Source organism: Mustela erminea, chromosome 5 (assembly GCF_009829155.1).
Source record: "Mustela erminea isolate mMusErm1 chromosome 5, mMusErm1.Pri, whole genome shotgun sequence".
In the NCBI taxonomy this organism is placed as follows: domain Eukaryota; kingdom Metazoa; phylum Chordata; class Mammalia; order Carnivora; family Mustelidae; genus Mustela; species Mustela erminea.
The window spans coordinates 44,735,325-45,155,673 of record NC_045618.1 but is presented as its reverse complement, the minus strand read 5'-3'; the positions used below and the strand labels follow the sequence as shown (position 1 = coordinate 45,155,673).

Below are 420,349 nucleotides of genomic sequence, written 5' to 3'. Positions count from 1 at the left end.
TGGAGCATGGCAGAGGTGGCTATCTCCAGTGGTTATTTCCTCTTCTTGCTTTTAGTAATAGATCCCACAGAGCCTATGACAACCCCGCCTCCCTTACAGCTAGGTGTGGGTATATGAATATGTTTTGGCCAAGATGAGATGCATGGAAGGGAAGTCTGCAAACACCAACTGTGGAACAATCAGATTTGTTCACCTGGAAACTTCGGCCTCTGAGAGATACCAGTGAATACCTTCTGGTCTCTTGAACTGAGAAGAAAGAGAATTGGGACCTCTAGGATAGCTGCTTTCTGCTGCAAGAAGAACAGAGAAACAAGGAGAGATGGTTTGCAAAGAAAGGCAATGCAAACCAAGAGGCAGGATGGGGATACTGTGAAGTCTGAGGGGATTCAGAGCCCCTGTGCCAGTCCTGGTTCTCATTCTTCATGAATGAAGTCACACTGCTCCTGTGCTTGGGTCCTTTAATAGAGTCCCCATTTTCCTTCAGCTAATTTGAACAATTTTTCTGTCATTTGCAAAAAGGGGGGACTTTATAAAGATAGAGCCTTCCAGAATAACCCTTTCTTTGGCATAGGCTAGCCAATAAGGTGTGCCGGGAAAATTTACTGAGATGATGTATTTTGCTTTTGCAGTTGTGTAAGAATTAGAATAACAGCCATTTGTTTATTTATTCTTGGGATTTTCCCTCTCTCTTCTGAAAAGATAGACAGGCTTCGGGGTTTCCTGCCTCAGAGGAACTTTGAGCTACAGGGGTGTGAGAAGTTACTTAAGGCAGTCTGCTGCCCTAGGTTCGATTTCCAAAAGTTTGAGTTCCTGGGACGATTATTCAGAAGGAAGGGAGAGAGGTTCTAGGAAGGGTGGGTAGAAGCTGAGACAGTGTAGAGAGAGTCCTTGAGATAGGAGAGGGATACAAGTCTGTAGGTTCTGTGACCTTTGAGAACTTATAACCTAACTTGGCTTATCTCAAGAAGATTTCAGAGCTCCAGAGGGGACCAGAAGCCCCGTGCATCCAGAAAGTTTGGATCCTGGTTTTCTGTGCCTTTATGTCATTTCCTGACCATAAAACTTTATTTATAAAAACAGGAGAAGTCTATACAAATTCAGCCCACATAACAAGGGTTTGCTAACTCTTAAATCAAAATATCTTCACTTACCAGCCCTCAGTGCATTAATAGATGTGGGCCTTACACATCACTGGATTTAAAAAAAAATTTTTTTTTTTAAGAGAGAGAACAAGTGGGGAGGAGGATCAGAGAGAGAGGGAGAAGCAGGGACCCTGACGTGGGGCTCGATCCCATGATACTGAGATCATCACCCAAGCTGAAGGCAGAAGCCTAACCCACTAAGCCACCCAGTTGCTCCATCAGTGGATTTTAACATCATAAAAAGTGAGACAACCAGGCATTGTGTGCCTCCTGTGGTCTTGCTAAAGACTCCTTATAGTCTTGCCAAAAGACCCAACCTGAGTCTAATTCAGTCTATGGAAGCAGCTACATATTTGCAGGAAATATAGGGCACAGAGAAACATGTTGAAAATCAGCAAAATCTGGACTGTGGGAAGCTGTATGAGTCAAAAAGATTCTTCAACAGATTGGGTAAAGTGACAGGATAGAGGGAGGAGATTCAAGTTGAAAGAGATTTAGGGTTGTATTGTTTTGGAGAAGAGTGGGCAGCACTAAACTCCAGTTTGGGGATGTATGTATTATTGGGTGAGTATTATAAAAATCAAGGTCTGGACAGGGTTGCATTTTTTTTTCAAGATTTTATTGATTTATTTGACAGAAAGATCACAAGTAGGTAGAGTGGCAGGCAGAGGGAGAGAGAAAAGCAGGCTCCCCACTAAGCAGGAAGTCCCTGAAGTGAGTGTCAGTCCCAGGACCCTGAGATCTGACCTGAGCGGAAGGCAGATGCTTAACCAACTGAGCCACCCAGGCGCTCCAGCAGGGTTTTTTTGCTTTTGTTTTGTTTTGTTTTTATCATGCAGGTCACCTTACCAGTGCTGATCTGGAAATTTCAGACTGATCTTTAAAAGGTCACATTCCTAAGGACTGTAATTAAATCTTGGTTTGCTGTCATGGTGGGGGCAAATGACTCCACTTGGGACTTTTTTTTTTTTTTTTTTGAAGATTTTATTTATTTATTTGTCAGAGAGAGAGCGAGCGAGAGCGAGCACAGGCAGACAGAGTGGAAGGCAGAGTCAGAGGGAGAAGCAGGCTCCCTGCGGAGCAAGGAGCCCGATGTGGGACTCTATCCCAGGACGCTGGGATCATGACCTGAGCCGAAGGCAGCTGCTTAACCAACTGAGCCACCCAGGCGTCCCAACTTGGGACTTTTTTAACAAAGACCATGATAACCTTGCTTGATTACCAGCATCCAGGCATTTCCGAAGCTTGATACAGCCATGGAATGTTCATTTGTATGAACCAAGAAATCCCTTTTTATTTACACTGCTTTGGTTTGTAACCAAGAGTTCATCCCTGTATCTGTAGATCTTTGAAAAGCTGGTATATATTTCTCAAGATATCACTGGTTTTATTGGAATTTTGGTGATTGCTTCAACTATCTGTGGTAACTCGCATTCATTGCCACAGGCAAACCTGTTCTTCATTCTCCAGATGGTCTTGAAAGCTTTATTCCATATTTCATAATGGTGGAGTCCATTATCATTCACTAAGGTATGGTTCATTCTGACCTTGTTTGAAAATTGGCAGAGCTCACTGAAGGAGGGAATGGGAAGGAATGTTCTATCAAAAGGGAATAAAAATCCCACCACTGGGAATAGTTGGTGCATTTGTTGGGGTAAATCAGGACTAAAAGAAGTAGTGGGCAGTCCTGTGTTTCAAAGATCATTCATTCACCCATTCACCCTATATTTATTGATTTTCAGGCTCTGAACGTGATAGCCCCAGTCCCCGAGCTCAGGAAACTCATAGCTGGTTGGTGGGGTGGGGTGAAGAGCTAAGTGGTACAACCTGAAGAGCTCCTGGGGGCTTATTTGTCTTTGGTTTGATTCATTCCCCATTCTAGCTTCTGAAATTTCCATCATATGAGTTATTCTTTTTTTTTTTTTTTTTAAGATTTTTATTTATTTATTTGACAGACAGAGATCACAAGTAGGCAGAGAGGCAGGCAGAGAGAGAGAGGAAGGGAAGCAGGCTCCCTGGTAAGCAGAGAGCCCGATGTGGGACTCGATCCCAGGACCCTGGGATCATGACCTGAGCTGAAGGCAGAAGCTTTAACCCACTGAGCCACCCAGGCGCCCCCATATGAGTTATCCTTAATATATTGCAATACTCCCAGGAGGTCCCATTTAGAATGAAAAATGTATTTAAAATGTGTTAACTAGGGGCGCCTGGGTAGTTAAGTTGGTTAAGTGTCTACCTTTGGTCATGATCCCCGGGTCCTGCTCAGTGAGGAGCCTGCGTCTTCCTCTATCCTCCTATCTGCCCTCCCCTATGCCCCGCTCCTGTGTTCTCTCTCTCTGTCAAATAAATAAATAACATCTTTAAAAATAATAATAAAATTAGTTAACTAGAGGGACTTTAGGACACACTATCACTATGCTGAAGAGTAGGAGAGGATTTTTTTTTTTTGTTTTTTGGAAATAAGCTCTATACCCCCAGCGTGTGGCTTGAACTCACCATCCTAAGACAAGAGTCAGATGTTCTCTGGCCTGAGCCAGCCAGGCACCCCAGGACAGATGGATTTTGATAAGAAGACAGTCTTTGGAAAGAATCTGCAGCCCTGGCCAGCCAGGAGGTATTGTCTAAGGTAAGGGAAGGAGATGACAGTGGGAGAAAAGGTAGGTTAAAAAGGAGTTGAGAAATTCCTACTATTTCACCAGTTTTCTCAGGTTCTGGTGGTACCCATGCCTTGAATATCTTTCCCTGGTAAGAAAGTGGGACTTATTTTGTATTCTAGTCTTTGAAGTCAGATGTATCTGTGTTTGAACCCCAGTCTTCCTACTTACTAGAAAGTACCAAATTACTTCTAAACTCAGCCTCAGTTTCCGTATCTGTATAAGACACTATTCACAGATGGTGGCTGGGGGGTGGGGGAGGGTGGGGAGTAAAAGATACTTATGTATATAAAGTGCTCAGCCCAGAGCCCAAGCACATTGGTTTTTCTCAGTGAATGTTAGTTCCTGTACTTGGTTGAAAAATCCCAGTCATCTGACAGCATTTAGGTCAAAAAGACAAGAAATTTCAAATGATTCTTTACATTAGCTTTATAGATGACTTTTTGGAGAGGTGGGGAGAAAGAGAGAAAGAAAGACTGACCTAGCCCAATCTCCTTCAGTTGACATTTTCACAATCACATTTGTTAATATCCTACTTTCTATTTATTTTGTAGTATTTCTCTTCCTGGCCTATTTTAGCCCCTAAGTCAGACCCCAACTAACCCCCTCTATATCAGAGACAAGGGGTCATAGAATTCTTCCCTTCCATTATCTATTTTTTTCAAAGTAACAGCTTTGGGTACCTAAGACAATCAGGAAATAAGAGGAATATCCTTTTCTGGACAACAAATAATTAAAAATAATGATATATTGAGTCCTGGCTATGCACCAGGCAAATGAGCTCTGCATCTTACATGGTTTCTTTAATGTTTCTTTAATGTTTACAACCACCAGGTGAGTGGGGATTATTATCTCAGATCTATAGGGCCCTATAGGGTTGTTCTGAAGTTTAAATGAAATAATGTTTGAAAAGTGCTTATAACATCTAGATTCAACAGAGGTTAGCTGTCACGATTACTGTTACTTTTCAGTGAGGAAACTGAGGCTCCCACTAGTTAAGATACCCACCTAAAGTCAACCAGCTACAAGGCCAAAGAAGGATCCCATGTCTCACTGTCATTAGAGTGGATGTGAGAGAGCCATCATGATTCACAACATCTTGACTGAAATGACAAAACATTAATCAATTTGAACAACAACAAAATTTTCAACGCCATTTTAACCTCATAGTCCAGTGAACGTTCATCCTAATTTTGAGCCAACACATCCCCACCACTGCCCCAGAGCCCCCCCATTAAAAAGTCCCTTTTACAGATGCTAAATTCGCTTCTTACCATCTCCCAGAGCACAGTCTTACAATTCTGGCTTCCCAGATCCATACCCCACTTTTTCTCAGATGTGAGTACTATGGTGTACATTTATCACGTGCCCGGCCCTTTCTCTTGGCTCCTTGGATTGTTGTAGGGATGAGTATTGATCTAAGCCTGGCCAATCAGTACTTTCTCCCCGCCCAGGATTTCTCTTAATTTACCTAAAAATGGTTATTGCATTGTAAGCCTAAGGGAGGGAATTTGTTAGTGCCGCTTAGATGGGCTTTGTCCTGGTATATGTGATATTTAGAATGTGGACTTCAAGTGGAAGCCCTGGGAACCCTGGAGGGCTTGCATTAGGAGTGTTAGTACCTTCCTAGTGGTAGAAATAGTCAGATGCAAAACTTAGGAGTGCCGTATTTCCAGATATATGAAGAAAGCCAGTCTTGGGGCACATGGCTGGCTTAGTTGGAAGAGCATGCAACTCTTGACCTCAGGGTTGTGAGATCGAGTCCTACACTGGGTGTAGAGGTTATTAAAATAAGTAAATAAACTAAAAAAACCCTAGAAAACCCTAGTCTTGTTAGAAACTGAAGCCAGTGCAGTAAGGGAAGCAAGGAAAGAGCAAGGGGATTCTAGTGAGGCTGAATGAAGTTCCTGGTTCCAAAATTCCTGAAGCCACATTTCATCTGTCTCCCCACCTCCTACCTTTTAGTTTCACTCTTCAACCCTTTCTTAGATTCCTACAGCTAATTCTTCTCCTGCCCTTCCGCCCAAGCAAGTTCAGGTTGGGTTTCTGACCCTTGCAACCAACAAATCTGGATAACCTATGTATCACATAGCCACAATGAGACTGGACTCCCTGCTAATCCTGATCACATTTCTGCTTGTGCTGTTCTTTGTGCCTAGAATGTTCCTTGTTCCCACATGTCCAAAACCCAACCACTTCAAGGCCTCATTTCTCATGCACTCTCTCTGATCCAACCTGCAGGAACTAACCTATCCCTTCTCTAAGCTACCAGATCCTTTAAAGGAGAAGTTACCTTACCGTGCTCAGAACTTTCTAACTTCTATTATAAATATACACCCTATCTACTATTTTCTTTCCAGAACAAAGAGGTGTCTTGTTCATCTTGTTCCCACTGTGCTACCACAATGTCTGGCATGGGTAGATGTTAGTTCCCTTCTCTTTCTCCTTCTCATTGTAGGCACACTTTCTTCCTGTAGCTTCATTTGCTTTCCCCAGCACCAACATTCTATTTCCTGCTGCTGAGTGAGAAAATGTTCATCTGTATCTGCCCCAGGCAATTGTGTTTTGATGAAAGAACACCAACAAACTGTTGTAAAAAGAGTTTAATTTAACTAAAAATGGATATTGCATTGTAAGCCTAAGGAACCAGGGAGGGAAGTTGTTAGTGCCGCTTAGATGGGCTTTGTCCTGGTATATGTGATATTTCATTTAGAATGTGGACTTCAACTGGGAGCCCTGGGAACCCTGGAAGGCTTGCTTTCAGCAAGAAGGGACTCCATTTCCAAAAGAACCACCTGCCAATCTTGTGGTTCTAGTTTCCCAGCTTCCTTTCGAACCTCTTTGGCAGATCCATTATTTGTTAACATTAGGGAGAAAAGAGGTAATGAGTGTGTTCTCATATGTAGATATATTTAAAAAATTCTAAGCAACGTTTGTGGCTTGGAGGCTGGTGTTTTGAGAATACATTATTAGCAGAATATGTAAATTTTTATATTAGCTGTCAGCTTCCCTCTCAAATTCTACCACCTGGATGAAGTTCCCTCTGACCCGAAATCTACATTCCCTTTTCTGAGTTCTGAGGATATCTTTTTGCACTTTCTTTTAGTTTGCGTCATATGCTTTTTACTGACTGCTGTTTTGTGTGTGTGTGTGTGGGTGGGTGTGTGGGTGTGTGTGTGGTTTTTTTTTTTTTTTTTTTTTTGCAGGTCTTTGTCTTCCAGAATAAATTTAATTGGTTTTGGGTTTGGCCAATTTTAAATCTTAGCTGTACCCAGAGAAAATTACAATGGTTACACTTTGTTTAAAGGATGAGGTATTCCAGAGGACCTATTAAAATACCTATCATGCATCTATAAATATCCAGTTACAATAAACATCTTGCCCTTCCTTTATATCCTGCTGCTTTGGGGGAACAATAGGGTAAACAAGTTTCAGAAGCTGGGCACCCAACTTTACAATTTTGCTCATTCAACCGATGAAAAATATACAGGAATAGAATCCACGTTGTTTGTTATTTAGTTAACTTTTTATGGTGTTTGTCACGTCTTTCATTTTTAGAACCCTAGAGTGCATGGACCTACTTTGTACAGCCTATTGTTCTGGCATGGTGTCTTATACACAGTAGGCTCTGAGAAATGATTGAATGATGTGTACATTCTTTTAGAGTTTCTTTGCAGGGTAACATGATAGAGAATAAAGTACTAATAGTCATCTCAGTCTTTTTGTAAAGAAATGGATAATAATAAAGATATTATTACCACAGTTTGGAAAAGTCTCTTGGCCTCCGATCTGCAGTATTACCCAGATCAGAAAGACTGGCTGAAAGGGACAACTGGGGACCAACTATGTGAGGGAGAATGCATTCTCTTTTCTCTGGTATTTAAACACAATCTGTAAGAACAAAATGTTTCCAGTTAAGATACCACTGATTTTTCCTTCCATTAATTCCATTTTTCTTCCAAGCAAATGGGTGTATATAATGACTCCACATCAAAGAGTCTTTTCTAATAGTTAAAGAGATGTGAGTTTTATTGGAACAAAGCAGAATTCACAAGCCACGACAGAGCAACTTGTCAAAGTTATTTTATACTTGATTTACACATCATTCTTCATGAACTGGGCTGGTTCCTCATTGTATGTGCTGTCTTTCCAAAACTCCTTCCCCAAGAATGTTTCAGCTCTTTCTCTTTCCTCTTGCTCAATCCTTTCCCCCATGCTCTTGTCACTTACATTCTCCTCACATGGTATTCTAATGATCTATTTTCTCCCTTTCACCTCCTGTTAGACCAGAAGCTCCTTGAGGGCAGGTTATTAAAGCTCCTTCAACTGAGTATATTTGGCGCCTTGCAAAAGGGCCTGATCTGTTAGAAGAATGAATGATAACAATGCCTCACATTTATATGGCACTTTAGACTTATAAAGCACTTTCCTATGTTACTCGACTTCCATGACAGTCTGAGGCAGGCAGGAAACCCATTATCATCCCTATTTACAGATCTGAGAAGAGGTTCAGAAAGGCTGTGTAACCTACGGGCAAATATACTGTAATTTCAGGAGACACAGGACTCATCACTATGGATTCCTGCTCTAGAGTCCTTTTTTTTTTTTTTTTTAGATTTTATTTATTTATTTGACAGAGAGAAATCACAAGTAGATGGAGAGGCAGGCAGAGAGAGAGAGAGAGAGGGAAGCCCTGCTGAGCAGAGAGCCCGATGCGGGACTCGATCCCAGGACCCTGAGATCATGACCTGAGCCGAAGGCAGTGGCTTAACCCACTGAGCCACCCAGGCGCCCCGTAGAGTCCTTTTTTTTTTTTTTTTAACATTGAAGCTGTTTGTTTTCTGAACTATGTGGCAAAGGCAAAACAAACTTATTCCTTGGATTCTTTTCGCTTTCTGCCTCCACACTTTACTTCTCTCTGGGGTCTTTTCACTTCCGACTTAGCCCTACTGAGATACCGAAACTGAAAGACACCATAATAAAAATCTTTTTGCTCCTTTTCCTGCTTCTACTCATATGTATGTATGTGTATACATAGATATATGTGTGTATATATATATATATATATATATAGTACATGGTGTATATGTATATATATATGGTATATGGTGTAAATATGTATATGTGTGTGTGTATGTGTATGTGTGTATATATATATATATATATATATATATATATGACTACATGAATGTGTCTATATATATAATTTAAAAATTTTTTTCATTTTTAAGTTGGCTCCACACCTGACTGACCTGTTGCTTGAACTCACATTCTCAAGATCAAGAGTCACTTTCTCCACTGACTGAGCCAGCTGGGTGCCCCTCCTGCTTCTATTCTTGCTAGGACCTGCACCACCACTTTACAAACACCTCATAACGCAAATAGTCTATGTCTTCCTTGTAAGGGACAAGGGGTTAATGATTTCTTTAGAATAGATTACATCTAAGGAAGGGCCAGGTGAGAATGACCACAGGAAGCTATCATCTGCTTATTCCAGACCACTGGTGCTTAGACATCTCAACCCCAAGACCCCCTGGCTCCAAGGAATAACACCTGGGCCCTTGCCTTTGTTCTAATGGGTTCTTCAATGCCTGAGACGGCATGTACAGGAGACTACCATCCTTTATAAAAACCATGGATCCTGAACAGATGTCTGGAGAGACTCTCCTTTCCTCTCTGAGTCTCTCAGATACTCTTTCTGTGCCTGCCCTCTATACCTTCAATAAACTTTACTTTTACCTTCTGCTGATTCACATTTGACTTCTATCTTGCACACGGGCAGGGACTCTCTTAGCTAGTCCTGTGGGATGTCCTGTGGGTCCTTGGGCCATCACTACTTTTAATTTAGGAGCCACATATTTCTTATATGCAGTTGAAAGATGAAAACTATATACTCTTCTGTTGATTCTCCAGTGCCCCTCTGCCAGGGACCTCCTGGCTGAGATGTGGGATTGTAGCATATGTGGCAAGAGATGGGGATGATGTGTATGTGTGGGAAAAGATGTAACTGATTGCCATGGCCACAGTGTGCTGCTCAGAGGACTTTCAGGGCAAGGGCCAGCAATGCTGAGCCTTGGGTTCCCTCTATCACCCCCTCCCAACTCCAACATTTTTCTCTAGGGAAAATCTGGATAAAATGAACTGGTAGAGTGGGGGAGAATGATACAGTAAGACTCCAGCAGATGTTGATTTAAATATTAAATAGTGTTGGGGCGTATGGGTGTCTCAGTTCATTAAGCCTCTCCCTCTAGGTTTTGGCTCAGGTCTTGATCTCTAGTCATAATCACAGGGTTTTGAGATTGAACTCCTTGTCCAGCTCCACACTCAGCATGGAGTCTGGCTGACATTCCCTACCTCTCTCTCTGTCCCTCTGTGGGTCCCTCCCTAGGCTCATACACATGTGCTCTTTCTCCCTCTCTCTCAAATAAGTAAATAAATAAAATCTTAAAAATATATTAAAGAGTGTGTTAGAAAACGGGTGGAATGGTCAAGGTGAGGGTGAAAAGTCAATTCTTTTTTTTTTTTTTTTTTAAAGATTTTATTTATTTATTTGACAGAGAGAAATCACAAGTAGATGGAGAGGCAGGCAGAGAGAGAGAGAAGGAAGCAGGCTCCCTGCTGAGCAGAGAGCCCGATGCGGGACTCGATCCCAGGACCCTGAGATCATGACCTGAGCCGAAGGCAGCGGCTTAACCCACTGAGCCACCCAGGCGCCCTGAAAAGTCAATTCTTATTTGCTGACATTAACTGCATTTGATAATTGTGTGCAGTTGAACTCAATCATCCAATTGTTCAGTTCTCCTTTGCACACGGCTCTGAGGGTGGAAGCTAAAGAAAGGAGGAACTCTCTCTGATGGCTTTTAAAATAAGCAGTCTTTTTCTTTCTTCTTCTTCTTCTTTTTTTTAAAGATTTATTTGTTTGACAGAGATCACAAGTAGGTAGAGAGGCAGGCAGAGAGAGAGAGGAGAGAGGAGCAGAGAGCCTGATGTGGGGTGCGATTCCAGGACCCTGAGAAAATGACCTGAGCCGAAGAGAGAGGCTTTAACCCTCTGAGCCACCCAGGCGCCCTGCAGAGTCCTTTTTCTTGAAAAAGAATGGGCAAAAACTGTAGTTTTATAAATCCAAGATATGTAGAATGTCATGGGATGCGAGTGGCAGTGGCACAGATGCCTACCTCATCAGCAAGTTAAAATGAGAATAACAAGGGAACTTATTGGCCTTGTCTTAGCTTCACATGCAATACCCAGATCATAAAGCACTAGCATCAATGACATAACTCCACATATACCCGCTCCCTCACATCTAGTTACCAGAAATAGGTAACACATTTCATATGCAGAAACTTAAAAGACATATAATGAGGCCTACCACTTAATGAGTAATTAGTATGTGCCAGGAACTTTATATATATTTTACAGGAACCCTGTGATAATAAGAACTAACATTATAAGTTAACAGATAAGGACAGAGGTTTAGGGAGATCAAGCAACGTGCCCAAGGTCATGTACCACTTAAGTGGAACTCCAGAATTCTCACCTCTGTCTGATACTGGGCTTGGGCTAAACTGCATCATCTATGTCTAATTTAACCACTGGCAAGCACTCCCTCTTCTGCCTGTATCATAATTTTTACATGGACTCCTCCTATGCCCCCAATTAGATTGTGAGCTTATGGAGGGCAGAGACCGGCTCTAGATCCTCACTCAGTTACACAGTAACTCAGTACAATATATTTAACGATGGACATCAGGAAGATGGCTAGAAATGTGGGAGTCCAGAACTAAGAAAAGATACAGAAGGGAGAAGACAGGAATATTCTTTCAATCATTTAACGAGCACCTAGACCAGTGTTAGGAGCTGCGCGTACAGCGATGACCAAGCCAGTTAGCGTTCCCACCCTTCATAGGACTTCTTTGGGAAGGTCCAGGTCATGATCATGGATTAGGTCACCTAAACGGCAATTTACCTTGGTGTTCCTCAGAGGGGTGGCAGGCCCCAGCATCTGCAGGGTTCTAGCAGTCCTGCAGAGCAAAGAGACGAGTAAGATAGAAGTGTGTCAAGTGAAACGCTTTTATATGATTGTACTTGACAGACCAGAAGTCTAGGGCCGGGTGTGAAGGGAGATAAACAGGCGCACAGCACCCGGCTTGCGTCCGAGATAAAGGGGTGTGGCCGCCCCGCCTCTGCTGCCAGCTTTTCCACGCGTCGCTTCGTTTCGCAGCATCAGGACTGCGGGAGGCGGGGGTCTTCTTCGCCCACAATGGGGAAAACCGGGAGCCCTGGATGGCCCCTAACTCCTCACCGGCCTTTGTGAAACGTCTCCAATTGTGCCTCATAAGCGGAGTCCGGCCCCCGCGGACGGACGGGTCTGTCTGGACGCCGCAAGGGCTGAAAGGTGAGGACCGCGCGGTGGTGGGGCGTCCCTAGAATCTAAGTCAACAACACCCCCCTCCCAACCCCCGCCATTAATTCTCCTTTCCTTTTCCCCTCCTCCCGCAACCCAGCTCTGGCGCTCCTCCCCCAGCCCTTCTAGCCTCCCGCGCGGGGCCTGGGGGGGGGGCGGGGCGAGCGATCAAGACTGCGCGAGAGTTTCGCCTAAATCCCGCGAGACTTTCCTGCTGCCGCTGCCGCTGCCGCCGCCTCTTACGTCTTTCCCTTTGACAAGTCGCCGCTGCTGCAGCAAAAATAAAGGACGCGGCCGCCGCAGCCGCTGCCGAGCCGGGCTCGGGTCGCCGGAGCCGCGCCCCACCCCCGCCAGCTCCGGAGTCGCGAATGGTAACGCCTCTTCTGCCCTCCTGGTCTCCCGTGCGTGCGACCCACGGGCCAGGCAAGGCCGGCCAGGGCTGTTCCCGGGCCGCGGCCGAGCAGGGGGCCGCCGGGGTCCTTGGTGGGCGGCAGGCAGAGGCCTGAGAGAACCCTCCCGGCGCGGTGCGGGGCCTCGGGCCTCAAAGGCCTCCCGCAGCCTGAGCGCCTACAGAGCCGCCTTAGAAGCCGAGCCGCTCGCCTGGAGGGGTAGAGGGACCCGCCCCTCCGCCGGCTTGCTGTACTTGCCCCTCGGGGGTCGGGTCTCTGACCTTCTCCCCCATCCCTTTATCCGCTAACGAGGGTCCCTCCCTGGCCGGGGCTAGGGTCGGGGAGCAGCGGCCCGACTCTTGCGGGAGAGCCGCGACCCCGGTGCCCTCCCGTCGCCCACCACCTTTTGAGGGGTGGAGATTGGGACGACGTGTCTTTATCCTTTCCTCTGCTTTTGGGTGGGGGCAACTCATCATCAGGTAAACCTTTCTCCAAATTACCTTACCTGCCTCGGTAAAATAACAATTTATAAAACCTGTGCTACCAGGAAGGGGAGACGAGATGCATTGTTTAGTCTCTGGGTAAGATGAGGATGATGATGACAAGAGCTGTCCCAGACAACATGGTGAAACCTTTTCTGTGATGAGTGGTAGATTCTTGGGAGACACGAGGACCGGAGCTGGTACCACCTTTCCCAGGAGGTTATGTAAAAGAAACGCTGTCCAACCCAGCGAGCTGTGAGCAGGGACAGATTTGCCTTACTTTTAAAATAATGTCTGTAGTTAGTAGAAAATATGGATAATCAGAATTAAAGAAATACCAAATCTGAGCTCATTCTTGTAATTCCATTTCCAGAGATAGCTTTTCATGGTTACCATTTTGGTGTGTTTCTTAACAGACACTTCATTTTTTCAGATAGTCCTTGGCTCATTGTTGATTGGGACTTCCCCCGTTCTATGTATGTTTCAAAATGATTTGTTTTATTTGAGTTACTTTGGCCCTGTCTGCTTGTATGTAGTACATAAGTGTTTTTTAGTTTTTCCTGTGGTGGGCGCTGAAAGGGAGAAGTGTTTGTTGAAGGCAAACTATGATTATTCACAGTGGGAAGAAACCTGTTTACCTTAAGGTTTTATAACATTGATTTCCATTGGTTATTTTTAGATCAGCGTGGTTATGTGACACTTTGTTATAGTGCCTTTGTGATTGGGATGGGATGGATACCTGCCTTTGATTATGTAGGTTTCTGTGGTGTGAGTTTTTACAAGCAAAATTGAGTGTCCTAGGTGTCTGTTTCTATGTATGCAAACATATGCACCTATACATGGGTTTATCTTGCAAGTGAGTTAAAATGTATTATTTTAGAAAAGAAAGCATTAGGTAGGGCAAAGAATAGTTTTGTAATATTTCTCCCAAATTATATGACGGGATTATATTGCAGAATGAAACATCTAGAGAGGTTAGAAATCTGGCAGCTTTAAAAAATAGGATAGTGTCATTTTTCTTGGGTTGTCATTGTAATGGATTAGATGGCCTATTAAGGCCTTTTGTAATTCTAAACTTTTATGAATTTTGCCTTTCCTAAGTTTCTCTTATCACTTTGCTTCTTAAATTTCTAGTCATGCTGTTTATACGTGACACTTTCCCATTCATTTGCTGGTCATGTATTCCACTCCCAATGCAGACATCCTGGTGGTGCATGAGGAGAAAGCAAATGTAAATGGGTCACTTTGTTTAGTAATATAAACATTTTCTGCAAATCCTATTTGTTGAAAGGAATTTCAGAGACTATGTTCTTGATTGGGCTGGATTGGTTAGTAGAAGAGATAAATAATAAATAGCAAATTCTAATGTCTCAAGCATTTTTTCCCAAAAGACAAAATTACTCCCTTCTGGTATTAAAAAAGAAAAAGGAGAGACTCAATATATTAAACAGTTGATCTTTTAAAATTCAGATTTTTAGTAAAATAACGATAATGAAGACTTTGTGGTTTGGTGTGCGGCAAGAAGTTTGTGTTAGGATAAAAGCAAATTGACTTGTGAAACAAATTTTGAATTTCATAGTTGAACAACTATGTAATAATAACTAAAAAACTTACTATAACCTGTTAAAGAGAATTTTTTAAATTGTAAATAAGACTTTGGCTTAATAGACAAATGAAATGTGTTATAGGCACATACTGCAGATTATCATGATGTTGAAAAAAATTAAATTGGTCACATCACTTAAAAAGAAGCTTGCAAAGTAAAGTCAACAATAGCTAGCAAATTTTTTTGACCAAAAGAAACTGTAAGGGAATGTAAAGTAGCTAATTTACTTTTTAGATGCCAGATACGATTTTTATGATTTTAGTTTTTTCTGCTGTTACTGGGCCCTCTAAATTAATAGAATATTAAATTACAGATGAGATCCCTGAGCAAGGAAATATGACAGTTGGGTAAGATGATCAAGTGATGGATTTTATTATTTATTTTCAACTGTTTATTTTGAAATAATGTTAGACTTACAGAACTGTTGCAAAGATAGTGCAGAAATTTCCTATATAATATTCTTCTACATCATCTCCTGATGTTGATACCATAACATAGTACAATGATCAAAACCAGGATGTTACCTAAACTACAGACTATATTGCAGTTTCACAAGTTTTACCCCTTATGTCTTTTTTCTGTTCCACAACCTACTTCAGTGCATTTAGTGTGGTATTCTCATTTCCTCCAATCTGTGATATCCCTCAGTTTGTCCTTGCTTTCATGATCTTGACATTTTTGATGAGTACTGTCAATTAATTTGTAGAATTTTTCTCATTTTGGGTTTGTCTGATGTTTTCCCCATGACTTGGTTGAAGTTATATATGTTTGCAAGAAAACCACACCTGATGTGTCCTCAGTGCATCATTTTAGAGCGTACGTGGTGTTGGTATGTCTTACTGCTAGTGATGTTTTAACCTTGATTACTTTGTTCAGGTGACCTTTACCTTGTTTTCCACTGTAAAGTTTCTGTTCTTCCTTTTGATACATATTATAGGGAAGATACTTTGAGACTATGCAGATATACTGTTTCTCCTCAAACTTTCTCCTGCTGATTTTAGCATGCCTTGATAGATCTTGTCTGGAGCAGTTATTGTGGTGTTTACCTAATGGTGATTTATATTTTCCTCTATTTTTAAAAACACATTATTGGAATTTTTCTGTTAGGAAGAGATACCTCTTCCTCATTTGTTTATTCAGTTACTTATTTATGTAATTATAATCTCATGGGTATTTGTTTTATTCTACATGTTGTAACCCAATAGTACTTTTTTATTCTCAACTTATTCCAGCTTTAGCCATTAAGAGCCTTTTCAAGTTGGCCTTCACTCTCTTTTGGACACTTCCTTATATTCTGGTATCATAGGCTATTTCTTGCTCATCTTGTATCTTTCCTTGTACCAGTCCTAGAATCAACAGCTTGTCTAAGGAACTCTATTGGAAAATAGAATTTAAATCAAGATCTGGCTGCTAGGTGTACTCACTGGGGGTGTCATTGCACGTAGGCCCTCAGAGGATAGTGCTAGGAAATATAGGTATAAATACCAACCCTCCCACACATACAAGTGAGCACACACATGTTTATTTATATATTTATCTTTCTATATATATTAAATATATAGAGTTCATATTGATAGCTTCTAGTCTAATATGACACCACAAGGTTCATTCTAACCTTTACTGACTTCTTATTTGTATCACTTTTTCTAATAGTGAAAACCTGGATCTCGTTGTCTGTAGACACTAGATCATATAGATAATAGATTATATCCCATTTGCTTACTTTTATAGTGCACATCAAGTAGTTACTGATTGCTAACCCATTACCCTTATGAGAAACATATTTTTCTAATTAGAGTATAGGTTTTTTTTTGTTTTTGTTTTTGTTTTTTTTTTTGGTCTTTAACCTCATGGTATCTAGTCAAAATATTATTTTCCTAAGATATTAGGTTAGTTCATTTTTCCAAAACTTTCCCTTTAGAGTTATGTTATTCATCTGTAATGCAGTTTGGTTCTTTTCCTTTCTTTCTTTTTTTTTTTTTTTTCCAGTTTGGTTCTTTTCTTACTCTTTGTATTCCATTCCATTCCAATCCTGGTTGATTTGATTATTTATTTATTTAGGTATATGAAACATTACCATGACTAAATACTACTACGTAAAATGATATAGTTAGAGAAATGTCACTTCTTATTCCTACTACTTGATTCCCACCTTCATCCCCCTTTCCTCATCTGTTTTTCTTACCCTTTAGGTAACTAGTCTCTTCGGTTTTTTTTTTTCTTCATTTTAAAGATTTTATCTATTTATTTGCCAGAGATCACAGGTAGGCAGAGAGGCAAGCAGAGAGAGAGAGGAGGAAGCAGGCTCCCCGCTGAGCAGAGAGCCTGATGCAGGCCTCCATCCCAGGACCCTGGGATCATGACCTGAGCCAAAGGCAGAGGCTCCAACCCACTGAGCCACCCAGGTGCCCCGCGTCTTTGGTTTTTTGGTTAATCCTTCTATTATTTCTTTTGCACAAATGAACAGATTGTGTGTGTTTTGTTATATTCCTTCTTTTTTTTATCATACAATTTTATTTCATTTATTTATTTATTTATTTAATTTATCTGACAGACAGAGATCACAAGTAGGCAGAGAGGCAGGTGGAGAGAGAGGAGGAAGCAGGCTCCCTGCTGAGCAGAGAGCCTGATTCGGGGCACGATCCCAGGACCCCGGGATCATGACCTGAGCCGAAGGCAGAGGCTTCAACTCACTGAGCCACCCAGGCGCCCCTCTCATACAATTTTAATTGAGATACAGTTCACATACCACAAAACTTTCCCTTCTAAAGTGTACCAATTCGTTGATTTTTTTTGTGTATTCACATGATTGTGCAGCCATTACCACTAATTCAAGAATTATTTTTACCACTCCAGAAAGAAACCCTGTATGCATTAGCAGTCATTTCCCCTTCCACCTTCCTTAGCCCAGGTTAACCACTAATCTGCTTTATGTTTGTATGAATTTGTCTATTCTGAACATTTCATGTGAATGGAATCATATAATATGTTGACTTTTATGCCTGACTTCTTTCACTTAGCATAATTTTTCAGTGTTCATCCATGGAGCATATATCTGTAACCCATTTCTTTTTTTGGCTGAGTGATACTCCAGTACATGCATATATCACATTTTATTCATGCATTCATCATTTGATGGACATTTGGTTTTCCATTTTTTGGCTACAGTGAATAATATTGCTATGAACATTCATATACAAGTTTTTGTGTGGATGTATATTTTCAGTTCCTTGGGTATATACCTAGGCATGGAATTGCTGGGTTGTATGGTAACTCTCTGTTTAACTTTCTGAGGAACTGCACAACTGTTTGCTTTTTCCTTTATTTCTTATGTGAGAAGTAGCATCTTATAGATACTCTTTTGCACTTTAATTTTTTTACTTATTGGAAATCACTGGATGTCCTGGAAATCACTCCAAATTAGTTTATTCTTCTTGTTAGATAGATAGTCTAACTTCTTTTTTACAGCTGTACACTTCACTCTGTGGATCTATCCTAATTTATTCAACCATTCTTCTATGTATGTACATTTAGGTAATTTCCTGTATTTTGCAGTTATAAACAGTATTGCAGTAACTGGCCTGTCCATATGTATTGTTAGAGGTGTATCTTCAAGGTAGATTTCTCTAAGTGGGATTGCTGGGTCAAAAGTTGAGCATGCAGGAGTCCCTCTATGTCTATAGTTTCTCTTTCTATAGTTTCACTTACTGGTGGTCAACAGTGGTCAGAGCAGATGATCCTCCTCCTAAGGTATAGTCAGAAAGAAGGTCACTGGTAGCCTAATGCTACATCTCAGTGCCTAAGTCATTCATCTCATTGATCTCATTATGTAGGCATTTTATCCTCTCACATCATCATAAGATTGAGTATAATAAAATATTTTGAGAGACCACATTCACATAACTTTTTTTTTTTTTTTTTTTTTTAGTAGGCTCCACATCCAAAGTGGGGCTTGAACTCACGACCTTGAGATGAAGAGTTTCATGCCTGAGCCAGCCAGGCATGGGTAACTTTTATTACAGTATATAGTTGACCTTTGAACAACATGAGTTTGAACTGCCTAGGTCCACACAATACTGTAAATGTATTTTCTCTTCCTTATGATTTTCTCGTAACATTTTCTTTTCTCTAGCTTACTTTATCATAAGAATATAATATATAATACATACCATGTCCAAAATATGTGTTAATTGACTGTTTATGTTATCAGTAAGGCTTCTGGTTAACAGTAGGCTTTTAGTAGTTAAGTTTTTGGATAGTTAAAAGTTACATGCAAATTTTCAACTGCATGGGATATTGGTGCCCCCACCTCCTGCATTGTTCAAGGGTCAGTTATATTGTTATAATTGTCCAATTTTATTATTGTTCTTGTTAATCTGTTACTCTGCTTAATTTATAAATTAAACCTTATAATGAGTGGGTATCTGTAGGAAAAAACATACTATAAATAGGGTTTGGTATTACCAGGCATCCACTGGGGATCTTGGAACATATCCCCTTTGGATAAGGGGGAACTACTGTATATAGTTGGGTTAGATATTACAGAAGTGTACTCATTTGCATTCCCACTGGTAATGTATGAGAATATCTGTTTTCCCCATAACCTCACCAACAGAAAATGTGTTGTGTTATTTATATTTATTTATTTATTTGTGGGAGGTGACTGATTTTTAAAAAATGCTCTGTAGTCATTTCAGTGATCTGAACCTATTGTGTAGGGGCTCTTAATGCCTGTGGTTGGTACGTTCTTATAGCTTGGAAATTAAATAAATTGTCCATTAATATTACACTGATATTTGTAGGTTGTTATGTGCAGGTGAAATCAATGGAATGCATTTCTGATCTAGCCAGGATTGCCCATTGAAACTTTTTGCATTCAATAGGAGTTGCTACATTGATACATAATACCCATGCACTGAAATACTTCCGGAGTTTAACAAAGGACAACTGAAATTATAAGGAGAATATTCTTTTCTCCAGAGTACGTGTGATACAATAGTTTTGGTTCATATTATGTGCTAGTTACTTTCAATAGTACACATAGTACATATTAAAATCGTGGTATAGTAGTTATTTAACCAGAAATGGCTATGTCTGGAGCCTTTTATATTTCCATAAGAAAGAAGGTTAATCTTAAGGATGAAATGAAAGTTTACAGTTCTGGACTGGGGATAGATAATCTTACCAGATTTTAGTGGGACCAAGATACTAAGGCAACATGAAAAACATCCCCATCTTAAAAGGTAGCAAGTTCTGCCCAGCTGGAAATTTAGGTTCTTTCCCAGAAAGAATACTCTTCCAAGTCTGGGGACACATTAATGAAAAAAACAAAGATTTCTTAAAGAATTTCATTAAGTATAGTTGGTACACGATATTATATTAGTTTCAGGTGTAGAATGTAGTGATTTGGTAGGTCTATATGAAAACAAAAAAATCTTGCACCAGAGGAGCTTACATTCTCGTAGTTTTCTGATGAACTGCTGTTTTTAAGAAAAGATGCTGAGTACTGATTGTGAATCGAACCAGCAGAGGTCATGTAGAGTTGTTTTTTTTTTTTTAATTTTTAATTTTTTATAAACATATATTTTTATCCCCAGGGGTACAGGTCTGTGAATCGCCAGGTTTACACACTTCACAGCACTCACCAAAGCACATACCCTCCCCAATGTCCATAATCCCACCCCCTTCTCCCAACCCTCCTCCCTCCAGCAACCCTCAGTTTGTTTTGTGAGATTAAGAGTCACTTATGGTTTGTGTCCCTCCCAATCCCATCTTGTTTCATTTGAGGTCATGTAGTTTTAAAATAAAATTGCTTTTGTTGCTATTCAAACCCCAAATGACACTAGATTTTACTGGTTACAAAAGAGAAGGCCATGAAAAGTCAGAGGGTGGTAATTTACATTGTTCACTAATCTCTCTCATTTTAAAGGATTCCTAGTAGTAGTAGTAGTAGTAGTAGAATAGAGTAATAGTAAAGTCTTTTTTTCTCAGCTGGGGTTCCATGAAAGAACTAAATGCCCTTAGGACATTTGGACAATCACTGTATGTAAAGAATTAAGTTCTCTCCAGTGCACCTAGAATGGCACTAGGTATGTACCATCCTTAGGAGAATTGAGAAGATACTCCAGTATTCAAGTTCTCTGGTCTAGATGATGAACTTCAGTGGAGAAAGTCATTGTAGTCAGATCCATTTGTTTTTTTTCCTAACTCTCCCACTTGCTAGCAGAGGGATATTGGACAAGTCTTAGTCTCTTAGCTTCTTGACCTGTAAAAATGAGAATAATAATAGTTGCTACATGATAGGCCTGATATGAGAATTAAACAAATCTTTCCAATCTACCTTTATCCATTTCTTTGGCTTTAAAAACTCTCTTTGCTGGTTGACTTCCACATATATGTCTTCAGCCCAGACCCCTTCCCTGAGGTCCAGTGTTATAGTTCATCTGCTTATTTCATATTTCATTGACTAATAGGCATCTCAAACTAAATTTGTACAATAAAGAAGGTGTGATTTCTGCCCTCTTTATTTCCCTGAGTCAGCTGTTAGTAATGGCTGGACCATTCCAGTAGTCACTCAGGTCAAAAGCCTAGGTGTCAGTTGTGATTTTTCTCATTTCTTTATACCCTATAACAAGCCCATCAGCAAAACCTCTTGACTTTACCTTTTGACTATCTTTCTAATCTGATCATATATTGTGGTTGTCTTTACCTTATAACTTTGGTCTAAACCACCATTATCTCCTACTTAGGTAATTCCAATGGTGTCTTTGTAAAAATTTTATTTATTTTTATTTTTTTAAAAGATTTTATTTATTTATTTGACAGACAGAGATCACAAGTAGGCAGAGAAGCAGGCAGAGAGAGGAGGAAGCAGGCTCTCCGCCGAGCAGAGAGCCTGATGTGGGGCTCGATCCCAGAACCCCGGGACCATGACCTGAGCCGAAGGCAGAGGCTTTAACCCGCTGAGCCACCCAGGCGCCCCCTCCAATGGTGTCTTTCACTGGTTTTCCTCCTTTCTTATTTGGTCTCTGACAGTCTATTCTCCACTGGTAGCTGGAATGATCTTTTTAATTGTCAATCAGATAGACCACTCCTCTGTTTAGTACTTTACAATGATTTCCTTCTGCAGTTAAAGTAACAACCAAATTTCTGGTGTTGGCTAACAAGGTACTACATGTTGTATTTAATCCCTGCCTATCTCTCTGTTCATTCCTTTCCTGCTACACTGAACTCCTTATGATTCTTTGTTCACAACAGAACATTTCCAGGGCTTGGTATTCTTGCTTGGCGTATAGTGCTCTTCCTTCAGGTCTTTGCACTGTTTCCTCCCTCACATCATTCAAGTGTTTGCTTAAAGAAGAGTTCTCAGAGTTTACCTCTTCAGAGAAATCGTCAGTCATCACACTATAAAAATAAGTGATCATCTTCCCTCCACCCTCCTTGTCTCTTTTGCTTTATTTTTTTTGCATTTGTGCTTCCTAAAACTTAATGACTTGTCTACTTGTGTATTATTTGTCTTCCTCACTAGAATGTAAACTCCATGAGAGCTTGAACCTATATGTTTTATTCATTCCAGTGCTTCTAAAATTCCCTGGTACATAGTAAGCCAGGAATACAGCTCTAGGAACTTGACCATGGAGTAAAATGGTCTCTATATTAGATTAAATAATTCTACCTTTGTAATGTTTTGTGCCAAATGGAGAACCATGTTTCTTTTTAAAGATTTATTTATTTTAGAGAGAGAGAATGAACACAAACCGGGGGAGGAGGGCTGGGGGAGTAAGTAGGAAGAGAGGGAGAGAGAGCATCCCAAGCAGGTTCCAAGTCCCTCACAGAGGGACTTGTTCTCACGATCCTGAGATCATGACCTGAGACAAAATCAGAGTCTGATGCTGGATTGACTGAACCACCCAGATGTCCCTGAAGGAGAACTATTAATCAGTTAAACAGCATGAAATTTTTTGCATTGGTTTCTCACATATGAAATGTTAAGATTTAGAATTTATAACATTGTCAAGAGCATGTAATTGTGCATAGGCTGTGCTAAGTAATATATAAAAAATTAACTTGGAGTTCAGCTCTTGTGGTTCTTGCAGGGTTTGCTTGTTCTCTAAATATAATGGTAGTGATGTTAATAGAATAGTAATATTTCCTCTTACTCTGGCAAGCTATTTGTTCTCACTTTAAGCTCTTGATTTAAAGTCTATGGATTTTGATTTTGGGGTTATACATTGTTGTTGTCCAAGTGTTTTGTTTTGTTTTGTTTTTTCCTTAAACAGACTATAGCAGCATTTTTAGAAGCTCTTTTAAGTTTTGCCATGTTTTAAGACCTTTTGTAGTGTTAGTTACTATACTGTAAAATTGTTGGGTCATAGGCAATGGGCAGTTTTATGTGATACAATTCAAGTAAGCAAGCTTTGCTGATAGTATTAGTAATACAGGATAACCTAATCTAGAACTAGAAAGATTATATTGTCTATGTGTTAATATAATTGAAAAGCAGAAGTGTCTTACAGAAGTTATCGTTGAATTTTCTTATACAATCAAGTATCCAATCATATGTAATGAAATATGGTCATAGTTTCTCAACATTGTCTCAACATAGTTTCTCAACATTTTCTCAACATTGTTCATTCTTTTAAAAAGAAGAAATGATGGAGAATGATAGATTTATGTAATTTAGTAAAGGTGGTGTGGTGGAGTAGGCAGATGTGCATATAAAGGAATAATACTGGATAACATTTATTAAACGTTTACTGTGCACCAGGTATTATTCTAAGTACTTTTTTCTGTTATTTATTTGTTTATTGAATTAATTAACATGTAATGTATTATTGATTCATCAGTCTTTTTCTTTTTTCTTTTTTTTTTTGATTCATCAGTCTTATGTAACAGTCAGTTCTCATTACATCATGTGCCCTCCATAATGTCCATTACCCGATTACCCCATACCCCCACTCCCTTTCCTCCAGCAACCCTCCGTTTGTTTCCTATGATTAAGAGTTTCTTATGGTTTGTATTCCTCTCTGATTTTGTTGTTTTATTTTTTCCTCTCTTCCCCTATGATCCTCTGTTTTGTTCCTTAAATTCCACATAAGAGTGAGATCATATGATAATTATCTTTCTCTGAAAGTACTTGTATCTATTATTAAACCACAGTTAAATATGGTCGAATTGTTAATTATTTAAACCACATTTTGGGGCACCTGGGTGGCTCAGTGGGTTAAGCCACTGCCTTCAGGTCAGGTCATGATCTCGGGGTCCTGGGGTGGAGCCCTACATAGCGCTTTCTGCTCAGCAGGGAGCCTGCTTTCTCTCTGCCTGCCTCTCTGCCTACTTGTGATTTCTCTCTCTGTCAAATAAATAAATAAAATCTTAAACAAACAAACAAGCAAACAAACCCTATAGTCTTAGAGCTAAACAGAACTTAAAAAAAAAAAAAAAAAGCCACATTTAACCTGTTTATTTTGCAGAGAAGGAAATTGAAGTACAGAGAGGTTAAGTAGCCCAAGATGGCACAGCTAGTAGGTGATGGGAACATGAATTAGAATTCTGTAACAAAGGGAGGTGTTGGCAGAACTGTTGGGGGCAGAGTCTGGAAATGGCAAACCTCAATGTGATGGTTTTGGCTGATCTAAAATTCTGTCCCCCTGAGGTACCTGGGTGGCTCAGTCCATTGAGCATCAGACTCTTTGATTTCATCTCAGGTCATGATTTCAGGGTCACGAGATGGAACCCTGTTGGGGCTCTGCATTCAGCAGGGAATCTGCTTAAGATTTTCTCTCTCTCTCTTTCCCCCCTCTCCCTGCCCTCCCTTCTTCCCTCTGCCTGTCCCCCTGCTCATGTGTGTGCACATGCTCTCTCTCTCATAAATAAATAAATCTTTAAGAAAAATAAAATCCTATTCAACTAATATTTGGTCAAGACCATTCTACATAGGTGTTGAGGAACTCATTGTGACAGACTGAGTTTAGGTGCCACATGTTGCTTTGAATTCTAAAGAATGTTTCTAGGTCAAGGGGCGCCTGGGTGGCTCAGTAGGTTAACCCTCTGCCTTCGGCTCAGGTCATGATCCCAGGGTCTTGGGATCCAGCCCCAAATTGGGCTCTCTGCTTGGTGGGGAGCCTGCTTCCCCCTGTCTCTGCCTGCCTCTCTGCATACTTGTGATCTCTGTCAAATAAATTTAAAAAAAAAATCTTAAAAAAAAAAAAAAGAATGTTTCTAGTTCTGTTCTGCCAAAGAGGGGAAATAGATTTTAGAAGAGAACAATAATTGTTATAAGGATTGGATATTGTCATAGGAAGGTAAATATTAGTTGATCTTTATGCCCTGGAATATGAAATTTTTCTTGGTAGACCTTGAAACTTAATCATATTAAGGAACAGGTTTACTCTGTAAACTGTCTAGAGTACAATCAGGTAGGGAAATAGTAATGACTTACATTTGTGTGTGTGTGTACATATGTCTACACATATATATATTTGTGTAGTGTATATGGCTTCTAGTTTGCAAAGTATTTTGGTAACCATTTTCTCAGTTGATCTTCATAATACCTCTGTGAGAAAGACAGGGTAGATAATTCTGATATATGACAAGCTTCCACAGAGAAGAGGTAGCTTTGAGGAATGAGCCTTTGAATAACCTCTACTTGCTAGACCTTCTTTTATTAGGTTCTCTAGTCATAAAGGAAGTTGCTATTTCTTTGCAAAACTGCCAGTGTATGTGTGAGTGGTGGACTTCCGCATTTTTTTTTTTTTTAAGGTTTTATTTATTTGAGAGAGAACACAAGTGAACGGGATGGGGTGGGGAGAGGGAGAAGCAGACTCTCCGCTGAGCAGGGAGCCCTATGTAGAGCTCAACCTCAGGATCCTGGGATTGTGACCAGAATTGAAGGCAGCTGCTAACTGACTCGGCCATCCAGGTGCCCCTGGACTTTTGCATTGTATGGTGTTATTGGGCTTGATCTCTTAAATAGGTGATTAGAAATTGCTTAATCTGGAAGCAGAAGATAACTTGGCATGATGAATGGGCAAAGGTGGCCTGTTGTAATTGGCATGTTCTTAATGTTATACTGAAAGCCTAGCTGTTTTTAAGAAATGTAATTTAGATTAAAGTTATAATGCTAATTGCAACCCTCTTGTAATGTTTTTTAAACTAATGTTTTAATGAAAACCTTCTACCACTTAGACTGCAGTAATGTTGATGTTTTTTTGATTGTATTGTAGATTAGGATAGAGGTGGAGTGCTTTACTTTTTAGAGGTAAAAAAAAAGTTTGGTAGCTTCTGAAAAGGCTGATGTGAATGTATAGCAGTAGTGAAATGCTGATAAAAGTTCAGTAGGTCTCCTGATCCCCTTGTTTATTTTGGAAATAGTTTGAATTGTTTTGGTTAACTTAAATTGGTCTGAGATATTAAGAGGGACTTTTCAGAACTCTTAAAGGTACACTGTAAAAGGGAATAAAGTGAGATGCAAATTCACAGAATCAGTTTACTTTAAAGTAGTTGAGTGATAGAATGTGACTCTGATCTACAAAAATCTAAGGAATTGCTGAATATTTTATATTCTTAAATTCTTTTATCTTTCAGTTCTCTGTTATTTTCTTTTTCCCTGGTGCTCTCTTATAACTGCCTCCTTATCACCACCCCTTCCCTCTTGGTGTGCCATCTGTTGGTTTGGCTCTTTATTTCAGAGTAGGAAGGCAGGAAAGGGTTTTCATACACAAGATAAAACTAGTTCTTTTGGAGCTCAGTGAACTGGTGCACTTATGCAATAAGTCTGCTAATGATAAATTCCAGAAGTACCATAGGCCACTAGGACTAGAAAGATAGTGATGACTCTGCAATATTGTCTGCAGATTTTTTGTGACTGTTGCTTTATTTAATAAATAAAAACTAAAGTATACTGAAACACTATATTTTTTTCATAGCCATAAATTGGTTAGCTAGAAACAGGCTTGCAAAGAACGGTCATTATTGAAGAGTTAGTGTTCGTGAAATTCATGTCAAATGACTTCTTCTAGCACTTAACAAATATAATTTGATCATGGAAAATTTATATTCACTTATGCCTGACTGTGCATTAGTCTGTTGTGGGAATATGTAGACACTATTTGCAGTCCTAGGCAGGTAATTCAATTCTCAGACAGCATTAAAAAAAAACAACAACACCTTTTTGTTACAAAGTATTTTAAACATGTTATTATAAAACAGAAAGAATAGTATAAAGAGCTTCCATGTCCTCATAACTGAGCTTCAGGAATTATAGGCAGTCTTGTTTCCTCTCTATTTCTATTCACTACCACTCCACCCCTAATCCTTGGATTCTCTTGAACCAATTCCTAAGCATAGACATATTTTTAATTTGTAAATTTTAGGTATTTCTTTTCATAAAAAGCCTGCTTCCCCTCTCTCTGCCTGCCTCTCTGCCTACTAGGTGATCTCTGTCTGTCAATTAAATAAATAAAATCTTAAAAAAAAAGGAGACACTTTTCAGTAAGAAAAAAGCAAGAGACATATGTTGGTTGCTTGTTTTATCTTAGCCTGTAAGCATTATACTTTTAGAGAAGCAGTATTAGAAAAGGATTTAAGTCATAATTAATATTTACTATATGTCAGGCACTGTTTTTTTACCACTGTTTAACATCTTTATGCACTGATGTACTGTTGTTACCTCAGTTTTACAGATGAGCAAATTGAGGCTCACAAATTCAAGGTTACATTGCAGAGTTGGTGACACAGCAGAACCTGGTTCTGAACCTAGGTAGTCTGGCTTCAGAGTCCATGTGCCTTCCCACTACTCTATATTGCAACATATGGCAGATCATAAAATAGAAATCAGATTAAAAGAAGATTTTAACATCTGTTTGGAGGGAACAGACATATTTTCTTTCACTTTCAGGCAGTCAGAGCCATAAGAGAAGAATTGGAGAGCTGGCTCTGTCCTAGTGAAGATAGAAAACGTGGAAACCCGGAAACGATTATCCATAAAAAAGGTATACTTGCCAAAGACATAGATTAGATGTAAGTAGAAGGCTGAGCTAAGAGGACACTGTTAATACCAGAAGGGAATTGGAACTCCAGTAAGACTCCTTTACTTTAGATACGAAATAGGAGTTTAGTTTTTCATGTGCTTATAGTTATAATAATAGTGCACATTAGTGTATTGCATTAAAGTACTTTCACATGGATCCTTTTTTGATCTCTAAACAACTCTGAAAGGGAGGTAGGTACTATATTTTCCACAGTAAGATGGGTTCTTGAATTTGGATTTTCTGCATTTTTTTTAGTAACAAATATATTATTTGTTTTATTATTATTTAGTAACAAATATATTATTTGTTTCAGGGGTACAGGTCTGTGAATCATTAGTCTTACACAATTCACAGTGCTCACCGTAGCACATACCCTCCCCAGTGTCCATCACCCAGCCGCCCCACCCCTCCCCCTACTCCCTAGCACCCTCAGTTTGTTTCTTGAGATGAAGAGTCTCTTAAGGTTTGTCTCCCTGCCTGGTCCCATCTTGTTTCATTTTTTACTTCCCTGCCTCCAGGAACCCCCCATCCCGCCTCTCAAATTCCTCATGAGATATTCTGCATCTTAAAAGCTAAAGTGTCCTAGAGTATATTTGGGTGTGTGCACGCGTGTATGCATATCTATCTATCTATTTATATATACATATATGTATATACACATATATATCACATTGCCTCAGTTTTTGATGAATAAAATATATTAATTAATAGAGTATGCTTTTGAAATGAGGATTTGGATCAGAAAGAAAGCTGCATTTTAATGAGTAGAAATAATTCTCTCCTAAGTATAAAAGGTAGTATATTCAATTGTAAAAAATTTTTTTTTTAGACAGCATAGGGAAATACAGAGCAAAAGGTAAAAACCATTCAATTCTGCAGATTAACCACTGTTAAATTCTAATGTGTAGTTCTCCAGATTTTTTTCTACATCTTTTATACATATAGGGAGGTTTTTTTTTTTTTTTCAAAATTCTATACATATTGTTTTATAATTTGAAATACTGTATTCTTAAAGAGACTATAGAAGCTTGGTCTTTTGCCTCTACCATGGTAAAAGGGTGCATACAAGACGACTGGCATAAAATGGTAATATCCTAGGCAGACTGGGCTGTATAGCTATAGCACACACATACTTTCATGGCTGACCTGTTAGTAAAGGCTGGGCGAATCCTGATTGGGATTAGGTTAACTGAAGGTGGCAATGAGTAGTATAAAGCTTCATTTTATTGTAGAATTTTGGCGGGGGGGGGCACTTATTTTCACATTATAGTGGATGAAAAGATAAGTAACTCAGACCTTAATGTTCAGGTAAGCATTAAGAAGAATAAAGTGTGGCTCTTTTGGAGCATTGTATTATATGGGCTCTTTTAGTGTGTATGAGTGGGTGTGTATAAAACCATCTGATTATCTGCGCTTTTGGAGTAGTAGGGAGAGGAAAGGAGTCTGTTGTGTTGTGGAATTTTTTTAAAAAAATATTTTATTTATTTATTTGACAGAGATCACAAGTAGGCAGAGAGAGAGGCAGGAAGCAGGCTCCCCACTGAGCAGAGAGCCTGATAAGGGTCTCCATCCGAGGACCCTGAGATTATGACCTGAGCCGAAAGCAGAGGCTTTAACCCACTGAGCCACCCAGATGCCCCTGTGGAATGGTTTTTGTACTTGAAGTCAGTTCTCCAGCAGATCTTGCTTTCTGTATTATTGATGGCATCTAGTAATCTGCTTTGTTAATCACTCTCTTTGCCCAAGCAGATTTTGGGGGTGGTCTTATTTTAAAAATAGTTTTCTTTTTGAGGATTGGGTTATATTTTATTTACATCTCTCAGTATTTTCTTGTTGGTTCTAAGTTGATGGTAATACTTAAATTTTTAGCTATGCTAGGATCTTTTCCTTTCTATATGGTTTTAAAATATGCTTGTGTAGGGGTGGCTGGCTGGGTCAGTCAGTAGAGCATGGAACTCTTTTTTTTTTTTTTTTTTTTTTTTTTTTATTAAATTTTTTTTTTTTTTTTAAAGATTTTTTATTTATTTTTCAGAGACAGAGGGAGAGAGCGCGAGCGAGCACAGGCAGACAGAGAGGCAGGCAGAGGCAGAGGGAGAAGCAGGCTCCCTGCCGAGCAAGGAGCCCGATGTGGGACTCGATCCCAGGACCCTGGGATCATGACCTGAGCCGAAGGCAGCTGCTTAACCAACTGAGCCACCCAGGCGTCCCGAGCATGGAACTCTTGATATCGGGTTGTGCTTTTGAGCCCCATGTTGGGGATAGAGATTACATTAAAAAAATAAAATCTTAAAAAAATAAGCTTATCTATAGTATTGCATTAAATCTGTTGATCAATTTGGAGGAGAACTGATATTTGCATATGTAGTCTTCCAATCTAGGAACATAGTATATTTCTCCATTTATTTAGATCTCCTTTGATTTCTTTCATCTGTGTGTCTTGTAATTTTTAGCATTTAGGTCCTTTACATGTTTGTTAGACTTGAGCTTAGGTATTTCATTAAAATTTAAAAGAAAAATTTTCTAACAATATTTTATTTATTAGAGAATGTGTGAGCAAACATGAGTCGGGGGAAGGGCAGAGACACGGAGAAGTAGATTCCCCACTGAGCAGGGAACCTGATGTGAGGCTTGATCCCAGGACCCTGGGATTATGACCTGAGCCGAAGGCAGATGCTTAACCAACTGAGGTACCCAGGCGTTCCTCATTAAAGTTTTTTTTCCATTAAAAAATGTTTTAAAAACTTCATATCAAAATATAGATATACATATACAGAAGTGTATGTATAATAAACTTACAGCTGGGTTAGTTTCACAGGGATGGATTTATTTTCAGATTCTTGTATTTTCTGTCAGTCTGGGAGATATTTAGAAGGGAAGAAGGATTGAAGATGAGGAATAAGACAAGCTTTCTTTTCGTTTCTTTCTGAGTTAGGTCTTCATAGTGTGACTTCATTGTTTTGTTTATAAGTGAATTCTTAAGACATAACACATATTCAGATAGCTAAACTCACTTCTAAATCAATTTTGTTATGTGGATTTTCCCTGCTGTAATTTACACCCAGTCATGTTGTAATAGAGTTTTTCCTAGATATGGGAATTCATACTGTTTTAAAACAATGAATATGTGGGTTGAAGATTTAAGAGATGGAAAGTTATGCCTTCTCTTTTCTTTTTTTTTTTTTTTTTTTTGAGCCCAAGCTATTCCCTACCTTTTAGCTTCCTTTGTGCAGTTTGTATAAAGCACATACTTAAGTAAACTTGTCATCTTGCTGTCTCACTTTTATTTTCCTTCTAGGAAAAATAGGCAACTTAGTGTTATTATTTATGGGAGTTTTTTTTTCTGCTTTTTGAGTAAGACTTCAAATCCAACTCTTGAATTTATAGAGATATCACTGTAATTGCTTAAAGAAAAATGATTTATGTAGCAAGGAAATTAAACATGAGATTTGCTTGCTATGGATACTCCTGGGAAAAAATGAATTTATTACATATGCTCCATCAGGAGGGACATGGTTAATTATGGAAAAATAATACTCATTATTTAACTCTATTGTATACTTTTTTGGTAAAAGATAATCTTTTTTCTTTCTTCTTTATGTCACTGGGGTTCAGTTGTTCCTGATCAGTTCCTCCCCAGACTTTTATTTTGAAAATTTCTTAAATCTGTGGAAAAGTTGAAGAATAGTACAGTAAACACCCATGTACTTTTCACCTTGTTTCAAAAATTGTAACATTTTGCTGCACTTGCTTTTTTCTTTTCTCTTAACACACACAGGCACACACACACACTTTGTTTTAAGTGAGAGGAGGTTATAGTCACCAAGATACTTGTTCTGCATACTTCGAGTATATGTCTCTTAAAAATAAGGATATATATATTTTTAAAGATTTTATTTATTTATTTGACAGAGAGAGATCACAAGTAGGCAGAGAGGCAGGCAGAGAGAGAGAGAGGGAAGCAGGCTCCCTGCTGAGCAGAGAGCCCGATGCGGGACTCGATCCCAGGACCCCTTGATCATGACCTGAGTCGAAGGCAGCGGCTTAACCCACTGAGCCACCCAGGCGCCCCCAAAATAAGGATATTCTTCAACACAGCTCATACCTTTGTCACACCTAAGGAAAATAACCTGAATTCATTATCATCTGATATGAAGTATTTTTTGTAACTTTTTTTTTTCTGATCAGATGCAGTCACATTGGTAAATTGCTTTTAGGTTTTATTTCTCTTTAGTCTCTTTTAATCTAGAACCATCCTCTGCCTTTTTTTTTAAGTGACATTAACTCTAGTGAAGAATCTAAGCCATTTGTCTTATATAATGCCCTGCAATCTGAATTAACTGATTGTTTCTTTAAGATTGTATATTCAGGTTAAACATTAATTGCTGAGCACTGTATAGATGCTGTGTACTTCTATCACCTCAGGAGGCACTTAATGCCATTTTTTCCCCCATTTTAGGTGATGCTAATTTTTAAAAATTAACATATAATGTATTATTAGCCCCAGGGGTATAGGTCTGTAAATCGCCAGGTTTACACTTCACAGCACTCACCATAGCACATACCTTCCCCAATGTCCATAACACAACTACCCTCTCCCTAACCCCCTCCCAGCCCCCCACCGGCAACCCTCAGTTTGTTTTGTGAGATTAAGAGTCTCTTATGGTTTGTCTCCCTCCCGATCCCATCTTGTTTTATTTATTCCTTTCCTACCCTCAAAACCCCCACGTTGCCTCTCAGCTTCCTCATATCAGCGAGATCATATGATAATTGTCTTTCTCTGATTAACTTATTTCACTTAGCATAATACCCTCTAGTTCATCCATGTCATTGCAAATGGCAAGCTTTCATTTCTTTTGATGGTTGCATAGTATTCCATTGTATATATATACACCACATCTTCTTTATCCATTCAGGTGATGCTAAATTTGATCACTTGTTTAATGTGGTAACTACTGCTAGATCACCTCATTGTAAATGCACATTTTTTCCCCCTTTGTAACTAGTAAGTAATCTAGGGGTGGTATTTGAGATTGTTTGAAAATCATTTCTCCCACAACCTTTTCCAGTGGCATGTATGGGACGAGTATCCTTACATGGATAATTCTTCTCTTTTTTTAATAAAAAAATTCTTAATATATGTACATAGTAAGAAACTCACATGATAACAAAGGAGGTCACAGCAAAATGCGTGTGTCCCATTCATGTTCTATTTCCACTTTCCAATTTTTTCTAGAATTAACTGTTACTAGTTTCTTTGTTTCAGAAGTTCTAAACCCCTCCAGTCATGCATTCATATATATTATCTCATTTTTATCTTTTTACACAAATGGAGATACTACAGAGTGTTCTAAATCTTTTTTTTTTATTATAGTAAAATAACATCATTTGAGCCATTTGTGAAGTATACAATGCACTGGCATTAAATGTGTTTATAATCTTGTTTAACCATCACTGCTGTCTATATCCAAAACTTTTTCATCATCCCCAGCAAAAACTCTATCCATTAAAAAATAATTCCCTCTACCTCTCCCCCACAGCCTCTTTTGTACTTTATCTGTGAATTTCCCTATCTTTGGTACCTCATAAAGGGGGAATCATAGATTTGTTCTTGTGTCTGGCTTGTTTCACTAAATACAATGCTTTCAAGGTCCATCTATGTAACATATATCAAAATTCCATTTCTTTTCATCACTGGGTAATATTCCATTGTATGTAAATCTGTATATTCCTCTGTATATCTATATATAACATGTTTTGTTTATCCATTCATCTGTTGATGGACATCTGGGTTGTTTCTGCCTTTGGGCTATTGTGAATAATGCTGCTGTGGACATGGGAATATGAATATCTGTTTGAGTCCCTCCTTTTAGTTTCTTTGGATACATACTTAGGAGTGGAATTTCTTGGTCTGCATCTTAATGTATTTTTAACATAATATATCATGATTATCATTCCAATTTAATACGTTCCTGATAATTATAGGTCTTTCTCATTCATTTTGTTGATTACCTTGATTCCCAGTGTATGTGTATAATTCATTTAACCCGTTTCTTATTTGTCATCTTTAGGTTGTTTCCCCTTTTTGTTTTTTACCTTTTTTCTCTTTCTGCTATTCTTTTTTTTTTTAAAGATTTTATTTATTTATTTGACAGAGAGAGATCACAAGTAGGCAGAGACGCAGGCAGAGAGAGAGAGAGGAGGAAGCAGGCTCCCTGCTGAGCAGAGAGCCCGATGCGGGACTCGATCCCAGGACCCTGAGATCATGACCCGAGCCGAAGGCAGCGGCTTAACCCACTGAGCCACCCAGGCGCCCTCTTTCTGCTATTCTGAACAAGGCTGCAGTGAAGGGGATATTCTTACTTTAAGCAATGTCTTATTTTTTAATTAAAACTGCAGTGTGAAAATACTGATTGAGCCTAGTCTTAGTAAGTATACCTGTTCAGTATCCTTAAAATTTATCTTCTCACAAACCAGATACTTATTGCTCTTCTGTTTTAGGCCCTCATGTTTTAACTCAGCTTTTAGGGTGTCGGTTGTGTCTTGTCTACTTTGTCCTTCTCCTCATTTCCTTAGTATTATCCCTAGTTCCTGCTGGATAACTTTGTTATGCAACGTTGTCATGTTGCATTGTAATTCTTCACATATCCTTGTCCTCTTCTGGGTTCTGAGTCCTCTAGGAGGCTGTGCTTTATATGTAGCTGACCTTCCTACTATGGAGAAATGTGCACATTCTTGTCAAGTTCCTACTACTAATAAACTGAAATGCCTTTGGTAAAAATTAACATACAGTTATAGAGGTTTTTTTTTTTTTTTAATATGCATATAGGACTGACCTTAGTTCATTAGTGAAGGTGGTAGGAGTACATCCCTTTCTTTGTTTTCTTTTTGGATGAAGAGAGAAAAAAGTTACTTTGAAACTTGTTCACATTTGGTACTATTAAGCCCTCCCCTATATATCTTTTGATACCATTAGAGCTTTCATATAGTCTTTTTTTTTTCATATAGTCTTTTAAAGTTTTTTTTTTCTCCTCAAGATCATATTCATGTATTCTGAGATTGTGCGAGGAGCTAGCCATACTACCCTTTTCTTGCATTTTAGCTATGTCTCCATTTTTTATTTTAGGAGCCTCATAAGAATGAGTTCTTTTTTTTTTTTTAAGGATTTTTAAATTTATTTGACAGAGAGAGTGTACAAGCAGGGAGAGCAGGCAGAGGGAGAGGGAGAAGCAGACTCCTGGCTGAGCAGAAAGCTTGACGCAGGAATTGATCCCAGGACGCTGGGATCATGACCTGAGCCAAAGGCAGACGCTTAACGACTGAGCCACACAGGCACCCCAAGAATGAGTTCTTGAAGTATAAATTGGATATGTCATTGGGAATTCAGTGAGGACAAATATAGCAGAAGATGTTACGATTGACATGACTTAGTCTTTAGATGCCAGCACATTGATGGTTCTAAGGAAGGGGGAGATTTTTTTCTACAATTTATGATGAAGACCACTGGCCTTTTTATGCCTCTCAAAAATCTATTGTTGTTGAAGTGTGTTGTCTGGTTCATAGCCTCTAGTCAGCTGCAACTTAAAGGCATCCTGCATGTGCTGATTTCTCTTTGTATTTCTGGACTAATTTTATCTATTTGCATAACAGCTTATTGAACTTGGCAAGTAGTATAACTTGTTTTACTCTTTTGTTCCTGAAGATTCTTTCATTTAAAAGTGCATTGATCCTAAAAACTGCCCAAGGTTGCTAGCAGACATAGTTTGAAATCATTACATTGAAAGCAGAATCATTAAATACATAGTTAATTTGCTTATAGCTAGTTACTACAAACTTTTGGTAGTAGAACATTGTAGTGATGTATTTTTGTTTATTGCATTCTGCCAATGAGAGTTACTGTATTTCTAATATTATACTAACTTATATGATGGAATATAGAAAGAAGGAACTTTAAATAGTTCAAATTATTTCCCTTTGGGGGATTTGTGGTGAACAGTTGGAGTGTATACAATGTAATACCAGCATTTATTTTTACAGTTTTCAAAGTATTTCATGTAAGAGACATGGAAATTCCAACATGGAAAAGATAATTTGGATTAAGGTTATTAGAACAGGCTTAATTGTGTGTGTGTGTGTTGGGTGGGGGTGGTGGTGGTAGGAACTGAATTAATACCTGAAGGAAGTATAGGATTTGTTAGGTAGAGAGGAAGGGTGAGCATTTATGGGAGCAGCAGCATGACTAAGGGTGCAGAGGTAGGGATGAATACATTCCAACTTATTGATGGTAAGGATTGGGAGGGATGCCTGCCTGAAAAGAGCAGAGGACTACTGAGGAGATTTGATAGGTTGTAGGGAATAGTGGATTGTAAGCCTTGGAAGCAGAGTGGAGAATTTTAAGCCCAGGGAGCTATATATCACTCAGGGCCCTGGCAGGAAATAAATAGAGTAGTTATTGAGGTTTGGGTAGAGTTAAAGAAAGCAACAAAAGATAGTGAAGTTCCCAAGGTCCAGCATTATCTGGAAGCCACTGATACTTTTAAGCCAATGGGGCCAAGAAGAGGAAAACTGAAGCCTGATGAGAGCGGAAACAGTGAATGCCAAGCCAGTGGATAGCACCTCTGGCTGTAGAGGAAAGGGTTCTGAGGTGGGGAGGGAGCCAGGGAAATAAGGACCACTTTCTTTTTCTTCTCATTCTCTGATTTCTTTCTAATGCCTCTCATTGGCCTGACCCACCTGGAAACCAGGGGAGTTTGGACAGTGTAATCCCAGAGGTCAGCCTCAAAAGGTATAAAGCAGAGGGAAGATAGAAGGAAGGATAGAGATTAAGTTTGTGTGGGGAGATTGGGGTCAAACAGAGAATGCCTAGCTCAGAACCCATTTTATTTATTTATTTTTTTAAGAGTTTATTTATTTATTTGGCAGTGATCACAAGTAGTCAGAGAGACAGACAGAGAGAGAGAGGAGAGAGATGCGGGAAAGCACCCTCCCTGCTGAGCAGAGAGCCTGATGTGGAACTCCATCCCAGGACCCTGAGATCATGACCTGAGCTAAAGGCAGAGGCTTAACCCTGAGCCACCCAGGTGCCCCTGGAACCCATATTAAATTACTATACATGTGCAAGCAGATTAGTGTTATATTGAAAATGCTCTTGTAGGAAGATTTGGTTTAGTGGATTTTGAGGGTCTTCTTAAAAAAAATCTCTTTCCAGGCAAAGTTTCAGCTTATAACAAAAACGTCAGAAAGCAATCTCTTATTCGATTTATCCTTCTAGCCCCCCCTATGGGCTATGTACTTAAAAAAAATTTTTTTTGTAGCCTCATTAGATCAGAATTCATCTATTACAGAGGGTTCCTGAGTCTCTGCAACAAGAGAGGTAGGATGACAGGAGCTTAAAGGAACAAAAGAGGGACAATACAGAGTACCAGTTTTGAAAAGCTTAAGTCTGGTGAATGGGTTAGTGTTAATGAAGACAAGTGCATAAAGAATGAATCAGGCAGAGGGTACAAATGTTATAATATGTGTAAACAAAGTGTTAATGAGAATTGAGTGTTCCAAGGAGGAAGTGATGAATTCTGTATTGGTGAATAAAGTGATTAAAACAGGAAAGACTTTATGGAGGAACTATTTTGAGATAGGCCTTTGAAGGAGAAATAAGGGTTGTGACAGGTAAAGATTAGATAAATGAGAGTAGTCCGTTACAAGGTATATAGCATGCACAAAAGCACAGAGGTGGGAAGTGTTTGGCTTTTTCAAGAGAGGGATTTATTTAGGGGAGTTGTGGAAGATGAAATTGTAAGGCAAACTTGGCTCCCTCTGGATGGACTTAAGCCCCCAGCAATGGCTTGTATTCAATTTCAAAGGAAATGGTAGAGCCATTGACTTCTTTATGGGCAATGATGAACTGGTTAGACCTGAGCTTTAAGGTTAATCTAGTAGAAGGAGGTGGCAGATACAGTGGAATGGGGAGACTTCTTGGGAGCCCATTGCAGTTTCCCAGGACAGGTTATAAAGGCAGGGTGGGACCAGTGGGAGTTTTTTAAAAGAGTCTGAAGAGTGAAGGAAAGGCCTTAGTCAAAGATTATAGGACCATTTTGACTCTGGGTACTTGGGTGATGTATCAGTAGGAGCTGGTTTTATAAGGTATTGTAGGGGAGAGGGAAGGGAGCATGAGGAGTTAGGGAAGCTGGAAGAGATGGTGAAGTTAATTTTGGATATGGTGAATTGAGGGTGGGAAGCGATGACATTGTATTGAGCATCAGGCATTTGAAAACAGATTGCAGAGGTGCTGGCCAGAGGCATGTATTTGGGAGTATATGTGTAGTGATAATGAGTTAAGCTTTAGCACTGAATAGAAATGGTTGATACTTAAATAAAGAAAGAAAGAAAGAAAAAAGAAAAAAGAAAAATGAACAAATATTATAAAGAAAAAGAGGTTTCTGAACTTTAGGGCATTAAGTGGACAAGAGAAGGCCAGAGTATGTAAGTTACTATTATTTGTCTGTTTATTCATCTGTTGATGGACATTTGTATTTCTAATTTTTGACTATTATGAATAATGCTGCTTTGGACTTGGAGGTATATAAGTTTTTATGTGGTCATGTGTTTTCATTTTTCTGGGCAAATTTCTAAGGAGTGATATTGCTGCATATATAGTAAGTACGGTATGTTTAGTTTTTTATAATTAACTGCCAAACAGTTTTCAATTTTACATACCACCAGCAGTTTATGGGAGTTCTAGTTGCTTCACATCCTCAGCCATACTTGGTATTGTCTGTTTCTTTAAATTTAGCTACTTTAGTGCGTTTGTAAATAGTATCACTATAGTTTTAATTTGCATTTCTCTAATGATGAATATTGAGCATCCTATTTATGTTTATTTAGCCACTTATATAACTTTGGTGAAATGTCCAAATTTTTTGTCTATTTAAAAAAATTAAGTTTTGTTGAGTTGTAAGGGTCCTTTTTCTGTATTCACAAGTCCTTTGTTAGATACATGTTTTGCAAATAGCTTCTTTCAGTTTGGTGTTTGCCTTTCATTTTCCTAACAGTGCTTTTTGAAGAGCAAAACTTTAATTTTGATAGAGTCTAGTGTATTGATTTTTTGAGTCCTATTTAAGAAGTATTTGTCTAATCCAGGGCTACTAAGATTTCTTTCCTGAATTTTCTTCTGAAGATTCTCCCCCACCTTCTACCCTCCACCCAGAGAGAGACTGCACATTTGTGCTTGGGGGGGGTTGCGGTGCAGAGGGGGAGGGAGAGAGAATCTTAAGCAGGCTCCACGCCCAGCATGGAGCCCGATGCAGGCAGGGCTCAGTCTCAGGACCCTGGGATCATGACCCGAGCCGAAATGAAGAGTTGGTCACTTAACCCTTTGAGCCACCTAGGCTTCCCTCTTCTAGAGAGTTTTATGGTTTCAGCTCTTACATTTAGGTCTGTGAACCATTCTGAGTTGATTTTTGTATATGGTGTGAAATTAGGGTTGAGGTTTTTCCTATATGTATTTCCACTTGTTTTGGCACCCTTTGTGAGAGGTTATCCTTTCCCCATTAAACTGCCTTGGCACTTTAGTTAAAAATTAATGGGGCCATATATGTGTGGGTCTGTTTCTGGACTTTCAGTTCTGGTCTGTTGATCTGTCTTGATACCAATACAGATGTCTTGATTACTGTAGCTTTATAATAAGCCTTAAGGTCACACAATGGAAATTCCTCAGTTTTGTTCTCTATCAAAATGGTTTTGCTCTTCTCAGTCCTTTGCATTTCTATCATGCAGATATCTGATAAGGACTGTGAAAATTATTTTGTTGTTTTACCCAGTTGAAATTTAATGACTTAGTGATCTTGAAAGAGTGGCTGGGAGGAATGAATTTTATCATAGCAGCAGGACTGAGAATGAACTGAGTTGGCAATTGATTGATTCAAACCTTCTGAGGTTTTTAATTTTCTAAAATTGAGAGTGATCTAGCACTTGTGAAACCACCGTGTCAGTGGAAAGAGGCAGCATGATTTGGTAGTGGTTATGTGATTGGGTATCAGACTGCTCTGGTTTGAATCTTTACTCTATCAATTGCTGGCAAGATGACCTTGGGCAAACTATATTTGGCCTCCCTGTACCTCCATTTCCTTTCCTTGCAAATCAGAATAATAAGAATACTTATTTTGGAGTTGTTCTGAGATTAAATAAGGTAATACATGTAAAGGGTTTAGCACAGTGTTCAATGTGCTCATGAATGTTAGTTACTATATTGCTCTATTCAACTAGAGAGTGTTAGAAAGCTTCATAATTTGATAAATTCACTTGAAGGTACTATTTAGTCTACCCCCGTGCTCAAATCCTTCACTGTGCTTCATTTATTTCAGTTTTAGAAAGGTAGTGGTAGTGCTGTTTGGTTTCTTTTCCAGTCCTTTCGTCTTTTTTTCCAACCCTACTTTTCATTGGTGAATTTGGTAATTTATGTATGTAATTAAATCTGGATTTGTGCATTGGACCATGAATGGAAAAAAGAACAATTGGCTTTTAGTGGTATAAATCATTGCTGTAAATTAAACAAAACAAAACAAGACAACAGCAGTTTTTTTTTTTTCTTTGCCAGCGTTTAGCTGGTTCATCAGGATTGTGAATTGGTGGTTCTTGAATACAAGCGAAAATCCATTAGTTTGATTTGATTTTGTCTGTAGTTCTTTCCTTGCTGAATAAGCAGGTCTGCTTTCTGGTTTATTTAACTAGTTCTCATTATTGATGTAGCAAAACAATTTGCCAGCAAACTCAGCAGGTCTCTTCTTTTTCTAAGTATGCTCACTTTGTAAATAGGGATAATAACCAAAAAAAAAAAAAAAAAAAAAAAAAAAGCTTTTCCTTCTTATCAGCTGTTTAATTTTATGCGGCTAAACACTGAAAATTTCTTTGATTTAATGAGAGCCAAAATCAGTCAGCCTAATGAAGCCCTCTAGAAAGGAAGCACTTGGGGCTTGGGTGGGGAAGGCTGGATCACCCAAGCCCCAAGTGCACTTAATTTTCAGTTGCAGAACTTTCCAGATGGGCTGTGTTCCTCCTGCACTTCTTTGATTAATGCTTTTGATAAATATCCTTACTGGTGTCTTTCTTTTATGAATCTTTAAATTCACTAATTTAGAACTTCATAAATTTATTTAGGTACGGATGTGGCAGAGGAGCGAATGACAAGTTCAGATTTCAGCATGTTGAATTTAAGATTCCTTTGGAACATCTTAGTGGGTATATCATGTTAGCAGTGGATATTCAGGTCTGGAGCTGAGGAGAGAGTGTTTGGACTATACTCATTAGCATATGAGAGGTAGATGAAAGCCTTGGGAGTAGCTAGAATCACTCCAAAAATTATATACAGTGAGAAGAAGAGACAGAAATGGACTGAAGATGGAATTCACATGGTCTGTCTGTGGCACCTGCACACCAGGAATTTGTTCTTTTGAAGTTCTTCCATTATATATCAGCTTAGAATAAGATAGTATCTGGGTTTAATTTGGATTCTGTGTAAATAATGAACTACATAGATGCAGATTGCTCAGCACAATTCAGCAAATATTTATTGAGGTCCCTCTATGTGCTTTACCTTTGCTAAGCACTGAGGATATAAGCATCTATGCCCTCGTGACATTATAGACAAATATGAGAGAACACGAACACGTAAGCACACAAATAGTATATAATCACAAACTGAAAAATACTGAGAAGCTAAATATTGGGTACTCTGTGAGCATTTTAAAAGAAGGACGTGATTCTCATATGTGTGTATTTGGGTAGCTTCCCTGAGGAAGAGGCATTTTATTCAACTAGGTACCCAGTATATATCCCTGTACTGCTATTTAAACTGAGATCTCATGATTCGGTATTAACTGGGTGAAAGAGGGTGGGATGGAGAAGGCAGGCTCTAAGTAGAGGGAACTTTGTGTGGGAAGGTCCTGCAATAGAAAACAAGGAGCCTGATTCCTTCCAGAAATTAAACATCTCAGTTATAACTTATAGAAGGAGAGCAGGGGAGAGAGGTCAGTTCTTGGCCTTTTCAACTGTGGAGAGATTTTGTTCTTTATTGTAAAACTATTGAAAAGCAAACTGACTTTTTAAACTTTTTCTTAAAAAAAATTAAACATACACGTTAGTGGAAAGAATATTTCCTAACATCCATTTCTTTCAGCAGTGTTTTGTAGTTTTCATTATACAAGTTTCTCACCTCCTTGGTTAAGTTAATGCCTCAGTATTTTACTCTTTTTGATGCTGTTATGATTGGAATTGTTTACATAATTTTGTTTTCAGATTGTTCATTATTAGTTATAGAAATGCAACTGATTTGTGTGTGTGTTTGACTTTGTGTCCTGCTACTTTGCTGTATTCATTTATGAGTTCTAACTTTTGTATGTGTGTTTGTGTGTGTGTGTGTGTGTATACTTATTGGAGTTTTTCACAAGTAAGCCCTCTGTAAACAGAGACAACTTTATTTCTTTTCTTCTACTTTGGATGCCCTTTGTTTATTTTTCGTGCCTAACTAGTCTGATTAGAGCTAGTACTGTGTTGAATGGAAGTGGCAAAAGTAGACATTCTTGCTTTTGTTCTCAATCTAGAGTAAAAGCTTTTGCCATTGAGTATGATGTTTGCTGTGGGTTTTCATATATGGCTTTTATTATGTTGAGGTAGTTTCCTTCTGTTCCTAGTTTGTTGTTTCTCCCATGAAAAGGTGTTGAATTTCATCAAATGCTTTTTCTGAATCAACTGAGGTGAACTTGTGGTTTGTTTTTCCTGCATTTGGTTTCACAGAATCTTGAGCCACACTTACGAATAGCTACTGAAACTTGCACTCAGAAATTCTTGGACCTCTTGCTTCTCCGCATTTTTAGTCTTGCTTGTGGCTATCCTTGTGAATGTAAGTACTTGCTATCACTTTCTGCTATTTTATTGTTTCATTACCTTCCATCTCCTGTCATCTCTCAAATTCTAAATTCTTTGCTTTCAAAGTCCCTAGTTTCTCATTAATGTGACCTCTGTTGCTACCCGTGGAGATTGTATTAACTTTCAAGGGCTTTCTGTATCATTGCCTTGTTTGGATACTTGCAGCAAGGAACAATATTATAATTTAGACACACTTAAGTTCTACATTTTTTGGTTCTTCCATACTTTTAGACTTTAGTTCTCTACTTTTACACTTGAGATTAGGGGCTAGGTATAGATATTATATGAATAGTAATTATATCTGTGATTGGAGATAATAATGGTAATGATAATAGCCACCATTTCCCAAAGATTAATATATCAGAACTGAACTTTAGAGAAAGGTATGTAGAAGTTTGTTTCTGTTGAATTACAGTTTATAATTTAGTTGTACAACTCCTAAATTGAGTTTTAGTCCATCATCGACTGACTTGAAGTTAACTTGTATGAAAGTTACTCTTTTTTTTTTTTTTTTAAAGATTTTATTTATTGGGACGCCTGGGTGGCTCAGTTGGTTGAGCAGCTGCCTTCGGCTCAGGTCATGATCCCAGCGTCCTGGGATCGAGTCCCACGTCGGGCTCCTTGCTCAGCAGGGAGCCTGCTTCTCCCTCTGCCTCTGCCTGCCACTCCGTCTGCCTGTGCTTACTCTCTCCCCACCTCTCTCTCTGATAAATAAATAAAATCTTAAAAAAAAAAAAAAAAAAAAAAAAAAGTTTTTATTTATTTATTCGACAGACAAAGATCACAAGTAGGCAGAGAGGCAGGCAGAGAGAGGAAGAAGCAGGCTCCCTGTGAAGCAGAGAGCCCGATGCGGGGCTCGATCCCAGGGTGCTGGGATCATGACCTGAGCCGAAAGCAGAGGCTTAACCCACTGAGCCACCCAGGTGCCCTGAAAGTTACTCTTTTATTAGTTAATATTATTTAAATGTAGGCATTAGTTGTAATTAGTTAATTTAACAAACAGTGTAATATATTAGGCTGCATGGTAGGGAATTAAAATTGAATAAGATGGTGTCCCCATCTTGGGAAATGCATTATCTATTAGGGTTAGAGTAAAAAATAACTCTGATTAATTATAGGTTAGAGTGAAAGTTATCCTATTAGAGACTTAGAATTAGTCTAATTTTCAAGTTCCTTGCATGGAAGAGGGTGGAAGAAGAACAACAGGAAAGTACCTGAATTCCTGAGTATAAGGAGGTGGTTGCTGGTATAAAGCAGTTGGCCTTTACATGTAAGCCAATAGCATTTTGAGGTTTCAGACATGTGAGCAGATTTGTAGAAAGATGAAGGATGAACAGGAGTTGGGGAGAACCTGGTATCAGGGAGTTGGATAAGGAAGCTACTATAATGGGTCAGCATAGAGAGAATTTTCAATTAGATGTGCAGTTCTAACTCTAATTCCACTTTTGATGTGTGTGTTTTATACAAAACCAGGCAGTTCTTGAACACCATACTATTGGACCTGCAGTTTAACTCAATATGATGCTCTCTACTTGGAGATAGGGCCAGGTCCCACAGGTTAAGGATTCAGTCCTCAAAGACTACTGCAGCCTATGTCGTGAGTGTTAGATTGTTACCTGTACTTCTGACCAACTGGCTGTAGAGTGAGGGTTCCAGTGACCCCTCTTTGGGTTTGGTTAATTTGCTAGAAGGGCTCACAGAACTCAGAGAAACATTTTACTTCCTAGATTACCAGTTTATTATGAAAGGATATAACTCAGGAATAGCTAGATGGAAGAAATGTGTGGGGCTAGGTATGGGGGAAGAGAGAGAGTATAGAGCTTCCATGCCCTTTTGGAGCACGACACTCTCGAGTCTCTATGTGTTCACCAATCTGGGAGTTCTCCATACCGTGTTTTTTAAAGATTTTTCTTTTTATATAATTTCTGCATGCAACATGGGGTTTAAACTGACAACCGGGAGATCAAGAGTGGCACACTCCATTGACTGAGCCAGCCAGGGCCCCCACCACTTTTTTTGTGTGTGGAGATTGCATTACAAAGCATAATTGATTAAATCATTGGCCATTGGTGGTTGAAGTCAGTCAGTCTTCAGTTCCTCTCCCCTCCCCAGAGGCCAGAGGGTGGGACTGAAAGTTCCTACCTTCTAGCCACAATGATTGGCTCCACTGGACACTAGCCCCATCCTCAGATGTTTTCCAAAAGTCACTTAATTAATGTAGCAAAAGACACCTTTATTACTCTCATCACAGAAAATTCCAAGGGTTTTAGGAGCTTTCTGCTAGGAATGGGGACAACAACCAAGTAAATAAATATTTCTTAGTATAAATCACAATGTCACAGCTTTCATCCTTAGGCACTGAATACAAAGGTGAAGATGGGGCTGGCAATATCACATTTCTCCAAAAGAAATTCTTTGGTGGGGTAGGTTGGGGTTGCGGAGCTAGGGGTGTATATTTTGACAAGTTCTCTCCCTTGATTCTTACTCACATCTACCCTGCATGTAGAATTAATTTTTCAGGGGAGTGATACTATGGGGCCATGGAAATAGTGCTGGACTTCAGACTCTGGAGACTTGTGCTTAATCCTGATTCTTACGTTCACCTTTTGTATGATCTTGTCAAATGATGTAAATACCCCACCCCAGTTTTTCAAGATCTAATTGTGGATCTGATATGCGGATAAGAGCACTGAAATAGGACTAAATTCAGTAGTTTCTAATGTAAATTTTTTTCATTTTAAAAATTAGATTAGAATTTAAAATTCACAAGCCTTTACTGCACACCTGTTAAATTTGAGATACTTTGTCATAAAAAACCATAAGAGAGTAACAACATGAAACAAATATTTAATTTTTAAAAAATTAAATAATTTGGGGGCACCTGGCTGGCTTAGTCCTAAGAGCATGTGTCTCTTGACCTCAGGGTTATGAGTTGGAACCCCACATGGGGTGTAGAGATTATTTAAAGAAGTAAAAAACTTTAAAAAAATGAAATAATTTTGATGATACTGTAACCTAGTATAGAGTTTGTATTCTTTCCAGAAGTGGGTAGACTGTAGTATGATCCAAATTTGTATGTTATTAAACATTTGGGTTTTGTTTTATTTTGGGGGAAGGTTATTTTAAATATAAAGGTCCATAGTATTTTAAACTTTTTTTTTTTAAGATTTTATTTATTTATTTAACAGAGAGAGAGAGATCACAAGTAGGCCGAGAGGCAGGCAAAGGTGGAGGGGGAAGCAGGCTCCCTGCTGAGCAGAGAACCCGATGTGGGGCTCGATTCCAGGACCCTGAGATCATGACCTGAGCTGAAGGCAGAGGCTTTAACCCACTGAGCCATCCTGGTGCCCCTATTCTAGCACTGTAATTTTTTTTTTTTTTTTTAAAGATTTTATTCATCCACCTGACAGACAGGGATCACAAGTAGGCAGAAACACAGGCAGAGAGGAGGAGGCAGAGACACAGGCAGAGAGGAGGAAGCAGGCCCCCTGCCGAGCAGAGAGCCTGATGTGGGGCTCGATCCCAGGACCCTGAGATCATGACCTGAGCCGAAGGCAGAGGATTAACCCACTGAGCCACCCAGGCGCCCCTGTAATTTTTAATATATGGTAAGCCAGAACCTTTCTCAGTTTCCAGTTTTTTTTCCAGAGATCTATCTTTCTCTCCCCCTTTCTTTTACTTCCTTTTTTTTTTAAATTCCTATGTATTTATTTTTACAGATAATTTTAAACACTTTATCAAGTATTAGAAAAGTCCAGGGTGATTTTTGTTGATATTGAATTAATTTTATATGTTAATTGACCACCTAAAATATGGATTCTTCCAAATAACATTGCATAAGCTTTCCATTTATTAAAAGAATCTCTTTTGTTCTGCAGTAGAATTTTATGTATTTATTAATAAAATTTTTGCAGTTTTCTTGTTCAGTTTATTACTAGATATTTTATATTTGTTACAACTCTATAATTATTTTCTTGTTATATATTATATAATTCCTGGTTATCGTAGTTATTTAAAGATACTTTTGACTTTTTTGTTCTTATAACTGTTTTTAATAGAATTTAGTCACATTTATAGTGGTGTATACTTATAAAGAATATTTAAGACTGGTTAGTAGTTTAGGCTTCTCTTGGGTTTTCCTTTAAAATTGAGAATAGGGAACTAATCCTGAGTTAACAAAGAATATTTTCTGGATGGGGGTGCCTAGGTGGCTTAGTTTGTTAAGTGTCTGACTCTTGATTTTTGGCTCAGGTCATGACCTGATCTTGGGATTGTTGGATTGAGCCCCACCTCAGGCTCTGTGCTGAGCAGGGAGCCTGCTTAAGATTTTCTCTTTCCTTTTGCCTTTCTCACTCCCCCTCTCATGTGCTGTCTCACTCTCTCTTTAAAAAAAAAAAATAATAAGTTAAAAAAATATATATATATTTATTTCTGGGTATGCTGATTGTAAAATCAGAAGGTACACTGACATCAATTCCATAAATAGCAAATATGAATGCAACTTACTTAAGCCTATTGGTTTATATTTTTATTTTTTTTTTAAAGATTTTATTTATTTATTTGAGAGTGGAGAGAGCGCAAGCAGGGAGGAGATTGAGAGGGAGAAGTAGAGTCCCCACTGAGCAGGGAGCCCTATATGGGGCTCAATCCCAGGACCCTGGGATCATGACCTGAGGCAAAGGCAGATGCTTAACTGACTGAGCCACCCTGGAGCTCTGGTTTATATTATTAAAGAATACTCTTGTTTCTTTAAAGTTAAGTACTGTAAATGATTCTTTAAAGCCTGTTGTGGAAATAATATACCTAGTCCAACTTATTGGGGGCTCAGGGATGAGTTAATGTAACCATCCAATGTAGAGTCTGATTTAGAGTTAAAATCAAATTGAATTGCAAAAAAGTTATAGTCACAGGTAGCATGATCAATTCCTTAGGTAATACAACTTCCAAACCTCTCATTATCCAGGTTACCCTCATTTTTGCTTTCACTTACATATACCTTTCTTTTAAGGAAGAACAAAATTTGAAATTTTGCCCAAATTCTGAGTCATAGTTTGTATAGCACTGAATGATAATAGCTTTGGCATTTGATATTATAAAGTCACTTTAATTGCAAATATGTTCTTTATTCTGGGTCAGGATGAGGTAAAAGGGCAAGAATAAGATTCTCATTTAGAGTCTTGAGTTTTGAAGTGTCCAGATGAATGTGTACGTGCTTGCTGCAATGTGCTGGTGCTTAGCACGCTCCCCGAAGTCCTTAATGAGGGTCTCTGAGAGTGCAGTGCTAGCACCAGGATGATTTGTTGAGGATTGGCTTCGCTTTAGTAACTTTCTTCCCTTTGTCTAGTTCTGCCAAGATTGCAACTTCTATTTCTGTTTTGAAAACTTTGTCCTGAAGAGTTTGCAGCCATCTTCCCATTTTCTGTTTCAGCTGTGTTCAGGGCAGTTGGTGAGCGTGATCATGAGAGAGTGGGACCACCCCACAGTTGGATCATGTGACTACTTAGAGCTAGATACTTTTGAATTTTGATATTTATTTATTCTGTAATCAACTACCTCACTGTGATAACAATTTGTAGAATACTATATAATACTTATTTTTTTGTTCAATTGCATTATTGATAAAAGCGGTAAAAGTGTGCATTTGTATTTGACTCTAGGAACCAGTGCTGCCAGTGTTTTTCTTCTGTTTTGTGATATAAAATTTTTAATAATTTAAAAAGGAAACCTTTATTCTTGCCTTATTATTAGATTTTTATTAGGAATGGATGCTGTATTTTATCAGCTGTTTTTTTAACATCTCACAGTATAACATGGATTTTGTTAATGATAATAGATTTGCTCTGTTGCTCCATCATTATATTCCTCAAATAAACCCATTCATCATGTCACATGTTAACCTTTTAATATACAGTTCCACTTTGCTTGCTAATGTTTTAGTTGTGGACTTTTATAACTACCTTTAGAGGGCAGCATTGCAATTGTATTTTTTGTGCTTTGTTGAGTTTTGATATTACTTTATTGGCTACTTAAGAAGAGCAAAGACTCTTTCTTCAATGCCCTGAAACATTTACAGTAGTTTTAAAAATTGTCTGTTTCCTGAAGGCATAAAAAGATTTCTTTCTTCAGACATCCACAGCTTGATTTTTGTTGTTAGTTTGTTTAAATTTCATTACTGATATATTTCACTAGTATCCTAACCATGTTATTCTGACTCTCTAATTCACTAAATTACTAGCCAGTTGGTTTTCTTCAAATGCAGCCTTCATTATGGACTTTGAAATACCAGACACTGTGCTAGGTGCATTGTGGAATTTTCATCTTCCATATTATCAGTTTTGTCTCATTGTAGATTATAGAACCAAAAGGGAAGTCATTGGCTCATTAAATTTTTTTCTCACATTCTAAACTCATGTTCTTTTTCTTACGATTTCATATGAACATTTTTATGTTTTCTAGTTGTTCTGATTCATTTCTGTTTAAATACTCTTTTTTTTTTAAAATATTTTTATTTATTTATTTGACAGACAGAGATCACAAGTAGGCAGAGAGGCAGGCAAAGAAAGGAAGGGAAGCAGGCTCCTCGCTGAGCAGAGAGCCCCATATGGGGCTCGATCCCAGGACCCTGAGATCATGACCTGAGCCGAAGGCAGAGGCTCAACCCCCTGAGCCACCCAGGTGCCCCTCTGTTTAAATACTCTTGACTTTCTTTCCTGAATTTCCCTGAATTCACAATTTGATGAATCTGGGATGGCATCTTATAATTTTTTTTGATCCCTCAAAGTCATTCTTGATGTATATTTGTTTGTGTATTTCTTGTATATTTGTGCACTGTTGATTCTATCTTCTTTTGGCAACATATCCAAGTTCATTTTGGTGAAGTACTTCCTGCCATGTCGTTTTCTTTTTAAAAATAATTTATTGAGTCAGAATTCACATAACACATAATTAACCATTTTAAAGTGAATCATTATTTGTACTTAGTGCATTCACAGTATTTGCAACCACCATCTCTGTCCAGTTCCAAAACATTTTCAATTGCTCTAAAGTAAAACCCCTCCTACATTAAGCATTAAGCAGTTTCTCCCTATTTTCCCACTAGCTCCTGACCTACAACAACTAACTTTTTCTTTTTCTATTCATTTGTCAGTTCTGAACATTTCATATAAATAAAATCATACAGTGTGTGTGACCTGGCTTCTTTTGGCTTCTTCACTTAGCGTGTTTACAAGGTTCAGTCATGTTATAGCATATATTAGTACTTCATTCTTTTTTATGGCTGAATAGTATTCTATTATATAAATAACAGAACATTTTGTTTATTCATCTATTGATTAATTCAATGATGGTGACATTTGGGTTGGTTTTTACTTTTCCATTATTATAAGTAATACTGTTATCGAATGTTCCTGTACACGTTTTCCTGTGTACATATATTTTCAGTTTTCTTGAGTTTAGATAAGGGACTGGAATTGATGGGTCACATGGTAACTTTTATGTTTAACTTTTTGAGGAACAGGTAAACTTCCATTTCTTCTTTCCATTCATAATTATAATATTGAGTATCTTATGTTTTATCTTTTTCTTTCCTTGATTCGGTTAGCTGATCACCACCCCCCGTCAAGAATCACCTCTGAAATTTAGATATGAATCCTATTATTTTTTTGTCTGTCTTATTCATCAGTTACTGCTATATTTATTACTCAATTTTTAAGCTTATTTTTTTCTAATACTGAATTGAATTATTAATTGAAGTCTTACTTAGAAATGAAGTATTTTGGGGTGCCTGGGTGGCTCAGTGGGTTAAGCCGCTGCCTTCTGCTCAGGTCATGGTCTCAGGGTCCTGGGATCGAGTTCCGCATCGGGCTCTCTGCTCAGCAGGGAGCCTGCTTCCCTTCCTCTCTCTCTGTCTGCCTCTCTGCCTACTTGTGATCTCTGTCTGTCAAATAAATAAATAAAATCTTAAAAAAAAAAAGAAATGAAGTATTTTGAGTCTTTGTAGATTGCTTTTGGTCAACTTTGGCTACATTTTGTTGATAAATAATGTTTTTTATATACTTTTCTAGAAATTGTGAAATCCTTTTTCTTCTTCCCCTTTTTGTTTAAAAAATTGTAGAAGAGCATTTCTAAAAATTTGACTTTTTCTTTGTTTTGGTTTCCGTTATTCAAAAATGGAGTTTTAAGATTTGGTTTGGTAACAAATGCACATATATGAAATTCAGAAGGTCATGCAGTGTAAAGTAAGTATCTTTCCTATTGGATATCCAGAAGATATCCAAATGATCAATAAATATAAAATGTTCAAATTTATTAGTAATTGGGAAAATTGAAATTAGTGCAACATCGTATGCCTTTATAGCTATCAAACTTGCAAAATTAAAAAGAACAAAAATTACATATGGGTTGCAGGAAGGGAGGTAAGGTACTCTAATATCCTCTGCACAATGTGGTGTTTTTGTTTTTGTCTTTTTTAAACAATGTGGGGCTTGAACTCACAGTCCTGAGATAAGAGTTGAGCTGATATCAAGAGTTGGATGCTTAACTAACTGAGCCATTCAGGTTCTCCTCCCCTGCACAATGTTGAATAATTACTAAATGAAGTGGGAGGAAGCTTAGGTTTTGTTTTCCCCTTCCCAAGTACATACGTTCTGAGTAATGAACATAATTAAGCATAGTAATGATAATCTTGAGAAGGGAAGTGTCATCAGATTTTATATTTAGAATTTAATAAGGCATATTGACAAATAGGAAACTCCTTTTTTTTTTTTAAAGATTTTATTTATTTATTTGACAGAGAGAGAGGTCACAAGTAGGCAGAGAGGCAGATAGAGAGAGAGGGGAAAGCAGGCTCTCCACCGAGCAGAGAGCTGGATGCGGGGCTCAATCCCAGGACCCTGGGACCATGACCTGGGCCGAAGGCAGAGCCCTAACCCACAGAGCCACCCAGGCGCTCGGAAACTCCTTTTAATTAGTCTAGGATCACTATCACTTGAGCTCTTTCTTGAAGATTACCTATATCATGACAATAAAATGCCCTTAAGTATTTGAGGATTTTTTTTAGTACGAACTGTTATGACTTCCATTTTGCAGACTTAGTCCCCACCTCCCTTGCAATAATTTATGATGAAAATCTCAAATATGGGGCACCTGAGTGGATCAGTGGGTTAAAGCCTCTGCCTTCGGCTCAGGTCATGATCCCAGGGTCCTGGGATTGGCCCCCCATAGGGCTCTGCTCAGCAGGAGGCCTGCTCCCTGCCCCCCCACCCTCCCCCCCCACCTACTTGTGATCTCTGTCAAATAAATAAATAAAATCTTTAAAAAAGAAAAAAGATTATTCCCTGCCCTTAAAAAAAAAATCTCAAATATATAGCCAAGTTGAAAGATTATTAAATGAATTGAGATTCTGCCATTAGTCTTTTAATATTTTTTTTAAAAGATTTTATTTATTTATTTGACAGAGAAATCACAAGTAGGCAGAGAGGCAGGCAGAGAGAGAGGAGGAAACAGGTTTCCTGTTGAGCAGAGAGCCCGATGCAGGGCTTGATCCCAGGACCCTGGGATCACGGCCTGAGCCGAAGGCAGAGGCTTTAACCCACTGAGCTATTCAGGCGCCCCTTTTAATATTTTTGTTTTACCGCATACCTATTCATATATATGGATATGTATAAAGAAATATTACACATCAATGCATCTTATTTTTTGACTCATTACAAAATAAATTATAGTTATCAGTATACTTCTCCCCAAATATACTTCTGTTTGCATATCAAATAGAGTTCAGTATTTACTGAGGTAAAAGTCACATTCAGTGAAAAGTAAAAATCTTAAATGTGTGTTTATTGAGTTTTGATAAATGCATATGCCTGGGTAATTCAATATTATCATCACCCTAGGAAATTCCTTCCTGTTCCTTCCCAGTTTATTCATGCTCTCATCTTCTAGGGGAAACCATATTTTTATTTAAGTCTTTTTGTGGACCCGTGTTTTCTTCTCGGCAAACCCCTAGGAAAACAATGGTTAGGTCATTGAGTAGAGATTAGTTTTAGTTTTATAAGAAAACTATTAGTTTAGTTTTATAAGAAACTACCAGTGCTTTTTCCCATTCACAGTCCTGCAAATAATTTGTGAGAGTTTCGATTGCTCTACATTCTTGCTAACATTTGGTGTTGTCATTCTTTTTTTTTTTTTTTTTTAATTTATTTGACAGAGATCACAAGTAGGCAGAGAGGTCGGCAGAGAGAGTTGGGGGGAGCAGGCTCCCTCAAGCAGGGCTTGATTCAGGAACCTGAAATCATGACCTGAGCTGAAGGCAGAGGCTTTAACCCACTGAGCCACCCAGGCGCCCCTCTATTTGTTTTTTTAATGTGCATTTTCTGATGACTAATGATGTCGAGAACTTTTCTTGTACTTATTGGCCATTCATATATCTGCAGTGAAGTTTTGTTCAGTCTTTTGACCATTTTGAAAATTAAATTGTCTTTTTATTACTGAGTTATAGGAGTTCTTTATGTACCTTGGATGCCAGTCCTTTGTGACTATTTAATCCCATAGGACTTAATTTTTAAGTATTTTTTTTTAATATTCCATTAGCCACTTCATAGTACATCATTAGATTTTGATGTAGTGTTCAATGATTCATTAGAGTACTTTTTTTAAAAACAAATTCTTACATTGTATTTACTATGTGTTGGAATACAGCAGTAAACAAAATATACAAAAACATTTCTGCCCTTTTGGAGTCACTGTGGTTCCTCCATATAGCCATGGAGACTAGCAGGAAGGTTCCTTCAGTGATCCAAGAGATGATGGTTTGGGGTACGGTTTTAGCAATAAAGGAGGTGAGAACTGTTTGGATTCTGGATGTATTTGAAAGTAGCACTGACTAATTTGGAGTGTAAGAAGGAGGAATTAGTGGTGACTCTCAAGGTTTTTGGCCAAAGGAGCTAGAAGGATAGAGTTGCCATTTATTGACATGAGGAGGTCTACAGGAACAACAGATTTGTGTGGTCATTGGTGGATTAGGAATTCAGTTTTGAGTATGTTGAGATGCCTATTAGATATCTATACGGCAAAGTCAAGTGGGCAATTGTATATATGAGTATGGAATTCAGGGAGGAGGTCTGGGTTGAAGATAAGAATTTGGGGGTGATCAGCATGTAAAACCCACTGTTATACTGACAGTGGGACCAGAATCTGAAGGGAAAAGGTATGAAAATCACTAATTTTATAATAAACTTTATGTGGGGTTAATTTTAGGTTTACACAAAAGTTGCAAAAATTATACAGAGTTCCTATATGTGTCCTTCACCCATTTTTCCTTAATATTAGCATCTTATAACTAATAGTACATTTATGAAAGCTAAAATACTAACATTGGTACTTTCCTGTTAATTGAAGTTCAGACTTTGTTTCACCAGTTTGAAATCGCTAATTGTAGGTGTAAGGTGGAGGTTCAGAAACATTTTGTGAATCACCTATATAAATTTTTGACTGCTTTTTCATCTCCCTTTGTAGAACTAATGGCTGAAGAATAAACCAACATGGCAACTATGGTTCCACCAGTGAAACTGAAGTGGCTTGAACACCTCAACAGCTCCTGGATTACAGAGGATAGTGAATCTATTGCTACAAGAGAGGGAGTTGCTGTTCTGTATTCTAAACTGGTCAGCAATAAAGAAGTAGTACCTTTGCCCCAACAAGTTTTGTGCCTCAAAGGACCACAGTTGCCAGACTTTGAACGTGAGTCTCTTTCAAGTGATGAGCAGGACCACTATTTGGATGCCCTTCTTAGCAGCCAGCTAGCACTAGCGAAGATGGTATGTTCAGATTCCCCATTTGCTGGGGCACTTCGGAAACGACTCCTTGTACTCCAGCGTGTCTTTTATGCACTTTCTAATAAATACCATGACAAAGGCAAAGTGAAACAGCAGCAGCATTCCCCAGAGAGCAGCTCTGGTTCAGCAGATGTCCATTCTGTTAGTGAACGTCCCCGGTCAAGCACTGATGCACTTATAGAAATGGGTGTTCGAACTGGTCTAAGCTTATTATTTGCACTTCTGAGACAAAGCTGGATGATGCCTGTGTCAGGACCTGGTCTTAGTCTTTGCAACGACGTTATTCATACTGCAATTGAAGTTGTCAGCTCTTTGCCACCATTATCTTTAGCAAATGAAAGCAAGATTCCTCCGATGGGTTTGGACTGCTTATCACAAGTGACAACATTTCTTAAAGGAGTAACTATTCCCAATTCTGGTGCAGACACTTTAGGTCGCAGATTAGCTTCTGAGCTGCTACTTGGTTTAGCAGCTCAGCGAGGCTCTTTGCGGTATCTTCTTGAATGGATAGAAATGGCTTTGGGAGCTTCAGCGGTTGTAAATTCCATGGAGAAAAGCAAACTACTATCAAGCCAGGAAGGAATGATCAGCTTTGACTGCTTTATGACTATATTAATGCAGATGAGGCGTTCTTTGGTATGTACTATAAATTTATCCTTAACTTAATCTGTAATACACCATCTCATTCCTCTTTTGACTTCTTTTATTTACTGCTCCCCAGTACCAGGAGTTGGGAGGGAAGATAGGTAACTTTTGTTGTGTGCCTGCTACCAACCAGGTGCTTTATATGTACTGTCTGAGTCAATTATCATTTTAATATGTGAGGTTGACATTATTTATCCTTATCTTAAGGATAAAGAAACTGTGGTAGTTTTCCTAAATTTACACATCTATTTGGCAAAAAAACTGGAAGTAAAACATACACTAATTAAGCACTTATGGGGCAGATGGCTGTGTTAACTAAAACTAATTCTTACAACCTCAAGTCTGTATGCAGAGCCCATGTTTTTTCTGACTACTGTATATGGCTTTTACTGTGTTTGTGTTAAGTTGATTTTTCCCGTGAAGGCCTACCTTGAAGTTTATAAACTATAGTAAGGAAGTAGTAAAATATAAGTTTATATTGTTGGATTTCTACTTTTCTTTCCATTTACCTCTTTTATTCTGGGACAAACACACCTCGTGAGAAGGGGCCTCCCTCCATAGCCTCTGTGGTTATACCCTGTAATATAGTTCTTTATTGTGATGAGGGTACCCCAGAAAACTAGATTGCTTTCCACAGAATTCTGGATCTATTCTGGGGAAGAATCTTGGATATTTGATTTAGTTTAGCTCTCCTAAAGTCATCACAGGCCTATATTAGATTGAATTTAATTAAAACTCAGATTGGCTTTTGGAGAAAGGAATGGTTATTAATTGAAATTTACGTTTATGATTCCTTCTTACACAGTAAGCGATAGAGTCTAATACTCTTTCTCTCCATAACCCACTTTTTTTTTTTTTTAAGATTTTATTTATTTATCTGACAGACAGAGATCCCAAGCAGGCAGAGAAGTAGGCAGAGAGAGAGAAGGAAGCAGACTCCTTGCTGAGCAGAGAGCCCGATGCGGGGCTTGATCCCAAGACTCAGATCATGACCTGAGCCGAAGGCAGAGGCTTTAACCCACTGAGCCACCCAGGCGCCTGAACTCATGTTTTTTATACTTTACAGTGTTGTCTGAGAATTCAGAAAATAGGTATATCCTCTCCCAGTACTCTGGATTCCAACCCTGCCTTAAGTTTCTCTACCCTGAACAACTGGGACAAAGCTTACCCCAAGCTGAAAGTTAAAGGGAAAGACACATAACCATCAACTGAGTACCTGATGTAAGGCCTAACAAAAATGAGTTCAATCCTTTATTTTTATTTACTTGTGTGATTCTTAACCTTCACTAATGATACACTTGAAGTAATGGTGTTTGAATGGGAGTGCACAAAATACTCATTAACATATTTAAATAAAGAGAGGGAAATAATGTCAATGTATATCTCTGAATTCTGAAAGAATAAACAATAATAAAAACACTATTGGCCTTTGATGTCAGCAGGTGTTTATTTAACACTGTGTGCCAGATACTGTTTGGCACTGAGTTTAAAAGGTAAATGAGTGGTGCCTGGGTTGCTCAGTCAGTTTAGTGTCTGCTTTCAGCTCAGGTCATGATGCCAGGCTTCTGGGATTGAGCCCTGCATCACTTTGGGCTCTCTGCCTAGCGGGAAGCCTACTTCTCTCTCTCCCTCTGCTTGCCACTCCCCCTGGTTGTGCTCACTCTAAGAAATATATAAAATCTTAAAACAAAAACAAAAACAAAAAAGAAATGGTAAATGAGCTTTGTAGCATCCATGCCTTCAGCCAGCTCACAGTTTAAAGAAAGACAGATACACAGACATTTCAAATAAATGATAAAGGGCTGTAGTAGAGATCTGCAGTAGGAGGAGGTGGTGAGACCCAGGAAGAGAACTGGAGGGAAGGGGTAGAAAATGTCTTGTGGAGGAATGATCCCTGAGCTTAGTTGAAAAGTAGAAAGAATTTGCCTGCAAACATGCAAGTGTGTAAGTGTGGGGAGTTGGAGAAGTTTTTGGATGAGAGGACCAGAGTTCACAAGGTGACCAAGGTGTAGGAGAGCAATCCCCTGGATGGATGGATGGGGTAGAACGGGATGAGGTGAAGGCAGGGCCTTGTATCTCGTACTGTGGGGTGCTGAGACTCATTCCTGTAGGCAGCAGGGAGTCACTGCTACACAATTTTAAGTAGTGTAAAACCAGATAGCAAGAATATATGGAAATGTACTACATCTAGTCTCATGTCCTTCTCAGAATATCTTAAAAAGACAAATGTGAAAAAAAAATAAAAGGTTTACCATTATTTTTGATGGTAGGTGCTTAAGAGAGAGAGGTAATTAAGTGACAACCTATGAAACCATGAATTTATGTTATTTTAATTTCCATTTATTTTTAGACCATTGAAATTCCTATGTTAACAGTTTATAAAGTTATACATTTAATGTACTGTATTTTCCAAAATTTGGGGGGGTTTTTTTGTGCTTGCTTTGGTAGTACATATACAAAAAAAATTTTGTTTTTTAAAAATGCCTAGGTATAGTATTATTTTCTTTTTGACATTAAGAATTCTGTGTACAGATTGGGTTTTAGAGATGTCTTTAATCCTTACTGACTGTGGTGGCGTAGTCTTACTTTAACTACATTATCCTCTAACTTTATCCTTTTTTATTTTATTTTATTATTTTTTAAAAATTTCTTTTCAGGGGTGCCTGGGTGGCTCAGTGGGTTAAGCCGCTGCCTTCAGCTCAGGTCATGATCTCAGGGCCCTGGGATCGAGTCCCGCATCGGGCTCTCTGCTCAGCTGGGAGCCTGCTTCCCTCTCTCTCTTTCTGCCTGCCTCTCCATCTACTTGTGATCTCTCTCTGTCAAATAAATAAATAAAATCTTAAAAAAAAAATTAAAAAAAAATTTCTTTTCAGCATAACAGTATTCATTGTTTTTGCATCACATCCAGTGCTCCATGCAATCTGTGCCCTCTCTAATACCCACCACCTGGTTCCCCCAACTTCCCACCCCCCACCCCTTCAGAACCCTCAGATTGCTTTTCAGAGTCCATAGTCTCTCATGGTTCACCTCCCCTTCCAATTTCCCTCAACTCCCTTCTCCTCTCCATTTCCCCTTGTCCTCCATGCTATTTGTTATGCTTCACAAATAACTGAAACCATATGATAATTGTCTCTCTCTGCTTGTCTTAATTCACTCAGCATAATCTCTTCCAGTCTCATCCATGTTGCTTCAAAAGTTGGGTATTCATCCTTTTTGATGGAGGCATAATACTCCATAGTGTATATGGACCACATCTTCCTTATCCATTCGTCCATTGAAGGGCATCTTAGTTCTTTCCACAGTTTGGCGACCATGGCCATTGCTGCTATAAACATTGGGGTACAGATGGCCCTTCTTTTCACTACCTCTGTATCTTTGGGGTAAATACCCAGTAGTGCAATTGCAGGGTCATAGGGAAGCTCTGTTTTTAATTTCTTGAGGAATCTCCACACTGTTTTCCAAAGTGGCTGCACCAACTTGCATTTCCACCAACAGTGTAAGAGGGTTCCCCTTTCTCCACATCCTCTCCAACACATGTTGTTTCCTGTCTTGCAAATTTTGGCCATTCTAACTGGTGTAAGGTGGTATCTCAATGTGCTTTTAATTTGAATCTCCCTGATGGCTAGTGATGATGAACACTTTTTCATGTGTCTGATAGCCATTTGTATGTCTTCATTGGAGAAGTGTCTGTTCATATCTTCTGCCCATTTTTTAATATGATTTTCTGTTTTGTGTGTGTTGAGTTTGAGGAGTTCTTTATAGATCCTGGATATCAACCTTTTGTCTGTACTGTCATTTGCAAATATCTTCTCCCATTCTGCGGGTTGCCTCTTTGTTCTGTTGACTGTTTCCTTTGCTCTGCAGAAGCTTTATCCTTGAAGGCTATGTTCCAGGACCCCCAGTAGAAACCTGAAAGTGCAGATAGTACCAAACCTTATATGTACTATGGTTTTTCCCATACATATATACCTCTGATAAAGTTTAATTCATAAAGTAGGCACAGTAAGAGATTAACAGTGACAATAAAATAGAGCAATTATACCAATATACTGTAATAAAAGTTATGTAAATGTCGTTTCTCTTTCAAACTGCACTCACCCTTCTTGTGATGATGTGAAATGATAAAATGCCAATGAGATGAAGATTAAGTGGGGTGAATGAATTGGCATTATGACCTAGTGTTAAGCTATTACTGACCTTCTGATTATGTGTCAGAAAAAGGAGAACCTGCTTCTGGACTGCTATTGACCTTGGGTAGCTAAACCACACAAAGTGAAACTGGATTTGGGGGGTGGGGCGTACTATATTGACTGTATTGGGCAGAACAGAAGTGAGTGACGGTGTTTTAAGGTTGTTTTATTGGTTTGGTATTTTTAAATTTAGCAAGAATTTATTAAAGATTTCTTGTATTTTCTTTCTCTGTTCATGTGCTGCAAATTAATAATCACTGCTACCGGTTTTATTTTCTTACTGTATATTAGAAATTGTGCTAAGCATGTTTTGTACATAACTCTAGTCTTCCCAATAGCCCTAAGTAATATCAGCATTATTCCTGTCTAAGAATAAGGAGACTTATCCTTCATTCACATATCCAGTAAGTGATGTGGCCTGGATTTAAACCCATGTCTGTCTGTCACTCAAAACTTCATGCAGTTTTCAACATTTCCTTCCATACTGTAGAAAAGCATGAAAAAGGGGATTATGATGGCTCTGGTACCAGCTCCCAGGATGGCATAGCAGGCTATTGTTCCACATCTACTTTTGATTTGGTGATCACTAGAGATGGCCTTTTAGATAATGGAGCCACAGATTACAATTGTTTTTCTCAGAAGTATTACACAACTGGTTATGGAATTTGCAGAGTCTGTACTCCTGAGTGTTTGCTGGTATAGCAATACCTTGTATGTCCAGTACTAGTTAATTTTGAACACTTAGCTTAGGAACATTTAGGAGGTATGACTCCACACCTACACGTGGCTCTCTTTAGCCTTACTACTCAAAAAGTGAGCCTCAGATGGCAGCACTGGCATATCCTGGGAGCTTGTTGGAAATGCAGAACCTTAGGCCCCATCTATATTTACTGAATTGGAATTTGTATTTTAATAGTCTCTAGATAATTTATGTCCACATTAAAATTTGAGAAACACAACCTTAAACAGATAAAAAGAAAAATTGATTTGGCAGTAGCAGGTTAGTACCTGATAAACTAGCCATGAATTAAATAGCCAACATATACATTTGTTTCATTTCTTAAGAATCATGTTAATTAAAATAGTTTGAACTGATAAAATCATATAATCTTAGAGTTAGATGGGATCTTATAGGCATCTAGCCCAACCTCCTTTCCATAGTAGAAGATAAACTTTTTTATGGTATATCTGCCAGTTTATCATTTAGAATAAAAATATTTTTACAGTATAGTATCCATTGAAAAAAGCCACTGATGAAAATTTCATGATTACAGGATTGCTAAATCAGAGAAGGAACTTGACATTTGTGATCTAAAGATTTAAGGATTTGGGAATTTGAAGGAGGAGTGAGATCAAGTTCACTTTCTGCTTTGTCAATTGTCAATGACAGAATGATTTCTGGTCACAGCCGTTGACCCCTATTCTGGAGAGTCCCAGAACAGTGCTGTGATTCCTCATCTGTGATTGGAAAAAGATGCTTTGTTACTAAAGTAGTCAGGTAGCTACATGAATTGAATTGTGGGCCTTCAGTTTTACTGGAACTAAGAAGGGAGGAATGGACTTTCTGCTGCTCTGGTCAAGATCATCACTCAAGCTGGCTATGTTCTACTTGCCTGTATCCTCAGGGACAGATGGGCAAGGCAGCTCCAGGAGAGTAGAATATTTCCTGGGGGCTCCTTTATTGGATATTGGCCACCCAAAGAACATGTAATTGGCAAAATTCTGCCTCCTTGTCTATTTCTAGGCAAGCCCTATGTTGAATAAACAGTCATTGAGGGATTGACACATAATTTACTGTTTCACTCAATAGCTCCATCTTTTCTAACACTTCTCTGTAAAAGTTGGTTTCATGACCTAATGTTAGGATTTGAGATTAGCATGCATACTCACATATACAGTTCCTCAGATACTTCCGTGGAATATTTAAGTGATTTTAATATGTATGTTTCTCTCCTGAAACTGTAGGGTTCATCTGCTGATCGGAGTCAGTGGAGGGAACCAACCAGAACATCTGATGGCTTATGCTCACTCTATGAGGCAGCTTTATGTCTCTTTGAAGAGGTATGTAATAATCATGGCTTTTACATTTAAAATTACTTTGTATTAAAATGCTATAGCACGAAAATAATTATTCAGTGTTTGAAAAGGATGCAGAAGTAAGTAGCATCAGTGGTTTCCACTAAAAGTGGAGCTAGGGTATCTGGCATCAGGAATGGGAAGGAGACATACTTTTCAGTGTATACCCTTTTATTCATTTTGAGCTTTGTATCATGTGTAGGTAACTTTAAAAATTTTTTAAATAAAAACAGATACAGAAAAACACATAAATGTCAGGCTTAACAAATTGTTATAAAATAAATATCCTTCTAATCTGTACCCAGGTAAAGAAATAAAACTACCAACCACTCTGAGTGGCTCTTTCATGTCCTGGTCTTAACCCCTGTCCTCCTTCCCTAAGCAACCACTATCCTGACTTTTAGAGTAATCACTTCCTTGCGTTTCTTTTATCATTGTGTCACCCAGGTGTGTATATCTAGACACTATGGTGCAGTCTTGCCTATTAAAAAAAAAAAAAAAAAAGATGTCTTTTAACTCTCTTAATCTATAGGTTCCCCTCCATTTTTTTTCTTTCCATCAGTGTTTTTCTTTAGAACCTGGGCTTTTTGCTGATTGATTACGCATAATGCAGTTCACTATTTATTTTCTGCAAATTGGCAGGTGGATCTAGAGGCTTATTTGATCCCTTTGGCAAGACTATACATGGTGGTATGATTTTTCATCAGTTTCCTTCTAGTTATCTCTGTTATTGTGGTATTAGCAACTCTTGATGTTTAATGATTAATTCATAGGTGGTTGGTTGCAAAATGTTGATATTTTAATTGTATCACTCCTCTTTTGTTCATTGGAATGTTTTTATAAAGTTGATACCCTTATCAATTATTTGGTTACTCTGTTTCAGTTCATATAAGAAAGGCTGAATAAGTGCTTGATTATGTCTGTCCAATTTTTAAAAATTTGAACACTGATTTTATAAACTAGTGTTCAGTTTAATGAATTGGTCTGTCATCCTCCAAAGTGGACCAGTTGATTTCATTTGAAAAATGTCATTATGAACCCATAGACTTAAACCTGTTTGAGTTTTAACCCATTAAATTATTATCAGTAGTGGAGCTCATATTATTTCATCTTTGGCCAATAGTCTTTTAAGGTAGTAGTCTCTTCAGGGTGGTTCCTAAGTTCTTTTTTTTTTTTTTTTTTAAGAGATATTTATTTGAGAAAGAGAGAGTGTAAGCAGGGAGAAGTGCAGACAGAGAGGAGAGAAAACTCAAGCAGAATCCCTGCTGAGTACAGAGCCCCAGACGGGGCTCAATCTCACAACCCTGAGATGATGACTTGACCCGAAACCAGGAGTTGGATGCTCAACCAACTAAGCCACCCAGGCGTCCCCTAAGTTCTTTTGATACAGGCCTAATAATCTTTCATAGCTTTCTTGCTCTGTGACACATCAAATTATTCCAGACTCATCTGTCTGCGTCTGCTTATATTTTGGAGTTATTGGAGTTACCTTGTCACCTAGTTTTGTTGTGAATGTTAAGTGTGGAGTTGAAGTTTGGCCATGTAGTTGTTCCGTGTAGTGAATCAGTGTGTTTAGAAAATGGCATTGCTGCTGCTGTTATCTTCCTAGATTTCTGCCCTGCCCCCGTTCCAGTTTTTAAACACACGTTTCTAAGCCCTATAAGTAATTTTTTTTTTCTATCTTGCTCATTTTTGGCAGAATGTGGAGTGGAGGAGAGCTGGGATTTATCATAAAACTTATTACAGTAATAGATCTTCAGATTAAAAAATTCTAACACTCTTGGCCACTACCCTCTCTTGTCTCCAGCAAAATTTCAGATCTCTTATTAGGGACTAGCAGCCTTCACTTACATGTATTTTGTGTGTCCTCATAACCATCCTTATGTTCACTGGAGAATGTTGAACACACATGTCATTCTGTTGTTTTGGATGATTATGACTAAATGATTCTGACTAAAATTATTCTGTCCCCTTCCATTTAATGGGCTTTTGAAGGTTGACTTTTGAAGGTTTTCCTTCTCTTGTTTTGGTTGAGCAAAAAAGAAAACCCCACAAAACACTGTAAGACAGACAAAAAAATTGACAACAGCTGTAGTCAGAGTTATTATTTATTTAATTTATTTTTTAAGTACTCTATTCACCCAGCATGGGGCTCTGACTCACGACCCTACCAGAGTCATACGCTCTACTGACTGAGCCAGTCAGGTGCCCCAGAGTTAGTATTTTTATTACATTGAGTTCGTATAAGACAGTTAAAAATCCATTAAGCCTTACTAAGTAAATGGGCAAAAGTTAGTGGTAAACAAAGAAAGAAAAACTTTAGTTCTGTTATAATAACAAAATGTCAAGTTAAAATAATGCATCCTCTTTGATCTCACTTAAGCCTTTGCAAAAAATTAAAAGCATAATATGTGTTATTGGTATGGATGCGGTGAGACTGGTACTCTCGTATAGACGTATTCCTTGGTTAGGGCAATTGAAATGGCCACCCTGGGGCCTATCCTTTTGGCAGGGCTGTGGGGGGCTGCAGGTAGAGAAGTATGGTTTTTAAAAATGTATTATGAATAGCAACAGACTTTACCATTACATTCAACACAGGTGGTAAATAAGCAATGATTTTTATTTTATATGTACATAAAATGTACTGCTGGTGATACATAGTAGCACCGTTTTGGAAAGCAGTTTGCTAGAGTATGTTTCAAGAATCATAAGATGTTGTTGTTTTGGGATAGAGTAGCCTCATTTTTTAGCTTCTCTACTTAAGAAGTAATGAAAAGGTAGTAACAACTATGTTCTTAAAAATGGCTTGTGTAACAAAAAGACTCTAAATGTCTTGTTTAAAAGAAAAGGGTTAAATAAACTGGGGTTTTTACATAGATGGAAAATTATCAGTTCATTCATGAAGATAAGTTAGCTGTGGAAAATTTTGTCTGACTTTTGTTTCATCACTTTTATATATCCACTGTGTTAACTATGTTAAAGAATGTGTACATGCAAAGTTCTGGAAGAATGTAGGTAAAAAGATAACATTCACTGTATTAAGGTTATAGGATTATCAATTTTTTTTTTTTAAAGTAAGTTTTCAAAAGTTCAAGCCCCACAACCCTGAGATTAAGAGTTGCATGCTTTACTGACTGAGCCAACCAGGTGCCCCTTCTACTTTGTTTTTTAAGGTGTTTTTTCTTTTTCCTGTAATGCTGTGTGTGCCATAATTACTAGTCAAAAAAAGTCTTGATTATGTGTCTCCTCCTCATTTTTGCCACCTTTATTAGTATCTTTTACAGGAGTATGTAGTCTAGCCATCTGTATTTAAAATTAGATGTATTCTTAAGTTATTTGAGCCGTTGAGAGTTTTAGAAATAAGGAAAATAAACAGTAATTTCAGACAACATTTATGAAAATGTCTCCACTAAGAATGTCTTGCCTATTTATTGCATATTTTTAACTTTAATAGGTTTGCAGAATGGCATCTGATTACTCAAGAACATGTGCTAGCCCAGATAGCATTCAGACTGGTGATGCTCCCATTGTCTCAGAAACCTGTGAGGTTTACGTCTGGGGGAGCAACAGCAGCCATCAATTGGTGGAAGGCACACAGGAGAAAATACTACAGCCCAAACTGGCTCCCAGTTTCTCTGATGCTCAGACTGTGAGTCCTCTACATATCTTACAAATTGGTAGATGGTTTGCTCTAAGTAGTGTTAAGAGTTTTTTTTAAGTGAGTGAAGAGTCTCGCTTCTTCTTCTTTTTTTTTTTTTTTTAAAGATTTTATTTATTTATTTGACAGACAGAAATCACAGGGAGGCAGAAAGGCAGGCAGAGGGTTGGGGTGGGGGAAGCAGGCTCCCTGCTGAGCAGAGAGCCTGATGCAGGGCTCCATCCCAGGACTCTGGGATCATGACCTGAGCCAAAGGCAGAGGCTTTCACCCATTGAGCCACCCAGGCACCCCAAGAGTCTCGTTTCTTATCTGTACTGTTTCTGTATACCATGCTATACCACTTTTTTTCATTTTAATAGGAAAAAAACCATTTTTAGTTCATTTCCCTAGCATGGTTTCCAAGTTTCAAAAAAATCAAATTGGAGCTGGATTTTTGAAAAGAATTATGAATGACGACAGACTTACCATTATATTCAATGCAAATGGAAAATAGGACTAAGTAAAAACTGGAATTTTTCTTTTGCTAGATTGGCATTTTATTTTCTTATTGTGATCACTTATTTACATTTGTAGCTACCTTTTAGTCAAGCTAGAACTTTCTATTTTTTTATTAGTTTCACTAAAACTTAGGTTGTTTTTTTTTAAAATGAGTGTAAAATATATTTTATATGGCCCTTGCCATAATGGACTCAAAGGAATTTATAGGATAATTTTATTTCTTGCTCTTCATCCACCGATTATAAGATGAGGTAAAACATTTTACTTTGTTGTTTTATTGAATCATGACTGGGTAGATATCCTGAAGAGAGAAAATATGCAGTAATTTATGCCCAACAATAAAGTCAACATGAGGAAACCATTAATAGTTTTCATAATTTTCTTTTTAATTTCTCTGTAGAATAGTGCCATATTCTGGTTTTAAAGACTTTGAACCTCTTTGATAAAACTAGCGTTAAATATTATACTCTGAGTCTCACAGAAACGTTTTATTTTACTCTTCCCTTTGCTTATAGATTGAAGCTGGACAATACTGCACTTTTGTTATTTCTACGGATGGCTCTGTCAGAGCTTGTGGTAAAGGCAGCTATGGGAGACTGGGCCTTGGAGATTCTAATAATCAGTCCACTTTAAAAAAGTTAACATTTGAACCTCACAGGTCCATTAAAAAGGTTTCATCTTCTAAAGGATCTGATGGTCACACCTTAGCTTTTACAACAGAAGGAGAAGTCTTCAGTTGGGGAGATGGTGACTATGGGAAACTGGGACATGGAAATAGTTCAACACAGAAATATCCCAAGCTTATTCAGGGCCCTCTGCAGGGAAAGGTATGTGCTTTCTTATTGTATTTAAAAATAATTAGATGCGCTGCGTTGTAAGTGATGATATCTTTCAGATTTTGATATATTCTTTCTAAAGTTACCCTCACCCCCAAATCCTTTTTATCCTTTGGATATTTGCTTTTGTGGTTTACAAAACACTTTCACATACATTACTTAATTTTAATTCTTATAACAACTTTGCTAAGGTAGTTATTACTCTCATTTCACATGAGGAAACTGAGAATCATCCATTTCACAAATACTTACAGATACTCTATCTGGAATATCTATCTTGACAGTGTATCCAGATACACTATCCAGATACACAAGATATTTCAGTATCTTCCAAATGCCAGGCAGTGTTTTAGGCATTAGACACATAGTAGTGAACAAAACACAAGATCCTTAGTCTCATGGAACTTTTAATTTGTGGTTAGAGATGAGTAAGCACATAATTTCAAATAATAATAAAGAAAAAAATTGAGTAATGTATTAGATATTAACTTGGGTGGGGTGTGATATTAGATAATGGGGTCATAAAATTGGAGGAGGTGTCATTGTAATAGAAATAAGGCATTTAGAGTGGTTAACTCACTTACTGAAGGTCACACAAATAATTAGCACCATTAGAAACTGAACCTAGATCTCTTCTAATTTCTATTTGACCTTTCTTTAAAGAAGTGAAGGTATTTTCCTAAACTTAGAGTTATATGCAGTTATACAGGTTCCTCTATTTTAAGATGACTTTCTTGCCACAAAAGTTTTTTTATATAAGACCTTTTCAAAGTTTAAATTTTCATATTATACCATAATTGCAAGTGGGACATTTTTCCTTCATGGTAGGTTGTCTGACAAGATTGTCTATCAAACGAATTTTACTTTATTATAACTTGTAGTATTTTAACTTAGACATCAATCCCAAGCAGTGAGCTTTGGAATGTTTCACCTGACAACATTATGGGATACTTGATAAGATGCTGAATGTGGGGCTTTAAGGAAATTTTCAGGAAAATACTACTACTACTTTAAGCACCTTCTCTCTTCATTCCAATTCTTTAAACATCATATTCCTTTTAATGTCCTATTTTTTTTAAATGGGAACTTTGCTAATTAAATATAACTTAGTATGAATATCATAAAGGAAAAAGGTTCCAAAAAGTAAACTAATAACTTTTAGATAAAAATTTTAGTAGTTTTTAGCATATTATCTAGAATGTATTAGGTATACAGGGTTTTTTTTTTTTTTTTTTTAAAGATTTATTTGAGAGAGAGAGAGAGAGAGAGATGATCCATGAATGGGGGGAGAGGGGTAGGTAGAGAAGCAGACTCCTCTATCTGAGCAGGGAGCCTAATACGGGGCTTGATCCCAGGACCCTGAGATCATGACCTGAGCTGAAGGCAGACACTTAACTGACGGAGCCACCCAGGTGCCACATGGTGCTCAGTATTTTTTATTGAATCTAAATTTTGAATTTTCTCAAGTGAGTTCTAATTTTTGGAGATTGAAAAGAGGCAGAGTAATTAGTATAGTTTGTTTTTTTTTTCTGTTAAATCATTATTTTAATCAGTGGTAAAAGCTATGAGTCATCTCCCAGTTATGTTGCTGTATACTGTTAATCGCCTGATTGAACTCATCAACTGTATAGCTAATTGAGGGGTAAAGAGATATTGCTAAGAGTTTAATTAATGTAAGCTTATATACTGCTTAGATCTTCCTGCATTGGTTAATAGTAACTATGTTTTTGAGAGTCACCCCCTATTACATAATGAGTTTTTCTTGATTAGCCAGGATTATAGGTTTTATGTTAACATTATATTTAAAAATTTTTCGTTGTTCCATGAGTGTTTATTTAGCCCTGCCAACTCTTTGAGTAAAGCCTTGATTTGTGATATAGTATTCTTACAAGTGATTAGATTGATGCTTTCAGGGCTCCTGCTAACCTTCGGAGTGCCTTGCGTGAACTAGGAAAGTTATCTTCTCTGGGTGGAAGCTAGGTTTCATGGCTTGGCAAACAGAGCAGAGGCTGTATTTTCAGCATTTTCATGACCCCAGGCACCTATCCTGGGCACACCCTCTACAAGTGTATGTGGTAACTTCTGGATAAGTTGCGAATATCAGTGTCTCTGCAGTCTCTTTGTGTAAGATCAAATGTGAACTACATGTTTTAGCATATGCATGTTCTTCATCTTGGTGTGTTTTGTGTGCAATGCAGGTAGTTGTTTGTGTGTCTGCTGGGTACAGACATAGTGCTGCTGTCACAGAGGATGGTGAATTATACACATGGGGTGAAGGAGACTTTGGAAGATTAGGTAAGCTTTTTTAAAATTGAAGTTGCTTTCAGAGAAAAATAGAAATGATGGTTACTGAGAAGCAGTGAGGCTAGATTTAATAGGCAAAAACCCCTGTTATTTATTTTGTTAGTTTTAGCCCAGAGGAATACAGTTTTATACAGCGAATACCTGGATTGTAGTGCTGAAATTTAAGCTGTAATTAAATCTAGCACTACTGAGTACCTATTATGAGCAGACACTTAAGGATTTCAGGGACAAGAAAGATACCATCATGATCCTAAAATGTGTGTGAAAACAAGTTGACACGAGCATGATACTAGGTAGCATTAGACAAGTGCTGGGAGAAGAGCATGTATAGAATATGCTAATGATTCACTGAAGGGACTGGGGTCTTAGTTTGAGAGTAGTCTAGATTCTTTCAAATTGCACTTTAAAAATACCTCATTTCTGTCATTAACTTAAAATGATTATTCTGCCTGTGATATAGTGGCCTAAAGAAAAAGCATTAACAACATTTTTCCTTGTTGTGTGTGTTTTATCCAAGGTCATGGAGACAGTAACAGCCGTAACATTCCAACATTAGTAAAAGACATTAGCAATGTCGGAGAGGTTTCTTGTGGCAGTTCACATACTATTGCTTTGTCTAAAGATGGGAGAACTGTATGGTCTTTTGGAGGAGGAGACAATGGTATGTAAAAAATTATTTATTGATAGTGTTGGGCTTGTTTTCTTGAGATTTAAAAAGATGTACTTTTCTGTTAAATATCTTATTATAGGAAAACTAACAATGAGTAGAAATTTTAGAAATTTAAATGAACTGTTTCAACAAATGTTGCTATAGCCATTGTTAACTTACACAGATAGACCTCTAAATATATATATATTTATAAAACATGTACATATATTTCCACATAGATGCCTTTTTTGAAAACTAAAGCAGACATGTGTCTTAGATTTTTTATAATCTGGTGGTTTTTGTCTGACAGTTTTTTAAAAAAATATCTTCCTATGGCTCTAAATTTTTTAAAGTAGCTCAGTGTATCCCTTTATGTGATCGTAAAACAACTTAAAAAAAAATCAGTTTACTATTGAGTACCTAGATAGTTTCCAAATATTTTTCTGTATCAAAAATTACACAATGAATGACTAAATCTTTGTCCATTTATTCACAACTACCAGCATTGTGAGATTGCTTATTTTCCTGTGTCTTTCAATAACAAACACTTAGCATTAAATCTTAAAATTAAGAGTACTTAAAAATAATTTCAGTAGTGAAAATGGTATCATTTAATATTTCCTTGATTCTTAGTGAAGTTGAGTTTATATGTTGTTGGCCATTTGTTTTTTTTCTTTAGTGATTTGTTGAGTTTTCTATTTTAGTAACTATTGGCTCTGTTAAAAAATTAAAAAATAATTAGATACATATAAACTCCTTGTATTACAACCTATTTATTATATCAGCAAACTTGAAGTTGGAAATGTGACCGTTAAAAGTAGAGAAAGAAGAACAGTTTTCCATATTTCCCTTAAAGTGGTTTTAATTGCTTGAAATTAAGATTGAGTAGCCTGTGGGTTGTTTCTATTTCTTTTCTGTAACAAAAACATTCATTTGTTCACCTCCTTACTGTCAGAAACAGAGTTTTGCACATCAGTTTGGTGATGGAAAGATGAGTGATATTTATCAATGTGAATACTTAGGTAAAGCATAGAGGTTCTTTAAAACAAGTAAACTGTTTAACTTGAATGTGCTTTTTTTGGTAGGCAAACTTGGCCATGGAGATACTAACAGAGTGTATAAACCTAAAGTTGTTGAAGCTTTACAAGGAATGTTCATTCGCAAAGTTTGTGCTGGGAGCCAGTCTTCGCTTGCTTTAACATCAACAGGGCAGGTAGGAATAAGGGATGAGCATAAAAGGATTAAATTATTTCAGAGGAGTAGGTGACTAAAAAGTAATAATCATAATTAAACTTTAAAGTTAAAAATGCATTTTTCTTGTTAAGATTTATTTATTTGAGAGAGAGAGAGTTGGGGGCGAAATAAAGACAGAAAGACAGACAGTCTTAAGCAGACTCCATGCTGAATGTGGAGGCCCATGTGGTGCTCCATCTCAGGACCCTGAGGTGATGATCTGAGCTGAAACCAAGAGTCAGGTGCTTAACTGAATTCACTGCCCAGGCTTCCCTTAAAAAAGGTAACATTTTAAAGGCAATCTACTGAAATGAAATATTTTCTTCTGTTTGAAGAGGTAGAGTATTTGCAAAGGAACCAGATTTTCTCACCTGGCCTCTGACCCAGATAAATCTGTCCTCAGCCCCATTCTTTGTATTAAGAGGTTTTATAAAACCTTTTTAGCACTCAGCACCCCTTAAATTCTTTCCTAAAAATTATGGATAGTGGGAAAAAGTGTGAATAGATCTTGTTGAAACCAGTGATAGGAACTAAGAAGGCAAAAGGTGATCAAAAGAGAGGGTAAGGAGAAATTTCCATATGGAAAAATGATGTGAGAGGGATAGGTGTTTCTAAGAAAGGGTTAGTCAGGCATAGGATAGTCAGAACTTTAATCTCTTTATAAACTTCTGAACTTTGTTTGCATACTTTGATTTCTCTCTGTTTTTTTGTTGGTGATGGAGAGGATCTAGGTATGGTGATAGACTGATAATAATTTTCTTCTTAAATCCATCAGCATCCACAGTGAAAAAATGAGCTGACCACTCATTTTCTCACATATAGGAAACTATTTCATACCAGGTAGTGGTATAAAAATGTTTTTTGACTAATTCACAAGGCTGATGAACAGCAAAGCTGAAATTAGCATATAGTGTAATTATTTTGGAGAGACTAGAATGCCTTACGTCCTAAAATATCAAACTCAAACTATTCATTACCCTATATTTCATTACATTAGTCGTTTGTTACAGTGCTGGATACTGCCTTAAGACCTGGAACTTCTCTTTTACATCTTTTTCACTATGGGTTTTGTGGTAAGAATCTATGACAAAGCCAGAAGATGCTCACTTGTTTAATGTATAGCCAATAGGCAAATCGCAGACCTCCCTTGATCATCATGTGGTTCTTTTGTATGAGAGGGGTAATGATTTATGCTTTGCTTACAAATGATCATGCAAGGTAATTACATGAATTGAAAGTTTCTATAAATTACCAAATACTGTTGAACTGTTAGTTACTAATGATGGTAATACATTTATTATATTGAATTTCAAAGGAAATTGTGAGTTAATTGCTATGTAGAATAGTTGTATCATGACTATGCTAAGTTACATGAAATTAAATATACATACTTAGGAAAAAATAAAGTGAGGGGGAAATACGTTTAAATGACAAGGGTAGTTCTGTTTACCATTAAATTTGCTGAGCATGAGATGATCAACATCTGTTTTTCCCTCAGTCCTCTCAGGCCACTTCTCTGCTGACTTCCCATCATATTAAGTGTAATTCTTATGTTGAAAAATACAGTATTTGTATTTTATACAACAAGGTCCCTAAATACAAGCCAAGTATTTCTTCATCTGCTGTTCAACCAGAGGAACACTGGAAGAGCAAACTCTAGCAATAGGGGTCTTATTGAGTGACAGTACTGTATTGTACTTGATGAGTGATTTAGGAGATTTTGAATTACTTTATGTATTTTTTCACCTTACTTGTCTTTAGTTGTTAATCCCTCCTTACGTATACCTTTAGTGTACTGGAATTTTCTTTCTATTCTTAAGTAGTTCTCTAGCAACTGGTACAAGTATTTCCCTCCCTCCCTCCCTTCCTTCCTTCCTTCCTTCCTTCCTTTCTTTCTTTCTTTCTTTCTTTCTTGGCTTAATCTCTCAGTAGTCTTTAGTGAAAGAATTACAAGACAAAAAAATTCCTGAACCCAGTAGCATAAGGGTAAGAGTCTATATGATATTACCAGAACCCACCAACAGGGTAAAAAAAGTCACTCAGTTTGCTAATTGTTTTGATTTTGGGCTGCCCAACTGACAGTCATTCACCCTTTTATCTTCCTCTTCAACTCACCTTTCCCCTAAGCTTCTTAAATCAGTCGTTGGTTGTTGTAGTATTAATTAGCCAAAAATGAAGATGTTCAGAGAGCTATGTTGACTACCGCTTCACATGGCCCTCTTTGTAAGTGATCATTGAAATTATTATAACAATGAGGTGATGTGATTTTTAACTGAATCATAAACAGCAGTTTTGTGACTTACACAATTCATTTTATATGTACACACCTTGGTCTAATAAACCAAGAAATATTTGTTGAGACCCACAGAGTAGGAAACATATGAAGGAGAAGTTGTAAAATAGCAACAGTATTTCTAAGCTGCTAAAAGCTTTCTAAGATCCTTCTATTTTTTCTGTGATTGTTTTTCTTTGCAGCTCAGCTGCTTGTCTACCTGTATAGTAAACATTTAAAAACAGCAAAATAAATAACTCTAAAATCTTTAACAATCAAAACAGTAAATATTAATTTTAGCAACAGGAAGTTATTATTTAGTTTTTTCAAGATTTTATTTATTTGAGAGAAGCTGAGGGAGAGTACAAGCAGGGGGAGGGGAAGAGGGAGACGCAGATCACCTGCTGAGCAGGGAGCCCAGTGCGGGGTTTGATCCCAGGACCCTGGGATCATGACCTGAGCTGAAGGTGGACGCTTAATTGATGGAGCTACCCAGGCGCCCAGAACGTTATTTGGTATCAAGCCACACTCTTACTTATTTGTTTAATTTTTTTTAAAAAGATTTTTTAAATTAATTGATTGATTGATTGGCACAGAGGGAGAGGGGGAAGAGAGAACCCCAAGCAGGCTCCAGTCTCAGTGCGGCGCCTGGTGCAGGGCTCCATCTCATGATCCTCAGATCACGACCTAAGCCAAAACCAAGAGTTGGACACTTAACCATTTATGCTACCCAGGCACCCCTAGATGATGTTTATTTTTAAACAACATAAGTCTTCAACTTAGTACCTCAGGATATTTTGTGCATTTCTGTTTGTTTCAGGTTTATGCTTGGGGCTGTGGAGCTTGTCTAGGTTGTGGTTCTTCAGAAGCTACTGCTTTGAGACCCAAGCTTATTGAAGAACTGGCTGCCACAAGAATAGTTGACATTTCTATTGGAGACAGTCATTGTTTGGCTCTTTCTCATGGTAATGTCATTTGTTTTTAAAAGAAATAATATTAACTTACCGTCTATAAATGTATTACATTTAAATTTGGCTTTTCTTTATTTTATTTTTAGATAATGAAGTTTATGCCTGGGGCAATAACTCAATGGGGCAGTGTGGCCAAGGAAATTCCACAGGTCCTATTACTAAACCAAAGAAAGTGAGTGGCTTAGATGGCATAGCTATTCAGCAGATCTCTGCTGGAACATCACATAGTCTAGCATGGACTGCTCTTCCTAGGGATAGGTAAGAATGCCATGTTTAAAAATTCTTATATTCTAATAACAGAAACAGTGAAAACAAAAGTAATAGTACTTTGTTCATAAAATGCCCTTCCGAACATTTATGCTGTTGATTTTTTTACTATCACAGGCATGACATCTAGAGTTCTTCTGACTTGAATGTTGAGGTTATATTATATAAGCAAGAAGTTATACCCTGTATTTAAGAAATTTTCTTGATTTAAGTGTCCTTTAAATATTTTGAATTCCTTCTCTGTCTCTAGGATTTGATTTTAAAAATTAAATGTCTCCTTATTAAGAGGAAGTTACATTGAAATGAACTCAGAACTAGGTTTTATTTTTTTTTAATATTTTATTTATTTGAGAGAGAAAGTGAGAGAGAGAGCATGAGTGGGGAGGGAGGGAGAGGGAGTTTACTCCCTTGCTGAGCCCTGACCCTGGAATCATGACTTGAACCAAAGGCTGATGCTTAACTGACTGAGCCACCTAGGCGCCCCAGAACTAAACAGTTGATTAGCCTCAGTGGCCTTTGTCTGGTTGGTTTTTTGAAAATAATTAGTGGCTATACTTTTTATTTTTATTTTTTTTTAAAGATTTTATTTATTTATTTGACAGATAGAGATCACAAGTAGGCAGAGAGGCAGCCAGAGAGAGAGAGAGAGGAGGAAGCAGGCTCCCTGCTGAGCAGAGAGCCCGATGCGGGACTTGATCCCAGGACCCTGAGATCATGACCTGAGCCGAAGGCAGCGGCTTAACCCACTGAGCCACCCAGGCGCCCATGGCTATACTTTTTAAATAAAGGAAGTTACTTTTGCAGAAATTTAGCTTTTTCCTAAAGAGATAACCATATGTTTTTAGAAAATCAGGTAGATGATTTTTATTAGGAGTGTGAATTTTAAGGAATTTTAAGGGTGTTTCAGATATTTTCAGATGCATGGGGGCTAATTTAAACTTGACATGTATTATATTTGCCTTCCAGACCTTTGATTCAGGTGGATTTTTTATGACATTTTAACCAATAAAAAACATTTATAATCACCTTCCAAAATAAAAGCTAAAAATATAATAAATTGATTATAAATAATTTGCTTTTCATATTAAATTTGCAACTTCCCACTTCATATATAGAGAGTTGGTTCCCGACATCTTGACAGTCTTTAGAAGAGTCTTTAGGAGTTGCTTTTTTTTTTTTTTTTTAAGATGTATTTATTTATTTGAGAGAGAGTGGGTGCACATGAGTGGCAGAGAAAGAGAATCCCAAGCAAACTTCCCACTGAGTGTGGAGCCTGATATGGGGCTCTATCTCGTGGCCCATGAGATCATGTCCTAGCCAACACCAAGAGTCATATGCTTAACTGACTGAGCCGCCAGGTGTCTCAGGAGTTTTTCTTTTAATAGCTTTCAGTTTTCTCTTCTACAGAGTCAGGCTGTTTTTCTTAATATGAAATATACATTTTACAGACCCTTAGAACCAGAAGACTGTAGTAGATCCTGTGGCTCGGCTCAGATCTTTGCCTTTAAGTGAGTGAATATCCAACCTTCCAAAGCAGGTTGTGTCTATATGTTTTCTTTTTGAAGAACTCCAGGGATGACAAATTCTTGGTTTTCCTTGGTTGATAAAATGAAGGGTTTTAACTTTTATAATCAAGAAGGCCTTCTGTATATTTTGTTGAAATCTTTCATCTTTATTAATGGTTTAAATTTTGTTTTTGATCATATGTGAAAATTCCTCTGTTAAAGCTATTACATGATTTTCTTATGTTTCCTTCTAGACAAGTTGTTGCATGGCACCGACCTTATTGTGTAGATCTTGAAGAGAGTACCTTCTCACACCTGCGTTCTTTTCTTGAGAGATACTGTGATAAAATAAACAGTGAGATTCCCCCACTCCCTTTCCCTTCATCAAGGTATGTTATATATATGTATATTGGTGTGTGTGTGTAATATCTATTAATTATTCATTTTGAGTTTGACTTACTTTTTTGTTCTGTTTTCCCCTCAATTATGTTAAACTTCTTTAAAGAGCTAAACTTAGGTACTTATTGATAATGACCTTTAGCAAAAGTTACCCATGATTTCATGAATTACATTTTAAAAATCACTATTAGTCATAATTTGACAAAATTTTTAAAGAGAAAAAAATGTTACCCAGACTGGATAGCACATGCTCTTTTATGTTCCAGAAGTTCACAGTACTTTGTTTGGTTTCAGGGAACACCACAATTTCCTCAAGCTGTGCCTGAAGCTGCTTTCAAATCACCTTGCTCTTGCACTTGCGGGAGGGGTCGCTACCAGCATTCTTGGGAGACAGGCAGGTCCACTTCGAAATTTGCTTTTCAGACTGATGGATTCAACTGTCCCAGATGAAATTCAAGAGGTAAGCATATAGGACTTGGAATCTGTATCTCAAGCCACATCTTTCCTTAAAGTTGTAGCTCATATATGCAACCATATATTGGAAGACTTCAATTAAATGTTTTTCCCTTATTCCTTTTCTTGGTGGGAGTAAATATTTTTGGTTAACTCATCCTTTAAGACAAAGGTCATCTTTGGGAAGCCTTTCATTCCCTGTTCCCCTGCCAGGTTAGGTTTCTCCTGTATGTATGCTTACTACATCACATTGTATTGTAGTTGTCTCTTCACAAACATGTCTGTCTTTTCCACCAGAGGATAAATTTCTGAGGACAGGGATCCAGTTTTATATTTTATTATGGTAAGACACATATAACATAAAATTTACTATCTTAACCTTTTCTTTTTTTGAGAGAGAGGGGGAGAGGGGATAGGAAAGGAAAGAGGGAGAGAGTCCCAGCTTGGAGCCTAGTGCAGAGTTCGATCTTACAACTGCAAGAGCATGACCTGAGCCAAAATTAAGAGCTGGATGCTTAACTGATTGAGCCACCCAGGCTCCCCTACCTTAACCACTTTTATTTATTTATTTATTTATTTATTTATTTATTTATTTATTTGACAGAGAGAGAGAGATCACAAGTAGATGGAGAGGCAGGCAGAGGGGGGGGGAGCAGGCTTCCCGCTGAGCAGAGAGCCCGATGTGGGACTCAATCCCAGGACCCTGAGATCATGACCTGCGCCGAAGGCAGCGGCTTAACCCACTGAGCCACCCAGGCGCCCCTACCTTAACCACTTTTAAATATAGTTTAGTGGTATTACATACATTCATAATGTTCAACCACTACCCATCATCGTAATTCTTTTCATCTTATAAAATTGAAGTTCTGTACCCATCAAACAATAACTCCTTATTCTCCCCTTTCTTTAGCTTCTGGTAGCCACCATTCTACTTTCTGTCTCTTTGATTTTCACATTCTGAATATGTCATATAAGTGGAATCCTGAAACTGTCTTTTTGTGACTGGCTTATTTCACTTAGCATAATGTCCTTAAGGTTCATCTATATTGTACTACGTGTCAGAATTTCCTTCCTTTCTAAGCCTTAATAATCTTCTGTTGTACGTATATATCACATCTTTATGACCCTGGATTAGGCAATAGTTTCTTAGATTTGACACTGACAGCATAGGCAACCAAAAAAGAGAGGAGATAAATTGGACTTCATCAAAATGGAAAACATTTATGCCTCAAGGGACTTTATCAAGAAAATGAACATAAAACTCATACATAGAATGGGAGGAATATTTGTAAATCGTATGTCTGATAATATTCTAGTTTCCGGGGACACTGGGTGGCTCAGTTGGCGTTAAGCATCTGTTTTCGGTTCAGTTATGATTCCGGGGTCCTGGAATCTAGGTTCCGTGTCTTCCCCCACCCCAGAGGGGAGTCTACTTCTTCGTCTGCCTCTGCCCCTTCCTCTGCTCATGCTCTCTTTCTGGCTCACTCTCTCTCAAATAAATAAAATCTTAAAAAAAAAATTCTAGTTTCCAGAATATATAAAGGATCTTACAACTCAACAATAAAAAGCTAAATAACCCAACTTTATTTATTTATTTTTAATAACTCACCTTCAAAAATGAGCAAAGAATTTTGAGTAGACATGTTTCCAGAGAAAATATGCATATAGCCAGTAAGCACATGAAAAAAATTCTCAACAGTCTTAGTCATTAGGGAAATGCAAATCAAAGTCTTAGTGAAACACTCTTCACACCCACTTAGAGGCTAAATCCAAAAGATAGGAATGTGTTACTGAGGATGTGGAGAAATTGGAACTCTTGTATATTTCTGGTGTTAATGTAAAATGGTACAGCTGCTTTCAAAAGCAGGTAGTTCCTTAAATAATTAAATGTTAAGTTACCATATAATGTAGCATTTCCACGCCTAGGTCTGTTCCTGAGAGAATTTTTCACTCAAAAACTTGTATAGGAATGTTCATAGCAATATTAATCATAACAACCAAAAGGTGGAATGTCAGGTGATGAATGAATGAACTAAATGTGGTATGTCTGTACCAGGATAATCTTATTCAGGAGTAAAAAGAAAGGAGATTCTGATAACATGCTGTACCATGACTGAACCTTGTAAGCATTGTGGTAAATGAAAGAAGCCAGTCACAAAAGGCCATATATTATATGACTGTATGTATATGAAATGTATAGAGTAGGCAGACCCATAGAGAAAGTAAATCAATTGGTTGTTAGGGGTTAGGGGAGGGTGAGAGGAGAGTGACTGCTTATAGACACAAAATTTCTTTTTGGGGTGACGAAAATGTCCTAAAATTAGAATGGGGTGATGGTTATACAACTCTGTGAATATACTAAACCAGTGAATTTTATACTTAGAAAAAAAAAGGTGAATTTTATGACATGTGAATTACATATCAATAAAAGATGACTGATTTCAGCTGGACAGACATATCCCTGGCATGTGGGTAGAAGAAATATTAACCTGGTGGTGAATGGGAACTTTGTTGTTTTGGTATTTTCAGGAATGATAGTGTAGTATTTTTAAAAGGCCAGAAAGTACTGGAATAAAATAAAGAAAGTAAACTTTAAAAATTATCTTTAGAAATTGTTTATTTATTCCTTGACTGTCCTTGGTAGTTACTCTTTTAGGGGAGTCCTTCAGAGATGAATCCTCAGGATATGTACAAAGCTAGTTCTGTTCCTTATCTCTGAAACTTCTAGGAACTTAATCTATTTGTACACTCACTGTTGCTTTTTTTTTGTTTGTTTCTTTTTAAATGCTTTATTTTGAATCATTTGTAGACTTAAGGAAAAGTTGCATAAAAAATAGTTTTCTCACTCAGCTTCCCCTAATGCTAATGTTGTACATAACTGCAATACAATTATCAAAACCAAGAAATTAACATTAACTTAATACTATTCATTACACTAAACAGCTTCTTAGAAATTTGATCAGTTTTCCAGTAATGTCTTTGTTCTTTTGAGGAATCCTATTCAGGATCCTGTATTACAGTTAATTGTTGTTTCTCCCCAGTCTCCTACACTGTGTCACAATTTCTCATTTTTTTCCTTGTCTTTGATGACCTAGACAATTTCTAAGTCATGGTCAGTTATTTTACTGAATATCTCTGTTGTTTTCTTATGATTGGATTGAGGTTATGCATTTTTGGCAAGAGTGCCACAGAGATGATGATGTGTCCTCCGTACACCACATCATGGGGTTCATGGTATTGGCGTGTCTTGTAACTGGAGGTTTTGACTGTGATCACTTGGTTAAGGTGGTGTCTGCTGGTTTGTTGGTTTTTTTTTTTTTTTTTTTTAACCTTTGTTAGTAGCTTCTGAGAGAGGGTAGATAGGAAAAATATTCTTTGAAAATATACTTACAATGAAGTAGTTTGTGAATTGAATAGCTCATGAATAGTTGAGGGGGTAAAATTCTAATCTAAATTCATTTTCCTGTTAAGAACTCATTTGCCCATAAAAGTCATTGTCTTTTAACTTTCAGTGTTATTACTCAGAAAAATCAGTGCTTTTCAAATTTTTATCCTTTGTATGGAAATCTGCTTTTCTCTCTGAGTTCTGTAGCAAGTTCTATTTGTCCTTTGTGTTCTCACATTTCAAAATAATAGGAACTGGTGTGGGTCTGTTGTTAACCATTGTGGCTTATGCTTGGGTGGACCCTTTTAATTTCCAAACTCAGTCTCTTCAGTTTTAAGAAGTTGCTTAGAGTATACTGTATATTGATTTCCTCTTCATTGTTTTCTCTTTCTGTAACTCCTTATTATTGGGATACTAGACCTCCTGGATGAGCCCTCATAATTTTTCTTGTGGTTTTTTTCCTGTTTTCCATTTTCCTCCAACTACCGTATGAGAGATTTAATTTTATATTCTAAACCTTCTGTTGAGGTTTTTAAAATTTCTTCCTTCTAAATTTACAAGAGCTCTTAATCATCAAGTGCTTCTTTTTTCTAGTCCAGCGCCCTCATTTTACTGATAAAGAAGCTATGACCCTGAGAAATTATGAGACCTAAGACAATGTAGCTGTTCCTAATAGCTACCTGGATGTTTTTTGGTCTAAGTCCTTCTTGTTTTAAAAATCTTAACCTTGGGTCACATGTGTGTCTCAGTCGATTAAGCATCTGCCTATAACTCGGGTCATGATCTTGGGGTCCTGGAATTGAACCCCACTTTGGGCTCCCTGCTCATTGGGAAGCCTGCTTCTCCCTCTCCCCCAACTCGTGCTCACTCTCTGTGATGCCCTCTGTCTCTCTTTCTCTCAAATAAATAAATAAAATCTTTTTTTTTTTTTTTTAGGATTTTATTTATTTGAGATAAAGAGAGAGACAGAGATAGGAACAGAGAGCATGAGTGAGCATGAGCTGGGAGATGAGGAAGAAGCAGACTCCCCACAGAGCAGGGAGCCCGATGTGGGTCTCCATCCCTGGACCCTGAGATCGTGACCTGAGCTGAAGGCAGGCGGCCAACTGACTGAGCCACCCAGGCACCCTAATAGATAAAATCTTTAAATAAAATAAAATAAAATTCTTAACCTAAATGCCCAATTCTCAGGAAGACCTTCTGTGAGCCTATAGGCCATGTTAGTGATCTTTGTGTGTATTGATCAAGTTTGTACATCCTTTTACTTTTCCCTATATGTGACTCCTTTCACACTTATAATTACTTGCCTCAGGGTCTCTTTCCCATTAGACTATAGGCTTACAGAAGCAGGACTTCTCTCTGGCTAGTTCATTTCTGCATCTGTAGCACATTGCAAAGAGTCTTACCAAGCCCAATGTTAATAGAGTCAACACTAAATATTTATTGGATGATGATTAGCTATTAGTGGCAAATTCAAAATATTTATTCTAGTCTACTTAAAGGATTGCATGCTTTCTTTTTTCATGTCACTTTCTTCAGACTTCTGTGATCTACCTTCTTCAGACTTCCAGGATCCTAATAGGTGCATTTATTTTTCTTTCCTTTTTTTTTTAAAGATTTTATTTATTGATTTGACAGAGATCACAAGTAGGAAGAGAGGCAGGTGGGGGCGGGGTTAGGGGAATGCAGTTGAGGGTGTGTGGAAGCAGGCTTATCGCTGAGCAGAGAACCCGGTGCAGGGCTTGATCCTAGGACCCTGAGATCATGACCTGAGCTGAAGAGAGAGGCCCAACCCACTGAGCCATCCAGGCACCCCAGTGCACTTATTTTTCATGTATTTCTGTTAAAAAGGTAAGAGTAGGCCAGTAAATACACTTTTCTTTCTTTTTTTTTTTAAATTAATTTTTTATTTTTTATAAACATATATTTTTATCCCCAGGGGTACAGGTCTGTGAATCACCAGGTTTACACACTTCACAGCACTCACCAAAGCACATACCCTCCCCAATGTCCATAATCCCACCATTTGCGACAACATGGATGGAACTAGAGCATATCATGCTTAGGGAAATAAGTCAAGCAGAGAAAGACAACTATCATATGATCTCCCTGATATGAGGAAGTGGTTGCAACATGGGGACTTAAGTGGGTAGGAGAAGAATAAATGAAACACTTTTCTTTTTTTGATACTAGGTGGTAATTGAAACTTTGTCAGTGGGAGCAACCATGCTATTACCTCCATTACGAGAACGTATGGAATTGCTTCATTCTCTTTTACCCCAAGGACCTGATAGATGGGAGAGCTTATCTAAAGGACAGGTAAGCCTTTGTATGGTATCTAAGTAAACCAGTAATATCACAGACACTGCAGTGGGGACTGTGACCCCCACTGAAGGGGAAATAAAGCTATTGATTACCATGTGTTCATGGAATAATACTTTATGGGTTTAGTAAATCCTAATTTAATATTTTCTGCTGGAAGAGTTCCCATATTTCTAATGAATGTGAAGCAAATGATAACGTATTAAATAATTTGGGGCTAATTATTAAAATTTAATAATTTGTTGCTTATACTATCAAACCAGAGACATTTTAGTTTATAGTGTGCTAAGTTAAAATCAAGGTCCTGTGCTACTGTTGGTTCCATGCCCAGAACGTTGTTTGAAATTGCTTCTATAATAAAAGTAAAAGAAGATGACTGTTATGGAAATGTAGGTGAGGACATAAGTGTTTATTCTTTCCATTTTTAAGATCTTACGTACATTAAAATAAATACATTTTGTTCGACCAAGTAGAACTATCAATTGTAGAGTTACAGGTTTCAGGGGAAAAGTGGTCCTCATTGGCAATGTAATATCCACAGTAGCTTCCAATGAGTAGTTTTCAGTCGTTTAGATTTCAGGTGATTTATTTTAAGTAGTAGAATAAATAGTTACATTGATGATTGTATAGAAGAATAATAGTATAATTTATCTGTTGACATTTCCTACTCTTGCAAGTCCTAAAATCATTATGCAAAGAATACCATTTTGTTGAGAGTTTTGGGTATTATAGTAAAAGAAGGAATAAAATGCTGTATGTTACATTTTTCCAAATGGTATCAGTGGAACAGCTTTTCTTTTAATTATATACTTCCTGAAATATCAGGATATAAAGTGGGATCATTTTTTTCTAAGTGCATTTTAAACTAATCATTTGTACCTATTTCATTGATGAAAATATTTTTCTTTAGCGAATGCAACTGGATATCATTCTGACAAGTTTGCAAGATCATACCCATGTAGCTTCCTTACTTGGCTATAGCTCACCCTCTGATGCTGCTGACCTCTCTTCTGTGTGTACTGGCTATGGAAACCTGTCAGATCAACCTTATGGCACTCCGAGCTGCCATCCAGACACCCATCTGGCTGAAATTTTGATGAAGACTCTCTTAAGAAATTTAGGATTTTATACAGTAAGTTGCTCATTTTCTTTGTAGTTAAAAAAAGAATAAAGCTTGGATTTTGTTTTTTGTGTTTCATTTTTGGAGGGGATAGGGATGGCTTCAGGTTAAGGTATTTTGACGTTTAAATACGTATAAAATAAACAAAACTCCAGACTGCACTCCCCTAGAGGCAGAACACACATGTCAGATCTTCTGAAATATTGTAGGAGCTAAATGACTTGTAATTGAGAATTCCAAAATGATTTTTTTTTTTTTTTTAGAATTTTACCAAGTGTTTCTTATGTTAATGTTCAAGAATAAACAAACAAACATAGTCGTCAACATTTTGCAAGAGAAGAGGAGTAAGAAAGGGAATAACCTTACCAGATAAAATCCTATAATTATAGTATGGTTGGTACTTACTAGGAATAGGCTGGTCAGTAGGAGAGAAGACAATGGACACTACAGCTTTCCCTGTGTTAAGATGCTCTTAATTCCTAAGTGTTTCTTAGATCCCCCATCCCCCAAACATTTCTGTGGGTTCTTAACCCACAACATTATAACCTAATGCTAATAGCAGTATTGTAGTTATTGTCACTTTTTTGCTGGTCTCTTCTCTGCATCTTACTGCTGGACTAACCTCACTGTAGTAAATTAAGACCTCTTCAGATTCTTCACCATTTGGCTTACACACCACTCATCTGAGCTCATGAGCATGGCATTATCTGTTTCCAGCTTGCTCTACTAATCTATGACTTCTTCAGGGAAGCCTTACCCAAATAACCCTATTTAACCATGTAATTTTAACTTAGTAAACTTCAGCAGTTTTTAGAGACAAGGTATACTGTGTGACTTAACTTTGAATGGTGTGTGTATCCTTTCATATTGTCTCCTAGGCCTCGTCACGGTCAGATCTGTATCTTCTTCTGTGCAAGTGTTAGTATTCTGTTCTGTCCACATTAAAAGGTGGCTAAATCCGAATGATAGTTGGGCCTATATAGTTACTTTCTTTCAGATTTAAGAATATAAATTTGATCTGATGTCTGGCTGCACATGGAATGGGAACAATTTCATAATGTCCTTTGTTATTGACAGAACATTTTTTTCCAAAGTTGTAAGGAGTATTGGTGCAGCATGAAGTGCCTTTCTCTTAAAGTAGATTGGCTGTCACTATCAAGTGTGAAGCCCATGGATGGGATTCTTAACACCACAAATATAGTTTGATGCACTTGTCCTTTGAAAGCAAATATCCTCCAGTTACTGTGATTCGATAGTTTTGCCTTCAGCTCTAGAAGCTGCTGCCAGGTAATTGTGGTACATCTTTATGGCACCTCCTTGCATAGCTGCTACATGTACTTTTGGCAAGAGTCTAGCCTCCTTGAGTCAGAGCTTTCTTAATGCTTTTATTTGTCATTCTTACAAAGGAAGATGAAATCTTGCATTTATATAATTAAAAGCACCATGTGCACAACGATTTGAACACATGAGATACTATTGAGCTGAATATTCAAAAAAGGTGATAAATTTGATATTGTATGTATTTTACTACAATTAAAGATAAAATTAACTAGTGAAAAATAAAGTAGTGCCTTCCTAATATCATTAGGGCTGGGGTAGATGTCTATGTTATATGGAAATGGAAATAAAATATTGATTGCTTTCAGGTGAAAATCATAAATTATTGTTTCTTTCTAAAGTGATTTAAACCAAATCTGTCATGCTCTTTTACTTTTTTTTTTTTTTTTTTTTTTTTAATGAGAGAGTGTGTGTGTGTGATGGGAGGGTTTAGGAGGCGGGGAAGAGGGAGGTGCAAGGGTGAGAATCTCCAGCAGGCTCCATGCCCAGTGTGGAAGCTGACATGGGGCTCTATCTCAAGACCCTGAAATCATGACTGGAGCCGAAATCAAGAGTAAGACACTTAACTGTGACTGAGCCACCCAGGTTCCCCTGTCATAGTCTAAGATTTTGAAATGATGGTGTTTGTCTTTGTCTCTCTGGGCTGCTATAAACAGAATACCATAGACTGGGTGGCTTTTAGACAATGCAGACTTATATCTCACTATTAAAGAGGTGGGAAATCCAAAATCAAAATGTTGGCAGATTTGTTGGTGCCAACTTCTTGGTTCATAAATAGCTGTCTTCTTGCTGTGTGTCCTCACACAGTGGGTCTCTCTCATAAGGGCACTAATCCCTTCCCAAAGGCCCCATCTCCAAATGCCATCACATTGGGGATTAGGTTTCGACATACGGATTTTGAAGTGACACAAACATTCAGTCTGTAGCAGTGCTTATTTGGCAGCTTACATCAGCAAGGGCCTTAAAATGTGCTGAGACTCTGTCTTGCATGTTGTAAACATAGACCATTACTTTATGCATAAAGATGTTCATCACATTTTTATAAGATAGAAAATTTTATTTTAAAGATTTTATTTATTTGACAGACAGCGATCACAAGTAGGCAGAAAGGCAGGCAGAGAGAGAGGGGGAAGCAGGCTTCCTGCTGAGCAGAGAGCCCCATGTGGGGCTCGATCACAAGACCCTGGGATCATGACCTGAGCTGAAGGCAGAGGCTTTAACCCACTGAGCCACCCAGGTACCCCAAGATACAAAATTTTAAACAGCTTAAATATCTAAAATGGCTAGGTAAATTATGGTACATATGCTCAAGGGAATATTACGACTCTTAAAATTTATATACCCATGGTTCGTGAGGACATAATGCTTACAAATCTGTTGGAAAAGAGAAGATTAAAAACAATATGCAGTATTATGAAAAATGCAAAAGTCACAAAAATAAGTAAAGAAATACATAAAAAATATTAATAGTGATTTTATTTGGGTGTTGGCTAAATGGTGATTTTAACTTGTTTTTAATAAGGTTTTGTTATTTTCTAAATTTTTTACAAGAACAGTTTTTTAAAAGAATATTTTTAACTTGAAATAATTTAAAACTTACACAAGAGTTTCAAGAATTAGAGAATTCCCTCTACTCTTCAGCCAAATTAGCTTTACCATCTCTGTCTATTTCTTATTCTAAATCATTTGAGAGTATAGATGTCATGCTGACTATTCCTAAATACTTAAGCGTGTATTTCTTTTAAGATTTTATTTATTTATTTGACAGACAGAGATCACAAGTAGGCAGAGAGGCAGGCAGAGAGAGAGGAAGGGAAGCAGGCTCCCTGTCGAGCAGAGAGCCCGATGCGGGGCTTGATCCCAGGACCCTGGGACCAGGACACTGGGACCATGACCTGAGCTGAAGGCAGAGCCACCTAGGCACCCCAAGCATGTATTTCTTAAGAAGGGCATTCTTTTATATAATAGTAGGACAATTATTCAGAAAATTTAACATTGATACAATTTAATATACAATCCATATTCACATTTTTATGACTGTCTTAATGTTATGCTTATAGTGGTGCCTGGTTATAGTCAGTTAAGCTCAGTCGGTTAAGCGTCTGCCTTTGGCTCAGGTCATGGGCCCAGGGCCATGGGATTGAGCTCTGCAGGGATCCTGCTTCTCCCTCTCTCTCTGTCAAAGAAATAAAATCTTTAAAAAAAAGTGCTTTGTAGCAACCCCTCCCTCAAATGCAGGATCACACACTGTATTTAGTTGTCATGTCTCTTTAGTCCATTTCTTTTTTTTCTATGTATTTTTAAATTTAAATATAGTTGATACCACTTCTTTTATAATCAGAAACTAATTTCTGAGAATTGGGTTCAAATGAACAGTTGTGTCCGTTCACAACCATGTGAAAACAAAACCTTTCACAAGAACTGTGGAAAGCAATTTTATTAAAATATGTAGTATGTCGTCTGTGGGTATTGTACTGTTTTCTCTATATTCAAAGTTTCTGTAATGAAACGTGTATTACTTTTTTTTGAGTGGAAAAACGTATTGAAATTAACAAGTTTTGCTAATAGCTAGTAACAACAGCACAAGGATTTAAAGATTAATAAGGGGAAAAAGGAGACAATGGCTTCTTAAATCAGAATCATTTATGGTAGGCCTTGACTTTTCATTTTCAAACACTTCAAATATAATCTTCATTTATATATCATCTTAGGATCAAGCCTTTGGAGAGCTAGAAAAGAATAGTGATAAATTTCTGCTTGGAACATCATCTTCAGAAAACAGTCAGCCTGCTCATCTTCATGAACTCCTGTGTTCACTGCAGAAACAGCTGCTGGCATTTTGCCATATCAATAGCATTAGTGAGGTATGTGATTCTTTGCCTTTTATGATGATCTCCCAGGGACCCTGAAACTCAGATATTTGGGTAAGCATGATATTTCTGGACCTTGACTCTTTCACAGTAGTAATTTAAGAACTTTTCCCCCCAGAACTCAAGCAGCGTGGCGCTGCTTCATAAACATCTTCAGCTCTTGTTGCCTCATGCCACAGATATTTATTCACGTTCTGCAAATTTGCTCAAAGAAAGTCCTTGGAATGGCAGCGTTGGAGAAAAATTAAGAGGTGTGTTTGGTACTGGATTTGACATTTAATCAGTGGTTATAAAGGAGAAATTCTTAGCCTTCCCAAAGCCTTAAGAGACCTGAAACTTCTGAGTGGAATAGGAATGGTCTTCAATCTCCTTCCTATTAAAGATCCCTTTGATTTGGGTTTGGGGTGATGGTAACAGTGATGGATAATGACTGATCTTGAAAGATGATAATTGACACGATGGAGCCCTAATTTAAAGACGTTTCAGTGATACTCAAAAAGATTAATTTGCTGGCTGACTGAACATAATTAAAAAAAGATTAATTTTAAATGGCATAAAGTGAATTTTTATCTGCTATTTCTTTACCTTTCTTCAGCATTTGCCAGTGTCCCACTTTCCTTCTTGAAATGTTTTCTTTTGGGTTTCTCTGTAGTCACAATCCTCATATCTCTCTGATCACTTTTTTTCAGTTGTTTCCTATAAGCTCTTTTTCCTTGGACATGCCCTTCAATGTTTAAGATCCTCTCAGTTTTGCCTTCAACCCTTTTTTCTCCGTGAATGATCTGATCTGGTCCCATTTCCTTTGACCACCCCGAGTGTGTTGATTTCCATATCTGCATCTGGCTGAGAACTCCTTTTTCACACCAAAGCCTTTTCCAGTTATTGTTGGGTATATTTTCTTGGTTGTCTCAAAGGCAACTAAAATTCCTTACGTTTCTCTGAAACCTCCTTATCTCTGAAGTTCCCCAACTCAATAAAGAAAGAAACTGAGAAACTAAAACCGTTGCTTACTAGACACCTTCATTTTGTCGTTCCACAGGTATTTAAAATTTAATCTCTTCAAATGGAACTCATCTCTGATGGTCCTTCCTGCCCCAAATACAATGAAATACAGAAATAAAGTTAATTTAAAATGAATATAGATAGAAAGACAGGTGCTTTGAAGTGACCTTAATTTTTTTTAAAGTAAATTTGGTTTAAAAAACACAATATGTAAAGATCATGAGGGTAGGAACTTTTAAAAGCTCTTTGTTCATGGCTGTCTGCCTTTCACCTAGGACAGTGCTTGGTATGTTGTACTCAATAAATATTTCTTGAGAAAATCTAAAATGAAGGTAAATTTGTGAACGAGAGATTCATAATGCATTTAAAGGGAAGCAGCTATAATCCTTTGAATTTGTTGGCACAGGGATCTATATGCTTTCCCACAAAGTGTCTATTGGTGGTACTTTCTGAAAGTGAGTAAATACTAGTGCAACATCACCTACCAGGTACATGTTCAACAAGGAGTTATCTAATTAGTATACTCTAGTTCTACACTAAAATAGTATTTTTTAGGTTTTTTCTTTTTTAAGTTTGAAACAATTGATCCATGTTGAATTTCTTACCCTTCATAGATGTGATATACGTCTCAGCTGCAGGCAGTATGCTTTGCCAGATTGTTAACTCTCTACTGTTACTCCCCGTGTCAGTGGCACGGCCTCTGTTGAGTTACCTCCTCGACTTGTTGCCACCTCTTGATTGCCTTAATAGACTCCTGCCAGCTGCTGCTCTTTTAGAAGACCAAGAGTTACAGTGGCCTCTTCATGGTAAGTAAACAGTAAAACAAGCAAGGCTTTTGGGAAAAATCATTCCTCTTGCATGCAATAGGTAGGTCATATCTGATATTCGGGTGTTTTACATAATCAAAAGGTAGGGTTGTTATGGTCTAAGAATTTGCAGCCTTAAGGGCGACTGAGATGAGAGAACTCAGAAAGTTGCTCATATGTAATAGTGTCATAAGTAGGGTCTTTATATGATCATTAGGTTTGAGTAGTGTATTTCATTGATGCTGAGACATGTTTTATTTCAAATTTTCACATCATTGAAATTAGCATATATCTTACCTTGGATAATAGGAAAGCATTTTTTCACAGTTCAGTCAGCAGCGTAGTGACACATTTTACAATCAGTGGATTGATTTGATTAAAAAGTTCTGTTTCTTAAATGAAAAGATCTTTAATTTTAAATCTCTGACAATAAAATATTTAGTATTTTGATTGGATTTATAGATAACTGAATGTAGAAGATGGAAATTGAGAATCTGTATGTGGATGGTTTTTTTTTTTTTAAACGGAACTTCATAGGAAATAGCATGCTGATTTTAGGTATGACACTTGAATTCAGTCTTAATTTATAAAATGATTTTGATACTTATTTGGATATAACTTAAAGTACTATGTCTAGAAAACATTAATGTATTTTACATTAAAATCTATCATAAGGCTATCAAAGGAGTTTAATTACTAAGTCTTAAAAACCTTTTGGGCGCCTGGGTGGCTCAGTGAGTTAAGCCGCTGCCTTCGGCTCAGGTCATGATCTCAGAGTCCTGGGATCGAGTCCCGCATCGGGCTCTCTGCTGAGCAGAGAGCCTGCTTCCCTCTCTCTCCCTCTCTGGCTGCCTCTCCGTCTACTTGTGATTTCTCTCTGTCAAATTAATAAATAAAATCTTTAAAAAACAAAAACAAAAACAAAAAAAACCTTTCAAGTGAGCCTACCACATGTTTCATTAGAAAGAATCCTGGAGAGCGCCTGGGTGGCTCAGTGGGTTAAGACCCTGCCTTTAGCTCAGATCATGATCTCAGGGTCCTGGGAGTCCCACATTGGGCTCTCTGCTAGGCAGGCAACCTGCTTCCTCCTCTCTCTCTACCTGTCCCTCTGACTACTTGTGATCTCTCTGTCAAATAAATAAATAAAATCTTAAAAAAGAAAGAAAGAAAGAAAGAATCCTGGACTAAGGCTTAAAGCTAGTGACTTGGCTGTATTATCTAGGGCAGGTTGCTTATAATTTCTTAAGCCTTCCTTTCTTCTAGAAGTATTGGAATTGGACAAGATGACAATGAGGACCTGTCTTACTTTAACATTATATGGTTCTATGACACTGAGTTTAGATAAATCAAGTGTCAAGGTTATAACTGTAGGAGGTTGTTAATCAGGTTTTATATGGAGCCTCTCCAGGTTTACTCTTGTTTTTTTTTTTTTTAATATTTTATTTATTTATTTGACAGACAGGGATCACAAGTAGGCAGAGATGCAGGCAGAGAGAGAAGAGAGAGAGAGAGAGAGAAGCAGGCTCCCTGCTGAGCACAGAGCCTGATGTGGGACTCGATCCCAGCACCCTGAGATCATGATCTGAGCTGAAGGCAGCGGCTTAACCCACTGAGCCACCCAGGCGCCCTACTCTTGTTTTTCTAAAGCATCTCAGAACTTTTTAAGATTCACTCTTTTTGTATTAGATAAGTTAGGTATCATCTTATTTTGGATTTTTGCATCTGTGTTCTCATAAGTGATATTTTTCTATAATTTCTCATTTTTGTGTTTTTTTTTTTTTTTTAAAGATTTTATTTATTTATTTGACAGAGAGAGATCACAAGTAGATGGAGAGGCAGGCAGAGAGAGAGAGAGAGAGAGAGGGAAGCAGGCTCCCTGCTGAGCAGAGAGCCCGATGTGGGACTCGATCCCAGGACCCTGAGACCATGACCTGAGCCGAAGGCAGAGGCTTTAACCCACTGAGCCACCCAGGTGCCCTTTTGTGTTATTTTTATGTCATTTTTACTGCCACAGTTATACTAACTTCATGGTATCATTTTAGAGTCTACCCTTCCTTTCCTTTGCTTATCTGAAATTATTTATGTAAGATAGAGGTTATCTTTTTTTGAAGGTTTAGAAGAGTTTATCTATAAAACCACCAGGCCCTGGCGTTTAGATAGACTTTATATTAGTTTTCTTTCCTTAGTTGTTACTGTTCTTCTCTAGTTTTTTTGTTTCTTCTCAAATCCATTTTGGGAGTTGATATCTTTTCAGAAAATGTTATTTTGTTATTTTCATTTTTTAAAGATTTTATTATTTATTTGAGGGAGAGAACGTGAGCTGGGGGAGAGGCTGGTGGAGAGGGAAAAGCAGAGTTCCCGCTAAGCGAGAAGTCTTGTGGGCTCAGTTCCAGGACCCTGGGATCATGACTTGAGCTGAAGGCAGATGGTTAACCGACTGAGCTACCCAGGTGCCCCTCAAATTTATTGGTATAAAATTAACGGTTTTTTAAAAATCCCTAGTGTAACTGTGGTTACATCCTCTTTTTTAGTCCTAATTTTTGAATTTATGCCATCTTTTATTAGAGGTTTGTCTTTTTTATCAGTCTTTTTAAATAACCAGTTTTTGGACGTGTTAATCTTGTTTGTTTTTCTTTAGCGATTTGATTGACATCTGTACCTATCTTTATGGCTAAGTATAGTTTTTCTTTTTTAAGTGAAGAACTTTTAAAAACAGGTGTATAATAAATCATGGGTCTTGATTTCAGTACAAGACAGTTCTGATTTGGGCCTTAAAAACATTAAACAATAATAAGTGTCATTTTACTAGATCAATTCTTATATTGATTTTGGAGGGATGAGCTGCCTCCAGTACTCACTGTTACGGTGAAATTTGATCTAGATAATGAAAAGTAGGAATAGAATCCCTTGGGATGTCTCTGTCATATACTGTTTTAATGCTTATCTTAAAATTAGTAACTCCAGGGGCTCCTGGGCGCCTGGGTGGCTCAGTGGGTTAAAGCCTCTGCCTTCAGCTCAGGTCATGATTCCAGGGTCCTGGGATCGAGCCCCACATGGGACTCTCTGCTCAGCAGACAACCTGTTTCCCCAGCTCTCTCTCTGCCTGCCTCTCTGCCTACTTGTGTTCTCTGGATTTCTGTCTGTCAAATAAATAAATAAAATCTTAAAAAAAATTAGTAACTCCAAAAGGGAAATTTTATTTGATGGCAAAGTCATTTGAATATATTTTAAGTTAGCCTAGTAAAGAGAATGTATACAGAAAATGTTATAATTTATGTTTTCAGTGTAGAATTAGTTTACTTCATGTCTTATTGCAGTGCAGTAGGAATGAGAATGATTGAGACTCTTGAATACCAGATAAAAAGTGATTACTAATGTTTTTGTTTTTAGGAGGGCCAGAACTGATTGATCCTGCTGGCATGCCGTTACCTCAGCCAGCCCAGTCCTGGGTGTGGCTTGTGGATCTGGAAAGAACAATTGCTCTCCTTATTGGGCGGTGTCTTGGTGGTATGCTTCTGGGCTCCCCTGTGTCTCCAGAGGAACAGGACACTGCATATTGGATGAAAACACCACTTTTTAGTGATGGTGTAGAAATGGACACCCCTCAGTTAGGTAATGGCTTCTCTACAGTGTTTAAAATACATGCTTGTGTTTGTATCTCCATTGGAGATACCTCTTTTTCTGGGTTTGCTGACTAGAGAACTGGTAGTAAACAAGTGAAATATTAGCTGGGTGGGGGATCTGAGACTGTGACTTGGAGCCCTTAGAAGAAGTTAAATCCTACAGCACTGTGTAGTGAAAAGAGCCTCCAAACTAGGGCAGTGTAGGTCTGGTCCCACCCTGTCATTTATTGCTCATTTGGGGCAAGTCATTTAACTTATAAAAACAGGAATATGTTTGATTCCTTGTTTTCTGGGGTTTGGAGGTTATGAAAGTGCTTTATAGAGTGTAAAGCTCTCTAATGTTATCATGACTTCCCAGTATTCAGTTTTCAGACACCTCCCAGATGTTAGTGGCAATCCCTTCTCCTCCTTGCGTATCCTACTTTCATGCTGATGTCACCTTGTATGTTTCCCTATTTTTTTCTCCCTGTTTTTTTTTCTCCCTATTTATGTTGCCTTTGGGTTTCTCTTTCCTGCCTCATCTCCCATTTGTCTTCTTTGCTGCTAGGCTAGCTCTCAGAATGTCTGAACATGAAGATTTCTCCAGTTCTTGAACAGATGATCTGGTTGTGTTATTTATGATTGGCCCTTTAATCTCCCTGGGTCTATAATGTTGGTCCATAAAATAAGGAGAAGCTTAGATAGCCCATGTGGTCTTATTGACTGAAAATTCATTGTTCCTCTGATGAGAGAAAGAGACTCAGAGAATGCCCAAAAAGGAAAGTCCAAGAGAAATCTTAATCTAAGAGAATCTCAATCGAGAGGGAAAACAAAAAATAGTAACTAAGACAAAAAGCACATATTCTGCTTTGGGTTTAGAGGGTTGGGGAGTGGGAGTGAGAAGAGCTGCTGAAGATTTTCCTCCTTTTCCAAATAGAGAGCATATATTCATCATTTCATTTATGAACCAGCGAGTGATTCTGGCCATGGTTTTTGAATGCTAGACTGGCACTTAAGATACAGTTATATTAAGAAAAGTAAAATGGTTTTTCAAGGAATGTTTAACATTGTGAACATGGTTCCAGTGCTGTCAGTTTTTAGTTCTGTGATATCACAAATGTCCTCTTGAGGATGAAAGTATCTTTATGTCTGCCTTCCTCATATTTCTGTGTACTTACTTCAGTCAATTAACTGGACTTTAGTATGAATAAAATAAATTTCAGTTTGAATGTTATCTTTCAGTTTTTAAAATTATAAAATCATGAAGCTATTAAAATGTTTCATTTTATGTTGAAATACTTGCATGTATTAGGAAAAGAGTATTGTCCTTTGTAAAATTGTACACATAGGATAATTCAGTTATATTAAAGGTTAAATTGACTTTTGGTATTAGCCCCCAATCCTATCATTGGCTATTTTTTTGTGATGGAACATGAATTCTAAATGCCAAAATGTCCCATTAAAAAGTTAGGACCTACTTGAACAAATGTAAATATCAGTAGAGAAACTGTTCATGAAATCTTCACTCTCTCTTGAGTCGTACTTAACTGATTATTTTCCCTTAAGTCTAGAAAAAGGAAAAAGTTCTTGTATGGTCTCTTTCCCAGTGGTGCTATGTTTCTCATTCCAGTTTGAACAGAAGAGTTCTCCAGACCTGTGCTTCAAACATAGGACATGTAGCTTCCCTGGTGCTTGCTTACCAGAATGCCAGAACTCCCAGGGGGTTACGTTTGGTCACACATCCTGGAGGGGATTGATGGGATGGTGATATTACCTCTCACTGAGAAATGTTAAAGGACTTTATCTTTGTACATCTTCTTAAAATGGTTTGAAATGTATTATTAAATATGGATTAAGTAAAAGTGATAAGATTTTATTTGTAGTACCAAAATTGTTCAGGCTTAAAATTGGTCACTTGAATAATTATTTTTAGATAAATGTATGAGTTGCCTGTTAGAAGTAGCTCTTTCAGGCAATGAAGAACAGAAGCCTTTTGATTACAAACTGCGGCCTGAAATTGCTGTGTATGTAGACTTGGCATTGGGTTGTTCAAAAGAGCCTGCGCGAAGCCTTTGGATCAGCATGCAGGATTATGCTGTTAGTAAAGGTAAGATGAAGAGGACGGAGTTGGTAAATACGGAGATAGCTTAGAATACTGACTAATAGATACGTAATATGTGTAAGCAGGAAACACAGGGATCACTCTATTACGTTTTTATAGGAAAAAGCATCTTACAAATAACATTAAATGTAAATTTCTTCTTCCTCTTTGTGGAAAACAGTCTAGGTATGTATCCCACTTTAAGCAAACCTACTGTGGGAAAACAGATTTATATAAAAGATAAATCCAGAGGCAAACATTTTACTGAAGTATTTCCTGCAGTATAAATGGGTCTAGTTTAAGAGTCTTGTTTAATCAGACATGTTTATATTGTCAGGATTTGTTTGTTGTTTGGTTTTTGGGGGGTTTTTATTTGCCTATAAAATAGGTAAGTCTGAGTTTAGTTTTTTCCCTAAGCATACAGAAATGACTGGAAAACCAAGATGTAAAATTTTATCTGAGATAGGAGATTTAAGAAGGATTAAGAACAAAACTTAACTTGGGGCTTGATATTTTCTATGAGTGTTTTCTGTTTGTTTGGCTTTATTTTTAAGTAGCATGGTAAATCTGTCAAATTAACAAGAGTTTAGCAGACAATAAACCACCTACACCCATTTGGAATCTACCGAATATACTACATTTTTAAAATACAGTACTAGTATGCTGACATGGAATTAAAGAAAACACCCACCTATTTCTTATTATCTAATGCTGTGATTTTGGTTTTCTATTGCAAGTATTCATCTGTGTCCAAATGTTTTGATTTCTTACCTAATTCATTTCATTATAATGTTCATAATATCTACTTCATGGCCTCAGATACCAGATATGTTCTCTCTTGACTAGTTTGCTCAGTATCTCCATAAGGATGCTATAATAGATAGTGCTCAAAACCATACTCCTCATTTCAGCTCCTTGTTTTCCTGAAGTGTTCTTCCTGTCTCAGTAAATGCCAGCAGCATTCTAAGTACGTTTCTAGTCAACTTTGGCTTTTCTCTTACTCGCCCATCTGATCAATCAACAAATCCTGTCGACTCTACCTTTAAAACACATTTGGAATCTGACCACTTCTCACCACTTCTGCTGCTATTGCTTTGGTCTGAGACGCCATTGTTTCTCACCTGAATCACTCCAGTACTGCTGTTGCTGTCCCTGTCCAGTTCACCACGCAGCAGTCAAAGTCTGCCTTTTAAAATATGAGTCAGATCATATTGTATCTTTGTTCAAAGCCTTCTGAGGTGCTTCCCAGTTCCCTCAAGAGTAAAATCTATAAAGGACCTGCAGTGGCCTGCAAGGCCTATATGATCTGGTCTCTAGCAAACTTTCTAATGTCTCCTACCACTTGTGAATGCACCCTTTGTTCCAGCCACAGTGACCTCCTTGAATCTACCTCAGGGCCTCTATACTAGTTTTTTCTGAGGGGACACTGTTTCCGTATGGCACCTTCCCTGACTTCATCTACATCTCTGCCCACCTGTATCTTATCCAAGATCTTTGCAAACCAGCCTATATAAAATAGTAATTCCACACTGCTTTATTTTTCTCTCTATTTTTTATATTTCTCTCTTTATTTGTCTTTATTTGTCTCTCTGTGACAGTACTTTGCTGTCACACTAATTTTTGTATTTATTGGCCCCAGCTAGAAAAGAAATTCTGTGAGATCAGAGACTTAGATTTGTTAGCTGCTAGGTCCCTAGCACAAGGAACATATAGTAGGTACATATGTTAAATAATGTTTAGGAAAATGATATCATTCGGATGTTGGATTACTAAAGTGATTAAAATTATTCTGAACTGTTTTCTGAGTCCTTTTAAATGTCAATGCATCATTTTTGTTTTCAGATTGGGACAGTGCAACTTTAAGTAATGAGTCACTCTTGGACACTGTGTCTAGATTTGTTCTTGCAGCGCTTCTGAAACACACAAATTTACTTAGCCAAGCATGTGGAGAAAGCCGGCAAGTAACTTAAAACTATCCTCAGACAAATATTTGCTCTCATGATGTTAGAAATTAGGTAACTTTTCTATTTTGGTTCTTTATTTAGATATCAACCTGGTAAAAGCTTATCAGAAGTGTACCGTTGTGTGTACAAAGTTCGAAGTCGTTTACTTGCTTGCAAGAACCTTGAACTTATTCAGACCAGGTCATCATCACGAGACAGATGGGTAAAGTTGGAAATCAGTTAATTTCTGTTTTTCTGCAGGCTGTGAGATATAGCTCCAAATTGGTTTATGTGACGGAAAAAACGTGCCTTGATTATTGCAGATGCTGGATAAAATATTGAGTACATACTTCTTTATATAGTGAAGAAATTAGATAAGCAAAAGATTTGGGGGTTATTTAACCCACATTTATCAAGTGACATGACTGCTAAGAAAGTTTGTATATTATAGGCTGTATAAGTAATAACAAGTAGAGTTGTGTAAGGCATATGAAATATTATTTCTTTATTTTATGTTGATTAGACTATATTTGAATTATCGTATTTAATTTGGGGTGCTGTAATTTATGAGGGACATTAACAAAAGCTACCTTGGATTGGTGAAAGGTCTGAAAGTCATCTTCTGTAAGAACTGGAAGTGTCAAAAATGTTTAGCCTAGGGAAATGAAAAAGGGAGTGAATTGACATTTGCCTTAAAAATAAAGCTTCCCTGTAGAAGAGGAAGTAAGTTTGTTTCTTGTACCAGAGGGTATAGGTAGTACCAAAGGGTCACAATTGAATGGGGTATCACTGATAGCTGAATATAAGGAAGAGAGCCTTCTCATAATTAGAGTTGTCCACCACTGATGGTTAAGATTGAGGGATGCCTGAGTGGCGCAGTTAGTTAAGCATCTGCCTTCAGCTCAAGTCATATGATTCCAGGGTCCTGGGATTGAGTCCCACATCGGACTCCCTCCTCGATGGGGAGCCTGCTTCTCCCTCTGCCCTGACCCTCCTTGTCAGCTTGTGCTCTCTCTCTCTCATTCTCTTAAATAAATAAATAAATAAATAAAATCTTTTTAAAAAGGATTGAAACCTTTTAAGACTGCTCCAGAAGTGGGGTGCCTGAGTGGTTCAGTGAGTTAAGTCTGATTCTTGTTATCAGCTCAGGTCTTGATCTTAAGGTTGTGAGATTGAGCCCAGTGTAGGGCTCCACACTGGATGTGGAGCCTGCTTAAGATTCTCTCTCTCCACACCCCCTCCCGCACTCTACCCCTCACCCTGCTTGCTCTCTCGTGCATGCTCTCTCTCTCTAGGAAAAAAAAAAAAAAGAGAGAAGAATGCTCCAGAAGTTATTCCTGCAACAAAAATAGGTGATTTTTAAAGTGCTTGGTAGTCCTGATAACATGATCCTGTAATTATAAGCCTGGATAATACATCACCTTCAGAAATGCTTACTTTAAAACTTCATACATTAGATGCTTTATACTGTTATTGAGATCTTAGATTTTAAAAAACAAACTCTTTCTCTGCATTTGTATTATAGTATTCTTTTGTCATGCACTGATTTAATGGATCTATTTGTTAGTGACCTTGAATGTCCATGAAATGTATTAATTTGCCATTTTGTTGAGGCCTGGATTTGAAACTTCATATTATAGGGATAAGTGACTTATACATTGTATGAGTATGAGTCTGATGGCTCTATGAAATTCTCAGGTTGTTTACTGGCTTTCAATCACAAAATATTTATTATGCATTGAATTTATTATTTATTTATGCATTTATTATGCATTAAATAAAAATTTTCACTTTTACTTTATACTAAAATTTATGGGGGAGGTGATTCTGAGGCTCCTCATATCTTTTTTTTTTTAAAATATTGTGTTTATTTATGACAGATAGAGAGGGAACATAAGCATGGTGGATCTAGAGAGGGAGAAGCAGACTCCCCGCTGAGGAAGGAGCCTGATATGATGCATGATCCCAGGATGCTGGGATCATGATCCCAGCCAAAGGCAGATACCCAATGACTGAGCTACCTAGGCGTCCCTGAGGCTCTTAATATCTTTTGTAAGGACTCTGTCCAGTAGCTGAACCACTGTGGGAAATAAAATTAACATTGTCCTTATCAGATTTCTTACTTTTGATTTCTTTAGGGTAAAACAAAGAAAAAAACCCTTAAAAACAGTACTGTTTGTATAACTGAAATTTGCTTACAGAGTAAAGTTAAATGTTCTCACCAAAAAAAAAAAAAGTTTAAAAAATACTGTTTTAAATTAGAATTGTTAAAACATTTATACAGAGTAATAAAATAACATACACAGCTTGAAGGAGATTGGATGGTATAAAAATTCATGTTTTTAAATTTCCTTTTAGCTTGGTTTTACACTGAACCCATTTTAATGCAGCTCTGTAGGATTTTATAGCTGAATAACTATAAATTTGAATCAACTTATAACATGACATTCTAATCAATATACTGGGGATAGGAGGGCATATAGGTGTCTCTGGTGTACATACATTCTTTCTAAACTTCCAGATTTATCCAGTGTATCTTTTGGGTTTTTGTAGTAAAATTCATGTGTTAGTGATATTAGTAGTATTATAAAAAAAGTCAAGTTTTAATAAAGTTCTCCAAGTTTTTGAAAAAAATATTCAATGTAGCTTTGATTATTTCTCTAAGATCTCAGAAAACCAAGACTCTGCAGATGTTGATCCTCAGGAGCATTCATTTACCCGGACCATTGATGAAGAAGCTGAAATGGAAGAACAGGCTGAGCGAGACCGGGAAGAGGGGCATCCCGAGCCAGAGGATGAAGAAGAAGAACGGGAACATGAAGTGATGACAGCTGGCAGTGAGTACACCCTTCTTACTTCACAGATACACTGTGGCATTCTTCATGTTAGGGCAACTAACTGGAAAAGAGAAAGGCAAAAATTTCTCTATGGTTTTTCTAAAAGGATCTGATATTCTACTGGTGATCTCAGTTTACATTAGTTAATGTTTCAGCTCTTAAAACTGTGCTAGTTACCTTTTGAAGCTATTATATTGCATGTTTTGGGCTGAAAAGCTCTGAAAGCAGGCTTTTAGAAATAATAACTGTTCTACTAAGTCTTATGCATGAAGTGATGCCCATGAGTGATTGGATAAGGTCATTTAGAGTTTGTTTTCAGGGTTAGCAGTTTGTCCATAGGCTTGGCCAACCTCTGTGTGGTGAGGAAGAGAGGCCCTTTCTGCATTTACTAGGCGAGCCTATTACTTTTTATATGTTATACTTCCTAAAATTATAAATTTCACCCTCTAACTACAGCCATTGTCAGTAGAGAGCAAGAACATACGTGAGACTATTAGCTCAGTGAATAATACTTTTCATACTTGTATATTCCAAGGTAACAGATAATTTTTAAACATAATCATTTAGATGTTTAAATAAAGATCTTATTTATTTATTTGACAGAGAGAGATCACAAGTAGACAGAGAGGCAGGCAGAGAGAGAGGAAGGGAAGCAGGCTCCCTGCTGAGCAGAGAGCCGGATGTGGGGCTCTATCCCAGGAGCCCGGGATCACGACCTGAGCTGAAGGCAGAGGCTTAACCCACTGAGCGACCCAGGCGCCTCTCATTTAGATGTTTAAAAGGAAATATCCATGTTTTTAAACACTTGTTAGTATCTTTTGAGTGATTTGGCTTTTTCAAATTAAAATGTGTACTTACTTTGTAAGTTAAAATATTATGGCTACATTTGGTATTAGGATTGTCTATATGTATCAATTTGACACTTATTTTATTATCAATTTGTTTGTGTTCTGCATACTTCTAAAAATGATTTGGAGGTGGCCCAAACCCAAAAACCACGGGAAACAAAAACAAAAACAAAAACAAAAGACAAGGAAAAAGGGGATTGGAGATGGGGAGGGAAAATAATTCTTTAAAACCTAGGCTGAAAGAACTTTTGCAGTTAAAACTTAGTTTAGAAATTCTGGAAAGTGGGGCGCCTGGGTGGCTCAGTGGGTTAAAGCCTCTGCCTTCAGCTCAGGTCATGATCCCAGGATCCTGGGATCGAGCCCCACATCGGGCTCTCTGCTCAGCGGGAAGTCTGCTTCCTCCTCTCTCTCTCTGCCTGCTCTCTGCCTACTTGTGATCTCCGTCTGTTAAATAAATAAATAAAATCTTAAAAAAAAAAAGAAATTCTGGAAAGTAAAGTCCAAAGGGTAAAACACAGTAGCAAAATATAACGCTTAATTATAGTAAAGAAAGTGTAGTAGTCATCCATGGAGTAGTAATTTTTAAACCAGCTATGGTTTTTGAGCACCTATGTTATCCACTGAACACTGGGTCAAATGCTTCTCGTAGATTAGCTGATAATCCTGACAACAGTCTAGTGAGATGCACTCTAACACTTAGCCTATTTTAAAGGTGGGCAGGCTGAGGTTAAATGAGACAAAATTATGTGTGTATGGCTACTATTATTAGCAGCTGGAACTAGATAGAGTGAGATCTGCCCCCAAATTCCAGTGACCATTCTCTTAATTACTTTAAATGATTTCCAGCTTTGTACTCTTGAGTTTGTTGCTGTGATTTTTGCAGAAATAAGAGACTCTAAAAACAGCGTATGAAAATAATGCTATAATAATTCTATAAAATACACATATAAAATCCATTTTTAAAGTTTGTACTTTGGTATGAACAGATGAATCTAGTATTTTACCAACTTTTCTCCTTGGGTTCCCAATAAGAATACTGTTTTCACTCCAAATTTGAGCAAAACATTCCTATTGTGGAGTATCTACTACTGCATCAGAACCTTAATAAAATCAGTGACTTTTTACACTTGTGAATTGGGAAGGGTTGATATCAGATAGACATTCTTGGTGATGCCACTTGGGTCTAGAGGCAATTTTGACTGTATATTATAACCATACACAGTTTCAGCAAAGAACTTTAGAGGTTGTACTTTTAAAAAATGTGTTGGAGATACAGCAAAATGTAGATGGTAGGAATTCTATAGACTTCAGAAGGGGAAAGGGGGCTTTTCATAACTATTGCAACTTAAATTTTATGTTTCTTTTGTAACCCGACATTTTTCATACCAAGGTCACAAACATTTCAGAAATATGTAGTTATTTTTATCTTACCCAGTAGTTTTGAAACTTTAGTGAACCTCAGAATTAGCTGGAAGATCTGTTAAAACACAGATTGCTGGCTCGGTGCCTACAGTTTCAGAAGGGTTGGGATACGCCTAGTAATTTGCATTTCTAACGAGTACCCAGATGATGTTGATGCTTCTGGTCTGGGGCCACGCTTTGGAAAGTACTGATCTGACTCATTAGTAAGAGTAGAAATAGAATAAATCAAATCTAAATTCTGTAAAGGCAGTTGTATTTCCTATTATAATTTTTGGTGAAAAGTTTAATATTTTACATGTATTTAAGATAATTTTAACTTGGTAACTATCTGTATTTAGTGTCTAAAAAATAATTTTTCCCTCTTTCAGTAAGTTTTGTTCCAAACTTTATGACTATTTTTATTGTTATTTTCTTTGCTCTTCTCTCCCCATGTGTTAAGACCTTGTTTTTGTGTTGCATGTTACAGAAATCTTTCAGTGTTTCCTCTCAGCCCGTGAAGTAGCTCGTAGCCGAGATCGAGATAGAATGAACAGTGGGGCAGGGTCTGGGGCTCGAGCTGATGATCCACCTCCTCAGTCTCAGCAAGAGCGAAGGGTCAGCACAGACCTTCCTGAGGGTCAGGATGTATACACTGCTGCCTGCAACTCTGTGATCCATCGGTGTGCCCTGTTAATATTAGGAGTAAGTCCTGTGATTGATGAGCTTCAGAAGCGAAAGGAGGAAGGACAGTTGCAGCAGCCTTCAACAAGTGCCTCTGAAGGGGGTGGACTTATGACCAGGTGGGACTGACTAGAAGCTTAAAATGTTATTCGACCCCCTTTGTTACATTATGCATTGAAATTCTTTATTCTCGAAGTCATAGTGGTCTCTGAAATTAATACAGACATGGAGGAGGAAATACAAATTGAGTATCGTGAAATAATGTGTTAATGTATTAAAGTAATTTAAAGAGTGATACTGATTCAACCTGGAACATACATTTCTGATTAAATGAGGCACAATTTTTCATACATACAAACAGCAGCAGTTGACAAACATGAATTTATTTTCATCTCTGCAATTCAGTGGCGTGCAAGTTATTTTGATGTAATTGTAAAAGGTTTTGTGCTTACACAAGAGTCACGATTTCCCATTGACAAATAGAATTACTCCTCACTGTTTGTGTATTATCTCTATGCTGCTAGTTCCATTGAATTTTATGTTAACTAACAGTCGCAAACTGAAAAACTTCTCTTTGTGCCTGTGAGACAGGAGTGAAAGTCTTACTGCAGAGAGCCGGCTAGTCCACGCAAGTCCAAATTATAGACTGATCAAATCGAGGAGTGAATCTGATTTGTCTCAGCCTGAATCAGATGAAGAGGGTTATGCACTGGTAGGTATACCTAGTTTTAGTAAAGAGGGATTTTTGTTTTCAGGGTATAGGTACATAAGACTTTGGTGACAGTAAGTAATATGTGTTTGTCTTGACATAAAAGAGCTTTTTAAAAAAGAACTTTTAAGAGAAATAAGGTAACTATATTGCATAGATATTTACCACCTATATGTTAATGACTCTCAGATTTCTACCTTTAGCTTTGACTTCTTCCTAAACTCCAGATTCATATATCTGATTCCTTGATGGACATTCCACCTGAGTGAGGTTACCCCAATCTTAACCTATCTAAAAATAAATTCATCTTTCTTTCAAATCTTCTTGTCTTATTATATTCCCTGTCTTAGTAGGTGGTATTATTAACTACCCAGGATTCATCCTTTTACTTATTTTCTCGTCTTTGCAAACTCCCACACTCCTACACTTCAGTTAGTCAAATCTTGAAAATGTTACCCTTAATATATTTCTCATATGCCCTTTCCATCTCTTTTGCCACTGTTCTGTTTCAAACTTACCTCTTCTTTTGCTTGGACAACTCCAGAAGCATCTCAGCCTCTTGTTTAGTGCCCATTTTCCACATTTCACATGTCTTTTTATATCTCCTCTACTTAAAATCTTTCAGTACCTCCCAGTTATCTACCCAAAAAGCTTCAGGACCTAGACTGCAGGCAAGATGGTAATTTACCTAAGAAGTAAGAAGTGAAGTATACTATAGTGTGATAGGTAAATTATAGTGTGAAAACTGTCTTTAAGAGATTGCTTCTATTTGAGTAGCTTTGGACTTGGAGTTCATAGCTGGATTTTTAGTTTGGCTGTTCCTCTGTCTTGTATGTGAATAATCCATATGTGTTACTTGACTTCTCTGGGCCTTGGTGTTCCAGAGAATTGTGTTAGATCATTAGTGTCTGTTGTATTTATGGCAATGTTTGAGACTTGGCTTCTGGCCTTGATTCTACTTCGGAGGAGCTGTGAGACTGTGGCCATGTCACACAGCAGTTCAAACAGAAACTGGTTTTTTGGATTCAGTGGTCTATAAGCTCCATTTTTAGCTCTGAAATTTCTCTGTTGTGTGAGTTGAGATGATGCATATGAAAATATTTTTGAAAGGTATAAAGGGCTACATGAACAGAAAGCTGTTGTTTAAAAGAAACTCCTAAGCATAAAAGATTCATCTTCTAAGGAAAGCCCAACAGTGTCTTTAAGGAGGTTTCATTGTATCATGATGTTTTTGTTTGTTTTCTTCCTTTTATTCTTTATTACCATTTGTAGCTCTGTGCTCACAGTTCATGTTCCCAGTCTTATAGCCTTTGAGATTTCTGTTTTTTTTTTTTTCCCAATCTGATCAGTCTCATTACATAGTCTCCCCCGCCATCATAATTTTACAACACAGATCATGTCCCTTCTCTTCTCAAACCTCCAATGACTTCACTTTTTCTCAGCTCAGAAGCCTTACAAGGGCCTATAAGACTGCATTTGCTGGCCCCACTGTCATTTTGTTCTCTTCTACTACTGTCCTCGGGTGAGGACTCTCCCTCTGCCACAGTGGCCTCTTGACCTTTTTGTGAACATACCACACAACTTCTCCTTAGGGCCTTTACCCAGCTCTTTCTTCCCACTAGAATACTTTTGTCTGCCTGGCTAATACCCTTACTTCAGCTTTTCATTCTGATGTTACTTTTTTAGTGAGGCCTACCTCTATAATTGCTGTTTGCCCTCCTTTCCACATATTCATTACCTGTCCACCTGACCTTCCTGGGTTTTTTTGTTGTTTTGTGTCCCCTTCCTCCTCCAGTACCTAACATAATTTACTTATTTATTATAGGTATTCATCAGTTTTTGTTATCCTACATAAGCATATAAGCTCTTTGAGGAGGAGTTTTGCTCTTTCATTTGCTGCTATTTAGAAACACCTTTAGTACCTGGTACATAGTAGGCAATCACTAAATTGTCTTGATTTGCTTTATTTTCTTGTTTTTGTTTGTTTGTTTTTAAATATTTATTTATTTATTTATCAGAGAGAGAGAGAGAGAGTATTCACAAGCAGGTAGAGGCGGAGAGAGAAGCAGGCTCCCTACTGAGCAAGGAACCTATTGCAGGACTCGATCCAAGGACTCTGGGATCATGACCTGAGCTGAAGGCAGCAGCTTAACGAACTGAGCCACCCTGGCGTTCCTGCTTTGTTTTTTTAATTACTGAATTGCCATCTAAACTATTTTGGTAAAATTTCAGCACCTGTTCTGTCTTTTCTGCTCTTTCATTCAGGTCTTTGTTACCTTTGCTTGGGACTGGTAGTCTTCAAACTGATCTCCCTACTTTTTTCAGTTCCTCTACTTAGGCACAGTTCCCAGAGTTAGAGCTCTTGAAAATGCACACAGGAACAACACCTGCTCTCATGCTACCCTCGTACTCAAAAAACTCAGTGACTCTCTACTGCCTACCCAGAAATCAGAGATTCTGGAAGATACTTCCTCCCTGCCTTTGGCTAGTTACCCCTGTGGTAATCTGCATTTTGGGTGTGGTAGTCCACCTGCCAGACCCCAAACATACCTCTTGAGCTTCTGTTCAAGCACTTTTTGTCTCAAGTGTTCTTCTCCTGGATTTTATTGGTGGGGGATCCTAGCTCTCTCTTAAGAACTGGCCAAAATGTCAACTCTTCCAGAAAGCTTTTCCAAAATTATGTTGTTCACAGTGAGTCTCCATGTTATTTCCATAGCAGTTTGTTAGTACCTCTAATGAACCACTAATGGGTTGTCTCATTTTAGACTTATTTCTGTATTATTAATATTTCTTTCCAGTAAACCTCTTAGAAGGTCTTGGTTTGTTGTATTGCCCCGATATCTTTTATAATATGCAAAGCATAGTAAAATATTGATAATTTATTCCCATTGAAATGAAAAGATGAAAGATGAGGATAGATGTAGTTAAAGCAACATACTTTTAGAAAACAAACAATGAAATCGGACATAGTCCAATAGGCTTATGATTTACTGTTGATTTTCACCTGGGGCAAGACACTTAACTTTTCTGAGCCCTTGCTTCTTTATCTTTGAAATAGAGAATAAAACTATAAAACTACCTGTTATGCTGACCTCAACTGGGTTGTTGTAAAGAACAAATTTGGTAATATAATTTAAAACATTTTGAAAATTATGTTTTCAAAACAATGGAAAGACAGATCAGTAGAGGTGGACTAGCCTCAGATTTAATTGCTAGGATTGTTCATTTAGTTTGCATACAGTTTTTAAAAGATTAATAAGCACATTTTTGAAAAGGTTTATTCATGATCATCTTTACTTATGGGATGTTTGAAAGATAGTATTATAAGAGGTGGGAGAGTCAGGAACCAGAGCAAATTCTTTTGCTGCTGAAAGGAAACCTGGGCTAAGCCTTCATTTTTAGAGAGCCTGGTATAGATGAAGAAGAGCAAGCAGTGTGGGCAGTTTGGGGTTTTTCCAGCTAAAATATATTATCCTTCTGTCTGAGGTTATTTAGGATTACCATTCATATCCTTGATATCTAGGAGTATTTCATTTATTCTGAATTATGAATTAGTGAAATGCTTTCTTATAAAGTTAGCTTAATGCTAAGTATCTTTCTTTTATTTATTTTTTTAAGATTTATTTATTTTAGAAAGTGAGCGAGCATGAGCAGGTGGGTCTGTGGGAGTGGGAGAAAGAATCTCAGGCAGACTCAGCACTCACTGTGGAGGCCAGTGCAAGGCTCAGTCTCATGATATGAGATCATGATCTGACCTGAAACCAAGAGTCAGATGCTTAACCGACCTGGTCACCCAGGTGCCTCATCTTTATCCTTCTTTTATAAAGAGTATTATATGATATATATCTTCTTCTCTGTCTTAGTAAACAGAAAAACCTCAGCAAACAGTTGATTTAACCTAAGTTTAACTATTTGATTGACAGTTGTCATACCAACATTTTGTACTACAGTCTCTTAATCTACCCCTTCTCCCCCTTATTTCACAAAGTATTTGATTTAGTGTATAAAAAGAAATAATTTATCAAGGTATAAATTAGATTAATGAAGTAGAGCTGAAAGAAGCTGAGAGGTAAATCCCTGTATAAGATTTGTATACCTCAGTACTCCTGTGATGTCCTGCTGAAGGTGAGCCACCAGACAGGAAAAGCATGACTCATATGATTCAATGTCTAAAAGATACAAACTAGTTGTTCAAAGAAACACAGATAATCCTGGTTCTGAGGCCTGAAATAAAATTGTTCCATGAGTCCTCATGACAGAGGTACTATGTGATAAAAATGTTTTATTGCATGACACAGTGATATTTTCAGGAGTTATTGTGACATTTGGTGTTTTGTCTGGCACTAGATAGCCTGACACTATACTTATTTTTGGTGTGTGTGTGTGTGTGTGTGTGTGTGTGTGTGTGTAAGACAGTATGTGTTTATCCACAATGTAGGTACATGTGTCTGTTTGTAACCAGGTAGCAATTTTCTACAGTGACATTTCCTAAATGAGTCTATTTTGTCATTTCTGCAACCTTTCTTCTTTGTCACCAGTTTTTTTTATTGTATGATAGAGTATGAATGGACTTCCTAAGACTATTATGTCAAGTCTGTGTGTAAATAAGCCACCTATGGTTTTTGGTTGGGCATATGAGCAAAGCGGATAGTTGTCTACACATGCTCCCCAACAGAAATATACTTGTGTTCTTCCTGAAAGCCTTCACTGTTTTTATTGAGCAGTCTGCAGTTTGACCAATTTGAGATGTTTATATTTAACAGGCTTTTTAAAACATTTTAAAATCTTTCAAAATACTTCTAGGAGATTTAAGATTAAGATTTAAGACCATGTTATTTTTCTGTTAGTATAGATTCATCAGATCCTCTTTCTCTAAACACCTAGCCAACACTAGTTGGGCTCTTGAAAGAATGTAAAGTGGGAATGGAGCAAGTAATAATTTTTGAAAACAGAACTTTACTACAGGGGGCTTTAGACATCTAGAAGGTATTAATAAGGTCATGGTATGTTCAGAAAATAAAAGACAAGGATTCCAAAGAAGAAAAGGTGACAACAAAGAAAAACTTGTGCTACTTTGCAGTGTTTGTTAGTGTATACCTTGACTTTGTGTTTTAGTATCTCAGAATTGTAGCTGGGCTTTCTTAGAACTGTTTTCTGTGGGATTTTAGAGACTTTATATTTTTAATCTTACTTGACTTGTGAATAAGTAGCACAATGCTATAATTATATATATATATTTTTGCTCTAATATTGTATTAAATCTTAATTTTAAAACACGTTACACAACTAAATTTTATCATTTATTTTTAACTTAATAGAGTGGAAGACGAAATGTTGATTTGGATTTGGCATCATCTCATAGAAAGAGAGGTAACTATTAAGATATTAAAAATCTGGTTAAATGAAGTAGCTGTTATTATATCTGATGTATTTAAATATGATTGTCATTGAAGTGTTATTGCAGAAACAAATATACAAACATCTTATTGGAAGACTTAAAAGGAAGATCATTTTCTTTAAAATCTAGAAATGTCTAGGAGTTAATAATCTGTTCTGTTTCTCATTTGTCATGTGTTTTGACTTTGTAAAAAGTTCCATGGAACTCCAGAAGCAGTGCTTTACATTTTGGAGGTTATGGACATGATTTGCCATGTTTTAGTTCACTGGTATAGTGGCCATAGTTTAAAAGGTGTTTCAGGGAGAGCTCTTCTCCATTAACCCTCCCACATACCCATGCACACTTTCAGAAAGTTTATATTTTTTTCCCCTCTTCTCTTTGCCTCTTAAGATGAAGCATGTAAGGCATGAACTTAGGATTTCTAGGCAGAAATTTTTCCATGAGGAACAGTTTTAGAATGTCATCAAGAGTTAAACTTGTTTGTTAGAAGCTCTACCTTAGTGAATAATGTAGTTTACTCTTGGTTATATATACAAATGTATGGAAAGGATAGCAGTTTCAGAGAATCTAAATTCAGGGATAACTAAAAACTCTCCAAGAATTATTCTATATTACCTGGCACTCTTATTAAACCCATTTTTACTGTGGTTGTGAAAATAGGAGATGTTCAGAGTTGGCACTAGTGGCAATTTTTTAAAAGCCTATGGGAAAAATTTTTTCTTAGGATTTTAAGTCTTCTGTACTTCAAAAGAAAGGTCTTCATAGCTTCCTTGGCAGGATGTTAGGTTTCCCCTCCACAGGAAAACATTTGAGAAATGAAGGGAAAACTGAGGAATGAGGAGAAACACACACAGTTTTTTCATTTTTGTGCTTATAACTTAGAATATGATAATATTTTGTCCTATAATTAGAATACAGAGAATGACTTTTCTGAAATACTAGGACTAATGACTAGAACTGGTGCTTTCTTTATTGGAAAGTCTTTGGAGACTGTAACATATCTGTTGGGTTATAACGTAGCTGCTGGGTTTCTAAAAAAATTATAAGGTGCTTATATATGAAAAAGATGTTTAATATAATGTACAGCATGTACTTTATTATTTTCTAATTCTTTGAAAATTGGCTGTTCATCTGCCATAGTTAGCCAGAGAATTCTTTTCCTTAACCACTTAGGAATTAAATTTTTGGTTAGCTCAGGTGAGCCCTGTTGCTAAAATTTCTGTAATGTTAATGAATGCATATCATTTGGTGCTAGAGAGATGTTTCCAAACTTAACCAAGTAGCGTAAGGGATCTAGTCTACAGTTTAAGAGCTTCCTACTATAGTATTTATATTCATTTGTGATAGTCCATTAGCTAAAATTTTCTTTTCTCTCAAAATCTTGTTTGTGGAAATAAAAATTTGTATGGAAATACAAATGTGAGACTTAGTCTGTATTATCCATGACAGCAAAGTAATGTTTAGAATAAAATAGAAAGTGGTATCTTTATCTTTGAATTAAGCATACCCTAGAATTCAGGTGTAAATTACTTAGGAGGAATTACTGTAACACTTCAGAATTACTGTCCTAGAGTTGCTACCTATTCAGGTTTTAAAACTTACCCTGTAAGCTGATCTGGAGTTTCTGTAGTTTTAGATCTAAATAGATACAAATGAACTAAGCCATTAATCCAAATTTTGTTTGTGGCTAAACTACCTTTTCCAAAAAGCTCAAGGTAGTACCAAAATCTATTAACCTGTTGGAATTTATTATTTTGTTGAAAACAGAAAAGCAAATATAGGATCTCTTGGGAAAAGTTTTTATTTTTAATTATCCACTTAGGAAATTATAATAGGGAGGCAAACTAGTTATATAAGTTTTCATGATATCACTTAATATGGTACCAATTTATCTTAGTAATCATTACATTTTAATGTTCTCAGAGGAAAAAGTCTGCTGCTAATGACTTTGTTCCTAGATATAGGTGACTAGAAAGTAGAAGTACTATTTTAGGAAGGGCAGCAAAAATAAGTAGGTTTCAATCTCATGAATCTTGGAGCTTGTGGATTAAACAATGAAAATGTACATTTAATAGTTTTATTATGGATTACCTTCTTTAAAAGAAACAAATATTGAAAATACGTTTAGGAGAATATAGGAATATAGGAATTTTTAAAGATCATGTATATTTAGTAACTACCTTCTGACAATGGTGGGTTTTTTTGTTTTGTTTTGCTCTTAAGTAATGGTAAAATAAGCTACCCTATTTTTTCCTTATTATTGCCAATATGGACCAGATGCCATAAGCCTTAGTATGCCTATCTTGAGTTGGGCAGGTGAACCAACCAAGTCTGAGAACTGTTTGGGGCCATTTAGGTGTTCTGATTCTAACTTGAGCAGTGAAGGACAAACAGCTGTCCAGCTAAGTGAGACTTCTACACACTTGTTTACCCCTTTCCAATATTTTGAAGTGGAAATGTAAACTTTTTCCTCACATAGCTTTTGTAATAAATAGTCTCAGTGGTCCTGAGTTATTAAAAATCTAATAAAAATTAGAGATAAGTGTCTAATTATGTCCCATTTACTGAAATTAAATGGATGTATCAATAACAGTTAATGGTTGTATACACATTTCACCTGCCCTTATGGTGCTTCCAAAGACTGCTCCTTGGGAGTTCCTAGTGCCTGTAATTTCAGTATTTGGTTGGAAATACTAGGATTCATGCTATTAAGCCATGATTGCTGCTTCTTCCTTCACTCCAGTGCGTGTTTCATAGTTGGTCCAAGTAAGTGCATATAGGAAGGAATAGAGCAAAATGAGCAAATAAATTTAGCTCCTTCAACTTGCTCATCTCTTTAGAGGCATGCAAGCTAAATTCTAAAACCAAAAAAAGTTACAAAATACTTTAAAAAGAGATAAGTGAAACATATTTCTGCTTAGCATTCAGAGATAATATGACATTTGCATTCTTTAAAACCTGTAAACTGCTTATGTATGCCAGTCATTGTTCTAATGACGTAAAACATATTAACACATTTAATTCTTACAGCAGCTTGTCAAAATTTTTGACAAAGCCTGTTACATGTGTTGGTATTTTGGAACTTTGATAAATACCGTAAAGACTTGCAGTAGTTGGGTGGAACTAAGCTCATCCTTCACTGAAAGATACTTTTCTGCAGATACTTAACTTTAGTTTTCATAGTTAAGCTGAAGCTGATGCACTGAAAAATGGTGGGAATACCAAAGCAACAATTTAAGAAGCAGAGATCTTCTTAATTAAAATATCATATTGGATTTTTTTTTTTTATTCCCTAGGTCTTTAAATAAAGTGTTAGGGTTTTACAGCTATAATAATACTGGAAACATTTATCAGCGTGTGTGTTTTGTGGTATAACATGTATGGGTGAAATGCTGTTGTAACTGTGCATTTCAAATTAGATTATATAAAGAAGAGCAAATGTAAATGTTGTCTCCTGTATCAAATTTCTCCTTTTGTCTTCTGATTCTTGTGTGGTAGTGTATTTACTCCTTTTTGGCCAGTTGAGCCCCAGAAAAAAGAAGAGCTTCAAGCAAGTACATGATGGCATGTTTAATTTTTTTCCCCTTTTGGCTTGCCTACATATTTTATGGTTTATAAAGTATGTATTGCAGCTCTGCCATGTTCATTTTGAAAATTCCATTTAAGAACCAAAGTTTTAAGGACAAGTAAACAATCTAAAAAATTTTCTTAGACTTTATATTTTCTTTTTATAGTAGATGACTCTGAATTAATACTAAGTAGGAACTGGACTTAGTCACATACTCTGTGGAAGCTTTTGTTGTACTTTTCAGACACAGTATTTCCTGTATTCAGATTAAACAATATCGAACAAACCAAAGTTATCAGGTTGTTAGAATATTTTTTAAAGATTAAGAGTTCTGTCATCTCATTTCCATAATGTAAGGTTTTGTTTTAAAATATTTTTTATGTCACCCTAAGTATTTGGGTTACAGTTATTTTATTTATGTATCCTAATGCTTTCATTCGTATTTTTCTTGTTCTTTCTTTTAGTCATACAAAGTTTTGTTTGGGTCTTACACCTAGTAAGTTGCGTCTTTTTCATTGGCGTCAGCAAACTATGCCTAGTAAGCCAAGTTTGGTCTGCTACCTTTTTTTGTGAATAAGGTTTTGCTGGAGCACAGCCACACAGTCATTTGTTTATATATTGTCTATGGCCACTTTCTTACGACAGCAGCAAAGTTGAGTGATTGTAGCACAGACCTTTATGACCCACAAAAACCTAAAATATTTACTGTCTGATTCTTTATACAAAAACTTCAGCTCCTGCTTTAATTTGCAGAGAGGGTTTGAATGGGTTGCCCACCCATTCCTAGAACATTTTGGGGTATATTAAAGAAATTCACTCTTTATATATTCTTCATAGTTGAACCTTTGTGTAGGCAGGCAGGTGACATTTCCATGGACTAGTGACTCGTGATGTTGACTAATAACAGGAATATGTAAGATCACATCCTTCCCATAAAATTAAGAAATTCATGTTATTAATTTAACAGATCAACTTTTTGTGTCTCTGTTTCCTCAGTTGGAAATTGAGGACTACATAATCTTCAAGGGCTCTTTTACTTCTGTGGTTCTAACACTAGCTCATGGCATATTTTATTTTCATTTTGAAAAGTAATTTGTAAGTATTGGAAAACAGAACTTTTTATTCTGAGATTTTATTATTGAACAAAGAAGTTCAATGCAGAGAGCCAGAAACTATCATTTGTAAGTTCATGCTATATCCAGATTCTGAATTTGAGGTGCTTAAGGACATGGAAAAGGATTCTTTCTTTCTTTCTTTTTTTATTAGGTTCTGCTTTATTCTTTAAATATCATTTTTAATTTAATACGTTATCCATCCTGGACATTATTCTTTAGATTTTTTTTACTCTTTTCTATTTTATGTGAAAAAATACTCAGCTATACAATTTAGGGAATTTTTCAGGTTGATTATTTTTCATGCTCAGTAAAACTGAAAATTCAGCATTTTTTTAATCTTAAGAATTCTTGCTGAAACATGGGAGGCAGATAAACCATGTATTTGTGGTCATTTTAAATTATTCTAGTAGAATGCTTATAAATTATTTCAGTTACTTTATAATATTGGCTGAATTTCTACATCTTATTTTGAAGTCCTAGGGTTTTACTGACATTGGTATAGTAATTCAGAAATAAGTTAGACAGTCAATATTTTATTTATTTGTTTCTCTGTGGGCATTAGTATTTAAGTAGTTCTCTTCCCAATTCTTTTTCATCTTGTTATGCAACAGATAGAATTTTTGGAGTGCATATTTTATTGGGTACTTAAGATGCATTCCTAAAAGAGAAATTTGGTATATTCACATAATAGGACATTATACAGCACTCAGACAAATGAACTATGGCTACGTGCAATAATGTGAATGAATATTGGCAGTATTATATTGATGGAAGAGAGTATGCCCAAAGAGAGTACATAAAATGCTATTTTTTGTAAAATCAAAACCCACTAAAACTGAACATTCTTTGTCTTGGGAATGAATACATATAAGATAAAACAGTATTTAGTATTAATAAAAGCAAAGGAATGATAAACCCAGCTTAGGGTTAATGACAGCCTTAGCTAGGAGGAAATAGGGAGAGATGGGTTGGAGGAGGAGCAGAGCAGCAGATAGGCAGTTAGAAGTTTTTATCAATTTTCTAGTTCTTGTGTTCATGTTTATTATAAATAAATACAGAAACAGGCCATTTTGGACCAATGATGAGAGTATATCATGAGCCAAGGATTATGATTAATCTAATTCATATACCTGAAGTCAATTAAATTAAAAAAGACAAGGCTTGTAGGAACGGGACATTTATATATTTATTTAAAGTTAATATTGCCATGTGACTTAGACAGCTGTTGAGTTAAAACATATTAACATATTCATTGTCTAATGTTTTCACCTATTATAAGTCTAGAAAATGCCCACTGGCAAAACTAATGGTATTATATCTAGCAACTATTGTGACATCACTTGGTAATTTTAAATAGATACCATTTTACAGTGAATCTCATATATTCTTGTCTGTGAAACTTTGCTTCCTCTATCTAGGAGTTTCACAGCCTGCAATAAATATGCATATGACACAGTGAAAGTGTTTCTTATATTAATGACACCCAAAGGGTGATGTTTGTGTCTCCTTTTTGTGTAAGTTTACTTGCCCTTCTATATTCATTTTTTTGGTAATGTTTCATTGTAGATATGTAGACTTTTTGCTCAGTCTTAACTTTTTGCAAAAATAATGTTAAATCAGATAACGTTGTATTACTGTTAGGTCTTACCAGCAGTGTCCCAAGTGTCTAGTTCTTTTTTGTTCATAAATGGTGGTCTGGTTTAATACTGCAGAGCATTTTAAGCTAAGCATTTTGAGAGCAGCTTCTGCCTTTCTTTTTCTTGTGGCAGCGTGTTGCTAAAGCGCTTAAAGAGACACTGAAACATCAAACAGGGCTTTCCCTTTATTTTCTTACATTGCTCTACTTTTTGTTTGTTTTTTGTTTTTTTACCAAAGCATTTTGCTCAAATTCACTTAATGCATGCATGTATTCAAACATGAGTGTCCATTTCTCACCAGTTGGTATGGTAGCAGCACTCAGCCCTCGTCTAGTTTCAGAATTTATTCTCTACTTGGTTGACATTGATACATGTTTGTTCTGTTTGTAGGTCCTTTGCACAGTCAGTTGGAATCCCTGAGTGACTCTTGGGCTCGCCTGAAACATAGCAGAGACTGGTTATGCAACTCCTCTTACTCCTTTGAGTCTGATTTTGATCTGACCAAGTCTTTGGGAGTTCACACTTTGATTGAAAATGTTGTAAGCTTTGTGAGTGGAGATGTGGGGAATGCCCCAGGTTTTAAGGAACCAGAGGAAAGTATGTCTACAAGTCCCCAAGCCTCCATCATTGCAATGGAACAGCAGCAGTTAAGGGCAGAAGTAAGTCTTTGATATTTCTTCCTCATAAGGCACTAGAGAAACTTAAATCATTGAAAGCACAATAGTAGGAAAATCTTTTCCTTCTCTTCTACTCCTTCCTTCTCCCTTTCCTCCACATGAACTTTTTGATGTCACTCTCATGACTGAAACAGCATAATGTTTTGTTTGAAGTGCACAAAGTTCATTTTTAATTGCCATCTCTTAGAACAAGGTACTTTAATCATAAGTCTTTCCTTGTCTCCTAGAAATCAGGGTGAGACTGGTTGGTGAGCATATAGATATGGTTCTTAGAGCCTCAGTTTTGACCCATTTGTCTCCATTTAAAAAATATTTATATTGCAGAAGACTTCATAGAAACATGCTAAAATCCATACTTTAAAATGACATTTCAAATAATGTCATTAACAAAGTTATGTGAAAAAAAGATCAAATAGTTGTATCAGAGTTACCTCTTGGGTTATTAAAATAGTGTATGAATATTGCTAATCATTGCTTGCTGCTTTTCTACTTGATATTAATGTTTGGGAGACACAAAGTTACTTTTGTAGTTTGTAAGAGCTTTTCTCTATTTTAGCAATGTTTGATAAATAATCTAAACATGTACTAGGAAATGAAACGTATCTCCAGTATATTAATATAAAGTTAAGCATCTTTTCTTTTACTATTTTACAGAAATAAATGGCATATTTGTTATTAAATTATTTTGAAAAATATAAATAAATAAAAAGGGCTAGGTTAGAACCCTTAAGTAATAATGATGAATGCTAAAATTAGTGAGCAAAACTTCAAGGAGACATAAGATGTCTTCATAACCTCAAAGTATCTCCCTCAAAATATTTATTAATTATTCTGGTTTTAACATATATACAAATTCCTTTTTTTTTTTTTTTTTAAGATTTTATTTATTTGAGAGTGGGCGGACATGAACATGGGGGAAGGGCAAAGGGAGAGGGAGAAGTAGACTTCCTGCTGAGCAGGGAGCCAGATACGGGGTTCCATCCCAGGACCCTGAGATCATGACCTGAGCCACCCAGAAACCCTTGTACACAAATTCTTTAATACCCTTCCTTCTAGGAGGTAAAGCTTAATTCCTCCTTTTTCTCTGGGTAAGCTGGACTTAGGAGCTCACGGTTTACAGAGTATAAAAAGGGGAAAAAAATGAATTAATTTTACATTGTGGAAACCTGGCAGACATAATGTTAGCCAAGTGATCAAGAGTAACATCATCGGTAATAGATTATGGTGCTACCATGCATCTCTGAAAATAGTGTGATGAGGACTTTTGGTATTTTCCCCCAAATCCATAACTCTAGTCCAGTCATGAGAAAACATTGGGCAAATCCAAACTGAGGGATATTCTATAAAATACATGAACAGCTCCTCCAAAAGAAAGATGAAAACTGTCACAGACTAAAGGAGACTAAGAAAACATGACAGTTAAATGCAACAAGTTTTCTGGCATTAGATCTTGGAACAGAAGAGGGACATTATGGGAAAACTGGTGAAATCCAAATAAAGTCCATGGCTTAATTATAGTGTTGTGCCAGTGTTCATTTCATAGTTTTAGTAAGTGTACCATAGTTACCTAAGATGATAACATTAGCAAAAGGTAGGGGATGGCATACAGGATACAGGCATACATATGTACCATCTTTCACCTCTTCTGTACATTATTAGGTGTACACTTATTTTAAAATAAAAATTTTATTATAAAAAAGGAGTAGGCTGATTGGCCAGAGTTGTGGGTATTGTCTTCCTAGGGAATATAGAGCCCAGTGTTCAAGAGAATCCCAGAGAAACCTTGCAGAAATACTTTTTTCTAATTCTCGAATTAAACAGTATTCATTCTGTACTACTTTATTATAAGTGAAAGGAGCAATAATCATAGCACCTTACGGTTTTGAAACCTTGACATATTTATTCTCATGAGCATCAAAATAGCTATGTGAGTAGATTAAAGTACTACAGTATTAATCTCTTTTTTTTTTAATAAAGATTTTATTTATATGACAGAGACAGTGAGAGAGGGAACACAAGCTGGGGGACTGGGAGAGGGAGAAGTAGGCTCCCCACTGATCAGGGAGCCTTCTCAATTTCAGGACTCAATTCCAGGACTCTGGGATCATGACCTGAACTGAAGGCAGATAGTTAACTACTGACACCCAGGTGCCCCAGTGTTAGCCTCTTTTGACACATGAAGAAACAGATTCAGGAAGTTAAGTGACTTTTCCAAAGTCAACAGAGTAAAGAGTCTGGCCTTGAAATTAGGTCTCTTATACCCAAATTTATTTTCCCCATTGTCCTGTGTAGCCTCTTATACTGAAGTATGCCTAGTAGAATTTTTAGAAATAGTTTTATTTTATTTTATTTTTATTTATTTTTATTTTTTTAAAGATTTTATTTATTTGACAGACAGAGATCACAAGTAGGCAGAGAGGCAGGCAGAGAGAGAGAGAGAGAGAGAGAGAGAGGGAAGCAGGCTTCCTGCGGAGCAGAGAGCCCGATGCGGGGCTCGATCCCAGGACCCTGAGATCATGACCATAGCCGAAGGCAGCAGCCCAAACCACTGAGCCACCCAGGCGCCCCAGAAATAGTTTGATTTTAAAAAGTCTTAATAATAAAATAAATGTTTAATAAATGGCTTTCTAAGAACTGTCAGAGCTTTCTGTGTGCTAAGTAATATATTATCTGTGTTGGAATTCCTTTATGTTTCAGTTCAGTGAAGGACTCTAAAATATATTTATTTTACTTTTCTCAAGCTTCGTTTAGAAGCACTTCACCAGATCCTCGTTCTGTTGTCTGGGATGGAGGAAAAAGGTAGCGTCTCTCTGGCAGGAAGCAGATCAAGCTCAGGCTTCCAGTCATCCACACTGCTCACGTCTGTGAGGCTACAGTTTTTAGCAGGGTGTTTTGGTTTAGGCACTGTGGGACATGCAGGAGCCAAAGGAGAGAGTGGCCGATTGCATCACTATCAGGTGGGTGATGGATCTGTTGTGTGAGGATGACACCTTGCAGACATTCAGATTACATATATATTTTTTTAACAAAATCAATTTAATAATGCTAAATGTTCTGGTGTTTAATACTGAGGTTTAAAAGTATAAAGATTTTTAAATGATTCTTAAAGATACCTAATTGTTTTAGTTTCCTGAGTAGTAATAGTTGTATATTTGGGATCAGGTGGACCATTTTTACTGTTGTTCTTGTAGATTCTTTGCTGGCTCAGTTTTCTTAACCCTTAGTCATATTGGGTAGAGATAGCTCTAATTTGGGATAGGAATTAATATTTGCGAGGATGGATTTCAAGAATTTACATTTACACTTGATCACTTTACCTGGTTTCTCTGATGGCTTCAAAAAATTTTCTTAAGTGTTGTCTCTATGTCTTCCATATTTGAGAAGAAAATTGCTTTGTGGGAAAGGAGAAAGATTATATAGAATCAAGAATTGTCAAGCATTTAAATATAAGCTTATTATAAAACTTTTATATACTGAAATATGTGGAATAATTAAAAATCACCATAGGGCTTTATCATAGAGTGGGATAAAATGCCATTATTTTTATTTGGGTAGGTGTTATTGTTACTAATAGAAAAAGTAAATTTTTATATATAATTCAGGATGGGATCAGAGCAGCTAAAAGAAATATTCAGATTGAAATCCAGGTGGCCGTGCATAAGATTTATCAACAATTGTCTGCTACCCTAGAGAGAGCTCTGCAAGCAAACAAGCATCACATTGGTGAGTAACTGGTCTGGCAAATGTAAGATGCAAGTTATGTTTGATGCTAGGTACTTTAGGTATTCTGTATCTTGTTTTAACATTAGTAGGTCAATTTACAGGGGGAGAATAAATATTTGAAAATGTAATAGTGTTCCACATTACTATTTATATTTTGGAATATGATTATTTTAGTAAATGCTTTGCTTACTTCAAAGAAAATTCTCTGTTGTCTTTCTTTCTTTTCTAGAAGCCCAGCAACGTCTCCTGTTGGTTACAGTTTTTGCCCTGAGTGTTCACTATCAACCAGTGGATGTTTCTTTGGCAATTTCCACCGGTCTGCTGAATGTATTGTCGCAGTTATGTGGCACAGACACCATGCTGGGACAGCCTCTGCAATTGTTGCCAAAGACGGGTGTTTCCCAGCTTAGCACAGCTTTAAAAGTGGCTAGTACAAGATTGCTCCAGATTCTGGCCATCACTACAGGGTGAGCATTATTAGATGTCTTGGTGGGAGCTATATAGGACTAGTCTTTTTACATTTTAGTAGTTTCCATTTCCCCCAATCTCCTTTATATGTTCGAGCACAAACAATTGCCCAGCTGTGTTATTACCACTGTTCTTTTCCTGTTACTTCATGTAGGACTTATGCTGATAAACTGAGCCCCAAAGTAGTTCAGTCCTTGTTGGACCTACTTTGTAGTCAGTTGAAGAATTTGTTATCCCAAGCTGGTGTACTACTTATGGCCTCTTTTGGAGAAGGGGAAGGAGAAGAGGGTGAAGAAGAAGGAAAAAAAGTTGAATCCAGTGGAGAAACTGAAAAGAAGGACTTCAGAGGTATCATAAACTCTTTTCTGTGTCATCATTCACAAGCATTTATTGAGTCCTTTTTGTGTAAATATCATTAGAATCTAGACTTCTTTCTGTTGTGAGATGTGAAGGAATTTTTTTGAAGGAATTTTTATTCATTCATTTATAAACCCCTTTTCTCTCCAAATATGTATGATTTAAATGAGCTTCTGACCAAACCTTTTCTCCTTAGAGTCTATTAACCTTGATGCAGTGACCATACTGCTTCCTCTTTAGATTCAACTTCTCTTTGGCTGTCCTGGATCTGGAGTGTAGAGGTTCCAGGTGACTGATTCTCCCAGGTTATGTTTTCTTAGCATTTGATCTTCATAGTGCATCTTTAATCATAGTCTTGGCTTAAGTGTTTCCCCAGGACCAAGGTTTTCATATATGGGAAGTCGGTTAGAATTAGAGTAGCTGAACTTCTGCTAGGCTGTTATATTTCCTGGTCACTTGTTATTTTTAAATGTTATATATTTCATCGCTATAATATGACTATCTGATCATAGCTTTAAAAAACTATAGTGAACATTGTAAAACAGCAGAAATGCTACCTTTGTCTGCTACATAATTAAGGAATAAAAGTTTAAAATTGGCCATTTATTTTAAATGTTTTTACAAAACTACCATGTCTTACTATCAAAATAAACTCTGGGAGCCCTTAAAATCCTCTCTGTTAAAATCTTTTAATAATAATAAAATTAGATGAATTAATATTAAAATAATATTGTGGATAGAGGAAATATCCTGTGGATACAAAAATGATTAAACATTGTCTCTGCTCTTGGGAATCTTCTAGGATAACGAGAGAGGCAGACATGCCAACAAATAGTAACAGTGTAATATAAGAGTCTCAGAAGAAAGAGCTAAATTTCTTAAGTCAGAGTCTAAGAGGATGTCCGAGTCTGATTAAGGACCAGTTTTTGGTTTCAGAGGCTACAACTGTGGCAGATTCCTTCTCCCTCTTCACAGAGAGAGGCTCACAAGGGGTAAAATAAACGTAAGCTTTTAATGCCACCTCCTGTTTTTCCTGAGATCCAGCGAGGAATACAAGGTGGTTAAGGTAATAGTTTCTCACCATTCTCTGCTGAATACCATACATATGGACAGCAAGGAGGACATAATAGTGTTACTTCTCAACCTTTAGGTCCCCAGGAAAACTGAGCCCTTCCATATCCAGTAAAGAAAGAGTTCAGAGCGCCTGGGTGGCTCAGTGGTTTGGGGCCTCTGCCTTCGGCTCGGGTCATGATCCCATCGGGCATCGGGCTCTTTGCTCAGCGGGCCGCTTCCTCCTCTCTCTCTGCCTGCCTCTCTGCCTACTTGTGATCTCTTTCTGTCAAATAAATAAATAAAATCTTTGAAAAAAAGAAAGAAAGAAAGAAAGAGTTCTTCTGTGAATGAATCTTGGCAGGTATAACAGCAGGCTAAACCCACACCCATTCCTCTCAGGTCATCCTGGAGAGAATGCTGCTGTCCTCTCTCTATTCGTGGGGATGGCTGGGAGGGAGACTGATTCTGGTCACACATAGTGGCCACCTTTTAATAACCCCACAAACCATCTAAAATACTTTACTAAAAATAAGGTGTACCTTTCATTTCAAACATGGTATTGATACTGAAACAAACTGAATCACCATGGTATATCACCCAGCTTTTTATTATATAATTATTATAATTAATATACAATTATATAATATATAATACAAACATCTGTATATATATAAATATATTAAATAAATATATAAATATACTTTATACTTTATATATACTATTTATACTTTATATATACTTTATATATACTTTAAATATATTTATATATTTAATATATTACAATATATTATAATCATATATAAGTATAATGTATTATAATATATTCATTTTATATAATATATAAATAGATTTTAATATATTTATATATTTAAAATAATAAATTTAAAACAACAAATATATAAATATATAAATATATTTTAAATATATAAAAATATATATTTAAATATTTGTATATAAATAGATTTTAAATAATAAATATACAAATAGATTTTAAATAAATATATTTAAATATATTATGAATACATATAATTATATATAAATAAATATATAATTATATATAATTATATAATTATAATTATATAATTGAAGGTCTCCAGACTTCAGTTAATTTAATTAATTTAGTGTCTTGTTACAGAGGTACTTGCTAGGAGTGAGGTTGGGGTGTAGAATGGAGGGCTCATTGAAGAGGTTTTCCCAAGGATCTCTACCCAGAGAGAAGTTCACATCGAAGAGGTAGCTGGGTAGAGAGAAGATCTCTACCCAGAGAGAAGTTCACATCGAAGAGGTAGCTTTTTAAACTGGATTTTGGAGGAATGTATACAAACAGGTTGGAGTGATATGTGGGTATGTAGGGAAGGCTAATAATTTTATATTCTTCAAATTGATATAAAAATATTTGCTTCTTAGCTTTTAAGCAAAGAAGAGTTAGAGTACAAGGTAGAGAAAGTGTAGCAAAGGAGTACAATGGTCTCCAATTGTTGCCAGCATTCTAGTTCTGTCAGAGACATCTACACCCATCTTCACAGAACAGAAGTCCTCCAGCAATGACGAGATGTCTGTGGAGATAGATTCTGGTCATCTAAGTGTAGCCCATGGTGCGAGGGTCTTTCTCTAAAGTGCTTTGTCTTGTGTGTTTCTTAATTTGACATGCCAGGTTCTCCCTGAAAGGAATGTATACCTTCCTCAGGTAGTTAGGATTTTTTATGTTTTTGTGCCCCTTAGAGATTGACATTCTGGGCAACTGACTCACTGGCATCTCTTCCCCTTGACTGCTGAGAGGGTATGAAAGGTGCTGGATGATGATAGAACATGGTGCATTACAGGAAGAGCAGATAGTTCCCTGGCCTCAAAATGCACAGGGTGGAGGGAAACTGTGAGGGGGTACGAGAGAGAATCTGGTACTAATGCTGCTGGAAAAACTGGGAAGATTGGTTAGGGCACGTTTGTATGAAAGCTGTTTATATATATGGAGTTAGTGCTCAGTCAGATCAGACTCAGGCCTAGAGATTTGTTTCTTTGTAGAATCTGAAAGCACAAAGTATTTTTTAGAGATGTGATTCTTAATTTGATTGGGCTGGGAGAGATCATGGACTTTTTGAAAATGTGATCCAAGTTGTGAACTTTTACTAATCAGGTACACAATTTTCATGCAACTTTAAGGCGGTTCACAGACCAGTTCCTTCAGATTCTAGTTGGTAAAACTCTAGACTTGCATAGAGAACTGTTGTTTTTCAGAATAACAGTTTTAAAAAATGTGCAAAACCAAATACACATACTTTGTTCTAGCAACCTCACTATTGTACACAAATGTAAGAAATGTTTTAAGCTTGGCATTATTTTCTGACCTTTCCTCATTCTGTCCTTTAAGTTTTAAAAATTCAACAGCAGGGCGCCTGAGTGTCTCAGTTGGTTTAGCGTCTGCCTTCAGCTGAGGTCGTCATCCCAGTGTCCTGGGATTAAGACCCCTGTCAGGGCTCCCTGCTCAATGGGGAGCCTGGTTCTCCCCCTCCCTCTGCTGCTCCCCCTGCTTGTGCTTTCTTTTACTCTCTCTCTCTCCTGCTCTCTGACAAATAGATAAATAAAATCTTAAAAAAATAAAATAAATAAAAATTCAGCAGCTAATTGACAACTTAAATTTTAAGTTAAGTTTGGGCTTCCTGCATTTAATGTAAGTTACTTGATATAAGACATTTTTCTGTTGATTTTTGGTTGTAATGTAATCTTGTCTCTTCCCTCTTCAGCTGCTCTTAGGAAACAACATGCAGCCGAACTGCACCTGGGGGATTTTTTAGTTTTTCTTCGCAGAGTTGTATCTTCAAAAGCAATTCAATCAAAAATGGCTTCCCCAAAATGGACAGAAGTGCTTCTAAATATAGCATCTCAGAAGTGTTCTTCAGGTATATGACCTTTACCTTGTAGTAGAGTATTTTTATACATTACTTGTGTTTTATTCAGAGAGTGCCGGGCTTGAGCAACATTGAATAATTAACCTTGATTTCACAACTTTTATTTTCTGAATACTTACTTGATCAAAAGAAAAATGTAATTTCAGAAGTAAAAATTGACAGGAATTTTTTAAAAATTAATTTAATTTTTTTTCAGTGTTCCAAAATTCATTGTGCACCACACCAGTGCTCCATGCAGTTCATGCCCTCCTTTATACCCACCACCAGGCTCAAAACCCTCGCCCCAAAACCCTTAGTTTGTTTCTCAGAGTCCACAGTCTCTCATGGTTTGTCTCCCCTTCCAATTTCCCCCAACTCCCTTCTCTCCATCTCCCAATGTCCTCCATGTTATTCTTTATGCTCCACAAGTAAGTGAAACCATATGATAATTGACTCTCTCTGCTTGACTTATTTCACTTACTTCACTCAGCATAATCTCCTCCAGTCCCATCCATGTTGATACAAAAATTGGGTATTCATCCTTTCTGATGGAGTCGTAATACTCCATTATATAAATGAATTATATCTTCTTTATCCATTCATCCATTTTAATAGAAAGTAGCAGCAGACTAGATTATGGATTTAACCTAAAGAACTTGATGCTATTTGCTTGGATTATCATAATAAAAATAAGCAGAGAATATCCTATTTAAAATGATAATTTGGCACAGGTTTTGACATCACTTCTTGATTATCAAAATGCAGATCTCATTTGTTCACTCATAATATGATTTCTGTTGTCTTGATTGTAACTTCTGATTGTGTGCTGTCTATGAAAGTTCTGTGTAATAAGCTTACTTCCCAGTTCTTAGCCTAAACATCTAGTCTGCTTGCATAGATTATTGTCCTTCCTTTCCTAGTCTTTTTTTTAATTATGGTAAAATACACATAAAATTTACAGTGATAAAATAAGATATAAAAATTTACAGTTTTAACTATTTAAGCATATAGTTAAATGATATTCAGTACATTCATAGTGTTACTCAACCATCCATATGTTCCATTTCCAGAATTTTTTCATCAAACCCTGGTCTTTCTTAAATGTGCTTAAACATCATTTAATCTTATGTGGTACATGTTATTTTATATGTATGCATTCTCAATATACTTTGCTAGTTTTTCTTAACTAGTATAATTTAGAACAGCCCCCCCCCCCATTTAATAAGGTGAGGCTTTTACTGATTAATGTCTTAGAGCATGAAGAAAAAAATGGAGATAGTCATTTATTTTTAAGGGTGGTTTTGTTGTGGTAGAAGGTATTTTTAAAAAACCGTCATTATTCTGCCTCTACCTTTACTTACTTTAGAAAAGTACAAACCGCCTACTTCCCATTAATCCTAACAATTTCTGGGAGGCAGTCAGGGCATGGATGGAGAAGAAGCCAAGAAAGGGTATGATAAGCCTGAGCTTTGGAGATTAACAGACCTCTTTTAAGTTCTACCTCTGCTGAGCTGTGGTCCCCTTATTTCACTTCTCTCAGCCTTGTTTACCTTATCAGTAAAACGGGGGTTTGTGAAGATCAACAGAGTTAATGTGTATGAAATGTATAACATAGTACCTGGCACAGTAGTTACTATAGTGCTACTCCCTTTATATATACACATAACTCCCCCACCCCCACCCACGGGTGCTCTGTCTCTCTTACTCTAAAAAAATAAATCTTAAAAAAAATAAAGGGGTGATTGGATGGCACAGTTGGTTAAGTGTCCCATTCTTGGTTTTGGCTCAGGACATGATCTCAGGGTTGTGAGGTTGAGCCCCCCTGTTGGGCTCCACACTTAGTCTGCTTAAGACTGTTCCTTTCCTTCTCTCTTTGCCCCTTGACGCACGTGCCACCTCTCTCTCTCTCTCCCTCTCTCTCTAATAAATAAATCTTATATATGCATAAAAACTTGAGATACATTGGGAATGGGATGAGTCCAGAATTCTTGTGATAATAGGTTGAAGTGTAGTCCATTCCAACCATAAATGCTTAGGAGCCTCAGATATTTTTATTCAAGAGGTTCATTTACATTTTGAATGTAAGTCACGCTGATAATAAGAATATGTTTTTTTTCCCCCTCCCAGGTATTCCTCTAGTTGGTAACCTAAGAACGAGGCTCCTTGCACTTCACGTCCTTGAGGCTGTTTTACCAGCTTGTGAATCTGGTGTAGAAGATGATCAAATGGCTCAGGTTCCTATTCTTTAAAGCTATTAGAAGATATTTTCACATCTGTAACATAATTCACCCAAAATCTGAATTACAGTCTCTCCAGTGGTAAATGTGTCATTTATTCAGTAGCAAAACTTCAGCTTCTGAGATTGCTTTATTATTTCATTTCCAAGCAAGAAGAAAGAAATTAAGCTTATGGGTGTGAGGAGTAGGGATATAGTGAATATTTGGAAGGTCAGAAGGAAAAGAAAATCTGTGGAATTTCTTAGTAGGTTTGGGCTTTAGAGAGAGAGAAGTGTGTGAGGTTGTGTGGCCTTACCAGAGGTCCATATAATGAGGAAACATGAGGGTGATGGAACCCACTAGGAAGGGGGTTAATGGTCTTCCTAAAAAAGGATGTTTAAGTTACAACCACCTAGAGTAGCTTGGACATTAGTATAATCAAATTTCATATTTGACTTAATATTACAGTTACATGACATTTTTTCTAAAATTACTTAAAATCACCTTTTACAAATTATATCATTCTTTTTCCTTCAATAAATAGGTTGTTGAACGCCTCTTTTCCCTTCTCTCAGACTGTATGTGGGAGACACCCATTGCTCAGGCCAAACATGCTATTCAGATAAAGGAAAAAGAACAAGAAATAAAGTCACAGGTAAGTGATTCTTCCAAAAAGGTATTTTTAGACAGCACAAGTGACTGTCTTGTCTCCTGTCTCTGGACTCCTTCTGCTCTGAGGGACTTCGTTCTATCAGTTATTCCATATTCTCTCTGCACCGTCTCCTTCTCCACTGGTTCCTTCTTCTGAACTTATAAACATTGATCTTTCCTGCCCTCCCCTAAGTCCTGTTTTTACCCATCTTCTCACTTGTCCTTCATTGCTAAGCTTCCCAGAAGAGTAATTATATACATATTTATAAACCACTCCTTAGTTCTCATTATTTCTTCAATTGGATTGTTGATCTTCCATCAGAGCACTGAAATTAAATGACAAAAGTAAGCGCTAATTGCTAAATGTAGGATGCAGTTTTTTGTCCATATCTTACTTGATCTCAGGAAACACTAGCCTTCTGTTGTTTTCAAAATACTGGCTTCTTCTACATCTCCATTCCTCTGCCAATCCTTGGTTTCCTCTAGAGGCATTTCTTCTTTGGTGCCACATTTTCCTTCCCTCCATCCCAAACTCTGTTGCTTTTAAGAGTTCTAGTCTTACATTTTCCAGTATTTTGGAATATACCTGGAACCATTTTACCTATATGCAGTGGCTTCTAAACTTAAATGCCAATCCAGGTGTCTCCCCATCAAACTTTTTTACTTTTCTCCCTGTCCCATTTTTTAATTGGTGGCACCACCATTCACATAGCATTCCAAACCTGTATTCTTGGGAATTCTGACTCTCCTAATGTCACCCCATCTATGTAGTCAGTAGGCCTCATTGATTTTAATTCCTAAATCATTCTTAAATTCATTTATGTAGCTACTTTAATCTTTCTCTTGGTTTTCATGAGTCCACACTTTGTGTGGTTTTTCTTCTATCTCAGTACAATGGTTTTTTCTCATTCTCTGTTACTGGTTCTTCCTCTTCTGTTTAAGTGTTGGAATATTGCAAGGCTTGGTTCCAAGACCCCTTCATTTTTCAACCATCATCCCCGTTCTCTTTCCTTTACCCAACAAAACCTTACCCAGACCCATATACTGTTGCTTCCCAAATTTTTAATTCCATTTCTAACATTTTCCTGGAATTCTAGACTTACATACTCGCCTTCTACTTGCCTTACCACATGTCTAGTAGGCATCTCCTATTTAATAGCATTTTTAGTTATCACATCCTGTTCCTTCCCCAGCTTTACTATCTTCCTCATTAGTGACTTGACTAAAAAGCCTAGGAGTCGTCATTGATTCTTCTCTATCACCACTTTCCATCCCCCATTTTCTACATTCATACAATCTCCAAGTCCTGTTGTTTCTTCTGTAAAATAGAACTTGAATTTGCCACCTTCTCAGTTCCTCTGCCATCAGCCCGTTCCAAGCCACTGTCATCTCTGGTGTGGACTTATGCAAAAGTCTCCTAAATGGACTTTCTTTTTTCAGTGTTAATTCCCTGTAGTCTTTTCTCTGAGTGGGATTCAGAGTGATCTTTTAAATTGTAAATCATATCATGTTGGTCTCATGCTTAAAACCCTCCAATGGTTTCTCATCATTTGGGGGATAAAGTCTAGAACTACTTGGTCTTCGCTTTGCTCACTATGCTTAGAACAATTTGCCTTCTTCCTGTTTCTTGAGCACACTGAGTTTCTTACTTCTTTCATGCCAGTTTCTACCCAGAAGACTTCCCTTCAGATAGGTTTTTCAGACATCAACTTCTTAGTATTCAGGTTTTAACTTAATTAATGACTTCTTCAGAGTGCCCTTTCCTGATCCTTAATCTAGAGTTAGTTGTCACATACTCTGTTACATCATTTGCTTTAATTTGGACATAGCACATACCTGATTTTTTTTTTTTGTTAATGTATCTTCTGTTTCTACCTTCTAAAATAAAATTTCTGGATAGTTCTATCTACATATATATGTTATTATTATTATTATATATTTTTTATAAATATATAATATATATACTTTATATATTTATATATAAATGTTTATATATACATATATAAAAGTTCTGGGGACACCTGGGTGGCCCAGTGGGTTAAGCCTCTGCCTTCAGCTCAGGTCATGATCTCAGGGTCCTGGGATTGATCCCCACATCGGGCTCTCTGCTTAGCAGGGAGCCTGCTTCCCCCCCCTCTCTGCCTACTTCTGATCTCTGTCTGTCAAATAAATAAATAAAATTCTTTAAAAAAAAAAAAAAAGTTCTGTGAGAGCAGAGACGTTATATATCTAATATACTGTTGAACATTTAGGACCTGGTAGAGTGTCTGGTACATAGTAGATGCTTAATAAATACTCATGAACGAATAATAAATTGAAGTCCTCACTGTTTTTTACCTGAACTCTTGCAGTAATCACCCAGTCGATCTCTCAGCCTTTATCCCGTATACCCCTGGTAAAACAATGTTTATAAAACACTGATCTGATTAGAGGTCCTCTATATAAATTTGTGTAAGCATTCCCTATTGTCTATGTTCAAACTTTAAATGGCATTCAGGGCCTTCCATGATTTTGTTCCTTTTTCTCTTTCTATCCTCCTTTTCTGCCAGTCTCATCCTCCATACATTCCCTCTGCTTGCAATTACTATAAATCACTGAACTCTGTTGTACCTCCATGCCTTGGCACAATGCTGTACATACTGCCCTAAATGCCTTTCTTTTCTTTGATCAGCTGCTGAATGCCGCCTTATTATTTACAACTCAGCTCAGAAGTCATCCTCTTCTGAATACTTTCCTTATCCTTCCTGTGCATGTTTAGACACTTACACCTTTATGTTTCTGCTATACTGGTCATGTAACTTCTGTTATTCTCTCACAAAAGTGGTATTATTTATTTCTCTGGCCCCTAATTGGACTGTAAGCTTTATGCAGAGACCATGCTGTATTTATCATTATGTTCCCATTGCCTGCACAGTACCTGGTACATTAATAAATATCTGTGGACTCAAACTAAGGAGTCTTTGAATGTGTATTAACTGAGATCTGGATTATTCCAAAGTACTGACCAAGGTTCCTTTTTGGTAGAAGCAGGGAGAGTTGGAGGAAGAAGATGAGAATCTTCCTATACAAGAAGTATCATTTGACCCAGAGAAAGCTCAGTGTTGCCTAGTGGAGAATGGACAGATTTTAACTCACGGCAGTGGAGGTAAAGGGTATGGATTGGCATCAACTGGAGTAACTTCTGGATGCTATCAGTGGAAGGTATGGAGAATTCTAAGTAGTTTTTAACATTTTGTCTTTTGGTCCTTTTTTCCCCAGGTTCTTATAAAATAATGTATCAAAAACTTTTAAAAAATCATATGTAGGGGCACTTGGTTGTCTCAGTCAGTAAAGCATTTGACTCTTGCTCTCAGGGTCATGAGTTCAAGCCCCCTGTTGGGCGTGGAGCCTACTTAAAAAAAAAAAAAATACACTGTAGTAAATGTTTTATCATTATGTAAGATGTTAACATAAATGGAACTGAATGAACGTATACAAGAACTCAATTATTTTTGTAACTCTCCTGTAAATTCTTCTCAAGTTATCTCAAAAATTTTCTAACTGAACAGAAGAAATTATGATAATCCCTTTTATGAGGAGGTCACAGAGATCATACTCAGCCATGAAAATATAGTAGTCTGTGTGATGTTTCTGCTTAGGAAAGCCCATGAGAGACTCAGTGCCCAAGATTTTTATATGGGTCCTGGTCACATACCCTCTGCCTGATACACACAAATTTTAGATTCCCAGAGGGAAAGGAGGTGTTTATACTAAAAGATATTGTTGTACAATTTTATTGTAAAGAGATTATGGCCAAGAGCCAAGGGGATGGACTGTGCCAAAAAGGAATTAATACAGCAGTTATAGCCAGTTAGCTCCAATTTCGATGGTTCCATCAAAGAACAAGCCCTTTCCTAGGGGCATCCACAAGTGACTCAGACAGTCCAGCCAGAATCTGTGATGTTTTCAGAGTTTGTGGTCCCACAGAGGAGTCCTAAATCTGCAACAGTCCCAGAATTTGAGTTTTGTTCTTTGGGCCAGTACCTTAGAAAGGCCTGCTTGCAATGTTGGTCTCTGGCTGAAATTTGGAACTAGACTGGTAAACAGTTTCCTTCACCAATAGAAAATTTCCCTAACTGATAAGGGTTGCTCATTGTGCGTAGACTGTTTTATACAACAATATCATTTAGCATAAACATCTCCTTTCCCTTTGAGAATCTAAAATTTTTCTAAAGGTTTAAAAACCTCAATTCTATCTTAATCATTTATCTAGTGAGGAGCCTAGAAAAGATCAGTCTCTTCCTGGAAGAACTTCTTTTAATAAAAGGCTTTACTAACATGTGTATATCAAAAGAAAGATGAGATGATAGAGTCAAACTATCAGTCTGTTACTGCAAACTGCAAGTAATCCAAAAAGCTGAACATAAGCCAACACCAGTGTGATGTCCCCAAGAAGAGGGCGAAGGTCCAGTCGATTAAGAGTGGATGGCAAAGTCGTACTCCCTGTGGTATGCCTTCCTCCAACTACAGCTTTCAGCAGGAATCACAAGTTAGAGTAGTGAAATCAGTTTCTGTGTCAGAAATACAGAGCTAGTCAGCTCAAATTTTGATGGTTCCATCAAAGAACAAGCCGTTTCCTAAAGGCATCTGCAAGTGACCCAGACAGTCCAGCCAGAATCTATGATGTTTTCAGAGTTTGTGGCCCCACAGAGGAGTCCTAAATCTGTGACAGTCCCAGAATTTGAGTTTTGTTCTTTGGGCCAGTTCCTGCTTTTGAATTGAGCACAGCTCATGTTGGGTTGAAATAGCCCATGGCAGACAGTATTGCATTTCAGCTTAGAGTCAGGTCCAGGCAATAAAAATCTGTAAATTTGGAATTCTAAAAAGCTAACAAGTTTTTTTTGGCAGCATTGAAGCCTAGAAATTGTCAGACCAAACTGCTGTGTTTCAAGTCCAGGTAACAACCAAGGCTTTTCTAAAAGGCTCTTCTTGGCCTAGTCAGTCTTCAAGTCCAAATTTAGCCAGTCAGAAATATGCACTTTAGGTTAGAAAAGCATTAGCCTCTGAGAGTCAGACATCATATTTTACTGATGAACTCAATGGCAATTGAAAACTACTTTTTAAAACTCTGAAAATATATCTGTGAATCTCTGGAGATTATCTAATCACTCTTCATATGTTGTCTCCCTTTTTTCTGAGGCTCCATTAAGCAAAAATCATATCAAAAAATCATCAGTTATGGAAACTTATTTTATTTCTGATACTCAAAAGAGTTTAAATTTACCAACTGGTGGCAAAAAACAAGGGAGTTGTGTCTCCCTAACAATTTTTCCTTTCTAGCTTTCACTGATCAGGATGGTCCCTTAGCATTTATGAAGTTATAAGCCTATAACATTTTACATCAAATTTTATCATACATCTAGTTGCAGAACCACAAAATAAAGTTGTTTTATTTTTAATTTAAAAATTTTAAATGTAAAACTTTTCCCTATCAGATGTCAAATTTTCTCAAAGTCTTAGCAGTAAATTTAGGGTAATTGGATGGGTCAAGGGCACTGCTACAGCAGTGGAAGTATCTAGTCTAAAGAAAATAACTGGAGAGGTGTTTTTGTTTTCTTTCTCTGTTTCCTTTCCTTTCCTTTCTCTTTCCTCTTTCCCCTTCCGTGTCCCTTCCCTTCCCTTTTTCGCTTTCCCTTCTCTTCCCTTTCCCTTCCCCTTCCTCCTCTCCTCTCCCCTCCTTCCCTCTCCCCTTCCTTCCATTCCTTTCCCCTTCCCCGTTCTTCTTCCTCCTCCCCTTCTTTTTCTTTTTCTTTTCTCTCTTCTCTTCTCTTCAGCTTCGTTCCAGCTCTGGGAACTGATTTAACTTTTTTCCTCTTGGAGGAAAGACCCAACACACTTCTAATATTTTTGGTCTACCCTCAATTCACCTTCAGGGAAATTTGAACTCTTTGCCCTCCCACTCAGAGGAGAAACAATTACAAATTAATTTTTTTTTTAATTTATTTTTATTTTTATTTTTTTATTTTTTATAAACATATATTTTTATCCCCAGGGGTACAGGTCTGTGAATCGCCAGGTTTACACACTTCACAGCACTCACCAAAGCACATACCCTCCCCAATGTCCATAATCCCACCCGCTTCTCCCAACCCCCCTCCCCCAGCAACCCTCAGTTTGTTTTGTGAGATTAAGAGTCACTTATGGTTTGTCTCCCTCCCAATTCCATCTTGTTTCATTGATTCTTCTTCTACCCACTTAAGCCCCCATGTTGCATCACCACTTCCTCATATCAGGGAGATCATATGATAGTTGTCTTTCTCTGCTTGACTTATTTCGCTAAGCATGATACGCTCTAGTTCCATCCATGTTGTCGCAAATGGCAAGATTTCATTTCTTTTGATGGCTGCATAGTATTCCATTGTGTATATATACCACATCTTCTTGATCCATTCATCTGTTGATGGACATCTAGGTTCTTTCCATAGTTTGGCTATTGTGGACATTGCTGCTATAAACATTCAGGTGCACGTGCCCCTTTGGATCACCACGTTTGTATCTTTAGGGTAAATACCCAGTAGTGCAATTGCTGGGTCATAGGGCAGTTCTATTTTCAACATTTTGAGGAACCTCCATGCTGTTTTCCAGAGTGGCTGCACCAGCTTGCATTCCCACCAACAGTGTAGGAGGGTTCCCCTTTCTCCGCATCCTCGCCAGCATTACAAATTAATTTTTATTCTTTGGCCTATCCAAAGCCCATTTACAGGGGCCCATTATTTTCCCTCCCATAAGAGAGAACATCACAAATTTTACCCTGACTGCCTTTTTTTTTTTTCCCCTCACTTTAACAAGGCCAAAAGCAGTCACGGGAGCCAGTGAGCTAACTCTTTTATAGTTGGATCTCTTAATAAGAGTTCCGTAGGTAATTTTATCTCTCCAAACAGACAGTAATTCACCTGCTGTTTCATAACACATGTAACTCCATAGCCACCAGACTCCCGAGTTTTGTTTTTTCCTACTTCTCTCCCTCTCTCTCTCTTTTCTCCAAATATTGCTGTAACTGTATTTCAATCAGTAAGTTCTAATGACTCTTCTTGTTGGCCACCACTGTGTCAAGAGTCCCCCAAATCACCCCTATATTCAAAGATTTGGTGGAAGAACTCCTAGGACTCAGCATATAGTTGTACTTATGACTAAGATTTACTGTAACCATCCACTAAGGACTCAAAGCTGGATAAAAGAGGAAAAGACAAAGGTGGAATCTGGAGGAATCCATGTGCATGCTTTTTATGTTCTCTCCGTCCCATGAGGGCTCACATGGAATATGCTCTTTCCTGGCAACAAAGAACAGCAGCATGTGTGCAGTGTGTTAGGGAAGCCCATTAGAGACTTCACACCTGACATTTTTACCGGGGGCTCATCATGAATGTGTGCTCTGCCTCGCATGTATCAAAATTCCAGACTGCCAGGAGGAAAGCAAGGATTCAGCATAAACCACATTGTTCAAACACTGTATGCCTGATGAGCTACCTTTATCACTTAGGGAAAGTTTTGTATCAGTGTAGGAAACTATTTACCAGTTGAATTCCCAGAGACTATCCAAGGGCCAGTGTTACAAGCAGGGCTTTTTAAAGGTAGGAGCCTCGGGGACCTGGGTAGCTCAGTTGGTTAAGCATCTGACTCTTGATTTTGGCTCAGGTCATGATCATAGGGTTGTGAGATCAAGCCCCATGTTGGGTTCCATACTGGGTGTGGAGCCTGCTTAAGATTCTTTCTCTAACTTTCTCTACCTTTCCCTCTGCCCCTCCCCACCCTACTCTCCCTGTCCAAAGAAAAAAAGGAGGGGGCACTTTCAGGCCTGCTATATTAACTCTTCTCTGCACGGAAATATGCATAAAAGAGTAGTTAGAAAATTTGAATGTAAAGAACTGAAGCTTTCCATTAATGATTTTCTGGACTGGACATACCTCTACAGCTTCATAATTGAAATATAAGCTAAAATTATTTAAATAAGTACTCAAAGGTTACTCTAAATGTTCTACAGGTAAAAATTTAATTTCTGCCTAAATTGTTATAAAATGATGAAACTTTGATTTGTATGTTATTTTCACTTAGGCTGGAAATAAATTTACCATATTCCCATAAATGCATCAGTGTTGTTTATGAGCATATTCCCTAGTATTGGTTTATGCAGTTAACAGTATATATACAGGTTTTTTTGATATTAGTGATCATTACCACTTTCATTTTATTTTAGTTTTACATTGTGAAGGAAAACAGAGGTAATGAAGGCACATGTGTTGGAGTTTCTCGCTGGCCAGTACATGACTTTAACCACCGTACTACCTCAGATATGTGGCTCTACCGGGCCTACAGTGGTAACCTTTATCACAATGGAGAACAGACTCTGACATTATCCAGCTTTACTCAAGGAGATTTCATTACTTGTGTGCTGGACATGGAAGCCAGGACCATTTCCTTTGGGAAAAATGGAGAGGTACTGAAACTCATTCACAAGCTATATATGTTTTCTTGTTTTTATTTATACTCAACTCAGTTATTTAAGTGCTGGTTACCCAGGTTATAAATTACCCACTCTTCTCTGCTTTTATTCTATTACCTTTTGGTTCTTTCACCAAACGACAGAAAGATGATAAAATTCTAGTTAAGATTTTTGAAGCAGATGAACAAATCAGGATCATTTTGTTACTTGTGGGATTTTCTTGGTTAGCAGTGTTATTTGAGATTTGTTCTTGTAAATTGTGTTGTGTCTCATAAAAGCTTTGAATCTTAATGTGATTGGATGTTGTACATTAAAAAAAAATTCTTATTTCTTTTTATCATTTCTGCTACTCTATAGGAACCCAAATTAGCTTTTGAAGATGTGGATGCAGCAGAGTTGTACCCATGTGTAATGTTCTATAGTAGCAACCCAGGGGAAAAGGTAATGAAATCTCATACCTTTATACTTAAGTGTAAATAATATTTGTTTTTTTTTTATTAGTAATTGTTAGGATCTGATAGAGTTTATAAATAGAATAAGCTGTTTCTGCTACCTGCTATTTCTACAAATTACCTGCTCAGGTAATTTGCTCTCCTGGAAAGATAGGTTACTTTTAGAAAGTACCTTTGTTTTTCATTAAGGCACTGTTGGATATCTGGCAGGAAACAGTTTAGGCATAATATGGTTCACTGGTAGTTGTGCATATAGGAGATCTAGAAATCATCTTGAATGTAATCAGATACCATTAGCTGAATAATAGGAGTTCTAGTTGTGATGGGGAACCTGAGGTTCATTCAGCTGAGGGGGTCCTTATACCTTATAGATGGTGTAAATTTGAACCCTAAACCTTCAGGAGGACAGTATTAAAGAGATACCCTCTCACTAAAAACTTTTTTGTTCTCCTCTTCTAACACCCAGGCAGAGACTGATTTCTCTGTGGTCTCCCACAGAGAAATGTGCTGATGGGTGGATTTGTTTTCTACTGTCCTTTCATTTGAGGATGTAGTATAGCCTAGCTCTCATCTCCAGAATTTCTAGTTATTTTGTAGTAGAAAGTTTTCACACTGTCATATTTCTATAATGAAAGTGCTGGACTTGATCAGTCCTAACCATGACCAAAGTCACCTTTTATTGTATGGTTTTAAATATGTTTTAAGAATTGCCAAGAAAGGGGACCTGAGTGGCTCAGTGGGTTAAAGCTCCTTCTGCTCAGGTCATGATCTCAGTGTCCTGGAATCGAGCCCTGCATCGGGCTCTCTGCTCAGCAGGGACCCTGTTTCCCCCTCCCTCTCTCTCCGCCTGCCTCTCTGCCTACTTGTGATCTCTGTCTGTCCAATAAATAGATAAAATCTTTAAAAAAAAATTGCCAAGAAAAAAAACAGTTGCCAAGATGGTATAATTTTAAGCTAGCCATTCGTGAGAAAGGGAAACTGCCTCTTGAGCAAGTAATAAACAAAACTGGAGATGAAATGAATAGACAACCCAGTACCTGCAGTCGTCCCTTTCCCCAGTGACATTCTCGCAGCCCAGACTAGGCTCTGCCATGTTCTACTCAAAGTGATGGCCTGTTGCTCCCCAACATCTCTGAACCTTAAAGGAGTTAATTCAGCCTTGGACTATATATCAGTCAATTTATTCTGCCCAGAAGCCTTTTCTGATAAGTTTCACAGTCTCTGGTAAAAACAGTATTAATGGTAATTAACATCTTTTTGAACACTTTACCTGTGTACCTGGCACTGTAGTAATAAGCACTTTATGTACATAGTCTCATTTAATCTTTAAAATAATCATAAAAGACAGATATTGCAATTTGTTTTTTCAGATGAAAGAGCTGAGGTTTAGTGAGATTAAATAATTTCCCAAGATTATGCAGAGTTAAGATTTGAACCAGAGTCTTGCTCTTTTTTCAACCACAGGGTCTTATTTGAAATGTGTAAATTGGAAATATCCCAATTATCTAGACTTATTCTTTTATCTTCATGCCCATTGAGCAGTATAAGATGGGCTCAGGACTTGCCTTAAGGCTGAGAGTGAATAGGCTTTTTTGGCAGGGGGCAGTAAATGGAATCAGTCTCATAGAGCTTGGTCTAAACCCATATTCTGGGTGGCCATGATAGCTCTGATATAGGCTGTAGGAGGAAGTTTAAATGACAGAGTATCTTGTTTGAGAGGACCATGCTAACTTAATAAATTTTTAATATTTGCTCACTTCGTATCAGCAGCCAGTGGTATAATAAACATGTGTTAGACCAAACGCGAGTTCAAATGGGATTACGTGTGCTAGAATTTATAGTGACTTATAGTTTAGGAGAACTATTAATATCAAACATTTGCTGGCATTTTTCCTTCTAGGTGAAAATTTGTGATATGCAAATGCGTGGCACACCACGAGACTTACTTCCAGGAGACCCTATTTGTAGTCCAGTAGCAGCAGTGCTGGCGGAGGCCACTATTCAGCTTATCCGTATCCTTCACCGAACAGACCGTTGGACTTACTGCATTAACAAAAAAATGATGGAAAGGCTGCATAAAATTAAGATATGTATTAAAGAGTCAGGTCAGAAGCTAAAGAAAAGCCGCTCGGTGCAAAGCCGAGAGGAAAATGAAATGAGAGAGGAGAAGGAGAGCAAAGAGGAAGAGAAAGGTAAACATAATAGACATGGCCTTGCTGACCTCTCAGAGCCGCAGCTGAGGACCCTTTGCATAGAGGTGTGGCCTGTGCTGGCAGTGATAGGAGGAGTTGATGCTGGTCTTAGAGTTGGAGGTCGGTGTGTTCACAAGCAAACTGGGCGCCATGCCACGCTGCTGGGAGTGGTCAAAGAGGGCAGCACGTCTGCCAAGGTCCAATGGGATGAAGCAGAAATTACCATCAGGTATGATCTGTTGAGTTACACTTTTAGCAAACAAGTATTTAATGGTGAAATGGGCCATTGCCTATGGACAGTGAGTAACTATGTATTTTAGGTGAGCTGCCAATTTTTCAAATATTTTTTTTCACAAAGCTGGGTATGAGTACTGTGATTTCATAATAGAATATATCTCAAACCCATGTTACCTGGAATATTAGTGGTTTATAAGATACATGGGTTTTGTTTTGTAAAGAAATGGTAAGCTCACTAATTTAGGTTTAACTGGGATCTGTCTTTCTATTTTTCATTTGGCTGCTTGCATTTTGATCATTTCCATTACATACTGGGATAGAAAAAAAGCCAGCCAGCAGATATGTCAATTATATTTTGTGTAGGTGGGCTTTGAATGTAGGCAGGAACATTTGAGTGACTAAAATTAAGTTTGGATTAGCTGTGATATTAAGTATGCTTGCTTTTTTTTTTTTTTTAAAGCACATATTCCTGTCCCCTCAGGGTACAATATTTTGGGTAGATAGGGAAATTACATTTATTTGACGCACTGTATACTTAAAAGCATTTAGATGTATTTGCAATCACATAGGATTTGTGTGAAGTAGAAACTTCATTTTTCAAAAGAAATATGTCAAGTTTCTTCATTAATAAGGGGACTCACTTATCTAATGAATTCTACATAATTGCATCATTTGAAAATAATGATTTATTAATAATAATATGTGACTATTCATTATACTACCTAAAGTGATTGTTCTATAGTTTTAATATGACATGGGACAATATCTAAAACAGTGGTTCTCAAGTATTAGTTGCAGGGAGTACTTTTTTAGAATCTAACAATAGCTGTAGATTCTCTCAGCTGAAAACTAACACATACATAAGGTTTATACACAGTTTCACCCTATACTTATATTCGCCTACTCTACCAAGGTAAGAAATCAGTGAAAACTTTACAATGTTACATGAGTATCTACCTTTTCTTTTATTCTTCACCTTGTTTCAGAAAGAATTTATTATGTCTTAAGAAAGTGCAAATACAGTAAAGCAAAATAAATAAAGCAAATAAGGAAATGAGGAAAAGGGAAAATAAGATTAAGATGGTTAAGCTAGAAGCAAGATTTAGGTTAATATGACAAATTTATGCCACCAGACGTTAGGTATTTGCCCGAGTTCTTACATTTTGTGTATTTGTACCGTTTTTTTAAACTTCAGTAAATTCTTGGCAAGTATCAGGAAATACGTGATCATATTTTTGCTTAAGCTACAAATTGGGAGCTTTAATTGAAGACTACAAGGTAATTTAAAAAATGAAAACAAAGTCTTAGAACCTCTTGAATAGACTATAGGCATTACATAATAAGCGAAATCTGTTATATAGACTTTTCAAATAGCTTGTATCAGGAATAGGCAAACTATATCTGGCCTACCTCTTGTTTTTGTAAATAATGTTACACAGCCACACCCATTCATTTAGGTATTCATTGGCTGCTTTCACACTCTGATGGCAGGGTTGAAAAGTTGCCTTGAAGACTGTGTGGCCTGCAAGGTCTAAAATATTTACTGTTTGACTCTTTTTAGAAATTCTGCTAATTTCTACATTATAGTATAGTGAATATTATGATTTGAAAATACATGCACATCTCATTGCTTTTGCATTTATCATCACATCTCCCTATTTTTCCATGAAAGACTCATTTTTTTTTCTCTGTAATGATTTTTCTAGTTTGTGTAAATTATTCTTTGTACTGTGTACATGATGCATCTTGTTTTGTTTACATTATTTTCTGTATCTTCCTCCTGTCTATCCCTCACTTGCTTCTTCCTGTGTCATTCTGATCTTTATTAAAGCTTCCCAACTTTTTGGTCGCCTAGTGATACTCCATTGTATAATCTGGAACCCTGTGAACCACTGCCTTTTGATGTGGCGCGATTCCGAGGCCTGACGGCTTCTGTGTTGCTGGACCTCACGTATCTGACTGGTATTCATGAAGACACAGGCAAACAGAGCACCAAGCGACATGAAAAGAAACACCGACATGAGTCTGAGGAGAAAGGGGATGTTGAGCAGAAAACCGAGAGTGAATCTGCTTTAGATATGCGAGCCGGCTTAACATCTGATGATGTCAAAAGTCAGGGTACCACAGCCTCCAAATCAGACAACGAAATAGCTTCATTTTCTTTAGATCCAACACTGCCAAATGTGGAGCCCCAACATCAGATAACAGAAGGAAAAAGGAAAAATCACGAACACATATCCAAAAACCATGACATAGCCCAGTCAGAAATCCGAGCAGTCCAGCTGTCCTATCTCTACCTCGGTGCTATGAAATCACTTAGTGCTCTTCTTGGCTGTAGTAAATATGCTGAGCTGTTGCTGATACCAAAAGTTCTGGCTGAAAATGGTCATAACTCAGACTGTGCAAGCTCTCCAGTTGTTCATGAAGATGTGGAGATGCGCGCAGCCTTGCAGTTCTTGATGCGACACATGGTGAAGCGAGCAGTCATGCGGTCGCCCATCAAGAGAGCGTTGGGATTAGCTGATCTGGAGCGAGCTCAAGCCATGATCTATAAATTAGTGGTCCATGGGCTCTTGGAAGACCAGTTTGGGGGCAAAATTAAACAAGGTATGTTGTCTGTTTTTTTTTTTTTTCCCTTTTGTGTTGTTGAAATTGTTTACAATGTCAGATATGATACATTCCATCAGTGATTTATAAAAAACTTTTTGGCCAAAGCAATTTTCACATTGTTTTTCTTTTGCAAGGTAAACAGTTCTTTTCTGTATCCTTTATATTAATGATTATCTGTCTACTTGTAATTTTCTATCTTAAACCTACACAATCACAGAATTTAATTATGATTATTACATTTTGTAAAACTTAAGCCACAAAAGGTACACGAATATTTATTGATCTGATTCGAAATATATACTATTCTGATAACTTTCCCAGAGACATTTTGAGGTACTACTTTTATAGATTCTGTATTGTAGGGAAAAAAATCCCTTATTTCATCTTTCATCTTCACCTTTGGGGAGAATATGAATTCTGAGATAAAAATTAGATATATTCAGTAAATGTTTATTGAGTGTCTGTCTATATGTGCCAGGTACTTTTCTTGGTTCTGGGGAGCCAGCACCAAAGTCCCTTGCCTTCATGAAACTTAAGTTCTTTTTTTCTTTCTTCCCTTCCTCTTCCTCCTTCCTTCCCTTTTCCCTTACTCCTTTTCTTCTTTTCATTGCTTAGACAGTAAATAGGCAGAGAAAAGCACATGTTGTATATGAATAGGCATATTAAGATCATGATTATGAAGGTATGTGGCCATTTGGCAACCCTAATAGAATTAGTTATCTTTGTGGCAACTGCTATCTTCTTTTCTTTTTTTTTTTTAAGACCTTATTTTAGAGAGAGAAAGAACAAGTGGAGGGGGAGCCAGAAGGCAGAAGGAGAGGGGAAGCAGACTCCCTGCTGAGCACAGAGCGAGTGGCAAGGCTTGATCTCATGACCCCAAGATCATAACCCTGAGCCTAAATCAAGAGTTGGGCACTTAAATGACTGAGCCACCCAGGTGCCCCACTGCTATCTTGATATTAGGTTTACTTGTAAGCTCCCTTTCAGATAAGAAAAAAAAAATTATACTTTGTAAGCTCTTAGATGTTTTAACTAATTTTTTAAGCTCCTGTTTAGAGCATGAGGTTTCTGTCTAGATTTGTATTATATTTACATGTATTATATGTATTTATATGTCTTCATCTTTGCATGTTTGAAGACTAAAGATAGGCATCGAAATCAGAGTGCTAAGGAAACACAGTTTTAGTGATTAGATATCATTAGAGAAGCTCTAGTCAAATCTTACAGCAAAAGTGAGACTGTTTTTTGTTTTTAAGAGAAACTTCTCTAAAAAGTGAGTAATTGCTTATTACCTTATTATTTGTAGAGTTCATAATGATGGGTACAGTAGTGTATACAAGGATGTATATATGCAAGAATATTAAAAACATATTTCATGGGGCGCCTGGATGGCTCAGTGGGTTAAGCCACTGCCTTCGGCTCAGGTCATGATCTCGGGGTCTTGGGATCGAGTCTCACATCGGGCTCTCTGCTCGGCAGAGGCCTGCTTTCTCCTCTCTCTCTCTCTCTGCCTGCCTCTCTGCCTACTTGTGATCTTTCTCTGTCAAATAAATAAATTCTTTAAAAAATATATATATTTCATAGAAAATGGTACTTACAAAATATATTTAGAAACTTATCAAATTAAATCTTAAAGTTTTCCATTCACATGTCACTTGTGAAGAAACAAATCCTTAATACTTTTTAAATATTTATGTTGGTTTGCAGAGATTGATCAACAAGCTGAAGAAAGTGACCAAGCCCAGCAGGCACAGACCCCAGTTACCACTAGCCCATCAGCCTCGAGCACAACTTCCTTTATGAGCAGCTCACTGGAGGACACCACGACTGCCACCACTCCAGTCACTGACACAGAGACAGTACCTGCATCTGAATCCCCTGGAGTGATGCCACTTAGTCTTCTCAGGTAGGGAAGCTGACTTTAACATCTGTCATATTGATGCCTGTGATTCTGATCACACAATCATTCTCTTATAAAGAACATGCCTAAATAAAAGCATTCTAGAGCTAGAAGGAACCTAAGAGTTCAAAGAGTCAAACCCATTTTGCTGAAGTTGGGAATGTCCCTCAGGGGTTTAATAACTTGTCCAAAGTCTCACAGCCAGTTTTGGGGTGGTCCCAGATCTATCACTTGTGCTGCTGATAATCAGATATTCTAGCAGTGTATCTCCTTATAATAATCTTTTTTTTTTCACCTAGGCTTTTGGATATTTTTTTCCTCTAAAAGTAAATGCTTGTATTGAATATTAGAGCCTCAAGATAGAGCTCACTTCCGTGGAAATAATTTTCTCAGGTTACTTCCCTTTTAAGAACTATTTATTAATTATACTTTTATTTTTAAGATCAAACAAATCTACTCAAATGAAAGAGCAGGTCTTAGAATACTACTTTAGCCAACCCTGTTTTAGTAGGTTTGTAAATTTCAAATAATGTTTAAATTTCTGTTTGCTTCAGTTTGCCAGGTATATACATGAAATGAAAAATTTTTAGGGAAAATCGTTAGGAAGGGCCTATTCTGTGAGTTCCCTTAACTAGGTCTTAAGTGAAATAAAGGGTAGTAGAATGGTTAGTCTATCTTTCTCTTCTTTTTTGACCCTCTTCCCTTAATTGACAGGTTATCATTATTCCTAGTGTGAGACTGACATCTTAGAGAGTAGAAGAGAGAAGGGCTGTTAATCATAATGCTTCTTCATTTTTGGTGTTTGCAAGAGCCACCTGGGAAGCTTTTTAAAGCTCTGGCTGTATCTCCCTGTAGTCTCTTTTGGTAGGTCTGGTGGGGTACACAGTTTGTATTTGAGTTAAGGGTCCCCAGTGATTCTGATGCAGTGATCTTCAGCTCCCACACAGAGTTACTGGTCTGCTGTTAGGCGTGCACACTCATCCTGGCAGTTACCATTGCCCAGTCCTCTCACATGTTAGCTCTCTCACTAGAGTAACAGTTCCAGGAGATACTTCTGTTCAAGAAAGAAGGAAGAGAGGAATAATAGGATATTTTAATATGGTTTTTAATCTTTGTTGTCTTCCAAGCTGTGCTGTGCAAGCGTGGGATTCACTGGTAAAATAACATTCCTTGGCTCTCACAGACATTGAAAGACCTTGTGACTCCTCCTTTGTTCTCAGTCTTTGTTTGCCTGCTGTTGGCTGGGACAGCATTGGAGCTGCAGTTGCGTTTGCTTGGCTAACCATCATTTAACACTAGAAAAATCCGGGAGCAACTGACCCATCTATGAATATCATTGTATCAGTTATTTGACTGACTAGACAATGCTTTTTTGATGCTTAAAACGTTGTTATTAGTTTTGTTGGACAAATCTTAAGAGTAGACAGCTGGTGAGGATCTTGCTGAAACTTATTCTTTAGCCAGTGTCTGCCTTCTCAGGCTGACAGGGACTGCCTCTCTTCTGCCTTTCCCCTCTAAACAGCTGGCATACCGTTCATATGCTGTTTTTCAGTTGTGCAAGGGGGCCTGGACAGTTACTTTTTCTTTCCATAACTTACTTTTGACTATTAACTTTATTCATGTCAATGATTTCATGGCTAGCTAGTTATTTATATTAAATTTATAATATGAAATTATATTTTATATAAATTTAAATTTGAATTTATATTTTATATTTATATAAATTTATATTTGATAGCTAACTGTAAGTTAGCTATTTTTAAAAGTCTTTATTCTCTGACTACTGTATGTCTACCAAAATACCGCTGTCATCTTGGTATTATAGTGGAAGGAAAGCATGAAGGCAGGGATTTTTTAAAATCTATTTTGCTAATTGCTCAATTTCCCCCACTTGCTTTGTTTTGCTGAACAAATAATACGGTATTATTACTTTTATAGTAAGAGGTGTCCTATTAGATAATGATAATTAAAATTGTTGGGAGTCTTTCTTCCCTCTCCATTAAACTGTAGCTAACTTATATAGTTTTCCAGGTTGAATATTCTTCTGTAAGAGGACTGTGATATATTAATTTCTAATTGGATTTTTATGCTAACCTTTGTTGTTTTCTTAAAGGCAAATGTTCTCTAGTTACCCAACTACCACTGTACTTCCCACACGTCGTGCACAGACTCCTCCAATATCATCGTTACCAACTTCTCCTTCTGACGAAGTAGGAAGGAGGCAAAGCTTAACTTCTCCTGATTCCCAGTCAGCAAGGCCAGCTAACCGCACAGGTGTGTGTGCTGTCATGCACTTTGATACTCAAACCTCTTGGCATTCCTGATATTGGGACTTAAAAACTTGGGCATTGTGTTTTTTTCTCATTGAAGGTAGAACAATGATTTTAATTAAGGGGGCAATCTGTCCTATCAAGCTGAACTGTCTTTTTTATTTTGAAGCTGTAGATTAAATTATGGCTACTTGGGAGAGAAATGGTATACTCTACATAAGTCATATCAGACCCTTCTTATTTTCTAACATAGGCATTTTTAGTGCTGTGAATTTCCCTTGAGCATTGCTTTTGCTTCAACTCACACACATTGAGATGCTGTGTTTTCATTTTCATTCAGTTAAAGTACTATCTATTTACCATGGATATCTTTTTTGAGAAATTGGATCATTTAGAAGTATGTTATTTTGTTTACAAATATTTAGGAATTTTCCAAATGTCTCTCTCTTACTGATTTCTAATTTAATGTCATTGTTATCAGAGAACATGTCTTATATAATTTGAATTCTTTTAAATTTGTTAAGACTTGCGTTGTGGCCCAGAATATGGTCTGTTTTGATAAATATTCAATGTGCTCTTGGAAAAAACGTGTATTATGCTATTGTTGAGTGGAGTGTTCTGTAAATTGTTGGTTACGTCAAGGTAGTTGATTGTTATGTTTAAGTCTACTTATTCTATCAGTTATTGATAGAGTAGAGTTGAAATCTCTGACTGTAATTGTGGATTTGTTTATTTCATCTTTCATTTATTATTTTTTTGTTTCATGTATTTTAAAATTCTCTTTAGGTCCATAAATATCTAGGATTCTTAGGTCTTCTTATTGAATTGACCTCTTTATCATTATGAAATGACTATCTTTACCCTGGTAATATCCTTTGCCCTTAAATCTACTTTTTCTAGTGTAAATATAGCCTCCTCCTCCTCCTTCTCCTTCTTTTTCTTTTTTTAAATTAGGATCGTATCTCTTCTCCTATATCTTATCTTTAACTTTTTTGTGTCTTTTTTTTAAAATGTTAAATGGTTTCTTAAAGGCAGTTATTGCTGGGCCTTGCTTTTTTGGGGTGGAAGGGTTCTTGCTTTTTTAATCCAACCTGATATTCTCTGCCTTTTAATTTATGTGTTTAGACCATTTACATTGAATGTGTTAATTGTATCGTTGTGTTTAAATTTATCATCTTTCTGTTCATGTCATCTTTTCTTTGTTCTTTTTTTCCTCTGTTTCTACCTTCTTTGGATTAAATCAGTATTTTTTAATATTTCATCTCCTTTGTTGGCTTATTAGCTATGCTTTGTATTTTTAGAGATTACCTTGAGGTATGTATTATATATCTTTAATTATCATAGGCTATCTTTAAGTAATGTTATACCACTTCATGTATATTAAAAAATGTAACAATGGTACATTTTATTTTATTTATTTTATTTTATCTTATTTATTTCCCCTTTCTCAGTCTTTGAACTTTTCTTATTCATTTAACTTATATATATGTTATAATGCCCCGTAATACATTGTTACTATTTTTTAAAGATCTATTTATTTATTTGGGTTAGTGGGAAGAGAAGGAGAGGGGGAGAGAGACTCTCAAGAAAGATTCCCCACTGAGCACAGTCTGATGTAGGGCTAGATCTCATGACCCTGAAATCATGACTTGAGCTGAAATCTAGAATTGGGCACTTAACCAGCTGAGCTATCCAGGCATCCCTACATTGTTATTATTTTTGCTGTAAACAAAAGAGATTTGAAAACTAAAGTGTGTATTTTATATTTACCCACATAGTTACCAGCTCTGAGATACTTTATTCCTTTATGTAGATCCAGATTTCCAGTGATATCATTTCCTTCTGCTTTCCCTTTAACATTTCTTGTAATGGTCTGCTAGTGATGAATTCTTTTGGCTCTTATGTATCTGAATATATCTGAAAGAGTTTATTTCAAAGTCATTTTTGAAAGATATTTTCATTGGATATAGAATTCTAGATTGGCAGGTTTTTTTCTTTCAGCACTTTAAGATCCTCTACCATCTTCTGGCTTGCATTATTTCTAACGATAAATTTTCTATTGTTCTGATCTTGTATAATATGCCTTTTTCTCTGCGTGCTGTTGAGATTTTTCTGTTTTATCACTAGGCTTAAGCAGTTTGATCATGACCTGCCCTGCTACAGCTTTCTTCAATTTTCTTATGCTCTGGGTTTGTTGAGCTTCTTGGATCTATAGATTTATAGTTGTCATAAAACTTGGAAATTTTTAATCCATTATTTTTTCAGATTTTTTCCTGTTGCATTCCTCCATTTCAGTATCTATGGTTATGTGTATACAACACCATTTGAAGTTGTCCCACAGATCACTAATGCTTTGGTTTTTTTTTTTAATGTCTTTTTTCTATATGTTTCCATTTTTTATAGTTTTTGTTGTTGTGTCTTCTGGTCATTAATCTTTTCTTTTGTAGTGTTTAGTTTGCTCATAATCCCATCCAGCGTATTTTTCCATTCAGACATTGTGATTTTCATAACTAGAAGTTGCTTAATCTTTTCTCTGCCTTATCAAGTACATGGAATAACAGTTTTCATTGTTAGAATAGTTATGTTTAAAAAGTTTGTGAACGCTGAACTATTATTGCTCCTAAGGGAAATACTGGGCTAGGTTTCTATGAACTTCTGGTCACATTTTGTTAGCTGATCAATATATAACTTTGTTTTATGTGTGTTTATATTTAAAGGCATTCTATTTAATGTATATTGTTGATTCATTAGCATTGAACTCATAACCCAAGAACACCATAGCTCGTGCCTGAATGAAATTTATCTGACACTTACATTTTCTCCATAAGACATATTACAGCCTTCTTGTGCTTAAAAACATTAGACAGCATTTCACCACTATGCCTGGGGGCCATTTTAAACAGTAAAATCACCAAGAAAAGGCACAAAAATGCAAAACATGTGACACTAAATAGACTGTGAAGATTAGACTTATTTATAGTCTCAGAACTAAAAGAAGAATGTAGAGCATCACCTGTTCTGTCTCAGCTGGCAACAAATGTGTCAGGAGCCTGAAAGGTTTTTTTGTCGCTGAGTGCATATAAATGATTGTAAAAAAGCACCATGAGTATTGATTTTAGAGTTATAAATTAACTTTAATGAGTAGATGAATTTTCAAATATGGAGTCCACAAATATGGAGCATCAATTTTATACCTGTTTTAATATCCTTGTCTACTTATCATTAATCTAATTTCTAGGTCTGTTTCTATTAACTAATTTTTAAACTTATTTTGAATTGTATTTTCTTGGTTTTTTTTTATGTTTGGTGATTTTTTTTTATTGATTATTAGACATTGTGAATTTTACCTTATTGGGTACTGGATAGTTTATATTTATTTAAAGATACTTTAGTTTTGTTATAAGATACGGTTAAATTACTTAGAAATATTTTGATCCTCTCAAGGCTTTCTTTTAATTTTTGTTAGGAGGTAGCTTGGCTGAATTTTTCCCCATTACTGAACCAGTGCCTTTCTTCGTATTCTATCCAGTGCATCATGTATCACAGAGGTTTTTTCTCTCTGGCTTATTATAACACAGATTCTTCCCAACCCTGTTTAACCAACCCCCAAGGATTGTTCTGCCTGCTGTTTCTTGGAGATTCTTCCCTCAGCTCTGGATAGCTGCTGCACTAGCATCAGCTGAAGACTTGAAGGAAAGAAAGACCCTTTGCACATTTTTGGAGTTCACTTTCAGTGCAGCTCTCTTCTTTCCATACAGTTCTCTCTATTCTGGTATTCTACCCTGTGAACACTAGCAACCTGAATCCTTTACTCTTGTCTCCTCAATTCAGAGAGACCGTTGACTTTAGATTGAATTTGCCCTCCCTGAACTGCAGCTTGTAAATTCTTTCCAGGAAATAGGCGAAGGCAAGTTGTACACCTTGCCTAATTTGATTTCCTTCTCTCAGGGATCACTGTCCTACACACCCTGATTGATACATTTCCATTTCTTCTTTTAGTTGTCATAGGTAAATCCAGTCTCTCTTACTCCATGATGGCTAGAAGTAGAAGTCTGTCAGATGCATCATGCTTGTTACCACTCTAGCAGTAGTGACATTTTTTAAGCAAAAATTAAAGTTGTCATTCTCCCTCCTTCCTTCTTCTTTCCTTCCTAATTTAATTCAAAAACATTAAGTGGGGCCAAGCTATGTAGGCTTTCATGCCAGCAGGATTGGGAGGTGGGTGGCATAGTGGCCCAGATTGGGAGTATCAGCCAGACTGGAGTGAGGGAAACTTCTTGCCTGTGGGAGTGGCCTGGTATGGGGTATTGGAGTCTGACTCATAGAGGAAATGTCCACATAGCTGAGCACTAGGGAACAGGGCCATGCAGGGTGCAGAGGGCTTCTATCAGCACTGTTCACTGAGAGGGCCTAGGAGCAGTGATGCTTTAGTAACAATAAACACATTCTAAATACCATTCTTTACTAAAAGGGAACTCTGATCTTCTTGCAGAAATGGCTGATTTCAGGGTTAAGTATGAGATGAGCCTGGAATAGCTTGTGCCAGAAAGTGGTAAAGTGCTCAGAGATTGATGGGTGTATGCCTCAAGGATGTAGAAACCAGATTGAAGGGGCTTCCATTAGCCAAATCTGGGACATTTGTCGCATCAAAATAAAAATCATAATTATAGTATCATATAATAACCCATGAATACAGTGAGAATCTGTAACCCTATAGTGATGGAGAAAGGAAACTGATAAATCTGAAAGCAGTGATAGAATTAGGAAATCCTCCTTCGTCAACCATCATAATAATAATAAATAATTCAGCCAATAAACAATAATGGGTGCTAGTGAATCTAACTTTGATAAGGAATGGGATCTTTACATTTTCTCATAGTTCTTCCCAATAAATATTTATTACAAAGGGGGAAAAAATAGGAGTACTTTTATGGTGGAGAAACCTGGCAGATACCAGCTTAACTCAAGCAATCAAAATCAGCATCTCCAGTAACGGAACAAATGGAAATCTTGTATCATTTGATAGAATGCAATGCGTAGAAGGCGACATCAGGTTTTTGGTACTTCTGCCAAAAAGCACAACCTGAATCTAAAGATTTTTATTTATTTATTTATTTATTTATTTATTTATTTGATAAACAGAGAGAGATCACAAGTAGGCAGAAGGCAGGCAGAGAGAGAGGGGGAAGCAGGCTCCCCGCTGAGCAGAGAGCCCTATGCGGGGCTCGATCCCAAGACCCTGAGATCATGACCTGAGCTGAAGGCAGAGGCTTAAGCCACTGATCCACCCAGGCACCCCCACAACCTGAATCTAATCGTGAGACATCAGTAAACCCAAATTGAGCGCCTTTCTGTAATCTTCAAAGTATCAAAGTAATTGAAAGAGATGGAAGAGATATGAAAACTAAATGGAAGGATTATCCTGGATTGGCTCCTTTGCTGTAGAGAACACTATCAGGACTTCTGGAGAAACTAGAGTGGGGTCTCGGTTAGATGTTAACATTGTTAATTTCCTTACTCTGATGGCGTGTTATGCAGAACAGTGGCCTTTTTTGTAGGAGTTGATATGTTAGAGTATTCAGGGGAGTTGGAGCATCATGTCTGCTACTTATTCTCCAGTGGGTCAGGGATAAGAGAATTCTTTTGTACTATGTTTGCAAATTTCTGTTAAGTTTAAAATTTTTGTAAGAAAGAAACTATTTCAAAATAAGAAAACATTTTAAAATTTTTAGCAGCTTTATTTTGTGCTAGCTTTATGAAAAACCTTAAAAAGCTGTAACTTAGTCATATTAACTATAACTTTATCACAGGTTAATCATGACCTGAACAGAAATCAAGAATTGAACGCTTAATGGGCTGAGCCACCCAGGTGCCCCATGAATTCTTAATAGAAAAAAAATTCATTAAATTTGTACAGTATTAAGAAATTGGGGACTTATTACTTTTTACTCATGGTATGTAGTGATACAGGCTTTTATTTCTCTTTCTTTTGTCTTAGCCTTGTCAGACCCCAGCAGTAGACTTTCAACTTCTCCTCCTCCTCCAGCAATTGCAGTACCCTTGCTGGAAATGGGGTTCTCTCTCCGGCAGATTGCCAAAGCCATGGAAGCCACAGGTAGGATATGTTATGTTTACATATCCATATATGTAGATATGAGAAGCCTGGTCTTATTGAGGGTGATATATTTTTTAAGAGACCATAAAGCTTTTTAACAGCTGATTTAGTTACAGTGACATCATAGAAGACACTGTTGAACTGATACCATGAATAACTAATTATGTTGCCCCAAATTAGTATTATTCTTTTCCTTTTTTTTTTTTTTCTTTTAAGGATTTTATTTATGTATTTGACAGAGAGACAGCAAGAGAGGAAACCCATGCCAGGGGAGAAGGAGAGGGAGAAACAGGCTTCCCACTGAGAAGAGAGCCTGCTGTGGGGCTCAATCCTAGGACCCTGGGATCATGACCTGAGCTGAAGGCAGATGCTTAATGACTGAGCCACCCAGGCGCCCCATTATCATACTTTTCTTTTTCACCTTTTCAGGTGCTCGAGGAGAGGCTGATGCCCAAAACATTACTGTCCTTGCCATGTGGATGATAGAGCACCCTGGACATGAGGATGAGGAGGAACCCCAGTCAGGCTGCACAGCAGACTCAAGGCACGGAGCAGCAGTCCTGGGCAGTGGTGGGAAGTCAAATGACCCCTGTTATTTGCAGTCACCAGGAGACATCCCATCAGCTGATGCTGCTGAAATGGAAGAAGGCTTTAGTGAAAGGTGAAATTCCAATTTCTTTATTTCTGTTTTATGAGGTTTAAGTGATACTTCCAAGTGCTCCATTTATTTCCCTTCATAGTTGCTTTTTTTTTTTTTTTAAGGTTTTATTTATTTATTTGACAGAGAGAGAGACCACAAGTCAGGCAGACAGGCAGAGAGTGGGGGAAGCAGGCTCCCCGCAGAGTGGAGAGCCCAACGTGAGGCTCAATCCCGGGACCCCGAGATCATGACCTGAGCTGAAGGCAGAGGCTTAACCCACTGAGCCACCCGGGTGCCCCTCGTAGGTGCTTCTAATGGTGTGTAAAGTTTCCAACTAGAGAAATAAGGTGGACATTTCAGTTACAAGTTTATGTTTCTGTGAAGGATAAAAATGACATCACAAGTTTTGACTTGAACAGATGTTTTCATGGAAAAGAGGAAATAATTTTTATATAGAATTAAGCTGAAAAGAGGAAACTGAAAATTAAAACAATTTTTTTCAGGAACAAAATAAGCATTCAGATAAAATAATTTTATCTCCTATAAGTGATGTAGAATATTCATATTTGAACTTAATGCATATAGAAGTGGACTTTTAAATTTTTTCTTAATATAGATTTTATCTTTATCTCTTCTTTAGTTTTTAATATCTAGTACAGTACACCAATTTTTTAATTATAAAAAGAATTCTGTGATAATGCATAGCCTGAGATGAGATGTAATAAAATACTCTGTAGTTTTTCCTAAAATCTGCCCACTTTAGTACTTCTTATGACTCTGTCTTCATTTTTCTTTGTAGCTCATGAAGTCATTTGGTTAACAAGGCTTGTATCTTTTTTAATATGCAGATTTTTTCTTACAAGCTCAGTGGATATTTTCGTAACTTATTTTGAAATATGTTTCTCATAGGCAAGGATTCTCAATCATTTCAGATTTTAACTATTTAATCATTTAGAATTTAGTTAAGACCATTGATCTCATTTGGATTTGAACATGCATTAAGCATCATTTCCTTGTTGGCATAATTCAAAATTAGATAGGGGTACTTGGCTGGCTCAATCAGTGGAGCATGATGTTGGGGTCATGAGTTCAAGTTTCATGTTGGGCATAAAGCCTACTTAAAAAATAAATAAATAAAAGTAAAAAAAAAATAGCTAAAATTACTGTTTACCTAGGGCAATATGACATATTTATAATTTAGGAGCTTTACCAAGGACAAGATATATTTCAGTTTAATTGTAAATACATTTTATTTTTGGTACTGTTTGGAAGGAAATGCAATACCACAAGAGAGCTTGTGCCTATGCCTTCCATTTATGGTGGTTCTGAAAAATTTATGCTGCTTTCTGATTTGCACTTGTAGCCCTGATAATCTGGACCATACAGAGAATGCAGCTTCTGGAAGTGGACCACCAGCTAGGGGTCGCTCAGCAGTAACAAGAAGGCACAAGTTTGATTTAGCAGCACGCACATTGCTGGCAAGAGCAGGTAATTAATATGTTTCACATCCTTCTGTTAGTAAAAGTCATACAGTTTATATTTTAAAGTCCCCGTGAAAGCAACATTAAAGAAGATGTAAACTACTGATACTAAGTACTCAGTTTCTCCACATTAAGAGAGTAGCTGTTTGCATTTTACTATCTACTTACATAATTTTGCATTGAAATCACAGCATACATTCATAGATTTATTTTTAAGCTTCCTCTGGATGCAAAAGTCTATACTGGTTACTTGTAGATCCTGAGATTTTTTTTTTTTATAAATGTGCTCTCTGCCATCAAGCTATTTATACTTTAAGAAGTAAAGATGCATGTTTAAAATTTAACATTAAATTAAGTGAGAAGGAACTGAAAAGAGCACTGTGCCAAAGTAGGTACTGGGTTTTCTTATGTGCTCTAGGCCTTAGGGCTAAACTACTAGGTAAGGAACTAGATAAGCAAAAATAAATTCCATTGTTACTTTAGTAAAATACTTCCAGGATTATGCTCTAGACATGTGAAGTGTAATTTATAAGGGAACATATTTTTCCAACTAAAAGCTAGGATATGTGATTTTTTAAAATAGCATCTTTGAGCTATTAAAACATAAATAGTTTTTCAATAATCTATGGTAAGAGAGAAGTTGAGGCTGAGCTAGAAAATATGGGATGTTTAGTTAATATATAGGAAAGGGACTGATTTTTTAAAAAATAACCCTAAAAGAATAACAACAGCCCATATTTATTGAGTGTTTTTCTTATTTACATTATATGAAATATTTTACATGGATTGTTTTGTTTAAACCTATTAACAGCCCTGTGAGTTAGGAGTGTTGTTACCCCATTTTACAGAGAAGAAACACATATGATAGGTGAAATTTTATGTTTATGGTCTGGAATCCAGTAAATTAACTGAGCTAGGCTCTTACCTGCATGTATGGCAGTTAAGAACTGGCGAAGTATTCAGAATTACTTTATACATGCAAATAAAATGCCTTTTTTGTTTCGTTCTGAGCGGGGTTATACCGCTCTGTGCAGGCCCACAGGAATCAAAGTCGGAGAGAAGGAATATCTTTGCAGCAAGACCCAGGGGCGCTGTATGACTTTAATTTAGATGAGGAATTGGAAATTGATCTTGATGATGAAGCGATGGAAGCTATGTTTGGACAAGACCTGACCAGTGACAATGATATTCTGGGAATGTGGATCCCAGAGGTACTGGATTGGCCTACCTGGGTGTGTGTGATTGCAGCGGGGGCTGCTCTGACTTATTTTCCTGCCCTCCTGTTCATGTAGCTTACTAACAATAGCCTTGCCTAAAGTTGTTACACTCTGAAAATTTCAGTCTTTCATCTCATCATAAAGTTTGGGGCTCTAATGCTTAATGTTACTTTGATACCTACAAACTAATAAGAAAAATTCTTTCTTGCTTTCTCTGTGCGATTTTATTGCTTCTCTCCCCAGACTAGATGAATAGAGTTATATAATGGTAATATTTGATTTATAATATCAAAGATAGATTACAAAATAGGCATCAGGTCCTAGTCAGCTCTGCTGGGTATAGAACATGGCTGCTATGCTCACCTTGCTATCTGAATGCATGCTCTTCTCCTTCATAGATTCCATTTAATCACTGTAATGCCTCATTCTAACAACCAGTGCCACCTAGGTCTTGTAACTACATCCAGGGCCAGGGTACATGCTGGGTTTGTATGTTTTCATTGTTTGTAGCAGGGAGACTGAAAACTTCACAGGTCTAAGTCCTACAGAAAAGAGCATCTACTATATTAATAAGATAAATGAATCCAAATGACTTCTTAGAAATTCAGATAAAAGATGTACGTGTTATGGCCAGATGAAAAGTAGCTTTATTAGGATTTTTTAAAAAATCACTTGAGATAGGGCTAATTATTTTTATTAACTTCTATCAATAGGATAGTGGGTTACCTTAGTTGTAACTTAACCAATTGAGAAAGGGCAAAGCACAGCTTCAGATCATGAGCTCTAAATCCTGATTTGAAAGAAATTTGTTATGTCACATTAATGAACATCCTGCAAATACTCTAGCATATGTAAAGAAAGTCATTAATATATAAATATCTATTTTTCTCTTCTTAACTTTATGTTAAATTGACTAATAATTTGATATGAAATTTTGTGCAGCATGTTTGTGAGTCTGAAGACAGGGAAGAAGTGGTCGTGTGTGAACTGTGTGAATGCAGTGTCGTCAGTTTCAACCAGCACATGAAGAGAAATCACCCTGGCTGTGGGCGCAGTGCAAACCGCCAGGGCTACCGCAGCAATGGCTCCTATGTGGATGGCTGGTTTGGTGGCGAATGTGGGAGTGGGAATCCATACTACCTGCTCTGCGGCAGCTGCAGGGAAAAGTACTTAGCCCTGAAGACCAAATCCAAGGCAACAAGTTCTGAAAGGTACCTTGAAATTGTATAGATATCCAGACCCCCTGAATAAAGAGTATAAAGTTTCTCTCTCATCAAGACATGGGAATTACAGCTTTTTTAATGGGAGGAGTTACACTTAACCTTTCCCTAAGTCCCATGATTGCTGAATTGGGGGCAGGAAGGGTGGAGGAGGTTGAGGGATTCATGTTTTGCCAGAGCTGGGAGCCTGTAGCCTGGTAACAGTGGCATGGCAGCAGCTTCTTTGCTGGAGTCGGAGTCTATTAACCTTGGACTTACTGGCAAGTTCTGGGCAGGGCCCTTGCCTTAACCTTTAGAACCTCATGGTCAGTTTTTCTCATTGGCGTTTTTTTACCCTGTTTTTGACCTCTTAATTAAGATCTTTTTATTGATAAAAAATAGAGTTTAGATTAAATGAGCTTCCATGACAACATTACTTCTTTTTATCCTTGAATAGCAATTCATCTGTAGTGAGTAGGCCTTTTGTCCTTATTGTCAATGATTAAAATCTTCACAGCATTCTGGAAGAGTTTTGACTAAGAGTTTTTGTAGTTGACCCAGAAACCTCCCCAGTAATTTGGTAAAATAGTCATTGATTTTTGTAAGACTATGTGTACATACATATTGTAGTTTTTATTAGCATATAACACAAAACACTTTTATTTTGTGTTGCTTTATTAATGACCTTTTAAAATGTTCTAATGCCTTAATTTGCATTTTGGGGTACTAATTGTTTTGTATAAAAATACAATGTTCTTCATGTTTGGTGCAGGTACAAGGGACAAGCTCCAGATCTAATTGGCAAACAGGACAGTGTGTATGAAGGTAGTTATTTTGAGAGCTTCTTTATTTTACATGTTCCTGTATTTTTATATATATACCTTCTGCTTAACATCTGTTACTAAAATTTACCTTTTTGTATATGTGTTTGTATTTAGGTACATGTTAACTCAAAACATTCTCTAGAAAGCTCAAGGTAGTTTCAACAGCCCTAGTTCTTAAAACCAAAGGAAAAGGACCTGGATTCAAATACTAGCTTGACCACAGAATGTTAGTCTTTGCATGACATGTTTTTTTCAGATTTTTTCTCTGAGAAAAGTAAAAAATAAAAAGTTGAAGACAGCATGAATTTATCTGGAGAATTCATTTCCTTAAAATAACTGATTCTGCAATGATTATGGATAGGGTTAAGAATTCTCTGTTGACCCCAGTACTTTTTATCAGTTGAAATCTCCATTACCAGCTGTAACATTTGCTTTTGCTTTAAGTGAGTTTGACTACTCTGACTCCTTTTCCTTAGACTCTGACTGTGCCTCAGGAGTGCAGTTTGGTTGGGTCATCAGGAGACGGCACCATAGTTCATTTTGTGGGTCCTGGGCTCTCAGTCCATCTGCATTTTAGACCTATCTCACAGTAACTCTTGCCAGTAGAGTTATGTCATGTTTATATTCACATACCATATGTTTATTTATTTAAATTCCAGAAGACTGGGACATGTTGGATGTTGATGAAGATGAAAAGCTAACGGGTGAAGAAGAATTTGAATTACTTGCTGGACCACTTGGTTTAAATGACCGACGCATTGTACCAGAACCAGTTCAGTTCCCTGACAGTGATCCCTTGGGAGCATCGGTAGCAATGGTAACTGCTACCAACAGTATGGAAGAGACTCTGATGCAAATAGGTAAACTGAAATGCTAATTGGCGTGGATTTTATAAAGTCTGTATTAATTTGTTTCTTAGGTTAGGTGGTAAATAATAACACAACATTGTTCTACCCCATCAAGTGTCTTTAGTTAATTGTTTTAACATTTTGAAGGTATCATGTAGTATTATTTATTTTTTGTTTTTATGAAATATTAAAGTGATTTAAAAAAAGTTAATAAAATGTGAGTATGATTTTTTTTTTTTTTGACATTGTGATAAGAGAATCCTGGAGTTGACTAAAAACAATTTGGCAGTCTTTTTTTTTTTTTTTTTTTTTTTTTTTGCATGAGAGGGTATGGGTGATTTTTCTATCAGGAATACAAAATAAAGAATTAATGTTGATGACTCAGTCCTTTCTCTTGTACTCAAAGCATATTTCTAAAACTATCTTTCCTTTGTTAGTATTAGTAGAAATGATATATAAGCAAAATAAATGACACCAAAACATTTTAAGAAACATATATAATAGATTATTGCTTTAGAAATGTTCATTTCTCCCAGGGAGTTTTCTGTGTAACTAAGTCCAGATGAACAAAACACACTGGTTTGCTGTGTTTCCTTGCAGCCCAGAACCTAGGTAGAATGGGAAAATTTTTCACTAGTCTGGGTATGTTTTTCAGGTTGCCATGGCTCTGTAGAAAAGAGTTCCTCTGGAAGAATAACACTAGGTGAGCAGGCAGCTGCTTTAGCAAACCCTCATGACCGGGTTGTGGCTTTAAGGAGAGTGACTGCTGCTGCCCAGGTTCTTCTGGCAAGAACCATGGTAATGAGAGCTCTGTCTCTTCTCTCAGTAAGGTGAGTACTTGTGTCAAATGATGCTGTTAGTATATAATTGACAGGAGTCTGATACTATTTGGGAGGATGAGATAGAATTTTTAGAACCTCAGATATCTACCATTGAATGAAAGAAGTTAGACATAGTTATCATTTTTATTCAGTCAGTAAATACATAGCTCTTATCTGAAATGGGAAACTAAGGCTATCAGTCCATTTGGCACAAGATAAAAATAAAAGGTTTAATGAATAAAAATAAAAGGTTGAATGAAACTAAGGCTATATCAGTCCATTTGGTGCAAGACAAAAACAAAAGTTTTGAATGAATGAAAATTGACCAGCTGTGTAGCTACTTCAACCTGCAGATTTCATCAAAGAGATTCCTGCCATGCTCATATTGTGGAATGTTATATTAGAAAAGGAAAAGAGCCAAGAATACATAAAAGACATCCATTTAAGAAATAGTTAATCAAAGGTATATAACTACAAATTGGTGAAGACAGAAGGACCTGAAATAAAAACTCAAAGTAAAATTTAGAGGAGACTCTGTTATTGGTTCAAGAATAGGTAGTTTGGAGAATGGAGGAGCAGAGTTTAGAAACTGACCCACAGGTTGTTCCATGGTGTAATGGTGAGCACTCTGGACTCTGAAACTGATCCACATATGTAGATAAACACCTGATTTATAATTTGATTTATGACTTTGTTTATACTGCAGAACAATGTGGAATTGATGTCTTTTTCAATAACTTGGCCTAGGTCAGATAGTTTATTCACATAGGAAAAAGTGAGTCTTGGCTCCAGCCTCACACGAATTAAAACAAATATTTCCAAGTGGCCCTTAGGCCTATATGTGAAAGATAAACCAATAATGTTTCTATAAGGTAGGAAGAATTGATTCTTTTTTTTTTTTTTAAAGATTTTATTTATTTGACAGACAGTAAGAGAGGAATACAAGGAAGGGGAGTGGGAGAGGGAGAAGCAGGCTTCTCACTGAGCAGGGATCCTGATGCGGGGCTCCATCCCAGGACCCTGGGATCATGACCTGAGCCTAAGGCAGACGCCTAATAACTGAGCCACTCAGGTGCCCCGGAAGAATTGATTGAGTCACAAAAAGCATTCATCATAAAGAAAAAGACTAATAAATTGGACTACATTTAAAAAGAACTTCTGTTTAGCAAAAGTCATTAAGGAAGTAAAAAGAAAGTTAAAAAAAAAAAAGTCACTGAATGGGAGAAGAATTATCATTGTATATTACCAATAGAATGTAAAGAACTCCTATAAATCCATAAGAAAAATAGACAACCCGAAAGAAGAATGGGGAAAATGCAAAAATAATATGAGAGGATCGCCAAATGGCCAGTGAACATGGAAAATGAGGTGTTCAACCTCAGTGGTCTTTCGAGAAATGAAAATGAAAGCCCAATGAGATACTGATACACACCCACCAGAATGGCTAAAATTTAAAAGACTGGGAGGGAAATGTGAGCAGTTTCTCACTGCCAGTGGGAAAGTAAATTGGTATAGTTACTTTGAAAAACTCTTCGATATTACCAAACAAAGGTATGTATTAACATACTCTATGACCTAGAAAACTACTTCTGGGTATGTATTCAACAGAAATGCTTATATATGTGCACCCAAAGATATAAGCAGGAACTTTCGTGGCAGTGCTGTTCGTAATAGCCCTGTGCTGGAAACCACCTAATTGTCATCAGTGTGGATAAATGAATTGTGGTAGATTTTATTAATATGGTGGTGAAGATGAGTATTTGCTGCTATAAAGCAACAACAAAGATGAGTCTTATAAGCATGATGTTGAACAAAGAAGCCGCAAAAGAATATAGACTTTTTTCTCTTATTTATATTAAGTTCAAAACAGGCCAAACTGATTTATGACTTTGAAAGTCCGTGATATTGTTTACTTTTGAGAGCCTAGTGACTGAGATAGGTCTAAGCAGGCTTCTGAGGTACTGGTAATGTTCTGTTTCTTGATCTGGGAAATCATTACATGGGATTGTCCAGTTTGTGAAAATTTATAATTTGAGAACGTTCCTGTAATTATCCTTTGGTAATTCAGTTATGCTTCAAGTATATTCAATTGAGACTGTGGACTCTGAGAAACAAACTGAGGGTTTTGGAGAGGAAGGAGGTGGGAGGTTAGGTGAGCCTGGTGGTGGGTATTTAAGGAAGGCACGTATTACATGGAGTACTGGGTGTGGTATATGAACAACAAATCTTGGAACACTGAAAAAATGAAATTAAATTAATCAAAAGAAGGGTGCCTGGGTGGCTCGGTGGGTTAAGCTGCTGCCTTTAGCTCAGGTCATGATCCCAGGGGTCCTGGGATGAAGTCCCGCATCGGGCTTTCTGCTCGGGGGGGAGCCTGCTTCTCTCTCTCTCTCTCTCTCTCTCTTGGCCTGCCTGTCTGCCTACTTGTGATCTCTGTCTGACTGTCAGATAAATAAAATCTTTTAAAAAAATCAAAAGAAAACATAAATAAAATATGAAGATGTTTAAAGTTTCTATAACAGCTTCAGCTTATATAATATATTTTTTTAAAGATTTTATTTATTTATTTGTCAGAGAGAGAGAGAGTGAGAGCGAGCACAGGCAGACAGAGTGGAAGGCAGAGGCAGAGGGAGAAGCAGGCTCCCTGCGGAGCAAGGAGCCTGATGTGGGACTCGATCCCAGGACGCTGGGATCATGACCTGAGCCGAAGGCAGCTGCTTAACCAACTGAGCCACCCAGGCGTCCCATATATAATATTTTTTGACTTCTCTTAGGATACATATGATTAGTGATATTGCAGCTTGCCTTTTATTTTGGTTGTTGGTATTTTGGTATGTTATGTGGGGCTCCAAATGGTCCCTTCAGAAATCTGTTTTCTTTATCCATCTGAAGTGTGTTTCTTTCTTGCCAGTGGTTCCAGTTGTAGCCTGGCTGCCGGTCTTGAATCTCTGGGGCTGACAGATATCCGAACCCTGGTTCGATTAATGTGCTTGGCTGCAGCAGGGAGAGCTGGCCTCTCCACCAGCCCTTCTGCCATGGCCAGCCCCTCGGAACGCCCACGAGGTGGGCACAGCAAGGCCAGCAAGCCCATCTCTTGCCTGGCTTACCTGAGCACAGCGGTGGGATGTCTGGCATCAAACACTCCGAGTGCTGCAAAACTTCTGGTGCAGTTGTGTACACAGGTGAGCTGGTTTTCATTGCTTTTCTTGTTGCGATGCTTACTTCTGACCAATTCTTATTAAAGAGCCTTTTGAGGCGAAATCTTTTAGTTCCAAAATTATATGTAAAAATTAAATCTGTTTGTTCCAATTGCCTCTTCAGAACTTGATTTCTGCTGCAACAGGTGTAAATCTAACCACAGTCGATGATCCAATTCAGCGAAAGTTTCTACCCAGCTTTCTCCGAGGAATTGCTGAAGAGAACAAGCTTGTTACCTCCCCAAATTTTGTTGTAACTCAGGCCCTTGTGGCGTTACTAGCAGACAAGGGGGCCAAACTGAGACCTAACTATGATAAGTCAGAAGTTGAAAAAAAAGGTACGTTTCATACCATTTACCATTTAAATATGTAGTCTTGTAACCAATTTGATTCATGCTTTTTAAAACATGTTTTAGAGTTGTTGTAAGTGATGAATTACATAGCATCATGTATACTTCTTAAGTTCAGATCATGCAAGAAGTGCATGGAAACAAATATTAGAAAAATGCACCAGATTTGTCTTGGTTTGATTAGACTGTTGTATTAGATTATGGTTTGAGTCACCAATAGATAATTCTGATTAGGTTTCCTTAATAAAACCTAGATAAAGATAGTGCTATTTTTATCTTTGTCATAAGATGATAACAGTTTGAAAGGTTTCTTTAATCACTATTATCTGTCAGTCTCTTCATCAGAACCATTTGGCCAAGATAAATGGGCCTTTGGATCTGTCAGCACAGCCCCTTGACTGGCTGTTATGATCACTTTTGAGCAGCAGAAACCAAACTTTTTAGGGCATGCTGCCTCTGTCTTGGCCTTAAAAATCATTTCTGCTGCGTTCTCGGTCAATGCGGCCTTAGAGCAAAGACTGTTGATAGATGTATATAAATGTATATTTGCAGTGAATCAGATTTATTACAGAATATGGTATGAGATAAATGCTTTATACCTTGTATGCATATCTTAGTGAAATGATTGCTTGCAAAAGTGCTAATTCTTTAAAGATATGGGTTAACCCATTTTTTTTGTTCACCACCACCAGCTCTTACCTGGGCATCATTTCATTGTTTTGTTTAAGCAGGTTTAACTGCCCAATTGTATGCCCATCCTTCCTATGATCCTTCTGCTGTAGGCCCTCTGGAGCTGGCTAATGCCCTGGCAGCCTGCTGCCTCTCCTCCAGGCTGTCCTCACAGCATAGGCAATGGGCTGCTCAGCAGCTTGTGCGCACTCTTGCTGCGCATGACCGCGACAACCAAACTACTCCCCAAACACTCGCCGATATGGGAGGAGATCTCAGAAAATGCTCCTTTATCAAGTTGGAGGCTCATCAGAACAGAGTATGTATTTTGAGCCTTATGTGTGTTAATCACCTATGTAGGATAAAAGTTTATTTCCTTCTCAAAGAGCTCAAAGTTCAGATCTTAGCCTCTTTCTCTCTCTCTTTCTTCTCTCTTTCTCTCTCACACACAAAATTACTTGGCTAGGAGTTACAAGCTCTCCTGTCTCTGTATGTTGGGTTGACATAATAGTATCAAAAAGAAAAATCAGTTGGGGGAGGAGAAGAAAACCAAGGGAATTGCCGCACAAAAGATGAGGGCTTGTCCATGCAAAAGGAAGAGAAGTTGTCCTCATTATTTTAATCCAACGCACTGAACTCCAGAGGATTGACAAGGGTGTTTTAGGAAATGAAGACTGATCTCCATGATTTACCAATTTAAAAATCACTTCTTAGTCTGCACTGTTTATTTCGTAGAACATATAAATATGTTGAAATATTTATACTTTATTGAATTAAATACACATTTTTAGTAAAGATTCTAGTACTATCTCCAATAACTCAAATGAGTTTGGGCAAAGTACTTTAAAACCATAAAAATAGATTATGTTTACAAGCCAGTTAGAATAGAGTGAGACCATGTATATTACATTAGATCATGAATGTTTTTCTTTTACAGTTTCCCTGTAGATTTTCTTAGGATTGTAGGACTTTTTCTGAGTGAAATCTTGCCATTTGCAACCATATGGATGGAGCTAGAGAGTATAAGGCTAAGCAAAATAAATTAGAGAAAGACAAATACCTTGATTTCTCTCCTATGTGGAATTTAAGAAACAAAACAAATGAATAAAGGAATAAAAAAGAGGCCAAAAACCAGACTCTTAACTACAGAGAACAGAGGTTTCTACAGGGGAGGTGGATAGGGTATGAGTGAAATAGGTGATGGGGATTAGTTAAGAGTACACTTCCCATACTGAGCACTGAGTAATTACAGAATTGTTGAATTGCTCCATTGTACATTGAAAACTAATGTAACACTTTATGTTAACTATACTGGAATTAAAATTTAAAACTTAATAAAAAAAACTGTTGGACTTTTTCAACTTTTCTAGGTAATGACTTGTGTTTGGTGTAATAAAAAAGGACTCTTAGCTACAAGTGGCAATGATGGTACTATCCGGGTGTGGAATGTTACCAAGAAGCAATATTCACTGCAACAAACTTGCGTGTTCAACAGATTGTGAGTGCCAACTTCAACTCTCATGTGTAACATTTAAGATAAGAGAATCCTGACATGCTTCATTTTGATTGTGTTAACATAATCAAATTGCCACTAAACTTTTTTACAATTTTTCTTATATAATGATCTTACTACATCTGCAGTATTTTTAAATTTCCAGGACAGTATTTAAGAAAATAAAAATTTTAACTATCAATATCTGGACTTACTCAGAATTAAATCGAGGTCTACTGTGCTAGCATAAATGCTAAATTCTATTAAACGGTGGCCTAATTTTCTATCATTCTTCAAGGATTATTTAGGAATTAAAGTAATGATATTTCTTCTGTAACAGAATGTACAGCTTTTATAGTTTTATAGCTAGCTATAGGTATTTCTTTTCTAGGAACATCCCTAGAGATTAGGCAAATGAGACAATGTGCTTTGAATTAATAACCAGGTATACAACCCATGTAGAATCAGAACATCTTTGTTGACAAAGTAGGCACTACATTAAATGAGTAGACTAAGCATCACTCTTTTATAATTCTACTTTCTTCACATCATGATAAACACTAGTGAATATGTGATTGTCAAATGCTGCTAGCCAGGCTTTTGAAATTAAGAATCTTCTAGTCCATATGGTATCTTTTTTTTTTAAGATTTGAGGTTTAGTATATTTTTGGATGATGAAGATTAGAATTCCATACATGTCTCTCATATTCTAGAGAAGGAGATGCTGAGGAAAGCCTGGGGTCACCCAGTGATCCAAGTTTCTCTCCTGTTTCCTGGAGTATCAGTGGCAAATACCTAGCTGGAGCCTTGGAAAAGATGGTGAATATTTGGCAAGTTAATGGTAAGAGTCACGCCAATGCTAGCAAAATACTGAAGATACTTTTTAAGCTGTTTTTTTTTTTTTTTTTTTTTAAGCTTTCTGAGTCCAAACAGTGGCTTCCTTTCACCTTAAAACTCACAGTGTAGGGACGCCTGGGTGGCTCAGTTGGTTAAGCAGCTGCCTTCCGCTCAGGTCATGATCCCAGCGTCCTGGGATCGAGTCCCACATGGGGCTCCTTGCTCAGCAGGGAGCCTGCTGCTCCCTCCGCTTCTGTCTGCCAGTGCTCGCTCTCTCTCTCTCTCTCTCTCTCTGACAAATAAATAAATAAAATATTAAAAAAAAAAACAAAACTCACAGTGTATTCATCAGCTGTGTAGATCTATGCATATTATGGTTTAAATTAAAGAGGATGATGGGGGCACCTGGATGGCTCAGTTAAGCATCTGCCTTTGGCTCATGTTATGATTCCAGGGTCCTGGGTGGAGCCTCACTGAGAGTTCACTGCCCAGCAGGGCATCTGCTTCTACTTCTCCCTCTCCTGACTCCCCTGGAATTATGCTCTCTCTCAAATAAATAAAGTCTTTTTAAACCTTAATTAAAGAGAATATGCTCATTTCCCGACTCTTTCTGAGAGTTTTGACTAATCTGGTAGCTATAAACTAAAAATTCTTTTCATGTACTACTACAAGTGTTCAGAATGGGATTTGAGCTGGAATTTTTAGTGATAGATTCTTTTGAATCACTTGAAATATTTATATTTAAATTGTCCATTTCACAAGTACAGACTTGTCAATGTCTTATACCATGTCTCTGAAAAGTAAAAATCCTTATTGTAATCTTGGGCTTATCCATATTTTTGTTTATTTTTGCATATTTAAAGAATCACTATTCTGTTTCACATATTTGAAGGAACAGCTAGCCTTAACTGTAGGGAAATTTCTTATGTTTGATTTTCAGTAATTACAGGAAAGAACTTAAGCTTTTGACATTTCTATACTGAATATTTTCCTTTACTTCCTCTTTAATAAAACTGTCATTTTTGTCCCATTAGTGGTTACAGAAAAGCCTATGAATTTGATAATCATGTGCAGTGTATAAATGAAGGGTCCTGCCTTGTAGTTGTATTCATTCTTAGACTATTAGGAAATTGGGGACTTCCTTGAGTGTACTATTAGAATTAAGTAATAGTTATTTTTGTATTATTGTTTTTGAGAAATAAGTAACAACTATTAACATTCTCTCCCTATTTAGGAGGAAAAGGATTGGTAGATATTCAGCCTCATTGGGTATCTGCCCTGGCTTGGCCAGAGGAGGGTCCAGCTACAACCTGGTCAGGAGAGTCTCCAGAATTATTGTTGGTGGGACGGATGGATGGATCTCTAGGACTGATTGAAGTTGTTGATGTATCCACCATGCACCGTCGAGAATTGGAGCATTGCTATCGAAAGGATGGTAATGACTGGACTTTTGTCTAACTGAGAATGTATTCCTCCAATCAAGAAAACTTAATTTTTTTGGCACTTGCTCTTAAAAATGCTGAGTGAATATTACTTTTGGCTATTTCTCTAAATTGTCTGGTTGGTATTTCTTTTTAATTAGTTACCAAGTTGAAAGAGATTTCTCTTCAAACACCTGTAATATATCTCTGCCAAAGTGAGATCAAATAGTATTACATTTATCACTCATCCTTTGTGTAAGTATCTGAACACTTAGAGTAGGGCTCCAAGTCTCCCTTGAAAGTTAGTAATGTCCAAGACAAAAAGTTATAATCATTGGTAGATGTGAAATTGAGGAAGTGGGAGGAGGAGGAGAGAAGTTCTTGTGTGACAAGAGATAGTAGAAAGTCTACTCTAATTTATTTTCTCCCAGTTCCCTTTACTACATAGTTGTTTCGGGGGAGTGTAGCATTTCACAGATAACAGTCCCAGGTTACATGGTATTCTATTAGCAGAATATAACAAGGTCTTTTTTGTTTTATTTTGTTTTAATTCAGTTTTTTTAAATTGATAATGCTTTCATGGGGTTGAAATATTTTGAAGTTTAAAATAATAAACAGTGGAAAGTCTTTTTCCCATCTACTCAGTTCCCATATTCCCACAGAGAAACATCGTTTCTTGGTTTTGTTTTGTTTTTTTTAACCTTATAGCCTTCCAGGGTTATATGTACTTAAAGAAGTAAATATGAATATAGATTGTTAGAAATGGGACATCTATGGTAGAATATGGAAACACACTGAGTAGAGAATATTAACCAAAAGAAGGGACAGGTAATTTTCTTTCTATGACTTGGGTTATTGCATTTCTCAGTTTCATGGTAAACTCTGGTCCAAAAGGAAAGAAGCCAGTACATTAACTTGGAATCAGCAAGGAAATTTAATTTTTCAATAATCACCTGAAAAAAAAAGAAAGATTAAAAATGAGGGTAGTCGGGGCGCCTGGGTGGCTCAGTGGGTTAAGCCTCTGCCTTTGGCTCAGGGTCTTGGGATCAAACCCTGCATCAGGCTCTCTGCTCAGCAGGGAGCCTGCTTCCCCCTCTCTCTCTCTGCCTGCTGCTCTCCCTACTTGTGATCTCTCTCCCTGTGTCAAATAAATAAAATCTTAAAAAAAAAAAATGAGGGTAGTCCTTATCACTTGCAAATAATACTTTTGGGGCACCTTGGTGGCTTAGTTGTTTAAGTGTCTGCCTTTGGCTCAGGTCATGATCTCCAGGGTCCTGGGATTGAGTCCCACATTCGGCTTCCTGCCCAGCGGGGAATCTGCTTCTCCCTCACCCTCTGCCTGCTGCTTCCCCTGATTGTGCATGTGCTCGTGCTCTCTGTCTAAATAAATAAAATCTTTAAAAATAAATAAGTAAATAAATAAGACTTTTAAAATAGGTTACACAGAATCCCTGCTCTTAGCCTAATAATAATGTCTGATACATTAAAGATTTGGAAACTTACTTGCGGTGATTGCAGTAGCATATATTTGTTGCAAAATCTGTCTTAAGTTAAACAATGACAAAGGAATCACTTATATTTTCTTTTTTAAATTTTTGTTTTTATCATGTTAGTGTCTGTAACTTGCATTGCTTGGTTCAGTGAAGATAGACCATTTGCAGTGGGATATTTTGATGGAAAGTTGTTACTGGGAACAAAGGAACCACTTGAGAAAGGAGGCATTGTTCTAATTGATGCACATAAGGTAAAGCATCTTTACCAGATGGTTACTTTTTCTTGTTTTTTATTATATAGTATTGCTTGATACTAGTTTTTAAAAATCGTTTACATTATTTGATACTCTATTGCTCACAAAGTCTTTGGACCATGTATATGCATGGAAGAGTCTGTGTAAGAAAGCCATCAAGCCAAGAAAGAAGTAAAACCAAAAGAGTGAAATAGGAACTCCCCCTCAAATGCTAGAAATTCCATCTATGAAGAACGATTCCTTTACCTTAAAAAGAGGCTGCTGATTCTAATGCTTCAGGGCTATCTAGGCAAGTAGCATTGTGGATGAAGCCATGAGTTGGAAGGTGTGAAGGGGGTAAAAATAAAAAAGTGTCAGAAGAACACAATGATGACAACCATATAAACACACAATATGTCTTAGATTCTTATAATATTCACTAAATTTTTATGAAGGGTGCCTCTTTTTAAAGTTTCTTTTATATTTTAATGAGTACAAGTCAATAAAAGTGCCTGTTAAAATGCTAATGAAAGATGAATATTCCTTCTGAATCAGAATTTCATAATTCATTTATTCAGCTAACATTTATTGAACTTTGGCTCTAGCAAATATATATAATGCAGACTATACTGCAGGGTGAGTTAGTCTAGTGATTGGGAATGACACGACAGTATCTTATTTGCATAAAATGTTGATTTCAAAATAATTGAGTAATGGAACTTTGGGTCATAAATTACTGAATTTAAAAGTATTTGTGAAGGAAGCATTACCATGAATTTTTTTTCTCTTCTTACCATTTTAAGGATACTCTTGTTAGTATGAAGTGGGACCCAACAGGTCATATTCTTATGACATGTGCCAAAGAAGAAAATGTGAAACTCTGGGGGCCTATTTCAGGATGCTGGCGTTGTCTACATTCACTCTGCCATCCATCTATTGTAAATGGCATTGCTTGGTGCAGCCTCCCAGGGAAAGGATCCAAATTGCATTTACTGATGGCTACGTATGTTGTAATTTGTGTGTGTGTGTGTTTATCTTAACTTAATAGTGTAGACTGTTCCTTGCATTAAATATGGCTTCTTGGTAGTCTTAAATGGCTTATTGCCTGTTACTACTCTTCTAATATGTAATACTGTAAGATCATCTTGGACAAATGAAGAACAGTTTTCCAGGGTGGACCTTGCTATGCTATCTCCTTAAGTGGGTGTGATGTTGCTAGAATATCGATTCTATTTGTATTTCTTGTAAAAGGATTAGAGCATACATATTATAAATAATTTAAAAAATAATATTGTAGTAGTTTTGTCAGGTCTTAATTAATTGCTATTTGAAAATATGTTTATGTTTATTTCTGCATATTGACATGGTTTTTTGTGATTTTTAAAATATTTTAATTTTTTAAATTTATTTTTGTGATTTTTTTTTTTTCTTTAAGTGGCTGTCAGAGTGGCTTAGTATGTGTTTGGCGTATTCCACAAGATATCACACAGACAAGTGTGACTAGTTCAGAAGGATGGTGGGACCAGGAATCCAGTTGCCAGGTAAATATTCTGGTGCATTTGAAACTCTCTTTTGAAAGCATAGATGCTGTATGTTATCAAAGTAATCCTCCGTTGATTACTGACATACTCAATATTTAGTATCCAAAAGGGCAAGATCCATAGGGAAACATGAACAATTGTCATACTTTGTGTGTTTTCTGAATTAGTTTTAATTTTTGAAGTCAGTGCAGCATGTTTGCTTGTTAAAATGAGATATTCAAGAAATATTGAGTGGCGATCACTTAATGGTACTGGATATACTGGACACTACAGATAGAGAAGTCCAATGTTTAGTCTTCAGTACAGTTAAATAGCACTGCAGGAGCACCCCTATCCAACCAGAGTACCTCGTGCTGATACCAGAATTCCACCTGTGAAGAATAATTCCTTTACCTTAAACAGAGGTTACACCTTCGGATAGATGCTTACAGAGCCATCTAGAAGCTGGGAGTTGGAGGTGTGGAGAAGCTTAAAACAAACAGAAAACCTAGAAGCATACATGCTTCCTATAAAGGACACAGCTGCCACAGACTTGATTGTCACCCTCTAGAAATGAGAATATTGTTAACGGACTGTCTTTTTTTTTTTTTTTTTTTCTGATAGAAGTAAAAAAATCCAGTGATTTAAGTAAAATCTCTCAATATTAAACCTTGGCACCTGATTTAAAATTCTTTAAAACACCAGTCAAATGGCCTCCCTGAGCTAACAGTTTGCACCCTCTATTACTTTGTCCTTTGCTCATGATGCAAATACCCCTGGAAGAAATATGCCTTATGTCATCTTTGGGTAAATAAGTACATCTGGTATCATACTGCATCATAACTAGAAGGAAAAAGGAGCATAAGTGAGGGCGAAAGTGGTTAAGAGGGAGAACTAAGTAGCTCACTAATGGAAGGAAAATATCATATAAGTGGAGGTGGAAGCACTAGAGATAAATCTGATTTGCTGTTTGTGCTAGAGAGTAGCCCTTTGCACAGGCCTTACCTATCTCACTTCCAAAACCTGCACAGCAAACATGAAAATAAATACCATGTAGCAGATAGCCGTAGGCCAACAAAAAGAAGTACCTGGTTAATAGAGAACCAACATGTGCAGTTCATGAATTTTAGGAGCTAAAAATGGAAATTACATAAAGCTAAATTTAAAAATTAAGACATTCATTAAAAAGCAGAAGTTAGGGGCACCTGTGTGGCTCAGTGGGTTAAAGCCTCTGCCTTCAGCTCAGGTCATGATGTTGGCGTCCTGGGATCGAGCTCCACATCAGGCTCTCTGCTCGGCGGGGAGCCTGCTTCTTCCCCTCTCTCTCTGCCTGCCTCTCTGCCTGCTTGTGATCTCTGTCTGTCAAATAAATAAATAAAATCTTAAAAAAAAAAAAAAAAGCAGAAGTTAGAATTTTTCTATCCCTGAGGAATAATTAAAACCTAGAAATGTAATTTTTGCCAGTTTGAAGAATAGGAAATTCACTTGAAAGTATTCAAAAAAAGATGAAACTCAGCTTCAAAGGAGCAAAGGCGAACCAGGTTGATATTATATTCTCAAGCTAAACCTTAGAAGAGAGTTATCATTTCCTCCTCCCCAATTTTATGCTAAATTAAAAAATATAAAATTTTTAAGAATGAATTCTAAATCTTGAATCTTTAAATTTGTTTTAATTTCAATATGTGTTAAAAATAAAAATGAATTGCAGGATGGATATAGGAAATCAACCGGAGCCAAGTGTGTTTATCAGCTGCGGGGACACATCACCCCTGTCCGGACTGTTGCCTTTAGTTCCGATGGCTTGGCGCTCGTGTCTGGTGGACTAGGTGGCCTCATGAATATTTGGTCTTTAAGGGTAAGAATATAGATGTTATTTTTTTCTTAAGAAATGTTTATACATTAACTTATATTTGATAAAATTTAACTCAACTAATCTTAGGAATATTTTGTGTACTAATATTTTCAATACTGAAGAAACTGTTTTCAAAATTCTCCATCCCTTAATCTTTCTTACTGATAGAGTTTCAAAGTCATCTAGAAAAGACCCGGGAAAATTGGATAGTAACTATGTAATTGGACATTGCCAAATTTAGCCGGTGTAGATTTTAGAATATGTTTTTGTGAATGTGAAGTATAAATTTAAAATGTAAATAAGAACTGGGGCGCCTGGGTGGCTCAGTGGGTTAAGCATCCGACTTTTGACTCAGGTCATGATCTTGGGGTTGAGATTGAGCCCTGAGCTGGGCTCTGTGCTCAGTGGAGAGTCTGACTGGGATTCTTTCCCTTTCCTTCCCCACCTGCTCATGCCTCTACCCACCACCCCAACTCGCTCTTGTGCACATGCTCTCTTGCTCTCAAAATAAATAAGTCTTTAAAAAATAAATAACTAAATAAAGACTAAGTTTAAGTGATATGTACTGATATAAATACATCTCATTTTAGGATGGCTCTGTCTTACAAACTGTTGTGATAGGCTCTGGAGCTATTCAGACCACAGTATGGATTCCAGATGTCGGGGTAGCTGCTTGCTCAAATAGATCAAAGGTAATTTTACAATTACACTAAATTCTAGGGTACCTCTATAAGGTACTCTGGAATTGTAGTCAAGCAGCCCACTTTATGTAGAAGAGGGGAAAATCGATATCCAGAAATATTATTACCTGCCCAGAATAATACAACTATTTAGTGACAGAAGGAAAACTAGAACCCAGGCCTCCTGATTATAATCTAGTACTCTTCCTTCTGTACCCTAGACTTTGGTGAAAATGTTTAATTATTGAACAACTTATTTTCCACTGGATGTTGTAAAGTGGATTTTTACTTCCTGCCATGATTCAAGATAGCACTAAACTGTCTCAAAAGAGTTTTTTCTAAAAAGGCGGACCAACGACATTTAACTCAAGTATACAAAATGTTTCTTGGCTTTGAAATGTAATATTCTAGTAAAACAAAACAAAACAAAAAAGAAAACAATAGTGGCCCCTACTGTGAAGTTAATTTTGGCATGACATTATTTCCTGCAGTCTTGTTCTTCATACCCTTAATGAAGTAGCCAGTGTACTACTTTAAGTTACATTTTATTAGTTAAAAGATCTTTAAATTGAGCAATAAACCTGCATGAACAGGCATCCTAGAAGTTGAATATAGAATAAGAGCCAGGGCAGTGGTAGGCTGCCAGTCAGAGAAGTGCTGCTTCTCTTGCAGATGTGTTCCTCTGCAGGCAGAGCACTCCTTCCTCTGCTGCCCTGTGTTTTGTCAGGCTTTTGAAATATCCTAAATACCCTGTCCTCCAAGTTCTGTGAAATAGTAATGAATTCACATGTCTCTTTAAGTAAGGAGAATCAGCAAAATGCAAGGTAGCTCACAAATTTTATGGTTACTTCTTACTCACTTGTTTTTACGTAGACAAAATTTAGGCTGTTTTGAAGGTAATAGGTATTAAAGGTACAGCGTAAAATGTCCAAAAAACAAAAATGTTCAGTGCAATAACAGAAGGACTTTCAGAAATGAATGGTAATAGAATTCTCTCTGTGTTATCTTTTACTTAAACAAATGTATCATGTGGCATGATTCATTTTCCATTAGGATGTTTTGGTCGTGAATTGTACATCAGAGTGGGCTGCTGCCAATCACGTTTTAGCAACCTGTAGGACAGCATTGAAACAGCAAGGTGTTTTGGGATTAAACATGGCTCCTTGCATGAGAGCGTTTCTGGAGCGGCTACCTGTGATGCTTCAGGAGCAGTATGCCTATGAAAAGGTAACTGAGGACATTCACTGCCACAGAGCTATAGGGGACTGCTGCACCGGAATTTGAACTGCAGCTTTGAATTTATTCCTCAAGAGCATAAAGTCTGAGAAAAATGAGTGGTGCTATTTGGCAGAATCAAATAAAGTTAAATCATGTCTAAAATGGTTGTTCAGAGGGTGCCTGGGCAGCTCAGTTGGTTAAGCCACTGCCTATGGCTCAGGTCATGATCCCAGAGTCCTAGAGATCGAGCCCCACGTCATGATCCCAGAGTCCTAGAGATCGAGCCCCACATTGGGCTCCCTGCTCAGCGGGGAGCCTGCTTCTCTTTTTGCCTCTGCCTGCCACTCTCCCTGCTTGTGCTATCTATCTTTCTCTCTCTCTGACAAATAAATAAATAAAATCTTTTTTAAATTAATTAATTAATTTAAAAATGGTTGTTCAGTAATCCTCAGCCTGCTTTTACTTTATTTTAGTAGAAGTAAAATTTTAAAATAATTCTCAAATTTGTATAGTGTTTGCGTAATTTTTTGCTCAGATTACTTATTCACTCCAGAACTTCTTACAGTACATGTGCTGTGGAGTATCATCTTCCCTTTTCTTACCCATGAATCTATTTTTGTGTGGTTTTGCCATCCTGAAGGTGGGAGGTGCAGGGGTGGATATGGGTGTCAGAGTGAACATTCCCTGTTTATCGGGTGAACATTCTCTGTTTATCAGGTGAATCCGTGTGGAAAGTCTAGTGGAAGAGCTAAGGTTGAACTGAGTAGAGTCCTTCCATACTAGAATGAGGAATAAGGGAATTTGGACCTGTACCCCAGGCTGTGATACTGTGTAGTCATTCTTCTAGTACTCACTAGTGCTGCCCCTAGGCAGAGCTCTTTGGGTTATTTTTCTTCCATTTTTGGCCAAGGTACATTAATACAATTAGCTGTTACTCCATCTGGTTAACTTTACTGATGTATTTGCCCAGGTTTTTTTTTTCTGAATCACTTAGCGTCTCGTGTAGTTGCTCTGCCACAGTTAGGTAGAGATTCTCTTGTAAAGGAGGAAATATGAGAAGGGAGTAGGTCATTGTGGTTTAGTTACTTTCTGCTGCTGCTGCTTCTTTTTCTTCTTCTTCTTCTTCTTATGCATGAAAAATTGTAGTGAAAATATACAGCTAAATGCATGTGATATCCTGGATTGGATCCTGGAGCAGAAAAGGGGCATTGGTGGGAAAACCAAGTATAGTTCTGTGGTTTAGTTGGTGTTATAGCCAATATTAATTTCTTGGTTATATAAGATGTTATGAAGGATTTACAAGAATTCTCTGTACTATCTGTGTAACTCTCTGTATATCTAAAATTATTTCAAAGTAAAAGTCATTTAAAAAATTTTTGGGGGGACACCTGGGTGGCTCAGTTGGTTAAGCGTCTGCCTTCAGCTCAGGTCATGATCCCAGCATCCTGGGATCGAGTCCCTCATCAGGCTCTTTGCTCAGCAGGGAGTCTGCTTCTCTCTCTGTCTCTTCCTGCCACTCTGTTCGCATGTGCTCGCGCTCTCTCTCTCTCTGACAAATAAATAAATAAAATCTTTTAAAAAAAAAATCTTTTTTTGTTTTTTTAAATTCCATTTAGTGAATATACAGAGTAATAATAGTTTCAGATATAAGAAAAGAGTAAAAAAAAAAATACAGTTATAGTATTTCAGAATACAGTAGGTTAATTTATAATATTTGGTACAGGCTCTTCAATTTGACCTTCTTGTATTTCCTCTTAGCCTCATGTGGTTTGTGGTGATCAGCTTGTTCATAGCCCCTACATGCAATGTCTGGCTTCCCTCGCTGTGGGACTGCATCTGGATCAGCTGTTATGTAACCCTCCAGTGCCACCGCACCACCAGAGCTGCCTCCCCGACCCAGCATCCTGGAATCCAAACGAGTGGGCCTGGTTAGAATGTTTCTCAACCACCATAAAGGCTGCTGAAGCCCTGACCAATGGAGCACAGTTTCCAGAATCTTTTACTGTTCCTGATCTAGAGCCTGTTCCAGAGGATGAACTTCTATTCCTAATGGTAAGCCATGATAGGAGTTGCTGCTGTCTGCAGCTGAGATTGTATCTTGGGTGTTTAGCAAGTAGCAGACCTTCAGTGAGTATTTCGAAGCTTGGATAGCTAGAAAAGCCTGCCCTTAGATAAACTTGATGTATTTTGCTTTCAGGTAGTCAGCCACTTTCAGTCTTATGGCAGCCCCCTGTGGTGACAAAGATTGTTTATACGAGAACTGTGGAGCTCCCATAAACTTGTTGGCTTTCCGTGACATAGTCCCATATTTTCTTCCCTTTTGTCGATAAGTTCCTTGTTTGGTACCTGACTTATACATATTTTGACATCTTTTCCTGGGTCATCTGGGGGGGTTTATTTCACATATAGATTCTAAATTATTTGACACTTTGATCATGTTTTAATCACCATAAAATGAGAATATAGAAGAGCATTCCAGTTGTCATTTCTTTGATTGTATTTGGGAATGTCCAGATGTAGAAAGTGTGATGTAGATGAGATGCCTGTGTGGACAGAGCAGGCCAGTGCTTGATCTAACAACCAATGTAGTTAAGATTTACATATACAAACATTTGAATACAAAGATACAGATACAAGACAAATATGAATGGAGGGAAATTAGTTATAAAATAAAATTTTACTTAAAAAAATTTTTTAGGTTTTATTTATTTTTTGAAGGTTTTATTTATCTGAGAGAGAGAGAAACAAAGATAGAAGGAGCACGAGCAGGGAGGAGAGGGAGAAGCAGCCTTCTTGCTGAGCAGGGAGCCCGACCCCGGCGGAATACAGTTTTAATTAAGAAGTGTCCTTCTGGAGCACCTTGGTGGCTTAGTCATTTAAGCGTCTACGTTTGACTCCGGGTCATGGGCTCAGGGTCCTGGAATCGAGGCCCGCATCGGGCTCCCTGCTCAATGAGGAGTCTGCTTCTCCCTCTCTCTCTACCCACCCCTGCCACTTGCACTCTCTCATGTACTCTCTCTCTTAAATAAATAAATAAAATCTTAAAAAATAAATAGCTTTGTCCTTCTGAGCCTATTTGCTCCAAATCTGTCATTTTCTAGATGAGGAAATTGAAGCCTAGAAAGATGAATTGACCTGCCTGTTGCTATATAGTGAGTTCACGGAGATGGTACCTCCTGCACATGACCTTGTACCTGTTGGTGCTCAGAAAACCTAAATGGTTAATTTTGAATCACCAGTGTGATAGTGATAGTTGATCATAAAGTGTTTATGATAAAGGGAAATATTAATAATACATAGTCGTTTGGCATGATTATAAAACTCTCTTAATTTTTTATAGTATTATAAAATTTTCTTATAGGATTTACTAGGTTCTTTTATGGAAAGAAGACTTAGTTGTTAATTAATAACATAAATCTTGGGGCACTTGGGTAACTTGGTCCATTAAATATCCAGCTTTTGATCTCAGCTCAGGTCTTAATCTCAGGGTCTTGAGTTCAGGCCCCATGTTGGAGGGGCTACTTTTTTTCCCCCTAAAAGAACAGATAAGTCTTGGGGCACCTGGGTGGCTCAGTGGGTTAAGCCTCTGCCTTTGGCTCAGGTCATGGTCTCAGGGTCCTGGGATCGACCCCTGCATCGGGCTCTCTGCTTGGCAGGGAGCCTGCTTCCCCCCCCCTCTCTGCTGCCTCTTTGCCTCCTTGTGATCTCTCTCTGTCAAATAAATAAATAAAATCTTTAAAAATTAAAAAAAAAATCTTGATAACCAAGATTCATCCTGGTGTTTGTTGTGTCTTGCAGGATAACAGTAAATGGATTAATGGCATGGATGAACAAATTATGTCTTGGGCAACTTCCAGACCTGAGGTCAGTGAAGATAACTACCTATAGTTCTCATTAAATCTTCTGATACTAAATGCTCATTTGTTTGTAACCTGGTGTCTCTTAGAGGCTAGTTCATGTTTGTTTGAATGAATGGTTGAATCTAATTTTGAGATGATTATGGTTTTTTAGGACTGGCATCTGGGAGGTAAATGTGATGTCTACCTGTGGGGTGCTGGCCGGCATGGACAGTTGGCAGAAGCGGGAAGAAATGTAATGGTCCCCGCAGCAGCTCCCTCATTCTCACAGGCCCAACAGGTAACTGACAGGGTAAAGAAGGGAGGAAGAAACTTGAGAACTCTAACAATTCTGATTTCCTTGTTGTCAGGTTATGTGTATCCATTGTGTAATCTGTTGTGGGGAATAACTAAACAAAGTCATGATGTATACCTTCTAAATGAAAGCTTCTAGGGTTTTTAATCAGCCTTAAATTTTGTTAATAAGTTTTTAAATTTTTTCTTGCTTCCAAGTGTAATGAATTAACATCATGATTAAGCTTGCCTGGTACATATTTATAGAAGTTAACACACTCCTAATTATTGATTCTGTTTTGTGGTTATTAACTTACAAGAATCTTTATCTAGATTTCATCAACTCCCCTCTCCTCTTCTAATAATCGTGGTAGCATATTTTCAAACCCTTTCTCAGGCCACTGCTTTCTCTTCCATTCTTCTCTGCCTTAGTAAGTTCCAGGATGCACTACTCTTTCTTGTGTATATCCCCTCAGCTTTCTGCCTCTTGATGGATTTCTAGCCAGTCTTAAATGTTTCTCCTCACCCTTTCCTCTTTTTTTGTTTTGTTGTTAATGTTATTATTTAAACTCTGAGGGACGCCTGGGTAGTTCAGTCAGTTAAGCGTCTGCCTTTGGCTCAGGCCATGATCACAGAGTCCTGGGTTTGAGTTCTGCATCGGGCTCCCTGCTTCTTCTTCTGTCTGCCACTCCCCCTGTTCTCTCTCTCTGACAAATAATCTTTTAAAAAAATAAATAAGTAAATAAACTCTACACAATTGCAGCATCTGGGTGGGGCACTTAAGTGTCCAGCTCTTGATTTCAGCTCTGGTCATGGTCTCAGGGTTGTGACATTGAGCCCTATGTTGGACTCCACACTCAGTGAAGAGTTTGCTCCATATTCTCTCCTCCTCTTTCTCTGAACATCTTCAAAATAAATAGATAAACTGCACAATAGGCTGAAATCCCTGAAGATAAGACAGTTCTAAATGATTTTAAATAGTTCAGTGCACCTCATACATCTTTGTTAAGTAGTTTTATAATAATCAAGAGCTTGTAGGAACCCCATACTTAATATCAACCCATCCTCTTTAGTGAGAGGATAGAAGAATTAAAGGTATCCTAGGTATGCATAGAATCATTTTAAGTGAGATTTTAAATTTTAAATCATTTAAGTAAAGCTATATGATAAAAGATAATTTGTTTGTGTGTTTTTATACTAGGTGATATGTGGTCAGAATTGTACCTTTGTCATCCAGGCCAATGGCACAGTGTTGGCTTGTGGGGAAGGAAGTTATGGCAGATTGGGACAAGGAAATTCAGATGACCTTCATGTGCTGACAGTTATTTCAGCCCTACAAGGTAAAATTATCCTCAGTTAAAAGCTGATCAGAAACTATGGCCTAACTATAGGAATGTTAACTTATGTTGGAACTCATCTCAAACCTTTGCTAGGTAAAGTCAGAGAGGGTTTTCACTTCTTTAGATTCTCATTTAGGATATACAGCCTGATTTCCACATTTTAAGCTGTGTTATTTTTGCAAGCTATTTATCATGGCAGTGCTAGAATTCAGTGTTATAAATAACTATTTTAAGACCTACTGAAAATTTTAAACAAATTCTTTAAAATTGTAGAACGGTAAATTAGGCAACCACTAATAGCAGTAATAATCATGCATGTGTTTCCTAAAAAGTAAAAACCAATTTACATGGAAATCTGCAGATGTACCAAAGACTTTACAGGGCATCTCAGCCAGCGTTCTCTGACTGGGAAGAAGACTACATCTGGAGAATCCACTGCAGGAGCTCCTGGCTTGTTTCTTAACGTCAACTTTAGTGACTCCAAAGCCCTCAAAGAGAGCAAAGAGGGGTTTTTAAGTAAAAACATACAAGTAATGATGTGTTTAGAACCAATTCTGAAACAGTTCTGAGTTCTCTTGAGATCTCTTCCTCCCAGAGCACAGCACTGGGGATGGGATTGCAGGGCTCCTATCTAGAACTACTGCATCCAGCCTCTAGGACCTTGCACAAGCCAGACTAAACTTCTTTGTGACTCAGTTAACCCATTTGTAAATTGGTGATGATAATATCTGCCTCATATGTTCTCTGTGAAAGTAAAAAAGAAGACATTCCAGGTAAAGCATTTCTAGGAGTGGCTAGAACATAGGCCTTGGTGACTAAAACTGTTCCGTCAACCCTCCTTTTCTTCCTCGTTATCATTTTATGTGACAGCTCCCAGTTTACTAGGTTATGGCTTCAAATTTGCTTTAAAATTAAAGACACTGTTTTTCTTTTTGTAGTAAAGAGTTTTTTCCATGTTAAGAGTATTCTGTAGCAGCTCCAAGTAAAGAGTTTTACCATCCAGTGACGCTTGTTGGTTTTCTGCTCTGTTCCAGGATTTGTGGTGACCCAGCTGGTGACTTCTTGTGGTTCTGATGGGCACTCAATGGCCCTGACTGAAAGTGGAGAGGTCTTTAGCTGGGGAGATGGTGATTATGGCAAACTCGGCCACGGGAACAGCGACAGACAGCGGCGCCCCAGGCAGATCGAGGCCTTACAAGGAGAAGAAGTGGTGCAGGTCAGACAGGATGTGGATCAGTTTGCCTTTGAAGATAAACATACTAGTTGTTGAATAGTATTCTCAAATTTAGTTAATGGGAAATAATAGTAAAAATGTATTTTGAGTTATTACAAGAGATCCACTGTTTTTGGCTGTTCATCCTTGAATTTATTAGAAGTTTGAATGGATTTTGGTAATAAGACAGACTCCCTTTTCCTGAGCTAACTGGTTGGCCCAAGCTGGGCCCAAGCATACTTCAGGTGCTTGGAAGAAACACAATAGGCTTTAGCTCCTGCTCTGTAGTCCTTGATACAGTGATAGGTTGAATGCAGAGCTTAACATTTATCATTATTGTTACAAGTGTTGAGTTCATGTCCATATTCTGGAAAATTGACTAGTGATCTCGGATGATAATTATAAAATTGCATAGCACCAGAGAGATCACAGAGGATTTCCCCATTTACTCTCGCATGTGGTTTAGGTCATCTGTACACAGCTAAAGCATAGCAGCAGTTCTTCTAAGGTAGGCTGGTTAGCTTGGTCTTCCTGAGGATGATGAGAACGTCAGGCTTAGGGAAGCAGGAAGCCCACTTGGGCAGGTAGAACATACTGGTCTTGAAGGTGTTGAGTTGTCAGTGAAGTTTATTACCATATTAATGACCAAAAATGACTGATTTTGTTCTTTCTTGGTGTACCCTCTTCTTAAATTTTTTTCTTCTCCTTGGTTCTGTCTGTAGATGTCTTGTGGCTTCAAGCACTCAGCAGTGGTAACTTCAGACGGCAAACTGTTCACTTTTGGCAATGGTGACTACGGTCGATTGGGTCTTGGAAACACCTCTAACAAAAAACTTCCAGAGAGAGTGACTGCACTGGAGGGATATCAGATTGGACAGGCATGGAATAAATCAATAATATATTTCATCTGCCCATAGTTTCTTTTTCCTCTATTATACTAAGACACTGTCCTTTAAATAAGACTAAAATCATCAGTTGTGCTTAAGCTCATGTACATTTTGTTTGGCCTACTTGATCATTTTTTGTGATTTTTTTTTTTCCAATATGAAAATTCCTATTTCAAGTTACATTTGACAAATGAAAGCATTAATTCAGGATGCAAATATTTTACAACCCCTTCCATAATACAACTTGATATAAAACCTTTGAACCATACAAATTTTTGTGACTGCTGTCTGGTAGTCTGGAAGTAGATGTCTGAATTGCGGCATCATTGGTACTGCTGCTCTCAAGTAGTACTTATCCTGTATACATTGAGATCACCTCTTAATAAGGAGATGTTTTTATCATATCCTGTATCACTCCTTAGGCTGTCTCTGATGTATTTTTTGACTCATTGCATACCTTTCCTTTTTCATGCCCTCCAATTCTAAGTTAGCCACAGATAGTTGAAGGATTTCACGTCAAAGAAAAAAGTTATTTTCTTGTTTGTGGACATTAGCAAATTTTTCTTATTGGCGCATTTTTTTAACATATGCAGAAGGCCCTTGAAATTAAAATGAAAATATATGTAGCCAAGTTTTTCACTGAAATGGGAAAAAAGAATCCCAGAAACAGGTATATGGTTTAGGTGCTCTGACTGAATACGCTGTTCTTTCTTTAGGTAGCATGTGGCTTAAACCACACTTTGGCAGTATCAGCGGATGGCTCCATGGTGTGGGCTTTTGGAGATGGGGACTATGGAAAACTCGGCTTAGGAAATTCCACTGCAAAATCTTCCCCTCAGGTCAGTATCATCTTTATTCTAGGGTTTTAGACAGTGTGGTATTCATCTATGTCATGCCTCTTTTTAGTTGGAAATAATTTATCTTTAACATTTTAGTAATTGATAATGAATTTCAGAAGCTTCTGTTGCTTACTTTTAAATGCCCAGCATTCTAGATCTTGATTTTAAATAAGCCATTAATTGCTAAACTGGATGTAAAAACTGTGCAAGGATAAGCCTTTGACCCCATATACAGACTGAACAGTGTAGGACTATCTGCTATGTAGAGAAGAAATAGTTATAGACATATCTCCAGGGTGCCTGAGGGAGGGAACCTTGAACAATCTTTTATATCCTTGTGCTTGCATCTGCCATTTTAGCTGATTATTACGCCTAATTTGTACAGATATGTGCCTCTGTTTAAAAAATAATAAAAAGGAAATATAGGAAATAATAAATAAGTTAGAAACTAATATTCACATTACAGAAGGTTTCTTGGCTCTGCAGAAGACTGTCTTTGCAGTTCTTTCCGTGTATTTTCCTAACACACTTAACAAGCAGCTTGATTTACAAATATTTAATGTATATTCAACTCCAGATACCCTATTATAAATAATCTGTACTATTTTGATAACTAGACTGGTGAATATTTAGCTATGGATGTGGAAAGCCAGGAAACCATCTCTGGGGCACATACAAAGCAGTTATTATCACCTCTGAAAGTAAAAAAGTCTAACTGGGAGCAGCCCATGGCTTTACATGGTCTCCTAGTATTGTTTAAAAGGCTCCAGGATTCTCTCTGGTCTCTGTTGCACAGAGCAGTGATTCCACTCACATGAGGTCCTGGGGGTTTTAGTCAAATGCCCCTCCCCAACACCCCCACCACCACAAATTCAGGTAATTTATAGAGCAATATGAGAAAATAACATTTAGGAGTGTGGATTTGAGTAGAAACACTTAGGTGACAAGTATTATTTGTATTAGAAGTTAGTCCTTGAGTTTATACATGCTAGTAGGCAATTTCAAAAGTGTTTTTATTTTCCTTTTTAAAGTATGTGCCTTACACTTTTATTTTGCAGAAAGTTGATGTCCTTTGTGGAATTGGAATAAAAAAGGTTGCTTGTGGAACTCAGTTTTCTGTTGCATTGACCAAAGATGGTCATGTGTATACCTTTGGTCAAGGTAAGGCATTTTCTAGGCATTACATTGTTTATTTTGTATATACATGTATTATATAAACATTTGCCTTCCAGTTTTAGAGAAAAGTGCTGTAGATAGTTTTTTGTTGTTGTTCTGGGTGATGAGTGGCCACTATGACCTTCATTCACTAGCTACTTTTCTCTTTTTTCATGAACTCTGTGATAAGGACAAACTCTCCTCCCCACTGATGGCCTTTCTTGCCCAAGCCCTTGTTCTTGCTAGAAGAGTCCCTGCCAAAGCCCTTCCCCTCCTCCTTTCTGCTGCCTACAACTGTGCTGCCATAAGTACTCCTCTGGACCCTATCTAATTCCCCAGCCCTTACAGGGAATGGAGGTTTGGATCTTGGGAATTCATAGGCATTCAGGTTCAGATCTTGAGTGCATTCCTAATCCAAGCATCCACAGTGTGATTCCCTGGTAACATATTCACCTTTTTAAGTAGAACTTCTTAGCAAGTTGTAGTGACTGAGAAGTGTGTAGGGCAGGTATGAGGAAGGGGAAGAAATAAGTCATGAGTAAAGTTTCTAGTCTTGGAAGAATAATGATGTCACTAACTGAGAACGGGGAGCTGGTTTTGGGGAACTAGTTAAGCTACTTCGTTTTGGTCCTATTGAATTGGAGCTATATACCCTAGATGTATGTGTGGAGATGTCTAGCAAGTTATTGGGGATTTGGATCTGGAATTCCAAAGAGATTGGTTATAGAGATTTAGATTTGCATAATGTTAGTATTTAAAACCATGTTAATAGGCCCTAAGAAGCTCAGGGAGAGAGTGTAGAATAAAAAAGAAGTGCATAGAACTCTGAGGGTGTGAGTAGAAGGCCGGTAAGCACAGAAAGAGGACTCAGGGGAATTGGCTTTGAAAGGAGTGGTGAGAGAGGTCACCAGTGAGCCAGGGTAGTACAGAGTCTCTGCAGGATAGGAGGCACTGAGGCCAGGTCAGTAAAAGGTTATGTGGGGTTCTCGGGGTCAGAGCCTTAGAAGAGGCTCCTGCCATAGGCAGTTAGGAGCTACTCATGGCTTTTGAGAATATAGCGTCAGTGCAGTAGTGAGAGTAGGTAGGAGAAGGTAGGTGAGAGAAGGTAGACTGCAGAAGGTGGCCATGCCAAACAGTTCTAGAGGCCATGGGGCAAGAGCCCCTGTGGGGCTGGCCTGTAATTTCTAGAAGTTTGGCAACAAAGGTAAAGGGAGAAGTTGGCTAGAAGTTTGAGGACAAGAGAAGTTGAGTGATGTCTTTTCTTAGAATGTAAGAACCATAGAGTCTTTCTTAACTATGTGCCATCCTCTCAAATAGGAGGATACTGGTTTGAAATAAGCTGTCTCAAGACACTCAAACCAAGTGTCTCTTGGTTTGAAATAAGCTGCTAATTTTAGATTTATTTATTTTATGAATAAGGAGCCCGTGACACTTTGCAAAGGTACTGTTTCAGATTTCATTCACTTAGGATCTAGTACACCTTACCAGAATGGCAGCTTTTACCATCATGAATTAAATGTGTCATTGCCATTCCACTAGAAGAGTTAAATGACTCATTAGAAAACAAAAGGACTGTTGTGTCCCATCCATAAGTTTCTTCTTACTGTTTTCTTAGATCGCTTGATAGGCTTGCCAGAGGGGCGTGCTCGCAATCACAATCGACCACAGCAGATCCCTGTCCTGGCTGGAGTGATTATCGAAGATGTGGCGGTTGGAGCTGAGCACACACTTGCTTTGGCATCAACTGGAGATGTATATGCCTGGGGGAGCAATTCAGAAGGGCAGGTAAATATTTATCTTGCTTGTCCTCTCATATTCTAGAATTCTGACAGCGTCCCTCATTTGTGGAAGGGATAAGCTAGAAAACCCTAGGATTTAACCACAATGCCTCATACACATCACTTTGCCATGGGACAGATTGATTTGTGAGCGCAGTTTTTCGTGTCTCTCTCAATTGTGGCAAAAGTAAGAATTATACCATGGTTTTTATTTTTTTTTAATTTATTTTATTTTATTTATTTTTTTTTTAAAGATTTTATTTATTTATCAGAGAGAGAGAGGGGGAGAGAGCGAGCACAGGCAGACAGAATGGCAGGCAGAGGCAGAGGGAGAAGCAGGCTCCCTGCTCAGCAAGGAGCCGGATGCGGGACTCGATCCCAGGACGCTGGGATCATGACCTGAGCCGAAGGCAGCTGCTTAACCAACTGAGCCACCCAGGCGTCCCTATACCATGGTTTTTAAAAAAATCTGATGGTATAGCAAAGTGATTAAGGGAATTAACTGAGTATATGTGTGTGTCTGCACTCATTAAAAACCGGCACATAGTAAGCAGCACTTTAGAGGTATTTGCTACTATCATCATCGTTTTTAATGTAATCTGTGAGATTAATTAACTGTAGTCTGTGAGATTAGGCCCTGGAGCATCAGTTGATCTGCAACATGGAAAGAATGAAACGACAATACTTTTATATTTAATAATAGAACATAGTACCGTACATAGTATGTTGTAGATAGGATATTTGTGTTTGTGCAGGAAATCTTTCTACAGAAGAATAAACTGAGCCTCTGAGAGGTTGAGAAAGATTTAAGAATTTGATGTGTTCAGCCTACCCTATATCTGAAGGAGGGAGGGATTTGGGTGGGAGATGTCTGGGATGCCTGTGGCTACAGTGGGTTTCAGCCCTCCAGATGCAGAGCCACATCCCCTTCCTCCATAAATCCTCTCTGGGTCTGTCTGCCCATTGAGCCAGGGACCCTCAAGTTCAAGGTCTCTATTGTTACTCCTGGTAGCCTCAGTTTGACTCTGTGGTCACCTCATCATTGTTTTAACAGATGGGGAAGCTGCTCATCCTTGTAGTTGCGCATGCTCTTGATGAGAAGATAGTAGCTGCTGAAGACGCCTTAGGGAGGTCATTGGCAGGAACTTGACATGATCCTCCCTAATGACGTTGAGGTGCTTAGCCGCTCAAACACTGGGTATTCCACTCGTACCCTAAGAACAGAGATCTGGAGATGAAAATCTCCTTCTCTGTATGCTTTTATAATTGCTTATTGTTACCCTGGCCGACCATGTTAGAAGAAAATCTGTGTTTTTTTTTTTTTTTTTTAAAGATTTTTATTTATTTATTTGACAGAGAGAGATGACAAGCAGGCAGAGGCAGGCAGAGAGGCAGGTAGAGAGAGAGGCAGGCAGAGGCAGGCAGAGAGAGGGAGAAGCAGACTCCCTGCTGAGCAGAGAGCCCGATGTGGGGCTCGATCCCAGGACCCTGAGATCATGACCTGAGCCACCCAGGCGCCCCAAAATCTGTGTTTTAAAATAAAAGTTCTATAGATGATTCTGTTACTTTTTTAACTTTCTAAGAATTATTTCCTCTCTAGAATTGGAAGCCAAGGATGTGTTCCATCATTAAGACTTAACTCTAGCTTTGGAATGGCCTTGTTGCAGCCAAGTTTTTAGGAGATAGTCTGAGCTATGAGGACTATTCTGATTGAGAAAATCAGAATTAATTTCATTTTGATGCTGTTGCTTGGTATAGATATTTATTTCTATCTGCCTACCACCTAAGGCAGATTGCATCATCTTGACTTCCTTGCTTCCTCTTTTTAATTGACTCTTTGTTTTTGTAATGTATTCCCAGCTTGGCTTAGGCCACACCAACCACGTTCGAGAACCAACCCTGGTAACAGTTTTGCAAGGGAAAAACGTTCGGCAGATCTCAGCTGGCCGCTGCCACAGTGCTGCCTGGACAGCGCCGCCTGTCCCTCCAAGAGCACCGGGTGAGAGATTCGATATTCATACTCCTGCAGCTTCTCTTTCAGAGCTTCTCTTTCAGTGGTCCCCAGCCGTGCTGTCTGCTTGCTGCTTTCCCACTGCATCCAGGCATCATGCTGAGACCACCAGGCCCCCCCACAACCAAGCCTTCTTGGTGCTCCGAGCACTGTAAATCCTTTCATAGCAGGTGATTCTCCTGCAGACTTCATCACAAAGCACTTCCTCTCTGCACCCCCAAAAGAAGAAAACATACCACTTTGGCAAGCAAAAATACATAATTTTAGAGCAACAACTAAGTATTTTTTCATGCACAGAAGAAGTGGTGAATCATAGTTTTCTAAGGCCTGGTATTAGGAGTAAAGATTCAAAGGTCTGAGACCAGTTGTCAGATTCTTCACTGCAATTAACCATTTGAAACATGATGTTGTCTGTGCGTTGGCACAGCAAAAAAAAAAAAAAAAGAAAAAGAAGAAGACGAAGAAAATGTTGCCATTTTACTCCAGCATGTAATAGGACTGATAGGCAGTTTCTACCTTTTTGTTCATTATGCAGTCCAGAACTACAAAAGATATAAAGGGGAGCCTGGGTGGCTCAGTCAGTTAAAGTGTCTGCCTTTGGGTCAGATAGTGATCCCAGGGTTCCTGAATTGAGCCCCACATCTGGCTTCCACTTCAGCAGGGAGTCTGCTTCTCCCTCTGCCTCTCTCCTTCGCTTGTGCTCTCTTCTCTCTCTCTCTCACTCTCTCTCTAAAATAAATAAAATCTCTTAAAAAAAAAAGGATATAAAGAAAATAAAATGTGTATTTATGTGTTTCACCTTCTGCTGAGTGCTCTCCAGATTGGATCCATCTTCCATTCCCCGCAAGTGTGGGGCATTATCATTCCTTATCTATCTCTCTTCATTTGGGCTGTTTCTCTGCCAGGCCCTTAAGCCTTTCTTTATACTACTCTCTGGTATGTCAGGAACTAGAGTTTCCTTGAAGTAACCTTGTGCCTAGGAATTCAGCATTCTCTTCCCTTTTTGCTGACCTCGGCTTTTAAGTCCTTGGAGAAGACTCACTGTAGAGATTTTTTTTTTCTTTTAAATACTCTTAGGGAGCAATGAGGACTACCAAGTAGATTCCAAACAAGCAAGAGATGTTTCTGATTAGTAGAGTCCAGAATGAGCAGTGCTGCTCACCCATGGTCAGTTTTGATACTCAGAGTCCTCTTCATCTCACAGAGATCTCACTCCCACTTCAGTCAGGAAGAGAGGCTCTGCAGTGTGGTGGTTAAAGGTCCAGACTCTGGAGCCAAGTTGCCTAGGTTGAATCCTCGCTGCTTTACTTAACAAGCTGTGTGATCTTAAGACTCCATTTCCTTATCTGTAAAATGGGGTGATAATAGCCCCTGTTGTAAAGAGCTATAGAAGTAAATGAAAAATTGGTGTGATGCACTTAAAATAGTGCTCAGCACATAGAAATACTTAATAAATGTTAGCTTTTGTTGACAGTATTAATGAAATCAATTGGAAGTAAAATAAATGGAATTGAGCTGTGCAAATCTTTATTTACATGAAACTCAAATAAGGCAAGTGTTGGTTTACTCTAGATGTTTTTAATAAGAGGGGAACAATGAATACAGTCTATGCTTCTACAGAGATCTTACTCTCACAGTACGAAGCTTTCATGAATCATGCACCCATAGCTTTCATTCCATCATGGTCACTTTCTGTCAGATCCCTAGGAAGTGTGGGAGGTGACTGCTGAGTTGCCCATTCCCATTTTCCAGAATTGCCTACCTGGTCCTGGCTCACATCTTACGTTTAGAAGATGGCAGCTATCAAATACAAAAGGAAGAATTTGGGTTTTTTGTTTTTGTTTTTTTAAGATTTTATTTATTCATTTGAAAAAGAGAACATGAGAGAGACAACATGAGTGGCGGGGAGGGACAGAGAGAGAAGCAGGCTTCCCACTGAGCAGGGAGCCTATTATGGGGGTTGATCCCAGAACCCTAGGATCATGACCTGAACTGAAGGCAGACGCTTAATGGGTTCAGCCATCTAGGTGCCCCTGTTTTTGTTCTTTTGTGAAGGAACTGTTTAAGTCCCATAGTTAAATGGGAAACTAAAGAGGAAAAAAAGTTTCCATAATGATAAATAAAACAAGATATCTTTAAAAATAACACATGTGCATTAAAGCATAAAGATGAGTTGATGGAGAGAGGAATTGATAAACACGTGATGAAGCAAATACAGGCAAATATTAATTCTAGAATTTAGGTAGTGGAATGAATGTTCATTGTATACTTATCTCAACCTCTCTGTTTGAAAATTTTCAAAATACTGAAAATGAAAGCAGTACATTCTCCTTTATAAGCATCTGCTTGCTTTCTGGGCAGGTGTGTCTGTACCTCTGCAGCTGGGCCTGCCCGACACAGTGCCCCCCCAGTATGGGGCGCTCCGGGAGGTGAGCATCCACACTGCGAGGGCCCGGCTCCGGCTGCTCTACCACTTCTCTGACCTCATGTACTCTTCTTGGAGGCTCCTGAACCTCAGCCCTAACAACCAGGTAACATGTTGGGTTGGGAGCACTACCCGTGCTTACCAGGTCCCTGGGGTATTCTCCCATGGCTAATGCTTTTTGCTCTCAGCTCCCAAGAGAGGTAGAAAAGGCACCAGTTCCGTTTCCATTTTACTGCTGGTTTAGGGATAGACCAGATACTGCTAATTGTGCTGCTGGACACAGAGGAGTCTTCCTTTTATGTATTGGTCTGTCTGGAGCTCAAGGAAATACGAATGGCAAAGCATGTATTTTCTGTAAAGTCCAATATGTGATTTCTATATCTAGGCAGACACAAGTGTGTCACCCCACTGTCACAGTGACTCTGTAAATGAGTCTGACACATTGCAGAGACTTCCTGATCGCCTCACAGATGAGCTTTCTGGGTCCCACTGGGGGAGAAAGTAAATGCAGCTGATTGACTGTCTTTATAGAACAGTCTAGTAATTTAGGAAGAAAGCAAGCTGGCTGTGTTTGCTTGTGTAATGTGTCAGCATGCCTGCCAAAATGTGTTTTGGTTGTAAAACTGTTAGAAATCCTTGGGTAATCCATCACAGGACATGTGAGAGATTTGACAGATCATTGTTAGAAACAGGTGATCAGCCAGGCAGCAGAATACTGTGCAGCACTGAACAGAAGGTTAAAAAAAACTGTTTGTAAATTAGCAGGAGAAATGTTGGTGATAAAGAGTTAAGTGAGAAAAGCAGCAGAGTATCACATAAACAGTGTGTTGTCAATAATGGGAGGAGTGTCTCTCCGCACACGTAGAAGAGAGCTGGAGGGAGACCGATGAGAGTGACTGTGGAGGTTGCGGGGATTCAGTGTGTACACGTGTGTGTGTCCTTTTCTGTATTTTCCAAGTTTTAGAAAATAATCATCGTATATTTTATCAGAAAAACATATTTTTTAAAAGCTATCAATAGTTACTGCTATCCAGGTTTATGCTTTTAAACCAAAAAATTATGTTCTGAAAGTGAAAAGTGTTCTTTCTAGGAAGCCTTGAATTGTACCATCTGTGATAAGCTCTCTCTCTCTGTTACAGAGCAGTACATCTCATTATAATGCTGGCACATGGGGCATCGTACAGGGACAGCTTCGGCCTCTGTTAGCCCCAAGAGTCTATACCCTCCCGATGGTGCGCTCCATAGGAAAAACCATGGTTCAAGGCAAAAACTATGGACCTCAAATTACTGTAAAGAGGATATCAACCAGGTTAGCATATGTGTGTATGTTTCACTAGCTAGCCAGCACTTTTTTAGATCAATGTGATTCCTGACTAATCTGTGAGCTCCCGCTTCCTGGGTTGTAAGCTAAGAGAGTAACGGTGCTTACCTAGTTCCCAGTGTGGCCACAGTGGGCCTAGCCCACTGCTCAGCTATTATTAAACTAGTGTGTTCATCCCTGATGGGAAGTTTGGGGGGAAGTGGTAGTTTGGGGGGAAGTTAGAGTTGTGTTTCATTCTGCTTTCCCTTTCTTTTTGAAGAGGGCGGAAGTGTAAGCCCATCTTTGTCCAAATAGCAAGACAAGTTGTTAAACTGAATGCATCAGATCTCCGTCTGCCCTCACGAGCGTGGAAGGTGAAGCTGGTTGGAGAAGGGGCTGATGACGCTGGGGGAGTGTTTGATGACACGATCACAGAGATGTGCCAGGTATATTCACGTGGTATCCCCTTGCTGAGTCATTTGTTCAGATGGTGGCTGTCCTACCATTTCCAGTGCCTACTGTCTGACACGTTCTTATGAATGTCGCAAGGGTGCATTTGTGAGCCTTACGTAAAAATCATGCTGTTAATGATAAATAAGTGAATTACAGCAAGGGTTTGTGGCATCTGTGTGAAGATACTTACTGAGTAAATGTCAGTGCCTGACTCTACTAGTGACTCACAGTCCTGCTCTAATGCAGCAGAAGAAACAGTAATGACACATATTTACATTTATGTAATGGACAAATCCAGGACCACCCATGTGCCCTGATTAATTCTGGTGCTTTTAGAATGAAGTAGAACTGTCAGGCTCTAGTGGAATTAGAAAAACAAATACTAAGAGTTTGGACGAGCTCTTATTTTGATATCTGAAGTGGCAAGTTTGCTTCCAGGTCAACTGTGACCCTTCCCTCTTGCCTAGTAGCAGAATTTTTCTGATAAATTCTGTGACTAAAACAACTTTTAGCTAATATTCGCTGGGTCTGTTTGCTATTGAATATCACTGTACCCTGCTCAGAGATACCCCAGCTCCTGCCCTGGATTGACTTTCTTATCTCAGTTCTGCAAACTACAGGATATTTTCTCCATGGGGGGAATGTTTGTAATTTCATTTTAAGTTAAAACCACAAAAATTATAGAGACAGCTGGTTGGCTGGTTGTCACATAACATTATAAATTCCTAAAAATAATCTCTTTTCAGTATGATCTTTAATGTAATTAGTTGTTCTCTTGATGCATTTGATTGTCATTTCTCAAAAAACTGTTCTTTCTTTTACAGGAACTTGAAACTGGTATTGTTGACCTTCTTATACCCTCTCCCAATGCCACTGCAGAAGTGGGCTACAATCGGGATAGGTGAGGCAGTCATCGAGTGACTTTTGACTATCTACAATAATAATGATAGCTCACTTACTGAGTGCTTACTGGGGGACAGGCCCTGCTCGAAGTGCTCTTACATATTATCCCATCGAATCCTCATTAGAACCCAAAGGAGTGGGAACTATAATTACTCCCTTTTCACAGATAAGGAAACTGAAGCGCTTCTATCATGACTCTATTATGGAACCAACTCAATGATAATATTGAGGGGTAGGGGAAATCCAGACTTGATAAGGAAAACTGACTTATTTTCTGTTTCTGAAGGCCCACGTGGCCTCCCCACAAAGAATTTTCTGTATCAGAACTTATCAGGAAGATTTGATATGCTGTCAAATCACAGCACTTAGTATTAGCAGTTCTGTGTTATGCCTAAATTTCCCAAGCCTTAAATTTTGGATCCTGCTTCATGGACTTGTAAATGATAAAATGAAATGATTTTAGGAGATAGGGCGTCCCGAAGCAGGTAACTCAGGGACAAAAGGACCATTCAGTTGCTCGTTCACAGCTCTTCTGAAAATAATTAAAAATATGGTTCCTGTGCTGTCCAAAAGAGTAGCTACCGTGTACATGTGGCTGTTGGGCACTCAGAATGTGGTTAGAGTTGCTGGAGAACTCCATTAAATTTTATTTAATTAATTTGAGTAGCCACATATGGCAAATGACTATCGCATTGAACAGCACATGTCTGGATTAATGCTGTAGCTGTCTGATAACTTATTTCCAATAGAAATGAGGTCAGTTTTATTTGAAGAATTTCCTTTAATTTTGCAGGTTTCTTTTTAACCCCTCCGCCTGCCTTGATGAACATTTAATGCAGTTTAAGTTCTTGGGCATTTTAATGGGGGTTGCCATTCGCACAAAGAAGCCTCTGGACCTCCACTTGGCCCCTCTGGTGTGGAAGCAGCTGTGCTGTGTCCCACTCACCCTGGAAGACCTGGAGGAGGTGGATCTGCTCTACGTGCAGACCCTCAACAGCATTCTTCACATTGAAGACAGTGGGATTACCGAGGACAGTTTCCATGAGGTGAATCTTGGCCAGTCCGTGTTCTGCTGGTATTGACCAGAATTTTACTGTGGGAAACTCAGATCTGGTCTTCCCCTTGCTGTTTGACTGACGGCATGAGCTGCCCTAGCAGCTCACCCACAAAGGTTCAAAAGCCGCTCATGGGCAGTGTTGGCACCAGCACCCAGCTTCCGCTCCTTCCTCTTTGGTCTACTCTCTGCCTGCTAGAATGGACAAGCAAGGGAACCCAGTTGGAGAGGGAGGCCTGAGGCGACCAGAGTTCATCGAACCTGGTTTGAGGACAAAGAAATGGTTAACTATAGCCAGATGGGTCAGCACATTCCCTTCTGATCAAGTGGCATGATCAGCTACCTCGATTCCTCATTTTTAATCCTTAAAATTCTTTTTTTTTTTTTTTAAGATTTATTTATTTATATGAGAGCTAGACGGGGAGATGGAGAGCAAACGCCAGCGGCAGGGCTAGGAGAGGGAGAGAGAGAATCCCATGCAGACTTGGCACTCAGCGTGGAGCCTGATGCTGGGCTTGATCCTGTGGCCCTGAGCTCAAGACCAGAGCTAAAACCAAGAGTCAGATGCTTAACCAGCTGCTCCATCCTATCCCTAGAAGTCTTAATGTTGTTACTGTTTTGCTATATTTGTGTGTAATGTACGGTATTTTTTTAGTAAAAATATTTTTTTTCCTCTTCTTAGATGATTCCTCTTGATTCTTTTGTTGGCCAGAGTGCTGATGGCAAGATGGTTCCCATAATTCCTGGTGGAAATAGTATCCCACTGACATTTTCCAACAGGAAGGAGTATGTGGAGAGGGCCATTGAATATCGACTTCATGAGATGGACCGACAGGTGGGCTGAAACGTTGGGACGTGCATATGAATGTTTACAGTTGTCTTCAAACAAGAGCTTACTGGTTACTGCTGAATTTGGGTATATGAACTACCATGTCAGTTAATTTGTATCTGCCTTTCAGCCCCTGTTCAGAGACTTTTCAGGCCTTACCTCCGGTCTTCCTGTCTCCTTACTCAAAGCCTTAGGACAGCTCTAAATTGGTCACTGGTTGGATTGAGGCCAGGCTGTCACCCAGGCCTTTACACCTGCCTTCTCACTCAGCCTTCATTTTGTTTGTTTTCATCTCTTATTGTCCCCAACCCAGGGTCTCCCACTCTACTTGGGTCAGTCAGGGCCCATGTGAGTAAACCCCTCACACTGGTCTTGCGATCCCATGTGAGTGCCTCTTTCCCAACTCCTGCTGCCGTCCCTTCAGGCCCCAGCTGAAAATGCCTCTCCTCCACAAACCAGCTTTCCTCCAGGTCCATAGCCGGTAGAAATCTTTTTTGTTACTTAGAAATTTCTCAAGATACCATAATACTTCTATGTTGTGGTCTAAGAACTAGGCCACAGAGTTTGGATCTTGTTTCTTCAATTAGCTTGTAAGACTTTGAGTGAAGAATGCATTCTATTATATATGTTACATACATGTGTGCTGCATATATTACATAAATATAGTGTGTGTGTGTGTGTGTGTATCTCCTAAATATTCTTGTTATGTGCTGACATTGTAGTAAGCATTTAATAATAAATGATGAGAATGTGGTGAGTGACCAAAGAAATGAACATTTTGTCCAAAAATGGGGTTTTGGTTATACAGTCCTTAAAAGCCACTTTATAGTACTTTATTTGCAGAATGTGCTAGGGTCTTCTTGAGAGCTAGACTGAGGCTCGAAGGCTGTTGAAGTGTGTATGTTCTGTGCCTTTCCCTTCTGGTTCCTTCTTTGACTCTGGCTTTGGACCAAGTCCAGTCAGAAAACTGTTATCCCTTAGTGAGGGCAGGTCTTTTGGGCATGCTGTTCACACAGCTGGGGCTTAGGTTTTGGCTCCAGTTCTTCAGAATTTTAATCCCCAGTGAGTAATTGGCTAAAAATACATTGAATACCTTCTGCATGCCAGGTGTGGGTCCAGGCTGCCTCGTGTGCAGTGTTTCCTGTAGTTACTCTGTGAGAGAAGGATTACTGTCACATTTCACAGATGAAAGTACTGAGGCAGAGAAGTGAAGTGATGTGCCCAAGGCGAAGCCAGGGTCCCAAACCAGGTTTAACTGTGGGGTCTAGGCTCTTCTGGGTCAGATTGCCCCTCCACTCTCTGCCAGTCATGCTCTGCTCAGCCCGTAGCTTTGTTCCTTTCTCAGCAAGGAGGCCTTTTTCCTCTTTCACGTCTTCCTCTTCTCTTAGAACCCAGTGTTCTTCCCATAGCTGTCCCCATTTGTTCCCCGCCAAGCAGCCAGCCCCAATACCTCAGCCTCATTTTTTTCTAGACAGCTTTTGGTTTGTATTCTACCAGGCATGACAGCTTGTGTTTGGGCAAACTTTGGCTGGGGTCTTCCTTTTAATACCCATACAGACGGTCCTCGCTGCCAGTCTTGTTCCCGTGCCCCGGGTGGGACGTCTTTGTACCAGTCCCAGCCCCAGGGCCTTCCCCAAGGTGTGGCTCCTTCTTGGGTCCTCCGGGTTTTTCCTTTTGCTAATTATCACTGGTGGTTCTGAGTTGGCCAAGAGTGAGGAAGTGTTTAAAAACAAATCTTGACAGCAGTGAATGAGTCTGTGTGTAGGGTGTGCGTTGCTGTGCGACCTTGGGGTGTTTTTGAAACAGACTGTTGTGGGTAGCCCCTCCAGCCCCCCTCAGCACTCTGCAGCTGACCTGCTCTCCGCACCGTGCTGGGAGAGAACAGCAGCAGTAGGGCACACAGACATGCATCGAGAATTCTCATCATAGTCGTGTGAGCAGCAGTTGTTTGCCTCATTTCTCAGATGAGAAAATTAAAGTAAAAGAGACGGAGCTGGGATTCAGACCCCGAAGTCTCCTGATGAAATATTCTGTCCTTCCTACTGCCTTCTTCCAGAAGGCCTTGCTAGTTTAATTTTCTTCTTTGTACTTTTCTAACTACTTCTTCTTTTTTTTTTTTTTTAACAATGAGCACAAATAAGTTTTACCAGAAGGATATAACTCTTCCAAAGAAAAATATGAGTGCAAGAAACAGTAGAAGGTAGACACATCCTCTAGGAGCGTCTTACCCTAACGAGAGACAGAGTAGCCCTCAGGGCCCAATGTAACTGCACAGCCATGCGTGCTGAGGGGTAGGAGTGAGTGCGGTTGGCACCGGGGTTGGGGGCGCTTAGGGCGGCGGGCTGAGTTTTGTGGGGGCAGAAGGCAAGCTCCTCAATTGACTTGACCTGGGACCGGAAGGAGTGTAGAAGTCCCACAGGCAGGGAGGAGCTTGGACAGAGGGTTGGTGGCCGGGGGAGTGGGCCATGTGCGCCTTGGGTCCGGGGGACAGGTCGAGGGTTTGGGGGGCAGAGGAGCAGGTGGGAGGTGCCCCGTCTGCAGACGCGTGTCTGATGCACAGCTCTCCTGGGAGCAGGTGGCGGCTGTCCGAGAAGGGATGTCCTGGATCGTTCCGGTGCCACTGCTGTCACTCCTCACGGCCAAGCAGCTGGAGCAGATGGTGTGTGGGATGCCCGAGATCTCCGTGGAGGTCCTGAAGAAGGTGGTGCGCTACCGGGAGGTGGACGAGCAGCATCAGCTGGTGCAGTGGTTCTGGCGCACACTGGAGGACTTCTCCAACGAGGAGCGCGTGCTCTTCATGAGATTCGTGTCTGGAAGGTCTCGCCTCCCGGCCAACACTGCGGACATCTCTCAGAGGTTTCAGATCATGAAGGTCGATCGGGTAAGTAAGCTGCGCTGCCATCCCTCCCCGTCCTGTCTCCCACTGCTTCCGCGCCGCTCGCCAGCTAGAAAAGCCGCACAGTGACCCTCGGGTAGGCCTGCCAGTTCAGGCTCAGTGTTTGAGGTTTCCTAATTGAAAGAAAATCAAGCAGAAAAACTTGTTCAGAAACATAATGTAACTTGAGTGAAAAAAAGCCCTACCACCAGCAACCTTTGAGGAAATCCTCCAGCAGCTTCCTGCGTGAAAGCTCAGCTTACCAGAGGGCTTGTCCTGCTGCCTCTGCCTCTGCCTCTTACTTCCTGTGCCTTTTCGTGTGACTTGTGCACTCAGATGTGGTCTGGTGTGCTTCCACGAAGACCCTAAGCTTGAACGTGGTGCGTGTGCCCGGTGGCTGCTTGTGCAGGCGGGGCGGCTTCTTTGCAGCCTGATGAAAAGCTCCAGCTGCAGAGCCCCAGCCCAGCTGCCATGTTGACAGATGGCTGAGGAATAAAAGAGCTTAGAACCTGAAATGCACACTGCTGCCAAAGTCCTCTTTCTCATGCACCCATCTGACCATGTCACTCTCCTTTCAGACCAGGAGGGGGCCCCCTGCACTGATTCCAGAATAAATGCCAACTGCTTCAGTGGCCTTAAATATCTCCATGGTCTGGCCTCTGCCGCAGCTTTGCTATAGCACCTCTTAACACATACCGTATCCTGGCCAGAACAGACTGCTTACCTTTTTTTCCCAACACACCACGCTGTTTCTAAACTTCTGTGCCTTTGTGTAGGCTCTTCCGTCTACTTTAGTAAGTTCTCCTTCACACTCCTTCCCATCTATGCCTGGCAAGTGCATACTCATCCTTGAGGCCCAACAGCAATGTCATCTCCTCCAGGAAGCCCTCATGGATGCTTTCCTGCTGCCCCTGACCATTTCAGAGGGCAGGCTTAGATCTCCTTCCGTCCACTTCCAGGACACGTGGTACATCCCTTGAACTCAGCATTAAGTTAGAAGTGTTTGTGTTCTATCTCTTTCCTTCCCCAACCACCCAAGAGCTGGACAGTCCTCTGAGCAGGGCCCATCGTGTTTATCCTGGAAACAGTAAGAAAAGTAGTGCCTCTTCACACAAGGACGCTTCCTGCCAGTTTCAGTGTCTGCCTTTCTGGTGTTTTTCCAGTAGCTATTCCTGGAGGTTGCTACAGCCAGAGCCATCCCTCCCCCGCTGCCTCCTGAAGCTGCCTGCCTGGGCTCCACTCCTGGGCTAGACTTGCTGGAGAGGCCACGCACAGGAAGGGCTATGAAAAGAGCCTTTCCATAAATTTTCTACATGACTTGCCAGAAACTATCAGTTGTAAATCTGTTTTGTTGCTTCAGAGAGAGGTGGGTGGAAGCAATGGTTTGCTTCTATTCAGCTCTGGAAAAAATCCTTGCCTTCTGTCTGTCCCAGGCTACCCCTGCCATCCCAGGAGTTAATCCACCACTAATCCCCTGCCTGAGGTTTTTCAGCCGCAGAAAACTGACCACAGTGGGTCTCTCCCTTGTGACTTTTAGACCGTTGCTCCTCCGTCCAAATCAGAGGCCCCTGTTCACATTGCCCTTCAGTGTCTTTGCTGGTTATGGTTTTCCTACATTTGAGCTTTTTGTGTCCTCACTGGCTCTGACCCAGAGAGGCTTCTAGGCCCTCCAGGCCCTCCATCTCCCACCTCTCTGGAATGCGCTAACCAGGTGTAGGGCTCCAAGGAGGAAGGGGAGGGCTGGTTCAAGGAGTTGAGAAGAAAAAAAAGGGCAAGTCCCTTTTTAACACCTATCTTCAGATATAAAAATGTACTATCCTTTCTGTCGCTACAGAGTGTGGGAGTTCGTGGAGTTTTCAGGGAAGACCAGGGAGCATATGCCCTCTGCTGCAGCAGCTGCCCTTCCACCTTCCACCTCTGTGGATACCTGAGTTTGTGTGCTGTGTTTAGCTCAGTCTGTCCCGAGCACTTTTCTGTTCCTTTCTTTTTTTTTTTAAGATTTAGTTTATTTATTTGACAGACAGAGGTCACAAGTAGGCAGAGAAGCAGGCAGGGGTGGGGAGGGAAGCAGGCTTCCTGCTGAGCAGAGAGCCCGATGCGGGGCTCGATCCCAGGACCCTGAGATCATGACCTGAGTCGAAGGCAGAAGCTTAATGCCCTGAGCCACCCAGGCACCCACGCTTTTCTGTTCTGCTGCGAGTCATCATGATTATCATTTTAAATGACTGCATGACTGTGCATTTAATGGACAGACTAGGATTGAATTCACTGCTCCTTCCTTGTGTGAGCTGTGTGTGGCAGCCAGGGTAGGCGAAGGATGCAGAAGGCCCGCTAGGAGGGACAGGGGAAGGGTGGAGGCATGCAGGGGTGCCCTTCCAGGTGTTCTTTCCGTTTTGCTGGCAGTTGGGGGCTCCATGCAGCACCTCCGGGTCCGCACCCTCCTGGTGAAAGGGAGTGAGCTCCATTGGTGGTCCCGTGGCAGGCCCTGTGCAAAGCCTGTTCTCCCACCAGAGCTTGCTCGCACTTTGCAGATGGGGCCATGGGGGTGGTGAGGAGAGGAAGGAAGCATGGTCACTGGGAGCCTCCATGGCTGGGGACACCAGAGCCCACGTTCCTTCCACCAGTGTCTCCTTCCCCTCAAGGCGGCCCTGCCCTCGGGTCCGTGGAGCCCATCTGGAAGGCTGGGAGAAGCGCTCCTCCTGATTTGGGGACAGTGGTAACTTACGGGTCCCCCCCAACCCTGGGACCCCCGATGCTGCTGTCACAGCTCTGGCTCTCTCTCCACAGCCTTACGACAGTCTGCCTACCTCACAGACCTGCTTCTTCCAGCTGCGGCTGCCCCCCTACTCGAGCCAGCTGGTCATGGCCGAGCGCCTGCGCTACGCCATCAACAACTGCCGCTCCATCGACATGGACAACTACATGCTCTCGCGGAACGTGGACAATGCCGAGGGCTCAGACACCGACTACTGACCGCGGGGGCCGCCGCCCCCGCACTGCTCAGCAATGCGCACTTCCAGTTTCATGTGGACACACTTTTATGGTAACTACATAGATGTTTAGGAACATAAACCGACATTATAAACAGTGGCCACATTTAGTTTCTCTAAATGTAACAAAGAAATTAGATGTTTTTATTTTTCTGTGATTGTACAAAAAAAAAAAGACGAAGTGCTCTCAGTCAGGTTTTTCCCTCCATATTTTTGGTCACTTTTGATAAGTTTGCATGGAACCATTTTGGTGCATTTTTAGTTGGGAATGGTACATTTTGTAAACCCACCCAGTGAACATGAAATTGTACATTGTGTATAATTGTTCATTAGAAAGGACAGTTTTACATGAATATTCATATATTTATTTTGTTTTAATTTGAATTGCCTGTGCAGGGTTCCTTATGCAGAGAAATAAAGCCAATTCAGGAACCAGAGCGTGGGCTGCTTTTCTTAACTCTAGTGGAGTTTCTGACTGAGAATGAATGAGCTTTCGAGCTAGTCTCACTGATGGCGTTTGGCCCATCAGAAGCACTCCTTCACACTGAGAGTGAGCTGTGCTTGTCTCGAGATGACAGAGCAGCTCGAGTGGGAGCTGGGAGCGGGAGGCCCCTCCTTTCGTTTATTCTGTCATCCTGGGTGTCCTACTTCGTTCCCTCACCCCAGGGCCCTTGCATCAGCCCCGTGCCCCACCCCTCAGTGACCCCTTCCTCCTCCTCTGCAGCTGGGTTTAGAGTGTAACCAGATAGAGAGCCTGTCCTGAGTGGCCCCAGGATACCTAGTATGGGGTGCAGTCCCACTGGGCCACGAGGAGGCTAACCAGAGGAGCGGGATTCCAGCGCTGCGCGTGACGAGCCAGTGGTGGGCTTCAGGAGGAGGGCGGTTGACAGTAGCATGTCTCTGCAGGAAGGCACGGGGTGCAGCAGGGACCACCGTTGCAGGTAGGCATTCAGCATGTACGAATGGGCAACCACGAGAACGAGTGAGTGAATGTGCGAATTAATAGAACCAGTGCGTGGCTTTCGTAGCCTTGAATGGTGGTTGGTGCAGAGTTGTTCGGGGGTTGGGGAGGGGTCACACTCTTGGTGCTTGAACCTGGGACTTGAGGGCCCTGGCCAGTGTGCCTGTTGTCAGGCGTGTCAGAGTGAGTGTGTGGTTCTGGAAGAAAGGGCCATCGTGAAAGTAGCTGTGAAGATGGTGGCTGCTGGGAGCGGGAACAGGAAGAGAGCAAGGTGTTTGAGCCATGCGTCTTGGTCTACAGCCAGTTCCCACCACAGGCTGCTGCTTCCCGTGTGCTTCAGGGCCGGGGTCAGCCTGGCAGCCCACTCAAACGACGGGCCTGGCACAGGTGTTTATTTTCCCTGGTTCATTTTCAGCCCCTCTGTGGAAGTTTGGGCAGTTTTTTTGTTTGCTGGATCATTCAGTTAAATACTTGCAATGTTTATGACCCTCAAAGAACTCCCAGAAAACTTGGACCCCCCCCCACCTTAAAAAAAAAGGGACAGCTTTGTTCTGGGCCTCCCTGTTTTGTGGCCTTTGCCCAGCACTGCCAGTCAGATGAAACGCGTATCTGGTGCATTTAGTTTTAGCAAAAAGCGAGTGTTAGGCATGGAATCCTAGAGCTAGAGGAACCCTAGAGTCAAGGTGTCAGGTGACCTCTCCTCTTTCAGACCATGAATCTGAGGTCAGGAGAGGGCAAGTGCTGGATCAGGGGTGTGTACAGGCTAGAGCTAGGAGCCCTGGCTTCCTGTCCGCCCGCCTGCTGACAACAGTAGTCCCAAGGGAACTTAGTGCCCCTCCAAATATTCAGCCTGAGCAGAAACGGGCCAGTGTGTCCCTGTAAGACAAGCCTTATGGCACCGTGTCGCCCCAGCAGGCTCTGCCTCCCAAGGAGTGAGCCAGAGCCCCTGACCTGGGAGCTTGTGGTACAGAGCTTCCTGCGCAGGCTCCCCAGCGCAGTGTGGTGCCTGCTGTCCGCCTTCCACCTGGGAGCACCGTCCCGCCCTGGTGCTGAGGTTCCGCACCTGCTCCCAGCCCTTCCTCTCTGTGGCCACTGGCTGCCTTGGCCAGACAGAGAGTGAAAGGAGCTTTCGGGAGCTGGGAAAGTTCATAGACTGAATAGAGGCTGCGAGGACAGAGTAACGTCCAAGCCATTCGCCAGTGGCTTTGGAACACAGACTCCCATCTGCCCTGGCTTCCCCAGGCCTCAGACTTTCTGACTCTGCCTTTGCTGCACTGTGCCTGCGGAAAGGAACACCCCACCCACAATTAGACCCTGTGGGAGCTGGGGTCAGTCCTCCATTGAGTGTACCTGGATCACCCCCATACGGACCCAGCTTGCTTCTTCCCAGTACTTAGGCCTTGTGGGTTCTGCCAGGCACTTGGCTTTTCTAGGCCCCCATGGATGTGTGGACCCCTTTTCCTTACCCCAGCCTTCCAGTCACTGCACATTTATACATCATCTTACCAGAGTGTTACAGAGAGGTCCTGTTTTAGTGATAAACTAAGGATGTGAGAGGTCATAACCCGTCAGAAGTGATGGATGGCAGAGCTGCAGAGCACTCAACACTCCCTTCAACCCCAGATGAATGAGTCAATGGATTCATGAAGCACGGGACACCCCTTGATCTCCTCGGATCCGAGAGAAGACTTCGAGCATGGTCTCTGATGAAGCCAGGCTCTGTGTTCTGTCCAGGGCTCTGCTCGGTGCCCAGTGATGTGAACAGCACCTGTCAGAAGGTGGAGTGGAGAGCCCTGGGTCTCATCAGGGCCCGCCTTCTGGGTGTACCTTGGATGGCCCTTGGCTCAGGGACCCAAAGCACCCCGGAGGGAGCGGGGCTGGATTCAAGCTCTAGAAACAGTGCTGGGTGGGCTATCAGCGCCGCTTTAGGTCTGTGATAGCTAGAGCCTCCGTATGTGGGGGGTTACTGGAAGCTAGAGGCTTCACCAGGGAAGTTAGCCCTCATTTGTAAAAAAGAGCTTCCATGGAGAAAGGGAAAGGGGTCTCAGGTTACCCTATTTGAGCAGAACTTGTAATGACTAAGGCTTTAGAAACATGACATTGTTAATCCTTAAAAGAACCCTGTAAGCAAGATTCTCCAGCAATCCCAATACACGGATTTAAAAGCTGAGGTTTGGAGAGGACTGACTGGCTCTCAGTCAGAGAGTCAGAAACTAGGGTTCTGTTGTCCCCCCAGACTGTACCATCAACTCAGGGCAAACAGGATCTGCTGGGAATTCAGACATCGGAAATAATGAAAGCAAAGCCCTGGGGTTTAAGTGATGCTGTTTTAAATAAATATTTATCCCCCTGGAAGCCTAAGCTTGCTTTCAACATTGTTTGCAGTACTAGTAGGGGCAAAAATAAAATTCCTGCAAGGCCTCTTTCCTGAGTCCAGAACTATGGTGGGTAAACTGGAAAATCACCCAGAGAAAGTGGGTATCCTCCCATTCCACTGCAGCTGGTGGCCTGAGGGGGCTGGCTCTCCCCACACAGGGATAAGAAGGGATTATGCCAGGCCAGGCCTCAGTGCCAACACCCACCTGCTTCTGGGCCGAGCACTGGCCCAACAAAAAGGTCCAGGGCCACAAGTGAAGCCTCCAACAGGCCCTGGAGGGGTTGGGGTGGGTTGGGCTGCTGCTTGCCCCCCCCCCCCGCCCCCACAGATTCTGCCTGGAGAAATTTCAGCTCCTCTGGCCTTCCCCTGGCAGCCACCCACATGCCTAGTTCTCTGATATTTCCTGCTCCCCTTTCCTCCTCACTAACCCTGCTCCAGCCATACTGATCTCCTGGCCTCCCCTAACTCACCATGCTCCTGCTTGGAGCCTTTGCATGAGCTATTATTCCCTGCACCTGGACTGTTTTCCTGCCAGATGCCGCTCTGCTCCCTCCCTCACTTCATGTGGTGAGGCACACTGATTAACCCCTTTTAGGTTCCTTTCCCCTCCCCAAAGCTTCACCGGCAATTGCCAGTTAGCCCCTTACCTGGTGCTCCCCGCACCAACCCCCAACCCCAACCCCCGCCATCCCCATATACCAATAATTTGCTGTCTCTTCTCCTACCACGAAATTGGAGAATTTTTTTTTTTTTTTCCTTGCTGGCTTCCCAGTATTGGGCAACCGGTGAGTAGGATCCAGATCCCTTTTCCCAGACAAGAAACACCTGTCTCAGGTGACTTAAGGGTCCCAGCTGGCGATGGGCGGAGCTGGGGCTGGAGCTGGAGCATGGCCCACCGCCCACCATCCCGCTGTGCTCCCTGCTTTCCCTTCTTAAGTTTTCACCGAGTACTTGGGACCGGAAGTTCTGCTGGGTGGCCGGGAGCCTATACTTTTGGTGACTATCGGTGGGACATCAGTGACTAAAGCTCCGAAATTGAAGTCCTGGAGTGTGCCCACGTTGAGCAAATCCAGCAGGTAAAAACCTAACTTTGCGCTTCTTGCGGTTTCATTATCAAAGGACTTAACCAGGCTGCTGCTTTTGTTTTCTAATCTTTACTTCGGGTTTTTCAATTGATTTCTTCTGCCTTTGTGATACGAGAACGGTAGAAAATTAGAACTATGTGGTTTATGTTAAGAATCACATCCAACATTGAATTTCCTAGAATCGTGTACGGGCTGGCTCGGGCGCCAAGCCAAGGCGCGGATGGCAAGGCTGCGGTGGCGGGCTCGGCGGCTCTCCGGCCGTGAACCCCGGCTTTCCCCCTCCTCCCGCCCACCGGTACAGCGGGGGAACACCGGCAGCCGCAGGCTGAGCGTGCGGCACGCGACCGGCAGCCGGAGTCGCCTCCTCCGCCCCCCTTCTGCCCCCACGGCGCCTGCGCCCGCGCCCTACCGGGTGGCCACGCCTACGCATGGCGGTTAGTTCGGCCACAGACAGCGGTCACAGTCGCGGGGGACGCTGTGAGCCCCTCGCCTGCTGTGGACTTCGAGTGGCGAGAGGCCCGGGGCGGAAGGGCGTCGGGACAGATGCTGGTGTTTAGTGAGGGCTACCCGAGTGTTTTCCCAGCATCCGGTTAATCTCGCACTCCTGTGCGTAAAACCGTAATGTGAGGTAGGCATCAACGTCCCCATTTTGCAGACAGGGAAACTGAGGTTCAGCGATGTGGCGACAGTCTGAGAAGTGCTGGGGCTAGGGGTTGGAAACCAGGTCGCTCTTTCTGCTCGGGGCCCTTGCCCAGGTGTCCTGTCCCGACATGGTCAGCCTAGCGCGGCAGCAGCTTGCGAAGAGCCATGCCCGACGCGCTGGGGCGCTGGTCGGGGATCATGGCTGCGCTGTGTTCGGCACGCAGCGCCAGGCGCGGGCACGCGGCGCGCAAGCGGTGCAGGCCGGCCGCGCTCACGTTGCGGCAGAAGTCCACGTGCAGCGTTTGCAGCGCGCGCCCGTGCGTCGCCACGGCCGCCAGCGTTAGGTTGGTGACGCGCGCGCAGTTCTCCAGGCGCAGCGCGCGCAGGCGCGGGCAGCAGCGCAGGAGGCGCGCCAGGCAGTCGTCGGTGACGTGGCCGCAGCCTGAAAGCGTGACGGACGCCAGGTTGGGGCACCTGCGGAGAGATCGCGGTGGCCCGCGGTGGGGGCCGATGGCGGGTACGGTTGGCATCCGCCCCGCCCTGGAGCTCCGGGGTCCAGGAGCTCCCTAACTGCCCTGGGACTCGTGGCACGACTCCGTATACAGTGGGCAAGGAAGTGAAACGGACTTAGCCCGCTGAAGAAACTTGCCTGCGATGACGCGGCCTGGATCTGAACCGGGTTTCTGTCCCCTTTCCCCTACTCTTTCTGCCTCTCCGCCAGACCTCAATCTGCGTGGGCTTTTAGCTTCCCGAGCCGCCACTGGTCCTGCTGTGGGCAGATGGGGTGCAGGGTCCGGGAGGACAACTCTAGGTGTTCTTGGTTCTCTCCGGGCCTGTTGCTTTGGGGGGTGGGGGTGCGGGAAAAGATGCGTGGTGACCACTCCAGGCTGGCTTCAAGCTGAGGCCCTGAAGCTCCTGGCAGGATGGTCAGTCATATGGGAGCAAGGGTTTCTTATGGGGTGGCTTAGGGACAGTCCCTCGAGGCTGGGGTCAGGGCACAGCTCTGAGTATGCCTGGCTCTGGGTTCTAGAGCTCTGTGTTTCTCTGCTCAGTTAACTGGGACAGTTCTTGCATGCCGTCTGGGATGCCAGCCTAGAAGAGGTCAAGTAGACAGTAGCTAGAACCGGGTCTGAGATGGGTACAGTCAGGCTACTTATAAAAAGATCTTGCGCAAAGTTGAATTTGGCTTATTTTGGTGTGACCTCAGCTAAGTCACTCACTGAGCTTTAGTTTCCTTATGTGTGTGTATGGGTGCACAGCAGGGAGGGAATGATGCCTACCAGTGGGGTTGTAGTGAAGGTCAAAATTTGGGGTGTAAAGAGCCTGGACAGGACCTTCTGTAGGCAACTGTAACTCACTTTTGCTGGGAGCACACCGGATCAGATTGCTTGCAGTCAAGAGGGGCCTGTCTTGTGGGCAGGGCCCTTGGTTCTCTGTAGCCAGAGGGAGCCGTCAGCTTTTCCCCGTCAGCTTCCTCCTTAACCCCTGACTGCACCTGCCTGGGCTAGCCCAGCTCGTGGCGGGGGGAAGGGGCACCTTTCACACAGCCCATCCCATCTTCCCAATTCTTAAGTTCATATGGTTTCTTCAGTCTTCATATCAAATCCTTTGCACTTTGTTTTATGAATGAAGAAACTGGCTCGGAGGACTCAGGTGACCGGCCTGTCCCTTATTTGCTCTCTGACCCAGGACAAATGTCTGGACTGTGCTAGTCCTCATTTATCAAGTGGGAGAAATTGTTAGCTCTAGGGTGGTTATGACGATTAGGCCTTTAATGTTGAGTGGTCCCTTTTTGTTCTAAGAACCTTTAGAATAATCCCTGATGTAGAACAAGCCAGAGAAAGAGCCGACGCCTTCCCTGCCATCCTTTGCTGTCTCCTGTCTCGCCGTCAAGAGCTGATGGCTAAAAGAACCAGATTTCATGGATGTTATCCGTACCTACTGTGGGCCAGTGCTACTGTGTCATTTAATCCTCTTAGTCTGTGAGATAGGTGATTCATCCTATTTTACAGATGAAGAAATTAGGTCAGATTTAAATATTTGGTCTGGGTCCCATGGTTGGACAGTAGTAGAACTGGGAGACTTGGCACAGAACACTTACCACCAAGCGCTTTGTTCTTTTTGTGACACTTGGGCCCTTGCTGCACCCAGATGGTGACATGAGAGAACCACTCCACACTTGCTGATGTGGGAAATTAAATTCTCTTGCAGCAAGAATAATAGAACAACTTCAGAGCAGGCTGCCCCTCCCACCTAGATCACTCCAGTCTGATTCAGGGGCCTTTTTAAACCCATCAGAATGGCCTCATCCAGGCAAGGCCCAACCAAGTCCATCTTGTTTTCTTCTGACTGCCTTTTAAAAAAAAAAAAAAAAAAAGGCAGGGCCACCACTCTGTTTTTCCTTCCATGCCTGTCTCACTGCCAGCAAACAGCTATTAAACCAAGGTGGCAGCAAGCTGACTGGACCTGGTTTGTTAGTAATCAAGAGGTGCTTTTCTTCAAAGGCAGGACAGGAGTGGTCAGTTGAGGCTCTGTGAGAGGCTGGCAGCAGAAGTCTGCCTTCACGGGCTGTCCTAGGCAGGAGGCCGGGACCATGGGGGTCCCTGTGGCTCAGCCTCGCTACCCGTGGTAGAGCTGACCGATCGAACACAGGATGTATTTGGGACACACTTAGGCCAAAAAATTGTCTGTTCAAAATTCCAATTTAACTGGATGTCTTGAGTTTCTATTTTCTAAAATCTGGCAGTCCTAGACTGGGTAAATCACATGACCTCTCAAAACTTTGATTTGCTCATTTGAAAAAAATAGGCTAAAACACCCTCCCTTATGGGTATGTTGAGATTAGTAATATTCTAATGACGAAACCATTCTTAAATATCACCACCACTTCTCCTGGAGTCTGGCTTGGTGCTGCTAACCCAGCGCACCCTAGTTGTCCTTCCTTAGCTGTGTTCCACAAGTCCTGGAGTTTGTTTGCTAGGGGAATAGAGGAGGGGTAAGCTGATTGCTGAATCTAGGAACCTTTCCCAGGGCTTGACCTTGAAAATCTATGCTCAGCTGGACCCTCTGAGCTCTTAATGGCTGCTAGGGAGGACAGCTGCCCGAAGGACAGTGACAGCTGAAGCCCAGTCTTCCATTGGCAGCAGAAGCAGCTCCAGGATCTGGGAGGCTAAGAGGAGAAAGACTCCCCGCCTGTGACTGTATGCCTTCTCTCGGGACTGTGCTGGGGACAGGCCGGGACGGTCTGCCTTGGGCCTAGTTTGAGGCTCCCCAGTATGGAGGGATCTTGGTCTTGTAATTTGCTTTCCCCCCCCGCGTCCTCCCCCACCACCACCACCCCGCCCCCGCCAAGCTTCCTAGAGCTGTAGGAGCCAGACTCTGCAAAGCCAGCGCTGCTCAGGAGGTGGCCTACCTGTCGCACACCTGGAAGAGGAAATCATTGACCAGGCTCTCGTGGCGGCTGCAGATGCTCCTCTGGAAGGCGCTCTTGAGCCAATCCTCAATGCTGCACACTTGCACGCGGCTCGAGTACCAGCAGATGGACAGGCTCCTGAGGGCTGGGCTCAGGAGGAAGTTGTCCTTCTTGAGTTCCATGAGGGAACGAAAGTGCAGCAGAGGCCAGAGTGCAGGGTCCTCAAACACGTCCTGGAGCTGGGGGCAGGTCCTGGCCAGGCTCTTCCTGCTGTCCTTGTCCAGGAAGGAGAAGAGGTGCAGCAGGCACTCCCGGTTGAGCTGGGTGATGTGCATGGTGGGCAGGGGACACGCTGAGTGTGGCGGGAGCCCGGGGACCTGACCTACCTACCTCCTCCTCCTCCCGGGCTCCGGGCTGGTGGACATATATGGTTGAGGAATGGTGTTTATTTTTGGCTAACAACTGGTGCTGAAGCTCTGAGAGTGGGGCGGGAGGTGGGGGCAGGATCCAGACATACGTGCAGCAGTCTGTGCTTCGGCTTACGTTCAGAGGAAGTGAAAATCCTGGCAGAAAAGCAGCCTCTTGAAGCTAAATAGCTTCCTTAAAAGGGAGTTCTTTTCTTTGAGTTGACAGTGGTGCTTAGCAGAGCACTCTTTTGGCTTTTCCCAAGGCATTTTCGTTGGAGGTGGCTGGCCCGACCACCTGTCTGGGCCTGCAGTCTGCTCACTGGGAGGGACCTTGGTTATAAATTGGACCTGTTCCCATTCTCTAGTGGATCGTGTGAGTCTTCTGCTCCACTCCTAGTCGGAGTTGTCTATAGGAGCGAAGAGTGCCAGTTTTGTTTTCGAAGCTGTAAGTTGAAGCCCTGGGTAAGCCCCATTCCCTGTGACTTTGCTCAGTGGTGATGGTTTGCAGGCTGGGCCCAACCACCTTCAGGCTCCGCCGCCCTCCACCAAGCACAGGGATTTCCTCGGCGTCCCAGCTGGCTCTGTTTTTACCCTGAGTGGTTGCACAAGGATTGATCTTAAGTAGCTTAGCTCTCCGAGGTTCTTCTGTGTGTATGTGCGTGACATTTTAAGCTTAAGTTTACTTGGCTTTACATCTTAACATTTTCCCAGTTACTTGCCCTGCTGTAGCTCGTTTATATTTCCAGAAATGTCAGCATGAATGAGAGCACTCTTAGTACAAAACTACTCGAAACAGTTTTAGGTTAAAGTGTTTTAGTCTCAGCTTTCCCTTAAGCCAGCCAGACACTGCCCTCTTGGTAGAAGCCTTTAGTCTGCTCACTGGGAGGGACCGTGGCCTGGGCAGGCCGGCTGGATGTCTTATCTCTGTTAAGTTCTCCTTTCCTGAAGAAACATTTCTCACTGCGTGGATGGTGGATCGGTTTTCTAATACTGCTTCCCTCCCAGTCCCACTATAGACCCTCCTATAATTGTGCTGCTGTGAACTACCAGCTGTGTGTGCTGGTTCATTGGTTCGTTCAGGGGATGCTGACCGGAAAGTCTGCGCTGTCTCTGCCGCAGTGAAGCAGGGAACACCACCTAAGTGGTGACCTTTGTTCATTCTCCTGTTTGGTTGGAATTGGAAGGGAATACTTTGTGTCCAGTTTTGTGGAGTAAGGCCTCAAAGCAGCTGTTTTGGACCCTCTTCTGGCACTAAGGCTTGGTCGTCCCAGTGCAGCTATGCCTTTCAAAGCACAAGGCAGCTAAGGCAAGAGCGGCCATTCTGGCCAACTCCCTCTGAGACACCAGACTTCGGGGTCCTGGGTGCTTGGTTACCCCAGCAATGCCAAGGGGAAGGAGTGACTTTTCTTAAAAACAACATATGCCAAGAAACAGCTAAAGGAAGCAGTTCTTAGGGAAGGGGTAACTAGCTATGCTCATACCGCAGATGACCATTTTAATGGCTCAAGAGACAACGGATGCTTCTCCCTGGCTTACTCAGTCAAAAGGGACACCGCAGCAGCTCAGATGGATTTTAATAGAAAGCCTTATTATCTCCACTTTTCCTCCCCAGTCCTGTCCAAACCAGTACTCTTCAGTGTGCTGACCTCTGGAAATGGACAGTTCTCTCAACCTCTTAAAATGCTGGCCACCGGGCCATCCCTGCGGCGTGGCAGCTTTTGCGAGAGTCGCACAGCGCGGCTGGACCAGCACCAGGGGGCAGGGCCTGAGTGCAGCTGCCCAGGGGGAGGGGAGCGCAGGGTTGGGTTGCCAGGGTGGCGCTGACAACACTTAGCCCTTTTGCCCCGAGCCACAGCAGCCCCAGGGCCTCTGACCGGCCTCAGCGAGGAGCCATGCTGTGTGGGACGTGGAGGCAAAACCGTCTGCCTGTTTGCAAAGACAGAGGAGCAGGCAAATACGTACCACAGGAAAATGACCGGTGTCGGCAGAGGTTCTTGTTTTTTCCTGTTTGTAGGGGACAATGGGGACAGGTCGTATATAGCAACTTACTGAAAAGCAGAATCTTTATTTTTTACCGGTGGCACTTACTGCATGTCTGATTTTAAAAGGTGACCAATAGGGGCACCTGGGTGGCTCAGGTGGCTCACCTCAGGGTTAAGCCTCTGCCTTCAGCTCAGGTCATGATCTCAGGGTCCTGGGATCGGGCCCCACATCAGGTTCTCTGCTCAGTGGGGGCCTGCTTCCCCCTCCATCTCTGCCTGCCTTTCTGCTTACTTGTGACCTCTGTCAAATAAAAAAGATCTTTAAAAAAAAAAAAAAGGTGACCGATAGATAGCCTTTGCACAGAGCCCCAAAGCTGATCCCTCAGGTGCAGTCTAGCTCTGCAGGAGTTAAGCCGGCCTCATGTCGGAGGAGAGTGACAGGATGATCTCCCTGGCCTCCGGAGGGCCCCAGTCGCCTGACCAGGACCTCGGTATAGGCGCTAGGGCACCCTTCTGGCCACCACCTGCCCCTCCAGGTCGCCTCATCCTGGCCTGTACACCCGAGGCCCTGGTGGAGGGAGGACTGAGTGCGGCTGACTGCCCAGGCTCGTCCCCTGAGCAAGGACCCCATCACTTACTTGGCTCCCCTGAAAGGAGTTGAGAAATAACAGTCAAGAGGAAAGAGACCAGAACTTTAATGATACTTTCATCCATAAAAGAGTTCAGGTTGGTGAAGCAGAAAAGGGCTGTGATTACAAGGTAAATGTGGTCAGTTACTTGCACCTATAATCCTCTCGCGTCGTACAAACTGGGCTTCCACGGCGGATGCTCACCGGAGACCCAGGCAGCACTGGCCAGGGAGGGTCCGGAGCCCGTCGCTGGGACCAAGGGCGGGGTTACCCCAGTGCACGAGGCTGGGACCTAGCACCACGGCACCCCCCCACCCGAGGGTGCCAGCCTCTTCCTGCACCGTGGGCACATTCCTGTGGCTGCGCCTGGGTCTCCCGGGACCCTTGCCCCAGATGCAGCACCACCGCTCCTGAGCCCTTCCAGGGCCCAAGTGGAGAGGCCACGGCAGCAACAGGGTGTGGGAGGGAACGGAGGGGATGCTGGGGGCTGCGGTGGGAGAAGTGTAGCTAAATAAAGTTATGTACACTCAACCAATGAAAGAGAGGTTTGGCTTTTAGAAACAAATCTGTCCCCAACCCCAGAAACCACGCCGCTGAGTAGGTTCCCCGGGTGAGATACACATTTAACACTTAACCAGGGCCTGTACACTTTACTGGTTTAATTCTATTACATATGTCATCACTAGACACTGAGTAGAATACAGTGGATAAGCAAAGGTTTCTCCACCATGGAGAGAGATTTGTGTTGCCACAGACTGTTTCCATCACCCACCTCTGTGGGAGGACTTCTGAGGAAGTTTTCTTGTTCCAGGGAGCCAGTTGCCAGAGCGAGGCACTGCCCTGGCTGCGGTCTCTGCGCGAGAAGCCCCCCAGCAGAGCCAGCATGGCCCCAGGGGAAAGCCCTGAAGAGCACACGAAGATCAGCTTTTTAAAGTAGGTGTGATAAGGCTACACAGTTGAATTTTTTAAATACAAATAGGCACATTTACATCGCTGGTGTTCAAATGCACAATTCCAATGGATCCAATCACTTTTCCAAAGGAGCCTTCATAATGTCATTCAAACATTTCTGCTTAAGTGAAATCAAGCAATAAAAACACTCCAGAAATTCAAAGAGGAGATGTGTCCAACTCTTAAGCCAGCAGTGCTGCCGGTCTGAGGACCACTTTCCCCATCAAAGTAGTCTGGCTGTCGGGAAGTTCCCTTTGGTATAAAAAGACCATTTTTCTCCACCAATATCAACACTGCCCAAGGCTACATTGCTGAAGTCCTCTGAGCTGCCCACTCAGAGAAACAAGGGAAGTACAAATGTTCGAAGTCACAGCTGTACGCCTTCTACACAAAAGAGGCTGTATTCACAGGAGATACTGAACAGATCAAGGAAGAGGCACATTCTAAGTTCAACAGTATGTGGTGTTAATGTGTTGCTATATTGGGTCAAATTATGTAGAACTTTCACTTTTAGATCAAAAGGTTAAATATCACAATCTCTAATGGTTCAACCTCATATAATTTAGCACTGTAAACTAATTTAAACACATGTTTCCCTCTTAATTATCTTCTGGACTTCATGTTTAAGTTGTAAGATCTAAACATGACAGCAAAGCTTGCTTCTCTGGAGTGGAAATGCAGACCAGCGCGGTCCAGGAGCCCTACATGCTGACGGGACCACCTGAGCCTAGGCATCCTCTGCCACATGTGGCTGCTGAGCCCTTGAAATGTAGCTAGTATGACTGAAGAACTGGGTTTTAAACTTCATTTTAATTAAAACTTAATCACAGGTGACTAGTGACCGCCGTACCAGATAGTACAAGTTGAGCCGTAACTGTGGTTAGTAAAGTGTTCGGCTGCTGATTTCTGCCCTGAGAAAAAGACAGGATTTATCTAGCAAATATTAAAATGGAAATGGAGCCGCACCTGCTCCTGCAACTTCAAGTATCTGACCCAGGAGGACAGCTATCAGATTATTTATGCACTTAAAAAAAAAAATAAAAAAAAAAAAAACCAAAAAACTTGGTTTTTTTTTTCTTTTAATAGAAGAAACAAGATTACCACAAATTTCAGCTGGCTGGCTTAATATGAAAGACATTCTGCCCCTCATAGCAACTTGGAGAGAACAGAGAAGAAACTAGTGACTGGAACAAGAGATGTGCTGACAGCAGTGCACGGTCCCATGCTAGAGCCCATCAGGGAGTGCGCACTTGCTCTCCACAAGCTGCCAAGTACTGCCCCCCACCCCTACCCCCCAAGAGATTGGCTTAGACCCCTTGCAGAATCAGTTATCTTCCTTGGATGTAATTCTGGTTCCAAATTTCAACTTGGGTTCAATCTTAATAGTGCTTGTACCTATTTTTCTCAAAAACAATTTTAAAACAAAGACTACTAAACTCAAGAATAGAAACTATTCAAAGTGAGAATATTTTCAGTTTGCTCTGCTATCAGGTTAGGCCAGCGAGGGTTGTTAAAGACCAAAGGAGCAAAGACTCAAATCTCCTTCTGTAGGAGCAGACCCCATAGTGGTACCTAAAATGTAGGTGAAGGTCAGAATCTACTCCGGAGTCCGATGGCCAAGCAAGAAATAAGACAAAAGTGGACAAGCAGTTATTCCCAGCATGATAGCCAGTGGGGGAACTAGATGCTGGTTCAAAAGGCAAACAGAAGCTATGGTTTCCTCTCACTGGATAATATCTACACTGTGTAGCGGAGTCTGAGATTTTTAAACACTGAATGTGTTTGGTCTTCTTTGGACTTTTCTGTACTCCTATATCCATGAACACAAATACACACGCAAAAGATATTCCAGAACAAAACAAACTCAAAAGGAGTAATTCTTGAATTTGCAGTACAGGTACAACTGAACCAACAAATTTATTTAGTTAGTGCTGATAAACAGCAACCTTGAGAGCTACCAAGAGCAGCAATTACCTGACCTGCTTAATGATGCCCTCCCAGTTCTCTTGTACAATCAAAAGGAACGATTACGGAGCAGTCACTGAAATCCCGTGGGCCACAAGTTCTGTGTACACATGATCCCGGCTCTCCCATCAACCTGATTTCCATCACAGCTGTGAAAGGCAGCAGGCGTTCTGTTGCTCTTCCCAATCAGGAACACATCTTGCTTTCAGCATGTGAATGTAACAAAGCATTGATGTAAATGTGCCTCAAAGTGAGAACCGAAAACATTAATATAAAAAAGTCAAATAGAACTAAGTTCTTGAAACTACATAAAAAACTGAATTATTACAACTAAAGCAGCAAATCAAAATATCTGCTGAGGTTTTCTGGTAGAACTAAAAAAACAAACAAAAAAAAAAAAACAAATTAGTTGGTGCCCATGTTCAATACGTCACTACCATTGACAAAATAAAACTAAACCCAAAATAGGAAATTGAAAAGTGCATAATGAAATCAAATCTTGGATCAAGTATTTATGGAAAATTGGAAATGTTTGTCCGGTACATTTGACAAAAACAATGATTTAAAGGAGGTATTAAAGTTTATCTGATCCAGCTTTGGCCTGGCGTTCCACATAGAAAAGGATGTAGGCCTTTGCTTTCACAACGGTGTCTTCATCAGTCAGTGTTACAGTACTGTCATTGAAATGGAACCAGCGACCTTCATGAGTTGCATAGGCTGTGTAATGTCCAGAACCGACCCTGGAAGGGAAAGTAAAAAAATGAAAGAAAAGGGCTACAGAAATAACAAAAGGATCTGAGCAATCCTATAATTTGTTAGATACATAATAAATGAGAAGTACTGTAATAGAGAATATACCCTAGAGACTGGTGGTTTAAGATGGCTGACTGAAATCAGCTCAGGTGTTTATGTTCCTCAAAATACACTGAAATGACCAGGAATATACCGACACTAGAAATTCAGGAAAGAGTACCATTGAATGACCAGAAGCTGAAGATTTTCTATAACACATAGAGCAGTGTTCCTCTGGCACTGGGTTAACAGAGGAACCAAAGAGCTAAGCACTCTTGCCCTAACAAGCATAGGTCAAGGCGCAGGGAAACGGGGACCAATGAAGAACAGATTTCCATCAGAGTCTTGGAAAAAACCTGAGTTTGAGAAAGTAATCTGCCTCCACGGAAGCGCCCTCCCTGTACTGTGGCCCACAAGCACTTTTCTTTCTTTCTTTCTTTTTCTTTTTTAATTATCTACTCAAGAGAAAGAGAGCATGAGAAGGGGGAGGGTCAGAGGGAGAAGCAGACTCCCCACTGAGCAGGGAGCCGATGTGGGACTTGATCCTGGGACTCCAGGATCATAACCTGATCTGAAGGCAGTCGCTCAACCAAGCCACCCAGTGCCCCTGCAAGTGCTTTTGCACTCACCCAGGGAGCCCTAGAGTCAGTCCTCCCAGCAGGAGAGGAGCCTTAGGTAAACAGACACCCCACAAGTGCTAAAAAAAAACCCTTACCATTTACCAATAATGATCACTCTCATCATTTATTATGACTCAATGAGCAGCCAAAAATCATCAAAAGCCTGGGGGAGGGGAATGTGGATAGTATGAAAGAGAAGCAATTAATGACTAAAAAATTTAATGTAGAAAACCAAAGAGCTTTAAAAATTCTAATTAATATCAATGGTTTCAAAAAGATACTGCAACCATAAAACAAGATTGTTCCTCTTATGAAAGGAAGTTATCAGAAAAATGGGATTGCCACACTATTAAACATTTCACAGAGGAGCTCATCTTCAATTTGGATATAGATTAAATCCAAATTGGTGATTTGGAAAAACAGCCACGGCAGTCTTCAGAAACACAGAGATGGAAATCATTAAACGGTGGTTAAAATGTGTGAAAGAACCAGAAAGTTTACTATATAGGAGGTCCCCCACATTCTTGGCTTTGCTTTCCAGTTTAGTTACCCACAGTCAGCCGTGGTCCGGAAGATGATCCTCCTTATAACATCTCATCAAAAGGTCAACAGAAGCTAACACTATCACAATTAAAATTAATATTAAATTATAATTTTTTATAAATTAAAGTATCACAGATACAGATGTATAAGAAAAAATAGACTCTCTGTACAGGGTTTGGTACTGTCTGCGGTTTCAGGCATCCACCGGGAGTCTTACAATGTTTTCGTACAGATGGGAGCTGCTGTACATGCTGTACTTTTTCTTCCAGAAGAAAAAGTAGAGAAGGGAGTAGGACAAATACTAATTCCATGAGCTGCAGACACTGATGAAGAGTATTCCTATCAACTACCATGCCAGGAATACATTTAGTTCAATTTCCTAAATCCAAAGACAGGAATCCTATAACCTTCCAATGAGGAAAAAATGCTACCTACAAAGGGATGAGAATTGACTGGTAACCATGAATGATGAAGTCAAGGGAGCAACATCTACAAAGTTCTGAGGGAAAACGGATTTCAACATGGATAGGGGTCTGTCCACATTTGAAGGTAAAATAGTGAATCTCAAGAAATCAGAAGGTATAAACTAATAAAATTTTTAGGGAAAATTTCAGTAAAATAAAAAATGAATCTTTAAAATAGATGACATGAAGTAAGTTCCAAATAATTTCCCATTTTTCCCCAATTTAAATGTCACCTGGCAAAGGAAATAAAAAACCCTGGAGTAAAGACTACTCAGGATTTTGTGGACAAATAGCTTGGGTTCTGCATGCAGAGATCAAATGAATCCTTCTCCATTTTGCTTTCATGTGCCTTCTTCCTTCACAACATCCTTTCAAGAATATTCTTTCACACCATAATTGAAAGAAAATTCAACTTCACCCACTTTAATGTATCTGAATTCATTTTTTAGGGAGTTGAGGGAGAATTATCAAGTGTGGTACAAGACTGCTGGTCTTCACCATGCTTTTTTCCAAGCATGAGAAGCCACTGACACACTTACCCGGAACCATGGTGAACCACCACAGCGGCAAGGTCGTACAGGCAGTGCTCTGGGCCACTGTTCTCAGGCTACAGAACAAGGGAGGAGACAACCCAGGACTAAGTTAGGAGCAGTGGTTAATGACATCCTATGTCCTACCTCAATGTGAAGACTTGATTTTCCTGAAAAGTCATCTTTTCACCATCTATCAAAGATAACTGATCTTACCTCTAGCAAGTAGCATTTCATGTCCAGGCCTCTCAGGGGAAATTCTACATAGGTATCAACTTTGTTTCTTAAATATGCAGTCCAATGAAATCGTTTCAAATGTAAGCATAGCACCTGGATGAGAGATATATCAGACAAAGATTATAAACAATTAACATTTCAATAAAATTAAATACTTGGTACTAATGTCTCTTGATGAAATTTTAGGTGGCCTATCGGTTTATCTTTTGAACCCTCATAGTATTTTCTTCTACATACCTTATTGTGATGTTGTGACTTATAATATAACACCTGATAACTAATATTACACTGCATATTAGTGAACTGAAATATATATAAAGTAAAAACTTTATATATATATATACATATAAAAATAGGTCCTGACCTCCCTTTCCTAACAGAGAGCTCGGAAACCCTTAGAATTTCCTAAGTGCTAGCCATAAAGGTGTCTTAGTTATGTTAATGAGATGACTTTTCTGACTGCACCTAAGGATGGGGGCTGGTTGCCAGGGGACCCAATGCTGTGATTACAGAGTTGGAACTTTCAGTCTCTCCCCCTACCCCCCAAACTCTAGAGAGGGGAGAGGCGCTGGAACTGCCAATAGCCAGTGAGTTAATCAGTCATGCCTGTGTAATAAAAACTGTCATAAAAATCCAAAAGGAGGATCTGGAGAGATTCCAGATGGGGAACCAGAACAGTTGGAGGCCGATGCCAGGCCTCAAACTCCACAAGGACGGAAGCTCCTCTGTTCAGGACTCCACCTGACACATCTCCTCATACATACCTGTAGCCTGTTGGTCAGAAGCATTAAGTAGTAAGCTGGGCTTGTGACTGGCTTCTGAAGCAGAGGCAGTCTTGGGGGACTGAGACCTGACCCTGTGGGATCTGATCGCTGTCTTCAGGTAGACAGTGTTAGAGTTGTGGGAAATTGTAGGACCCCCACTGTGGCACAGTCATGGTGTGGTGGGAAACCACCCCTCCACTCACTCGTTGGAAACTGTGATCAGGACACATTAATTATGCATTCTCAAAGGACTGACTTACTTTCACTAGTAACTCGAGAGACCAATAAGAACAGATGACATGGGCTAAAGTTATAAAAATGATTTATCTTCTCATCAATCATAAACATTTTCCCCTTCAAAACTGCCTTATAATTTGAAACTCAGTACTTACCTTGGGTAGTTTTTGAATCCAAAACTTTTTAGTGGATTTTTGTTTCTTTTTGCATTTGTGGCACATATATAACTCTGTCTCATCAAGTTCTTCTAAGTCAGTAAAACTGCGAAGACAATCTAAAACCAAATTGATTTGGGCAGCATTAAAACAGGATGCCTTCTACAGATGCAATACTATGCTGTAGAAAACAGACTGTGGACTTTGAAGCTGGACAACTCTGGCTTGAATCTCAGAGTTATTAACTCTGTGACCTAGGAAAAGTTAGCCTTTCTCAGTTGCAAAATGGAGACCAAAAAAACAAAACAAAAAAACCCCAAAAACCAAAAAGAACGTATTTTGAAGCACTGCTGTGAGGAAAACAGATGTGTGTCAAATGCCTGGCATCATGTCTGACATCTGGTAACGATCAGTTAATGACAGGTGGTATTGCTAGGTTTAGTGCTATTAATGAAGAAATAGTTTGGATACTTTTGTTGAAAATGGTTTCCTTAATAAAATCAACGTTTGAGCAGCAGTCTGCTCTCAATATCTTATAGAGGACAAAGCCCCCAAGTTCATAAAAAAGTCAGGCTTAGATCGAACATTTTCACAGTTATAACTTATTAAAAAAAATAAACACAGACTACAGGAGGCTCCATTACCAACCCCCCTATGATACCTTCAGTGAATCCTTTGTTCCAGGCTCCACCCTCAGTCCCCTGGACAAACCATAGATCACTTTTTTAATTAAACCTTTTTTAAAGGTTTAATTGTGTAATCTGGGGTTTGTTAAACTGTGGCCCCAAACCTAATCCAGCCACCTGGTTTTGTAAATAAAGTTTTCCTGGAACACAGACACACCCCACACCCACTGATTTATATATCATCTGTGGCTGCTTTTACACTACAACAGCAGAGCTCAATAGTTGGACCTTATGTGTAATAATGCCTCAAGTATTTACTACCTGGCCCTTTGTAGAAAAAAAGTTTGCCAACTCCTGTTGCAAGCAATAAGGTATGTATTGTTCTGTAGAGAAATAATATATAATTTTTAACAAATATGAATGCCTATGTACCCAGCACTCATGTAAAGAAATGGATTCTCACCAGTACTTGAGGAAATAGACTTTATGTGAATGGCATCTCCTAGAGTTGTGCAGTGAGCAACCTGAGCAGCCAGGTGTGGGAGCCCTGTTAGGAGTTTCCTGTATTTTCCCAGTAACAGACCCCATCTTTCCCTCTAGGAATAGACATTATCTTGAATTTCGTGGTAAGTGTCTTTTTGCATGCATGTATGCATATCTGAACAGTATGTTTAGTTTGATAAGTTGGGTAGCAAGCACTAAACCTAGCTCTACCAGGAAAAGCAACACTGTCTCTGTACTCAAGAATTTTCAGGTCATACTCTGCTCTGGCTTCCATGAGAGAGGATAAGGAAGAGACTGGTGGCACAGGCCAATGTGGGGCAAGGGGAACCATGCATTCTTTGTGGAGTTGGGTTTGTGTTTTGTTTTTTTGTTTTTTGTTTTTTTTTTGGTATAATTGGCACATATTAATTTCAGCTGTACAACATAATGATTCAGTATTTGTATCTGTTGTGATGTGATCACCACAGTAAGTCTAAACATCCATTAAACATTTTTCCCTGTGATGAGGACTTTTGATTTATTCTCTCAGCAACTTTTAAATATACAGTACAGTATTAACTACAGTCACCAACTATAGTCACATCCGTATGACTTGTTTATAACCTCAAGTTTCTACTTTTTAACCTCTTTCACATATTTCGCCCACTTGCGATCCCACACTTCTGGTAACTACCAATTTCTTTTCTGTATCTATGAACTTGGATTGGCTTGGGGTTTGTTTTTGTTTTTGTTTTTTTTTAGATTCCACATACAAATGAGATCATATGGTATTTGTCTTTCTCTGACTCAGCATAATGCCCTCAAATTCCATTTTGTTCTAAATGGCAAGATTTCATTCTTTATGGCTGAATAATATTCCATTATATAAACCTATTGTCTCTATCCATTGATCCATTATCTTGATTATTGTAAATAATGTTCCATGAACACAGGGATCATGTTTCTTTTCAAGTTAGTTATTTTCTTTTTCTTCAGAAAAATACCCAGAAGTGGAACAGTTGGATCATATGGTAGTTCTACTTTAATTTTTTAAATTTTAAACATTTTTTATTGAAATTCAATTAGTTATAACATGTATTACTGGTTTCATAGGTACAGGCCTGTGAGTCCTTAGTTTATCTAATATCCAGTGCTCATTACATCACTTAATGTCCATCACCCAGTTATTCCATCCCTCCACCCCCTTCCCTTCCAGCAACCCTCAGTTTGTTTCCTATGATTAAGAGTTTCTCATGGTTTGTCTCCCTCTTTGGTTTCATCTTATTTTTTCACCTCTCTTCCCCTGTGATCCTGTTTTCTTAAATTCCACATCAGTGAGATCATATGATAATGGTCTTTCTCTGATTGACTTATTTCACTTAGCATAATACCCTCCAGTTCCATCCCTGTCATTGCAAATGGCAAGATTTCATTTTTGATGGCTGCATAATATTCCATTGTATATATGTATCACATCTTCTTTATCCATTCATCTGTTGATGGACATCTGGGCTCTTTCCACAGTCTAGCTATTGTGGACATTGCTGCTATAAACATTGGGGGGCACCTGCATTGGATCACTACATTTGTATCTTTCATGTAAATACCCAGTAGTGCAATTGCTGGGTCATAGGGTAGCTCTGTTTTCCACAGTGGTTGCACCAATTTACATTCTAACCAACAGTGCACGAGGTTTCCATTTTCTCCACATCCTCCCTAACACTTATAATTTCTTATACTTTTGGTAACAGCCATTGTAACAGTTGTGAAGTGATAGCTCACTGTGGTTTGATTTGCATTTCCCTTATGAGTGATATAGAGCATCTTTTCATGTACCTGTCAGCTCTATCTCATCTTTGAAAAAAGGTTTATTAGGATCTTCTCCCTTTTTTTTTTTTTTTTAAATGGAACTGATTGTTGTTTTTTGTTTTTGCTATTGAGTTGTATGAGTTCTTTATGTATTCTGGACATTAAACCCTTAACAAGTATTATTTGCAAATATTTTTTCCCATTCAGTAGGTTGCCTTCTCATTGTATTCCTTCTGCTGTACAGTTTTTTGGTTAGAAGTAATCCCTTGTATTTAATTTTGCTTTTGTTGCCTTGGAGACAGAGTCAAAAAGCCACTGACAAGACCTAGGTCAAGGAGTTTACTACCTACGTTTTCTTCTAGGACCTTCATGGTTTCAGGCCCTAGGTTCCAGTCTTCAGTCCATTTTGAGTTAATTTTTGTGTATGGTTTAAGAAAGTAGTCCACTTTCATTCCATTGCATTTGCTGTCCAGTTTTCCCAGCATCATTTATTATCCTTTCCCCTTGTATATTCTTGGCTCCTTTGATGTAAACTGACCATATATTTCTGGGCTCTCTATTCTGTTCCAGTGATATTTGTTTCTACACCAAAACCATACTGTTGTGAATACTGTGGCTTTGTAATTTAGTTCCAAATCAAGGCATGTGAAGCCTCTGATTTTGTTCTTCTTTTCCAAGATTTCTTTGCCTATTCGGGGTCTTTTGTGATTCCATACAAATCTTAGGATTTTGAAAGGGATTTTTAATTTGACAGGAAATTTTGATAGGGACTGAACTGAATCTGTAGAATGCTCAGGGTAGTGTGAATAGCAACATTAATTTTTCCAATCTATGGGCATGGTATATATCTTTCCATTTATTTGTGTCATCTTTTTTTTTTTTAAAGATTTTATTTATTTACTTGAGAGAGAGACAGTGAGAGAGAGCATTAACGAGGAGAAGGTCAGAGAGAGAAGCAGACTCCCCATGGAGCTGGGAGCCTGATGCGGGACTCGATCCCAGGACTCCAGGATCATGACTTGAGCCAAAGGCAGTCGTCCAACCAACTGAGCCACCCAGGCGTCCCAATTTGTGTCATCTTTAATTTCTTTCTTCACTGTCTTACAGTTTTCAGTGTAAATTTATTCAGTTAAATTTATTCCGGGGTATTCTTTTGATGCAATTCTAAAAGGGATTACTTTAATTTCTCTGACAGTTCACTATTAGTGAATAAAAATGCAGTGGATTTTTGTATTTTGATTTTGATCCGGCAACTTTACTGAATACACTTTTTTTGGTGTACTCTTAAGGGTTTCTATATATAACATGTCATCTGTAAATAGTGAGTTTTATTTCTTCCTTTCCAATCTGGATGACTTTTTTTTTTTTTTTTAAATCTTGCCTAGTTGCTCTGGTGAGGAATTTCAATACCTTATAGAATAAAAGTAGTAACAAACAAAAAGTAGTAGCAAACAGGGTGGACAACCCTGTTTTATTCCTTATCTCTGAGGAAAAGCTTTCAGCTTTTCACCATTGAGTATGATGTTAACTACGGGCTTGTCATATATGGCCTTTGCTATGTTGAGGAACGTACCCTCTATACCCACTTTGAGTTTTTAACACAAATGGGTGTTGGGGCACCTGGATTGCTCAGTCAGTTAAGCACCCAACTCTTGATTTCAGCTCAGGTCATGATATCAGGGTCATGACTCTGGGCCTCATGCTCTGCTAGGTGTGGAACCTGCTTGAGATTCTCTCTCTCTCTCTCTCTTTGCCTCTCCCCCCACCCTTCCTCGTGCTCTCTGTAAAAATAATATTAAATGGGTGTTGAATTTTGTCAAATGTTTTTTATGCATCTACTGAGATAATTATGTAATTTTTATCCCTGATTTTGTTAATGTGGTGATTAACACTGATTTATAAATGCTGAACCATCCCTGCATCACTGGAATAAATCCTGCTTGAGTATGGTATATGATCCCTTAAGGTACAGTTGACCCTTGAATAACAGGGGGGGGGGGTGTCAGGGCACCAACCCCCTGTGCAGTTGAAAATTCATGTATATCTTTTGAATACCTCAAAATTTAACTAATGACAGCCTACTGTTGACCAGAATCCTACTGGTAAGTCAATTAACACACATTTTGTATTTTATACGTATTATATACTGTACTCCTGTATTAAAGTAAGATCGAGAAAAATGTTATTTTAAAAAGTCACAAGGAAGGGGTGCCTGGGTGGCTCACTCAGTTAAGTATCCAACTCTTGGTTTCAGCTCAGGTCATGATCTCAGTGTCATGGGTTCGAGCCCTACTCTGGGCTCTGTGCTCAGTGTGGAGTGTGCTTGAGATTCTCTCTCCCTCTCCTTCCCCTTACTTGCACACTTGTTCTCCCTAAAACAAATAAAATCTTGGGAAAAAAACGCAAGAGAAAATACACTTATAATACTGTACTGTATTAATCGAAACAATTCACATATAAGTGGTCATATATAGTTCAAACCCATGTTGTTGAAGGGTCAACAATACTGTTGAATTTGCTTTGCTAATATTTTATTGAGGATTTCTGCATCCATGTTAATCCAGAATATCAGCCTGTAATTTGCTTTTGTTATGGTCCCCTTGTCTAGTTTGGTATCAGGGCAACTGTAAAATGGCCTTGTAAAATGACTTTAAAAGTGGGGCTCTCTGCTCAGCAGGGAGCCTGCTTCCCTTCCTCTCTGCCTGCCTCTCTGCCTACTTGTGATCTCTGTCAAATAAATGAAATCTTAAAAAAAAAAAAAAAAAGTGGGGCACCTGGGTGGCTCAGTGGGTTAAAGCCTCTGCCTTCAGCTCAGGTCATGACCCCAGGGTCCTGGGATCGAGCCCCACATCAGGCTCTCTGCTCAGCGGGGAGCCTGCTTGCTCCTCTCTCTGCCCACTTCTCTGCCTACTTGTGATCTGTCAAATAAATAAATAAAATCTTTAAAAAATAAATAAATAAAACAAAAGTGTTCTTTCCTCCTCTTTTTTGGAAGAGTCTGAGAAGGACAGGTATGAATTCTTTGCATGTTTGATAGAATTCATCACTGAAGTCGTATAGTCCCAGACATCTGTTTGTTGGAAGATTCTCAATTACAGATTCAATCTCCTTACTAGTAATCCATCTGTTCATATTTTCTGTTTCTTCATAATTCAGTCTTGGTAGGTTGTATGTTTCTAGGAATTTATCCATTTCTGCTAGGTCCAGTTTCTTGGTGTGTAACTGTTCACAGCAATCTCTCAAGATCCTTTGTATTTCTATGGTTATCAGTTGTAATGTCTCCACTTTCCTTTCTGATTTTGAGTCCTGTCTTTGTTTCAATGAGAATGGTTCAAGGTTTATTGATTTTTATCTTTTAAAAGGACAAGCTATTTTGTTGATCTTTACTATCGTCTTTTTAGTCTCATTTATTTCCACTCCAATCTTTATTTTCTTCCTTCTCCTAACTTTTGGCTTTGTTCTTTTTCTCATTCTTAAAGTTGTAAAGTTAGGTTTATTCAAGATTTTCCTTGTTTCTCAAAACAGGTATTTATTGCTATGAACTTTCCTCCTAGAAGTGTTTTGCTGTATCCCTTAAGTTGTGGTACATTGTGTTTCCAGTTTCATTTTCACAAGGCATTTTTTAAAATCTCTTTTGATTTCTCCTTTACCCACTGGTTGTTCAGTAGCATGTCACTTAATCTCCACCTGTTTGTGGATTTTCCAGTTTTCTTCTCATAGTTGATGTCTAGTTTCATACCACTGTGGTCAGAAAAACTGCCTGATATATTTTCAGTCCTCTTAAAAGGACTAAGACGTCTTTTGTGGCCTAACAAATGATCTACCCTGAAGAATGATCCATGTGCACTTGAGAAGAATGTACATTCTTTCACTTTCAGATGAAATGTTCTGTACATATCTGTTAAGTCCATCTGATCTAATGTATCATTTAAGGCCACATTTCCTTATTGATTTTCTGCCTGGATGATCTAACCAGTGATGCAAGTGGGGCACTAAAATCCCCCTGTAACTGTAATACAATAGTATTACAATGTTACTGACTATATTCCCTATGCCATATTTTTCATCTCCATGACTTACCTTGTAACAGGAAATTTATGCCTCTTAATCCCTTTTATCTATTTCACCCATCTCCCTATGCACCTCCCCTAAGGTAACCACCAGTTTAATCAGAATCCTGTTTTGTTTGTTTGTTTTTTTAGATTCTACTTCTATGTAAAATTATATGGTATTTGTCTTTCTCTGACTTATTTCACTTAGTGTAACGCTAAATCCATCCATGCTTGCCCATCTCATAAGATCTCATACTTCTTTGTAACTAGGTAATACACATTGTATATATCTATCCCATCTTCTTAATTCTTTCTTATATCGACGGATACTTGGGTTGCTTCCGTATCTTGGCTATTATAAATAATGCTGCAATAAACACAGGGGTGCATATATCTTTCAAATCAATGTTTTCTTTTTTTTTGAGTAAATACCCAGTCAGGGAATTAGTGGATCATATGGTATTTCTACTTCTATTTGAGTCCTCTGACTATTTTTAAATCAGATTATTTGGTATCAAGTTCTATACATTTTTTATATAGTTTGGATATTAACCCCTTATGGGATATATCATTTGCAAATACCTCCTCTCGTTCAGTTAGTTGCCTTCTTGATGGTTTCCTTTGCTGTACAGCAGATTTTTTCTTATTGGTGTAGTCCTAATAGTGTATTTTTGCTTTTGCTTCCTGCTTGAGGAGACCTATTCATAAATATGTTGCAAAGGGTGATGTCCAAGAGATTATTGTCCGCATTTTCTTTCAGGAGTTTTATGGTTTCAGGTCTTACATTTTAGGTCTTTAATCCATTTTGAGTTTGTTTTTGTGTATAGTATAAGAAAGTGGTCCAGGGATGCCTGGGTGGCTCAGTCAGTTAAATGTCTGCATTCAAGGCTCAGGTCATGATCCCAGAGTCCTGGGATCGAGTCCCACATCAGGCTCCGTGCTCAGCAGGGAGCCTGCTTTTCCCTCTGCCTGCTTTGTCTGCTGCTCCCTTGCTTGTGCTCTCTGACAAATAAATAAATAGTATCTTTTTAAAAAAGTGGTCCAATTTCATTCTTTTGCAAGTAGATGTCCAATTTTTCCAATACTATTTACTGAAAAGACTGTCTTTTCTTCAGTGTATATTCTTGCCTCCTTTGTTGTTGATTAATTGACCAGATAGGGTGGATTTATTTCTGGGTTCTCTATCCTGTTCCACGACCTGTATGTCTGTTTTTGTTTTGATTAGTATAGCTTTGTACTGTATCTCAAAATCTGGGATTGTGATACCTCTGCTTTGTTCTTTTCTCATGATTGCTTTGGCAATCTTTTATGCTTTCATACAAATTTTAGGATTGTTCTACTTCTGTGAAAAACATCATTGGTATTCTGAGAGAGACTGAATCTGTAGAGTGCTTTGGCTAGTATGACATTTTAACAATTATCTTCCAACCCATCAGCACGCTGTATCTTTCTACTTCTTTGTGTCCTGTTCTACTTATTTTGAGAGTATCTTAAAATGTTCAGAGTACAGATCTTTCACCATCCTGGATTAAATTTATTCCTACCTATTTTATTCTTTTTGCTGCAACAGTAAATAGGATTGTTTTCTTTCTGCCACTTTGTTACTAGTTTTTTTGGTGGCATCTTTAGGGCATTCTATATATGCTATCATATCATCTACAAATAGTGACAATTTTACTTATTCCTTACCAATCTGGATGCCTTTTTTTTTTTGGTCTGATTGCTGCCGTTAGGACTTCCAGTACTATGTTGAATTAAAAGGGTGATCATCCTTGTCTTCTTCCGGATAGTAGAGGAAAGGTGCTCAATTTTTCACTATTACGTACGATGTTAGCTGTGGGTTTTTATCTTGAGTGGATGTTGTATTTTGTTAAAGCTTTTTCTGTACCTATTGAGATGATCATATGTTTTTTAATCCTTTCTCTTGTTAATGTGATATATCACATTGATTTTGTGAACAGCAAAACACTTGCATCCCTGGAATGAATCCCACTTAATTGTGGTGGTGGTGGTGGTGTGTGTGTGTGTGTGTGTGTGTGTGTGTGAACAACTTTTTTAAAATGAATTTTTTTATTTAAAGATTTTGTCAGCGAGCAAGCACAGGCAGGGGAAGCAGCAGGCTTCCCGCTAAGCAAGGGGCCTGATGCAGCACTCAATCTCAGTACCCTGGGATCATGATCTGAGCCAAAGGCAGACACTTAACTGACTGAGCTACCCAGGCGTGCTAAAATGTATTCTTGAATTCAGTTTGCTACTACTTCGTTGAATATTTTTGTAGATCTGTTCATCAGAGATACTGGCCTGTCATTTGGTTTTTGTTTTTTTGTTTTTTGTAGTGTCTTTGTCTGGTTTTGTTATCAGGGTAATGCTGGCCTTGTAGAATGAATTTCCTTCCTATTTTATTTTTTGGGATAGTTTGAGAAAAACAGGTATTAACTCTTCTTTAAATGTTTGATAGAATTCACCTGTGATGTCATCTGGTCATGGACCTTTGTTTTTTTTTTTTTTTTATTACTAATTCAATTTCATTACTAGTAATTGGTCTGTTCAAATCTTCTATTTCTTCCTGGTTCAGTTTTGGAAGATTATGTTTCCAGGAATTTACCCCCTTCTTCTACATTCTTCAATTTGTTACATATAATTTTTCACAGTATTTTCTTAAACTCCTTTGTATTTCTGTAGTATCAGTTGTTATTTTAGTCCTTCATTCCTGATTTTTACCCGAGTCCTTTCTTTTTCTTGATGAGTCTGGCTAAAGGTTTATCAATTTTATCTTTTCAAAGAACAAGCTCTTAGTTTCATTGATCTTTTACAATTTTAAAAATTTCCTTCCTTCCACGAGTTTTGGGCTTTATTTGTTCTTTTTCAAGTTCTTTTAGATTAAAAAGTTAGGTTGATACTTCTTGTTTCTTGGGGTATGCCTGTATCCCTCTTAACTTCCCTCTTAGAGCTGCTTTTGCTGAGTCCCAAAGATTTTGGCTTTGTGTTTTAATTTTCACATGGCTCCATGTTATTTTTTTATTTCTTCATTGATCAAAGCATTATTTAGTGGCATGTCATTTTGTCTTCATCTGTTTTCTCCAGAGTTTTTCTTGTAATGAATTTGTAGTTTCATATCATTGTGTGCAGAAAAGATACTAATTTTTTAAAATGGTTTTATTTATTTGAGACAGAGCACAAACAGGGGAGAGCAGTGGGAGAAGCAGGGACCCTGACCGGTGGGGGGGGGGGGAGGCTCGATCCCAGGACCCCAAATTGTGACCTGAGCTGAAGGCAGATGCTTAACCAACTGAGCCACCCAGGCACCCCACTTGATACAATTTTAATGGACTTGTTTTGTGGCCTTACCTGATCTATCCTGGAGAATGTTCTATGTGCACTTGAAAAGGATGAGCATTCTGCTGTTTTTTAGGGGGAGAGGTTCTGTAGGTATGTTAGGTCCGTCTGGTCCAATGTGTCATTTAAAGCCACTGTTTCTTTATTGATTTTCTGTCTGACTTAGCTATTTACGTAAGGTGGGGTGTCAAATCCCCACTATTACTGTGTTACTGTCAATTTCTCATTTTATGTCTTTTAATATTTGCTTTACGTATTTAGATGCTATTTGGGGCACACAAATATTTACAACTGTTTTATCCTCTTGTGGCACTGGTTCCCTTTATGTAGTGCCCTTCTTTGTCTCTTGCTACAGTCTGTCTTTAAAAGTCTATTTTGTCTGATAGAAGTACTGCTACCTCGGTTGTTTTTGTTCTTTGAGGGTTCTTTTGCTTCTGATTTTATGGTATATGTTTTTGCATCCCATCACTTTCAGTCTGTGTCTTTAAGTTAAAGTGACTCTCTTGCAGGTTGCACATAGTTGGATCTTTTTTTTTTCCTATCCATTCCATCACCTTATATTTTTTGATCAGAGCATTTAGTCCATTTACATTTAAAATAAGCATGTACTTACTGCCATTTTGTGAATGATTTTCTGGTTGTTTTTATAGTACTCTGTTCCTTTCTTGTTCTCTTACTCTTTTCCCTTGTAGCTTGGTGGCTTTCTTTAGTGTGAGGCTTGGATTCCTTCCTCTTTAGTTTCTAATTTGTGGCTACCATTGGACTCATGTACAACATCTTATGTGTTTAGCAGTATGTATTAAGTTGATGGTCCCTTAAATTCAAACAACATTCTAAAACTACATTTTTACCCCCCTCTATATTTTATGTATATATATTTTGCATCTTTTTTTATCCCTGGGGGGATAAAAAATTTTTTATTGATTTATTTTTTATATTATTTATTATTTTTAATAAAATTTTTATTTATTTACTTATATTATTATTTAAATATTATTTATATTATTTTTATATTATTTATTTTTTAAATTTTTGTGGATAAGAGCTATTTTGCTACTTTTGCATTTTAACCTCCATTAGTGATTAATCTACTACCTTTATTCTATATTTGTACTATAAAATTTTTTTCATTCATAATTTTCTTCTAGTTATGGCCTTCTCTTTCTACTTAATTCCCTTTAACATATCCTATAAGGCTGGTTTTATGGTGATGAACTCCTTTAACTTTGGTTTGGGAAACTTTCTATTCAGAATGATTACCTTGCTGGAGAGTATTCTTAGTTTGTAGGGGTTTTTTTTCCCCTTTGTTTTTTTTTGTTTTTTGGTTTTTTTTATTTATTTGACAGACAGAGTTCACAAGTAGGCAGAGAGGCAGGCAGAGAGAGAGAGAGAGAGGGAAGCAGGCTCCCTGCTGAGCAGAGAGCCTGATGCGGGACTCGATCCCAGGACTCTGAGATCATGACCTGAGCCGAAGGCAGCGGCTTAACCCACTGAGCCACCCAGGCGCCCCTGCCATTTCTACTTTTAAAATTCTCTATTGTTACGGCTTGCTATTTTAATTATTATGTGTCTTGGTGTGGACCAACTTGGGTTTATCTCGTCAGGAGCTTTCTACTTCCTGGACCTGGATATCTGTTTCTCTTCCCAGATCAGGAAGTTTTTAGCTATTTCTTCAAGTAAGTTTTCTGCTCATTCTCTATCTTCTCCCCCTGAGATCTCTATAATGTGATGTTAGTATGCTTGATGTCACTGAGGTCCCTTTTTCTTTCCTATTTAGACTGGTTGCTTTCCACTACCCTCTCTTCCAGATCACTGATCGGTTCTTCTGGCTCCTCTAATCTGCTGTTGATTCCCTCTAGTGCATTTATTTTTATTTTTATTTTTTATTTTTGAGAGAGAGAGAGGAGAGCAAGCATGGGGGTGGGGGAGAGGGTTAGAGGGGAGGGAGAAGCCGACTCCTTGCTGAGCAGGGAGCCCCATGCGGTCTCCATCCCAGGACCTTGCGATCATGATCTGAGCCAAAGGCAGCTAACTGTCTGAGCCACACAGGCGCCATCTAGTGTATTTTTATGTCAGTTATTGAATTCTTCAGCTCTCTCTGGTTTTTCTCTTTCTATCTTTAACCTGTCCCTGAGTCCATCCACTCTTTCCTTAAGTCCAGTGAGTATCTTTATGACCATTACTTTCCATTCATTATTAGGTATACTGCTTATTACCATTTTATTTAGCTCCTCTACCATAATTTTGTCTTGTTCATTCATTTAGGACATACCCCTCTCTATTTATGTTTTGTAACTCTTTCTATCTACTAGGTAGGTCAGCTACATCTCCTGGTCTTGAAATTGGTGGCCTTGGGTAGAAGAGGTCTGTGGTGCTCTGCAGCACAGCATCTCTCCCAGGTCACCAGAACCGGGCACTCCAGGGAAGCCCTCTATGTGGGCTACATGTGACCTACTATCGTGGGTAAGCTGCAACTATGTTCAGCCAACGTAGCTGCAATGACCCACTTTTGCTGACTCTTGATGCACTGCTCAGAGTTTGGTCTCCATACCATTGAGATGCTTGTCTTAGGCAACACTGGACTCACTGTAGAGCAGGACCCACATTCAGCCTAGCTGCTTGCAATCAGCCTCTTCCACAGCTTTGGGGGCACAGAACGGCAGCTTTTGCTCCATGATTCTTTGAGAGGCTTATAGGGTGACCACCAAGTGATCCCAAACTGATTTATGCATAAGATAATGCAATTCTCTCCTTTTCCTGTAAGGTCATGTGATAATCCAACATACAACAGAAGATATGAAAGGCTCATTAGACAATTCATAACCAAGCCATACAAGCTGAACCTAGTTTTTCAAACATTCAATTTTCAAAATGGTGGCCCCAACTGCCTCTAAGAGCAATCTTGTATTCTTCCATCTCTCTCTCTGTTGTTGCAATGGGCTCTCAGGGGCCCACATCTGCTGCTGCACCCTCAGTGAGGCAGCCTCATTGTCACAGCTGTATCAGAAGCTCAAAAGACTGTCCATGGGCAGCCCCTAAGAGTTTTAATAAAGAAGCAACATTATCAACCCTAGTTGGATTAGTAGAGAACTACCCACATAGTTAACTCCATATGGATTTTAAAAGCTGCTTTTTAGCTCTCCATAAAACTAATGCCTATTTGTAATGAAACTTCGATGGGTTAAAACAGTCCCACAACCCAGAATAATTCTAAATTTCCAACGGCTGCCTTTAAAAAAAAAAAAAAAGCTTTTAAATCGGTTTTCAAAGAAAAATATCCTTGGGACACCTGGATAGCTCAGTCAGTTAAGCAGCCGACTCTTGATCTCAGCTCAGGTCTTTATCTCAGGGTCCTGGTTCAAACCCTGAGTTGGGGCTCCATGCTGGGGGAGGAGCCTACTTAAAAAAAAAAAAAAAAAAAAGCCCTTAACTATGGTATTGCAGGATGGTAGACTTAGAAGGCATGTTTATTTTCCTCTTGGTACTATTTGAATTTTCCCTAAATGTTACAATGAATACACAGACTTTATGTCCTTCAGTTTTTATTATTGAAACATACATGTACACAGTTATTTCCTAAAGAGGAAGACTGCCTAGGTACAGCCTTTCCTTGACAGATTTGACTCTTGCCATGAATGACCCTGAAACGTATTACAGTTTAATCTTTTGCAGCAGCATTAAACAAACTGCGTTTCCAAAGCTCCTATGCGGAAGTGAATCACACAGCTAGTGAAACAGTCTACTAGCTACCCAGCATTCCCATCTCGCAAAGCTTTGTTGTTCTCCACTTACCTTTACACCTCCCATCTGAGGAAGCTGCTTAAACTTTTTCATTTGTAGTTTACTGCCTTTCATAAGGAAAAAAAAATTGCCATGATGGTTTTTGAAACTCCTAAGATTCTCAAGGGTTTCGGGGCATATATTTCACAAGTGTCAGTCTTCCACATTATATAAACTGTTAAATACATCCTTAAGGAGAGCAGGGAATAAAACTGGTTTGTTGATGTTATTAGATCCCTTTTATGCACTATATAAATTTAATTTGGCAAAGCAGTAATTGGGAAGTATATATAAGTTAACCCACATTTTGTTTTACTCCCCCAAAGCAAATATGTAATTATAAAGGTGACACAATAGGTTAAAAAATTCAAACAACATAAAAGAGCAGGAAAAAGGAAGTCACAGTTGACTTTCTTCTTGAATCCCTACCCCTAAGAAATCACTGAGAACAGAGAGAGTATGCTGCTCAAGGCTTTAATGCACATATGAATGTTTATTTTACACAGATGGAATCATTCTATAGACATAGTTCCATGGATAGTGTTTTGCTCCACAGTATTTTGTAAGCTATCTTTCTGTGGCCTGGCTATTGATCAACTTTATCTTTCTTAATTACTACACAGTATTATTTATTAAACCAGTGCCCTACTAGCAGGCATATAAATTATTTTTGATCTCTGCAATAACAAAGAATGCTTTAATGAACATCTTTTAAAGGTGTTATTGTCCACATTCACAAGTAAAATTACTATGTCTAAGGAAATGCTCATTAAAAGTGATCACTGTCCTCCCAAACTACCAATTTATACTAACACCAATATGTGAGAGTGCCCACTCTCAAAAACCTACACGAACCATGGATATTACCTATCTTTGTCATTTTGACCAATTCTGCTTTACCTATACTTTCCTGAATATAAGTGAGGTAATATTTTTTCAGATGTTTAATTGTTTCCATTTCTTCCTATTTATATACTTTACCAAGTATTCTTTTTCATATGTCCTCTCCTTACCTACCGTAACCTTAATTATGCAGTTAAATTTATGAATTTTTTCCTTTCCGAGTTCTGGTCTTGGTGAAAGATCGCCCATATAAGATCAAAAAAACGTTGGCCTATAGGGTCCTATGGTTTTATTTTTCATATTAAATCTTGAAACCAAATTTCAGAAAAGATGGGAGTTAGGGATGAAATTAATGTTTTCCCAAATTTTCATTTTCAGTATTAATTGACTAATAGTTTTATCCACTGATTTGAAATTTTTTCTTTGGAATGTAGTAAATTCCCATAGACACCTTTCTGCACCAGTACATGCTAGATTAGTACATATGGGACATTTCTTACCTTATCTCTATCCTGCTTCCTCATTTTTATTTAAAAAACTTTTTAAGCTTCTCTTAAGAATTTCTTTCTGCGGGGGCTCCTGGGTGGCTCAGTGGGTTCTGCCTTCAGCTCAGGTCATGATCCTAGAGTCTGGGATCAAGGCCCCCCAACCAATGGACACTCTGCTCTCAGTGGGAAGTCTGCTTCTCCCTCTCTATCCACCCATCTCCCATTCATATGCACATGCACGGGCACTCTCCCCACCCCCCTCAAATAATCTTTTATTTGATATTATTTAATTAATTCAATTATTTAATTTTAATTATTATTTATATTTAATTATAACAAATAATTTATAATTATAATTAATAAACATTTAATTTAATTTTAATAATTAATCTGATTGATTTAATAATCTCTGAAATAGTCTTTTAAAAATTCTTTTTTTAAATTTTTATTTATTTATTTATTTTTTTAAAAGATTTTATTTATTTATTTGAGAGAGAGAGACAGTGAGAGAGAGCATGAGCGAGGAGAAGGTCAGAGGGAGAAGCAGACTCCCCATGGAGCTGGGAGCCCGAAGCGGGACTCGATCCCGGGACTCCGCGATCATGACCTGAGCCGAAGGCAGTCGTCCAACCAACTGAGCCACCCAGGCGTCCCTTAAAAAAATTCTTACAGAGGAACTTTTGAACAAATTAGAATAAATTTAGGGGGTAATCTGGGGGAAAACTGACATCTCTACTGCATTGGTCTCCCTATCCAAATATATGACATGGCTCTATTCAAACTTTTATCTGTTCTAGCATAAAGTTTTATAATTTTCTTCATCTAGGTCTTATATATTTCTCAATTATTTTATTCGTAAGTATTTGTAAGATTTTACTGCTACTGTGAATAGGATCTTTTACTATGTGCAGCAAAGCTTTTTTTTTTTTTTTTGCCTATTTGGCTGCCTTACTAAACTTTTTAGCTCCAAGTTTAGAACTTATCAAAATAATACCTGTATTTGTTTTAAATCAAGAGCTTTTAGAAAAGCAGATCTCCTGCCCAGTGCTGCTCTCTTTGTCTAATGAATGCCTTGTATCTCAGCAACAGGACTCCTGACTGCTTCCACACTGTAATGGTCATTAGTGCTTCACCGTTAAATATGATGATCACTGATAGCTTCTGATAATCTTCATCAAGTTAACTTTCTATTCCTAGCTTAGTAAGTTAATAAAAGGGTTTCTTTCCTCCTCCTTTTAATCAGAAATGGATTTGAAATTTTATCAAAACGACTTTTATCTTCCTCCATTAAATTATATTTTCTAGTACTACATCTGCAGGGCCCCAAGATGGGCCACTTTGACATGAATATTATTTTGAGTTAAAGCAAACAAAACCCAGCAGGTTCAGAAGAAGCTCTTATGTCCTCCCCCTCCTCGACTGCCTGCTTATACCAGGAAAAGATTCCTCTTTACCTAAGAAACTTCTCTGCCTAAATAACAGGACAATGTTTGTTTTCCAAACACCTCCTCTCACCTTTCTGCTTTCTCCCCTTTGTGTCCTCAGACCCCTATTCCTCTCCTTGGCTCACAGAAGCCTCATGTTGCCTGTCTTTGGAATTTCATGTCCATGTGGAGTCCCTGTACATACAAAATTAAATCTGATTTTCTATCTTGAATCAATGTGGTTCTTTGTCCAGCAAGAAGGACCATGAAGGGCAGAGGAAATTCTTCCTCTTCAACAGTCGACATAGTCAGCAGGATACTTTAACATGCTAGACATAACTGCAACTGAGGTCCTTGGGACATCTGACATACAGCCAACAGAAGGTAAGATTTCTTACCCTGTCAATCTCCCAGAATCTCTATCTGTAGAGTCTGACAGAGTAGGAGTGGTGATAGTCCTTTTTCCTTCTTGCTACATTTAAAATTAGCAGGGCAAAATATTTGTGGAACCTAGTTCCTTGGGGTTAGTTATTAAATTATTTAAATTGTCTCTGGTTAAATTTGGTAGAGCACTCTTTTGGAAGATTCATTTCTTCCCAGAGATAGTTTTTGAGTTTGGTTGGTTTTTTTTAGCTTGTGTTTTAAGACTGTTGCTAAGGGACATCTTAGAAGCTAAAACCCATAACTTGGTAGAAAAGCTATTAGAATCCTCACCAGCCCAGGAAGACTCTCATGAAAGCTAAGTTGGTCACAGAACAGGTTAGATTGACACTAGTTCACCTACTAAACTCAAGCAAACTTCCTTGCAACAAGGTACACTGCTAAACAACACAGAGTCCCCAGTCCTGTAGCACATCCCTTGTGTTTTCAGGGGAGACTAGAGACCCCATTTTCACCATCCTTACTGCTTACACAATGAAGCCCTTTGCTTTCTGAAACTAACTTTTAGATCATGTGGGCCATCATCTACACCCTCTTTAGATGCCTTCTGCATCTTTGGTTTAGCCATTAAAAGGCTTATTGATTGGAGTTGTTATTAACAGATTATTCATCAATGGTCTTTAAATTGCTTATATTGAAAAGAAAAATATCCTGTATAGAGATCTCTCAACTGTCTTATTAGTATAACAGCATGCCTTAGGGACTCCGTTGACAAGATGGACAGAAGACTAAAACATAAATGTCCATCTCCAAAGTAAAATCCCCTTAAAATCTGGCCTCTCATCTGTTCTGCCTTCAGCTCAGGTCATGATCCCAGGGTCCAGGGATTGAGCCCCATGTCTGACTTCCTGCTTAGCAGAGAGTCTGCTTCTCCTTCTGCCCTTCCCCCAGGTCATGCATGCTCACACTTTCCCTCTTTCCCTTTTTTTTAAAAAAAGATTTTTACTTATTTATTTGAGAGAGATCACAAGTAGGCCGAGAGGGGGGAAGCAGGCTCCTTGCTGAGCGGAGAGGAGAGCCCGATGCACGGCTCAATCCCAGGACCCTGAGATCATGACCTGAGCCAAAGGCAGAGGCTTAACCCATTGAGCCACCCAGGTGCCCAAATAAGTAAAATCTTTAAAAAGAAAAAAAACTTAAAAAAGAAATCATCCATTTAACTCCCCCTTCCCTACGAGATTTATAGGGACTTTATGTTCAAAGTATATAGGTTGCTCACATAAAAGCTGAAAGCCAGGAAATGAATTTAACAAAAGCACCTGAGACTGGCAATAAGGCTCACTTTGCTCCTACCTTCTAGGGCTCTGTAAGCAGGCTCTGCCAGCTTCAGGCATTCCTATGCAATGTACATTGCAGACATACCTTAGCCACCCCCTTCTCCACTGAAAAAGAAGATCTTTTAAATTATAAAGCCCTTTTACCCCTATTTTGAAAAGATGGTACCAAAATTAGAGGGAAATGAGAAAGACTGATGATTATTCAACTACCTTCCCTTCATAGAGAAATTGGGACCAAAATGTCTCCTAGGCCCTCCCACAAATGATATGTGAAAGGTCAACCTGCAGGGGCTAACAGAAGCCAAGGCTGAATTCCGTATGCTACTAGAAGGCTTTGTTGGGGCACCTGGGTGGCTCAGTGGGTTAAGCCTCTGCCTTTGGCTCGGGTCATGATCTCAGGGTCCTGGAATCGAGCCCCTGCATCGGGCTCTCTGCCTGCCTCTCTGCCTCTCTCTCTGTCAAATAATTAAACAAACAAACAAACAAACAAACAAAAACTTAAAAAAAAAAAGGCGGCTTTGTTAAAATGCTTTATTTTGCTTACTATTTTAGTTAAAAAAAATCTCCCTAATACAAAAAAACAGAGTTTAGTTTTTATCCAGTTCTTGGGGAATTAGAAACAACTGCTTTACCAATCTGTACAAAACTAGAAATGCAACTCTAGAAACAAGCCCACCCCTCTTTACCAATCCCTAACTCTCGCCTATTCCCCTTAAAATGTTTGTAGCTATTATAAAAGATGAGGATATTAAGACAAAATTGTCCTGCACTCAAAAAAAAAAAAGAAAGAAACTTTAAAGAGCAGTTGCCCTGAAACTGAAAAAGAACTTTTTGGCATTCTTCCTCAGTTTCTTTAAAGATTTTATTTATTTATTTGACAGAGAGAAATTACAAGTACACTGAGAGGCAGGCAGAGAGAGAGAGAGAAGGAAGCAGGCTCCCCGCTGAGCAGAGAGCCCGATGTGGGACTCGATCCCAGGACCCTGAGATCATGACCTGAGCCGAAGGCAGCGGCTTAACCCACTGAGCCACCCAGGCGCCCCCTCTTCCTCAGTTTCTTGAAATGATAAATTTTACCATGTTTTTAAAATATAAACACAGGCCACAACTGCCTGAGATTGAAGAAAAAATGGGGGAAAGAGGCCTTTCTAAAATGCCTCTTGTGCCCAGACTCTACACCTCCGGTAACAGGCAAATTTGCTCCAGATTTCCACACTGGAGAAAACCGGGGGTTCTTTCTCTGTTCCTTTGTGATGTGAGTTTTCTATTTCCATCTCCCCAAGAGCCAGTATTTGAAATACAAACTTTAGAGAAGTTTTTCATCAAAAAATGAGGTATTTAGAAATTGAGCCTTTAATGTCCTCCCCAAAAAAGCTACAATATTTTGTTTGCATCTTGTCTGTGTATGCCCACATGTTATAAATGCGACATATTTTCTTTACCTCCAGATGGTATCACCAAAATTAATTTGTAAAAGAGTTCTTTTTAGTTGGTTTCAAGTCAAGCACTTGTAAGTAATGGGAATTCCAAAACTCAGAAAGATAGAAACTAACCCAAATGTTTTCCAAAATCATGTAATCTGGGAAAATATTCAGTATTAAAGCTAATTTTAGGTTGTTGGTTTAATTAGGAAAAAAATCTCTTGAGAGTTACCAGCATTAAATATATGACTGTCATTCTACCTGTGTTTATGGAAAGCCAAGTAAGTTCACCTCTGCAAATTTATCAGAAAAAAAAAACTTAATGATTGATTTTTGTCTAATGCTTAATGAAATTTCTGTGAGTAATCTAAACCTAAGAACAAGCTAATTAAATAGATGTAAATAAGACAAAGGGGTTTGTAGGCAGGGGTGCCTGGGGGCTCAGTTGGTTAGGCATCCAACTCTAGATTTCTACTCAGGTCATGATCTCAGGTTGCACTCCGTGCTGGGCTGTGTTACAGCCTGTTCAAGATTCTCCTCCCACCCCTGCAAAAAAGGTTTGTAGGTCAACTTTTAAATAGCTTCCAAAGTCCTTGGTAACCTGACAGTTTAAAATTTTTTACTAAGTTAAGTGAGTTAAATTTATTGAGATATCTAAGTCATTTCCAGATAAAGTAAAATAATAAGACATTAGGTACTGAATATAGGTTCAGAAAATAGATGTCAATAGGTTAATTTACTTGTGTCTTATTAAAGAGAAACTAAATAAATATAGACCTTTATAGTAAACCTGGTTTGTGCTTTATTGAAAAACTGTACTATGAAAAAGCACATTCTTAAAATTATGAAATGTTTTCACAAATTTGCTATTCTAAATACTGGTATAGCAGTTCAAAATTGCTTACTACTTAGAAACCTTAATTTCTAGTGAAAACTAAGAGTTAAGAATTCTAATAAATATAATTAAGAATACCAGAAATAATAAGGAAAACAATTCCATATGCAAGGAAATGTGTTTTTGGTAGAAAAAGATATGAGAAACAGAAATACACTTTTTGTTAAGGGAAAGACAGTAATTCTGTCCTAAAGTGAAACTTTTTAAAGAATGTAAAAAAGTTCGTTCCATAAAGTTTATGTAAAAGGAGTATTTGGGGGGCGCCTGGGTGGCTCAGTGGGTTAAGCCGCTGCCTTCGGCTCAGGTCATGATCTCAGGGTCCTGGGATCGAGCCCCGCATCGGGCTCTCTGCTCAGCAGGGAGCCTGCTTCCCTCTCTCTCTCTCTCTCTCTGCCTGCCTCTCCATCTACTTTTGATTTCTCTCTGTAAAATAAATAAATAAATAGAATCTTTAAAAAAAAAAAAAAAAAAAAGCACTAAAAATCAAAAAAAAAAAAAAAAAAGGAGTATTTGGAAAGGGATTTTATGTGTGATCAGTACTGGCTAAGATTAGGATAAATTTAGTAAGTTTTAATATCAAAAATATACTGCAAAGTTGAAATTTCTTTTGTTAAAAGGACAAGTTACAAATCTGCTTTTAATAAAAAACTGTAAACAAATATTTTTTTTTCCTTTAAAGTTATCTGCTTAGAAATCAAGGATTCTGTGTTTTGCCAAAATAATTTATCAAGTTTTGCTCACAACTATGTAAGGTTCTATATTTTTGCCTTTTATTCTTTTGAAATCTTTTATTATCCTTTCGGTTAGATAATTAAATATCATTTCATAGCACCCTATGATCCTATTAAGCAAATGTTCAAACTGACATACTTCCTAAAATCAAATCCTAAAATGAAGTCTTTTGACCACAGTCTGAGGTGTTCTAGATAGGCCTTAGAATATTTCATTGTCAAATAAGTGATACGAAACCCTCTTAGATTATATTTATGTAGATAGGGTAAGTGTTCTAAAATTGTATAAAACTCCTAGAAACCTGATGTCCTAGTATGTTGTTATGTGTCGAGAGTCACAGAAATAACCAAATTTCTTTGTTAACTGAATCACAGTGAACTCTAATACAGTTACTATTTTGCTCTGATGGTATTGCAAATGTGCCTTATCTTCAGTGAGACTCCTAAAAACAACTTTGAATACAGGTTTCTGGTAACCTGAATTCTTACCATAAAACTGGTAAGAATTTCTGAACTAGTGGAAGAACTGGATTCAAGCAAAACAATAATATGGAACTGAAAAATTTATCCTTTTTAGCTCTTTATGACAATTTAATAGAATATACCTTTGTGAACAAATTGAAACATTTATCTTTTTCCCTACCTGAACTCTCCAGAACTCAGAAACTCTAAGTATTCTTATATTTATTTGCATAAGTTCAATAGAATTCTGTTCTCCCTGTAACAGGACACAATTGGAAACATTTGTTATATAACCAAGGCTTTGACTGGAATGTCCTATTTGAGAGAGAGATGGATAAACTGAGATATGACCAGACAGCTTTAAGGAACTAGGTTGACTTTAAGAAGCCAGTAAAGCCCCCAGAAGTACCAGTCTGGTACCCTGCTTACAAAGTTCCCAGCAGCCTTACCAGGTAAGTAAAGGTTGGCACTCCCTGGCAAGTACAGGAACCCAGTGATAGTTTGAGAACCTCGAGCAGAGAGGAATTCACCCAAATCTGTGGGAATTGAAGACGTTCTGATGGCAAGTATCTGGCTTGGCTTCTGGCCTCAAGAGGATGTTAAAACTTCAATCTTTAAAACCTGCTGGAAACTTTTTCAAGAATCTACCTAATCAACTGCTATTCTTTGTCACATTCATATAAATGATCAGGCCAAGTTCTTTTGAAACTAGAATTATTTTGCAAACAAATTAGTATTAATTTGGCTATCTATAAAAGGGTGATTATAGAGAAAACAGGTTTCAATAACATATCTGAGTAAATATTAGATTGCAATACTGTTCATTAAAACCTGGACTAGATATTCATTTCTTCTCATTTCCTCCAGTGCTTGACTATAATTCTCCTAAGTAACATTTTTAATTTTTCTTCCAACCTTCTACATTGGATTCATCTGAGAACTAAAACTGCCCTTTTCCCTGAAGCCCTACAAACTAAATTTATATAAACTTCAGAGAGATCATCCCAACAGCTCACATATAGGCAATCTTCATGCCTGCTGCTGTGGGCCACTCAAAAAGATCATCAGACATTCAAACTACAAACCACTGCACTGAAGATGGTTCAAGCTTAACATCTAAAAATCTTCTTGACTGACTACCCTCAAAATTCAGAAACTGGTTTATAATTCGATCCAATCAGTTAACCACTGTTTTTGTTTCCACAGAAATGCCTCTTATTTAATACCTGACTGCTTGAACCTTAGGCCTAACCTGCATCACTGCCTCCCAAAACAAGTTTGAACTGACCTATTGACAGGACTGGTTCATTAAAACTGAACAATCAATCGACCAGCTCAATTTTAATGTGTGAAATTTTAGGGAAGTTTCAGAGGAGAAAACTGCAGGGGCCCATGGCAGGACACCCCAAGATGGGCCACTTTGGCATGAACATTATTTTGAGTTAAAAGCAAACAAACCCAGCAAATTCAGGAAAAGCTTTACCTTCCCCTCAACTGCCTAAATTAACATTGCAAGGGAGAGTCTGTACCAAGAAGTGACTATTAACAAAAGATTCTTCTTTACCAAAGAAACTTACCTAAGAGGAGAAACTTTATTCTCCAAACATTTCCTCTCACCTTCCTGCTAATGGTCTTTCTCCCCTTTGTGTCCCCAGACTCCTAATCTCTCAGCTCACAGAAGCCTCATGTTGTTGGTCTTCAAAATATTATGTCTGTGTGGATTCCCCATACATATAAAATTAAATCTGATACTCTCCTCCTCATCTGTCTCATGTCAACTTGGTTCTTAGTCCAGCTAGAAGAACTTTGTCAGCCAGAGAAAATTGTTCTTTCTGGATATAGCAGTCCTGCATGGCTGGAAGAAATCCTACTTGATCTCTGTATGTTATTTTATTACAGTATTAGATCCTATTAGTTAATATTTCATCTATAATAATCTTTCCTTTTTTGTCAGATTTTAGAACGGATTATTTTAGCCTCTCATAATTTGCACGTTTTTAGTTAAATAATTTCAAATTCCAAGTATCTTTCTCACCATCACCTTTCCTTTCTAAATGAAAACTAAGCCTGTCAATTAACATTCCAAAAAGGACACAAGTAATCCTCGCGTTAAAGCATATAAAAGCATGTAAAATGTAATCCTGACTCCAACTGTTTAGTAAAGAAATCCGTATCAACTGGACGCTCGATGTCCAAAAAAAAGTAGTACCCTTAATTGGTAACAGTGTTAAACAGAAAGAATGACTCTACCATCTAGTTCTTTAAGCCAACAGTCAGCTCTTTAACAAAATAAAAATCGAGTCTGAAAACTGAAAGGAAAACCAGCTGAGAATACAGGAAATCTGTTTTCAGCCAAACCCGAAACCCTTCAGGATGGTCTGGGCCCCCTGAAGCTAAATCCCAATCCCATCAAATTTCAGTGAGTCTATGCCAAGAAAAATACTACTTGGGAAGCAAGGCAAATGCCATTTGCCACTCGTTTGTAGTACTAATCAACCACTTAAGCTATGTCATACAATCTCCTCCTGGACAATCTCAAGAAAGTAAGGTCTCTCAGTATTAAAACACTCTGGCATAGGTAATAAGTAAAACACTACAGGGTACAATAAGAACCATACTACGTGACCAATGCAGGATGAAGGGGAACACAGTACAGAAGGAAGAAAGAACCCTGAAGCAACCAGTGTCTCTGGGTCTTCCAAAGATCATCTGGACTTAGTTTTATTTAGGAAATATTGTTCAAATACATATCCACATAGTTATGTTAAGCAATGTTTGAAGAAATTATAAAATGAAGCTCTATCTAGTTTAGATTATAGAGTTTGAGGCTAATTCCTTTCCTCACTGCTTTCCTCTCTAAATGATCAAATGTTTGCTTTATGATTAAGTTAGTTTGTAATCTCAAGCCATCAATATAAAGAGAAAATAATCTGAGATTTGATACCAAGTATATTGTGATATTTTCAAAACCTGTATTTCAAAACCATCTATTTTAGAGGGAAGATGAGTGGATGGAGCTTCCTTAAATTTCTTCTGTGCTCCTGTTCAAAAGAGACCATCAACACTGTTGCAAAGGTAGGGAACAACTGAAAGCATCTACAAAATGTTTCATATACGGAGTTACTCTCCTGTCTTATAGTAGTCCAGTGTATTTGACAGCTACCCCCTGAGGGAGTTCAAGAAACTACCTGAGCAACAAGGCTACAAGCAAGACCTCTGCTGCTCCTCTTGTAACAAGCCCAATGCTGCCAAATGCACCTGTGACACAGAATTCTGCCCGTCCCTCCCCCAACAGTTGTATTTTTACTAGCACATTTTTTGAGAATGAGCAATTGGCAGTAGAATAATTTGATTCTACAGCAGTACTGCCCAATAGAACTTTCTGCAATAATGGAAATGTTCTCCATCTGTGGTGTCCAATACAACCCCACTGGCCACACACAGTTACTGATCACCTAAAATATGGTTAGTGCAACTAAGTAACTGCATTTTTTTTTAAGATTTTTATTTATTTATTTGATAGACAGAGAGAGATCACAAGTAGGCAGAGAGAGGGGGAAGCAGGCTCCCCGCTGAGCAGAGAGCCCGATGTGGGGCTCAATCCCAGGACCCTGAGACCATGACCCGAGCTGAAGGCAGAGGCCTAAACCACTGAGCTACCCAGGTGCCCCAACTAACTGCATTTTTTATTTTAATTTACATTTTACCAACCATCTGTGACTTCACCATAATGGACAGTGCAGTTTTCAACCAATGAGAATCTTTTGTAGGAAAAGACTGGGGGTGTGTGTGTGTGTGTGTGTGTGTGTGTGTGTGTGTGTGTGTGTTCTCTCTCATATATATAGATTTTTTTTTAAATCCTTATGACAATATTCTCTAGAGCAGTTGAGGAAAAAATTACTTTTAGTCAACAGACAATTCAGCGTAGGGATTATGTTATTTGCCTTCAGTGTAGAGTTACTCAATGACAGAACACAGACTAGGCCCTCTTTCTTTATTCTATCCTAGTTTCTTTTTATGGCCAAGAACAGTAAGTCACTTTAAGGATTAGTCAAAGATCAATCTTTTGGCCTTGATGAAAATAGTTAACACTAATCAGAGAAAAAAATTGTTCCAAATCTCACAGTCTTCAATTAAAAGCAGAGCCTCAGGCTTATCAGCAGATTTCTAAAACTATTAATCATAGAAAAGAGTAACATTAGCTAAGTGTTCTTTCCTTCTATGGATACTAGTGGGACATCCACAGAATACATTCTATTTCATTAAGTCAGAAGCAGCTTGTTACAGACTCTCAATTTTAAAATCAGTATTAAAGAAAAAGGAGAGAAATATCTTATGCTTGCCTTAATATCTCTGGCACCCATTTTTTTTTTCTTTCTTTCTGATAGGAGGAGACATTCAGGTTTGACTTCTGTTAAATTATAACACAAACTCATTCAAGCAATTAATAACATAACACAGATGGATGGAGTTTGAGTCTATTCACAGCTATTTCAGAGGAAAAAAGAATTCTACAACATTAAAGTATCTTTACCTCGTAATGAACAAACTGGTCCATTTTCTTGATTCTTTGAGCGCTTATTTCTGAACTGACTTGGAATATCTAATGAAAGGTCTTAAAAAGAAATAGGAAAACAGCTGTTAAAGGGATATACCACACTTAGAAAAGAATTTCAAAAATTGATGTATTTTTACATTTATCTTGTACTGTCTTAAGTTTTCAAAGGAAACATTAAAATTTTAATACAATATGTCTTACCTAGGAATGGATCAAACTTTCTAGATTCTGTCCCACATATGAGGCAGTTAACCTCATTTTGGAGAATACCTCCGAATATAGCTGTGACAACTGTAGATGCTCCATTTCTAAAGAAAAACACCACACAGGAAAACATCTCAGTAAAACTAAAATATGTATAACAGCTGCTATACTTCTTTGGGGGGGGGATATGTATATCACTTATTTATTTAAATTATGAAATAATACAAAAACTTTAAAGCTATATAGAGGTATACCAAATAAAAGGTTTAAGCCACTTAGCCTCCCACAGCCCCACTTTCCATCCCACTAATTCAAACCCCTCAGAGGCCTGTGTGAAGATGAAATGGGGGATATATGTATAGTACTTTCAGACAGGTGTTTACCAAAAAGAAAGCCCTTAAATTATTTCAAGGCTTTTTTATTAGGATAATAATTAGAACCACACCTGCTTTTTTTTTTTTCCCGAAGTACATCTCTTGAACACATACCTCACCCTTTTTGACAGCAGATTGGTATGCCACAATACAAACACAGACCGGATGCAAGAACCACCAAGAAAGTGTACCATGAAAGCATGATTAGCAAATGCTTATTACAGCACTTACTCTATGCCGAACTCCATTCAAAGTACTTTCCATGTATTAAATCAGTTAATCCTCAAAACAAAGCTAAGAAGCAGATATCATTATCCCCATTTTACAGACCAGGAAGCTGAGGTCCAATTTGGGCGAGGGTCACTCAGCTCTTAACACTATGTTCCTTTTCTTAATTTAACCAATATAATATTAATGGTTCTCCAGGTTGTTTCAGTTGTTTGCTATCATTAATAGTCCTACAGCAAACATGTATTGACCTTTGTGCACTTATGCATGCAGTTACTTGTCAGAAAATGCTCTTCTTTGCAAATAGCAATCTGAGGTGGTTTCCCTCACTTGCAAACAATAACACTCCTAATACACTGAACTTTACTTTCTGAGGTGCTCCAAATTAAACCTACTGCCACAATGAGACAGACAAAAGCTACTCGAGCAATTATATTATTTTAAAAGTTTGCTTCCTTTTCCATGAAAGGTCTTCTACTCTTTACTGGCCAAAGAAATATACTGCAGCTTCATCTTTTTTTAAATCTGTTCATAAAATATACAGCTATAATAAATTAAAAAGGGAAGATACACTGGAACTATCTAATATAACAGCCATTTTATGTTTAAGATCTAGGTCATAAACAAACGGCACACCAAAAAAACTACTGGAATCAAGGGACCATGATCCTTTCATACTGATGTTCACTTATAATACCTTAATTACAATGGAAAAAGCAGTACATTTAGACTCAATGTAGTTATTCCTTTATAATTTCTTCCTCTGAGAAAAGGATACTCATCGAGTCTTGGCTATCTGATGTGTATGGCATTAAGTTAGGTATACAATGATTGAAAACAAAACTCATAATTGATTTCAAAACTGCTTTCTCATTATAACTGTATGCCGAGAATGTTTAAACATTAGTTACTCAGACAGATTTTTATGCTTGCTAGGGTCTTTTGTATTAACTGCAATGATTTTCTATGTATTATGAAGAACAGATCTGTCATTTATTACTACCATCCCCACCTTTGGGAGCATTGGCTGTGTTTACACAGGTAAACACGGGTATTGCATAGGAGACCTTTTTTGTAGTTTTAGCAAATATGATCCTTGGATCCTGTAGTGAAAATTGTTTTCTTTCTATTCCTATCTCATTAGTGGAACCTAAAATTACTACTCTTTAAAATATAACCAGACATGGGTTAATACTGAAAACTCATTAGCTACTAGAAGATCATCCTAGGACTATTACACAATGTGACTCCATGAGGGTGCCTTGGGCATCAAATAAAATAATACAGACATATACCCTCTTACCTGACACAGACTATCCCTGATAGAGCCCGGTTCAATATTCTCAGTATACAAAAGGTCATCATAAAGTACAAAGCAGAATTTTTCACTTAATACTACTTTTAACTTGGTGCTAGCAACAAGAACAATTCTACCAGGTCACAGATCCCTCCCCTTCTATACTGGATTCGGATTGGAACCATAGTTATCAGGACCTAGAAAGCCAAACATTTTGAAAGGCATAGCAATTCAAACAGTTGCCCTTCTCTGATACAACCAGATGAGCTATGAGGCTGCTCTGTCATTAAAAGGACCCTAACTGAACACTAAATCAGATTTATGAACTGCAAGGCAATACAATACGGTGATCCCTATATATTACTTACTCTTTTCTTTCTGTCTTTGGGGAGTTTGTCTTGTAAATCCCTTTCCTGCACAGGTCAAAACAAAGCTTTTCAAAAAATTTGAACAAAGGAGACTACAATTAAACAAAATTAGACTGAAATAACAGTAAATCATCCTAACCTCAAGCAAAATAAGCTTTCTCATCTCAATGTATATTTTGGGGGTATTAGTACCTAGGAAAGCAATCTAAAATGTTTGTTTTGGTGCTCGCTTCGGCAGCACATATACTAAAATGTTTGTTTTGTTTCCTAGTGAGAGGCAAGAAAAATTCTGAGAACTTACAAATGCCTCAATTTCATTAAAGTACAGATATATTTTAGGAAAATACACATTTAAAATATTTTTAAGCCTTTGTTTCTAGTGAAGAAATATAATTATTTTAGTACTGAAAATTAAGTCTTCCAAGTATCATTTGATATATTTGGCAGGGAATTTTCAAGTGCTAAACTGACAAAATGTTTTCTGTTGGCTTTTTTTTTTTTTCAACCTTTAAAAAGATCTGTACCAAAAACTATCAGGACTATACCAAGAGGCAAGTACAAGAGGTCTCTGGTTGGAAGCAGGAGTTATGTGCTAGTCCACTTGGTTATAAAATTCAAGGGCACAAAAGTTTCAGCCAAAGTCCAGGGAAACTCTCCACCTTCCATGATAAATCTAATAAACAATAACACAAACAGAAACGTCTGAGGTCCTCCTAAAAAAAAAAAAAAAAAAAAAAAAGGAAGGAAACTACATCTTACATGCAACATTTGTTACTTGCAGATAGAGCAGAATTCTCCTGTAGAATTGCTGAGCGGGAAACACCGTTGAAACCGCCCTGGAGTTCCAAGTGCAGGTGGTCCAAAAGGTAGCGCATGAATTCATGGGCATCCTGTTGCTGATAGCCCCTTAAAGCAAAAAGAAGCAGGCTGTCACTGGGGAAGCTCCACATGCCCAGCCAAACATGCAGAAAGGCAAAGTGCTACAAAGGGCTACAGCCCTACACTCAGAGCACAGTGGACTCCCTCGCCGTTCATCCCCACTTGTGTCAGGGTTTACTTCTCCTCAAGGAAAATTTCTCAAATTTCTCTACAAGGAAAAAGTCTACTAAAAGAAGTCTGAAAACACAGAATATGAGAGCTAATCTCAACTGAACTAACTTTACAGATGAAGAGAACTGAGGAGCAAGAGAAAGGGTGTGTGACGTGCCTAAGTCCTACAACAAGAGAGTAATAGAGATGGGATGGACTCTGGTTTTCCCGCTATCTCACATGGCCTCTCCAGAAGATGCTCAAATGTTAAAATGTCACATCTTTCCTTCACCAGAAACCTTGGTCTTATAAACCACCAATATAAGAGATAAGGAATTTAAAACTATTTTTTAGACTGAAAAATATTGATTTTTTAACACTGGCTGAAAGGAAGAAAAACTTTCTAAACAGTCTCTACTTGGATCCTTCTGATTTAAGACATTTTTCATATAAATACTTTAAAAAATGCATTGACTCATATACACTTCTGCTCTAGCCTAAAACTTGAATAAAGTAGCAATATATTCTTAGGTTATTTCTTATACTGAATTCAGAAAGGAAATGATACGGATTTTTTTTTTTTTTTTTTTTTTGAGAGAGAGCACCAAGGGAGGAGGGGAGAAGGAAAAGAGGGAGAGAGAGACTCTTAAGCGGGCTCCATGCCCAGTGCAGAGCCCAACTTGGGGCTCATTCTCAAGATTCTGAGACCATGACCTGAACTGCAATCAAGACACTTAACTGACTAAACCACCCAGGTGCCCCAAATATGGAATCCTTATACTAATATAGACCATGACAAGTGAACAGTAATGAAGGCTGACAGAAGATGAAGTTCGTACACTTAAAAGTTACAGAGGTTTATGTAGATAAAATAAATCAAGCAATGATATACATAAAGTACTTTATAAAACTACAAATAGAAAAGATTTCTGCCTATATTCTGCCAACATGTAAAGTTCCCTTTATCTCTCAAATCACAAGTTTTTCTGCCTTGGTCTTGAGTCAAAACTTCCACCACTCTTCCAGGCAATGGTTCCATAGGTGTCTTTCAACCAGAGTTCCCTCCATATACATTTCTCTCCTTTCCCTAAAATTTCTTGTGGAAATCATAAATTATGAAAAGCATCTACCTAACCAATGGAACTTAAGTCAGAAGTCACTTTAGCATTTCACTATAACTTTTTCTGAACTATTTAACAACTGAGTCTCAATATATGTTTAAGTAGTTCTTCTAAGACTCCTTTTTTAAAAAATGTTAAAATTCAGTCAAAAGTTTTCAAAGTTGTTAGCTCCTTTACATATCCACAAGAGGTACTTAAAAATAAAACAACTACAGAGGTGCTTTAAACTTTTTCCTTATAACATCCATTTTTTTATGACTCAAAGGTAAAAGGCATCTTAGGTATCTTAGGTCATATTTGAAATTCTATCACATATAAAAATGGTTTCATTCTCTCACCAAAATAAATTAGTATCTAATCATTTTTCTAAAATGGATCATGAAACCAGTACTTTGTAGTTATGCTGATTTGAACTTTCAGTAAACACATGACCATCCCTTTTTAAAAAACAATCTGCCTACAAATCAATTAAATAGAAACCAAAAGAACAGAAGAACAGATCAACAAAACTAGGAGCTGGTTCTTTGAAAGAATTAGTAAGACTGATAAACCCCTGGCCAGACTTATTAAAAAGAAAAGAGAAAGGACCCAACTAAATAAAATCATGAATGATAGAGGAAAGATCACAACTAACACCAAAGAAATATAAACAATTTTAAGAACATACTATGAACAACTCTATGTCAACAATCTAGACAATCTCGAAGAAATGGATGCATTCCTAGATACATATAAACTATCAAAACTGAAAAAGGAAGAAAAAGAAAACCTTAACAGACCCATGACCCGCAAGAGAATTAAAACAGTAATCGAAAATCTCCCAGCAAACTACAGCCCAGGGCCAGATGGCTTCCCAGGGGAATTCTACCAAACATTTAAAGAAGAATTAATACTAATTCTTCTGCAACTGTTCCAAAAAAGAGAAATGGAAGAAAAACTTCCAAACTCATTTTATAAGGCCAATATTATCTTGATCCCAAAACCAAAGACCCGATCAAAAAGGAGAATTACAGACCAATATCACTGATGAACATGGATGCAAAAATTCTCACCAAAATACTAGCTAATAGGATCCAACAGTACATTGAAAGGATTATTCACCATAACCAAGAGGGACTTATTCCTGGGCTGCAAGGCTGGTTCAACATCCGCAAAAAATCAAACTGCCTAATTACATTCATGAATGTTTCCAACCACACCATAATTCTTTTGATTCTCTTTTCTTGTATCAAAACACATTACTTTCTAATGTTTCCTTTACCATTAGAAATACGTATTTTTTTAACATACATGAAATCATGGAACACTCAGCTGTTTTATAAGGGTATAAGAAGTTTCTGTTTCAATTTGTGATCTTTACCAAAAAAAAACCCACACAAAGTCAGCTTCTTCTAAGACTATAAATTTTTCCAACTCTATCTAAACAGACATTTACATCTCTATTTTTAAACAAACAATAGCTTCACTGACTTCTCTGAAAATCTTTTAAAAAATACTATTAAGTAAGTTAAATTCAACAAGTTTCAATGATCTTTTCAATTACTTCCCAATTATACAATCCGGAGCTTCAAAATTTCGTTGGTAGTTAACTTAGGTCTCTCTTAGTAATCATATAGAAGGAAACACTCCTCATATTTAGGTTCCATGTTTATGTTTTATATACAAATTATCTCAGTGATATCACCCAAACAAGTGCTGGTGAAACAGTGAGGAAATGGATTTATAAAGAACCAACTGGTATTTCTGCAACAGACCGGAAATAAGATAGAAAAGAAGACAGAGAAATAACAGTGGCTCCAATGTTAATACTGTTCCTTATCTTAACTTGTTTACAACCTTAGGTAAAGATTACCTCCTTCTTAATGCTTAGAGAAACTCTGGGTCCTAAAGATGCTGTGATGAATAATGGTTGGAAAGCACAATGCAAATATAAAGGCCCAAAAGATCACGATGCACCCCTTCTGAATGAAGGGGCCAAGAAAGAGGGACACTGCTGAAACACAATGTGCAGAAGAAATACAGGGTGTTTATTCACAGTTTTTGGCATAAGGCAACAAGCTATATTTACCCAAATCTTATTAACAAAGAACTGCCCCAATGAAGAATGATGAAAGAAAACATTACTTCGTTCCTCTACTTAAGTGTGAAAAGCAGACATTCCAAATAATGAAACAGATACCACAGAATTCAGGCACACACAAGTACTTGTATGATGCCAACACACCTAACTGTGACATATACACCTGTGCATTACTGACTATTCTCTGCATTCTGGCAGTACCGGTACATAATGTGTAAGTTGGAAGGACCAATCAGAAACAGGATATGCCTATACAGAATAAAATTTTATCATTCTAGAATAAACTTCTAAAATACCTAGGGTACACTGTAATTTTAGGCTCTGTTCTTATTTTTAAATATCTTTAAGAAGAAAAAAAAATATGGGACTCCTGAGTGGCTCAGTCATTGGGCGCCTGCCTTCGGCTTGGGTCATGATCCCAGGGTCCTGGGATCGAGCCCCACATTGGGCTCCCTGCTTGGCAGGAAGCCTGCTTCTCCCCTTTACCACTCCCCCTGCATGTGTTCCCTCTCTCACTGTGTCTCTCTCTGTCAAATAAATAAAATCTTAAAAAAAAAAAAGAAAAATCTTTAATATTCATAGAAGAATTCTGAGTTGTTGTTTTGTCCAAATTGTATATAACCCAAATCAATCAAATTTAGTTGCTATTCTACATTTTGTGACATCAATCATGGCTGAGTTTCTCCAAGACAAGAATACCAGAAAATGAAAATGATTAAAATAGCTCTTTTTGCTTACAAACACACAAAAAATGTACAACAGCTAAATTCCTAGACAGAATACTGCTTAATTATAAAATATCAACAGTATACCTGGAAAGATTATTTTTAAGATCTCACATGCAGAGACCCATTTGTTGTCCACAAAGATCTACCAGAATAGCTAATAGAAAAAAGTTTTTAGTAATTTATTCATCCATTGTTTTTAAACATTAATTACAACAAGAACTGATAAGTACAAAACTAAAGAAAACTCCCTTGGAAGTTAAGGCAAATATATTAAAGCAAGTTTATGTGAAAGTAGAAATAGCATATAAATGATATGAGAAGTAAGGGAATAAATACCATGATGCAATTTGAATTATCAAGAGATTTTCCTAGACAGTTAGCATTAAGCTGGACCTTAAAAAAGGAGACAGAGGTCAGGGCAAATACCATAGGACAAACATGACAAAGATACAGAGATAAAAAGATAAAATCATGTTAAGGAAGGCACAGAATAAAAAAAGTCTAGCAGAAAAGACTATTAAAACTAAAAGCAAATTTTTTTTAAAAGTAATCTCTATGCCCACCATGGGGCTCAAACTCACTACCCTAAAATCAAGAGTCTCATGCTCTACCAATTGATCCAACCAGGCACCCCAAAGCAAGTATGTTTTGATCCAGCAACTGCTGAGACCCTTGCATCCACATGTATGATACTATCTACTGCAGCACTGTCTGGAACAGCAAAAGGTAAGAAACAACCTAGATAACCACTGATAGGGGACTATACATAAATTATGATACAACTATAAAGTATAACATTGTGCAGCCATAAAATGAAAGGAGAAGTTATTTAGATACCAGCATGAATTACCTCTAAGTAAGAAAAAAAGCATGAATATGTTACCATTTATGTTAAAGATTATACACACACACACAAACACACATAGAATATCAACAAAAGGATACACAAAAATCTAGTACATATAGCTGCTCCTAGAAAGCAAAATGAATGGCTGGGTGATAAAGTAAAAGAAAAAACTTTCATTATATATCCTTTCTTTACCTTTTGAAATTCTCAACCACCTGTATTTTACCTATTTAAAAAACATAAACTTAGTGGGATCTAGGTGGCTTGGTCAGTTAATGTCCAAGTGTTGGTTTCAGCTCAGGCCATGATCTCATGGTCCTGGTATCAGGCCCCACAAAGGGCTCCAAGTGAGTGTAGCATATAGTCTGCTTGAGATTCTCTCCCTCTCATTCTGCCCCTCCCCCTCTGCCCCTCTGCTTGCTAGTGCATGCTCTCTCTCTCAAATAAATAACATCTTTAAAAAAAAAAAAACCACCATAAACTTTAAGTTACTTTTCTGAAAAGGAAAGAGACAGAAAAAGCAGGGCATACTAGGATGCCATAAGAAGTGTGATAAGTAGATATGTATGTTGGAAAGGTCAAACTTTGGTAAAAGTTTACCACTGGGCAACTGGCTTTTGGTTTGAGTTGGAAGAAAGAAAAAATAGTTTTGGTTGTTTCTATATCCAAAGCTGTTGTTTACACTTACAGTATATATATATATTTTTTTTCATTATTTAATGGATAAAAGTTGTTCCTACTCTCACATGCATGTATGTATTTCAGAGTCCTCCTAGATCATTCCAAGGGATCAAACTCCCTAGAACTTATCATAGGTTAATCAAGGAAAATGAGCTTCCTAACCTCTCTTAAAATTTTATTTTGTGGTCATAAATATAACAGAAACGTAGTTCAAGATTCCTGGCACTTCCACACAGGCCATGTTACAGGAACTTTACCCTGCATACTTAATAAGAAAAACAGTTTTGGAAGAAAGCCCCACATCTCCCGGCCTTGCCCCTGGGGATTGTGCAGTGACCTTACACTTTAGATCTTGAAATTATATCAAGGATAAAGCCTGATCTAACCAAGAGCAAATTATTCATCAATTACAAGAAAATGGGGAATGACTTCAATTACTGTGAAACTGAAAAAGCCCTGCTAAGAATACATAGGCATTCTACTCCCATCAGTCACTAAGGAATCTAAAAGTTCATGTGAATTAGGAATCACTGCACAAACTCAACTTGGTCACCTTCTCCAAGAGTCTTTTCCTTTCATTGCTAAGGATACAGAATGTGCAAAATTAAGCAGTGAACAATTAAATCATGCTCACAGCTGGGCTATAGATACTTTATATAAAGGCAGAGATGTGGGCAGATTTTGAGGAAAAGCAGAATTTTACTGAATAAAAGTTTCATACAATTTCTAAACTCTCACTTAAGAATAAAGGACCTGAGTCACCATGGGAACCAAGCAGAACAGTGTGAAGTTAGTTGGTAGGCTTCACTCAGGCGTGTAGACAAATGACTGCTGACACATCTAACCTTTACCAATTCCACAAAGACTTGAGTTCTAACTCTAACCCTAACACCTACTAGATGTGTAAAATTGAACAAGTTCTTCCTCCTCTGTCTCAGTTTTGTCTTTTTTTTTTAATTTATTTATTTGACAGACATAGATCAGAGAGCAAGGAGGAAGCAGGCTCCCTGCTGAGCACAGAGCCTGATGCAGGACTCGATCCCAGGACCCTGGGATCATGACCTGAGCCGAAGGCAGAGGCTTAACCCACTGAGCCACCCAGGCGCCCCAGTTTTGTCTTTTTTAAAATGGAGCTAATACCTTACGACCCAGCAATTGCACTACTGGGTACTTACCCTAAAGATACAAATGTAGTGATCCGAAGGGGCACATGCACCTGAATGTTTATAGCAGCCATGTCCACAATAGCCAAATTATGGAAAGAACCTAGATGTCCATCAACAGATGAATGGATAAAGAAGATGTGGTATATATACAATGGAATACTATGCAGCCATCAAAAGAAATGAAATCTTGCCATTTGCAACAATGTGGATGGAACCAGAGGGTATTATTATGCTGAGTGAAATAAGTCAATCAGAGATAAAGACAACTATCATATGATCTCCCTGATACGAGGAAGTGGAGATGCAACGTCAGGGGTTTGGGGGGTAGGAAAAAAAATAAATAAAACAAGATGGGCTCGGGAGGGAGACCATCATAAGAGACTCTCAATGTCACAAAAAGTTTTAAACTGAGGGTGGCCGGGGGAGGGGGCTAGGGAGAGGGGGGTGGGTTATGGACATTGGGGAAGGCATGTGCTATGGTGAATGCTGTGAAGTATGTAAACCTGGCGATTCACAAACCTGTACCCCTGGGGCTAATAATACATTATATGTTTATAAAAAAATTAATTTTAAAAAATGGAGCTAAAACTTCCTTTCTTGACCGGAATTTTGTGGGGTTTTTTTTTTGTTTGTTTGTTTCTTTGTTTTTCCTGAAGATCAGATATAAAAGGCCTAAAGTGCTTAGGCATTCACTAAATAGAAACCAATTTTATATAATAACAAAACACAAAGACTATGTCCCTATCAAGAGTCTAACTGGGAGACTATATTAGAAATGTTATATTAAGTCCCAAACCTGGTTAGTGGTAACTTAGCAGTCATTTCCTCCTTTCCTATTTTAGAGTCGAGAAACTTCAAAATTCTTACAAAATTATTCTCTTCTGAGAGGAGATTTAAATGTCACAATATATGAAAGAAGTTTTCTTCAAAACAAAGACCAGGGGTAACAACAGGCAATCATATCAGATCCTCAAGGCTAGAATTCTGGAGTAAGGCAACAAATGCCAGCTCTTTGAGGTTATTATCTTTTAAACACTCTTCTATACTACTAATATATCTAAACCACTATTAGGCAATAGAGGAAGATAAACTACTAAGTCTTACTACATAACAGCATGCTGGGTGTTTTTATTTTTATTTTTTTCAGAAGGAAAGCGATGTACACTAGGTGCCAAACTCCTGACTAGCAAGAGCACAGACCTGCTTCAGAAGGACAAAATCAGCAGACGGTGGCAAAGGCTATTGTCAAACACCTGCAGTGCCTCAAATCTGCTGTTACCTGCATCCCTACCGAGAGGACTAACCTAGGAGAAGAGGCAGATTCCTCTGACAGCAAGGCTGTTTCCCTCCTCAAGTGATGCTAGAGAGAGACCAAGGAAACTACATGACTCTTACAGCCACATTGGGATGTGGCCCAGCTACCTTTTGCAAACTGAATCCCAATGGACTTGACTTCAAAACCCAACCCAGAACAGTGAATTTAAGACCACAGATCTCTGCAGATTACAAATGGATTTTTTTTTAGTTGAAATAAGATGGTGTATGATGGTAATGAATCTTCCTAAGATTTTGAAAGAGTTAATGGAATTTTATCCAGCATGTTTTCCTAAATTATTTACAAGGGCACATAAGTTATTTACAAAGTCTTCGTTTTTAGAACAAAATATCCCACCGTTTGTTAGACATTTTTAATGTCTATATATTATTTAAACACACACATTTGTCTAGTCAAATGATCCAACTGCTGTTATTCTTTTAAAAACAAAACAAAAGGGGCATCTGGGTGACTGAGTTGGTTAAGCGTCCGACTCTTGATTTCAGCTAAAGTCATGATCTTAGGGTCATGGGATCAGGCTCTGCGCTGGGGATGGAACCTGCTAAACATTCTCTCTCTGCCCCTCTCCCAAATCCTCCTCCCCTACCCCACCCAGGGCTCTAAAAATATAAAAATTAAAAAATAGAATAAAACCAGTCTTTATTAGTTAGAATACCACCAAATTCATAGGAAATTGTTCCAGGAACCAAGAAAAGACTAATATTAATGTTTTTTTTAAAAGATTTTATTTATTTATTCGACAGAGAGAGATCACAGGTAGACAGAGAGGCAGGCAGAGAGAGGGAAGCAGGCTCCCTGCTGAGCAGAGAGCCCGATGCGGGACTCGATCCCAGGACCCCGAGATCATGACCTGAGCCGAAGGCAGCGGCTTAACCCACTGAGCCACCCAGGCGCCCCTAATATTAATGTTTTAAGTATCTTTCATTAAGTAATACTTACCTAAAATTTGGCATAATCTTCCAAACAACATAAAATAAGGACTCTGGGCTAAATGCAGTCTGGCTACCTTGCCATAAAGCACAAAGTGTCTTTCTAAACTCTTCCACCAAAGACCTGGAAAAGAGGAAGGGATGAAACCCCTGGCATTAGTCAGAGGCTACTGTTTCAATGCATAATGTCAAATTGTCTACAATTCATAATAAAAAATGAAAACATAAATAGTTTGGTTTCTCCTAAACTAATTCTGACAGTTTAGTAAGAGCTTCTCAAAACCCCACATAAACTGCAGTAATTACAGACAAAACTAGTTTTTAACCATATGGTGAATTTTGTCCTAAAGTAATGCCATACTTAAACAATACAGCAATAGAGAAGTTACAAACCAAATTACTTTAAAACGTACATTTTTTAAAAAGTTAAAACAGAATCTCTTTCTCCTTTTCCTGCAGTTTTCCATCTTGCCCCTCATAAGGAACACTTCCCAGACCTCAGTGTGTGACCATCTGTTCATCTCTGCCTGAGACCGTTCATCTGGCCACAAAGCTTCAACACTCAACTCCACACCAGGACTCCAAATCCAAATCTGAAAGCTAGGTTTTCTCATGCCCACTTTTCATCAGGTTTCTCCAGTTTCCAAGAGGAATTTTCTCCTGGATGTCCTCTTGTCACTTCAAACTCAATGTGCACTGAAGTTGCTCTCTATACTCTTCTCTACTATCCTACAATACCCATTCTCTCCTCTTCTCTTATAGGAACAGAACTTCCAATTTTTGCTTGGCACAAGAACTCCTGGAATAAAAAACTCTGAGTGTGTTCAACTTCTGAGAAATTCCTTAAAGAGAAATAGTGGTCCTTCTAGCTCGAAGGACGAAATGGTGGTACTCCAGCACCACCCTGAACTATGTGCATAGGCGCCCTACATTAGGGTTGGTGGAATAGAAAGCTAGAAGGAGCCTGATGATTGTGGCAAACAGCCCTAGATAGATAATCTCTAGCTTTTACATGAGAAAATAAACAATGGATGTTTAAGTCACTATTAATTTTGTTTTTCTATGCATGTAGCTAGAATGAAACACTTCCAATAACTAGTTAAACTGAAACATGTCCAAACAACTTTAATATCTGTATCTGTCAATACAACTACCATACTCATGGAGATCTGATTGATATCTCAGAGAATCTCAGTAACTTCTTGCTCGACCTCTGTCACTCAATATGTCCCTGAGATACAAATTGTATTTTTTACTTCCGGGACGCTCTGTATTTGAGGAATTCCTCACCTTAAAAGTCTTGGTAAGAGACTGCCTCCCATTATAAAAGTTCACAACTCCCTTCAGCCAAGACTCAGATGTATAGCCTGAATTCTGCCTATTTGAAGCTGAAGTTAGTGATACAAAGCTGGGGTAGTGCAAAATCCTTACTGGTGACAAAGATCATATGGAATGCAGGGGCAGCAGTAACAGCAGCATTCACCCAGCACCCAACTCCAACAGTGCTGGTAATAGGAACTTTGGTGTCACACACTGGGCAGTGTGTTGTTATGGGACAATGATGTTACAGAAGCAGTGATATCCTTATGGGATAGAGTTCCACGGGATGATTGCGGTGATGGTCCTGGATGTCTGGATTCCAGACCTGATTTTCCACCCATCCAGTAATAGCTTACCAACAGACCTTCATAAAGCTCTTTTTCTGCCTACAATGGCCAGAGCCAATTTCTACAGTTTGTAACTAAACCCTAAATAACACTAATGCATCAAGTACTACTAATTCTCCTCTTAACTTTTGTGAAAATGCATTTTTTTCTTCCTTATTTCACTGCTATCTCCTCCAACCCAACTACTATGAAGTGTGAAGTCTTCTTGAAAGCAGGCATTTTCCAGTTCATCCTATATGCTGCTACTAAAGCAAGCTCTTAAGATATCAACTGTCGTGGTAGGATTCCATCCCGTGTCTGGCTTTAAAGTTCCCTGGTGCTTTGGCTCTATCCATAATGCACACTATTCTGACATGTTCTATCCTAATCTCCCTCAGTCATTTAGGCAGAACAATGTCAGATTGTAAAATGGCTTTTTAGAATGTGTGGGGATGGGATGAATGGGAGCAGGAATGGGCAGGCAGAAAGAACATTACATTAAAATATATACAAATTAGGGGCACTTGGGTGGCTCAGTCAGTTAAGCATCCGACTCTTGGTTTCAGCTCAGGTCATGATCTCAGGGTCATGAAATTGAGCCCCATGTTGGGCTCCGTGCTGGGCCTAAAGCCTACTTAGGATCCTCTCTTTCCCTCTGCCCCTCCCGTCTGCGTTGGTGGTATAGTGGTGAGCATAGCTGCCTTCCCTCTGCCCCTCCCCACCCCAGCATGTGTATATGTGTGCTCTCTCTCTCTTTTTTTAAAGATTTTATTTATTTATTTGACAGAGAGAAAGATCACATGTAGGCAGAGAGGCAGGCAGAGGGAGAGGGGGAAGCAGGCTCCCTGCTGAGCAGAAAGCCTGATGCAGGGCTTGATCCCAGGACACTGAGGCCATGCATGACCTGAGCCGAAGGCAGAGGCTTAACCCACTGAGCCACCCAGGTGCCCCATGTGTGCACTCTTTAAAAAAAAAAAAAAAAAAAAGACACACAAATTATAAATCAGAGCCTTACTTCAATAATGTTAAAATATGAAAAATATCTGCCCATTACAATCATAATATAGATCTTCTGAACATCAAATGGAGCACAGCTGCAATGAATTTGCATACATATTCGTTCTCAATAATCATCTGTCAATTTTTCCCTCTCCATATCAACTAAATTGGCTGCATTGCCCCACAATTTGATGACTACAAATTAATTTTATTATCCAAAACAGATTTATCTAACAGTATATAAGACAAGTGTCAATTCACAAAGACTAATGATATTCATGCTGATCTACATCTAAAACTGTGTTTCATATCCAGATGTCAATGTTAGAGCTCAAATCCACAAAGACTTAATATGTAGAGAGCTAAATTTATCCTCCTCTTAGGTAAATAGAAATAAAAGAACTGCAACAACTATTAAGATCGTCAGCTAGACAGTTAAACCCAGGTTTTAGAAGAAGAGTGTTTTAAAATGCTATGCCTATTAACTCACAGAATGCAATGGAAATCACCAGTAAGAGTCACTTGTTTTGTAGCTCAAAGCCAGAAAGGATATATTCTTAGAACTCACACATTGTTATCCCCTTGGCTCCTGGTGTGGTACGTTCGCCTTCCTGCTGTTTTCCCATTCCTTAACTCCACAGCGGGCAGTTCTTTGAAATAACAGCAAAACTGCTCAATGTTACTATTTTAAAAGAAAGGGAAGAAAATTATTAAGAAAAAAAAAAAAGAGAGAAGAAGAAGAAAAAAAAGACTTTACTAGGACTGTAAAGAAACTTCTATAAAACGGACATGTGAATTTTTTGAGATATTTCAATTTCTCAAGAAATTGCTTTGAGTTTCCTCATTTACTCTAAGAAAATAGTATTAACAGATGACTTTGTAGAAATGATCAAAGAGCTTAAAGCAAAATTTTTTCAAAAAATCCTGAATTCTTTGGACACCCAACTGGCTCCATTGGAAAAGCATATGACTCTTAATCTGAAGGTTGTGAGTTTAAGCCCCACGCTGGGTGTAGAGATAACTTAAATAAATAAATAATGCCTGTTTCCAGGTATTCAATAATTTCCTCAAATAAAAATAAACCATGAAACCAACCATATTGTTTAGATACAAAGTACAGAGTGATAAGGGAATTCAGTAGTGACTTGAATTTCTTATTTGAACAAGACTAGATAAATCAAGAGATAGTACCTTCAAGGAGGGATCAAGTATGACTTCTGCTCCTTATTTGCAAGGTGGCCTTGGGAAGAGAATTTATTCTGGCCTTTGATGCCACATTAAAATCTACAAGTACATGACTTTCAAAATAATTTCTTCTATATAACTGAGGTCAGCCTTGTTGGGGTATTTTAGTTTTACTACTTCTATTACATTTTAAAGATCTTCTAAACATCTGATCTTAACTAATGATCAGATTAAATTCTTTGAACCCCTGCAGTCCAGGGGTCTGTATACTATAGCCCACAGGCCATATCTGGTCCTGGGCCACTGAGCTCTTACATTTTTAGAGTTCTTTAAAAAGGTAGGGGAGGAGGAAAAGATAGGAGACAGACTGTGAGTGGCCAAATACCTACCTTTAGTGGTAAGTATTTAGCCACTCTTTAAGTCTCTTTAGTGGAGACTAAAATACTTACTGTCTTGGCCCTTTTAATGAAAAAGTTTGCTGATCTCTGCTCTTTTATTCAAGAAGCAACAGGAGATAAACAGTAACAACTAACAATTATTTACTGCTGGGCACAGTTCTAAACCCTTTATAAATTATTTAATCTTCCTGAGGCAGAATTACTATCCCCAATTTTACCAATAAGGAAACTAAGGCACAGGGAACTGACTGGAGTTAGTGGCAGAGACAGAATGTGAACCCAGAGCCTTTTCTCCTAACCATTTCACTAGAAGCTAACACCAGCATCTTAAGCTCTGGTGTTAACAGTACCTGAGTGACTGAAGGATGGCGTTCATGAAACATGTGTTCCCCAGATTCCGGAGTCCTGTGGCACAGATGGCAGCAGTGCTTCCCTGCAAAATGGGACAAGAAAAGGCCATCAGTAATACCAAGAGAAGGGTGTTTCAGACATCAAAGCTTAGACCTATATTTGAAACTCTAGCATCAAGCCAATTTGGAATTGGTCCTTTTTTGTCCAATTAATATTTCAAACCCTCATTCTACTTTCTATATAAGTGTCCAGATATTTTTAGAAGCCTGTTTCTGATCCTGGGATTGTCCTACATGGGAGTACCTCATGGAAGCTTATGAGGAAATCAGCATTAATGAAATCCTTGGAGTACACAATTCGAAAACCAGGAAGAGCCTTAAAAGAGATGAAGTTTAAGACAATGTTTTCATGAGATTTTATTAAAAATACTACAAATTAAAAAAAAATACTACAAATTGATTATGGACATTGGGGATGGTATGTGCTATGGTGAGTGCTGTCAAGTGTGTAAGCCTGATGATTCACAGGCCTATACCCCTGGGGCAAATAATACATTATATGTTAATTTTTTAAAAAGAGAGAGAAAAATACTACCAATTGAAAAAATATAAATATATATACCTGAAATATTCATCCCCAAACCTTTAACTCTATGCCATGCCTAGATGACCAATACATGCATTCTTAGCAATGGGATATCAACTTTTTAAAACTACCTGAATTTCCTTTAAAGACCAAGACTTGATTTTTTTAAATTAGCTCTACAAATGCACCTTAACATCTGAATACTACCCCTGTGAAGCAGATCTACCAATCTAACCTGAAGCATCTCTGCCCATAACTCAGATGGCCAGGGTACTTTAGTTCTTTCTTTCACAAAATCCTAACACTTTAATTAAGTGCATGTCTAAACCTAACTAGCATGACAGCAGAAAGGCAGATGCAGGGCAAAATTACTGATGTAGTTAAAAGTATTTAGTGATCTCTAAATTTTATTAATTTATTAACGGCTCATACATTGGTAACAGATAGTTATCCAAATGAGGAAGCATATTCTTCCATGGTGAAATTGTATTAATGAAGTCCTAAGAAATAAAATTTATAAAACCTCAGACCCATAGAATTTGCACTTAGAAGCTTTAACAGAAGAAAGCAAAGATCTTTGGGGTCCTTAGAAACAGAGTAATAAGATACATGACTAGGCTTTAAGAATGAACACTTGCTAAGGCTGAGGGGCACAGGAGTAATCCTAATGGAAGGAAGGCACTGACAGGTGGACTCACTGGGATATTCAATCACATCAAGAATCATTAGTACAAGTGGCAAACATTTTGTAAAATATCCCAAATCCAAGGCATACATTTATGAAAGTGTACAAGGAGCAACATTAATGTTAGAGTTGGATCGCAACCAATATTTACATTTGTATATATTTAATTACTTACATTTACTTTTAATAACTTGCTGTTTAGTGATGAGTTTTCCAAAAGTTTTCTTTTCCTATGCCTGTCAGCTGTAAAAGCTGAGCTATTAAAACACAAACAGATAGTCAAAAAGACATTAACACAAACATATTAGAAAGCAGGTTAAAAATTAAACATCACTGTTCTAAGTGTCTGAGGTATAGAGCCCTGCCTGGCGCCTAGGAAGGCCAGGAAGTGACCTGTTAGGCCCACTGTGGCCCACAAGTATTTGAAGTAAGAAGTTCTACTTTCCTTGGCAATCCCCACTACTCCTCTAGCAAGGTGGGCTGCAAGCATCTACCACTAGGCACTTCCCTAAAAGCTGGCCAGGTAGGTGTAGTCTGTGAGACAATCCCTCTCTACTAGCACTACCTGCCTAATCGACTGTGAAGCTCCAAAAATGAGAAGCCCCATTCCTCACATCAAAAGGAAAACCCTTGTCTGATACGTATTCTGAGATTTAACATTAAGTCTCAAGTACCAAGCTTTTTTCTTAATTTTGATACAGATATCCTGTTTTGCTCATTTGTCATAACAGATTATGATATAATCTGAATTTCTGGAAAATCATTATAGGCACACAGATACATATAAATTAATTTGATTCAGCTATGCTACAAGGGATATTCTGAAAAAATTCTGATTACATGGATATTCTGAATTAAAATTTTTCAAAATTTTTCTTGATGAAAGAGTTATATAGCTTAAATTTTATCAGAAAATAATTCTTTCAGAGGGTCATTTTAAAATAATTATGTCAGGAGACCTAATCTAAAAGAAGTAAAAATCATTTTTTACTGTTAATACTGTTAAAACTATAGTTTCCACTATAGACTAAAGCCCACACTTGAACAACACAGACTTTTAAAGTCTGCCTATTCTTTTCCATCTTCTAAAATGTATCAGGGTAATCCAAACTAAATGCAGGATTATTTAATTTCCACATGAACTCTAGTATCTTTGGAGCATCAGATCTAGTGACAGTTAGTTCAAAACTAAAAATCTTCTTAGGCGACACCTCCGAACTGTAGGTATATCCCTACAGTCTCAGAGTATCAGTGACTGTAAGGTAAGAAGATATCAATTCCATATATCACAGTGTCAAGTTACTCCTTCACAATTCTGTAAGTAAAGAGGTTCAATCACAAGCACTACACACACACACACACACACACACACACCCCAATTATTGCTAATTAGCAATAAGCCTAACAGTTAACTTTTAGTTTTAACCTACATAAACAAAGCATTCAGCTTTGTAAAATACAAGTTATTAAATTTTACCCTCAGCAATTCTCAAAATGGCAGAATTCACCAGATCCACAGTGTCTAATATGGTAGCTACTTACTTATATAAACTTAAATTACCTCAACTTACTTAAAATTAAAAATTCAGTTTCTCGGTTATGCTAGCCACTTTTCAAGTGCTCCGCATAAGACTAGGGGCTACCATATAGGACAGTGCAGAGTATACAACACTTTCTTCACTTCAAAAAGTTCTTTTGTACAGTGCACTTCTACAGGATATGCAGAATAGTCTAAAGATATATAAAACACAAACACATTCACAGTTTTGAAACTGTGGTTTCCACTACAGACTAAAGGCCACATGTAAAGAAAAATGAACCCAACAAATGCTTTTCAACCTAGGAGGACTGCAAGGAAGACTTTTCAGTGGGACCCAACAGAAGTGTAGACAAGGAACTCTGACATCTTTTACGTGATAAAGTGGTCAGTGGAAATAAAAGATTTGATAACTGCATAAATGCATGCTCATTCTTGAATGTCCTCTTTTCCCTTTGACTTAGTTCTGATACATTTATTTGGGACTGACACGGTAGTGTCTCTAATCCTAGGTAGGGCTTCTGCTGCTCTATTTCAGATTACAAGGAAAGAAGCACTTTGAAAAAGAGAGGAGCCAAAATATAACAAGCCAAAAAGTACTTTAATTCGAAGTGTTTTAACAAGTTTAGATTTTAAAGAAATCCATCCTTCTTTCCTTATCAGGTTTATAATCTATTTAGTCAACAAGACATGCATAAAGACTTTGGTTAATGAAAACGATATACTGTTTTATTCAAAGCACTTAGGCTGTTTCCTCTCAATATAGGATTTAAAAACATTCTGTTGCCTTAAAGTTTGCTAAGGGACTCCTACTTTTGGTATGTTCTCACAATAGTTTTTAACGTCAACTGTCAAAATAAATTAGATGGCACCTGACAATCAGGCATGATTTACACAAATTTCACTGGAGTCAGCAGTCATTCCAGGGTCATGCCTCTATCCACTGCAGCTTCAAAGGCATCACTATTTGGATTTCTGTTTTACTGCTTCAGCTCTGGGTTTAGTGAGTTTTATCTGAATAACCTATCTGGCTATAGCAAAAAAATTCTATTCATATAAGTACATTAATTTCTTCATGATACAAGGCATTTTACAATCTATTGTAATTTCAAGTCACACATACAACCCCTAACAAAAGAGGAAAAGAAGAAACTAGAATGCTGTGCTATTCTATAGATGCAAAGTGGACAACATAATAAAACCTAATTTCCCTTAAAAATAATGCATAAATTTTAGTGCTTCTGAGAAAATGTCATAAAACAGGCCTGAAGAGGATTTTTTAGTATCAGAAGTAATCCATTATAATTTTCTATCATTTCATTCCCTTTCCTTACACCTCCAAAATTTCCCTGGCAAATCAACTGACCAGAGCTTATAAACTGGTAGGCAGTAACAAAAAAAAAAAATTAAAAAAAAAAAAAAAGGCTCTTGGATTCTTGGCTATGATTTATGATAAATATTAAATGAAATAAATGCTAAGCTATGACCATTAACTATGGGCAAAGTTTCAGATATCCAAAGTTTACTTTATTAATATTTCAATCACACTAAAAACATGACGAAGTTATGGAACTCATTAACAAAACTCCCACCCAAGAATGTGCAAAGATCCCTCAACCCTATTCTATACCCTTCCTTTCCCAAGGCCTATTACTTACTTTTCCAAGTTCTGTAAGTGTTCTCTGACTTTCTGTACCAGTCCCAGCTTGGTGTCATTAACCACAAAATCATCACAGCGATAACTGCAAGAAAAATATTAATCAATGTGTGCAAAGAGCTTGAGGAAACCACAGTAATGAAATCACTAAAAGGCCAGGCTACTGCCAAGATGATCACATGGCTCTGCGGCAGTTACTGTCGGTGGTAAATTTAAAGAGGACTTGGAATCCACAATGGAATGTTTCTTAAGAGCCTTTTTAAAAAGCCACGTAGGCAATGAGCACTAGCTTCTTTTCACGTTTTTACTCAAAAGCTCTTCAATTCCTCCTTCAAAAACAAAATAAGCTGCTACATGTGTTACATTCTTTTTAGTGGTGCATAATACATGGAAAATAAAAAGCACAAAGTTGATTCACATAGCCTTAAGCCTAAAGCTTTCAGGTCATAGTCCCAGCTCAAAATAATAGGGAATTTGGGGGGAGAAGAGATTTAAATGAAGAGCAGGGAAAAGGTAATCAACCAATTGGGACAGTTAAATTTAAGGGGGAAAAAAACCTAAAAATAAAGCAATACATATAAAGCAATTTAATTAAAATAAATTGAATTCAGACAGTTGAGAATAATCTTCATTCTGAGGTGTTAGAAAATGAAAGTATAAAATAGTGGCTACATCTTTTAGGAATCTGATAACTGCTCTGAAGAAAGATATTTAAGGTGTTCTTTAAAACTGATATTGTGTGTGGTTTTTTTAGCAAGTCAATAAGCAAATATAGGGACTCACAGGTAATAAACTTCACCTTCTACATTAGCTTTCAATTTTTTTCCTGGAATGAGGCCAATTTTAACAAAAACAACTTACAAACTAGTACCAATATATTATTTTGAATAGCAGCTTTGTATAAAACTACTTATTATAACTACCTAAGAATAATGACAGTAATGCTGCCATTCTGAGTAAATAAAACTTTGAATGCATAGCAATTAGTAAAAATTAGGTCACCTCTAGCAGAATCCAAAAACATTTCTTACATATCTGAAATCAGTCTATTAAAACATGAGAAGAAAATGGAGGAAAGTAACAGGGAGGGAAAAAAGTTACATGGAAAAGCATGCCTCCTAAAGTCTTTTGTTTACAGAAGTTAAAATTTTGAGTGAATATTTTTGAAACTTTACCTAAAACAGTAATATATATGTAATTACTTAACACCCCTCGCCCATTAACTGAGTACCTACATTGTCAATCAAGTGTCTCTAAGGTATTCTCCAAGTTTCCTGACATTTTCACAAATAGTAGAAGCTATCTTTTACATCCTGGACTATTTCCCTATGATCAAAGTACCTGCAATGGCAGGAGAGTAATTATCAGTTTTATAAAATGTAAAATATTAAATTAGTGAAAAGATTTAATTCCTTGCTTCTTTTCAGCATAATGTTAAGAGAGTAAGGTCTACGCTGTAAATTTAAACTTAAGGCACAGGGTTCCTCCAAGAAGCTTAAAGCATTCACTGAGAGTAAAATTATGCTGCTATTCTTCCTCCTTTTCATTTTATGTTTGCATAAATTTATGCACGTATTACAGATAAAACAAGACTCAGTATTCAAAACAAGAACCAGGATAAATGCTACTGTTCATCTGGGAAATGAAGTCTAAGAGCAAATTTAGATAACCTTTCATATATTTACAATATGCCATGATCTCTAATTGAAAAGTGAACTCCTGAACCTCCACAAAAAAAGCTGTTACTTTGTTTAAACAAACTGTTTCCAGTTAAATTAAGTAACTTTTTTTTTCTTATTAAAGTAATTCTTTTTGGAGCACCTGGGTGGCTCAGTTGGTTAAGCGTCTCACTCCTGATTTTGGCTTAGGTCACAATCTGAGCGTTGTGGGAGTAAGCCCCTCCTCGGGCTACTCACTGGGTGTGGAGCCTGCTTGAGATTCTCTCCCTCTCCCTCTGCCCTGCCCTGTTGCTCTTTCTAAAAAAAAAAAAAAATTTAAAAATAAATAAGTAATTCTTTTTGGTGTGATATGGATTTAGACAAGGATATAAAACATTTGTTAAAGTAACATTTTTCATATATTGAATATAGATTTATTTATGGTTTTGCTCCATTCTAAACTAATCTGGATTAACTGGATCTAGCTGCTTCATCTCTCTGAACTTACATCATTAAAGTAAATAAGCTGCTCTAGACTCTAGAGCTGTGCTAATGTAGCTGATGCCACTTAAGAAAATTGAATTTTAACTTTAAAAAAAATTCTGATTGATACAAAATGTCACTTAACAACTAAAACAATAAAAAATATTTTTCCACTAAACACAATTTTATGGTTTTGACGAAGCTATATTTCGCTTTCATTATTATATCACCTAAGATGTACTGCGGTGTACATGATGGATCCATGTGTTACTTCTAGTATTACATAAGCATAAGCGTATCACCAATCTAGTTTGTGTCAACAGATGGTTATTTTCCTATGCAACAATGCAGCACTACAATGTGTTTACTTGAATATTTTTTTTTCAAAGATTTTATTTATTTGACAGACAGAGATCACAAGCAGGCGAGAGGCAGGCAGAGAGAGAAGAAGGGAAGCAAGCTCCCTGCTGAGCAGAGAGCCCAATGCGGGACTCAACCCCAGGACCCTAAGATCATGACCTGAGCCGAAGGCAGCGGCTTAACCTACTGAGCCACCCAGACACCCCTGTTTACTTGAATATTTTATGCAGACAGCAGAGTTACAGTGATAACTATGTAAATAGTAACTGGTAGTTAAGCTGAAATGCTTATTTTAATTGTAACACAAATTATTTTTCTAACTCAAAAATTATGAAAAAATTTTAACTTTTAAATGAAGGCACACTAATGAGGCAGTACCAAGTGGAGAAGGTTTATCACAAATTTTACAAAGGATGGCAATATGATTTTCTGTAGCAGAGAAAAATGAGTAAGTTGTATAAAAGAAGTTCTAAGATAATATTGAGTCATCTTCAGCAAATGCATATTCATTTAATAAGAAGTTGCTTTTCAAGAGTAAAAAAAATAAAGCAGCTAATGATATTAGAATAAACATTAAACAAAAAAAAATTGTTTCCATGATTATTAAAGGATCTGAGCTTATAATTCTGGCAAACTATAAAATGCCTGGGATTCTTGCTCAAGAAAAAGAACCATTTTTAGATGGAAAGATAAAAAATGTAATTATCATTTCAGTTAAGGGAATTAGGTTTTAAAATTTGAGGAAAAGATTAAAAAAGATATTTCACAAAACATGAAAGATCTTAAATTGACCCACCAAGTGAGTGTCAGTGAATAAAAGACTTTTCTAATAATATTAAAGATCAATTCAACATCTGAAAAATTGCAAGTACTTTTATTTTTAGCTATAAATGAGCTTCACAAGAGATACTGACCAATTAATATTCTAGATATGTTGTGTCTCAAATTCTAAATTTACAAAGAAATGTCTACATCTAATCAATCTCAAGTTGTAGATACTATAGGTTTTAATCTTTTACATGTCACTTTCAGCTAGATAGGAAAAAGTTTCTATCAAGACAGACAATGGGGGAGCCTGGGTGGATCAGTTGGTTGAGGATCTGTCCTCAGTTAAGCGTCTGCCTTTGGCTCAGGTCATGATCCCAGGGTCTTGGGATTGAGCCTCATATCAAGCTCCCTGCTCAGTGGGGAGCCTGCTTCTCCCTCTCCCCTGCTTGTGCAGGTACATGCACTCACTCTCTCCGTCTCTCTCTCTCTCTAAAATAAAGCTTAAAAAAAAAAAAAAAGACAATGGGCCAGCTATGTGAGATCTAAAATCCAGATTTACTAGGCTTCCCTTATTATTATATTTATTCACTGTGTGACACATATTGAAAATATTTGTGTTCTGAAATAGACTGTATCATGGATGCAGTTATTAAAATTGTTCAGTATATATGTGTATATATATATATACATATATATGTATAATTGCTATGAATCATTACCAGCTTATGAAACTTAAAAAATAGAAGATAAAAAAAATTTTTAAAGAAGATAATGAATTTGATGACCATAATAATTCATGATAATGAATTAAACCATCTTTAATATTGTTAGAAAAGTTCTTTGCCAACGTTCACTGCTTGAGTTTGAGTCATGAAAGAGTTTTACAAAGATTTACTGTACTATTAACTCTAATGCAAGATTTTTTTAAAAAGATTTATTTGAGAGAAAGAGAGAGAATGCACGTGCCAGAGTGCAGGAAGAGAGGAAGAAAGAAAATCCTTGAGCAGAATCCCCCGAGCGTTGAGCCTGACATGGGGCTGGATCCCAGGATCCTGAGATCATGACCTGAGCCAAAATCACGAGCCAAAATTAAGAGTCAGCTGCTCAACCAACTGAGCCACCAAGGCACCCCTCTTTTTTTCTTTCCTTTTTTTATTCCCAAGATTTTATTTTTAAGTAATCTCTACATCCAACGTGGGCCTCAAACTCACGACCCCAAGATCAAGAGTTGCACACTCCACCGAATGAGCCAGCTAGGCACCCCTGTCCCTCTAATTCAAGATTTTTTTTTTTTTAAGATTTTATTTATTTACTTGAGAGAGAGACAGTGAGAGAGAGCATTAACAAGGAGAAGGTCAGAGAGAGAAGCAGACTCCCCATGGAGCTGGGAGCCTGATGCGGGACTCGATCCCGGGACTCCAGGATCATGACCTGAGCCGAAAGCAGTCGTCCAACCAACTGAGCCACCCAGGCGTCCCTAATTCAAGATTTTCTTGAAATGAAAGAACACCTGCCAATATTCAACAAATAGAAAACATCCGAGTATGAATTACATTTTTTTCTCCTATATCACAAGGCACATGAATGAGCTCAATTTAAAGATCCAAGGAAAGGAAAAGTTTATTTGTAACCTGGCTAGACAGGTACAAGAACGTATGTTAAAATTAAAACTTTTAATAATATAAATCAATACTGATTTTACACATTTTTCAACATGAATAAATATGCAGACAATTTTAATTGTAATAGCATTATGTAAATAGCCTGTAAGGTCTGTGAGGAAACTGAAGACCATGTTGTTGATACAGATACAGAGTAGATTTTCAGTGTACATAGTGCCCCTCTGAATTCAATGTTAATAATACTGAGTTGTTACAAGAGTTAGTAGACTTACTTAAACGTAATTTTGAAACTGATAACGCTTTTGCTTCAGAGTCAAATCAGTTGTTCTAAAAAAGATTAGTCAGTTTTGTCAATACAGATGCAAATATTAAGGAAAAATGTATTTTTGGTACTTCATTCACTGGAAAACTTCTAATCGTTTTTAGAATCTACTTTTTTAACTATGTTTATGAATCTACACAGAAGTCAAGCGTTTCTAATAAAGTTTAGTATCTGAATGGAGATGTGCTATAAGTGTAATAATATACACTGGATATGGAAAGTTTTATGTAAAAAGAGAATACAAACAACCTCTAATAATTTTATATTGATTACATGTTGACATGATAGTATTTGCATAGATGGGTTAAAATATACAATTACCAGTTTCTTTTTGTTTTAATGTGACTATTAGAAAATTTAAAATTACTTAAACGATGTATTATTTTTGTTAGATAGCAGTGGCAATCTAAAGGGTATCTAGGTGGGGTGCCTGTGTGGCTCAGTGGGTTAAAGCCTCTGCCTTGGGCTCAGGCCATGATCTCAGGGTCCTGGGATCGAGCCCCACATCAGGCTCCCTGCTTGGCTGGGAGCCTGCTTCCCCCGCCCCACTGGCCTGCCTCTCTGCCTACTTGTGATCTCTGTCTGTAAAATAAATAAATAAAATCTTTAAAAAATAAAAATAAAAAAAAATAAAGGGACATTACCTGCTCTAATATTCTATAATATTACCCAATATCACAAAGGAATAACAAATTTAACTTTACCGAGCTGTAAGGAATCAATTTTGTTTTGCCTGGGTTATTTTTCACTGGTTTAAAAAAATTCATTAATGTTTTCACAACTGTCCCTATTTCTCAAGAGCCAATTTTAAGTTCTCTTACAGTCATTAAGAAGAACACCTATTTCTAAGACTTTAATTTCTATACTCTGAAATTACCATGCTATGCAAATATTATTTGATGATGATGATGATGACAATGATGTTAAAAGGAAAGCACCTACTTCTATGGGCCAAAACTTCTAAGACTGCCTGGCATGTGGTAGAGATCAATAAATCTTAGTTTCCTTCCTTTGTGTGACCAAGAGCTGCCTCACAGCATGGGCTTCTCTAGCTCTCTACAATCCCTTTTGATTTCTTCTTCCTCCCTGGCCAAGAGGTCAGAAGAAAATAAGTAGGAAAAGTCAAATATAAATGAGAGTTTAAATGTTGTCTGGTTGCCTTAGTCTTAGCTGAGACACTGTTTTCAAACTGGAAACTATCCCTCTAATACTGGTATTAAAAAGTCCCAAGGTAAACAGAAGGATTTAAAGTAAACAATTTCTAAAAATCTCTCTCTGGTTTACAACTGTGTTGAAGCCAATCAGTCAGAATTATACTTACCTCTAATACCTGGGGAAAAAAGTACAGTTATTCTTTCCCTTCAAGAAGATTATGTCAGAGTAAGATTAGTACAAAAAAGTATTTAACTTACAGGCTGGGTTTCAAAAGCTTATAGTATAGATTAGTCCTCTGAAACTGAGAATGGATTTCCCATTTTGAAATAAATGTTATTATAAAATATGGTTAAACATTGTAAGGTGAAAATACACCTGTTTCCCAAAATGTAGCTGAAATAATATTATAAAGAGTTGTACTCCTCTTTGACTTCTTTCTATACTGCTGTCACTGAGAAACTGTGATAGGAGGAAGCTGGTCAGAGTTCAGATAACCTGATTAGTACTTTGCTAGGAGAGGAGGTCCAGGGTTTAGCATCTCATTCACATAGGACTTCACGTGTCTAACAAACAAGTCAAGAACTACCTATATTATACAACAAAATTTTAGGTTGTTAAATTTATACTTAAAGTTTTTGTTTAGGGGCACTTCGGCAGCTCAGTAGGTTAAACATCTGCCTTTGGCTCAGGTCATGATCCTAGTCATGATCCTAGCATCCTGAATCAAGTCCCATGTCAGGCTCCTTGTTCTGTGGGGAGCCTGCTTCTCCCTTCTCCTTTGCCTGCCATTCCCCCTGCCTGTGCACACTCTCTGTCAAATAAATAAACAAAATCTTAAAAAAAAAAAAAAAGTTTTTGTTTAGTGATTTTAGATGATTCTTCAAGTAAAGATGACCTCTACTTCTACAGACTACTTATCGGATAAGGAAAAGGTTCACTTTTCTTTTGGGAAAGAAAACAAAGAACTGTTTAAGAAAAGGTAAGTAATTTGAACATTAAAGACAAAAGAAAACACTCAAAATCATATCAGACAACATATTAGTGATGTCAAAGAAATAGGATATAAAAAAAGCAAGGTGTAGGAGGAGTATTGGTATCTTTCTTTACTTGAAACAAACCACACTATCATCTTGGCTATATGAAGATTAGTCTTTTTTTTTTTTTTTTAAAGATTTTATTTATTTTTCAGAGACAGAGGGAGAGAGCGTGAGCGAGCACAGGCAGACAGAGAGGCAGGCAGAGGCAGAGGGAGAAGCAGGCTCCCTGCCGAGCAAGGAGCCCGATGTGGGACTCGATCCCAGGACCCTGGGATCATGACCTGAGCCGAAGGCAGCTGCTTAACCAACTGAGCCACCCAGGCGTCCCTGAAGATTAGTCTTAAATCCAAATTACTTGAGCCAAAACGATCTTAGCTTTAAATTAAGCTAATAGTTAATAAAGAAATTAAGCATACAGTATGGAATATACATGTACACTGGTGTTAAAAGAAAAATTAATTTTATCACCTTGTGCTGAAAGAACATACCTCAAGTAGCAGATAAATTTTCATAAGAAACACAAGTTACTTACACTGCTATATAATCAGGGAGGTAAAAAGTGGATAAAATCACAGCTTTATTTCACATTGCGCTTACTCAAAAAAAGAACAAAATAAAATTATCCAATTCCTTGATTACATTGATTCTTTATGTATATACTTTTAGATTTTCATTATTTCTAATTTCTAACATCTAATTATGTCTAATCCTTTCTATTTTTCTGTCTATAATTTCCCCCAAACCCATCTTTTTTCTTCTCCAATTCAACTAACATTCTATTCTACATATTTTTTTAAAAGATTTATTTATTTGACAGAGATCACAAGTAGGCGAGGGGCAGGTGGGACAGGGGGGTGGGGCGAAGCAGGCTCTCCGCTGAGCAAACAACCTGATGCGGGACTCAATCTCAGAACCCTGAGATCATTACCTGAGCTGAAGAAGAAGAGGCTTAACCCACTGAGCCACCCAGGTGCCCCTATTCTATATTTTAGTTATTTCCTTCAGTGTGTGATCTCCCTCACTCTACCCCCTTATATGGTGACATTCAGATCCACAGGTATCTATAGCTAAATTAAGGTATAGTATTTGATGGTTCCACAATATAGCTTTACTTATATTTTCTTCTCTGTCTTCTGTATTACCTGCTTTATATTCAGATTTAAGCTGTCATCCTATTTACACCAACTCCTTTATCCATCCTCAATATTTTCCATGTGGCACCATTCACCTGTTTAATGGCAAAAAAATTTCTCACTTGGATGCCTGGGTGGCTCAGTCAGTTAAGTGACCTACTCTTGGTTTCTGCTGGGGTGGTGATCCCAGGGTGGTGAGATCAAGCCTGACAGAGGGCTCCACCCTCTGGATGGAGTAGGCTTGGGATTTTCTCCCTTTCCCTCTGCTCTTTCCGCTGCTCAAGCTTGTGTGCCTGCGTTCATGCATGCTCTTTTTCTCAAATAAAATCGTTGAAAAATTCCTCACTTGGTCATCCCCATCTGTGCTTTCTTTCCCATTTTGCAAAAATGAAAACATACAGCATGACTTAATCATTCTCTTATCCTAAAATTTAATATGAGTTTACTCTTTTTAAATTCTAATTTTAGAAACACTTGTTTCCTACTTTTTCCCCTGCACTGCATGACCCTCCCAATTCTAAAATATAAAACACTACTCTATTAAGAAGAAATCTTCAAATTAGATTCATGAGGCACCTAATCAGATTAAAAAGCAAACCAAAGAACTGAGCATCCACTACCCCCAACATATTTATACATGCTTCTATATAAGATTTCATACATAAGTAAATCTAAATTAATGTGTACAATATTAAAAAAAAAGAAACATCTTAAAAGAATAAGCTAGAGATGACATAAACTATTTGAAAATGTCCTATTCAGGACATCTTCACAGTATGATTTAATAAATATCTCAAAGTATAATATACACATAGGGTGAGATACGACATTAATCACAATAGATATAAATTCATTTCTTATAGCTTCAGCTTTTTATCCAGGTTATCAAATCTGACTAGTCTGTGTTTTTTTTTTTTAAAGATTTTATTTATTTATTTGACAAAGAGAGCTCACAAGTAGGCAGAGAGGCAGGCAGAGAGAGAGAGGGAAGCAGGCTCCCTGCTGAGAAGAGCCCAATTTGGGGCTCAGTCCCAGGACCCTGATATCATGACCTGAGCTGAAGGCAGAGGCTTAACTCACTGAGCCACCCAGGTGCCCCTAGTCTGTGTTTTCATTAAATAGCCAATATTTTTATCTTGTCATGTGTTTAATGAGATCAGAGTAGGAAAGCCTGTCACCGGTATTTGTGTTCTTTTATTATCTTATAGGGCTTGTTTGTTTGGTAAAAATCTTTTGTATTAAAAAAAACAACATTTTTTTAAAGATTTTATTTATTTGACAGAGAGAGCAAACGAGAGGGAGAGTACGAGCAAGGGGAGGAGTAGAGGGAGAAGGAGAAGTAGGCACTTAACCAACTGAGCCACCCACGCACCTCCAAAAAACCTTTTTTTTTAAAGTAGGATCCATGCCTAGTGTGGAGTTCAAGCCCTCATGGTCAAGACCTCAGTTGAGATCGAGAGTCAGATGCTTAACCGACTGAGCCACCCAGGTATCCCTACAAAGTGATCTTTAAACAGTAAACTGTATATAACACTAATAAACAAAATCCTCTCAAAACAAAATGAAAACTTTTACACAAAAAGTACCCTTCAAGAAGGGCAATGGCAGAGCCATCATTACGTTTTAAATTCCTTTTCATTCCCCTGTAATACTGTGACATTCAGAGGCAAATTTGACCTCTAGTTTTATTACAAAACCTACGATCACAGGGGGAAAAAAAAAAAAGCTTGTATTCTAGTGACTTCATCTTTTCAAACCAAGGAAAGTTAAAACCCAAAAGAACTTACACAGCAAGCTTATTTTAAATTCTCTTTTATTAAATTCTGATGTATTGCCATCAAATAAGCCAATTTTGGGAAATTTGAAGAACACCTGCAGAGAAAACCTATATCCTTTGTTAAAAACAGACAAGTACCAGCTTATTAAGGAAGAGCCTTTCATGTTTTCAAACCACCTCTATTGAAAAAAGTTCTTTTTAAACTTCAAAAATACTGTATTTAAATAAACAAAACCCTTCCTGTTCTCTAATCTTTAAAACACTGAAAACTCATGCCAAATTGTTTATAAAGATAGTCTAAAGATTTTCCCCTTTTTACTTTATTTTTTCTTTTTTTGAGACAGTGGACAAGCGTGTGTGCACACATGTGAACAAGGGTGGGGGGGGGAGAGAAAGAACCCATTGCAGAGCCCAACATAGGCTCAAACTCACGACCCTAACCTGAGCTGAAATCAAAAGCTCCATGTTTAATCCAGTGAGCCACCCAAGCACGTCACTTGTTTTTTACCTTTTCCCCCTCCTTTTCAATATTTAATCATAATTTTCCCTTGAAAATGATTGGGAATCAATTTAAGTCCACAAATAAGAACTTTATTTTTATTAGTTTTAGTCAAAACTGGTTATTTGTTAGAGGTGTTTAAAATCTGAAATGCTGGGGCACCTTATGGCAGTCAGTTAAGCATGTGACTCTTGGTTTCAACTCAGGTTGTGATCTCAGGGTCTCAGGACTGAACACCATATGGGGCTCATCTACTTGAGCTTCTCCCTCTTCTTCTGCTCTTCCATCTCCCAAACCCCCAACCCACCACACTCTAAAATAAATAAGTATGTTTTTTAAAAATGTGAAATATAAGTCTTTTTTCTAAACAAATTGATCCACATCTCACGTTTCCTTGTTTGATTAAAACATTACCCTGCCTAGTAGTTTAGTTTTATATTTTTCATTTTAGCGGCACCTGGGTGGCTCAGTGGGTTGAGCCTCTGCCTTTGGCTCAGTTTATGATCTCAGGGTCCTCGGATCAAGCCCCACATTGAGTTCTTTGCTGGGCAGGGAGCCTGCATCCCCCTCTCTGCCTGCCTCTCTGCCTACCTGTGATCTCTCTCTGTGTGTCAAATAAATAAATATAATCTTTAAGAATATATAAAATTTTTTTTCATTTTGTTTTATTTTCTTTTAATATTCCTTTCATATTTTTGCATTATCAGAAATTCGGTTACTACTGATAAGGATCAGAGTTGACAAGACTATGTCAGATATCAAAAGTTATCTGTTCAGCATTTTAAAACTGTTAATTCCAAATGCCTATTTACATAAGAAATCAAATAAAAGTTCCTAAATTTAATCATAGTTTATTTTTGATACAGTAATGTATACCATATACAATTCCATTTTTACTGACTGGAGAGAGAAGCTGGGGTGGGAGGAAAGGAAATATCACTTAACACATAATAAAAGTGAACACTAGCCCTTGTGTGAACATCTTGGGGAGATTTTCATTTTTATAGAAATCTTCACTTACCTCTAAGCTCAAGCTGACTTAGCTCCTAAAGGAGTAGGTTTATGTCAAATCAGAATTACTCCTTTTGGTGTTGTTTTCCCTCTTTTTTTTTTTTTTTTAATTTTTTATTTTTTATTTTTTTAAAGATTTTATTTATTTATTTGACAGAGAGATCACAAGTAGGCAGAGAGGCAGGCAGAGAGAGAGGAAGGGAAGCAGGCTCCCTGCTGAGCAGAGAGCCCGATGCGGGACTCGATCCCAGGACCCTGAAATCATGACCTGAGCCGAAGGCAGCGGCTTAACACACTGAGCCACCCAGGCGCCCCGTTTTCCCTCTTTTGAAACAGTGACCTATTTTATGTTGTTCTGTTTGGTTAATATGTGCTTCTTCCAGATGTCCTGTTCATGTGAGAAGTGAAGGGAACTGCTTTACAGCAGAGTGTCCCTCTTGGGAGGTAAGTGAAATAGCTCACACAAGCTACAATTTACATCTTCTTCAAGAAAGATGGTCTGTGGTTCCTCAGTCCTCCAAGATGATCAGAGGAAAAGTATTATATATTTGGTGTAACCTTCCCCATTTTTGGAAGATACATAAAATACAATCTTTCCAACAATACAATATATTGCCTACTCTGCACCAGACATTGAGTACTATGGAAGATATCATCTGACATACGGTTCCTGCAGTCCACAAGGACATTTACGAATAACCTAATGTTCAGCAGGAAATTACAAGTATCCTAAGAACTATGAGTTTAGCAGAGATTACATCCAGCTACAAGTAAAGCTCGGAGTGGGGACAAGTTCAGTGGTAACTTCACAAAGGATATGCTAAGATAGGACAGGGCAGGGACTCTTGGAAAGGGGAAAAAAGGATAAACTACAAGCCTCAGAGCATGTTTCAACCTCTTTAGGGCAGAGAGCATGTGGAAAAGGAGCTTTAACAATACCTGAAGTCAAAAGATTTTGACTACAAGCATAACAATAATCAAATAGGTCAAAACTAATGCACCAATATTTTACCTCTGAAGCAATTCACTGAGTCTAACCATAAGAAACTTATGTGCAAGGAAACTTGATAAACTGAATTAAGTGAAATTACTGAAGCATACTAGAAAACAACACACACACATTCATACAGAAGAAGAAATCTTTTTTCATTTTGGTTTTTTTTTTAATCATGCTGAGGTGTGAGGAAAATGTTAATTTAGACTACACCTTTATTAATTTGTAATTATCATAGATTTCTTTTAAGGCATCAGTGTAATGCTACATGGTGATTCCCTGGGCATTTTGTTCTTAAACCTACATATGACACAGTAATGTGACCAGCTGCAGTTCCCTTCCTGCATTTCAGAAGCTCTGAGTGTCCAAACATTTGCCCCTCTATATAACTTCACACAAAAGATGCAGTTGCCCAAGAAGCCTCCACCATGGTATGTACTCCCCAAAGTCCAAGATCTGCCATTTAATTACAATTCAGCCATGAAACCTCAAGTACTTTAGCATATTATACCAACATAAAACAAATCAAATTCCAATCCTAGTTAATAAAGGTACTCCTACAAAATGCAAAAAGTATATTCTTATAAATGAAGAACTGAAGTATGTAACCTATAGTTTTAAAGAGACATATTCTACTCCGTTAAGATAAGTTTTAAAATTTCCTAAAAGAGTTACTATTTCCTCATAATCTTACCAATTGGAAGAAAACCCAAATGCAAACTTGTTATAGCACACAGAGATTTAACTGTATTTCCAAACTTACCCATTTAGCAATTGCTAACTGCTAATGCTAACTGCTAACTGCTAACTGCTAACTGCTAACTGAAAATCAAGAAGAATGAATGTTTTCAACGTCTGGTACATACAGGCTGACATGACTTACAACAATGATTGTGAATTATACCTAAAGAATGATCTTAAATTCTGATCTCTAAAAGTTAAGTCTTAAAGAAACATATGGTTCTGTCAGTTAGGTAGCTCTGTCATTCTAGTATGTAAGTTTCCTAAGGGAAAGAGGGAAAAACTAATGAGAACACTTTAACAGCCTGGTTAATGCTTACCTTTCATAGGAAGTAGCATTTTACAAGAGGAAATGACAGCAAACTGAGCACTAGCCTGTGTGTGAAAATCTTGGGAAGATTTTCATTTTTATTGAAAAAAAAAATCTACTTCTAGCTTCTATCTCTTCCAGGTCTGCACATCTCTCACTGAAAGAGTAGTGGTTTGAATGACTAAACCTTAAGGTATTTCATTCAAAAGCCATAAAGTAATAATGTTAAATTTGCAAAAATTTTAAAATAGGAAGGCACTCTTTCTTCCTTTTGATGGACATTTTTCTATAATACAACAATCAACTGAGAATGATATAGAAAAGATTAGCATAAAACTCCAGTAGAGTGTAAATCAAAAGTGATCTTTAGATTTTAAATCCCCATTCCTGTCCCGTACTGCTTTCATGTGACATTTAAGGGCTGGATGGTCAAAAAGGATCTCCAAAGGGATCTTTCAAATGACTTTTTTTCCCCTTCAATGCCAAAAACCTTTTTAATTGAGAGTAAACGCTTTAAAGCAAGTAAAGAATTATCTGTCACAATTTACTAGTCAAGGAAAAAAATTTGCTTCACACTGAAGTTAAAACTGCAAGAAACACTGACCATCTAAGCATAGCAAATGAATATGAATTATTTAACATTACTGTAACCTAAATAACCTAGTTCTAAGTAGTCACAAAAATCAATACTTATTTCATTGTCATTTATACAAAACAAACATATATATTATATTACAAAGAGAGAATAGGGCCTCCAATCTCCTTTTAAAGGATGTGATACTTTAAATTTTAAAAAAAAAAAAAGCCTGAAAAGCTACACATGAAATTCTTAATCTACAGAGGAGAACAGAGGATCTGTGCTGGGAGAAGGGAGATTGTCAAAACAGTTTTTTAAACCAAGAAGTTACATTTTCAAGATTATATAACAAATTGTTAACTGGACAGTAAAAACATGGCCTTAGGTTTTTGTTTTGTTTTGAACACAAGTGTTTATCTTATTATTCTTCAATTTAAAACAAAATAAGAAAAGAAAAATAATTATAAAGAACCACAAAGAAATACTTTTCATTGCCCTGAAGCTTATCAGGATGAACAGGGAACAGAGGGGTGGGAAAGAGGAGGCCCAGAAGTTGAAGGGAACAATGCCCAGTAAAATCTGAATGAATAAGGACAGGCTTTCCTGATGGCTCCAATGCCCTATGCATCCTAACAAAACTAAAAGGAGGTAATGGCAGTAGCAAAAGGTTTAGAGATTGATAGGGGAGGGGAAAGAGTGAGGAAAATGCAAAAACACTTGCACACACTGAGTAAGAAATATCATCTCCAGAAAATATTAATACTTACCAGTATGTACTGTAGCTACTGCAATCCATACATACTGTATGCTGAGGTTTATCTTGCTTTTCTGATTTCTTATGATTAGTTAAGGGTACTTGTGCATCTTCATAATGTTTTTTTGCATGGCCATTCACATACCTTACAAAAACCAAATAAAATTTTATTTTAATCTACATATTGCTTTGGAAGTTAACACATGATAATAAAATGAGAATGAGAAAGAATTCCTCCTTATAAGAGCATTCAGTCCTATAAAGAGCATTCAATTAGTTAGTGATTAAGTGGAGTGCTTAAAATATGCTTTTTTGCAATCAAACATGACAGTCGACTTTTAATTATACAGAAGATTAGGGCCAGGCAAGGAAAGGCTCATCTATGCAAATCAGTTTCAATATCACAGATATTATCACTTATCAATCCCTTTGCTGATAGCTTTTTTCCTTTTTTTAAGATTTTCTCAGACTGCTAACCAACTCAGGTTATTCTCAAAGGCAAGATTTGAAAACTAAATCACTCTTAGACTGCACTTGGGCTGCTGCTTAATATAAAAGGAGAAAGTCAGATAAGGAAACAGTCATAATCTTCTCTTTCTCATCAATATAGCTTTAGATATTTTATTCAACTGCCTAAATAATTATCTCCACTCATATGGAAACACATTTGTTTAGAAACATATAAAGTACAAATCATCTTAAGCTTATATAAACCATTTCTTTACATGGACAAAGATAATCAAATGTTGACTCTATTCATAACAATTTTCTAACACTTTCCAACTAGACTTAATAAATCAGTACATTACAGAAAGCAGAAGGAAACTGAAATAATGCACAGGGCATACACCCAAGTTCCTCTAAACCTCCACTTAATTACTGTATGATGTTGTAACTGGCCGGTACTGTGAAGACCCTTATAAAACAGAACTTCCCGGTTCCTAGAAAGTAGTAAATTTACAGATGGCAAAACCTTATTGAAAAGTCAGTCAAAACAAATGTTGGTCAAATGGTACCAAAATAAACATAGAGAGTTAAAGTTTTGTCATGAGGCACCTTCATTATTACCAGGAGCAACACTCACCTTGGGGAAAGCAGAACATCTGGGGTAAATAGGGAAGACAAACTTCAGGCTCAGCCTCTGCCCTAGGAAAGCTGGAAGCATCAGAGGCAATACTAACCTCAACTTAGATTTTGATCATATTTTTCCCCATTTTATTCACTATAGTAAACATAACGAAAAACCATGCGTATATGGATCCTCTGTCCACAAAAGTAAACTAAAATCAATTTTAAAATAAAATAATGGTTAAGAGTATAAGCCCAAAAATTACACTGCCTGGGTTCAAAAGTAGCTTTGCACTTACATTTTCTCATCTGTAAGATGGAGATAATAGTACTTAGACTTCATGAGTTCTTAGCTGATTAAATTAAGAAATTCATGGATCTGAATGCATAAATGAATGAATGGATGTTGGTAATTATTTTACTCATGTATTCCTTTATATGCTTAATTACTATTTATTCAGAATTTGTACAATATAATTGTTTAGGAAGTGGTCATATTAAGCACATGTAGGTCAAGAAACACCCAAAACATAATTTAAAAGGTAAACTCCAAGGCATTGTGTAGGTTCCATATCTAATCAGCTCAATTTACTATGCTTATATAATTTATACTGTGCCATGAGAAACAAAAGTAGTAATTATAATGAGCACCTTCAAAATCAAAGAAAAAGCAATACTAAACGATATAATCATAAGGTATCACTACTCTTAGGTCTTCAAAAACTGATCATCTGTACATAGTACATAGAGGTCATTTAATCACCACATTATAGTCTCAATGTACTAGATGTTTATTGTAAGCATTGTAAGCAAGAAGTATATTACTGTTGATATTAATATTATATTATTGCTGATAATTAATATTATATTACTGCAATGTTTTGGCCAATATTCAAATATACCACTCAGAAGTTACCAATTATGTATAAACTGGATAAATATTTCCCTCATCTAATTTTAGATTTTAACTGAACAATTTTGTCTAAAAAGGAAAACCATCAATATATATGCCACAGATTTCTAACCACAATCATAAGAATTTGAAAAATAAATGGGATGATGTTGTGAAGGCCGATGGAATATACAACCCAAATATGCTACTGATAAATTGAAGGAATATTCAGCTTAAGACTTTCTGCAGGAAACTGGTCTACAATTACTGAAAAATCAGAATCCCTGGCAATCAACATCCAGGATCACATGAAAAAAGAAAATTAATCAATCAGCTATGTAAAAAGAAGATCCAAATACGAGCTACTCTCACTGTTTAATCTACTTAATCATATTTCTCTGAAACTATGCTGAATTTCTAAACTTAAGACTGCTTACAATTGGTAACAGACTACCTGCAGAGTCTAGAAATTTTTCAATTTATTTTTCCAAAACCTACTTAGAGAACTATTTGCCCCTTGCTATTAAGAACATTAACCTCTCCAATTTTTGAGAGTCTGTAAGGTCTTTTTGTTAACATAGGACCTTCAAGATTTAGGTCGTAGAGCACTATGAGACAACTAGAGAACAGAACTATATAAATTTTATTGCATTATAATTCTCACCTCTCAAAATCTAGGAGAGGAATCTGTCTCTTCAAATGCAGAATTTAAGTGCTTCTACTTGTCTTCTTTTTTAAAAAAAAAAAATGTTATCTGTACAAAGTATTTTCAGGTTCCCCAAATCCTAGAGATTTCAAAGCCACAACAGCCACAATTAAGATATACAGTTAACATTTTACAAAGGTACTTTTAAGTGTACATGGAAAAAAAATACTCAATTCCATGACTCAAAATGTGAAAAATCAAAAGTTAACTGAACACAGATGCTTTATTCATGCAATGAGGGTTTAAAAATAATGGGGAAATAGTCCTAACAAATACAATGTAGATTTCAGCGTGTGTGACAGTTTGATTTCCTATTCTCTTGCTGCTAAGCTATTAACTTCTAAGTAAATTCGAAGTGGATTTTCTAAGTTAAAAGAGCAATAGAAATAAATGTGCTGTCAAGCTGAAAGAATGCAAAGGTTGAGGGGCTCCTGGGTGGCTCAGTCGTTAAGCGGCTGCCTTCAGCTCAGGTCAGGATCCCAGGGTCCTGGGATGGAGCCCTGCCTTGGGCTCCCTGCTCAGTGAGAAGCCTGCTTCTCCCTCTCCCACTCCCCCTCCCTTGTGTTCCCTCTCTCCCTGTCTCTCTCTGTCAAATAAACAAAATCTTTTAAAAAAGAAAAAAAGAATGCAAAGGTTGATTTTTGAGTTTGAGTTTGAAGGAAAAAGTTACTAAAGTATTTATGTAACATCATTTTGAAGCCAAGAAAGGGGAGGAAATGTTCAGGCTTGAACAAGATTTGGGGGGTAGGAGATGTTAAGGCCCTGAAAACAAAAATGTCTTAATGAACAATGAAACATTTGGTACATTTTAGACAGCAATAGATAATGAACTCTATTAACAAGATCATTTTCCAGGGAATTCCTGTATCTATAAACATTCTGTTGTTTTGTTTTAAGAATGATGTGATATCTGGAATTTGATTCAGAAATCAGTACAGTATAGGTAATAGGTGAAACAAGTTTGGCAAGGTATTAATCACTGTTGAAGCTGGGTGATGAAAATCATGGGGTTCAATTATATTATCTCTATAATTTTGTATATGCTTAAATTTACCCTATTAAAAAGTTTAACAAACAACCATAATGTAAACTTTTATTTAAATAATTCAAAGTTTCCTCATTTCATCTTTTCAATCAAATATTACTAGATTATCTGATCATCAAAATTAATTCTTCTGAGTACCAATATAAAGGTTTTTCCCCCTAGATTTTTCTCTGTTGTAACACTGAGCAAACAGACTATTGGGAAAGGGAAGACTTTCAGAGAATTACATACAATAATTAAGCAATGGTGCTAGTAAATCCAAGTCAATAAAACTTTGACATAAAGCTTAAAGGCATATTGAAAAAAGCAAGTAGGGTAGTGAAGTAATGTCACCTACCTTCCACAATGGACACTTGAACAAGTCAAACAGACCCAGGGGCTTTTGTTGGAGCGGCACACTAATAAAAAGAAAAATACACAATATACCAATTGTATCATGTTACTTCCCAGTTTCTCCCCTAATCTGTAATATCATATCCTGTGATTAAGTTATAAATTCCACGGCTGCTTAGGTGTACTGAAATCACAAATCTCTGCTTTGTGAGTGCATTTACACAGAAAGGCTGCCTAATTAAAGTTATATTAAAAGAACTGAAATGCATGTCCACAACGGCTGCTCATTTTAATTATTGGCTCAACACAAATACTTCAACCACAAGTTAAACACATACACACTTTTTTCTTTTATTACTTATTTCTTTTTGCCATGGTCTCCAACAAGCTAATGACAGTCTATTTTCTCTTAAAAACATTTTTTTTAAGTCTAATTTTTTAATCACACGTCTTTGCCAGGCAGATTATATACTACTATAAATGACAACTTTTTCAGTTTACTTAATGAGAGGCATAACCTAAAGATACAATTAGGAAAACTAAATCCAGTTCTTCCCAAATTTACGTCTTGCTTGCATGAAATACAATTCTAAATTTGACAACTGCATTTAATTCTTGCTGAGGATATAACCAAGACATTAATTATTTTAGTTTTAGTATTACAGGGATGAGGCAGATAAGAAAGGAATGAAAACTTAAAAAATACTGATTATAATTCTGCTTGCAGTTTACTCATTCAACCTGAAAAAAAAGCCCAATAAATATAGGAATGATTTTCAAAAGGGAAGGGACATAAAAATCACCTGAAAAGCTATTTCAAAACATGTATGTTCTACTCAGGCAAGATATCTACATTGGGATCGGGACAGAGGACAAAGAACATGTGTATTTTGGGAAAAGTAGCTTCCCCAGTGACTACCTAATACAACGCCCTAAGAACCACAAGTCCACATATGAGGGGTATGGGAGAGGCACCACAACACAACCATAAATTCAGGAATATAATAAATTCACTACCTGGCATGTAGTATGTGCTCAATAAACACTTGTTGAAATTTCAAATTTCCTAGTTTCCTAGTTTAAGACACCAAGCTCTTCCAAGTTCTGGTCCCTACTATACTGCTCTTGCCTTACAGGCCTTTCTCCCTGTAAGAAAAATTAACCAAAATTGGAAATAAGGTTCATCAAGAACTGTAAGCCCTTTTAATGTATAATGAAACATTGTTTAATAGGTCCTCCCAAATATATTTAATTATAGTTTGATCTGCTGTTTACTTTTGATTAGGACCCAAATTCTATGAAGTTAATAGGTTTTTGTTTTTTTTTACAGATTTTTATTTGGTAGAGATAATATCTCTCCAGCACCCTCCAAAGGTAATGGTTTTACCACCCAGTAGGACATTAACCAATTTTATATTGAGTTTATTCATTTCAATGTTCTTTCTTCAATACCTGCATTCACTCAATTCCTCAAATGCTTTTAGAATCAGCTTTAACATCCTGCTGGTTTCCTCATTAATGAGTTAAATAAATCTCTGACATACATTCATTCTGTATTTGTCTGGGAGGGAAGAGGTGGGCAAGGAAAACTAGGAAAGCACAATGATACACAGCCCAAGGGATGCTGCCTGTCTGGCCGGCGAAGGGCCCTTTTTTTTTTTTTTGACAGAGAGGTCACAAGTAGGCAGAGAGGCAGGCAGAGAGAGAGAGAGAGGGAAGCAGGCTCCCTGCCGAGCAGAGAGCCCAATGTGGGGCTCCATCCCAGAACCCTGGGATCATGACCTGAGCCGAAGGCAGAGGCTTTAACCCACTGAGCCACCCAGGCGCCCCTCTAACTATTTTTGAATATGAAAATTGCATGGTAAAATTCCCTTCTGGCAAGCAAGGGACCTACCTGTCCTTAGTATATTCACACATTTACATTAACTGCCAGAGTCATCCTGAAGGCATTTGAGTTTTTTACTCAATTGGGTCCAGTTTTATTATATTTGCATGTAAGCTACATGACTGAAAGGCTAAGAACACCTTCCAAACTGCTAACAACAATTATTATAAGCAGGTACAAGAAAAGACCATATGTGAGAGGAGACTGTTGGCTTTTTATTTGTACACCCCTGTGGTATTTGACTTATACTAACAAGAATGTGATTTTTTTTACAGAGGAGCACAGAGGAAGGGAGGGAAAAATAAAACAAGACAAAATCACAGAGGAAGACAAAACATAGGAGACTCTTAATCATAGGAAACAAACTAAAGGTTGCAGGTGGTGGACATTAAGGAGGGCATGTGATGTAATGAGAACTGGGTATTATAAAAGATTATGAATCACTGACCTCTACCTCTGAGACCAGTAATACATTAGATGTTAATTAACTAAATTAATGAATTGAATTAAAAGTTTTAAAGAAATATAATGTTTTATAGTTTAAAAAGAAAGTTCTATAAAGTATATTTAAAAAAATAAATTAGAGGGCGCCTGGGTGGCTCAGTGGGTTGGGCCACTGCCTTCGGCTCAGGTCATGATCTCCGGGTCCTGGGCTCAAGTCCTGCATTGGGCTCTCTGCTCAGCAGGGAGCCTGCTTCCTCCTCTCTCTCTCTCTTCCTGCCTCTCTGCCTACTTGTGATCTCTGTCAAATAAATAAATAAAATCTTTTTTAAAATAAATAAATAAATAAATAAGAACACAGTTTACTTGAAATAGGTATTCACAGTTTGAGATAATTTGGAGGACTGAAAAGAATATTATTGTTTTGTTTCTCCAAACAAATCTTTTTTTCTCTAAGGAACGCCATAATTCAATCTGGAAAAAAAAGCTGTTGAAGTTTAATATTAACCTGAAATAAAAAATTACGTTACAATAGTAAGTTTAGGTTCAAGTTTTTAACTATCTAGAGTTTGTTTTCATTTTAATTATGGAAGATTTTTTTCCTCCTTTAAATGAGAAAAAGAAAATCTAGAGCAAAATCACTACTACTTTGGTGTGTTTTCTACCAAGTGTTCTTTTGTTCCCCCTTATAGTTGGAAAAATACAACACATACCACATACAATTTCATGATCTAATTTCTCCACTACCAATATATTATTTTTTAAAAGATTTTATTTACTTATTTATTTGAAATAGAGGAAAAAGAGAGAGCAAACACTAGTGAGGGGCAGAGAAAGAGGGAAGAGAATCTCTACTGAGCAGAGAGCCCAATGCAGCTAGATGCTAAGCTCAGTCCCACGACCCCAAGATCATGACCTGAGCTGAAGGCAGATGTTTAATCAACTGAGCCACCTAGGAGTCCCTCCACTGTCAGTATATTAAATGCATTTCTGCATGTTATTGAATTTAGAACAGTGTACTCTATATTTAGTCTTATAATATCTCAGTTGCCTCAAAAAGTTTGATTAATTTTTAATTTCTCAATTTCAAATTTTAAAATGGCACCGTGAGGCTGAGGGGAGAAAAAATTGGGGAAAAATGGCTTGATAGGTATAGGGTTTATTTGGGGATGATGAAAGTGTCTTACAACTAGACAGAGGTGGTTGTAGATGTACTAAATGCCACTGAACTGTCCACTTGAAAATGGTTAATTTTATGTTTTATGAATTTTACTTCAATAAAATAAGTAGTTAAATGAACAGGTACTTTAGACAGGCATGAAGAAAGAGAGTAAAAGGGAAAAAGTACTGACTTTTAAAAACATGCAAACAAGTGACTGCGCCTTTTAGTAAATCTCAAAAGTTCCCTTTCTGAGTTAAGAAACCGGACTTCTTCTATCATGAATATTTATAATAAGAAAGTTAAAAATATGTGATAGGACAGTTGGTCTTGGCTATTTAAATGACAGTACTTTCTGAGAGCTTAATACTTTTAATACCAGAAAGACATGTGAAAGCTAAAAAGCTACATAGAATAGGGTATGATACATAGAATAGGGTATAATGAGGCATTCTGAAGCCACTTAATTGTACTGCATTGGGGAATATTCACCTTATTCAAATTAAGAACCTTTGATGTACTCAAAACAATATAAAATAGGATGAAAAATATTGGCTTTATTCAATTATTGTTAATATTCAATTATTGTTAAGAACAGAACAGGGCAGGGTGCCTGGGTGGCTCAGTGGGTTAAGCCTCTGCCTTTGGCTCAAGTCATGATCTCAGGGTCCTGGGATCGAGCCCCACATCGGCTCTCTGCTCAGTGGGGAGCCGATTTCCTTCTCTCTGCCTGCCTCTCTCCCTACTTGTGATCTCTCTCTGTCAAATAAATAAATAAAATCTTAAAGAAAAAAAAAAAGAACAGAACAGGACATAACATGAATAAAAGACTATCATAAATAATCTTAAAATTATTCATTTTATCACCTAAGGGGCACTCTCTTATAAAAGGTAGTCTCAATTTATAGGAAGATGAGTTTCAAAGGTTTATCTGTAGGATGAACATATTTCCCATGGAAACAGCATTAGAGGTTTCCAGGCTCTTCTATAAAACTCTATGTGAACTGTAACGTAACTAACTAAAATGTATAGCTGACCCTGGAACAATGGAGGGGTTAGTAGTCCCAACCCCCGCAGAGTTAAAAATCCACATATAACTTCTGACTCCCCCAAAACTCAACTACTAATAGCCTGTTGTTGACCAGAAGATTTACTGATAACATAAATAGTCCATTGATACATATTTTGTATGTTATATGTATTAGATATCATATTCTTAGAATATAGTAAGCTAGAGAAAAGAAGATATTAGGAAAATCCTAAGGAAAAGAAAATACATTTACAGTATTGCACTATATTAATTGAAAAAAATCACATATAAGTAGACCCATATAGTTCAAACCTGTATTGATTAAGGGTCAACTGTGTATATGTATTTTTTTTAAAACCACACATGGTCAATAAAAATGTTTTTAAGCTTTCCGGTAAAATATTAAAATATTAAGCTGAAGGTTTTTTTGTTTTTTTTTTTTTAATGTTAAATGTTAGAACTTGACAGAAAGAATTATAAGGATGGGAACTTAGAGAAGTTCAAAAAGATAAGTCTAGGGGCACCCGGGTGGCTCAGTCATTAACCGTCTGCCTTCAGCTCAGGTCATGATCCCAGGGTCCTAGATTGAGCCCTGCATTGGGCTTTCTGCTCAGTGGGAAGCCTGCTTCTCCTTCTCCCACTCCCCCTGGTTGTGTTCCTTCTCTCTCTCTCTCTCTCTGTCAAATAAATAAATAAAATCTTTAAAGAAAAAAAAGGTAAGTCTAAGAACTTATTAGGGCTCTTTTTATTAGACTTAATCACACTTCAAGGTTATGGTCACAGCAAGAAAGCTGGGCAGTGTATTTCTCATACTGTTACACTTGGCCACAACCGGATCACTGGATCTCATAAACAGAGTTTTGCCTTTTACTTAGAATATGTTGCCAAAGTTACTCTTTTTTCCAGCAATCTCTCCCATTTGCTTTGATTCTTCCAACCACAAACTCAGTGTCCCTTTTCTAAGCTCAGGCATCTCAGCCGAGAAGTTGGTACTAACTAGGCTCCTTCTACTCTCCTCCTTCTGCTATGGCCTTAGAACCATCCTCTCGCCCTGTTCTCACCTCAGCCACCAGGTCTGCAATTTGGCAACAGGGCCTTTTTGGAGGAAGAGGAGAGTCTTGATCCTCTCCTGAACTAGAGCCCACCTTTGAGAAGGTAGAGACTGTAACACATATGGTGGGCAGGGGAGAGAGATGGAAGAGCACCAGCCTCTAAATCATGCTAATGCCATGAATTCCTCCTAAAGTCCCCAAAGCTTTAACTCGCCTAGAAACCAGGAAGTGAGAATTGACAGGGCACAGAGGTAGAGGGAAGGTATCCAAATGATCTACAGACCAAAGTGGTTTTATTCCTTACTATTTTTCTAAAAGGAATGGCAGTATGCTCCTTTTATCAAGAGATAAGAAAGACTGCAAACTAGGGAATCTGTGTGTACCAGGGCCTATTTACACACAGATGTTTTCACGTTGCGTTCAAAAGACAAAGAGTTCATAGGAGAAAACAGCATCTACACTTTCCACCTAACCACTAGTCTTCAATCCCCTTATTATTCATTAAGAATCTAACAATATAGAGTACATTTGATATGTAAAGCCTATCAACATCTCTCCTGGAATTCTTTTTTTAATAAATTAATTTATTTTTGAGAGGAAGAGAGGGAGAAAACATGCACAAGCAGGAAGAGGAGCAGAGGGAGAGGGAGAGAGAGAATCTCAAGCAGACTCCAGAGTCCCATGAGAGGCTTGATCTCATGACCCTGAGATCATGATCTCAAAAACCAAGAGTTGGACTCTCAACTGACTGAGCCACCCAGGCGCCTCTCTCTTGAAATTATAAAGTTTTGTTTCTTACAAAACATCAAGCACCAATGCTTATGACACAACTTAGTCAGTGCCTCTACACACAAAATATTTCAAGCATACAGTACTGACACACAAGCCACTTACAGTGCATCCATTATTCAATTGTTGCTTCAACGGGTGGTGAGAGGCTCTTTATCTTCTTAAGAATTCAGAAAGGTGAGGATCTGATGACCAAGATTCTAGTCCTGGCTCTACCACTACTAGCTATAGAACTGAGAACATCACTTCTCTTCTGGGTCTATTTCTTCATTGTAATATGAAGACTAGGCAATAAGCATATCCCCTCTAATCATATAATTCGTCAAAGAACAAAAGGGATAAAATAAATGAAACAATAATGTCATCCTCCCCTACAGACAAACGTCTTCCAACTCCACTCTCCACTTAAGGGCTTAACAGAAGGATTAATTGCTAATGTAGTGTAATTTTCTAAACCAGTGATTTTCAGCTTTTTTTTTCCTGCCTTGGACCACTTGAGAGACAAACACATTCCCACCACATTGCCCATCAGTAGCAGCAACTCATCACAGCTGTGGGGATGGAAAGTGTGTGGAATCACTGAACAAACATGCTGCTATGACAGTAAAACTCAGAACACCACTCCCTCAACACATACAAATTTTTTAAAGCTCAACACTCTAAAACTATTACCAAGCCATAAGAAAACATCAATAATATAGTTTTGTTTTGTTTTTTTAAAGCAAGTTCATGGGGCATCTGGGTGGCTCAGTTGGTTAAGCATCTGCCTTCAGCTTAGGTAATGATCCAAGGGTCCTGTGATGGAGCCCCACATCGGGCTGCCTGCTCAGTGGGAAGCCTGCTTCTCCCTATCCCACTCCCTCTGCTTGTGCTCCCCATCTTGCTGTGTTCCTCTCTGTCAAATAAATAAGTAAAATCTTTAAAAAAAAAAAAAAGGCAAGTTCACTTTTATCTAGTTAATATTCATCCAAGACATATTATGGGCCAGGCACTATGGCAACCACTTCAAGAATATTACTTCATTTAATCCTCTAAAATCCAGTAAGGAATACACTATACTTTGGCCTGTTTTACAGATAAAGAAACTGAAGCAGAGACAAGTTATGTAACTTGCTAAGTTAGTAAGTGACAGAACTAGAAACCAAACTCTGTTTGAAGGCATGTACTGCTGTAAAGCAGTAAGTCCAGAAGGTTGTCATTGTTGTTTTAAAAAGATTTTATACTATGTGTTTCTGTGTTTATATTATATGCCTCTATATAAAATTTTTTAAAAGTCTGGAAGGATATATGGTAACTGTTAATGGTTATGTAAAAGGAATGGGTTGAGGGATTGGAGCCACATGGACCTACTTTCCACTACAGTGATTTTTTTCAGAAAACATTCCTTCTTTTATAATAAAAATTTAAATGGCTTATATTTAAAGATACTGGTATTATAAAGTTGTCTTAATGAAATAAACTTATTCTAAACTATTAACCACGAGTGGTAAGTTAAACCAAAATCCAAGATTTTTATAACTCTATGGGTTTGTAAAAATATAATCAGTGAAAAGAAAATTTTTGCAGCTCTTTTTCAAAACACACACACACACACACACACGTATACACACACTACACAAAAGCATCAATAGCAAAAGTGTTATTCCTCTTAAAACTAGAGAATAGGGCAGTATTATCATAAAAATTCTATGAATATTTCAGTAAACATAAGTAGAATTATATTCTAGAACTAACCCAACTAACCCTCCAACTGAGATATTTTTAGAAATTTAAGAGCAAGGCACATAATCTTCTTTATACCATAAATATTATTTGAACCATATGCTCACAAGCCTATTCCATGCTAAAAGTCCTGAAGTCTCTCCTATCTTCAACTTGAATCTTCTGAAATTACTGGGGAAAGAAGTAGGTAAAGTCAGATAAAGAGAGAGCAGGAACTGGGCCATAATATAGTCCAGAAAAGAAGAAATCCAGTTATCTTAAGCAACTGCCAAAGGTGCCAGAGCAGTCTGAATGGAACCAAACTCATTATCTGTCGCCCCGCCATCCTCCAGTGCTGATCATTCTGGGAATGGGCATTGGGTTCCCAAGGAACAGAGAAATAGGACAGTTTCTTAAAAAGCAACAGGAGGTGCTCAGGGCCAAAGGAGTGAGCCAATGCAGACTTTGGGAGACTAAGCAGAGGTCCAAATACTGGAGGAGGAGGAGACCAAGCATGAGCACCAAATGCAAAGAGGACAGAAACGGCAGGTTGGGACTCAAGGCCAGGATCACAGAACCAAGAGTTTAGGGACAAGGCAGGAAAGGCAATGATGAAGCAAAGCTTATCTTGGTCATCTTTCCACTTTGCCCATTAAAACCTTTTCCACCTTCTGGCAGCTCTTTCCTGCCTCACTTCCATTCTTACTCAAGATTTAGGGGCACCTGAGTTGCTCAGTGGGTTAAGCCTCTGCCTTCGGCTCAGGTCATGGTCTCAAGGTTCTGGGATTGAGCCCCCCCTCCACTGGGCTCTCTGCTCAGCAGGAAGCCTGCTTTCCCCTCTCCCTTTGCTTGCCTCTCTGCCTACTTGCGATCTCTTTCAAATAAATAAAATCTTAAAAAAAAAAAAAAGACTTAGCAATCCATAAATGTCTTTCTGAATCATTAAATAAGTAAATTGTTTTCTGGTAAAGTCGCAATTCAATATTTCTCAAATCATTCTCTCCTTTCTGTTTAGCAGCCCTGTAACAGATTAAAGATAGCCACAAAGTTTTTGACACTACTCCCATCAAGAAGTAGATCTGTGTCCTCATTCTTTGAATTTGGCAGGCTCTATAGTTGCCCTGACCAACTGAGTAAGACAGAAGTGACTCCGTATTCATTTGCAGGACTAGGCCTTAAGAATTTGGCAGCTTCCTTTCGCTATTACTTGGAATGCTTACTCTTGGAAAAGCTAGCCACCATCTAAGGAGTCTGATCACCCAACATACTGTGAGAAACCCAAACCACATGGGTAGACTTTGGAGAATATGACACCATGGCATGGGAGGACTGGGAACGGGAGAGCACAGAAGCAGCAGACATGCAGGTTACTAAGCCATCTTGGTAGAAGACGCTCCAGCCCCAGGTACTCCAGCAGATGCAACACCAGCCAAGTTCTTCCTGAGGTATGATCCACAAAATCAGAAGCAAAGTAAAATGGTTGTTATAAGCTACTAAGATGTGGGATAGTTTGTTATACAGCAGTAGATAATCAGAAGACCACTTATAGAAAGAAGGGTATCAATGATAGAGCATCCATCATTCACACCTGCCAAACTCACTGAAATGATTAACACTCTTGTTTAACAGAAGTGAGGATGGGAGCCTCCAAGAGGTTCCACCCATAAGAATCAAAACTATACAAGGGCTAGACTATCCCTCTGCAACAGAAGTAGTAAGAAAGTAAAAGAAAGTAAGAAAGTAAAAGTAAAAAGTGGCCTATCATAACTAAGCTGCCATCATCTTTGGGACTGGATCTTTCTGTATCCTTCCAATATTTTTTTTCCTTCTAATATTTTAATAACTCAAATCCAGATGTACTGTCACTACTATAAGGCAACCTAATTCTTTCTTTAGCACTCCTAATGTTGCCCTGTATTATAAAAACAACCTTCAAAATCTCAAAAAAACCACTATTTCCATAGCAACCCCAAATTCTGAATAAAGATCCTCAAGAAAGTGTCATTGGCACCCGCAAGAATTCCTTTTTTCTCCTTTAAAGCTACCAAGCCTAGCCTTCATACCTTTTCCCTCTCTGGATTATGTTCTCTAATAAGCATTCTGGGAAACCTCAGATTTTACTAAAGGTTCGATTCGAAAAACTGAACAGTTATGAATTGAGAACATCCTACTTCATTTCTGTTTCCAATTCTGTCTTTGCTCTGAGTTCTGACATATTCCTGAGCCAGCCTGACTTGATCCCTGTCTCACACAGCAATGTCTAATCCCAGGCCTCTGTAGTTGGAATCAAGAGCCCACATGCTAATAACCAGAATCCCAAGATTTCCAAGGAAGTGCTCACATTTTTCTCTTAAAGTTCTCATAAAACTGTTGCACAGCCAGCCCAGAAAGAGGAAGAGAGGGAAGGACACAATGACCAGAATTCTACTCCAGATCATCTGGGTTGAACTAGGCAGAGGCCTTAATCACCTGCCCTTGACTCTTGCCGAAAGAAATCTTCCTTCTCTCTCTCTCTTTTTTTTTTTTTTTTTAAGATTTTACTTACTTATTTGACAGACTGTGAGAAAGAGGGAACACAAGGAGGGAAGTGGGAGAAGGAAAACCAGACCTCCTGCTGAGCAGAGAGCCCAATGCAGGGCTCTATCATAGGACCCCAGGATCATGACCTGAGCCAAAGGCAGATGCTTAATGACTGAGTGACCCAGGCACCCCAAGAAATCTTCCTTCTTTAACATAAAAATGTACCAAATGACTAGGTTACCCTCATAAGAATGTAACTGTTACTATACAGACTCAAAATAAACATGTTAGAGGTCATGTGATATAATGAAGCAAGCATGGGCTTCAGGACCAGCGATTTTAAATTTACTTTCTTGCTCTACCAGTTTTATTCTATGACCTACAGGAGCTGGTTCCAGAGCCAGCTTCCTCATCTGTAATACAGGGCAAATACCACCTCTACCTCACATGGCTGTGTTAATGATTTCATGAGACAAAAGATATAAAGTGCACAGCAAAGGGCCTAACAAACAGAAAGCACCAGTGATGGTCAGTTCCTTTCCATTAAAAACACATTAGAAAGAATAAAATGGTTGGCAGGGGTCAATTCTGGTTGCTGCAATTATATCTAACAGTTAACGTATGGCCACATATACCATGACTACTAATTCTCAAAATTTTTTCTCTTAGTTTACACCCACTAAAAGGAACTTCAGCTAACAATTCCTTTGCCTAGAAGAATTTCATATACATAAGTCACATTAAAGTTAAAACTCTCTCAGAAACTCCTCCTATATCTGACCTAAAATTAAATTACATTCAAAACATCAAATGAATCAGATAAAATACTCAATCCTGATATGTTTATTTCAAAATTTGACTGAACTACTAAACCACCTTCATGTCAGAATCATTAAACTTTATACACCTAATGTAAAATAAATATATTTAGAAAGCAAATACAGTTCAGGTGTACATTCTGAGAGATGTGCAAAAAGGTTTAGACAACTTAGGAAGATGTTACTCAGATAAAATATTTAAGTACAGAGACAACTTAAGTATCAAAATCATACTGAAAAATACTGAACTCAAAGGTATTCAGAACAGAGATTAAATCCTGATTTACCGGGGCACTTGGGTGGCTCAGTGGGTTAAAGCCTCTGCCTTCGCTCGGGTCATGGTCCCAGGGTCCTGGGATCAAGCCCCACATCGGGCTCTCTGCTTGGCAGTGAACCTGCTTCTTCATCTCTCTCTGCCTGCTACTCTGCCTACTTGTGATCTCTGTCTGTCAAAGAAATAAATAAAATCTTTAAAAAAAATAAAAATAAAAAAAAAATCCTGATTTACCAATCTAACCAAGCAAAACATACCTTGAGTAAACCAACACCCAATACAATGTGCTAGACCAAAGTCATTTAAAAATATTTTTTAACTTTGAAGTACAGTTGACACACAATTAGTTTCGTGTCTTGTTACATTAGTTTTAAGGTATACAACAGTGATTGGACAACTCTATACCTTACGCTATGCTCACAAGTGTAGCTACCATCTGCCATCTTACAACACTGTTACAACACCACTGTGTATTCCCTATGCTGTACCTTTCACTCCCATGACTTAAACATTCCATAACTAGAACCTGTACCTCCCACTCCTGCTCACCCATTTTGCCAGTCTCTCCACCCCTCCCTTCTGGCAACCACCTGTCTGTTCTCTGTTTATAGGTCCGTTTCTGCTTTGTTTTTTAGATTCCATATGAGTGAAATCATATGGTATTTGTCTTTCTCTGATTTATTTCACTTAGCATTATACCCTCTAGGTCCATCATGTTGTTGCAAATGCTAAGATCTCATTCTTTTTTATGGTTGAGTGATATTCCAGTGTGTATGTATGTGTGTGTGTGTGTGTGTGTCTCCCAGTTTTTTTTTTTTTTTTTTTTTGAGAGAGAGAGAGAAGCAGACTCCCTGCTGAGCAGGAAGCCTGGTGTGGGGCTCGATCTCCGGACCCTGAGATTATGACCTGAGCCGAAGGCAGGTGCTTAACTGATTGCGCCAACCTGGCACCCCTCTCCCACATCTTCTTTATCCATTCATCTATCGATCAACACTTGAGTTCCTTCCTTATCTTGGCTATTATAAATAACACTACAATAAACATAAGGATGCATATATCTTTTCTGAATTGGAGTTTTCATTTTCTTTAGGTAAACAAAACATTTAAAAATTTCTAATTCTTGTTTTAGCAAAGAAGAAAAAAGGAATGATTACAACTCATATCAGATTAAATATAAGGTAATCAGCTTATTTTTATTAACCAGTAGCTCGAAATTCAATTCCTCTTTATCCACCTTACTACCAGATTCTCTTTAAGAAGCAATGTCCTTGGCTCTTAGCCTACTTTTCCAACCTTTTCCATGTCAAGACATGCACAGAAAACGATAACATCTGTATGGCACACGCACACAAATTCAAAAGGCTTCCCAGGACCATAAGTAGGATCCCCTTGGAGGCTACAGCCACCCTTGGGCTGAGGGAATCCTTATCTTAATACATGTATAATTCATTCCTGGTCCCTCTGACGAGAAGTTGTGCTAGCCGATCTTTTACATGGTTATCTACCAATGTAGGAGGAGGTCTCCCTTCTGCCGTGATGCCCACTTATTAGAACAAACTGGAAGTTCTCAACCACCTGAGAGAGCCAGCAGCATTTCCTGGGAATCCAATTTACCATTCCTCTGAAGATCTTAAGCTTATAATATTGACTAATGCTCTAAGATCTGTCAGAGAAAACAGATGGCCCATATCCCCATTGCTACCCTGTGTATAACTGTCTTGTCCTACTGCAGTTCTGTGACCGCAGGGAGCAGCCAGTCAGCAGCACAACATGAAGGAACCTAACATGAATTAAATTAAGAAAGATGTCCCCGAAAACAGTTCAGTCTGAGTACTCAGATGGTAAAACAGCACTGATTAGTATATATAAGGAGCAATCAGTTGTTAAAATGAAAATAGACCCAGAACATATCTTATTAGCTACTATGTACTGACTAAAAATGCTTTCAAGGCCACTTCTAGCTCTCTGATTTCAAGGTTTCCCAGACAGAAAAATAATTACATTAAAATATTTCCCTTCAACAGTCTTAAGTACATTTGTACGACCACAGCAGATGGGAAGACAGGAGCAGGCAGGCAAATAGGTTGAAGTATTATTATAAAAACACTTAAACATTATTGCTCATACAACTAAGAAGTTAAAACTTTCAATCTTCCCTGTAGATACTCCTAATACAAAAATACATTTGTACAAGGCTATTAGTTGCAGCATTATTTGTAAATGTAAAATACTGGAAACAACCTAAAATAAAGGATCCAAAACATAGGAGAATGGTTGAATTCACTGTGACACATTCACAAATGGAGTGCTATGAAGCTATTAAAAAATAAGGAAAATTTATACAAACATAGAGTGATATACAGGATACACTGATAAATGAAAGAGGCAAAGTCCAAAAATATATAATTAGTCTGCTACCTTTTTAGAGAGAAAGATAAGAACATAGGAAGAATAAATCAGAATAATTGTCTACAAGAGTGGGTGGCAGTGAGTGAAAGGAATGGGTAGTAAACTTCTCAGTATAGTTTTAGCTTCTGGAACTATGCTAATGTTTTAAGCACTCAAAAAGGAAAACAAGAATCATTAAGGAAGAGGTGGAAAAAAATCCAAAATGGAAATCAAACACAAATGAACCCAACTATATGCCAAATAAATAAGTGTATTAAAAGATGGAGGGAAAGTAATTCAAATGACTTTTGAACATAATACTTTACATATTGTCAGTACATAGACAAAAAGAACCCTAAACAAATACTGAACTCTAGTTCAAGGAGGTTTCCTTTACAATGGTATGGGTTAGCATTTCTGGAATTACTTCTCTGATTATGGCACAGAGCAAATGAGTACATATGCTGAGGATAATGGGACCCAGATTTTCAATGTTGGAGAAGAGCATTACAAATAATAAAAGGGGCAAGACCAGACCTGTGATGCTGAATTGGAATTATAAGTATTAATATAATCTCTCTCTATCTCTCTCTCTCTCACACACACACACACACACACAGAGACATGTGTATTTATTTATATTTCTTAGCTCTTATCTGCTAAGAGATCTTAATTTGCAAACATTATTCCCCACTAAACAGAATAAGGGATACTTGGAAAAATGGCTGATTCCAAGGCTGGGGTATGCTGAGTACAAGATGAGCCTGGAGTATCTTGTGTCCAAAAGAAAGAGCTCAAAGGACAATAGGGACATGTCCAAATTCCAGCTTAGGTCACTCCCACCAGCCAAAGCTATGATAATTCGGGCCTCAAAATAATAATGATATCAAAGAATAAAATAAATATCTGTGAGTCCATACTAATACCATAAATGAATAAACAAATAAGTGGGAGGGAAAGGAAAGCTCTTCTTTACAGAATACTAATATATTTAGAAAAAATGCAAGTTAAAAATTCAACATCTTAAAAAAAATTTCAACTTCTTGCAACTATCCTAGTAATAAGTGATTCAGTCAAGAATCATCAATGGTGGGCGCCTGGGTGGCTCAGTGGGTTAAAGCCTCTGCCTTCGGCTTGGGTCATGATCCCAGGGTTCTGGGATCGAGTCCCGCATCGGGCTCTCTGCTCCGCGGGGAGCCTGCTTCCTCCTCTCTCTGCCTGCCTCTCTGCTTACTTATTTCTCTCTGTCAAATTAAAAAAAAAAAAAAAAAAAAAAAGAATCATCAATGGTTGTTAAGTTATTGGGTGAAAGCCTGGTGAGGAACAGGATGTATACACAAAATCTCAAAGTACCTCTCACAAGATACTTACTAATAGCAAAGGGAAAAATAGTAACTTTACAGTGGAATAACCTTGCAAATATTACCTTAATATTTGAAGTTAACATCGCCAAAAACGAGACAAACCAACCTCATAAACCTCTTAATATGATGCCCTGAGAAGACACAACATTACTTTTGTAGTATTCCTACCAAAAAAAAAAAAAAAAATCATGACCTGAATCAAATCATGAGGAAACATCAGAAGAACTCAAAATGAAGTATGTTTTATAAAAATAACTGGCCTGTATTCTTTAAAAAATACCACAATCTCGGGGGCATCTGGGTGGCTCAGTTGGTTTAAAGTGGGACTCCTGATTTCAGCTGAGGTCACAATCTCAGGGTCCTAGGATGGAGCCCGAGGAAGGGCTCAGCAGGGAGTCTGCTTCCCTCCCCCTCCCTCTGCCCCTCCTCCAGTTCATGTGTGTGCCTGGTCTCTCTCTCAAATAAATTCTAAAAAAAATTTTAAAAATGAATTTAAGAATACCATGATGTGAAAGAGAAAAACCAAGGAACTCTTCCAGATTAAAGAAGTCTAAACCATTATGACAACAAAATGAAATGCATGATCCTGGATTAGATCTGGTGGAGGTAGGCAGCTGTAACACAAAGGGGAAACTGCTATAAAGGAAATATATAAAGGACACTATTGGGACAACTGGAAAAATCTGAATATGGAACATGCATTAACTAATACTACTCTATCAGTATTAAATGTCTGACTTTGATCAACATCCTATGTTTACTGAAAAGAAACCCCTTGTTCTTGGGGGAAAAAAACAAGTATTTATGGAAAAGGAGTACTTTACCTGCAAATTACTCAGGAAGAAAATACATAAAGTGAGGATGTGTACATAAATGATAACAAAAATGGGGCAAAATATTAACAAATGGTCAATCTAGGTAAAGACTCTTAACTATAAAGAATAAACTGATGGTGACAAGAGGGGAGGTTGGTGGGGGGATGGGTTAAATAAGTGATGGGGATTAAGGAATGCACTTGTGATGAACACCGGTTGTAGTACAAAAATGATGAATCACTAAATTCTACACCTGAAGCGAGTATTACACTGAATGTTAACTAACTGGGATTTAAATAAAAACTTGCGGAACTCGAGTCCCGCATCGGGCTCTCTGCTCAGCAGGAGGCCTGCTTCCCTCTCTCTCTCTCTCTGCCTGCCTCTCCATCTACTGTCAAATAAATAAATAAAATCTTTAAAAAAAAAAAAAACTTGCGGAAAAGAAGAGTAGATGGGAGTTCTTTGTACTGTTCTTAGCAATGGTTCTTTAAGTACGGAATTGTATCAAAATAAAAATTTGAGATTAAAAAAAGTTTTATTCTTTATTTCTAATTAAAAACTTTTTTAAAAAACCAAAACACAAAGGAAAAGTTTAAATTATCAATGTGTAGAGGCAAACAGTTTTATGAACCCAGCATTAACTCCACTAAATTGATGGATAATGAACTAATACAGTAAAAATATTATAACATATTAATTACAGTAGTCCAAATGGCCTTACGACTGCATTTCTTTTACATATCCAAAGTCTGGCGTGTGATTTGGCTTCCTAAACAGATTCAAACCCTCTGATTTACCTACTCTTTCTGCTGACTCTGATAAAAGCAACACTATTTTGCTCTGTCCATAAGAGAAGGTAAATCTGAGTTTGCTCTTTTACTCAAATAGAGTAATGCAAAATTTCAGTTTTAAGGATTTGACTATCTGAATGTAACTAATTAGAACCATTTTTTATAGGACAACACGTCTTGCCCTAAAACTGATTTAAAATATTTCATTTAAAAATAGACACTAAGGGGGTGCCTGGGTGGCTCAGTGGGTTAAAGCCTCTGCCTTCAGCTCAGGTCATAATCCCAGGGTCCTGGGATTGAGCCCCACATCAGGCTCTCTGCTCAGCAGGGAGCCTGCTTCCTCCTCTCTCTCTCTGCCTGCCTCTCTGTCTACTTGTAATCTCTGTCAAATAAATAAATAAATAAATAGATCTTAAAAAAAAAAAAAAAAAAAGACTAAGGGGTGCCTGGGTGGCTCAGTCAGTTCAGCACTGACTCTTGATTAATGGCTTAGGTAGTGATCTCAAAGCAGTGGGATCGAGCCCCAGGTCAGGCTTGGGGCTGGGTGTGGAGCCTGCTTGAGATTGATTCTGTCTCCCCGTTTCCTTCTGCCCCTCACCCGACTCAATCCCCCCCCCCATATTCTCTCTCTCTCAAAAACAAAAAGAGACATCAAATAAAACATGGCAAACCAACTTCTCTCTTATCTCCTCTCCTTTCTAACATCCATGAAAATGACAATAAAGGAATTAAACAGATACAAGGATAAAGAGAACATGTGAGGCAATCAAAGCACACGAGATTTCAACATGTTTTTGGAAGCCAGGAAGACGTTAAAGGAGCAGTAATAATCTTGGTAGTGCAAAGGAGGTTAAAACCTAACTGCCAGCAGAGAAGAATGCAGGTGGGAGGTGACTCTGGGCTTAGGGACACTGGACAGAGCAGACAGCAAGGGGAAGGACAGGACTGAAAACAATGGATTTAAGGGCTGTAAGGAACAACTGAATCATGGAACTTCCTATACCCTGATGTCAGAACATCAGTAGGCAGGAGTACAGCTCCTAGAGGGAAGACTGAATAACTCAACAGAGCTAAAGAAGTTCTCATACAGGGCGCCTGGGTGGCTCAGTTGGTTGGACAACTGCTTTCAGCTCAGGTCATGATCCTGGAGTCCCGGGATCGAGTCCCGCATCAGGCTCCCAGCTCCATGGGGAGTCTGCTTCTCCCTCTGACCTTCTCCTTGCTCATGCTCTCTCTCTCACTGTCTCTCTCTCTCAAATAAATAAATAAAATCTTAAAAAAAAAAAGGAAGAAGAAGTTCTCATACATCATACAGACATCTTCAGTGTTAACCTCCAGTGAAGAAGACAGCCTTTTCTCCCATCTCACAGTGAAGCCCATGGACAGAGCTTTTTGGTGCCTCACTCATATGAAGACAGAAAAAGATAAAACAAATCCTTGAAAAAAATCTCTAGTATGAGAGAATAATTTTATTTTAAGATTTCATTTATTTATATGAAAGAGAGAGAGAGAGTGAGCACAAGCAGGATGAGGGCAGAGGGAGAAGGCTGTTCCCCACTGAGCAGAGAATTGATGACACAGGACTACTCAATCCCAGAACTCCAGAATCATGACCTGAGCCAAAGGCAGACACTTAACCAAGTAAGCCACCCAGGAGCCTGGAGAGAATCATTTTAAAAAGAAGAGGAAGGGGCACCTGGCTGGCTCAGTTGGCAGAATATGGGACTCTTGATCTCGGGGTCATTGAGTTTGAGCCCCACATCGGGTGTAGACACTGAAAACAAAATGAAACAAAAGAAAAAGAGGAATCCAGAGGAAGTAGAAACAATGCAGGAAGCACAGAAAAACTTTCAAACAAACAAACTGTAAAACCCTGGAGTGATAGGAAAAAATACTACAAAAACAATAGCAATGGGATATAGGAAGAAGCAATGATCAGAAAAATAAGCAAAAGTTCTTGAAAATTAAAAATATGATTAAATATCCAAATTCAATGGAAGGCGTGAGGAGGAAAAAAAATCAAGGAAATATCTCAGAACTAGAACCAAAAGGCAAAGAAATAAAAAGATAAGAAAATTGCAAGTTCCATCTAGGACACCTAACATTCAATTAATAGGAGTTCCAAAAAGAAAAAAGAACAAATTAAGAGAGATAGTATGGAAAGATAAGTGTGGTATCAAACATAGAGACTGAAAGCCCCTTGAGTACCCATCACAATAGAAGAAAAACTACACATGCCAACACACATCACTTTGAGATTTCAGAAAACTAAGGATAAGAAGAATATCCTAAAAGCTTCCAAGAGAAAGAATAAAATGATATATATGAAGGCACAGTAATTAGAATGGCATCAGGTTTCTCAACAGCAATACTGGAAGCCTAAAAACAAAGGAACAACACTTTCATGTCTCTAAGAGAAAAATCTTGTCTAATATTCTATAGTTGTCAAGCAATCAAGTGCAAAATTAGAATAGAAGTGTCAGACTTGCATGGGGTCAAAAATGTGCCTCCTATTAGAAGGGAGTGGGATGATGTACTACAGCAAAACAGGCTAATAAATCAACAAAGAAAAAGGCATGAGATACAAGAAATGAGAGATCGAATACAAGAGAACAGCAAGGGAATCAGAGGATAAAAACTGTCCAATAGGCCTAGAGAACGATTAGTTCAAACTGGAGGAAGAGGAGCCTGCAAAGGAGGTGTTGGGGGGAAAACAGCACTAAGAGATTGTCTATACACTTAAGTGCTTGGAAAATAATATTCATAGACATACAACAGATTTATAAGTATATTTAGGAGCAAATATGTAGAAGGTAAACTTTTTTAAAAAGGCAATTATTGGGGCACCTGACTGGCTCAGTTAGTAAAGCATGCGATTCTGGATATCTAGGGTTGTAAGTTTGAGCTCCACACTGAATGCAGAGATTACTCAAAAATAAGATCTTAAAAAAAATTAAAAATAAAAAGGTAATTATTAACTCAAGAAAAAATAAAATTCAAGAAAACGTAATCTCTATGTTAACCAAAACCTGTATTAGAGTTATAGTAAGAAATGGAAAAGGGAGAAGGGAGGATGGTACAAACACATTAATGTCCTCATTTACCACAGCAAGATGTGAAGGGATAAAGCCTAAAAGTGATAAATTTTAAAGAAATAAGAGTGTATTACTTAGAATTTTACAGGTATTGAGGCACTTGGGTGGCTCAGTCAGTTAAGCATCTAACTTTGGCTCAGGTCATGATCTCAGGATCCTGGGAGGGAACCCTGAACTGGGCTCCCTGCTCTGCAGGCCATCTGCTTCTCCCTCTCCCTCTGCCCCTACCCTCCCACTAATGCTCTCTCTCGGGACGGCTGGGTGGCTCAGTTGGTTAAGCGGCTGCCTTCGGCTCAGGTCATGATCCCAGTCGCCTGGGATGGAGTCCCACATCGGGCTCCTTGCTGGGAAGGGAGCCTACTTCTCCCTCTGCCTCTGCCTGCCACTCTGTCTGCCTATGCTCGCTTGCTCTCTCTCTCCCTCTCTCTGTCTCTCTCTGACAAATAAATAAAATCTTTAAAAAAAAAATCCTCTCTCTCTTGCTTGCTCTCACTCACTCTCAAATAAATACATTAAATTAAGCCTTAAAAAAAATATATACAGGTATTTACCTGCATAAGAGAGAAAACTAAATAGACTTTAGCGTGGGTGGTTGTGGACAGTACGACTGAAGGTGAAGGGGTGGGAAATCGCTGCTGTGTTTTAAACGTTTTGATATTGGCGCACCAGGGTGGCTTAGTCAGTTAAGTATTTGCCTTCAGCTTAGGTCATGATCTTTAAAAAAAAGAAAATAAACCTTCTGATATGATCACTTAACTGTGTCTATGTATTACTTTTTGAAAACATCAATTAATCTTTTTTTTTTAAAGATTTTTATTTATTTGAGAGAGAGAGAGCGAGCACAAGCAGGGGTGAGGAGGTAGGAAGAGGGAGAAGAAGCAGGCTTCTGGCTGAGCAGGGAGCCTGATGCAGGGCTCACTCCCAGGATCTGGATTTTGACTTGAACTGAAGTCAGACACTTAACCCCACTGAGTCACCCAGGAACCCCATGAATTAATCTTTAAAATGATAAAATCCTATCAATTCATGCAATTGCTCACACCATTTTTTTCATCTTAAAAAAAATATATGCCTAAAATCTATTACATGGCACTGGGTGATATACGGAAGTGCTGAATCACTGTATTGTTTATCTGACGCTAGTATAAAACTGTATGTTAACCATACTGGAATTAAAATTTTTCAGGGACACCTGGGTGGCTCAGTAGATTAAGCATCCACCTTGGCTTAGGTCATGATTCCAGGGCCCTGAGACTGATTCCCGCATCAGGGTCCTCACTCAGCAGGGAGCTTCTCCCTCTGCCTGCCACCCCCAGCACCCCCCCACACTATCTTTCTCTCTGACAAATAAATAAAATCTTTAAAAAGGTGTTTTTTAAATCTCTCACTTGGCATAAAAATTACAATAGCACTTTATCATTTTGAGGTATGCTAGGCATCAACTGAATTCCCTGTGTACTACAAGCAGAATTCGCAGGGCTAATGGTATGTGTCCTTTACTACAGTAATTTCAAAACTGGCCAAAATGTGTCATCTATATATTAACAGATCCAGTTACCTACAGAGCTAGAAAAGAGAGAGCACCTGGTCCTGCTGACTTCCCACATAGAGGCAAATTCTGATCCATAAGGCTGGTCTCCTCATTGGCTCAAGCATTTTATTCTATTTTAAAATTTCTGAAATCACTTTTCAACATGAAATGAAAACAACATATGGAAGCAATGTATGTGAAACTACATAATCCCCAAAACAGTAATCACGAATCTGACTTCTTCAGACCTACTTTGGTGAAAAACCTAATGAAGTTACTATGCTATATCTACTCTACCAGCCTTCAACTAAATACTGGAACTGTGCCTCTAACTCTAAATGAGGGGAAAGGGTAGTGAGGAGGAGGCTTAAAACTACTAAAGCCAAGGCAGATTACCAAATCAGAGTCAAATGGGCCACTCTGCTTCTGGAAGACCAAACACAAATAACTAGAAAAATCACCAAGACTTTATATTGCTTTGAAAATAACTTCCCCTATAAAGCAGATTATGCAAAATGAAAACAAAAGCCATGGATCACTTAAGAATAATTCTAACATCCAGTATTTCCATTTATTTAATATAGCAAGATCTGACATTATTCTGTACTTTTGCCAACAGCCTGAATAAACAAATCCATGGTTAAACAGTAGCAGCACCTTCAAAAGAAATAATAGGTCATAAATGTAAATACCACACAACTATTATTGCAAAACAATAGTAAGTATATGCAATGTAAGATTCATATATATATACATATATATGTATATATATATGAATGAAGCATTCTCACCCATAAATAAATAAATAAAAGGTTTAGGAACATCTCATTATCGAAGACTTTACTCAGAGAACAATCGGTTTAATGTCTGCATTGTATGACTCTCCTCCCTTTTTTGTGTGATAATATAATAAAGGAAAGCACAAAGCCATGGGGGTGGAGAATACCACACTTGTATTTACTGGTGTGCTAGGAAACTCTTTATTGACCTGAAGTCAATGTGACTATTTATGAAGAAATGGAAAGAAAAAATATAAATTGGGCACATACTTATCTCTGCTTAACAGGCTAGATAACGAATATTACAGAAAAGAGGAACCTGAAAACTCTTATGGCTGTTGTGATTTTTTTTTTAAGATTTTCTTATTTATTTATTTGTCAGAGAGAGAGAGAGAGCACACACAAGCAGGCAGAGTGGCAGGCAGAGGCAGAGAGAGAAGCAGGCTCCCTGAGGGACTCAATCCCAGGACCCTGGGATCATGGCCCGAGCCAAAGACAGTGGCTTAACTGATTGAGCCACCCAGGCATCCAGGTTGTTGTAATTTTTAATTTTTTTTTACAATCAGTAGACACAAATTTAAAATCTGACCCACATTTCCCCCCAAATATCTATTAATTGTTCAAAGAAGAAAAAAACCACAAAAGCCTAAAAGTGTTTTTATTTTTTTTTCAAAGATTTTATTTATTTATTTGACAGAGATCACAAGTAGGCAGAGAGGCAGGCGGGGGCAGGGGGAGAAGCAGGCTCCCCTGTGAGCAGAGAGCTCCATTAGGGGCTGGATCCCAGGACCCTGGGATTATGACCTGAGCCCAAGGCAGAGGCTTTACCCCACTGAGCCTCCCAGACGCCCCCTAAAAATGTTTTTAAATGAGCTTAAGAAAAGACTACAAAGCATTTAAAATAACTGAAATGAAACTGATATAGTACATAAAGCTCTCAGAATTAAATTCTCATGTCATGAATGTTGAGATCTGGGAGCTACTGCACACATATAAGGTGAAGCTTGAGTCCTTAGCTGGTACAGAGCAATGTGGCCAATGTTAATGCATCTCACAATTAACATTCAAAATAATTCAGGTGTAATCTAAAGTTAATCTTGATTAAATCAAAGGACATTTTACTGTGTGGAACTAAAATTAAAAATCTTCAATCAATAACCTAAGTACTAGTGTCCCAAAGACTCTAAGTTTTAAATAGTTTTTTTCAAAAAAAAGTATTATATGAGAGCATTTCTCTAACATGTTATCTATCAATATTCCCAGGGAAACTTCTACGGCAAAAATTGCTTCCTTGAAATAGCAGTATGATCTTCAAAAACTTTGCTTAAAATATTACCATCTTAATATTGTGCAACAAATGTTCAAAACAAAGGAATGGATAATAATCTACTATTTAAAAATGGTCAGTAAGGACAAAAATTTAAAGAAGCTAAAACAATAAGTTCAGCATCTTACAGTCAGTTAAATTAAACCTGCAGGAATATGATAGTTAATCACCAGCCAGCTCTTCCTGGTGATGAGAGTATAAGAACAGTCTATTACAACATTAAGAGTCTTCAAGGTTGGTCAAGGATAAACAGGCAAGCAGATTTCTATAGAGCTACCTTAAAGTTAACTACAACAAAGAAAAAATATCAGCACTGAATGTCTACTCAAAACAGAAAACAGACTATAGAGCTATTTAATCCTAAAGCAGAATACAAAGTCTTCAGGTAAAATCCAGTAGATTATATTTTTTCAAACACATGAGCTATTCACCATAAAAATAAACTCTCAAGAGCACCTGGGTGGCTCAGTTGAGTGCCCACTCTTGGTTTCCACTCAGGTCCTGATCTCAGGGTCATATGATGGAGCCCTGAGTGGGGCTCCCCGCTCAGTGCAACACAAAGTCTGATTAAGACCCTCTTCCTCGGGGCGCCTGGGTGGCTCAGTGGATTAAGCCGCTGCCTTCGGCTCAGGTCATGATCTCAGTGTCCTGGGATCGAGCCCCGCATCGGGCTCTTTGCTCAGCGGGAGCCTGCTTCTCTCTCTCTCTCTCTGCCTGACTCTCCGCCTACTTGTGATTTCTCTCTCTGTCAAATAAATAAATAAAATCTTTAAAAAAAAAAAAAAGACCCTCTTCCTCTGTCCCTCCCCCTCCAAGCTTGATTGCTTGCACTCTTCCAAAATAAATAAATAAATCTTTAAAAATAACCTCTCAATTCTCACCTAGCATTTATTAATCATGAAGCACTCAGCTCACACAAACATTAGGATAACTACAAACTTCATTTTATAATGTCCAAGTTTAATTTCAAGAATAGTTTTCAAAATGTGAAATTGCCTCTCTAAGCTCATCTGCACACATACATACTTGTCAGTACTTAAGAGAGGGAAATCTGTTTTAAACTTTGTACTCTAAAGACTATAATTAACTTTTACAAGAAATACAACTGGAAAATCTTAGAATATAACTAAATGGAATCAGCAAAGTACATTGGCCTAAAAGGAAAGATTCAAATAACCTCTGAGCTACCAGAAGCAAAAGAAAAATTCCCTATCTCAAGAATTCCCTCCCTTCCCCATCCCACAAGAAAATACCTCCAAGAAGAATCTCCTCTCCTAGAAACAAAATAAAAAAATGAGAAGGGGCAACGTCAAGAACAGAAGCACATTTAAAAAATAACCAAAGCTAACCGCATTTTATCCACAGCTACATTGAGAAAGCTCGTTTATTGTATCTGAACTAAAGTAATATGAATTTCAGCCAACAAAAAAAATTAGATCTGTGAACTGTAATGAAGTTAAGAAATTCAAAAACAGCAGTTTTCTTCCAACCGTATTACCAATCTTGTTCCAACTTGCCTCTACTTTAATCAATAAACAGGGAGAGGAACAACTAATCAAATACAGAATTTTAAAATTATTTTCAAATTGTGGAATTTAAAACGTATTTCATGTCAAAATCTTCAAAGGAATTATTTTAAACATGTTTCCAAACACTTTAAATCCTTTATATTATTAAGCACTAAGTTACCGGATGACAAAATAAAGACCCTGCTTTTTAAAAGGCAGGCTAAAAGTATGGTTTGAATGGTATTTGAGTCTAAGCTTTGGGCTATCTCTAATACCCCCAAGCATCTTAAGCAACTCTCTTAATCTTTGTCTCAGTTTCACAATCCATAAAACAGGAAAAACTACAAGGATGGGCAGTTAATTAAATTAGTCAGGATTAAACGCTAGCAAACTTCTTTGAAGTTACTTTATGTTGTTCTCCATTCTCCTCCTACTCAGTAAAACTAATAGATGAGGAAACATCTGGAATTACTATAGATACTAAAATCTGCAGACTCACAGCAGTTAAAAGATGATCTCTACATACAAGTTTTCAAGCCAAAGATCATTCGAAACCCCAAAAGATTTCAGGATACAATGGCAATGAACAAGTTTTAGGTAAATTTCCTTTCAATCTAAAAGATATCTACCCTTATCTACATTCTCAAATCAGACTTATGAATCACAGAGCACCTTGAGAGGTCCTGGCACAAAAAAAATTCTAGGTAAGATGAAGAAGCTGTTACTGATATTAATGCTATTCTCACCATTCTAAACTGTCACTCAAGGTAAGCTTCATGACAAATATACCCTCCAAAAAGTACTAGCCCCTGCTGAGAATCTAAGTACAGCCTTCTAAGCCATCTGTCCAGGAAAGCTCTATTAAAACACCCAGAATGCAGTTGCTCTAATGTCTAAAGGAGCTATGAATAAACATGAAACACTAAAATATATTAAGCTGTATACATTTTCCACTTCAAGCACTGATAAACTACCTACCCAACTCTATTCCAAGGCCTAGGTTGAACACAAAATCCATCGGTAGGTTGGTGGGAAACTGTAGCCTAATCAAAGGGAAATAACACTTTTTTTCAAAGAAGGAAAAATATATAAAATAGCTCAAGAAACACAGAAAAGCTCCAAAAGAAAGAAAAAACAAAGTTAGGGGAAAATGTACATGTAAATTACTCCCTGATGGAAGAGGTACTCAATTAAATTTTAAAACAGGAATTTAAATTACTCACTGAGCTACAAGCTAAATTACTCACTATTCTGCTTACTGAGCTACAAATACTATAAAACATATTTCTAAATCTAGTTTCAACAATCCAAAAATGAATCTATTAAATTCCAGTAAAGAAGGAAACTGCATAAATTGGGGGAAAAGTAGGATGTTATAAAAGCCTAAGGCTAATCCTATAAAAGCAAATAATGATGAGAAGGAATTATTTTGAAAATAAATGAATAATGGGAAACTTAAACAAAGAGTTCACATACTCCCCTCAATTCCATCCTTACTTCTGCTTTGGACATGAAGGATATTCTTTGTATGCCATTTTTTAAGAATGCCATTTAGAAAATGACTTCTGATCAGTGTGTCAAAACTTCACAACAGCAAAATGTTAGACTCAATGCCTAGACTACAGCCTCTTCAAACAAACACATGGAGCACATTCTAGACTCTAGATCTTTCACATCTACCACCAATTATTTAGAGACTTTGCTGAGGCTGGTTTAAGGTTCTGGGGGGGAAGGGGCAGCACTGCCAGTAAAACTAGAAAAACAATTACATTTGACTTAAGCTTAAATTCTTACCAATGAAGTTTAAGTTCTTCAGAAAAGCATATATAAAATTCAAATGTTAACCTCCAGAATTAATATGATAAAGTATCACCTGTCCATTGATTTTTAACTGTCCCACCCACATGTACACTAAAATGTTCACCAGCCCATCTATAAACAAAGAATGTCAAAAGAATTCAATTTCATTGTGGTAACATTGCAGAAGGCCACTTGCTCATAATCCAGTCAAAGTTTATGTTACCGAGGAAAACACTGGGAGAAAGGACTGGTGAAAGCATTCTACGGGAAAGTTCACTTTGTGTTTATTTTCAGCATGGAAGTTTAAGGCCATTCCAGCCATGATCTAAATGGAAGAAAAGTTCCTTCATTCAGTAAGCAAATATTTACTGAGTGTCTTGTTACATGCTAAGCACCTAATAAATATCTCAAACAGTGCTACCAAAAAGCAGTAAATGCATGTGACCTAAGGATGAACAAATGAGTGATCCTATTTAGAAAATGTAATCTACTGGTCAAGAGTCTTTTTTAGATGGAGCGTTGTGAGAGAAGTATGATACAAAATAACCTACCACTGGATCAAGGTAATTTCTCACCTTTATCACAAGCTTTACTACAAATTACATATTTATTACCATTGGCAAGGATCAATAGCCCCTCAGCTTACCAAATGGAGCGTCCAAAATAAAAAAAAAAAGGCAGGATTATCTCTAATATCCACCCCAACTTACTTCTTTTATATTTACTTTTCCTGGGTAGAACAATGTGAGGGCAACTGTTTACTGGAAAATTAAAGAGGCATTCTCAGCTCTTTGAAGAATTAATCAGGGAAAATTCTCATGCCCATGCTATGAAAATATCTCCAATTTAATCGGCTATTTTATTTCACACAAACCCCCGAGGTCCAAATGCTTATTCTTTGGCTTTCTTTAGTTCTTAAAACAGTTGTGTTTAGGGCATCATTTTAAACAATTTGTGTTCTTTCCCCTGTATTTTACCACTGGTTCAGTCCTTCTACCCACAAAAATAAGAAATGCCCAAGTCTCCAGCTTCTGAAAATAACATCTGGTATGTGCACATAACAAAACTCTTGAAAGAATATCCCAGTTTTTAGTTAAAAATTTTCACTTAAAATGAGAATACCTTTAGCAAAGATTAGACATAAATCAGTTTTTACCTTATTAGGAAATTGCTATTTTCAACATTTACCTTAAACCACAACATGGATTTATCTACTAACCTGTTAGCTTCCTGTCTCTCACCAACGAGATTAGACTGTAACTTTTTTTTTAATCTTTTTTAAAGATTTTATTTATTTATTTGACAGACAGAGATCACAAGTAGGCAGAAAGGCAGGCAGAGAGAGAGGGAGGAAGCAGGCTCCCTGCTAAGCAGACAGCCCAGGACCCTAGGATCATGACCTGAGCCGAAGGCAGAGGCTTTAACCCACTGAGCCACCCAGGTGCCCCTAGACTGTAACTCTTTTGAGAGGATGGGATGATGACCCCAACAGAGCTAGATCTGTTCCCAGCTAATGTATTTTTAAAACTCTGTCTCTGCAAAGACATACATGTTGCTAGCCTTTAGGATTTCTCTAATTTTTTAAAGCTATTTTAATTACTGCAGTTATCCTTCACTGCTGCTACAGATGTATATTAGTAGATTCTCAAAGTGTGGGCCTGGACCCCTAAGAGTTTCCAAAACCCCGTGGGGGGGCGGTATGTGTAGTCAAACATTTTCATGAATAATATTAAGATGTTACTTATACTGTTTACCTTCATTCTCTCACAAGGGTGCAGTGGAGTTTTCCAGAGTATACATGATGTATGATACCTCAAGAGACTGAATGCAGAAGATATGAAAATGCAGCTGTTTCCTATAAAGCTAAACAACAGTTACAGAAATGTAAAATAATGCCACTCTCCTCATAAAATTTTTGTTTTGAAAAGTATAGTGATTTTCTATAAACCACTATCTCCATTAACAGGTAACAGATTAATTGCTGTTATTTGTAAATGATTTAATAAAATACATTTAAAAATTTTGTTTTAATTCTAGTACAGCAAATATCAGTAGATATAAGCCATACAAAGGTTGAGTTCTCAATAAGTTTTAGGTATAAAGGGGTCCTGAGAACAAAAATCTTGAGAAGCACTGCAATACACAATTACATAACCTAACACACAGTGCCTTCCATAGATAAGAAGCTCAAGTCAATCCTGAAGTATAATTACTTCTTACACCCCCTAATCTTGTTGAGTAATATATCTCCTTGCAAGCATAATTCGGCATAAAGCCAGTCTGTCCTAGGCCCTATTTAAGGGCTTTTAGATATTTAAGTATGAGGAGTCCTATTTATAAAAATGTTCTGGCCTGTAATGCCACCTATTACTTCCATAGTGTTACAAGAGTTTCCCAACATCTTCACAAAAAAATTACTTTGTTCATCCTAGCAGCAACCTGTGAAGTAAATGTGAAGTATTACTCTTTTTTTTACAGATGACATAAGAAACTGATGCCCAAAAGAAAAAGAACTACTTGTCCGAGGATGTATTGCTAGCTAGGAGAGCCCAGGATGTTGGCCTTTTGCAATTTGCTTGTTTGCCTTAAGGCTGTTTCACCTTGGTATAATTGCAGGCTCCCAAAGAAAACAAGGCAAGGGCATTACTTTTATTGTCCTATTGCCAAAACAGGGATTTTTTTTCTTCCCTCCTTAATAAGAACGTAATCAGACTCAATACCCGGTCACAGCATTATTCAACACACTGGCTACCCTTTTGGTCCACTACTCAAAAAAAAAAAAAAAAAAAAAAAGAAAGAAAAAGAAAGAAAGGAAAAAAAAGAAAGAAAGAAAGAAAGAAAAGAAAAGAAAGAAAAGGAAAGGAAAAAAGAAAAGAAATTCAAGAGTGTTAGGGAATAAATGCCAGAATACATATTACTCCAAGATGATGAATTAGTTAAGAGCTCACGAATTTACTAATCATTTAATCACTGAAACAGGCAGGCAAGAACAAGATCAAGCTCAATACAATACGAGATTATATCAAGAATGGATGCCAAGAGGTTAAAATGGGAGCCCACATGAAATGGTTTCAATTCACAAAATATGGACAGAAGAAAAAAAGCCACATAAAGTTGTTAAACGAGCTTTATTGGTTCTACAAATCCAACCACATGACTAACCCCCCTTGTATACCAATGTCAGAAAAAAACTTTGTTGTAAGATGCAAAGACGCCATCCTTCTCCTGGGAGAGAAACGACCCGATCTTTACCGCTAGAAATACTAGTTTGCTGTTGCTATCAGCAAAAGTCTCTTAGTTATGTTCCATTTTACTTTAAGTTCCTCAAGAGATACTCAGTTTTCTGCACTCTTTTCCACAAGTCAAGTGGACTCCCTGACAAAGGCAAGATTGACTCACAACAGGATATCTGCCACTTGCATAAACTCTCTTCCTTTTTTAGATGCTTGTGCCCAGTGAGGCCATCTTTAAATCTGATGTGAGTTTACCTAAAGCCAGTAGTGCGCTGTCCCCTTAGTATCCCTGAAGTATACAGATGAGCAAGAGCATCATTCTTCACAAGATATGCTCTTCCTAGTGTTTACTTCCGTCATTTGTTTTTTTAAATCTCTTGGGGCAAAAAAAAATTAAAAGTTACAGTTTTAGCACCATAGCGATAGCTACAATTATAGCTAAGACACCCCCAATCAACTTGAAAAGCAATTTGATACACCTTATTTGTTTTTCCATACTCAGCATTCACTGTGGAAGATAAATTCTTAGGTGAGAGCTAATTTATACTGGTTTCTGCACCCTCATAAAAAAAATTGCAATACTGCACTGTAAAACCAATTAACCAGTTAATCTTTAAAGGCTTCACGCAGAAAAAGATAATCTGACTTTACAAAGCCAAGCAAAGCATCAAACCTTTGAGAGCTCCAAAAAACTGCAGTTATTTCTATTCCTAACCGTAGAATACGAATACTTGTTTCTCTGTGGCGCTGCAGATGTTTCTCTCCAAGGACATAATCACCATTTAAGAAGTAACCTGTCAAAAGTGTTAAGGCATTCTCCAAAATACCTCCCCAGCTCCAAACCGCAACGAAAAATGTCACACACCTAAATCGTACCGTTGCTCTTTTCCTTTATTTCTTCAAATGAACTTAAGGTTTTTGAAATGCACAATTCAAATTTTACACTACACCTCAAGCTACCATTGATCATCTCAAAGCTAATAAACAAAGACTCCAGCGGCGGCACCAGGGCCCTACCAGGAAGTAATCAAAGCAGTGTGGCTGGTGCGATCCTAAGTCGCTAGAGCAGACAATAAGAGGGCACTGGGGCTTCCAAAGAGCCCAGCCAAAGGAGTTAAGATGCCGAAGTAATGCAAAAGCTTTACATAAACCTAAGAGCTGTTGTTCAGCACATGAACCTGGGAATCCTAACCCAATTTCAGACAACCCAAAACATCTGAACGGGAACTCGAGCCGTCCCTCCAAATCAGCTGCTGGCTCAGCCTCCAGAGCTTTTTAGCCTGCAGCCTGTTTTCAAACTTCACCCTCCCAGGCTGATGAAAGATTCCGACCTCCGCCGCCCGAGTTCCGAATTCCGAGCGCCTCTCGGGGCTGAGGGCTCCCACCTGGCGTGGATCGAGTTGCCCGAGCCTGCCGGGAAGCGAAGGGAAACGAAAGGAAGCGGGGCCGAGGAAGCGGCGAAGGGGCCCAGCGCGCCCCGCAGCCCAGACAAAGCTGCGCCGGGAGAGCGGCGCTTTTCTCCTCAGTCCGAGGAGGGACGCAAGCCGGGCCCCGCCACACGTGCGGCCGCACCGTGGGGGCCGGACACCCGCCCCCATAGCCCCGCACCCAGGCCGAGCACAGCCCCCCAGCAGGGCGGGGCGGGGGGGCCAGCTGCCTGCCAGGATCCCCGCCCGCCGCTGTCCCCACGCGCTCGTGGCCCCCGCTGGCTCCCGCCCCTCTCGGGCCTCTCCTCAGCCGGCCGGGCCGTCGGGCCGCGGGAAACAAAGGAGCCGCCGCCGCTCCACCCGCCGCGCCCGCCCGAGCCCTCCTCACCGCGTACCCCTCCCCAGCCTCCGGGCCCGGCTCGCCCTCACCCCTTCCCGGGTCCGCGCGCCACCCGCCCGCGGCCCCTAGACGGCAGGCCCGGCGAGGCCGGGGCCTCGGGTGCGCCGCAGGGCCGCCGCGGGGCCGCACTCACCGCTGCAACACCAGGACGACGGGGAGCCGTTGGGGAACTTGGCTGAGTCCGGAGCGATGCAGACGCTGGAGCTGAGGTGCGGACACTCCATGGCCACGAGTAGGGCGGCGAGGAAGACCGAGGCTCGGGGACCTGGAGACGTGTGGGCGGAGGGGCTCCGAAGGCTCCGTCTGGGGTCGCTCCTCGCCGGGCGCTCGGCCGACGGCGGCTGCGTCCCGAGCCCTTGCGTCAAAGAAAGCAAAGGTTTCCGGGCGCCGGGTTTTCCCACCCGCCGTCTCCAGAAGCCCCGCTCCGAAGAACGTGGAATTCTGGGATCCGGGTTCTACCGCCACCCCCAGGCCGAGGGCTTCCGTCTTCCCAGGCCGGCCCCGCCCCGCCCCCAGACAGGCCCCGCCCACAGACTGACCCCGCCCCTGCCCACTCCCGCCGGGTGGGGTCCCGGACCGTGCGGGCGGGTGGCCGGGAGATTCGGGCTGCTTTCCCGAATGACACCCCAACTCCGCCGCACGGGGCGACCGCGGCTTCTCCCTCCACCCCCCCCCACCCCACCGGTAAGGGTGGGGCGCCAAGCCCCGGCACGCGGGGCAGGTCCGCTGCATTTACCGTGGCGGAAGGAGTGCTCTCAGAGAAGACTGATCCTGCGTGTGTTGTGATGGTCTGACGACACTGTGGTAGAAAATCTAGCCACTCATGAAAGTGTGAAAAAGAAAATAAAATCACTCAGGCAAACAGGCACTAAAGGTCCCATTTTACACACGAAACATAAGCTCAGAGAGGTTAAGTTACCGACTGCCGGTGGCCCAGCGGGTTGCCTCGGTTCGAGAGCAGTCCCGATTTAGTGTTAGGCTCCCTGCGCCAGGTGCGATACTGACCCACTTACAGGTCCTAAACAGGTGGCCTTCAGCCAGCCACCTGGGTACTACGTGGGTGGGCCCTCGGGGGCGCCCACGAATCTGGGATCAAATCTTTTCACTGTGACTCACCATCTGCGTTACGTGGAGCACGTGGTTGGACTTTTCAGACCTCACTCACCAGTGGAGGTTCAACTGAGATATTTATGAGCCGAGGTTTGCTGAACGCGAAGTCCGAATTACCAGGTGATAAAAAGGGAAGGGATTCAACCTGTGTTAAACACCCACTATTATCTTCTAACCAAGCACTTTACACACAATATCTCATTTAAACCTTGCACCCCACTGCCAGCTGCTGTTGCCGTACTCTTTTTGGCCTGAGGGAAACTGAGTTTGTAATTGGTTAATCCGTGCGGGGACTGGATCCCCGGCTCTTTGGCCTCTTATGGAAAAGGGGACAGTGCAACCCTTAAGGGGCCGCTTGGGGAGGCATAACCGCCCCCCACCCCGCCCCAGCTAGCCTTGATCTCTCTGGGGAACCGCCTTGAGGACGTCAGGGGCTATTACCAATATTGCCTCGAAGTTGGGGCTTCTTGTAAAACCCGGCGAGGGAGCTGCAGGGCCAGGAGGCGAGCAGGGGGAAGGGGGAGGCTGATGTGGCAATCCTGCGGGCAGGGCGAAAGGGGGAAGGAAGGTCAGGAAATGATTAACCGGGCCGGGTAGTGGTTAGAGCAGGGCAACTCCCCGCAGCGCAGTCACGGAGGAGCCCAGGGACGCACTTCTCAAGCCTTCCGACTCCCCCTCTCCTCCCCACTCTCCCTCTGCCACCCCTCGCTTTCTTCCACACGCTCCCCTGCGGCTTGATGTTCAGTCACCGGAGGCATCTCTGCCCAGCCTTTCCCCCGGTAATATTTTGAAATTAAAGCTCTCTGTCGCTTTTATTTGATTGCTTTTAGAGCAACCCCCCGTCTGGAAATTTTAGGACAGTGAGGAGTTGTGGAAAGTGCAGCTGCTCAAATCTTAGCTCTGTTGCCTACTTGATGGCCAACTTCATCAAGTGTCTGTAGCCTTCCCAAGCTTTTTTATTATTATCTTTTTTAAATCTGTAAAACCGGAAAAATTATACTTAGCTTACAAGGAACATGGGAGAAGTCAGGAGAATTGCCACTTCTTAGTAGATAGCCAATAATTTATAAAGTCTTTTTTTTTTTTACTAGCCCCTGAGGGCATACTACACTAAGAAGGGAGTGGATAAACAATAAATCAGACCTTTGCTCAATCTGATCTTCCAGCCCTCTCCGGTTCTTCTTCCAAGGCCTGGCTAAACCAACCTCTGGTTCTCTCCAGACAACTATCCCCCCATTTAGTATCCATACCCTCTCATTTAGCCATGGAGCATGCGGTGACCCATGTTGCCTTCCATAAACAGCATGTAATGCTTCTTTTTCCACCCTTGGAGAGACTCAGTTTCCTTAACCTCTAGACCTCAGCTTATACATCACTTCCTCAGGGAGGCCTTTCCTGACCCCACTGCACCCCCAGGTTACCTCCAGATATGTGATGCCCTTGTCTGCCCTCACACTCTGCCTTTTTAAAACACTTTCCATGCATGTAATTATTTGTTTAATGTCTCTCCCCCCCTTGGAGGTCCATAAGGCTAGCAAGTCTGTATGGTTTCTTGCTGTATTCCTGACATAACGTGTGGAACTTGGAGGATGGCCAATAAATAAGTGATAATAATGAATGAGTGATCGATTACCAATGTCTACCATGGGCAGGAACATAGAAAGTGGCAGATATATGTCAGGTATTTGCCTCTCCCCTTCAACCCCTAGGTAACCTCTAAATTTCCTTTGGGCTTTGAGTTTATCATTTTAACAGCGTTAAGAATGTAAAAGCACCTGAGGTGTAAACTGCTAAAAGAAGAAGGAGGAGGAGGAGAAGGAGGAGGAGGAGGAGGATAAGAAGAAGAACAAGAAGGAGAAGATGATTTACCTTAGCGTCTTCTCCACCCAACGAGAATTTAAAACTCCTCAGAGCAGGGGCCCTAATTTAGTCATCACTGACTGCTAAAGTCCCCAGAGGGTGAACTATGACTATCAAACAGTCCAGAGAAGCTGGGCAAAAATCAGAAAGGCCCTCCTGGGGCTTTCTCTAGATTTCCCTAAAACTAGAGAGAGAACCTTCCTGTGTCTCTGAAACTCTTCGTAATTCAAACAAAACAAAACAAAAACAAAACAAAACAAACAAACAAAAAAAAAAACCTTTGGGGGGAAAAAAAAAACCTTCCTGGTGAGTAAATGTGTCAAACTTGGGAAAGACCATGGGGGCACACTGGGAAATCCTCTTTCTCTGTCCCTAATCTCTTCGCTACATATTACAACGTTTGGTTTTTCTCTTGGCTCGCATCCCTTTGGCGCTGAGGAGCTCTGATACGCTTAGAGCCCTAGTGGTCCAGCTCCCGCCCTAGGGACCTTGGCCCAGAGGATTCCCCACCAGCTCCCTCCCACCCCTGCCCCAAGGCTTGGGCGGGGAGTGGGGGCGCTCCTGGCAGAAGCGGCGGTTGTGTTTTCAAAGTTTGCACCTTTCAGAGGAGAGGAGTAGATGATTTCGACCACGCTATCAAATGTTTCCTTCTGAAAGATATATATATATATATATATATATATATATATATATATATGGGGGTGTTGCCGAGAGGGGACGTCATACGTTACCATGGGAACAAGGATCAGGAAAGGTCTCAAGGTTGGTGTGACCTTCCCCTAGCCTTGTACATGATACTTGTAGCAGAATTGGGGGTCCGGAAGCAAGGATTACAAACTGACCAGGCCCTGGAGAAGACTTAGGTCTGACTATCCCCACGCAGGCCAGGCTAACTGGAAGCACCCAGAGAGCTGAGTTAATTATTTACCCTAGAGATTCCCCCCACCCCCACCCCAGGAGCAAAGCCTCTTTGGGAAACCAAAGTTAGATCTAGAGAAGGCTCCGTGAATATTCCGGGCGGGAGGAGGAACAGTGCCTCAGGGACTCTTTTATCACCTGGTTTAATTTTCCAAGAAGCACTAATCTGATACTTCCTTGCTTGCTCACTTGTGTATCTACTATCAGTTTCTGCAGTTAGAACAGAGACCTTTCCAGTCCTGCTCACTGAGTGACTTCCAGTTCCTGGAATTCTGCCTGGCACCGTGCAGGACCTCAGTAACTATTTGAATGACTGAATGATGGGAGTGGGGTGGGGGGATCCCAGCAGCCTCATTCCCCCATTTCTTCCCATTTTACCCCTTTTGCTCTATTGTCCTGCCCAAAATTCTTCAGTGGCTCCCCATCTCTGGCAAGATAAATCAATCTCGAAAACCCACCTGCTGTCACAGTCACCTGTCCCTCCTCCTTTGCTAAAGCTTATTTATTTATACATACATACATACATACATACATACTTACTGTTCCAGCAGTACCGAAAATGGCTCCTTCATTATAGAAAACGTGCTTCCTTACATTTCTGTGTCCTTCCCTACCTGTTTGCCTTCTACCTGACCAACTCCTACTCCTTCCCCATGAAGCACATAACTTCAAGGAAGTCCTCCATCACTCACCTAAGCAGACTTTTAAGCCCCTGCCTCCAACTCCACCACCCATTCTGTCCCGTTAGCTTTATGCTTTCCACTCAGTCTCCCTTGGGAACAGATGCTTTTCTTTTTCTCTGTGGATACTAGGCACCTCGTTCAGCAATTGCAACTATTAAGAAAAGATTGTATTTGTTGATTAAATGTTGAAAATGCTCCTTTTGAGAGTGATTATATCATTACATGAAAGAATTGCAATTATGTGACAACAGAAACTTAACATCTATTGTGTCCCAACTAGGTGCCAAATACCATAGCAAGTGGTTTACATTTCTTCTTTAATCCCCATAACAAACCTGAGAGGTAGGTATTGTCATTTTCAGTTTGATGATGAAAGAACTAAAGTTCAAAGAAGGTGAATTAAGTGCACAATTTTATACAATTAGTACTCAGTCTTTTGTCAAAGGTGATAGAATTTCACCCCTCATACACTTGTTCTGTTAAAGGATTTTGCAGTATTATGTGGGGAGTAGCTGAAGTTCCTAATAAAGAAGTCTCTTAGGCACCACAGGACACAGAATAACCTTCTGAGTAACTGAAGAAAGAATCATTTTGCACCATTGTAATAATCATTACATCACCAACATCCTTATTTGTATTGCTTTTAATGCTTTCTTCTTTATCACGGAAATATGAACTTCATAGCACTTTCAGGAAGGTGATGAGAAGGTTCTCTTTAAACATTTAAAGACCCACTTCGTGGCTAAAGCACTGAACGATTAAGCAAAAACAGTGTGGTCCTAACACCAAACAACTGTGACAGTGAAGGGATTCCTTCTGTTTCTAGGCCTTAGTCTCCCATCTGTAAAATCAGGGAGCTGAATTAGATGCTCCCCAAGGGCCTTTCCCAAATGAGCCTCCAGTGATCCTGTGATAGCTCATGGCCACACAGGGACACTGGCAGAGGCAGGATGATCCTTGTATCTTGAGGCAGAGACTGCTGGCTGTTCACCCCAGACTTTTGTTTTGTTTTGTTTTGTTCCTCCTGGGTTCACAACTAGAAATTTCTCAGCTTCCCTTGTGACTAGGTGTAGCCATTTTTAGTTAATGGCTTCTGAGCAGAAATTGTGAGGATCAGTCTTGACCGGCAGTGTGGACAGCTGCCCAAGACAAAAATACTTCGGTGTCCAGTTTTGCTTATCAACACTGAAGGAAGTGGGGGAAATGTATTAGGTCAGATCGGGGAAAAAAATGTGGGTCTCTTCAGCTTCCAGTCCATTTCTTTCTATGTTCTCTCTTTAACTATTCATTCATTTGCTCAACAAATCTTGTCTGTTCCCCTGCTCCATGCCAGGCTCTGAGGATACAGGGACTCAGAGCCTGGTGCTACGTGGGGTGCTCCTCTACTAACATCTTCTTGCCACTATCAAGATGGAAAGAGTTGTGGTATCACTCCTTTCCTCTTGCTTGTTCACTGCCTGATTGGGCATCAGAGGCTTTGAGTTTCAAAGTGCTGTCTAGACAAGGAGCTTTAAGCCGTCTAATTGTGAAAATGGTTTTACATGTAAAGGGCCTGGTGCTTGGCATACAGTATATCTTCAATAAGTGTTCCTTTTCTTGATGGCTTGTTAAATAGGTGGAAGTGGAAGATGAAAGGTGATGGCTTGAAATCGTTGATTCTAGTATAGTTGGCACAGAAGGTTAGATTTTTGTTCTTTTAAAGGGATCCGTGCCAGGCCATTCAACAGATATCACTCTGTAAATACTGATGCTCAGGGCCCATGGGATACACAAAGTGTATGAGGAAGGGCAAGAGATGAGGCAGGGCAAGAGAAACAGACCAGCAAGTAGGCAATTGCAACACAATATGAAAAGCACTAGGAGGGGAAGTACAGGATGTTGCTTAGCCACAAAGAAGGGGCTAGAACCCAAACTTGTTGGTGGAGGGAGGGAGGAAGCATCATCAGGCAGGGCTTCCTGGAGGAAGGGACATATGACCTGAGCCTTGACTGATAGCAGGTAAAGTGTGGTGCGGGGAGCAAATGCTCAGATACTTGGAGAGGATCTGACCCTGCCAGTCTGTCTGGAGAGTCACGTGGAAGGAGATAGAAAGATGAAAGAAGAGGCTGGGAAGTAGGCAGAAGGCAGTGTAGGGCTGCTGACTCCCCCAAACAGAGAACTGCCAACAGAGAGATGTCTGGGACCCCAGGACTCTGGCAGCTTTCGGGATTGCACTTTGCTAGGTCCTAGGAAAGAGGATAAGAGTGCAAAGATGCAGAAAGATAAGAGAGTAAAGAAAGGCACTAACAGTTATTAAACACCCGTAAGATGTTCTGCATTAGTCACATGGAAAATGCAAACTTAAAACCACAGCACATACCTAGAAAAAAGAAGCAAGGATTAGAATGAACATGTGACTCCCCTTACCCTAGTCATGAAGGGAGACTGTGCCCAGGAGGAGCTTACAACCCACTGAAAAGGAGAGGCCCATGTACTTTAAGAAGTAGAACTTTGATGGGGAAAAGAATCCTAGGCTTGGAGAACCTCCCTCTCAGCTTTCCCCTTTTCTTTCCTAACCTTAACTGGACCTGACAATCCAGCTATCTAGAATATTCAGCTAACCAGAAAATGAGATTCTCGAAATCCAGAACATAGTCCCCAGCCTTTCTGTAGGGTACCTGACACACTGGAAAGAACCTGGCTTTGGGGCCAGACTGGGGTCCTACTTCTGCCACTGGCCTGCTGTGTCACTTTAGGCCAGTGGCTCAACCTCTCTGGATCCTCTATAAAATGGGAATAATAAGAGTTGCTTCAAAAATGGTGACTTCCCTATTTAATTCTCCATCTCCCTTGGCCAGATACTTCATGTTTGGAAAGAGAGAAAGGGTTTCATGTATTATGATCAGAACCATTTTTCTGAAGTTGCCAACACCCATAACTTCTGCATTTATGTAATTACACATCAAAGGTCATGAGCATATTTTATAATTACATTGTCTAGAAAGCTCTGCTGCGGCCGACCTGGTTATAAATTGGCAGAAGCAGGAGTTGGGGGGAAAGGCTATTTAAAATCATTATCTGAAGAACAATGATGGGAAAGTAGGGAAAAGGCCTTAGAGCCCTCTTGGCCATTCTTAGTCACCTGTGGAGTGGCTCCTACTTTGAGGCTGGAAACAGAGACCAGCAGCAGTGAGGCTTCACAGAAAATGACCCTTCTTAAGAGCCCTTTGGGGAAAAATGATTAGAGAGCTAGAAAGGTCAGTAGTTCCACAGAGGAGGAAACTGCTCCCAGAGAGGTGTCATGTTTGCCCAGCACCCTGGAGCGTCCTCTGGTTGGCTCCTAACACCGCAGGCCTCCTCGCTCGCTCGCTCGCTGAAATCTGTGTAAACCAAGTTGGAGAAAAGTGTTCCCTTCATGTGTCCTTTCCTGTGCTCAAGATGTTGGTTCTACTGGGAAAGGAGATGGGAAAAACGCTGGAGACAGCGGTCAGTAAGCAGTCAGTATAGCAGGCTCCTCCACAAATAACTTCTAGACTCAAGCCAGTGAGCCCTCTGAAGGCAGCAGTAGCCCAGCATCCAGTCCCTGGTGTCTGCGAGGCGCTCAGGGAATTAGGTGACTCTGGTAAATCAGTGTGTGTTAAGCAGTGAGCTCAGTCTAATGCTTACTCTGGGAGGACATAGAAGAAATTGGTAACAGCTGTTGGCTCTGGGGAGGGGAGCCGGGTGGGAGCAGTGGAGGGAAGGAGAGCGATTCATTTTTCACTGTACACCGTTTAATTTCTTTGGAGTTTTGTACTACTGGTTATCAAAAAGTTGTATTTATTCCTTTTGTATTTTATTTATTTATTTGACAGAGAGAGACACACACAGAGAGAGAGAGAGAGACAGCGCGCGCAAGCGTGAGAGCACAAGTAGAGGGAGTGGGGGAGGGAGAAGCAAGCTTCCCACTGAGCAGGGAGCCTGTTGTGGGGCTCAATCCCAGGACCCCGGGTCCACCAGACCGTTGTGAAGTTGAATGTGATAATATATCGACACTTTCAGAGCCTCACCAGTCCCCTTCTGAATGCTATCCGTCTGTGTATTGATTCATTTCACCCTCAAGGCAACCCTAAAGGGTACTAGTCTTCTCTTCCTCCCCATCTTACAGGTGAGGAAACAGGCCCAGAGAGACTTAAGAAAATTGCTCCGAGTCTCACAACCATGCAGGTGGCCTCCTCAGCCTGACTCTTCCCACTTTCACTCTGCTGCCTTCAAATGTTACATCCTCTCCATGTCAATAGGGAACTCTTCAAAATATAAACATTTTCAAGACCCCGGCGCCCCACCAAATGTCTTTACAATGGTAGGCTGCTGGATAAGGACTCCTTAAAGTAGGTAAAAAAAAAAAAAAAAAAAAAAAGGCACATGCATACACGCAATCAGTTCTAATGAAGTTAAGAATTTCGCAATCAGAGGATGTAGTTAAATTGTAACATATGTGTGATTTTCCCTTTTCTACTTTATGGAGGAGGACACCAGAAGTTCTTCAGAACTGAAGGCCTCTGAAAACATGAATAGGGTGGAGCAAACTTCTAGGTGGGGTTGCTTCCCCCACACCCTTCAAATGGGTCCCAGGCTGAGTCATCTGCTCGCATTGCTGATTCTGCTTGTGGTATCCATAGTAGGTGTTTTCGTGACTGACATCCTGATATTAACTTGTCTGTGGTCATTTACCTTGTTTTCTTATAATTCAATCAAAGAATCCAGTGGATTCAACACCCGGGCAATCGGGTTCTTAATTTCATGGAGTTTTTATTGCACTTAGGAGAAAAATTCATCTGCACTTCCTTAAAAAAAGATTTTTGAAGTCAGAAATGAGCTTGAATTTGTAAAGGATGTAGGCAGTTATTTTGCTTTGGCTGAGTTGAAAAGACTTCTTCACCATGTTCCAGAATGTGTTTCTTTTCCCATTCCCTCTGCCCATCCACCATCTCCTCCTACCTCAGAACTCTCTGAGTTTCCTGTGGTCACCCCCCAAACCCAAATCAGGCCACTCCCTCCTCTCAGTCTCTCCCATAGGACCGTAGGGTCTTATGCTCAGCTTCCGCTAAGATAGGGAACTCCCACTGCTGGAAGCAATTGACCCCTTTATGCCTCCCGCTGAGTACCCAGTCTAGCAGCAGGCGGTGGCCAAAGGGAGGAGCCACAAAGACCTCATCTCTGCCTCCCCACAACTAGTTCTCACTGCAAACTTCAGTCATCTCTTCTTGCCTATGCTCTATCAGAAGCTTTCAGCAGCTCCCCACTGCTCCCAGAAGCAAGCTAGACCCTTCCCTGGCATCAAGGCTCCCCTACGCTTGGTGCTGACCCACCTGTCAGCCTTGCTTCTCTCCACACTTCTGCATGGGTGGCCCTGATTGCCAATGCAATCCCGAGTGCAAGTGGAAAGTGCCCGTTTCTCCCCAGCCTGTGCAAGGTCCACTAGAGCACAGCAGAAGGCCTGTCTTCTAGAAACATTCTTCCCAGTACCCACCTTATATTTTTTTCTCTCTCTTTCCCTCTTTCCTTCCCTTTTCTTCTCCTTCCCTCTTCCCTTCCCCCCTCCCCTCTTCCCATTTCCCCTCTCCCATCCCCCCCTTCTCTCACATACACAGTGTGAATGGATCTCTCCGTTTCATCCAGTTCCCATGGACACTGCTTGTACCTTAGAGATAGCACTTATGTCAGTCTGCTTTGGAATAGAATTTTTCATGATCACACCACTTCACAGTTAGAAATTGCATCCCTAGGGGCTCCTGGGTGGCTCAGTGGGTCAAAGCCTCTGCCTTCAGCTCAGGTCATGATCCCAGGGTTCTGGGATCTAGCCCCGCATGGGCTCTCTGCTCAGTGGGGATCCTGCTTCCCACCACACCTGCCTGCTTCTCCCGCCTACTTGTGATCTCTGTCAAATAAATAAAGAAAACAAAAGAAAAGAAAAAGAAATTGCATCACTGGAAGGCAAGAGCTACCCCTTCCTCATTCATCTGCATATTCATCATGCCCCCAGAGTTTTGCATATAGTAGCATCTCAATAAACGTTTGACCCAAGAGTACAGCAACTTGACGATAGAGTTTTAGCTTTGGGAACAGACAGAACTGAGTTTGAATGTCCCTCTACCTCTTCACAACCATGTGACCTTGGACCTACTCTTTTTGCACCTTGTAGGACCAAAGTTATAAAACAGGGGTTATAATAGTGATGACCCCACCGGCGAGGAATGATTAATGTATGAGGAACATGTAATTCTTGCCATTTGTAAAGTAGGTTCCTCATAAACACAAATCACTAACTTCATCCTCTGCATACATCTGAAGCCCTACTTCTGCCATGGAGTGGATATCTGGAGAGAAGTCTACTAGCATATTTGCACTGGGAGACAAAGATCACTTCCTTGCAATGCAACCTGGGTTTTTACACAGGGGATGGCAAGGACTGAAGGATTCAGAGGAAAGGGGGGTGGCCCCAAACTGGGAGCCCAGACCCCATAGGAGATGGGCTACACCCTTGCTAACTAAAGAGGTCAGACAGTGCCCAGGAAGTCAGCCCCTCCAGTCTCATTTATGGTACATGAGCCCCTCTAAGAGACCCTTCCCAAAGCCATCTCCACACCCTCGTGTGAGCCTGGGTAACTGGAGAATAGGAGTGACAGCTTGGAGCCTGGAGAAAGAACATTTTCAAAGGAATTTGGCCAGTGTGTCTCTGGCACTGGGGTGTGAGGAACAGAGGCCCTGGAGGACAAGACTCTGAGGAACCAGGGAGACCCTCCTGTCATGGAGACACTCACACTTACCCAACAACCTTCCGATCTGACCTTGGTTTCCAGGAGAAGCACCCTGGAAGGGGTGATGGGGGGCAGGGTATAGTGTAGGCTGGAAAGGGTGGGGTGGGAAGAGAGCAGTAGCCTCTGTTTGGCAGCGTTCTCGGGACACATGAAGTGGGCGTTCGGAAGCATGTCAGTCTCCTGAGAATTTGGGCAGGGCCATCAGCTCTTCTCAGTGCCGAGCTCCCTCAAATAAGCTGATCTATTTCCTTCCGTGCACTATCTCTCCCAGCCTGTCTGAAATCTAGGTCCCTGTAATGGGGCAGTGTTGCAGGACCCGGCATGGTAGTGACACTAGTTTACAGAATACTCAGTGTAGGAGGGTTTGAATACCACGTGGTAGCCTTTCCTTTGGAGTTAGAATCTTGGACTGGGATTTTTGGCACTCTAATGACTTTTGGAGATCATCTATTCCAACCCACCCTTTTATAGATAAGAAACCGATACCTTCAGAGTCTAAGCTTGCTGACCATGTTGTGTACGATAGCAAAGCACCAGAGGGAGAACCCAGGTCTCCTCACCCCTAGTCCCGGGATCCTTATCCTGTTTCTCTATAATAGCCCCATAAAGGCTTTTTGGTGTGGTATGAAAATCTGGATTTGACTAGAAAGTGTGAATCTTGTTCTAATCTCAAATTGGAACCCTGATTTACTTCTTGCTTGACTTGTAGCTTCTCATTCCTATAGAGTGATGTGGTGATGGAATCTAGAGTCATACTCAGATGGAATCTTGGGGTGAAGTTGGAGAAGGTCCAAGGCATGAGAGTGTCAGTTTGCTCAGCCTGCTCTTTTGAGTGCTGGGTAGGCAGGCAGGCAAGCAGGCATTCTCTCCCTCCTTGCTTAAAAGATCTCCAGCCTATGGGTGGCTCAGTCATTAAGCATCTGCCTTTGGCTCAGGTCATGATCCCAGGGTCCTGGAATCAAGCCCCTGGTTCCCCGTTCGGCGGGAAATCTGCTTCTCCCTCTCCCACTCCCTCTGTATTCCCCCTCTTGGTGTGTCTCTCTCTGTCAAATAAATACATAACATCTTTAATAAAAAAAAAAATACAACTTCTGTTACAAAAAAAAAAAAAAAATCTCCAGCCTCTTAAAGTCCAAAGAAGGCTGGTGAGTAATGAGACACCCCTGGGAGGTAGTACCTGGCACTTCTCCCAGGGAAAGGAACAGAGTGAATGAAAAACTGACAGCAACTCATGTGGGTTCAGAAAAAAAAAACCACACCACAAATAAATGAAACTGGCATGGGTATGATGACAAGCAAAAATTCATTCACTCATTCAAGAGATTTATAACTGAACACTTAAGAAACCAGACTGGAGAAACCAGACTAAGAAGGGATCCATGTAAGTGGCCTACACTTACCTACACTTTTCCTTGGGAGGAAAACCCCCAAGTCATGGACAAGTTCTCAGTTAAGTGAAAGGTGAGGATAGAGGACAGTGGGAGGAAGGAGATCTTTAAAAACTGGTTTCGATTTGAAGAGGATAACATCTGCACAGATAACATGTTTTTTTTTCTTTTTTTTAACCTGGAATAAAGGAGCCAGAAGGAGATGCAATTTCAGAGCCCCTTTGAATGACAAGGACTAAAGTAAAGTGTGTGGACTGCATGCGGGGTGACATTCACTTACCAAGTACTGCCTGGAGCGCCTCTGTCTCTGGCCATACCAGGCTCTTTGCTGTACCTTGCTGTGACCACATACATTCTCCCACTCTGCCTTTAATCCATCACTGTCCTTCCCCCACCTGCCTGAATAGAACCTTTTAGAAGATACATAAACAAGCTGAAAATATTCGGACAGGAGAAGGAACAATATCTTAGCAAGGACCTTAATTCATTTTCTTTCTTTCTTTCTTTCTTTCTTTTTTTTAAGATTTATTTATTTATTTATTTGACAGATGGCGATCACAGAGAAGCAGGCAGAGAGAGAAGGAAGCAGGTTCCCTGCTGAGCAGAGCGCCCGATGCAGGGCTCTATCCCAGGACCCTGGGATCATGACCTCAGCCGAAGGCAGAGGCTTTAACCCACTGAGCCACCCAGGTGCCCCCTTAATTCATTTTCATACCCCAATAGGCATTTGGGGAATGCTTGATGAATGAATGAATGAATGAATGAATGTCATTGCTAAGCATGGAGGAGGCCAAGTTTTAAAATTCAGAAATGCTACAATGATTATAACTTTGTAAAAAGGACATTTTAAAATGTTTTAAAAACCCAATGAAAAGTATTAAGAGCAACGGAATATTATAAATATGGGAGATTTTCTTTCTTTCCTCTATTTTCTGTATTTTGTATACTGAAGGAATATTTTTAATGGGGAAAAAAGCATATTTTAATCCCTTCCCTGTCCTGCTTCCTCTCTCCTCCAAAAAACAATTGTGAGAATTATAACTTCCTACCTAACATGTAAAAAAATTCTGCTATAAAAATTATGGAGACTGAGAAAACATGACCTCAATTCCATAATGCAATCAAAATAAAATTTATCCTATTACTCTGGTGTGTTTGATGATCACTGGGTAGCCGGGCATAAACAGCACTTCTCATAAAATGCTTTGATTAGTAGTACTTGAAACAGCCAGACCAGTTCTTTTGTCAGAGTGCTGGGGGAAGGGAGGCAGGCACTGGGCCCAGAGGGATGTGACTCTGTCTGCCTCACTAGGGTCCCCACTTATCTGGCAGAGAATGTCAGGACCTGGGAGCTCTAAGGACCTCTGACTGACAGAAATGCAGGCCTCCGAGGTTTGGGCCTAACAGGCTCCATAAAGTAGCCTTTCCCCCAACTGGAGTAGTGTTACCCACCCAAACTCTCTTTTCATTCCCTGCCCAGGGTCTGCTTTCTATATATAAGAAACCCATCAGAGAGCACCTAGGTGGCTTAGTTGGTTGAGCCAACTAAGGATGGCTCACAGGATGAATCCCACATTGGGATCCCTGCTCAGCAGAGAGCCTGCCTCTTCCTTTGACCCTCCCCACCCCATGCTCGCTCTCTCTCTCTCTCTCTCTCTCTCTCAAATAAATGAATAAAATCTTAAAAGAAAAAAAAGGGGGGAGAGAAAGCCCATAAGATCCTGCCTAAAATATCAGCAGTAAAGATTTATTCCAGCAGTGCAACCATTGCTTTTTAGAAGGCTAGAGGAGGGACATACTCATTCACAGGACAGATAGTTACTGAGAACCGACAATGCACCAACATAAGGAAGATCCTAAAGGTACATGATACCATTTCTTCCTTTCATCATTACCTAAGTGTTATTATTCCCATTACACAGATAATGGGGAAAAAAAGTCTCAGAAAGGTTAAGTAACTGGCCACAACTGGGCAGAGGAGGACTACAGGGGGACTAAAGGGGTTTGGCAGGAGGGATCTGAACTCAGTTCTATGGGACCTGAAAAGCCACTCTCCCCACGCTTGACACTGAGCACAGCAGAGCTTTCCAGACTTGGTGTTTAAAGTCTCTGTGACCATCAGCAACCGCTCTGGGTCCCAGTCTCCCTGTTTATAAAGATACAAGGCTTGAGAATTATGTTTTCCGAGTGTCCTCCCCACACTGGATTCTTTGTTACAGTGTTACCTCTTTGTGCCTTCGTAGAAGCTCTGCCGGAGGAATTCTCGCTGAGCCTCGTTCCGAGCCACGCGGGGGACTCGGGCTTCTCCCATGATCGCCCCCTAGAGGACGTCGGTGTTGCGGAGAGAGCCAGGACTCCCGCGGAGAGGACACGCTGCTAACAGACCAACCAACGTAATCACACGGTCCGAGTCAAACTTAATTACCGCTTCAACCATTTTTTTAAAAATGGATTTAGAAAACATGCTCACATCCCTTCCCACGCTCACCAGGGCAGTGCTACTGGAATAGTTAATGATGGGGAGCATTTGTAGCCTGAAGATCTACTGGTTCTATGAGTCATGTTTTAAAATTGGATTCTATTTTACTTCCTTCCCTTCAGTTTCTTTCAGGCTATGTGAGGCCATTTATTGATCCAGTACTGATCTTGCAGGGTTGCTGAGCTCTGACTAGCAAACCAAATATTTGTCTCCATTTATTTTTATTACAATGGTCCGTATTTGTTTGGGTAATATATGCACATGGGAAACTTTTTGGAAAGTTACTATAGAGTTATCAGTGATTACCATATGACCCAGCAATTCCACTCCTCAGTATGTATTCCCCTAAAGTGAAAACAGGTGTTCAAACAAAAACTTTTATGCAAATGTTTAAAGCAGCACTATTTACAATAGCCAGGACCTATAAACAACCCAAATGTCATCAACTGATGAAAGATAAACAAAATGTGGTTTATCCATACAATGGAATATTACTCAGCCATAAAAGGAAATGAAGTACTGAATCATGCTACTACTTGGATGACCTTAAAAACATTATGGTAACTGAAAGAAGCCAGATACATGGGACACATATTATACCATTCCATTTATATGAACTATCCGGAATAGGCAAATCCATAGAGATTTCTTATCTGTAAGTTAGTGGTTGCCAGGGTCTGGGGAAGGTGGAATGCAAGTGACTGCTAATGAGTATGGGATCTCTTTTTGGGCAATGAAAATGTTCTGGAACTAGATAATTTTTTTAAAAATTTATTAATATATAATGTCTTATTAGCCCCAGGGGTACAGGTCTGTGAATCACCAGGTTTACACACTTCACGGAACTCAGCATAGCACATAACCTCCCCAATGTCCATAACCCAACCACCCTATCCTTACCCCTCCAATCCCCAGCAACCCTCAGTTTGTTTGTGAGATTAAGAGTTTCTAATGGTTTGTCTCCCTCCTGATCCCATCTTGTTTCATTTATTCCTTTCCTACCCCACAACCCTCCCCCCCATGTCGCCTCTCAACTTCCTCATATCAGGGAGATCATATGATAATTCTTTCTCTGATTGACTTGGAACTAGATAATGTTGATAGTTGCACAACACTGTGAATTTTTTTTTTTTTTAAAGATTTTATTTATTTATTTGACAGAGAGAAATCACAAGTAGTCGGAGAGGCAGGCAGAGAGAGAGAGAGAGGGAAGCAGGCTCCCTGCTGAGCAGAGAGCCCGATGCGGGACTCGATCCCAGGACCCTGAGATCATGACCTGAGCCGAAGGCAGCGGCCCAACCCACTGAGCCACCCAGGCGCCCAACACTGTGAATTTTTAAAATGAATACATTCACAGTGTTGTGCAACAGAATTGTGTGCCACAAAACTGTACTTTAAAGTAGGTAAAAACTAAGTTTTATGTGTATTTTGCCACAATACAAATACATATGGTTTATTTAGTTTCCCTTCCTGAAGACAAAAGCAACTATTAGCGCTCTTCTCTATCTTTCCAGAGATTATTATTGTACATATGTGTGTGTATTTAAATATTTATTTTTAGAGAGAGGGGGTGAGCAGGGGGAGGGACAGATGGAGAGGGAGAGAATCTCAAGCAGACTCGCATGGAGCCCAAGGTGGGGCTCCATCCCACAACCCTGAGATCATGACCTGAGGTAAAACCAAGAGACAGATACTTAACCGACTAAGCCACCCAGGCAGTTTTCTTTTCTTTTTTTAAGTGGGCTCCATACCCAGCATGGAGCACAGTGTGAGGCTTGAACTCACAACCCTTAAGATCAAGACTGGAGATCTTGGGACGCCTGGGTGGCTCAGCGGGTTAAGTGTCTGCTTTTGGCTCAGGTCATGATCCCAGGGTCCTGGGATCAAACTCCACATCCTGCTCCCTGCTCAGCAGGGAGCCTGCTTCTTCCTCTCCTTCTATCTCTCCCCCTACCTCCTGCATTCCCTTTCTTTCTCTCAAATATTAAAAAAAAAAAACAACCTGAGCTGAGATCAAGAGTCAGATACTTAACCTACTGAGCCACCCAAGCAATCCTATCTGCATAAATATTTATATAATGTTTAATTATATGTGCTTATATATATAGTATAAATATATATTCTTTTTCTCTTTTTTTAGACAGCAAATGGTCATACCATTCTGTAACATGTTTTCTGCTGAAATTATTTTGGATGGGTTTAAGTCAGGCCTTATTTTTTTTTTTTGATGGCTTTTGATCTTTCCAAAATGATAAATGAAATATATTATCTCATTTATAATTTTTATTTTTCTTTTGAATGCGATTGAGTGCCTTTTCAAGTATTTAAGACCCATTTGTATTTTCTTATCTGAGAGTTTTGTTTTCATATACTTTGCGTGATGTGGAGTGGTTGGTCTTTCTTTTTGGATTCAGGCACTCTTTAACACTATTAGCTCTCTGTGTATGACATGAATTCCAAGTGTCAATTGTCTTTTAACCCTCCAGTATCTGTGTAACCAGATGCATTAGTTTTCCCTGTTTGAATTACCTAGCATGGTTTCTGTTTTCCTGACTGGATCTTGACCGATACATTTTGGTGATTTTTTCCTTATTCATTTGTAAGAACTCTTCGGTATAAGGAAACTAGCCAATTACCTATCATATACATTGTAATGATTTTATTAGTTTGTTTTTGCCTTTGTTTACATGTTTATTCTTGTTCAGAAATTTAAAAATTTTATATACTCAAATTTCTCAATATTTGCCTTTACAGTTTCTGTATTTCGTGGCATGTTTTCTTAATTCCAAGATTACAAGCACATTCACTTATGTTTTCTTCTTATACTTTTATGGCTTCATGGTTTACAATGAGTTTTTTATTCATCTGGAATTTATTTTGGATTAAAGAGTAAAGTAGTAATATAATTTAAATAGTTTTCCCAAATGGAAAATGGAGTTTAATCGATTGTCTGAATACACACACACTTGAATAGCCCTTCCTTTCTCCTTTAAAATGCCAGTTTTATTAAGTGTTACATTCATATGTATACTTGGGTCTATTTCTGTTTTTTCTCCTGGCTTATTGGTCTATTTCTCAGTCAGTAACACTTTATTTGTTAACCAGAAATCAGCATTTGATTTTATGGAATCATCCATACAAATGTTCCTGCATTTGAAGTAATTCTTGGAAGTCTAAATATAAGATAAGGAGGGTGGGGTCCCTTCACGTCTAAGATGCTAGATGTGGATTCAACAGGAAATATTGAAAACTTGATTTCCTAAACCAAGGCTTCCTGAATAAATTTTTGGCTGATAAAGCAAATGCATCTTAAATGTCTGATTTCAACTAAGAGTTATAAGGCTTTTATTATTTGTTCACTTTCTGGGAGATTTTTAAAATTCTATCTTTCCACTCTTTTCCTGAGCTGTCATTTCTGCTATCATATATTTAAGTCCAAGGGCGCTTTATTGCTTTCCAAATGCTCTTTTTTGTTTCATGGATACATTATTTTCTCTTCTTTGAAGAGAAAATAGGAAGATTAACTATAGAATGAATATTTTTTTCCTCCTCTTTTCTGTCTCTATTTTTTCCCCTGAATTCATTGTTCTGTTTTAGCTGCTTTTAGAGACTTTTAATTATATGACTTTTGCTTATTTATATTTATTTAGGAGTGGCACGTCAAAAAGCTGATTGGAAAATGTGTGTGTTTGTGTGTGTGTGTGTGTGTGAGAGAGAGAGAGAGAGAGAGAGAGAATAGGGTTGTTGATGAAAAAGCTTCAGGCAGGATAACTAGGCAGAGATCCCACTGTTTATTTAGGTGACCTTCAACTGTCAATCTCTGAAGCCTTTTTTTCCCTTGGGGCCTCCAATCTCCTGCCTAGTGGGTACATATCTGGCTGCCTGCTCTTTGGAAGCAAAGCTAGGGAAGTATGTGTGGAGAGGCGGTGGCACTGGCAACAGAGGGACAATACAAAATGGAAAAATTTTTTGGGAAAAAATTGATATTTGAGATCTCCAAAAATATTAAAGTACTACGATGTGGAAGATCTATGTTGGAGACCAGTGAGTTTGCTGGTAAGAACCTTTGGACACATGAGGTATCACGGTCCCTTGTAACTATTAATATAAGTGTGTTTGAAGGAGATTTGATAAAACATGTATCCTTTACTCCTTCAGTCTCTGGCCACTGGTCTGCCCCTATAATCTGAAAGCGTACCTTGTACAGAACCCATGTGTGTGTGAGGGGTAGGGGTGCGATGTGGCTAGTGGTGCAGGGAGCCCTTTGGGAAACAATTCCATTCATAGGAATCGTGGGTCTACTTCCCTACAACCTTTAGGATTTTGTGCTGATGAGGATTATTTCAGTGGCCCTTTTGGCCTCTATAAAGCTCTCAATCATTCCTTCCCTTTTAACTGGGGATCAGCTGTGTGGGAAGATTTTGCTTTGAAATGTTCTTACTCGAGCAACAAGACTCAGTTTTAAGTACAAAATGTACTTGTTTTGGCTCTGGGCTCTCAAAACTTCCAGAGGCAAGATCTTTCATAAATGCGCTGAATTCTCTGTAAGCCTGTGTTTATTAAGTCCCGCTGTTGGCAGAGTATTTTGCAGTGACATAAATATCATTTTAAAACAGGAAGTTAGCTTTTAATCATCAGTCTGAAATCAAGTGCTTCAGAAACTGAAGAGGCTTCCGCCTGAGAATTTAACTTGAGAAAAGTCACAACAGGAAGTTAGGTGACTCCAGCTTTGCCTCTCCATTCACAGCCTTTGGTCTGTCATTCATTTGTCCTTCTCCTAAATACCTACTTTGTGCAAGGTCTCCTTTGACAATCTAGTCTGTGCCAATCAAATGAGCTACTCAGTCAAAATGCAAGAACTCTGTTAATACATAGACTTCCCACGTACAGAGATGGGGGAAAGAGGCTTTATTTTTACTCCTGGAAAATATTCTATTGTGTGAATGAACCACAATTCACTTATTCACTCTCCTGCTGATGGGTGATATTTGGGTTGTTTCCCGTTTTTTTTTTTCTATTACAAACAATACTGCAAGGAACAATCTGTCACATTCCTCCTGGTACATATGTTTAAGTTTCACTGAAACCACAGTTCTCAAAGTGTGATCCAAGGATCCATTGGGGTCCCTCTGCCCTTTGTGGGGTATCATGAAATCAACACTATTTTCATATAATTCTCCCTCTCATTCTGTCAGGCATATGCTGGGCAGGTTTCCGAAGGTTGCACGATATATCCACAATTTTCCGAAAAGGCTATTTAAAATACTCCTCCCTTTTTAAACTATGTATCTGTGTGAGGTTGTCTTTTATTAAGCAAGATAATTTAGAGATTTGCAAAACGTAAAACAATGCCACTCATCTCCCTAAATTTTGAAGTATATATAATTCTTTTTCAGAAAATATGTTAACATGTTATGAGTTTATTTTAAAATTAATAAGATTATGGGCCACCTGGGTGGCTCAGGTCATGATCCCAGGGTCCTGGGATCAAGCCCCACGTTGGGCTCCCTGCTCAGCAGGAAGCCTGCTTCTCTGTCACCCATTTCCCCTGCTTGTGTTCCCTCTCTCGCTGTCTCTCTATCAAATAAATAAATAAAATCTTATAAAAATTAATAAGATTAATTTTAAAAATTTGAGTTTTCATTTCTAATTAACAAATATCAATAGATACAACCCTTATCACATGTAAACAATGAATCACTAAATAAAACTTTTAAAAAAGGTATAACCCCACGTAAACAAAAGTTCTTTGGGATGAGATCTTTTAATCATTGTTTAAGAGCATAGAAAAGGCCTGAAACCAAGTTCGAGAAGTTCTGCCCTGGGATACATACGCAGGAGTGAAATCGCTGAGTTGTAGGGCACGTGGAGATCCATCCTTAAGGGTTAAATCTCATGACCGCTGGAGATTAAATTCAGTTTGATATTATTTATATAAAACTTCCCCCTCAAGTCCGGCACGGCTAAAATCTATATAGCTCAGAAATGCATACATATTTGCTAAAACTGATAATGAAAACCAGGGGGCAGTTTTAATCTCGAAATATAGGATCGTGGTTACCTTTAGAGAGGAGACAGAGAACAGATAGGAGAAGACAGTTTGGGCTAACTTTTTTTTTTTAAGATTTTATTTCATTATTTGACAGAGAGAGAGGGAACACAAGCAGGGGGAGTGGGAGAGGGAAAAAGCAGGCTTCCTGCCAAGCAGGGAGATTGATGCGGGTCTCTATCCCAGGACCCTGGGATCATGACCTGAGCTGAAGGCAGATGCTTAATGCCTGAGCCACCTAGTCACCCCTGGACTGACTTTTTAAGTAGTGCTTATTATTGTGCATTATAACTTACAGATATGCTGCATTTTTCTTTTCTCTGTATTATGTAAATTTTTAATTTACTGAAAATAAGAAAGTTTCTTATTCTTATTCTCAGGGCTCCCAGCCTGCTGCTGATGTCTGAGTAGAAATTCACTCCTCTTCCCTTTGGATTTCAACCAACTGAGAAACTGACCCAGGGCTAAATGTCTTAATTGTTGGCAAAGCTGGATTAGAGCAAGTGGATACCAAATGGTTTCCTCCTCCTTTCTCACCTCATCCAGCCGGTCAGATGCAAACTGGAAGGTCCCCTGCTGACCTCTCCCCAAGTGGCAGAGCCAACCTGGGGGAGAAGGCAGGACAGAAAGGGAGCCTGCCTTCCTGGGGAGTGGAGTTCAAGTCCTCCGGATGAATCTCAGGCTAACTCCTTGGTTGCAGAGCAGGAGGCAGCAAATGCTATAGGAGGGTCAAGAGTAAGTGAGCAGGGGGTGCCTGGGTGGCTCAGTAGGTTAAAGCCTCTGCCTTCAGCTCAGGTCATGATCTCAGGGTCCTGGGATGGAGCCCCGAGTTGGGCTCTTTGCTCAGCAGGGAGTCTGCTTCCCTCTCTTTCTCTGCCTGCCTCTCTGCCTACTTGTGATCTCTGTCAAATAAATAAATAAAATCTTTAAAAAAAAAAAAAAAGAGTAAGTGAACAGGACTAGGCAGAGTTATTTGCAGCTGACAGTTTGATGGAAGGATTCCCAGAGGAGACCACAAACATTGTGTCTCCTGGGAAAGATGGTGGGTTCTGAGGGGGGAAAAGTGGGGCTGAAGGGGAAAAAAACGGAATTAACACAGAGGTTGAAGCAGCCAGGCTGGTCAGGGGGTTGAGGTCTGAGTTGGGGCTACAGTGAGCTCATAGGATAGAACTGGTTCTTCTTCAGACACTAAGGGTATGTCGCCTGAAAGCAGTGAAGATGGGTGGGGGAGAGACATGCGTGGGTGGGCGGGGAGCTGCCTGGGAGCACGGAGAACCCCCTCCCTCTCTCCTCCATAGGTGTGGGGGCATCCTTCCCACTGCCGGTTCCTGGGTGTGCACAGGGAGACCCAAGGAGGCATGGGGATCCTCCCCAAAAGTGAGGCCCACACCATACCCCCACGGGGATGGGTGACCTGAATTTGTGACCCAGTGGCCTGCTTGACTTTGGGCAAAGAGCAAAAGAAGCCACATTCAGTGAAAACCTTCCTACGTGTCAGGGTTTGGTTTTCTGTATAACCTTGTCTGTATTTGGATTTAAGGTTCACGACAGCTGTGAGGTGGGCATGAATACCTCCCATTCACAGATGAGGAATTGGAGGGTCAGGGAGGGTAAGTAGTCACCCAAAGCCTGTGATATCAGAACCCAGACGCCCCCTCTAAAGGTGATATCCTGTCCATTACACCATTTAAAGCTTCTGGGCCAGATTCCCCTTCTGTAAAATGACAATAATGTCTACGTCCCAGATTTGTCACAGAAACTAATTGTATCACCCAGCACAGTGGTTGACTTTCATCCCTTCCAGCCCTGGCAGCTGGGTCAGGCTGTGCCCTGAAGTTGCCCAGATTAGACCTCTCTGGGCTTGGCTGTTCTTGGCCACCTTCGTGTTTGGGACTTATCCAGAGAGGGAGGGACCATTTCATATCACTAATCCTCTCCCCTTTGTTCACTCCCCGAGAGGGTAGGTGGAGCTTCCCTTCCTCCTCCCTCTCCCTCTCCTGTTTTCACTCTTTCACACCCTCGCTGAGCTCATACCCAGATTCTCTCCGAGGCTCACACTCTTGACTTGATTCAAAGCCCATCGTTGACCACAGGCAGGGACTGAGAAACCAGAGTGGAACCACAGAGCAATGACCTAAGTAAGAAGAGAAACTTCCCAAATTACCAGAATGGGCCCTCTCGCTGGGCCTGCAGCCTCTCAGACACTGTGGCTTCAGCCGGGCTGCATTTAAGGGGCCAGGGGCCCTTATTGGGAAGGCTGGGGTTTTTGTCTCCCTGTTCAATATGGCTTGATTTTATTTAATTAGGGTTGGTTTCTTTCAACAATTAAGTGTCAGGTGGCAGGCGAGGTTAGTGTGTTGAAGCTCAGCTCTCCAGAAAACAGCTTCGTTGGGGACATAATTCCAGAAATAGAGTCTACTGCACAGATATTTTAGCTGGACAAGAGATGGCATGAGAGGGAACTGCAGGCCACGTGAGTTTCATTATGACCGAGGAGTCTAGTTCTCTGCCCGTCATGCTGAGACCTCTGATGTTACCTGAGAGAGGGAGAATTCATGGTTCCCCTAAAATGGCCGTACCAGAGAGAACGCTCCTCCAGTGCAGGTTAGAAACTTGTGTGTTTGCACTACTGTGGAGCAGAGAAGGAGAACCAAGGGGATAAAATGCAAAATCAAACCATTAAAACTCTTCTCTCCAGCTTTCCCTCCACTGGAAATTTCCAAATTTCCCATTCTCACATTCTGGTTAGTTTTTAATATACTGAAAGTATTTTGAGTGAGCAATACTGATCCCAAGATGGTAGGGGAGGAGTGAAAGCATCCCGGTTAGCTGGTGAAAAGAAGTTAAGCTGGTTAGTTGCTGGAGAAACTCTACATGTCAGCCAGACCTTCTAAAGGGAGACAAAAAGAGAGGAAGAAAACCCCCCTGGCAGAACCAAGGAATGTTGACATTCTTCCAACCACAGATGAGAAGTGAGCTCCTCGGAACCCAGTGGGAGTTTAAGAAAATAGAATTCAGGTGGAGGTGGAGGCTGCTGTGTCCATCTTCCCCTGCTGGTCGCCCTGACAATGAGACCTCAGTCTTGCAGCACTGAAAGCACGCTGAGAAGAAACCTATAAGCACAAGAGAGCTGCTGGGTCTGCATGATGTGGACATGTGGGGGTTCAGTACCAATGGTCAAGAAAGAATTCTTGAGATGTCTTGGGTGCAAAAAGGCAGTTTAATTAAAGCACGGGACAGGACCCGTGGACAGAAAGATTTGTGCTGGGGCTGGGGCTGGGGCGGGTGACTGATTATACACTTTCAAGTTGCAGGGGGAGGTTTGGGACAGCACAAGCCTCCAAGGTTATTCTGGAAAGAAGGTTTCTAGGACCCTGAGGGGGCTAGCTATTATTAAGAAAAGGTCATTTATTACTGTCTCTAGTAAAATCTCAGTCATGAGACCATTCAGATGAGTATCAGTGGGCCATATACTTGGGGGACGAGTGCTAACATATATCTTGCGGGGGCAGGGGGTGGTAAACACAAAGGACATTTCCAAAGGAATTTCTATACGTTTAAAGTAGACTCGCAGTTTCCTGAGGGGTCAGGATAATGTTAAGCTAAGATTGCCTTTTGCTCTTAGCAAAGTGTCGACATCCAGGCAGCTGAGCTCCTGGAGGAAGATCATTCTGCCTGTTCCAAGGACTTGTCAATGGGTTGTAAGTAGAAAGGAAATTTATTATTTTTCTTCTGCCTTTGTTTCCCACATCATACAGACTTGCTGTTTCTCCCTCCGACGTTGGTCTGGTGAGCGCAGGACACAGATCAGGTGGTTGTGTATGTCTGTGATTGCCCCTCTCCCCCTTTTGCTCATTGGCACCACTGCCGGCAGGAAACTTCAGGTACCCAGGACTGGAAAGTGTCAGCAGCTTTACCTCCTGGAGGCCTGCCCCAGGGGCTTTGATCAGAGACTTAACACCAGCCCTGTCACTCAGGCGGGGTTAGAGAGAGGGGAGCCCCAGTCCAGTCGTTAGCTAGCTAATTAATTCTTGAGCATGTCATGGAGTTGTCATGGAGAAGACAAAATGAATGAGATGAGATCCATGTCCCCCAGGTGAGGGGAAAGCAGATGCATTTATGAATTAGTTGTGATATAAGCCCACATTGGGGTGGGTAGCCAGCGTATTACAGGACTGCTTTTCCCCTTCAGTAATCTTTTTCTTATGCAGGTCGTGTTTTTATACAAAAAAACCTAGTAAATTTGAAAATAAGCAAAAAGAAAAAATTAAAATCACTCCATATTACACCAGCCAGAGAGAAGCATTCATTAACATTTTGGAGTATATCTTTTCAGGCTTTTTTCTTATGCAAATATATGCATGAGTTTGAGACATATATGTGCTCTCTCTCTCTTTCCATAGATACATATTTTTGGAAACAATTATATTATATATAGGATTTTACATTTTGGCATCTCACCATACACCATGAACATCTTTTCAACTAACACATTGCCATCAACGTATGTGATGTCTACCTGGCATCTATTATTTGACTTAAAATAATGTAGCCAACCAAAGTGGAGAGATAGGAGGTTCCTGTTCTTCCTCTCGAGTCAAGGGAAGGGGTCTCTGATGGCAAAACTCAGAGAACTTGACGTGTGTTTCTTATTGTTTTCAGAGCCGGCACTGGTGTCCGAAACTAAGAAATCTAAATGGCAAATGCAGGCTGGCTGGCAGCTGATGGAGAGGATAAAGGAAGGGGCTGTGCTGGGACCAGCCTCCTGTCCCAGCGTTGCTGCCAAGAATGCGTGAGCATTTATGAGTTGCTGGGTGATTCCATCAACATAAATTTTAAAGTGGTAAAGGGGCTCAAACAGTGTTTTGATGCCAAGGGGACTCTTTGGGAGGCCAAGGAGGGGAAATATGTTGTCAGAACCTTGTTGTAAGGAATGAATCTACTAATTGTGTAAGACAACTGAAGGGAGGGGAGGCAAGAGGGTGGAAAGTTAGCTCAGAGGCTGTTTCCAAAGTCTGAAGATAAATGTCCCTTCCTTCCAAGGGAGCAAGAGGATCTGGGTGCAAGTGTGGCACTGATGAACTTCAATCAGTCACTTTTCTTTCCTGAGCCTTTATATCTCATCCATACAAAGGGCATAAAAACAACCCCAAGGGGTGATGAAAATGCTTAGGAAATTTCCTAAAGGTGGGGTTGCACAACTTTGCCACCATACTAATGCGGCAGAATCATACACATTATGGTAGTTAATTCTATGTTATGTGAATTTGACCTCAATTAAAACAAAACAAAACAAAATACCCCCCCAGTGTTGTGGGGGGGGCGGCGATTAAGGGAGTCTGGTGAATTTGTTTTTATAGCCACCCTTATGTGGGCAAATGTGAAACTAACTTTAGTGCCATCATTGCATTAACCTTTCCTGGCCTGGATCCTTCCATAGGCTCTCAGCAAGCAACGTACTTAGGTCCCTGTAAGGTTTTTATAGGCTTGTAGTTCTTATCAAAAATCTTATTCACCAGCCAGCAGATCATTTCAATCCTCCCTCCTCCTGGTGCTGAGGAAGGGGGTGGTGGTGAGAAGAGACAAGTGAGCGCTTGTTAATGGCTCTCACGCCTACATAACTGGTTCCCAGTGACTCTCCTGGGGCTTCCCTCACTTGAGTCATGCCATCTGGCTCTGGGCCGCAGCCTCATCCAGGTGCTGCTTGGAAGCGGGAGGCCCAGCTTCTTCACCTGCTCCGTCCAGGGCCCACTGGAGAGACAGTCTCCGTGTGGGTGCTGCACAGAAGGTTTCCTTGGGCAGCACTGAGCCTGGCCACAGCCACATCTGTTTGAGGTGGAGGAATGGTTTTTCCTCTTGGAGCTAGCTGGGCTGGGAGACCACTCAGGCCGCCTGACGTTTATCTTGCCTCCTCCCCCAACCCAACTAATGTGTCTGTTTCCTTTCGAGAGTCTTTTCTCCTATCCTCCCAGCCTGTGGCTCCCCAGCCACTAAGGGGAAGCCATTCTGCTAAATTCCAATCCAGGACTTGCTTTCCCACTCGCCACTGGTTCAGAGACACATTTAAATCTCCTTTCGTTCTGGCTTCTGCTCCATTTCTCATTGATTCCAGGCTAACATTTTCTTTCACTGACTCAACAAGGACAGATGACACCCACGGTGTACGGCTCCTCCCCATTTGTCCCTGATCTGTCATGACCACCTCATGATGGACTCTGAGGAAAAGAGTCACAGAGGAAAAATGGATGGCAGAGAGAGAAAATAATAGATCTTCTTAACTTCTATCCCCAAGCTGGCCCTTGTCAGCTGAAAGCACACCCACCGGCCCCTGAGATGCCTGTTTGCCTACACATTAGACACCCTGGCTCTTCTGGAGGGAGCTATCAGAACTATCAGTAGACAGATGTTTAAAAAAAAAAAAATAGAGCTTTTCAAATGGGAACAGAAGAGACCAAGGGACTGTCTGCGGCCTCTCTCCCTTCAGCTACGGCTTCAGGCCCTACAATACTGAAATCATAACATAAGAAATGGCAGTGTTCCCTCTACCTGCAGGAACCTCCTTTTCCTCTTTTCTGCATAGAGAACTCCTACCTCTCCTTCCAAGCCTAGTTCTACAGCTATGCTAGCAGAAGTCTCACCCACCCCCTCCTCTGTGTGCCCTGAGGGGTTTGCCAAGGGTCCATGAGGTATCAGGTGTGGAAGGCTTCTGTTGAAGGCTTAGCACAGAACCCTTCCTCTCTCCCCCATGGTCGTATCCCTATGAGGGTCGCTGGACATTGTGTGTGTGTATGTGAACAGGATCTCTAAACTACAAGGTACTATATTGAAATTAGTATTTCTCTGTCTGGGTTTAGTTGGTTGCTTGTACCTACTCCTTATCTATGAGTTCATTGATGATCTATTTAAAAGAGAAAAAAAAAAAAAAAAAAAAGGAGCAGCCTCATCACCTTGCACAATGCCGGGCACAGGCAGGCTTTCGACAGATGCCTTCACACAGGTCCACAGCCTGTCTGGGGAGGCTGGCACCTGACTCTTCTTGTGATCCAGTTTGCCTTTGCCTGTCCCCAGGTAGCTCTGCAACCAACTCTTCTGAATTCCTGGCACTTCCCCCTTGCTCACCCGGCACTTGACCGCGACTCCTTTCCTACCAACAGGGCAGCTTTTCAGACTGGACCCGTTACTGCTTCCCCAGCACGGACCACTATGTGACTGACCCAGGTTTTTGTCTTAGGAAAGCAGTTATTGGACCTCATGTATGGCCCGAAGCTCAATCACTTTATACAGAAATTGGAGAGAACGTCAGTGTTGTGAATTGATGGACCAGCAGGAGAGGAAAGAACAGGGGCCGACCTGGGGCAGAACCTGGCTGAGCTACTTAGTAGCCACTGGCCGGTCCCTGAACTTCTTGGAATCTGCGTTTTCTCATCTGTCCATGGGCATCAAAAAACACACTCCACCCCTAACTCCTAGGGTGAAAAGTAAATACTATGACGCATATGAAGCCTCTGGCCTTGTGCCCGACACATGGCATATTCTAAGTATGAGTTTCCTTCCTTTCCCCTTCTGCTAAGATCTCTTCCAAGTTTAAAAGTTCATGAGCCTTTGAAACACACGTTCCCACGTTAACCTATAACTTGGGAAGGTCACGCAGCTGCCAGAAAGTTTATCTTCCCTGAGGAACAAGGATCTCAGGTAACAGATAACCTGTATCCCACATTATCCTGAAACAGATTTCTTATTCCCAGTCCAAAGTACCCTCCCACCGCCTCCCCAGCTCAGAAGAGGGTGTTGAAGGCCCTCAGGGTTTGCAACCATGCTCAGCAAAGTAGGTGAAAGCAGATTCAGCCCACAGAGAAGCAGCAAGTGAGTGAGAGCCCGAGGTGGGGTGGGGGTGGGAGGCAGGGTTTGACGCTGGGGGCTCAGGGGGAGGGCAGCTCCCTGACAGTAGATAAGCCTGTATGGGGAGCAAACAGCTGAGCAGGGAACCCTCTGAGCTCCGTGGGCATGGAGGCTGTGGTCTTGAATCACAAGCTTCCATGAAAACAGAGGGGAAGAACTGAGCTAGCACTTGCCTTTACCCTGCTCTTCGGCGGGTAGAACATGTAGACGTTGGAGATGCCCAACTGAAAACCAGAAGCAAGGAAGCCAAAGGAGTCAACTTGTGGCTGTCCTTTAGACCAGTGGTTCTAATGGGTCCCAAGGGCAGCAGCGCCAGGAGCACCTGGGTTGGTCAGAAATGCAGATTAGCGGGCCCACCTCCAGACCTACTGAATCAGAAGCCAGAGGGGTGGGACCCACCATCTGTGTTCTACTAAACCCTCCCGGTGACTCTGGTGTATGCTCAAGTTCCAGGACCACCGACTTAGCAGATACTTCTGTTGATTGACTTGAACTTTCCTTCCCACTTTGAAGCGGTGGGATATGGCATCACAGTGGAATGGTCATGAATTTTAGACACAGGAAGACCTGAACTCAGATCCTGGCTCTGCCCCACCGTGGCAGCGTGGCCTTGGACAAGTCCATCAATCTCAATGAACCCTGACTTCCTCAAGAGTAGAATGGCGGGGGGCGCCTGGGTGGCTCAGTGGGTTAAAGCCTCTGCCTTCAGCTTGGGTCATGATCCTAGGATCCTGGGATCGAGCCCCGCATCGGGCTCTCTGCTCAGCGGGAAGCCTGTTTCCTCCTCTCTCTCTACCTGCCTCTCTGCCTACTTGTGATCTCTGTCTGTCAAATGAATAAAATCTTTAAAAAAAAAAAGAGTAGAATGGCGGACTTGTGGAATTAGCCGGTTAGGTGTAGAGAGAATGCACAGAAAGCATCTGGCAGAGGGCCTGGCACACAGTCGGTTCTTGCCATCATCATTATCATTGTAACAGCCTTGACAACGAAGAAGCCCCTGGGTGGGCAAGAATTCTAGATGCATTTAAGGAAAGTCTTCATACAGATCACCTTGCCCCAGAGGCGTTCACTATGCTGCTCTCAGATTGCCACTTCATGTGTCCTTGTTAAGCAAGGAATGACTTAAAGATAACAATTCCTTTCAAGTTGGAGGCAAAACAAATCCCTATCTAATTTGCATACACCAAGTGAAAGCTGGACAGGAAAAACCACTCTTATCCTAATACAACCTAGCTGTTTTCTCACCCTATCTACTTTCCTTTTTCCTTTTCGTGAAGTCCCTTAAGTACACAGTAGCACCAGGCAAATATTTGCTGAGTGTTACCTGAATGGACTGACTCACTCCATCTGAAAATGCCCAACTATTGTGCAATAAAAGGAATCTAATCTGTGACCAGGTCTTTAGCCCCTCGGGTGGAACCGTGGCAGGAGTGGCCACAGTATCCACCTGGGGAACACCTCGAAATCTTGGGATATCAGGCATGATAGGGTTCGTAAGGGACTAAGCTGGCTGGGACAGGGAATGGAGGCGGCTTTCTGAATTTAACAAAGGCCTTTTAGGATGAGGTGGCTAGTGGCCCTCCATCCCCAACTGTCCACGTGTCCATGTCTGCTTCACCCTCTAAGCCTGGAGGGGAACCTGCTCTTGTTCTGGGTCCTCCGCAATGCAGAGCAAACTGGATTCAGAGCACCTAAATGGGATTCTAGTTTGCCCCCTGGAGACCTGAACGAAATAGGACCCCTCTAGTTCTGGCCAGAAATCATTACAAGTATCCCCTGGTTTTTGAAAGTCTGTGTTACACCGCTTTGCTTTTAACGAAGACCTACATTAGTATCTATTTTCACAAATCAAAAGAGATCCAAAGAGGATTTTCACTTTTATGAAAAAAAAAAAATGTGAAAAGGGAGAATAGCATTTAGTGTTTGTTTTGTAGCCGGCCATTAAAGAGGGAGCGCGCACCCGAGCCGTGAGAGTGGCGCCACCTAGCCCCTTCCCTGGGAACTGCACGCAGCAGCCCTGGCTCGTCCCACCATAGGTAGCTTTGAACTGTGTCTGTGACCATCCGGTGTTTATCTTGATTTATGCTGTGCTTCTGTTAGCAAGATGTGTCTTTTTTTTTTTTTTTTTTTAAGATTATTTATTTATTTATTTAACAGACAGAGATCACAAGTAGGCAGAGAAGCAGGCAGAGAGAGAGGAGGAAGCAGGCTCCCAGCTGAGCAGAGAGCCCGATGCGGGCCTTGATCCCAGGACCCTGGGATCATGACCTGAGCCGAAGGCAGATGCTTTAACCCACTGAGCCACCCAGGCGCCCAGCAAGATGTGTCTTAAGAAAGGCCCAAGAGAGCTTATTTTTGGGTCTGGGACTGCTCCAAAATTTTTTCCTGTATAAATGGTAACCGCTGCTTCACTTTACACCATTTTGGCTTACAAAAGGTTTCATTGTTAACACTCTACTTTTGGGTAGTTGGGGAAACCTGCAATTCAAGCCCTTGACATCTTTTACCTCCAAATGCTGCAGTAGTTCTGGGCCTCCCTGGCTCCTGTCCTGCTTTTCCCCATTTATCCTCCCCACTGCGTTCGACATCTATCTCATCATTCACTGCCCCCTTCTGCTTGTAGGATAAAGTCCCAAGGTCTGTGCAGGCATTCATTCCTTTGCAATTCAGCCCCAACCTACACATCCAGCTTTCTTGCCAGGGCCTCGGCCACACCCAACTTCTGCCTGCCAGGGCCCCGTTCTTTTATTCGTCCTGGCCACTGGCTGAAAGGCCTTCCTCCTCCTACCTGCCTGGAGTGCCCTGACACCTCTTTCCAGAACATGCTCAAATGCAACTTTCTGTGAAATGGCTCCACCAGTGTCCGGTGGCTTCCTGAATGCTTTCCTAAGTCTTCACTTGGCCTGGAGTTCCTTTTTTCTCCTTTCCACCCCCAGAATTCCTAGTTGCCTTCTAGACTTGATTCTACTATTGGTTAAACATTTTGTAATGTGGACATAATTTCAGGCTTAAAGAAATAGTGCAAAGAATTCTCATACATTGTTCACCTAGGTCACCTAAATAATGTTTTGCCATATTTGCCTTTATCTCTCTGTATCTATCTATACATCTATCCAGATATTTAATTTTGTTTCTTCCAAACTGTGAGTTACTTGCAGACCTTATACACCTCCACTTCTTCAATGTGTATGCTTTCTAAAGTCAAGGACATTCTCTTATCTAATCACAGATTACCAAAATTAGGAAATTAACTTTGCTGTCAATTATAACCTGACATACAGATCTTACTCAGATTTCACAAATTACCTCAGTGAAGTCCTTTCTAGTAAAGGAAAGCCCCCGGTCATGCTCTGCATTTAGTTATGTCTCTTAGTATTTAATCTAGAAGATTTCCTTTTTGGGGGGTCTTTCATGACACTTGACTTTTGAAGTGTTTGGGTCAGTTATTTTATAGAAGTACCTCATTTTAGCCGTGTCGGTCGTTTCCTCATGATGGGTTCATGTTGTATAGCTTTGGCTGGAGAATCCCAGAGGTGATGCTGTGTTCATCTCAGAGTGTCACAGCAGGATGCATGTGATGTCACTTTCTCATTTCTGGTGATGTTAACATTGGTCACCGGTTGATTTGTTGATTTGTCTGACTCTTTCCCTGGCCAGTGAGGCCCTTCTCAGACCCAAGAAGAGGGAGTTGGGCGGATTCATCCTGGCATCCCACTACCTCAATGTGGAGATACAGGGAAATGAGGAACAGACACCAGCTGAGCCCCTCCCACGCACCTGGCTCTGTGGCTGCTTTTCATCTATGCCTCAGAGCACCCCTGTAATTTATTTTTTTAAAAGATTTTATTTATTATTTATTTAACAGACAGAGATCACAAGTAGGCAGAGAGGCAGGCAGAGAGAGAGAGGGAAGCAGGCTCCCCGCTGAGCAGAGAGCCCGATGCGTGGCTCAATCCCGGGACCCTGGGACCATGACCTGAGCCAAAGGCAGAGGCTTTAACCCACTGAGCCACCCAGGCGCCCCGCACCCTTGTAATTTAGACCTGTATTCTTGTTTTCCATGTGTGCTCAGTGAAGGTGAGCAATTTGCCTAAGGGTACTTGAGTGGTAAGTAGCAGAACGAGATTCAAATCTGACTGTGTCTGCCACTTTCTAGAACACTGATGTCCTGGGAACCAAAGGCAGTCAACAATATTCATTAAATGGAAAAATCTAACAAACACCAAGATCATCCAAAAACGTTAACACCTTCCTGCATCAGTGAGGATGCTTTTTACTCATTAATCCTTTCAACAAACATTTATGGTGGGTCTACTAGGTGGCAGGCAGCGTTATAGATAATAGGAATATAGTGGCAAACGAATAGTTTGCATTCTAGTGGGATTCTGCAAATAGTAGCAGATCCCACTAAAGTGGCTGGAATAATAACAAGAAGGCTGTAGAGCTGCTCTGGGGTGATTAATTTAGCAGCTCAAAGATGTCAAGGCTAAGACTTGTGTGCTATAGAATTCTCTTAGCTTCCCCTTTGGGGAGTCAAGATGTTTGCCTTGGTTTTAAGCAAGACATCCTCAGAGGAAACAGAGGGGGCATTCCTGCCATGGACCATTTACAAGGGCAAAGAAAGTGCTGCTAGAGTCCTCGGAGCTCACTTCCCTTCCACCTCGCTGGCCAGAACTGCATGACCGGCCTGTACAAAAATCTGCCTCTTGGCAAGAAAATTGGTTGGCCATGCTGGACTTGGGCAATTTAGATTTGTCCCACCCACCCCCCCTTCCCTCTGGACCCAACCTTCCCCAAAGTACTTGGTTGTCAGAAGCATAGGACAAAGATTGAACAAAACTGCAATTTTCTTTTAAGAAGGAATGAGGGGGCTGGGGCGCCTGGGTGGCTCAGTGGGTTAAAGCCTCTACCTTCAGCTCAGGTCATGATCTCAGGGTCCTGGAATCAAGCCCCATGTCGGACTCTCTACTCTGTGGGGAGCCTGCTTCCTCCTCTCTCTGCCCTCCTCTCTACCTACTTGTGATCTCGGTCTGTCAAATAAATAAATAAAATCTTAAAAAAAAAAAAAAAAAGAGGAATGAGTGGGGGGAAGCTGTTGAGTAGACAACTGTTAATTTTTGCCAATTCTCCCATTCACACATTTACTGAATATTTACAAACTCTGTGGCTTCTTAGAAACTCCTTTTTATGCAAATATAATTTTGCCTCACTGTGGGGAGAGATTGAGGAGGATCCTAGTGGAGAGGCCCAGAGGCTGGGGAGTGGGAGGGCACACAGGCCCTACTATTTGCCAACTGTTACGGAAATATTTATTTCAGTATTGTAATAACAGCATGAAAGTACCCATGGGACAAGGCAGACATCAGCTCCCATCTCCCCAGTGTCCGTATAATGCTTACAGTATAATATCCCCACCTTCTGCCAAGCTCAGGCACTTGGGCTGCAGTTATTAACAGTAATATAAGCTCAATTCTAAGCATCTCTGTATGTACTTCTGTTTTGTTTTTTATATTTTATAATGTACAAAATTTATATATTTATTTCATGTCTTATATATTCATAAATATACATCTTCCAAAGTGGTATTCCAAGGTCAAGGGATATGATCAATTTTGTAATTTGACATAAAAAGCATTTAACTAATGGTTTAAAAATATCCTTGCCCACTTTTTCAGACTAGTGCTGCCGGGGAGCTGGGAGGCATTGGGTATAGTGGAAAGGGGGTAGGTAGGAGAGTAAGGAAAGTTGGGCTCTGGTCCTGGCAATGCTCCTCTACTAGGGGTGGAGGACTTTGGAATTCCCTGGTCTCTCTGAAGTTTGGGTCTCCCAACTATAAAATGAAAGAGATGCCATCTCTCAGAGTATAGGGCACAGTAAGCACTGATTGCCTCCATCGGCTCCTGACCTTGGCCTGAGGTCTCAGGCCACTCTGGGCACACCCTCACTGTGGCTCACCACTGAAATGATGAACTGGGGAAGGTCCCGTTCTGCACCATAAGGAAGTGTGTAGACTGCCACCTTCTGGTGGTAAGAGTTAGTATACAGCTAGATAACTTTGGGCATCTAGCTGCTCCCCCTTGTGTCCCTCTGAAGATCTGCCCTGAGGGTCAAGCTGCTTGAGGAAGAGGAGGGTCTCCCAGCCTAGACTGGCCCTGGTGTCAGTGGTGCCTTTAAGGTGATGTCCTCCTTCTGCCAGTGAAACTCTGGGAAAGAGAATATGCTGAATTTTATTTTTTTTAATTTTATTATTTTTTAAAGGATTTATTGGTCAGAGAGAGAGAGAGCGCGCGAGAACGAGCAAGCACACAAGCCGGGGGGCGTGGCTGGCTGGCTGGCAGAGGGTGAAGCAGGCTCCCACTGAGAAGGGAGCCCCATGTGGGACTCGATCCCAGGACATGACCTGAGCTGAAGGCAGCTTAACGATTTAACAACTGAGCCACCCAGGCAGCCCTAGATGCTGTTTTTTTTTTTTTTTTAAAAAAGATTTTATTTATTTTATTTGACAGAGAGAGAGATCACAAGTAGGCAGAGAGGCAGGCAGAGACAGAGGGGGAAGCAGGCTCCCTGCTGAGCAGAGGGCCGGATGCAGGGCTCGATCCCAGGACACTGAGATCATGACCTGAGCTGAAGGCAGCGGCTTAATCCACTGAGCCACCCAGGCGCCCCTAGATGCTGGTTTTTAAAAAGCTGCCTGTAAGTGATGGTGTTTTTGGTTTTAGAGACTGTGAAGGTGCTGGCAAGGGCATCTTTGCAAAAATAGGAGGTCTCCGTCAGTGGTTTATTAGACCCTGTTTAGAGAGAGCGGTGGTCATTCAGTCCACAAATATTTACAGAGCACCTCATATGTACCAGACAAGTGCTTCGATAAACAAATTTGAACAAAACTGGCAGGGTTCCTGGTCTCATTGTCTTGTGGGGGAAGTTTGGGGATAAGACAATTTTTTAAAAATAATATACTTTCTTTTACTGAAGACAAAACATCATCTGAACAGAAAAATTTAAAACACATTTCACATCCCAAACACTACAGCTGCTTGTATTTCAAACCTTCTAGCCCTTATATACTCAAATGCACATTTTATTTTTAGAGGTGGGGGGGCAGAGGGAGAGAGATGCCCCGGGAGCCTGATGCCCGGCTTGACGTGGGGCTCCAGGTCGTGACCCTGAGATCATGACCTGAGCCGAAATCAAGAGTCAGATGCTTAACCAAATGAGCCACCAAGGCGCCCTAGATGCACATTTTAAAAAGCTATAATCATAATGCCGAAGTTTGTTTCCGCTCACTCATAATGAACACTTCTCTGTGTTGCTTGTTAATCTTGATAATTATCCTCATGGCTACACAGGAGGCAAATGTGTGGCTCCATCAAAATCTATGTAGCAATTCCCTTAAGCTCAGACACAATTTCTTTTTCCTTTTCTTTTTCGATAATAGAAATTGCTGATGTTAACTTCTTCATACAGATTGCATCACTTCTCAATAATCTGGGTAAGGTTCATCCTTTGTCTTGCCATCTTACTTCTCCCAAGAGCTATTACTAATTTATGATGCCACCGATATTATATAAGTGAGTCAATTTTGCTGCAACACCAGGTACATTGAATATTTTACTTTAACACATTTTTAAGAATAAGTATTTTAAAATAGGGTCCCAAATTTGCTTTAATCTGCATTTCTTTGATACTAGTGGTCAGGTTCTTTTTTGCATGTGTACTATTTATAATTGTTCCCTTGTGAAATGTCCGTTCACATTGCTGTTAAACATTTGGTTCTTTCCTTAGAAGACAGAAAAGCACCAGAAGACTGCAGTATTGTAGCCTCGGGAGTCAGAATGGTACTTACTGCATTATTCATTGGGTTAATAAGTCCTTCTAGAATCTTCCTAAGAAAGCTGTTCCAGAATCTAGAGTACAAGTCTCTTTTACTGCCCAGAACTACTAAGTGGGGGAAGAGATTCTGTGACACCCTTGGCTGTGCTGGATTCAATAGTGGAAATGACATAATTGCCCACTGTTTATAAAAGAATTGGACATCAGCCCAGGTTACAACAATGCAAATGAAAATTATGTGATTGGGGAGTTAATTTCGTTTCCTGCTGACTCTGAAGGTTACAAAGCATTGTTGAGTGTCTCTGTTGGAAAGGTCTTTCTGCTATGGCCCCAGCCCTGGCCCAGAGAAGTGAAGGGACTTGTTCAAGCTTACACTGGAAGCTAGAACCTCTAGCTCTTGAATCCCATCATGGCTGTCAGCTATCCTGAATATGAATATACATGAACCTGTGGTTCTCTCCCCACAAAGGTCCACCTCTTCACAGCCTGGATGATTTCCAGAACACAGCTCTGGGAATGCTTTCTGCATTGGGAGTTGGTTTCCTTTTCCTACATAGCCTCCAACAAGAACTCTGGGCCTTTCCTCTCTGGCAACTCAAAGAATCGCATCGCACAGGGACCTGAGAGGTAGCTTAAACACTTGGCCAGAGCACAAGTCCTTCTCCTGAGAGAAGACTGGAAATGTTAGACATGGGGCCCATGTGAAGATGAGCAATTTGACTCTGTCAGAAAGGCTTTTGGCTTAATACCTCACTACTAGTTTCTGGGATGATTAGATAAAGAAGGAACTAACATTTGATGAACTCATACTATGCCGTAGGCAATGCTTCATTTCATTTCTTAAACCACCTGTGGAGGAACAGATTTGGAAATGGAGGCTCAGAGAGGCCTGGTAATTCCATCAGACCCCACAGCTAAGATGTTCCTCGCTGATCCTCAAATGGGGTTGGATGTGGGGGGCGGGGGCTGGAATGGTCAATCAGAATCACCTGGAAGCTTCTTCAAACCATTCATGCTATGTGTTCCATTGACAACAACTTCACCCTCCGGAGCCTTCTGTAGGCTCTGTGTGGCCGGGTGCCACCCCATGGATGTTCCAGCCTGGATAGGTATCAACAAACTTGTGACGTATAATGGGAGGTCGATCAAGATCCATGGAGAGGAACTAACAAAGATAAGGAAAAGATGCATCTGGAGAAATTCCTTAGGGAAAAAGGAATAGAAGAATCCTAAGGATTGGGACACAGGGGAGTATTAAGTCAAGGCCAGAGAAGAGAGATAGTCCTTGTGGGTGGGAAAGTACAAGGGGACAGGCTGACTCATGGCAGGGAAGGGTGTGGCTGGAGGAGGAGGGGCATGGAACAGGTTTGGGGGTGGGGTGGGAGAGTAGGGCACTTGTGGTAGAATCTCTGTTTACCAGCCTCAGAACAGAGAAGCAGCAGCTATGGCAGGTGAAGCACTTGAGTGAGGTTCTAAGATTTAGTGCTGGCTGTGTGGCCTCGGGCAAGTCACCTCCCCTCTCTGAGAGTTGGTTTCTTCCCCTTTACAAGAGGCATAAATATAACCTTCTCCAACTAGCCCTCAGGGGGATTATGGTAACTGACTGAGGTAACTCACATGAAAGGGTTTTGTAAATTGTGAAACACAAATTCGCACACGGACTGTTGGGTACATTAAGTTCTAATTCTTGATCACGCAGAATTTCAGCCCCTCCATTTGTTCTTGGCCAGTTTTATTGACAAGGCAGCATTTGATGCCCATTGAGAATGTGCATATTAGACCCTGGCATGGGGTAAGCCCCTGTTCGTGTTCGTGTCCCCCATCCCAGCTCTGATGTTGTATCCTCAGCCCATCCAAATGGATCACCCACATAGAAGATACCCTCTGAGACTCCTCTGACTGCCCAGCTCTTGTTCTTAAGAAAGGGGTTTTGGTGAAAAGATCATTCATACAACAAAACACATACTGATCTGTAACAAAAATATCCCCAGTATCCCCTGAGAAGCCCTTAATCGTCCTTCCCAGATGTTTCCCCTTCCCGCTGCTATCCTCACTTTGTGTCAAGCTATATCACATGCATCTTATCTCTAAGAAATAGATTAGTTTTTCCTGTCTCTGAATTTTTATAAAGGAGATTGATTGTATTATAAGGATTTTTCTAGAACTTGCTTTTTGCATCCATCATGTCCCTGTGTTGATAGAGACAGCTGCCATTCATTCATTTTCACTGCTGTATAGTATTCTATGGTGGGAATATACTAGTGTTTACTTACCCTACCCTACAGCAAATGGATATTCGGGTTGTTTCCAGTTTGGGAATCTGATAAACAACACTTGTAGAGGTCTCCTGTTGCATATGTGTAAGAGATTGTGAATATCTAGAAGGGCAAGTGCTGGTTCATAGAGCACGTATGTCTTTAATTTTACAAGATAAGGCCACACTGTTCCAGTTGGTTACACCACTTAACACTCCCACCAACAGTGTATGAGAATTCTTATTCTACATCTCTGCCCCTGCTTGATTGTCTTTTCAATTTCTACCAACCTGGTAACTATGGACAGGACAAATTTTGATTAGCAAGAGATAAGAAGTAGGAAGGTGTCAGCAGGTAAGGTGCCGTCTCTCCACAGAAATCCCATATGACCCGCTAACCAGCTACAGCCAGCTCAGGGGCACCATCCAGTATTTGCTCCTTCTGGTCTGAGTTGCATTTCGTTCTTACTAAAGAGGGTGAGCATCTCTTCATATGCGTGTGGTCCTTTTGTCTTTATCTCTGAAATGCCTGTTCATGTCTTTTACCCATTTAAGAAATGAAGTTGTCTATTCCTGTTGATCTGTACCAGTCGTTTAGAGATTCTGGACACCAATTCTTTGTCAACTGTTGTAGTGATCTCCCAGTCTCTCGCTTGCATCCTCACTCTGTGTGTGATTTTTTTTTGATGAATAGAAGCTCTTATTTTCATGCCGTAAACCTCCATCTTTTCCTTTTCCTTTCAGTGTCTTAAGAAGTTATTTTGGGGGGTGCCTGGGTGTCTCAGTGGGTTAAAGCCTCTGCCTTCGGCTCAGGTCATGATCCTAGGATCCTAGGGTCCTGGGATCGAGCCCCGATTTGGGAATCTCTACTCAGCAGGGAGCCTGCTTCCTCCTCTCTCTCTACCTGCCTCTCTGCCTACTTGTGATCTCTGTCCGTCAAATAAATAAAATCTTAAAAAAAAAAAAAAAGAAGAAGTTATTTGGGGGGGGGGGCGGCACCTGGATGACTCAGTTGAGCATCTGACTCTCAGTTTCAGTTCAGGTCATGATCTCACGGGTTATAAGTTTGAGCCCCATATGGGGCTCCGTGCTCAGCGGGGAGTCTGCTTGAAATTCTTTCCCTCTGCCCTTCTCCCCATTCTCTCGCTCTCAAATAAATAAGAAATTATTTTTCACCTGAGGTCAAAAAGATAATCTCCCACATTTCCTTCTGTGAGTTAAAAAAAAACTCCAAATATCTTTCTTAGCACTGTTCTGTCTCCCAAGCTCCTGAATCTTTCCATAAGCCTGAGGTGACTTCTGTTCTAGCGGGTCTCCTTTCAGCGCAGAGGGCTTTGAGTGCTAACAGATGCCAAGAGAAAGACTGTGCACAGAGAGGGCCGGTGGGCGTGGCAGGCCCGGCTCTCAAAGGCCTGTGCGCCCTGCATTCTCCAGTGGCCGCAGGCCCCTAGGAGGCGCCTCCACACCAGCTCTGGAGATCCCTGCAGGCGCCCAGCTCAGGGGCGGTGCAGTCTGGCCCTGCTGGGCTGTGCCTGGGCTACTCTTCTCTCCCAGCTCCAGGGCTAGCACTCTCCATCGCTGATGCCCTCCTGCCCTCGCCCAGCCTCCCCCTGAGCCTGAACCACTGGGGCTGAGGCGTCTCATTTTCTCCCACCTCTTGCTCAGTCTCCTTTGCTGGAATCCCTCTTGATTCTGTATTGTCTTTTGGAGGAGTCCTCACAACAGCCCGTCCGTCCTTGGGTCAGACGCTGCCCCAAACCTCTGCAGCATGGGACTGATGAGGAAACTATGGGCTCCTCAAGGGACCACAACAATTAGGGGGCCCCCAAAAGTAGCACGTGTAAGGTTGAGGCATGGCGCCCTTTGCCTGTTCGAATGTTCCATTTCATCGTTCCCTTTCATCTCCACCAGTGAATAGCTGCCTTGTTTCTTCTTACCTCAGGTTTTTCCTCTGTAAGACCCAGTTGACCATCGCTGTGTCAGCTTGTGTAGGGATGAAATGAGGTAATGCAGGTAAGGGTCATTGTGCTTGGCACATAAGAGGAATCCACAATACTTGTCTCCCTTTGTCTTAGCTTGAGTTCCCCAGCAAACAGAGCCTGCAGCCAAGCTTTTGCACTGGTGCTTTATTGGCTGGCTTCACCCAGGGCCACCAGAGTGAGGGGGAGGAGGGAAGAGAGGCAGGGAGGACCGAAAGGCAGATACTGGACGGAGCTCCTGAGCTGTGGGGTAGCTGCGGTGGGGTCAAGCGAGATTTCTCTGGAGACCCAGAGGAGACAAGAGCTCCTTCCCTGCCAGCACCTTCCTACTTTCTGTCTCTCGCTAACTGAAGTTTGCCCTGAAGGCTGTTAAACTCCTGTATTTCTGGTGCCACCCCCTGGTGGCTTCTGGGTAGCCTCTGGGTAGCCTCCGTGAGTCAGGTCAGCTCAGGTCTGGGCGTCTGAGCTGCTGTGGTTCTTGCTGCGGTAGGCAGGATGGAAGTGTCCAGCCCTCTGGCCCTTGTCCTTGGGGAAGGCTGAGGCAACCTGTGGCATTGAGAGTGGAGGGGAGGGGCTGCTGGGATCTTATGAGTTCACCTACAGCTTGAACTCTGCCAGGACCATTTGGGCCAAGAAGCAGGGAAAAGGGTCAAGTTCTGAAAGCGGGAAGGCTGGAGGGCCAAGCAGTTGTAGGGGGCATATAGAGTGGATCTGGTACACCTTTTACTCTTAGGTTTACGCGACCTCTGCTTTCCAGGACAGCTAGCTCTGAGTGCATCCACAGGGCTGTAGGTATATCTGTATTCCCTAACTCATTCAACATTTATTTGCACAATACTGATAAGGGTGCAGAGAGGAATGAAGCACGAACAAAGTACCTGACCTCATGCACTATGCAAATAGTGTATTTGGGAAGGATGTGGTGTGCGTGGGTTTTGTATGGCACCAAATGCCGTGGGGGGTTATGTTAGAGGCATAGGTTATTCCAGAGCTCAGCAAAAATCTTCTGTAGAAGGCTAGAGAGCAAATATGTTAGGCTTGGCAGGCCAGATCCATCTCTTGCAGTTTTGTTTGTTTATGCTCCTTTAAAAATATAAACACCTTTCTTAGCTTGTATGGCGGGTCCAAACAGGCTGGGGGCACTAACAAACCTCCAACCTAAATGGCTTAACACATTAAAGGTTTAATCTTGCTCACCTTACTGTCCAATGCAGCTCAGTGGCATTCTGAGCGGCTGTCCTCTGTGCGGGGTTTCGGGGAACCAGGCCACCTCCATCTTGGCCGCCATCTCTGTCACCCCGGCTCCTGTGCAATGAGAAGAGAGGGTTGAAGGCTGGCGGGAGATCTTGAAGAAGCACACCACTCTTCTGCGGACATTTTCTTCATTAGTACTCAAATGGTCCCAACATCACAGCGAGGGAGATGAGGAAGTTGTTTTCCGGTGTGTCTAGGAAGAGGCGACAGCATCATCAAACACAGCATAGTCTGCGCCAGAGTGAGGAGGAGTTTAAGACATGTGCCTGTCTCAGAGGGCCCCAGGACCTGGCTGGGGAGAAAAGTGAGCATGCGTGAAAATTCGGAGAACAAAGCGTCACTGCCCACGACATGCCAGTGTGTATTCTGACCACACGAGTAACTACAACAGAACACTTAGAAGACTCGAGGGGATCGTAGCACCAAGAGATGGAACGAAGCTGGGGTAGCTGGATAAAGGTTCATGGGGAACCTTTATCAAAAACCTGAATCAGGTTTTTGAAGGATTGGTAAAATGTAGCCAGAAGCAGAGGAACAAGAACTGCTTTCCAGGTAGGGAGGAAGCAGCATAGGCAGAGGGGTCACCCTGGGGAAGGTAGCTCCAGAGTTCACACTGGTCAAGGGTGGCACTGACCAGGTCTGACAATTACTGGCCAGGTGAGTCTTGGGTGTTGGGTCTGGGGGAGGTTCCTGGGGAGGGTCTGGGAGAGGGGCCTGAGTTGGGAGGGTTGCTGCTCGGGACAAAAGCTCAGATGGCTTCTGATCAGTTTAACCCTGCTTTGGGCACTCAGGATGGCTCTGACAGGGCAAATAGACTAAACATCTGGCCTGCATTGGAGACTTATAGCAGCTGAGGATGTAAAGACAGGTGGGAGTTAAATCATGAAAGGCTTTGCTTGCCAGAGCACTTGGGATTCTCAAAGATGAATGCCGTTTATTTTCAGAGACAAAGCTTTAGGGACCCACCCCCCAATGAATTAAATATGAATGAATGGTTAAATAAACAATAGTGTATCTGTATAATGGAATAGTCTGTAATCGTTGAGATCAAGTTCCTAATGACTTGTTAATGACATTTGTTAATGACATGGAATAAGTGTAAACAAATAGAAAACTATAGAATATAATACCAAGTTGGTAATTAAAAATATAAAGATCTTCAGAATGGAAGAACAAACATCAAATTGTAAATTGTGGTTATTTTGGGGGTGGTAGTATTATGCTTGATTCTTCCTTCCTTTTTTTCCTTCCTTTCCTTCCTTCCTCTCCTTAGAGAGAAAGTGAGGTGGGAAGGGACAGAAAGAATCCCAAGCCAACTCCACACTGAGCACAGAGCCTGATGCAGGACTCCAGCTCAGGACCCTGAGATCACGACCTGAGCCAAAATCAAGAGTTGGATGCCTAACAGACTGAGCCACCCAGGTGCACCTGCTTTTTCTTTTCATCATTGTTTTCTGTATTTTAACTTTCTATAATGAGTGCAGAGCACTTTTATAATGGATAACATGTAATAAATATTATTTTTTACAAACAAAGCTTAAACATGCGGAGTTTGGCGAGGTGGTGGCTATGGTTTTACTCTTTCAGTACAGGGGGGATTTCATCCTCATTTCCACAGTCGGCAGGCACTGGGTGCCCACACTGTTCAGTCCACAGTGCTGAGTGCCGTCTCTCCCTGCGGTAGCAGACTTTGCTGGCCACTGAGCGCACGAGTGGAAAACCCTCCTGACTTGTCATTATTCCTGAAAAGTCCTCCAGGGCACCTGGAATTCCAGTAATCTGCTGAGGCTTCTGGAGATCAGGGGTGGAGGTCTATATCAGAAAAACTCCTGATCACCTGGAGTGTGAGCCTCAGAGGCGTGGGAAGGCCACAGATGGACACAGGACTATAGGGAGTGAGAACACATTCAGAGAGAACTTCTCAGTGCATGGATGAGAAAATGGAGGCCAGAAGGAGAAAGGCTCTTAGCCAAGGTCACACAGTGGGTTAGTGGCAAGCAGGGACTGGGCTCAGGTCTCCAGAGTCCCATGATTTGTCATCAACAGTCCTAGGCCCTTAGAGGACTGGGTTTCCTGGGTTCTGGTCAAATTCAGTTTTTTGCTCACTTTGCAGATGTCGTTTGGGTTAAGTTTCACTGAATCATTTCTATTTCTTGTCTGTTCAGTTTTGTGGCTCCCTGAGCTGCTTCACCTAAACTCTGATCTTGTTCAAATACAATATAGTATCAAAATAGTGAAAAGATTCTGTGGAAACAGTTGGGCAGTTTCTGAAAAAGTTAAACATAGAGTTACCCTAAGACCTAGAACATGCCACTCCTAGTTACATCCCCAAGAGAATGGAGAGCTTCAATCCACTAAATCACACACCAGTGTTCACAGCAGTATTATCCAAAATAGCTGGGAAATGGAAACCTCCATGTCCATCAACTAGTGGATGGATTGACAAAATGTTCTATAATCCACACAAGGGCGTGTTATGTGGTAATAAAAAGGAAGTACTTCATGCTAACGGAGGGATGAACCTTGAGAACATCTGCTACGTGAAAGAAGCCAGTCCCTAAAGTCTACAGGTTGTAGGATTCCATTTATATGAAATTTCCAGAATAGGTATATCCACAGAGGGTAGATGAGCAGGGAGCCTGATGCGGGTCTCAATCCCAGGACCCTGGGATCATGACCTGAGCTGAAGGCAGACGCTTAACAACAGAGCCACCCAGGCGCCTGGAGTTGCTCACTTTTTATCAACTTCAGCTCCTTCAGCTGGGAAATAGGGTAAGGAAGTCTGTGTTGCAGAATATTGCGTGTACAGAGCCTGGTTCTCATCCTGATTGCCTTCTGCTTTCTTTTTCTCACCTCTCCTCCTGTCTCTGGAGATGTTGTGTCACCCTGGGGTGCTTACCCTCCCTGTAGGTATAAGACAGTCTCCCAACACAAGGTTCTGGAAGTTTTCTGAGTGAGTGCTTCTCCAGCATCTCAGGCAGAGGAATCCCCTCTGCCCATAGATTTTCTCAAATTCTTTAGTTAGTGACTAGAACAAGACTTCTCATATTAGAAGCTCATTGAGTCACGTGGGGATCTTGCCACAATGTAGATTCTGAGTCACAGGTCTAGGGCAGAGCCTGATGGTCTGCATTTCTAAAAATCTCCCAGGTGATGCTATTGTTTCTGGTCCTTGAAAACACCTGCATAGCATGGTGCTAAGTCCCTGAGGATGATAAGTCAGAATAATTTATGGAGCCTTCCTCAAGTAGCAAAATTTGAATATCTCTGTAAAGGACATAGAGAGAAAAATAAATTAATATGTGTTCTAGAACTAAAAGGCTTACTTACAGAGATAGAGTCTGAAATACCATTGAAGATTTTTTTAAAGTCCTTTCAGCTATTCAGAGATATTTATAGCCTTCCATGAGGGCCCAGAGTTGACGTATGAAATTATAATTTGAACCATAAAAATTAGTAGTTGCAAGAAGTGTCCGCATTTCCCAAGCGCAGCTTGCAACTAGTATCCCCTTCAAATCTGCTTAGACCAAATCTAAGAAGTAGGCAGAGGAGGAGTCATTGTCCTCATTTTGTAGATGAAAAAACTGAGGCTTCGCAGGCTAAGAGACCTGTGAAGGACCCCAGACTGTTCCTGGCTGAGCCAGGGCCCGTAGCAAACCTCTCCTCCCTGCACCTGGGTCCCGTACTCTCTCACTTCTCATGACAAGACACAGGATTCTATGCAACTCCAGATCTTCCCTCTAGTCATGGCTAGAGGCAGCATCATGGATAAGGAAGCAAGAGAGAGAATGTCTACTAAAAGAGTATCATCAGAGGTTCAAGATCACAAAGCTAGTAATAGTTCTACCCTTCTCTCTGGTCCCACCCCCAGATTCAAGAACCCAAAAATGGCACAGTCTTGCCTACACTAAAACCAGCCTGGTTGAGGTCTAAACAGCCATCTTGTTTATCTACCCTCGTTGTTTATAGGACACAGGAAAGCCAAAGGTCCCCAGCCTTCAGCACGTCTCCAGCCTCCCTTTCACGCAGGATACTGTGGCCTACCCCCACATGGCCCCTGAAAAGTTCTCAGGCCTTTAGTGAAACAGAAACAATCTGTCTTCAGAGTTGGAGTTTATGTCTGTTAATTCATCATCTAGGTGTTCAGGAGTCCAAGGGTATGTGTGATTTTTAACCTTGAAGGTTTCAACCTGGGAGAGGGCCTTACAAATATCCATGGTGGGCGACCTCTGCTGGGGGGCTAGCATTTCTTAAAGTTTTCTAGGCATGCTAATAGACAGCCAGAGTTGCAAGGATTTGTAGATCCTCCTCCCCCATCCCAAGGGCAGGTTCCTTCTCTGCATTCTGGCCAATGTAGAGGGGCTTTGCTCATCCTGGATGAAAAATGTCATGTGAATTCCATTCCACACTCATGGAATCATGTGTATGAAGCATGGGCTGGAGAGGAGACTGGTTCACCTTTCCACCCAGAGAGGCAGCACATCGACAGGGTTATGGGCACAGACCTTTTGGGTTTGCCTCCTGACTCTGCTGCTGACGAGTTTAGTGAATCTGGACACACCAGTATGCCTTCCTAAGCCTCAGCTTTCTTACCTGTGAAATGGGGCTGTGGTTTGTTGAAGGGACCCAAGGCTGGGCAGAGGACACATTTGCATAGCCCTCAGCATGAGTGTCCCTGTAGTTTGGTAGCCTAGGCACCTCCCTTGTTTCACCTTGGTCCTTGCTGAGTGGATGCAAGGCGATTACGCATGCCCAGTGCTTAGCATAGAGGCCGGCATAGGCCAAGTATGTAATGTCAGTTAGGAGCAGGAGCTGGGTCTGCTGCCTGCCTCTTAACTCAGCTGACTTCGCTGTATTTTATTCCACCCTAACAAATGAAATTCCATTCCTTCCCATGTAATTCAAGTCAACAACCCAATTCCACCCCTCCCCCACCCCCCAATCCTGTAGCCTTCTGAACTGGCCACAGCAACTTTCAGTTCAGTTCTTTGAACACCCCCGTATTCATACCATTGCCAGATTTTCTAACAACAAAAATGCAGGGTGTCCAGTTAAATGCGAATTTGAGATAATCACGGAACAATTATTTTAGCCTAAATAGGTTCCATGCTACATTCAAATTTTAATTCAAAATAAATTGGAAGTATTTTAAAATGCAAAATCAGATTCGGTGTACGGTTATTTTACTTGGCAGCGCCACTACCTACTCATTATGGCTCAGGCAGAGTTGGGCTCTGCTCTCTCCTGCTTTTCCTTTCCCTCCTTTTGGCGCTTAGGTTGGAAGCCTAGTTTTAAGTGCGCTCTGGCCGACGGAGCAGCTAGAAGGAGGCATTGTCTCATTAATATCTCTATCTGCACTACTTAGTCTAGTTCTGGTACTGTTTGAGGAAGATAGAAAGAAAGGAGGGAGACAGGGAGGGAAGGAGAGAGGAAGAAAAGGAAAGAAGGAGGGAAAGAAAGTTCTGGTTTTCAGCTAATCTGATTTAGCATATGAACACGGAGAAGCTCAAATGACTCCCTTCTTTGTGCTGAACACTCTGTATTTTTAATAATTAACATGCCCCCAGTGTTCGAACATTCACAAATAGCTTATACACATCTTTTTTTTTTTTCAAAGATTTTATTTTTTTTATTTGACAGAGATCACAGGCAGACAGAGAGGCAGGCAGAGAGAGAGAAGCAGGCTCCCCGCTGAGCAGAGAGCCGAATGTGGGGCTCGATCCTAGAACCCTGGGATCATGACCCGAGCTGAAGGCAGAGGCTTTAACCCACTCAGCCACCCAGGTGCCCCCAGCTTATACACATCTTGTTGAATCTTTGCATCAAGACTTGGGGTCTTGTTTTTAACCCCAGGCAGTAGACGTAAGTGGTTGCATACTCACCAGTTGTTCCAGGGGTCCCTGTCCGCCTTCTCGGTGTGACTCCTGGACCTTGGCTTTGTTTCTATCCTCTTCCTTCCTGGGCCTCAGAGAAGGCGGACTCCGCTCCCACTCCCCGGTCTGGGAGCAGCACAGGTCATGGGGGGAGGGGCACTCCCTTTGCTAAGTTAGGCACCGGGCATGGTTCTCACAGATGGAAGCAAAGCTGTTGAGGGGCTTGGAAGAACGTGGTTCCCCTTGCTCTTCGTAGAGCTGCTGTTCCGCTCCCTGGCTGCTGGACGGTGTTGTGCCTCAGTTTGAGGAACAGTTATTCTGAGCAGAGGCTGGCAGGGTGGAAAGATGGAAGGAAACTAGGTGCTTGACCACAGCCCGGAGCTGATAAAGCCCACCCAGACCCTCCCCCCTCCCACTTCTCATTATATGGCTCGTTATTGCCTCAGCTGTTTTGAGCTGGGTTTTCTGTTCTTTGCAGCTGAAAACATTCTGCTTGACATACTCCCTCTTTTGGGTAAAAACAAATTGAGACGTAACAAGGGAAATGACTTGCCCTGGGTCTTACAGCTGGTTAACTCCATAGAAGGGTCCCCCCCAGTACGTGAGCTCAGGTTCAAGGCTGTCTTCACTATGCCTCATGCCCCCTTGCTACTCCTGGTCACTCTTTGGGGTCTGCCACCATGACTCACATTCCCACTGTTCAGCTGTCTCTTTGGGTAAGATATTGAGGACTTTTGTAAAAATGTGACTTCATTTGTGTTTTACTTCTGAAGGTGTCTGCAATGTGGCTGATTGTTTGCTCCCACCCTGCGCCAGAAGTAAAAATCAATCCATTTTATATCAGCAGATTACCATGTGGACACACTCACTCACATAGCTGACTTTGCTTATAGCCCAAAGAGGGATTTTTCCCTTTTAAAAAATACTATTCCTTAAAAGGATGAAACATTTCAAAAGTGTGTATTTTCTTAGTAAGTAGGAATTACCAATAATTTTTTTTTTAAGTTCAATGCATAGGGCTGGTCACCAGGAGATCTGAGGGCTTTAAATTTGCTTTCAGGTCTCCCTTCCAATTGTATTTTTAAAGATTTTATTTATTTATTTATTTATTTATTTATTTATTTGAGAGACAGAGAGAGCACAAGCAAGGGGAGGGGAAGAGGGAGAGGGAGAAGCAGACTCTCCCTCTCAGGGAGACTCTCCCTCCCCACGGAGCAGGGAGCCTGATATGGAGCTTGATCCCAGGACCCTGGGATCATGACCTGAGCAGAGGGCAGATGCTTAACTCACTGAGCCACCCAGGTACCCCCCCTTCTAATTTCTTCTTAGTATTTCACAAACTGTATATGTGCCAAAACACAAAGATTTCATCCTCTTCTGCAGAGAATTAGAAGCACTTTATTTAAAAAAATCAACCTTTTTTCTAGTAAGAAAAATAGTGTGATGTCAGGGATTGTGAATATAATTAATGTCACTGAATTATACACTGAAAAATGGTTGCAATGGCACATGTTACATTATATATATTTTACCATAATTAAAAATTTAATAATATATCAAAAGCCTTAAACTCCATACTTTATATGGGCGAATTATATGGTATGTGCATTATATCTCAATAAAGCTGTTAAAAAAGTGAAACAGGCTATTATTTCCATTAAGAAAACATCTCTTTCCTTTGACATTTATGCTTCTGAAAGGGTGCCCAATTGCTAAATAATTTCAAGGGAACCATGCGTGAGGACCCATTTACAAACGTCAGTGATCGTTATCACAGCCTTTCTAATGACTTTTTTGGGGTAATGTTTGATTTTTTTTTTTTTTAAGATTTTATTTATTTATTTGACAGGCAGAGATCACAAGTAGGCTGAGAGGTAGGCAGAGAGAGAGGAGGAAGCAGGCTCCCCGCTGAGCAGAGAGCCCGACTCGGGGCTCGATCCCAGGATCCGGGGATCATGACCCGAGCCGAAGGCAGAGGCTTTAACCCACTGAGCCACCCACGTGCCCCATAATGTTTGATTTTTATATAATTTCAAACCTACAGAAAAGTTGTTAGAATTTTACTTGTTTTCAAAGTAATATATCACATATAGGGCCACCCAAAGAGGGGAAATTCAGACAATCTAAAGTAAGTAGTATAGCGTCAGGAGACAATCCATCATACAAAATAACCACAGCTTTTACGTTTTAGTGCATGATACATATTAGGTATATAATATATTATATATATATATAGACCCTTTGGAAATTTATGGGCACTGGTTTTGTGGCATGTTCCTTAATTTGAATTTGGCTGTTCTGTCAGGGTGAGGTGCAGCTTATGAGGGTTTTTTTTTTTTAAAGATTTTATTTACTTATTTGAGAGAGACAGAGAGACAGTGAGAGAGCCTGAGAGGGGAGGTCAGAGGGAGAAGCAGAGTCCCCATGGAGATGGGAGCCTGATGTGGAACTCGATCCCAGGACTCCAGGATCATGACCTGAGCCGAAGGCAGTCGCTTAACCAACTGAGCCACCCAGTTTATCAGTTTTTGGTGGAAATAGTGCAGCCTTCTCAGAAGGCACATGAAGTCAGTTCTCATTGCTGACGTTCGCTTTGATCAGTTGGTTCTAGATTTCTCAACAGTAAAGGGACTCTTTTCGCTTTGTAATTAAAAATACACAATTCACTGGGGTACCTGCCTGGCTCAGTCGATAGAGCATGTGACTTTTTTTTTTCCTTTTTTCCCTCTTGAGCATGCGACTCTTGATTTCCAGGTTGTGAGTTCAAGCCCCGGGTGTAGAGATTACTTAAAAATAAAATCTTAATTTTTTTTTAAATACACAAATCATTTATTAGTATAATAGTTACAAAATGGTGATTTTCTTACCTACCATTTTCTCTACATTTATTATTTGACACAAAGAACTTTTCTTCTCCTGTTTCCTCTCCCTCAACTATCTATTTGTATATATGTTTGCATTTACTTATTTATTTTTATAAGAGTTTATTTATTTATTTGACAGACAGAGATCACAAACAGGCAGAGAGGCAGGCAGAGAGAGAGGAAAGGAAGCAGGCTTCCTGCTGAGCAGAGAGCCCGATGCAGGGCTCAATCCCAGGACCCTGGGACCATGACCTGAGTCAAAGGCAGAAGCTTTAACCTACGGAGCCACTCAGGTGCCCCATATGTTTGCATTTATAAATATCAATATGGGCTAGATTCATTGGCTAGGTAATATGTTCTACTCTTTTACAGTTATTATTTATTTCAATGCCCAAATTGTCTCTGGTTTGTCCAGTAGTAACCTTTTTACTCTGGTGGTTGTGTTTTTTTTTTATGCCCCTATCGGCTTTTTAAAATTAATTGTGTTATTTTCCACGAACTAAAAAATTTAAAAACTCCCTCATTTTCTGACCGTACAAGATGTTCCCTGTCCTAGTCCTGGAATCAACTATGTCGCCAAGGAGTCCTGGTTCCTTTTAGTGGAGAATGGTTTTTAGAAACCAAGATTTGGGTGCTGGGCATGGTAGAGAATGTATTTTAGAAAAATAAAACAAGACCCAGCAGCTCATGTGGGGGAAGTTGAACAGGGAGCCAGACAAAAGGCCTTCTCCCTCCCTTCTTGTCTTTCCCAGCGATAGTGGCGTTACGCTCATGGACACTTGTTCCTAGCGCTGGGCTAACTGCAGAAATGACAGAACCTTCTTTGTGGCCTCTTGGCCTCTTTCGCTGCCTCCTGGCTATTAACGTCCCATGGGGTCCTGCCTTTGGTGAACCTGAAAGCTTGTCCTGCTTGGAAACTTTCCAACCTTCCCTAGAGCCAAAAAAGTCACCTCCCCCTGCCCTTTTTCCAAGGACTCCATGCTTTGGAAATAGGAATAAGAAGATGTGGACACAAACTGTGGTTCCTCTACCTGTGTAAATATGAGCAACTCAAGGTCTCTGGGCCTCAGTGTTTGCATCTTTAAAATGGAAGAATAATGTTTACAATCATGCAATACATTGATGTGGAAGTGCTCTGTGAACCATAACACGTCCATAAAAAAATGTAAGGGGCTATTATTACTATACATTAATCCTTCTGATGTATTAGTAGCTTAATGAGTGAGTGCTCACAGTTATCGAGTCAGCCTGTTGAACTGGGGATCCCTTTGAAGCCAGAGAACTCAGGTCTGCCATTAATTACTTCTGTGCCCTTGGGGAAAATCACTTACCCTCTCTGGGTCTCCATTTTTTCATCTATAAAATGAGGACACAATTCCTACCTGTAGTTTGTTACTGGGTGTCTGCCGAGCCATAGGCCCGCTAGAGTGGGTTGGACTGGAGTGGGAAGGGCTGGCTGACCAGGGCGGGAGTGGGAAGGTGAGGGGAGGAGACGGTTGAGGGTTGGGGCGACATCACTGCTTTAAACTCTCTGGTGATTCCAGTGTTAAGTGAATTAATAAACCTAACTGCTGCCGTCCCTTCTCCTCTCTCCCTTTGGGGTCATGACCCCTCATGGTGACAACCCTTGGCCAGGGGGCAAGGTGGTAAGGAGGACACCCCCGTACAGACAATTCTTTCAGGTTCCCTCAAACATAAACAGCCATGCATCGGGACTGCCTGTTTCCTGAGAGTACTTAGGTCGAAGTGACATAATGTCCAGGCCTCCGTCCCCCTCCCCCCGGCCCCCTCCAAGTACAAAGGATCTTATTTTTAAAAGCTCTCCTTAATGATAGGTATATACTGAAATGTTGAAGCTGCCTTCAACATCAACAACATACTTAAATGTATAATAAGCACATTATGCATTTACCCTGGGGTTAGACAGAGACTTGTCATCGTGACCATCTGTGGTGCTGTCAGGGAGAGGTTTCCAGGAGAGCACGTGGGTGCCCTCCAGCCAGACCCTTTCATGTGGGGCTGGTCCCCGGCCCACGTTTGAATCATTTTGGCTGGAGAATTACAATGAAGCTTTGGGTTTATATGATGTTTTTGCTAGCACGTTTTTGGGGCTGCTATCGTTTAGGACCTCTACTCCCCAAGATAGAGGGTGGTGTCCCCTTGCTTTGTCAAAGGAGTGGCAGGAAGAGCAAGAACAAGACCGGGAGTCTTGGCTGCTAAGGTCCATCCTTCCTCCCTCGAGCAGATGTCTTTGCTTCTTTCAGATCTTTCCCTCCCCTGGGGAAACGCCTGCTTCCACCGGCAACGAGCCCTATCGGATAGGTCTGGTGATAATAAGCCTTGTAGCTGGTTCTCAAACTGGTGAGATGGCAGAAGGCCTGGAGGTCATGCTGCTGTTTTGGCTACTATGTATTGACCATCTACATGTCAGGAGCTCCACATGCATTATTGTGTCTTGTGGGCCGTACCTCCAGCAGGGTGGTTATAGCCCTACTTATTTTCCCATGATAACACCAAGGCTCAGAGAGGTGAGATAAATTGTCCAAAGGCACACAGCAAGTAAGTGGCAAGACCAAGATGGGAAACCAGGGCTCACCGGTGGACTCCACTCTCAATGCTGAGCTCCACTTGTCCATGAGGCCCCAGTTACCAAGCTCTACCAGCTCCTCTGGTATAGAGAAATATGAGGATTCATTAACAAGACTTGCCTTTCCACAATACAAACAAGCCAACAGGCAGAGCTTGAAGAAGTCCTGCTGTCCTTCCAGAATGTTCTCCTCTTACCTCTATGACCATCACCACACAGATGTAACAATAGTTGTGAAGAGGCAGCAATGAAGGGAATTTCTCTCACTCTGGCAACAGGGGACTATTCCCAGCCTTGTCTAGAATGCTTATTGTGTAGACACCTCTAGAACACACCACGGGCCCTCAGGACTTGTTTCTGGCTTTCACACTCAAGGTTATCTACTCTGCTTTTGTGCCCATCCTTTTCTAGTCCCCCTGGGCAGCAGAGGCCAGAGTTGTAATGAATTTATCTTAAAATCTAGTCTTGATTTTTAAAATTCAGGTCTGTAGGATCTTCCACTCACAAGTATTTTGAAGCTGGAAAGGATCTTATAGATTCCTGACTTAAATCGCCTTTGTTCACAGCTGGGGAAACAGACATCTGGGGCAGTGTGGACACTGCAGAGGGTACACTATGAAATTAGTGGTCAGAACGCAGTGTTCCCAAGAAAGGCTAAGTCATGGGCTCCCTCTGCCCTTGTCAGTGTGTCCCAGAGTTCTGTTCCTATCTGACACTTCGATTCCTTTTCTAGAAACTTCTTCTGGGAACACTCCATCAAGAGATGAGGCAAGGCAGGCAGGGCCACATAGAGGTGGGCACAGAGGAGGGGACAGGAAGTCACTCACCCTCAACCTGAGGCAACAGCTTGGGATCCAGTGCAGCCTGGTGAGATGCTAGTCACGGAGCCTCTTTGCTTCAGAAGCCAGGAATATTCTGAGGCCACAACTGCCATGTGGCAGGAGAGGGAGAGGGCATGAGGCAAAGTCTCTCACATGGAGGTCAGGAATGAGCAAGCCCCAGTGACAAGGGAATTCAAGGCCTGGGTCCTGGTTCCTGCTTGCCCAGAGGACCAGCTGTGGTCTGGACAGCTCTGGCCCTGGCACAGCTGCTGGCTTGTGGCAGGTGCTCAGTGCACGACTTTGAAACCACCTGTGGAGTCCAGGTGCATTTCTGAGGTTTCTTTTCTTGTTTGGGACAAAGAACAGTATCTCACTCTTACCCCACAGGTTCAGTTCTGAATGACATTAGCTCTTTTCAAAAGTCCAGTCTATCTTTAAAGGAAGAAGACTGGTTACTCTCGACAAGATTCAAAGGAAAGTGCCATGGACTTTGAAGGCATTTCTACAGGAAGAGCTCCCAAAAGGCTCAGCTCGAAGCAGTGATTCTCAACATTCTGCAGGCTTGAACCGCCTGGGGAGATGTGCCAAGTCCCGATCCCCAGGCCCTGCCTGCCTAATTCAATCAGTCTCCGTCTTGAGAGGTCGGACCCAGCATCAGTATATAAACGCTCCCTGGTGGTCCCAAGGTGTGAGGCTGAGACACAGTAAGTGGCAGGTCTTCCAGGCTGCTGACTTTGAAAAGGTTTGGAAAGCTCAGTGCCCACATGATTGCTCCGAAGCCTCCTTAACGACCCTGTCATTCCAGATTACCCCCAACAGTGGGGCATGCCTCCGTACCTTTCACTGATCTCATTTGGTTCAGGAGCAGCCAGATGTGCCCTGTCCCTGATGGAGGCTTATAGACAGCTCCTGCCTGTTGCACACCAGGAGGTCTGCAACAAAAGAGAGGGGTCTTGCTGTCATTGCGCTGGTTGGTCCCAAGCTTTTCTCTCTTTGCCTCTTCATCTTTGTTGCTGGAGAAATCCAGTGTCTGCTGGTGATCTTGGGGGAAGTTACTTAATGTCTCCGGGTTTTGATTTTTTTCCTTCCTCCCTCCCTCCCTCTCACCCTCCCTTCCTTCCCTCTCTCTTTCTTTCCTTCTTTTAGAAAGGAAAGAGAGAGAACACAAGTGTGTGAGCATGAGTGAGGGGGGAGGGGCAGGGGGAGAGGGAGGCTCCACGCTGAGCACAGAGCCTGATGCCCGCTCGATCTTACGACCGACCCCGAGATCATGACCTGAGCCGAAGGCAGAGGCTTTAACCCATTGAGCCACCTGGGTGCCCCCAAAATAACAAATCTTAAAAAAAAAAAAAAAGAGGATACTGTATCAGTCAGTTCTATTTTAATGTGTGTAAGAAAGGTGAAGAATTTCCACTTCTTCAGTCTTCACCACTCAGATGTGGATACTGAGTTCACAGTTAGCCACTTATAATGGTAGTTAGTGTCTCTCTGGCAGACATTGGTTCAATGCTATCATCACAGGGGTGGCCACACTTCAGGGCTAAAATGGAACACAGAAGGTGTGAGAGTCCTTCAAGATACCATCCTTCAGGAGCACCTGAGTGGCTCAGTCAGTTAAGTGTGTCTTTAGCTCAGGTTATGATCCCTGTGTCCTGGGATTGAGCCCTGCGATGGGCTCCCTGCTCAGTGGGGAGTCTGCTTCTTCCTCTGTCCCTTCCCCCCCACCCCAGTTGTGTTCTCTCTCTGTCAAACAAACAAATAAATAAATAAATAGTCTTCAATTAAAAAAAAAAAGATACCATCTTTTACAATTGAAAGAGCAACTCGAAACTTTGACATACTTTCAGGTTCTGACTGCTTTCAAAGTCAACCCAACAGCTCTGAGGAGACCAGATCTCCAGCGGCAATGGTTATAATCCCTTATGTTTATAAGGTGCTTTCAGATTTCAAGTATTTCCCACATTCATTGCAGCAACCTTGGGACAAAGGCAGGAGAGCCTTGTACCCATTTTACAGATAAGAAAACTAAAGGGCTAAAGTTTCAGCAGAACTGGGGCTGAAATGTCTAATATTTCCAAGAAAGCATGCTGACTCCAGTAGCTACAAGAGGAGAGATGGAGTCCACTCAGTAACTAGTAGTCACTACCCTGGGCGGGGCACAGGTTGAGTGTCAGGAAGGACAGTGAATGGCACAGACATGGTGCTAGCCCCATGGAGCTTGATCAGGAGAGCCACTCTCTGTTTCCGATTTGTTCCTCTGCTCAGGGTGCTTTCTCTACCCAACCTGACCTTAGTGATGAGTCTCTAATGTACATCTCTACTGGGTGTGTGCTCCAGAAGGCTACTTTTGCTCATCGGCCAGACGTAGACCTCTTCCAAGCCCATGGTTCATGACACACCATTCGGTTTGGCCAGCCGGTGCCCTCCCAGGCTGGTGCTGAGAGCCCCACACGTGTCCTCCTTCACGCCGCAGACATTTGAGGTCTGCGGGCCAAGCCAGAGCCCCGCTGCCAGAGGCCCATTCTCACTTGTCCATCCAAAACTAACAAAGGAGCGTCCTTGGTGGTTATTCTCCTCACCACAGTGGGGATTACAGATCTCTGGCCACAGGCCTGGTGACTTCTGTGTCAGGTGCTGGAGGTGGACCAGCGGGCTCCAGGGAGGCGGGGGAGCTATTTCCATCTTGTCCCGCCAGCTTGAAACACCAGCTTCTCTTGTGCCTTATTTAGATGAATCGTCTTGACCTAAAACAAGTCAAGGCTGTGACTCAGTTGAGTCTCTAAGTTGCTCAAAATGCTCTGAGCTCTTGTCTGGGGCTATTCTGAACACCGTCTTTGATGGTCCAAGGCGGCCACCATGTTTAGGCAACTGAAGGAGTTTTTGGAGATCATTCTCCTTGGGTTTGGGGGGCAGAATGAAATCCACTGGGGTTTGGGATCCCAGCTTGCTGTTTTTGGCTCACTCTGATTTTCAATAGCATGAGTGGGAGGTGGACCCATGCATTCAAAGCTAAGTGTATTTCTACTCTTCTTAAGCACAGTGTGTGGAACTTGCAAACACACCAAGGTAAGGCCCAGAGACCAGATCCCACTGAGGAACCACACGGCTATGTGCACCAGGGACACACACACTGCCTTATGGGAAGTGTCACCAGGTGAGGTAAACACATTCATTTCAGACCTCTTCTCAACCCCAGGCTGGCCTGAGGGAAGATTGTGGAATAGGGCGAGGTCACCTCTGGTGTCCTGTGCTGCCCTCCGATCATTGCACGACTCCCCAGCCCCAGCCCCATGGTGGAGTCCGGTCTGTGGCTTCCCTCCAGGCAGAGTAACCTCGGCTCCAGAATGGTCTGTTTGTCTTGCCACATCCATATCATTCAACTATTGCTTCTTCTTCATGTAGAACCTCCAGCAGTGAGAGAAAAATACGTTTTTAGATCTCGCCGTATGTCAAGATCTGAGCAGGATGCACAGATAAGTAGAGGTGGCCAGGTGTGAGTGCAATTTGTGAGTCCTGGGAACTTGGTTCCAATGCCATCCATGCTACCTCCTGGCTGCGTGACCATGGTCTAAGACTCTTCATTTCCCGGCCTCTGTTTCCTTTTCTGTGACAGTGTCATGAACCATCATCTGAAGAAATGATTTCTATTGACAGCTTCAAACAAACATGAGCAATAATGACGTACCTTGTACAAGTTTTGAAATCAGCCTCTGGTCCATGGTCAAAACTCATGGCTCCTCGCCATGTGTTCCAGTGCTGACGGGCTCGACTAAGTTGCAGTCTGCGGCATGGTGGCCATACTCAGAAGTGTGTGTGCGTACTTAGTTGGACTATTTGGCTTGTATCCAAAGGCTTCCACTTCCTGGCTGAGTGGCCTTGGGCTGGAGTCTTGGTTCCCTCATCTAGAAGCGAGGGTAATAACAGTACCTACCTCCAAGTGTTATGAAGCTTAAATGAGTTGATTCATATAACATTCTTAGAACAGAGCCTCGCATCCAGAAGGCACTCAATAAATAGTGTAACTGGCAGTTTATGTTTGTAGAGAACGTGCAGATGCATCATCTAATTTGTGTTCAATTCCTACCACATCCAGTGAGAGGCAGAGACTCATATCCATTTTACAAATAAGGAAACTCCAATTCCAACGGATGAAATGTCTCAGGTTTTCTAACTCCAAGACCAGCGCTCTTCTGTCCTCTGCCACATGAACAAAAACACTCTTAACACTAAACCACAAAAGCCCACTACAGTCAAGTCACAGGTCAATGTTTTTGGAAATTCTTGTCACGGGCTAGACAAAATCAAGCAAATGTTTAGACGGGAGTGGTGGGCTTGGAGTGGTGGGTTCCCTACCCCAGTGTCTGCATCTTCTCCGTGTTGCCCAGTCAGGTCTGACCTGCCAGTTGACAAGATTCTCTAAAGATGACCTCAGAGGGATGGTAACGTTTCCCCAGAGATGACTCTTGGGGACAGTCTGGGCTCCTTCCAGGCTGCTGGTGGGGAAGAGGATGAGGAGGTGAGAGGTTGGACGACTTCTTCCAGCCAACAGGACTGAGAAGAGTTTCTTCACTGGAGTTCCGCTGCCCTTCTTAAGTCCCCACTTCAACTTAAAAATGAAAATTATGGGGCACCTGGGTGGCTCAGTGGGTTAAGTCTCTGCCTTCAGCTCGGGTCATGATCTCAGGGTTCTGGGATCGAGTCCCGCATCAGGCTCTCTGCTCAGCAGGGAGCCTGCTTCCTCCTCTCTCTCTCTCTCTCTCTCTGCCTGCCTCTCTGCCTACTTGTGATCTCTCTCTGTTAAATAAACAAAATCTTTTAAAAAAAAGAAAATTATAAAATTTGATTAGAGGCAGGATCCAACATTCCAACCTGAAACACAGCTCCAGAAATACGGAGGAGCAAACGTAACCAGAACCCTGTGCCTGTGGAAACATTGAGAGCCAAGCACCAATTCCTTCATTCTATTCCTCCATCCATCCATCAGTCCAGCCAGCCAGCCACTTTTCTCTGCCACATGTATTTGTTAAGCTCTGACTCTGAAGGCCACCCCTTGAGTTACTCATGCCTCACACAGTGGTCACAGCTGCCACTAAGAACAGTAGCCCTGGTGTCTCTCCTTAGTGGGCAAACCCAGCTCAAAGCAGCAGCTCGGCCTCCTTGGTTTGCCCCTTTCCTCCCTCCTACCCTTTTCATCTGGGCCAGTGTCCTCAGACGCGGTGAAGATGGTGATTTCCCCGAGCACGGCTATTATTTTGTTTCCATACTTGGGCCACCTGGATGTCATGTGTTTAATTTCAAGGCACCATTAGACCCTATTTTTTCTTGGCTTCTTGGAAACAAGTCCTCCTAGAGCTGCTTCTTGGGTCCTCCCCTACCACATACAGCTGGTTACATCTACAACCTCTCATCAGAAGAGCCCAGAATGATGCCTCCCTGTTGTCATGGTCAGGCACCGTGCCTGAGTCACCTGGCTGTCGGGAACATGGATGCCCCAAGCTCTTCTGTCCTGAGTGGATGAGGGTGGTTGGGGAGGGGAGGGCGAGTGTGAGCAAAATGGTGAACACGAAGCATCGGAGGCGGGACACTTGCCTGCTTCCTCATTCTTGTCCCAAATCTCCAGAAACTCACTTGCTCTCAGAGACCGGCAAGCAGTTTCCCCTTTCTCCAGTTTATCTGTATCTCAAGGAGGGGTACCTGCCCCAGCTCTAGGGAGGACCACTAGGGGCAATATCCTGTCCTGTGCTAAAAGGCAACAGTCCTATCTAAAAATTAGGTATTATGGGAGACAGATTGCTATAGGGACAAAAGAGATTCAGATGCCTGATTCCTGCTGCTTGCTTGATGCTTTTAAGACGAACCACCTCTGTGACTGGGCTGGGGGTGGGGGGCTTCATGCCCAGACAGTTCTAGAAAGGGTTGACAAACCTGAAATCTGTCACACAAGTTCATACAACTCACATGGTGAATACTTAGGGATGATATCACTGCTGATGCCTGTGGTTGTAAAGATGCCACATAGTTTCAGAATATTGAGTGTCGTAAAAGGCACAACTGGAAGAACAATCTTCTGTGTAGGTCGGTCTTCTATGCTGCTTTTTCTCATCATCTGTGTCCACATCTCTGTTCCTCCCTAGAGTCAGCTCAATCATTTATTTAAAAAAAATGACTCTGCCGGGGCGCCTGGGTGGCTCAGTGGGTTAAAGCCTCTGCCTTCGGCTCAGGTCATGATCTCAGGGTCCTGGGATTGAGCCCCGCATCGGGCTCTCTGCTCAGCAGGGAGCCCGCTTCCTCCTCTCTCTCTCTGCCTGCCTCTCTGCCTACTTGTGATCTCTTTCTGCCAAATAAATAAATAAAATATTTTTTAAAAAAATGACTCTGCCTTTTTATTCCCATTTCCCCTGGTAGTTCTCCCTTCAACTGGTCATAATCAAAAAACAATGCTAAAAACAATTCACTGTTCTTACCAGTACTTACTGAAAGTTTTAATATTCTGTTCCAACTTTTGAATTGGATGGATAGAATATTTTATGAATGGCGAAGCACACCAGCAACAAAGCTTGTTTTTTGCCAACATACTAGAAATTTTACAAGATTGTTCTGGAACTATTTGCAGAGGATTTTTTAAAGATCCTCAATGGGAACAAAATCTTCCTTTAAGGGAAGATTTTTAGAAACAGCCAAAGAGGAGTACGGATTTGCCTCTGATGCTTTAAGATCTCTTCCATTAGTGCCCACTAAACAGATTTTTCACACCCCTTTCCCACCTCGGGCAAGTGCTCTAGGCTGTGCTCCCCAGGACCCTTCCATGTCTGCCAGCTCCACTGTGCAGTCTGGGGAGGTAGCACCCCAAGACCTGGGGAAGGCGGGCGCTTGCACTGGGCCTCACACTTTATGGAGCCTGCGCTGGCCCTTCTCTGGCATCACCCTTCATAGGGTGAGGGGTTCACGGTGCCAAGTGACTGTGCCCCCACTACTACGCCTGCCTCAGGGTACCGGGAACTACCACAGCCCCAGCCCTCGTGCCTCAAAGTCCCCTTTCAGGGCCTGCATGATTCTTTCTCAGATGATACTGCTTATCCTTGGCTGATGGGAGGTCGGGCAGCTGTTTGTATGAAGTTCATGCCTGGGGGGGCTGGGGTGTCGAGGTACATTCACTGAAGTCCCCTTGTGGTGTGAGACGGAGCTGGCAATGGAAAGAAAACTTGCCAGGGGGACCTCCAAGTTGGGGGCCTTCCTCTGCTGCCCTCTTGGACTTAGAGCTTTGGGGAACATGAACCTTCTAAATCCGAACCTGGCATCCCACCTTGTTATGAAAAGATACTTGTCAGAGTAGGAGGAGAACATATTCATTATGTGCTGTGTTAGTGTGATTTTTATTTTTAAAATACTGAGGCATAGTGGCGCCTGGGTGGCTCAGTGGGTTAAAGCCTCTGCCTTCAGCTCTGGTCACGGTCCCAGGGTCCTGGGATTGAGGTCCGCATCAGGCTCCCTACTTGGCAAGGAGCCTGTTTCCTCCTCCTCCTCCTCCTCCTCTCTCTCTCTCTCTCTCTCTGCCTGCCTCTCTGCCTACTTGTGATCTCTGTCAAATAAATGAATAAAATCTTTAAAAAAATAGAATAAAATAAAATACTGAGGCATAGGCTCTGTGACCTCTGTTTGTGCTCTTTGCCTGGAGTGATTAAGGAGATCCAAGCTGGCAGGCCTGTTGCTCTGGCCTAGTGTCAGCCTCTGCAGCTGGCCCCAGTGGAAGAGCCCGACTTCACCCCAGATCCTGACGTACAGCTTCCCCGCAGCATCACACCACAGGGCCCAGGGCCAGCCCCAACCAACCCTTCCACCCAGCCCTGGTTCCTCGGAAGCCTGGGAAGGAAATTTCAATAATTGGGAGCCAAACCGGGTAAATTGGGCTGGGACATAAGCCATATTATTGCTTTAGATTGTTTCAAGAGGTGGCGGGCCATCAGAGGGGAGGCTGCCCCTTTCTTCCGTGGCTGGTGGGCTGGCTCTTCAGGCCACTCCACAGGCCTGAGGCCCAGGCAGCATGATGGCTGGAGGGAGTTGAAGGTCACTGGGGGTTTTCCAAAACCTGAAATTGAGAGATCGGGTAGTCCAGGCCAGGAGAGGGAGAAGCCGGGATCCAGGACAGAACCGGAGGCAAGCCTGCGAAGCCCGTGGCAGTCACCCACAGGGGCATCGGCTGAGCACTGGGCATTAAAGGACAGCAGTACCTGCTAGAGTCTGAATGTGTGTGTCCCCTCGAAATTCATATGCTGAAACCCTAACACCCAAGGTGAGGGGGTGAAAAGGTAGGCCTTTGGGATTGTGATGAGGTCACAGTGAGTGGAGCCCTGTTTTTCTTGCAGCATTCCCCACGGAGAGCACAGTGCGGTGTGGGCAGGAGACCTCAGTGTTGGGGGCGAGCTAAGGGTCCTGGGATTACGCTGCCAACAGCAGAGTCCCCGCAGTGTCCTGGGAGGCAGTGGGCTTAGCTACGGGGGGGACTTCCTTCCGCCTAGTGCCCCGCTCTCCTCTGCGGGGTCTGAGATGGGGCGTCCTACGGCAGCATTGAGTGTGACTCGGGGGCCAGAGCATGTGAAGTGAGGCTGTGAAGCAGAGGGCAGCTCCAACTGGTGGAGTCCTGTTCACGCTCCAGTTTTTCCAGAAACGACTCTGACTGACTCTCCCTGGCCAGAACACCCATGGCGGATCAGTCTGGACCTCACATCTCTCCATGCATTCGGTCTCGAGTCCTCTTACGGGGTCAGCTTTGTTTTCCCCCAAGAGTGGGAATAAGGCCATACACTCTGATGGGGAAGGCAGACAAGAAAGAAACAGATACACACAGAGCAGATTTCAGGTAGGCACATAAGCTACCGAGGTAGGATGTGAGGGTACAGGGTGACAGAGAGGAGGGGTTGTTTTCTTTGAGACAGAGCCTCCAGGAAGGGGGCCAGGAAAGACCTCTTCGAGGAGGGGGCCATGTGAGCAGAGAACCCAAGGAAGTGAGGGAGCCATGTGGCTCCTGGAGAGAGGGTCATCCCTGGGTGAAGGGCCTGTGGGCCCACCAGGGTGGAAGAAGTGGGAATGAGGGAGGGGACGGAGCCAGAACCTGGATCACCTAGGGCCCTGTTGGCCGCAGTAAGGATTTGGGATTTTATGTTCCGTGATGGGACACCCTTGGAGGGTCTGAAGCAGGGCAGTGATAGAATATCACATACATAGGAAAGCGTTCACTGGACTGCCGTGTGGAAAATGGACTGAGGGAGGCTGGGCTGGAAGATCCCGTGAAACTCCAGGTGTCCTCATCCAGAATTCAGGGAGTTCGTGTGCTTAGATGGGGGGAGGGGGTGGTTTGGCAGCTTATATATATGTACGTATGTGTGTGTGTGTGTGTGTGTGTGTGTGTGTGTGTGTGTGTGTGTATATATATATGGCTTTATTTTTATGAACCTCGAACTAAATATTAGCATTCCCTTCAACAACAAATGTAGGCAACAGATCACAGTAAGAGCAGTGTCTGTGACTTTGTCACCAGCGGAAATCACACATGGTTTTACCACACATGACATACAGCTCCTGCAAGTATCTAGAAATTTCGTACTCACCACCGCTCTGTAATTATAATCATTCTTAGACCTGCCCTTAGATCTTTTCACTTAATGTGGCACCAGTGAAGCACATATATTAATATACTATAAGACTGTTCTTTATTTATTTAAAAGATAGATAGATTGATTTGAGACCGAGAATGAATGGGGGAGGAGTAGAGGGAAAGAGAATCTCAAGAAGACTCCCCGCTGACGTGGGGAGCCTGACTCAGGGCTCAATCTCTTGAGCCAGAGACCATGACCTGAGCTGAAACCAACTGACTGAGCCGCCCAGGTGCCCTCATAAGTCTGCTTATGTAAAGTATTTTGATAACTGTATTTCAGTATGACTGGTCTTCTTTATAATCCCCAGCATTTTATATATGTATGTCTTTATTTATTTTCTAAAGATTTTTATTTAACACGCAGAGAGAAATCACAAGTAGGCAGAGAGGCAGGCAGAGAGAGGAGGGAAGCAGGATCCCTGCCGAGCAGAGAGCCTGATGCGGGGTTCCATCCCAGGACCCGGAGATCATGACGTGAGCTGAAGGCAGAGGCTTAGCCCTCTGAGCCACCGAGGTGCCCCAATTTTATCTATTTAAAAACATTCTTCTGACACAGGGATCCATTAGTTCCTGGCCAGAAAATGCTAGGACTAGGTGGAAATAGTTTATGTGGGGAGAAATAGTCAGGTTCTGGATGTATTGTGGCGGGGAAGCCAGCAGAGCTGGCTGATGGATGAAGCATGGAGAGGGGAAAGAGGAGTTAGGGCCTCTGGGTCTCTGGCCTGAGCAGGAGAATGAAAACTGATGCTGTTACAGGGAAGAGGCAGATGAGGGGAGGGGTGGGTTTGGAGGGGCAGGAAATGGGGGGCATGTTGATGGTTGGATGTCAAGAGCAGAGGTCCAGGGGACAGTCGCATGCATGAATCTAGAGCTCTGGAGACAGACTGAGGATGGAGATTCCAATATGGGAAGCATCAGTCCACAGATGGTATTGCCAGCCACAGGACTAGATGTGGGAAAGATTACGGTATCCATCTTCCAGGTAGGTAAACCGAGGCTAAGAACAGTAAAGTGCGGTACCCACTGTGGGCAGGGTCAGTTCTTAATGCTGTTTTTTCTCTGAAGCAGCCCCTGCTGGCTCCTGGAGTCTGAAAATAACCTAGGGTGGCAGATTCGTCCCCCACGTGAGGACCGCGGCAAGAGGGACTGGACTGTTTGACAGCAGTAGGCCCAGTATCAAGTCTGGAACCAGCAAGACACAATACGTGAGGTTTCCTTCCATCTTGACATGGGAAGCATCTCTCTCCTGATGCAGACCTCTGCATGCCCACGGAGCCATGGTCATTTCATGCGCAATGGATCGCTCCAGCTGTGGCGTATTTTGGGCAGAGATTACTTCAGAAAGGTGGTAATTTAACTGCACAGCCAGAGACACTCTCATATATGATCGCTCGTATTGATGTGAAACCTCAACCACTGTTTACCAGAAACATAGGGTGGTTAGTAATTTTGTTTCAGACACAGAAGTGTGGAGCAATCATGACCAGTGTGACTGAATGGGCCTCAGTTTCCTTATCTATTAACCAAACAGGTTCAGCGAGGTGTGGGGACTATCCCCAAGGCTTTAGAATGCAGCTTGGCTTTTCTCTGAGCTTCCTTCCCCTTGTGTGAATGTCTAGTTATTCCAGGGAAAGCTGTCATTGAAGGGGCTGGGGGGAAGACAACTCTACATGAGGGTATCAAGGTTTCTGTTCCTGGTGGCTGCTCCTCTTCTTCTTCTTTTAAGATATATTATTTATCTTAGAAAGAGAGAGAGAGAGAGAGCGCACAGGGAGGGGCAGAGGGAAAGGGAGACTCTCACACTGACTCTGTGCTGAGCTCAGAGCTGGATGCGGGGCTCAGTCCGAGGACCCTGAGGTTACGACCTGAGCCAAAGCCAAGAGTCGGTCATTTATCCGACCGAGCCACCCAGGTACCCCCTCCCCAGGGGCTGTTCTGATCTGGGGTAAATCTTTCTGTATTTTGGGGTCTCCATCCTATCTGAGCTCTCGAATAAGAAGGAAAACGTTCAGAAGTGCATAGAGAGATGAATCTCACGATTATAGAATGCTCTGAACAAAACGCCCAGAAAAGTCCTTCACTTGAATCAACAGAAAAAGTTTTTCTCCGGGGCTCTGTATCGCACAGACGGTGGTATTTACGTAGAGAGAAAGAAGGGTGGTGGAGAGAATGTGGGCTTTGGAGACAAGAGGCTGGTCCCAGTCTCAGCGCTGGGGCCAATTTCAGTAACAGTTGCCACTGGATGCCCGCTCTGCCAGGCATTCTACAGAAACCGTTTCTTCCCACCATGATAATCAGCACATTTTACCCATGAGGAAACATTACGGACACTCTTGTGCAGTTCCCCAGCTCGTGGAGGTCAGAGCGAGGGTGCAAACATGTGCCTAGATGACTCCCAAGTTTTCCTCACACAACAGGGAGGCCTGGGGGGAGGAAGTGCCTCTGAAACACCTGGGACATAATAGTTGTTCAGTGAACACGTTTCCCATCATGTCTGGGGTACGATGGATAATACAGGCTCCCAAGTTCCCAGAAGTTTTGTTCCTTGCCTTTCCTTCAATCCTTTCATTTTTACCAGTGCCAGAGCCACTGAGAAATATTGGCCTTTCATCTAAGCAGCTACTTTGTCACAGGGCAGATTTGTGGGTCCAGCTTCTGCAAGCTTTCCCTCAGTGGGGCTGGGCTCTGGGGCTGTGGGGGAGCTTCTCTGCTGACCTTCGTTTCAGCCTGTGTCTGTGGAGCCCTTACTATGGGCCAAGTTCTGCATCCAGGGTTTCAGTGCATTTTCTCACTTCATCCTCAGAACAGACTCATGAGATAGACACAGTTGAGACCTCTATTTCAGAGGTGAAGAAACTGAGTGTTGGAGTAAAGGGCTGCTTTCCTAAGTCCACACAACCCAGCTGTAGCAGTTAGGGCAAAAAAATCAGGTCTGCCTTACTCCTAAATTCTTCATGGCCCTCAGAAAAGAGACATTTCTTTGGGCAAACTGGGGTTTGCCCATCTCCTCCCAGCTGTCTCCTTTAGCCTCCCCACCACCAAGTAAAACAAAAACAAACCCAAAATAGATGATTTCTAAAATGAAGATTCCTAGGCATTTGGGAGGGTCCAGGGCTTTAAGTAAATAGCCATTGTCAAAGGGAAAGCTTTATGTGTTTCGTGGCAAAATTCCACACAGACAGTCACACCCCCTGACTTAGTAATTGCACCTCTGGGATCCTGCTAAGGTTATATTTAACATAAACAAAAACCTCCATGAGTATATTTATCATAAAGTTATTTCAATATCTAAAATTTAGAAGGAGCATAAACCTCCAAACTAAAGAACTGGTTCAAGGCACCAAGACGACTAAATGATACGACCAAACATCATGCAGCCATTAAAATGGATGATTCTTTAGACCATATAGAAACAGGGAAACATTTATGGACATGTCACATGTGATTAAGTGAGAAAAGTAGAGTATAATGCACATATGCAATACGATCACAGCTCAGCTCTGTGCATGTGTGCGGGCACGTCTGGGAAGGGATTAATGGAAATGAAGCGAGTGGTGGTAGATCCTCCTTGTGAGACGGAAATGATCAATGAAATGAAAAAGGCAATCTATGGCATGGGAGAAGATATGTGCAGGGAATATAGTCAATAAAGGTTTACTAGCCAAAATGTATAAGGAATTTATACAACCTGACACTGAATAAACACAAATAATCTGATTAGAAATGGCCGGGACACCTGAATAGACATTTCTCCAAAGGAGACATCCAGGTGGCTAACACATAGATGAAAAGATACTCCACTCATCACTCATCCTCAGGGAAATGCAAATCAAAGCCACAATGAGATACCACCTCACACCTGTCAGAAGGGCCAGGATCAAAAAAGACAAGAAGTAACGAGTGCTGGCGAGGATGTGGAGAAAAAGGAACCCTCGTGCACTGTTGGCGGGAAGGGAAACTGGTGCAGCCACTGTGGAAACAGTATGGAGGTTCCTCAAATAATTAAAAATAGAGCTACCCTATGATTCAGTAATTCCGTTACTGCATAGTTACCCAAAGAAGATGAAAACACTAATTTGAAAAGGTATATGCACCTATGTTTATTGCAGCATTATTTATAATAGCCAAGATGTGGAAGCAGCCCAAGTGTCCAATAATTGATGGATAAGGAAGATGTGGCGCATGCACGTGTACACACACATACACACACACACATGCACAATGAAACATTACTGAACCATTAAAAAAAGAATGAGTTCTTGCCATTTGGGACAATGTGAATGGACTTAGACGGTATTACACTAAGCGAAGTGAGTCAGACAGAGAAAGACAAATACCATATGACACGTGGAATCTAAAAAAAAAAAAAGAACAAATGAAAAAAGTGGAAACAGACCTATAAATACAGAGAACAAACTGTGGTTGCCAGAGAGAAGGGGGTGAGGGGAAGGGCACAATGGGTGAAGGGGGTGGGAGATACAGGCTTCCAGTCACGAAATGAGCAAGTCCCAATGGGAGTGAAAGATGCAACGTAGGGAATCTAGTCAACGGTATTGTAATAGTGTTATAGGGTGACACGTGGTAGCTCTCTTGTGATGAATACAGAGTTGTTGAATTACAATACTGTATACCTGGAACTAATATAACATTGTGTGTCAACTATATTTCAACTAGAAAAAAAAATAAAGGAAAAAAAAGGAAAAAGGAGGGTGGTGCAGTCAGTTGAGTGTCCGACTCTTGGTTTCAGTTCAGGTCTTGATCTCAGGGTTATGGGATTGAGCCCTGCAACAGGCTCTACACTAGGCATGGAGCCTGCTTAAGAGTCTCTCTCACTGTCCCTTTGCCCCTCCCCTGCACTCACACTCACTAAAAAAAGAAAAAAAAAAAAAAGAAAAAGAAAAGAAAGAAAAGAGGAGAAAAAAAAGAAAATAGTGGTGTTAGATTGGTGGAAGCACAGGTGCTTTTTTTTTTGTAAGCAGCTTCTGCTCATATTTTAAAAAGTTCAACAGAGAAGGTATGAAGTTGGAAATATTTCTACTTTCCAATGACAGTTACTATTACATTTTCTTGTGCCCGTCTCATAGACACATTTTTAAAGTTAAAAAAGATCCTTAATCCTCAAGATCAAGGATTTGGATTCTTCCAGTAATATTTTACTTCAGTTACTACTTTTTAATTTAAAAAATTCCAGACATACAAAAAATTTAGACTATAATATCATGGTCGTATGAGTACCTACGACCTGGGATAAAAAGGAAAACACTTGGGGTGCCTGGGTGGCTCAATGGATTAAACCTCTGCCTTGGGCTCAGGTCATGATCTCAGCCCTACATAGGGTTCTCTGCTCAGCAGGGAGCCTGCTTCCCCCGGTCTCTCTCTGCCTCCCTGTCTACTTGTGATCTCTGTCAAATAAATAAAAAAATCTTTAAAAAAAAAACCCACTTAAAAATACAGTTTTATTTTAAGGCCTGCTGTGTGGACCCTCTAATCCCACTCCTCCCTCCCTGTCAGTGGTCATGACTCACCTGAATTTGCTGTTCATCGTATTTTCTACTTTTACTATGACTACCTAACTCCCCAAAATAGTTGTTCTTGTCTGGCATGTTTTGAACTTTTCCATAAATTACACTAGATTTTATTTCTTCTCCTGCAGCCTGCTTGTTTCACTCAATATTGTTTTGTGAGATTTATTCATGTTGATACCAGTATTTTGTTCATTTTTGCCGCTGTTTACTCTTCCTTTGTTTGAATGTTAGCAGTCCCTGTACCGACTAGGAATCTTGCCTTCCCAGATCCAGCACGTGGGCCTGGCTCCACTGGCCCACACCCCACATTGCTGCTGGGGAGCTTTCTCTGGCTGCTGGAGCTGGCTCTAATGCCGGGGGGGGGGGGGTGGGGGGCAAGGAGAGGGCCGGGATTTAACAGCTCGCAGAGCAGGCCTAGTGGCTATGCTCTCCAGCTCCCCTTCTCCTCAGGCCGAGGAGCAGCTCTGAGGCACACGCCCTTCTCCATCCCCCAGAGGTCCCCAGACATGAAGCTCCATTTACTTGCCCACAGTAGTTACTGGCTTGATAGTCATCTCAGTTTGGCTTCTCCAGAAGCAGATACTGAATCAGACCTTGGGCACAAGGCATTTATGAGGAGTGAATAACCGCAAAAGGGAGGCAGAGAAGCCAGGATTGGGCAGAGGGATAAGCAGAAATGCTATGCAGACCCGACAAAGCCTCAGTCAACCCACAAGGAGCTGAGGAACGAATAGGGAGCCTTCAGAATGTCCCATGGTGATCCAAAATGTCTGCCTCTCTCAGTTCCCGGTTATGAGCTGCCCTGAGAGGTCATGATCTCTGGTGAGGCTGCTCTGGGAAGCTGAGGCAGACCCCCTGCTCACCCCAACCCTTGCAGCTGGGCAGTGAAGCCTTCCCTAGAAGGGGCTTTGGGCACCATGTCCTTATATGCCATAAGAACACACCATGTTGGCTTCTTCATATCCACACGTCTGATCAGCTCCCATATAAACTACCTGTACTTGTATCCTTGTCTCGAGCTCTGTCTTGGGGAGACCTCAAACTCGGACAATGAATGTATGGTGATGTATTTATCCATTCTCCTGTTATGAGGCACCCAAGTGTTTCCAATTCTTTGTTACTGCAAACTACATTGCAATGGACTTTCTTGTACAGGTCTCCTTGTGTACATGTTGTGGGAGTTGTTTGTTTGTTTTGGGAGAGGAGAGGGCCTGAAGAAGAGGGAGAGAGAACTTTAAGCAGGCTCCACACCCAGTGCAGAGCCCAGTGTAGGGCTCGATCTCACGACCCTGAGATCACAACCTGAGCCAGAATCAAGAGTCAGATGCTCAACCTACTGAGCCATCTAGGTGCCCCATTATGGTAAATACCTAGAAGCAGAGTTCTTGGTAGTCTTTGACTACACTAGGGGTTGGACTAAGGACCTGCAGTGAGGTCAAGATTGAAGGTATGTATACACTGGAGACACAGCCTCACACTGAAGAGGTTTTGTGTCAGATGGACTTTATTACAGATACACTCTCAGAATCCTTCCTCTAGAGCAGAGTTTCTCAAAAGTTAATATGCATATAAACCTCCTGGGGATCTTGTTAACTTGCAGATTCTGATTTAGCAGGTCTGGGTAGAGACCTGAAATTCTGCATTTCTCAGCTTTCAGATGTACTTCTGCTGCTCCATGAATCCCCTACAGTAGCACACTCCAGAGAAAGAGTCTGATTAGGAGGCTATCAGAAAATCGAAGCAAAGTAGCCATGATTCTTTGTGATGATTGCTCACAAAATAGGGTGAAAGAGATGGCTTGAGGGGAATGGCCCATGGGCTAAACTACTAGGTTACTAGATGGGACATTATGCTACTGGGGGCCTAGTGATTCACCATTGGTGGAGTTTAGGGATAGTGTCAACGCCAGGTTACTTCTCACTTTTGTCACGGGGAAAGATACAGACTGAGTGGTCAGTAGGACTACAGGTCTGTCTTGTTAACTGATTTTTCACCTCTTTCTTTGTCATTCCAGACACAATGTTTGGCTGTCAGTTTAAGGGTGGTGTAACATTTGCCTCTGAAGAGTGCCCAGGTTAGGTGGATTTGTACTTGAGTCCTCAAGGGGGTAGGCCAGCTGGACTGCTTTAAGAATTCACAGTCATGGGGGTGCCTGGGTGGCTCAGTGGGTTAAGCCGCTGCCTTCGGCTCAGGTCATGGTCTCAGGGTCCTGGGATCGAGTCCCGCATCGGGCTCTCTGCTCAGCAGGGAGCCTGCTTCCTCCTCCTCCTCTTTCTCTGCCAACTTGTGATCTCTTTCTGTCAAATAAATAAATAAAATCTTTAAAAAAAAAAAAAAAGAATTCACAGTCATGGACCAGCCTCGTGGGAAAGTCCTTTCTTTGTCCCCATAAGCACAAAAGGACATTTAATGTTAGTTAAAAGACTTCCATTTCTTCTCAAGATGGAGTAACAAGGATGGAATTTATCATTCCATGCAACATTACTCAAAAACGAGACAAAATATTTTGAACAAGGGTAGCAGATAGATGAAGAACTAATGAAGTGAACATGCCAATCACCTAGCTCACTGCCTGGAGAAGGTTTTCAGGGTGTGGTGTGTGGAGGGAATCTAGGCAGAGACCAGGGGACTCTCTGAGTTGAGTCAATAGAGGGAAGCCAAAGCAGCTAGAGCTCACAGGGCTGAGTAGCAGAGGGGAGAGAGATACACAGAGAGAGAATGCTGAAGATTTGCAAAGGGTGCCCCTTGAGGACACATTCGAGTACTGGTTAACCCACACGTGTGAAGAATCTTGCTGAGATAATAGAAAGAGTCACCCTATTTTTAAGCCACCCTAATTTAAGGGAGCAGCACTCAGAGCTCACATAGGGTCGAAAGTAATTCCTGTTCCCACCAGCCAGAGTGGAAAACATTACAAATCAAGAGGCATTAACTAGAATACCAAGGAGGGTCTTGCCTTGGGGGATAAATTTAACTCTAAATTAAATGCAGCTCTGATCTGGCCTAACAAAATTAAAAATAAGACCTGAAATGATCAAACTACTGCCAAGTAACTTAGCTGCATTCCAGAACAAAACTTAAGAATATTTATATAAATATAAAAATATTCACATCCAACAAAGTGAAATTCACCATGTTTGACATCCAAGCAAAAGAACTAGGCATGCATAAAAGCAGGAAAATACGATTCAGAATGAAAAGAAAAATCAGTGAGTTAAAACTGACCCACAAAGAATACAGATAATAGGATTTAGGTACACTACATTTTTTTTAAGTTATTAGGACTATATTCTCTGTTTTGAGAAGCTAAAGGAAAGAATGATCATGAAAAGCAGAGGCATGGAAGATATAAAATAGGCCTAACCTGAACTTTTAGAGATGAAAACTATGATGTCCCAGATGAAAAATGCAGTGGCTACGATTAATAGGTTCTACACTGCAGAAAAAAAGAAGAGTGAAGTTGGAGACCAAGCATTAGAAACTATCCAAAATGAAACTTAGAAAAAAAGCACAAGAGAAAAGTTAGAATACCAATAAAAAGTGGAATAATTTTAAGTGACCTAACATACGTGTAATTTAGAAACTGGACTCCCTGGAATGGGGCCCCAGGGGATGAAAAATAATATTTGAGGAAATAATGGCTAAAAATATTTTAAATTTGGTAAAAGCTATAAATGCACAGTCCAAAAAGCATTACAGACCCTGAGCACAAAAACATGAAGAAAACAACACCAAGGCACATCATAATCAAATTGCTTAAAGCCGTGATAAAGAGAGAATAAAAAATGGCTGAGGAAAAAGACATACTACAGAGAAACAAAAAAAGATGACAGATTTTTTTGGTCAGAAACAAAGCAAGCTAGAAGACACAAAAGTATGACATCTTTAAAGTATTAAAAAGGAAAGAAACCTGTTAAACTAGAATTTTATACTCAATGAAAATATCTTAAAAATTGAAGACAAGGGCGCCCAGGTCGCTCAGTGGGTTAAACCTCTGTCTTCAGCTCAGGTTATGATCTCAGGGTCCTGGGATCGAGCCCCGTGTCAAGCTCTCTGCTTGGCAGGGAGCTTGTTTCACCTTCTTTCTCTGCCTGCCTCTCTGCCTACTTGTGATCTCTGTCAAATAAATAAATAAAATATTTTTTAAAAAATGAAGATGATCAAGAGAATGAGAAGACAAGCCACAAACTGGGAGGAAATATTTGCAAAAGACACAACTGATAAGGGATTGTTTAAAATTCAACAATAAGAAAAAAAAAAGAGATGTAATAAAAAAAAAACCCACAAAATTTTAAGAGACACCTCACCAAAGAAGATATACAGATGGTAAATAATTATATGAAAAGATACTCCATATGATATGTCATCAGGGAAGTGCAAATTAAAACAATGAGATATCACTATATACCTTTTAGAATGGCCGAAATCTGGTACATTGTCAACACTGACAACTGCTGGTGAGGATATGGAACAGCAGGAACTCTTATTCACTTCTATTAATGAGAAATGGTACAACCACTTTGGAAGACAGTTTTGAGGTTTCTTATAAAAGTAAACATATTCCTTTTTTTTTTTTAAAGATTTTATTTATTTATTTGACAGAGAGAAATCACAAGTAGACGGAGAAGCAGGCAGAGAGAGAGAGAGGGAAGCAGGCTCCCTGCTGAGCAGAGAGCCCGATGCGGGACTCGATCCCAGGACCCTGAGATCATGACCTGAGCCGAAGGCAGCGGCTTAACCCACTGAGCCACCCAGGCGCCCAAAAGTAAACATATTCTTAACATATGATCTAGAATCGCACTCCTTGGTTTATAGCAGCTTTATTCGTAACTTCCAGAGCTTGGAAGCAACCAACATGTCCTTTAATAGATGGATGAATAAATAAACAGTGGTACATCCAGACAATGGAATATTATTCTGTGCCAAAAGAAATGATCAAGCCATGAAAAATCATATATTTTACTAATTGCAAGAAGTCAACCTGAAAAGGCCATATACTGTATGGCCATATGACACTCTGGAAAAGGCAAAACTATGGAGACAGCAAAAAGACTGCCTGGAGTTGGAGTGGGAGGAATGAATAGGCAGAGCATAGAGGATTTTTAGGGCAGTAAAAATATTCCATATGATACAACATGAATACATGTCATTACACAGTTGTCTAAAACCATAGAAAGCAGGAGCGCCTGGGTGGCTCAGTGGGTTAAAGCCTCTGCCTTTGGCTCAGGTCATGATCCCAGGGTTCTGGGATCAAGCCCTGCATCGGGCTGTCTGCTCAGTGGGGAGACTGCTTCTCCCACCCCCTCTGCCTGCCTCTCTGCCTACTTGTGATCTGTCTGTCAAATAAATAGAATCTTTAAAAACAAATAAAGCCATAGAAAGTACAACACAAAGAGTGTACCCTAAGGGAAACTGTGGGCCTTGGGACTTGTGATGTGTCAGTGTAGGCACAATTGTGACAAATGTACCACTTAGGTTATGCCTGTGTGGGGGCTGGAGGTATATGGGAAATCTCTATCCTTCCTTCTCAATTTTTCTGTGGACCCAAAAGTTTGCTAAAAAAATAAAGTCTTAAAAAAATTATAAGAGGAAAAAAAAAAGATAGGGAAGATACTTTTTCAGACACATAAAAGCTGAAAAAAAATCATCACCAACAGACTTGTGCTATAAGAAATGTTATTGGAAGTCTTATAAGTAGAAGGGAAATGATACCAGAGGGAAACATAGATCCTCACAAAAGAAGAAAGAGCGTAAGAAATAACAACTACAGTAGCAATTTAAAGACTTTTTTCTTCTTTTTTTTTTAGATTATTTATTTATTTATTTGACAGACAGAGATCACAAGCAGGCAGAGAGGCAGGCAGAGAGAGAGAGAGAGGAGGAAGCAGGCTCCCTGCTGAGCAGAGAGCCTGATGCGGGGACTCGATCCCATGACCCTGAGATCATGACCTGAGCCGAAGGCAGAGGCTTAACCCTCTGAGCCACCCAGGCGCCCCAAGACTTTTTTCTTTTTAGCTAAATCTCCTTAGAAGATAATTGACTGTTCAAAGCAAATATAATAATGTTGGGGCACCTCAGTGGCCCAGCTTGCGTCCCCTCTCTCACTGTGCCTCTCTCTGTCAAATAAATTTTTAAAAATCTTTAAAAAAATCTCAAACAGTAACTGTGGCTTTGTCTACAACTCCTCACCATTCTATCAGGTTTGCTACATCTATTTTGAAGGTCTATTTTAAGGCATGCAAGTGGTTAAGATTATTGAATTGAATTGATCCCTTTATTATTTTGTTACTCTCTTTATCTGTGGTAATATTCTTTGTCTGAAATCTACTTTGTCTGATATTCATATAACCACTCCAGTTTTCTTTTGACTAGTGTTAGCCTGGTATATTTTTTCTATCCTTTGACTTTTAACCTATTTGTGTTTTTATATTTATTTATTTATTAAGGTTATTTATTTATTTGACCGAGAGAGATCACAAGTAGGCAGAGAGGCAGGCAGAAGGAGAGGGGGAAGCAGTCTCCCCACTCAGCAAGGAGTCTGACTTGGGGCTTGATTGCAGGACCCTGGGATCATGACCTGAGCTGAAGGCAGATGCTTAACCGACTGAGCCACCCAGATGCCCCCACCGTTTGAGATTTTAAAACTCCTTTCCCAATAACTGTTAGAATAAGCAGATCAACAGAAGATGGATTCAGTAACTCTGGGGCCCAAGGGAAAGGAAGTGTTTGGTAAACATGAAACTCTCCTATTACTAACCACAGCTAGGTCAGATTTCTAGTTTCTATAGTTTGAGGCATCCTTTTTTATTTTTATATAAATAATCTATAAGGTTTTGCCACAGGAAAAACTGCTGCTCCTGAATCACACAGAACCAGCTGGAAGCAGAATCCTTTGAATTTTATAAAGTCAGACTGAGAGAACAGTCTACGACTGTTTACCATCAAGATGCACCCAGATTATCATTGTCCCTTGGGGAACATTCTGGCAATAACAGACATCCATGGCCTAGTCTGCTAACTCAAGCCCTCTCAAAATTGGCCCCCCAAACCCTGGGTCACCAGGAATTCGGGCTGAGTGGGAGACACACCTAGATCAAATGGTGTTGAAGGGAGAAGGAACGAGTCAGACAAGAGAAAGAGAAACAGAGATGGGTGGGGGTCTTTCCCTCCATTTTTCCTATTCCTCTCCTGTTTTGGTCTCTTCTATCCCCAACCCAAAAGCATCATTTAGTTAAAAGCCAACTGGCCTTTGAATTGGCAGATGTATGAACCTGTCTTGGAAAAATGCCAAAATAAACTCCATTTAAAAGGGACTGTGGAGTCCTGAAGAGAACGTCCGCCTGGGGGTCTAGAAGCACCTATGTCTGGCGCTAACTCTCAGCTCTAACCCTTGGATATTGTTTGACCTTGGTTAAGTCACTTAACTTCTCTAAGTCTTGGTTTTCCCATCTGTAAAATGGGGGAGACACCAACCTTGCAGGGCTGGTTGAGAGGACTAAACCAGCTAGCACATGTGTGGGTGTTACATTTCCTAGGCTCTAACTGTGGATACCCAAAACAGAAAACCCAATTTTATTTTTCTGTGATACAACTTTCAACACTACCATGAGGTCCCATCTTGCCTTCTAGTGAAATAGCAACAGGAACAAGACAACAGTCGATTCCAAGCAAATTCAGACACTTGAGGGTTTTCTCGTTCATTTTAGTTTGAAGCTCAGTGAAGTCAGTATTTTCTCCTCTTTCTTCTTTTCCCTAGGGTGTCCATCTTCCTTCATCCTGGGGGCTTCTGTGTCATCACCAGAGTGGAGGGAGACACCGGCTCTTGTTTACTCCCTGAAATGTGATCTGTTTTGACTAGGCTTTGGTACAACATGCACTGGCTTCTGGGACATCACGTCTCTCATCTGTTATCTGGTCATCAAGGCCATTCTGCATGAGTTACTCTGCACTCCCTGGGACCTCTGACATTCCTAGGCTCACTGCCTTTGAAACATTTTAAATGTTCCTTAAAAACCCCCAACAAATCCACAGTTTGACATGCAAAGGGTACAAAAAGAAAAACAGAAAATTCTCTCTCTCATCCTTGTCCTCAGCCACCCCTCCTCTGTAGAAGCAATGATTTTTTTGCCAGTTTCTTATGTGTTCTTTCTTTTCTTTTTTAAAAGACTTAAAAAATGTATTCATGTGAGAGACAGAAAGAGAGCCGCGAGAGCGTGAGCAGAGGGGAGGGGCAGAGGGAGAGGGAGAGGGAGAAACAGACTTTCTGCTAAGCAGGGAGCCCAACATGGGGCTTGATCCCTGGGCCCTAAGATCATAATCTGAGCAGAAGGCAGATGCTTAACCAAATGAGCCACAGGTGCCCCTTATGTATTCTTTCAAAAATAATTTACACATTGATAAACACAACCTTTCTAAAATCATCTCCTATAATTATATGTAATCATCTCCTATCTTTCATGGATCAAAGTTTGCCTCATGTATACATACACACACTCACAAATATTATTCATATACACAAATGTTTATATATATATTACATATTACCATTGTTTATATAGACATATAGTAAATACATATGAAATAAATAAATAAATATATTTATAAAATATTTTTAACTGTCTTGGACAACAGAGCCTGAGGCAAAACTTCTGTCTTAACACTTTATGGAGCGACATAATCCCAGGGCACAGCAAGAGCCAAGAAAAAGTGGTAGCGAGGCAAGGAGGTATATTAATTTCTCGGGGTCACTGTAACGAAGTACCGCACACTGGAAAGGGGCAGGGAAAAGCAGGAGCCTGCCTCTGATGGTCTCTGCACCCCAAATCATCTTTCTTCAAAAAGCCTGGACTCTATTTTCCCTTAATTTCTGTCAGAAACTGCAGGGAATCATCAGGCTTCCATCTGGTACTTAGAGACAGTCTTTGAAAAATTTAATTACTTTCAAGTGTCTGGGATTATTAACCCCAAGTATTGAGTTGTTCCATCAGATTCGTTATCTTTATTTTATTTATTTGAGAGAGTGAGTGAGCAAGCATGTGAGCGAGTGGGGGGAGGGGCAGGGGAGAGGGAGAATCTCCAGAAGACGCCCGCTGAGCCACCTGGGCACCCCCAGATTTGTTATCTTGCACAATCTTCAGCAGATTCTTACTGAGCACCTACTACTTTCCAGCCGCTGTGCACGGCAGTAGGAAAATAGCTGGCAAAGGCAGCTCGCCCTCCAGAAGCTGGTGCTCTAGCAAGAGGGAGGGAGACAATAATCAAGTGACTCAGTGCAATTATAACAGGGCTCCGAGCAGGGAAGGACAGGGACTTAGAGAATGCAATTTTGCCTTTGTTGTTATTTATGTTTTCCCTCTTTCTAATTTTAAACTATTGGACAAGAAAATTTAGGAAGTACAGAAAGCACAGGGATGGTCCTGGATGCTCTTTTATTATCTAGCAGACGAAAGCTACATGAGGGAAGGGGATTTTGTTCATTGGAGGGGAGGCAGATAATTGTTCCTTGGTGGCTAGCCTAGGCCTGGATGGCTTAGGGCTTCCTAAATTCAGGGACACCCAGTCCCACACAGAAAATGCAGACTTTCTTACGCATTCTCATCTCTTGGAGGACTTGTAAAATATGATAGATTCCTGGGGTTTACCCCCAGAGATTCTGTTTCCGAATATGGGACAGGGGCCAAGAATAGAAGCTTGGCTCAGAGCCCTTCTCAAAATGCTTCTGTTTAGGGGCATCTGGTGGCTCAGTCATTAAAGCATCTGCCTTTGGCTCAGGTCATGATCCCAGAGTCCTGGGATCGAGCCCCACATCGGCTTGCTGCTTGGCAGGAAGCCTGCTTCTCCCTCTCCCACTCCCCCTGCTTGTGTTCCCTCTCTTGCTGTGTCTCTCTGTGTCAAATAAATAAAATCTTTAAAAAAAAAAAAAAACACCCTGTTGTTGAGTAAATGAATTCTAATGCAGGTAATCCACGAATCCCACTCTGATCTAGACAGAGGTGCAGGAGGGAGTTTTGTCCATTGCAAAGATGTTACTATTACTAGTAGCATCCTGTACAGGGGAAAGCAGGAGGAAACTTTCTTATCTCCTTTCTGTATCCCGTGGCTCCTCCTTCCAGGACCCAAAATTCAGGCTGGAAGAAGTATTTGCACTCTAGTTCGGCTCTGTCTGGGGTTAAATAGGCATTGGGAGTTGGCCTGGGAACTTAATCATGACTTAAAACGTTATTTCTTTTGGGAAGCATAAATGAGGTTCAAACAGCAATTCAACACATAAACTTTTAGAATTAAATCATCTGGTGAGTTGGGAATTGCAGAGTAGAAAAGGAAAAGGCAATATGTAAAATGTTGCAAAAAGTAACATGAAGATATAAAATCAATGCACAGAAATCAGTTGCATTTCTCTACACCAACAGCAAGACAGAAGAAAGAGAAATTAAGGAGTCAATCCCATTTACAATTGCATCCAAAACCATAAGATACCTAGGAATAAACCTAACCAAAGAGACACAGAATCTATACTCAGAAAACTATAAAGTACTCATGAAAGAAATTGAGGAAGACACAAAGAAATGGAAAAATGTTCCATGCTCCTGGATTGGAAGAATAAATATTGTGAAAATGTCTATGCTACCTAAAGCAATCTACACATTTAATGCAATTCCTATCAAAGTACCATCCATCTTTTTCAAAGAAATGGAACAAATAATTCTAAAATTTATATGGAACCAGAAAAGACCTCGAATAGCCAAAGGGATATTGAAAAAGAAAGCCAACGTTGGTGGCATCACAATTCCGGACTTCAAGCTCTATTACAAAGCTGTCGTCATCAAGACAGCATGGTACTGGCACAAAAACAGACACATAGATCAATGGAACAGAATAGAGAGCCCAGAAATAGACCCTCAACTCTACAGTCAACTAATCTTCGACAAAGCAGGAAAGAATGTCCAATGGAAAAAAGACAGCCTCTTCAATAAATGGTGCTGGGAAAATTGGACAGCCACATGCAGAAAAATGAAATTGGACCATTTCCTTACACCACACACAAAAATAGACTCAAAATGGATGAAGGACCTCAATGTGCGAAAGGAATCCATCAAAATCCTTGAGGAGAACACAGGCAGCAACCTCTTCGACATCTGCCGCAGCAACATCTTCCTAGGAACAACGCCAAAGGCAAGGGAAGCAAGGGAAAAAATGAACTATTGGGATTTCATCAAGATCAAAAGCTTTTGCACAGCAAAGGAAACAGTTAACAAAATCAAAAGACAACTGACAGAATGGGAGAAGATATTTGCAAACGACATATCAGATAAAGGACTAGTGTCCAGAATCTATAAAGAACTTAGCAAACTCAACACCCAAAGAACAAATAATCCAATCAAGAAATGGGCAGAGGACATGAACAGACATTTCTGCAAAGAAGACATCCAGATGGCCAACAGACACATGAAAAAGTGCTCCATATCACTCGGCATCAGGGAAATACAAATCAAAACCACAATGAGATATCACCTCACACCAGTCAGAATGGCTAAAATCAACAAGTCAGGAAATGACAGATGCTGGCGAGGATGCGGAGAAAGGGGAACCCTCCTACACTGTTGGTGGGAATGCAAGCTGGTGCAGCCACTCTGGAAAACAGCATGGAGGTTCCTCAAAATGTTGAAAATAGAACTGCCCTATGACCCAGCAATTGCACTATTGGGTATTTACCCTAAAGATACAAACGTAGTGATCCAAAGGGGCACGTGCACCCGAATGTTTATAGCAGCAATGTCCACAATAGCCAAACTATGGAAAGAACCTAGATGTCCATCAACAGACGAATGGATCAAGAAGATGTGGTATATATACACAATGGAATACTATGCAGCCATCAAAAGAAATGAAATCTTGCCATTTGCGACAACATGGATGGAACTAGAGCGTATCATGCTTAGTGAAATAAGTCAAGCAGAGAAAGACAACTATCATATGATCTCCCTGATATGAGGAAGTGGTGATGCAACATGGGGGCTTAAGTGGGTAGGAGAAGAATCAATGAAACAAGATGGGATTGGGAGGGAGACAAACCATAAGTGACTCTTAATCTCACAAAACAAACTGAGGGTTGCTGGGGGGAGGGGGTTTGGGAGAAGGGGGTGGGATTATGGACATTGGGGAGGGTATGTGCTTTGGTGAGTGCTGTGAAGTGTGTAAACCTGGTGATTCACAGACCTGTACCCCTGGGGATAAAAATATATGTTTATAAAAAATAAAAAATTAAAAAAAAAATTAAAAAATAAAAATAAGAAGAAAAAAAAAAAAGTAACATGAATATAAAAGACTACATTCTATGACTCTGTTTATAGGAAATGTCCAGAAAAGGATAAATCTGAAGCAAGAGAAACCAGATCCATGATTGTCTCAGGCTGGGGGGAGGGGTTGTGAATGGGGCTGTCCAGTAAATGGGCATCAGAGGTCCTTTTAGAGTGATGGAAATGTTCTAGAACTGGATTGTGGCGAGGTTGCACAACTCTGTTACTTTACAAAAAAAAAAAATCACCGAGTTGTACACTTCAAACGGGTGAATGTTATGGTATGTGAAGTACACCTCGTTAAAACTATTTATTAAAACTGACTTGATAAGATCTCTAAATTACCCAGTAACACCCCCTTACACCTGTGAATCACTTTATAGTGTTTTCATTTACATTATCTCTATGGGCAGGTCACATATCCCTGCGAGGAGATCTATTTTTGTTTCATAGTCCAGAACCTGAGACTCAGAGTTGTTATGTGACTTAAGCGGCAGGTTTTGAGACTTGTTTCTGTACAATGGGCGCACAAGTGGCTTCCTTCACCCACTACATCCCAGGTCTGTAAACACCTTTGCCCAGGTACTATGCCCAGGAATGGAAGCAGGGGCTAAGCACCTATCTTTCTCATCTGTTCCTCTCTCTGGTTACTTAGCCTTGTCAGTTCTGCATGCTTGGTGGGGTCTCCTGGGTTAAGTCTCTTGCCATAGCTGCTTTGGGCCTAGATGCTGTCACCCCGGAGAGGTTACTATATAATTGGAAACATGCTGGGAGTAAGTTGGGTGCAGTGAGTCGAGGCCAGCTTAAGGAGACTTTTTAGGAGGAGAGGGCATCCAGTCCGTCTGAGTTCCACTCTGGGAACTTCCAATGTGTCCGGGGATATGCTTATTGGTCCTCTGGGGCCAGGACAGCCAATGCTTCTCCCCTTGTCTCCCAGCTGGGCCGGCATTGGCATGCAGTACTAAATATCACTGTTGGATCAGGCCGTCAGGGTTCCTGTCCGATAGATCTGCTTTACAGGACGATCTGCTCAGGTCTTTCTATGCCTGGGCTCTTCCCCACAGAGTGAGGAGGAGTCAGGGGGGCTGGGGACAAGAAGCGCCTTCCAGATCAGGTTCTGGAATTCTCTGTTGAAATGACCCCAAGCCCTCTTCCAGGGCCTTTGATGAACTCTTCTCCAGATCCGACCTCCCAAAGTGGGGCGGTGTCTGATGTGCGCTAAGAGGCCCGAGAGGTAGCCAAGGGTCGCTCTGGTGGGAGCATGAGAATGAAGTTTAGAAGGGATTATCTGCGTACATGACACAAGGCCCTCTGCAGTGAGGAACAGAACAGAGGGTGTGCAGAGCAGCAGCACCAGCTGTGGGCCAGGGAGCCCCCACTGACATTCTTGCTTTAGCTCCTGCAAATACAAGCAGCGGGCCTGCCCAAAGAACAGACGGAAATGTTCAAAGAACATACAAGAATCACACAACCGGGGTGCCTGGGTGGCTCAATGGGTTAAAGCCTCTGCCTTCAGCTCTGGTCATGATCCCAGGGTCCTGGAATCGAGCCCCACATCAGGCTCTCTGCTCTGCAGGGAGCCTGCTTCCTCCTCTCTCTGTCTGCCTGCCTCTCTGCCTACTTGTGATCTCTGTCAAATAAAATTTTTTTTTAGATTAAAAAAAAAAAAAAAAAAAGAATCACACGACCAACACAACTGCCAGAGCTTGTGTTTTTGGAAGAGGGAGAAAGGTATCCCCATGGCTTTCCTAAACGTGGACAGAAAGCTTCATTTATTTTTCATTGTCAAAAACAGATAAAATATTGGTTATTCCAAGAGCGGAGATTCATTTGTTTCAAAATGGCAATAATAGGTCCCGCCATTATCGCCAGGATAAAGGAAGAATACAGACAGTATCTAGTCGAGGGGAACACTGAACACATGCTAATGGGATTGTTCTTTTTTAATTTTCCTCCAGCTGGTCCCTAAGATAATGTTCAAAGCTTTACTTTTTCCTTCATTTGTCTTATGCTGTCTGGTGGGATATAGTTAATAGAAAACAGATACTGAGATGTTTTTGAACATCAAGTTAAGACACGTTACTAATTACTCTCCCACAATAGGAGAGCAAACTGTAGGCCAGGATCAAAAGCAACTGTTTTTCTACTTTTGGAGCTGCCAGAATTCCCTTAGGTGTGTGCGCCAGGTAAGCAGGGGGACAAGCTTGGAATCTGAATGATCTCATCAATGTGGCTTCCGCCAGACCCCAGCTGGGGGCATCTACCCAGGGTGATGAGGATAGGATTTAATCTGTCCCATTGGAAAAGAAAGGGAGTGCTGAAAAACCGTGCAAGCTGCTTAAATATCACAGCCTGCGGCCTGCAGGGAGTCTCCCGAGGTCGGTGAAGCCTTAGGGGCGTGGTTCACACCAGAACAGACAGCTGGGATCCCTACACTCGTGTGGCTCCTTGTTGTTTGCATGGCCTTGCCACAGACATGATTTCACACCCTCCTCCAAGACAGACCAGTGCTTGTCCACACAGAGCACCGGGGGGGCAGAGCCGGGCATTGCCCATCTTGTTTGGAGAGCACTAGGAGAGAATGACATTGGCTTTGTGGGTTGAGCAAAGCACGCTGTGCTATGCAGCCCATCAGTTACCCCTGAGATTTGGCTGTACCACGTGCTGCAAGACACCTAGCCGGTGTGGAATCCGTGATGCCTTCGGGGAAACCCCCACCTCGGGCCCTTGGGGGCAGCCTCTCCCATCAAGGCCCAGCTAATGGGAGGGTTGTTGCACTTGTGCCCATGGACTTGGTTTTGTCTCTCCTCTGCCTGCCCTGAAGGAATGGTTGCTACTAACATGAGCAGGCATCTGGAGACCCACATTTGACCCACCACGGGTATCTGAAAGGAAGCTCTGGTCTACATATCTGATTGGAGGGAATGGCCCCGAGTGAGGGGTATATCCGAGGACTTGAGGCCAGAGGCTCAACAACCTCATCAAGGGTGTTGAAGCTGGTGCACTCAGAAGAGGCACAGAGGCAGGCAGCTGACCAAATCAACCTGAATTACCGTGACTACCATTTAGGGAGTGTCTCTAGGCTTTAAGGCCTCTATACACATTAGTCCCTATAATCCTCACAAGATCTGGCATTGGTTTTATTAGTCCCATTTCACAGATGTGGAGACTGAAGCTTAGTGGGGTGAAGAAGTTCCCCAAAGGCATGCAGCTGGAAGTGGAGAAACCAAGGGCTTTCTATCAAAAAGACTGCTTACAGAAAGTCAGAAGTGTAAACCTTGGGTCAGAAGGTGCTCCCTGGCCACGGTCTAGGGAGCCTTATTTCACATCTGGGATTTTGCAAACAATATCACATAAGGTTCCACGGGGCACTTGGGTGGCTTAATTGGTTAAGATCTGCCTTTCCCTCAGGTCATGGTCTTGGGTCCTGGGATGGAGCCCCACACTGGGCTCCCTGCTCAGCAGGGAGTCTGCTTCTCCCTGTCCCACTGCTTCTCCCCCTGCTTGCATGCATGCTCTTTCTCTGTCTCAAATAAGTAAATAAAATCTTTAAAAAAAAAATTCCACAAAAGTCAGGAACAAAGGCTTAGGTGTTTTTTTTTTCAAAGGATGACACTCTCTTTTCCATAGTTCTGTTTCAGGCTGCCCAGTTTTCCTGGTGAAAGACACTGAAGATGCCTTTTTCCCAGTCTGGTGGTTTTTCACCCGTTTGCTGGACAGAGAGACCATGTACCCGAAGGGACCAGGATGGTCGCAGCAGGACTGCAAAACTGGGGACCCAATGCCCAGGACCGCTGCTGGCTGCTGCGCTGGGTCAGGTGGATAGAGCCCACATCCGAAGGAATATGAGCCACGCCCTGCACTAGAGGGAGTGTGGGACTGCCCCGGAGGAGGCCAGGGTTCCCGGAGTGTGAAGCTGGAGGAGGTGAGGCAGGAGGGCCTGAGCAAGGGAACCAGCAGGCCCAGGTGCAAAAGAAGGGAGAGGACAAGACTTCGTTTGACTAGAGGTGACAGGGGCCCATGGAACTGGCTGTTCTGGATGCCAGGCCCATGGAGAGATATCCTAACTGTTTGCTCCTATGAAGTATTTTGTACAAATGAGACTAAAAACCCCACAGGATTCAAAGCAAACTTTTGCACACGCTGGTCTTCACTTTCCTTTCTAGCCTCACCTCCACCAGTTCTTGTTTTGGTCTACCTTACACCCCCACAGAACGGTCTGTGTCTTCCTTCTACCTCTGCGCCCGCCAGAGCTGTGTGCTCTCCCTAGTGGACCCGTTCCCCGGCTCTCTGCCTGCAGAACCCCTCTCACCAGACCTGAGCAGGAAGTCACTAAGAGGTACAACCAGCAAGGATATGAAACAGAGTCATCACAGAAATGTGAATTATAATAACAAAGAGGCATCATGGCATAGCTATGAAATCAGCAGATTAAAAAATAAACAAATAAAATCACCCAAAGGTTGACACATTGGGGAAACAGGTTGCTGGTGACATTGTAAATGGGTCCAACTTTTATGGGGGGAAGGTGGGGGACAACAGAGCAGTAATTTCCAAGAGAGAGAGAGAAATGTTCATGCTCCTTGACCTCCATCAATCCTACTTTGCAGACCTAAGCTTAAGAAAAATGATACCAAAGAAGAAAAAAGCTACATGCATAAAGATACACTTTACATCATAAATTTTAACTCTGAATAAAACTGGAAACAGCCCAACTATCCTACAGTGGGGGACGTTAAAGGAAATTACATTCACCAACAGATGGGAATTATGATGGAAACTATTTAGCAAAAGGAAATGCATATAACTTGATGCTTAGGATAGCACAAAACTGTGTTGTGATTATAAAAAATCACAAAAATGAATTAAGGATGTGCAAGGGAACACAGAGGAATTCTGGAAAATCACTACTTAACAGGGCATTTTTAAAAAAGATTTTATTTATTTGACAGACAGATCACAAGTAGGCAGAGAGGCAGGCAGAGAGAGAGAGAGGAGGAAGCAGGCTCCCCACTGAGCAGAGAGCCCGATGCGGGGCTCGATCCCAGGACCCAAGGATCATGACCTGAGCTGAAGGCAGAGGCTTTAACCCACTGAGCCACCCAGGCACCCCAATAGGGCATTATTTTTTATGACAATGTTGTTCATCTGATAAAAATCTAGAGAAGACACTACCCTTCCTTCAGAACCCTGGGCTTACCTTGTTCCTACTTGGTTGATGGTCCTTGAGTGTGACTCTGTCCTAGATATAGCTCTCTTGGGACAGAAACTCTCCAATGGCAAGAACTCTGGTCTACTCCTCTTTGTCTCACCTGAGCACTTGCATTTGCCTGGCACATAGTAAATGTTCAGTAAGTATTTTTTTTTTTAGGTTAATTCAAGGATGATATTATGCTTAAAAGTAAAACTCAACATATTGTTTATTTTCCGGTCTTCTGGCAAAAGGCGCTCAGAGAAATAGTCTGTATTATTTTTAAAGGCTCCGTGGGAAGGAAAACCCACATTAAAAATGTTAGCATTTTACATCTGGGGTGACGCAGATGCGGAAACGCGGGCATCAGGTGGAAATCGACTTAGGCTCTCAGGATGTACTTACCTTTGCCTGCCTGCCTTCCTTCCTTCCTTTCTTTCTTTCTTTCTTAAAAGAGAGGGAGAGGGTGGGGGATGGGCAGAGGGAGGGCAAGAATTTCAAGCAGGCTCCATAGCCAGCCTGGACCCTGAGAAAGTGACCCAACAAGAGTTGGACCCTTAACTGAGGGAGCTGCCCAGGAGCCCCAACCTTTGCCTCTTAAAAGGCAATCAGATGTTTAAAAACTGAGGTTTTTAAAGGCAGAGGTTTGTGCCTCTGCAGCCATTGGATCCTGGTCAGAAGAGAATTATTCATGACTCCTGCAGGTTCCCCCAAAGCTGCTGTGCCTGAGTCAAGGCCTGTCTAGAAGGAGCTTAAATGGCGAGGAGGCAGGAGGTGTGACAAAATGGCAGAGCTGAGCCCCCCCACCCCCCAACCCCAAGAGAATAATGGGAATTTACGGTAGAACAAGTTTTAAGCACCCAGGCTTTAATGCGTGCCTGGCACACTGGGCACATCACCTTAGTCTCCCGTTTTTACAGACTAAACCCCTGAAGTTCAAAGACATTACTCACCCAAGGTCAAAGGGCTGCGGAGGTGGGGGGCTCAGAACCCCACAGCTGCCAACAGGCTCTAACCAACTTCTCTATTCCCCAGGCCTCGCAGCCCACTCTGAAGAGCCCCATGGTGGCTGTTGGTCCTGGCTGCTGACATCTCGGGGTCTTCTTTGGCTTCTCTTTCTCCTTTTTCTCATTTTTAGAAGGCCAGTTCACATGGTGTAGGATCACGGCAGGGAGGAAGCGAGCAGATTCTTGCACGGACAGTGATCTGGCTTTCTGGGAGCCTGCAACTCCGACGGTTCTCACCTGCCTTAGGTTTTCTCTCCTGCTTTTTCAGCCTGGCTCCCCGGCCCTTGGTTTTCCTCCATACTCTACGAATCGCCGTGGCCACTGGTCATTTCTCCTCAGGAAAATTGCCCACTCCCTTCTGCCAGTGACTCTCCCTGATGCCTGAGCGTGTAAATCATTTCCAGGACACATTTTAACTAAATTTAACTGAATACAGTCTCCTATATTGAGGAGACGGTTTGGGAAAAAACTGTTTTGTTTTCCAAAACAGTTTCTTCCAAAGTTAAATTTTCTTTTCTCTTGGAAATAAAGCTTTTTCACAAACAAAACATTTCAACATTTAAGATTCTCCTCTGGCTAGGTCCCCTTCCCTCTTTTCCTTCCATACATTTTGCCGGTGGGGCAAACCTGATAGTCTCTCTTAAAGTAACAACCCATCTCATGAATACCCACCCCTCCACACTCCGGCACAGGTCAAGCCCCTCCCACCTGTAGCCTCCTCTTTGCTCATTTATATTCCTCTTGGCTTTATTTTGGGCCCTTCAAATTGTCTTCCTAGGCTGCCTGAGTGGTTCGATTGGTTAAGAACCTTTGGGTTCTGGGATCCCGTGGCACTTCGGCCTCCCTGCTCGGCGGGGAGCCTGCTTCCCCCTCTGCAGCTGCTGCTCCCTCTCTGTCAAATAAGTAAACAAAATCTTTCAAGCTGTCTTCCTAAAATACAGAATTCCACATTAACTAAAAACGAGTGTAGCAAATCGACAGTGCTTCTTCGTAAGATCCATACTATGAAATCCCACCCATCTTCATTGTCTGGGCTTACATAGTTAAACATTAAGTGGTAGCAGATGTTCCTACTGGGGACTCAACTTGCAAGCCTGAATTTCATCATCCTCTCTAAAAGACACTCCCTAGTCCCTCCCCCCTTTTATTTTTCCATTAAAAAAAGAATATCATTTCTTTAAAAAGTATATTATCTAGGTTTAGGTTTAAAGCTTGGATAGTTTCGTGGCAGATGCTTTTTCCTTTAACCAATTAAGGGAAATGGTGGAAATTCAGCCTATGCCGTCTAGGTGAGCTGCGTATCATGTATATTTCAAAATAATCAATGAATATTTTAATACAGGTGTGTGGCGATGGAATCCAGACATAGATCCTTTGCAGCTCCTCCCACCAAGAGGTGGAATCTGTTTTCCTGTCTTTTAACTGGGGCAGTGACTTGATTCGACCAATATTAGCTGGCATGCTGTGAGTTCAGGGCCTAGACCTCAAAGGGACTTACAGCGTCTGCCTTGTCACTCGGAATGCCCTGAGGATGCCATAAAAGGAAGCCGGTCTGCCCTCCTGGAGGATGAGAGAGAGGCCGCCTGGGGGACAGCCCAGCAGCACTGCCAGACGTGAGTGAAGCCATTTTGGACCTTCCAAGTTCAGCGGAGCTCCAATAGAAAGCAGCTGCTTGCATAAGCCCAGGTGAGACCAGTAGAACCCACCAGCTCACAATATTAGGAGAAATAAATCATTTTGTTTGAAGCCATTAAGTTCTGGGTTGGTTGGTTCTGTAGCAATTGATAAGTGAAACACAGCGGCATCCCCAAGTCACTGTAGGTGTATACATAATCCACATACATGTCCTTTACAGGAAAAGTAGTTTAAAGACAATTGCTTTCTTTGGAAGTTCCCCATATAAGAAATGGGCTTCTTAGGGAATATATAGTGGATAGCCTAGGAATTTGCACTAACAACATTAAGCAAATAAAACATATACACCAAAAATATGTGTTGCCTCTACCAGTATCTCGCTAGTCTGTGAAAAGTATGCACTTTAAGCACTTTTGTTCTGAAATATTTCTGGTCTACACAAAGGATAGAAAATAAATATCAAACAATGCATACCACCCCCTCGCTAAAGAAAGACTACTGTAGGTACAATGAAAGCCCCTCCCCAGTCACATTCTCCTTCCTCCCTCCCTGGAGGGAATCACACTGTCCCTAATGGGTACTTATCATTCCCATGCACGTCTATATGTAATATATTGCTTTGCAGTTTTATAATTTTATGTAAAAGGAATTATCTGTAGGCATCTACAACAGTGTCAGATTTATTTTTTTTTTTTTTTTTTGTGACAGATCACAAGTAGGCAGAGAAGCAGGCAGAGAGAGAGAGGAGAAAGCAGGCTGCCCACTGAGCAGAGAGCCCAACGCGGGGCTCGATCCCAGGACCCTGGGATCATGACCTGAGCCGAAGGCAGAGGCTTTAACCCACTGAGCTACCCAGGTGCCCTGACAGTGTCAGATTCTTGAGCTTTATCCCTGTTGGTGCAGGTGGAAAAACACTGGGCTCTATTCTTGGAAAAGTGTAAGGTGCTCACCCAATGGGAGTCAAGCATGGGAACTGGGACCCCAGTGTGACACAAAGTCACCTCCTTTTTTCCCTCTGCCTCTCTTCCACTAGTGTTCGTATGTTAAATGTGTGTGTACACCAAGTGATTCTACCCGAATATCAAATGAATGCAAAGCAGAAGGCAGGGTCTCTGTTGTTGTCTGACAGAAATGTAATGTGAACCACATATGTCATTTTAAATCTTCTACCAGCCACATTTTAAAGAGTAAAAAGAAACACGTCCATAAATTATAATAGCACATTAAATAACACCCGATGTTTCTAAAATATTATTTCAATATGTAGTCAGTATGAAAATTACTAAACAGTTTTCTTCATATCAGCTATTGAAACCCTGATGTGCATTTTAGAGTCAGAGCCCATGTTAACTTAAAAGAGCTCCATTTCAAGAGCCTAGTAGCCACATGGGGCCAGTTGCTACGTTATTAGACAGCACAGATTTACGTTTAAAATCTGACCTGGGGGTGCTTGAGTGGCTCAGTTGATAGACTATCTGACTCTTGATTTTGGTTCAGGTCATGATCTCAGGGTGGTGGGAACAAGCTCCCACGTCGGGCTCCGTGCTCAGCAGGGAGTCTGCTAGAGCTTCTCTCTCTCCCTCTTCCCCTCCTCCCTCCCCCCCCACATGTGCGTGCTCTCTCTCTCTTTTGCTCAAATCTTTTAAAAAATAATAATAAATAAAGTAAAATCTGACCTGCAAACGCATGCCAAGTAATCCTCAGCGTGTCAATCTTCATATTAAGGAGCAGACACCGTGAGGGGGGTTAATATCTTTCCATGAGGCTAGAGGACGTCTTTGCACGGAGGGCTTCAGGAATGCTGGGATGGTGCGGGCAAAGCAGACTAAGTGGTTGGGGAGGCCTGGTGGGAGGCTGCAGCGTGCTCCCCTTATATAATCTTAGGAAGGTCACTCGACCTTCCCATCTTTTGGGGCCTCAGTTTCCCGCTCCATAAAATGAAGGATGGACTGGGAGTGTTTTAAAGGGTTTTGTAGCACTGATGATCTAGAGTTTTCTACTTCCCATGACGAGACTGCCTTGGGATAAGGACTGTGCTGGTCCTGCGCTGAAGGGTTGGGAGACTGTCTTTCCTGCACAGAGCACCATTAGAGAGGGACTCCTGCATGTCCCACTGAGCCAACACGTAAACCTCTGTTCTTTCAAGATGACCACGATTCCGCCCCAGGCCAGGCTGGCTCCACAGAAGTCCCGTCAGAAAGAACCACAAACCAGCTCCCCTGAGTGGCACAGGCCAGGCGGCACTTTATTTAGAGGAATCCACACAGAGATGCTACAGTTTGGTCTGGGAATATGATTATACGGTTTTGATGTGAATTGGCTTACGGGAAGTCAAAAGTACTGGCTGCAAATCCCAGCTCACATCACATTTACTGTGCTCTGCCTCAGTTTCCCTTTTTCTCACATTGCCAGAAGAGCTGTTATCTTACATATGCCGGTTCTGTCCTGCTCCCCAAATCCTTTTTTAAAGAAATACAAGTATTGAGGCGCCTAGGGGGCTCAGTTGGTTGAGTGCCTGACTCTTGGCTTCGGCTCAGGTCACGATCTCGGGGACATGGACTCCAGCCCCATGTGGGGCTCTGTGCTCAACATGGAGTCTGCTGGAGAATCTCTCTCTTTCTCTCCCTCTGCCCCTCTCCCTGTTCACGTGTGCTCTCTCTCTCTAAATGAATAAATAAAATCTTAAAAAAAAAAGAGAGAGAGAGAGAGAGAGTTACAAGTCTTTACCTAAATCCTACATAAATCCAGGTTTTGAAGTAGTTTCCAGCGGAAGCCAGATGTGAAGTCAGGGAAGATCTCAAGCTTCATCTCCTTTTCTTCCTCAAAATCTAGTGGTTGTAAGGAGGACAGGTGGCCATACCTTGCCAGGGGAGCAGAGGAAAACACAGAGAGATGGTAGCTTTTACTTTGTTCATCAAGCCCTCAGTGAGAGAGGGGTAGAGATCTGAGCTGTTCGCATTTTCCAAGGTCCCTTTTGAGGTGGGTGCCAAAGGGATGGGCTCTCAGTCGCTCCTCTCTAATTAAGGGTTGGAAGGAAAAGGAAGGCTCTCTTCCTAATGTAAATTTCTATCAACAGTCAAGAGGTCCACTGGTCCGGGCCTTCTGATTCTAGGCGATCTGCCATTAGACAGAAATCTAAAGATAATGCAGTGTTACAGCCCTCCCCACCTTCCTTATTTGGGGCATCACCACCCAGACATTGCAGGCTCATTCAGAAATCACCTTCTCTCCAAGAGCTCATTTCTCCTGGAAAGTCTCTGGTTTGATCCTCTCAGGGTAGTGACATTTATTTTCAGATATGATTTTTAAATTTCAAAAGTAGGGGCACCTGGGTGGCTCAGTGGGTTAAAGCCTCTGCCTTTGGCTCAGGTCATGATCTCAGGGTCCTGGGATCAAGCCTCACATCACATCGGGCTTTCTGCTCCGAAGGGAGCCTGCTTCCTCCTCTCTCCCTGCCTGCCTCTCTGACTACTTGTGGTCTCTGTCTATCAAATAAATAAATAAAATCTTAAAAAAAATTTTCAAAAGTAATCTAGAATTCAATTCAATTTAAAAAGTTATACATGGAGATAAATAAATACACAGATATATATATATATATATATATATACACACTCGCATAAAAATCTGGTAAAAATTAAAATATTATAAAAGAGTATTCAACAAAAAGTTTCCTGTGTATTATTTCAAAGCTGTTCTATGCATAAAAAAGTATTTTTTCAGGGTACTTAGCTGGCTCAGTTGGTAGAGCGTGGGACTCTTGATCTCAGGATTGTGAGTTTGAGCCCCACAATGGGTATAGAGATTACTTAAACATAAATTCTTTTTTTTTTTTTTTAAAGATTTTATTTATTTATTTGACAGGGAGAGAGAGATCACAAGTAGGCAGAGAGGCAGACAGAGAGGAGGAAGCAGGCTCCCCGCTGAGCAGAGAGCCCGAAGTGGGACTCGATCCCAGGACCCTGAGATCATGACCTGAGCTGAAGGCAGAGGCTTTAACCCACTGAGCCACCCAGATGTCCCTAAAAATAAATTCCAAAAAAATATTTTTTCAGGCTTAAAAATAAAGATGTCCTGTTTAATTTGAAAGCTTCTTTAGCTCAAGACAAAGTAGAAAGGCAGAAACTGTGGATTTAGAAAACAGAAAAGAAAAGAAAAAAAAAAAGCCTGGGCTATAATTGTTTTAAATGATGTGTTGATGTGTTGAGTTTAAAAATATTTTGATGTGTTCCAATGCATGGAAAACAAGATGCTGTGAATCACTGACTGTCCCGAATAAACTATCCAATATGATTATATATTTTTGTGTTCACTTGGCAAGGTCACCTTGACGAGTTTACACAATATTATACAGAAAACAGAAAGCTGCCACATAAACTGGAGTGAGCAGGGAGGGAGGGGAAGGAGCAGAATCCTCGCTTGAAGAAGCCTCAAGAATGGAAAGAGATGGCAGATGAGAGAGGTAGGTAAGCGAGCTCCAGGCCCGGGCTTTCCTGTAGGGTTTTCTGCAACGATGGAGAAGCCCACAGTTTGTCTGAATACAATGACTGCTAGAGCTATGGAGCACCTGAAATGTGAGGGACCAAATTTTTCATTTCATTTAGTTTTAATTTGTTGGAATTTAAATAGCCACATGGGTTGGTTATTGTGGCAATGGACAAATAGAAGAAGCAAGGGAAGGAGATGGGAAAAGAGTAAGACACAAGTGGAAAAGTTGAGAACAGTTGCCTTAAGAGAGTGAGGGAGCCTGGACCCCCCGGGAGGGATCTTCCTACCACTCTGGGCTTTATTGTGAGGTCTCAGTGACAGCAGCGCTGGAACGGCCTCCCCAGGGCTAGATTCTGGAACAGTGAGCATCCCACCTGTGCTGACCATGGGAGGCCTGTGGGCCTCAACTGCCTAATCTGTTAATGGAGCAAGAGTCTACCATCCCAACTATTCCTCTACCCTAATGTGTAAAATAAAACTTTACTCCAAGGAAAACCCACAGTTTTGATACACCACTAGGTGTCACCATTAACCAGAATGAATTTTTATTTTTATTATTTTTTTTGACCTGCAACATTTGGTTCAAGTTTTTTCTCTGAATCTGTATCTGATCTACACAATTTATTTGGCTATTTTTTCACTTTTTCATACAAAAAGCAAAGTAGTTTGCACTTTGGGACCCCACTAAATAGGGATAGTCATTACAATTTGATTTTTCTTTCCAGTTAAAACTCTGCTAGATGCCACAAACATGATATGTATGCACGCCACACATGCTCACTCGCTTGCTCATTCATTCACTAAACATGTACTGTGTGCCAGGCAGGGGCCTCCTGTACAGCTGTGTATGCTGTGTACTGCACAATCTGGGGGCACCTTTCACATAGAGCTCAATGTGAATGGTGCTCCCCAAAGCTGTTCAGCTCGGTGGCTCTTTTAGTGTCTGTTTTGTGCCATGTGGACAAAACCATGACCCTTGATCTTTCCTTCCTTTCTGTTTTCTTAGGATAGTTAGTCTAAAACCTTCTCTGTACCTGGAAATAAATATCTGTGCTGTATTTAAGTTTTGAGAGTCATACATACCGCATATAGCTTTCACCTTCTATCCTCAAAAGAATTTCCTTTCAGAAAAGTAATTCTCTGTGCTGAGCATATTTTATGAATAAAGCAATGCACTTAGCCAACTGGAAAAATAAAGTCATTGCCTTTGCCCTTGAGGAATTCAAGAAGAGGCTTGATCATACCTAAGATACAGAGGTTTTGCATATCTCAATCTAAGCTTTGACTACAAAAGCAGTAACAACAATTAAGCATGAGCCTGGGGACCAAGACTTCTAGATCCTAGCCTGAATAGGCTTTCTTGGGGAATGTATTCATTAGGCCTCCCTGGGTCATGAACCACCTTGAAACTTAGTGGCTTAAAACAACACAATTGATTACTCTTCACGATTCTGTGAGTCATTTGCACACGATCCAGCTGATGTGATGGATCTCTGAGATTGGTAGGCGGCTCCTCTGGGGCTGGGTGACCTTGCTCACCTACCCTGAGATTGAGAGGCTTGTTTGTTGAGGAGGGTTCTGCTGGGATGGCTTGTCTCAGTTCCGCATGCACTCTCACCATCAAGCCCAGGTCTCACGTGGCGATCTCATCATGGCGTTCTCAGGGCACCCGAGAGCCACAAGAGAGGGGAAACTTCAATATGCAAGCACTTTAGACTTTCTGCTTGGGTCATATTTGCCCTTTTCTCTGGCCAAAGCAAGTTACATACATGGTCACACCTGGACTCAGCCTGACGGGTACCACCCGAGGATGTGGCTCTAGGGAGGTGGGAACAAATTGAGGGCCATGACTGCAACAATCCATGGACGAGAATGACTATAATTCCTTCTTACTTCAGCTTTTATGTAATAACAACATTTTTAATGTAATAACGGTATGTGTTTTTCTCAGCTTTTATATGTAGATAGATAATAATACCTTCTTTGCGTATTGCCCAGACTTGCGAAAAGAATAAAGACACAGACAAAAGCGCTATGTATCACTCAAAAGCAACAATACAAACATTATTAATTTTACTCCAGTTTCTTCATTTACCTTTGCCATGTCTCCTCTACAACACGACAAATGTCTCCCACTTACTGGAAATTTCTATCGAAAGCAAAGGCCATGTTTCAAAAGAAATTCCATTTATCTTACAATCTTCACCTATAAATAGGTACACTTAGGGGCTGTGTGTAGCGCATGGTATAAGTAGGAGTATTATTCAGGAGCAGAGACCCAGGAATGTCTGACCACATGCCACATTCCACAATTGCCCCGAATGTTGGACTTTACAGGTACAACTTGTTTTTTGTGTGTTTTTGTTGTTGTTGTTGTTTTTGAAAGAGCATGCACGAGTAAGGGAAGGGGCAGAGGGAGAGGGAGAATCTTCAGCAAGTTCCACCCTCAGCACGGAGCCTGGCTCAGGGCTGGATCCCACGACTCTGAGATCATGACTTGAGCTAAAATCAGGAGTTGGATGCTTAACCAACTGAGCCACCCAGGTGCCCCAGTGCAATTTATTCTAAACAGTTGCTTTGCACTGCATAGGCTGAGCACCTGTTACTACAGCACCCAAAGGGTTTATCCCATAATAATGAGAATGACGAGGTGTTTTCCGTGTCTGTTCTTGTTCCTATCTGCATATTGCTGAGTATTACTGCAGATTAACAACACCTCTGCAAATCCACATTCGATCTTGCTGGAACAAAGATTAGGCAAGAGCATTACTTCATCTTTACTAATGACTTCTTTTTCCTATAATTCGTGATCTCCATCCTTTGATTTGATGAATAAGCATTAACTGAGCATTTACTAGGTGCAAAGAATTGCTGCGGAGATAGGAATAAGACACAGTCCTTGCCCTCCTCAAGGTCTCTATCTAATGGGACCGTGAGATGACGAAGAACAAATTGTAAGGCAAATCTGACCGATGAGTGCTCTGGGAAGCGTGAGGGAAGGAATGATTTATGCCAATGAGATGAACTTGGGAGGACATCATAAAACTGACGATTTTTGTTCTGCGACTTGATGAATGATTAGGCTTTCTCATTGTGTAAAAAGGGTAGGAGAATTCCATGCCGAGGGAATTGTAAACAGATAAGGTGTCATGGACACACATTCCAAAAAAGATCACCCAGGATGGTCTCAGTGTGAGTGAGGTATGTTGTGGTAAGTGGAAAAGGAGGTGACTTGTCAAGTCCTTGAATGCTCTCGTTAAAGAGTTTACAAGAGGGCCTTCAATGGCCTATGATTAAAACAATCTCATGATGGTAATTATTTTAGAAATGTTACTCTGGCTTCTGGAAGGCAGCTGTGCTCACCACTATGCTACCAACACCACTCTGGCTTCTAGATCCCGATAAAATGGCAACCCATTTTAGGCTATTGGCTATCTTATGCAACCCAGTGCTGGGAGAGCCTCAGAAATGGGACAGCTGGTGAATCTGAGTCTCTAATGTAGTAACTGTGAGAAGCTTCTAGAGGAACAGCAAATAATTGGGTCCTAGGGTATGTGTGTGTGTGTGACTATAGTCTATGGGAGAAGGAGAAAGGTGCTACGGGGTGCAGGGAGGTTTTATCTTGGGCCCTTTCTTTCCCCTCTTTTTCCATGGACAGATTATGGTTTATCCCAACTCCAGTACAAAACGAAACGGAATCACTAGTTCTGCACCAGTAGGAAATAGAGCTTGTGGCTACACGAGGGCAGGCTTAACCCCTGGAGATAGGAAGCACCTAACAGGTGCAGGTAGACCCAGATTCCCTCTAAGAACAGCAACTGTTACTATTCCTCAGAGTGCTGGAGGTCTTGGCCAAGGTGTTAAGAAGCAATAGGTAAAAGGATTTGAAAGCAAGTGACAGGTGCCTGTTGGGCTCAGTTGGTAGAGCACGTGGCCCTTGATCTTAGAGTCATGAGGGCAAGCCCCACGTTGTGTGTAAAGCCTACTTAAAAAAGGGAAGGAAAGAAAAAACAAGAAAAGTAGTGACAAAACTGTCATTCTTTAAGGTGATCTGATCATCTATATAGCAAACCCTACAGAATTAATAGAATCCTGGCAAGGATGTCAGGAACAAGATCTGCTTACAAAAATCAGAAGCGTTCTCCTATATCAGCACTATTTAACCAGAAAATGTAATAGAAAATAACATGCCTTTCGTGAGAGCAACGAAATTACAAAGTACCTAGTAATTAGCTTCATGAAAAGCTAAAAATGATTTTTAGAGAAAAAAATGAAAAACTATTAAAGGACATAGAATAAGACTTGACTAAGCAGGGAGAGAGAGATAGGCTGTAGTGATGGACAAGACTCCCTAACATGTAAAGATGGCAATGCTCCCAAAGTTAATCTAAAAATGTAAGGCAATTCCAATACATTCCCATAACTTCTTTGGTGGCATGAAAAGGCATATTCAGACATTTATACGGAAGAAGAAAATTGAGGTCCACAATTAGTTACTTTTGAGAAAAGAGCAAAGAGAAGGGACTCACCCTACTACATTTTGATGCTATGTGATAAACACCACAGTAGAAAACATGCACATAGACCTAGGACCACAAAGTGTACAGAAATAGGTACATGTGCCTTTGTGCTTCTGGGTGTGACAGATGGGAAAAAAGGCACCACAGAGCAAAGTGGACAGGGTAAGTTGCTTAGTAGACAGCATAGGGAAACTGACCACTACATGGAGAAAAATGAAGTTGAATCTTCGATACCCATCAACAAAGGTGAACTTCAGATGCATTAAAAATATGAACGTAAAAGGCAACTGTACAAAAAAAATACATAGAAATATATATAGGAGAATATATTTATGATTTTAAAGTGGGGAAGAGTACTTTTAGAAAACAAGACCCCGGTTGGCTCAGTTGGTTAAATATCTGCCTTTGGCTCAGCTCAAGATCCCGGGGTCCTGGGATGGAGCCCTGCGTCAGGCTCCCTGCTTATCAGGGAGCCTGCTTCTCCCTCTCCCTTAGCCTTTCTCCATGCTCGTGCTCTCTCTCTCTCAAATAAATAAATAAAATCTCAAAAAAAAAAAAAAACCCACCCCAAAACACAAAAAACCCAAGACCTAAAAAGTACAACCAGAGGCCAAAAAAATGGTGGGATTTCACTATTTCAGAATTAATGGTAATGGTGGATATTGTTACCAGAATTAGCGGACACGTAATAGACTGAGAAAAAAAATATTTGAGACTTCTAAAACCAACTGGCATTATTACCTAAAATATAAAAGAAAATCCTACCAGTCAGTCGGAAAAAAGAGAACCCAAGAGAAAAACAGACAGAGGATACGAATATATGACTCACACAAGAAAGTCTACTAATTCCGCTCAATTCCACCCGTTATAGATACATGAAAATGAAAACAAGAGCGAGAGATCTTTTTATCCGCAAACTTGGTAAAAATCAGGAAACCGGGTAACACCAGCTTGTGGCAAAGTCTGAAACTTCTGCTCACTGGCTGGTAGAGGACACGGCTAGCACTCATGGAGGGCAGGTCAAGGATACACAATGCAGGGCACTAGTTCAAGCCAGGCGACAGGTTCGACTCAGTAACTATGTTGCAAGATGGAAAAAGAATCCAGGGAGAACAGGACTCCACTTCCTCAAAACAAAAGGCTGGCAACATTTGAAGGCGGGGAGATACTTAAAGGAAGTGTGAAAGGGAAAGGTATTCCAGCAGGTGTTAAAAAGGCTCAGTCTATGTGATGAGGCCACCCTAGATTTGTTCATTGGTGCATATCTAGAGGAGAAGCAAGTTCTCCTGTGTCTGGGACAGGAGCTGGGGCTCCAGGCGGCAATGACGTGACCGCTCAAGGTGGGCCCAGCAAGCAGAGGAGAGGAAAAGGTTTGGGGTGGTAGAGTGACATTTCAAAGAGCAGAGAAAGTATTTATCACTGCAAGCTTTCTCAAGTCCTTACTCTAAGAGGAAGTTCGGGAGCCTACCTGCTAGAACAAAGAGCCATTTCTCCTGGCCACTTTGAGCTGTCACTGCTCGGAAAGTGAACACTTCCCGGGGGCTGGGGTCCTCCTAGGGACGACCTTATAGCACCGAAGTGGTGTTAGCGTGCCGTCCAGTCTCTCCGTGGAGCGGTTTGGATGGAGTCTCTAGGGGCCAAGAGCTCTGCAGTTCTCAGGGATAACTTGGCAGTACCTTGTCAGGGTCAACTGTCGTAGACGTTGTAACCCAGCGATTCCCCTCCTGGGCCTCTGCTTCAGAGAAACACTTGCTCGGGTCCTAAAGGACCATCAGCAGAGACGCTCATCTCACTGGAGGGCCGGCAGCAGGGGGTGGAGGGGATCTGCCAGGGGCACAGTGGGTTCACACATAGAAACCACATAGAGCAATATCGTGTATTTTATAAATTCACATACATATCCTAGAACGTGTTATCCAAAACACGAAAGTGAAGGCCTGTGGGGAGGAGGGAAATGGAAGTATCAGGGATGGAGGAAGAAAAAAAGAAAATGAGAAAAAGAAAAGAGCAGCGCCTTACACAGCCGGATGATGAGGGGGGCGTAAACCGCACAGGCTACACTTAAGAGAGAGACGGCGGTGGGGGAAGTTGGTGCAGAGAAAGGCTGTCATTCGCGTGGATGGAGAGCCAGAGGCTGGGGGCAGAGGCTGGCGGAGTCGCTGGGTGGTGCGGAGTTGTGGGGTGGGGGTGTGTGTGAGCACGGTTAGGAGAGCAGAGGCAATGGCAATGAAGCCAAACCCTCAGCGCTGATGAAAGACCTGGTGTGCACCAGGCCCTGTCGGGTTCTTCCATCCTGCTTGGGATCCTGGAAGCTCCCCGAAGGAGGGAAACTTTAGAACATCTGCTGCACTGAGGTGACCCCTGAGGTTTCTAACTTGGGCATCTTGGGGGGGGGGGGCAGTGTCCTTAACCAAACTGAGAAATAAGTGATGTGGGAAACACACAAATTTCATGGCCTGGGGTGGCCCAATCCATCACTGTGGCACCGAGATATAAGAAGGCACTCCTGCTCAGGCAGAAGAGAAGTGACAGTCACCATAATAACTGGCATTTTCATAACAACAGGAAATTTGAGTATTATTGCACATCAGATACCATGCTTGAGCTGACTGCACCTGTTAGTTCGTTTACAACCCTCTAAATACTATTTTTTAAAAAAGCGTCTATTTGTCTATTTGAGAAAGAGAGACGGAGCAAGCGTGAGTTGGGGGAGGGGTGGAGAGACAGCATCTTCGAGAAGTCTCCCTGCTGAGTACGGAGCCCTCTGCAGGACTCAATCTCATGACCCCGAGACAATGACCTGAGCCAAAACCAAGAGTCAAACGCTCAACCGACTGAGCTACCCAGGCGCTCCTAAAATACTATGATTATCTCCATTTTATTTGTTAGGAAACTGGAGCTCAGAAAAGTATGAGCCTCCCAAGGTCATGGAGCTTCCGCAAACCCACATCTTCTGATTCCATGTATCAGGTCCTATACCACAGGCTTCCTTTTCATGTAATTCTCAGCAGTCTCCCCTGAGATAGGCTTATTCTCTTCATTTTACAAATGAGGCACGTGAGCCGCAGAGCCCTACAATGACGGATCCTGCCTCTAATTCAGACCCAAGGGCCATGGTCTTTTCATAGCCACAGCTGCACATCTGTCCGTGCAGCTCCTCATGTTACCGAGCTACCATGCAAAGCCCTTCATGCTACCGATTCAAGCCCTGCCCAGAGGTCAGAGTTGCTGAAGGAGACGCAGGAACCAAGTGCAATGCATGGACCTTTTGGGAGCACAAATCAAAAAGTGGTTCGCAGAACCACGGAGAGGACCACTGGGGAAACATGATGGTGAGGAATTACTCTAGATTCTTGCGAGTGGTAGTAACACTGTGATTATGTTTTCAATAAGGGGGTCCTTTCCAAGAGAGATGTATGTCTAGATGACATCATATAGTGGTTGCCAAAGTGTGGGGCCTGGATCAGCAGCACCAGTATCATCCTGCAACTTGTCAGAAAGGCAGATTCTCAGTCTCACCCCAGACCTGCTGAATCAGAAACCCCGGCCGGGGTCTACCAATCTGTGCTTGAACCAGCACTCTAGGGGGTTTTGATGCTCAGGAAAGATTAAGAACGCCAGAGTCTTGAATTTGTTTCAAACCAGCGCCAGGGGAGGGGTGCCGAGTTGGTG

At 40.1% G+C, this 420,349-nt stretch overlaps 3 protein-coding genes, 1 long non-coding RNA gene and 1 pseudogene across 20 annotated transcripts; 1 reads left to right on the top strand and 4 right to left on the bottom strand.

Annotated features, from left to right (window-relative positions):
- The first annotated feature begins 12,408 nt into the window (after positions 1–12,408).
- Positions 12,409–199,990, top strand: HERC1 (HECT and RLD domain containing E3 ubiquitin protein ligase family member 1). 8 transcript variants are annotated; one of them, XM_032342798.1, is made up of 79 exons: positions 12,409–12,571; positions 27,576–27,669; positions 54,136–55,091; positions 61,256–61,351; positions 64,821–65,015; positions 66,039–66,350; positions 68,558–68,654; positions 69,181–69,324; positions 70,398–70,525; positions 73,638–73,782; positions 73,875–74,046; positions 75,815–75,949; positions 76,254–76,419; positions 81,991–82,116; positions 83,030–83,251; positions 87,289–87,441; positions 87,566–87,698; positions 89,064–89,255; positions 92,646–92,867; positions 94,791–94,964; positions 96,801–96,915; positions 97,004–97,124; positions 99,567–99,738; positions 102,475–102,787; positions 103,260–103,380; positions 108,696–108,747; positions 115,486–115,754; positions 118,514–118,729; positions 119,375–119,495; positions 119,725–119,962; positions 120,118–120,311; positions 124,115–124,270; positions 126,386–126,492; positions 127,019–127,129; positions 130,150–130,326; positions 135,359–135,598; positions 135,962–136,045; positions 137,957–138,477; positions 140,317–141,092; positions 142,803–143,001; positions 145,109–145,269; positions 151,264–151,380; positions 151,810–152,041; positions 153,384–153,508; positions 154,513–154,733; positions 155,661–155,929; positions 156,690–156,742; positions 157,401–157,601; positions 158,245–158,419; positions 161,322–161,592; positions 161,732–161,945; positions 162,740–162,945; positions 163,997–164,124; positions 164,832–164,959; positions 166,190–166,390; positions 167,990–168,120; positions 168,906–169,105; positions 169,538–169,643; positions 171,331–171,477; positions 172,065–172,166; positions 173,208–173,381; positions 175,131–175,424; positions 177,171–177,236; positions 177,384–177,509; positions 178,704–178,842; positions 179,877–180,058; positions 180,778–180,933; positions 181,659–181,781; positions 182,840–182,942; positions 184,552–184,721; positions 186,575–186,713; positions 189,087–189,256; positions 190,290–190,459; positions 190,731–190,896; positions 191,728–191,804; positions 192,600–192,852; positions 193,543–193,695; positions 196,265–196,570; positions 199,352–199,990. In XM_032342798.1, exons 3-79 carry the CDS (start codon positions 54,162–54,164, stop codon positions 199,535–199,537), a joined length of 14,586 nt encoding a protein of 4,861 aa, XP_032198689.1. In that variant the 5' UTR covers positions 12,409–12,571; positions 27,576–27,669; positions 54,136–54,161; the 3' UTR covers positions 199,538–199,990. The 8 variants fall into 8 exon arrangements, with proteins under 8 accessions (XP_032198689.1, XP_032198687.1, XP_032198684.1 ...); XM_032342796.1 differs by having other exon boundaries at positions 162,689–162,945; XM_032342793.1 differs by having other exon boundaries at positions 102,448–102,787; positions 130,153–130,326; positions 162,689–162,945.
- LOC116590674 lies at positions 47,747–48,032 on the bottom strand (annotated as a pseudogene).
- Positions 199,991–204,016: 4,026 nt separating the features above from the next.
- FBXL22 (F-box and leucine rich repeat protein 22) lies at positions 204,017–208,546 on the bottom strand. Its single transcript, XM_032342811.1, has 2 exons — positions 208,032–208,546; positions 204,017–205,093 (listed from the first exon to the last, which is right to left on the bottom strand). The coding sequence occupies exons 1-2, from the start codon at positions 208,364–208,366 to the stop codon at positions 204,757–204,759; spliced, it is 672 nt and encodes a 223-aa protein (XP_032198702.1). The 5' UTR covers positions 208,367–208,546; the 3' UTR covers positions 204,017–204,756.
- Positions 208,547–211,099: 2,553 nt separating this feature from the next.
- Positions 211,100–318,247, bottom strand: USP3 (ubiquitin specific peptidase 3). 9 transcript variants are annotated; one of them, XM_032342805.1, is made up of 19 exons: positions 317,870–317,958; positions 316,165–317,319; positions 314,431–314,539; positions 286,627–286,755; positions 285,614–285,674; positions 281,579–281,710; positions 266,366–266,449; positions 263,346–263,427; positions 261,900–261,982; positions 260,535–260,648; positions 257,332–257,445; positions 248,164–248,310; positions 247,405–247,449; positions 245,135–245,241; positions 244,910–244,990; positions 218,308–218,426; positions 217,131–217,244; positions 216,924–216,991; positions 211,100–214,705 (listed from the first exon to the last, which is right to left on the bottom strand). In XM_032342805.1, the coding sequence occupies exons 4-19, from the start codon at positions 286,631–286,633 to the stop codon at positions 214,540–214,542; spliced, it is 1,524 nt and encodes a 507-aa protein (XP_032198696.1). In that variant the 5' UTR covers positions 286,634–286,755; positions 314,431–314,539; positions 316,165–317,319; positions 317,870–317,958; the 3' UTR covers positions 211,100–214,539. The 9 variants fall into 9 exon arrangements, with proteins under 9 accessions (XP_032198696.1, XP_032198699.1, XP_032198697.1 ...); XM_032342808.1 differs by lacking the exons at positions 286,627–286,755; positions 317,870–317,958 and adding exons at positions 282,650–282,720; positions 284,190–284,254 and having other exon boundaries at positions 316,165–317,862; XM_032342806.1 differs by lacking the exon at positions 316,165–317,319 and having other exon boundaries at positions 317,870–317,931.
- Positions 318,248–355,853: 37,606 nt separating this feature from the next.
- On the bottom strand, positions 355,854–366,414 carry LOC116590676. Of its 2 annotated transcripts, none has more exons than XR_004285700.1 (3): positions 366,101–366,414; positions 360,162–360,269; positions 355,854–355,896 (listed from the first exon to the last, which is right to left on the bottom strand). It is a non-coding gene; the product is annotated as an uncharacterized LOC116590676 (long non-coding RNA). The 2 variants fall into 2 exon arrangements; XR_004285699.1 differs by lacking the exon at positions 355,854–355,896 and adding an exon at positions 359,076–359,510.
- Between the last annotated feature and the right edge of the window lie 53,935 nt (positions 366,415–420,349).

Bases quoted from the DNA above. Each gene is read 5' to 3' on its own strand.
- HERC1 (XM_032342792.1), top strand. From the start codon at position 54,162: ATGGCAACTATGGTTCCACCAGTGAAACTGAAGTGGCTTGAACACCTC. The intron at 74,047-75,814 runs GTAAGAATGCCA...GTTTCCTTCTAG, and splicing joins ACTGCTCTTCCTAGGGATAG to ACAAGTTGTTGCATGGCACC. The intron at 120,312-124,114 runs GTATCATAAACT...TTCCCTCTTCAG, and splicing joins TGAAAAGAAGGACTTCAGAG to CTGCTCTTAGGAAACAACAT.
- FBXL22 (XM_032342811.1), bottom strand. From the start codon at position 208,366: ATGCACATCACCCAGCTCAACCGGGAGTGCCTGCTGCACCTCTTCTCC. The intron at 205,094-208,031 runs GTAGGCCACCTC...ATCTCTCCGCAG, and splicing joins CTCTTCCAGGTGTGCGACAG to GTGCCCCAACCTGGCGTCCG.
- USP3 (XM_032342802.1), bottom strand. From the start codon at position 317,960: ATGGAGTGTCCGCACCTCAGCTCCAGCGTCTGCATCGCTCCGGACTCA. The intron at 285,675-317,869 runs GTGAGTGCGGCC...TCTTTTTATTAG, and splicing joins GTCGTCCTGGTGTTGCAGCG to TGTGCCGCTCCAACAAAAGC. The intron at 244,991-245,134 runs GTAAGACATATT...TTTCTTTTTAAG, and splicing joins AAAGTTTGATCCATTCCTAG to ACCTTTCATTAGATATTCCA.